The sequence below is a fragment of the Hemitrygon akajei genome, chromosome 5 (genome assembly GCF_048418815.1).
Source record: "Hemitrygon akajei chromosome 5, sHemAka1.3, whole genome shotgun sequence".
NCBI lineage: Eukaryota > Metazoa > Chordata > Chondrichthyes > Myliobatiformes > Dasyatidae > Hemitrygon > Hemitrygon akajei.
Window position 1 is genome coordinate 41,452,543 of NC_133128.1, and position 570,066 is coordinate 42,022,608.

The window sequence follows — 570,066 nt, forward strand, 5'->3', positions numbered from 1 at the left end:
TTCATTTCATCCTACATGATATTCAAAATTCAAAGTAAATTTATTATCGAAGTAACTATATGTCACCATATACAACCCTGAAATTTGTTTTAATGTGGACATTCACAGTAAGTGCAAAGAGACACAGGAGGATCAATGAAAGACTGCGCTCAAGATGGACAAACAACCAATATGCAAAATGCAACAAACTGTGCCAATACAAAAAGAACTAACAAATAAATAAATAGATAGATAGATAGATAGATAGACTGATAAGCAATAAATATGAAGAACATGAAATGAAGAGTCCTTGAAAGTAAGTCCACCGGTTGCGGGAATAGTTAAGGGCGGAGGTGAGTGAAGTTGAGTGAAGTTATCTCCTCTGGTTCACGAGCCTGATAGTGGAGTGGTAACAACTGTTCCTGAACCTGGTGGTGAGGGCACTGAGGCTCCTGTACCTCCTTCCTGATGGCAGCAGTGAGAAGAAAGCATGGGCTGGATGGTGGAGTCCCAGATGATGGATGCTGCTTTCCTGCAATAGTACTCCAGGTAGATGTGCTCAGTGGTGGGGAGAGCTTTTCCATGATGGACTGGACCATATCCACTACTTTTTTTAGGTTTTTCCATTCAATGGCATTGGTGCTTCCATATCAGGTCATGATGAAAGAATTCAATATACTCTCCACCGCACATCTATAGAAGTTGGTCAAAGTCTTAGATGGCATGCTGAATCTTCGCAAAGCCCTAAGAAAATAGAGGTGCTGCCATGCTTTCTTTGTAATGGATTTATGTGCTGGACCAAGTGCAAGTTTAATTGTTATTCAACCATACATGAATACTCATGAATATAAATGTATAGATAATTATATATATAAATAAAATATCTATACATATATATAGTTCAAATTTCAGAATTTCGAAGTAATTTTATTATTGAAGTACATTTCTGTCACTATATACAACCCTAAGATTAATTTTCTTCTCTTGTGCGCATACTCAATAAATCCATAATAGAATAACGATAATAAAATCAGTGAAAGACCGCATCAACTTGGGTGTTCAACCAGTGTGCAAAATACAACAACCTGCGCAAATACAAAAAAAGAAACAGTAATAATACATAAATAAACAATAAATATTGAGTACATGAGATGAAAAGTCCTTGAAAGTGAGTTGATAGGTTGTGGGAACATTTCAGTGATGGGGCAAGTGCAAGTGAATTTGAGTGAAGTCATTCCCTTTGGTTCAAGAGTCTGATTTTCAGTAACAACTGTTCCTGAAACTGTTGGCGTGAGTCCTGAGGCTCCTGTACCTTTTTCCTGATGGTAGCGGTGATTCAGGCGGTGGGGGTACCTAATGATAGATACTGCTTTCCTGTGACAATGCTCCATGTAGCTGTGCTCAATAGTGGGGCAAAGCTTCACCCACGATGAACTGGGCCGTATCCATTACTTTCTGTACTATTTTCCGTCCAAGGGCATTGGTGTTTCCATACTAGGCTGTGATATGGCCAGTCAATATATTATCCACCACACATCTTTGTACGTTTGTCAAAGTTTTAGATGTCATGCTGAATCTTCGCAAACTCCGTAGGAAGTAGAGGTGCTGCCGTGCTTTCTGTGTAATTGCACTTGTAGGCTGGGCCCAGGACAGGTCCTCTGAATTTATAACATTGCGGAATTTAAAGTTGCTGACCCTCCCCACCTCGATTCTCCCGAGGAGAGCAGACTTATGGACCTCTGGCCTCCTCCTCCTACAGGCAATAATCAGCTCCTTGGTCTTGCTGACGTTGAGTGCCAGGTTGTTGTTGTGGCACCACTCAGCCAGATTCTCAATCTCCCTCCAATAAGCTGTTTTCGCACCTCCTTTGATTCGGCTAATGACAGGGATGCCATCAACAAACTTAAATATGACATTGGTCTGTGTTTAACCTCACAGTCATAGGTATAAAGCGACTAGAGCAGGAGGGTAAGGACACAGCCTTGTGGTGCACCTGGTCTGATGGTGATTGTGGAGGAGATGTTGTTGCCAATCTGAACTGACTGGCGTCTGCAGTCTGTAACATTATGAAATGGCAGAGAGGACATTAATTTTTATGGGATTGGGCAACATCCTAGTTGTAGTACTGAAGTCCTATGCTCCAGAACTAGCTGTGTATCTACATTACCTGGTCTACTACAGCTACAGAAATCATGCCCTGTTTACAATAAGCAGCATAAATTCAATTCAGCTTACTACTTATCGGACAGTTGTCAACAGTGCTAGCCAGTGGCTCTTACTCCACATGCCCATTCTGGATTCCGGGTCCCACTCTAGGTGCAAATGTGGGTTACTGATTTGAACACCAGGTTTGAGATGAAGGTGACTACCCTTGACATAAAAACAATATTTTCTAAAATCACAAAAATTAGTGGACACAGCCCAGTCCATTGCAGGCAAAGCCCTCCCACCTTTGTGCACATGTAAGAAGAAATCATCGAAGACCTCCAACATCCAGCTCATACTCCCTTCTTGCTGTTACCGTTGGGAAGCAAGTACAGGAGCTTTTGATCCCACACCGCCATGTTCAGGAAGAGTTATTCCCCTTCAACTATCAGGCTCCTGAACCATTGTGGATAACTTCACTCATCTCAAATCTGAACTCACTTTCAAGGATTCTACAACTCACGTGAAGTTTTCAGAATTTAAAAAAAAAATCTCTTTTATTCTCACACAGGGAAAGGATGGGAGGGTACAGGAAACATGGTGTACAAAGGCTGTAGAAAATCTAGCCAAGAAGAAAAGAAAAGCTTATGAAAGGTTCAAAAAACTAGGTAATGACAGAGATCTAGAAGATTATAAGGCTAGCTGGAAGGAGCTTAAGAATGAAATTAGGAGAGCCAGAAGGGGCCATGAGAAGGCCTTGGTGAGCAGAATTAAGGAAAACTCCAAGGCATTCTACAAGTATGTGAAGAGCAAGAGGATAAGACGTGAGAGAATAGGACCAAACAAGTGTGACAGTGGAAAAGTGTGTATGGAATCGGAGGAGATAGCGGAGGTACTTATTGAATACTTTGCTTCAGTATTCACTACTTAAAAGGACCCTGGCGATTGTAGGGATGACTTACAGTGGACCGAAGAGCTTGAGCATGTAGACTTTAGGAAAGAAGATGCGTTGGAGCTTTTGCAAAGCATCAAGTTGGGTAAGTCACTGGGACTGGATGAAATATACCCCAGGCTACTGTGGGGGGCGAGGGAGGAGACTGTTGAGACTCTGGCAATGATCTTTGCATCATCAATTGGGACAGGAGAGACTCCGGAGGATTGGAGGGTTGTGGATGTTGTTCGTGTGTGTGTGTGTGTGTGTGTGTGTGTGTGTGTGTGTGTGTGTGTGTGTTTGTGTGTGTGTGTGTGTGTGTGTGTGTGTGTGTGTGTGCGTGAGTGCGTGTGTGTGTGTGTGCGTGTGTGTGTGTGTGTTAATGGGAGGGTATGTGCACGGGGCAGAGGAAGGAATCCTGCTTGCTTTGCTGTTGTTGTTTTGTTGTGTTGTTCTGAGAACGTTGTGCACATGTTATATTGGTGCTGGAACATGTGCAAACATTTGCGGGCTTCCCTCAGGGTTGTGTTGGCTGTTAACACAAATGACACATTTTGCCGTATGTTTCAGTGTGTGCACATAATAAATAAATAAGCATGTGAACAAATGAACAGATAAATAACTAAATAGATAAATTGATAAATAGTGTTTGTTGGAGGTCAATCAAAATATTTCCAGGACATCACTACATGAATTCCTCAGGGTAATGTCTTAGACGCAAACATCTTCAGCTGCTTCGTCAATGACTTTCCCTCCCTCACGTGGCCAGACAATGGGGACAGTCAATTATGTTTCAATGTTTTCAGTTCAATCGCTTCTCAATGTTTTCAATTTTCTTGCAGTACAAAGTAGCCCACGTCTGCTTGCAGCAATTCTCAAGCAACTCATGGGCGGTGTTATGTATTTAATATTTCAGTAATTTTTGAGTAGTGCTGTAAATATATTATTTGATTAAGGACTCCTGTTCATTTAAAAATTTCATTATAAGTTATATGTAAAAGTATGTGAATGGCATACATCATCATGCCACCATGTCATATGTACAGACCTCACTTAAAGTAAAAATGAAAATTAAGACACATTCTCCCGGGCTCCCATCTTTTTGCTTCCAATTAGCTTTATATTTTTGAGTTACAAAACATAGCAGTGGTGATGAGGAAGTTTTAAGATGAACCTGTGATGACTACCTACCTGTAGAAGCACAGCAAGACCTTCAAGTATGTTCTTCAGAAGGAAAGACACAGTCAAATTCAAAAACAAGGGCAGAAAATGTATACATTCATGTGTTCTTAAACAGTGAGTACAGGGTGATAATAATCATAAATAAATTTTTAAAAAACAGAAATAGCTGGCTACATTGGAAAGATAGACATGTTCAATTGCATAAGAGATAACTGGACTAAGTGTACAGAGCAGATTGATCAGTATTTTAAAGCAAATGAAACATGTACTTGTTTTGCTGAGTACATTGGATGGAAAATCATACAGTTTTTTTTCGGGTACGACTGCTCCAACCAAACCAGCTGAAATGAGCTTTGCTGATATCATGAAATGAATGCAGAAACATTTATAACCAAACCCATTGATTGCAGAACTCTTTAGGTTTCATGAGTGGAATCTAAAGGAAGGGAAGTCCATTTCAGTGTACTTGACTGAATTGAAGAGATTGTCTGAGCATCATCAGGTCAGTGATGGCCTTAATGATGTACTGAGAGACTGTTTAGTTTGTGGAATCTTATAAGAAAGCATTCAGAAATGTCTACTAACTGAAACACATCTTACACTTAAAAGAGCACTTGAAATTGCTGTATCAATGGAAACAGCTGACAGAGATGCAATTGAGTTGCAGACAGGAACTGAAGTGAAAATTGCAACAACTAAACAGAAACCAGGCTGACTGAACAAATTGCATTACTCTTATGGCAGGAGCCCACGTACATCAGACCAACGCAAATGTAAAGGTGAAACATGCAGAAAATGCAACAGAGTAGAACACATACAACGAGCATGTTGGGCTGACAAAAATAAATGGACTGCACAGAGGAGAGAAAAAGATAAAAAGTCAAGTTGCAGTTTCATAAAAGAGCACCAACCTGCATGCTGTTGATGAAAAATCTGATAGTGATGAGAGTGACACAGTACTGGGTAGCCTAGAGATTTAAAAACTGAAAACTTACAGTCAACAAGCAATATGGCTTACACCAGATGTGAATGGCAAATTAATCAAAATGGAATTGAACCACTGGCTCGGCTGTTTCAGTCATTCCACAAAATGAGTTTGAATGTCATTTCAATGATATTGAACTGAATCCTGCTGATATTTGACTAAGAACTTATACTGGAAAAAATATAGCTCCTGTGGGAATGACGTTCGTAAAAGTGAAATACAAAAATCAACAAGCCACATTGGGCTTGTATGTGGTAAAGACAGGAAAGCCAGTATCGTGGGGATGTGATTGGCTGAGGCAAATAAAATTTGATTGCAAATCCATTCACCATTTGTATGTTCCATCCCTTGTAAAAGAGTCGACTGAAGGCAAGCTAAGAAAGTTACTGGATGGTGCCACTGCAGTGTTCAAGGATGGCATTGGAAAACTCAAAACACATCAAGGGTAAAATTTTGTAAAATGAAAATGCCACACCCAGGTTTTACAAAGCCTATCTGGTTCCTTATACCATCCCTGATAAAGTAGCCAATGAGCTATATTGCATGGAGGCTGACGGAATTCGTTCCAAGGTTGAGTGGAGCCCATAGGCAATGGCAGTGGTCCCAGTAGCTAGGAAGAATGGGCCTATCAGGATCTGTGGTGATTTTAATGCCACCGTCAAGCCAGTACTGAAAGTAGATCAATACTCTCTGCCCAGGATAGGGCATATCTTTGCAAACCTTTCTGCAGGAAAACACTTTGGCAAAGTGGACTTAGCTGTGCCTACCTACAAATCGAGATGGAAGAAGAGTCCAACATGCTTGTCTCGGTAAACACTCACAAAGGGCTTTATTGCAATGATAGGCTTATTTTTGCAGTAGCATCTGCACTTGCACTTTGGCAGAAAGCAATGGACCAGGTGCTGCAAGGCTCTCTGGGCACTCGGTGTTACCTGGATGATATCATTGTTACCAGTAAGGATAATAAAAAACATCTTTAGAATCTGAATACAGTGTGAATAAGACTAGAAGATTATGGGCTCAGAGCACGATGTGGCAAGTGTAAATTCTTACCAGACATTACTTACAGTGGTCACACAATTGACACACAAGCATTACATAAGTGCATTGAGAGAATCAAACAGTTCTGGATGACCCAAGGCTGAAGGAAGAATCACAGTAGAGGTCCTGTTAGACTTTGTCAGTTTGTACGAGTTTCCTGCCAAACCCGGCTACTGTGCTCCACTGCCTGAACTCAGTTGGCAAGAAATGTGAATGGACGTAGCAGTGTGAGGTGGATTTCGAAAAGGTGACAGTGTACTCTTACGTTACGATCCACATCGTCTAGTGAAGCTTGCCTTTTGATGTCTCGCCTTCTGCTATAGGTGCAATCATGAGCGATGGAGGTGAACACACCATAGCCTTTGTATCATGCTCCCTTACTATTGCAGAGAAATATTATGCACAGATTGACAGAGAAGACGTGAGTCTGATTTGGAGTGTGAAACATTTCTACCAGTACTTGCATGGGCGAGAAATTATGGTTATTATTGATCGTCAACCACTGATGTCCACTTTCAACCCACAGAAGAAAGGTGTTCAGAGCTGTAAGAGCCACTTTCTGCAGTCCCAGAGTGACTCCCCCTACCACCTTGGCAGGAGAGACCTGACGTAGTTTGGGAGACCACTTGGCCGGGCATCTATGCTCCATCCGCCAGAAAAAGCAAAATCTCCTAGTGGCACCTATTTTAATTCCACTTCCCCTTCCCGTTCTGATATGACCATACATGGCCTCCTCCGCTGTGGTGATGAGGCCATGTTTAGGTTGGAGGAACAACACCTTATATTCTGTTTGGGTAGCCTCCAACCTGATGGCATGAACATTGATTTCTCAAACTTCTGGTAATGCCCCTCCTCCCCTTCACCATTTCCCATCCTCTTTTCCCTCTCTCACCTCTTCTCCTTGCCCACCCAACGCCTCCCCCTGGGTTCCTTCCATGGCCTTCTGTCTCCTTCACCAATCAACTTCCCAGCTCTTTACTTCATCCCTCCCCCTCCAGGTTTCACCTATCACCTTGTGATTCTCTCCCCACCCCCCACCTTTTAAATCTACTCCTCAGCTTTTTTCCTCCAGCTCCGCCGAAGGATTTCGGCCCAAAATGTCGACTGTCCTTTTTTCCATAGATGTTGCCAGGCCTGCTGAGTTCCTGCAGCACTTTGTGTGTGCTGCCACTGAAAATATTTGTTTGCAATGTACAGTGGTATCACTCTGTGCCATTTACAAAACACAGAACTGCTACTCACTGAGCTTAACTTGACCGTGCTTCCAAAACCCGAACTACTTCTGCCAAAAAAAGACCGTGAACTTCAGATGCATGGGAATATCATCACCAGCAGGTAATCTTCACTTTCAAGAAAATTCTTAATTGATTGTGGTAACTACGGAAGATCATTATCACACCTCCGTGGTGTAGTGGTTAGTGCGGTACTGTACTATTACAGCTCGGAGCGTCGGAGACTGCAGCTCAATCCCATCCTCTCTTAGGGACCTGTATGTGTGGGTTTCCACCGGGTGCTCCAGTTTTCTCCCACAATCCAGAGACGTACAGGTTAGTAGGTTACTTGGTCATTGTAAATTGTCCTGTGATTAGGTTAGGGTTAACTGTGGTTGTTGGGGGTTTCTGGGTGGCATGGCTCAAAGGACCAGAAGGACCTATTTCACAGTGTATCTCTAAATAAATAAATTACGAGCCTTATTTACCTCCTCCACAGCCAAAGAGTTGCTTGCCAAATCTTTTTGACGATGGAGTCTGCATGTGCCTATCTCTCGTCCTTTTCCAAGGCCGATTGCATATATCCACGTTCTCTGGCCTCTCTGTCAGCTACTCCTGGGAATTGCAAACTGCCTACTGACCCCAATTCCAGACCTCAGACCTCAGACCCACCTGCTTCTGCAATTAACCCCGTGAACCGAGCCAATCTTGTCCCTAGAAAATGGAACAATGAACTGTTGTGCAGCAGGATTTCCAGTTACCAACTGCTAGAACATAAAATGTAGCTCAAGTTGGTTTACCTTATTTCACAGCAAATTTTTGAAATTCATGCAATCTAGGTAGGACTTCAGTAATTTTTTTTTCAGCTTCCAGCTTCGAGCTACTTTACATCGATTACAATTCTTTGCTTTTATATTAAGAATATTACCACTGTTACGTACCCCGTAACTGGGTCACTTACCAGCAAAGATAGAGAGGTCCGTTGAAGTCTAATGGTACTATTTTTAACAGTATTTATTGATAAAAATACACAAAAGTAATATCAATGCAACCATACAGATAATATACATCGTCAATACTAAATCTAAAAGCGCGGGTATAATCATAATCAATAAGAAATAGCTCTATCGTTGTCTAGGGGATAATGTATTGTCTGATGGAAATATAAAAGTCACTCAAGTTCATTCAAGCTGCGGGCTGCAGCCTTTGGTTGGAGTCAAGAGAGAGAGTTTAAAACTTGCCCATTCCTTTTATAATGTCAATCCTTCGAGAGTCGTTGGGGCTGATTTCTCCTTTGTTTTAGCTAAAGCTGTTCTTCCGTGGTAAGGCCCACCAATTCTGAGGCAAATGGAAAAGGACGCACGTGGGCTTTCCACCGGCTTTCGCTATTACGCTGTTACAGGATTTCTAGCGTTTCTTCTGGTGCGTCTAAAGGGGCTGTTCCCCAAACCCTCTTTTATCCCCCACTCACAGGGTCTCAGATGTCAATCAGGTTGGAAGGATGCCACCCCTCAACCAGCCCACTTTTGGTCATTCCTTGAGGGCATCGATGAATAGCACAGCGCTCAGTACACAATTCCATCTCCAAGAGACAATGGCCGGTTCCCGTGGCTTTGAATTCGCTGAGGGCCAGGACATTCCAAACCCCCTGTGGATTCTGCGTCTCTCTCTCATTTCCTGGGTCTCCTGACCTGAATTAATAGCGATCTTGCGATTCTCAAAACGGAGGGGGCTACTTTCTACCCTTCGGCCCCTCAGAGTTGGGGCGCAGGCGTAACACCACCGTACATGTGAAGTGGCAGGGCAGTTATTTTTCTGATAAACTATTGTTGAAATTCTGTTGATATGTTACTTAATATAACACTGTTTAGCATTGCTGCTGATACTATGCTTAGAAACGGGTGCTACGGTAATGTAGGAGTTAGTGTGATGCTATTGCAGATCGGGGCATTCCAGAATTCGGAGTTCAATTCTGGCACCATTCTCTGTGTGCCCTCCTTGTAGAATGTGTGGGTTTCCTCCAATTCCTCCAGCTCGCCCCTCCCCACAGTCCAACGATGGACTGCGTTGGTTGCTTGGGCATTGTAAGTTGTCCCATGATTAGGTTAGGTTTGTTGGGGTTGCTGGAGGCGGCACGGCTCAAAGAGCTGAAGGGCTGGCTTCACGTTATAATGCCAAACAAATAAATTAATGCATTCAAATATTTATATATACAGTATATATGTCTTCTGCTGCTGTCGCCCATCCACTTCAAGGTTTGATGTATTTCTCATTCAGAGATGCTCTTCTGCACACTAGTGCTATAACACATAAATATTTGAATTACTGTTGCCATCCTTGTCAGCTTGAACCAGTCTGGCCATTCTCCTCCGACCTCGCTCATTGACAAGGCATTTTCGCCCACAGAACTGCCATTCACTGCATACTTCTTGTTTTGTTTTCACCATTCTCTGTAAACTCGAGACTGTTGTGTGTGAAACTCCCAGGAGATCAGCTGTTTCTGTGATACTCAAACCACCAGCAATACTCAGGCACCAACAATCATTCCAGGGTCAAAGTCACAGATTGCATTTCTTCCCCATTCTGATGTTTGGTCTGAACAACAATTGAACCTTCAGTCTGCCTGCTTTTATGCATTGAATTGCTGCCACACAATTGGCTGAGAAGATAGTTGCATTACTCACAGAGTAACAAGTAGCTAATTAACTCCATGTTTATGTTTAGTGATAAACATATTAATTATACATGTTGAATCACAAACAATAGCCAGTCCGGATGAAGGGTCTCGGCCCAAAACATCGACTCTTCATTTTTTTTCATAAATGTTGGCTGGCCTGCTGAGTTCCTCCAGCATTTTATGTGTGTTGCTTCAATTATACTGTACATGTAGAGTTTTGCAATAGCTCCCATAAACGTAGTCTCCGATTCACTAAACATATCCTGTTACACTTCCAAACTGGCTAGGTTCTTTGTGAGCTTTCCTGGCGATAGGAAGGGAGATGTGGTCTTGCTGCTTATGAAGGTTTTTTAAATTGGTACTTTGAAATGCGAGAAGTGCTGGTATTTATTGGTCACCAGGTGCTTCTTGGCTGATATTCTTGCCGTTCCTTCCCGTAATGCTCCACAAGGAAAGTGCCCACCATCATTCATACTGGGATTCTCTATGTTGTTCGTTTCCACAGTAATCGTGTCTGCGGAGCAAAGGACAGTTCTTGAATAAAACCCACACAATCCTTCACTCAAACAAAGCTGAACAAAATACAACTGCCCACCACAGTCCTCACAGCCTTTACAGCAGCACTAGCCATGACTTTGGCACTAGTATGCACTTCTTTGTGCTATTTTTACAATTTAAATTTTTAAAGTTTTCCTATAATGGATCCTGCAGTGGCGATATTCACCACTTCAGCGAGGAGGGCATTCTTGGAGAACGATGCCTCAGCCCAGGGAACCCTGGCTTAATCCTTCATACTGGTGCCGTCCGTAGTGTTTGCACATTCTCCCTCTGTCTGCATAGGTTTCTACTGAGTTCTCCAAAAGTATATGGCTCCCATATCCTGAACACATGCCCATCGGAAGTATAATTGGTCACTTTAACTTGCCCTCATGTGTAGGTGAATGGTAGTATCTGGGGGAAGTTGGTCGGAATATAGTAAAAATAAAATGGGATTAGAATGACGTGTAAATCGATGCTTCATGGCCAGTGTAAACTAAATGGGCCAAAAGGTAAATTTCCATGCTACGTTTCCAAAATTCTATCCTAATCCAGTGTGCTATTCCTATGCAAAACACTAAGATAACACATGTTATCTTCCAAGTTCATGTCCAGTGAAAGTATTTTGATAAACCAATATTTAATTGTTATATCTCATTATAAATTATGTAACATGCACACACATATAGCATTAAATACAATATCCTCAACTGGACCCTTTTCAAACATATGGCCAGTGTCTCACTTTTGCATTTTGAAAAAGTGGTTGACTACTGGAGAAAAGATAACTCCTATGGAAATGACATTCATATCAGCAAAATACAATAACCAACGAGTCACATTGGGGTACAAACAGCAGGGCCAGCATTGTGGGGATGTGACTGGTTGCGACAACTACAACCTGACTGGAAGTCCATCTAACATTTGCATACCAACACATCCTGCAATATAGTCAACTGAAAGTGAATTAAGAACGGTTCTAGATGATGCCACAGCAGTGTTCAAGGATGACATTAGAAACTCAAGAATATCAAGGGTAAAATGAGAATGTCACACCGAAGCTTTACAACGCCCTCTGGTTCCTTAAATACCATCCATGATAAAGTAGCCAGTGAGCTGGATCGCATGGAGGCCGAAGGAATTCTTCCCAAGGTTGAATGAAGCCCATGGGAACACCAGACCCAGTAGCCGAGAAGGTTGAGTGAGTCAGGCTCTGTGTTGATTTTAAGGTCACCATCAATGCAGTACTGAAAATAGATCAGGTTTTAGGATATCTTTGCAGATCTTTCTGGAGAAAAACACTTCAGCAAAGTGGGCTTAGCTGAGGCCTACATACAGATGGAGATGGAAGATGAGTCCAAAGTGTTTCTCACTGTAAAGATTCACAAAGGGCTTAGTCGATATTATAAGCTTATTTTTGGAGTTGCATCTGCACCTGCACTCTGGCAGAAAGCTTTAGACCAGGTGCTGCAAGGCTGCCCAAGGACTCAGTCTCACCTGGATGACATCACTGTTACCAGTGAGGATGACAAGGAACATCTCCAAAATCTCAGTGCAATGTTAAAAAGATTAGAAGTTATGGGCTCAGAGCATCACATGAAAAATGTGAATTCTTTAAACCAAGCATCATTTACTGTGGTTACACCTCTGATGCATTAGTGTTACACAATTGACGCATAAATGTTACACATATGAGCTGAGAAAATTCAGGCTCTGATGGATGCTCCAAGGCCAAAGGATGTGTCACAGTTGTGGTCCTTTTTAGGATTTGTCACCATTACAGGTTCCTGCCAAACATGGTTATGGTGCTCGATCCCTTGATGAACGCATTACTACAGATTGGGAAGAAATGGTAATGAACAAAACAGTGTGAGGTGGCTTTCTCAAGGATAAAGGAAATGGTGAAGTTAGACACTGTCTGCAAACATTATGATTCACATCATCCAGTGAAGCTTGCTCGAGACCCCTTGCCTTATGGTATAGGTGCAGTGATGTCATGTGTTATGAGTGCTGGAAGTGAACCCCTCCCTCCCATAGGCTTTGCACTGCATTTCCTTACTGATAAAGAAAAGAATTACACACAGATTGACAGAGAGGCCTTGAGTCTAGTTTGTGGTGTAAAACATTTCACATTTCTCCCTGTATGATCACCAACCACTAGTGTCCATTTTCAATCCCCAGAAGGGTGTTCTACCAACAGCAGTAGCATGAGCGCAGAGATGGGCTCTGTTTCTGGAGGACACAATGAGAGCATCGAATTCAAGAGGATGACTAATCATGGAAGTGCCAATGGATTATCCTGTTCACCCTTGGAAAAGGAAATATCAGAAAATTTGACAAAAGAGGCACTTCTCTTGACATATACTCCCTAATGCAAATCAAAAATCTTCCTTGGATGATCGAAAGGGAAAGCAGAAGAGATCCCATGTCTACATGGCAACCCAAAATGGCCGGAATGTTCAGCAGTAATTCCAGTTCCCTCATTTTTACCAGCACTGAGATGAACTTGCCCTTGACAGGGTTTGCCTTATGTGGGATTGAGCGATGTTGCACCATCCCAGCTGAGAGCTAAAGTGGTGGGGGAGCCACTTGCTGGTCATCTACGCGTGGTTAAAATGTAAGTGTTGGCTTGAAGCTTAGTCTGGTGGCCTGGGATAGATCAGCAGATCGAGCAGTTTTCCATGCACTGTGTGGGATGCCAACATGCCCAGAAGATGCCAAGTTCAGTGTCTCTCCATTCCTGGGAATGGCCTGCATGGGCCTGGCAGAGGATTCATGTGGCTTTCGCCGAACCATTCATGGACACAAATTTCTTGGTAGTAGTGGATGCAGCCACAATGTGGCCAGAAGGAGCCTCCAGTACAGCTCGCACACTGTTGATGTGTTGAGAAGCCTCATCACAAGGACTGTCATACCAAAACATTTCATCAATGACAATGGACCACTGTTTGTAGCGGAACAGTTTCAGTCATTCCTGAAAATTAATGGAATAAGACATATTACATCTGCAATGTACCACCCAGCCACGAATGGTTTGTCGGAAAGGTTTGTCCAGATTCTGAAGAGCGCACTCAGAGTGCTGCCAACAGAACACACTCCACTGACAGGGAGTCATAAGCTGGCCAATTTCCTCCTTGCATATCGCAATGCAGCACCCTCCACAACCAACAACCCACCAGTTATACTGTTCCCGGGTCGCCCCTTGCACTCATGCTTGCATCACCTCAAAGCCAGTCTCAGAAGGAGGATGCAGGACAAGCAGCTGAGACAAATTGTGAGCTCCTCAAACAAGGAAGTTCGATGTTTCACTGCTGGACAAGCAGTCCTGGCCAGGGACTACAGCGGTGACCAAAAGCGGGCACTTGGAAAGATTAAGGACAGAAGTGGGTCACTCTCCTTCCTACACCATTGAGATTGTGTGTGTGTGTGTGTGCGTGCGTGTGTGCGTGCGTGCGTGTGTGTGCGTGCGTGTGTGTGTGCATGCGTGTGTGTGTGCGTGCGTGTGTGTGTGTGTGTGCGTGCGTGCGTGTGTGTACTGTATATGAAAACAAGTACTTCCTTCTATAGTACTGTTAAAATTGAATACGGCAATTTTTTAGAAGTATGCTCATGTCTATTTCTTTTTTTTGTAATTTATTTTTTATTGAAGTTCATCATCAAAGAACATTTCCATAAGATGTATTTCAGATACTATACATATATATCATATAGTCATATATGTCACAAATCTCCACATGATATTTATCTGAGGTATACACTCAGAAAAGAGAGGAAAGAAAGAACAAGCGAAAGGAGAAAACTATGTACAAGTAGGGAGTGATCTTTTTTTTTACAACATATTCATTGATTTGTGAGAATAAAATCAGGCCTATAAGGTGTTATGTAATTAAACCATTTTTCCCAGTATGAATCAAATTGTTCCAACTTTTTTCTAAACATGTTTTCTAAAATGTTCTCCTATTTTATATGTTACCTAAGACCACAATATTGGAATACAAATGCGGCTAATATTGTTAAAACATAATGATGAGTGTTTGTGCACCTGTCATTGACTTTATCTACAGAAATGTAATTTTCTTCCTAGATTATACTAATAAGAGTAACTAAAAAAAAAAGGATCATCAGCATTTTACTAATATTTTTGGTTAATAATAAGTATTTTTAAGAAATGAAAATGAGGTATAGTACAACATTGAGAGTGACAATGTCTCTTATTTCTCTACTTTGAAAGGTCTATTATCAATCTGATACTGTCAAAATAAGTAATATAACATCCATTGTTGACAACCAAGGCCATGAGTTTTGAATGCTGCAAAATAAGATAGCTGTCTTGAAATGAGTTTGATGTTTTTTCTTCCTGAATATTTTGGATTCAACATGTAGAGGGTGAATATGTAACAAGAATCACAAACAATTAATAGAATCAACAAGAGTTTACAACATTTTATCCAGTTGAAATAGTAATTTCTGAGCTGTTTTCATAACACACTATTTCATTGAAATAAATATCAAAATAATAAATTAAAATTTTCTTTGTGATCTTGAACATTAAAACTTTCTCTAAGTTGTGTTATAGCTGAAAGGCTGTTGGATAATCCTAGATAACTATTGGCAGAATCCTGCCATTACCCATTCCACACCCTTCCTAAATTCTGTCTCCTTTGCAACTACCTTTTTGATTGATACAAATTATTCTGCTTTTATTCTGTAATGCCAATTAGATAACAATATCTTAATAATGTTATTGTACTGGCATTTATAATGTCACTTGCCAAAGGTGCCCAGCAAGCAGCAGGTGCATTCATGGGGAGACTGAAGAATTCTCAATATATACTTTAATGTACACCTATAAATATGCAATTGGTTAGCCTTCAAACCAAAACGACCATGGAGAGACTGCCCAGGATGTGCATGGTTAATGCTGGAGCCTGGAGAACGTGGTCCATGGTCATTCGAAGGGAAGTGAGAGAACAGTGTGGCTAAGTGGTGGTGGCTTACACACTCCATATAGATTGCAGTCCTGCATTTCTTGGCATATCCCTCCCCTTCCAAAAGAGTTCAAGTTCTTCGTTTAGAAGGCCTTTCCTCACACTTCAGCAGGCAGTTGTTGCCAGGGCAGTTCTCAGAACCATTCAATTCATAGTTAATATGGGCTTATATAAATGTATGAAGCCCCCATCTCATTTTTCTAAAGTAGGCGTTTTAAAACTGAAGGAGTTTGGAGTAATAACTCTGAGTTAAAAGCCCCTCTCTCTAAATCTTAAAATTTTAACTTATGTTTAGGATTGCATGAAGAGAAATCTGTTAATTATCTAATTCTTCTCTTATTTTCCATATTCATCTTCCCTATATTTTTTGTATAGGCGTGAAATAGAGCTCTCTCCTTGTGGATCGTTGAGAACAGCTAATTTTCCCTGCAAACCTGATATATTTGTCAAGTTCAGAAAGGAACATGCAGATTCTTTGTGTACACTACCCTTTAGATAAACATCAAAAATCATTGAAATTAATCCATTACAAATATTTAAAGGATGTTAATGTATTTAATAATTATTCATATGACATAATATTAAGAACTCATTGTACAAATAAAATTACAAAGATTTTTGTGTTGGCCTATATATTTTTCATTTCTGAGGTATCATGCTGTGAGAAAAAACACATAACTTTGGAATAGTAAAGTACATTGATAAAACATTAAAATGTCTTAAGGGAAACAAATAACAGCTAGTATTGTGCTGCATTGTTAACCTCCTGCCCTCAAAGGGGCAGGGATGCTATAATGATCGATTTTGTTCATTTTGTCCTGGCACACATTTCAGGTTTCTTACTCTGCAAGGAAGAATTTTGACAGGACATATTGATTTTTCTGTGAGTAAAGAGGAACTGATTACATTTCCACTTCAAAGAACATTGGTCTTTTTTAGATGTTTCGGTTGTAGTTGAAAATTCTGGTTTGGTTTTGTTACAACATGCACAAGCACAACCACTGAACAGGGGAGTTGTTGTTCATGTTTTTTCTGTTTATTTGGTCTTCACAAAGCAATTACTCAAGCATGAAGGTGCTTTATTGTTAGCTAAATAATGCATTTCACCCCTCTGCTTAGAATTATGAAAGTCTGATGAATATATCTGTGGCATGATAACTGCAATGGCAGGAGTCAAATAACGGTCAGCAGGTTTGTCAAGCAACATAAAAATGTAATCAGTCCAGATTATTTAGTTCTGGGAACTTCTGAGACATTTGTACTTGATTAATATGGCACCAATTATGCATCGGGTAGTGATTTTTATTCATTCTGAACTTCCAGCAGATAAAATCTTGTTTATAATTGTACATTAAATTGAAACATAAACCTGCATCTCGACGGTAAGCATTCTTCTTGCTTTTGTTTATTATGAAGCCAGTACCCTTTGGAGAATTCTGGAAAAAAAAAACACTCCATAGTTTTTTTTTGGGGGGGGAGAAAAAACATCTTTTACAAACTGATCATGAGTCAGAGAGCAAAGTGAAGGGCTGGCAGTTTCTCAGAGACAGAACTGCAGTTGCTCATAAAAGAAAGAGAGGAGAGATAGGAATGCCTGCAGAGATCGACTGGGACTAAGTCAGCCCAGGCTGTAAGCAATTGGGCATGCAAAGTGATGGATATAGCAATGAACATCAACTCAGTGGGAACAGCAAGACAATGCCAAAAATACTGAATTTCCTGACCATATGCAGAAAGGTAAGACAGTGAACACCCTTGAATGACAGAAAAGGCATATGGTAAACCTAACACCCATAAACCTTGGTTTCCTTTCCTGCATGCTGGAAGCATACTTGTGTGAATGTAGTTGGATGTCTGTATGTTTAGAACCTGCTCCTTTGTATCATGTACTGTACATTAATTGCTTTTTTAAAACACTTCTTAACATGAAATAGAACTGAAACAATTTTACAGGTTCAAAGTGTGCAAAATAGAGGCAACTTTCTTTAAAAATTTGTAGTTATTGTAGATAGTGAAAAAAACATTGAGTGTAGTAAAAATTCTTCCTGGTTTTAGATTAGTCTTTTTTTTTGAAAGATTCTGGATGTGTGAGATTTCCAGAGACTGTCATTCCATTGGCCAATGATTACATCCTTCACTGTCTGAGTGAACCCTGAGACAGTGAGGAAGCTTCCAATGTGATCAACGGCTGAACACTTCTACTAAACAGTTAATTATACCTGCCTGCCATTCTAACTGTTCTGAGACAATGTGGCCTCTAGGTTCAGGCACCTGAAGTTTTGACTCTGTAGGAAATTCCATTGTATTCCTTACTACACTTGTATTTGGCTTTACAAATTTGCCCACCCTCCTTGGAATGTACTTCAGAATGCTGGAGCCTTATACAATTTGAGGAGTAGAGACCTGGGAATACTAAATAAAAAAGGAATGGGGATCTTACTTTTTCATTCTCTACTGCTTCATTCATTTCAAGCTGCTAACCTTCCGACCTTCCCCGTTGACAGCAGCTTGACTCCTTTCGGCAAGGAGGTAAAACACATTTTTAACTAACAATACAACAGACTGAGTTGTTAATTTATGAATACCAAACAAGCAAAAAACAATTGTCTAATATTCCATTATTGAATGAATAACCAACAGTATTCAGTATCAGGTTTCATTTCCAGAACTTGTGCACATTATACCAAAACCAAAACAGGGCTTTGACCACAATTGAATTTTAAAAAACGATAAAATTTGTATCATCTAAAAAAAAGAGTTGCCTTTGAACTGGAAGAATGCTGTTCCTGCTGCTGTCGTTTGGGCCTTCGAGACGTGCATGAACTATGAACCCTTCGGAAGCTGCTGAGGTGGATTTCCACCTCTGGGAACACGCAGTACTGAACAAATGCAGGAGCCTTATAGGTATTGTTATCAGATGCCTTGGCTCTGTTGGCTGGAGCTTTCACTTCCAGATCTTAACAAACCTAAGCCACAGAAGTTCAACCAAATGAGCTGAATTAATGGGAAGATGCAATCAGTACAAATGGCACCATAATATTTGAGGAAATGTGTCTTTGTCCTGAAAATACTCTTGTCACTTACAATTGGGACTCTTTAACATTTTACTCTGAATACTGAGAAGTCTTCCTACTTGAAGACAAGGTTGATCCTCGAATGCAGATTTGGCCAGGCCATATTACTAGTTGTTGATGATTTTACTGAGGACACTGTAGGAGTGGGAAGGCGTTTTATTCTGTTCTCAGGTCTGTGTGCCAGCCAACCAGAAAGAAAGCTACTGGAGCTTAGTTATAGAAGTATTTTACTTTGTTTAGTGCTATTCATTTGAAATGATTTATTTCCATCTTGATTTTATGAATAGAAAGTTGATTGCTTGGAATATAAAGATGTGACACTATGTAATTCAGTTTATAACTACTCCAAAACAAATGTGACAAAGAACACTGCACAGATCCATGACAACTTATTTGTTGAAAATGTTCAGAATATAATACACACAGTTAACAAAATCTAAAAGTAGATAATCTGTTTACCACAAAGATACAATTTATATGCATAACAAGTACTATGTAATAAACAAATTTCCTCCCAATCAGTCCTAATTAACACTACCTCTGGACTGCATTTAATTACAGTGCCTAAAAAGCAACTCATATATTCAACACACAATTGATTCCAAATAATGCTGTACAAGAAAAATAAATTATTATAAATAGGGAAGTAAGTAAGCTTGTTGACAAAGTTAAGGCCAAACATGAAGTAAAGATTGTAGGCTCTGTGAAATGGCCCATATATAAAAGCAATTATTAATATGCAAAAATGATAGTAAGAAATACTAACAAGTGCCCAAGTAGTAATCCCACTTTTTATCATTTTATTACTCTATTAATTGCTTACTTTAACACAGAAATTCCTACCATTTGAAAGGTTAAAACACTTTAACAACTGAAAATCTTCTCAATTTTTGAAAACATATTATTTTTCTTCTGATGATTTATTTAGTTTTATAGCTAAAACTAGTTGATGGATATATTGTTTGAGAATAAACAAGTGCATTTTGTAAAATATATTAACTTTACCCATGTTTCTGATGCATTTCTGCCCATTTTATATTCTACGTATTCCCCTTCTTTCCAAAAAAGATGCTAATTCTTAACAGAACATGATTTTGTATTTGCACTCAGCCTTCATTTGTCTCTCAGAGCTGTATCATTCTGATCTAGTAGACCTAAAACCATGTAGTAACCTTAGCTGCATTAGTAGTTGAATCTCTGATTATTTTAACTTCTAAAGCTAAGTTTCACATCAGGTTCTGCAATTGAAATGCTTTTTGGGATAACATTCTATGGGAACAATTACATTAATAGAAAATAATAGCCTATTTTGGGCTAAATTACAAATCTAAGTATCTACTGTTCAAGCCTTTTATACATCTATGTATTGAAAGCATATTTTTCATGAATAAAGATAAAAAACATTAGTGAAGTTATTATGCATTATGCATTATTGGTTATTCATTCTAGGTTAAATAAGCAAAATCTACACAAATAGTTATTCATCAAAAAATTTGATTTGGCTTCTGCCAATACTTGGGAGCTGAATTGCTCTTTGTGTAGCCTGCTAAATATTGGCAGCTGTACAGACTGTAACAGCTGTTCCCACCTGCTATACCATTAGTATCTCAGATCTTTGAAGGTCATACCTAGGCCTTTTCATTGATTTTTTATGTGCGCCATATTTAACTGTGCAGTAGCTATATTTATTATTAAGAGAAAACACAGGAGTTTCCATTCCACTGCTGAAATAGCAGAACACTTACATAAGCACATAAAAATTCGGAATAGAAACAGCCCATCCAGCTCCTCCCTCCTGCCCAGCAATTTATCAAGGTTGTGGCTGATCTACAATCACAGTACCATTATTCTGCACAAACCCTTTTTCCTTATCTTAATACGAAGAGATCTATTTTTATTTTGAATAAAATCAATGACTAAGTCTCCAGAAAATCGGAATTATGTTTATTATCATTGAGTTATATGACATGAAATTTGTTGTTTCAGGTCTTTACAGTACTTTGCAAAGACATAAAATCACCATAAATTACAAAATAACCAAATAGTGAAAAAAATAGAATCATGAGATTCTGTTCACAGAGAATTCAGAAATCTGAGGCAGAGGGGAATGAGCTGTCCTCTGAAGCACTGGGTGCAGGTCTTCAGGCTCCTGTACCTCCTTCCCAATCCTAATAATGAGAAGAGGCCACATACTATTTGGTGAGAGTCCTTAGTGGCGGATGCAGCTTTCTTGAGGTATCAGCTCTTGAAGATTTTCTTGACGACAGGGGAAGTTGGAGCTGGCTAAGTCTATAACCCTTTGCAGCCTCTTGTGATTCTGTGCATTGGAAGGTCCATAACAGGCTGTGATGATAGTCTCAATGTGTTGGACCCATGTTAGATCCTCTGAGATACTGATCTCAGGAAATTGAAGCTGCTGAGCTTTTCTAACACTGAGCGCTCGATGAAGTGTCTGTTCTCCTGACTTTTACACAGGGTCGAGGCTGAGAATTCCTAAGATTTAACTCCTTGTGAGTCAAGAAATAGTTCCTAATCGCTGTCCTGAATGATGTCCTCTTTTGAAAATGACAAGGGTCTTACAGGAGTTGAAAGGGTTAACAGAGGGATGACACTTCTCACGTTGAGGAGTCTAGAACCAGGGATCACAGGCACAGAATAAGAGGACATCTCCTAGGACTTAGGATCACTTCTCATTCTTTTAAACTTGAGAGTGTTTATATTGAAGTCAATCATTCTCTGGAAAACAATCCTAAGATAGTTTCAGAAAGGATTGTACCATATAATTGTGCAGATGGAATTGATACATGCAAATTCCCATTGACAATTTTATAAATCTCCAGCATCTTGTAATAAAACAGGCTACAGTACTTTATCCCAAAAGTCTCTGATCCTACCTAGCATACTATAAGAGAGGATCAAATTTTCAAGAACTTGCATCTTCGCCTTTTCCTGTTTTTACTTACCCAGACAACATCAGAAGCAAGCAGTTTCTTAGCAACCTGCTTCCAGGCTTCCGACAATGTTGCTGTGGTCTGGCCATTGGAAGGTTTGTGTAAATGTCAATCATCAGTACATTTATTTGTTCGTGCGAGGAATTCTTTTGTTAAATGTTCTTCCTTTCCAATCTTTCACAGCTATTTTTGTTTTGAAAAACTAGTTCCTATCATTAGAATTTATACTTCAAACTTAATTTCATTGATGTATCCTTATTATGATACTTAAGAATTTACATTATGAATATTGATCTCTCAATATAGCATTTCTTTTCTAGTTTAGCAAAACCATGTTTTAAACATGTTTGCACATTCAATACTACAGCATAGACAACAAAAGACTTTCATGTAAGTGCATTAAGCAGCACTTAGGACCGGTTCAGTAAAAGTGGTCAGATTCCCTCCATGTTCTGCGGCACTTGCTCATTATCTTAATCGGGCAGTCTTCCTGTTTGAAATTTGTGGACATGATGGCGGTGCACCCTCAATATTTCTGGTAAGCAAAATCAAAATGTGCATAAGTGAAACCTGAGGATCATGCATTTGAGCTATCACAGTCCAGTCCCTTTGTGTTTTCAGTGTTTATACAGCCTTCAGAAATTACAGTGCACTTCACTTCCCTATTCTTTGTAGCTTCAAGTATCCAACAGCTTTTCTGGAGGCCACGGTGGAATTTTCATTAGTTGAGAATTTCTGCTGGTGGGGAGCATCTGTGGCCTCAACCCAGGCAGCACTGACTGACAAATGTCATGCAAGCCATTCGATTGCCTTCATTCACAAGAAAGTAAGAAAGCAGGACCAGGAGTAGCCACTAACCCTTTGTAACATGCAAGAGTTACACCTTCAAGCCTGCTCTGGCATTCAGTATGATCATGGATAAGCTGCCCCATGATTCAATTCCTCTTCTGTGGCAGGTGCTCAACATTCTCTGTTGCCACACTTACAAAAATATTTGTTTCCTCTTTACATACCTCCAGTGATCCAGCCTTCAGAAACCCCTCCAGTGTAGACAAGGTTCACCACCCTCTCCAGCTGAAAGTTAGTCTGAATGTTATTTTCAAATGAGCTGCCAGTTATGTTGTAACCATGTTCCCTCATTTGGGGTTCTCTCACTAGTGTAAATATCTTGACATTTACACTAAGGGGCCTCCTGGAGTCATGCATGTTTTAATAAAATAACTATTTATTCTTCTAAACCTCAGAGAATACAGATCCAACCTTGAACCACTTGTGATTGGATAACTCTTTCACCCTAGGAATGGGATGGGTAAATTTCTTTGGACTGCCTCAACTGCTACTATATCCTTCCATGCCACCATATTAGCCAAAAGGCTTAGAAGGAAGCCAAATAGTTAGAAACATTTATACATCCACATATCAAACTCACTGAGCCTTATTGTCTCAAGTTCTGCCATCAAATGATCAATCTGGTGACTTCTACAACACCTAGATCATTCTGGAGGAGCTTTAGACTACATGTTCTTGAATAGCTTTTCAGAATTACTATTGATACCACTTACAATAACTAAACTCATTAAACAGAGGAAACTGAGCAAAAATGGAGGGATGGGAGATTCAGGGAGGAGTGACAAAAAAAACCTTATCTGCTTCAACTATCAGAAATCAACTCATCAAGGAGCTAAATCTTGTTTCCTATTTCTCACTCACTGTAAATTCTACAGTTATTAACTCATTTTCTAAAATCAACGTATTTTATTAGCTTCATTCACTCCATGTCGCTGGTTTTATTCTAACTTCTGTTGACACCATCAAGTGCAAGTGTAAAATGAAATATTTTGTAGTTTGGCCGTGTGGCTCAAGTACACCAGTGGTTAGGTTTACTTGTAGAGGTTGTCAAAGGCTATGCAGATGTAGGAATTTTATTACTGAGAATAAACTCTCTGCATTTTGTTAAGTTTTCCTCTAGGAAGCAGATTAAGTCCTACAATAATCAAACATGTTATTATGACTTGACCTGATGCAGTTGTGAACAGACAACTAGCCAATTTTACTCATGCTTCTTAGAGATGGAAGATATTATGAGTTAATAAAATAAAGGCTGTTTCATTTTCACAGAGGAGGTTGTCCCATTGGATGTGTAGCAATGATTTGCAGATCCACCATACAGTGTCTATAACAAGATTTCACACCCCCCCAGAAGTTTTTATGTTTTATTGTTTTACAACATTGAATCACGATGGATTTAATTTGGCTTTTTTGACACTGTTCAACAGAAAATACTTTTTTGTGTCAAAGTGAAAACAAATTTCTACAAATTGGTCTAAATTTATTACAATTAATAAACACAAAGTAATTGATTACTAATTACTTGCACCCTTCAAGTCAGTATTTAGTAGAAGCACCTACCATGACAACGGCCTTGAGTCTGTGTGGATAGGTCTCTATCAGCTTTGCACATCTGGACACTGCAATTTTTCCCCATTTTTCTTTTCAAAACTGCTCAAAATGCATTAAGATCATGAGTAAATATCCCTTTTCAGGTCCAGCCACAAATTCTCAATTGGATTGAGGTCTGGACTCTGACGTGGCCACTCCAGGACATTAACTTTGTTGTTTTTAAGCCATTCCTGTGTAGCTTTAGCTTTATGCTTGGGGTCATTGTCTTGCTGGAAAACAAATCTCCCAAGTCACAGTTCTCTTGCAAACTGCATCAGGTTTTCCTCGAGGATTTCTCTGCATTTCACTTTATTCATTTTACCCTCTACCTTCGCAAGCCTTCCAGATTCCTGCTGCAGTGAAGCATCCCCACAGCATGATGTAGCCACCACCATGCTTCATGGTACGAATGGTGTGTTTTTGATTATGTGCGTGTTTGGCTTACGCCATACATAGCGTTTAGTCTGAAGGCTGAAAAACTCAACATCAGACCATGGCATCTTCTTCCAGTTGACTTCAGAGTCTCCCACAAGCCTTCTGACAAACTCTAGCCAGGATTTCATGTGACATGTTTTCAACAGTGGCTTTCTCTTTGCCACTCTCCAATATAGCTGCAACTTGTGAAGCAGCTGGGCAACAGTTGTTGTATGCACAGTCTCTCCCATCTCAGCTACTGAAGCTTGTAACTCCCCTAGAGTTTCATAGGCCTCTTCGTGGACTCCCTCACTCGGCCCCTTCTTGCACAGTACTCAGCTTTTGAGGACGGCCTGCTCTGGGCAGATTTACAGCTGTGCCATATTCTTTCCATTTCTCGATGATTGACTTAACTGTACTCCAAGAGATATTCAGTAACTTATGCTTTTCAATAACCTTTTTGTGGAGTTGCCTGGAGTGTTCTTTTGTCTTCATGGTGTAGTTTTTGCCAGGATACTGACTCATCAGCAGTTGGACCTTCCAGATATAGATGTACAGTATTTTTGCTACAATCAATTGAAACACCTTGACTACATGTGGGGATCTCCATGTAATTAACTGTGTCTTCTAAAACCAATTGGGTGCACCAGTGATGATTTGATGTGTCATATTAAAGGGGGTAAATATTTATGCAATCAGTTATTTTGTGTTTTATATTTGTAATTAATATAGATCACTTTGTAGAGACTTGTTTTCACTTTGACATGAAAGAATCTTTTTCTGTTGATCAGTGTCAAAAAAAAAGGTCAAATTAAATCCATTGTGATTCAGTGTAGTAAAACAATAGAACATGAAAACTTCCAAAGGGGAGGGGGTGGTGTATACTTTTTATAAGCACTGTAGCTTTGTTGCTGCTCTTTTGGTCACAGAAACAATAAAAGCTAATTTTCTCAGGTACCCCACTAGCAATTATTGTGGTATATGTATTCAGCTGCCCCCATAACCAAAAACAAATCTTCTTAAATGCGTAAAAGGACAATTAGGTTATAATCAGATAACTACGATGCAACCCTGCTTTACAAACTGCAGGGGGACAGATTTAAACTAGTCTTTAAATTAATTTGCCCTGTTTTCTATTTCTGAACAGTTTATTTCAGGGTTGACACATTGAAAGTGGTTGCAAAATTTAATGTGGCCTCAATTTGCATCTTTTTACTTGTAATTAAAGGTTGTACATTCATTGGTCAGTCCTATTATAAAGGAAAATTGTCTGTGTGAAACAACAAACAATCTGCTGGAGGAAAGTAACTGTCAACATGTTGGGTCAAAAAACTGCATCAGGGTTGAGAAAGGAGAGGTAACACGGCCAACATAGAGCAGGAGTGGCAAGAAAGGACCTCAAGGTGATTGGTAGATAGAGGAAGGATATAAGATGATAGGCAGGCATGCCAGGTAGGGAAGGTGAACATGGGTGAAGATGGAGCACTGTGGCTGGATTTGAAGTCCCATAGGGTAAAAGGTAAGAACTGGGGGGTTCTGTAATTGGATACTGAAAGAACAGAAGAAATAACATGAAATACCAAATCTGTTCAGCACACGTTGCTATTCAGGATCCATGAAATTTTTGGACTGCTACATTTATTATGGCATTTTTGTAGACCTTCAACATTTTGTCAGGATGACCCAAATCATTTTACGTTGAATGTATTACTGTGGTGTAATTGCTGTTACCTTTGGACGCAGTAGCACAGGGATGCCAATTAAGAAATCAAACTTCCACAACTGCTGGAAGATTTACACTCCATTGAATGCTTTGTTCCTGTTTTATTTATTAGTTGTATTCATGTGGAATAGTCCCAGGAAGTGATCTCAGGTTAAAAAAAAAAGGAATGTCAAAATGAAGGCAATGGAAGAATCCAGAGTAAGAAAGACTCACCTTTTCTTGGATTTCCTTGGATATCAGCTTTACTTTTCCTTGGATTTTTAGAAGGCCTTTGACAAGGTGCAGCACATGAGACTCCTTAACTGGATAAGAGCCCATGGTATTACGGGAAAAATACTAGCACAGGTAGAAGATTGGCTCTCTGTCAGGAGGCATAGAGTGAGAATAAAGGGGCCTCTTCTGGTTTGCTGACAGCTTATTTTCATGTCAGTGATTTGGATGATGGAATTGATGGCTTTGTGGCCAAGTTTGTGTATGATACAAAGATAGGTGGAGGGGCAGGTGGTGTTGAGGAAGGACAGATGTGTGCAGAAGGACTTTGACAGATCAAAAGAATGTGAAAAGAAATGGCAGATGGAATATAGTGCTGGGGAGTGTATGATCATGCACTTTGATTGAAGGAATAAAAGCATGGACGACTTTCTAAACAAAGAGAAAATTCAAAAATCAGAGGTGCAGAGGGATTTGGGAGTCCTTATGTAGGATTCTCTAAAGGTTAACTCGCAGGTTGAGTTGGTTGTAAGGAAGGCTAATGCAATGTTAGCATTCGTTTCAAGAGGACTAGAGGCCTATAATGTGCTGTAAATTTCTATGATCTATGAGCAAGGATGTAATGGTGAGTCTTTATAAAGTATTGGTCAGACTGCACTTGAAGTATTGTGAGCAATTTTGGGCCCCTTATCTAAGAAAAGATGTGCTGGCATTGGTGAAGGTCCAGAGGTTCATCAGAATGATTCCAGGAATGAAATGGTTAATGTATGAGGAATGTTTGATGGGTCTGGGCCTTTACTCGCTGGAGTTTGGAAGAATGATGGGGGATTTCTTTGAAACCTACAGAATGCTGAAAGGCCTAGATAGAGTGGACGTGGAGAGGATGTTTCCTACAGTGGGAGAGTCTAGCAACAGAGGGCACAGCCTTAGAATAGAGGAATGCCCATTTACAACAGAGATGACGAAGAGTTTATTTAGCCAAAGAGTAGTGAATCTGTGGAATTCATTGCTACAAACAGTTATAGAGGCCAAGTCATTAGGTATATTTAAAGCGGAGGTTAAAAGGTTCTTGATTAGTCAGGGTATCAAAGATTGCGGGGAGAAGGCAGGAGAATGGGGTTAGGAAGGTTAGTAAATCAGCCATGATGGAATGGTTGTACAGACTCAATGGGCCTAATGGCCTAATTCTGCTATCTTATCTGGTCTTATTGTCTAACATTTCTCATGATTACACATCTGATTCCCATTAAGGAAATACTATCAACTACCAGAGAGGCTCTAAAAATCAATTGCTGATGCACTTTAGTTAGTGAGAAGCTAGAACAGATTCATTTCTCAGATCAGTTAAAATGCCAGTAGAGGTCTTTCGAGATAAAAGGACATCAATTTGAAAAGTTTCATGGAGCTCATAACTTCTTTTGATGGTCATCTCCATTCACTTGCAGATTTAGTGTCGAACATTGGAAAATGTTTTGATTAAAACCAATCTGTAATTTGAAAATTGAAGTAAATCCTTCAGATGTTGAAAACCCAAAGTAAGAAAAGAAAATGATGGAAATATTCAGCAGGTTAGGCAGCATTTGCAAAAATAAAAAACAGCTAATGTTTCAGGTAGAGGACTTGCCGTGTATTGAATAGTCTTTGCACCTCAGTTTCCTCTGTACATCAAAGAGTACCTTCAGTATTAAGAGAAGACTGAAAAAATAGTTATTTTTCCAAACTAACATTCGTAATAGTCCAATCACAAACAAGAGAAAATCTGCAGATGCTGGAAATCCAAGCAACACACACAAAATGCTGGAGGAACTCAGCAGATCAGGCAGCCTCTATTGAAAAAATAGTGGACTTTCCGGGCTGAGAGCCTTCAGCAGGACTAGAGAGAAAAATGACGAGTAGAGTTAAAAAGTGGGGGGAGAGGAGGGGGTAACACAAGGTGATAGGTGGAACTGGGAGGGGGAGGGGTGAAGTAAAGAGCTGGGAGGGTGATTGGAGAAGGGGGAATCTAATAGGAGAAGACAGAAGGCCATGGAAGAAAGAAAAGGGGGTGGAGCACCAGAGGGAGGTGATGGACAGGCAAGAAAATAGGATGACAGAGGGAAAAGGGGATGGGGAATGGTGGGGGGGGGGGGGGCAGGGCATTACCAGAAGCTCACACTAGTCCAAGTGCATTTGGCTGGGAGGATTAGCCAGCTTTTTAAAATGTGTGCTGTTGGGTCTCACAGCTGGCTGTCATGGTGCTGGATTGAGAGGTTGGAAACTGCACCATCAATTGTGACTTTTGTTAATTGTGGGGAATCAGCTAAGCAGGACATTTCAAGTTCTACCAAGATACCCCATGAGCAGGTTTCAATTACAGTCTATTTCAGTCAATTTCAAGTTTATCCACAAGATACAACAAGTGGCATACTTACACTAGAGAGTTCAATACGGTTAATACTAATTCACATTTGTTAGTACAAAATCATGTGAGGTTTGCACTATAGCTGGTCACACAATGCATTAATACTGACATTGATTGACCAATGGGGAAATATGTTATATTGACCAACAGTGAACTCATTCATCTTGGTGAACAATTATCAGAATTTAATGCAATTTTGATACTGAATACAAGGAAGTGTTGCATAGTGTCAACGTTAGACGAAAATATTTTGTCTACTTAAGTTTACCACCTGGAATGCTCAGCACCTGTCGAAGAGCTTTGTGTTCCAGCTTTAAATTAATCCAATATAAGCAGTATGAGATCATTTCTAGGTGAAATTATGACCTGTGAAATTCATCTGGGAATTTCAAAGTGTTATTCACGTTTGCCCAACTGATGTTTACTAATTACCTGGCTGCCACCAAATGAAATCATTTTTTGTATAATGCTCATATGTCATATATTGAAGCAGAAATCACAATCACTAGATTTTGCCTTTTTTTGTGATGTAAGGGCACTCTGCTGATAGTGGGAAACCTGTTTAGGTTCTCTTAGAAGTGATTGCAGGTTGCACAAACACTTTCTGAAATCCACAGATTATGCTAAAAGTAACAGGGGTTTAATTTCATAGCAACAACTACTGAAACAAGAGCTTAAGAAATACAATGTGTCAACCATTCTGCTTCTTGTTGTGCCACCTCAATGCCTTTTTTTCCTGTTCTGCGTATCTATGTGTCCATTCATTCATCAATTGGATTTCTGCATCAAACACAAATTAGTTATTTTGGGTCATGAATTCCAAAGATTCAACACTCTCTGAGTAAATAAATTACTCCTCATTTTGGTTCTAAATGAACTATAATTTATTTTGTGATTGTCAGGGGATATAGTCTCTGTGATATAACCCTGCTGAGTGATGAAAATATTTTGTACCCCTCAATGAATTCACTTCTTCAACCTGAGATGCTAACTCTTCCTTTTTCTCACAGAGGCTGCTTGACCTACTCAATGTTTCCACCATTTTCTGTTTCGTTTCAATTTCCAGCACCTGCAGTTATTTGATTTTTCATCGAGAGAATAGTGGGCTTTCCTACTCAATCTCTCCTTACGCGACTATTCTGCCATCACAGGAAGACTGGTGAACTTTTGCTGCACTTTCTCTTGAGCAAAATACGTCCTTAGGTAAGGATACCAAAATTGTACTTATTGCTCTGATGTGGTCTCACGTGTTCTTAAATAATTGTTCCAAGACATCCCTGCCCTTGTACTCAAGTCCTTTTAACGAAGGCCAATATACTATTGCCTCCCTAAATGCATGCTGTGCCTGTGTGTTAGCTCTCAGTGATTTATGTACAAAGACAATCACTTCCTCTTGATTTTCATCATTTCATTTCCCACCATTTGAAAATATATTGCTTTTCTATTTTTCTGCTGAATAGAGTAACTTCACATTTCAAAGTTCAAAGTTCGAAGTACACATAAATCTGGGGATTGCAGGGCGGCAAAGCTTGAAGGGTCAGGAGGGCTTATTCCATGCTGTATCTCAATAAATACATAAATAAACATCACCAAACTCAACCCTGAGACTCAGGCATACTCAATAAACCCAATAACCATAACAGAATCAATGAAAGACCGCACCAACAGGGCAGACAAACAGTGTGCACAAGACAACAAACCATGAATTACAAAACGAAAGAAAAAAAGGGGAAAAAAGAAGAAAAAGAAATAATAAACATCGAGAATATGTGATGAAGAGTTCTTGAAAGTGAATCCACAGATTGTTGGAACAGTTCCCTGACTGGGCAAGTGAAGTTATCCCCTCTAGTTCAAGAGCCTGATGGTTGATGGGTAATAACTGTTCCTGAAGCTGGTGGTGTGAGTCCCGAGTCTCCTGTACCTTCTTCTTAATAACAGCAGTGAGAAGAGGGCATGACCTGAAAGGTGATTGTCCTTGATGATGAATGTTGCTTTCCTGTGACAACAATCCATCTAGATGTGCTCAATGGTGGGGACAGCTTTACTCGTGATAGACAGGACTACATTCACTACTTTTTGTAGGATTTTCCATCCAAGGGTATTAATGTTTTCATACCAGGCCGTGATGCAGCCAGTCAATATACTCTCCACCGCGTATCTCTAGAAGTTTGTTAAAGTTTCAGATGTCAATTAGAGGTCCTGCTGTGCTTTTTTAATAATTGCACTTACATGCTGGGCCCAGGAAATAACAGCACCAAGAAATTTAAACTTAATGATTCTCTCCATCTCTGATCCCTTGATGAGAAATGGCCCATGGACCTCTGGTTTCCTCCTCTTGAAGTCAGTAATCAGCTCCTTGGTCTTGCTGACATTGAGTAAGAGGTTGTTGTTGTGGCACCACTCAGCCAGATTTTCAATCTCCCTCCTGAATGCTGATTCGTCACCACTTTTGACTTGTCCTATGACAGTGGTATTGACAGCAAACTTCAATATGGTATTGGAGCTGAGCTTAGCCACACAACTATAAGTGTAAAGCGAGTAGAGCAGGGGGCTAAGCACACAGCCTTGTGGTGCACCTGTGCTGATGGAGATTGTGGAGGAGATGTTGTGGCCAATTTGAACTAACTGGGGTCCACAAGTGAGGAAATCAAGGATGCAATTGTACAAGGAGTTATTGAGGCCAAGTCCTGAAGCTTATTGATTAGTTTTCAGGGGGTGATTGTATTGAATGCTGAGCCCTGGTCAATGAAGAGCATCCTGATATATGCACCTTTGCTGTCCAGATGTTCCAGGATTGAGTAAAGAGTCAATGAAATGGCATCTGCTGAAGGACCTGTTGAGTATGAAGGCAAATTGGAGTGGATCCAAGTCGCTTCCCAGACAGGAGCTGATATATTTCATCACGAGTATCTCAAGATACTTCACCACTGTGGATGTAAATCAACTGGATGATAGTCATTGAGGCAGGTTACCACATTCTTCTTAGGCACTGGAATAATTGAAGCCTGCTTGAAGTCAGTAGGTACCTCAGACAGCTGAAGCGAGGGGTTAAAGATCTCAGTGAACACTCCAGCCAGTGGATCAGCACAGGTCTTTAGTACTCAACCAGATAGCCCACCTGGGTGGATGCATTCCATGGGTTCACCCTCAGAGACTGAAATCACAGCGTCACCAGGGGTTGTGCAAGCTCATGATAGTTCCTCCACGTTTTGATGGTCAAAGTGAAGGTCTTTCATTGAAGATGGTCAAAGTGAACAGTGAGGGGGAATCTCATTGAAACCTTTCGAATATTGAAAGGTATAGATAGAGTGGCAAGGATAATTCCTATTGTGAGAGTGTCTAGGATCAAAGGGCACAGCCTCAGGATAGAAGAGCATCCAGTTAGAACAAGGATGAGGAGGAACTTCTTTAGCCAGACAGTGGTGAATCTGTGAACTTCATGGTCTCAGATGGCTGTGGAAGCCAGATCATTGGATATATTTAAATCAGGGGTTGATAGGTTCTTGAATAGCAAAGTTGTCAAAGATTACAGGGAGAAGGCTGGAAAATGCATTTGAGAGGGATAAGTCGGCCATGATGGAATGGCAGAGCAGGCTTGATGGGCTGAATGGCCTAGTTCTGCTGCCATGTCTTATGTTCATATTGTCTTTAGTGTGGACCACTTGGTTTCAATGGGGGAAGTTTTATTTTTCAGGTTCCTTCTATCCTAAATGAATAACTCTTGCCTCCTTAGTATAGCCGAGGAATGATATTGAACAGAGCTTCTTCTGCTCTACCTCACAAAATAGGCTCTCAGTCAAATGTTCTTTTTCCTTCACCAATAGGTCTTGTCTTTGAAAAAGGAAAGGTTGTGCAGTGCAGCAGGTAGCAATAAAATCTCTGCATCTGAAATCTTATCCTCATATTACGTTTTCCGCTACAATCCGTGTATTTACTTTGCTCTTGTTGTGTCTGGACTCAGGTACTGCTAATGAAGGGTCCACCGGTATGAATTGGTTGCAGGGTAGAGATACGTCTCTATCAGAGGCTCTCCTTCGCTCCACTAGACTGCAGGCCACCCTTGGGCAAGGTGTAACACCGACCTAGCCCCCCCCGCCCCCCCCCCCCGATCATGTGCAGCCATGGGAGCAGGTGTGGATGGTTGTATGAGCAGTTGGTTCTTATCACAAGCCCTGGTCATGTGACCACTGACGCCAGGCAGACAATCTCTGAAGGGTATTGATAATGGCTAGGGTCACCTGTCTTGTAAAGACACTGCCCAGAAGAAGGCACTGGTAAACCACTTCTGTAGAAAAATTTGCCAAGAACAATCATGATCAAGGACAGTGATCACCCACGCCATCCGACATGGCACATAATGATGATGATGACTGGTATAAATCGTATGAGAAATGGAGGGTAGCCCTTGACCCCAGGATCCATCCCCTCCAGTCAGTGCCACTATAATCACAGAGCAGTTTCGGGACACCCAGACTGTCATATGTGCCTCCCAGAAATGTGGCATTCCAAATGAGGAAAGTACCTTCTTGTTCGTCTATTATCTGCACATTCAGGGACCGGCATTTTCGATTAATTAAAAAGTCCTGATCATTACAGGAAATTCTGAAAGGTACATCATGAGAAACCAGCAACATTGATAAATTCCAGTGCCCGTATGTCAATTGGTCTTCACAGAGATTTTCTGGAACCAGTAGGAAAGATCCAGCAAAGATGAAATTGAAAGTTAGCAAGATACCTGATGTGTACAGGGAGGAAGATCCAGGTGTGAAAGCACGCCCAAAGGTTTCTCCACAGAATGCCATCCATTTCACTGTTGAGAGCCTTGGGAAACCTGAGCCTTCAGAAAGGTTCAGCTAAGATATGGTGTCCCTGAAGACTCCTTAGGAGTAATCTTTTTATTAATGGACTTGACTTGATCCCAAGGTTATCAACCAACCTGAGTGACCTTAAATAAAACTGTCTCACTCATGGCATGCTGACAGTCATGTTACCACAGGGGCATGAGCAGGGAAAGGTAGAGTGCTATGTAGAAAAATATCTCTTACAAAGAAAATGAAATCAAATAAGATCTCTTACCCAGTGAAATCAAGTGACAAAGATGTGGTGAACTACATATACCTGTCTGGACACGCACCCCCCCCCCCCCCCCCCCTGCTGACTGTTCCGTGGCTCCTCCCACAGACCCCGGTATAAAGGCGATTGGAGACACCTCAGTCTCCAGGATGCAGTGTGGTGGTCAATTGCTGCTTGTTCTTTCTTCCAGCCAATAAAAGCCTATATCTCACCTCACATCTCCAAGAGTTATTGATGGTGCATCAAAAGGTGACAACAAGGCTTTGCTTCCAGATCAGTACAAACCCAGAGCCATCAAACACTCCTCGATATTAAATCTCAATCTCCTCACATTTGACTCCCCAGATCCACCTGCACTAAATATGGTGCACCTCTTCTGCCACCAGCCATGTGCATCTTTGTGCTGCTAATGCAAGGAGTCAAGGTTCTCAGTCTACTTCTCAATGAATCAGTTGTATTACATATTTTAATGAAGATTTGTGGACATTCTATAATCTTTTATACAGTCCATCATATAATCTCTTTCTTGGCAGAGTTACAAGTAGAATGTTTGTATTTGGAGCACAGAGTGGGGCTAACAAATGACTGGCCCATGCACAGAAACTAATTGAGCGTAGTTAGGACTTTGAAGCTTTGTACATTGGCCTGGTGAGGGAACTGGGATTGATCAATTACTCTGCCAGTGGAATTTTGTGGATACAGGTATTGTAGTATTTATAAGGGTTACTGAGATTTCAAGTTCCTGGGTGTCAAGATCTCTGAGGATTTAACCTGGACCCAACATATCGATGCAGTTATAAAGAAGGGAAGATAGTGGCTATATTTCATTAGGAGCTTGAGGAGATTTAGTTTGTCACCTAAAAGACTCAAACTTCTACAGATGCACTGTGGAGAGCATTCTGATAGGCTGCATCACTGACTGTTATGGGGGGGTGGAGCGGAAAGCTACTACACGGGATCAAAAGAAGCTACAGGAAGTTATAAAATCTTAGGTATAAAATCTCCATCTTAGGTAATAGCTTCCATAGTATCGAGGACACCTTCAAGAAGTTGTGTCTCAGAAAGGCTGCATCCATTATTAGGACCCCCATCAACGAGGACATTCCTTCTTCTCATTGTTACCATCAGGAAGGAGGTACAAAGCCTGAAGGCACACACTCAGTGATTCAGGAACAACCTCTTCCCCTTCTGCCATCCGATTTCTAAATGGACATTGAACCCATGAACATTACCTCACTTTTTATGTATTATTTCTGTTATTGCACTATATTAGTTTAACTATATTAGACAAAGTATATACTAACTGTAATTGATATATGTTTTCTATGTTATTATGTATTGTACTGTACTTCTGCCATTAAGTTAACAAATTTCATGACATACGCTGGTGATGTTAAACCTGATTCTGATGTAATTCACGCCTCGGAAGTGTACACAATGGTAAGGATTGTTGCTAACCAGCATATCATGGTCACCAAGGTAGGGTAGTGCCACTATTATAGCACAGGGTGTCAGAGTTCTGAGTTTAATTCTGGCGACCTTTGTAAGAACATTTGTGCATTCTTCCCGTTGTTTTCTCTGGGTGATCTGGTTTCCCCTCACAGTGCAAAGAACCTCCGGTTAGTAAATGAATTGGTCATTGTAAATTACCCTGTGCTTAGACTAGGACAATCAGTGGGTTTCTAGGCAGTGTGGCCCAGTGGGCCCAAAAGGCTTGTTCCCCACAGCATCTCTACATAAATAAATAAATACTTTTATATTGGGTTTGAAATCTTGGATCTTCAGGTGCTCTTTCCTATAGATGGCCAAAGTCTGTCTTGTGAACTGAATGCCGTGATTAATGTCTGTATGTACTGAGAAGTAGTTCGTACTGTTTGGGGCCTCATAGAACCTACAGTGATGCAGGTTGGTAGGTGATCTTTGTTTTGGGTTGTTTTATCTTTGTCAATGTCTTTATTTTTTAATAATTTTTTGAATAAAGTGGAATAATAATCATTTGTTCGGTAAGAAAGAAGTAAGATCATCCACAGGGCAGAAAACAGAGTGAGCTTCATCTGAACATTTTGAAATGAATACCATTAGAATAATTGTTGATCTTGAAAGGAGGCTAAAATAACTTGGCAGAAAGGAGAAAAACAAGATGAGGAAGCAAAAAATATTACATGGAAGGAAGACAAATACTCAAGAAAGTAATAAGGAATAGATCAAGAGAAAGAAATAAAATAAAACCCGGGATTCCCAAAAGTGGGATGGTTAAACATATGAATTATTTCTAATTATACTAAGAATTTTCTAAAGTGGAGAGTCTGCGTAGTTTAGGATGATAATGTGACTAACATTCTTGATTATAATAGGCAAATTTTATACCCACCATCCAGGGATGTTAATGGTGAAGCTTTAAGATCTTTCTGAACAACCTCAGGAAGCACCGTGCAGAAAACACCAGATACAAATGAGCCTGCAATGGGCGGAAAATCTCTTTGGCTGTAAAGTGTCAAGAACTAGACATTTTGCATGAAAACCTCTATCCCCCTCCCCCCATCAGTTGATGTTTTATTAATTATTGCTATTTATTTATATTTGCATTTATTTGTAGTTTTCTGCACTTTGGTTGTCTTCCGTTGATCCTGTTGTAGTTACTCTGTAGTCCTGACGAAGGGTCTCGGCCCGAAACGTCGACAGTGCTTCTCATTATAGATGCTGCCTGGCCTGCTGTGTTCCACCAGATTTTGTGTGTGTTGTAGTTACTCTTCTGTAGATTTGCTGAGCATAATAGGCCCTCTGGCCCTTCCAGCCATGCTGCCCAGCAACACCTGACAAAGCCAGTTTAACCCTAACCCAATCACAGGAAAGGTTACAATGGCCAATTAACTTACCTGGTACATCTTTGAATTGTGGGAAGAAACCAGAGCACGTGGGGAAAACCTACGCATTCCATGGGGAGGATGTACAGAGACTTCTTACAAAAGACGTCACGCTTGAACTCTGAACTCCGAAGCCCTGAGCTATAGTAGTGTTGCACTAAACACAACACTACTGTGTTGTAGTTTCCCTCAAGGCATCATGGAAATTCTGACCAAGCAAGCAAAGTAGAAACAGGGGTTTCTTGGGCAGGACAGCCAATAAAAAAGCAAATACCAGAAATGTAATATCATACGATTTGTCTGTTTTTATGAGGCTGAGTTGCTAGCTTGAGGCTCAACCCAACACACTTGGAAAGTGTGCAAGGGACTTGGGACCATTTCCCTGGAAGTCCATTGGGGGGGGGGGCGAGAGAGAGAGGAGAGAGGAGAGGGAGAGGGGAGAGAGAGAGAGAGAGAGAGAGAGAGAGAGAGAGAGAGAGAGAGAGAGAGAGAGAGAGAGAGAGAGAGAGAGAGAGAGAGAGAGAGAGAGAGAGAGAGAGTACTGTAACAACTTGCTCCTCAGTTCAGACTTACACATTAACAAAAGGAGCCTCACTAAATTATATTCAAATAAAAATCAAGACAAATTATGTAAACTGCAGGAGAGATGATCTTGAGTTTGCAGAACAATTAAGAAGGAGAGGCAGCCGAACAGGTAGAGAAATCAAGTACGGAATTGAAGTAAGTCAAACCTACATTGTCACTTGTGTTGAGAAAATCAGAATCAGGTTTATTATCACTGGTATGTGTCATGAAATTTGTTAACTTAGCAGCAGTTCAATGCAATACATAATCTAGGAGAGAGAAAAAATAATAATAATAATAAATAAACAAGTAAATCAATTACAGTATACATATATTGAATAGATTAAAAATGTGCAAAAACAGAAATACTGTATTTTAAAAAAAAGTGAGATAGTGTCCAAAATTTCAATGACCATTTAGGAATCGGATGGCAGAGGGGAAGAAGCTGTTCCTGAATCGCTGAGTGTGTGCCTTCAGGCTTCTGTATCTTCTACCTGATGGTAACAGTGAGAAAAGGGCATGCCCTGGGTGCTGGAGGTCCTTAATAATGGACGCTGCATTTCTGAGACACCGCTCGCTCCCTGAAGATGTCCTGGGTACTTTGTAGGCTAGTGACCAAGATGGAGGTGACTAGATTTACAAACTTTTCCAGCTTCTTTTGGTCCCGTGCAGTAACCCCACCTTACCAGAGAGTGATGCAGCCAGTGAGGTAGAGTCTTTATAACTATATTGATAAGTTGGGACCAGGTTAGATCCGCAGAGATCTTGATACCCAGGAACTTGAAACTGCTCACTCTCTCCACTTCTGATCTCTCTGAGGATTGGTATGTGTTCCTTCATCCTACCCTTCCTGAAGTCCACATCAGCTCTTTCGTCTTACTGACGTTGAGTGCCAGGTTGTTGCTGTGGCACCACTCCACTGGTTGGCATATCTCACTCCTGTACACCCTCTCGTCACCACCTGAGATTCTACCAACAATGGCTGTATTGTCAGCAAATTTATAGATGGTATGTGAGCTATGCCTAGTCACACAGTCATGTGTATATAGAGAGTAGAGCAATGGGCTAACTACACACCCCTGTGATGCGCCAGTGTTGATTGTCAGTGAAGAGGATATGTTTTCACCAATCCGCACAGATTGTGGTCTTCCGGTTAGGAAGTTGAAGATCCAATTGCAGAGGGAGGTACAGAGGCCCAGGTTCTGTAACTTCCTAATCAGAATTGTAGGAAAGATGGTATTACCGTAAATGCAGATCTATAGTCGATGAACAGCATCCTGACATAGGTGTTTGTGTTGTCCAGGTGGTCTAAAGCCATGTGAAGAGCCATTGAGATTGTGTCTGTCGTTGACCTATTGTGGTGATAGGCAAATTGCAATGGGTCCAAGTCCTTGCTGAGGAGGAGTTCAGTCTAGACATAAGCAACCTCTCAAAGCATTTCAATGCAATACATAACATAGAAGAAAAAATAATAAATAAGTCAATCAGTTGCAGTATATGTATATTGAATAGATTAAAAATCATGCAAAAATAGAAATAATATTTAAAAAGTGAGGTAGTGTGCAAGGGTCCAATGTCCATTTAGGAATCGGATGGCAGAGGGGAAGAAGCTGTTCCTGAATCACTGAGTGTGCGCCTTCAGGATTCTGTACCTCCTCCCTGATGGTAACAATGAGAAAAGGGCATGCTCTGGGTGCTGAGGTCCTTAATAATGGACGCTGCCTTTCTGAACACGTGTAAAAGACAGAAAGTTATGGATGCAAAACAATAATAGGCTAAGGCAGGGATGGAAAAATGCTATATAACAGAGAGGGTAGATGATAGATTTTGTGATTGAAAAGATATGTGATCAGTTGATTCAGTTTGAATAGTTTTGTTCGATCTTAGGCTTAAGAAGAGGAGAGGAACTGATGATAAGAGTGGAAATCATTTTCAGCGTTACAGATGATGACATTGTTCTCCCTAGTCAGCAAATTGAAATTGCAGCTCACCCAAGACACGCTACAAGTAAGGGCTTTGGAGGGATTGAGAAACAGGAATCAGTGTGTATATGAAAACAAATGTCTTTTGATTTAAAAAATGGTCGTTGTCAAATGAGACAAATGTACAAAGTAACTGCATAAAGATTTCTTCTATTCCTTCAAAACTGACTTCCAAATGTGAATTTTAAGGTTAGGAATCTGGGAATAAAGGGAGCCTTTTCTGGTTGGCTGCCAGTGACTTAGTGGTGTTCCTTTGGTGTCAGTATTGGGACTTTTCACATTGTTTGTCAATGATTTAGATAATGGATTGCTTTGTGGCAAAGTTTGCGGCTGACACGAAGATAGGTGGAGGGGTAGGTAGTGCTGAGGAAGCAATGCGATTGCAGCAGGACTTAGACAAATTTAGAAGAATGGGCAAAACTGTGGCAGATGGAATACAGTGTTGGGAAATGTATGATAATACATTTTGGTAAAAGGAACAATAGTGCGGACTATTATCTAAATGGGGAGAAAGTTCAAACATCAGAGATGCAGAGGGACTTGGGAGTCTTTGTGATTGAACTCCCAGAAGGTTAATTTACAGGTTGAGTCTGAGATAAAAAAGGCAAATGCAATGTTGGCATTTATCTCAAGGGGAATAGAATATAAAAGCAAGGAGATAATGCTGAGGTTTTATAAGACACTAGTCAGGCCACACTTGGAGTATTGTCAACAGTTTTGTGCCCCATATGTTAAAAAGAATGTGTTGTCATTGGAGAGAGTCCAGAGAAGATACACAAGGATGATTCTGGGAATGAAGGGGTTAACATATGAATAGAGTTTGGCACCTTTGGGCCTGTACTCACTGCAATTTAGAAGAATGCATGGGGATCTCATTGAAACCTACCGAATGTTTAAAGGACTAGATCGGGTGGATGTTGAGAGGGTGTTTCCTATGGTGGGGGTATCCATAATTAGAAGGCACAGCCTCAAACTTCTGGGGTGACCTTTTAGAATAGAGATAAGGAGGAATTTATTTTAGCAGGAGAGTGGTGAATCTGTGGAATGCTCTGCCACAGACTGCGATGGAGGCCAAGTCTGTGGGTATAATTAAGGCGGAAGCTGAGTTTCTTGATTAGTCAGTGCATCAAAGGATATGGCGGGAAGGCAGGAGTTGAGTAGGATCCAGGACCAGCCATGGTGGAATGACAGAGCAGGCTCAATGGGCTAAATGGCCTAATTCTGCTCCTATGTCTTATGGTCTTACGTATGCTAGGCTCTATTTCTTTTATGCCATTCTAACTCCTCATTAAACTAGTATTAGTTCTCTGGTTTGAAGATTATTGTCAGTGAATATACCCGGCTATGAATGTGTGGTAAAATACAATTATGTTGTTGATAAATGCCCAAGTTTTAGATGATAGATCTGCTTTCAACCTATCAACATCTCACATGGTAGCATTTCTTACAAAATCACTGGATTGCTAACTTTGACTTTTGTGCTGAAATCACTAAAATGGTTGAAGGGTAATGCTGTTTAGTTTGGCTGTATTCACAGATATTTGTGTATGGTTGAAGGAAAATTGTATTTGAACTGTTAAGGGTAATAGCTGTTCTTGAATCTGTTAGTGTAGGACCTAAGACTCCTGTATCTCCTTCCCAAATTAAAGGCTACACTTTTACATGAGTGGGAAGTGACAACTATAACCCTAAAATATGCAAGTTTTTGAAATACTTTTGTTCATTTTATAGACCCTTGAAGCTTGAATTTTTATGTTCCCAAATCATTCTTTGTAACAATTGTTGTTTGTCACCTTTTGCTCTCCTCAGCACACATGCCAGATCTGAACTGCTTCATGCATTTACACATACTTTGTTTCATTTTAAATAATTCATTCTTTTGTCGACCATTGTTTACTTTTTTACTTTCAAGTAAATTAGTTCCACCAAGGTGTATAGACTTGTTCTGTAGCACATTAAATCTCTTAACAGTTCCTACTAATCTGCTTTTATTTTCCCACGATTGTTTTGATCTGATTTTAGCAAATGAGTCTGATATATTGTCTCTTCACATTGAGGGCATTCTTACCTAAATCCAGGTTACTCAGATGAAAAGCTCTATATCTCAATGCCTAAAGCCCTCTATTTTTTTTTACTGCTATTCATTGCCACTAAGTATAAAAATCTTGATCACCAAAATCACTGAGCACAAAATCAACCGACAGCACCGAAACCCTATTGCCTCAAAAGTATTTCTGCAGAAAATGCCCACAAAAATGTTGTTCATTTCACTCATGAATTACCATTCAATTCCGCCACATTGTGTGCTCAGTAGCAAATCGATTACGAACAATTTTAATAAACAGCGGAATACAATACAAGCAAATGAATGCCGTTAATAAGCAGCCAGCCGTTGCCTGTCAGGCGGCTGCACCCGATCTCCGTTCGGCAATTTCCGGAGAATACCAAATAATGTGCTTTCAAGAAATATCGATCAATTTCTGTTAGATTGCCTCTAAGTTAGCATAAAAAGCAAAATGTCCGGATTGTCATGTTACAAGTAAACCAAAAGGGAAAAAAAAATAAATCGGGTCGTCAATCTCCGTCCGTTTCCGTCGAACGTAACGAAGCCGCGACAAAGACGCGCCTTAAAAATAAAAAATAAATTGTTTCAAAATGAGATTTGCAGTCACGTTTTTAAAAGCACAATGACGAATTCAGTTGTCCGGTAGTTAGTTACTAGATGTTTTGAGAAGGATTTGGGATATTTTTACTGAAGCGCGGGGCCTTGGAAACGCGAGGGATTCCGGGTAAAGTGAATTGATATTCAAAATGGCGGATGGAGCGTCCAAAGATGAAAAGCCCGGTAATGGCTCTAATTTTACATATTCATATTTCAATTTAGCATAATTTATTTTGCCTTATTACTGTATTTGATTGCGGGGCGAGCAAAAAGAAAACTTTAAGGCATTTATTTCTGGGAAATACACAGCCAGAGCGGCCGTTTCGACGAAGCGCATTCCGCCAGAATTTTTTTTTGGAAAAAATAAAATAAGAGAAAGCGAAATACAGAGATGGGAGGACAGTTTGACTAAAAGAAATATGCAAAACAAGGCGCGGAGTTTTACATTTTTTACTGTCTTTTTATCGATGCAAAAGCGTTCTATGCTAATTTCGGATCAAATATTAGCCTCGGCGGTGTTCAAGGGGATAAAATAATAGAAAATGTTTCCGAGGGTTTTGTGGAGACGGGCAGATGCGGAGCGCCGAAACGGCTGAAGAAAGAGAACATCTTAAAAATCCGATTCTTGTTTGAGGGGAATCAAAATCTGAATGTGTAATATACGCTGAAGAGGGTTTGTTTTTAAATCGCAGGAACGCCCCTCATGTTTAGCTGAATAGATTTAATAACAAGACGTCCACGTTTGGTGTGTGTTTTTTATTATTGACTTTGATCATTACTTTCACCAGTGTTACTGTTGAATTCAGGTGATGGAGAATGCAAGCGGGGATGTTTATTAAAATTTGCCTCGAGGTTTTAATGAGCAGTCTAGGCCCTGACTGATTGTTTTACTTTATTTTTTAAACCGTTCTAGGCATTCAGATTGCAAAGCTTAACACCCGTGTTTATGGAAGCAGTCTGTTTTAACGCTTTTCTAATTTGATGTAATCTTAGGCGTGTCAGATTTATAAACAACATGAGCAGTTAGTTGCGATTTTTAATAAAGTTCTTAAAAAATTTACATTAATATTGTACATTTTTGATTATAAGAATGAAAGTGACTAACAAAATGGAAAACAAAGTGTATAGCATTTTATCTTTAAATGCAACCAAATAATATTTCAAGCATTGTCTTTAGAATGTTTTAAAACATGAAATAAATATTAACTATCAATAAAGTTATTTTTATTCAAATTATGTTGGTATAAATTTGTATAAACTGAAACTCCACAGGTGAAATTACAAATAGACTTTTCTGTATTTACATTGCTGCTAGCCTGTACCTTGATTATTTAGTTATATGAAAATGTGAAATAAATATGCAAAGTAACATACTTTGGACATGTCTTATAACTTGTTCCTTGGAGTCTGGTGCCTGTTTCAAAGAATATTTATTTGTATATGTAATTGCAAATTTATTTTTTGTAGCACAGTCATTTCCATAAAAAAATGCATCACTTTTTTTTCTAGTGTTTTAATGATTTCACTTTTATTAGTGGAATGTGTAGATTGTTGTATCACTTTGTCTAGCTCCAAAATTTCTCACGCATGTATGTTGGGTCACTTTATGTTCTGTGTGGGGGTCCATTAGAGTTTATGTCTCTTTCATCTTTTTTAAGGACATGTCAACTGTATTAATGGCACATTAATAGTACTAAAGGGCACTGAGACTTAAAAGGTTAATAGAGACATGATAGGAATCCTTACATGAAAAATATTTTTTTCTGTGGAATATTTTGGCCCATTTTACTGAAAAAAAGAGAACAGATTGATTTGTTCTGAGAAGGTTGTGAGTAAAACAACTTTTCTATGTTTCCTGAGGTGTATGTTACTCCCTTTTAATGCTTTTGAGGTGTCCACTACTTTTGTCTATGGTCACAATTGAGTTAAACTTGTAGAGTAGTAGAGCAATATTTTTTGTGCTTGGGTCTTTATGAATGGTGTATTTCATAGATACTCTTTTGAGTTGAAAGTAATATTTTCATTTAATTTGCTTCTTGTAGAAACATATGAACCTTTTGGATGGTTAGTTTCAACACTATAGAGAGGTTGTGTTTGAGTGTTAGTGTGGAGATTAATGGAACCTATATTCACTGTTTTGTGAATAAAACAACAGGAGATGTTACCAGCAGTCTTGATTTGAAGAGAGGGTGGATATATATGATTTTAAGTTCAGAAAGTAGGAGGTAGTTAATATTTGAGTTTTGATTGATTCATATGGGAAACCAAAACTTTGATGGAGAAGGAAGTGGAAGTTGAATGAATAATATAGATTTTCCTGCATCTAATGTGTATGGAGAGAAATTGATGAAAGGATACATCAGTGGTCTTGATAACTTGGTTATAATAGTTGGAAAGTTATATAGGGTAGCTTTAGTTTGATTTCACTTCTGGCAGACAAATGAATTTAATCACTGATTTAGTTCAATGTTTTGCTATTTTAAAGATGTAATTTAAGTATGTACATAATATTAATGATACTTGCAGGAGCTGATGTAATCAGCAGGGATGTTTTCTGCATTTACTATACTTGGGGTGGGTTTAATTGTAAGCAACAAGAACTTGATTTCCTAGACACCCCCTACAGAAATTGCAGCATGGATCATCGAAATTAATGTTTTGGGTTTTTTTTGCTCTTTTGTTATTTAATCCAAGGCATTTGCTTCAGTTACCTGTTTTATTCTAAACAATTATTAATTTATCAGTATAAATTGTAACACTTTTAAGATAAAAATAAATAGTATATGATGTATTTTAATGTATTTATTAAAAATGAACAGAAATATTTTCTATATTCATTATTGTAGAATATTTTACTATTTTAAACTATTTGGGCAAATCTACTTTCTGAGTATCTCTTCCAGGAGGTGTGATTTGGGTGTATTGGTGTAGTTAGGAAGGTAGTGAGATTAATTTTAGTTATCGCGTAATCTGGCAACTGCAGTTGAAACTAATTTTCCATCTGGAACAAAAGTGCAACTAAATTTTATATTGCTCTTTTTAGCTTTGTTTAAAAGCTTGGTTCAAACCTTTCATACTAACAGTTCCTATTTCCACTGGCTTCAGTCTTAATTTTCTATTGGAATATATACAGATGCTCAGTCCTTCAAAGTCAGAAAATTGGAAGTAAGTTTATTATCAAAGTACATACTTGTTGTCGCTTTCTACCTTGAGATTAATTTTCTTGCTGGGTAAAAAAAAAAACAATAGAATTTACAGAAGAGACTATACATAAACAGATGAAGACCGACAAACAACCAAAGTGCAAAATAAGACAAACTGTGCAAATAAAATATAATGCTGAGAACATGAATTGGAAAAAGTCCTTGAAAGTGAGTCTGTAGATTGTATAGTCAGTTCAGATGATTGAAGTTATCCACACCAGTTCAGCAGCCTGGTGGTTGTTGGGTGAGCATATGAGAAATCAATATCAAGTTATACCAAGTTCTATAGTAGACTGTGAGTGGAAAAGGAAAAAAAGTGAGTTAGAGAGTTATACTGCATGGAAACAGGTCCTTCAGCCTAACTTATTCATGTTGCCTACGTTCCCAGCAGGTTAGTCCCATCTACCTGCATTTGTCCCATAGCCCTCTAAGCCTCTCAACCACAATTTCTAACAGCTAAATTTAAAAATGCATCGCCTCTTGTGTGACAAAGTTGCAGCTTTTTAAAATCTTTTGCATCTGATTGGAATCTTATGCTCTCTTGTTTTTAGAATGCAAAAACAAAACTGAGCTTTCACTTTGTCTTTGCCCCTCATTATCTTGTAGATCTCCATCCGGTCATCCCTCAATTTTCAATTTTCTTGGGAATCAAATACTAGTCTACTTAACCTCTCCTTGAGGTAGCATCTTGGTAAATCTTTTCTACACTCTTTCTAGTTTAATAATGTCTTTCCAATATCAAGGTTACTAAGACTTTACACAGTACTCCAAGAGGAGCCTTACCAACATCTTGTCTTAACTGCAACTTAACTTCCTAATCCTGCAGTCAGTGCCCTGACTGATGAAAACTAGTATGCCAAACAGTGCATTCACCTCCCCCCCCCCCCAATCTGTATACTTTGGTTCTGCTATTCTATGGAATGTGATACATCTATAAATTAGCACTTCTGTAAAGCTATTGATCCATGGCTAATCCATGTTGTTTTATTGTCGTTATTTTCATTGACCTTCTGTTTAGCAAGTGATTTATTTAAAAGGATCAAGTAATAAAGCTCCAATCATTAACTCAAAGTAAAGATTTTATTAAGTAATGATATACGCTTCCTTACAAATTTTAATCCTCTGATGCCACCAATGGGATTCCTTAATCCTGTATGCAATTCAATTATAATTCATAAGTTTTTAAAGAAAGATTCTGGGAATTAAAAACCTCTGGGTTGGTTGTAAGAAATGCAGTTAAGGATTAAAGTTTGTTACTTTCATATGATGTAGTTTGTTCCTAAAATTATTACAATGCAAAACTTTATGCAAGTCACATGGGTAACATATTGGATAAAGATGACTAGTTTAAAGAATTTATAGATGCTTTTTTCATTAAGTTACAAAAGTTATTAGGCAGATTGGTTGTCCAAGAAAGGAGTTTTAACTGCACAAAAATGTTTCATACCTCATGAAAGATCTTTTTTTATCTGTTACCTTTGGTGTGGTTTATTGCTGCTGTAAGAATCAGCCAATCAATCTTCAGCAAGGCACTTGACATTTTTGGCCTGGAGGGTTGGTAAGGCAGGAGAATTGCTTTGTTCGATTTCATATTCAGCTTCAGGGAGACATGGCTCCAGTAGGTGACCTGATCCAGAAGCAGTTCTCAGCGATTTGCTGAGTTCCTCTTTCCAAAACGTTCGCTGGCAATCCATCATGCTTGTTATTTTTCCCAATCTCTCTGGACCACATGTTTGGAAGAGTCAACATTGACGGACAAGGCCTAAAGAAGTTGTTAGTAGAGCCTATTAATGCAGAATCCGCTCTGCATTTCTGCAAAATTGCATTTTTTTTGTGTGGGAGGTGGTGGTTTGAGTAGGGTAGGTGCTTATTGCAATGTAGGTTTTCACCTGAAAAGAGCTAACATTGAGATATTCAAAATGATGTGGTGCAAAATTTTAACCTAAATCAGACATTTGCTAGTATTCTGTCCACTGAATTTTTTGTCATTGTTTAAAAATATATTGCAAAATCAAATGACCATTAAAATGATAAGAGACTAAATTTATTGCAGTTGAAAATAACATCAATTATTTTAGTTACCTTTTTTATTCTTAACTGCAAACACAACATTACGCAGTTAACTTTTGTGTGATGGATCCTTGAATGAAGAGTTAGTGTTTTTCATGTGCCTTTCCCTTCTACCTCTATCCCACTTTCATCTGGTGTCTGATTCTGTTTTGCCATTGAACTCAGTAATCAGTTCAGTGGAGTGGACAGATGTTGCACTGTTTGTTGGTCAGTAAGCCTGACTTTTACGTTTTAAAGTGGATGCACAAAAGTCCTGCGTTTATACTTTTGCAACCACTTCCATTTGCCAATATCTGACTCAAAATAGATTCCTATCCAAGGAAGGAAATGTTGCCAGCAGAAATAGAGGTAGCAGAGATAATGGATGGTGTGAAAATTGATAAGGAAGTGAACTGGAAAAGCGAGCAGCGTTTGAAGTAAACAATTTATTAGGTTGGGAAGGAATTTAATCAAGAGTCTTGTGGGTAAAGGCTGTTAGAAGGGCTTTCCATAACCCTACAGTCTGCCTTGGATATAAGAGAAGTATCAGATGTCTAGATAACGGCAAATGTGCCAACTGTGTTCAAAGTGATGAAAGTACATACCAAGCACCAAATAAAGTCATTTAATCTTGGTGGAGAAACATGCCAAAAATTATCAAAAGAAAATTAACAGGCACTCAGAGTTTTGAGTTAATAATCAGGAGCTAGCAGAGGGATTTTATATACGGTGAACAAATGTGCGCGTGCACAAAAGCAGCACAGAACGAAAACAGTCTCATTTTATTCTCCTCATTTTATTCTCCTCATTTTATTCTCCTCATTTTAGTCCCATCAACTATCTAAAATTCTGCCACTCACCTACACAATGACCAATTTACAGTAACCAATTAACATCATTGAATGTGAGAGACAACTGGAGCATGTGTGTGTTCATAGGCAGATGCACACAGATAGATCATTAGGAACATAACTTTCTGCTGGCCTGCGATCAACCTAATGCATCCCTCACACATAGCCCTCCATTTTTCTTTCATTCATGAGCCTATCTAAGAGTCTCAAATGTCCCTACTGTATCTGGCACTACCACCATCCCGGTAGTGTGTTCCACACACTGGGCACTCTCTGCTAAGAAAAAAAACTACCTTTAACATTCCCTGCTATACTTTATGCCAAACATTTTAAAGTTATGCCCATTCATATTAGCCATTTCAGCACTGGCAAAAAGTCTCTGGTTATTTGCTCTATTTATGTATCCCTTATGCAACTTGTACAGCTCAATCATGTTACCTCTCATTCTCCCATGCTCCAAAGAGAAAAGCCTTATCTCACTCAACCTATCCTCATAAGACATGGTCTTTCATCCAGGCAGTATCCTCACAAATCTCCTGTGCACCCTCTCTAAAGCTTCCACATCCTTCCTATAATGAGACTGTTGGAACTGAACACAATACTCCAAGTGTGGTCTAAGCAGAGTTTATAGAGCTGCCACATTACCTCATGGCATTTGAATGCCCACAAGAAAATGAATCTCAGGTTAGTATATGGTGACATATATGTACTTGAATAATAAATTTATTTTAAACTCAATCCCCTGACTAATGAAGGCCAACACACTGATAGGCTGCCTTAACCATCCTATCAACTTGCACTGCATCTTTGAGGGATCAGTGGACTTGGACCCAAGATCCCTCTGTTTCTCCAGACTGTTAAGAATCTTGACATTAACCATGTATTCTGCTTTCAAGTTCTACCTTACAAGATGAATCTTCTGGATTGAGCTCTGTTTGCCACTTCTTAGCCCATTTCTGGTTCCTATCAATGCCCCTTTATAACCTACAACAACCTTCTACGCTATCCACAACACCACCAACCTTTGTGTCATCTGCAAATTTACTAACCCACCCTTTCACTTTCTCATCCAAATCATTTATAAAAATAAAAAAGAACAGGGGTCCCAGAATAGATTGCTGTGGTGCACGAGTGCTTACCCATCTCCAGGGAGAATATGCTCCATCTGCTACCAATTTCTGCATTCTATGGGTAAGCTGATTCTGAAACCACGTAGCCAAGTTTCCCTGGATACCATGCCCCCTTTTATAATTTGTTAAAATATTAACTATTTTGTCTTAATTTTTTGATGAAAGTTGGTACTGTTTCAGAATACAGGGCCAATGAATTAAAAAGGAAAATATAAGCACACCATTGAAAGACAGTTAGTTTTAGCAGAAGCACTTATACAATGTGATTTTAGAAATTTTAAACACAGTAAATTCTTCCCACAATATAAGCTGCTATTATTAACCCCATAACATTCAGTCATTTATTGACATCTGGCAGGCACAGTTGTAACACTGCTGTTCTGAATGCTTAACAACAAGTTATTATTTTGGTCAAACTTGTGCAAGTTACCTTTAACATGGAACAATTTAGGAAGTCCAACTTGACTATACCTCTTCCCACCCTGTCTCCTGTAAAAATGCTATTCCCTTTTCTCAGTTCCTTCATCTCTTGCTGCATCTATTCCCAAGGATATGGCTTTCTCTTCCAGGACACCAGAAGTATCCTCCTTCAAATATTGGGGTTTCTCTTCCTCCACCAGTGATGCGGCCTTCACCCACATCACCTCCATTTCCGGAACAACCGTGCTCACCCCACTTTCCTGCTGCCTTAGCAGTGATAAAGTTCCTCTTGTGCTTACCTACAGGCCCATGAGCCTCCTAGCACATTGTTCTCTGCAACTTCCGCCACCTTCAAAGGGATTCTACCACCAAACATACCTTTACCTCTGACCCTCTCTCTGCTTCCTACAGGGATCTCTCACTCTTTGACTCCCTTATGCATTTGTCTCTCCACCCCCTAATTTTCCCCCGGCACTTATCCTGGCAAGTGGCCGAAGTGCCCATTCAGGGTCCCAAACAGTCCTTTCAGCTGAGACAACACATCACCTGCGAATCTGCTAGGGTTGTCTATTGTGTCCAGTGCGTCTGATGTGGCCTCCTCTACTTTGGTGAAACCTGTTGTAAATTGGGGAACTGCTTGGTTGAGCACCTCTGCTCTATCTGCCCAAAGTCAAACATTTTAATTCTGATTCCCATTCCGACGTGTTGGTCCATGGCCTCCTTTTGTGCCATGATGAGGCCAACCTCAGGGTGGAAAAGCAACACCTTGTATTCCATCTGGGTAACTGATTGCATGAATATCAATTTCTCCTTCCAGTAAAAGAAATTCCCTCCTCCTCCCCCCTTATGCTGTTCCTCACTCTGGCCTCCTACCTAATCTACCTATCACTTTCCCTTGTGTTCCTTCCTCCTTCCCTTTCTCCTATGGTCCACTTGCCTCTCCTATCACATTCCTTTCTCTCCTACCCTTTACTTTTCCCACCCACTTGGTTTCACCTGTCACCTGGTTATATTCCTTCCTCTCCTCCCACCTTTTTATTCTGGCATCTTTCCCCTTCCTTTTCAGTACTGAGGAAGGGTCTTGGCTTTTTTTTCTGCTTGACTAGATTTTCAACAGCTTTTGTACACCACAGTTCGTGTACCCTACCATCCTTTCCCTGTCTTATTGGAATGTACCTATGCAGAATGCCACTCAAAATATCCCCTGAACATTTGCCGCATTTCTTCCGTACGTTTTCCTGAGAACATCTGTTTCCAATTTATGCTTCCAAGTTCCTGCCTGATAGACTCATATTTCCCCTTACTCCAATTAAACACTTTCCTAACTTGTCTGTTCCTATCCCTCTCTAATGCTATGGTAAAGGAGATAGAATTGTGATCACTATCTCCAAAATGCTCTCCCACTGAGAGACCTGACACCTGACCAGGTTCATTTCCCAATACCAAATCAAGTACAGCCTCTCCTCTTGTAGGCTTATCTACATATTGTGTCAGGAAACCTTCCTGAACACACCTAACAGACTCCACCCCAGCTAAACCCCTTGCTCTAGGGAGATGCCAATAAATATTTGGAAAATTAAAATCTCCCACCACAACAACCATATTATTATTACTCCTTTCCAGAATCTGTCTCTCTATCTGCACCTCAATGTCCTTGTTACTATTGGGTGGTCTATAAAAAAACACCCAGTAGAGTTACTGACCCCTTCCTATTCCTAACTTCCACCCACAGAGACTCCGTAGACAACCCCTTCATGACTTCCTCCTTTTCTGCAGCTGTGACACTATCTCTGATCAGCAGTGCCACACCCCCACCGCTCTTGCCTCCATCCCTGAACTTTCTGAAACATCTAAAGCATGGCACTCTAAGTAACCATTCCTGCCCCTGAACCATCCAAGTCTCTGCAATGGTCACAACATCATACCTCCAAGTACTGATCCACGCTCTAAGCTCATCCACTTTGTTCACAATATTCCTTGCATTAAAATAGACACATCTCAAACCATATGTCTGAGCATATCCCTTCTCTATCACCTGCCTTTCCTCTCTCTCACACTGTCTCCAAGCTTTCTCTATTTGTGAGCCAACCGCCCCTTCCTCCGTCTCTTCAGTTCAGTTCCCACCCTCCAGCAGTTCCAGCTTAAACTCTCAATACCCTTAGAAAACCTCCCTGCCAGGATATTGGTCCCCCTCGGATTCAAGTGCAACCCATTCTTTTTGTACAGGTCGTGCCTACCCCAAAAGAGGTCCCAATGATCCAGAAATCAGAATTCCTGCGCCCTGCTCCAATCCCTCAGTCACGCATTTATCCTCCACCTCATTCTACCTCAGTTGGGAAGCGGCCTGGTTGAGGGAAGTGCCTGGTGTGAAAAGTGCTAGTCTTTGGCTCGAGAGTCTTCGGCAAGGAGACTACGCCAGGCACAATTGGAGAGGGTGAAGACATGACTGCTAAGCTGATTCATTGTGCTACGTGCATGATGTGGGAGGTCAGGGACACTGATGGTGCCCCCGGCTGCTACAGCTGTGGAAAGTGTGTCCAGATTCAGCTTCTGAAGGAGCATGTTGCAGCACTGAAGAAAGAACGGGATGACCTCAGGTTTATCCGCGAAAACGAGGGTTTTCTGGACAGGACCTACAGTGAGGTCGTTACACCGAGGATACCGGAAGAGAGAAAGGGGGCGACAATGAGGAAGGAAAGGATGCTTGAAGTACAGGAGACCCCAGGGGTTGTACCTCTCATAAACAGGTTCACCTTCTTGGAAGCTGTCAGGACAGAAGATACTGCCAGTCTGAGAGGCGGACAGGTCTACGAGCCGAAAATTGGTGCAGAAGCAGAGCCGAGGGGTCAGACATCAGGAAGAGCCGTGGTAGTAGGGGACTCCATAGTAAGAGGTACGGAAAGGGGTTTCTGCGGCAACAGGTGAGATTTAAGGATGGTGTGTTGCCTCCCTGGTGCTAGGATCCAGGACATCACGGACCGATTGCAGGGAATCCTCAAGGGTGAAGGTGAACAGCCGGAAGTGGTAGTGCATGTTGGCACAAATGACATCGGGAAGAAGAGGAAGGACATTCTGCAGCAGGACTTCAGAGAACTCGGAAGAAGGCTGAAAAGCAGGACTTCCAGGGTGGTTATCTCTGGTTTGCTTCCAGTTCCTCGTGCTGGAGAGGGCAGGAACAGGGAGATAATGGATCTGAATGTGTGGCTGAGGAACTGGTGCAGGAAGCAAGGATTTACATTCTTGGACCACTGGGATCTGGTTTGGGGTAGGGATGAATTGTACAAAAGGGACGGGTTGCACCTTAATAGGCGGGGACCAGCATTCTGGCAGACAGGTTTGCCACTGCAACACAGATGTGTTTAAACTAAGTGGGGGGAGGGGATGAACTGGAAATATAAGGATGGAGTTAAAGGGAAAGTGAAAATCAGAAAAGTTAAAAAGGACAACAGAATCAATGGAGTAGAAAGCTCAAGAAGAGATCATACAGTATGGCCAAGTGAAATAGGAATTGATATGAAAGGAGAGGGAGTACCGAATTAAAAGTATTATATATGAATGCACGAACTATAAGGAATAAAGTAGATGAGCTTGAGGCTCAGTTGGAAATTGGCAAGTACGATGTTGTGGGAATAACTGAGACATGGCTTCAAGTGGACAGGGCCTGGGAAATGAATATTCAAGGAATATTATCAAAAGGACAGACTGACTGGCAGAGGGGGTGGGGAGGCTCTGTTGGTGAGGAATGATATTCAGTCCCTTGCGAGGGGGAACATAGAATCTGGGGATGTAGAGTCAGTATGGATAGAACTGAGAAATTCTAAGGGTAGAAATACCCTAATGGGAGTTATCTACAGGCCCCCAAACAGCAGTCTGGATGTAGGGTGTAAGTTGAACGAAGAGTTAAAATTGGCATGTCGCAAAGGTAGTGATACAGTTGTCATGGGGGATTTCAACATGCAGGTAGACTGGGAGAATCAGAATGGTACTGGACCCCAAGAAAGGGAGTTTGTGGAGTGCCTCCGAGATGGATTCTTAGAACAGCTTGTACTGGAGCCTGCCAGGGAGAAGCAATTCTAGATTTAGTGTTGTGCAATGAACTGGATTTGATCAGGGACCTCGAGGTAAAGGAACCATTAGGAGGTAGTGACCATAATATGATATGTTTTAACCTACAATTTGAGAAGGAGAAGGGAAAATCGGATGTGTCAGTATTACAGTTGAACAAAGGGAACTATGGAGCTATGAGGGAGGAGCTGGCCAAAGTTCAATGGAACAATACCCTAGCAGGGAAGACATTGGAACAAAAATGGCAGGTATTTCTGGGAATAATGCAGAAGGTGCAGGATCGGTTCATTCCAAAGAGGAAGAAAGATCCTAAGGGGAGTAAGGGGCAGCCGTGGCTGACGAGGGAAGTAAAGGGCAGTATAAAAATAAAAGAGAAGTATAACATAGCAAAGATGAGCGGGAAACCGGAGGACTGGGAAGCTTTTAAAGAGCAACAGAAGATAACAAGAAAGGCAATGTGCCAAGAAAAAAATGAGGTACAAAGGTAAACTAGCCAAGAATATAAAGGAGGATAGTAAAAGCTTCTTTAGGTATGTGAATAGCAAAAAAATAATTAAGACCAAAATTGGGCCATTGAAGACAGAAACGGGTGAATTTATTATGGGGAACAAGGAAATGGCAGACGGGTTGAACAGGTACTTTGGATCTGTCTTCACTAGGGAAGACACAAACAATCTCGCAGACGTAATAGTGGCCAAAGGAACTAGGGTAAAGGATGAACTGAAAGAAATTTATATTAAGCAAGAAACAGTGTTGGATAGACTGTTGAGTCTGAAGGCTGATAAGTCCCCGGGACCTGATGGTCTGCATCCCAGGGTACTTAAAGAGGTGGCTCTAGAAATCGTGGACGCATTGGTAATCATTTTCCAATGTTCTATAAATTCAAGAACAGCTTCTGCTGATTGGAGGGCGGCTAATGTTGTCCCACTTTTCAAGAAAGGAAGGAGAGAGAAAACAGGGAATTATAGACCGGTTAGCCTGATGTCAGTGGTGGGAAAGATACTGGAGTCAATTATAAAAGAGGAAATTACGACACATTTGGATAGCAGTAGAAGGATCAGTCCGAGTCAGCATGGATTTATGAAGGGAAAATCATGCTTGACTAACCTTCTGGAGTTTTTTTGAGGATGTAACTATGAAAATGGACAATGGAAAGCCAGTGGATGTCGTGTACCTGGACTTCCAGAAAGCTTTTGATAAAGTCCTACTTAGGAGATTAGTGGGCAAAATTAGGGCACATAGTATTGGGGGCAGAGTACTGACATGGATTGAAAATTGGCTGGCTGGCAGGAAACAAAGAGTAGCGATTAATGGGTCCCTTTCAGAATGGCAGGCTGTGACCAGTGGGGTACCGCAAGGTTTGGTGCTGGGACCGCAGCTGTTTACAATATACATTAATGATTTAGATGAAGGGATTAAAAGTAACATTAGCAAATTTGCTGATGACACAAAGCTGGGTGGCAGTGTGAAATGTCAGGAGGATGTTATGAGAATGCAGGGTGACTTGGACAGATTGGGTGAGTGGGCAAATGTATGGCAGATGCAGTTTAATGTGGATAAATGTGAGGTTATCCACTTTGGTGGCAAGAACAGGAAGGCAGATTACTATCTAAATGGAGTTAAGTTAGGAAAAGGGGAAGTACAATGAGATCTAGGTGTTCTTGTACATCAGTCAATGAAAGCAAGCATGCAGGTACAGCAGGCAGTGAAGAAAGCTAATGGCATGCTGGCCTTTATAACAAGAGGAATTGAGTATAGGAGTAAAGAGGTCCTTCTGCAGCTGTACAGGGCCCTGGTGAGACCCCACCTGGGGTATTGTGTGCAGTTTTGGTTTCCAAATTTGAGGAAGGACATTCTTGCTATTGAGGGAGTGCAGCGTAGGTTCACAAGGTTAATTCCCAGAATGGCGGGACTGTCATATGTTGAAAGATTGGAGCGACTGGGCTTGTATACACTGGAATTTAGAAGGGTGAGAGGGGATCTGATTGAAACATATAAGATTATTAAGGGATTGGACATGCTGGAGGCAGGAAGCATGTCCCCGCTGATGGGCGAGTCCAGAACTAGAGGCCACAGTTTAAGAATAAGGGGTGGGCCATTTAGAACAGAGATGCGGAAAAACTTTTTCACTCAGAGAGTGGTGGATATGTGGAATGCTCTGCCCCAGAAGGCAGTGGAGGCCAAGTCTCTGGATGCATTCAAGAGAGAGTTAGATAGAGCTCTTATAGATAGCGGGGTCAAGGGATATGGGGAGAGGGCAGGAACGGGGTACTGATTGTGTATGATCAGCCATGATCACAGTGAATGGCGGTGCTGGCTCGAAGGGCCGAATGGCCTACTGCACTTACTGTCTATTGTCTATAAAAACTATGTTATTTGATGAGTTGTTTATATCATATGGATTGTAGAGTGATTGAGTAATGTTTGTTACAACTATTATAAAGTTCATTGGTCTATTCAAAACAATTGGTATTGTTTAAAACTGAATTAAAATTACAATAAGCTGAATTTTTTAAATAGTTTTCGGGCCCAAGATAGCATAATTACTTAATCACATGTGAACTTTATGGTAGACAGCACTTCTCAGGATGAACCACCTCTTGAAAAATGTCTTGGTGACTGATGAGCAATACCACAGTTTAAGAATGATAGGAATGTCATAAGACAATTTTAAGAGTTTATTAGTAGTTGTCATTTGAATACATAGAGATTTTGACTCCTTCTTGTTAATGCCACTTCGCCCAGGGTAGAGTATTTTTTTTTGTGTGAACTTGGAATTTGGTGACTGTTAATATAATTTTTCTCCAGATGTATTACTTTGCAAGTGATAGCTGTGTGGAAGATTGAAAGGGAAGAAATGAAGATGTTACTGTGAATTATTTCAATAGGTACTTGTAACAGCATCTTGTTTGCTTCTGTGAAAACTTTGTTTATTATTAATACTTTGAATATTTGTTTTCTGGTTTGTGCTTTGGAGCTGTCATGTTGGTGTAGATGCTGCTTGTGTTCTGTTATCCTGGATGTACTTATACAGGTGCCAGAGGCTAGATAGTAGATACAAAGGTATTGAGAGATGAGGATGATTATTGGGGCCTTGGGTTCATGTTCTAAAATCCTTCATGTTAGCAGTATGGGTTAGTGAGGTTATTAAAAAGGGAAAGAGGCTGGTTTCTTTTTATAGCTGAGGCATAGAACAAGGAGTGTATGAAGGTTTTTCTGGAACAGTTTACAACACTTGCTAAACTATGGTTCCAGTAATCAGTAGTATAGGAAAGAGTGATGCAGCAAAAGATGCAAATACAGTTAAAAGGATGTTGCAAATTGGGGATTATCATAATGAGTGCACATTATTTTAGTCGAATCACCAGCCACTGAGTGCACACCAAGCTGTGAAAGTTGCAGAAAGCATTTGAGCATGCCTGGAATGACAAGTGGCAGTTGCACCACAAAGATGCAAGATGATGTCCACCTCCAGGAGGGCAGAGATGGACTTTTGATTAGAACCATAACCCAACCAGCCATGTAAATATAGTTTTGGACTTCTGCTATAATTTCTTTTTCAACCGAATGTTCCAGAATCAGATAATGTTTTTGATATTTACAAATTGAGCTAAAATGTTCTCAACTTTTAATTGTGATTCACTTTTTGTGCTTTTTGAAGGGGCTTAACAAAGATTCTGCTATCTTTTAATAAAGGCTTCACTAGAAGCCAAGAATGTAAATGTGCTTCTCTGAAAAGCAGTCACCCAAGAGAGAGAAACTGCTTTTGATTTCTAGGCTTATCTATTGTCATGTTTCAGAGATTTCACAATATTTTCTAGTATTAATTTAACTGGTCACATGATTTAGAGTGAGCCTACCAATGCCAAGGTAAGCAGGGAATGGTCCACAGAATCCTTCCTTCATATACCAGCCACTGGACTGAATTACTTGCCACCGCTTGATTCCTTTTCAAAACTTCACTAAAGAACTCCATTCTTCACCTGAATAATATGAATAAATTAACTACAGCATTCAGTGTTATCATAGAATCATTGTTTTATAGTTTACTTAATGTTTGAAACCATTACGTTATAGAAAATGTTTTGTTTTGTTAATCAGTGTTGCTTTGCATGCAGATATTCTGATGGAGGAAGGCTGTGCTGATCAAGAAAAATTAGCCATGTGTAGAAATACACTTGATGTCAATTTGAAGTTGTACTACGTTTTATTAGAGCAGACCTCTCATCCCATAATTGCATTTAGTTTTACAACCATCACTGGCTATCAACTTTTTGGAGGAATTGTCAATTAAAATAGTTATCTTTTCAAATAAAATGAGAATTTGGCTTAAAAAATCAAGATTTCAGATTTATTAATCCAGTGTACATTCACCATACTGTGAAATGTGTTATTTGTCCACAAGTGTTGTCACATTCTGGCATTGACAACATGTCCACATTGTCCAGCAGAACTACCCAAGCAGAAGCAGCAACACCAATAGCAAAATATGTCCCCTTCCTTCTCACCTACCCATCCACATAGACAGGCCTCCAACCCCAGGAAAGACTGCCTCTGTACCTCCAGTCCCTGGCCTACACTACAGACATTGGGCTTCCAACCTCTAGCAAACCGACCTGAGTCTTCAACCTTTGGGCTGGACCTTCAGACTTGCTGGCTTTGGTCTTCGACTTCTGGGCTTCAAGGTTTGGAATTCACTGACCTCTGGATATCAGTCCTAGGACTTGATGATCATATAAACCTCTGCCCTCAGGACTTGCTGACAGGGGTTTCAACAGCCCTCGTCCGGGGCCCACCGACCTTGGTCCTTGACCCTGGGGATCACTGGTCTTTGTATGTTAATCCTGCCAACCTGAACTTGATGCTTGGGGACTACTGGTCTTCAACCGTGGAGCACTCCAACCTGGACACTGACCTGTGGCTCCTACCCCTAATTCTCATTTAGAGAACAACGGAAAAGTGAAAAATCAATGGGATGCAAGGGGTTAAGACATAGGAGTTCAGAGTAATTCGGTGGCATGAAATATAATGCATTGTTCAATATTAGTTTTTAGTTTTTGGAAATATTTATGCAATAGGGTTCAGACATTATTAAAGGCTTGCATATGGTACAAAAGTTAGCATGTAACTGATAATGAAGAAGAAAACTGGGGAGTAGAACTGGCAAGGAGTATAAAAAATGTGAGGTAATATATCTAGGGATGGAAAACAAGCTGAATAAATGCTACTATATGAGAAGATGCTGAAATATGGAAAAAAATCAATGTAACTTCACAGAGTATATGTACTGATCCTCGAAGACCTAACGTGGATAAGAGTTTTATAGGATTTTTGCTTTGGCCAAAACATGCAAGATGAATTAGAGTGGTATAAAATTTGCTAGTTTTGTCAAGGATGGATTTTCATACATGGTGCTGATTCATTATAAGAATGCTACAGTTGAGAATCTACACAGGAGAAAATTCCACTTACATGGACGAACAAGGTGTGGCGGTTTCTAGTGGAATTGAGGCTGAGTGGAAATACTATCAAGATGTGTAATATTTTTAGGAGATCTAAATATAGGCCTCTCTTCAAGAAGTCCTTAACTATGGTGCGTAAATTTAAGGGAGAGGTTAAAGTTAGAAAGATTACAGGGGAATTTGAAGGGGGAATAGTCATCCAAAGAGTATTTGAGGTTTGGAGCTCATTTTGTGAAAGGTTGGTTGTGGCAGTAACCTTTATTACATTCTCTTCATGGATAAACAGTTGATGTGCTAAAGCATTCAGGGCTATGAGTCAAAATGTAAGATTAGTATAAATATAACTGACAGCATTAAAATGAATGGCTATGTAACCTCGTTTAGTTTTGTAAATTTCTATGATTATATGATCGTACGTATTTCAGTTGAAAAGGTTTGTCTCAATTATTTAATGGCTGTATGTTCACAGACACTTCCATAATGAAGATATTAAAACACCTACATCCAGTAACGTTTTAATCAGTGAAGCAACGTAACCCACATTCAGTTACCACTTGATGAATTTGATTCGGATTCTGAAACCAGGTAATTGCAATGCAAAGGGAAATACTGGAACATGTAATAAGTAAAATTTTAATATTGTAACTTTCAAATATAGTCTGTAATTGATTTATTTTTAATGTATAAGCTGGCTCAGTAGCTTATCAAAACCTGAATTAATGAACAATAGTAACATTAAAGGCAATGAAATTGCTTTCTATGAACATTTTTATGTTGTCTACGTTATATACCAATGAACCATGGGTTATACGCAGTTATATTTTCAAAGCAGTTTGTACTGGAAAATGTTTGGACAGCAGAAACCAAAATCTATTTTTTTCTTATCTCTGTTCTTTAAATTCAAATTAATCAGCAAATAAGAAACATGCTAAAAGGCTGAAAGGAGTTGCAAAGGCTTCAGAAGCTAGTTTGCTGTTTATTTTACGGGAGTGGGGGAATGTTGTGTGACATTGATTCAGTTGGAAAGTGTCTGCTTTATAATATTTTAGGAGTGAAAGCTGAATTTGCCCCGGCCTTGTCTTGTATAAAATCCTGATAGAGCAGAGAGGGAAAACTTTTGGTAGTACTTGAACTTTTTGATTGAGGCAGCATAAAATCACCTGCATAGTAACAAAGAAAAACTACAGGAGATACTCAGTGTGGAACTTCATGCACTCTGCTATTATTTGTCTTTGCCAAATTGTGTTACATAATGCTTAATATTAAATTAAAACTCGAATGTTAAATGAATGAGTTCCTGATGATGGCATTTAAGGGTTTACAAAAGGTTTGTGGTGATAAACATTGTTCTTGTGCTCAAACGTATCTCCAGATACATCCTGTTTGATATGAAACCTCTATTAATAAAGTAGAGATGAATTGGAAATTGTGTGGCAAAATTAGAGATGCAAAATTTTGAGCTAATTGCTGAATGGTACTTGCAATCTACCACCCCCACCTGCTAATAACAAAATACAACCTTGACATTGGTTTTGCTGGGAATTCCCAATGTTTATCTTTTACAGCTGATATATTGGGTGATCAAAATTTAATCCATTGTCTTGGAAAAGGCATTGTTAGTTCAGAATGCAGGTTTATTAATTTTTTTCCAGTTTTGATATCATTACGCCGTTGTGTTTTGAACAACGGGGGGGGGGGGCAACAAAATCAAGATCACATGATACATTTTTGTGCTTGATGGAACATGTCTTCTTTAGCAGATTATGCCCAATTAGTGCCTTGGAAAATGGTAACTGCAGAAAATTTGCATACTTACAATGGAAATTATGTTTATTATGTGATCTTTACAGTCTTGCAAATGTTTACTTTTTTGTGAAATCAAGCACAGTTCTAGTTAATGACTAACAGTTTGTTGAAAGTATTTGGCATGTGTTTAAAATATGTTTTTGCTGAATTGATAATGTTACATTGTATATATTTTAAATAGATGTGTAAATTGCTTATATATTGTTATGTTTGACCTTCTGTGGTAAACCTTTATTGCTATTGCCCACTGTAGCATTCAACTATCTTGTACTGGCACACCAATACATTTGTGGACTTCATCTTTTGTTTTCCTAGTTGCCTTAACATCATAATATTTGAGCTCTTTTTAAATTATTTTTCTGATTTTGGAATTATTTTTGCAAAATGAATTTTAAGTAAGAAACCCAGTACTTAAAGACACCAGGAGTACTGCATCTTATTTACAGAGCTAACCAGTTAAAATCTGTTTATTTTTGAGGAAAAGATTAATTTTTAAGTTGCAGGTGGTGAGTTTAAATGTTGTTCGAGAATAATATAATAGGTTGGATTTCAAATCTTTGGAGTGGGTTTAATAGAATAAATTGTCCATGATGATGGTTTTTGAATTAATGCATTTAATAATAAATAGATGCTTATCTTTTTATAATTTACCCACATTGTAACTAAGATAATCATCAGAATTATAAAACAGCTGTCTTTTTCATTAATATTGTTGTATCAGTCATCTTGAGCTTATGTAAACTAAATGTTTTTTTTGGCAGGAATGGCTTAGTATTCAACAAGATGGGATTGCCTGCTTTAAAAAAAAATATATATGTATAATTGTATTGTGGATATTGTTGCATATTGTTATATTTTGGCAAAGGACTTCTGTTTGAATTGATTGATTAAAGTACCTCAATCAATCAGAATCACAATCACTTTGTTGCCAGTATGTGAAACATAATTGATTGTGATTTGGTGCCAAGCATAAAACACAGGACAATACCATAATAGACAACACAATAGTAACCAACAGTTTACAAGACAATAGTGCAAACAGCCACGAGCAATTAACAACTAGCAGAATGGTCACATGGCCAATGTCAATAAACTTAAATGTGAACATTAGAAGGGACTCAATAATTATCAGCAGAATAAAGAAAGCAGAGAAGATCATTTCATGGATGTTGTGCAGAGACATTTGGATATTACACCTGAGTGAATATTTTTGAGAAGCAGGATAGCTACAGGAAAGAAGCTTCAGAGATAATGTGTAGTCCTGATGGTGATGGACTTGTAGTGTCTCCCTGATGGCAGTTTGGTAAACAGGTAACTGCTAGGGTAGGTAGAGTCATCAGTATTTTTTTTGGCGAACAGTCTTTTTAATGTCTGTAGCAGACGGCCAATGATCTCTGCTGAGTGGACCACTCACTGCAACCTGGACTTAGAGGGGAGGAGGTGGTGGGAAACCAAACTGTGATAGAGGTGGTCACTACTCTGTGACAATCTCAAATATGAAATGTAGCCTGATTTTACATTTTTGTATTGTTAATGCTTTGATTATGTTGAGAAAAAACTATTTTGATAATTCCATTTAAAGAAAAGGAATGATTGAGGTATTAAAATAATTTAAGCATGTTCCTAAGGAAAAGGAGGACACTTTGAATGATTACTTTGCATTTGTACTTGGAATATAAGTAGGGAATTCCATTGCAAGAATTAAAATGGAGATGACACAATAAATTTAGCAGAATAAAAGTGAAGAAATTGGACTGCCTTCAATTAGCGTCATTAGTGAATTAGTGCATAATAAGAGAACATTTGCAGGAAGTTCTATTCTGGGATTCCAGTTAATTGAATCCCAGTTTGCCTAAAAATTTCATGGAAGCATTTAAAGTTACATTAACTGAGTAACAGAGTGTATTTAAATGAAATACAGAACAAACTGGAACACTACCAATACCATTACAGTAGTATAAAACTATGTATTAGTTCCTAACAAGTATCAACAGAGGAATTCATCTAATGGACGCTGTTGTGTTCTTTTGATGTATTGTAAATAAACAAAATCAGCGCAGACACCCTAGGGTAATTTTTTTTTGTCAGTGTCAGATCTATTCGTGGCATCTTGTAAAGGGTCTGAAAAATTTTCAAGTCCAAATAAAAAAACAAAATGATTAAAAATTACTGCTTTTTGAATCGGTGTCAGTCAGCCCAAATGGATAACGTAACACAAGCATTCACAACCAACGCTATTTAAAAACTATGTGCTCTAAGCACGGTGTAGTGTCTAACAGCCACACAAGTGCACATCGGCAGCAGTTTCCTGTCCCAATTAAGCGACATAGTATCCCAAATAAATGAAGGGAATCCTGACTATTTTCATGATTCGTTTTTGTTCCCTAAGAGTTGTCCCCAATAAGTGACTCCCCTGATTAATCGATGGCCTAATTAACTGGAAGAAGAAGATGAAGAATGGCCCTTAAACTCGGCAGTGGAGTTATTGGGGCACCGTCATGATGGTGTTTCTTTAGCAAGCTATTCTTGTTTTACAAGGTCAAGTTGCTAGCTGGGTGGTGGGGAGGGGAGGGCAAGGAATGGTACTGGAGAAACTAATGAATCTATGGACCTCTAATTCTAAGTCTGGGGATTTATTGGTCCATAGATTCATTAGTTTCTCCAGTACCATTCCTTGCCTCCCCCCCCCCCCCCCCCCCCCACAACACCATCATTATCCACTGATGATATTTCCTTTATGGTCCATATTTGCTCTTTTATTTTCCATTTCCCGAGGGGTTCTCTGCCTTGCTCTGTGATTAGTTATAAAATATTTGTTTAACTTCTCTGCTCTTTCTCTATTTACCCCCATGTAATTTCTGTCATCTTTGTCCATAAGGGACTCATGTTAACTTCAGTAGACTTTTCCTTTTATCATCTACCTATAGAAGCTCTTCTGTTTTTTTCAGCTGCCTACTGTTATATTCTATATTCACTTTCCTTATCAATGCTTGGTTCTTCTTTGGCCTCCTGATTTTGGTGGCATTTTGCACCTTTTTCCTTTGATTGAACCAGACAGCCACAGCTGAACTATTTGTTTTTTCTTTGTGATTTAAAAGGGATATATATAACTTACAAATTTTGTATAAATTCTTTAGCAGTTAGCCATTATTGCTTAACTGTCAGTTAAATTCAGTTGCTTAATATACCATTGTCGACTGATGTCTCATGCATTTGCATTTTTGCTCTATAACTGGTTTCAGATCAAAATTAATTACTTTCAATCTTTATATATAGAGTTAACATCGTGATTAATGATCTGTATTAAGGACATTATGGGGAACAGTAACCATTTTTTTCATTATACTAGATTTAAAATAGCCTGTCTTTTTTTAATCAATATCTTTAAATAAAATCTTTCACATACTCCATAAGTTTATCCTCCACATGTTTTCTGCTAATTTGTTATATCCAGCCTTTATGTAGATTTAATATCCGGGGGTTACTATTGACTAGAAACTCAAGTACATAATAATGTAAAAACTCAGAAAGCAAAAGCAGGTGAAGAGCTTGGTAACAAGCAGTAATTTACTACTTCTTGATCCTCCAAAGCTTTTCCATCATTAAGGCACCAGAATTGAGATTTAAAAACTCATAATTTGCCTGAGTGCAAATCCAACTCCATCCAGAGCAAAGCATCCACTACTCTAAACATTCACTCTTATTGTTACTATTTACAAAAATGGGTACAGCAACTTGCTTCCACTTCTTTGCCTTGTCCTCCCAAAAATTCAGCCTTTACCATGAGTAGGTGGTAGATGACATATGATAAAACATTGATGAATGCACTACAATTACATACTCTTTGACCAATGATATCAATGCCGAACATGGACATAGGTCGCTGACAGCAGCTCGCCAGAGTCCTCTGTCCTGGGCCAGTCCTTCAGTCTGTCAAGGTTTAGCGCATTGAAGACCCTTCCTCTCCCAGGGACAAGGTCTTCGGAGCTTCTGTAGTGCTGAGATTTTATAAGATGGGCCTGTTAGCCCCATATCCATTCCTCCTCCTTTTGCAGCTGGGCTTGGCACCATGCATGGTGGAGTTCCATATCCCATTATTCTCCTTGTGTATTCATGTGGCTCTCAAATACTATTGATGTATCTGCTTTCACTTCTATGCCTTCCAGGCAGGTGAACTCAGTGTTTCCTAGAAAAAAACTATCCTGCACATCTCCTTTGATTCCCTCCCTAGTCACATTAAATGTCCAGTATCTGACATCTCTACCCGGGCAAAAAAGATTTCTGTCTACCCTATATATGGCTCTCATGATTTTATAAACTTTGATCAGATTTCCCCTCATTTTCTGAGCTCCAGAGAATACAAGCTTTTATTTTAAAAATCTAACTTCTCATTGTAGCTTATGCGCTGTCATCCTGGCAGCATCTCGGTTAACCTCTACCATACCTTTCTGTAATGTGGTGACCAGACTTGTACTGTGTGGAAATCTGGTCACCACAAGTGTAGCCTAACCAAGGTTTTGCATAGCTCTTATATTCGATGCCTCAACCAAAGAGGGGAAGAATACCATGTGCCATTTTTTACCACCCTTTCTACCTTCTTAGCCACTTTCAGATGCTAGGGACATGGACCTGAAGAGTTCTCTGAATGTCAGTGTTGTTAAGGGTGTGTTATTAATTATATACTTTTGTGACAGTATTAACCTCACAAGGTGCACACCTCGTATTGACTTGGATTAAATTCCATTTAGCATTTCTATGCCCATATGTGTAATTGATCTACTGTATATTCGGCTATATCCTTTGAGTTTCATTGTCCACAACTCCACCAGTCTTTGTTTTCTGAATACTTAGTAACCCATCCTTCTAAGAAGTTCCATCACTGAAAACCACTGAACAAGCCTTCAGACAAAATAGCACCCTTCTACTACTACTTATTGTACTCTATGGGTAAGTCAGTTGTGAGTCGAGACTACCAAATCACTATGGATCCTATACATCTTAATCTTCTAAATCATCTAAGTATGAGGAGCCTTGTCAAAAGCCTTAGTACAGTCTATGTAGACAACATCCACTTTCCTAACCTCTCTGGTCACCTTTGTCACCTGCTCACCAGTAACTAAATCAGAATCGCAATTAGAATCAAATTTAATGTCTCTGACATATGGCTTGAAATTTGTTGCCTTGCAGTACAGTGCAGCACATAAAAATTACTATAAATTATTAAAAAAATTAATAGCACAAAAGAGGAAGAGTGAGGTAGTATTCATGGACTGTTCAGAAATCTGATGTGCAAAAAAGAAGCTGTTGCTAAAATGTTGAGTCTTCAGGCCCCTGTACCACCTCTAATGGCATTCCTTGGATGATGAGGTTCCTTAATGATGGATGTTGCTTTCTAGAAGGAATGTCTTTTGAAGGTGTCCTCAGTGGTGGGGAGCTGGCTGAGCCGACAATCCTTTGCAGTTTATTTCGATGCTGCTCACTGGAGCCTCTTTGCCAGGTGGTGATGCAACCAGTCAGAATGCTCTCCACCGTGCATCTGTAGAAATTTGCAAGAGTTTTTGGTGATATACCAAATCTCCTCAAAATTCCTAATGCTTTATAGCTGCTGCTGCATCTTCTTCATAATTGTATCAGTGTGCTTGGCTGATCTGAAATGTTGATGCCAAGGAACTTGAAGCTGCTCACCCTTTCCATTACTGACCCATCGATGAGAACTGGTGTGTGCTTGTAAGTCATGAGCTACCTTGTTCAGAGCCCTGTTGACTGAGCCTAATCAGGCCATGCTTTTCTAAATGCAAGTCAATCCAGTCTCAGAATCCTCCCCAATTGCTACCCTACCACTTCAGTGAGGCTAACAGACTATAATTTTCAGATTATCCTTATTTCCATTCTTCATCAAAGGAATAACATTAAGAACCATTCTTTTCTTTTGGGCAACTAGAGAGGGATATTAGATAGTGCAGATATATAAAAATATAATTGTACTTGCTGAGGTAGCATACATGAAATAACAAAATGTACTTCACATAGACATCCACTTCTTCCATGTGCTTTCTGTTTATAATCTCTGGTAGTATGTGTAAATATTGTTCTGAACAGTGCATTATATTGGTTGCAATTTATTTTCAGGTGTTAAAACAGAAAGCAACAAATACTGGACTGAAAGTGTTATATTTGAATGCATGCAGTGTAAGAAATAAAATGAATGATCTTGAAATTCATCTACAGAGTGGCAAATATGACATTGTGGCCATCTCTGAAACTTGGCTAAAGGATGGCAGCCATTGGGAGCTGAATGTCCAAGGATATATGGTGTATTGGAAGGATAGGTTTGTAGGCAGAGGGGGCAGTGTGGTCCTGTGTATAAGAAATAATAGTAAATCATTAGAAAGGGATGACATAGGATCAGATGGTGTAGAGTCTCTGGGTTGAGTTAAGAAATGGCAGGAGTAAAAAGTCCCTAATGGCAGTTGTATACAGGCCTCCAAATAGCAGCCGGGATATGGATAACAAATTACAGCCGGAGATAGAAAAGGCCTGTCAGAGGGCAGTGTCATGAAAATGGATTGGGAAAACTAGGCCAGTACTGGACCTCGAGAGAGAATTTGTAGAATGTCTAAGAGATGGCTTTTAAGAAAAGCTTGTTGTTGAGCCCACTAGGGAATCAGCTGTGCTAGATTGGGTGTTGTGCAATGATCTGGAAGTGTTAAGAGAGCTTAAGGTTAAGGAACCTTTAGGGAAAGGTGATCACAAAATGATTGAGTTCACTTTGAAATTTGAGAAGGAGAAACAAAATTCCAATATGTCAGTATTTCAGTGGAATAAAGGAAATTATTCAATGGCATGAGAGGGGAACTGACCGAGGTTGACTGGAAAGAGACACTAGCAGGAAGGACAGTTGGAGTTTCTGCAAAAAATGAGGGAAGTGCAAGATAGATATGTTCCAAATAAGAAGAAATTTTTGAATAGAAGAAGGACACTACCGTGGCTGACAAATGAAGTCAGAGCCAAAGTAAAAGCAAAAGAGAGGGCATACAAGGAAGCCAAAGCCAATGGGCAGATTGAGGATTAAGAAACTTATAAAAACTTGCAGAAGGAAACTAAGAAGGTCATTAGGAAAGAAAAGATGAATTATGAAAGAAAGCTGGTGATTAATATCAAAGAAGATAGTAAAAGCTTTTTAAGTATATAAAGTGTAAAAGAGAGTTGAGGGTAGATATAGGACCAATAGAAAATGATCCCGGAGATATTGTAATTAGAGACGCAGAGATGGCAGAGGAACTGAATGTGTATTTTGCATCACAGTGGAAGACACCTGCAGTATACCAGACGTTCAAGAGTGTCAAGGAAGTGAAGTATGTGTAGTGAAAATTATGACAGAGAAGGTGCTCAGGAAGCTTAATGGTCTGAGGGTGGATAAATCTCCTGGACCTGATGGAATGCACCGTGGGTTTTGAAGGAAGTAGCTGGAGAGATTGCGGAGGCATTAACAATGATCTTTCAAGAATCGATAGATTCTGGCATTGTACTGGATGACTGGAAAATTGCATACGTTACTCCGCCATTTAAGAAGGGTGGAGGCAGCAGAAAGGAAACTATAGACCTGTTAGCCTGACATCAGTGGTTGGGAAGTTGTTGGAATCAATTGTTAGGGATGAGGTTACAGAGTACCTGGAGGCAAATGACAAGATAGGCCAATGCCAGCATAGTTTCCTGAAAGGAAAATCCTGCCTGACTAACCTACTGCAATTGTTTGAGGAAATTTCAAGCAGGGTAGACAAAGGAGATGTAGTTGATGTGGTGTACTTGTATTTTCACAGGGCTTTTGACAAAAGGTGCCACACATGAGGCTGCTTAGCAAGTTAAGAGCCCATGGGCTTACAGGGGAGTTACTAGCATGGGTGGAGCATTGGTTGATTGGCAGAAAACAGAGAGTGGGAATAGAGCGATCCTATTCTGGCTGGCTGCTGGTTACCAGTGGAGTTCCATAGTGGTGACTGTAGCAGTGGGACTGCTGCGCTTTATGATGTATGTCAATGAATTGGACAATGGGATTAATGGTTTGTGGCTAAATTTGCCGATGATACAAAGATAGGTGGAGGAGCAGGTAGTGTTGAGGAAACAGAGAGCCTGCAGAGAGACTTGGATAGTTTAGGGAAATGGGCAAAGAAGTGACAAATGGAATACAATGTTGGAAAATGTATGGGCATGCACTTTGGTGGAAGAAGTAAATGGGCAGACTATTATTTAGATGGGGAGAGAATTCAAAATGCAGAGATGCAAAGGGACTTGGGAGTCCTTGTGCCGGATACCCTAAAGGTTAACCTCCAGGCTGAGTCGGTGGTGAAGGCAATTGCAGTGTTGGCATTCATTTCTAGAGGTATAGAATATAAGAGCAGGGATGTGATGTTAAGGCTCTATAAGGCACTCATGAGACTACACTTGGAGTATTGTGTGTGGTTTTGGGCTCCTTATTTTAGAAAGGATATACTGACATTGGAGAGGGTTCGGTGAAAATTCACGAGAATGATTCCAGGGTTACCATAGGTTACCATATGAGGAACGTCTGGCAGCTCTTGGGCTGTATTCCCTGGAGTTCAGGAGATTGGCGGTGTGGGGGATTTCATAGAAGCATTCCAAATGTTAAAAAGTTTGAACAGATTAGATATACCAAAGTTATTTCCCATGGTAGGGGAGTCCAGGACAAGAGGGCTCAACTTCAGGATTGAAGGAAGCCCATTTAGAGTTGAAATGCGAAAAAATCACTTTAGTCAGAGGGTGGTAAATCTATGGAATTTGTTGCCATGAGCGGCTGTGGAGGCCAAGTAATTGGGTGCATTTAAGGCAGAGATAGATAGGTTCTTGATTAGCCAGGGCATCAAAGGGTTTGGGGAGAAGGCAGGGGAGTGGGGATGACTAGAATTGGATCAGCCCATGATTGAATGGCAGAGCAGATTTGATGGTGCTTATGGTCTACTTCTGCTCCTATAACTTATGGTTAAAAGGCCATTGTTCCTTTTGACTCCTTTTTTTATTTTCAAGAAGAACTTGAAGTTGTGATTCTTTTCTCTCCTACTTGCAAATTCTCAAGTGTAATATTATGCTAAACTTTTATTTCCAATGTTCTGAGTTTTTGCTGTCAAATGCTTTTCATCTGTGACCACTAATATGTAATCACAGATAATGTGCAATCTTTTAAAAAGTTTAACTTAAAAATGAGTAAGTTCACAGATGTTTCATAGTTCAATTTAGTCAACACAGTTATTTTTATTGTGACAAATGTTAATCTGCCATAATTTCTCATTGCTCTTTCTGCTACAGGAAACTGAAGAACTCAGTTATTTGGTCAACGTTCACAAAGTCTGTTGGGGCAGAAGGGGATTTTTTAGTTAGTTCCTGTTAATAGGATGCAGTTATTGGTGATGCTTGCTTTGTGGTCATGTTCTGTAGCAAATTTATTCTGACTTTGACTTTAGTTAAAACATCTGTCTGTTTAATTACGGCATCTTGAGGGCTTAGTGCTGATTATTAAATGGGGCTACACCTGTTTTGTTTAAAGCACAATTTGTTTGGTAAAATATGCCTTTTTTGTTTGCCAAGTACTTAAGTGTTCTGTGGTCACTTAATTGTTAAGGTATACACTCAATGGCCATTTTATTAGGTACAAGATTGCTGAGTATATTTCTGTTTGTTCATGTGTAGAAATTTCTTTAGCCAGAGGGTGGTAAATTTCTGGAATTTATTACCATGGGCAGTTGTGGAGGCCAGGCCATTGGTTGTATTTAAGGCAGAGCTCTATATGTTCTTTATTGGACACGGCATCGCAGGTTACAGGGAGAAGGCCGAGGAGGGGAAAAAAGAATCAGCCATGATTGGTGGAGTAGACTGGAAGGGCCAAATGGCCTAATTCTTTTCCTAGTCTTATGGTCATATCTTCTGCTACTGTAGCCCATTCACTTCAAGGTTCAATCTTTTATGTGTTCAAAGATGCTGTTCTGCACACCACTGTTATAACGCGTGGTTAATTGAGATTAGCTTCAGCTAGTCTGGCCATTCTCTTCTGACCTCTTTCATTAAGAAGTCATTTTTGCCCACAGAACTGCTGTTCACTGGATGGTTTCTATTTTTTTTGCACCATTCTCTATAAACTCTAGAGACTGTTATGTGAAACTCCCAGGAGATCAGCAGTTTCTGAGATGCTCGAACCACCCTGTCTGGCACCGACAATCATTCCACAGTCAAAGTCACTTAGATCACATTTCTTCCCCATTCTGAAGTTTGGTCTGAACAACAACTGAACATTTTGACCATTTGCTTGTACGCTTTGAGTTGCTGCCATGTGATTGGGTGATTAAGATATTTGAATTAATGAGCAGATGTATAGGTGTACCTAATAAAGTGACTACTGAGTGTATATTAGAGCTCTGCACTTCACTGAATATGTTACTTTTCTCTTCGGATACCAGAAGTGCTAAATATGCAATTTTCTTTCTGTGTTATGTGGAAGTAGATCCTTGGTCCATATGTAGAAGCAACTAACTTCTGAGGTTGAAAGATATTTCAATTATTGATTGCAGTATATCTGCTTAGATATAATATTGTTTGCAATATTTTTATCGAAAATATAGACCAATTTTATTAAAATCAAATTAACAAATAATTGAATTCATCGGAAATTTTTGTGCATTCATTTGAAATTTACATCTTCAGTATTTAGTAGAGACATCATTTAATGTATGCTGGTTAAAATTGCAGCATTTCTGCTAATATCCCTTTGTGCAATTTTATCACTTAAGATTAAAAACTTGTGTAACAACTGCAAACACTTGGGTAGTATGTATTCAAATAGTTGTCCATTGTGAATACTGGTCATCATAAATTTACACCAGATATCAGTAATGTAAATTAATATACAAATTTATAACAAGTACTAATTGTTTCAGAGTTAATAGTTAAGAGATTGAGGGATCACTGTAGGTCACTTACCACAAACGAAGATCATAATTTTCTTAGTTTCTTAATTCAGCTGTACTGATGATGCCATCTTCCACTAGTGTGTCTTGTATATCTTCAATTCTCCTCAGTTGTGGCATCCCCTCCTCCAGAGTTGTCAAGGTTCTCAACTTTGCCAATCGGGACCAACTCTACCCCACTCTTTCCAACCAGTTTAAGAATAGGTTTTCTTCTGTTCTTATCTTCCATCCTACCAATTTACACATTTTCCTTAAGTTTTGATATTTTCAACATGATGGAATAATAGATACATTGTACAACTCCTTTAGCTTTCTGAGGGGACCATTGGCAGATACTTTTTTTTCATGAATTTCCACATCTGTTCATGGGTTATGTGCAACATCAACCATAGTTGCAACTGTACATTTCACTTGAAGCAGTGATTTACTTTTAACTTTCAACTTTGTATGTTGCATTTGGTGCCAAAAGCACTTATTTGGTCATGGTTATTACCACCTGCTTTAAAAGGACCATTATCATCGCTGTATCTTAAGAAAAACAAGGTGACGTGCCCTACTGACTACTGCCCAGTGGCTCTGACATCCACCATCACAAAGTGCTTTAAGGAGTTGGTCACAGCAAACCTCAACTTCAAATGCCTATGCAGCCTTCCTGGCCCTACACTAATTTCTGTAGCATCTGCACAGTAAAGACCCTTACGTTAGACTATTGCATATCGATTAAAGCTCTACCTACAATACGATCATTCCGAACAAACTCATCACCAAACAACGAAACCTGGAATTCACCAGCTCCCACTGCATATGGATCCTCAGCTTTCTAACTATAAGACTGCAATCAATAGGGATAGGCAGTAACACTCTCATGACTATTCATAACAATGATGCTCCACGAGGTTGCTTCCTTTGCCCCTTACCCTTTTCCGTATATACCCACAATATGTGGTAAGATTCTGCTCTATAAGTTTTCAGATGATATGACTATAGTGGGCTGCATCTTGGATGACAATGATCTGCCATATGGAAAGGAGATGGAGAGCTTTGTAACATAGTGTCATGACAACAAACTTTACCTTAATGTCAGCAAAAAGAGTTCATGATTGATTTCAGGTAAAGGAGGTGGGGGGGAGATGTACATCCCCCTGTTTATATCAAAGGTGCTGAGATTGCTGCTTTCTCAAGATGCTAAAGAAATTGATATGCAATAGAATTATTTCTATCTGAATGTATTGCAGCCTGATATGACAACTCAAGCATTTCCGTGACTGCAAAAAACTGGAGAATTGTGGACACAGCTCAGCAGATCATGGAAACCAGCCTCCCCTCCACGGACTCTGTTTTTACTTTTCTCTGCCATAGTAAAGCAGCTAGCATCATCAAAGATCCCACTTACCCTCTACTCTCTTCTCTCTCACTGGGCAGAAAATACAAAAGCCTATAAGCATATACCACTAAGCTCAAGACAGCAGTTGCTGTTATAAGCCACTCAGCCCATAGAGTTGGCTCCACCATTCCACAATGGTTGATATATTATTCCTATCAGCCTCATTTTCAAGCCTTTTCCCCATAACCTTTGATGCACTGACTAACCAAGAATCAGTGACTTGGCCTTCATACCTGTTTGTGGCAATGAATTCCACAGATTCATCGTCCTGTGGCTAAAGAAGTTCCTTCTCATCTGTGCTCTAAATGGACCTCCCTCTAATCTGAGGCTGGGCCCTCTGGTACTAGACACACCCACTATACAAAACATCTTCTCTACATCCATTCTGTTCAGGCTATTTGATATTCGATAGGTTTCAATAAGATCCCTGTGCATTCTTCTAAACTCCGGTGAGTACTGTCCTGGAGACAAATGCTTCTCGTATGTTAACCCTTTCATTCCCAGAATAATTCTTATAAACTTCCTCTGGACCATTTCCAATAGCAGCACATCCTTTCCTAGATACGGGGACCCAAGTCTATTCATAATACTCCAGATGTCCCATAGAGCCTCTGCATTACATTCTTGCTCTATATTCCAGTCCTCTCAAAATGAATGCTAATATTGAATTTGGCTTTCTTACCACCAACTTGACCTGCAAGTTAACCATTAGGGTAGTGGTTCCCAATCTGGGTTCCACAGACTCCTTAATGGTATTTGGTCCATGGCACGAAAAAGTTTGGGAACCCCTTTTTTAGGGAATCCTGCACAAGGATTTCCAAATCCCTTTGCACGTCTGAGCTTTGAATTTTCTCCCCGTTTAGAAAATAGTCTATGCCTTTTTTCCTTTTAGCAAAGTGCATAACCATACAATTCCCTACACTATATTCCATCTGCCACTTCTTTGTCCATTCTCCCAATCTGTCCAAGTCATTCTGCAGTCTCCTTGCTTCCTCAACACTAACCGCCCCTCCTCCTATCTTTGTAGCAGCTGCAATTTGGCCACAAAGCCATTAATTCCATCATCTAAAACATTGACATATGTATAGCATAAAAAGAAGCGGACCCGATACCAACCCCTGTGGAATACCATTTATCACAGGAACCAGAATAGATCCCATTTATTCTGACTGTTTGTTTCCTGCCAATCATCCAGTCTTTGATACAAAGTCCTCTGGAACCATTCCAGAATGTAGTCTTTCTTGAAATATCACTAATAATGCATCCACAGTCTCTGCAGCTACCCCTCTTTCAGAATTGTAGTCCATCTGGTCCAGATGACTTATCTACCTTCAGACCCTTCAGCTTCTCCTTAGTAATAGCAGCTACATGCACTTTTGACTCCTGGCACTCTTGAATTTCTGGCCTATTGCTAGGTATTCCACAGTGAAGATTGACACAAAATACTTAATAACTTTGTCCAGCATTTCTTTGTCCTCTATTACTACATCCCCAGCATCCTTTTCCAGTGATTTGATGTCAGCTGTCGCCTTTCTTTTACTCTTTATCTATCTGAAAAATCTTTTGGTATCTCTTTGGTAATTTTGGCTAGCTTACCTTCATATTTCATCTGTTCTCTTATGGATTTTTTTTTAGTTGCCTTCTGCTAGTTTTTAAAATCTTCCCAATCTTACACTTTCTCACTAATTTTTTCTAGATGATATGCCCTCTCTTTTGCTTTTATGTTGTCTTTGACTTCCCCTGTCAGTCTCATCCTCCTTTTAGAATACTACTTCATCTTTGGAATGTATCTATCCTGCGCCTTCCAAATTAACCCCACAAACTCCAGCATAGACATTCTGCTGTTATCCCTGCTAGAGTCCCCTTTTAATCAACTTTGTCTGGATCCTCTCTCATGCTTCTGTAATTCCCTTTATTCAACTGTAATATTGATACATCTGACTTTATCTTCTCCCTCTCAAACTGTTGGTGAATTCTATCTTATTATGATTACTGTCTTCCAAGTTGCCTTTACCTTAAGCTCGCTAATCAAATCTGGTTCATTACACAACACCCAATCCAAAATTGCTTTTCCCCTAGTGGGCTCAATCACAAGCTGCTGTACAAATTCCCCCTCTTGGGATCCAGCACCAACCTGATTTCCCCAATCTACCTGCATGTTGAAATCACTGAGTCTTGTAACATAGCCCTTATTATATAGCTTTCCTATTTACTTTTGAAATTTATACCTCACATTTTGGCTATAGTTTGAAGACCTGTATATAACTCCCTATCAGGGTCTTTTATTCTTACAGTTTCTTAACTCTGCCCACAAAGATTCTACATCTTCTGATCCTATGTCGCCTTCTTCTAAGGATTGAATTTCATTTTTTTTTAACCAGCAGAGCCTCCCCATCCCTTCTGCCTAACTGCCTGTCCCTTTTGATACAGTATGTATGCTTGGATATTAAACTCCTAACTATAATCTTCACAAATAAGTGAAAATCTGCAGACGCTGGAAATCCCAGCAACACACGCAAAATGCCAGAGGAACTCAGCTGGCCAGGCAGTATCTATAAAAGAATACAGACAATGTTTCTGGCCGAGGCCGTCCTAAAGGGTCTTGGTCTAAAATGTTGACTGTACTCCTTTTCATAGATTCTGTTTGGCCTGCTGAGTTCCTCTCGCATTTGGTGTGTGTTGCAACTATAATCTTCATTCAGCTACTTCTTAGTGATGCCCACAATGTCGACTCGCCAGTCTAAAACTGCGCTACAAGATCATCCATCTTATTGTGTATACTGCGTGTGTTGAAATATAACAGTTTCTGTCCTATTCATCATCCTTTTTGATTTTGCCCCCATGTTGCACTTAATATATTCCCCCTGACTGCAATTTTGCCCTATCATCTGCCTGTCCATCTTCGGTCTCACAAAACACTGTATCGACTTGCATACCAACTGACCCATCCTCAGCCCTATCACTCTGGTTCCCATCCCCCTGCTACCTTAGTATAAACCCTCTCTAACAGCTCTAGCAAATCTGGTCACATGGATATGGTCCCTTCAGGTTTGGGTGTAACCTGTCCTTTTTTGTGCAGGTCATACGTTCCCAAGAAGAGATTCTAATGGTCCAGAGATCTGAAACCCTGCCCCCTGCACCAGTTCCTCAGCGTCTCATTCATTTGTACTATCATCCTATTCCTGCCCCGACTAGCACACAACATTGAGAGTAATACAGAGAGTACTACCTGCAAGGTCCTATTCTTCAGCCATTTCTCTCCCTATGCTTTCTGTGCATGACCTTATCCTTCACTGCTGAGCCTCAGAGCTAGCTCAGTTCCACTGGCCTGACTGCTGCTGCTGCTGCCGTGCCCTGATAGGTTAACCCTCCTCAGCAGTTTCCAAAGGGGTATACTTGATGCTTAGGGGAATGCCCATAGTGGAACTCTGCATTGACTGTGGTCACCCATCTACTATCTGAAGCCTGCACTCTGAGTGTGACCATCTCACTAATAGACTTCTATTAAGTATTCAGCCTCCCAGTTGGTCCTCAGTGCATCCAGCTTCAGCTGTAATTCCTTGACTTTGTCAATCAAGAGCTGAAGTTAGGTGTACTTCCTGTAGATGTAGTCATTGGGGAGACTGTTGAGTACTCTGTAGTCCCACATCTCATGGGAGGAGCATACTACCACCTGAACTACCATCCTGCCTACACCTGTCATACCTTTTAACTTCACAAATTTAAGTTCTAGCCTGTGCCTGTCTTCGCCCAATCCTATTGAGCCAAAGTCTAACCATTCTCAACTCTGTCCATTCATACAATGGTTACTTTACCAATGGCCTCTCTCTTCAAACCTTGCTTCTTTTTATTGGCCCTAGCAAATTAACCCTAGTTGCTATTAACCCAAGTAATCCTGATCTGCAGACAAGTCTTGACGGGCCCTGTTCGTTTTTTGAAACTGGTGTGTAAAGTCCACAAGGAACTGTTTCCAACTTGCTCCACAATCTTGTGCTCTGCAGACAAGTACTGACAGGCCCTGCTTACATTTTAAAAGATTATTAACTGGTTGCCTAGTACTTCTAACCTCACGGTCTGCATCATTATGATCTTGTACCTTATTGTGTCTACCTGCAATGCACTGTAATGAATTGATCTTTATGAGTAGTAAATAGACGAGCTTTTCACTCTACCTTGGTACATGTAATAATGATAAATCAATTACAATTGGTCCATATGGATTACTCCAAGTATCTAGTTAGCTTTTATTCTCTATCCTATTTGCTGAGTCTTGCATTTGGTAACTCATCTTCTAATTAGGCTCATTTATGAATTCCTCTTTCTTTCCCTCTTGTCTGATAATTTCAGCTTTCATTTGCTAGTTTCTCTTTGTACCTCACTAATCCTTGCCATCCTCTTTTAGCTGGATAGCAAGGATAGATCAATGGAGTGTTATTTAGCCTCTGCTAGTCTTCAGCTAATCATAAATATTCAATTTTAGTCTCTTGGCAGCAGTCTCACCTCCCCCACATTGGTCTTGGTCTTTAAGTTATTTTGGATAAAAGGTAGTTGATCTGAAACATTAACACATTTTCTGCAGGGGTATTTCAAACTGTTTAATTTGGGGCCTTAGAACAGTTAATTCAGGGTTTCAGCAGCAGAAAGCTGAGACAGGTAACTGGGTAAAATTGTAATAAGGATTAAGGCTGAGAAGGTAGGTGAGTGTTTATTTGGGTGGACATGTGCATTGTCTTCGGGTGATTTGCAGTGGGACATTCTGCAGCAGACTTATTTCGTGCATCAGGTGATAATGTAGGTAGTGCTGAACACTGAGGTGAAGCCCACTGTTACATTGGTTCCTGGGCTCCTTTGTGTTGTCTCACAAACACACCAGATGCTAGAGGAACTCTAGGGCAATATCAATGGAGCGGATTTAACAGTCGACGTTTCAGGCTGCAATCCTAATGACATGCTTCAGCCCTAAATATCCATTGTTTATTTTCCTCCTTAGATGCTGCTAACTTGCTGAGTTCCTCTTGCACTTTGTGTGCTTTGCTCTAGATTTTCAGCATCTGCAGAATGTCTTGTGCTTATTCTTTGTGCTGAGCTGAGGCCTCTTGTCAATTAGTGTTGAGCATGGATGTTGCATCCTAGCTGTCTGGGTACGTAAGCCTGAGCTGTATGATATGGAGAGCAAGTTGTTGTCCACTTTAAAGACCCAGTCTCTATAAAATAGGGGCTCTGCCTAGCAGAGTGCTCATCATGGGGAGAGGTCGTCATTGGAGTAGTTTGAGGCAGACTAGTAAGGCTTTGGCTCAACAGGCGCAGACAAGGTAAGTCGGTAAGCTCATTCCTTATTTCATATTTAAATATTGAGAGAATAGGGGGTATGTCTACAGAGCCACTGTTCTGCTCTGGGTGTTAGATGTGTGATTTCCAGGAGACTTCCAGTCTCCCCGCTGGCCACATCTGCAGCAGGTGCAGAGAGATGCAGTTTCTTAGAGACTGTGTCAGGGAACTAGAGCCGCAGTTCGATGACCTTGAGCTTCTTCGGGAAAGTGAAGCAGTGATAGACAGGAGCTACAGGTAAGTAGTCACCCCAAGGCTACAGGAGACTGATAAATGGGTGACTGTCAGGAGAGGGAAAGGAGAGCATCAGATAGTGGAGAGTGTCCCTGTGGCTGTCCTCAACAATAAGAACTCAGTTTTGAGTACATTTTGGGGGGACAGCCTTCCTGGGGGAAGCAACAGTGGCTGCGCCTCTGGCACTGAGTCTGGCCCTGTAGATCAGAATGGTAGGGAATTGATTAGGATGGCAGCAGTAAAAGGGGACTTTGTAGTCAGGGGGACAGGTAGGTGGTTCTGTGGACGCAAAAATGAAATACAGATGATAGTTTGCCTCCCAGGTGCCAGGGTCTGCAATGTTTCTGGACGCATCCACAAATTCCTGAAAAAAGAGGGTGAGCAGCCAGAAGTTGTGGTACATATTGGTACCAACATCATGGGTAGTAAAAGTGAGGGGGTCCTGAAAGCAAGGAGTTAGGAAGGAAGCAGGAATCATATATAGGCCTCCAAATAGTAGCCAAGATGTGGGGTTGAGATTGCAAAGTGAGCTGGAAAAGGTATGTAACGAAGGTAATGACGTAATTGTAATGGGGGACTTGAATGTGCAAGGGCATTGGGGAAAATTGGGTTGGTGTCAGATCACAAGAGAGGAAATTTGTTAAATGCCTATGAAATGGCTTTTTAGAGCAGCTTGTGTTTGAGCCTACTTGGAGAGGTTATTTTAGATAGGGTGTTGTGTAATAACCCAGATTTTACTAGGGAGCTTAATGTAAAGGAACCATTAGAAGGTAGTGATCATGATATGATTGAATTCATACTACAGTCGGAGAGCAGACGCATATGTTGCATTTATTGGTATCACAATGGAATAAAGGGAATTGTAGAGGCATTAGAGAGGAATTTGCCCAGGTGGATTGGAGGAGGATACTTGTGGGGATGACAGCTGAGCAGAGGTGGCCGAAGTTTCTGACAATAGTTCACAAAGCGCAGGATAGTTATGTCCTAGAGGAAGAGGTTCTCAAATGGCAGGGGTAGGCAACCGTGGCTGATAAAGGAAGTTAAAGACTGCATAAAAGCCAAGGAAAGAGCGTATATGGTAGAAAAAGTAAGTGGGAAGTTGGATGATTGAGAAGCTTTTAAAATCCAACAAAAGGCAACTAAAAAAGCTATAAGACGGAAAAAAATGCGGTATGAGGGCAAACTAACCTATAATCTAAAGCGGGATACAAAAAGGTTTTTTCAGTTATGTAAGAGTAAAGAGAAGTGAGAGTTGATATTGGACCAGTGAAAAATGATGCTGGCATAATAATGGGGGACAAAGAAATGTAAGATGAACTTAATGAGTACTTTGCATCTATCTTCACTGTGGAAGACACAATGTGCCAGAGGTCCATGAGTGTCAGGGAGCAGTTGTGAGTGCCATTGCTTTTACAAAGGAAAAAGTGCTTGAAGAAAGGTGGCTAAGTCACCTGGACCAGATAGATATGTGCCAGAGTCCTGAGAGGAGTTGCTGAAGAAATAGCAGATGCATTGGTTATGATCTTTCAAGAATCACTTGATTCAGACATTGCCTTGGAGGACTGGAAGACTGCAAATGTCACTCCGCTCTTTAAGAAGGGAGGATGGCAAAAGAAAGGAAATTATAGGCCAGTTTAGCCTAATGTCAGTGGTTACAAATGTGTTGGGATCTATTATTAAGGATGAGGTTTTGGGGTACTTGAAGATTAATGATAAAATACCGTAGATTCCGGATTTTAAGCCGCTACTTTTTTCCCACATTTTGAACAGCTTTGAACTTTGCGGCCAATAATCCGGAGCGGCTAATGCAAGGTTTTTTTCATGCCGCCTCGTAAACATTTTGCCTCGTAACAGTAGACCAATAAAATTGATGAGTAGTTCACAGAGGTCCAATGAAATTGTACGATAAATCAAGCGCACTTTCACAATTAAATTATTGTAAATCAGTCATTTGTACTCACCCTCATCAACATGGAAAACACTCGAAGCATTGTGCTACCTACCCTCTTAGTTTAAACTATATTTGTTTTCTGTACTACATCGCGGGATGCTATGACGACACACCCGGTTTCGCGGCGTCTTGTGGGAAAATGCCGTTTGCGATGAAACGGAAAGGAGGGGGGGAGCGGCATTACGCGAGCGGCTTTGGATCCGAGCGAACTCTGCTTTTAAGTTAAAGGTATCAATAACTTTTCCTGGTAGGCTGCAGTATATATATTTTTTACCAGTCGTTAGGAGATATTGGAATGTTGTTCAGTAAAGAAGTATACGCAACGTATATTTAAAAGTAGCCGCGTACGGGCACGGTTCGAAAAAAAGCATTTGCAATATGTATTTGTTTTTGTTACCATATGGATTTAATTAAAAGTTAAAAAAATCCTCACGTGTAATATCTTTCTGTGTAAATATCACAACGTGGGACACCTGCGGCCGAAAATCCGGTGCGGCCTAAAATCCGGTGCGGCCTTTACATTTAAAAAAATGATTTTATTTCTAAAATTAGTGCCAGCGGCTAAAAATCAGGTGCGCTCTGTAGTCCGGAATCTACGGTAAGTCAAAATCATCATGGTTTCTGTCAAAGGAAATTTTGCCTGGCAAATCTATTAGAGTTCCTCGACGAAGTAACAAGCAGGTTGGACAAAGGAGAGACAGTGGATGTTATTTACTTGGATTTTCAGAAGGCATTCAATAAGGTGCCATACATGAGGCTGCTTAATAAAATCCTATGGCATTACAGAAAAGGTACTGTCATAGAGGAATGGCTGACAGGCAAGAGGCAGTGAGTGGGAATTAAAGGGGCCTTTTCTGATTGGTTGCCGGTGACTAGTGGTGTTCCTCAGGGGTCAGTATTGGGACTGCAACTTTTGACATTGTTTGTCAATGGTTTGGATAATGTAATTAATGGTTTTGTGGTAAAGTTTGCTGATTATACAAAGATAGCTGGAGGGGTAGATAGTGCTCAGGAAGCAATGCAATTGCAGCAGGACTTAGACAAATTGGAAGAATGAGCAAAAAAGTGGCAGATGGAATACAGTGTTGGGAGATGTATGATACTGCATTTTGGTAAAAGGAATAATAGTGCAGACTATTATCTAAGTGAGGAGAAGGTTCAAACTGCTAAGGTTCAGAGGGACTTAGGAGTCCTTGTGCAAGATTTGCAGAAGGTTAATTTACAGGTCGAGTTTGTGGTAAAAAAGGCAAATGCAATGTTGGCATTTTTTTCAAGGGGAATAGAATATAAAAGCAAGGAGATAATACTGAGCCTTTATAAGACGCTAGTCAGGCCACAGTTGGAGTATTGTCAACAGTCTTGGGCCCCATATTGTTATAAACTTCTTTCGATATCTATAATGCAAAGACACCACGTACTACGGTGAAAGTAACTTTAACTCTTTATTAGCAAGTTACTTGAGAGAACCCTTCTTAATCACTCTCTCTCGGAGGCTGCTTCCAGGGTCTCTCTCTCTCTCACTCTCTCTCCTGAAGCAAATACAGTTCTTTTTATATCATGCAGTCACGTACACAGATACATGTGGATTCACCTCCTTTAGTTTCTCTACAGATGAGTATTGTTAACTTTATCAGTCATAAATTGTTGGTATAACAGTTTTAATTGCTACTGTGTCTGGATGCAGACAAGCACAGGCTTACCATCCAAAGCCTCCTGCCCTTGGAAATAGTCCTTTTTTATGCTTATCTTGCAGGTGCCATAAGGAATACAAGGCACAATAAATTTCTCACAGTAATTAATTCAGATTCATATTCAGTTTATTGTCATTCAGAAACCACAAATGCAATGCAGTTAAAAAATGAGAACGTTCCTCCAGAATGATAGCACAAAAGCACATGACAAAACAGACTAGCAGAAAATCCACATAACGTTTGGCAATCCCCAATCCAGAGTCCGGAGAGGCTGCTGCATATTAATATCGCGCCACCATCTTAGCGTGTTCCCCGGAAAGGAGCTCCAATCCACCAGACAAACAAGACCAAAAGCTAAAGCTACAAGACCTGCACAAAACTGCATAGTCACAACATACAGTTACAACAGTGCAAACAATAGCATAATTGATAAAAGACAGACCATGGGCACAGTAAAAATAGTCCAAAGATGTTATAAGACTATAAGTTCAAAAGAAACTACCACACAGTGTCCACAAGTCCCCAGGGTCCCGACAGACTCGCCATCCTACGCAGGCGGCAGAAGGAAATACCCCTGCTATGGACTTTCACGGCGCCGCCCGACTCAGCCTCGCAGATGCTGCACACAATGAAAGCTCCGTCGAACCCAGCCTCGCAGACACAGCGCACAGTGAAAGCGACCTGACCGCAGCGGACTCTGAGTCCATCGAGCCTCCGACCATCCCCTCCGGCACAGCTTCTCCAAGCACTTTCTTCTGCCAAGCGTATTAAGACTCCCCCGCCAACGGCCATCGGCAACGCAACCCCGAGGACTGGGGGCCTGTTCATCCCAGCAGAGACCTGGACCTCACAGCAGCAGCAGCAACGAAGAAGGTCTTCCTGGAGATTTCTAGATGTTCCTCCGTGCTCCCCGCATCCATTTTTCATCCGATTATGATTGCGCACGGCACCCCGCTTCACAAATAACAGATAATCAGTTCCGGAGTGGCCGCTGCAAGCTGCGTCGTGCCGCCATCTTGGATTGAATCAGAAAATAATACAAGTTACCCTAAACAAAACTAAAGTTAAGCGCAGATCTCATACCAAGGGTGCTGTCACCCGCTCAGCTTATCTTATGGGAAAGCATTTGCGTGTCTATACCTTTTTTTTCTCAAGCTCAGTTATCTCATGAGAAAGCATTTGCGCATTTATACTCTTTTTCTCAAGCTCATAGCTGCTATGACCTTTTAAAAAATAGCCAGGGTCACAAGTGGCCTACGAGATGCTAACTAATTAATAATACAATATAACAGAAAGGATGTGTTGTCATTGGAGAGAGTCCAGAAGAGGTTCACGAGGATGATTCTGGGAATGAAGCAGTTAACATGCGAGGAGTATTTAGCAGCTTTGGGTCTGTACTCACTGGAATACTGGAGCATCTCATTGAAACCTACCGAATGTTGAAAGGACTAGATAGGTTGGATGTGGAGAGGATATATCCTATGATGGGGGTATCTGGAACTAGAGAGCTCAGCCTCCGCCTCAAAATTGAGTGGTGACCTTTTAGAACAGAAGGAAGGAAGATTTTTTAGCCAGAGAGTAGTGAATCTGTGGAATGCTTTGCTGCAGACTGTGGTGGAGGCAAAGTCCATGTGTATGTTTAAGGCAAACGTTGATAGTTTCCTGATCGGTCAGGGCATCAATGTGTATGGTGAGAAGGCAGGTGTATAGAGTTGAGTGGGATCTGAGATCAACCGTGATGGAATTGTTGAGCAGACTCGATGAGCTGAATGGCCTAATTCTGCTCCTATGACTTATGATCTTATGTAGCAAGCTCCTCCACTCCACGCATCTGACAAACCCAAAGGAGACTGATACAGTTTGGTACCCGTAGTGTCATGGTGGTTGCCAGTCAGCATTGAACTCCACGTAAGACTGTCTTTGGGACTCCAGCTCCGGATTTTTCCCTTGGGGTTTACTCCTGAAGCCTTCCCTGTAAGTTGGTATAGCCATAAGGCAGCGGAGGTTTAAGATCAGAGTTTTCTTTCTCCTAGACGAGCTGACTACCACAGCTGATGAGCCCTATCTGCCCAAAGTGACTGGTTTTAAGATGCCAGTAACCTGCCTTTGCCCCTTCTCCTGTCAGTAGAAACAATTCCGTTGAGCTTAGTAGCTAAGCTGCACGTGAAGGCCTGGAGCTGTACTTGGTTGTCAGAGGCTTTATAAGATGTATGCCATTGGGCTTTTCCCCATTACCACCCATGGCTATAACTACCTTAAGGAACCTATCCTTTGTGTTGTTTGTATATTTGTGCAACAATTGAGGCATTCTATTTTGTTTCTCTCTGGATAATTGAGAGTCAACCATATTTTGTACTGTGATGGACAAAAACCTGAATGGAGGATGTTGGACTGCGGTTTGCAAAGATGGGCCTATCTGAATAGCTGTGTGCATACATCTACTGATGCTTCTGGACACATTGTCAGTGATGTTCCTGGAATCATCGGGTGTTTCGGGTCTTTCAACATCATACACCCTCCTCCAGGTGACCCAGCCGGGGCTGATCATATCCCAGCTTGTGTCCAGATGGCTAGCTACACATGACTCCATGGCTCCCCTCTCTTGAGCCACAGCCATCTTGAAGCCGTCTCTGCCGTATCAGTGGTACTGTGGATGGCTCTTCTCTTCCTCTCTCCCTCGATGCCCAGATTGCTGTAGGCTCTGGCTAAGGAACGGGCTGCGGATCCCCTACAACCAACTTCCACTGGGCGACACCTCGCTCTCCATCCAGGCTGCTGGCATTTGCTGACTAGTCCTGCATACTTAGCTTCCTTACAAAGGCCCCTTCCAAGTAAATTTAAGAACAGAAGGTAGGAGCAATGATGTATTTTTGGCAGAGAATTATGAAGGCTTCTGGATAGTAATACACTATACTCTGTAGTTGAATCTGGCACGTGGTGTCTTAGCTATTTGTGCTTGAGGAGTTATCAGTTCAATTCAGGGGAGCAAGACTTCTGAAACCAGGTTCCATACAAAGACAGTAATGTAGTTTTCATCAAGAAATATGCCAATTGTAGTTAATGTTTTAGGTTCATTTGGAGAGTATCATATTTTTGAGAATGTGTTACAAATCTAGTATGACAGACCTGGTACAGATAACCATATTTGCACAATTGTCTGCACATTGATACAATTACACTTATTTCATTGAAGACTACTACATATACATTTTCTAGTGTATTGTTGTTGCAAACTTTTGAGATGGAGGTAATTTATTTTACAAAAGGGATTTTCAGAAATAACAATTGTTTTCTGCATTATATATGTTAACCTAATATTATGTTATGCTTGTGGAAATATTTTTTGGGGGAAAATATTAAAATCAAATACACATTGCTCCTATTTTAATTAAATGAATTGAGCTGTTATGTTGAATTATTTTTGAACTTGGCAATTAATATGCAAATATTCTGATACCTCTTTATAAATTGAACAGTATGCTTAATTTTATGCAGAACGAGTTTCACTCAGACATCAGAGAAGTTGCCAGCTTGATAATAGAACAGAGATGTGCATTATTAATGCCTTATGGAAGCGCTGATTACATTACATTATGGAAATCAGTAGTTGCAATCCTTATTTTCATTTAGTAGTGAAAATGAGAGAATTATATGGTCTCTGTTCCTTGACGTTGAAAACCTGCCAAATGCATTAGCACTGAGGACCCTGTAACATTTTTCTTATTGCCAAAATTGCCTAAGCCTTCATAAACTTGAGAATTTTTTTCCACCTGTTCCTCTTTCCTTGCTCTTTTAAACCTTTAATCATCATCATGGGCAAACCAAATTTGCCATTCGGAGGGGGTGAATTTATTGCAAGGAGGTGCTTAATTGATTCATCAAGATAGGAATTTGCATTAACATTTGCATGCTGGTGATTAGTATCTCATGCTCATTGATTAACATCTGAGTAAGGTTTGGTAGTATGCAGTGCTTTTTATCAGTCAGTTTTTATTAAGATTTAACTGGGGGGAAATGTTACTCATGTGCATTCATTTAACACCTAATTGTATTTTGCATATTTGCTTTGCTATTGAAGAAATTTTGCTGCTAGAACTTAAGGCAAAAAAAACCCAATGGTTTTAGTTGACGTTTGAATTATCTGACAATAAAAAAAGTCTGTTCAGTTCACTCTAATTGTAATGTGATAGGATATATTATTTGACATAAAACTTTTCAGAAATGTCAGAATCAAGTTTATTATCACTAGTATGTGATATAAAATTTGTTAACTTAGCAGCAGCAGTTCAATGTAATACATAATCTAGCAGAGAGAGAAAAATTAAATAAAATAATAATAATAATCAAGTAAATCAGTTATGTATATTGAATAGATTTTAAAAAACGTGAAATAACAGAAATACTGTATATTTTTTAAAAAGTCAGGTAGTGTCCAAAGATTCAATGCCCATTTAGGAATCGGATGACAAGGGAAGAAGCTGTTCCTGAACTGCTGAGTGTGTGCCTTCAGGCTTCTGTATCTCCTACCTGATGGTAAGAGTGAGAAAAGGGCATGCCCTGGGTGCTGGACGTCCTTAATAATGGATGCTGCCTCTCTGAAACCCTGCTCCCTGAAGATGTCCTGGGTACTTTGTAGGCTAGTACCCAAGAGGGAGCTGACTAGATTTATAATCTTCTGCAGCTTCTTTTGGTCCTGTGCAGTAGCCCCTCCATACCAGACAGTGATGTAGCCTGTCAGAATACTCTCCACAGTACAACTATAGAACTATAGCTTTATATCACTAATATAAACACTTTATAAAGCTATAGTTTTTTAGCTTTATAGCTCTATAAACACAGGACAACTATATCTTTTGCGTGTATTTGTTGACATGCCAAATCTCTTCCAACTCCTAATAAAGTATTCCCTACTTTATAACTACATCGATTATGTTGGGACCAGGTTAGATCCTCAGACATCTTGACACCCAGGCACTTGAAACTGCTCACTCTCTCCACTTCTGATCCCTCTATGAGGATTGGTGTGTGCTCCTTCGTCTTACCCTTCCTGAAGTCCACAATCAGCTTTTTCGTCTTTCTGACGTTGAGTGCCAGGTTGTTGATGCGGCATCACTTCACTAGTTGGCATACCTCACTCCTGTACACCTTCTTGTCCCCACCTGAGATTGTGCCAACAATGGTTGTATTGTCAGCAAATTTATAGATGGTAGTTGAGCTATGCCTAGCCACGCAGTCATGTGTATGCAGAGAGTAGAGCAATGGGCTGAACACACACCCCTGGGGTGCGCCAGTGTTGATCGTCAGCAAGGAGGATATGTTATCACCAATCCGCACAGATTACCTTCCTTGTGATTAAATTTAGTAAATGGACATTGTCAGAAGAAACTTTTTGCATCCAATACTGCAATGGGTTGGATTGTATTGATGGCTAATAGGCAGTTCTTTAGACAATTGTGTAGTGTTCAGATGCATACAATTTCCTGCCCCGTCCCTGAACATAGTGGCATTCCATGTTATTAAGTTGAGGGTGGGATATTCAATGAAGTTGCAATGCAAGGCTAAATTCTTTTGGGGCTTCCTGAAATCATAGTACTATATAAATGCTAGCCTGATTTTTTTTTACATTGTCTTTAGAATTTTGTGCATTAAGTAGTATAGACCCTTGGTTGTGCAACCTTGAGGCTAGATAAAAGCTAAACTTTTAATTACTCTATTTAGTGCATCCACACATCTTAATTAAACGTAACTAATCAGAATGGGCAAAAGGCACAAGCCATGTGGATTTATATATCTCCATTAATTATTAAATGCATCGATTAAGCATGTTTTTATTGCATTATCTCAGAGTTTCATGGGTGCCAATTTTCACAAGACCATACAGCCATTAAGAGTTGGTCTTGTGGGGGGGGGGGGGGGACAAGGAAGGTAGACAGAATGGTGGAGTACTTCACTGAAAGAATTCAGATCTAGATGGTGAGATATTTGAAGTCTTTCCGATCATAGGTAGGTTGAAAGCTGGTATGCAAAGTTCCTTGGAGAATTGAAAGACTGGAAGAAGCTACTGACAGTAGAATGGGATCATTTGTGACCTGATTGATTATCAGGGCACCAAAGGAATTGTCAGCATTGTCCTAATGATGTTTGAAATAAACATTTAAAAAGGTTTTTAAATGTGACGATGCAGTTTACAAATATATTTGTAAAATTTGACCACCAAATTGCTTATTTTATTGTCTGATATCTTTTTGCTTGGCAAATTGAATGTACCTTTTACATTGAGTGCTTTGACATTTCAGTTCGGGTTTAGATTGCTATAACTGACTTTTACTCCACTGGCAGAATATCAGAGTGATTCTGTAATTCAGTTTTTTGAGTTATACAAATAAATGTATTACACTGTGTTCTAAACCAAATTATAAATGTGCTAAATAAATAGCATTCTTAAGTGGTTTTTATGGCATTTTTAAAATATTTCAATAGAACTTGGAATCTCTGCAAGAATTATTATTTCTACTTATTTAATTCTGTATGGACATGGAAAGCTATATACATTTGATCTTCAATAGAATGATTTATTTTTTAACGTTTGATTAGTACTATCAAAGGAAGTTAAGTCTACTAGGTAATCCTTCCTGAGTAATAATATTGGTATGAGAGAGAAGAGAGGAAGAGTTGTTATGAATAATTCATGAATATTGTCTCTCATTGTTCATGTTCTTCTGTTTTACATAGAATCTAAAATGAGCAATCCGTCAGAATCTATCAAGCCTTCCGTGGATGGCAATGAAGGGAGCACAGGTAGGGGCTGTTTTAACCATGAGGGGTTGAATGATTTTTTTTTAATTTTTAGGGTATAATTCATTTTCCATTTTGTATAACTGGTATTTTTTTTGGTCCTTGGGCATTTAAATTGTTTGTAATATCTTAATTCATGCAGTATAACTTCACAGCTCCAACATGCTTCTGGTTAATTGGATACGTTGGGACCAGCACATTTTGGCCCAATTAAGCGACTAATCCAGTTAGCCGAAGTTTCATGAATATCATTAGAGGGCATAAGAAAGACAAACTGCTGTTTAGCTGAGTAATAAATTATGCATTTAAATGAAACGGAACAAATTAGAATACTGCTAGTACTACTACGGTATTATAAAACTGTGTATTAGTTCCTTGTAGTTATCAACAGAAGAATTAATCCATGCTGTGTTCTTTTGATTGGCTATAAATGAAAAAAATTGGCACAGACACCTAGTGCATATAATAGACTACCTTAATTGTCTTCCTGCATAAAGTCAAAATAAAAAAAAAGAAAATTAGCAAAATTCACTGCTTTTTGAATTGGAATCTGCCAGCTCAAATGGATATATAAGACAAACACACGCCACTGATGCTATTTTAAAAACAGTTTGCTCTGCAACGTCCAGCGGCAGTTTCTGGTATCTCCAAGCCTGAATGCTTGAAACCACAATGAGCAAAACTGCTTTTAATTGTTTTACTGCTTATTTTTCGCCATCTATCAGTGACAAAAACCACTGCATTTTGAACACAAACTTCCGTAACTGAAACTATTTCAAAGCTGTTCGCTCTAAGCACAGTGTAGAGTTTAATGGCCACACAGGTGCACATGACTGATGCTAGTTAATCAGTTTTCTAGTTACTAGAAACTGTTTGGCAACAATCTTCTGCCCAATTAAGCAGCGTAGTGTCCCAAATAAATGTAGTGAATCCTGCTTATTTTCTCGATTAGTTTTTGTTCTTTAAGAGTTCTCCCAGAGAAGCAGCTGCCCCAATTAACCTGAATCCACTGTATGTTATAACTCCAATATAACATATATAAATGACTTTGATGGGAATGTTTAGTAAGTTAGCAGGCTACACAAGAACTGGGAGAGCTGCAGAAAGTAGACGTTTATCTAGGAATACAGAGGGGCATTGATTAGCAAGAAAGTTGGGCAGAGCAGTGGCAGTAGGATTTAAATCAAAAAAGTGTGAGGTAATGCACTTTGAGAAGTCAAATGCTAAATACATACAGTAAATAGAGAGATGTTAGGAGGACTGATGTACAGGGAGACCTTGAAGTACGAGTCCATTGTTGCCTGAAAGTAGCAACATACAGTTGTTGGATAATTTAGTGAAAAAGACATCTGGTAAGCTTGTCTGCATAAGCTGAGGCATTGAATGTATAAGTGGGACATCATGTTGTGTAAATAAAACATTGATTAGACTGCACATAGAATATTGTGTGCAAATCTGGTTGCCTGACAACAGGAATGAACTAGAGGGCACAAGTTTAAAGTGAGGGAAACATTTTAAAGGAGATCTGAGGGGTGAGATTTTCACACATAGGGTTTTGAATATATGGAATGAACCACCGTTGGAAGTGCTGCAGGCAGCTAAAAATACAACATTTAAAGATGGATGCTTAGATAGAAAAGATTTCAGTGTTCCCAGCCTGGGGTCTACGGACTCCTTGCTTAATGGTTGGCACAAAAAGGTTAGGAATCCCTGGGGGATGTCGGTATAATGAGGCAAATAGGATTAGTGTAAGCAGGCAGCTTGGTTGGCATAGACAAGTTGGGCCAGATGGCCCAGTTCAGTGTTCTATAACTATGATTCCATGGCTGTTTTTCTTTATTTACCTCATTTGCCTGGAACATGGAATGTAGTACAAATCAGAATTTCATTTCTCATTGTAACTGCAAACTGGTACAAATACAACTGCAGTTTATCGATTTCCTGTTAGTTTTGGAGTGAAATTCGTACACTATTAATATAGAATCAAAAAACTGATGGCAAGAAATCTGAAATACAAAATAACAGTGCTGGAACTAAGAAAGAAATTAATATGAAAGTAAAAGTAGAACATTTTTGTACAGGGTTTGCTGAACTTAGGATGTTGATGATGCCTATTTTACTTCTAATAATTTGCTTTATAGTTCATTTAACATACAATTGTATGTTCTGTCTGGTTTCTATATTCTTCCAGTTTGCCTTGTTATGATGTATCTAGTTCAAAGTACCGTAGATTCCGGACTACAGAGCGCACCTGATTAAAAGCCGCTGGCTCTAATTTTAGAAATAAAATCAATTTTTTAATTGTAAAGGCCGCACCGGATTTTAGGCCGCACCGGATTTTCGGCCGCAGGTGTCCCACGTTGTAATATGAGATATTTACACAGAAAGATATTACACGTGAGGATTTTTTAACTTTTAATTAAATCCATATGGTAACAAAAACAAATGCATATTGCAAATGCTTTTTTTCGAACCGTGCCCGTAACGCGGCTACTTTTAAATATACGTTGCGTATACTTCTTTTCTGAACAACATTCCAATATCACCTAACGACTGGTAAAAAATATATATACTGCAGCCTACCAGGAAAAGTTATTGATCGCCTTTAACTTAAAAGCAGCGTTTCGCTCGGGTCTAAAGCTGCTCCGCCGCTCGCCCCCACCTTCCCGTTTATCGCAAACGGCGTTTTCCCACAAGACGCGGCGAAACCGGGTGTGACGTCATAGCATCCCACGATGTAGTACAGAAAACAAATATAGTTAAAACTCTTCTAACTTTAACTAGAAAATGAATTACTAAGCGAAAATATTATAAACTAAATAACTGCCATAAGGCAGCACAATGCTTCGAGTGTTTTCCATGTTGATGAGGGTGAGTACAAATGACTGATTTACAATAATTTAATTGTGAAAGTGCGCTTGATTTATCGTACAATTTCATTGGACCTCTGTGAACTACTCATCAATTTTATTGGTCTACTGTTATGAGGCAAAATGTTTACGAGGCGGCATGAAAAAAATCATGTATTAGCCGCTCCGTATTAAAGGCCGCAAAGTTCAGAGCTGTTCAAAATGTGGGAAAAAAGTAGCGGCTTAAAATCCGGAATCTACGGTAGTAGCATTAAAATATTGAGCAAGCCCTCTATATATAACCAAATCTACCCATTCACGGTAGAACAAAGACCTACAATAGAATCAATGAAAAACTGCACATAAAGACTGACAAATTGGGCAAGTACAAAAAGGACAAAGTAACAATAATAATAAATTAATTTAAAATACTGAGAACGCAAGTTGTAGAGACTTTGAAACTGAGTCGATAGTTTTGTATTTAGTGATCAGTTCAGTGTTGTGGTGAGTGAAGATATCCAGTCTGGTTCAGAAGCCTGATGGTTGAAGGGTAACAACTGTTCTTGAACCTGGTGGTACAGTTATTCTATACCTATTTCCTGCTCTCTAAGATTATTCTCCCTGAAATCCATTAAATAGCACTTTTTAAACAGAGGAGATTTCGCAGATGCTGGAAATCCAGAACAACAGATACAATATGCTGAAGGAACTCAGCAGATCAGGCAGCATCTGTGGAGAGGAATAAACAGTCAATGTTTCTGGCTGAGGCCATTAATCAGGACTCATTAGACCACCTTCATAAGTCTTGATGAAGGGTCTCAGCCCAAAATAGTGATTGTTCATTCCTCTCCATAGATGCTGCCTGGCCAAGATAGCAATTTTATTGAAATGAACTGAGATGATTTGATATTGAAAGTATTGGAATTAGAAGACATCAAATGTGAAAAGGTGACATCTTGACTATACTGTAAAATGCCCACTACTGTAAACTTGCATAGTTTTTGAGGCCTGTTGCTTCACTGCAACAAGGGAGATTAGAGCTCAGAGTTTCAGTTTGCATGGGCATAAAAAAATTGTGTGTGGGATGCTAAATATGAAATAAAAACAAAAAAAATCAGAAATACTCAGCATCTGTGGACATAGAAATTGAATTAATGTTTCAGATTGGTGATCAATCATCCAAACAAGATGGTCCAATTTTACTGGCAACTCTCAACAGAATTTCTAGAACAATAAATTATGGATATTGTTTATTGAATATTTGATATTTCATATGACATATGTGATGACTTTCATAAGACCAGAAGGAACATGGGAACAGATTTAGGCTACTCGTGAGTACAGGCTTGGAGCCTTGAACTACTCCAGTTAATCCTTTCATCCCTGGAATCATTTTCATGAACCTCTTTTGCACTCTCTCCATTGGCAGCACTTCTTTTCTTAGGGATAGGGGGCCTAAACTGCTCCCAAGTGCAGTCTGACCAATGCCTTACAAAGTCTTAGCATCACATCCTTGCTAAGGATTTTTGAATTTTCTCCCTGTTTAGAAAATAGTCAGTGTCTTTATTCCTGCTGCCAAAATGTATGACTAATACTTTCCTGTACTACATTACACCTACCATTTCTTTGCCCGTACCCCTAATCAGTTTAAGTCCTTCAGCAGACGACGTGCTTTCTCAACGCGACTTGCCATTTCACCCATCTTTGTATCATTCACAAACTTGGCTATAAAGCCATCAATTCCATCATTCAAATTGCAGTTTTTTAACTCTTTACCCACGGGTTCCACAACTTACAATCATATGTCACCTCTTTCTAAGGATTTGATTCTGTTTTTCACCAGAAGAGCCACCCACCCCCTCTGCCTACCTGCCTGTCCTTTCATTACAGTGTGTATCCTTGAATGTTATGCTCCCAACTATGATCTTCTTTCAGAGATGACTCAAGAATGCCCACAGCATTAACTGCACTACAAGATCATCTACTTTATTCTGTGTACAGCGTACATTCAGATATTTCTTTGAATATGCATAGATGTAGTTTTTAATCTAGGTTAAGCAGTGTGAAACAGTACCTTAAATAATGCTTTGATTAAGAAATCTTTGAGTGTACCATACTGAAATTTAATTGTATTTTCTTTGTCATTGAAATCAAGATTAAGATCTGTGCAATCTTGAGGAATATTTTCCTTGAGTATTTCTTTTAGTCATTGGTTTCTGTTGATATATTTCAGTTATCAGTCTCTGATATATTTCCAGGACCTTTTACAATAAGCATCTGTTGAAAGTTAGAGAAATTCCAGTAAGCCAGAAATTTAAATGATTCAAATAACAGCATGAGTAAGGCATCTATTTCTGCCTGTGAAAAGATAATTTGAGCATCAATTTATTTCCTGAGAGCTATACAATGCTTAATTATGGAAAGATATGCATGAAAATGGACATGATTTAAAATATTTCTTATATAAGTACTTCACACTCTTTATAAAAGTATGTCACTGGAGAGGCAATATAAAAGTCCCAATCTTGTCCTCTGGTTCTATTTATATCTTTGCAGTTGGCAACACAAAATTACTTGGTAAGACTTGGTTTCTTTTCTCTTTTGTTTTCCCTATTTTCCTACCCTCCTGCTTTGCTCTCTTTCTGCCCACTGTTTTTTTTGAATTACTATGATCAAGTTTATTGACTGTACAACAAAGCAAAACAATGTTCTGTTGGACCACGATATATTCACAAAACATATTTCACACACAGACATAGAGCAAAATACTACTGAAAGTAAGGGAATAAAATATAATTCAAAGTGTATGCAGTGCCAAATACATTGAAATGGTACAGTAAACAGCTTGCTGCTCTAGTGACGACACCTAGGGCAGCAAGCTGTTTACTGAGGGAAGATGCTTCACCAACATTAGAAATGGGAGCAGGAGTTACCCCCTCTGTCCTTCGAATTGCTGTGCCATTAAAGAATGTGGTTGATCTGATACCTTAACTTCTGTTACGGATTCAGCAACAATAAATATATGAGTGAGGCAGGGTTTTGATAACAAATAAAACGTTTATTAAAACACTGAAAAACAAACCCCCAAAAGTAAATAAATCACTAACGTAACCGGAAATCAGCTGCTGTGCGGCAGCTTAAACAGTTCTTAAAGCAAGGAAGCTTAAACAGTTCTTAAAGCGATGTTGCAAAAACGGTTCTTCAAAGTAGTATTGCAAAAGTTCAAAATGCTTACAGTCCATTTAAGGGAGAGACTTTTTAAGACGATTTAAATTCTCTTTCACGTCGTCTTGTTGCGATTCCCAGTCGAACTACTTTTCCCACGGAGAATTTACGAAGATGAAATGAAACGGCTTAAAGGCACTGACCTTTCCTTTACAAAACTGTTCCCAATCCTTTCTGCTATTCACAGGGATTAACACGGGGACAGTCAACGAATTCCTTCCGAATGAGGATCAGACAAGGTCGAACCTGTTTCACCGTCGAAATCGACTTTCCTCGATCTTTTAACTCCCGAACTCCGATCTTCACTCTCCACTGGTTTTTAAACTAGCAGTATTATAAAGAAACTGCTGGCAATTACCTTTTAAACTTTAGGCATTAAATAAAACTTCATCTTTCAACTAAACTGCGTCATAACATTAAATCATGCAGTGGCATGAAGTCAACATGGCAAATCCAGCCACGAACTGTCCCTCCTCACAGGGAGGGGTCCTCCTTTTATACACTGTGTTTAAAAAAAACTGTCACATGACCTCTACTGGCGGGAAAATGACGTCACTCCACCATCACAAGACCATTACCTCAAGTCCAGTATAGCTTCAACACCAGTCACGTGACAAGGGTACCACTGTCACGTGTCATGGGTACGTAGCACTTCACATTCCTGTTTCTAATAGCTCTTGATTCCCCTACAGCCCAAAGATTTATTTTGTCCTTCGATACATTCACTGACTTATCCCTCTTTAGTATAAGTACAGTTGGCCCTCCTTATCCGTAGGTTCCGCATGCTCGGATTCAACCGCGAAGTTCACTCTCCAGCACTTGTTGTTTGAGCAAGTCCAGACTTTTTTTTCTTTATTCCCGAAACAATACAGTATAACAGCTGTTTACATAGCATTTACATTGTGTTAGGTATTATAAGTAATCTAGAGATTATTTAAAGTATATGGGAGGATTTGCATAGGTTACTGTGGATCGGGATCCAAAAAATCAGAAGTTCTCTCTCCAGCACTCGTCGTTTGAGCATTTACTTTGTATTAGGTATTATAAGTAGGCAACAAGTACATCTGGTATTATTTAGTGTCAGTTAGTCAAACGTTTGTCTTAGTATATAGTATATATTTTACCTTTCTATGCATATAAAACACTTCAGAAACGTATGTATTTCAATAATTAAACCACTGCATTGCTTAGTAATAATTGTAGCTTTTATTGGGGCAGGGCCTTTCACATGCTCTATTATTTTCACCTTATCCTTTAAAATTGTTCTGATTGTTGACCGACTGTAGCCTAACGCTTTTCCAACGACTGATGACGTTTTACCTCTTTCCAATCGCTTTATTATTTCCACTTTATTTTCAATCGTGATTGTTTTCTGTCAACTGAGCAGAAACACTGTGGGTGGTGGTCCCAAGCTCTGCCAGGTCCTGAAGTCCACCACACTGAGACAGGTTAAATAAGAGACTTGAGCATCCGTGTTTTTCGGTATCCACGGGGGGGTCCCGGAACCAATCCCCTATGAATAAAGAGGGCCGACTGTATCTCCAAAGATTTATAATACTCTGGAAGAAGAAATTCCCTCTATCTAAATTTATTTGGAAATGTGATGCCCAAACTTAGATTCCACACACAACATAAAACACCCTCACAAGACACTGCAGGAATCTGGAGCAACACAAAATGCTGGAGGAATACAGAGATTCTGGCAGCATTTGAGATGCTGTGATTGGTGGTAGGTGAGGAATTCCTGACCTGAGTTTCTCCAGCATTTTGTGTGTGTATTTACACACACACACACCCCTCCCCCCCCCCCCCCCCCGACTTGAAAGTGAGTTCATAGATTGCAGGAACATTTCAAATGATGGAGCAGGTGAAGTTGAGTGAAGTTTTCCCCTTTGGTTCATGATTCTGATAGTTCAGGGATAATGATTATTCCTGGACCTGATGGTGAGGGCCGTGAGGATCCTGTACCTTCTTCCTGATGGCAGCAGCGAGAGGAGAGTGTTAGCTGGATGGTGGGGGTCCCTGATGATGGATGTTGCTTTCCTGCAGCAAAGTTTTGTGTAGATATGCATAATGATTGGGGGTGGGGGGTATTTATCAATGGTGGACTGGACCATATCCATTACTTTTTGTAGGATTTTCCACTGAAGGGCATTTGTATTTTCATGCCAGGCGGTGATGCAGCCAGTCAGTATGCTCTCGACTACACATCTTTAGGAGTGTGTCAAAGTTTTAGATGTCATGCAGAATCTTCGTAAACTCCTAATGAAATAGAGGTGTTGCGCTGCTTTCTTCGTAATTCCACTTGTGTGCCGGGTCCAACATATTTGGTGTTATCTGCTCTCAGGATGAGGCTTTTCATTCCAGAATTACTGAGATATCCTCCTCCTTCAAAGAAAGGGGCTTTCCTTCCTCTACCATCACCGGTGCCATCAACCGCATCTCTTGCATTTTGCACACGTGCACTCATCCCATCCTTCTGCCACCACACCAGGGGCAGGGTTCCTTTTGTCCTCACCTAGTACCCACTACCCTCTGTGTCTAGCACATAAGTCTCCATAACTTCTGCATTCTCTGCGATGCGATACCATCACCAAGCACTTCTTTCCCTCCAGCCTGTCTTACTCAATGTCAGCAAGGCCAGGGAGCTGATTATTGATTTCAGGAGGAGGAAACCAGAGATCTCATGAGCCAGTTCTCATCAGAGTACCTGTGGCTACACCTTAGATTGAAGGAGGAAACAAAGGAGAAATTATTGAGGTTGAGGATTTGTTCCGCCAGATGGAGCAGAGTGGTGGTGAAGAGGAATCAGTTGGGTCTGTTGAACAGAAAGAAGCGGAAGCTTTAAGGCTCTCCTGATGGGAAATGGACGTGTACAGGGACTGGACATCCATAGAGAACATGAGATGTCTGGTGCCAGGAAGCTGAAAGGTATTGAAAAGATCAGGAGCATGTGAAGTGTCACAGATGTAAGTAGGAAGGGATTGAACCAGGGAGGATAAAACAGAGTTGAGGTATGCAGATATAAGTTCAGTGGGACAGCAATAAGCAGAAACGGTGGGTCTACCTGGACAAACAAACAGAAACAGTTGGCCTACCACATAAATTCCGTATTTGGCCAGGTACACCCAGATGCTTTTCAAGGGTTCTCCCACCTGAAGGCTGCTTGCATGTTGGCCTCAGAGACCAAAATCACAAGATCACCGGTGGGCTGTGGGAATTTGTGATGTTTCCTCCATGTTTTGACAGTCAACGCTAGCATAGAAGGCATTGAGCTCATCTGGTAGCGAAGCCCTGTTGCTGCCTGTGTTGTTTGATTTCACTTTATTAGAAGTGTTAGGATTCAAACCCTGCTACAACCTTTGACCATCCTTCGATAGTTCAAGTTTAGTCCGGAATTCTCACTTCTCCCGTGAGATAGTTTTCTGGAGATTGAACCTGGGCCTCTTGTAACTTACTTGGTCACCAGCTTTGAGTGCCTCTGATCTGGCTCTCATGATTGTGGATCTCGTGGTTCATCCAGGGCTTCTGATTGTGGAAGACTGAACGATTTTGTGGGAACACCATCTTCTACAGCCGTTTTAATAAAGTCCAGGACAACCATGGTATATTCATACAGATCCACAGAATAGTCCTTGAATACGGCACACTCTGCTGATTCAAGGCCATCCTGTGGTCATTTGTCTGCCTCATGCAACCACTTCTTTGTTTTCCTAATTACTGGAGCTTTGCTGTTTAGCCTCTGCCTGTATGCAGGAAGGAGGACAGCAAAATGTTCAAATTTACCAAAATGCAATCTGGGCATGGAATAGTAGGCATTCCTTATCTTAGTATAACAGAAGTATTTCACGTAGCCCGCAAAATGCCACAGTGAATTATATCTTTCAAATCCCTCAGGATTTTTCATTGAGATTTTCCATTCTTGAGTTCTTGCCTATGCTTTCTGCTGTTTGAACTTTCTTCCTTGATCACAATAGCTCACTCAACATGATGTCTATTTTCTTGTTTATTCTCAGAATCTGTGTCTGATCACATGATTTTTGCTTTCGTTACATTTTTTTTGTTCATTTTTATTGGAAACATTTTACTTAAGCTCTTTTACGCCTCTATTTGTCACCACCTCAAATGTTGCATTTTTTCATTTATATTATAGATGTTTAGGAATTTCTCTTCTGTATGTCCATAATGGGAATTGAAGACATTGTGAATTGATTGGTATTACTTGAAGTTAATTAGAAAAGTTGAAATATGAAGGTAAGCTAGCCAGTAATATAAAAGAGGATAGCACAAGGATTTTTCAGATATATAAAGAGTAAAAGAGGTGAGGGTGGATGTTGGGCCGCTGGAAAATGATGCTGAAGAGTTAGTAAAGAGGGAACAAAGAAATGGTGGACAATTTTAATAAGTATTTTGCATCAATGTTCACTCCGGAAGACACGAGTAGTATACAAGAAATGTTTGAGTGTTGGGGAGAAGTGCATTTCGTTGCTATTACCAAGGTGGAGATGCTTGGGAAGCTGCTTAGTGTGAAGGTAGATAAGTCACCTGGATCAGATGGGCTGCACCACAGGATTCTGAAAAAGGTATCTGAAGAGATTGTGGAGGTATTAGTCATGATCTTTCAAGAATCATTAGATTCTGGACTGTTTCCGGAGGTCTTGAAAATTGCAAATATCACTCCACTTTTTAAGAAGAGAGGAAGACAGAGAAGGGAAATTTTCGGCCAGTTAGCCTGATTTCAGGATGTTGGAGTCCATTATTAAAGATGTGGTTTTGGTGTACTTGGAGACACAAGATAAAATAGGCCAATGTCAGCATGGTTTCCTTAAGGGGAAATATTGCTTGGCAACTCTATTGGAATTCTTGGAGAGAATGACAGGACAGACAAAGGAGATTTAGTGGATGTTCTTTATTTGGATTTTCATAAGGCCTTTGACAAGGTGCTGCACATGCGGCTGCTTAACAAAACAAAAACCATGGTATTATAGGGAATATACCAGCATGGATAGAAGATTGGTTGAATGGCAGGATGCAAAGAGTCGAAATAAAGGATGCTTGTTCTGGTTATCTCCAGGGACTAGTAGTGTTCCATTGGGACCAGTTTTTATCCAAATAATTTGGATAACAGAATTGATGGCCATATTTGCAGACGATACAAAGGTAGGTGGAAGGGCATGTAGTATTGGGAAGCAGGTGGTCTGCAGTAGGACTTGGATAGATTGGGAGAATGGTAAAGAAGTGGCCGACAGAATATAGTGTAGGGAAGTATATGGTCATGCACTTCGGTAGAAGGAATAAAGGCAGAGACTATTTTATAAATGGGGAGAAATACAAAAAGCAGAGGTGCAAAGGGATTTGAGAGTCCTTGTGTAGGATTCCCTCAAGGTTAAATTGTAGGTTGAGTTGGTGGTAAGGAAGATAAAGATAGCATTCTTTGCGAGAGGACTAGAATAAAAGAGCAAGAATGTATTGCTAAGCTTTATAAAGCATTGGCCAGACCCCGCTTAGAGTATTATGAGCAGTTTCAGGCCCCTTATCTAAGAAAAGATTTGCTGACAATATAGAAGGTTCACAAGGATTCCAGGAACAAAAGGGATAACGCAGGAGGAGTACTTGGTGGCTCGGGCCTGTACTCTCTGGAGTTTAGAAGAATTGCAGGGGTGGGGGATATCTCATTGTAACCTATCTAATACTTAACGAGTGAACGTGGAGAGGATGTTTGCTATAGTGGGTGAGTCTAGAACCAGGGGGCACAGCCTCAGAGTAGGTCATCCATTTAGAAGAGTGATGAGGAGGAATATTGTTAGCCATCGGGTGATGAATCTGTGGAATTTATTGCCACGGACAGCTTGGAAGCCAAGTCAGTGAGTATATTTAAAGTGGAGTGTGATAGATTCTTGGTTTGTCATGGCAAGGAAGGTATGGGGAGGAGGCAGGAGAATGTGAGTCTAATTCTGCTCCTATGTGTTATGGCCTCTCAGTCATGAGAAACTCCATGTGGAAAGAAGTACCTCTTTTTGGGTTTTTCTTTTGCCCATATTTACTGTTAGTCATACAATTTTTCTTTCTTTTGTTTACTCATCATCCTTGGTAATTTCTGCCCACTGCAACAGGATTTCACAACCAGTCATATTTTCTCTTTCCTACTAATTTCTGCAGGGGCCACTCTTTCTGTGATTGTTTGACACTTTCCCCTGCAATCATAGGAGGTGCACCACTTGTCCCTACACCACCCGAATCACCACCAACCAGGATCCAAAACAGCCCTTTCATGATTCAAGTTCATCTTCTCCAGACTTGTCTACTGCATCCTTCTTTTCTCCCACTTGGCTGTATCTACACCTCCTCACCTGGATCTGCTATTTCTCCTCTCCTGATGTGGGTCTTAAACAGATATATAAATCATCTCTGTATCTCCATAGGAAGTTCCTAATCCACGATTTCCTTCAGCAGTTTATTCTGTGTGCTACTCTTCAGTAGTTTTTTATCACTTTTGGGGTTTTTTTTCATTCTATCATTCTTCAGTTCATGTGAGTTTGGAAGATTCTGGAACTATCCAGTTTTAATTTTCTCCTCTCTCTTGCACACAATGTCACTTTTAGATGATGTACTTCCATGCCTTTGTGTGTGTTCCTGTGCTGAGTTTTAAATGGTGTACTTAAGGTGCGAGGAGGCTCGCAAGAGGAAAGCCCTGAAATACCAGTCTTTAGTCCAGGAGTGCAGGGACAAAGGATGGCAGACGTGGAGATCAGCTGTAGTGGATTCCCAGCAAGGTTGGCGTGGAGGTTGCTGTCTGCGCTGGACCTTGATGAAAAGAGCAAGAACCAAGCAGCTCACAGGATGGGGAGGAAGCAGAAAGAGCCTCTTGCTGGATACGGAGGAGGCGAGAGGAGTTGAGCTGGATGTCAGCAGCAGATGAGCAGTGACTTGGTCACCACTGGTTCTGACAACTGGAGAGTGTAGTGGTTAAGGGTTGAAACACTCTATGAAGGTTGGGCACCACTTGATGACATCTGCTGCTGGCCAAAGGCTATGGTTACCTCATCAGGTAACTGAAGAGAGCACCTTGCTGTATGTTGCAAGCAAATGTGTAACTTGCAAACCTTCACCCTTATTTTATGAATGTATCTATATCTCACCATTTGTGCATCCTATCTCATCACATAGTGAAGCATTTAATTGCTTATGATATTGTATGAAATTGTCATTAGTTCAGAAGGAATTTGATGTAGTCCTAAAGATCGCGAATGAGTTTTTGATTTGAATGGACTGACTGAAATTTTGATTTATAGGGGATATAATCTGTTAAGAATTAAACGTCATAGCTAATGAAGCAAAAGAAAGTATAAGAAACTAAACAAGCTATCAGAGTAGGAAAATCCTGTTATGTTATTATGTCGAGAAAATAAGTAAAATGAATAATACAATTGTTTGGAAAAAGAGATGCTTTTGTTGTAATTAAATTTTAAGCCCTACTCATCAATATATGCAAAATTTCAATTGGTGACTCATTAAAATATTTGAGTGCCTTTTGCTTATTGATTAATTGCCTTCTGTAATCAAAGGCGCATTGCTGCACAGGAGCGCGGGTATGCCTTGCTAGTCTATACATTTATTTTCTCCAGGTTTTTTTTTATGATAAATGCTTCCATGTAGTTGCCTCATGACTGCAATCTAGGAGTGGTGCATGAAATCTGGAAATAGAAGGGAAATTAAGAGGATAGAAGGAAATGCTGGACCACTGTGAATTAGGTTAAAAGAGATGCTTGAAGAATAATTTAGCTTCATGGTCATTAAGTTCAAATGTAATACATCTAATTTATTATTTTCATTTTTCCTTTTCTTTGTTAGTAAAAATGTTGTAAGGCTGGGGTTCCTAACCTGGGGTCTATGGAACTCTCGCTTATTGGTAAGGCTCATTGGCATATCCCTGCTTTAAGGTATTGTAAGCATAGTCTATTATCTGAGTCTTGAGTGGCAGTCCACTTATAATTCCCATCATTTTCTAAAACATTAGTAGTAATGCAGAGATGTTACCGTGTGTAGCTGTATCATTTAACTTTGGAAGGGGTTTAGGTTAGGCCCTTGAATTGTGATGACAAAGATCATGTTGACTGACAGTATTAAAAAGAAAGAGCTGCCTGCCGTTGGGTAACAAGTGGTCAGTAACTTTGACGTGTAAACCAAATCTAACTCCTTCAATTTCACTTTTTTCCTCTCTTTATGTTTTGTCTCTCTCCAGGTGCGCAAACAAATGGACTGGACTTCCAACGGCAGTCCATTCCAACAGGAGGGCCAATTACAACAGCTCAGGCCTTACTAGGACAACTACAGCAGGTATAATGGGCTATCTTTGGAGAGGAAAAGTGTTATAATATAAACTTACTTAATGAGGAGAACTGAATTTTGGTGAGAGCATGGAATCTTAGAATTTCTGTTTTTTTACCTTGACAGTGAAATAATATGGATAGAATTAAATGGAGTTAACTAAAATGTACCTGATTGGCCTTCATAATTTTATGCCCAAGTAGTTTGGTTCACTTGCACTAATTCAACATACCCAAACAAACCCAAACCTACCACGTCCACATGACTGGTTATGCTCCAATATTGGGCTATTGGTTTCCATCTGCTAGTTCTCACTTTATGGACATTGGTGATGGGATATGTTGACAATGCATTGAACCTAGATTCTCATACATAAACACAAGAGATTTTGCAGATGCTGGAAATTCAGAGCAACATACTCAAAATGCTAGAGGAACTCAGCAGGTCAAGCAGCATCAATGGAAGTGAATAAACAGTCAGTATTTCAAATTCTATGCCGGTTAAGGCAGTGGGAACATTGGGTGAGGGTGGATTTTTGGGAAATGGAGGACAACTTTGCCTCTAACTTCTATCCTACCCTTCAATTCAGTTGGTCCATTTCTGACATCTCTTTTCCTTTCTAGATCTCTCTGTCTCCATCTCAGGAGACAAACTGTATACAGATACCTTTCATAAACCTACCAACTCCCATGGCTATCTTGATGATAACTCTTCCCAAACTATCTCCTGCAAAATACTATTTCCTTTTCTCAGTTCCTTCATCTCTGCCCCATCTGTTCCCAAGATGAGGCTTTCCTTTCCAGCACATCAAAGATATCCTCCTCCTTCAAACAACTGGGTTTCCCTTCCTCCATCATTGATACTGCTGACACTCACGTGTCCTCCATTTCCTGAACATCCGCCCTCACCCTATCTTCTAAGAGGATAGAGTTCCTCTTGTCGGTGAATGGTCTCCTCTGCTGTCACAATGAGGCCACTCACAGGTTGGAAGAGCAAAACCTCATATTCTGACCAGGTAGCCTCCAACCAGGTGGCATGAACTTTGATTTCTCCATAAATTTTCCGGCTCCCCTTCTCTCTTCTACAAGTCCCCACTCTGTCTCCCCCCCCTCCCCCTTACATCTTCCCCTTGTCTGCCTATCACAACTCCCTGCTGTCCTTCCATTTCCCCTTTCTCCCATGGTCCACACTCCTCTCCTATCAAATTCTTTCTTCTCCAGCCCTTTACCTTTTCCACCTATCACCTCCCAGTGTTTTGCTACATACCCCTCCCCCACCCTCCTGACTTCACTCATCACCTTTTTAAATTGTACTCCTTCCCCTCCCCCACCTTCATCTGGCATTCCCCCCACCTTTCCAGTTCTGATGACAGGACTCAGACAGAAACATCAACTATTTATTCATTGCCATTGATGCTGCCTGACCTGCTAACAACTTCCAGCATTTTGTGTTTTCTTGTGTTTAAAGGTACTTGTGATTTTTTTGTGATTCTTAACCTTAAAGTTCATGAAAGGTATAGATAAATCACAGAAAGAATCTCTAATACAGTATTACTGAAGTATTACTAATATACACACACACACACCACACACCCACACACCCACACACCACACACCACACACCACACACACACCACACACACACCACACACACACCACACACACACCACACACACACCACACACACACACACACCACACACACACCACACACACACCACACACACACCACACACACACCACACACACACCACACACACACACCACACACACACACCACACACACACACCACACACACACACCACACACACACACACCACACACACACACACCACACACACACACACCACACACACACACACCACACACACACACACACACACACCACACACACACACCACACACACACACTCAATCAATCACTTGGCCAATAGGTAGTTGAAGAAGTAAGTAAGGCCTTATTATTTTATAGAAATATAATTTATTTGGTGAAGACAAGTTCAAGATTTAAAAATTTCAAAGTCCAAAGTTAGCAGTAGTAAAAGTAAAAGCAAAAGTTATTCTTGCTTTGATGCCATCAACCAGCCTGAGATTTTGAAGAAAGCCCCATTTTTGCCTTGGTATATTGTGTCCTGGTTAGCCTTATTCTGATCACAAATTGATCATATTGAAATGAAGAGCTTAGTAGCATTGATCTATGTAAAGATTTTATGTTTAGATTGTTGATGCTCAATTGGGCATGTCTTCAGTAATACTGTATTGTAGATTCTTTCTGTGATTTATCTATACCTTACATGAACTTTAAGGTTAAGAATTTTATTTTGAAATAATTAAGTGGTTCTTGTTTTGTGGATCATTTAGAATTGCTGTCATTTTGTTTTTAAAAAAGAAAAAGCTCTTAAGATATAAGATGTAGTGAAGTAATTTATTGCAACTTAAAATTTGAATTTGTTGTGTACAAAGTTATTAGAGTAAATCCAAATGTTCTGTACTTACTGCAGTAGTAGCACTGGTCAGCGTTCTCTGAATTCTGCTCTGAGTGACATTTATAATGTATACAGTAGAAAATTCGTTATAGTTGCCTTATGAGATAGGTGAAATAAGTATTAAGTGGTTTTCATTGCAACAAATAGTTTCATGATTTTTGGTTTTCTTTATCTGAATGATTTGACTTGTTCTAGGTATGCTTGTTGTAACAGGGTATTAAGTTTAACAGTGTACATTGCCCAATTACCCATAGAAAATGCTGCTGTTGTGTGTTTCACTATAAATGACAAGAATTGCTCCATTTTGATATTTGACCTCAATTGTACTTCTAATCAAAATACTTTGGTAGAAAGTTGTGTTGTAGCCTGAATGTACTGAGTATCAGTTTTTGTGTATTCTTTTGTTGTATTTTGAGATTCTCCATTGATCAGGTTCTGTATTAGACTCTGTTGGCCTCAAGTAAGCCCCTAGTCAAAATATCTTGGTTCTCTCAGTTAAAACCTAATATTATTTTACCATAAAACTGATCTACTTTCATGAATGTGGAAATTACAGTCTTAGCAGAAAATTGATAGAAATACCTATTGATATCCATAAAGATGAAAGACTAATTTTGTAATAATTTTGCAATCGTCAATAGGAATTATACAGTCATAGAGCCATACAGCATAGGAACAGGCCCTTCAGCTCATGTTCGTGGTGATTTTTCTACCTATTTACACTCGTCCTGTTTGCCTGCATTGGGAATATATTCTATGCCTTGCCTATTTAAGTGTCTGTCTAAATGCCTTTTAAACTTGTAACTTCTCAAGAATCAATTTATTTTTATATGTCAGTTTTTTTTGTTAATTTCTTCCGGTTGTCATCTTAATCAAAATGATTTTCTCATCGTATACTGCATTGTCATTTTCTTGTCACTTTAGGTTAACTACATGTCAGATGTGATGAACAGATACTTTTATGTGAGTTTTCACACGTATCGCATTTACTGAGGTTATTGTTGGAGTGATATGCACTGTTGCTTGTTCTGACTGGCAAGATTTGAAAGGCATTTCAATTAATATAGCAGCTTTTCCTGGTGAATATTTTGATATGAAATGAACCTCTTATCATATTCTAAGCTGGAACTTATTATGTTCTTGGAAATCAACTACTTTAAATAAGCTGGCAACTTAAATAATACTTTGAGAAGAAATATTTATTAAATGAATACTAGGGACAAACTTTCTTAAACTGCAACACTACATGACATTTTAGATGTTTTAGTGGAGCTCTTTTGGAAATCTATTACATCTTGACTGGTTTTCCCAAGTCCTTTTCCAGTAAGAGTTTGCAATTTATAAATTTTTGAAAAAGTTGAAGATTGATCTCTAGTATGCTCATCTTAAACAAAGTTATGAATGTATTCAGTCATAATCAGAATCTGAATCAAGTTTAATATCACTAGTATGTTGTGAAATTTATTGTTTTGCGACAGCAGCACATCACAATGCATAATAAAAACTATATATTACAAGAAGTATATAATACAAAACTGCAAAAAGAGAGGGGAAAATACAGTTTTCCCCGCAATCTGGAAGTAGAGCGTTCCTATGAAACCGTTTGTAAACCGAAATGTCGTAAAGTGAAGAAGCAATTACAATTTATATGAGAAAAATTTTTGAGCGTTCCCAGACCCAAAAAAAACCTACCAAATCAAACCAAATAACCCATAAAACCTAAAATAACACTAACATATAGTAAAAGCAGGAATGATATGATCAATATACACCCTATATAAAGTAGAAATATTGTAAGTACGGTGTAGTTTCACTTATCAAACTCAGAAAGACAGTGAGCCAAAATCGATTTGGAGAGAAAAAAAATCGGCACGTACATACCTACGCACGTACACACATGTGCAAACAACTGCCCGCACAAGGCTTCATGGTCATTGTAGTCTTTCTCGGGGTAAACACAAGTATAAAGTGGGCGCCTTTTTTTTTTGTAAAAGCAAAAATCCTCTTTGGTTAGCGAAAACAGGTACTAATGTAGGTCTTTCGTAACAGCGAGTTGTCGCAAAGCGAATGTCCGAAAAATGGGGGACACCAGATAGTGTTCATGGATTGCTTGTCCATTCAGAAATCTGATGGTGCAGGGGAAGAACCTGTTCATGAAACATTGAGTGTGTCTCTTCAGACTCCTGTACCACCTCCTTACTGGTAGCAATGAGAAGAGGGCAGATCCTGGGTGTTGGGTGTCTTTAATGTCACCCTTTTGAGGCATTACATTTTGAAGGTGCCAACAATGCTGGGGAAGCTAGTGTCCATGATGGACCTGGTTGAGTTTACAAATGTGTGAGTGACTTCAATGACATACCAAGTCTCCTTAAACTCTTAATGAAATATAGCCACTGTTTTGTTTTCTTTGTAATTGCATCAATATGTCAGGCCCAGGATAGATCTTCAGAGACGTTGACACTCAGGAACTTGAATCTGCTCACCTTTTCCACTGCTAATTCCTCCTGAGGACTGGTGTATGTTCGCTCGACTTCCCCTTGCTGAAGTCCACAATCAGTTCCTTGATCTTACTGATGTTGCATTCAAGGTTATTGTTAATGATTGAGTTGTACCAAAGAAAATGGTGCTGTGGTTGATTTGATGTATTTATAAACTATTAGTTTTACAAGAAAAATATTCATGATGCTATTTACATTTTCAGCATTTTTGAAAGTATAAGGTAACTTCAATAATCTTGCATGTGATTGTTCTGAAGTCTTAATGCTATGGCATTTTCATTGCTGAGTTCTTTTTCCTTTTCAACTTGCCAGATTCTATTTCTGATCAACCCTATATTCACGACACAACCCTTTTGTGTGTTTTGCCCTGTTTCCATTGCTGCTTTTAAGATCACTGAAACCCTTTTTTCTCAGCCCTTTTTCTTTGCTTATCCTTTAAGATAGCTTGAAAATTTATTATGCTACTGAATTACATGTTCAGCAGATCAGACAACATCTGTGGAAAGAAATAAAAAGTCAACGTTTCAGGCTGAGACCCTTCTTCAGGACTTGAAAGGAAGGAGGAAGAAGCAAGAATGAGAGGGAAAGTAATACAATGTAGAAGGTGATATGTGGGGGGAAGGTGGAGAAGGTTGAAGTGAGAATCTGGGAGTTAACAGTTAGAAAATGAGAAGGGCTGAAGAAGATGTAAAAGGAAGGAAGAGGGGCATCAAGGCGATGATGGGCAGATGGAAAAGAGGTAAGAGGAGAGTCTGAATGGGGAATGGTGAAAGAGAGAAGGTGGGGGGGGGAAGAAATTATCGAAAGAGAAATTGATGTTCAACAGCAGTAACATTTAGTAGGCTGTGAAAATCTGCTGGCCTGGCATTGGTTCTGAAGGTGTTGAATTATCAAGGTGTTATTGTATTGTCAGCTGGAATATTGTATACTTTTACTTTTGCAGTCCAGCAGGTTTCAATTCCCACGTCATCAAATAACTTTAACCTTTTTAACCTTCTGAAATCAATCAAGCATTGAAAATCTGTGTCTGCACCTCTCACTTCTTTAAAACCCTCAAAAATTTGCTGTGATTTGGTCAACTGAATATACGTAAAACCCAGCAGCATATGACTTCTTCATTACAAAGAAAGGCCTGACTCTAAGACATAGAACTGTACAACGCAGGAACAGGTCCTTTGGCACACAATGTCTGTGCCGGACATCCAAATTAAACTAATCCCTGCATTTTCATGTGTAGTTGAGAGCCTCTTGAATGCCACAGTCACGTCTGCTTCCATTACCACCTGCAGCATGTTTCAGCCACTTAGCTTTCTCATGTATGGGAAAGAAAACAATTGCCAACACACCCTATTTAACTCTTTCTTCTCCCCCCCCCCCACCTTAAAGTTATGTCCTCTAGTATTTGACATTTCTACCCTGGAAAAAGGTTCTGGCTGTGTACCCTATCTATGTCTCTCATTACTTTTTAAGACTTCTATTAGGCTTCCCCTCTGGTTGCAGCTCTCCAGAGAAAGCAATCCAAATTTCCAATCCTGTTTTCAGCAGAAAATCCAATCTCTAGTCCGAAAAGCAATCTGTGAAGGACCTTTTAGTGACTGCTTTACTTTTATGGTGTGACATTCTTGGTCAAGATAGTATCTGCCACTCTCACCAGCAGCAATTTGATCATATATTTCTATTGCAGTGGTAAAGGTAATTAAATGAATAAATGGTTGGAAACTTTAAAAATTTTCCTGTGAAGATATGCTACCCTTTGTGATGAGCATTCCTTTAAGTTTAAATTAATGGGATAGTCTGCAGAAGTTGAATTGGAGGAATGATTTAAAGTATTTCAAGCAAAGACTTTTAACTTTCATGGTGATTAGACAATGGTTTTTTAGGACATGAGTGTACACTCGGAGAATTTAGCTGAAAAGTTCCAATATTTTAGTCCTGACAATCATTATCCTGTTAGCCAAGCTCAATAATACTAAGGAAGTATTTTTCCAATCTAATCAAACCTGTTATTAGTATATATTTTATATAAAGTGGCGACTTTGTTTTGAAAAACATTGTAAATGGCAGAAGGAAATGCTAAAAATATCATTATTTTTAAATTTATTATCCTATGCAGATCAAGGTTGGTCTCATATGTCAGAATTACACCTTTCATCCTCAATCTTCAAACTACTTGCACAACTCAGTTTCAGAAATACAGTCCGTTCCATTATAACATTAAAACATGGGTGTAATGCCAAGGTGAATCATTTGTCCGACTTCTAACAAATTTGACACTGTACAGTTGCCTAATTGAGCATCGAAGATACTAATGGATCTCTATTTTAGTATAGTACAAATCTTGCCAGATGTTCCTTCTCTGCAGGCATAATTCATATCACTTAGGTTGTGTCTTCCTGGAACCTTTTGTCCATGCATCGACCACATTTAAACTTGGTATAAAAAATTTAAGTCATCTCCCAGATCACTTCCCTCACCACTTCAAATGACAGCAGTAGGGAAATGAGATAAATGGCATGTGTACAAAACCCAGTCTCAACTCCCTCAAACATAACCTTTTATACACTTTTGATTGTACTGTATTTGGAGGTATCATGGCTCAGGTGATCTATTCATAATTTTTATTTATTGTGAAGGATAGATTCTCAATGCAGAATTACTGCAATTGCATTTTTGTCTTAATACTTGTCCATTTTTTATGTCCTTATTCTTGTCTCTTGCTTTGCATTTTTGTATTGACTTTTTTTTGCAGAGATGACTTGCCTGATTTTCATCCAAAGTAAAATTCTGAATTGGATCTTGTCTGTTATCCAAGAGGTAGAAAACTGGATATTTATACATTTTTCCATTTCATGATTTAGAAATTTTTTAAAAAAAATTACATTTGAAGGATCTGACAAGTTTTTATATGTACTGCATAAATGGTACTGGTTTGCTGTCCAGCCATGGTTAGATAATGACATCTTTAATGATATCAGTGTAATTATTTCCTAAAAAAAAGGATGTTTGCCTACTCTCTAAGGGGCAGGTAACTTGTCTGCTGGAGAGTCTTTATTTTTAAGTGACTCTTCTGCAAAGAGGATCTGGCTTTGATTCGTAGTTAATCATATTTTATTTTTTACGAATTGCTGAATATTTAACACAGTTAAATTTTAGTTAAAACCATCTATTTTTGTTGAATGTTGACTTTAGTGGGGAGATTTAAATGATTGAATGCTATTCTCTTTATTTCCATCTAACTTTCTCTACTCTTCAAAATGTTAATTGCCATAATCTAATTTCATTTGTGTCTCATTTCTCCAGAGCCAGCAAGTGGCAATTATTTGAACATAGATAGTGTCTTAACTGACCTTTAACATATATATGTTTTGACCTGGTATTTATATATCCTCATTATGCAGCAGTTGCTTATTCACATTTTCTCATCATGAATGTTCAGAGCTATAAAGCAGACGTTATATGCTGAGTGCTTCTCAGACTTTGTTATATGTAAAACAGATAGTAACTAGAAATCCTTGTTGTCATGGTTGGGCTTCATCTTTTGTACACCTTTTTTCTAATTCCATCAAATCTACAGTAGCTAATACTGTTGTACTTTCCCCTTGATCCATTTCTGTCTTGGATATACTGCTCTGCACAGATTTCATTTGCTGGATTCTGCCATATTAGGATTAAAAGCCATTATACATCAACGTACAAATTTTGCTACAAAGGAGATGATTCATGTCTACGCTGGTTCTTTGAAGGAACGATCCAATTTGATTCAATTCCTATAATGTTTTCCCATACCCTGTAATTTTCTTTTTAAATGTATATCCAGTACCCTTTCAAAAATTATAAATTACCTTACAGCATAATCTTAATTCTGTGGACTTCAGTTTGGTTAACATGTAATATGTGATGTTTGTGCTATTTAACTGGGTCAAATTAATGAGTTCTCTCTATTACATAATTTGACAATTCATTTATGTGTAACAATTCTGAGCTCCCACTGATAAAGCTTTCCTGTCTCTCTCCCCACCTGTCCAAATTACAGTATGTACAAGATTATTATGATGAGGAAAACTGTCAGAAGCTCTACCATGTCAGTAATTACCTTTATCTTACTACAGTTTTCATTCCATTATGTTTTCTTCAATTCTCTGGCATCAGGAAGTTTGAAAGATTTCAGCCAGAGCTTTTTAATCTCCCCAGTTTTGCAAACCTTTGACAATATAGGATAGCAGTGCATTGGCTGGCATGTGCGCCCATCCAAACAGAAGTAGCTACCAAAGATTACAAGAGATCCCTGAGGCTTCAAGAACATCAAGGCAATTTAGAACGTTCACAGAACAACAAGTGTACTTGTGATTCTATAGATATAGGTGACAACAGATGTTGGAACAAAGTGGTGGTTGACATTTCAAGTCAAGACTCTGCATTAGGACTGATAGAAGTGGAGTCAGGTGGGGGAGGGGAAGGAGGAGCCTATATTGATGCAGAGGCTGGAAGGTACTGCCTCCAAAAGATGACATCCATCAATAAGAACACTCACTATCAACTGCAGCTGTGAAGATCCCTGCTGCACCCGGTGACCCTGTGATCTCTGTCTCGGAAGCCGATGTTAAGCTCCCTTTAAATAGGGTGAACCCTCGCAAGGCAGAATGCCCAGATGGAGTACCCGGTGAGGCTCTGAAAACTTGTGCCAACCAACTGACATGAATATTCAAGGATATTTTCAACCTCTCACTGCTATGGGCAGTAGTTCCCACTTGCTTCAAAAAGGCAACAATTACACCAGTGCCTAAGAAGAAGAATGTGAGCTGCCTAAATGACAGTCGCCCGGTAGCACTCACATCGATAGTGACGAAATGCTTTAAGAGGTTGGTCATGTCCAGACTGAACTCCTGCCTCAGCAAGGACTTGGACCCATTGAAATTTGCCTATTGCAACTATAGGTCAATGGCAGACGCAATTTCAATGGTTCTTCACAGTCTTAGACCACCTGGACAATACAAACACCTATGTCAGGATGCTGTTCATCGACTATAGCTCAGCATTTAATACCATCATTTCCTTCAATCTTGATCAATAAGTTACAGAACTTGGGCCTCTGTAAATCCCTTTGCAATTGGATCCTCAAGCTCCTAACTGGAAGACCACAATCTGTGCAGATTGGTGATAACATATCCTCTTCGCTGACTATGAACACTGGTGCATCTTGGGTGTGTGCTTAGCCCATTGCTCTACTCTCTGTATGCACATGACTGTGTGGCTAGGCATAGCTCAAATACCATCTATAAATTTACTGATGATATAACCATTGTTGGTAGAATCTGAGATTGAGACAAGAGGGCATACAGGAGCGAGATATATCAGCTAGTGGAGTGGTGTCGCACCAACAAACGCACTCAATGTCAGTAAGATGGAAGAGCTGATTGTGGTCTTCTGACAGGGAAGGAACACATACCAATCCTCATAGAGGATTGGTCCCAACATATCGATGCAGTTATAAAAAAGGCAAGGCAATGACTGTACTTGATTAGGAGTTTGAAAAGATTTGGTATGTTAACAGAAACACTCAAAAACTTGTATAGATGTTCTGTGGAGAGCATTCTGACAGGCTACATCACTGTCTGGTATGGGAGGTGGAGTTGCTACTGCAGAGGGTTGTAAATTTAGTCAGCTCCATTTTGGGTACTAGCCTACAAAGTACACAGGACATCTTCAAGGAGCAGTGTCTCAGAAAGGCAGTGTCCATTATTAAGGTCGTCCAGCACCCACTGTTACCATCAGGTAGGAGGTACAGAAGCCTGAAGGCGCGCGCACAGCGATTCAGGAACAGCTTCTTCCCCTCTGCCATCCAATTCCTAAATGGACATTGAACCCATGAACATTACCTCACTTTTTAAAATATATATTATTTCTGTTTTTGCACAATTTTAATCTGTTCAATATACATAGAATGTAATTTATTTATTTATTTTCTCAAATATTATGTTTTGTATTGAACTGCTGCTGCTAAGTTAACAAATTTCACAACACATGCCGGTGATAGTAAACCTGATTCTGATTCTGACTCAGATCATCAGGGCCATGCCCTCTTCTCATTACTACCATTAGGGAGAATATGCAGGAGTCTAAAGACCCACAGTCTACGATTAGTTCCTTATTTTCTTGGAAACTTGGGTTTTATTAGCCAATCTTTGTTTTGTATAATTAAGTTAGTTACTCAGTATAGTGACCATATCAGGGAACATACACTCAGACAGTGTTTTGTCTAGAATCTTATTTTGTGATAAGTTGAGAACTGGAATGTTAATTATGTTCCCTAGCCATTGATTGGACTCTGCTAGTGAAGAGTCAGCTCTCCATGTTTCATTATGGCTTTCAGTTTTAAATCCATTATGAATATAAACTGGGTAGCAGGATTGAGATACTTCCCAACCAAAAGGTATAAGGTCTCCTTCCTTTTGTAAGCCTGCAGGTTACCCTTGGGTGAGGTGTAGCACCTGCTCAGTCCACCGATCAAGGTCCGTGAAGCCGTGCAAGCAGCTGGTGCATATCATATTGTGGTTATGCAACCACTGACGCCAGGCAGACAGTCTCTGAAGAGTATTGATAAAGGCTGATGTCACCCATCATGTAACAACACTGCCCAGAAGAAGGCAATGGCAAACAACTGTAGAAAAGTTTGGTTAAGGGCCATGATCACCCCCATCATACATCACGGCACATAATGAATGAATGAAAGAAACATTGAAGGGTATAGAAAAAATGTAGGTCAGCCTGCATCTGTGGAAAATGTTTGAAGACCTCTTTTGTTAGACCTTAATTATATTGATCAATAAAAGAAGCAATAATGAAGAGGTTAATATGACCGAAGAATAGCTGTTGGGGTTCTTTGCTTAAAGGAAAATTGAAAAGAAGAGAGGCCCTTTGTTCATTTCAAACTCACCAGCATAGAAAATGCTTAAAGAAAATAATACAAAGATTCATTTATTATGAAAGCATGTATCCATGTACAACTCTGAAATTTGTCTTCTCCAGATAGCCACAAAACTGAGAAAGACTGTGAAAGATGTTCAGAGAGAAACATCAACCCCCACGTGTGTAAAAAAAAAAGGCATCCCAATCATCAGCACCCTTCTCCCCCCCCCCCCCCCCACATGCAAAACGGAACAGGAGCATTAACACATCCAAAACAAAACCCTCCCTGCACAGAAAAGCTAACAAAACACAACAGAACATCAACCCACAAACACCCTCCCCTCGCACAGCAAAACAGAAAAGGAACAGGTGATAACAAAATACAATGTGAAAACCATAAGTCTGAAAAAGTCCACAATCCATAAACGAAGAACCATGATACCATCCTACGATATTGTGGGTATTATCAAGGCGTTCTGAAAATCTGAGTACACAACATCCATTAACTCTCTGTCCTACATATTATTTCCTCAAATAATTCTAACAGATTTGACAGGCAAGGTTTCCCCAAAAGGAAACCATGCTGACTTTGGCCTATTTAGCGTGTTATCAGATACCCTGAAATCTCATCTCTAATAATGGACTGCAACAACATCCCAACCACTGAGGTCAGGCTAACAGGCCTATTAATTTCTTTTTTTCTGCCTCTGTCCTTTCTTAAAGAGTGGAGTGGTATTTCCCATTTTCCAGTCCTCCAGAACCATTCCAGAATCTAATATTTTTGAAAGATCATTGCTAATGCCTCCACAATCTATTTCAGAACTCTTCTATCTGGTCCAGGTGACCAATTTACCTTCAGACTTTTCAGCTTCCCAAGCACCATTTCCTAAGTAATAGCATGTCCACTCACTTCTGCTCTCTGACACTCTGGCATACTGTTCGTATGTTCCACAGTGAAGACCAATGCAAAACACTTATTAAGTTTGTCTGCCATTTCCCAGTGGTCCAATATTCACTCTCAGACTTTTTTTTTACTCTTTATGTATCTGAAAAATCTTATGGTGTTCTATTTTATTATTGGCTGGTCTACCTTCATATTTCATCTTTTCTCTCTTTAATGCTTTTTTTTGGATGCCTTCTGTTAGTTTTTAAATGCTTCTCAATCCTCTAACTTCCCACTAAGTTTTGCTATATTATATGCCCTCTCTTTACATTTTATGTTGTCTTTGACTTCCCTTGTCAGCCATGGTTGCCTTATCCTCCCTTTAGAATACTTCTTTATCTTTGGGATGTGTCTATCCTATGCCTTCCTACTTACCCCAAGAATCTCCAGTCATTGTTCTTTTGCCATCATCACTTTGGCTAAATACTCTCTCATGCTTCTGTAATTCCCTTTGCTCCACTGCAATACTGATAGTTTATCTTCTCCCTCTCAAACTGCTAGGTAAATTTTATCATATTATGATGACTGTTTTCTAAGAGTTCCCTTATGTTAAGCTCCCAATTCAAATCTGGTTCACTACACAACACTTAATCCAGAATTGCCTTTTCTCTAGTGGGCTCAACCACAAACTGCTCTAAAAAGCCATCTCATTGGCCTATGTCATTTTTTTTCTAAAGATTTGATTTCATATTTTATTAACAGAGCCACCTCACCCCCTCTGCCTATCTGCCTGTCGTTTTGATACAATGTGAATCCTTGGATGTTAAGCTTCCAACCATGATCTTCTTTCTGCCACAACTCAGTGATGCCCACAATGTCATACCTGTCCATCTCTAACTACGCTATAAAATCATCTGCCTTGTTCTGTATACTGTGTGCATTCAAGCATAATACATTCAGTCCTTTATTCATCACCCTTTTCGAGTTTGCCCCCATGGTACACTTCAACCTATTCCGCTGACTGCAATTTTGACCTTTCATCTGCCTTTCCTGCCTCACTCTTTCACTACACATTGTGTCTACTTGTATGCTAACTGCCCCATCCTCAGCCTTATCACTCTGGTTCTCATCCCCCTGCCAGTTTAATTTAAACCGTTCCCAACAGCTGTAGCAAACGCACACATTGGTCCTCCTCAGGTTCAGGTGTAACCTATTCCTTTTTTACATATCTCTCCCCCCCCCCCCCCCCCCCAGGCCTAGAATAGGTTCCAATTATCTAAGAACATGAAATTCTGCCTCCTGCACCAGTTCCTCAGCCACTTAATTCATCTGTTCTCTCATCGTATTCCTGCCCCAATTAGCACGTGGTACTGGGAGTAATCCAGAGATTACTCCCAGACATGATGACCCTGCTCTTCAGCCTCATCTGTTAATTTCTGTACTCACTGCTGGACTCCTCCCTTTCTACCTATGTCATTGGCAGGAATGTTATGTTCACCACGATCTCCTCTGCTCACCCTCTCTCTTGAGAATATTCTGCAGCTGCTCAGCGACATCCTTTGATCCTGGCTTCTCCAAGGTAGCACACCGTCCTGTTGTTCCTTTCGTGGCCACAGAATGTGCATTGAGTCCCCTATCACTTTCGTTCCTATCACAATCACATTGATTAAAGGTAACTACAGAGGCATGAGAAAGGAGCTGGCCAAAGATTATTGGAATGGGAAGCTAGCCTGAATGACATTAGGATAGCAATGGCTGGAGTTTCTGGGAGTAATTTGAAAGACAAAGGAGCATCCTAAGGTAGGATGAGGCAACTGTAGCTAGCAAGGGAAGTCAAAGACAGCATAAATGCAAAAGAGAGGGCATACGAATTGTTGGGAAGCTTTTAAAACCAACAGAGAGGAAAGGCGAAATGTGAAGTTAAGCTTGCAATGAAGTAAAAGAGGATACCAAAGCACTTTTCCCCCAGAGTAAAAGAGAGGCAAGAGTGGACAATGGACGACTGGACAGTGATGCTGGAGAGTTTGTAATGAGGAACAAAGAAATGGCAAACAAACTGAATAAGTATTTTGTGTCAGTCTTCGCTGGGGTTGACCACCAGCAACTTGCTACAAATTTGAGGGAATCAGAAGGCCAAAGTGAGTGTAGTCACTATTACAGAAGGTGCTTGGGAAGCTGAATGGTCTGAAGGTAGGTAAGTCATCTAGACCAGATGGACTCCACCCCAGGGTTCTGAAAGCAGTAGAATTGCTGAATTGTGCAGGCATTAGCAGTGATCCTTCAAGAATCGATGGATTCTGGAATGGTTCTGGAGGATTGGAAATGTCACCCCACTCTTTAAGAAGGAGGAGTGCAAAAAGGCAGGAAGTTATTTGTCCAGTGAACTTGATTTCTGTGTTTGGCGAGATATTAAAGTCCATTATTAAGGATAGGAAGTTTCAAGGTACTTGGAGGTGCCTGATAAAATATGCCTGTCAAATCTGTTGGAATTCTTTGATGAAGTAACAGGACAGCCAAAGAGAGTCAGAGGATGTTGTTCAGTTGGATTTTCAGAAGGCCTTTGACAAGGTGTTCAACAAGTTGTTGAACAATGTAGGCACTCACCCATTGTATTACAGGAATGATGGTAGATAGACAGAAGATTGGCTGACTGGTAGAAAGCAAGGAGTGACAATGAAGAGGGCCTTTTCTGGTTGGCTGGCTGTGACAACTGGTGGTCTGTAGGGACTGTGTTGGGTGAGCTTCTTTTCATGTTATACATTAATGAACTGGATTATGTGTAAGAGAGTGTAAGGATGTCATTCTGAAGATTTATAAGGTGTTGGTCAAGCTGCTTTTAGAGTATTGTAAGGAAATTTGGGCCCCATGTCTAAGGAAGTCTATCCTGGCATTGAAGGGTTAATGCATGAGGAACATTTGATTGTTCTGGGCCTGTACTTGCTGGAGTTTAGAAACATGCAGGGGGAGGGGGTGGAATCTCACTGAATCCTATCAAATATTGAAAGCCCAGAATAGAGTAAATATGGAAAGAATGTTTTCAATTGTGGGAGAGTCTAGGATCAGGGGGCACAGCATCAATGGAAGGAAGTAATTTTAGAACAGAAATGAAGAGGAATTTTTTAACCCACATCTTTGAAATTCATTGCTATACACAGCTGTGGAGACCAAATTATTGGGTATATTTAATGCAGTGATTGTTAAGTTCTTGATTAGCAAGGGCACCAGAGGTTACAGGAAGAAGGCAGATAAATGGGATTGAGAAGAAAAATAAATCAGTAGTGATGGAATTGTTGAGCAGACTTGATGGACTGAATGGCCTAATCCTGCTCCTTCCATCCTGCTATTAGCCTCAGTGATTCTATTAAACTGGAAATGATCAGTAGGACATGCAACATTTGTGGCAATGAAAAAAAGTTAATGGTTTTGGATCAGAATTTAGCTGTGTTCCTCCACTGTTCACAGAGTATGTCTAATATTTTTTGTCTCATTTTGGATTTTCAGCATTGGAAGTATTATACTTTTCAATATTTCCAAGCTGCTCTTATGAGCATTTGATTGTCAGTCTGCTTGGTGAGGAGAAAGTCTCTTGTTTGATAGTTTAATTAAAAGTCAATTGTAATTAGGGCACTTTGGAACTGTTGACACAGAGAGAAGTAAGCTCTACAAAAAGGTTGCAATATTGCCTGCTCTCAGTAGGCACTGCACTTCCCAGCAGCAACTTTATCCTGGATTCTCTTGAGTTTGTGTTAAGACACATCTGTGGGAAAGATTACTATAAAGAGGATAATGGGTTAAAAGAACAGAAGGACATGGGAACACGAGGAAATTTGCAGATGCTGGAAATTCAAGCAACACACACACACAAAATGCTGGTGGAACACAGCAGGCCAGGCAGCATTTATAGGGAGAAGCACTGTCGACGTTTCAGGCTGAAAATCTTCAATGAAGTTAGGCAAAGGGAAGTGTAATTTGGTACTTTGTGCAAATGACTGTTTGGAGTCTGATAGGGAAAGATAGCAAGGATGGTGAGAACTAATTTGTACTAGATAACTCATTTGTGTTTGACATACTTGACATTTGAATACTAAGCTTACTTCAATCACATTTTTATTGCAAGTTGCAATTCTAATTAGGTCACACAATAAACATTTTTTACTCTGATATTGCAGGTGCAACTTCCTGGAACAACTTTGCAACCAACTCCTTCACAAACATTAAATTTACAGGTAGGCAACTTTTATTATGGACTTCTTTCTGTCCTTAAGTAGATTTAGTGAACGTTGGAGATGTTATGGGGTGATTGATTGGAAAGGGGTTGTCTTGCTTGCTATTGGTTGTGATAGCTGGGCAGCTTTCTGTTTTGTGAGGTCAGCTATGTCCAACAAGATTACATTAAAGTACAGAAGGCAGCCTAAGTCTCACAGATGGCAACATGACACTTGAAGACTTCAATTCTCCATGCAGCAAGAGGAATTGTACATGTGCACCTGAAGAAGGTGGGGAAACCCTAAAACGAACCATTTATTACTTAGCAGGATTCGATTGGCCTTGCCATAATCAGAAGGGGTTTAAAAGCATTAACACTGAGATAGCAGCACTCTTGGATCAAAAAATAAAAGATTGACATGACCGGCAAAGCCGTCCTTTATACAGTCAAAAACCAAACTCTTTCTACCAGCTCAAAATTTGAGATCACAAACAGCTTTAGTAGGTTTAAAATGAATGAAGAAAATGCTAGTTCATTGAGTTGGTACAAGCTTTTGTTTTAAGTGAACTTGGAAATTAAGGTTGAATAGGATGAATAAAGAAGTAAATAATTTAACATTTACGAGTTTTTTATTTGCTGGTTCCTTTTATTTGATAAATGAACACATTGAATGAAGGGGGCATCAGTAAGATTAATTATTACTGACTTATTTTGCAACAGCACTACATAGAAACATAGAAAATAGGTGCAGGAGTAGGCCATTCGGCCCTTTGAGCCAGCACCGCCATTCAGTATGATCATGGCTGATCATCCAACTTAGAACCCTGCACCTGCTTTCTCTCCATACCCCCGATCCCTTTAGCCACAAGGGCCATATCTAACTTCCTCTTAAATATAGCCAATGAATTGGCCTCAACTGTTTCCTGTGGCAGAGAATTCCACAGATTCACCACTCTCTGTGTGAAGAAGTTTTTCCTCATCTCGGTCCTAAAAGGCTTCCCCTTTATCCTTACACTGTGACCCCTCGTTCTGGACTTCCCCAACATCGGAAACAATCTTCCTGCATCTAGCCTGTCCAATCCCTTTAGAATTTTACACGTTTCAATAAGATCCCCCCTCAATCTTCTAAATTCCAGTGAGTGTAAGCCTAGTCGATCCAGTCTTTCTTCATATGAAAGTCCTGCCATCCCAGGAATCAATCTGGTGAACCTTCTCTGTACTCCCTCTATGGCAAGAATGTCTTTCCTCAGATTAGGGGACCAAAACTGCACACAATATTCTAGGTGCGGTCTCACCAAGGCCTTGTACAATTGCAGTAGAACCTCCCTACTCCTGCACTCAAATCCTTTTGCTATGAATGCCAACATACCATTTGACTTTTTCACCGCCTGCTGTACCTGCATGCCCACCTTCAATGACTGGTGTACAATGACACCCAGGTCTTGTTGCATTTCCCCTTTTCTTAATCGGCCACCGTTCAGATAATAATCTGTTTTCCTGTTCTTGCAACCGAAGTGGATAACCTCACATTTATCCACATTAAATTGCATCTGCCATGAATTTGCCCACTCACCTAACCTATCCAAGTCACCCTGCATCCTCTTAGCATCCTCCTCACAGCTAACACCGCCGCCCAGCTTTGTGTCATCCGCAAACTTGGAGATGCTGCATTTAATTCCCTCGTCTAAATCATTAATATATATCGTAAACAACTAGGGTCCCAGCACTGAGCCTTGCGGTACCCCTCTAGTCACTGCCTGCCATTCTGAAAAGGTCCCATTTACTCCCACTCTTTGCTTCCTGTCTGCCAACCAATTCTCTATCCACATCAATACTATACCCCCAATACCGTGTGCTTTAAGTTTGCACACTAATCTCCTGTGTGGGACCTTGTCAAAAGCCTTTTGAAAATCTAAATATACCACATCCACTGGCTCTCCCCTATCCACTCTACTAGTTACATCTTCAAAAAATTCTATAAGATTCGTCAGACATGATTTTCCTTTCACAAATCCATGCTGACTTTGTCCGATGATTTCACCTCTTCCCAAATGTGCTGTTATCACATCTTTGATAACCGACCCTAGCATTTTCCCCACCACCGATGTCAGACTAACCGGTCTATAATTCCCCGGTTTCTCTCTCCCTCCTTTTTTAAAAAAGTGGGATTACATTAGCCACCCTCCAATCCTCAGGAACTAATCCATAATCTAAGGAGTTTTGAAAAATTATCACTGGTGCATCCACTATTTCTTGGGCTACTTCCTTAAGCACTCTGGGATGCAGACCATCTGGCTTTGGGGATTTATCTGCCTTTAATCCCTTCAATTTACCTAACACCACTTCCCTACTAACATGTATTTCCCTCAGTTCCTCCATCTCACTAGACCCTCGGTCCCTTACTATTTCCGGAAGATTATTTATGTCCTCCTTAGTGAAGACAGAACCAAAGTAGTTATTCAATTGGTCTGCCATGTCTTTGTTCCCTATGATCAATTCACCTGTTTCTGACTGTAAAGGACCTACATTTGTCTTGACCAATCTTTTTCTTTTCACGTATCTATAAAAGCTTTTACAGTCAGTTTTTATGTTCCCTGCCAGCTTTCTCTCATAATCTTTTTTCCCTTTCCTAATTAAGACCTTTGTCCTCCTCTGCTGGTCTCTGAATTTCTCCCAGTCCTCAGGTGTGCGCTTTTTTTTTTGCTAATTTATATGTTTCTTCTTTGGACTTGATACTATCCCTAATTTCCCTTGTCAGCCACAGGTGCACTACCTTCCCTGGTTTATTATTTTGCCAAACTGGGATGAACAATTGTTGTAGTTCATCCATACGATCTTTAAATGCTTGCCATTGCATATCCACCGTCAACCCTTTAAGTATCATTTGCCAGTCTATTTTAGCTAATTCATGTCCCATACCTTCAAAGTTACCCTTCTTTAAGTTCAGAACCTTTGTTTCTGAATTAACTATGTCACTCTCCATCTTAATGAAGAATTCCACCATATTATGGTCTCTCTTACCCAAGGGGCCTCGCACGACAAGATTGCTAACTAACCCTTCCTCATTGCTCAATACCCAGTCTAGAATGGCCTGCTCTCTAGTTGGTTCCTCGACATGTTGGTTCAGAAAACCATCCCGCATACATTCCAAGAAATCCTCTTCCTCAGCACCCTTACCAATTTGGTTCACCCAACCTATATGTAGATTGAAGTCACCCATTATAACTACTGTTCCTTTATTGCACGCATTTCTAATTTCCTGTTTAATGCCATCCCCAACCTCACTACTACTGTTAGGTGGCCTGTACACAACTCTCACCAGCGTTTTCTGACCCTTAGTGTTATGCAGCTCTACCCATATCGATTCCACATCCTCCAGGCTAATGTCCTTCCTTTCTATTGCGTTAATCTCCTCTCTAACCAGCAATGCTACCCCACCTCCTTTTCTTTCCTGTCTATCCCTCCTGTATATCGAATATCCCTGGATGTTGAGCTCCCATCCTTGGTCACCCTGGAGCCATGTCTCTGTGATCCCAACTATATCATATTCATTAATAACTATCTGCACATTCAATTCATCCACCTTGTTACGAATGCTCCTCGCATTGACACACAAAGCCTTCAGGCTTGTTTTTACAACACTCTTAGCCCTTATACAATTATGTTGAAAAGTTACATGCAAAGATAAAAAAATATATACTGTGGTATGACTCCTCAGTTACATGAACAACCAAAGCCGTGTGGGTTCTCTAGGGTTTTTCTGGTGTCCTGGACGATAAGGCTGTAACATGTTGTTCGTGGGATTTGTTTATCCATTTACTGGAGAGTTCAGTTAGAGAGGAAAGTTATTTGCCAGACCGAAATAAAAAGTCTATCAGCTAGTTCTGAAGAGGCCTAATGGCCTCCTTTGCTTTGAGCACTATTTGGTTCTAATTACGGATTGAGAAGACGTCCCCATTCCATGGGCATGGAGCCATAGCCAAGACATCATGGATGATTCATTTCTACAGAGAGGGATGCAAGAAGTCAATAATAGTTATACCTTAATGGTTATAGGGGTTTCTACAGTTAGTTGAGTAGAGTTGAGGAAACAAACAAAGATAGAACAGAAGTAAAGTTAATACATAGTGAATGATCAATTTTATTTTGGGGTTTTCAGCTCTGAAACTATAAATTATCAAGCCCATGTGAAAGGTGTCCCAGGCTATACTAGAAGCATGGGAAGAAATTACAGAAGCTTTGGTTATTATTTTTTAATCAACCCCTAGATACAGAAATGTTTCAACAATTTCTAATCTTGTACAGTTGTTCACCGTGTGGAACGGATTAACTGTGTTGGTTTAACTGCAGTGACAGGCATATTATTCATATCTTTTCTGAGCAATTATATAAATCTCAATTTAGAAAGTCCCAGATGATTGAGAACCAGTCACATAGATTTCTGAAGGGACATTTATGTTTGAGGCAACAGGATGGTGTATGATATAGATGACACTGACTGTCAATGAAGAAACTAGTAAGTGACCATGATGATTTTTATCACTGGAAGGCTGTTCCATTGGGGTTTCATAAACACAGTCCTCATAAGCATCTTCCTTTTTTGGCCTTGAATAGCGAGAGGACGGTAGGATGTTTACAAATGTTAGAAAAAAAAATCAGCTGTGGGTTGACTTCGGGGTAGGAAAGTTTGGCTTTTTCTAGGAAGACATTCATTGTCTTGGCATGAGGTTGAAAAATGGCAAGTGGATTTTATTCTGGAGAAGTACATAATGTGTTGTATTTAAGGTGGTGAGAAAAAATTAGTGAATGTAAAATAAATGGGAAGGTATTGAGAAATGTGGGTAAACAAAAAGACCTTGGAGTGCATGATTGCAAATCCTTAAAAGGAATAATACTGCTCAGCAGAGTGCTTTTAAAAATATAATTTAGCATAAAATATGCACAGGATGCTTTCAATTATTAGCCTCAAACCATAAGAATGGAATTATGCATAGTGCTGGTTAAGTTTCAGTTCAAATGCAATTCTGAGCATTATAAAAAAGATAATGGAGATGGTACAGAAGATATTCCATGACTAGAATATTTTAGCTATGAGGAAAGATGGGACTTACTTTTCGAAGTGAAGAAAGGAAACTTTAATTAGTTGGGAAGGGTTGAAGGCATATATATTAAAAGGAAATGGTAGAAAATGCAAGAAAATAGGCTCAGGAGTAGCCCAATAAGCTCTTGAAGCCTGCCCTGGCATTCAATATGATCATTGCTGATCTATGTTAGCCTCAGCTCTTCTGTGCCATTTCTCCACACATCTTAATTCCATGATCTATTAAATATCTACCCAGCTCTGCTTTAAATACTTATAATGATCCATCTTCTGTCATCCACTGGAGCAAAGTATTTCAGGGACTCTCAACTTCCGTGACAAGGATTTTTTACTTCTTCACTTTTAAATGACTGGTCCCTTAGTTATAATTATATTCCCTTGCTTAACACTCCCGCTTGTCATAATATTTCAACATCTACACTGTCAATTTCCCTTGGGATCTTATTTGTTTGAATTCTTCAAAATCCAAGGAATTTGGCTGGAATTACTTAAGTCTCTCTTGATGTGAGAACTGCCTTATCCCAAGAACAAATTAGTGCATCTCCTTTCTACAGCTTCCAATGTTACTATCTCTTTTTATTATTATCTTTTTATGGAGCAAAAATTCATGCTATATTCCAGCTGTAGCTTTAGCAGCACAACTGCAGCAACCACCCCATCCCTCCACCCTTATTTTAAACTGCAGCCTCTTTGAAATGAAGGCCAACATGCCATTTCAATTGCTTGTTCAACCTGCCTGCAATCTTTTTGTGATTTGTTTACTAGAATACCTAGATCCCTCTGTACTTCACTCACTTGCAGTCTTGTGGAGGGAAAAGTGGAGGATGAGGAAAAACATTTTCACAGTGGTAGAAGTCTGGAATTCATTATCCAAGACCGGTGGATGCATAAATGCTTGCTGCGTTTAAAATGTGTCAATGTGGGAGAGATGTGACCTGCAGGATTATGTATCAAGATGAATTTAGGTTTTCTGACTTTTGATAGCAAGTTAATTATGCGCTAATGGGATCCTGGGTAATGTAGATTTTCTTTGGTTCTACATGAAGTTGCATTCTTCTTTGAGGCAAAAACTCAATTCAAACCAAATTTGTGTGGGCTTGTGCAGGTAGTATTGCCAAAAGGAATACTTCTGTAAATGTCTAAATCAAGAATTGGATGTAACTGATAATGCTATCCATTTGGGATTGGGATTAATTTATTTTTGTCACAAGCACCAAGGCATACTGAAAAGATTGTCTTGCATATTATTCATACAGATCAAATCATTATAGAGTACATTGAGATAGAACAAAGTAAGACAATAACAGTTAAGAATAAAGTGTAACAGCTGCAAAGGAAGTGCAGAGCATGTAAACAATAAGATGCGAGGTCATAATGAAGTAGATTGTGAGAACTAAAGTCCATTTTATAGTAGGGAATCATTTTGATAGTCTTACTACAATGGGTAGATGTTTTCCTTTGGCATGCTGATACATACTTACAGGCTTTTCTCTACTCTATCGACAAAGGTAGAGGAGAATGTCTGGAGTGGGTGGGTCTGATTATGCTGGCTGCTTTACTGAGGCAGCAAGAAGTATGTGTAGAGTCCATAGAAGAGAGGCTAATTTCCATAATGTGATAGATAGATAGATACTTTATTCATCCCCATGGGGAAATTCAACTTTTTTTCCAATGTCCCATACACTTGTTGTAGCAAAACTAATTACATACAATACTTAACTCAGTAAAAAAATATGATATGCATCTAAATCACCATCTCAAAAAGCATTAATAATAGCTTTTAAAAAGTTCTTAAGTCCTGACGGTAGAATTGTAAAGCCTAATGGCATTGGGGAGTATTTACCTCTTCATCCTGTCTGAGGAGCATTGCATCGATAGTAACCTGTCACTGAAACTGCTTCTCTGTCTCTGGATGGTGCTATGTAGAGGATGTTCAGAGTTATCCATAATTGACCGTAGCCTACTCAGCGCCCTTCGCTCAGCTACCGATGTTAAACTCTCCAGTACTTTGCCCACGACAGAGCCCGCCTTCCTTACCAGCTTATTAAGACGTGAGGCGTCCCTCTTCTTAATGCTTCCTCCCCAACACGCCACCACAAAGAAGAGGGCGCTCTCCACAACTGACCTATAGAACATCTTCAGCATCTCACTACAGACATTGAATGACGCCAACCTTCTTAGGAAGTACATTCGACTCTGTGCCTTCCTGCACAAGGCATCTGTGTTGGCAGTCCAGTCAAGCTTCTCGTCTAACTGTACTCCCAGATACTTGTAGGTCTTAACCTGCTCCACACGTTCTCCATTAATGATCACTGGCTCCATATGGGGCCTAGATCTCCTAAAGTCCACCACCATCTCCTTGGTCTTGGTGATATTGAGACGCAGGTAGTTTGAGTTGCACCATATCACAAAGTCCTGTATCAGTTTCCTATACTCCTCCTGTCCATTCCTGACACACCCCACTATGGCCGTGTCATCAGCGAACTTCTGCACATGGCAGGACTCTGAGTTATATTGGAAGTCTGATGTGCTGAGCCATGTACACAACTCTGTAGTTTCTGGTGGTCATGGGCAAAGCAGTTGCCATACATTATGCATCAGTTATGCATCAAAATAGGATGCTTTCTATTATGCATCAAAATAGGATGCTTTCAGTGGAGCATCAGTAAAGAATTAGTAAGAATCAGCTGGGACATGTTAAGTTTCTTCAGCCTTCTGAGGAAATGGAGGCATTGGTGAGCTTCCTTGGTCATGATATGCATGTGGTTGGATCAGGAGAGGCTCTTGGTGGTATTTACTCTTAGGAGTTCGAAGTGCTCAAACTCAGCATAGTTGATATAGACAGAAAAGTATGCATCTCCCTCTCCCCTCACTTCCTAAATTTAATGACCAACTTTCTTGTTTTGCTGACATTGAGAGGAAATTTGTAGTCGTGACACTATACCAGTTAGTCCTCTAGCTTCCTCCTGTATTCTGAAACCGTGCACAATGGCGGTATTATCTGTAAATGTGGAGATGGAGTTAGTGGAGAATCTGGCCGCACAGTTGTGAGTGTAGGGGGCTGTGTTCCAGACCTTCTGGAGCACCAGTGTTTAGAATAATTGTGGCGGAGGCATTGCTACCTATTCTTATTGTTGGGCAGGAAAGCAAGCGAACTGTTTACAGTACAACATGTTGAGTTCCAGGTATTGGAGTTTGGCAATGAATTTAGTTAGAATTATACATAGTATTGAAACTGCAGCTGTAGTCAATAAACAATAGTCTAGTGTAGGTGGCTTTACAATGCAGATGCTTCAGTGATGAGTGTAGGGCTAGGGACATAGCATCCACCATAGCCTTATTTAGTCAGTAGGCAAATTGTAGCGGGTAGAGGTTTTCTGAAGGCTGGAATTCATTTGTGTCTTAAAGCTGGAGGTCTTCTCAAAGCAGATGAGAACCACAGATTGAAGCAGTGAGAGGTTAAAAATGTCTACAAAATCCCCGCTGGCTGATCTGCATTGGATATAAGGTCACGACCAGTGACACTTTCCGCGGGTTCAGTCTTTGGAAGAGTAAACTTAAGTCCGCAATGGTGACTGTGGGTTCAAGTGCCATGGAGGCTGTTGGGTGGATAGTGATATCCCCATTCTCTTCTGTGTAAATCATGCATAGAATATGTTAAGCTCGTCAGGGAGGGATGCGCTGTTGTTGGCAATGTTGCCCAACTTCATTTTATAGGCTGTTAGAGCATGTAGGCCCTGCCACAACCGATGGCTGATTTAGGACTTGATCTTGGATTAGTATGATGTTGTGGCATTAAAATTAGTGTCACTTGATTTTAATGCTGTACACCTAGGCTTCAGTAGGAAGTAAGCCCGGTTCATTCATGGGAAAGCCCAGTTTCCTCGGGCTGCGTAAGTCCAAGGAATACACACACCGGTACTGCCAAGTCAGTGAGGTTGGGATGGCTCTTCCACCTAAACAAGAGAAAATCTGCAGATGCTGGAAATCCAAGCAACACACCCATCGCCTGCTGAGTTTCTCCAGCATTTTGTGTGTGTTTCTCCCACCCAAGCCCCAGTTTGTGTGAATGCTGTGTAATTTAGTACCTTGTTAGAACTCAGTGTCAGGAAATAACAGACAGCACAGTGCATATAATTAAAGGAATTATATTTATGAATGTTAACTAAGGGTTAGTAAAGAAAAGAAAAAAAAACAAAAGGAGTCTATTATAATTAGTCAAATATGCACAGGTTGGAGCTCAACTCTTCCAAAAGTCATATTCACTGATCTTCAGCAGACTTCCTCACCTTGCTCCATTGGAATCATGGTCCCTACCTTCAAATCCTATGCCCGGTTCTCTCCAGCGTCTTCTCTCTTCACCTCCTGCCGAACCAAGACCCCAGTTTCCACCGATGCCAGGCACAAAAAAAAATCCCTCCCGTTTGGGTGGCTCGCATTCCGAAGCACCTGTTGTCTCTGACCATAACCCAAACACTGCTTATACAGAAAGACTTAATATGTTAGCGGTGAAACCTTTACCAAGACATTAGGCATGGTTACTGGTCTGGGAACACCTGGAGTGTCCTCTTTGCTGCAGAGTTCCCAACATTCTTACTCTGACCCTGAGTACAATGTTTAGGAGAGTCTGAATAATTCCCCAACACACATGTATGTCTGGTTAGCAGTTTAAAAAAAAATTAAAGATTAGCCTTATTTATTACATACGTCGAAACAGACAGTGAAATATGTCATTTGCGTAACAACCGACACAGTCCAAGGAAGGCAGCCTGCAAGTGTCACTCTGCTTTTAGAGCCAACATAGCATGCCCACAGCTTACTAACCTTAACCTATTTATCTCTGGAGTATGCACGGAAACCACAGTACCCAGAGGGAACGTGCAGTCATGGGGGGAGCATACAAACTCCACATGGACAGTGGGGGAATTGAACCCTGTTCACTGGTGCTGTAAAGTGTTACGCTAGCCACTATGTTACTATGCCACTCCTAAAGAAAAGAAGAACAATGATGTATCAGGTCCTTGTTCGTATATCTTGAATGCTTAAACAAAGAGTAATGCTGACCTGTTTTGTATGTGGCTTTTTAAAATCATATTTGCTAAAGATTCCTCATTGCAATACTAACATAGCCACCTGTTTGAAAAATTGGACGGAGCCAACTGTAAAAAGTATCTAGACATTGCTGGGGAGATTCTGCTAGAGTGTGACTGAATGGCATGCCACCTCATCCTGATTGTTGCAGAAAGATTATCAAGAATATGATTCCTGCTGTGTACCATTAATCTGAATAAAGCTAATGATGTAAGGCCGTGTGGGAATTCAAGCAAAACTACCATCACTGGGACACTCCTCCATGATTTGATTCCTCCATTATGCTTTGTCTCCAAGCATTAGCCTTGCAAGCTGGCATAAAGGGATGTGACTGGGCTCCCAACCCTCTCCCATTTTTTAGTAGGTGTGAAAGTGTTAGTTCAAGACGCAGCTATCACATGCATAGCATCCAGTATTTGAAGGGTGGTAATACCTTCCCTAATGCCCCTCCTCCTTTTTCTCATATGGTCCACTCTCCTGTCCTATCAGATTCCTTTATCTCCAGTCCTTTACCCTTCCCACCTACTGGGCTTCACCTATCACCTAGCTATCCTCCTTCCTCTCCCTCCACCTGTTTATTCTGGTATCTTCCCCATTTCTTTGCAACCCAGAAGAAAGGTCTCAGCCTGAAATGTTCAGCTGTTTGTTCATTTCCAGGAATGCTGCCTGACTTGCTGAGTTCCTCCGACATTTTCTGTATGTTGCTGCTTCAATTTCTCTTGCCACTTTAAACAAAACTATGCTGAGCTTGTACACTCAAAGGAAGGCCTACAAACAACTGTACTGCTGTTCCATAGCTTGTAGTAGCCTGGGACTAACTTTGAACATTGCTGATTCAAGAAGTTCAGTCATCAGCAAAGGTGTGTGTTGTCAGAGAGGAACTGGAAAATGTAGAATATTTTTCCTATGTTGGAAGTTCTCTCTCCAAAAATCAAACATTGAAACCTGTGCGAGATCATCACCTCACTCTGATGCTTCCCTCCCCTTTTTCCCATGGTGCACTGTACTCTGCTATCAGATGCCTTCTTCTTCAACTCTACCTTTTCTACCTATCGCCTCCCAGCTTCTTACTTCACTCCTCCCTCTCTCCTACTTGTTCATCTTCCCCCTAACCCCTGACTTCACCTACGACTTGCCAGCTTGTACACTCCTTCCCAGCACTCACCACCTTCCACCTTTCTTTTCTAATATGATGGAAAGTTTTGGCCTGAAAATCAATTGTTTATTCCCTTACATAGATATTGCTTGATTTGCTTAGTTCCTCCAGCATTTTGTGTGTATTGCTCTGGATTTCCAGCATCTGCAGAACCTCTTGTGTTTATTCTTCTCCACCTTCAGGGATTACTGCTGTTGTGGATTGCTGGTGGACATTTACTGATTATTGTATCTCATTTATATAAAATTAAAACAAACTGATGGAAATAGCCAGTAGCAACTGATTCAGAGGGGGTTACGAGTGCTGGTCTAGATTGATACCTTAATTTGTGGTGTTTAAAGCATAAAGAACATCTGTTAATTTCCAGAAAATATATATTTGGATTATTAAATTTTATTTGTGCTTTATAATTGATTCTCTTAAATGGAAATACTCAGCAACTCCCTTGCATCCAACTCTTCCTATCTCAATTAAACACTGAACCACCTTAATTTAGTTGAACAAATACTTTTTTCAAGTTAATCTTTCCAGTTTGATTCAGCTCTGTGCTCCTTTTTTCCCTCACTGGAATTCAGCTGGCTCGTTTTTTTGGCTATTATGAAATCATACAGCACAAGAATGGGCTAGAAGTGAAGTTTTGATACAGAGAAAGAAGGATTAAATTGAAATTATTTTACTTTGCCAGCAGATGGCAGTAGCTATCTTAAATTGTAATTTTTTTTGTGATCATTACCACCAAATCTGTACACACTAAGAATGTGCCTGTAAGTTGAATTTTATTTTGTAAATGATCGTTAAATGTCAACTTTACTGACCTCAAGATTTTGAGTGTATAATTATGAAGGGAATGAGATTCAAGGTAATGAGAAAGCTTAATTTATAGGGGAACAGAAGGCCAAGTGAAGGGAAGGTAAGGTTATGAAAGTTAAACATAAGAGAGTTTGTAATCAACGAAAATAGAAGTCTGAAAGATGTTCACTGAATTTAAGCTCTGCATCTTTTTTCAGTTGTAGCATCATTTAAAATCACTTTTAAGAAATAAACACATCAAAGCTGGCAGTCACATTCTGGTTTGTTCATTTTCTGAGCTTACATAGGGTCATAGAACACTACAGCAGAGAAAACAGACCCTTCAGCCCATCGAGTCTGTGCTAAACTATTATTCTACTTAGTCCCAATGACCTGCACCTGGACCGTATCTCTCCATACTCATCCCATTCATGTACCTGTCCAATTTTCTCTTAAACATTGAAATCAAATCCTCATCCACCAATTCCACCACCTTGAGTGTAGAAGTTCTCCTTCATATTCCCCTCAGACATTTCACCTTTCATCCTTAACACATGACCTCTGTTTCTAGCCTCAGTGGAAAAAGTCTGCTTGCATTTAGCCTATCTATACCCCTCATGGTTTTGTATACCTCTATCAAATCTCCTTGTTCTCCTTTGGTTTAGTCCTAATATATTCAATCTTTCCCTATAACTTACTTATAACCTAAATGCTTTGCGTAATTTTGAAGTTCTGTAGAACAGATCAGTTGCAAACTTTATGGAGAATTGGTTGGTGAGAAAATCTTTGTTTCACTCTTGAGATGGATTATTTTTTGAGAGGGGTAAAATATAGTATTCATTAATTTTCTGTCCATGTTTTGGCTTGTGACGGTAAACAATCAAACTGGCAGGATATATCAAACAACAACACACACAAAATGCTGGTGGAACACAGCAGCAGGCCAGGCAGCATTTATAGGGAGAAGCGCTGTCGATGTTTCGGGCCAAGACCCTTCGTCAGGACTAACCGAAAGGAAAGATAGTAAGAGATTTGAAAGTAGTTCTCAGGATGAGGCTTTTCATTCCAGGATGAAGGAGATGTCTTCCTTTTTTAAACAAAGGGGCTTCTCTTCGTCCACCATCAACTCTGCTCTTAAACGCATCTCTCCCATTTCCTGCACATCTGCCCTCACCCCATCCACCCGCCACCCCTCTCGGGATAGGGTTCCCCTTGTCCTCACCTACCACCCCACCAGCCTCCAGGTCCAACATATAATTCTCCGTAACTTCTGCCACCTCCAACGGGATCCCACTACCAAGCACATTTTTCCCTCCCCCCTCTTTCTGCTTTTCACAGGGATCGCTCCCTACGCGACTCTCTTGTCCACTCGTCCCCCCATCCCTTCCCACCGATCTCCCTCCTGACACTTATCCTTGTAAACAGAACAAGTGCTACACCTGCCGTTACACTTCCTCCCTCACCACCATCCAGGGCCCCAGACAAGAGTAACAAATACAACTCTGCTATGTCAGAAAAGAATGAGAGAGAAAGCAGGGAAGATGTGAGGTCATCTCCTTCAGTTGAAGATGTGGAAAAGTCGGATATTTTATGTTAATGTTCAGAAGGATACGGGTGCCCTTCTGTACAAATCACTGAAAGTTAGTATTCAGATTCAGCAAACAATTAATAGACAATAATATGCTCACAAGTGTAGAGATGCCTTGGCTGATTACATAGAAACCTGGTGTGGCTGCAAGTAAGATATGTCTTCTAAAGCAAGGGAGTGCTGGGAGCAGGTAACAGCTTGATTAATTGAATGGTGGGGTTATAAAACGATGGGAGAGTAAAACTGACTTTATACCCTTTAGAGATTAGAAGAAATGATTTCATTGCCCTGTACAAAGTCCTTAAAGGGTAAAGGAATCATAGATGGTTCCTTTCTACTGAAGTGTTGAGAAGCAGAAGATACAGTGTTAGCAATTCAGAAAAGGGATGAGAAGCAAGTCTCTCTCTCTCTCTCTCGCGTATCAGTCCATGGCCACCTCTTTTGCCACAATGAGGTCACTCTCAGGGCGGAGGAGCAACACTTCATATTCCATCTAGATAGCCTCCAACCTGATGGCACGAACATTGATTTCTCCTTCCAGGAATTTCTTCTCCTCCCCTTCCTTTTTCTATTCCCCACTCTGGTCTCTTAGTGCTTCTCCTCAACTGCTTCTCATCTCCCCCTGGTGCCCCTCCTTCTTCCCTTATCCCCATGGTCCACTCCTCTTCTATCAGGTTCCTTGTTCTCCAGAACTTTACCTTTCCCACCCACCTGATTTCAACTATCACCTTCTAGCTAGTCCCCCTTCCTCTCTCCCCACCTTTTTATTCTTGTTTCTTGCTCCTTCCTTTCCAGTGCTGAAAAAGGGTCTCAGCCCAAAATATCAACTGTTTATTCATTTCCATAGATGCTGTCTGATGCTGCATTCTGCTTGTGTTGCATCTTTTTCTCATCTCCTTAAACTTCACGGAACCAATTTATGCTGTTTTTACTTGCACTGTAATGGCACTGTGGGGAAATTATTTATGTTTTTTATAAAACATAAAACATTTTTTATGTTTCATGAATTTAAATACATTAAATTAGTCACATTTAAAATATGAATTTTGTATAAAAGTCTTAATAATACAAATCATAAACACAAAAGATACTGCAGATGCAGGAAATCCAGAGCAATATGCACAAAATGCTGGAGGAACACAGCAGGTCAGGCAGAATCATTAGCAGTCAATATTTAGGACTGAGGCACTTAAGGGTGCCTGATGAAGAGCCATGGCCCAAATCGTTGACTGTCTAATCCTCTACATAGATGTTGCCTTTGTTGCTGAGTTCCTCCAGCATCTTGAGTGTGTTGCTCATAATAATGCAAGTTTTCTTAATGTCTTTAAGAAGGAAATATTGTCACATTTTGTCAAATGAAGTAATTATGAATTATTTTCTCAAAAATGATTTTTCCATTAAATATAAATAGCAGAAATTTTTCTCCCAAGTGTGAGTACACAAATTGTATGTTGTGAAATTTATAAATCTCATCATGAGTAAAAAATTTTAGTAATGAAGCTCAACACTGTTTCATTTCTCCAGTTGCTGTAAGATAACATCATATAACCACTGTTATAACAAATCTGGATTTGCCACTTATTTCCAGATCTAGCTGAGCTACACATTTTTCATACTGGCACTAGAAACTAATTGTGTTATTGTTACAGCTCTTTGTACTTTTACAGTTGCCTTTACCACTTGCAAAAAAAAGTTTGATCCTCTTTTTTTTCAAGGCAGGAGATGCAAAAGCTATAAAGCTATATATACTACCGGACTCAATGACAGCTTCTTCCCCACTGTTATAAGACTATTAGATAATTCCCTAGTACACTAGGATGACTCTAGACATCATACTCTACCTCCTTATGATCTTGCACATTGTCTACCTGGACTGTAGTTTCTCTGTAGCTGTTACACTTTATTCTGTATTCTGTTATTATTTTATCTTGTACTACCACAATGCAGTGTGTATGAATTGATCTATATGAACAGCACGTAAGACAAGCTTTTCACTGTCCGTCAGTGCATGTGATAATAATAAACTAATTTCATTTCATAGCTTTTGCTTGTTGTTTGCTGCTCATTATCATTTCTATCCATGTCTAACTGCCTATCAGTTCTGTTCTCACTAACCAGCATTTCTTCCCTTAGTCACCCCACTGCTTATCAAAGATCTACTTTATTTGCCATATACATTTATATACATCAGGCATTTTCAGTCTTCCAAACACCAGCTTTGGAGTGAATTTAATTGCTCTCTTAATATTCCTGCCTTTGGCTCAGGACCTGTTTTTATTCAGCATGAAATGTTTGGGACATTTTCTACTTTTTCAGTGTAATATATCTGCTTATGTTGAATATCTAGTTTCAGTAAACATGTTTTTTGCAAGTGATAATGTAACAATACGTGGAGAACTTAAGTAATTTTATTTCCCTCAGCACAAGATACTTTTTTACATTATCCGTTGTATCTCCTGTGGCACTTGCATCCGCCACAAAATTCTAATTCTGAAAAACCCAAACTCGTTAATTTTATCTGGGTAAAAACTAAGAAAAATATAATCCAAAAATGTTATGAACAACTTTAGTGTCACCAAATATCAACTAATTAAGAAATATTTAAAGACTAGGGCTTCAGCCTTTACCTTTCAATCACAACTCTATTAATGAGGGATTTTGAGGTGAGTTTGTAGTTTCATCAAACTTCAAAAAATATTTGGGCATGGATTCATATAAAAAATAGTGGCGCTTAATTTTCAGTTGCACTGAACTGGAAATTTAGTTTGTAGATTTAATCCATGAACTGACCCTTTCAGGGTTTACTTTCTCAAGACATATGTCCGTAAGAATTAACTAACTAGTTCCATTTTGGTATTTTTAAGGTAAAAAGTGAGGAATCGGGGGATTCTTCGTCCCAGCAGACAACAACTCAGCCTTCACTGCAGCCATCTTTACAGACCACCCTACCACAGACACAGCTTATGCTTGCTGGAGGGCAGATCACTGGGGTATGTTGAGGCTATTTTCAACTAAAATTGAATCAAAGGATCCATACTTAATTTAATTTCTAAGGCTTACTGAAGCAATTTTGTTACTCTATTGGGTTAAATTTTCACTAGCCAGAACTGTTCAGGTTGCAAAGAAGCCATTTTAAAAAAGAATAAAATTCATTTTTTTTTAACCAGAGTAGAAACATTTTATTGTTTAATGAGTATCCTTTTAAAGTGGTATCAAATAGGTATTTAGTCAGGTTGGAAGTTGATTTTAGTATAATGTAATGTTTACTAATATTGAAGTTACTTAATATACTGTTCAGAGACATTCAATTAACTCACAAATCTGAGTGACCTCCAGTTAGCTTGATTCAGTACATTAAATCACAAAGCTTGTGGTTTGGATTCAATACCTATGTGAGATGAACTAGTCAGGCTCACTTCGATGCATCAAGTCTTCTGAGTTCTGAAGTCGCAGTTGTTCCTCATTTTATATGCTTTTGCACCAAACGTTCGGATTTCTGGAGCCTCTCAAACTTCAACTGAACCAACCAATGCAGGGAAGCATGGAATAGCTTGCTTCTGAGAGTTTCAAAATATGAGTCTTTTAAGTATTTCACTGTTTTAACCAAGGCCTACAATTATCTCTTATTCCCATAGTAACAACTAGCTCTTTTGCTCACTTTTGAGGCCTTTGATACCATTGGAAATGTTTCAGTTTCTTATCTCAGTACTACAAAATGGCCACTGCTATATTTTAAGTTATTAGGCCTTAGAATCCTTGAGCTCTGCAAGGCCAGGAACTCCCCGCTGAGAGCAATGAACATGAGAAACTTTTATTTTACAACCCTGTTTCCTTATCTTGTAAAGATCGGGTTTCTGTCTACCTTGTGGTTTGATTGTCACAGATCTTACGGTGGCTCTTGATTCATAATTTTGTGATCAATCAGTACTGGAGAACAGTCCATTAGCATTCGCAGAGAACCTCGCAGATCTTTTAACTACCCTTGAGTATGGCCTGATCAAATTGAAACTTACTGTGGGATGGTTTTTAATTCTTTTCTCGTCTCTCAATAACCTGCTGCTCATTTATTTTTTTTCTCATTATTCTTTGAAGAGAAGTTTAGCCTGTTGCCACATGACGCGAGTAACAAAATGAGTAAAGCTGAGTGCTTTGCTTTAGTTCTGGTGAATGCACCAAAGTAGAAATTCAAATTTGCTTGTTTGTTTGCTCTGGTGAAGTATTAAAAATAACTTAGTCTTCATCTCATGAAGAGCAATGTTTTATAATGTGTTAAATAATAACATAACTGAAGGAAATAAAAGCTTACATGTCCTTATTTAATATCACAGGATCCTAGAGATAGACAGAAACAGGCCCGTAAGACCTGTTGTGAATATTATTCCCAGGCTCTATTCATACTCACCTTACTCTTGTCTCTTTATTTAACTTTACACCACTGGACTGCTCGATTTTGTAATTTGACCTTCTTAGTTGTCCTTTAACTGCTCTCTTCATTTGTCATTTCCTTCTTCACTGGTTGCCCCCTTCTGTCAAAGATGTGCTGTACTACCACTTACCTGCAACCTTTACACCCATCAGTTGATTAGTTTCCTCTTGTCAAGATTGCATTCTACACTGATCTTTGTTTCCTTGATCCTTCCTTATCAAACTCCAGTGGCTTTAATGTACTGTCAGCCCTTCACATGGCACTCAACTTGTTCTTTGATCATTCAGCTGCATGTGTTGCCTCCCATTATAATTTTGTAGCATAGCATTCTTCCTCTTTTGAGAATTGATTGTCATCATGAATTCAGTCAGTGATGTTGAAAGTACCACTTGAACTGTTAAGTTAACGTAGTTTTGAATAATTGTAAAAATTAAGTACATATTTCCCAGTTTACAGGACAAAAGACATATGAAGTTAAATTTATGAGGGTTAAAGTAAAAGGAGGTAGACCAGTCTGAGTAACAATTGCATTATGTAGCGTGTATGTCAGAAGTAAGACTACACATGGCTGGTACTTCTAATGTTGGGAGTAAGGAAAGGTATTCTCTCTGTTGTGCCTTCATTACATTTTTGGCTGTATTTCCTCTAGTTCAACTAAATGTCCCCAAACAGGAAAGACTGCTGGCCCAAGGCTAGAAACCTGGATAGGCTGTAGTATTCCAGTTATGCAGACAGGTGATAGGAAGACGTTTATATTTTCAAATCACATATGACATTAAACCCAAGCTCAGGCAGGTTGTTAAAACAAAATAGGGGGCTTTTACAAGTGTCTGCATGGTACTCAAGATGACATGGGTATGCCTTGTAAGATTCCAGAAGTGCACCAATCCCAGATGCTAAAAGGTGAGGGCATTCTGACATTATGCTCTGAAGATGATCATGCAGTGTAACACTGGAGCAACTGACTGTATATTAGAAGGTCAACAGATGAGGTTGGGTTGGCATATGTTGATCTTCACAGATAGTAAAGCCTACAACATAGAGGAGTTGTTGTAATATAGTTACAGGAATATTTGCTTGGTGGACATTGAATATTTGTCTCAATTTGCTATGTGGTATATATATATATACTGCTCCTCTTTGTGATGCTGTGAACATGAAAATAACTACTGTTATAAGTACTGCCAAATAAAATGTGCTCCATATAATTCTAAATTGTGTATGTTTATTTTTCTCCACCAGTTAACATTGACAACAGCACAGCAGCAGTTGTTAATCCAGCAAGCACAGGCCCAGCTACTGGCTGCTGCAGTCCAACACTCAGCAAATCAGCAGCATAATGCCACAGGAGCAACTATCTCTGCCACAACAGCAACTCCTATGGCACAAATACCCATCACTCAACCAATCCAAATACAAGTATGTTGACACATGTTTTATTTCTCTGCTTTTTATGAGTTAGAATACTTCCCTTTGAAGGAGTTGATTTGGAATGATTAATTACCCAAATCAGCAATTCATGAAAAACTTTCAAAGCAGGCTTGCAGAACTAAAATAAATTTTGTGGGGAAATCAGATTAATTATAAATTCTAAAAGCAAAAAAAAATTGTGCTTGTCTACATAAATGTGATTGTTCCAAATAATTTGTGCATAGGAACTCAACTATATTTTCTCTCTCCCGAAATGTAAGAAACACATCTGTGGTTTAAAAAGAAGGAAATAATAGAATGTCATTAGTATATTGTGGCATGTTTTATTTTAAATGCTATTGGATTACAAAATTTCCATTAATTTCAACTACATTTCTCAAAACTTTTCTGTAATGTTTATAAGAAAAGTTATCTTAAATTATTTAGCTGATTCTTGGCTTCTCAATTTGCAAGTGGCGTATTCAAAACATATAACTGACATGCTTGACTTGCCAACAACACTCAAATTCTTTGTATGAATAAACAAAACGAAGGACTTGGTGCTTCTAAGAAACTTTTTGGTTAAAATATTGAGTTTATCAAATCACTCCAGATATATGGAACATAAAATAGTACAGCAAAGGAACAGGCCATTTGGCCTACAGTGTTGCGCTGAACTATTAAGCTAATTAATGATGCCTAATTAATCCTTCTGCCTGCACATAGTCCAGATCTCCATAATCTACATATTCATGTATCTATCTACGACCTTCTGAAGAGCTTCCATTGTATCTGCCTTCACCTTCACCACCATTCTGGGCATAGCATTCTAGGCACCCACCGGGTTTTCTGTACAAAAAAACAAACTTGCCTTGCATATCTCCTTTGAACTTAATCCCCCTTAATTTAAGTGCATGTACTATTAGACATAACATTGGAGGAGAAAAGATATCAGCTTGCTCTGTCTTTACTACAAAATATCCAGGATTATCCCTATTTCTCTTTGACAAAAGAACCACATTAGCTACATAATCCTCTGGATCTTTGCCTGGGCTGGAGAGCGCAAGATCTTGGTTAAAGCCCAGCAATCTCCTTTCTCTCAATAACCTGGAGTACATCCTATCAAGCCCAAAGTATTTGTCCATCTTAATGTTCTTCAAGAGACCCAAGACATCTCTTTTTTCCTTCTTGACCAAATTTACCACATCTCTTATCATCCAACATTCCTTACTTGGCATTTCTTGTCCTTCCTTCTAACTGGAACGTACAGGTCCTGTAGTCTGCAGTTGGTCTTTACCAAGCTTCGTCTTTCCGATGTAGATCTCAGCTATTCCCAATCAACTTCCCCTTGCTCCTGCCTAATACTTCACTATTTGCCCTAGCCCAATTTATTGCCTTCCTGCAATGTCTATATTTATCTTTTATCATTGGTTCCTAAGTCTTCCCCCATAGAATGGTCGACCACCTGGTCAGACTCACTTACTGATAAATGGATTACTAGATGGATTACTTGCACCCTGTTTTAAGAAACTGCCACAGATGCACAAAACAAATAGGAGTGGGGGGCAGTTCATAGTATAATCCCATGAAAGTGATTGCATCTTTCTTACTTTTGAATTCTATCCATGTGTACTCAGTGGCTGAAGCCTTCATTATGTCCCCTCTAAAGTTCAACTGTGATAATTGTCCTTGAATAATAAATATTTTCTCAGACTTCTCTGAGGACAAGAGGGTACATATTCAGGATACAAGCACATCCCTTTAGAACAGATATAAAGAGGAATTTCTTTTGCCAGAGAGTGGGAAATCTATGAATTCATTGCCACAGATGGCTGTGGAGGCCAAGTCATCACTTATATTTAAAGCGAAGGTTGATAGGTTCTTGATTAGTAAGGGCATCAAAGGTCACAGAGAGAATGAAGTTGAGAGGTCTAATAAATCAGATGTGGAATGGCAGAGAAGACTTGATGGTCCGAATGGCGTAACCTGCTCAGTTCTTTAGGTCTTGCATTGAAACTTTGTGGAACATTAAGTATCCATTCCTATCCTTTTCTCAACCAAGTCTCTGTTATAATCACAACATAATTTTTCCATGTGTATTGATCCATACTCTAAGCTCACTTCCTTTGCCCTTAATACTCATTGCATTAAAATAAATAAACTTATGCCTTTGTTCCATTGTGCATATTACTTTTCTGCCTGCCTTTCTTCATAGACTTACTGGTTCTGACATCTACCTTCCTCTCAATCCCTCCACTTTCTGACCTCGTATTCTGGTTCCCATTCAATTCTGAATCAACTTTTGGCCTTCATCCGCCTCGCTGTTGCTTTGGATCGCACCCCTTTGCCAAACAAATCTGCCCACTAGATATTGGTCCCTATTCATTGAAGTTGCAACCCTGCTTCCCCCCACAACCTCTTTCCTAGTCTCTTATAATCACTCTGGAGAGGCTCAGCCTTTTTCTACCAATGTATTGTGTGCACAATAACATCTCTCTACTTACCCTCCCCCTTGAAAATGTTATGCTACTGTCCAGAGACATCTTCAACCCTGGTACTAAGAGGCAACAAGTTATCCTAGAGTCCCTTTTGGAATTTCCTCTCTGCCTTCCTAACTCTCAAATCTCCTGTACTGTAGTCCTGTTGGATCTATTTTGTTTATAGAAACAAATGCAATGATTGAGTCTATTTGTGCTCTCTAAGTGCTTGGCTTTTAAAGCAGTTACTTTAGCTTTGAAAACTTGTCAGAACTAAGAGGTAGGTTTCTAATAATTCATAGTAAAATTAAATATAGCCTGATTTTACATTTTGTAAGCATATTTCCGTCTTAACTCCTCTCTAACCCAGTATTAATTTTAATATGGAGGCACAGAGGCTGCTGATGCTGGAATCTAGAGCAAAAAAAAACAAATTGTTGGAGAAACTCAGTGGATCAGGCAGCATCTGTGGGAAATGCACAATCAATCTAGATGCTAGATGCAAGGTCTCAACCCGACTCATTGTCTGTGCATTTCCCTTCACAGTTGCTGCCTGACTCACTGAATTCATCTGGCGGTTTGACTTTTTCTAATTTTAACAATATGTCTCCAATATAAGTATAGTTTCTCAAATACCTTTTCTGTATTTATAGTCATAGAGAAGTACAGCACAGAACCAGGCTCTTTGGCCCATCAAGTCCAAGCCAAACCATTTAAACTGCCTACTCCCATCAACCTCCACTGAGACCATAGCCCTCCATACCCCTATTGTCCATGTACCTATCCAAGCTTCTCTTAAACATTCAATTTTGTATACCTTTATCAAATCTCTCAATCTTCAGGGAATAATCTCGTAGCCTGTTCAATCTTTCCTTATAACTCAGGTATTCTAGATCTGGCAGCATCCTTGTAAACTTTCCTTGTACTCGTTTAACCTGTTTTCATCTTTCCTGTAGGTAGGTGACCGAAACTGCACACAGTACTTCAAATTAGGCCTCACCAACATCTTATACAACTTCAACATAACATCCACCTCCTCTACTCAGTACATTGACTTATGAAGGCCAATGTACCAAAATAATTCACATTGTGTATTTAGATTTACTAGAGTTCTTCTTAATTAAGTAAAAGTTGGCCCTCTAAAGAAAATATTTGTTTTATATTTCCTCCAAACACTTCTGGATATGTTTTGTTTTTTTTTACATTTATGCAGTTTTCAACAAGGTTGACAGTTTATATTATAACCATATAACAATTACAGCATGGAAACAGGCCCCCTCGGCCCTTCTAGTCCATGCCGAACGCTTACCCTGACCTAGTCCCACCGACCTGCACTCAGCCCATAACCCACCATTCCTTTCCTGTCCATATACCTAGCCAATTTTTTTTTTTTTAATGACAATATCAATCCTGCCTCTACCACTTCTACTGGAAGCTCGTTCCACATAGCTACCACTCTCTGAGTAAAGAAGTTCCCCCTCGTGTTACCCCTAAACTTTTGCCCCCTAACGCTCAACTCATGTCCTCTTGTTTGAATCTCCCCTACTCTCAATGGAAAAAGCCTATCCACATCTACTCTATCTATCCCCGTCATAATTTTAAATACCTCTATCAAGTCCCCCCCTCAACCTCCTACGCTCCAAAGAATAAAGACCTAACTTGTTCAACCTTTCTCTGTAACTTAGGTGCTGAAACCCAGGTAACAGTCTAGTAAATCTCCTCTGTACTCTATTTTGTTGACATCTTTCCTATAATTTGGTGACCAGAACTGTACACAATACTCCAAATTTGGCCTTACCAATGCCTTGTATAATTTTAACATTACATCCCAACTCCTATACTCAATACTCTTGATTTATAAAGGCCAGCATACCAAAAGCTTTCTTTACCACCCTATCCACATGAGATTCCACCTTCAGGGAAATATGCCCTATTATTCCTAGATCACTCTGTTCTACTGCATTCCTCAGTGCCCTTCCATTTACCATGTATGTCCTATTTTGATTAGTCCTACCAAAATGTAGCACCTCACACTTATCAGCATTAAATTCCATCTGCCATCTTTCAGTCCACTCTTTTAACTGGCCTTAGTCTCTCTGCAAGCTTAGAAAACCTACTTCATTATCCACAGTGCTACCTATCTTAGTATCATCTGCATACCTACTAATCCAATTTACCACCCCATCATCCAGATCATTAATGTATATGACAAACAACATTGGACCCATTACAGATCCCTGAGGCACACCACTAGTCACCGGCCTCCAACCTGACAAACGGTTATTCACCACTACTCTCTGGCATCTCCCATCCAGCCACTGTTGAATCCATTTTACTACTTCAATATTAATACCTAACGATTGAACCTTCCATGCGGAACCTTGTCAGAGGTCTTACTGAAGTTCATATAGACAACATCCACTGCTTTACCCTTGTCAACTTTCCTAGTAACCTCTTCAAAAAATTCAATAAGATTTGTCAAACATGACCTTCCACGCACAAATCCATGTTGACTGTTCCTAATCAGAGCTTATCTATCCAGATAATTATATGTACCATCTCTAAGAATACTTTCCATTAATTTACCCACCACTGACGTCAAACCTACAGGCCAATAATTGCTAGTTTTACTCTTAGAACCCTTTTTAAACAGTGGAACCACATGAGCAATATGCCAGTCCTCTGGCACCATCCCCGTTTATAATGACATTTGAAATATTTCTGTCAGAGCCCCTGCTATTTCTACACTAACTTCCCTCAAGGTCCTTGGGCATATCCTGTCAGGACCCGGAGGCTTATCCACTTTTATATTTTTTAAAAGCGCCAGTACTTCCTCTTCTTTTATCATCATAGTTTCCATAACTACCCTACTTGTTTCCCTTACCTTACACAATTCAATATCCTTCTCCTTAGTGAATACCGAAGAAAAGAAATTGTTCAAACTCTCCCCCATCTCTTTTGGCTCCACACGTTGCTGTCCACTCTGATTCTCTATGGGACCAATTTTATCCCTCACTATCCTTTTGCTATTAATATAACTGTAGAAACGCTTTGGATTTATTTTCACCTTACTTGCCAAAGCAACCTTGTATCTTCTTTTAGCTTTTCTAATTTCTTTCTTAAGATTCTTCTTACATTCTTTATATTCCTCGAGCACCTCATTTACTCCATGCTGCCTATATTTATTGTAGATATCTCTCTCTTTCCGAACCAAGTTTCCAATATCCTTTGAAAACCATGGCTCTCTCAAACTTTTAACCTTTCCTTTCAACCTAACAGGAACATAAAGATTCTGCACCCTCAGAATTTCACTTTTAAACGACCTCTATTTCTCTATTACATCCTTCCCATAAAACAAATTGTCTCAATCCCCCTTCTAAATCCTTTCGCATCTCCTCAAAGTTAGCCTTTCTCCAATCAAAAATCTCAACCCTGGGTCCAGACCTATCCTTCTCTATAATTATATTGAAACTAATGGCATTGTGATCACTGGACCTGAAGTGCTCCCCAACACATACCTCCGTCACCTGACCTATCTCATTCCCTAACAGGAGATGGCAACACTGCCCCTTCTCTAGTTGGTACCTCTATGTTTTGCAAAAAACTATCTTGCACACGTTTTACAAACTCCAAACCATCCAGTCCTTTTACAGAATGGAGTAGACAGTTTCCTATAACTTGGCTTTTTTTGTAAGAGGTTGGAATTGCTTTATTCAACTGTGAATGGCATCAGCAACAGCGTCATGGATGACCATTTCAGAAAACTAACTAGTTGTTGACTTAAGTTAAAAATATATCTTGAATTCAATATACTGAATATACTTAATTGGGGTTTCTATACAAATTAACTGTCCGGTATCAGATTTTCATTTGTTAGAAATCAAAATGCACCTTTTGCGTTTTGGGATATTTGAAGTAACTGTTATAGTACAGTTGTTTTATGATTCTGTAAATCATTCAGCTGCATTGTTCTTAGCATATGCTTATCTTAAAATACAGCACTAATTCTCTTGTAGGATCTGCAACAATTACAGCAGTTACAGCAACAGAACTTGAATCTGCAGCAGTTTGTTCTGGTGCAACCGGGTCACCCAATCACCACCAACTTGCAACCAACGCAGTTCATCATCTCACAAACTCCACAGGGACAGCAAGGTGAAGGGCAATTTTAACATGGAATTAAATAAAATCTGGGCAAATTGCTGTATTTTGAGATATGGGAATTAAGAATGTCATATCTGAAAGGAGTTTTGGATTCAGAGAATGAAATTAGCTACAAAGTTAATTGGTTATTCTCATTTCTGAAAATTTTACCACCAGCTAGGATCTACTCCTGGCATATATCTTAAAACTTTCTTCCACATCCATGACAGTGGTAACTTGTGATTATTTATTTTTCTGTGATAGCAGCCAATACAGTCAAACTCACCAGATTACATGATGTCTTTCACCTTGAACTACTACGCTCTTGCTTTGTTTAGATTGATTACGAAAAATGCATCCATATGTTTATATTAATATATATATGAATTGAGAAGCTGAAATACATGAATTATATAATTAGACTGTTGCATACTAGGCATTTCTCTAAAGAGATATTTCTGGGAAATTATATTTTGCTTCTCAGTTTTGAAAGTTTGTTGCAAATTGAAAAAGTATAATAGATCTATAAAATGCTTATTTGATTGCTGCAGTTTTGTTTCCCCAAGGTAATGATAAGAGGCTTATTTACCTGTTAGCAATACCCATTTAGGTTAGAAAATTTTGATTCCTTAATGGCTGTGAACAAATAAAGAATAAACGGTTGTGTCAAGAGAACTTTGGTCAGGTCTGTGGGTGTTTCTGTGTTGTTCTTATGGTTTATACAATGCCACATCTAGCTAAATATTGGTATGTTCTATCATTTGGAAACATTTGAGTGACATTAAGACAACATGGATAGGATGGAAGAAGTTGCTATTGTGCAACAAAATATGTGGCAATGTTGGTCTCATCCCTTCAGACTTTGAGTCTGTCCATCCTACAGAAGTAACTAAAATCATTCAACTCAATGATCTACTGCAGCCTTGTATTTTGTGTATGCAATCTCTTTTTTCATTTTTAGTAATGAAATGGAAGATGCAACAGAAAACTTTGCCAAATATGCTACTTATGATTATGTGTTATACCAAAGAGTAATAGAATAGACATAATTTTAAAAAAGTCAATTTTAGGATAAATATTTTAGGATTAACATTTTTAGAGCATAAGACATAGGAACAGAATTAGATCATTTGGCCCATTGAGTCTGCTCTGCCATCCGATCATGGCTGATTTATTTTCCTTCTCAACCCCATTCTTCTGCCTTCTCCCTGTAACCTTTGACACTCTTACTATTCATGAACTTATAACTCTGCATTAAATATACACAATGACTTGGCCTTCATAGCTCTCTGTGGCAGTGAATTCCACATTCACCAACCTTTGGCTAAAGAAATTCCTCCTTATCTCTATTCTGAGGGGATGTCCTATTTTGAGGATTGCCCTTTGCTCCTAGACTCCTCCACTAATCAGTATTCATTAGGTTTCAGTGAGATTCCACTCCTTCTTACCCCCATTCTTCTAAACTCCAGCAAGTGCAGGTCCAGAGCTATCAAACACTCATAGATTATAACTCTTTAATTCCCAGGACCATTCCTGTAAACCTCCTCTGGATCCTCTTCAATGCCAGCACATCCTTTATTAAATATTGGGCCTAAAACTGCTCAAAGTACTTCAAATGTAGTCTGACTAATATCTTATAAAGCCCTTAGCCTTGCATTCTTGCTTTTATATTCTAGTTCTGTGGAAATAAATGCTAATACAGGTGTCCTCCCCCCTCCCCACCCCTTACGAAGGTAGAACGTTCCTATGAAACCTTTCTTAAGCCAAAATGGAACTATTAATTTATTTGGGAAAAAATTTCGTAAAAGCGAAAATCCTCTTTGTAATGTGAAAACAGGTTACTAATGTAGGTAAAAAAACACAAAATGCTGGTAGAACTCAGCAGACCAGAACAGCATATATGGGAGGAGGTAGTGACAATGTTTTGGGCCGAAACCCTTCATCAGGAGTGTAGTGACGACGTTTCGGGCTGAAACCCTTCATCAATCCTGATGAAGGGTTTCGGCCCGAAACGTCGTCACTACCTCCTCCCATAGATGCTGTCTGGCCTGCTGAGTTCTGCCAGCATTTTGTGTTTTTTATTTATTTCCAGCATCTGCAGATTCACTTGTGTTACTAATGTAGGTCTTTTGTAAAATGGAAGTGGTGTAAAGCGAACATTTGTAAAGTGGGGGACACCTGTATTAGATTTTTTTTCAAGTCAAATTTATTGCCATTGAACTATATACATGTATGTAATGTAAATAGACATATAATGTATATAGAAATGAGACAATATTTCTTCAATCCAGGTTGTAAAGCACAGTAGTACACAAAACACAGGATAACTTGTGAAGGCATAGATCATATCTATAGAACTTTCTTACTACCAACTCAACCATCAAGTTAACTTTTAGGAACCTTGCACTAGAACTCTCAAGTTGCTTTGCTCCTCCAATTTCTGAATTCACTCCTCATTTAGAAAATGGTCTATGCTTTTGTTCCTTACCTGAAGGTGCATGACCATACACTTCTCTATACTAAATTCCAGTGCTCTTTCTTTCTCCATTCTCCTAATTTGTCCAAGTCCTCCTGTACACTCCCAGCTTCCTCAACAGTATCCACCCCTCACCCACAAACAAGTCCACAAACTTGGCCAAAAAGCCATTAATTCCATCATCCAGATCATCAACATTGCTTATGAGAAGTAGGGGACCCGACACTGACCCTTAGGGATCGCCATTAGTAACCAGCAGCCAACCAGAAAAGGCTCCCTTTATTTCCACTCTTTGCTTTCTGCCACTTAGCCAAATTTCTATCCATGATAGTCTCTTTCCTATAATATCATGGGCTCTTATCACCAAAATCAGAGCAAGAAAGTGAAGAGGTTAACTGCAAAAGGTGGTAATCCAAGGTTCAAGAAGGACAATTACAATCTTATTCTAGTGGTGGCAAAAGAAACAACTGTTGGATGCCCTAACCATAGAAACATGTTAGTTTTTCTTTTATACAGTCAGTAACTCACCACATGTGTTTTATGTGCTAGATATAAAGCTGCCTCCAGAACTGTAGCAGTTGATAGCAAATTTGTATTTCCAGTATTTGACATGTTGTTACAAATTTTCATTTGTTCATCAATCTTATAATTGATCAAAGGTGCTCAATAATGAATGGATTTGCTTATGTCTTTCAGTTGTGCATACAGCAATTTAAAAAAATTATGTACTTCTATTTTCATTTTAGGTCTCGTACAAGCCCAGAACCTTCTACAACAACTACCTCAGCAAAGCCAAGCCAACCTCCTGCAGTCTCAGCCAAGCATCACCTTCAGCACGCAGGTCAGTTTTATGAGACTAGAACAATGCGCTAAAAATTTCCTTAATATGTCAGAAGTGTTACAATGCTTCCTTGTTTTTGGATGCACAAAACTTGGCGTTACACTTGAAAATGCACTATAACATTCTAAATAGCTAAGAATTTCAGGTCTTTTGTATAATTCAGCATTTGCATTTATATTAAGTCATTCAGAATCTCAGGTAAAGATGTCACTAAGCCATGATATAACACAAGATTAGTTTCATCTTTGTTTACGTACTTGTAGTTTAAAATTTATATGGTGTGACCAATTTTCTGTGTCAGTATTCTAGTGTAACTGAGAGGTATATACATTTAATGAAAATGAAACAGGGTAAGTTTAGGATCCAAGATTTCATTCAACAGATTCAATTTAAGTATAACTTTGAGGAGATACCAGCTATAAATTACCCACCTTAGCATGCATTGCCCTTTTGCTTTGCTAACCAAGTGCATATTTCGTTGAGAGTAGTTGGAATTTTTATGAAGGAAGAATGAAAGACCTTTAGTCTTTATTTTTCATATTTTTTTAATCATATAAAAAGCTGTTGTTTTTGCTTTTCAAAATGTTTTGAGAACTTTGACTTCAAGGGCAACATGAGAAAGGGACATCTTCACCTTATTTCAGTTGTTGATTTTTGATGCAAGTTGGCACTTGTGCTGTAGCTCCGAAAGTTCAGATAGGATTAGAGTAGTTTTTCTGAAAATGCAGATCTCTCTTCTGCTCAGAAATTTGGTATAAGGCTGTGGTTAGCTAGAGTCTTCTGTGCAAAGGAAGATATTTGCAGTTTGAGATGAAAGCTGCAGAAAGTGAAACAGGAGTTTATAAACTCCAGGCGAGTGAACGGAAGAGCTGATTTTCACTGGCAGAGTGAAATAATGTTATATTGTATGATGCCTTTGGAGAAAATGGAGTGTTGAATGCATGGCAGGTATGTATTTATATAGTGCTTTTAATTGTGAGAGCAGAATATATAATTGTTAAGAGTATTAGCAAACTGAACTCATTTCAGGAAAGCAGGAGCTCAAGCTTAGAACAAATGCAAGAAAATTTTTCAGCAAAAGATTATCAATGACTGTGGAGTAATAAGACATGGATAAAAAAAATGCATATAAAAGATCTTCGGTTAATTGGGGCAGCTGCTTAATTGAGCTAAAAATATACTGGTTCTGATAAGTTCCAGTTAACTGTAATCCACTGTACTTGTAAAGCAGATAGAAGAAATTTCTGGAAAATAACGGCTGTTCCCAGGATGTTCTTGTGCTAAAATTTCTTTGATCTGAAATGTTAACTGTTCCATTTTCCACAGATGCTGCTTGACCTGCTAAGTGTTTCCATTATTTTCTAGTCTTACCACCGATTTTTGTCTTCTGTAGTTCCTTTTTTTTTCAGCTTTTCATAGGCTCAGAAACTTGGTTTTAGTGTTCTACTATGACCTTTTACACAAAATCTTGCAGTTAGTGAAAAGGTAAATTGGGGGAGGTGTTATCTTGCATTATTTCCTTTGAAACAATTTTACCTGGACTTTTGTTTTTGGAATGAATGATAATGTTAATCCTAGTTTTAAAATTTGTCATCTTATTGAAGGATTCATTTGTAAATCTATTCTTGCCGTTAGACCATCATATATAGGAGCAGATTTAGGCCATTTGGCCCTTTGAGCTTGTTCTGCAATTTCATCACAGCTGATTCAATTTTCCTCTCAGTCCCAATCTCCTGCCTCCCTCTTCACTCCCCCCACTGCCCCCATATCCCTTCGTGCCCTGACTGATGAAGGATCCGTCAACCTCTGCCTTAAATATACATAAAGACTTGGGCTCCACAGATTCACTACTCTCTGCCTAAAGTAATTCCTCTGTATCTTCTTTCTAAAAAGTCACCCCTCTATTCTGAGGCTGTGTCTTCTGGTCTTAGACTCTCTCACCACAGGAAACATCCTCTCCACATCCACTCTATCCAGGCCTTTCACCATTTGATATGTTTCAATTAGGTCACCCCTCATTCTTCTGAATTCCAGTGAATACAGGCTCAGTGCCGTCTAATGGTCTTTATATGACAAGCCATTTAATCCTGGAATCATTTTTGTTGTTACAAATCAGCAACAATGAACATATGATTTGAGACAGGTTTTTTTAATAACAAATAAAACATTTATTAAACACTGTAAAAAAAAAAAACCCCAAAAGTAAACAAACAATTAACTTAACCGGAAGTCAGCTGCGATATGGCAGCTCAAACAGTTCTTAAAGCGATAATGCAAAAACATTTCCTAGAGTAGTAATGCGAAAGTCCAAATGCTTACACAGTCCGTTAAAGGAGAGACTTCTTGAAATGATTTAAACCCTCTTTCGTGGGGTTACTGCTGATCCCAGCTGAAGTATGTTATTCCCCGAAGGATTTACGATCGGAGGAAATAAAACGGCTTAAAGGCACTGACCTTTCTTTGACGAAACTTTGTATCCAACCCTCTGCTCTTCTGGCAGAAGAGGAGTTATCATGGATACTTGTTACTAATTCCTCGTGCAAAGATTAAACAAAGGTCAAATCTGTTTCACCGTTGACACTAACTTTCCCAATCCTTTGGGATTTACGAACTCCTTTAAAATCTTCACTCTCCACTGACCAAACTAGCAGTATTCTAGCGAAACTGCCGGCAATAACCTTTGAGACTTAAAACAGAAAGTAAAACTCCACTTTTAAATGAAACTGCGTCATAATATTGGAATACGCAGCAGCATAGAGTCAGTGGCGAATTCAGCCACGAACTGCCCACGTCACAGGGTGGCGTTCTCCTTTTATACCCTGTTGGGAAAAAAACTACCACATGACCTCTCACTGGCGGGAAAATGATGTCACTCCACCATCACAAGATGATTACCTCATCTCCAGCATAGCTTCAATTACATCACGTGACAGGTACAAGATACCCACGGGTACGTAACATCGTGAACCTTCTTTGAACCTTCTCTACTTTCAGCATATTCTTTGTAAGATAAAGAGCCCAAAACTGCTCACAATACTTCATTTAAGCCTTGTCATTGCTTTATGAAGTCTCAACATTACATCCTTGCTTTTATATTCTAGTCCTCTTGAAATGAATGCTAACATTGCATTTGCCTTCCTCAGCATAGACTCAACCTGCAGTTAGTCTTTAGGGAATCCTGCACAAGGACTCCCAAATCCTTTTGCACCTCAGATTTTTGTACTTTCTCTCCATTTAGAAAATAGTCAACCCTTTCATTTCTTCTATCAAAGTGCATGACCGTATACTCACTGACACCGTATTCTATTTCTTTGCTCATTTTCCTAATCTGTCTTAAGTCCTTCTGTAGCCCCTCTACTCCTTTGAAACTATCTGCCCCTCCACCTACTTTTGTATTGTCTGCAGACTTTTCAACAAAGCCATCAATTCCATCATCCAAATCATTAACACTTAATATAAAAAGAATCGGTCCCAACACAGACCCCTGTGGAACATCACTAGTCACCGGCAGCCAACCAGAAAAGGCTCCCTTATTCCCACTCTTTGCCTCCTACCAATGCTTTATCCATGCTAGAATCTTTCCTGTAATAACACAGGCTCTTAACTTGTTAAGCAGGCTCATATGTGGCACCATGTCAAAGGCCTTCCGAAAATCCAAGTACACAACATTGACCGAATCTGTTTGTTATTTCTTCAAGGAATTCCATCAGATTTATCAGGCAAGATTTTCCCTTGAGGAAACCATGCTGATTACACCCTATTTTATCATTTGCCTCCAAGTACCCCGAAACCACATCCTTAGAAATCAACTCCAGCATCTTCCCAACCACTGAGGTCAGACTAACAGAATAAATTGCCTTTCTACTGCTTCCCTCCCTTCTTGTAGAGTGGAGGGACATCTGCAATTTTCCAGTACTCAGGAACCTTTCCAGAATCTAGTGATTCTAGATCATTCTAGGATCTAGGCTGATTAACGTATCATGTTTTTAAATCTCAGTTGTTATAAAATTGATTCTTTTCAGCCAGCAACACCAACACGCACAACTATATCAACGGCTCCTATCCAATCGGTACAGCAGAGCCAGTCGACACCAAAGCGCGTAGATACTCCTAACATAGAGGAACCAAGTGACCTTGAGGAACTTGAGCAGTTTGCCAAGACATTTAAGCAGAGACGTATCAAACTTGGGTTCACTCAGGTAGGAAAACAAATTTTTATTTTTGTGTGATTTGATGCATATTGAACCACTGTATTGTCTCCAAATAGATTAAATTGTTGAATGCAACTTAAAATATCTACTGATAAATTGAAATAACAACTGCATTCCAGCCATAGTAGATTAGTTGTTTTACTTTAGTGTTTTGTGTGCACTTTATAATGAAATTAGCATAGAAGCAATTTGTAATGCTCTGCAGAGGCACATAAAATCAAAAACAAACTTTTTAGTCGTTAAGGTCTAATATGTAAACCTTACAGCCTTTGAGCTGCAGAAGTATTGATTACAATAATAGTTGTTACCACAACCTATGTACCCACTTTCTCCTATCTTTAATTCCATTATCTAAATAATTAGGCATTTTAGCCTGAATGTATGCACTAACTTAATATCCACAATTCTTTGAGACAAAATTTTAAAGATTTAGAACCCTCATTGAATACTTCCTCCCTTTTCCCACCCTGTTTGTCACTTACTTTGGTCTGTGCTTTCTGAATCTGCATTCACCATCCCGGGGAAGCAGCTTCTCAATGGCTACTCTATTACTGATAACTGCATTTGGAATCTTTTGTTTCAGCAAGATCACCTTTCATTCTTCTGAGCATAATGTGTATAGACTCACACAGTCCTAAGAGAACCTATTTATACTGAAATAATTCACTCTCTAATGAATTTATTGCCCAAAGGTTTATTTGGGCATGGAGATCAAAATTGCACACAGCACTTTCTGTATCTCAGCAAAGACCCTATATAATTGCAGAGACCTGTACTGTTGAAAGTCAGCTCTTAAAATAAAAGCTAGCATACCACTTAACTTCTCAACTGCTTGCTATCTCCATATATTAATTTTTTGCACGCCAGAATTTACCATAATTACTTAACTCACCATATAACTTGTTATATAGAATTTATAAATTATATTTAATTGGAATATTCCTTCCAACTCAAATTGAAGGAAGGATATAGGAAGCTGAAGAGAGAATGAGCAAAAATCTGTATTAGGGACAGAGGATTTGACTGGTACAAAGGAGCTTGAGTGGAAATTTTTGAGTGTGCACACACACGCACACAATCATGTTTGGTTTAGATTGGGTATATGGAGGTATTGGAGATGTGCTGTTCCCATCAGTAAAGTGTAACCCAGGGTGTCTAAAGGCAGGGGTCATAACTTTAAGCTGAGGAGCAAGAGTTTAAAAGGAATTGGAGAAAGAATTTTTTTTCACCCAGAGTATAGTTACAGTTTAGAATGCACTTCCCGAGGAGGTAAAAATGGCAGGTGTTCTTAACATGTATTGGTTTATTATTGTCACATGTGCTGCGATATGGTGAAAAACAGTTTTTCAAGACGTCCATTTAGTACATAAGTACTCTGAGATAGTACAAGGGAAAAAGCAATAACAGAATGCAAAATATAGAGTTACAGTTACAGAGAGCATGTTCTCTGTCCTTTAGTCACTCCTTTATCTGTACAGCAATAGAAATTCACATATTCCTCACTCTATGGAGGAACGTCGACTCAGGCCTGCAAGGCCAGCGTCAGACATTTTCATGCCTTACAAGACTGTGTGGCGCGCCACTCCTCCCACAAACATTTCACAGTATTTTTCTTTATTTTACGAGGTCGAGTTGTGAGCTCAACATTCAACTCGGCATGGATGGAAAGCATACTCGGGAGCGGTCCGTCTGGATTCGAACCCGGAAAACTCCGTTCCGGAGTCCGGCGCTGATGTCACTGCACCACCAGCCGACCATGATCACTCTATGATTACCATCAAAACAGGGTATCAATCCCAACTCAATCAGGCGTGCAGAAGGGTTTGCAAGAGCTTACTAGGCATACCTGGAATTAGTGAGGTGCCAGTCAAGTGAAGCTGTGATGTAGGATACCAGCATGCTGAATACCAAAAACAATATACAATAGATAGAGGAAAGCAATCTCATAACCAATGGATCAGATCAAAGCTTTGCAGTTCTACCACATGTTAAACAGCTAATGGAAAGAAGAGGCTTTAAGGACGTCCATTCTTTAATATTGATAGGACCAGCATGTGATGCTAAACCTGAAGTGTTGAATAGATGATCCATCTCTGGCTCCTACAGAAGTACTCAACATCACCAAAAGAGTCTGCAGCGACTGATTTATTCCGAGTGATGTCACGAAATGGCTTAGAGCACTGAATAAAAAAAGTGATGTGACCAGAAAATATCCCGACCTTAATACTGAAGAACCACTCCAGAACTAGTTTTGCCTCTGGCCAAGCTGTTACAGTACAAGGACAAAACTAATATCTACCCAACAATGTGTAAAATTCACTTTGTTTCATTTACAAAAATGTGAGATAATCTGATGAATCTAAGCAGTGCATTCTCAATCATCAGCAAAGTGGTAGACACATATCAGCTCTTAGCAAGGATGGCCAATATGGATTTCACCAAAACCACTATGTGCCCTAATTGGAATTTTTTTTATGGCTGTTCACCTATATCTCCATTAAATCGCTTTGAAACCACTTCTTTTGAAACACTTTTCCTGGCCATGTGCCCTTTGTGTTCCCTGCCAGTCCCTTTGTATGTTTTGTTTTTTTTTACCCCTCTCATTTGCCTTTTCAAAACAAGCTGCGAGAAACCATAAACATTCATTGTCTATCAAATAACTCCACCTCCCCCTCCCCCCAAACAATGTCCAAAAGTCAGTCTCATTCTCCTGGCGTTTTAAAGTGACAGTCCACAGAAAAAGTGAACCCTAGGAGTACATAACAGTTGTAATTAACAAACATGTTTAAAGTAATCTTCATTTTGACTAATTATAGAAATATTTCATAAATGTTTTAACCAAAGAATAAGTAAATAATGCACTTGCCATAGCTAGTAAGGCCAAAAATATAATTGGTTTATCTAATATATACTAACAACTAGAGCAACATGTACAAACTGCTGGAGAGACTCAGCAAGTCAGACAGCATCTATGAGGGGAGTTAGCAGTCAACATTTTGGATCAAGACCCTTCTAACTTTTGGTAATTTTTCCCCCTCACCATTTTCCATTCTGGTCTCCTCTCTCCCCTCCTTTTCTCATCCACCCATCTCCTCCCTCAGATGCCCCTCCTTCCCTTTATTCCATGGACTACTCTCCTGCCTATAGATACTTTCTCCAGCCCTTACCTCTTCCACATATCACCTCCTAGCTTCCTATTTCATCCCCCTACGCCACCTATCTTCCCCCTCACCTGGTTTCACCAGCCACCTTCTTATTCTGGCTTCTGCCCCTTCCTTTCTGGTCTTGATAAAGAGTTTTGGTCTGAAACGTTGATGGTTTATTCCCTTCCATAGATGCTACCTGACCTGCAGAGTTCCTCCAGCATTGTGTGCGTATTGTTCAAGGTTTCCAGCATTTTCAGAATCTCGTGTGTTACTAATAACGAGACTTTTTCTTTTGTTTTGAAAATTGGCAAAAATTTGATTTTCTTTTAAATGGTGTCTTTCTTGTCTGCATAAAGAAGGTGGAAGTATGGCAATGGCAACTTTGTGGCTACATTTACCTATCTTTTTCATTATCCTACTGTTGTTGAAAGATAATATCAACATTGCTGCATCTTGTTCATTCTGGGAAATGCAATTTTTTTTTGCTTCTACCAACAGTGTCTTTTACAAAATAAAATTTAGAGCATTCTATCTAAATAAAATCTATCTGTTTAGATTTTGGTATTGGTTATTGTTGAAATGTTTATATTGCATGAAGTATGAAAGAACTTTTACTCCATTCTCCACATCTCTTGTTAGGGCGATGTAGGACTTGCCATGGGAAAACTCTATGGAAATGATTTCAGCCAAACTACAATCTCTCGTTTTGAAGCCTTGAACCTCAGCTTTAAGAACATGTGCAAGCTCAAACCATTGCTTGAAAAGTGGTTGAATGATGCAGGTTTGAGAGCTTTTCCCTCTGTTTCTGTCTTGAGGGAGGCTGGAGAGGAAATTGCTGATGCCATTGTGGGGATGTGTTTGCTTCATTGGTAGGCACTGAGGTGGTGATCCCAAAGATTACTCATGTAGTTTCATTGTTTAAAATGTGTTTAAAGAACAAACTAAGGAACAACGGGCTGGTCAGCCTGACATCAGAAGTGGGGAAATCACAGCGGGAAATTCTGAGGGAAAGGATCTACCAACATTTGGATAGGGTTTGATTAGGAGGAGTCAGCATGGCTTTGTGCCTGGGAAGTCATGCTTGATGAATCTTTTAAAGTTCTTTGAAGAAGCAACCAAAAAGATAGATGAGGAGAGAGTAGTAGATGCTTTCTGTTTAGACTTTAGCAAGGCCTTTGACAAGGTCTGAGATGTAAGTTGCTCTGGAAAGTTCAGTTCCATGACATCAAGGGATCTAACTGGGTTGGGTGGATAAAAATTTGTTCAGAGGTAGAAATTAGAGGGTGTGATGGAAGGTTTCTCTGGATGGTGACTGGTGGTATGCTGCAAGGCTCTGTGTTGGAACCCTAGTTATTTATTACTTGCATAAATTATTTGGATACAAGTGCATGAGGCTTGATCAGTAAATTTCAGGACATGAAATTAAGAGTCATTGTTGATGGTGAAGAAAGTTATCACAGATTGCAAAAAGATCTTGATCTGCTAGGGAAGTGAGCCAATGGATTTCCATACATTTAAGGGTAAGATGATGCATTCAAAATCAAAATAATGTAGGACTCTAGGTGTGGAACAGAGGGACTTGGGAGTGCAAGTATGTAGTTGGTTGAAAGTGATATTGTAGGATGGTTGGGGAAAAAGGGTTTAGTATGCTGGCCTTCATCAGTCATTGTGTTACATAGAAGAATTAGGATATTGGAGTTACAGTATATTAAGTCATTGGTGAGTACTGTGCACAGTTTGGGTTACCCTGTTATTGGATACAGTTAAACTGGAAAATGTGCAGAGAAGATGCACTTGGATAGGTATATGGAGGGTTGTGGCTCACAATGCAGGGAATTGGGACCAGGTGGGTGGTCACCATGTCAGCTTTGGCTGGTTGGGCCAACGAGATGCCTGTGCTGTAGCTGTAGCTGTTTGTAACTCTAAATGAAAATGGTTTTTATTCTTGATTTGTTTACAGAACATTTAGGGGCATGGGTGGGAATGTTGTTAGTACAGAATCTTTTAATATATTATTTCTACATAATGTTGAAAGATTACTTTGAGTTAATATCTGGATCCTGTGTGTCTCAGTAACAGGATTTTCTTGGTAGCATAAGAATGTTGGGGAGAATCTGCGTAAAAGTTAAAAGTTTCGTAAACCCTTGCGAGACGACAATATATCTAGTGACTTGAGATTCCAGTCAAAGGCAGCATTATTGTAAATGATGCTCTTGTGGTCCGGTACTATATTGCAACTTTGAAAGCTACTTTTTAATTTTAGCAACCTCAGCAGAAGTGTGGTATTAAAAATGTGAATTTCTGAAGGAATTTGGGCTTTTTAAAATATATAAAAATGCCTTTGCATTTCTAGCATCCTAGTGATCACATTAAAGCCAATATAACTGTATGGCTGTGATATTTGCATAGTTTTCATTGATCCTTTACTTGAGACGTGTCATGACTTGGCCTGGGATAGAACTTTCCTCACAAGTTAACTGAATACCATACACTGCAATTCATAATAACAGTGACGATTTTTTTTTGTATAGTGGGTTACAAGTTTTATGCAGCCAATTGATTTACATCATTTATAACAGTCCTATCAGTATGCAAACAGTTGGGAATAGGAATCTCTTGGAAAGTAAACAAAAGAAGGTGATATTAAATTGCCAGTGAGCGTATTGTTCCATCAAAACCACTGGTAAATGTAAGAGCTTAAAGTCAGTACGCACACAACTACAGTTCTGTCTCCATGCCTCACATATGCGGTGAAATCTTTCCCCTAGATTTCTCTGTTAAATGTTCTTCCCTAAAATGTGGCTAGGATTGGAAACAATTGCAGCTAGTAGCATTGTATTTAAATTTAGTTGAACTGCCTGGCTTTTCTACTCTCAAGGGCATTATTAACCATAAAACCATAAGACATAGGAACAGAATTCAGCCATTTGCACCATCGAGTGTGCTCTGCAATTTCACCACTGCTGATTTATTATTCTCCCTCTCAACCCCCATTCTTCTGCCTTCTCCCTGCAGCCTTTAGCATCCTGACTAATCAAGAACCTATCAATCTCCAGTGACTTGGCCTGAACAACCGTCTGTGGCAATGAATTCCACAGAATTAACACTCTCTGGCTAAAGAAATTCCTCCTCATCACTGTTTTAATTGGGCCCCCTTCTATTATGAGACTGTGCCCTCTGGTGCAGGGAAATATCGCCCACTATGAGAAATATCTTCACCACAACCACCTATCTAGGCCTTTTGATATTTGATAAGTTTCAATGAAATCCACCCTCATTCTTTGAACTCCAGAGAGTACAGGTCCAGAGCCAACACATGCTTGTCATATGTTAAGACTTCCATTTCCAGAATAATTTTCGTGAACCTCCTCTGGACCTTCACCAATGCCAGTACATCCTTCCTTAAATGTTGGGCCCAAAACTGCTTATAATATTCTGAATGTAGTCTGCCCAAAATCATATAAAGCTTCAGCATTACATTCTTGTTTTTACATTACAGTCCTAGGGAAAGAAATGCTAACATTTAATTTGTTTTCCTTACTACTAACTCAACTTGTAAGTTATTTTTTTGGGGAATCCCACACTAAGGCTCCCATGTCAATTGAACACTGGCGAACAGATTATTGATAGGCATTCTCTGATGTTTGAACATAGGGTGATAATTTTTGAATTGGTTTTGTCTTGCTGGATATCCTGTGCCATTTTCTGTTTTGTTTAGTAGAGCTCCTGGAACATTTTGGTTAAAGATGCAGCCAGCTCTAGAGAAGAACATTAAGACTTTGGCCAAGATGTTGTAGTAATGTCTGTATCCAGAATGCCCCTCTATTTCTGATTATCACATGGAATCATTAGAGTCATATGATGTCTGGCTTTGGTAATACTAAACCCTCAGGCTGTGGAAGATATTTAATTGGCACTCAATTTCAGCTAAGAGTGACTTTCGACTTTTCATCCATGTCATTTAAAAGGTAGTGTTGTTCACAAAGTTTCCCTCATTAGGTCTTTAATTGCTTATGACCAATGGGGACTGGATTTTGGCAGGACAGCATAGCTGAGAACTGATTCAGTCATTTGAAGTTTTGCTTTACTCTCACATGGACACTGCTTTTGGACAATGCTAGAGTCGGTTATCAAACAGCACATTTGGAAAGAGGTGAAAACATCGGACAAAGCATGGATTTGTGAAAGGAAAATCATGTCTGACGAATCTTGTAGAATTTTTTGAAGATGTAACTAATAGAGTGGATAGGGGAGAGCCAGTGGATGTGGTATATTTAGATTTTCAAAAGGCTTTTGACAAGGTCCCACACAGGAGATTAGTGTGCAAACTTAAAGCACACGGTATTGGGGGTATGGTATTGATGTGGATTGAGAATTGGTTGGCAGACAGGAAGCAAAGAGTGGGAGTAAACAGGACCTTTTCAGAATGGCAGGCAGTGACTAGTGGGGTGCCGTGCTGGGACCCCAGTTGTTTATAATATATATTAATGATTTAGACGAAGGAATTAAATGCAGCATCTCCAAGTTTGCGGATGACACGAAGCTGGGCGGTGGTGTTAACTGTGAGGAGGATGCTAAGAGGATGCAGGGTGACTTGGATAGGTTAGGTGAGTGGGTAAATTCATGGCAGATGCAATTTAATGTGGATAAGTGTGAGGTTATCCACTTTGGTTGCAAGAACAGGAAAACAGATTATTATCTGAATGGTGACGGATTAGGAAACGGAGAGGTGCAATGAGACCTGGTTGTCATTGTACATTGGTCATTGAAGGTGGGCATGCAGGTACAGCAGGCGGTGAAAAAGACAAATGGTATGTTGGCATTCATAGCAAAAGAATTTGAGTACAGGAGCAGGGAGGTTCTACTGCAGTTGTACAAGACCTTGGTGAGACCGCACCTAGAGTATTGTGTGCAGTTTTGGTCCCCTAATCTGAGGAAAGACATTCTTGCCATAGAGGGAGTACAGAGAAGGTTCACCAGATTGATTCCTGGGATGGCAGGACTTTCATATGAAGAAAGACTGGATCGACTAGGCTTATACTCATTGGAATTTAGAAGATTGAGGGGGGATCTTGTTGAAATGTATAAAATTCTAAAGAGATTGGACAAGCTAGATGCAGGAAAATTGTTTCTGATGTTGGGGAAGTCCAGAATGCGGGGTCACAGTTTAAGGATAAAGGGGAAGCCTTTTAGGACTGAGATGAGGAAAAACTTCTTCACACAGAGAGTGGTGAATCTGTGGAATTCTCTGCCACAGGAAACAGTTGAGGCCGGTTCATTGGCTATATTTAAGAGGACATTAGATATGGCCCTTGTGGCTAAAGGGATCAGGGGTTTGGAGAGAAGACAGGTACAGGGTTCTGAGTTGGATGATCAGCCATGATCATAATGAATGGCGATGCAGGCTCAAAGGGCCGAATGGCCTACTCCTGCACCTATTTTCTATGTTTCTATGTTTTGCAAGTATGGAATCTAATATTATAGATCATCCTTCTGCAGTGTACAAAACTTCGGTTTGGTCACATTTGGAGTATTCTGTATCATTTTGATCGCCACAGGAAGGATGTGAGACTTTGAAGAAAGTACAGGTGAGGTTGCCTGGATTGGATTGTATTAGCAATAAAGAGCAAACAACTAGAATTGTGTTCTCTGGTGGGCTGGAGACTGAAGGGTGGACAGATGGAAATAGATTATGAGAGGTATGGAGAATTTTTCTTTTGCGGAAATGTTGGGTGGCACAATGTCCATCATTCAACCAGCTGTGTATGCATTTATCCTTAATGTCACCCAAGTTGTACTGAAAGGACCACAAAACATCTGCTGAGTGCCCTGAAATTACAACTCAAGACAAGCAAAACTGATTTTTTTTTTCTGTTTTCAAGAATATACTACATCATTTTAAAGTATTTGAGCATTCCTGCATAACAGTCTGAGAGATTGATCAATTTGGGACTGAAGTATAGGGAATACAAATCATTTAAATTTATGGACATGACCATTAAATTTCCATAGAATTGCAGAAATATTTGAATGAAATGATCGAATGGATTGAAATCTTTTTTCAGTTTGATTTCCTTTTGTTCAATATTGTTTTTGCTTTTGACAGAAAATTTGTCAGTGGACTCTACACTGTCAAACCCCAGTTCCCTGGCTTCTCCAGGTCTGGGAATCGAAGGGCTGAGCCGCAGGAGAAAGAAACGCACCAGCATAGAGACCAATGTTCGAGTGGCCTTAGAAAAGAGTTTCCTGGAGGTCAGTCACCAGAAATGAGATTCTCAGCGATAAAGAAAATATTTCAAAATTTGGGGCTGTTAACTTGCTGACCACAGCTGCTTGTCAAAATACGCCTACTTACCAAGTTGAATTTATTTTCTTAATTTGATAGCATTAACTGTTTTTGCTGTTGACCTTTGTTTAATAATAAGGTGATGCCTTATTTATGAAGATACTCCCCATTGATTTTATAAATACTTATATGGAAAATAGACAATTGCTTTATCTTTGTACGCCAATGAGATACCAAACCACAAAATTGACTGCATCTAAGCATTATCTGAGATCAATTAAGTACTTAATTTTAACTATGCTGTGAATACCCTTCATTTTTAAGGCCCCATTCATGTATGAAAGAACTGATGTACACTTCTTTCCTGCTCATGAGAAAAATTAATTTAATTTATTAATTTTCTTTGGTCTGTCTAGTTTTTACTAAGAGGTGACGTTAATTTTGAACGAATAAAAGAAAAAAAATCAGGAAATTCCAATGATGAATAAATAATATAAATTGTTCAGTAATTTTAAAATGCAATTAATTGTAGCTTGTAATATTAAATGGTAATAGAATATTATATTTTAAATGTTTTACCTTTTTGAAAAGTATGGTACTGTTTTTTAAAAAGAGAGCTTTGCTTTTGTAACTTATGATATTATGTCAGATTCTCATCTACTTGTTGAATTCCCTCCTTTGGACTGGCCCTCCCTTTTTTTTAACCACCACCAATTTTATAATTCTCCAGTTCTATTACTTTGTATTCTTCCAACTCCAGACTCTTATATAAAACAGTAAAATACTGTTGTTCTCATCTTGTGCTGATCTTATGCCAATTTGTATTAAGTACTGTGTATCATCTCTATCTCTCCATTCCATTTATTTTCATATGTCTACCTAAAAGTCCCTTGTATCACTCCCACCCCCCCAAAGGAAAAAGAAAACACTTCCTTGCTGCTTCCACTACTGCCCCTGGTAACCTATTCAAGAGGTCTATCACTATCTGTGTGTGGAGGGGGTGGAAACACTTGCCTCTCATATTCCTTTACATTTCCCCCCCCCCCCCCCCCCCCCCAACCCAAAGTGTGTTCTCTGATGTTTGACATTTCTACTCTGGAGAGGAGACTCTGACTGTATATTGATCCCTCCCATAATTTTAAATGTGTTTGTCAGGTCACCCCTTAGCCTTCAACACTAGAGAAAATGGTCTTTATAGCTCATACCCTCTAAACCAGGCAACATCTTGGTAAATCACTTCTGCACTCAAACCACAGTCTCTACATACTTCCTATAATGTGGCAGCAAAAAAGGTACAAAATACTCCAAGTACAGTCTGACTAAAGCTTTATATATAACCGCAGCATGATTTTGTTACTGTTACCAACATACCTTCCGTGTCCCAATTTCCTTTGCTTCACTAGTGCCAACTGAATTAAAAGCTTGACTCTGTTCACTGTTAAGTTATCACCTGAAAATAGTTTATATTTGAATGAGATGCCATTAAGGGCTAATATCTGTGGAACAATGTATGGTCAAAAAATAAGGAGCAGATCTCTAGAAGCATCCTGATCTTTAGTCATTTTCCATGGAATTCAAACTACAGGAGTTTGAATTATGACACTATCTATACCACTGCAGGTAGAGGGAGGGCACAAGTGGGCATCTGCTAAAAATGTCAGGCCAGGAGCATAACCTATCAGCCACTACTTGGAATTACAGCTAGGCTTAGCACATATGAGGAATATCAGCTTCAGAGAGGTTGGAGAGAGAGGTAATATGGAGGAATTTGACACCAAGTAAGGAGTCATTGAACATGTTAAGAGTTTGATGGCAGTGGGGAGATCTGGATGACTGCCAGGGTTAGAAACCAACATCCAAGGCTTGGCCCTTGATTTGTTGCTTGATGTCATCTTCTCTGACAGATAATAACACGTTAGGCACTCAACATATTGTGTTCTTCACTCCTATGCCTCACCATTGTAGGTATAATGCTTGGTTCCATTTCATCTGGAGGGAGAAGGTGGGAGGACACAATTAAGTGGCCATATTATATTCCCTTGTCTGCAGTTGGTTTGTGCTCGATGTAAACAGCAAAGTTGAAGTGTTTGCTACTACTGTGTGTCAGAGAGCTTTGTGCAATCTCAAATCAAGTTGGGTTCACTGCACTGAGTCAGCTCAGTCCCAGGCCATTACTGCCTGCGACAGATTGCTAGTTACCATTGCAATTGGTGTATAGGTTTTCGCAAATAAAACAAAGTGAGATGTTTTATGTTTAATGAACTCCAAAACCTAAACACAGAAATGTACTAAAGCTCTTTAGATAAAAATGTCATTGCGACAGACCAGCCTCTTAAAGTGAAACCACAATTCATTGTTGTTGGTTGTGAATTATGTACTTTTCTCCCAATTACGTTACCCTACAAGTGTTAGGTTGTTTTGTTAAAATCTACGCAGAAGAAATACGTTGTTTTGGAGGGATAGAAAGGTAGGCAGAGGGGGTGGTGTGGCTCTGCTGCTAAAGAATGACATCAAATTTGAAGAAAGATGTGACATAGGATCAAAAGATGTTTAATCCTTGTAGATTGAGTTAAGAAACTGCAAGGGTTAAAGGACCCTGATGGCAGTTATATACAGGCCTCCCAACAGTAGCTGGGATGTGGACCACAGATTACAACAAGAAATAGAAAAGGCACATCAAAAGGGCAATATTATGATAGACATGGAGGATTTCAACATGCAGGTCAATTCGGAAAATCAGATTGGTAATGGATCTCTAGAGAGTGAGTTTGAATGCCTATGAGCTTTTAGAGCAGTTTGTCATTGAGCCGTCTGGGGGATCAGCTATACTGGATTGAATGTTATGTAATGAACCAGAGGTGATTAGGGAGTTTAAGGTAAAAGAACCCTCAGGAGACAGTGATCACAATGTGGTTCAGTTCACTTTGAAATTTGATAGGCAGAAGGTAAAGTCTGATGTAGCAGTATTTCAGTGGAGTCAAATGCATTATAGTGGTATGAGACAGGAATTGCCCAAAGTAAATTGGAAGTAGCTGATGGCAGGGGTGATAGTAGAGCAGCAGTGGTGTGAGTTTCTGGGAGAAATGGGGAAGGTGCTGGATAGATATGTTCCAAAGTCAAAGAAATAGTCAAGTGGCAAAATAGTACAACCATACTTGACAAGGGAAGTCAAAGATATTGTCAAAGCAAAAGAGAGGGCATGCAACAATACAAAAATTAGTGGTAAGACAGATAGGGAAGCTTTTAAAACTCTACAGAGAGCAACTAAAAGAGTCATTCGGAGGGAAAAGAAGAAATATGAAAGCAAGCTAGCAAACAATATCAAAGCGGATAGTAAAAGCTTCGAGTGTGTAAAAAAGGAAATGAAAGAGAGATGAGAGTGAATATAGGACTGCTAGAAAATGAGGCTGAAGAAATAACAACAGGGGATAAGGAGATGTCAGATGAACTAAATGAGTATTTTGCATTAGTCTTTGCTGTGGAAGAAAATAGCAGTGTACCAGATGTTGAACGGTACGAGGAAAGAAAAGTGAGTGTAGTCACTATTTCAAGGGAGAAGGTGCTCAAAAAGCTGAAAGACCCAAGGGTACATAAGTCACCTGGACCAGATGAATTGCACCCTAGGGTTCTGAAAGAGTTAGTGGTAGAGATTGTGGCGGCATTAGTAAAGATCCTTCAAAAATCATTGGACTGTGGCATGGTGCCAGAGGACTGGAAAATTGCTAATATGGCTCCACTCTTTAAGAAAAGAGGAAGACAGCAGAAAGAAAGTTATAGACCAGTTAGCCTGACCTCAGTGGTTCTGAAGATGTTAGAGTCAATTGTTAAGGATGAGGTTATGGAGTACTTGGTGATACTGGACAAGATAGGACAAAGTCAGCATGGAAAATCTTGCCTGACAAACCTGTTGAAATTTTTGGAGGAGATTGCATGTAGGATAGATAAAGGGGATGCAGTGGATGTTGTATATTTGGACTTTCAGAAGGTGCCACACATGAGATTGCTTACCAAGTTAAGAGCTCATGGTATTACAGAAAAGTTACTGGCATGGTTAAAGCATTGGCTGACTGGTAGGAGGCAGTACGTGGGAATAAAAGGAACCTTTTCTAGCTGGCTGCCAGTGACTAGTGGTGTTTCACAGGGGTCAGTATTGGGACTGCTTCATTTTACGCTGTGTATCAGTAATTTAGTTAATGGAATAGATGGCTTTGTTGCCAAGTTTCCAATGATACAAAGATTGGTGCAGGGACAGGTAGTGATGAGGAATTGGGTAGGCTGCAGAAGGACTTAGACAGATTAAGAGAATGGGCAAGAAAGTGGCAAATGGAATACAATTTTTGAAAATGCATGGTCATGCACTTTGGTACAAGAAGTAAATGAGCAGACTATTTGACAAATGGGGAGAAAATTTAAAAATCTGAGATGCAAAGAGGCCTGGGAGTCCTTGTCCGGAACAATCGAAATGTTAACTTGCAGGTTGAGTCAGTGGTGAGGAAGGCAGATGCAATGTTAGCATTCATTTCAAGAGGTCTAGCATACAAAAGTAGGGTTGTGGTGCTGAGGCTTTATTAGGCACCAGCGAGGTCTCACCTTGAATATTGTGAACAGTTCTGGGCTTCTTATCTAAAAAGATGTGCTGGCATTGTAACGGATTCAGAGGAGGTTCACAAGGATGAATTGGGAATGAAAGGGTTATTGTATGAGGAACGTCTGATAGCTTTGGGTCTGTACTTGCTGGAATTTAGAAGGATGAAGGGAGATCTCATTGAAACCCTTCGAATGTTGAAAGGCCTAGACAAGGTAGATGTGGAAAGGATGTTTCCCATGGTGGGGAGGGGGGGGTCGAGGACAAGAGGGCACAGCCTCAGGAAAGAGGAACGTCCATTTAAAACAGGGAAATTTCTTTAGTCGGGCTGGTGAAATTGTGGAATTTATTATCAGAGGCAGCTGTGGAAGCCATGTTGTTGGATGTATTTAAGGCAGAGATTGATAGGTTCCTGATTGGACATGGCATCAAAGGTTATGGGGAGAAGGCGGGGGAGTGGGGCTGAGGAAAAGAAAGCATCAGCCATGATTTAATGGTGGAACAGACTCATTGGGCCAAATGGTCTAATTCTGCTCCTATGTTTTATGGTGAGAATTTAACTTTTCTAAGCTGTTTTTCTGTGTTCTGTTCAAATAACATTTTAATGTAAGAAAATATCATTGTTGTTGCTTTAGTAACAGAGAAATATTAAACTGACAAAATTAATGGATGTAAATGAGACTGGAATCAATGTAATCTATTTATTAGCATTTAGATGTTTGTGCTAATTAGTAACATCTTTTTTTTCTAATGAGAATTTGGTGAGCATTGAAGCTAGTGTTTCCCTTTGAAGTTTCCAAAATCAAATGAATAATGTGAAGAATTTTATTGATTTGAGTCAATATCTCCCTGCAGGAGCATATCCTACTTATTCAGTTAGGTATTTAGAATTTGGGTATGTATTGGCCAGAGTAGACTGAAGATACTTATACTTGAAAATTATGTAGATTTTGAGATTAGGGATCAAAGTTGTGCCTATTGTTTTAATATCTTTAGCAACATTGTGTCTATGTACTGAACACATTAAAGAATTAGAAATTATGCTCCAAGTTCCGATTTTGCATCATGAATTCAAATTACTTAATAATCCCATCCCTCCCCAGTCAGTGGACATTGAGCATCCACAAGGGATGGGAGCAATTGGATCTGCTAAAGGAAATGAGATTATATTATAGTGTACCAAATCAGGCAGTTGGGGCTTGTTAGCCATTGTTGGCAGCTCACCTAGAAGGAAAATTCTTCATCTCAAACCTGTGCTGCCTTACGGCTATACCCACTCATGGGGAAGGGTTTGGAATTAAACCCCGAGGGGAAGAATCCAGAGCTGGAGTCCCTACAACGGTCCTACATTGAGTTCAATGTTGACTTGCAACTCCTGCGATGCTGCTGCTATCAAACTATATCGGTCTCTACCGTTCCTTTGAGCTTATCTGATGCGTGGAGAGAGGGAGCTTGCTCTCCATATCGTATTGCCCAGGCTTGCATATCTAGACAGGACACAATGTCCAAGGTAAACTCTGTGTCTGACAGAGGCCCTCACCTCACCAATGTATGTTGCTCTTCATACTTATGCACAGTTAATGTCTTAGGCTTCAGGGTTGACTGCACTTGGATTTTCTTGTCAAGCCTGATTTAAAAGTGCTAATTTGAATCCTAGTGATGTATAATGACGATAAATATTGGGCCTTTATTTGTGCGTGTTAATTTTCAACATCTTTAAATTGATTCCCTTTTGAAAAGAACCAACCATTTTTATCCAGTCCAGATTTTTAACCAAGTATTTTTTGTGCAGTAGAGTTGAATTACTTCTGAAAGAATTATATTACTTCTAGACTAGTCTGGTGGTTCAGTTCTTTCAACCCCTTAACCCATTTTTCATAATTTATTGAGAAAATTTCTTGTTGCTAGAATGTGGTGTATTGTAGGTAAATAGGATAATTGAAATAGAATTGTATTTATGATACATTTTTGTAAGGAGGAATGTATTAACTAAATAATTTCATTTATTAGATTGCTGTTGATCTATGGAGAAATCTTGGAGCATTGACTGGCATTAAATATGACCTGTCTTGTACAGTGTTCAAAATATAATTTAGATTTGTTCTGTGTCACCCGTTTGCAAGCAGCTGCGATTCTCATATTTCTACTGATTTCATTCCAAAATAATTTCAAATTTGAAAATAAAACTGATTTCAAAGGAGCAAGCCACATTGAATGCCACATGTAACAGCTGTATATAAGGTGATAAGATGTGAATCAATGCCATTAGATATCTTTCAGAAATTTTAAGCTAATATAGTTGTTTAAAAAAAAACTTAAATTGCCTTAAATTGCTGGGCAATTCTACTAATTTTGCACCAAACTGCTGGGATTTTTCTCAAGGTGTTAAGAAATTTGGGACAACCTCAAAAATGCACTGGACCCTAGTCTATTTTAATTCACAGGAGTTTTCCTGTCTGGTGTTCCAGTTTAGCAAAATGAAGTACGAACTTATTGCAGTTTCCAAATACTTAAACTTGGATACATATCTGCAGTATCCCTGCAAATTTATGGAAGGGAATTGCTACGAGGATATAGGCAAAGTATTAGTTCTTTATTTTTTAATTATAATTTATTTTCACTGTTGTCTTATATCTTAATAATTCAATCTTATAAAATTTTCAGTGTTTTAATGCCATATGCATGTTTTGAGTGTCAGTTAGCAAATTCTAATGGAGCTTCCAGTTTTAGTGCTGTGGGCTTCTTTTGACTCATTGTAGCATTATGTTGATCAACCCGTTATTTGTGAAGCATCTTGCTAGTTTCGATCAGGACAGCATCGGACAGGAAACTGATGCCAGTAGATTTAGAAGTAAGACTATACTTATAAGGTTTGCAACGTGCTTGGAGAAATCACGGTTGTTCTTGCTCAGTAAAAAAAGAAATCACTGTCATTATGTGCTACATATAGATAAAGAGACATTCATTCACATTTGTGGAAAAATCATTTTTGCAGAACCAAAAGCCTACCTCGGAGGAGATCATGATGATTGCTGATCAGCTGCAGATGGAAAAGGAAGTGATCAGAGTCTGGTTCTGTAACAGACGCCAGAAGGAGAAACGGATAAATCCTCCCAGCAGTAACAGTGGCACTACCACTACCACCAAAACAAACTTTAACAACCCCACCTCCATGGTAGGAGAACATTTATAGATATAATCTAAATAATATATTGTAGTGTATCACTTACAATTAGTATAAAATTTAATTAGCAGAAGTCATTTATGCAACTTGGCTCAAGTAATGTATGCAAAGCCTTTGATGTACAGAAAATTGGTATTTGGTGCAGTAGCATATTTATCAAACAATTGGTAAATCTCACTTAAATAGCTAGTGCCATTAGTTTAATATGTATAAGAAAATAAAACAATGTATGAAATGCAGGCAGTAATTTGTAAACAGAAATTAGAGTTACTCATGAATATTTAGCATTTATTAATGTATTAAATTGTGGATAAAGTTTTGTTCAACTGGGTTGCCACCAAAGACAGTTGATCATGTAGAATATTTCATTAGTTGCTGAATTGTGATAGATACTTAAGGAAATATCCACACGTGAAGAGCATTTACTGTTAATATTCACTCTGGGAATGTGTCATTGTCAAATCAAGAAGGTATTGTCAATTGTCTGGTGAAGATGATGGCAGGGTATTGTCTTCATTGCTGTGTTCAGGACCTTTGCAATTAAAACTAGCATATGTGGCTAAAATGTCATTGCTGTGGCAACTCGCTGTGGTGAGTTTAAAATAATGTTTGGGCAACAGTGTTTTTATGACAGTTTTGACCATTTTATGCAGTAGTTTCTGAAGATGTGCTGTTGTAATAATCTCATGAGTTGCTTTGTGTAATCACAAATAGCTGATGACTCCAAGGTTTATAGTTTAGTTCTTTTGCTGTTATATTTTCCGATGCATTTTTTTTTTGGAGTTAGTAGTGAATTCTGCAACCTTCCAAGTTGTTCTGTGTTTGTAAATTGCAATTAAACAATTGAATCCGCTGATGTCTGTAACAGATGTGCAAAAGGCAACAAATTGTGCAAATACAGAAAGAAAAGAAATAAAATAATAACAATAAATAAATAAGCAAGCAATAAATACCGAGAGCATGAGATAAAGAGTCCTTTAAAGTGAGTCCATAGTTTCTGGGAACAGTTCATTGTTGGGGTGAGTGAAGTTATCTCCTCTGTTTCAAGAGCCTGATTGTTGAGGGTTCATAACTGTTCCTGAACCTCGTTGGGTGGGACCTGAGGCTCCTGTACCTCCTTCCAGATGGAGTCAGGGAGATGAGAGCATGGCCTGGATTGTGAGGATCCTCAATGATGGATGCTGCTTTCCTGTGAATGTGCTGAATGGTGGGGAGGGCTTTACCTGTGATGGACTGGGTTCTATCCACTACTTTTGGTAGGCTTTTCCATTCAAGAGGATTGGTGTTTCTATACCAGGCAAGAATCAACCAGTTACTTTCCTTCGTGCTAGTATAGAAGATTGTCAGAATTTTAGATGACATTCCAAAACCTTGAAAACTTCGAAGTGCTACCGTGCTTTCTTTGTAATGGAGCTTTCATGCTGGACCCAGGACAGATCCTCTGAAATGATCATGCTGAGAACTTTAAAATTGTTGGCTGTCTCCACCTCTGACTCCCTGATGAGTGGTTCATCGACCTCCGGTGTAACACGGTGTCAGCAAAATGAAAGAGCTGGTTATTGACATTAGGGAGTGTGCTGGTGCATGTGCTCCTGTCTTTGTCAGCAGTGCTGAGGTCGAGAGGGTTGACAGCTTCAAGTACCTAGGACTGAACTTCACTAATAACCTGACCTTGTCCTGGTAGATGGCACAGCCTAGAAAGCTCAGCAACACTTCCTCCTCGGGAGACAGGTCCCTGTCAATCTTCACCAATTTTTTATTGATGCATCATAGAAAGCATCCTGTCTGGATGCATGAGAGCTTGGAATGGCAGCTGCTCTGCTCAGAACCACAAGAAACTTGCGGACACAGCTCAGCACGTCATGGAAACCAGACTTGTCTCATCTCACTGCCTTGGCAAAGTGTTCAGCTTGTTCAAAGATCCTCCAACCACTACTGATGTTCTTCCTTCTCCCTTCTCCCTTCTCCCATCGAGCAGAAGATACAAAAGCTTGAAAGAACAAACCATCAGGGACAGCTACTCTGAGTTTATCGACAAATTCCCTGGAATGTTACAGTTCAGATTCAGATTCATTTATTTACCAAAAGTACAGTGGAATGTGTTTGTATTAACAACCAATGAAACCTAAAGATGTGCTGAGGATAACACACAAGTGTCACCACACATTCCAGCCCCAACATCGCTTGTGCATTATGTTCGGCAGAACAACACAGACAAGCAACAAAACAACAACAGAGAATCAGGCTTCTTTCCCCCCCTCCCACCCACTTACACATACAGACAGTCTTCAAACCCCACGACAGGCCTTCAGCCTCCAAAGGACTTGCAGACAATGGGCCCCTGACCTCCCCAGTGGAGTTCAGATTCATAGACCCAGGGCGTCAGCCTTCAAGCTTCAACTTCCAGACTCTTGAATTACTTTCAGCTTCAGTCTTCATTATTGACCCCAAGACTGAACTCCAGTCCCCAGGACTCACTTACCTAGGGAGTCCCCGGCCATTATGTCTCCTGCTTGCACAAACATCTGATTCCAGGACCCACAGACGTGGCGAACTTGACAGGTCTTTGTCCACAGTTCTTGACTGCCTGACATCCACAGTTGTCCTTCATCGCACATCCAGCGCAGCTCCGAGTGCAGAGTGGAGGCCCAAACTCTGAATGTCCTTTGTCCCATGTCCTCAGCCTTGGCCTTTGAGCACTAAGCTGAGGCCTAGACTCCAGATGTCCTTCGTCAGTCATCCATGTTGCTGGCAATCAAGCACGGAGTGGAGTCCTAGACTCCAGCTTGACCTCCAGCTCCACCACATCCTTATTCCTAAGCTCAAATCTGAACCCTAACTTCCCTCTCTGTCCCGAAAACCATAAGTTCAAAGTAAATTTATTATCAAATTACATATATATCATCATATACAACCCTGAGGTTCATTTTCTTGTGGGCATACTCAATAAATCCATAGTGGAATAATAGCCATAATAAAATCAATGAAATACTGCACCAACTTGGGCTTTCAACCAGGGTACCAAAGACAGCAAACTGCAAATACAAAAAGAAATAAATTAATAATGAATAAATAAGTAAGAAATATTGAGACCATGAAATGAAGAGTCCTTGAAATTGGGACCATTTCAATAATGGGGCAAAGGAAATTGAGTGAAGTTATCAGCTTTACTTCAAGAGCCTGAAGGCTGAGGGGTAATAACTGCTCCTGAACCTGGTGGTGTGAGTCCTGAGGCAGTGGCGAGAGGAGAACATGGCTTGGGTGGTGGGGATTGTTGATGAAGGATGCTGCTTTCCTGTGACAATGCTTCACGTAGATGTGCTTATTGCTGGGTAGGGCTTACGTGTGATGGACTGGTCCATATCCACTAACTTTTGTAGGATTTTCTGTTGAAGCACATTGGTGTCCTTCCCTACAAACCAAAAAAAAGGCTGAGCCACAATCTTGATAGAGGTTATAACTTAGCGCCATCTTGACTGGATGGACACTTGACCTCAGAATGTACCTCATTTTGATCTTGCACATTATTGTCTATCTGCACTTCACATTCTCTGTAGCTGTTGCACTTTATTCTATATTCAGTTGTTACTTTAGCTTGTACTATCTCAATGCACTGTGTAATGCTTTGTTCTGTGTGCAAGGCAAGCTTTTCATTACACCTTGGTACATGTGACAATAACAAGCCAATTCCATTCCTAAATTTATAATCAAGAATTAACTTCAGGACTAGGCTTTCTGATTTATTTTTAAACATATTCAGAAGAGTAAACATACATGGTAGACTATGAAACTAATAAAATTGCATTAATGCCAAAGGAGAAGGTGGGCTCATCTTCAGATATTGGCTCTGGTATCTTCAGAAGATTTTGCTCTTAAGTTGACTGTATTTGCAGCTCAATTTCAGAGAGTGCTGAAGATAAAATTGCTTCAAATAAGATTAACTCTGACGTTAAATGGAAAAAATCTAACTATAAAAACGGTTCTCAGATATACATTTCCTCAGAGGAATGGATATTTAACTGTGTAATTTTCAGATGACGTACAAAGATTTTTATAACCCGTTTCTATTTAGTTTTTGTTACCTGATTGCTGGAACATCAGACTTGAAAGCAATAATAGCCTTTTCTTTTTTAGGGTCATGCAAGTCTTCAGCCAGCACTTTTGTAGGCATCGTCGAATAGACTTGTCTCTTTATGAAGAGTCTGGCTAGAAGGAACCTTGTTCCAATTTTCATGCAATGCATTTCAGAAATTCTAAGTAAAGCCTAATATATATTGGATAGGTATATGGACAGGAAAGGAATGGAGGGTTATGGGCTGAGTGCGGGCCAGTGGGCCTAGGTGAGTGTAAGCGTCGGCACGGACTAGAAGGGCTGAGATGGCCTGTTTCCATGCTGTAATTGTTATATGGTTATATACATGTAAATTGAAGGGACAGGCAGAAGGAGTGGGGTGGCTTTGTTAGTAAAACATAATGAAGTCAAGTCCTCAGAAAGAAGTGACATGGAATCAGAAGATGTAGAATCCTTGTAAGAAACTAAGGGTGAAAAGTCTTTGATGGGAGTTATATATGGCCTCCAAACAGTAACCAGAATGTGGAGTACACCCTGTCCTCGTTATATGTGGTGGATGCGTTCCTGGCAGTCGACGCATAGTATGGAAACGTATAATGTGAATAATTATTTAAATGGAGAAAATTCAGATGCATTCTGGAGGGTTCCTAAATATGTTTTATCTGTAATTTATTCACATTTTCATACCAAATATGACACAAAAACAGTACCACAAGGCAACATTCGTATTATATTTAATCAATTTAAGGTAGTATTCAACGTAATAAATCATAGAAAGTTAACATACTAAGGTGTACAGTACTCACCAACAGTGGCAGGTGTGTTGGCTCCGGGAGATGAGTGGTTGTGCAGTGGTGTCGGGCAGCTTTCCATGGATGAGGTGGTTGGTTGTGGGTTGTCAGGATCATCAAGGACAGCAAGGGGTGAAGGAAGACTCTCAGAACTGTCGGCAGCAGGAGATGACACCGGTTTGAAGAAAGTGGTGAGGGTTGTTTGGTTGGCAGCATTTTGTTTTTCAGCATAAACCAGTGACCCATGCTTTCTTGTTAGCTGCCCAGTGGACAGGAAGCATATTCTTACTCAACATTGGAACACATAAGTAGAGTCAACCTATCCTTTGCTGCCTTGAAACCTGCCGCAGTCTTTTCATCCTTACTTATGTAAGTGCATTTCGGCATACGCTTCCAAAAAAGCCCAGTCTCGTCTGCATTAAACACCTGCTTTGGTGTGATGCCTAACTCAGCTATCATAGCCTGCAACTGCAAAGGGAAGCGTTCAGCAGCTTTGTGGTCAGCATAGCTCGCTCAGCACTCACAGCTAAGTTGTGAAGCCTGTGACGATTAACAAACTTAGAAAACCATCCCCTACCTGCAGTAAAGCTAATAATATCACTTGACACTTCCTCACTAGCCTCTGAACAAAGGCGACCATAAATTTCCAAAGCTTTCACACGAGGATGATTGGAACTGAGTGTTGTTTTTTTCTTTATTTCACGCTCAATGTGCAAACTCAACATTTTCTCCATTTTTGTCATAATTGGGTTACGCACTTTGGTAACAATCTTTGAAGGCACTTGTGATGAATCAATCACTGTACTTTTTATTTTCTCAGCATTTTTCTTTATGTTTCTGATCGTGGACTCACCCAGGCCGAAGTAGTGGCCCAGAGCTGCGTTACCTTCACCTGATGTGGCCCTGTTTATAATTTCCAACTTTTTTTTAAGTGTTAAAGCGGTTCTCTGCCGCTTGACTGATGGCCCAGGACTTGACATGGGATGCTTAGTTAAATATTTGAAGCACAAAATCAGTGCACTGTAGGTAATAACAACAAAAGTTTAAGAGCGCAAGATCACACATCCACATGCTGTCAAAACCAATGCGAGACTGTGAGGTGTGCGCTCGTGACTTGTATTGGCGGGAAAGTGGTGCTTCTCATCCCAGCAGTCTCACAAAACTGACAGTTTTGGATGCATATCAGGAGAAGTTGGTAGAAATGGGTTTGACGCATAACTGTGAATCTGCATTGTCTGAAGACGTATATAACGAGGATAGGGTGTACAAAGTACATTGGGAGATGGAGAAGGTTAACGTTTTGATACATCTGACATAGCTACTGTTCTTCAACCAATTCATAAGTTACTAAGTTGTAAGCAAATACTAAGTTGTATTTGCTTTCTGAAATTGTTAATAAACCTGATTCCATTGGTTTATTATTCATTCCCCAAGCATCTGAGTGATGTATTCTGTTTGTCTTGTGAGTGGAGCAGGAAACTTCTAGTCTAAAATTTAGGAAAAAAATCTTTTATAAGGCCCCATTCCTAGGAGTTATTCTTTGATTGATAAGTCAAACTAGCAGAGTGCTTCACTGTTTCAAGGTTGATAATTGAAAGTTGTAAAATTGTGATCATTAGCCTCTTAAAAATCACTATAAGCAGAACATAAAAAGTATTCACCCCCCCCCCCTGAAACTTTTCATGTTTTATTGTTTTACAACATTAAATCACAGTGGATTTAATTTGGCTGTTTTTTGACACTGATCAAGAGTAAAAAGACTCTTTCATGTCAAAGTGAAAACAGATCTCTGCAAAGTGATCTAAATTAATCACAAATATACAACATAGAATAATTGATTGCATAAGCATTCACTCCCTTCAAAGCAGTATTTAGTAGATGCACCTTTGGCAGCAATTACAGCCTTGAGTCTGTGTGGATAGGTCTCTTATCAGCTTTGCACATGTGGACATGCAACTTTTCCCATTCTTCTTTACAAAACTGTTCACACTCTGTCAGATTGCGTGGAGATCGTGAGTAAAATGCCCTTGTCAAGTCCACCCACAAATTCTCAATTGGGTTGAGGTCTGAACTGTGACTTGGCCACTTCAAGCTTAAAAACTTTGTTTTTAAGCCATTCCTGTGTAGCTTTCGCTTTACGCTTAGGGTCATTGTCTTGCTGGAAAACAAATCTTCTCCCAAGTCGCATGTCTCTTGCAGACTGCATCAAGTTTCCTCCAGGATTTCGCTGTATTTTGCTGCATTCATTTTACCTTCTACCATCACAAGCCTTTGAGGGCTTGCTGCAGTGAAGTATTCCCACAACATGATGCAGTCACCACCAAGCTTCAAGGTATGGATGGCATGTTTTCGATGATGTGTGGGATTGGTTTATGCCAAACTTAGTGCTTAGTCTGATGGCCAAAAACTCAATTTTGGTTTCATCAGACCATAGAATCTTCTTCCAGCTGACTTCAGAGTCTCCTACATGCCTTCTGGCAAACTCTAGGCGAGATTTCATGTGTTTTAAATGATTGGCTTTCTATGCCACTCTCCCATAAAGCTGCGACTGGTGAAGCACCAGGCAACAGTTGTTGTTTGCACAGTCTCTCTCGTTTCAGCCACTGAAGCTTGTAAATCCTTCACAGTTGTTATAAGTCTCTTGGTGGCCTAGACGTCTTCTTGCACGGTCAGTCAGTTTTGAGAATGGCCTGCTCTAGGCAGATTTATAGCTGTGCCATATTCTTTCCATTTCTTGATGATTGATTTAACTGTACTCCAAAGGATATTCAGTGACTTGGATGTTTTCTTGTATTCATCTCCTTTCTTGTGCTTTTCACTAACGCTTTCGTGGAGTTGCTTGGAGTGTTCTCTTGTCTTCATGGTGTAGTTTTTGCCAGGATACTGGCTCACCAGCAGCTGGACCTTCCAGATACAGGTCGATTTTTACTTCAGTCAATTGAAACACCTTGACTGCACACGGTGATCTCCATTTAACTAATTATGTGATTTCTAAAACCAATTGGCTGCACTAGTGATGATTTGGTGTGTCATGTTAAGGGAGGGTGAATAGTCGCACAGTCAGTTATTTTATGTTTTATATTTGTAATTAATTTAGATCACTTTGTAGAGATCTGTTTTCACATTGACACTTCAAGTGTCTTTTCTGTTGATCAGTGTCAAAAAAGCCAAATTAAATCCACTGTGACTCAATGTTGTAAAACAATAAAATACGAAAGCTTCCAAGGCACTGTAGAAGTTATCTGCTTCTATCATTTTCCCTGGCAGTGCATTACAGGGACCTACTTTTCTCTGCATTAAGAAAACTTACTGCACAAATCTATATTAAAATTTACCCATCTTCCCTTGAAGCCCTCTAGAATTTGAAATTTCAACCCTGGATAAAGACACTATCTACCCTGTCTGTGCCTCCTATAATATTATGTTCTTCTGTTAGGTTGCCCCTCAGCCTCCGATGCTGTAAAGAAAGCAATTCAAAATGGCATCAGGTTCATCGACAATTTGAATAATGCAAACTTACCAGTAGTAAAAAAGAATCCATGTAATTTCCTATGTCTGCTTGTTAACTAGCTTCTCCTTCTCATGCTTCTCCTTTCCTCTCATATGAAATACTACTAAATTAAGCTTCTGCAATGTCATATTCATTGTACTTAGTGTTTACAGACCTTGTATGTCAGTACTATTCTTTTTTCCCCCACTTTCTCCTCCAGTGGAACATCTGTAACTGCAAATGGTTCTTGGACAATGTGCCTAAGACTGAAAAGATTCTAAATCTTGTTGATTTGCATTAAGAATTGGTCAGTTTCAATTGCAGTTGATCTGCTGTGCGATCAGTTTGACTGTCAGTACTTTCAGATCTTAAGGTGTGAGGGGATAAGAAGTATGGTGAAATTATTATTTGACCATCTTCTCATTAATTCTTACTGAAAGCCATACATTGGCAAAAATTGTTTATTTGTATTGCTTTCCTTAATTTCATGAAATTCAGAGTTGGTCCTCAAACTTAGTCAACATCTGTTGTCAGAAAAAAATTAAATGTACTTTGCCAAAGCAATGATATTTAAAGTTATCCCTAAGTTATTAATAATCATCTAATTTTGTCTCTACAGATGAACATGACTGAATGTTGTTAAATGTTTGGATTATATTTTTCTTTTAAATAGGTTAGCACTAGTAACCTTGTGACAAGTAGTACACCAACTACTCGGGCTGTAAATGCAATGCAGATGCCTGTGTCCAGTGCCGGTGTAACAAGCTTCAGCATTTCAGGTGAGAAGTTACTGCTAATCAAACTAATATAGACAGATTATGTGATCCAGTTTGTTCTAATTTACCTTTGATTTTAAATCCATTTTAATAGTGGTCATGAAAATCTGCCTTCTAAAAAACAAATGGCAGAGTTTGTCTTTGGGACCAGCTAAAAGAGTAGCCAAATTAACTCTGATTTACCTTATGAATTGGGGAGGAAACTACTCCTTCCTTTGTAATTCTTTGTAATCTGAGTGAATGGACAGTCTTTTACTTGAAAGGCGATTGAACAGACAATGTTTCGGGCCGAAACTCTTCACCAGGACTGCTGAAGGGTCTCAGTCTGAAGCATTGACTGTGTACTGTTTTCCATAGATGCTGCCTGGCCTGCTGGGTTCCTCCAGCATTTTATGTATGTTGCTAAAGGTTATGTAGTAGCTTTTATATTAAGTAGCATTCTAAATGTTACTTCAGATTTATGAGAATGAAGAATTTTATTTTTTTTAATTTGTTCTTACTCATTTTCCATTTCAATGTGATGAAAACATACAGGTGTAAACATAGGATAGTATATCACATAAACAGGTCCTTTGCCCCACGATATTATGCTGAACTAATTAGATTAGTGATCAAATGCTCAAATAAACACCTGCTCTATCTATGAAATGTCCATATCCTTCCATTGTCAGCACATTCATGTGCCTGCCTATGAGCTCTTTGAAGGACATGTGGTTGAAGTTACAACCCAGACTGAGGCTTTTGTGCTTGCAATATGCAAGAACATTTCCCACTCCTACAACTTGACAGTTTTTTCTTTTCAAGTATCCTTCAGTTTCTCTTTGAAGACCATGGTTTAAATTTACTTCCTCCTCCTCCTCATCCTGGTTGTGTATTTTAGGTTTTTATCATGTGTGGAGGTAGTAACAAATATTCAGGTCAGTCTGTAATGATCATAAGCTGATTTTGGAGGTCACGGAGATGGCTTGTGTCCCTGAATATTTAATCTGAAGGAAGTGAACCTAGTTGCAGCTCCTGACTGACCGTATGAAGGAAATGGTGCTGGCATTGGATGCACTTACGATCATCCAGAATACTGAGAACACCATAGCAACAATTTTAGTGAGACGGTCACAGCTAAGGGATAGGCTGCAGATTGTAGGGTGACCATGAGCCGTAAGAATAGAGCAGACAGTGGAGGATCCTCTAAAGTTCAAACCTCAAAGTAAAATTTATTATCAAAGTACATACATGTCACCATCTACAACTCTTTGAGATTATTGGCTGATCTCCCATCCCAAGTCCAAGGCGAAGACAAAGGATCAGTGTAGGAACCTGGTCTGAATTCCCTTTGGTAAACCAGGATTTTTGTGTTATGATCCATAGTGGTATATCAAGCTGATCTTATTCCCACTCATCCAGCTTTATTGAGTAATGACCAGGAGGAAGAATCTAGCCTGATTTCCCCACTTGAGCGCAGAGTGACTGGATCATATACCAGTGTTGGAAGATGTTGTGGTTTACTGTATTAGCATGCAGCCCAAGGGTAATTAGCAGTAGCAGGATCCATCCACTTAAACACAGAGCCATAGATTTGCAGAAATAGATTGTTTGCTTCATTGAATCATTGCCACCTCTATGAAACAATGAACCAACTGGTCCCAATTCCCCATCAACCCCAGCACTCCCTTTGCTTACCCCTTACAAGTACATGTCCAGTTTCCTTTTAAGTACTGAAAATAGATTGGATCAGCTGACCTTGTTTTTCTTGAAGGCAAGATGCTTGAGGGGTGATCTGATAAAGGTACATAAATTATGAGGGATTTTGATGCGGTAAACAGAATCTTTTTCCCCATGGTAGCAGTATCAAGAATGGAAGGGCATGAGTCTTAACAGGGAGAGGTTTTAATCAGGATCTGAGTTTTTTTTTACACAGAGTGGTTGATATCTGAAATGTGCATTCAGAGGAGATGATAGAATCAAAATCAGTTGCTCTACTTAAAAGGCATTTAGGTAGGCACGTGAACAGATAAGGCAGAGGAGGACACGGTCCTAATATGGGTAAATAAGATTGGTGCAAGTGGGCGTAAATGTTGCCACAGACACGGTGGACTGAAGGGCTCATTTCTATGCTGTACAACTCCATGACTGTACATTCCAGACTTAACCAGCTGCTCTTTTCTTTTAAAAAGTACTTCTATTAAATTTGAATTTTCTTTGCTTGGATTATCTTCAGTTGATGCTCTCAAATTCTCAACATTGTTGTGAATGGGAGCATTTTCAACTAGATCCTTCATAATTGTAAAATACCTTTTTCAGACTCCTCCTCAGCTGTCTAATATTCTACCACTCTAGATTTATGTCACTTAATTCTGTATTGGTTTTATTGGTGACCATTTATAATGAGTATTCTTAGTTTGTGGTACTGCATGTGGAAGCTTTTATCTATCCTCTCAAATTTGTAATTTTCAAGAACATTATTGGATCACCCTCTCAGCTCTTTCCAATTAGTATATTATAATAGTTATGGATGAATTTTTTCATCATTTTCATTATTCTGTAAATTACTTCAGAACTAAAGCAAGCAGGAAAGCTTCTACTAAAATACAAATGTTATGTGTCCTCTAGGTACAACTGCATCAGTGACAGCTTCAACAAATGTGGCATCTGTAATCACTGGCTTATCTTCTGCAGTTTCCACATCAACAGTTACTTCTCCAGCTCTAACCCCTTCACCATCAGCGTCTATTTCAGTTACTGAGTCGTCCAGCAGCAGTGATACAAGTACCACACAGACAACCTCAACTGGCTTAGTAAATCCTTTGTGCACAAGCCAAATCATGGTGTCAGCTTCTGGACTGCAGACAGCTGGCACTGCGCTACAAGCAGGAGCTGCACAGGTACCCACTGGTGCTGGGCTTGCTACCAATCCAAGCCTAGCAGCCATGGCTGCTGCTGCAGGACTAACTAATCCTGGCCTCATGTCAGCCCCTCAGTTTGCAGCTGGGTAAGTCTTCACTAACTTCAGTCATTGGTGTATAATATTTCTATGTATCTGTGAATGTATACATCTAAGATGTAACATTCCAGTGTAAAAATTGAAAAAAGGACTCATCCTGCTTTTTCTTGTGAAGTGGAGAGGAACTGAATTACTTGTGGTTACAGTGGAAAAGTTATTTTTCTCTTTAAAAAAAAAAGATTTTGATGTCGGGTGTTCCAAATATCTATTCTTTAGCCTCCAGACATAAATAATTGTTTTAAACATTGGAGGAGATAGAGCTGTCAAGAAATTTAGCTGGACAATTAAATAATATTCTTCGTTTTGAATGACATAGTAGTGTTTAGGTTTGATGGGGGAGAAGATTGGTAGTATATGAACTGGGAATTATGTGGAGAAATAATTTGAGTGGCAGGGAGCAATAAGATACAAACCCATTATATCATTCTTTTTCTATCAGTAACAAAGTTTTTCTTGCACTACAGGTAATTTACATTTACTATTTCTTTGTCATTTTTAATGAGTTTGCAGATTTCTGGAAATTTTCAAAGCTCAGAAATATCCTTCTCATTTTTACTAAGTACCTCAATTTACTTATCGATGCATTGCAAAATAAACTAAAAATACCTCCTATCATCTTTGAGGCTATAGTTAACCTAGCCTAGGTCTCCAGAAAAGTGATGCAAATTTAAATGCGGACATGTTCTTGAACCTTGCTACAAATACATGATATGGACACTTTTTCTAAAAGGATGTTCTGAATATGATGGATTCAGCTCTCAGTTCCTCACTGGAATTGTATGTCTCATTTAGCAGAAAGATGCTTTTCCATTTTCAGGTCAGTTGCAGAATTGACTGAGCTCATAAAAATGGACTCTTTCATCTGGGTTGAAAACACTGTAAGTAAGGAGAGTCTGTGATGAAGTGTTAGAGCAACATAACACTTGAGCCCTCCTTTTAATGCAGCAGATTTGGATGATCAATGGACATCATTAATAGATGCCTGCAAAAGAGTATGAAGAAATTAGGGTTTATTTAGCTCATCAAGTCACTGACAATGCCTTCCTAGTAGTAAATGTTAAGTATATGTATTCCGCAGATGATAGAAAGTCTTAAGCATTTGACTATCTAATCATTACTAGCTGTTGGGATTTAGCATTATTTATCTTATGGTCATTTGAGAATTTTAAAACGGAGGTTGACAGGTCTTTGAATAGTAAGGGTGTCAAAGGTTACAGGGAGAAGGCAGGAGAAAAGGGTTTGGAGGGAAAATAAATCAGTCATGATTGAATGGTGGACCAGATTTGATGGGCCGAATGGCCTAACTGCTCCTGTGTTTTACAGTGGCTTGTAAGAGTATTCAGCTCCCAACACTTTGTTCATAGCAATGAATATTACAGCCAGGGATTTTGATCAATTTAACTGGGAATTTTTATTTATGAATCATATGCTCCTTTTTTTTACAGTAGAGCCCAAAAACAGGGAAAATTATAAAGCACAAGAAACTAAAACTTCAAAACCTAAAATGGCAGCAGTTCAAATGTATTCATCCCTCTTTGCTTAATAGAACCAGCTCTCGCAGCTTGTACAGTCTTTATTTTCTCAATGTGATGGAGCAAGAGTTGTCCATTCCTCCTTGCAAAATTGCTCAAACTGTGCCTGGTTAGTTGGTGATGGACAGCAATCTTGAGGTCCCAAAGATGCTCAATCAGGTTAAGGTTAATCCTGAGGGCCACTCAAGGACATAATTTTTTTCATTTGAAGCTACCCCAAGCCAAGTTTCCTCTCCAGTTTAAGCTTTCTGTCAGAGGCTAGTAGGTTTTTATCCAGGATATTTCTGTACTTAACAGTATTCCTGTTCCCTTCAATCTTGACTAGATTTCCAGTCCCTGCTGCTGAAAGGCATCCCGATAGCATGATGCTACATCCAGCAGACTTTACAGAAGGGATGGTGTTACCTGGTTGATGCACAGTGTTAGATTTATGCCACATGTACTGAGGCCAGAAAGTTCCACTTTAGTCTCATCCAACCACAAAAAGTTCTTTTGGGCAAGAATGTGTTTTGTTTTTAGCCAGGGCTGCTTGTTTCCCACTCTTCCATAAATACCGTTTTTTTTGTGTAAGGCCTTTAGAGATGATGGAGCCATGAACTTCATCTCCAGTTGCAGCCACTGACTTCAGTAGCTCACTCAGAGTGACTGTTCGCATCACAGTAGCCTCTCTTACGAGTGCCATTCTTCTCTGGTGACTAAGTTTAGAGAAGCGGCCTGACCTAGGCAGTGTGTGTGTAGTTTCATATTTTCTACTTTTTTACAAGGGACTGCACTGAGCTTCGAGGTATGTTCAATGCCTTTGAGATAGTCTTGAGCCCTTCCCTGATTTGTCTTGAATGGTTTTGATCCGTTGAAATTCTACCATACTGTTGCACCTTACAGAGAGGGAGAGTACTTATTCTTATGAAATCATTGAAAACAGGTGATCTTCCATCAATAAATTGGGTGAGTTGGTATGGTAATAATATTCTATGTTGCACCTGGGGAGAGACAATAGACAATAGGTGCAGAAGTAGACCATTCGGCCCTTTGAGCCTGCACCGCCATTTTGAGATCATGGCTGATCATCTACTATCAATACCCGGTTCCTGCCTTGTCCCCATATCCCTTGATTCCCCTATCCAAAAGATACCTATCTAGCTCCTTCTTGAAAGCATCCAGAGAATTAGCATAGTAATTACAAAGGGAATGAATACTTTTTCAGCCTCACAATTTTGGTTTTTAATTTGTAGTAAATTGTTGACTGGGTTTTGAATTTTTGTTTTGATTTGACATGATGCATGATATTTTGTAGATTAGCTCAGAAAAATCTGACTTCAAAATAGTTTAAATATAGAAAATGAGACAGGAAAATGTGCAAATAGTTTTACGTTATCAAGGCACTGTATGTTTTAAATGATGGAATTGTAGAAGATTTCGCGTATAACCTTTGGAAAACTGCTTATTTAGTTGAAAAATCCAACTATTGTGTACAAAATTCAATAGGGGTACTATAGTATAGTGACTGAATGTGGTCTAATCAAGTGAAATAACCAAATCCTGTTCTCTGTGACTTGAAGTTTAAATAAATTAGGGGTGGGGGTAAGAGTCTTGGCATCAGTAATGGTGATTAATGAAACCATTAATTATTGTAAAACCATGCCTTCATTAGTATTCATCAGAGTGGTACAGGAGACTGCAGATGCTGGGATCTGGAAAGAAAATGCAAACTGGTGGAGAAGCTTAGTGGGTTAGGAGATGGTTGAAGTTTGAGATCGACTTCGCATTAGTTTGCAGTTATCCATCTGTGTCGACAGACGTTTTCTGATATACTGAGTTCTTCTACCAACTTGTGTCTTTGCTGTATATTCCTCAAGTTATTGAAATCTGTCATCCTTGCTAAATCTGAACAAAATGTGATGCTGAAACTATTGATATGATTGACTCTTCACTTCCTTCTGAGGTGGCCAAATGAACATATGGATAAATTGGAAGTTGTTCATTCATTTGTTCTGTATGTATACTTTTTGAATATTTGTTGTGTTTCCAAAAATATTCCCATGGTACAAAATCGTGCATCCTTAAACATTTATTTACAGCTGTTTTCAGCCTTTGATCTCATTATGACTTGAACATTTATCTCTTTTTAATGATCAGTAAGTTGTTAAATAATAGGAATCCATTGCAAATATCTACTAATTAATTCTTTCTTAAATTGAGGAATATATATTTTTATATTTGTATAGTTCTGTACCCAGCTAAGTATACTACTTATGTCAATGCTTATAGGGTTTTTTGTTTTATTTTTAAATTTCTTCAGGAGGATGAATGTTGTGTTTACCAGGTAATATTTTTTTTAATTTTTACAAGAATTTAAACAAAATCTTTTTACTCTTATTTTAGTTGCATTTACCTTTATATGATGTGGAGAGATGAAATAACTTAGCATAATCGTCAAGGCATTAAGGAATGTAGAAATGGAGTCTTAAGAACCCCAGAGTGACATTTTCTATCTAAATTTCAGTAAAGTGATGAGTACATTTTTGGGTTTCCGTTTGCTAGTTAAAACCAACCGTAGAAAACCTGTCATCTCTCCAGAATTCTTTTTTTATCATATTGCTATCTCCACATAAATCAGAACTTAAGTCCCAGATTATTTCTTCTTACTTATTTGAGAAGTAAAATGTCAACACTCTGTAAAACTCCCTTACCTCATTTTGATATTCTTTCTCCACCATCCTTCACAAATGGTACATAATTTCAAGTCCTTAACTGCAAACCATTTTGCAAGGAGAATGTATTGAAAGGCATTGTGTACATTTTTTTAATTACTAAAAGATCAGCAAGGTCTCTGGTACAGTAGTTTGTATTAAAAATTGATTTTCCTTTGAAGAGACGTCATCAGTATCTCATTCAAAGTATGATTTTGCTTTTATGTTAATGGGAATCCTTCCACGTTAGGCAACTAGGGGTCCATGGCCTAAATAAAGGCTGGGGAACCCCTGCTCTAAATGCACAGGTCTGATTTCATTTGTTCTGAACTTTAATGTGATAACTCTATTTACAGTCAGTGAAGGAAGCTGTGTTAGTTTGATGAGTGGGTTATGGCAATCGAACCCATGCTCCCTCAAAACAAGTGGGTTTCCAGAAATATTGCTTTGTAATTTAGTTAGTTAGAACACTTAATTCATCAATTCCCCTTTGTTGCTTTGCTGAAATAAGATTTAGAGATCTGCACAATTAATTTGTGTGCCTTGTCCTGAACTAAATGAATAATTTTCATTGTTTTAAAGTTATTATGATTATTCATTTAGAGAGCAGAGGAAGTTACAATAGTATTGGAAATTTTCGATAATTGTCATAGCCAAACCATTGAAGTGTTCAGTTGACTTCCTTGCACACATTCCTTCCAACAAATTAAACAATTTTTCAGATATCATAGCATATGCTTTGACATTATATATTCCAAGGAGTACAGCATTCTTTTGCTTTTACAGAGGTGCCTTACTCAGTCTGAATCCAGGGAGTCTTGGTGGTGCTCTTGGTCCAGCATTGATGAGTAATAGCACACTGGCAACTATTCAAGGTTGGTAACCTCAGTACTTTACATTTCTACTATCTTCAAACCATCTTTTTGCTTTACAAGAAGAATGACAAGTACTCAATTTATTTCTACTTTAGATTTTTTTTAAAAATCTGTGAGTATATTACATCATTATGAATTCCAAAACTGTAAAGGAATGTAATTGCATTAGATAGCTTTATTGATCCCAAAGGAAATTAAATTGTCACAGTAGCATTACAAGTGCACAGATATACAAATATTAGAAGAGATGTAAGAAAAAAATAAAAAGTTATCTTAAAACTAAGATGTACAAGATTTACAAGTTAAGGATTACAATATTTCCAACACTGACAAGATGGTAGTGTAAGAATTACTGTAATATTTTACTGTGATGGGTGCACATTTACACCATCCAGATAAGAGGTGATGATAGCAGGGTGTGGTAAACAGAGCTTAAACAGAGTTCTGGTTTTTTAAAAAAAGGTTAATAATGGGAGGGGGTTATCACTTCCCCCGCTATAGGTTGATTCATTATAGAGCCTAATGGCAGAGGGTAAGAATGATCTCATATCATGCTATTTGGAGAAGCACAGTTGTCTTAGTCTATTACTGAAAGTGCTCCTCTGTTCAGCCAAGATGGCACGCAGAGGGTGAAAAACACTGTCCAGAATTGCCAGGATTTTCCAGAAGGTCCTTTGTTATACCACAGCCTCCAGTATGTCTAGTTTGTCTCCTATAACAGAGCCAGCCTTTGTAAATCAGTTTATTGAGCCTGTTGGCATCACCCATGTCGATGCCATTGCCCCAGCATACCACCACATGGAAGATTGTACTGGCGACAATAGATTGGCAGAACATGTCAAGGAGAGGCCAGCATACTCCAAAGGACCTCAGTCTCTTCAGCAAGTAGAGGTGACTCTGGCCCTTCTTGTACAGTCTCTGTGTTGGTGCTCCACTCAGGTCTGTCATCCAGGTGCACCCCCAGGTACTTGTAGGCCCTCACCTCATCCATGTCCTCACTGTCAATAGTAACAGGGAGCAGTGCAGGCTTAGTCTTCCTAAGGTCCATCACCATCTCTGTCTTACTGATTACTTTGGGATAAGCAGTTTGCAATATTGTTACTCTTGTAAATATTTGTACAGTTAAACAACTGAAGTACTTCTGCATTTGAGAATGTTTTAACATAATAAAATGCTAGAAATCTTGCTAATCCATGTTAAGTGAAAGGCTGAAAGAGTTTTACATTCTTTGATATTAAACTTGGGCTTTTGGAAATAATAATCTAACAAAAATGTTGCTTGGTGTTATAAAAGGAAACCCAATACCAAAACCTCCTCCTCTTGTTCGAGGGTAATGAATCCAAAGGAGTAATCTCAGAGCTGAATTTAGCTGGTGTAGAATTGTAGTGCCAGTATTACTTCTTAAGCTGTGAAGCTAAACTTCTGTCTTTAGTTACTTTTACATCATTTAATGCTTTTGTTGTGCATAATTAGTATTTCAGAATAAAAATTATTACTTAAATTGTGGTCCCACATTCCCGTTATAGAATTCAATGTGTCTTCTATTGACAGATTCTCAAACTGAATGGAACAAAAAGATTATTAAATAAAATTTAGAGCCCATGGTACAGAAAATGGAGAAGGACTAAATCTATCATTTTCAGGTTGGGGCACTATAACTAATAGGATGCAGTGTAGATTGAACCGTTAACAGTCATTTTCAACAATGAATGATGAAGTTGGTGAATCAGATCTGCTGAGAACAGAGGGTGAAATAAAAGGTGAGATGCCAGATATAGTAAAACGTAGGAAAATGCGATCCAGTTTGGTGGAGTATTTTATAAATGGTGAGTCAGTGAAAGGCTTTGATGTTGAGGGAGCTGCATATCCTTATACATGAATCCAAGAAGGTGAAGTGGCTCACTTCTGCTTTTGTTGCTTATGGAATATGTGGAAAATCATCAGCGATTTCACACTCTATGATGTTACAAAGCTTAAACAACTCTCTGGACTCAACCTGCAAGTTAACCTTTAGGGGGTCCTGCAGAAATTTTCCCAAGTGTCCTGCATGAAATTTGTCTCTGTTGCTTGGCCTCCATGTGCACAAGGTCATATTCTAAAAGAACATAATACATAGGAGTAGAATTAAGCCATTCAGCCCATCAAGTCTGCTTTGCCATTCCATCACGGCTGATTTATTATCCCCCTCAACCCCATTTTTCTGCCTTCTTTCCATCACATTAGACACACTTTCTAATCAATAACCTATCAACCTCTGCTTTATATATACCTAATGACTTGGCCACCACAGCCATCTGAGGCGATGAGTTCCATAGATTTACCATCCTCTGACCAAAAAAATTGCTCCTCATCTCTGGTTTAAAAAGATGTTTTTCTATTCTGAGGCTTTGCACTATGGTCCTGGACTCCCCCATTATAGCAAACATCCACTCGGACTACAAATTTCAATATTTAATAAGGTTCAATGAGATCCCCCACCCCTCATTCTTCTAAATTTCTAACAAGTACAGGACCAGAGCTATCAAATTCCTCTCATGCTGTATGTTGACCCTTTCATTCCCAGAATCATTCTTGTGAACCTCAACTGCTCACAATATTCTTGAGCGCAGTCTGACCAATGCCTTAAATAGCATCAGCATGACATCCTTGCTTTTATATTGCAGTCCTCTTAAACTGAATGCTAACATTGCATTTGCCTTCCTTACCACAACTCAACTTGCAAGAGTTCCTGCACGAGTTCTCCCAAGTCCTTTTGCACCTCTGATTTCAGAATTTTCTCCTGATTTAGAAATTAGTCTACTCTTTAGAAAATAGCGTTCACCTACAGGTTAGGTTCATTAATATATTACCTTGAGGAAAATTATTCATAGGTAGCCTGATGTTTTCTGCTTGGATACCTAAAAGATCATTTTTGCAGGAAGATTTTCTTGTGATTTCCCATTTCAGAAAAGGCTTTTTACTCACTTTATTAAGTTCTAAACATTTACTGTTAGTACATGGAACTAATAAATACAATCAAATGTCTTGTTGGAAGAAAATCCAAGTTGTTCTGTAACAAAAGTTTACTCTATTATGCACAAAATTAAAGCAAACCTTATAACTTCTGGAATTGTATAATCTTTATTATATTAATTGCTTGCTTGAAAGGATTGGGGAAGAGCATGGGTTATTTTTAAAGCCTTACAAATTGCTCCTCAAAACATTTGTGGTCTAGATAAACATTGAAAGCTTCCTGCTGCTTCCCAGAGTTGATTTTGAAATTGCAGTGTGCAATTTTTCATTTTGATTGTACAAGCCCAACTGATCAGATAACAATTTTCTTAAGGTAAACAATTAACTGAGCACTTAATATGAGGAGAAAGTTAAGTTCTCTTCAGTCATTTTGCAGCTTTATTGTAGATAACCTGAAGATGAATGAGCTGAGTTGTGCTGGACCACTCACTGACTAAAATCTGTGCCTATGGTCCCCATGTCTCTGCTTGTCTGGAATGGATATGAACCACTTATTTCCATTAGACATAGGAGCAAAATTGGGCCATCTAGCCCATTGAGTCTGCTCCACCATTCAATCATGGCTGATCCTTTTTTTTTAAATCTCCTCCTCAACCCCAGTTCCTGGCCTTTTCCCCAAAACTTTTGATGCTATATCCAATCGAGAGCCTATCAATCTCTGCCTTAAATACACCCAATGACCTGGCCTCCACAGCTGCATGTGGCAACAAATTCCACAAATTCACCACTCTTTGGCTAAAGAAATTTCTCCACATCTGTTTTGAAAGAGTGTCTTCTATCCTGAGGCTGTGCCCTCTTGTCCTAGACTCTCCCACCATGGGAAACATCCTTTCCACATCTACTTTGTCTAGGCCTTTCAACATATGAAAGGTTTCAGTGAGATTCCCCCCCTTATCCTTCTGAATTCCAGCAAGTACAGACCCAGAGCTATCAAATGTTCCTTGTATAATAACACTTTCATTCCTGGAATCATCCTTGTGAACCTCTTCTAGACCCTCTCCAATGCCAGCACATCTCTTCTAAGATGAGGAGCCCAAAACTGTTCACAATACTCAAGGTGAGGCCTCATCAGTGCCTTATAAAGCCTCAGCATCACATCCTTGCTCTTGTATTCTAGACCTCTTGAAATGAATGCTAACATGGCATTTGCCTTCCTCACCACCGACACAACCTGGAAGTTAACCTTCAGGGTGTTCTGCACAAGGACTGCCACGTCCCTCTGCATCTCAGATTCCTGGATTTTCTCCCCATTTAGAAAATAGTCCGCACATTTATTTCTACTACCAAAGTGCATGACAATGCATTGTCCAACATTGTATTTCATTTGTCACTTTCTTGCCCATTCTCCTAATCTGTCTAAGTCCTTCTGCATCCTACCTGTTTCCTCAACAGTACCCCCCCCCCCCCCTTGTACCAATCTTCGTATCATCTGCAAACTTGGCAACAAAGCCATCTATTCTATCATCTAAATCATTGATATACAGCATAAAAAGAAGCAGTCCTAACACTGACCCCGGCGGAACACCACTAGTCACTGACACCAATCAGAAAAGGATCCTTTTGTTCCTGCTCACTGCCTCCTACCAATCAGCCAATGCTCTAACAATGCGAGTAACTTTCCTGTCATACCATGGGCTCTTAACTTGGTGAGCAGCCTCGTGTGACACCTTGTCAAAGGCCTTCTGAAAATTCAAATATACAGCATCCACTGCATCCCCTTTATCTATCCTACTTGTAATATTCTCTAAGAATTCCAACAGGTTCGTCAGTCAGAATTTTCCCTGAAGGAAACCATGCTGACTTAGCCCTATCTTGCCGTGTCACCAAGTACTCCATCACCCCATCCTTAACAATTGACTCCAACATCTTCAGAACTTCTGAGGTCAAGCTAACTTGTCTATCATTTTCCTTTTGCTTCCTTCCTCCTTTCTTAAAGAGTGCAGTAACATTTGCAATGTGCAGAGTCCAATGATTTTTGAAAGATCATTTCTAATGCCGCTACAATCTCTAGCACTACCTCTTTCAGAACCCTTGGGTGCAGTTCCTCTGGTCTGGGTGACCTTTAGGTCTTTAAGCTTTTTGAATACCTTCACTTAACAGTAACTGCACCCACTTCTCTTCCTTCACACACCACAACATCAGGCATACTGCTGGCTGGCTTTCTGGATACTACATGTACAGCTGAATGGCAACTGGGGAGTCGGCAGCACTGTGAAATTGCTCCCTAGTTGTGCCTGCAGAAGGGAAGGCTGAAGATGGAACTTCTGTCAAAGCTGTCACTAAACAGTTTCTAAATGTCTTTGAATGCCAGAGGTATTTAGTACAATTAAAATTGAAGTAAATAATCTTTAAAATATATTTTAAAATTTAAAAGAATGCTAACTTTTATAAATGCATCAAAATAATAATTTTGTTAACATTTCCCTTCTATCTGTAGTTCTGGAAACCCTGTTGAGATCTTCTGGGGGGATAGGGTTCTTCAGCAGCATGTCAATTCCTCCGAGGAGTTCAGCTGAACAGATTTTCCTGCCTCAAATTTGTCAGCATATGCACACAAGACTAGGATGTAATGCACATTAATAGGATTATATATGGCCTTAGTAAGACCATGACTGGAGTAAAGTAAACAATTTTAAGTGCTCTACCTTAGATATTCTATAAAGGATTTACTTGCTTTAGAAGGAGTGCAACAAAGATTCACCAGGTTGAATCGGCATATCGATAATCTGAAGAGAGATTGAAGAATGTATAAATAAGAGTTAATCTCACTGAAAGATTCAAATGGATTCCACATGGCAGATTTCCTGGAAAATACCTAGTGCATGGGAGAGAACTAAGTTTAGTGTAACTTGCTATTAAATTGATTTAAAGAAAAGTAATTGTAATTTTTTTAGTTTTATTATTTTTCATTTTTAGCATTTTGATAGCATATTTTATTTGTAATGTTTGTGAGTATCTCCAATATGGGCAAACATATTCACTCATTTTGAAATCTTTGAGAATAGTTTACCTTGGTAGCATAGCTTAACCAGCTGATAGATAGATATTTATATGTAATATTTACAAGTGAACTGATTGAGCTGGTTGGAACCAGCTCTGCAAAAAATCTGTTCTAAGTAAATGTGGACCTGGTTGGTAGTGGAGCAGAGATTGTCCAGAGCACATCGTTACTGGAGAATTCAGAGACTTATTATTATCATTATTACATTCACATACCATTTGTACCACTAGAATCTTTATTCACCATAACATTTTATTATTATGCTCAGTGTTGGGTTGATTTGTTCTCAGACCTTGGCAATTTATGTGCAATGTTTTGTCACCGTGCGTTGAGACATTGTCAGTGCACTTTTGATTGCAGAGTGTCCTCTGAATGCTTGGCCTTTATATACTTTTCAGTAAGCTGCTCATTGGTCATTCAGAGGACTCTCCACAACCAACAGCACACTTGACCTTATTGCATGATGATGAAACGTTTACAGGTAAATTGTCAAGAATGGAAAGCAAATCAACCATCTGAGCTACACATCTTCCGAATTATGCTTAATGTGTTTTTCAAAGCAGAAAATGCATGAAGTTGTTGCAAATGAAATAATATTTTTGGTGTTTTGTGTTGGTGACCCTAGGTTCTGCAAAAAGGTCATTGATCTGTAGCATTAACTTTGTTTCTCATGTCTTGTGAGGCCTTCATCATTGTTTGTTTCATTCAGATGTTCAGCATTAGCTGTAGTTTGTTTTTGGTTAATATATATGTCTGGAAGCACTGGGATAACCATTTCATCTATTCATTGCTCTGTCAATAAGCAAAAGAATTTTTTATTCAAATCTCTCTCATTTTTCCTTTCCTCCTAGCGCTTGCATCCAGTGGGACACTTCCTATAACATCCCTTGATGCCAGTGGAAATCTATTGTTTGCAAATGCAGCGAATGCAGGGGCTACTCCAAACATCGTTACAGCCCCTCTTATTTTGAACCCACAAAACCTATCCTTACTCACCAGCAACCCAGCCGTAAGCCTGATATCTGCTGCCGGGACAACTGGACATGCACCCAGTCTTCAGATGGCTTCAATGTCAGCTGATTCCAGCCAGAACTCTTCATTCACTGTGACCTCGGCAGGCGGGGCTACCAATACCACCAAGGCTCAATGAAACACAATCCCTGGAGTGGATCATTTCATCCAGTAATGGGATGTTTAGTCAGCTGCTTCCTGCAAAAGCAAAACTGATGTTTGCCTAAATTTTTTAACTTGCTTGTTTTTCAGGATTGTGTCACCAATGACAAAAAAAAGACTTTTACCAAAAAGGAAACACGTGAATATTTATCGTTTCAGACGGTCGTAACAATATAGGAGTCATTAACAATGCATAGGCAAGGGTTCTGTCTCCTCTTGGTATCTATTTTATTAGTTCTTTTTAATTGTGTGTTTATTTTAATTAGGTCTGTTGTACAGGCCTCTTTGTTTCATAAAGGTGTTTATATCATGTATAAATAGCATGGGTTTCTTTAACTGGTACAGTTTAGGCAGGCCTGTACTTGGGATGCTTGTGCATCTTTTTTCCTTGTGTATACTGTTAAAAGAATTACATTAAGTTTTTTATTTTGTTGTTCAACTAATGTCTTTTGAAATGGTTTTCTTTCTTAAAAAAAAGTTGTTCCTTGTCGGGTACACTGTAGATTTATGCACCGTTTGTATAAAGTGGTTTACTGTTGGTTATTTTTGTAGGAAAGATTCAAAGATAGATGCATTGAGACAAAAGTTCATGAACTGGTGGTTTTAAAAACAATAATTGTTTTTAAAATTCCTAACGTTTGTCTACCCTACCTAAATCTATTGGCTGGGGTATATTAGCTCATGTCATATCATCGGAGATATTGATCCAGTTGGCTGAACTGGAAATGGAGGCAGTGTTAAAGTCAGTGGATCTTAAGTATCTTATAATGCTTTTGTCTTTGCTCGGATACTGATGTTAGTTGGAACCATCATGGGATATGGTAGAGATGAGCAAACTACAATGCAAATCGGGCCAGCCATGAAAAGGTCTCCAATGGGGAAAATTCATGACCTAGTTTCTAGAACTGGTTTATTTATAGAAACTAGATAATATAATGCCTGTAGAGCTTGTTAACATATCTCATGTTGCTTCAGTTCAGAGTTTGTTTATCAGTAATAGAAATTAGGTTTGCTATGAGATGAGAGGCTTACAGTATGCACAGTATGGCTTGAACCATAGCTGTAAGCGTATTGAAACCAAAAATTAAAGGACTGGAGTAGAACATTGCAGTTCACATGGAGTAAAAATGGTGCCTGTCATATGCTTGGGAAGAAAGGGCAAATAACTGTACTGCAGCCTCTGTGTCTATTAATTAATAAATAACTGTTTACTTAGCTACTTTTTGCTGAGTTGCCCACTGGAAATAAATATGAGGTAATAGCTTTTTTTTTCAGTCAACGAGCACATATTTTTTTCTGATTAACACGTAACTGATTCTTAAATATTAAGATTGAATCAAGTGAGTGTCCATCTGGACATCCCTGTACACTGTTACCATGTTGTTTGCCCAAACTGCTGCACTAAAACAGTATAAATTTACTTAAACCAGCTGGGTACTTGAACTAATTTTGATATTGGATTTGCATGGTTGCTGCTTGGCCTTTCTGATGGTAACAATAACTGGATGCAAGTAAACCAATTTGTTAATCTGTTTTTAAGAAAAATGACAGTCACCATTTTTGTTCCTTGTTAGTAACTACATTAATCTCCTTTTCAAGACATAAAGATTGCAGTGTTGGTAGTGTTATGTTACCAGACTGCAAATTAAATAAATATAGCTGCCTACCAAATATGGACAGCTATTGAAGCTTGAACCAAAGTCAATTTTACCTAGCTGCTGTACCAATGACATTGTTTGCATGAGTGCAGTTAATAGGCATCAGTAATTTAGTTGCTACATTTAAAAGGTAGTTACTATCTTGTACTTTTTAATGTCATTTTTCAGGTAAAAGGATCTCTAAACAAGAATTTTATGTTGCAGAGTTGTAACCATTTTGTCAAGAGTCTGGTGCAACTAATTTTCATTGGGCAAATCAAATTTACTAATGTAGACTGGTGTTAGTTGTATTATGGATGTTAGGTTTCAAGATGTACACTTTCTATGAGTGCTAAAGTATACAGAATCGATCTTGTGAGAAATTATACTGGTGTCTTTAAGATGTGCTGCTGCAATGCTTGTTTTCTGTTGATCTACTATTTTGACTGGAAGTAGTCAATCAAAATTTTAGGCAAATATTTCTGTCTTTATAGTAGATTATGGGCTTTGGACCAGTGTGTTTGGAGCACATAGGCAAACATAAACTAAAATACCTTACTCCTTTGACAGATTCATTCAGTTCTTTTGGGTCTTTTAATGGTATGACATAACTGCCCAGTTTTTATTGTTATCTCCCATTGTGCAATGTTGTAATGATACAAAAAATGCAAAAATGTGCATACTATCTTGCACCTGGAAGGAGTGAATGGTACATCAAAAATACAAACTATGCAATGAAAGTTTTTTTAAAATGGACCCCAACCCCCTCCCCCTCACAATCACAGGCGCACACACATATCATTTTCAATAATCAATTGAATTAATGCTTAATGCCAAATTGCCCTTTCCACAAAAACATGATATGTATTGGGAAAATAAAATTCACATAAAAATTGATGCTGAATATTCATTTAAAAGTGAAGTACAATTGTAAAGTTGATCTGTGTTGCATATCCACTAGGTAGCATAGCTAGGGACTTGTAAACAAATTGGTTTTTCACTTTAAGAATGATTCATGTGGGGGAAAAAAGTTGGACAGGCTAGTTTCAACAGTTTAGATTGGTGGTGTTGAAACTACTTTGGTATATTTTGGGGATAGCACTGCATAATGCTTTAAGTAGTATTTGATTTAAAGACAAAATGTTAAAACTGTTAAATTGGAGCCCAAGTAATTCAGAAGCAGGAAATATACCAATCAATTTTATTGATTGAATTGAATATAATTTTATTTATTTGAGGTAAAATTGATAAGGGTTTATTAATTTCCCAATTAAGGTTAGAAAATGTTGACATTGACTTTTCACTTAATTTGCTGTAAACAAATTTATTGAAATAATAGGATGGAAAATAAACTTAACTGAAGAAAGCTATTTCATTTCTAAGAGCAGATAACCAGTTGATAAAGGTAATATATGGAACGATGAAATTCTCCCATAGCTTTTTACTTTGCAGTTAAGTTTTAAAACCAGCTGAGACACATTTCTGAAACTGAATGGTATTGTACAGTAAAATTCAACGGTTAAAATAGGTGTTTTATTTAGAAACCAATTAATCCAGTAGCAGGCCAATTTGTAATTCATTTGATCCAGCTAAATAAAATTTAATTTCTTTCAGTTTGATAAATATTTAAATAAAAAGTTGCTAATTAAGATGAGATGAGGTTTGTGTTAAATCCAAAAATATTAGTTACATTTGGAAATTTTTGCTGATGGTTTTTCCCTTCCATGAAAATATTTTATTTTAAATTGCATTGTATGTTAGAATCATAGAATTGTTATAGCAAGTTCAGGATTTATAGTGATTCTATAATTCCTTGCATTAGGACTTTAAAACAAGAAGACACAATTTTTTGATGTTAAAGAACTAACTTTTCAAATCTAAATAAAGCAAAATTCCTTAATCAGATAGAAATAAATTCTTAATTTCCATATACTGTATTTCAGAAGGATTACCAAATTGACTTTTTTATAAGCAAATGCTACTCATCTTCCTCAGGCAGTAGAGCTAAGACTAGATATGTATTACCATGCTTGCTAAATTTTCACTGAAGATGCGTTAAAAAGTTTATAAAGTGATCTAGACTATATGAGACTTTTATACCTGACCTATGGCTCCTGCATCCCAGGGATACATTATTTTCTGTATATTCTCTATATGCTGCTTGGATTTCAATTTTAATTACAGAAATTGAAATCAATATGCACAGATATCTGGCATATTTATAGAGTTTATCTTTAATGTTCCTTATTCACTTACTTTTGGATCTAGCATCACTGTCATTTATTGCCCATCATAATAGTTTCTTATGAAAAAGGTAGAAACCTACTTTCAACAGAATGGCTTGCTAAGTCACTTTTGAGTGAATTTAAAAGTGAACTACATAGGGTGGTCCTGGAGTTAAGGATTGTGTTTTTCTACCCTGATGGATGTTAGTAAACCAGATGAGTTATTATGACACTGATAATGTTCATCATTACTAAGACTAATTATTGTTTTTCCAAATTCCAGAGTAATCAAAATTTAAATTTTGGCTTTGGCCAATTGCTTGACTTTAAAACTATATTTTATTGTGTACATGTACACTTGAAGCCGAATAATTTTGATGTACAAATTAACACACACAGGTATACCTCATTTTAAGCATTAGATTGAGTCATAGTTATAGAGACTTTGTTTAGTTTAATTCATAAAGCATGATCGTGTTTTAACTACCATTATCAGCTAATATCTAATGATTCTGTGAGAGATGTCCAAAAATCTAACTAGGTTTAAGCTATTCTGATTTGTTATACCCTTGATCTGAAATGTCTTTGTCATGAAATTGGCATTATTTGTTCCTTTAGATATGGTGTACTGTTTGACATTTCATTCCCTTTCTTTTAAATTCTCATTTAAGGGATGCAACCAAGGTATCAAAAGCTATGCACCATATCCAGATTTTAGTGAGAATCCACATCAAAATAAGGACCTATATCCTACAGGCATCTAATATTTGTTTATAAACACTGTTTAAATCTTAGCATTCATTCCAGCAGTGAAAATGGCAGTATAATTTATACAGATTAATTCATATAGTGTATATTCCCCCTTTCTTTCCTGTTGCCTTTTATGAAACAAAAAAATATTTTAATTAATTGTAGAACTGAATTCGCATTTATAGTAGTATGTCACTAATCCAAATATGAAGCACCACTCTCCCGAGTTATTAAATGTATAGAATCCATTTTAATTTGTCTGCTTGTCTCCCATGCATAAAAGATCTAAATTGTTTTACAATATTGTATTTAATTCATAGAACACTACAGAACATTGCCGCTCTTTTGCTTTCATTGGCTCATTAAAAGACCTTTCCAATTGGTTCCACTTCACTGATGTCCAAAGCCCTGAATGTTTTATATGTCTATTAAATTGCTTCTAAAGATTAGTCTATTGATAAATTGATTTTTTAAAATTTATTTCCCTTTGGCTATTTTGCTAATTATCAAATCTCTGCCCTTTCTAGGTGTTTTCAAATGTTACTGGAATGAGTTGTTGGTTGTTGTGTGGAAGGTTTATCTTGGTTGAATACAGTGAGCACTATATTTTGGAGTTCTGTTTGTCATCTGAAAGAAGGAAACTGCTATTCCACATTTGTATTATAATTAGATCTGTGTTGAACTTTGGAGAGCTGTCATAAACGTACAGATGCAGTTGTCCCGTTTGAAAGCTGTAAGGCACTAAGTGGTTCTTGTGTAAATGATGGATGGGGCTCTAAAGTTAACTAATACATTGCCATCTTTTAAGTGAACCAGCTTGGAGGGCTAGGAGAAATTCCATAAAGATACATTACTAATGTTACCCAATATATCATGATCTTTTTTAAATCCAGTAAAATGCTGGCTTTAAGATATTTGTGCAAACATTATCATTAGGAAATAAGATGTACCTTCCACCCTTCCACTCTATAAATAGAATGTGAGCATAATTTTTCATCATTGCAATCTTTCTATGAAGAAAATAAATACCTCAGCATTGCTTAGCAATTACAAGCTTGCTTTGCAAACAAAAAATCTATTCCTGATTAATATGATTGTAGGGTTAGAGATTAGTATGAGTTTTTGGGTGATGTTCTGTACTTAAAATATTTATGGATTTGGTTTCTCTCTTTAAAGTTAATCTTCATAACTAACAAAAGAAATTATATGTGATTCTATTTGCCAAAGCAAACACCGCCTTTTAATCTCTATTAAATTGTGGCCTAAGTTTTAGTATGCCTCATCTCACAGTTTTTAAACTAGTTAAAATTTATATTGTACATTTTTTAAACAATGTCAAACCGCTCATTTTCCACTGGCCTTTTGTCAGAGAAATGTTCAGTGCTAGGAGAGGGTTCCACAATATAAAAGGCATTTTCTAAACAATAAGTGGGGGCGGGGGGGGGGGGGAGAATGTTTTATCTGTGTTGTATAATGGATATAGTGTTTGTCATATTCAATAGTTGAGCAAGTTTTTAACTTTTTATTGTTGATGATAACAAACTAAACAATTCAGTATAGACCAAAAATATATCCTGCTCCTTGCACCTGCTTAACTGATCAAAGAATAGTTGTGTGGATGTGTGACTATGACATTAGATCCAGGCTTTTGATTTGTGCTTTAGAGTAAATGATGCTTAATACTTTAACTACCCTTACTTTCATTTTTGCATCCAGTTGGTGGAATGAGAATCTGCGTCAATTTCCTTACTTATCTCAAAATAACAAACTGGATTATCAACAGGAATTTTAAATCTGTTTAATTCAGGAGTTGCTTTGAATCATCTGGCATGAGTTAACTAAAATGTTTTTAAAAAACATATTAGGGGTGTGCAGTAATCTTCATACATGAGAAGTTAGAAATTCCATGTAATTGAATATCTGGTGATTGAAGAAATTTTGTCCTTCTAACTTATGCAAACATTTTGGGCTATAATTAATAATACTAATTTTAGCTTTCCAGTCTACAAAAAATGAAGATTTTGGTTAGTCATTAAAGAACCATCTACATTTTGGATATTATAATTTACATTTCAACAGCATGAAAACAGTATTTTTGAATGCACACCCTTAAATATTCACTTTCAGAAATGGCTAGCAATGGTTGCTTGTTTATTCTAAATATTGATATGAAAAGTGCTATAAACAATAGATAACATGTTTCATATCAATATTTAGAATTATCATTGAACTGGACGGTACTTCTAAGAGATTATTGTGTTGTCTTGCGAGAACTTTTGAGCCCTGTGAAGAAAAGGTACGATTTTAGTATCATAACATAGAGCAGGAGTTTAGTATTGATACTAGTGTATAAAATTGGTAAGTGTTTATGTTCACTGTGCATATTGCATTGAAAACCCAAGATGAGCATTACATTACTCCATACTAAAATTGAGGTATCAAGTAATAGCAAACGGCTTAGTCGTCGTATTCTGCAGAATTGGGATGGACAAAAAGTTTGGAGCCCAGCAGACCTCTTCAATAATGTTTACAATTAAAAGCATTTTTAAAAATCTTTATTCACTTTAAAAATAATCCATAAAAATGGCAAAATGCTACTATTTTTCTATTTTCAATTAATCTGTAGTATCTCATTGAAAGAGGGAGAAACAAACTGCTGGAATAGTCTTGCCATCCTTTTGCATAGCTGAGATGCAGTTCTTTTTCAGGCTGTCATGTTTGCATTGGAGTTGGGAGAAGTTTTTCTGCAAAGTTAAACATCAAAAGATACTTTATAGATTTCTTTGCTGATTTACAATCTATAATTACCATAAAAATATTTCATAAATTGATTATTTCAACACTCCTCTTTCCCTCCTCCATAAATTTGGAGAGTGTTACCGGTAATTGTTTCTGAAGATGATTTTGAACAGGGAAAATTTCTATTCCTATGTGAACAAACAGTGGTGTATTTAAGTTTGAAAATCAATTCATTAGCATTGACATTTGGGAATTCATTATCTGTGGCATCCAGACTTTTCCAAAGCACTTTTTCTGGCTCCCAGCTTTCAAACTTAAAAATTCTAAATCTCTTGCTCATCCCTAATAAACTTTAAAAAATATTAGCCAGTTCTACATTACCTGTATGAAAAGCCCAATGAAAATGTTGCAGCTGACTCAGATTTAAGGAAGCTTGTCTATTTTAACTTTATTATGCTTTCTTTGATATGCCCTCTGAGGAAGAATGTTTGGTTCATGGCTTGAAATGCTACAGAGGTTGCGTAATCACATAGTTTTATTTTTTCTTCAGTTCGTCTGTTACTCTTTTGAGTATAATAGGACTTGAAACAAACATCACTATTTAATGCCTATATTTAAACATTTTCTTAGTTACATGGGATTACAGTTTATAATTGATCAAACTTTTCAACAAATTATTTATGGATAATCTAATATAGGCATGTGTGATGATTTTGTGATGATTGCTATCAGGAGTGGTGCCTTTAAACTCGCTGTTTCCTTTCTTCCCTCCTGTTTTCTACTTGGAAAATCTCAAAGAAAGCAAAATAAAATTGTGAGCTTTAAATTGGTATATACACACAGCTTCATTAATAGTATTAAAATCCATGCTATGAATCAATGAGGATGGTAGGAAAACCAGTTTAGTTGTTCAGTGTTTAAATATTTAAAATTCATTGAAGTAGCAATAAACTAAATTAATAATTCTGAAAGTACAGATGGTTGGATACTTTGAGTTTTACATACAACATGAAAATGACCAACAAATATGAAGGTAGAATTGATTCTCATTTTAGTGACTGATCACGTAAAGAGCTCAACAGTCTTGGAAAATGATGTAAAGAGAAGTTTTGATACATCCATTTCAGTTATATCAGAGCATTTGGAACAAAAGTATGCACCAAGTTGTATAGTAAATTAATAAATGAAGACAATATGAGGAAGAAAATGAAATTCTTTATCAATTAATAACCCTGATTTATAATACCAGGCAGGTGTGTGCAGTTAACATCATGTGATCTGACCATTGGTTATAGCCAATTTCTAATTTACATGAGGACAATCAGTTATTTTTCTGTAATTATCAAAGTTTGATCTGCTACAGAAATTATTGGTTAATATTTTAATATTGGATTAATAGACCATAATTATTAAAATACAGTAGTTTAACTATTATTGACATTAATTACCTGAGGATAGAAATCTTATACAAGATAACATATTAGATATCCACTGATTTTTCTTTTGAGTATTTTGGAACACACTTTTAAAAATATTGCTGTACAATCCAGTCAGCAGTTATTAATGTTATAATTGCAGTTCTCTGAGAAGTTTAAGGCATCCAAAATCTGTAGATTCAGTAATTACACAAGGGATTGTTGCATGATGTGTAGTAGTGGAAAAACAGATAGTGGGGGGATAAAAGAAAAAATATCCTTGTAATGGGGATTAACAGAAGGAAAATTGTATCAAATTCAATATTTGAATACCATTTTAAATAGAGGTTCTTGTAAGTTTCACTGCCCACTTAACTGGTATGATTATTTCATTTTTTTCCTCAGTTGCCTAAATGATAGTGTCACCATTTATCCTAGGTACAGGAGCTGTTGTATACCTCATTTCTAACTCGTGACTGAGTATCTCACTTTAATGTCCCACCACACCCATCTGATCATGATTTCCTACCCTCTGTCCCTTCTCCCACTCCCTCAGAGTGGCTGAACCTGCCACTGATTATAGTTTTGAAAAAAAAATCTGACATGTATCAGCACTAGCATGACAAGTGAATAACAGTCAAAATTGACAGTGTAAGTATAGTTGAGCATTTTTCAATCCCTTAACTTTGTTACCTGCCCATTGATATCTATGCACACTTCTTTCCCACTGGAATTTTAGCTCAGCTGCTCATGTGCTATAATCTATTGTTTTCAGCCACTGTACTATGTTCCAGGTTGTTTCCACAACAACCTGGGTAAGTCATAGACTAACTCACAATTCTCAGCCATGTAAATTGGCTAGATATGAAGGCTGATCACCACTTGACACAAGTGTCCCATATATGAATAATACCTAATATTCAACAAGCAAAACTCTTGAGTTTGAGACGCACAGTTTGACTTGATCAGGTGAAAATGGAATATTGATTTAGCTTGTTAAAGTTTTCCATTAAAGATTTAAATCAATCAAACATCAATTGCTTAAGTTTGATCTTTGATTATTGAAACTTTAAATGATAACAAAGTTCCTGTGTAGATCTCCCAAGGCCCCATGTAAATACAAAAAATATATAATTTACACTTGTTTGCCACAAGTGTAATCCCAAACTTGGTGCATTTGTGTTCATTGGAAATAGAATCTGTTTCCTTCGCTTATTCTTTACATTTCTCATTTTGTAATGATTCTTATCCTCAGCTCTGTCCCTCAGTGTTATTTAATTCCAAGTAGACAACTGCACAGAAGTGTTAGTGGGCAAATACTGGCTGTATATCAAAAGACTGTTCAGTTTTGACAATCTAATATCAAATCAGGTAAAGGGTGATGCTGCCCATTGTTTAAAAATACCCTGATGAATAATGATCATTCTGAATGTAAATGTTAGTGATGGTCTTTCCTGCCATGCTTAGTGCTTCTGTTACATGACAGCAACCTTACATTGTGCTGATAAAACCAAAGACTTTATTAATGATTGTATGAACTAATTTTTAATGTCTTCAGTCCTATACTAATCTTATTTCTAAAGTGTGAATTGCTTACAGTAACTAAAGAACTGCATAAATTAAAGACATCAACTTCATTCTTTCTACCAAAAGCAGTAAAGGGCTGCTGAAGGTGGAGCGCCATGTGCTCTTTGATTGGTGAAAAGACTGGAGACTCCTGTGGTAGGATTGGCTCTTCTGAGGGGCATTTATCCCTATGGGCTGGGTAATCTGGATTTATACACATTGAGGTGCTCTTCAGAACTGACTGTAACTAGCTGGATGCTGCCAATTGATTTTGAGAAAGAAAAATAAAGAGTAAAAAAGATGTAGCTTGCGTATAAAGGTTTCATCTCCTTTTCATTATTACTACTGTGCAACTATGCATTGTATTCCTCAACCTTGTGCTAGAGACTCTACTTTTTTGTGTAGAGAAGGGTTTTTTTATGTTGTGAGATTTCTTTTGAGTACTAATTTGGGGTTGTAGGATCATACAAGCTCTATCCCAAAGCAAAATACAAATGTTAACATGCGCCTAATGCAGATACCAAAGATTTGTTTCTTCTTTGCAACCTTAAAATTGTGTATTAAATGCAATTACCCAGCAGGCATTAGTCTAACCTCAGTAATTCCAAAGCTTAGATGTATATTTTGGTATATTTCTGGGATAAAATTGTTTTGTTTTTCGGTTGTCAAATCCTTGTTTGTTTCAGTGTATTGCTCTATAAGTCATGGCATGAAATGATAAATTGTCTTTCTTGGTAGCTTAAGATATAGTATTTTTGTATGTTTTGGGTGTGTTTTGTGTGTGAGAACATAACTGTTTTTCACTGCCTAGTTGTTCATAGTTTTAAAATTGTACATATTATCCAATTTTGGACGTCCGCAGGCTTATATTCTTTAGATGTGTTATTTATTGGGAGGTTTTTAAAGAAGTTTTTTCAATAGGCAGTATTCCTTCGATATTAAAATGTATATCTACATAATATCTTTGAAAGTTAAAGCAGTTTTAACAAAATTACAGCTTGTTCACAAAATAATTTGGCATTTTTGTATGTAAAAAGATGTGGGACTCCTAAAATTTCTATTTGGAATAATTTAAGTTATGGTTTATACATGCCTACTGTTCATATGTATTAAAAATAAAATCCTGGTAAATAGGGGAATGCATTTTGTCTGTTCCAGCATGGTTTTGCTCCTTTTCCTTTCCAACCTTTTTGGATTTCTACTGCCACTGAGTCTCCTTCGAAGAAGTTATACTATTATTTGTTGTGTATATTGTTCAATAGATGCCAAGTAGATAGTCCGAATTAATTTATGATTCAATAATTCCAAGAGACCACATCATTGATATTTACATTCCACTGGAATGCACCTGATGATTCTATCCAATCACAATTGATATTGATTAAATAAAGAATTGTTGGAAATAAAACTAGCTGAAAATGATATGTAGATATATTTTTGTTACTCTTTTACATGGATTCAATGTACAAATTCGGTTAATGACCTAAAGGAATACTGTTGTGAATTAGTAAATTTAATAATTTGTTCATTATGTCTGAATGAAGATGTGAAACAACTCATCAAGTGTAACAATATGATTTTTAGCTGCATTGAACTATTCCCACATGTGCATGGTTGTATTTCTTGTATGATAAAATTGCAGCACAGGAAACCTGCGGACGTCCCTGTATCCAGTGCACCTTAATGCAGTACTGCAGTTGAGTGTGTTCACATATACTACACCGAAGATTTTTTATGTATAAGTATCCATGCATAAATTGTCAGACCTTTACCAGTGCAAATGTTGCAAAAAATAGCAAATGTATAGAGATAGCTTCTTACTGTTGAGGATTTTTTAGCTTTAAATTGTCTGCAGTCATTCCTTAAAAATGTCCTTGGTTTGCTTTCTTTACATGAGTTGCCTGTATTGCTTTTACATTTTTTACTGGTTGTTACTACCTACTTGGTAGGGCTGGAATAACCAGACCTGTTGAAAATAGCCCTAAACTTCAATTCATTATGTGCAACGTAATGCTGAATGAAACTTCTAAAAACGGCATTGTATCTGGCACAAGACACAATTCACATAAATACTGAACATTTTAACAATAAAAATAAAAATTACAGCTATAAAGATAGTTAAAATTGGTATTATTTTTGAAATACCCTTAAATCGGTTCAGTATGTGAATGCCAAATATTTAACCAATTATGGTATAAACAAATTATTTACCAGACTGCTTCTTTCATCAAATTAGCCCTTTTCTGAAATGTTAAAAAGATTTCAAAAATAATATGCAAACATTACAATTTATGATTGTCAAATATTGCAAGATCAATTTTTCACAAGGATGATTACTTTTTTGCATTCCAGTTTTATTAATTTTTGTCATTGACCAATACAATTTACAAGTGTCTTATGATTACAGATTAATTACTCTTACTGCAGTTGGTATCTTTTTGGACTAGTCTGTTGGTAATAAAGACAACTACCTGTGATGTTCTTCTGGGTGAAAGGTGTAAAGCTTTTACACAAGCTCCAAAAAATTATCTTTGATTGAAAACATTTAGTCTTGATGATCTACAGTTGATATTTGCAACTATTGTTACATCTAATTAAACTGCTGTCCTAGATTCTAAATAAATGAACCAACCGTTTACGAATTCTTCGAAGTGTCTGAAAGTGCTGGCAGAGTACTGGCAATTTAAACTTGATGGATTTTAATTGATGCTTATTGGAGACTCGGTTTAATTATTTACACTTGATAAATAATTAAGTCATTTAGGGAAGGTTATGGAAACTGAATGACAACGAATTAATAAAATAATGTGCCAAGCTAATATTTTCTATAACATTTGCTTCCACCTACCAAATTTGCTTGGTTATAGACCCCAATTCCAAATTCAGTTCCTTTTCTTGAAAAAAAAGGATTGTAATTAAAACAAAGGACTCTCATTTTTTTAAAAATATTCATAATAGTCAACCTGATAGATTTGGCTTTATAAATTATTCCAATTTTAGCATACTTTTGGGTAAATATTTAATCTGACTTGGTATTATCATTCTTTGGGAAATACAGGTCAAATTGGAAATGCACCTAATTCTCATTCGTTCATGATAATCAGGAGTTCTGGTTCTTTCAGATTCTGGAGCTGACTGCCTCATTGAATATCTGATACTATTATGCTAAAGTGCTTGACCCCTGCACTTCTTATTAGATAGATAGATAGATACTTTATTCATCCCCATGGGGAAATTCAACTTTTTTTCCAATGTCCCATACACTTGTTGTAGCAAAACTAATTACATACAATACTTAACTCAGTAAAAAAATATGATATGCATCTAAATCACCATCTCAAAAAGCATTAATAATAGCTTTTAAAAAGTTCTTAAGTCCTGGTGGTAGAATTGTAAAGCCTAATGGCATTGGGGAGTATTGACCTCTTCATCCTGCTAGCCCACAGATCTAACTGTATCCCCATTCATTTTAAAGTAATGCTTAATGATTTTTAAATGTATCTCAGAAGAAAAGCAAAGTTTGTTAAATGATGACAAATAAATATGGATCCCAAGACATTTTTGGACCGCTAATATTTAGCAGATCTGACGTAACACTAATAACTAGCAAATTAAATTTGTTGAAGCATTCCAAATTTGCACATGAGTAATTAAAGATTAGTTGCGATATAGCATCCTTACAACTAAATAATTGAGCACACCATTGTACAGGTGCAAAACTAGCAGTAATGCCAAATCTAAATTAATTTGCAATTATCTGTTTTGATGGTAACCAATTTAAAATGACGGATTCAAAATGTTTGGTGGAAGCAGTTTATAAAATATTCAAAAAAAGTGCAAATATGAAAAAGGAAAAGTCTAGCAGCCATTTTACTCTTGTTATCTTAATGAGTTGTAGTCATCAAGGTCCCTACAAATTTCTCTTTTAAAGATTAATTGTAATAAGATTCAGAATTGTTATATCACAAGATGGTATATCTTGCATTACTAATACTTCAGTTTCAGTTTATTATCAGCATTTGCTGGCACTTAATAAATGAATGACATAACTTCTTTGCAGAGTAGCAGTGAGGAAATTTAAAATTGATTTAGCTCTTGAAATTAGAAATTTGAATGACATTTTGGATAGCATAAAGTAATTCCAGTAACAAACTAGTATGAATGCACAGTTTATTATATTGTACATTGACACATTGCAACAGGCATTATTATGAAGCATTGATTTGCATATTGCTGTGTACTGGTATAACCATATTAACTTGCAATGTACAGTATCACTCCAGCTCAAGATAAACTTGAGTTAAAAAGATTAATCTTTGGGTAATTGTAAGGACTAAATTGTCAGGATATTAAATTTTACGCTTTGACAAATTTAGTTATTTGATGTCATTTGGTGTTTTTTTTTATTTCTGGTGCTAAACATTCTGTTAAGTGTTTTAGCACTTTTCATCAGTGAAATTCATAAATATGTAACCATGCATTTGTAGATCTTCTCAGTTGTGTCTTATAAATTGTATACTCATCCTCTAACCCATTTTCATAATTTTAACTGGAACCACTGAATTGAATCTCAATGCTAGGGGCAGGGGACACAGGGTCAGTGGTGCTTAAGTCTACTACTGATGACTTCGGAAAATAATTTTGCAAAAAAAGGACTTCTGAGAGAGAAATTATTCTTTAGGAGATCTACACTGAATAATTGCTTATTTAATATCAGTGTAAACACTGAAGCAGTTATTGTCTTTTGTCAGAAAAATGATGTTTCCTCCTACACTTAACACTTGAGGCATATCATAATAAAGTATCTATTTGTGGAATTTAATTAAAATCAGTATTTCGTGAATGGAAATAAAAATATAGTTGTTTATGGTAAATAGTATTAAAAGTTGGACAAATAACTTAGTTGGAAATTGAAGATGGTGAAATATCTTTATACTTAAAATAACAAAATGTTGGTTTCATATCTACCGTAGTAAAACTTGCCAAATTTAAATAGGAATCAATAAGATGTTGTAGACATTTTCATTTTTATGAATTTGATTCTCATCTCTTTTTTCTGATCAATAAACCAAATATATGCAGATCGAGAGTGAACTTGATTCCCTAAAATCAAATACTTAAGCTTCCTTTATTTAGGAAACTGGTTCATCAAATGTGCATAAATAGATAAATCATAAGTTAATATATAGGTAGAACAGGGACTAGCTACTTGTATCATGATCTTTGACAAAAGCCAGAATTTAAACTATTTTAAATTGTCAGGTGGCAACTATAACTAAACACAATTTTTCAATAGGTTACAATCAAGATGTGACAACTGCATTTCTTGAATTTAAACTTTTAAAGAAAATTTGATTTAGGTGATTACACATAATTTTGCATGATGCTTCCTGGTTTAGAATCATGTTAAATGGCTACTATTCTGGTCTGCTGTACATTGGATATATATTTGTGCTTTAAGTGTTAATTTATTTCCCACCCCTTTAATTTAAAAATATCTATACAAACTAAGTCCTATTTTTCTAATTTATTATGAAACCAGCTACACAGCGATAAATATTCTTGATAATTAAGATTTGCTCAGTTGCATTAGAAATACACATTTAACAATATTGCTCTGTCTGCATTAAGGTACTCATAAGTTTTAAAATTTCTTTTTCAAAACCATTTCTTGTCTGTAGTACTCATTGCAGATAAAGTGGTTCTCAACAACTGCCATTTTAAAAAAAATTCCATTTCAGCTAGATTTTTTTGTATTGTAATGTGGTCATTTTATCTAATCATTTTGTAATCATTTTTGTAATGGCGTCTTGGTTCATTAAAAATCTGACTTAAAATACCATTGGGAAAACCTAGTTATTTTCTGTTTACCTTTGTACAGTTTATTCTTTTGAAGTAGATAACCGTTGAGTACATGAACATTTTGGTGGTTAATCAGTTATATTTTCACTGTATATTATTGAAAACAATTGATCAATATCTAATCCCAATTATTAAACTAAATGGTTGATTGGATACTGCATGTATCATGTAGATGATTTGTAATACTTATCATGGTGTTTAATTATCATTATTCATAATGAATACTCAAGCACGTGCACAGGGTCTTGATATTGATGTATTTCTCAAAGAACAGGTAAGCAAACGTGACTGTCCTTTTAAGTAGAAATCTTCAGAAGATGTGAATGTGGTTAAGATGCAAATTCTACATTGAAACTTGGCTGTAAAGTCTGCTGAATTATAGGTATGATTCCAGTGTTCTGAAAAATTGCATGGTTCTCTAAAAGTTTGGCACTGCAAGTAGTTAAATGCAATTGGTTGTAAGCAATATTTTGTATATTTAGATCATGCTACTATTAAGTAAAGATTAGCTTTATTAGTTACATGCACATTGAAACATACAGTGAAATATTCTTGGATCATAGGGTGCCTTCTCCAAACAGCTAACTTGTATCTAGTTCATCTAGTAGAATATTTTGTTCGCCATCAAACATGATTGAATATTTGTGAATACTTCTGTACTTTGCGGTGATTTGTTGAATTATTAGCATGAATTTAATATTGCAGTTGCAAAATGCTAACAATTAATTTTACCTTTTTTTGCCACAAAAAGGTTAATGCTAATGTCTCATTGTATGAAGATAATTCATTTTGAGCAGTAGCCCACTCTATTTCCAGTACCTCTTTATTAGGGTACCCCTGAAAAGGCCAGATGGCAAAGTGAACTTAACTTTAATTGTACCAGGCAGCTGAGCTGCCTCAAACAGTCTAAAAATATTAACATTAAATTGTTCTTGAATTTTTATATAATTATGTCAATTAATTGCAAAAAACTAGAGTTTGTTGCTTATAGAGGTTCTCTAAGTGCACTTTAAAAGAATGTAAACATTCAGGTCTGTCTTTATTTTTAATACAGAAATGTTGACAGGTATTACACAAAACAGCTTAAATACATACAAATATGTAAAACTAAACAATGCTTAACAATATTTTCAAAGAAAATTATGTATCTCCAAATTGGTCAGGACTGCATTCTGGAGTGCTTGTTTGGTTTGTAATGAATGGACTGGTTTTTTTAAAAATAGTGTGTTTTAACTTTATTTAGGAATCTGCTTATAACTTCTCTTTGGTCCAAATATGCTAATATTATGATGATCATGGTCTGATTACTTCAGCAATGATTGTTGATACAGGGAACCTGATTTACAAAAGCAAATGTCTTTTACTGGCATTAAGGTAAGTGGTAACAGCTATCGTTATCATTTACTTTTTAATTGCTAAAGTACAAACCATTTAAAAACAAAATTTGATTTGGTGTATTTTTATCCTTGATGATCATTATATTTATAGAATATGACAGAATACAAAGAAACCAAAAGGACCAGGTCTCTGAAACATCTTGCTGCATTCTTCTAGAAGAAGTTATTTCTTGTCAATGTTGAATTAATTTAATTTCCACCATCATTTCAAGCAATGCACTCCAGATCATAGCAACTTGTTTAAATGTGGAAGCACAAGCAAACAAGCCATTCTGTTTTCTTTTATTCCTATGTATGTATACTGTACTTGTATTGAATGCATAGATAACAACTGTACAAAATTCACTCATAGATCCAGGATTAGTAGAAAATACTGACATGATAAAAAGGCACATGAATAATCTAACTTTTAAAAGGACTTAGATTATGTTATTGCCTTTCTAATCACCCTTTGTTATTTTAAATAAATACATTTATCAAGAGTGATTGTTAGTTTATATGCCTAATTCACACACAAAAAATGTTATATAAAAGTGGGAATTAAAATAGACTTTTAATCTTGGTGGAAATTTAATGATCAGCATTGAAGTAACTTCTGCCCAGCACCAAATAATGGTGATCTATTATATACTCTTGGGATTTAAATGTGTAAATCAATCAATAGTTTCACCCTCCCCCCCCCCCAAAAAATTCTATTTCTTACAATAGAATGTTAACTAAAATTGATTTCTGCTTGGTAAAACTTTTAACGTGCAGCAGTTTGCTTAAAAAAAAACATTTTGTAGTATTCCTGAAACTCATGCTATTCTACAGAGATAAATGATTCCCCTTATTCATTAGAAAAATGTTTAACTTTAAAAAATGCCTCTTTGCAATATTATTTACATGATTCCTTATCCACATAATTGCCTTTTAAAACTCATTTTTTCTAAAATGCCCTAATTCAATTTCTATGCACACTATTTCCATTTGAAGCTACTTACTAAATGCCTTATTGCCCACTTAGATGTAATATATTCTTAATCTACAGCTTTCATGTTGATTTAATAAAAAAATAGTTTTAAACATTAAGTAACCTACATTTCTCTAATCAACTGTAGATTATATCGAACTGGGTGGTATTCTTTAAAGGCTAGTAAACAAGTTGGCACCATTTCAGTAGAACAGTTTCACATATTTCAATAATGCATATTCATGTGAGTTTAAATATTTGGAAGTAAATATTGTGGGAACAATTTTCAATTTAGCATTATTGTTTATGTTGATGAAATTGAGTTAATCCTGAAAGGTTATCACTGTTGGTTGTCTTGATCTTACATTATCAGTTCCAGATTTTCAGCGACGAGGAGGTGGAGGCACAGCTGATAATTGCTGCATTTGCAGATGATCATATGGGTCTTGTGTTGCTGCAGTCAGTCCCTGCAAAGTAATTCCATTGAAATTATTATCTAATCACGAACATCACGAGGAAGTATTCTACTCCATTTTTTTCTTGGAGATATACTGCAAATCCTCTGGAAAACCATTTTGTAAAATATACGTCATAAAACCCTGATTTTCTACCAGCTAGTCTCTGGTACAATTTACCTTCTAAAACTGCAGAATAACAAATTAATTAAAAATGTTCGTATTTTAACTATTCTTCATAGAAATGGGGAGATATGAAGAGATCAAGAGTTCCCATCAACCAGTCATGTAAGAAAAATATCTAGTTTTACCAAAATTTGTGTGTGATGCATTCAGCAATTACTGTTTAGAAATAAAGCTTTAATAGTATGCCTATAAAACAACTTAGGGATTTTTATGACATTAAAGAACATTTAACACTGCTTTATAAGACATCAATATATGTGATGTAAAAATTTGAAAAGATTAAATAATTTGAAAGATGGGTTGAAGATGAAGAGCACTTAGAGGGAGATAGGATGGTTTTGAAAATGGATTATGTTAAAATTGAAGCCAAACTATACATAGTCATAGAAAGGTACAGCACAGAAACAGGCCCATTAGCCCATCTAGTTCGTGCTGAGCCATTTAAACTTCCTACTCCCATTTTCCTGTTCTGGCACCATAGCTCTCCATACCCCTAACATCCATGTACCATCCTTTGAAGCACTGAATTTATGATAAAGTGTCGTGCAAGTGAGGGTACAATCAGCAGTGTTTTGGGTGAGCTTGGGGTTAACATCTGCAACATGTCACTTTTCCCCATAGAAGACAACTCTCTTCTCTCCTACCTGATAAATGTCGTTTCCTCCTTTGCCTCTTCGTTTCTGTTGGGTGTTAAAATATGTAAATTATTTCTAAAGTACACATTGAACAGGCGCACATTTCAAGCACAGTAAATTTTGTCAAATTGTTATTCCCCACAGTATCTTGCTTAACATGAATATCTGTCAGTGTGCAACGTGGATATGCTATTGTTGAGAACCCAATTCCATCTCTTGCCCTGGAAATGACTTAACAGTTGCTTTTTGATTCCTCTGTGCTTTTTCTGCAATTTTAAGTGTTTGGGATTCATTTTAGTTTTTAAAAATGTCACAGGACAAAGAATGCAAGGAGAAACATGCCCTTTGGCCCATTTAGTCTGTGCCAAATTATTAATCTGCCTAATCCCGATGACCTGCACCTGGACCATAGCCCTCCATACCACTCCATCCATGTACCTATCCAAATTTCTCCTAAATGTTGAAATCAAACCCACATTCACCACTTCCACTGGCATCTCGCTCCATGCACTTATCACCTCTGAGTGGTGCCCCCTTGTGTTCTTAAACATTTCATCTTTCACCTTTAACCCATTACCTGTACTTCTAGTCTCACCAGAATCAGTGCAAACAGTGTGGTTGCATTTACCCTGTCTATACACCTTATAATTTTGTATACCTCTACCAAATATGCCCTTTATGCTGTGGGGAATAAAGTACTAACCTATTCAACCTTTCCCTATAACTCATATCCTCAAGTCCTGGCAAATTTTCTATGCACTCTTCAATTTTATTGATATCTTTCCTGTAGATAGGTAATGAGACCTGCACACAATACTCCATAGGGCTCACTAACATCTTACACAACTTCAACATAACATCCCAACTCTTGAAATCAATACTTTGATTTAAGAAGACCAATGTGCCAAAAGCCCTATCTACCTGTGACACTACTTTCAAGGAATTCTGGATCTGTATTCCCAGATTCTTCTGTTCTACTGCAGTCCTCAGTGCTCTATCACTCATTGTGCAAGTCCAACCTGGTTTGTCCTCACGAAGTACAACTTACATTTGTCTGTATTAAATTCCATCTGCCATTTATCAGCCCATTTTTCCAACTGGTCCAGATCCTGCTGCAAGCTTTGATGTCCACTATACCCAAGTCTTGTGGTCAACCAGATCAGCAAATTTGTGGATGACACCATTATCACCCAAATGATTGATACAGGTGACAATCAACAACAGACTCAAGCACTGATTCCTGCGGCACACCACTAGTCACAGGCCTTCAGTAAGAGAGGCAACACCTACCATTTTGGCTTCCCCTGCAAAGCCAATGGCAAATCCAATTTACTACCTCAACTTGAATGGCCAGCAACTGAACCTTCTTGACCAACCTACCCTGTGGGACCTTGTCAAAGCCCTGCTAAAGTCTATACAGACAACATCCACTGCCTTGCCTTCATCACCTTTCCTGGTAACTTCCTCAAAAAAACTATAAAATTGGTTAGACATGACCTGCCTTGCACAAAGGCATGTTGGCAATCCCTAATTTATCCCTGTCTATTCAAATACTTATATATACATCTAGTCCATTAGAATACCTTCCAATAATAGCAAACCCATTGTCAATGTCAAACTCACCAGTTTATAACTTTCTATCTTATTCTTAGAGCCTTTCTTAAACAACAGAACAACATTAGCTATCCTCCAATCTTCCGGGAACTTACCCATGACTAAGGACAGTTTCAATACTTCTGCTAGGTCCCCTACAATTTCTGCACTAGCCTCTCACAAGGTCTTGAGGGAATGCCTTGTCAGGACCAACTCTATACTCTCAAAATTTCATTTTTAAAGGCTTTCACTTGCCAAGTGCACCTCTGCCAGAAAACAAGTTGTCCACATGCTTTCTGATACCATCAAACTTGGTCTTTCTCCAATTTAGTTAAATCTGTCCAGGGTGTATATCTCAAGCCTGACTCTTATTCAGGAATGGCTGAGATGTTTGCATTTCAGGAAGGCTATTCTCACTTAAATCTGCCATCTGTCTGAACTGCAAATGCTGAACTTGGCAACAACAGCTTTTTGCAAGTAACGACGCCAATCTGCCCAAAATGTCAACTGTACTATTTCTAGATGCTGCCTGGCCTGCTGAGTTCTTCCATCATTTTGTGTGTGTTATTGGATTTCCAGCATCTGCAGATTTTCTCTGATAGTGCCAATCAGTTACTGTGCACTTGATTCCTTTTCAACAGGAATTGGAGGTTTTTGCATTGCTCTGCTGTCCTCTACTGCAGAAAGGAAGTTGCTGAAGCTCTCTGTTCAAAGAGAACAAACTTCATATCTTTCATTAAAGATCTGATGTATTTAGATGGTGGGTTTGTTGCAAAATTTGCAGACGATACAAAGATAGGTGGAGGGGCAGGTCGTTTTGGGGAAATAGGCTGTTGAAGGACTCAGACAATTTGGAGAATGGGCAAAGAAGTGGCAGGTGAAAACAGTGCCGATAAGTGTATGATCATACACTTTGGTAGAAGAAATTTTCCAAATGGAGAGAAAATGCAACAATCTGAGGTGCAAAGGAATTTGGGAGTCCTTATGCAGGGTTAATTTGCAGGCTGATACTGGTAAGGAAGGAAAATTTTGGGCCCCTTAGAAAGGATATGCTGAAATTGGTGAGGGATTCAAAGGGAGTTCACAAAAATGATTCCAGGATTAAATGGCTTGTCATATGAAGAACATTTGATGGCTCTGGGCCTGTATTCACTGGAATTCAGAAGAATGAGGGTATTCTTATTAAAATCTATCGAATGGTGAAAGGCCTTGATGTGGAGAGGATGTTTCCTTTCGTGGGAGTGTCTATGACTGGAGGACACGGCCTCAGAGTAGAGGGGCATTCTTTTAGAACAGAGATGATGAATTTCTTTAGGAAGAGGGTGGTGAATCTGGAATTCATTGCCACAGGCAGCTGTGGAGGCCAAGTCTTTATGTATATTTAAGGTAGAGGTTGATTGGTCAGAGCATGAAGGGACACAGGTGGAAGGCAGGAGATTGGGGCTGAGAGGAGAAATGGCAGAGCAAACTCAATGGGCCAAATGGCCTAATTCATTCCTATATCTTATGGTCTTACAATATTTCAAATCATCAAAACATTTAACTTTCAGTTCATCTTCAGTAACTTTTTTTTTGTTCTTCATAGACAAACATCAATGAAGCTTGGTCAGGTACCAAAAGGTAGCTTGTACCCCTCCTCTTCTCTCCCCCCCCCCCCCCACTTTTATTCTACAAACCCCATTTCCAGAAAAGTTGGGATATTTTCCAAAATGCAATAAAAACAAAAATCTCTGATATGTTAATTCACGTGAACCTTTATTTAACTGACAAAAGTACAAAGAAAAGATTTTCAATAGTTTTATTGACCAACTTAATTGTATTTTGTAAATATACACAAATTTAGAATTTGATGGCAGCAACACACTCAACAAAAGTTGGGACAGAGTTAAAATAAGATTGAAAAGTGCACAGAATATTCAAGTAACAGCGGTTTGGAAGACTCCACACTAAGCAGGCTAATTGGTAGCAGGTGAGGTATCATGACTGGGTATAGAAGTAGCGTCCATCAAAGGCTCAGTCTTTGCAAGCAAGGATGGGTCGTGGCTCACCCCTTTGTGCCAAAATTCGTGAGAGAATTGTTAGTCAGTTCAAAAGGAACATTTCCCAATGAAAGTTTGCAGAGAATTTAGGTCTTTCAACATCTACAGTACATAATATTGTGAAAAGATTCAGAGACATCTCAGTGCATAAAGGACAAGGTCGGAAACCACTGTTGAATGCGTGTGAACTTCGAGCCCTCAGGCGGCACTGCCTTAGAAACCGTCATGCTACTGTGACAATTACAGCCACCTTGGGCTCGGGAGTACTTCGGAAAACCATTGTCACTTAACACAGTCTGTCGCTGTATCCAGAAATGCAACTTGAAACTGTATTACGCAAGGAGGAAGCCATACATCAATTCTATGCAGAAACGCCGGCGAGTTCTCTGGGCCTGAGCTCATCTCAGGTGGACCGAAAGACTGTGGAACCGTGTGCTGTGGTCAGATGAGTCCGCATTTCAGCTAGTTTTCGGAAAAAACGGGCGTCGAGTTCTCGGTGCCAAAGATGAAAACGACCATCCTGATTGTTATCAGCGAAAGATGCAAAAGCCAGCATCTGTGATGGTATGGGGGTGCATCAGTGCCCACGGCATGGGTGAGTTGCATGTATGTGAAGGTACCATTGACTCTGAGGCGTATATTAGGATTTTAGAGCGACATATGTTGCCATCAAGGCGATGTCTCTTCCCGGGACGTCCATGCTTATTTCAGCAGGACAATGCCAGACCACAATCTGCACGGGCTACAACAGCGTGGCTTGGTAGACACAGAGTGCGTGTGCTTGACTGGCCTGCTGCCAGTCCAGATCTATCTCCTATTGAAAATGTATGGCGCATCATGAAGAGAATCAGACAATGGAGACCACGGACTGTTGAGCAGCTGAAGTCTTATATCAAGCAAGAATGGACAAAATTTCCAATTGCAAATCTACTACAATTAGTATCCTCAGTTCCAAAACGATTAAAAAGTGTTATTAAAAGGAAAGGTGATGTAACACAATGGTAAACATGCCTCTGTCCCAACTTTTGTTGAGTGTGTTGCAGTCATCAAATTCTAAATTTGTGTATATTTACAAACTACAATTAAGTTGGTCAGTAAAACTATTGAAAATCTTTGCTTTGTACCTTTGTCAGTTAAATAAAGGTTCATGTGAATTAACATGTCACAGATTTTTGTTTTTATTGCATTTTGGAAAATATCCCAACTTTTCTGGAAATGGGGTTTGTAGCTTCTGCCCCCTTCCTTTTCAGTCCTGATGAATGGTCTTGGTCAAAAATATCAACTGTTTGTTTCCCTCCTGCTGAGTTGCTCCATCATTTTATGTGTTGCCCAAAATTTAATTTGGTTTCTTCATGTGCTACCTGACCTACTGGCTATTTCCCACATTTCCTGGTTTTATTATATTCCTTCCCTATTGATAGATATTAGTCTGCATGGTTTGTGCCAGTTGTCAAGTCTTTTTATTAGAACAAAGACAGATTCCATTCCGTCCAATTACAGAGGAAGACCAAACTGATCCAGCAATCCATTGGCCTTGAGCTGCCCCAACGAAATATTTGAATCTCAAGGTCCTTGCAACTTCGACCCTGTGCTGTTTAGTTGTACTGGTTACCCATGAGGTTTCTACTTGGGGCATCTTTTGAGAGTCATGATATTAACCATGGCTGTACACATGTCCATGGGAAATAATCTGTATAATATTATAGTCTTGATCAGAGATGATAGACAATAGACAATAGGTGCAGAAGTAGACCATTCGGCCCTTCGAGCCTACACTGCCATTCTGAGATCATGGCTGATCATCTATTATCAATACCCGGTTCCTGCCTTGTCCCCATATCCCTTGATTCCCCTATCCATAAGATTCCTATCTAGCTCCTTCTTGAAAGCATCCAGAAAATTGGCCTCCACTGCCTTCCGAGGCAGTGCATTCCACACCCCCACAACTCTCTGGGAGAAGAAGTTTTTCCTTAACTCTGTCCTAAATGACCTACCCCTTATTGTCAAACCATGCCCTCTGGTACTGGACTTTCCCAGCATCTGGAACGTATTTCCTGCCTCTATCTTGTCCAATCCCTTAATTATCTTATATGTTGCAATCAGATCCCCTCTCAATCTCCTTAATTCCAGCGTGTACAAGCCCAGTCTCTCTAACCTCTCTGCGTAAGACAGTCCGGACATCCCAGGAATTAACCTTGTGAATCTACGCTGCACTTCCTCTACAGCCAGGATGTCCTTCCTTAACCCTGGAGACCAAAACTGTACACAATACTCCAGGTGTGGTCTCACCAGGGCCCTGTACAAATGCAAAAGGATTTCCTTGCTCTTGTACTCAATTCCCTTTGTAATAAAGGCAAACCTTCATTAGCCTTCTTCACTGCCTGCTGCACTTGCTCATTCACCTTCAGTGACTGATGAACAAGGACTCCTAAATCTCTTTGTATTTCTCCCTTACCTAACTCTACACCGTTCAGATAATAATCTGCCTTCCTGTTCTTACTCCCAAAGTGGATAACCTCACACTTATTCACATTAAACATCATCTGCCAAGTATCTGCCCACTCACTCAGCCTATCCAAGTCACCCTGAATTCTCCTAACATCCTCATCACATGTCACACTGCCACCCAGCTTAGTATCATCAGCAAACTTGCTGATGTTATTCTCAATGATAGATAGTCTTGATTTACGGTATTTTGCCAGTCACTAATGTTTCTTGGTGGACATAGTTTTCTCAGTTCATACCATATGCAATTGTTACCATTTACAATTAATCTGCTGCATAGTGACCTAAAGAAATTTATACATACAGAATAATTGAAAATTGGAACTAATATCTGGATGTGGTGATTTACAAGAAGTTATAATAAGCAGCTAATAAATCGAGTCATATTCACCATACCTGTTGGGTTGGTTTGAGTTCACCATAAGGTTCACTTCTGTTCTTGGGATTCAGTTTCTGTAAACCAAGTAAAATTTATCTTAATTAAAATATTTCAATTACAAATAAATTTACCTGTCAAAGCTGTTTTGTACCCAAACTTCAATTGAAATCAACAAGAAGCATAAGCTTGCTCGTTCTGCAAAATTTAGTTCTTTCTGCTTAGTATTTTTCTCAAGTGCGATACTTTTAAAAAAAACAATGCATTCTGATATGCTGATGGACTAAAACCTGGAATCTCATCATATTGACAAATTATAATATTAGATTTCATACCACAATAGTTTTTAAAAAAATATGTTTTGTGGTGGGGAGTGTGGTTGATTAACAAATTCTACCAGTCTCCTAGTAGCTGAAGCCCTGTAGGGCAAAAGGAACAGACAAGCTCATCTGGTCTCCCTGACGAGGAGTTTTCTTTTTCATCCACAAGAGTATGACCATCATACAATTGACCACTTCTTTCCAGTGCAGAAGACTATCTCCCCAAATTGCTGTGAATACTATCTATCTCAACGCACAGTGCACATGATACTTACAATATCAAGAGAAAGAGCAGCATCAACAACCAACATACCCTTTTCTTTAATTCACAAAGGCCTGTGACTTTCATTTTTATTGACAGTTAAAGTATCCAATTTGGTTGTCCTCAGAACCTCAAACAAAACTATAAGCACACTGGGCTCAAGGAAGGTCATAGTCTTTACTCAGGCATTGTTATCAATATATCTCACCACAAAACTACACAATACCTCCACAACCAGCTTCCTCCAAAGTAGAGCTGATCCACAGCACGTGTAGAAACTGTTCAACCTACTTTACCTCTACAGCAAAACCTTGATCACAATGACCTCAGTCACACAGTGCAGTATCAAGATAATGCTTGCACATGCATACAATTGGAGAGCAACTCAAAGTACACTCGTGTACTGATAGCCTTCATTCCACCCACACCCAACCCCATATTATTAAGGGTGCAAACCTTGGAAAATATGGACCACTATTTTGATGTCAAGAATATCTTCTCACTGAGGGTGATAAAGTTTATTTTTTCCCCATTGTATTAGCAAACAATTTGGCTGTCTGGGGGAAAAGTAATGGAAAATCATGAATGTTTCTGGATTATCATATAGCATTTTTTCACGAATACCTGTATAGTTATACTGTCAGGATAAGTGAACCAACATCCCCAGATTTGAGTTTTAATTACTCTCAGCTGGATCTGTCATTCACCTTCCCTACACTAGAGTCCTGAACTAAGCACAGTGAGCTCCATCACAACAACAGATTAGCAGGAGGACAGAAATGATTCAAGGCCTTGAAAAAAACGGAACACCTATTCTTGGCAATCCCTGGTCAATGACTAACCCAAATGAAGAAAGAACCACCACCATAGTACTGAGAGCCTTGAGACTGAGTCTGGAGCATATTGAAGCCCAAGAAAAACATGGGAAGTATTGCACCTTCTCCTTTGTTACCATCACACGTATGCTCCACTACAGATCTCACCTGGACTTGATCAGTCGTCTCATAACTGGAGTGGAAGGAAGTTAACTTTTACACAGAAGAACTACCTAAGAAAATAACAATTTCCAGATTTTCCAGTCATCACTGGAAAAGACTGCAGGCAAGTTCCCCAATTTAAATGTTCTACCCACATCTAATGGGGACTTTTGTAATGTGGCAGGAAATAGATTGTACATTACAACACATAGTCGAATTCCATGTAGCTAGGAATCAAGTGTTTAATCCATCCCCAGCTGGTGGATTCTGCTGGATTCTCAGAAGAAAACAAGTTCATCAACTTTTACAGCACATGATTCACCTGGCACAAACTTGAAGTCCCACCCCCCATCAAACAATATTAATAACAAAAGCGCTTTGCTTTTAAGGCAAAACAAAGGTCAGATGCCATACATTACTTACAGAATAGGTGTCACTAGTAGCTGCAGCATTACTTCTTTCATTCTAAAAGAGAGTAAAATGAGAATTGGTGTACAAAACCACACTGTTCTATTAATTAAAGGCCTTGCACCAGCAAAATTAGATCTTAAGTGATCAGAACTTTTTCCTCAGGTCAACAACTGCCTGATTGGCCTTTTTTTTTTGTAATTTATTTTTTATTAAAGTTCATCATGAAACAAACATTTCCATAAGATGTATTTCAGATATTGTACATATATATCATATAGTCATATTTGCCACAAATCTTCACATAATATTTATCTGAGGTATACACTCATAGAAAAGAGAGGAAAGAAAGAACAAGCGAAAGGAGAAAACTATGTACAAGTAAGGAGTGTTTTTTTTTACAACATATTGATTTGCAAGGATAAAATCAGGCCTACAAGGTGTTAGGCAGTTAAACCATTTTCCCAGTATGAATCAAATTGTTTCAACTTATGATTAACAGATGCTGTTATCTTCTCCATTTTGTAAATGTCCATTGTAATTTCCATCCATGAATTTAAGGTTGGGCTCTCCTGTGAGAACCATTTCCTAGCAAGAGTCTTTTTATTCATTATATATTCAATTTTCATTAATATTCATTAAATATTTATCTCTTTTCAACCATTCTTGAGGTATATACCCAAAATATATGGTCTTATTTTCTAAGGGTATTTCACATTTAAAGATGTCTTGTAGGGCATTGTGTATCCCACTCCAGTAGTCTTTGATAACGGGGTGTTCCCAGAAAATATGATAATGGTTTGCCTTTTGATTTCCACAATTTCTCCAGCAAACAGGTTACTATCATAATGGGATTTCTGAGAGGGTGTAATAAAATATCTTATCATCAAGTTTTTCCATCCAAACTCCCTCCATTTCTGTGAACTGGTACGCTTCCATTGATACCTCCATATTATTGTCCATTCTTCCTCAGATATAATTATCCCTCCTTCCTTCTCCCATTTTGTTTTAATGTATGAAGTCGAATGTGTTTTAAGATTTGGCAAACCCTTATACATGCTTGAAATGATTCTACTACCATTATCTGAATTATATGCTTTTCTAAGTAGCTCTATCAAACATGTTCTTGCCTTGCTTACCATCCTATTAACATATAATAACATCTGTAAATACCGATAAAAGTCTTGTTTTTCTAATGTGTTTCTCTTTAAGCATTTCAAAACTGAACAGTGTTCCTTATTTCATTATATTGCAAAGAACTGTTATTCCTTTATCTGTCCAGTCCTTAAATCTAGCATCCAATTTATTTGGTGTAAAATCTGAGTCATATGCACACCATTTAAGAATTGCAATATCTCCCTCTAGTTTATATTTTTTATAATAGTTTTCCATATTTTAAGAGTCCATTTCACCCATGGGTTATCAATAGTATTTATATACCTTTGCAGGTTGTTATCAGCCAAAATTGCTTGTATTGGGATGGGAAGTATCCCCCCTCAATGTTTTTCCATTGAGCGTCATATGATGGGTTGCACCAACATATCACAGCTCTCAACTGTGCTGCAAAATAATAATCTCTAAGAGAAGGTAGGACCTATCCCCCCTTTTCCTTGGCTAATTGCAAAATTTTGAGATGAACTCTAGGCCTTTTACCCTGCCAAATATATCTTGATAACATTTTGTTCAATTCATTGAATTGATTTTGATTAATCTCTATAGGTAGGGTCTGTAAGAGATATAATGTTATTATATTTTATGAATATAAAATGCAGTATATTCATTTTAATAGATTCAATCCTTGAACTGAGACTAATAAAAGGGAATTAGGTACATCTTGTTATATCTTTATTTTTTATATAAAAGCTGATAATTACATTCTGATAATTTTGCCAAATCTTTTGGCATAATGATGCCCAAATATTTGAAAGACTCTGTTTGCCATGCCCAGGAATATCTACTTGCAATTTCTTTTGGTGGGCTATCTGATTGGCCTTTTCAGTTGGTTAATTCCATTTAATGGGTCTTTTGTGGTCCTAAGACCTCAGATTTGCACATTAAATTTAGAACTGCTTTTCAAGTAATGCCACGGGAAATGTGAAATTCTGTGTGCTTAGTGTTGCCAATAATCATCTACAGACATAAGGGGCAGGTTGCAGTGGAGAAATATTCAGGCAGCTTCTGTAAGTCACCACTGGCATAGAACCTCCAAATAGTTGAAACAGCATGCAGGCCTGACACAAGTTCAGACATGACTGTAACTTTAAAACTACCTGATGAAAGTAAAGTCACCATACAGCATTGTTTGTCAGCATATAATAGATATAACTTGGTAATCTGTAGGTCCTTGATATGGCTGATATATGCACTCCTTGAGTTTAAACCTCTGTACTTAATTCCATGTCCACAGAGCTCTACTGTTCGTGATTCCAAAGTAATTTCTTATCTCACGCTATATGAGTGATTGCTTCCTCCAAAACAAAGCTCCCCACTAATGGAAACATACACTCAGCTCCTTTGTCATTGAGGTCCTCCAAAATCAATGATGCTTCTGTAATACTTCCAAACTCCAGAAAATATGAACTTAATCTATCTTCACTCATAATGTAACCTCTCCATACCCATAAACAATCTAGTAATCCACAGTGCCTCTAAGGCATGAAGAAAAGACTCATCATATCTACATTTTCCTTTTACAGTACTCTAGGTATGGTCTCATGTGAAATCATGCACACTTTTAGCAATACACACAAAATGCTGGAGGAACTTAGTAAGAAACCTTTCTATTTTGAATTTCATCTCACTTCGGAAAGAGATCAGAAATATCCTTATCAAAGTAGATACTGTAGATGCAGGAAATAGCAGATTGGGAAGCATGGAAAAAGGAAAAGTCAGCATTTCAATGACTGTCTTCATTCTAACTACACAGTAGATGTTGAGTTTCAACAGCTCTATCATGTGAGTTTAATATCCTCTTCACTTATTGTTCCTTATATTCGTTGTCTCAACAGACCTCCCCCTCCTATATCCTAAATTCTTCCCTCTGTTTCAATCATCTTCACCCACACCTCAGTGACTGCCAGCTTGATTTGATGAACTCCTTCACTACTGCCTTTGGCTCCTAAGCTATGGATATATACATCCCAGTTCTTTTGCTTTGAGCCTCTTTGATCCACCCAGATCGCTACCCCAGACCTCTGCTGATTACGTTCCTGTTGTAGAATGGTTGTTTTATGTCTGTTTGGAATGGGTTCCTCTTTCATGGAAAAAGTGAGAAAACAAAGTACCCGCTTTGGTCCACTTCCGGCCTCTGCATCGTGCGGTCGTTTGAACCTGAGGTCTGAATAGGCATCCTGATTCTTCTTTTGCAAGCGCTGTAAAAAAAATCTTACATTAGTTTTATTGTAATTAACTTACAATATTTCACCAAAGCATACAATGAAATACTAATAACATGCAATCTGATCTTTGAGAAAACCCGGGCAACACACACTGCAGGCCAGGCAGCATCTATGGAAAAGAGTACTGTTGACCTTTCTTCATCAGGGTGTGTGTTGCTTGGATTTCCAGCAACTGCAGATTTTATCTCCCTTGAGAAAATCCAATAGTTCAATATTTGATTCATAGGCTTGTTTTCCTTAATCAATTTTATTTATTTATTTTTATAACCTTAACCAGCAAAGCAATAAATACAAAATTAAATATTGCAAGTGCAATGTAAATAATTGGATTTACCTTTTACCTTCTATTCAGAAATCCCCATTCGTGTTGATATTCCAATCTTGCAACCAGATTGGCTGGTATAGGATCACAGAGGTGGGTTCCCCAGTGTAACACTGAGCTCCTTTACTGGAATCCACATCTAGCAACTGAGTGGAGTGACAGGTAGGCTAATAGCTGTCATGTTTTGGAGCTATAATGCACACCTGTTTGACACCAGTCTTCACTGAGAATGGTCTGTTATTGACCCATCAGTTAAAATAACAATGTGCATGCTGTCAAGGAGCAAGCCTAAGATGGAAACAAATTGCTGGAGGCAGCTAAACTTCAGCGTATTTACAGTTCCTCCTACTGGTAATAATGAATTCAGAACCACTGGTTGTAGTAGGCATAATGTGTCAAGAGTGAGAGGATTGCAATATAGTACTGCATTTTAACAGAATCCATTGAAACTTATTGACAAGCTGAACTGAAGTAACCAGCATCAACATCAAAGAGAACTTGCTGGTAAAATATGTATGCTGTCTCATTACAGAATTTTCTTGACTCCCTGTTAAAGTGAGCCAACACATTCTTTTGCCACGCAAGCTCAAACTACTGTTTTCATGTACATACAGCTCGTGCATGGTATCAATGTTCCTGGAGCATGGATTTCTGCTCTAACCTGAAAATGGTTCCTGAGCCCAAAGCACATCCAGCTTTAAGATCTTCAATGGTGGGACTAAATAGTCTTTTCTGTGACGCTGGACTGCAAATAAATCTTATAACACAATAATCACCGAAATGTATGTAATATAGGAGAGTGTAAGTAGTTACATACTTCATATGCGCTTTCCATATTTGGCTGGATCATAGGAGCATCTTCTAATTTGCCTTTTGCCTTCGTCAGCTTTAAAAACAAAATGAAAATTGTTTGAATCTATCAGTCCTAATGCCTGAAATAAATATTTATAATTCGGTTATAATTTATATTCATATTTCAGAATAGAAAGATTTTCTTACTACAAATCTGGCTGAGATTTTTATAATCATATGATCATTCAGAGATTTTGCATTTTTGAATTAACAATCTTGGCTAAATTGTTGAAGGAAACCTGCCACTTGTACATTTCCAAAAGATAGTGCCTGGAGAATTTCAATTAGCTTACTGGAGGTACTCCAACTTATATGCTGAGTTCATATTCATTTGGTGTTAAAATAACAAAATAACCGAACGATTTGTATGAATGTTTTTCACAAAATATCATGCACTAACAAAGAAAGTAACCAGTGATATTAAAAAATTATCTCCAAACATTGATTATCTCGAACAAGTCCCATAACAGAAATTGCAAGTAAGGGAGATCATATGGGGGTAAGGACTAATTCTTTAAATTTACACTCCAGCATACTCACTCTCCTGAGATTTGCATAACCCCATTTCCATTCTTCATTACACCCACTTGTCTACACCATTCCCACACATCGTTTATCCACCCACCAACCAAACTCATACCACACTCCTCATTCCACCTTCTTCTGCTCTTCTCTTTATTCATACATTCTCTGTCCCAACAATGCCTCACTCCAGAACCAAATGTTCACCACCAAGGGCTGTGTACAATAGGGACTCACTGAAATTTCCTGTAGTACTAAAAGTTAGAGCTGCTTGTCCAATGACACCTGTTGTCAGTAGGAATTGGTTAATCTGTACAGGTGGTGGATGTTAGTAAGGAATTTTAGTAAAGGATTGTGGTGTTATATGAGTGAGGAACTTGCCCCAAATCTCTGCCTCTCCAGAAGGATACATAAAACATAGAATAGTACAGCACAATACAGGCTCTTCGGCCCACAATGTTGTGCCGACCCTTAAACCCTGCCTCCCATATAACCCCCCACCTCAAATTCCTCGATATACCTGTCTAGTAGTCTCTTAAATTTCACTAGTGTATCTGCCTCCACCATTGACTCAGGCAGTGCATTCCATACACCAACCACTCTCTGAGTAAAAAACCTTCCTCTAATATTCCCCTTGAACTTCCCACCCCTTACAAGCCATGTCCTCTTGTATTGAGCAGTGGTGCCCTGCGGAAGAGGTGCTGGCTGTCCACTCTATCTGTTCCTCTTAATATCTTGCATACCTCTATCATGTCTCCTTTCGTCCTCCTCCTCTCCAGAGAGAAAAGCCCTAGCTCCCTTAATCTCTGATCATAATGCATACTCTCTAAACTAGGCAACATCCTGGTAAATCTCCTCTGTGCCCTTTCCAATCCTTCCACATCCTTCCTATAGTGAGGTGACTAGAAATGGACACAGTACTCCAAGAGTGGCCTAACCAGAGTTTTATAGAGCTGCATCATTACCTCGCGACTCTTAAACTCTATCCCTCGACTTATGAAAGCTAACACCCCATAAGCCTTCTTAACTACCCTATCTACCTGTGAGGCAACTTTCAGGGATCTGTGGACATGTACCCCCAGATTCCTCGGCTCCTCCACACTCCCAAGTATCCTGTATTCTGCCTTGGAGTTTGTCTTCCCAAGTGTACCACCTCACACTTCTCTGGGTTGAACTCCATCTGCCACTTCTCAGCCCATTTCTGCATCCTATCAATGTCTCTCTGCAATCTGACAATCCTCTACACTATCCACAACACCACCAACCTTTGTGTCGTCTGCAAACTTGCCAACCCACCCTTCTACCCTCACATCTAGGTTGTTAACAAAAATCATGAGAAGTAGAGGTCCCAGAACAGACTAGTGGGACACCACTAGTCACAACCCCCCCCCCCCCCCAATCTGAATGTACTCCCTCCACCATGACCCTCTGCTTTCTGCAGGCAAGCCAATTCTGAATCCACCTGGCTAAACTTCCCTGGATCCCATGCCCTCTGACTTTCTGAATAAGCCTACCATGTGGAACCTTGTCAAATGCCTTTGCAGCCCACTTTGGGTTGATGCCTGTAATATGAAACCCTACTTTAGAATATAGTTACTCCAAAATTTTGGAAGGAACACAATACCATTGGAGTGCCATCAACCTCTTTCTGTGTGGGCCCTTGAAAGCTGACATATCACATATTTAAATAACTTACCCTTAGTTTAAGGTAGAGCGCAGTGATTATGATTCCATACACAAATAGAATTCCATCGAGAATGTAACATAGCTTAGGGTCATTCAGGGTCATACTGTCAGCATCTATCAAATTAAAAATAAAAAAGGCTGATCAACCACTTTTCTAATCAATATGTAATGTTCCAATAATGATTCCTCTGTACACAGTCAACAGTTTTCAACAGGTAACCATAATTGTATTTCCTTTCAATACTGAAAGCTAATTGGTGAATGTGATGATTATTTTAATATTTGGTTCAACACCTGGTTTGATCAGTTGATCATGGTAAAATCGGTGATCGCTAAGCGAGATATAATCTTGGAAAATTTAAAACAGATTACATTTTGTATTTTTAAAAAAGGGTCATGAACAAAAAGTATTCTGTGATATTAAAGTGCCTTTCATCATGCTGCCTGGCCTGTTAAATTAATTTGTCTTTCCTATCGTGTGTGCACCCATACGCTGTAATGTCTGATATTGCTCCAATCAGCCTTTATGCTGTGGGTACACTCATTTATACAATTGTTGTCACCAAAGAACTACACCATGTAAAATGTTTGTCACAGTTTACAAAGTTAAGCTCCAAAATAACAGGCAGTATTTTTACTGTAACAATATAAGTTACCACATTGTCTGTTGTTCCTCCAAGTCCCCTGAATATTTCAATTTTTAAATTCTCATGATCTTGCCCAGGACTAAATCAGACTCTTTCATTCTTCATCTACCTTTCTGCAATGACCGTTGGCAGTCATGCTATGCTATCCTCTGGAATACACCCATTGAACATTTATTCACTTTTTTCCTCCCTTCCTTTAACTTGCTCCTTAAAATCCACCACACTGATTTAAAAAAAAGATTTGATGATCTTTCTAATATCAAGTTCTTTTGCTTCATGTCCATTCTGATTGTTTTGCTATGCAGTGGTGTGAACTTGGTAAAAGAATGTGTATATTTTACTTCTGGTGTTTGGCAAAGTTATCTGTTTTCTTCATGTAGATATTATACAGTTTTAGAAATAATTGGTCAATTTCAAAACTGCACAAGTCAAACTGTTTTAGAGAAATTATTCCAACCATAGAAGATTGAAATTGAGAAATTTCTATCTATCTAAGAGGGCTGGAGGTGAGCCAGAGACTTGTGCTGAAGACTGTTTTCTCCAGGGGCCCACAGTTCCTACTAGTGCTCACGTGTCTCAAAAGATCAGAGCACAAAATATAGGCTAATGCTTCAGTACTGCTGAGAGAAGGCTGCACTTTTTAAGGGCCATCCTTCAGATGATATATCAAATGAAGCCCAAACTGTTAAGAGTTGGAGAAAGAATTAGATAAACACAGAAGATCATTGGACTATTTCATAGAATTAACTATTGTGTCCCAATGAATATTTAACTCTCAATCAAAATTAATGAATAAACAGATATTGTGATGACTGTCACGTTGCTTTTTGTATAAACCTGTTCCCAGAAACTGGGAGTGCTGATTCCTTGCAACCCACACAGAATGCTGGAAGAAACTCAGCAGATCAGGCAGCATATATGGAAGAGAGTACAGTTAATGATTCAGGCCGAGACCCTTCATCAAGACTCATGAAGGATCTGGGTCCAAAACGTCGACGATACTCTCTTCCATAGATGCTACCTGACCTGCTGAGCTCCTCCAGCATTCTGTGTATTTTACTTGGATTTCGAGCATCTACAGATTTTCTCTTGTTTGTCCAGATTCCTTCATTACTTCACTGACAGTGGTTCAAGGAGTATTTCGTTAACTATGAAGTTTTGGCAATATTCAAAAAGAAAGTTCTAATTCTTTCTCCAACTCTGTGATATATTTGGCATTTAAAACCATCACTTTTAGAAACTAGGTGTGTGTATTATTTTATTAATTTATCTACTTAGAGATACTGCACAGTAACAAGCCCTTCCTGCCCAACAAAACTGCCACTGCCCAATTACACCCATGTGACCAATTGACCCATGTGTCTTTGGAATATGGGAGGAAACTGGAGCACCTGGTGGAAACCCATGTTGTAGTGTAGGCCTCCGTTAGTCTCAACTGACCATGGATTTGCACCTTGGAAAGTTTCCAGGGCGCAAGCCTGGGCAAGGTTTTTTTTTAATGGAAGACCGGCAGTTGCCCAAGCTGCAAGTCTCCGCTCTCCACGCCACCAATGTTGTCCAAGGGAAGGGCATTAGGATCCATACAGCTTGGCACCAGTGTCGTCGCAGAGCAATGTGTAGTTAAGTGCCTTACTCAAGGACACACACGCAGCCTCAGCCAAGGCTCGAACTAGCGACCTTCAGATCACTAGACGAATGCCTTAACCACTTGGCCATGCCAAGTGATCACACCATGTGACCACACCATGGCCACACCATGTGATCACAGGGTGAACGTACACACTCCTTGTAGATAGTGGTGGGAATTGAAACCAGGTCACTGGCACTATAAAGCATTACACTAACTGCTACATTACTGCGCTGCGCCCACAATGTGATGGTATTCTACTTGATCCAATGGGATAATTTGTCCAGTAAGGGAAGAGCCACATTGTACAGCAGAACAGCACCTTCCTATCCCTTAAAACAGGCACAGATCTGACCAAGGATATACATCACTGACTACTCCTGTAACGAAGTGTAGTGACCTCTGGGTTGATCCTTCTAGCTCTGTGCTGCCAGTGCTAATGGGAAATAACATTATACCAAAGCTCCTGTGAAATTATAATCAAGAATGGGACATCCTAAAGTGCCTGTCCTACTGTACTGTAAAGACTTCTCTAAGTGGCCAACAGTCTTTCCTCGACTTCCTAACCAGAAGACCACAATCTGTGCAGACTGGTGATAATATCTCCTCCTCGCTTACAGTCAACACTGGCACACCTCAGGGGTGTGTGCTTACCCCACTGCTCTTCTCAGTCTATACCCATGACTGTGTGGTTATGTATAGTTCAAATACCATCTGTAAATTTGCTGATGATGCAACCGCTGCTGGTAGAATCTCAGGTGGTGATGAGATGGTGGTAAGGAGCAAGATATACCAACTAGTGGAGTGGTGTCACAGCAACAACCTTGTCAGAAAGATGAAAGAGCCGATTGTGATTCAGGAAGGGTAGGACGAGGAAACACAAACCAATCCTCATAGACAGATCAGAGGTGGAGAGAGTGAGCAATTCCAAGTTCCTGGGTGTGAAGATTTCTGAGAATCTAACCTGGTCCCAACATACAGTACCTATGCAGCCATAAAGGAAGCAAGACAGAAGCCATATTTCAATAGCAGTTTGAAGAGATTTGGTTTGTCAACTAAAATTCTTAAAAACTTCTATAGGTGTATCGTGGAGAGCCTTCTGACAGGCTGCATCACCTCTTGGTATGGAGGTGTGACTGCACAGGGCCGAAAGAAACCACTGAAAGTTGTAAAATTAGGTTTATCTTGGGTAGCCTCTGTAGTACTGAAGACATCTTCAAGGAGTGGTGCCTCAGAAAGATGATGTCCATTATTAAGAATCCCATCACCTAGGGCATGCCCTCTTCTCATTGTTAATGTCAGGAAGAAGGTACAGAAGCCTAAAGGTACACACTCAGCAATTCAGGAACAGCGTCACCTCTGCCATATGATTCCTATATGGACGTCGAACCCCTTAACACTACCTCTCTTTATAAAAAATATATACTGTTTTTGTTTTTGCATTTTAATCTATTCACTATACATATTTATATACTTCCTGTAATTGATTTACTTATTGATGTTTTTCTTTCTATATTTTCATGTATTGCATTGAACTGCTGCTGCTAAGTTAACAAATTTCATGCACATGCCGGTGTAATAAACTTGATTCTGATACACAAAATGGATGCTATTCCATTTCTCTCTGCCCAAAGTAATTTTGTCCTGTCTCTGCATTCTTTTTTTCTGTTTCTCTCTTTTTAATCTGACAGTAATTGTTCACTGTTTGCTGGTTGCAGCAATCTGCATCAGTATCATGTGGTAAAGCTGACGTGTTTATTTCAGAAGTTTCTGAAATTAAGGGATCCTTTACAAAAGAGTTTAGGCATTGGAGGCAGGGATCGAGCTTGTTTTCCCCTTACAAAATCATGTCTGATCGTCTACCTTAAACATCACATTCCTGACTTGATTCCCATGTCTCTTCCTTTTATATCTAGGTATCTATTAAATACAGAAATTTCTCCTTGTTTCATACCCAAATAGTTTATCCTTTATTGTGAGATGTGGCACCTTGACTTGTAGACAATGCACGTCTAGCCTACTCAATCTCTCTGCCATCTGAGGAACAAGGCTGGTGAATCTTTATTACACTCACTCTTTAGCAAATACAGTATTCATTTTTTTTTAAGTAGACACCAAAATTATAAGCAATGTTCCAGGTGCAATCTCCATATAATTGTAGTAAGACATTTTTAGCTTTACACTCAAATCCTCTACCAATTAAGGCATACATATTGTTTGTTTTTATGTGTTAAACCTGCATGTTAGCTTTTTGCAACATGGTGAAGGACACCCAAGTGTTTGAGTCTATCACCCTTTAAGGGAGGGAACTTAGCATTTGCTTTTGCTACCAATGTGGAGAACCTCACATTTTTTTTCACTTTGTACTTTCATCTCCTTGTCTGCTTGTTTAACCTGTCTGCATAAACTTGAAGCATCTTGGTATTCTCATCACCATTTGGATTCGGACTTAGTTTCGTTTCATCAGAAATCTTGGAAATAAACCAAAATAATAGATTGTCCTGCAGTGAATGTAACATTAGATCCGAGTGTATTCTTTTGGACCTAATCAGTTGACAATATCCAGAACCAAGCAAGCATCGAGACAAGAACCACCAGCATAAGGTGGGGGAAGTGTAGGTGCAGGGGTTGTGTGTGTCGGGGTGTACTTCCATTGTGGGCTTTGGGGAGTGATGTTTCTAGGAAGTTAGTCCAGTTGGTGAGCTCAGGAGGGGATTAGCTTTGTGCATGATTGCTCAGGTTGTGAATTTAGCTACTGGTATGAAGAGTTTGAGGGAGGAGGCTCTAGGTCAATGCAGGAGAAGGAAAGCAAGGCTTACTGGTAGGGTTAGATGAAAGGAGGGTCGGTAAAATTTACGACAGAATCAAATGGCCTGTTTGTGATCTGTAGACTGTTATTCTATGTCTTTTATTTTTCTGTCTCTATCAATGCTTTTCACCCTCCTTAAGAGTGGGCAGGAAGCTTCTACAGAAACAGAGATGAGAAAGTTTGAGTTATCAAGTAGCCACCAAGTGGGTCATTGAACTTCAAAAAGGGAGGAAATCTGTGGTGGAGATGAACTTCAAAAAAGCTCTGTAGGTACGTAGTTCTCTACTGAGAGGGGATGCTTGCTGTAGAACAAAATACTAACCCTATCAGTGCAGTAACAACATGATTCAAATTGTTTATTTCTAGGTCATCGAATCAAGATTTTCCAACCGTTTGAAATGACCTGTCTGTGAGTCCTTCGTAACACAGGAGTTCAAGAGCTCAAGTTCTATGTACATTCTTTATATTGAAATTTCTTTTGTATCATCTTTTAATTTATCTGGGGCATAGGCCGCTACCAGCAGCTTTTATATCTCAGATAAATGATGGGAGAAAAGAAATTAACATCAGGAAGAATGTTTTATCCACTAGTTAAAGGCATTACCTAGCATTTACCTTCCTTCACCTTACCATATGACTATTATTCAAGTGAATCTTGGTTAAGATCAAAGCTGAAATCAAACCTGGCCATTCAAGAATATCCCAGCAAGAAATTTTGGAAATTATCATGCGAAAAACAACATCGACAATTTTTCCTTGCTTCTCCAAGGAGTGCTGAATCATCATTCATTTACCTTTGAACTTAGAAAAGTACAACTCAGGAGCTGGCCCATAACCGTGATGTCAATGCAAACTAATCCCATCTCTGCATTGGGTCTATATACCGCCAATCCAATACGTGTCTATCTAAACTGCTTTCACCAGTTCCCATAGTAGCACTTTCCAGGTACCTACTGCACTCAGTTAAAAGTTCCTGCCTCATAAATCACCTTTAACCTTCCTCCCTCACCTTAAATCTATGCCCTTGTGTATTCAATATTTCCACCCGGTGGAAAAAGACTCTTGACTACCTTCCCTCTCTACGCTTCTCATAATTGTAAATAGTTTTGCCAGGTCACCCAACAACCTTTGACACTTCAGAGAAAACAATACAAGTTTCTCCAAGCTCTCCTTACAGCTAACACTCTATAATCCAGGCAACATCCTATGAACACTCTCTGAAGCTTCCACATCTTTCCTGTAATGTGGTGACTAGATAATGCTCCAAAACTTTATACATGTCTTCCTGACTCTTACACTCAACATCTTGACTGATGTATGCCATAAGCTGCCTTTACCACCTGATTTACTTTTGTTGCCACTTTTAGGAAGTTATGGATCTGCATCCTGAGATCCCTCTGTGCATCAATGCTCCTAAGGTTCCTGTTATTTATTGTACAGCTTCCTCTTGCATTTGATTTCCAAAAGGACAATACCTCAGACTTTTCCAGGTTAAGCTCCATCTGCCATTTCTTTAATCACACTAAATTGGTCTATATACCGCTGAATCTTTTGATGACCTTACAGATTGTGCCAAGTTTTGTGTCATCTGAAAACTTACTGATCAGCACAAACAACAGGGATCCCAGCATTGATCCTAGTGGAACACCACTGATCATAAATCTCCAGTCAAAGGAACATCCCTTCACTACTACTCTCTTCTATGACCAAACCAGTTTTGAATCAAATCTAATCTACAAAGTCTCGATGAAATCAATACATTTTTAATCTTTAGGATCAGCTGACTCATGAGGGTCCTTGCCACAAGCTCAACAATGTTTTTTTTACTTTGGGATGGATGAGAACAGATAACAGAAACATTTAGCTCAGAAACTAAATGAAGAAGTCAGCAATATATTTCTACTTTTTGAAACTAGTTTGTCTTGACCTTAGAAACCAAGGTTGTTGACTGCCATAATAATTTGGAATATTTGTTTTTGATAGTCTCATTTAACAAAAATACCTGCATAGTTCTATCTCTCATTCTAACATTGGTGGAAACCCAATTCTAATTGTTCATACTATTTCATTATTTATCCATCAATTTTTCCATGGTCTAGAAGATCAGTCCAGATGAAGGATCTTGACCTGAAACATTCCTCCATAGATGCTGCCTGACTCCGTAAGTTACTCCAGCAGTTTGTTTTTGAATCAAATATGAAAACTTTAATCAACAGCCAAACTGAATAAATTACAAATAACGTGAAAGATGTTAAGATCATTTGAAACTGGAGATTAAACTGGAAGGTTTAAATTCTTTGAGGCCTACCTTACATTGTCATTCAGAGAGTTTCTGACTTTATTTCTTTCTGTATTAACCACATCTTAGGACATCCTAACTGCACCTAAATTTGTTCATTTCGATTAGAATGTACCCTGTTGATGTTTTATAATTGTGCTTACAAAACAGAATAATTTGACTATAAATATATGAATTTGTGATTCCTCTTTACATTAGTGATGCAGATTATAATTACCACCCGTTACTGATTTCTCGTTTGTCAGGTTCATTAGTTTCAATGTGAGTTTCTGCTTGTGGTGAGCTCTGTTTCTGAGAAACCACTGAATTAAAAAATACAGACTCAGGTTCCAAAACTAGTTTGGTCACCAATGGAATCTATTTCAGTTTTTTCACTTATGGTGTACAACATCATCTTAATCTCTCCATGGAATAAGCCTTGCTGTATATTTTTTTAAAACTCAGCAAAAGCCATTTTAAATAACAGTGTCAATTCTTTATAAATGTGACATATTTCAACTCATTGTATGATCAGAACCATTTTCTTACAACTTCAGCAACTTAATAGAGTTTTCAGAATTAGCCATCCACAACACCACATACAGAGCCTCCCCAGCTAACAACTCCCCAGCTATAACTCCCCAGGTTCCTCCCTCATGGAACAACTGCTTGTGACCACAAGTCAGAAATGTGGTTTCTTAGCAATATATTTAAAATAAAACTTAAGCCAACCAAGGCAACACAGAAGAATATAATGTGGCTCATATGAACAAATTGTTCAAATGTAACTTCAATCAAAGCACTAAGCTAGTCTTGCAAAAGACTCTATGTATTTTATCCATAAAAAGCATGTCACATACAATCCTACTAATTGCTGCTCAGTTGCCTACAATCAATGCACTGTGATGGAAAACATAAATGACAATACCTATTTCTTATTTACCATTATTATCATCATCATTGCCTGGTTTGGTTATGATGGGTCCGGATGACTCTTACAGCCTTAATCTAAATATGCACAAGTAAGTTGATTCTTGAGAAGTTAAGAGCATCTGTCCTTGACATAAAGGCGACTTTCAACAAAGCATGGCATCAGGGAGTCAAGGTAAAATTTACTTGGTTACTTTCCATGGAGGCAGATGGCTTTAGTTGTGAGCAGTAAGACCAAAACAACATTTAGGCTTGGGCTGTTATGTGAGAACTAGTATTAATGAAGACATTAAACATTTTCACCAAGAGAAAAGTTTTAGTGTGTTTCCTTGACATTCAATGATGTAATCATCACCATCCCTCTCCATCAAGATATTTGGGGTCTCATTGACTAGAAACTGGACATCCTATATAAAATGTGCTATAGGTAGGTTAATTAGCAACCCATCTCCCCCATACGTTTCCTCATTGCCACACGGTGGAGAGAGTTCATACTGTCTATTCTCCAATAATGTTATTCTCCAAGTTCACTTCAGCAGCACTTCCCACAACTGTACACCTCTTTGAAGGACATGGTCAGCAGGTTCCCTTCAAAGTGCCTTTGAAATACATCATCCAGAGGGTGAGCTGCTGTCTTCAATACAAGCTTGAACGTCATCTATCTGAGCACAAATGCAATCTTTGGGACTCAATACTGAATTCAACAATTTTGAATAATGTGTTTCCTGTATGAATACAAGGTTACCCATCTATAATATTAAGATTTTCTCTCTCCACAAATACTGTTTGATCTGTTGGGTGGTTCCAGCATTTCCCTTTCAATTTCAGGTTTCAACAACAGCGCTAATCTGTATTGCACAGTTTTGACATTTTTTTCTCACTCTAACTGCTGTCATTAATTGATTAACTGGACTCCTATCTGGCCATTGGGATCATCTGGTTGACCCTGTTCTTACTTTATGAGGGATATTCCCTATGTCCCATCCATCAGAGATATTTCTCTTGTCCAATCCCTCAGTTTGCTTTACAACCATAAATTCATTTATTTTCTTCCTGGTTCTGAAGTTCCTCTTTCCCAGATGCTGCCTGACCTACTAAGTATTTCCAGCATTTTAGGATTTTATTCTGGATTTTCAGCAGTTGCAATTTGTTGACTTCCAGCTACCTTGCTATAGTCGTGAGATTGTTCCTAAGATAGGGTAGACAATGCTGTTCTTAAGGCAGAGTTGAGTTTTATACCAATTCAGCATAACCTTCTAACTTTTAATTTTTTTTCTGATGTTTTTATGCTGTGTATGCCATTTATGTCTTTTAGCAGTCTTCTCAGCATCCATTTCTTCATCAAAGAGCCCTCAAAATCTTATCTATATCCACCAGACATTATCTGCTGTACATCTTGCTACAATTTGAAATAATTCCATTGAGTCGCTTTGCTCTTCACCCGTGTTATCATTCTCTGCATGAAATTCTCCATTACTTGCCTTTGCACTATTTACACATTTTGTCAACTGTAACTGTTAAATTATGACCAGTGTACAAAATTATAAAACTGACCTCAGAGGGATAGTGTTGGATACTGAAAAGTAACAATCATGCTTGTTTCTCTAAGCCACTTACCCACACAGCCACTGGCACTGGTGGGATTCTGTCATGTGGTGTGTTAGGAAGTATCATTTGGAAGCTGATACACAATAAATATGATCAAAATGTGATTGTAGAAGGTATATTTAGTAAGTTTGCAGGTGGCATAAATTTTGATGGTGCTGTATAACATGAAGTTACAGAAATGTGGCCAAGCAGCTTCTCACAACAGAAGGTTTTGAATCATGGGACAATTGGAGAAGCTGACCTTGGACTATTGTGGGATCCAGTAGCTGGACCAGCCATTCAGTCTGAGCTCTCTGGTAGGTGCCAGTGACCACAATGTAGGTCTGTTGATGAATGGTTTAACCTAAGCATGTATTCAGGGAAAGAGTGGAATAGAGAGGCGGACTGATTGGAGACTCAGTTTCCTACCTCTACCTCACTTGTAGGGTTATATTCAAAGCTTCCCCAAAACTCATTATCCTTTGAAGCAACTAGTAGTAGTCCTCCCACCTTGCCATTCTGTTGGTCCAGCTGAGAGAAGCTTCTGGAAGGTCACAGCAGGAATATAATTACCACCACACACCCCTTCAGCAAGTCAGAGCATTGATGACTCCACCCTAGTGGTTAGCAGTGAAGAACCTCAACTGACGGTGTGAGGACCTCAGCCCGTGAAGATATCCACTGAGGGCTCCAACCAAGGGAGTGAAGATGTCAGCAGAATCTTCCGAAGCAGGAGACCAATGTTTATGAAAACCAGAGAAACCTGAAATCTGCGAAACCAGTGAGATGCCTGCAACCATTCCGAAGCAAAATGGACAGTGCTTGGGCCTCTGACAGATAGAGCTTAAGTTAGAATTGCACGATGAAGTACGTAAATGTACGTGTGCACATACTGTACATGCATGTGTGTGTAAAGCTGTGTTTGCACTGAGACCTGACCCGTGTCCTTTTGATTGTTCAAGCACCTGGTAAAACACACTTCAAGAGCGATTGATCACAGTGTTCAGAAAATGTACTAGCAACAGAACAAACAACACCCTCAAAATGCTGAAGGAACTCTGCAGGCGAGGCGGTATCTATGGAAAAGAGTACAGTCAACATTTCAGGCCGAGACCCTTCATCAGGACTGGAGCTGACTCCTCATCTTTCTTCCCATGGTCCTGATGAAGGGTCTTGGCCCAAAACATTGACTGTACTCTTTTCCATAGATGCTCCAGCATTTTTTGTGTGTTGCTTGGATTTCCAGCATCTGCATGTTTTCTCATGTTTGTGATTAGCAACAGGTCAATTGATAAGATGGTCAGAGAAGTGGTGAATGGAGTTTAATTCTGAAAAATGTGAGGCATTACACTTGACAGTACAAATAATGCTGAATGAATGGTGAGGTGTGGAGGCTTTGGAGAGGGTACAGAAGAGGTTTTCCAGGATATTGCCTAGATTAGAGAGTATTAAATATAAGGAGAGGTTGAACAAACATGTACAGGGACAGGCAGGGAATTGGGGGATAGGGCCCATGTGCGGGCAGGTCGGATTAGTTTAGATTGACATCATGGTTACTGTAAACATGGTGAGTGAAGGACCTTTCCTGCAATGTTTTGTTGTTGTTCTATGATAGAGATAGAGGGTGTGCTGCTCAAGATATCAAACCTAGCCAGGGTTTTTAATTAAGCCAAGTCTGGACTTTGTGTCTACAACAGGTTAAACTCCCTTCCACATCTCACCAATCCCAACTCTCTCCATGATATTTCTCTCTAGCAGCCAGAGTTGGAACTGAAGCCTTTTAATTCCATCCTCCACCTTGAGTGAAGTTGGAGTATATTTCTTCACTCCTGTGCCCCACTTCAGCAACCATGGGACACAATACAAAGCCTATGCGTTAATATATACTGCATACTTCCCAATTTCTTATAAGCAGCATTTCTACCCCAAATATTCCACATTTAGTGCTGTTTTGTTGTCCGTACTTTGTACTTGCTATGTCTTTTTTTGATTTTTTGCCACTGTTATTTTAAAAAAATTTATTATAAGCTTTCTCCAGTTTATTTTTAGCTCTGCGCATCTTAGAAAATGACAAAAATACAACAAAAGAATGCATGGCCACAAAACATTTAATGTCCTCAGAACCTAGTCAAGTTCAATATATGCATCAAATCTCATCTCTCAACAAGTGCACACTCTACTCCACCTAATGCACCTCACGTTGATCAGGACCATTATCTAAAGTTCTCATGTCCCACCCACATGAAGCTCTCAGCATCTACAGCAATGAAGCAAAGGTAGCAGATTTAGCAGATAAATTTTCAGACATATGCTAGCACATTTTGTCTTCTGTTGCAATTGACTGCCAAACCATTATCTCAAGAGGAGACTAACCAGATCCAGAAAAACTCTGCTCTTGAGAACAGAGCATTGGAGACTCAGCTGTGACAGATGCTGCCATGGACTTCCCAACCTTTCTCCTCACTGCTTGTCCCTCAAGCTGCAAATGGTATGGGCATGCATCACACCTCTGCTCCCCTTCAGCAGGTTATGTGTGGCTTGCTGAGCTTTATTCCATGTAGATTCAGAGAGGAAATCACGGTGGACAAACTATATAGTGGTGCCAACAAAGGGCCCTGATGAGGTGCAAATTGGAGATAGGATAGTTTAGTCATCATCATCATGTGCCATACTCTGCCAGACCCTCGGCAACCACTTTCTTCCACTGCAATCTGTCGGCAGTACTTGATAATTGATACTTGATAGTGGATAGTTCAGTACTTGGGGAAAAAGCTACTATTGAAAGAGAAATGGGTAGGTGTCATTGTGGCTCCTTCTGGCCCTACCAAAAAGCTGAAGAATAGAAGGAAACTCCTGGAGCTAAGAAGTAAAAATGGATGAGACCTGTGTGATTGTTAGCAAATGTTCAGAAAACACAATGACTAATGCAAGAACAGCATGCGAAGGGTAAGATTTGCAAAGAAAGATGTGATATTTTTAATAAAAAAGGAAGTAAAACTGCTGTAGAATGTAAAAATCTGTACATAGGTTATGTAAAGAATCAGGAAAAGTGTTATCAACTCAAGACTGACAAGTGAATTATCAGATCAGACAGGAGAAAGTTGAAGGAGGAAATAGACTGGAGAAAAGGTGTAATTATTTAGAAGCATAGGTAGTTGAGTTACAATGGATAATTAGAAAAAAAACATTCACTTAAGAGAAGATAAAAATATACATAAAAGTCTGTGCACTGTTAAACTTTATAAATTGGAAAAGTAATTTAGGAAAGGTCCCCAAATATCATAAAAAGATTGTTTCGAATTTAAGACTGAGCAGCGGATCTTTTCTAAATTTAAATACGACATAATATCACATAGCCATTGAAGATGTGTAGGAGGGATAGACTCCTTCCATTTAAGCAAGATTGCTCTTCTTGCTAAAAGAGAGGTAAAAACTAAAACCTGTAGGTTAGGAGTATTTAAAGTTATATCTTCATTTGCAATAATGCCAAACAAGGCAGTAAGGGGATTTGGGTCAAATTGGACCCTAAAAAGTTGAGAGAAGGTATGAAATCAGCTTTTTCTTTGGTAGTTGGTAGGGGGTTGACTTTTTATATATATAAAAAATTTATTTTATGATGTATGACCTATCTTTAAATTTTTGATTACAGAGTGGTATACCTTTATGTGTTATGCTATAACATTTTGATCAATTTTATTACAATATATGAATGTATACAAGTTATGTTGAGATGTATCTATGTGTTGCACTCTGTAAATCTTTCTGAATAAAAATATTGTAAAAAGAAAGGTTGAGTTACAGTAAGAAATGGAGAAGCAACGTGAATAAGAAATTAAGTAAGAGAGAGAAGAAACAATAAGGTACAGTTGTTTAGATCTCAGACCCTAAAGAGGCAAGGTCAGTGTAGTAATCTATTTAGTTAGAGGTGGACACCTTCCAAATGTTCTCCATAGAGGCCAGGAGACATTTTTAAAGCAACATTTTAGCTAAAAGATAAACAGACTGCAAATTGAAAAGTCTGCAAAAAAAGTTGTGTTCATACATAAACAAGATTATCCCAAGATCATCTATAAGAAGAATTCTTTCTTTTGTAATATTTTATGTTATTTTACATTGTATTAGTTTTTAATCAAGTGTCTGGGAGTCTTGACTAGCTTTTTCCCACTCAGGCAAATTCAGGGCCAAACAGAGCAGGAAAGACTAATTGCATTGCATCCGCTACCTTCATGGGTCCTTAGCCACTGGGATAACATCATATCTTCCTCTTCTTTGGCAGTCCCTTGGAATCCACATTGAACTGCATCCACTATGTTTCTGAAGGTTTGAGACAGCTGAAAAGTCCAAAATGAAACAACAGACATTTCCAGAGATGGGAAGTAGTTTGTTCATTAGTGAGGTGGTCCACAAGCTCCTTCAATGTCATGTTGTGCTTGGGCATCGATCAGTATATTTCCTGAGAAGCAATCATTCAATTTAAACTTCTTCTAACTACAAGCACATTGCAATCAATATTCCCCTGACTGCACAACTGTAAAGAAGCTCCCAGTGATCTCCTCCTCCTCTTCCTCATTCCTTCTCCCTGCCAACGTTATTGCCAAAAAGTGAAGGACACAACAAACTACTAAAAATCTGGTGTAGTTGCTCTGTATTGCAAGTCACTTCCAGAATGCCTCATGCGGAGGGAGCATTCATAATGGGCACCAAATGCTTGCCAACTGGAGCTGTGTTGATGGAAAACGTTCTTTATATCTGCTTTTCCTCTCATAAGAAGACTTCAGATTGGAGAGAGAAGACAGATGGTGAACAGATATCCCTTGACAAAAAATCCCCGTTAGTCTGGCATAGTGCTCAAAGTGTACATTCAGAAAGGACTTGTAGTTTGGAGGCACTATTTCTGCTTCCCATGTCTTACGTGAATCATTCTTTTCCTCTGGCCAGTGTTACTTACAAATTGCATGCTGAGGGTCTGATTCCCATTCATCTCCTGAATAACTCTATATTCTTCTCTGAGGCCTTCTGACAGGTGGAAATCAAGTGAAATATTTCTTGCATTATTGGGAATTTGTGTGCCTAAAATGTCTACTGTAACTATGCACAGAAGAGGTAAATAAAATTCTTTTGACTTAAAGGTAAATAAAATCCCCATAACCTCTTTTATGTAGCAGTAAACTGGGAGAAATGAACACCCCCAGCATTGGCCTGAACTCCCACTGTAAGGGGCACTTAGACAGTCATTGGCAAAAATTGACTTTTTGAATCAGCAGATTTCCCTCGAGCGTTACTCTGCTAGTTAATGTAGGCATGTTCCCAGAAAAAGCAACCTGATATAGCCTCTTGTTCCCTTGATTTCTCTCTCCTGGTACACCGTCCTCTTCTGTCTTCTCCTAGTCTTGTCTTTCATTCTAAAGGCCTAATGATACAAAGGTTCATATCTCAATAAATGATTACCTAAACCACATCACTGCCCATGGAACAGTGGAACTGGTGACAGTGTGCACAACTAATGCATGTTTTATCCGAACATCAGCAACCCTGCAAGCCAGCAAGAATCCCTTTCAACAACACATGCTGGGAGTCTTAAGCTGCTGAAACCTGGGATTAGCCAGATTCTCACAGTTCAGCTTGGTGCTATTGGCATCAAATGCATCTTGCGTAAGGATTTCATGCATTACCATTCTAACCAACTTTCTGAATGTGAGCATTGAGGAAAGGATATGTTGTGACTTTCACTAAACCTTAGAAGCAAAGCTGCACCCAGAGTGCTGAAACATTCATTCCCCATTCACCACTATGTTATTCCTCGAGTCTGGGAATAATAATGGAATAATTCTAACCTTAGACTTGTATCAGAAATGAGATGTATTTAAACCTAGTGCTTAGGAAGCTGGGCATTTCATATTATTAAGCAGCTTATTCTGTCTGCACAAATAATTCAATAATGTGTCAGATCCTTGGTTCCTCAGATTAAAAAAGTAAAAACACAAAAAATGTGAAAGATAAATGACTTTGATATAGTTAAATGGAACATTTTGCCCAGAATTACACATATATCTCGTATTTGAACTTTACAGTAAGTTTAACTTTCATGTGGGTAAGTGAAGCATTCTTCCTTTGAATATGAAGGACAACATACAACATGGAATATATAGAACAGTACAGGCCCTTTGGCCCATGATGTTGTGCTGACCCTTTAACCTCTTCTACTTTTCTCTCCTATATAGCCCTCCAGTCTTCTTTCATCCATACACCTATCTAAGAATCCCTCTTTCTGTTTCTACCATCACCCTTGGCAGTGTGTTCCACGCATCTACCACTCTCTGTGTAAAAGACCTACCTTTGACATCCCCCTATACTTTCCTCCAAACACTTTAAAGTTATGCCCCTTCATATTAGCCATACTTGTCCTGGGAAAAAGTGTCTGGCTGTCCTCTTTATCAATGCCTCTCATAATTTTGTATATCTTCTGCCAAGTCACCTCTCATTCTCCTCCTTCCCATAGAGAAAAGTCCTAGCTTGTTCAGCTTATCCTCATAAGAAATGCTCTTTAATCCTGGTAAATCTTCTCTACACATCCTTCCTATAATGAGGTGACCAGAACTGAACCCAATACTCCAAGTGTGGTCTAACCCGAGTTTTATAGAGCTGCAACATTACATTGTGGCTTTTGAACACAGTCCCCTGACTAACGAAGGCCAGCACACATCCTATCAACTTTGAGGATGTGAACCCCAAATCCCTCTGTTCCTCCACACTGTTAAGAATCCTGCCTTCAAGTTTGACCTTCCAAAGTGAATCACTTCACAACTTTCTGATTGTTGCTTCTCAGTCCAGTTCTGCATCTTATCAATGTCGCATTGTAATCAACACCAACCTTCTATGCAATTCCCAACATCACATACCTTCGTGTTATCTGCACACTCACTAACCCCCCCCCCCCACCCCCCCGTCCACTTCTTCATCCAAGTTATTTATAAAAGTCACAAACAGCAGTTGTCCCAGAACAGATCTTTCTGGAACCACTGGTCACCAAACCTCAGGGAGAATATGCCCCAACTACTACCACCCTTTACCTTCTGTGGGCAAACCAATTCTGAATCCACACAGCCAAATTTCACTCGATCATATGCCTCCTGACTGTCTGACTAAGCCTACCATGGGGAACCTGGTGAAATGCCTTACTAAAATCCATGCATACCATATCCACTACTTCACCAATTTGTTTTGTCACTTTCTCTAAGAATTCAATCATGAAAGATCATTATTAGGAAAGAGTGTCAATCGATAACACAACTAAGAGTGGATCTAATTCTGTGAACCATGGTCCCTTCAAGATACACTCAATATTCAGATCTCATGGTCAAATAATGTAGTTTACTTAAAATAAAGTAGATTGAATGAAACTGGTGGGCTGACAAGTTAGTTCACATATATCATTTACTTTAAGACTTTCATCATCCTTAATCCTTTTATTCTGCCATTCTTTTGGTATTCTGACACTAAATTATTAAAGGATATGTAAATTGGAACCAAATATATTTTCCTATGCATATTGGGAAAATAAATTAGGAAAAAAAATAATCAGGATTTCAAAGAATTCTTGATATGGTCATCACATCAGAAAGATGCCCAAGAGAGTTTCTGTTGCTCTTTTTGCATTAAAGGAATGACTGAAAATGTATACAAATCAAAAATTTATTCAGCTCAACAGTGTTTCTCCTCATTCTACATTCTACATTCCAAAAGAGAGCATCCCAGTCATTTCAACTTTACTAGAAGCATTTCCCATTTCTACATTAAAGAAAAGATGTGGAAGAAAATTCTGAATAAAGGGTTAAAATATCTGAGTTTCTAATACTCTGCACTTTCCTTCAATTAGCAATAGCCTAGTGTGGCATTAGTGCATAAACAAGGTGAAGACAATGAAGATCGTAAATTGTATAGGACTCTGTGGCTGTAAAAGTTTCTGACAATTAAAGTGTCCTAGTTTTCACTTTACCTGTGAGGTACTAACATATATACCAAATTATACCTTTGTACTTTAACGACTTCTTGCATCTAAGGGTTTAATGAACCATCTATATATCATAAATAAGATTCACCATTCAGCCTGGGTACTCAGTATGTTTGAAGTAATCTATTTTAGTTTCAAGGATGTTTAACAACCTATCTCTGTGTGTTGCTGGCAGACAAGAGACTGTTACTGGTATTTTCGTGGGAATTGAAAAGACACACAGGATTGAACTTTTTTTAAACTTTGATGTAATTGACTTTCTGCGTCAATCTATGACTAATGTTCTTTGGAAGACTTGATGATTGCACTGTAAGTGAGTCATTCTTCCCTTATTCATGAATGAAGCTATTCTCTAGGCACTTCAAAGTCTGTGACCAACTTTAATTGAATTTCCTTAGCAAATTAATGTCCCTAACAAAAGATTACCCTTAATGTTTTAGAGCTTAGATCAAAGTTGTCCAATTTCATCCATTAACCATGAAATGAGGAAGAGGGAAAATGAAAATTATATCTGAACAATATTCATGAAAACCAAAGATAGGCCATGTATGAAATAATATGAGTTAACAGGGTTTTTTTAAGAACAGGAAAAGATGCTGAATGGTTATGATAAGCTTTTGTAAGAAAACAAAACGAGCAAAACAGGTATCCAGATGTAGTAGATCTGGATTTTCAAAAGGCATTTGATAAAGTTTCATAAAAAAGATTATTAATTGAAATAAAAGCCTGCAACAGCATATATTGACAAGGATAGACAACTTGTTAAAGAACAAGAAATACGAACAGCAGAAATAAACAGATCCTATATTTAAAGATTATGTTAGTGGCTTGGGTCTATGAAACGCAATTTCAAAATTGGCAGATGAAACAAAATTTGCAATTACAGTAAATTGTGAGATAGTGATTGGCTTGTCAATGAGAAAATGGGAGCAGTTAGAAAATGAGAACATAGACAAAAGTTTATTGTGGGTTTTTTCACCCTTTTTATGCCTTTCCTTATCCTCTGGATGTGCAGCAATGCCCAGCCTGTCTACTGAACACATCCTTCTATTTCCTGCTCCTGCCTTCCTTCCGCCATTTTAAATACCTTCTATCTCTTCACCTCTTCTGTTTCTTTCCAGCCAAGATGAAGGCCTCAACCCAAATGTCAACTGTATATTTCCCTCCATAAATGCTGCCTGACTAATTGAGTTCCTCAGTGCTTAGTGTTGCTACATTTTTTCTATGTTCTACGTTCTCACTGACTCAGTGCTCCCATTCACTCATTGACTTGCTAACCTTGTTTACAGCCTATCCCCATGGCCATCGCCCTTCCCCATCTGCTTAGTACTGTACTTATTACTTGTGCTTCCCACTAAGATGACCTTTCTGTAGGTGTGTTTGTTCAGTTTCATTCCTACCCTGTTCAGACTCTGATTATATGGGAAAAGTGCTTTGCAGTTGCCCAGTTGCTGTAAATGAACTTAAAAATATTTTGATGTTGCGAGATGGACAGACTGAAGAACAGACAAAGTAATTTTTTCCAGTTGCTGCTATTGGTTTCTTCAATAACAATGTATACTGGAGAAAGAACAGCACCATTACGCAAATGCATGACTTAGCCTAGAAAGTTTGCCCAAACTATCATTGCATCTAGAGTAACAAAATGGTACAAACCAAAATTAGGGAATTGAGCTCTTTGGAACAACTGTATACAAGTAGTGTCCTTGAACAATGAAACTGGTGTATAATATGTCCAGAGGGAGCAATGACGACTGGCATAAATATGACCCTGAGGAATTCAAGGAATAAGAAATGAAAAAACCATAGACAAAATACAAGAAAAATCACCAAGCAACATCCCATAGACCAGAAAACAATATCAACACTTGGCTATTATTATGTACTTTATATTTCAAAAATATTTGAGTGATTTTAAGCATTCTCATTCTTTTAAATAATTAGTTATGGGTTAGATGTAAAAATACATTAATTGCATATGCCATCACACTACCACGTGATACATGTGTGCCTTGCTTAAAGTTAGACCCGAATTCCTTGACTCCTGCATCTTCCTTTGAATTAGCTTAATATTTTGAAGGTACAAAACACAACATTAGTGACAAGGATGGGACGAGGATAACCTCTAGTTGATAAACATATTGGACCAAGGAAGAACCATGCTGCTCGGAAGAATCATGGAAGTGACGAAAGCCATGGTCCAACTACATCAGTTTTTGTAGACAACATATCTGAGAAAGCTTCTGATATGTTAGTCAGGTGGTTACTTATAAGATATGGCTTGGTTTTAAGCTGAAAGAGAACTCAAGAACTTCAGGAAAGTTGCAGGTATTCGGCTTTTGTGAGTATAAAGAACAAAAGTCTACTCTGTGCACATTAAGGTTATTGCTTGAACTTCAAGTGAAAGACAAAAAGTGGATGTAAAGACCAAATCCAAACTGGATGACTAGAAGGCCAAAATGAAAGGAGTCAATGGAGATACAAAAACAGAGGAATCATCAGATGATGTTGTGAATGAGGAAACCAAGAGGGGAGATCAGATCATAAAGGGGGCAATAGAAGAATTAATAAGAAAATACTGCAGTTTACTAAATGCATCTTCACAAGATCAAGTTGCACAAACTGGAAGAAGATGAGAAAAGGAGAAGAAAGACATCCAGAGCTATCAAAACCATTTCATATGTCTCAGAGTCAACAGAGGAGGCCCCTGAACCTGAGATTGTTTTACAGCCACAAGTCTCTTCTGCCAAGCAGTGATGCCCTTTGTCAGGAAAGACATATGCAATTAATGTATTTTACATATAACCTGTACATAATTACTATGCTGTGGATGTCTGTATATAGTAGTTGTATTATTTAGTATACTGTGTATATAATTGAGATATATTCTCTGTTGAGTTGGAGTTTATAGCTAAGCAGGGAGAGGTATTGGGTATTTAATATTTTAGTAATATTTGAGTAACCTTGCAAATATATTGTTTGATAAGGCATTCAGCTGTAGATTCATGGAGAGAATGTTAGCTCTAATTATTGAACCCTTACTGACATCCTTCCAGGAATAAGAAAATAACTTCAGAAGTTTTGTGGTAACATGAGTCTACTCCTATCACAATAATTCAGCACCTTGGTTACATTGTTGTCTGAAGGCATGGCTTGCTTTGCAAATTTGTAATTCTCATATGATCTTGAATCTTGGAAGTCTATAATGGGGCAGAAATTCTCTTCAGACATTGGCATCAAAATCCCACCAAAATATTGGTCACTAATGTTTTGTGGTCACAAATGAATTTGCTCCTCAAAAAATCTTGCTGCTCATCAAAGGCTGTCAGCACTGGATGATACCGCAGTAGATTTTCCAGTGCTAAACCCGGGCAGTTGAATTATCTAGATGCAATAATATTTAAAAATGTAGTGAAGAAGACTGTAAAGCAGTCAGCAAGCCCTTCAGTTTGTTGATTACATATTTCTTTATCCTTAACCCATATGTAGTGACTTAAAATTAAAGATTGGACTTTTTTGTTGTCAGAACATACAATGACATGCATCATTTGCTTCAAATAAAATCAGCGAGGAACGTGCTTGGGTTGCAGCCCACAAGTGTTGCCATGCTTCCGACACCAACATAGCATGATCAAAACTTACTAATGCTAACCCTACCATACGTCTTTGGAAAGTGGGAGGAAACCCACACGGTCACGGGGAGAGCGTACAAACCCTTTACAGGCAGCGGCCGGAATAAAACCCTGATCAGAGATCAGTAACGCTGTGAAGCAATTGAACTAACCACTACACTACTGAGCCACCCAGACTTTTACCCTTTCCTAAATCCTCTCTCTTAAGCTTTACTTAATATGCGCCAAACTAGTTCGGTAATGGTCCACCCTTTAATATCAGAGTCTTTTGCTTCAAGTACTTTCTCCTATCTTTAAGCTCTCACCAAATTGTAATCCTTGCCTGTTTCCTCAAGCCAAATCTCAGGTTCTTCCCCAAGATCTACTTCCTTCTTTCCATCCTTTTTACATCCCATTTCCACCTGAAGGCACCTTGCTACCCCTCATTGGTTTCATAGTCGGTTGTGCTCCAGTTATTGCTCCTTCAGGTTGAAGGGGACCATCTTTACTACATCTAGCTCACAACTAGGTTGACCAACCTTCACAAGATTAGGTGTGAATATAAACGAAAGGATGGCCATCATTGAACGTATAACCAGGACGAGCTCTTTGAATGAACTATCCAGTCAGTTTCTTGCACCCCTATGTTCTTTCCTCATATCTTTAAGTACTTCCCCTCTATGTATCTATTCAATTTTCTGTAAACAGATGTCACTGTCACTGTCTCAGGCATTGCATTCCAGATCTTAACAACATATTCCTCATGTCTCCTGTGAGCTGTGTCCAATCTCCTTAAAACTTTATCCCCGATTACTCATGCATCTGGTACTCAGAGCTGTTTCTTGTTTTTGGCTCTATCCAAGCCATTCTTAATTTTGTAGTTCTGTTAAATCTCCTATTAGCATTCATTGCTCTAAGGACACTGAACCCAGCTTCTCAAACATATTACATAGACCATTCTAGCTAATTTCTTCTGCATTCTGTTCTAAGTCTTTTCATCTGTACCAAAGTATGCTGGCTGGAATTGGTCACGATACTCCAGCTGGCCTTAAACTATATCCTATAAGTACGAATTTTCACATGTTGTTTTTGAACTCTCTGACCTCAAATTTCATCACTGTCTCAGATACCTCACAATCTCTGTGAATTACCTGCCTCATATCCACACTCAAATTAAAGGTCACCGCTGGTGTAACCATGAAGTTCACCTCTAAAATGAGAATTCACCTAATCTTCTGTAATATTGCCGCTCCTCTGTTTCTATCTTGCTTCTCTCTCCTCCTTCCCCACATCCTTTAATTTTATCTCCTCAAATCCCCCCTTCACAAAAGTGTGACAGCTTATTTACTTAACCTGTCAGCCTTTCTAGTATACATTGCTCATACACCACCAATACTCCAGAACTATTCCTCCTAAACAGAAACTCATCAGCCACTCTCTAAAACTCCTACCCTTTCTCATAGAACAGAGATCAGTAATGAACCCATCGGCCCACAATTTTGTGCTGACCTGAACCCACACTGTGAGGTAGATCAGCTGGTTGAGTGGTGTAGCAGCAACAACCTAGCACTCAATGTCAGTAAGGGGAGTTAACTAAGGGGAAGTTGAAAGAACACACACCAGAACTCATTGAGTAATCAGAAGTGGAAAGGGTGAACCGTTTCAAGATCGTGGGTGTCAGAATCTCTGAGGATCTATCCTGGACCCAACATATTGATGCAATTACAAAGAAGACATCACAGTGGCTATACTTAATTAGAGTTTGAGGAGATTTGGTAAGTCACCAAAGACACTTGCAAATATCTATGGATGTACCATGGAGAGCATTCTAACTGTTTGGTATGGAAGAGCTACTGTACAGGATTGGAAAAAGTTGCAGAAAGTTGTAAATTGAACCAACTCCATCATGGACACTATCTTCCCTGCATCCAGGATGGCTTCAAAAGTCGACGCCTCAGAAAAGCGGCATCCTCCGTTAAGAAAGCCCATCGCCCAGGACACACCCTGTTCTCGTTACTTTTGTCAAGGCGGAGGTACAGAGGCCTGAAGACATACACTCAGTGTTTCAGGAACAGATTCTTCCCCTCCGCCATCAGATTTCTGAATGGACAGTGAGCCCATGCACCTCAGTATTTTCCCTCTCTTTTTGCACTACTTATTTAACGTTTTTTATATATACATTGTAATTTATAGTTTTTATCACTAGGTATTGCAATGTGATGCTGCAGCAAGGAAACAATTTTCACAACGTATGCTGGTGATATTCAACTTGATTCTGAACTTAACCCTTCCCCCTTACCTGTATCTGCTCTTTACCAACATCCTTGCCAGGCACATACCACTCTCTGACATATAAAAAAATTACCTCCTACCACTCCCCTAAATTTTCTTCCACTCACTTTAAGCTCATGTCCTCTAGTATTAGCCACTGCCACACTGGGATAAAGACGATGGCTCTTCACTCTCTCTGAACCTCCTATAATTTTATACAGCTTGATCAAGTTGCCTCTCATCCTCCTTCGCTCTAAAGAGAAAAGCTCAGGGATGCTCAACCTTTCCTCATAAGACGTGTCCTCTAATCCAGACAGCTTCCTGGTAATCTCCTCTGCACCCTCTCTGGAGCTTCCACATCCTTCCTACAATGAGGCGGCCAAAAACGAACACAAAGTGTGCTCTAACTGGAGTTTTATAGAGCTGCAATGTTACTTTGCCGCTCTTGATCTCAATCCCCCGACTAATGAAGACTAACTTCTTAACCACCCTATCAACTTGCATGGTAGCTGGGACGTCGACCCCAAGCTCCCACTGTTCCTCTACGCTGCTAGTTCAAGTTCAATTTCACCTAGCTAGTTAATCTCCAACACATCATTTTATTAATTTTGCAGCTCAATTCCTTCCTTCAGGTGACCTGAGCCTAACCAAGCTTTTCCTAAAGTCACTCATAGAATCATTGGAAGTTAGAGTATTGAAATGGCCATTCAGCTTCCTGATGCCATTAATTTTCTTTTATTCTCCCCATATTTTCATCTAGTCTCCCCTAGGTTCTACCTCCCTCCTGGTGACAATTTACAGTGGCCAACTGCATGTCTTTAGGAGGGTTCTGTTATCAAATATTAGTATTAGACAAACTACTAATTGCCAAACTTTATGGAACTTAACCACTTCAATATTTCATTCTTTGTTATGCCTTTTATAATCACTTATTCCATCTGAATTTTGCTTAAGCATAGTACAAAGTTGCTTAAAAATTGTGTGAACTCCTGCCTTCTGTGTAGCATAACACATTTCTTGCTCTTTGCAGTATGTTTTCAGTGTGGTTTAAAAGATGTTTGAAAAGCAACTTAGCTGCGGTGGAGCTACCTCTAAGCGTGTAGATTTCCTGTGTAATAATGCCGCTCTGCACCTTATCACAGTTTCATCTGTCATCCAAGTGCAGAGCTGGCTGACAGGCTGAGGCACCCACCTAGTTTGCAGAGCAACCATTCCACTTATCTGCTTTCTACAGTGCAAACTGCTGGAGCTGGCCAACTATAATGGACACAATTTCTTTTAGATCATGTCTGATTCTCCATTTTAATTGAATCCAGCAGTGGTGAACACCACACAGCACAGAAAAGCTAATAAAATGAATTTGTTTCCATTTCTTCTAATTCTTTCACGTCAGTAAAATGTTCTTCAGTTAGTGATATAGACTATATTTATGTGAGTTTGACTATGATGTTCATGATTGAGATTTTTCAATAGAATGCATTCAACAGGGGAGTTTACCCCATTTAAAAAATATTTTTAGGTAATTAAAAAAGATAAAAGGAGAATTCACTCTTAGAAACAACACAGCAGGCTTTTAGGCAAAACATATTTGTTGAAAAGTAGACGCTATGGAGCAAAACGTATTTCCTTTCTAATTATCACACCAAAACAAATTTGTTTGCAGAAACCATCCTGGATCAATGTATACAACTGAGATTATGGCCTGACAGATTGATTTATTCTTAGTTATGGATCTGAGCTACACAGCCAAGAATTTTGCTCTAGTATGATTAATATAATTTCAAGTAGGCTGCAGAGCATGTGACCGGCTTATAGCAATAGGTTTTCTTTATCATACTGAAACTAAAGTTGTATGTTGCTCTGTTGGTGTTAATGTGTGCAGCATTGCCCTTTGTGATAAGATTGGAATGAATTCAACTGCACAAATCAAGTACAGTAACAGCTCCTAGCTGGAACTCTGTCAGTAACCTATTAAGGATAAATTTCTAGGAACCAGAGGCTACGAATTCCACAGTGCTTCACCATAAGTGTGAACTGATTAAAACCCACTCAGCAAGTCCCCAGCTCAGGTCTATTCAAAGTATACGCATGGAATGTGTGCAAAAAAAATCTTGAGGTGACTTCTTTTTACTGCCAGAGGGAGAAATCAAAGGCTAGGACAAAAACAAGATATTTTGAAATTATTCTAGAGCTAATCTGGCAATAGGTAGTTAACTACCATTGGCTCTTAATGAGCAAGATCTTGAATGTTCCATTTTATTGCAATTAAAATAGGTGATTAGTTTCACTTCAGAGGGCAGAGAAACTGTAGCTCCACACTTCCATTCATTGCAACTTCCTTCTCGATTCACTAGGCTGCCCCTCTTTCAGTTCAATTCTTATGCCTCCATAACAAAACAGCACTGACAAAGTCAGAAATTACATCAAAAAGTGATTGTGACAAGTATCACAAGGACAGCTGTGATCATTTACATTCCTTCATCTTTCTTGTTTAATTTTCGCCTTTGCTTACTCTTACTCCAGTATCACCCAGTCAACGTGATTACTAAACACTCTCAGTTAGAATGTGTCTATTTTTAATTGAATCCTGTCGTTTGCAATGTATCTGGAAGTCTAGCACAGCTCATGACATTCATTCCTTCCTCAGGCAGTGGCCTGATGCAGAAGCAGATGCTTACTCTGGAGGGGGGCTGGCTATATCGGTACCATCGACAAGTCCTCCAGTGCCCACCTCTTTAACCTCACCCATCTCTGTTGTGTATACCAATGATTTAGATGATGGAAAATATGGCTTTGTTGCCAAGTTTGCAGATGATGTGCGAAGATTGGTGGAGGGGCAGGTAGTGTTGAGGAAACAGGTAGGATGCAGAAGGACTTAGACAGATTCGGAGAACGGGCAACAGAGTGGCAAATGAAATACAATGTTGGAAAATGCATGGTCATGCACTTTGGTAGAAGAAATGGATATGCTGACTATTTTATAAACGGGGAGGAAATCCAAAATTCTGAAATGCAAAAGGACTTGGGAGTCCTTGTGCAGAACACACTAAAGGTTAATTTGCAGGTTAAGTTGGTGGTGAGGAAGGCAAATGCAATGTTAGCATTCATTTCAAGAGGTCTAAAATATAAGAGCAGGGATGTGTTGCTGAGGCTTTATAAGGCACTGGCGAGGCCTCACCTTGTGAACAGTTTTGGGCTCCTTATCTAAGGAAAGATGTGCTGGAAACGGAGAGGGTTCAGAGGAGGTTCACCAGGATGAATCTGGGAATGAAAGGGTTATCATGTTTGATGGCTCTGGGCCTGTATTCGTGGAATTTAGAAAGATAAAGGGGGATCTCACTGAAATCTTCAAATGTTGAAAGCCCTAGACAGAGTGGATGTGGAAAGGATGTTTCCCATGGTGGTGGAGTCTAAGACAAGAGGGCACAATCTCAGGATAGAGGAGCGTCCATTTAAAACAGAGATATGGAGAAACTTCTTTAGCAATGATTGAATAGCGGAACAGACTCAATGGGCTGAATGGCTTAATTCAGCTCCTAGGTCTTCTGGTCTTATCACTGGCTGAGCTCAAGAGATGCCAAATCCTTTTTTGATAGCTTTGTTGCCTCCTGATAGTGATTCAGACCTCTTTCCTTTGTGAGAGCCTGGTAAATCTGTGACCTTCTAACTTGTACCAAGGCCTATTCGCCAATCATCCTGTGCTTGCTGACTTTCAGTTGGTTCAAATGGCTTTGAGTTAAATAATAATTCCATTTTAAAGTTTTCAAACCTCTGCATAGCTTTGTCCCTCCCTACCTCTCTAAACTGTTCCAGGTCCCACAAACGGCCTGATTTTAATTGCTCCACCGAAGTTGGCCTTTGAATATCCTGCTTAAACAGCTCTTTCCAGCCTCATTCTGTCTTCATACTTCCTGTGCAGTTAAAAATTGTTTGATTACAATGTGTGAAGTGAATTGTGATGGTTTACAACGTTAAAGGAACTATATAAATGCTATTTATGAATATGCGCACACAGACAGTGGATCTCATTACATTTGTTTCAACTAATCAGTAAATGTATGTTCCTATTTTTATTCTCCCAGTATTCTTAAATTAAATTGAGGGTGGACAAACTTGGATCATTTTTGCTGGGATGGCAGAAGTTGAAGGGAGACCTGATAAAGGACACAATTGGATCATCTTTGTTGGAGTGTCAGAGGTTGAGATGACTGATAAAGGTATATAAAACTGTGAGAGCTATAGAAAGTCTTTTTCCCAGGATGGAAATGTCAAATACTAGAGGATATAAATTTAATGCGAGAAGGAGAAAGTTTAAAGGAGGTTTATAGGGTAAACTTTTTTTATAGTGAGTAGTAGGTACCTGGAATGAGCTGTCATGGCAAGTGGGAAAAGCAGACATGATAACAATGTTTAAGAAGCCTTTAGCCAGGCGCATGAACAAGCAAAAGAGGAATGTGGACCTTGTTTCAGCAGATGGATTAACTTATTGCGATCATGGTTGGGACAGAGATTGTAGGCCAAAGGGTCTGCTCCTGTGATGTACTGTTCATTGTTATAAATTACTCCTCGTATTCATGCAATAACACCAATTCAACAAAATGGATGACAAACTGACTTCATATTTCAGTGGTTAGTAAACAAGACTTCAGCTCCCAATGTAGTTCTAATATTAGTAGAGCATTTGTAGATGAATAAATTATATCTGGGTAATTCTGAATTTATTTGAGCAAAATTCTAGATATCCAGCTTTTGTGATAAAGCTTCAATCAATCAAAAAGTACACGATACACGTTCAAAATAAAGGCAATCCACTGCATTGGGATAAATTTCAATAATTTTCAAATCTTGATGGCACTGTTAACCAAAAAGAATACATATCTGTCGATTAAAATAAGCAACGTTTTGTGCTTACCTGAAATGACTGATATTGCTGTTCACAAGATGTTTTAGCTGTTACGCTACCTTTAGTTCGACAAAAATACTCTCCAGTTATTAACTACCACCTACTAACTCTATTTAAATCCTCAAAACAATTGTGAAGGAATACATCAACTTGTATCTCATTCGTGAATACATTTTGAAATCAGTAGATGACAGATGAATATTTTTGTTGAGTTGGATAGAAGTTTTTACGAAAACCTACATTTTCTGAAAATGTCCGTAGCGTTGTTTCTTGTTAACTGATCATTGTATTTCCTCTTTCAAAACATTATTCTGTTCTCATTTTATCATATTTGCACACCGATAGCACAACATACGTATTTTGTATCAATATAAAAAGTTTCAAAGGAACTTTTACAACTGCGTAGCATGTCTTGCTGTTCAGAAACCACTCTGAAATAACCAAATACACAACAATTTAATCATTTCAGTTTACAGTTATAAAATAGCCAGCAATCATTCCTTTAAATGTACCTGTCAGTCCTTCAGCAGAAGTCCGTCTTAGTATTTATGAGCGTAAAACCATTTACAAAAACCAAGACTAGCAGAGCACAGCGTTAGCACCAGCAGAAGACAGTACAGGGGCAGGTGCACATTGAGGAGGCAGTGTGACCCGGAAGCTATATCTACCCACACCTTCGAAGCAGAGTCATCCATTTGTTTACACTTTCAATTCACGTAGACTTTAAAACAACACATCAGCTGCACAATGTTTCAGAGACTCAGAAAAATATTCTCAAAAGCAAAGGGAGAATATTCTGCCTATCACACCTGTGCAGTCAAAAAAAGTGACATTTAAAATCACTTTCCTGGGTTTGCCACCTAGCTCCTCGACACCTTCCATTGCTGGTAGAAAGTCTTCCTTAGTCCCCTCCAGTACTTCTATCAATTTTTTTAAATTTATTCCGCTTTGTTTTTGACCATACTGCTTGGGGGAATACTTTATTTGAACATGGAACAAGTAACAGGGAACATGGAACTACGATTGTGATGCCAATTTAAACTGCACATCTGCCTGGATTATCACCCCAAATTCCCTCGCTCTTCACATGTCTGTTGCTAATATTTCTGCTTCCACCATCTCCTCTGGGTGCATGTTCCAGACATCTACCTCTCTCTTGTAAAAAAAAAACTTAATCTCTTTTAAACTTTCCCCCTCTCCCCACTAAAGCTACACCTTCTAAAATTTGACATTTCCATCCAGGAAAAAAGATTATGCACCCATTCGATGCCTTCCTAATTTTATTTACTGACATCAGCTCTTCCCTCTGTCTCTAACTCCCAGAGAAAACAACCCATGTTTGTCCAACTTCTTATTGTTGTTGATACTCCCTAAACCAGGCAGCATCCTGACAAACGCCTCCTACGTAACCACACTTCCTGTGGCAACCAGAACTACACCCTATACTCCGTGACTTAACCAAAGCTTAATTCTGAGCACAGTACGCAGCTTTGGTTCTCTTTTCATAAGAAACTATTGAAGACATTGCAAGTGAGATTCACTAGGCACATTCCCAGGATGTGAGGGTTGCTCTGTCAGGAGCAGCTGAAGAAATTAGATCCAAATTCTCCACAGATTAGAAGAATGAGGGGAGAAGGTAGGAGACTGGCGCTGAAAGGAAAAATGGGTCAGCCATGATGAAATGGTGGAACAGAATTAATGTGCCAAATGGTCTCATTCTGCTCCTATGTCATATGGTCTTATGATCTTGTGGAAACTTATAAAATACTTAGGGAGCACGACAGGACAGATGTTTCGATGTTTCCACTGGTGGGAGAATCTCAAACCAGTTGACATAATTACAAAATTAGGGGTGGTCATTTAAATGGTCATTACAATGCATACAATTTTTGATTTTTTGTTACTTCTGCCATTGTTCAGGATACCCATGTTTAATTCATTAGGCCATCCAGTGGATTATGGATGTTGCTTCCTAGCTGTCTACACGATACACAAGCCAGGGCTGTACAATGTGAAGAGGAGCAAGCTGTTGCCCACGCAGTAGGCTCCTGCTCTCCATGCAAATCCAAAGGAAGCCCAGAGGCCAATACAGTCTGGCACCAGCAACATCGCAGGAGTTGCCAGTCAGCATCGAACTCAATGTTGGACTCCAGCCCTGGACTTTTCCTCAGAGTTTACTCCCAAAGCCTTTCCCATGAGTAGCCGCAAGGCAGCAGCAGTTTCAGATCAGAGTTTTTCCCCTCCCAGATGAAGTGCCGACAAGCCCCACTTGTCCAAAGTGACTGGTTTTAAGGTGCCAGTAACCTGCCTTTGCCCCTTCTCCTGTCAGTAGAAACGGCTCTACCAGGCTTAGTAGCTGAGCCCCAAGTGAAGGCCAGGAGCTAACACTCCCCAAACAGTGGCCGAACTAATGTTCTTTCCATTTCCAGCATCTCTTCCTGACTCTTAGGCTTTATGCCTCAGCAAAGGAAGGTAAGCATCCCATGTGATGTTTAAACACCCTATCCACCTGGCTTTATCAACATCCAACGCTAGGTCATTTTGGACTAACACACACTTCATTATCCTTCTGTTTATCGTGTTACATCTTCCTAAGGTCATTATAGCAGTTTTCTAGGTTAAATTCTATACAGCCAATTTCTGTATCATCAGAAAATTAATTTAACTACTGATCTACTTATTACAGAAAAGCAAGGGAACCAAGTTACAGGCTGTGAAGGACCAGGGTAAACATAAAACTAGGAGAGCAGGTAAAGGTGAACAAAATAGGGGCTTTATTTACCCAAAATATTTACAAACTCAACAGAACTGCTCTAAAGTCCAAACTTGAATCCCACTCATCGCCTGACTGCAGGTTTATATTTGATGCTGGCCAGTCCATAGTAAATTGCAGGGGAGGGAAAACATTCCTCTCCTTAAAAAGATACGGCATAAATGAAGCAGCTCCAGAGAACACCCCTCTGGCTGTAGCAGAATGGCACAAACCAATTATCCAGCCCCATCCACTTAGGCCGGTGTAAAGCAACAGCTCGGTCGTTTGCCAGATTATCAGGAGGATGGTTGGCTACAGGACACTTTAACATGCCCGGCTGATGGTGTGGCTGGTAATTGCAGCCGCCACACAGGCCTTCTGAAACCTCAGTGATAGTCCATCCTACCATTACATGCATGCCCTAACTAATAAAGGCGAACACACCATACTCCTTCTTTATCACCATTTATTATCACTTCTTGTTTCCACTTGCTTCCTGTCAGTTCTCTAAATTCAAATGCAGTTTGCCATTCTCCATTAAATTCCATGATTTTTGTGACCAGCCTGCCAGTTGCATCTTGTCAGAAGCCCAGTTAGATTTCAAACAGATTACCAGTACTTTCAACAATGTTCATTGTCACCATCTCATGTAAGTCGATTAGGTTTGTCAAATGTGACCTTCCTTTAGCAATTTCATGCTGGCTGTTTAATCTGTTGGCCCAAATGAAGATTTATTTTGTCCCATGTAATAGTTACAATAATTGCGTGGTGGAGAGTATATAACTGGATGCATCATGGCCTGGTATAGGAACACCAATGCCCTTGAATGGAAAAACCTACAGCCAGTCCATCACAGGTAAAGCCTTCCCCACCATTGAGCACATCTACAACGAGTGCTGTGCTGGCAGAAAAACAGCATTCATCTTCAAGGAACCCTACCTTCCGGATCATGCTTTTTTCTCATTGCTGCCGGGAGATACAGGAGCCTCAAGTCCCACACCACCATGTTCATGTACCCCTCTCCCATAAGGCTCTTGAATCCAGAGGGGATAACTTCTCTCACCCCATCACTGAACTGATTCCAGAATCTATTGACTCACTCTTAAAGACTCTGCAGCTCATATTCTCAGTAGTTATTGCTTATTCATTGATTATTATTATTTTTCTCTGTTGTATTTGCAAAGTTTATTGTCTTCTGTACATTTTTGTCCATCTTTGTTGTGTGCGGTTTTACACTGATTCTCTTATGTTTCTTTGTAGCTACTGTGAATGCCTGCAAGAAAGGGAATCTCAGGGTTGTCTATGGTGGCATATAAGTACTTTGATAATTAATTTATTTTGAAATTTATACCATGGAAAGTTCATCACATTGATAGGAAGGACCACTGTAAATTGTGCGCAATCACATACGATGTGGAGTAGAATCCACTAGTACAGATTTAAGGAGCTTGAATGCTGTCTTTCCTGAGGCCAACTTTACTGATGTATTTATGGAAATAGCCACAATGCAGTTTATACCCAGAAGTCAGTCCCTCCCTTCCTCCACCATTTTCTCCAACACAAAATCTTTTGAGGCATCTCCACCAAATGGCCAGAAGTGGTCACCGGTGAGACTTTAAATTTTGAGTTACTAGCCAAGACTGTAAATAGTGGAATTCCCTTCCTAAATCCTCTGTTTTTGTCTCGCTTTCTTCCTCTGAGACGCTTTTCAAAACCATATTCTTTGACCGAGCTTTTGGTAAACTGCCCTAGTATCCTAAGGCTTAGCAATAACCTTTCATTTAATAATTCCCTCGACTGCTTCCTTGAGATGCTTTTGTCATGTTAAAGATATTTTCTGATGGACTACATCTCACCTTCCATAACAGAAGAAAGCAGAAGCTATCCATACTTGTACACTTCAGTCTAAACTCAGGGCCCTGGCTGGCAGAAAGATTGCGGAGAAGGGTTTGGAGATTGTCTCAGTAGTCTTGCAATCTGTCTCCCAACAGGTTATCAAAACTGTAGAGGGGGTCACCCTGGAGAATTGACAATGCTTTGTGGAACCTGAATCTGTTGTCCTCTCAAGAGAGGGCATCCTTCCTGTTTAGCAGTACCCAGTCAGCAATGCCCAGAACACTGCAGCTCATGGTCAGAGCGGGCAGTGCCAACTAGGCTCAAAGCAGCTCAACTTCATCCTACATGGACCATTTGCTGCCAACTGCAATGCACGTCAAAGCCTGAATCAGCATTGTTGCAGGGGCACTGGACTGACAAAGCCAAATCTAAGGGAACCCAGAACAATTGATCTTTGGAATATATTTGCATGTTGTACGGCTACCTTAGTTTGAACTGTTTACTTTGTGTTGTCTTACTATTCTATGCAGCCAGGTGAATGCAATCTGTCAGCATTTGAGGGAAAGTAATGTGGAAAATTGTGGTAAAAGAAGTCTTTGGCAGTGCTCATCAGTATAGAGGAGACACGAACTGGCAAAAGATCTCCTCCCATCAACATCCCATCATGGAAGGAGCTGGCTGGTAGCCTCCCTTTTGCTACGTCCACTTGTTACTCTTGCTCTTGCTCCCAAGATACTTGTCATTTAGCTAGTTCACTGCTCACTGTTGACGTGCGGTCTGACTCGTGTCTTATAAAGCCTCAGCATTATCTCCTTGTTTTTATATTCTATTTCCCCTTGAAATAAATGCCAACATTGCATTTGCCTTTTTTTTTAAAACCACAGACTCAACCTGTAAATTGATCTTCTGGGAGTCTTGCACAAGGACTCCTAAGTCCCTCTGCACCGCTGATGTTTGAATCTCCTCCCCGTTTAGATAATAGTGTGTAGTTTTCTTCCCTTTATTGTATTATTGTACATTAATGCATTATTGTATATTTCCCAAACTGTATTCCATCTGCCCTTTTCTTCCCATCCTTCCAATATGCTCAGTGAAGACATAATTAGTGGATTGAGGATGTTGTTGGAGGCATTTAGAGGAGTTGTTCTAAGAGCACTCAGTGAGTAAGGCACCCTGATGAGAAGCCGAGTCCCTCTCTGGACTGCTTCTCGATGTGCCCTCTGGTTGTGTAACCTATCGTGCTGCGGCATGGACACTGACTACAGAAGCAGCAGTTTCTCGGAGAGGTTCAAGTAGTTCAGGAGACACCCGATCTCACATGTTCCTCTAGCTCCTGATCCACTAAACTTTACAAGCATCTAAGAATTCTGGAAGCATCAAATCTATGTTACCTTTAGCAACCCACCATAATAATCCATTAACAATAAACCTGCTGTTACTAGATTAGCGCCTGAATAGCTTACTAAAGGGCTATTCAGCTGTGAAAGGATAATTTGCTATAATGTTCTTCCCAATGTGGCACCCTGTACTATTCCCAACATAGGGTGCACTTTGGTGTCAATGGAACCTATTCAGAACCAGTGTCCTTTAAATAACCAATATTCTGCTATAGTTTGCAGCCACAATCTGAACAGATACATCATTTTTGTTATGATGAAGTATTTAGAATGTTAACACCCATTTTTTTTCTGTTGCAAGCACTGAAAGCAGAGAGTATTTTCATAAGAAGGCATCATGATATTGGTATTTTGATCAATACCTGATCTGATGGGACAAAGCAATTAGAGAAGTACCCTATCACAGAAACATGAGATCCTGTCACACATACAGTACGTGAGAGGAGAAAGGCAAAAATTAACTACAGCTTTAGTGCTGGCAATGCCGGCACATTGGTTTATCTATCATTCTAATGAACCTGGAGAACTCTGGGGTGACTTGAGGTGCCTGTTGTGCGTGTTCCAGGTCTCAGAAGTACATATGAGGTCAGAGATCCCTGCTGCCCACGACCGGTCAAAGTGAAGGACGATGTCGGCAGCCTAAGGTCCATGCGTGGGAAGAACACACATTTCTGAATGGACAACGGAACTATGACTACCTCACTACTATTTTTAATTTCTATTTTAGCACTATTTATTTAATTTAACTATTTATCTATTTATTTACTCTAATTCAGTTTTTTTCTATTATTATGCATTGCCTTGAACTACTGCCACAAAGACAGCAACTTTCACAACATATGCCAGTGATATTAAACCTGATTCTGATTCTGAAGACCGGAAGAAATAGCGGAAGGGGTACACCATCTCATAATCTGCCTATCCACCCAGCAGGTACCCCCGACTCATCCGCAGCTCCTCCATCTGGTTCACTGTGGTGAACTAGATATACCTGTCTGACTGCCCCTGTGGCTCCTCCCACAGACCCCTGTATAAAGGCGACTGTGGCCTGCTGCTCTCCCTCATTTTCCCAGGATGTAGTGTTGTTCTTCAGTCAATAAAAGCCGATATCTCACTTCCTAAGTCTCAGCGTGAGTTATTGATGGTGCATCATTCACCTGTCATCTGAGAATTCATAAAACCAAAGTGGAAGGAACTAGTTTTCAGTCCCAAGAGAGTGCCTAAGGAAAAGGAGAATTGACAAACAACAAGCCTTTGCCATTGAGGGTGAACAGAACAACGCTATTCCCATTGTTGGGGCTTTGAAAGCAAGAGCCTCCAGGTTCAGATAAAACAAAAAAAAGGGTAGGTGACAGGCATTGAATTCTGGGCAGTATTCAGAGTGCAAGGGGTTAATGGAATAAGGTACAAGAATAACATGTTAAAAATTGAAAGATATTAAGGAAATACAAACATAGTTCACGTAACATTGTAAACTAATTGTTAAGGCTAAGACCCATTTAAGACTTGAGCCATGTCTCACTGTTCTTTGAAAACTGTTTGTGAAAGAATTTGCAGAAGCAGTCAAAGCAAACTACACAAACTTCATACGTGTGTAGATACGTAAATATAGAGTCCATGTAAGTTAGGTGCAGAGATGTTGGATGAGATAAAATTTGACTGAAAGGCAAGGCTTGAAAGCTTCCCGTCATTCAACATGAACTGATGCAGGCTGAACTCGCTGACCCTGGGACTGTAAGGGTACAGGTTACAGAAGCTGTGACCACAATCTTGCAGAACTTCAAGTATATGAAACTGATTCCAAAGGATCAGAGAATAGCAGATGTTGAAACTATTAAAAACAGTATAAAACTTTTGACAGGCACAATCAGTCTTGTCAGTGGTAGGAAAGCCAAAAGAAGCCTTTCTCTATGACAGAGTTAACTCTCACTTAGTGAACCATGGGTTAATTTGTATTTCAACTAGGTAGTGTTGCACTAATCTAAGCGATTCTTCGAAGAAGGTAATGCAGTAGATACTGTACATTTGGGCACTCAAAGGCATTTGATAAAGTACCACAATGCAAATCTATTCAGGAAACAGAAGAGGCTTATTTGATTGGCAGACAGTCTGGTTGAGAATGGCAGTGATGAATGAGCATTTTCTTGACTGGGGAGAATAGATTCCTCCAGGAGACTGCAGTCGGACCACTAATTCTCCTGTACTGTGCAAAAAGAGTGCAATTTCAAAGATTGTAGTTGGTTGAGTCGAGACAATGTATTGGTGAGAAAACTGGTGGCAGGAGAACCGATAATATTATCCGGCACAAGGTAAGTACAATTTGGCATAACAAATGAAACTTTGGGAAAAAAATAACATGGCATGTCCACGAAATCTACCATCTTGTACAGGATGCAGGAGTAAACGCATCTGAACCATTTTACGGACAGAATAGGGAAGCTTCTAACCTATTTTTGTTTGCATTTACACTGAGAAAAGATTTATTGCATAAATATTAAGATAAAGGTTAGCTTTATTTGTCAGATGTACATTGAAACATATAGTAAATCTGTTGAATCATGCAGTAAATAAAGTGAATATGGTTGATGGTGATTAATTTGATCGAACGCCGATACCACTCTCAACAAGAAGTGCTTACAAGTACAACATTTTAGACTACAATAGCTCGTACTGTGCTAAACTGTTCTTGATTTGCCATTCATCTCCAATGCAAGGCCACAGAATCATCGTATAGTAGAAATCATGTTGAGACTGGCTTAGAGTCATCACAGAGGGTTTGTCAAGACTACACTAGGCAGGAGGGAGTTCAGGAATGAAAAATATCGTGACTATCAGCTTATTTTCTTTTGAGAGAAAACAAATATATTCCAAAGCATTAGGAAACAAATATGTTCTCTATTTGGCACTGGATTTAAAATAATTGGAGATAAGGATAATTTTCAACAAATGTCATAACAATTAAAGAGCAGTTGGGTGCAACTCTAGCAGCCCAATTGAACAGTTCATAGAGAAAAACCTCTGATGGGTTGGGGGGTGTGGGTCAAAGTGGCAGTTCAGGATTAATCATATTCTCCCAATATGCTATTCTGTGATCTCAGATTTAAATCTATATTGGACAATTTGACCTTGAAATCGTAGGCAGAATGTGAAAACATTAAAAATCAAGAGATTCTGCAGATGCTAAAAATTCAGAGCAACACCTGCAAAATGCTGGAGGAACTCAGCAGGCCAAGCAACATCTATAGAAAGGAATAAACAGTCGACATTTTGGGCCAAGACCCTTCATCTGGCAATGAAACCTGATGAAAGGTTTTGGTCGGAAACATCGACTGTTTATCCTTTTTTTCAGAACTGTTATATTGTGTCCAGTATATTGGATAAAATACAATTGTACCACCTTGCACTGTAATAACCCTAGCCCAGCAATGGGATTCTGGATTAGTTCCTGAGGATTGGAGGGTGGCTAATGTAACCCCACTTTTTAAAAAAGGAGGGAGAGAGAAACCGGGGAATTATAGACCGGTGAGTGTGACATCGGTGGTGGGGAAAATGCTAGAGTCGGTTATCAAAGATGTGATAACAGCACATTTGGAAAGAGGTGAAATCATCGGACAAAGTCAGCATGGATTTGTGAAAGGAAAATCATGTCTGACGAATCTTATAGAATTTTTTGAAGATGTAACTAGTAGAGTGGATAGAGGAGAGCCAGTGGATGTGGTATATTTAGATTTTCAAAAGACTTTTGACAAGGTCCCACACAGGAGATTAGTGTGCAAACTTAAAGCACACGGTATTGGGGGTATGGTATTAATGTGGATAGAGAATTGGTTGGCAGACGGGAAGCAAAGAGTGGGAGTAAACGGGACCTTTTCAGAATGGCAGTTAGTGACTAGTGGGATACCGCAAGGCTCAGTGCTGGGACCCCAGTTGTTTACAATATATATTAATGATTTAGATGAGGGAATTAAATGCAGCATCTCCAAGTTTGCGGATGACACGAAGCTGGGCGGCGGTGTTAGCTGTGAGGAGGATGCTAAGAGGATGCAAGGTGACTTGGATAGGTTAGGTGAATGGGCAAATTCATGGCAGATGCAATTTAATGTGGATAAATGTGAGGTTATCCACTTTGGTTGCAAGAACAGGAAAACAGATTATTATCTGAACGGTGGCCGATTAGGAAAAGGGGAGATGCAACGAGACCTGGGTGTCATTGTACACCAGTCATTGAAGGTGGGCATGCAGGTACAGCAGGCGGTGAAAAAGGCAAATGGTATGTTGGCATTCATAGCAAAAGGATTTGAGTACAGGAGTAGGGAGGTTCTACTGCAGTTGTACAAGGCCTTGGTGAGACCGCACCTAGAGTATTGTGTGCAGTTTTGGTCCCCTAATCTGAGGAAAGACATTCTTGCCATAGAGGGAGTACAAAGAAGGTTCACCAGATTGATTCCTGGATGGCAGGACTTTCATATGAAGAAAGACTGGATCGACTAGGCTTATACTCGCTGGAATTTAGAAGATTGAGGGGGGATCTTATTGAAACGTATAAAATTCTAAAGGGATTGGACAGGCTAGATGCAGGAAGATTGTTTCCGATGTTGGGGAAGTCCAGAATGAGGGGTCACAGTTTAAGGATAAAGGGGAAGCCTTTTAGGACTGAGATGAGGAAAAGCTTCTTCACACAGAGAGTGCTGAATCTGTGGAATTCTCTGCCACAGGAAACAGTTGAGGCCGGTTCATTGGTTATATTTAAGAGGAAGTTAGATATGGCCCTTGAGGCTAAAGGGATCAGGGGGTATGGAGAGAAAGCAGGTACAGGGTTCTGAGTTGGATGATCAGCCATGATCATACTGAATGGCGGTGCAGGCTCAAAGGGCCGAATGGCCTACTCCTGCACCTATTTTCTATGTTTCTATGAAATCTGGTTAAAATACTGAGATTCAGCAAGGTTCATTCCCCTGCATTCATGCCCACTGCAGCCAAATGAGACCAGTGACAATATAATGATAAACGTGACCTGATGGGCAGAGTAATCATTACTGCTTCTCATCTTATTTACTGAAACTTTGACATGACTGCATACTGAACTTTTCCGTAAAGCCCTCTGGGACATTTGCCAAATGTAAAGATAACATAGGGATGCAGGTTACTATTGGCAGTTCAGCTGGTGGGATGAAAGGTTAGTTTCAGAGACCCACGCTAGTGCTCAGGAGGGCAGCGGTGGAGTAACTAAAGTCGTGTAAAACTTAATATTTTGGATTGGATCGACCGAATAAATCAAAATGAATCTTGATTGAAAAGAGTAAGTTGTTTTTTCAATCAGGATTAGGGAAACATGCTGAAGAATGAAGAACAAAGTTGTTTTCATTGGAGTTCAAGTATGGATCAGGTTCAACAGGGATAGCTGCTGAGTAGATCTCCTTTTGTGCTGCCAGTGACTTGCCAGGAGCCCAGTCTCAACTCAGCTTCTACCATATGATGTGCGTCATCCTCCACACAAACCTAGGCACCGGTGATTAGTGACAAATCTAAAAACTTTTTGCATTGCGGGAAACACTGTACATCTGAAATATCACACTTCCCTTTGATAGTGGTATCGTTATTTGATCAAATTAATCACCATCAACCATACCATTCCAATAAAACTCTTCCAGGTGTAAATGTAAATGCCAGAATGGGTTGAAAGGTTCTCCATTTTGGCTGGAAAATGTTTCCCAACTCCTGCAATGCCGCAGTGAGCAACAAAGTGTCATATCTGAGGAGAAATAGACAGCAAGGACCCTGAAGAAAGGTTTCTGAGAGTGAGGTTGAATTTCACAGGTCAGGCAGCAATATGGAGAAAAATAAAGTTAAGAGTTCACATTGATGGCCATTTCAATTTCTGAGAGTGTGCGCAATTTTGACGATGATTTTGAGATCAGCGTAACCACTTTCTTTTTTGTTTCTGCTGCAGGTTTACCCTGGGAACCAAGACAAGTACCTACATTGCTCAGAAGGTGAAAATCAGGTCTCCCTCATTCTCAGAAATTCCTGCATTCATTGTTCTGAGAAAACCGTGCAGATTCCTGAGTTCCCCCAGCAGGACGTTACTAACCCAATCACAGGACTACAGCAAACACTCATCCCTCAGTGGCTGGAGAGAGCTGGCGTGAGCTTGCAAGGGCTACTTCCTGAGGGCACTGCTGTGGGCAAAGGTGCAAACAATATGAGGAAACTGACCTTTAATATAACTGAAACATAGTAAAGTGGTCACAGGAAATTGCTTTTCGCAATTTCTTTTATAGAGAATGTTGAAATCGTGATGGGAAAATTGCCAATGCCAGAAAAATGTCACAGGTGAATTTCACACCCATGTTTGCAAGGTTCTTGCTTCAATGATCCATGCCAATTCTAGTCTGCTGCAGCAAACAACCTTTTAAATCTATATACCCCACAATTGCCTCATGACAGCCACTGTGGCCCTTCTGCTGGGAGGAATGGAGAACAAATCACTACAGAACAAATCACTTAACACAAATCCCCAGTTTCCTACCTGGTTTTAATCTGCATCACCACTGTGGACAATTCAGAACATTGAACAAACCCTCTGAATGGCCAGCTCTCTATTTTTGGCATTTTCATGACAACACACATTGTAACGGTAGCAAATCATGAACCAGAACACATATGGTCAAGAACCGCCTAAACCCAGATTCAAAGTAGACTGCAGCAGCTATTGCTGACAGTGCTGCTTTCTGACTTGTCAATTGTCAGTTTGCAGGCTGAGTGACATTTTGTGCTAACTTATGGCATACAGAGTGATTGCAAAGGTCATTTGTGCATTATGCTTTGAGACATTGTGAATGTAAAACACAGTTTTTTTGTTGCATTAAATCCCTGCACGCTATTATGAAAAGGCTATTAAATGGTCTAATAACTTAGTGCCATGTTCCTTTCTATGCTATTCCAGCAGTGCTTTGAGCAACTCGCTGCAAGGAATCTCAATTCCCAAATGTTCTGAAAGTGTGATGTAAATAAATCACCAATCTATTAAAAATGTCAGCGGCAGAATTGCGCTGGATTTTAATTTGAGGGACACGTTGATCGAGCATGTGTATTGATAAGCTCACTAAGTGCATTAGTCAGCAATGTTTTTACTGAACGATATTTTCCATGATAACCCCATTCTTTTGAGAAGCCTACATAAACATTACAGAAACAAAGGGTATTTTTAACCATTTGTTTGAATCACTGTTTTTTTGATTGCTTCAGCACCTCTCGTGACATCAGCAGAGAAGTAGTGGAAATCTGATTCACGTTGTTTTTCCAGAGTCACTGCCGTGCTTCGCTGCAGCAAAATGAGTAGAAGGTGTCCTACGGACAATCCTTCTATTATTTCTGTAGTTATTACAAATAGCTCAGTTCAAGAAAAGCATGAAACAAAGTTTACTAAATTGTCCGTGATTATAACTGCAATACAATAGATGAGGCCCACCTCAGCGTGGAGGAGCAACACCTTATATACTGTCTGGGTAGCATCCAACCTGATGGCATGAATTTCAATTTCTCCTTCCTGTAAGCAAATTCTTCCCTCCACCCCCCCATCCCCACTCTGGCCTTTTATCTCTTCTCACCCGCCTATTACTTACCCTCGTGTCCCCTCCTTCCACTCTCCTCTCCTATCAGATTACTTCTTCTCCAGCCCTTGACCTTTCCCACCCACCTGACTTCACCTGTCACCTTCCAACTAGCCTCCTTCCCCTCCCACATTTCCTTATTATGACATCTACCCCCTTCCTTCTCTGTCCTGAAGAAAATTCTCAGCCCGAAACGTCGACTATCTATTCGTCTCCATAGATGCTGCCTGACCTGCTGAGTTCCTCCCGCATTTTGCGTAGGTGGCCGTAGGTACTGAATGCCATTGCTCTGCCGTTGTCTCTTTGCTGGGCGATACTTTATTCATAGCAGCTAAGTACAATAACAACGCTGTTTATGGTTGAGGCACCTATGGTGTAGGCTTCAGATAGTAGATGGGTGACTACCAGGACAGGTGAGTAAGTAATCAGTTAGTGTAGGGCTCCCCTGTGGCTTTCCTCTCAACAACAAATATTCCCTGTTGGATACTGCTGAGGGGATGACCAATCAGGGCACATCAGCGGTAACCAGACAGTGGAACTCTGGCCGGCTCTGAGGGTCAGCAGGGAAGGGTAAAGTCAGGCAGAGTGATGGCGATAGGAGACTCAATAGTTAGGGGGAGGACGGGAGATTCTGTGGCCCCGAAAGAGAAGCCAGGACGGTGTGTTGCTTCACTGGTGCTAGGCCCTGTATGTCTAAGAATGGTTGCGGAAGATTCTCAAGGGCGTGAGTGAGCAGCCAGAAGTGGTGGTGCACATTGGCACCAATGACATGGATAGAATGTAGAAGGTTCTGCCCAGTGAGTGAAGGGAGTTAGGAAAAGGCTGAAGAACAAGTTCCCCAAGGTAGTAATCTCTGGATTGCTCCCAGTGTCACGTGCTAGTCAGTGCAGGAATAGGATAATAGTACAGATGAATAAGGGGCTGAACTGGTGCAGGGGACAGGGTTTCAGATTTGTGGATCATTGGGATCTTTCTGGAGAAGCTATGACCTGTACAAAAAGGACAAGTTATCCCTGAACCCGAGGAGGACCAATATCCTTGTGGCAGGTTCACTAGAGCCATTGGGAAGGGTTTAAACTAAGGTGGTACAGGGATGGGAACCAGAGCGATAGGGCTAAGCATGGGTCAGTTGGTATACAAGTTGATGCAGAGTGTTGTGAGACTGCGATGATGGACAGGCAGATGACAGGGCAGAATTGCAGTCAAGGGATGAGGTGAAGTGTAACATGGGAGCAAAATCAAAAAGGATGATGAATACAGGACTGGGCGTGTTACATTTGTAAGTATGTACAGGGAATAAGATGATCTTGTAGCATAGTTAGAGACTGACGATGTGGGCATCACTGAAATATGGCTGAAAGAAGATCACAGTTGGGAGCTTAACAGTCAAGGATATGCATTGTATCAAAGGACAGGCAGGAAGGCTGAGGGAGTGGGGTTGCTCTGTTGGTAAAAAATGAAATCAAAATCATTAGAAAGAGGTGACATACTGTAGGACTGGAAGGTGTAGAATCCCTGTGCGTAGAGTTCAGAAACTGCAAGGGTGAAAAGACCCTGATGGGAGTTAGATACAAGTCCTGAACAGTAGCCAGGATGTGGGATAAAAATTTCAACAGGAAATAGAAAAGGCATGTGAAAAAGGCAATGTTACAATCATAATGGGGTATTTCAAATTGCAGGTATATTGGAACCATCAGGTTGGTGCTGGATGCCAAGCAATTTATAAAATGCCAATGAGATGGCTTTTTAGAGCAGCTTGTGTCTGAGCCCACTAGGAGAAAGGCAGTTCCAGATTGGGTGTGATGTAATGAACCAGATTAGATTAGGGAGTTTAAGGTAAAGGAACCCTTAGAAGACAGTGACCTTCATTTACCCTGCAGTTTGAAAGGGAGAAAATAAAGTCAGATGATTCCGTATTACAATGTGCAAAGGGATTACAGAGGCATGAGAGAGCAACTGGCCAAAATTGATTGGAAGGAGAGACTAGCAAGGATAGTGGTAGAAAAGCAATGGCTGGATCTTCTCAGAGCAATTGGACAGCACAGTGTGGATGAACTTACTAAGTATTTTGCATCTGTCTTCACCGTGGAAGACAAGAGCAGTATGCCAGAAATTTAGGAGTGCCAAGGAGCAGGAGTGAATGTAGTTACTAAGGAGAAGGTGTTTGGGAAGACTAAGGTCTGGAGGTAGATAAGTCACTTGGACCAGGTAGATTGCTGCCTTAGGTTCTGAATGAGGTAACCGAAGAGATTGCAGAGGCATTAGTAGTGCTGTTTCAAGAATCACTAGATTTTGGAATGGTTCCTGAGGACTGGAAAATTGCAAATGTCACTCCACCCTTTAAGAAGGGAGGGAGACAGAAAGATGGTTGGGAAGATGTTGGAGTCAATTGTTAAGGACAGAGTTTCGAGTTACATGACGGCACATGATAAAGTAGGCCAAAGTCAGCATGGTTTCCTTAAGGGGAAATCTTACCTAACAAATCTGTTGAAATTATTTGTGGAAATAACAGGCAGGACAGACAAAGGAGAGTCAGTAGATGTTGTTTTCTTGCCTTTTCAGAAGGCCTTTGACAATGTGCCCCACATGCGGTTGCTTAACAAGATAAGAGTATTACTGGAAAGGTACTAGCATTGATAGAACATTGGCTGATTGGCAGGAGGCAAAGAGTAGGAGGTTTTTCTGGTTGGCTGCTGGTGATTTCTCATCAGGGAGTATTGGGACCACTTCTATTCATGTTGTATGTCAATGATTGGATGATGGAATTAATGGGTCTGTGGCCAAGTTTGCAGATGGTACAAAGATTGTTGGAAGGGGCGAATATCGTTGAGAAAGTGGGGTGTCTGCAGAAGGACATGGACAGTTGGGAGAATTTGCAAAGTAGCAGATGGAATATGGTGTAGGGAAGTGTATGGTCATGCAATTTGGTAGAAGGAATAAAGGCAGACTATTTTCAAAATGGGGAGAAAATTCAAAAATCAGCGGTTTAATAAGACTCGGGAGTTCTTGAGCAGGAATCCTTAAAGGCAAACTTGCAGGTTGAGTCGGGGGTAAGCCAGGCAAATGCAATGTTAGCGTTCATTTCGAGAGGATGAGAATACAAGAGCAAGGATGTGATGCGGAGATTTTATAAGGCATTTGTCAGACCACACTTGAAGTATCGTGAGCAGTTCTGAGCCCTTCATTTAGGAAAAGATGTGCTGGCATTGACGAAAGTCCGGAGGAAATTTATGAGAATGATTCTGGTAATGAAAGGGTTAATGTATGAAGAGCATTTGGTGGCTCTGTACTTGCTGGAGTTTAGAAGAATGAGGGGGGATTGCACTGAAATTGATTGAATATTGAAAGCCCAGAGGATGTGTGGAGGGCAGAGTCTCAGAGTAGAGGTGCATCCATGAAGAGATGAGAAGAACTTTCTTTAGCCAGAGGGCGGTAAATATGTGGGATGCATTTCCACGGACAGCTGTGGAGTCCAGATTACTGAATATATTTAAAGCAGAGGTTGATAGGCTCTCCATAAGTCAGGTGTCAAACATTACGTGGAGGAGACAGGAGAATGGGGTTGGGTGGGATAATAAATCAGCCATGATGGAATGGTGGTGTAGACATGTGGGGCCAAGTGACCCAATTATGCTCCTATATCTTATGGTCTTCAGTCTTAAATGGTTTTGTATAACTTCTCTCATATAAATGACATCTCCAACTCTGCATCACTGCCAGGGTTTGACTGTAATATCTACGAAAACGTTACCAAATGAGCTATAACTGATACAATCTAACTAAAAGCAACTGCCAGTTTTACATCAGGGCACTTCTAAAAATTATTTTTCTTTATCATTGGGAGTCAAGTTTCTGAAGATCGCGGTGAAAACTGAAATACATTTCTTCTCACATCTTGTTCCATCACGAAGCCCCAGGTTTATTGAGTTTCATCTGTGCAGTGTGTAGCTTGTGTGGGGGTGCACTCAAAAACACTAAATGGAAACAACGTAGATTCATGAGTCAATACAAAACAACCGTAAACAGATAACAGAAAAAAGCAGGAATGTTCTGGTTGGTAAATCCTAGGCAGCACCTACCACATTGGAGGGTCTTCACTCTGGCTCCCCGCTTTCGTTTCTGCTTACAGTCTGTCACCTTCCCAGTGCCCCTCCTTTTTCTTCCCTCTCCTCTCCAATTTGATTCCTTCTTCTTCAGCCCTTTACCTTTCACACCTATCAGCTTGCATCTTTGCACTTCTTCCCCCCCCCCCATTCACCTGTCTTCATCTGTCTCCTTTAAGTTTATATTCCTTCCCTCCTCCCTTCTTATTCTGGCTTCTTCCCCCTTCCCTTCCAGTCCTGATAAAGAGTCTCGGCCTGAAATGTCAACTGCTTATTCCTTTCCATAGGTGCTGTCTGACCTGCCAAGTTCCTTCAGCATTTTGTGAATGTTACTCCCAATGCTTTGAAACTTGGCAAAATCTTGAAATTAAAGGATGCTTAAATTATTTCTAGATTAATTGACATTTATAAAGCCCAGCATGCGAAAGTGAACCTGATTTTCCAGTTTAGAGTATGAACATACAGATACCTTGTATCGCATATGAAGAATTTAAAATGTTTGATATTGAGTTGGCAGAGTGGGAGATCACAGAGTGAGTTGGAGGCAGTTTCTTATGGACTTTACACACCAGTTTTGAAAAGTGAGCAGGGCTTGTTGGGAGTGAGATGAAGACTGTTTCTTGAGTACATTACATGTCAGTTTGAGGAAAAAATGAGCGGAGCCTGTTGGGATGTCCACAGAAGAGGAGAATGCTTGAGTGAATAGTAACTTAGCAAGGGCCAATAAAAAGAAGGGAGGTTTAAGTGGACCAGTATTAGAGTGGTCAGGCTTTGGCTCAACAGGCTTGGGCAAGAACAGGTGCAGGTTAGAACTTAAGCTTGAGAAGTCAGAGATATAACTTCTCTAGGCAGGATGGTAGTTCAAGCAACAGAATGCTCCTCCTGTGACAGGGTACCTAGTGGTCATCCTAATGACTACATCTGCAGGAAGTGCTCGCAACCTCCTGGAGCTGGGTGTACTCAGGACCATCTGGGAGGCTGAAAACCTCATCGATGAGACATTTACTGAGGTGGTCACACCCAGAGTGCAGGCTTCAGATGGGTGACACCAGGAGAAGTGAAGGAAGTAATCAGTCAGTGCAGGGTTGCCCTGTGGCAACAAGTATACACCTCTGGATATTGCGGGGGTGATGTCCTATCACGGTACAGCAGAGCAGGCAAAACAGGGGCTCTGTGGCCGGCTCTGAGGCTCAGCAGGGAAGGGTAAAGTCAGAAAGAGCGATAGTGATAGGGGACTCGATAGTCAGGGGGATGGACGGCAGATTCTGTGGTTGCCCGGGTGGTGTGTTGCCTCCTCAGAGCTGCAGAAGATTGAGCAGCCAGAGGTGGTGGTGCAAATTGGCACCAGTGCCACAGTAGAAAGGGGGACGAGGTCCTGCGCAGTGAGTATAAGAAGAGGCTGAAGAGCAGAACCTCCTAAGCAGTCATCTCTGGATTGCTCCCAGTGCCATGTGCTAGTCAGAGCAGGAATAGGATGACAGTACAGATGAATGAGTGACTGGGAAGGTGGTGTAGAGGGTCAGGTTTCAGATTTTTGAATCATTGGGATCTCTCCTGGGAAAGGTACCTGTACAAAAATGTCAATTTAAACCTGACCTCAAAGGGGACCAACATCCTAGTGAGCAGGCTTGCCAGAGCTGTTGGGGCTGGTTCACACTAAGCTGGTAGGGGACTGGGAACTGGAGTGATAGGGCTGAGGGTGAGGCAGTTGGCGTACAAGTTGATGCAGTGTGTAGTGAGAAAGGACAGCTGATGGCAGGGCAAAATTGCAGTCAGTGGGATAAGTTGAAATGTAACATGGGGGAAATATTGAGAAGGGTGTTGAATACAGGACTAAAGGTGTTATATTTGAATGCACACAGTACACAGAATAAGGTAGATAATCTTGTAGTGCAGTTAGAGATTCGCAGGTATGATGTTATAGGCAACACTAAGTCATGGCTGAAAGATCATAGTTGGGAACTTAACATCCAAGGATACACATTGTATCGAAAGGACAGGCAGGTAGGCAGAGGGGGTGGGATGGCCCTGTTGGGAAAAACTGAAATCAGATCCTTAGAAAGAGATGACATAGGATCAGAAGATATAGAATCCTCACGGGTAGTTAAAAGCTGGAAGGGTAAAGAATACCCCAATGGAAGTTATATACAGCCCACCTAACAGTGGCCAGGATGTAGGGTATAAATTTCAATAGGAAATAGAAAACACTTGTAATAAGGGCAATATTAGCCATGGGAGATCTCAATATGCAGGAAGATTGCTAAAATTGGATGTAAGAGTCTTACAGCTGTGTAAAGGGAATTACGGAGTCTTGTGAGAGGAATGATGTCAGAGCAACAATAGCCGGTGTTTCTGGGGGAAATTCAGAAGGTGAAGGAAAGGTGCATGCCAAAGATGAAGTATTCTTAAGGAAGGATGAGGCAACTGTGGCTGACACAGGAATTCAAGGACAACATATAATATAGCAAAAATTAATGGGATAATAGAAGGTTTGGAAGCTTTTAAAAACAAACAGAAGGCAACTAAAAACAGCCATAAAGAGAGAAAGGATGAAATATGAAGATAAGCTAGCCAATAACATCAAATAGGATCCAAACCGTTTTATCGGACTGCTGGAAAATGATGCAGGAGATGTAATAATGAAGGACAAATAAATGGCAGACAAACTTAATAAGTATTTTGAATCCGTCTTCACTGTGGAAAACACTAGCAGTGTGCCTGAGAATGTCAGAGGTTCCCGAGGTCTGGTTGCTTGCCAGTGACCAGTGGTGTTCTGCAGGACTCGGTATTAGGAGCGTTTCTTTTCACATTAATGCCAATGATTTGGATGAAAGAGTTGACAGCATTTTGGCCACATTTGCAGATGATACAAAAATAGGTGGGGAGAGAGGGTAGGTAGTGCTGAGGAAGCAGGGTGAGGGATAATAAATCAGCCATGTTGGAATGGCAGAGCAGACTCGATGGGCTGAACTCGTTTGCAAGAAGTTTTTTCTGCCTAATTTCCCCGAGGTGCTCCTCAACCTCCTGAATAACTATCTAACAGGCAAAGAAAACACTAAGTGATCCCTCCCGTTATGATGCAGTTGTTCTAGAGCTGGACATCTCCCCGAGGTTCAAGAGGTGCCTCTCAGACTTACATGTAGGAGTTCCTAACTGAGCCGACACAGTAGTTGAAACTAATTCATGCTTTACCAACATCCTGGCAAACTACTGCAAGAAAGACATGTGTTCTGTTTGCCTGCAGAGCAGCTGTGCAGTTCTTTGCACGTGGAATATTTTAGAATGTTTCTCAGATATGAAAAGGCAGAGCATGTTTGTTTGCTATTCTACCCTGAGCTACAGGGGCAGGTTTTGAAACGGGCTACACAGCAAACACATAACCGATGCTTTCTCTGCCCTCTTTTCTGGAACAATAGGCCTGGTAGTAACTCCAACGTACGTTTGGAGTGGGGGTGCAAAGAAGTTTCGGCATGTCAGTTTGTGGTATCTCAGCATCAAGAAATGCTGTTTGAAGTGGGTAGCCTTTGTCTCCCAGCAGTCACCTCTTGCATGTTGAAAGAGGCCAGGGAGACTGAACTGCTACAGAGTGAAAGCATCGTGACAGGTTTCAGTGAAACTGCTTTGCACTAATGTGAGTCTTTACTTGTGGTTGCAAGTTGAATGTTTATCGAATGGAATCCCTTACTGTTTATGAATGCCACTGATTGATCTGGGGATGTACAGATAGCCCTGTGTGTGCAGCTGATGACACACTGCAACTATGAGAAGCCAGCTGGAGATGCAGTCCCAAGGGCCCCGTTCCGTTCAAGTCATCACAGGTAATTGCTTGGCTCCTGGTGACCAATGGCTTGCATTTTGCAAATTGGTGCAATTAACTGGAGACCCTGGACATTCCTTTTTGAACATGGTAGAATGATCCACTCATTTTCACACCCCTGGTTACAAGGAGGACCAGGTCCAGCACGGTAGTCTTTGTCTAGAAAGTTGCAGATACCTGGCACCACTTGAAGAGAAATCCTCAGATCCAAGAGGTCAAGGAAACCATATGCTGTACCTTGGCTCATGCCTCCTATGAGCCAGCACCTTCAGTGTTCCTTACTTTCCTAACCAGTTTAGTGATAGTCACCCTGTTGATCTTTTCTCTAACATAAGGCACTTAAGATGTCAAGCAACCTGATCTTCAGTCTTCATTTCTCCAAAAGTTCATAGAATATAGAACAGTACAGTACTGCATGGCCTCTTTAGCTCACAACGTTTGTGCTCGAGTATTAAACCCTTTAATCCATTCCACGATCAATCTAACCCTTCTCTTCCTACATGGCCCAACCTTCTAGTTTTCTTTCATTTATATGCCTTTTTCCCTAATGTATCAACCTCCACCACCACCTCAAGCACTTACCTTAACAAGATGTCTTCTAGTATTAGCTTTATCACCCTGGGAAAAAGGTGCTGTCTGTCCACTCTATCTATACCACTTATAATCTTACACAATTCTATCAAATTGCCTCTCATCCTGTCACTCCAAAGTGAAAAACTTTAACTCGCTCACCCTCTCCTTTTGTAACATGTTCTCTCATCCAGAGTTCTGAAGTTCAATGTTCAATAGAAACATCTACAGCAAGAATTCTCTCATTAACGGTGTCATCATATCCCTACTGTTTGCATTTTCAGAGGGTTGCATCTTCAAATTCCAGTCCGAATACTTAAGCACAAAAATTCAGGCTGAAACAGCAGTGAGACTGAGGGAATGCTGAGGAGTCAGAGGTGCCATCCTTCAGCTAAATAAGGCTAGAGAGTAAGAACCATAGCAGAAGAATCTAAGACCAGACAGCATAGGTATAAGGTGAGGTACAAGAGGCTTCAAGGGTATCTGAGGAAAAATGTTTTCAGCCATAACCTATGCTGTATGATGCTGTGAATCTAAACAGAGTCCTGTTCTCCCTCTCGAGGGCAAAAGTTCCCATGACGCAAACGTCAGGCTCTTTATTCTTCAATCAACATGACAAAAACAGATAATTGGTCATCGTGTGGAAATTGTCAGACACTTCACACATGACCACAGTGACTCACATCATACTGTTCATCACTGTTATGAGACAATTTAGGGGGTTCCACAATTGTGAAAGTCTCCCTGTCTTGTTTCAATAGCAAGTTTCCGAAAACACAACAACTACACAAGCCATTTAATTTTGCGTCTTGGTGAAAATCTCAAAACCTTGTCTTATTTAAGTAATACAAACACATACTCTATAATTTTAATATTTCCCATCAGAAGGAGAATCATGTTTCATATCACTGGCACATATCGTGATCACATAGTATTAAAATCTATAAATTACAGTCAGAAGTACATATAAAAAATAAATTAAATTGCAAAAGGAGAGGGAAAAAGTACTAAGGAAGTGTCTGTGGGCTCATTGTCCATTCTGTAATCTGATGGTGGAGGGGAAGAAGCTGTTCCTGAAACATTCAGTGTGTCTTCCAGTACCTCTTTGAAAACAATGAGAAGAGGACACGTCCTGGGTGATACGGTCTTACTGAGGCATCGCCTTTTGAAGGTGTCCCTGATGCTGGGGAGGATAGTGCCCATGACGGAGCTGGTTGAGTTTGCAGCTTTCTGTAGCTTTTTCCGATCCTGCACAGAGGCTCCTCCATATCAAACGGTGATGCGATCAGTTAGAATGCTCCCCATGGTACATCCATAAATACTTGTGTGTGCCTAATCAAATTCCAAATGGAATATAGCCACTGTTGTGCCTTCTTTGTAATTGCATCAGTATGTTGAGCCCAGGATAGATCCTCAGAGACGTTGACACCAAGGAACTTGAAACTGCTCACCCTTTCCACTTCTGATCCCTCAATGAGGACTGGTGTGTGCTCCCTCAACTTCCCCTTCCTGAAGTCCACAATCAATTCCTTGGACTTATTGACATTGAGTGCAAGGTTGTTGCTGTGACACCACTCAAACCATCTGATCTATCTCACTCCTGTACACTTCCTCGTCACCATCTGAAATTCTGCCACCAATAGTTGTGTCATCAGCAAATTTATAGATGGCATTTGAACTGTGCCCATCCACACAATCATGGTGTAGAGAGACTAGAGTGGCAGGCTAAACATGTATCCTTGAGATGCACCAGTGTGGATTGTTTGCAAGGAGGAGATGTTGCTTCCAATCTGGTTTCCCAGTGAGGATCTCAAAGAACCATTTGTAGAGGAAGGTGCAGAGACCCAGGTTTTGGAGTTTTTGATTACAACTGAGGGTATGATTGTATTGAAGCTGAGCTCTAGTCAATAAACAGCATCCATTCCTGATGTAAGTATTACTATTGTCCAGGTGATCTAAGGCCAAGTGGAGAGCCTGTGAGATTGCATCTGCTGTAGACCTCTTGTGGTGACAAACAAGTTGTAGTGGGTCCTGGACCTTGCTTAGGCATGAGTTGATTCTAGCTATGACCAACCTCTCGAAGCACTTCATCACAGTAGATATGAGTGCAACGATAGCTGTTGAGGCAGCTGACCCTGCTCTTCTTGGGCACTGATATGATTGTCACCTTTTTGAAGCAGGTGTGAACCTCTTGACTATAGCAGTAAGGGATTGAAGATGTCCTTGAACACTCCTGCCAGTTAGTTGGCACAGGTTATCAGAGCCCCACGAGATACATCATCACCCTCTTGAAAGGTGTTCTGACATTGACCTCTGAGACAGAGATCACAGGGTCAGCAGATGCTGCAGGGATTTGCAGAGGTGTAGATTTATTCTCCCTTTCAAAGTATGCATAAAAGGTGCTGTGCTCATTTGCTGCTAATTTCAACCAGGCCAGCTACAAGAGTCGATTACCAAAATGTTTCCACATATCTTCTGTTCCACCAGAAGTCCGAACACCCTTGACCATTGCTACGTGATCACCTCGGACACCACCAATCTACCCCTCACCCACATCTTGGTAAATCAGACAACCAAGCTATGCTCCCTACCCCAGTGTACAAACAGAAGCTGATACATGAAGAATCCATTACCGAAAGTCATACAGTACTGGTCTGAAGACACAGATGAGCTTTTATGCGACTACTTTGAGTCAGTAGACTGGTCCATGTTCAAAAACACCATATACAGCCTAGTTGAGTATGTTGCCACTAGCAAGGACTTTGTCAACAAGTGTTTTGAGGACTGTGTACCAAAGAAGACAATCCAGGTATTTCCAAACTGGGAAACTCGGATTAAATGGGAGATCCACTGCCTACTGAAGTTTAGGATTGCCACATTCAAATCAGATGACCCTATACAAGAAATCAAGATCTGACTCTGTAAAGCTACCAGGTCTGCCAAGGGACAGTGCCAGTTCAAAACTGAGTCCAAGCGTGGCTCTGCTTACAATAATGGGCTACAGACGAAGTCGAGCAGCATCCCTTCCTGCTGAGCCTAATGCTTTCTAACATTTTCAAGTAAAGGGGATTTGGAATGTCACCACCCACCCTGAACATACCTTAATGCCTGGTAGCTTCGAGAGGCTAGGCATGGCACACATTACCTCCAGCTCTAGTTCACTTTCTGTTGACTAAGGTCTAGACACCATCTCCTTAGCCCTGAACATCTGAACAGTGGACACCTACATTCAATTTTTGTTTATTGATCACACCTCTGCCTTCAATATAATAATTCCTAGTTAACTCACCTCCAAACTTCTAGAAGTGGGACTCAACATCTCCCTTTGCAACTGCATCCTTGACTTGCTGACTGACTGACTACATAAAACATAGAACAGTACAGCACAGTACAGGCCCTTCAGCCCACAATGTTGTGCCGACCCTTAAACCCTGCCTCCCATATAAACCCCACCTTAAATTCCTCCATATACCTGTCTAGTAGTCTCTTAACTTTCACTAGTATATCTGCCTCCACCACTGACTCAGGCAGTGCATTCCATGCAGCAACCACTCTCTGAGTGAAAAACCTTCCTCTAATATCCCCCTTAAACTTCCCACCCCTTACCTTAAAGCCATGTCCTCTTGTACCCAGCAGTGGTGCCCTGGGGAAGAGGCACTGGCTGTCCACTCTGTCTATTCCTCTTAGTATCTTGTACACCTCTATTATGTCTCCTCTCATCCTCCTCCTCTCCAGAGAGTAAAGCCCTAGCTCCCTTAATCTCTGATCATAATGCATACTCTCTAAACCAGGCAGCATCCTGATAAATCTCCTCTGTACCTTTTCAATGTTTCCACATCCTTCCTATAGTGAGGTGACCAGAACTGGACACAGTACTCCGTGTGGCCTAGCCACAGTTTTATAGAGCTGCTTCAGTAAATTAGTAAACTTAGGCAGCTACATACCCACCACAGTTATCCTGAACACTGGTGCTCCACAAGCTGTCCTTAGTCCCTACTCTACTCCCTGAGGTTGAGAGGGTTCAAAGCAAACATCACTGCAGGCCTGTTCTGGCCCAAACACGCAGATGCCATGGCAAAGGAAAATCACCATCTATTTCCTCAGGAAGCTAAAGAAATCAGTTATGTCCTTTTTGATTCTCAACGTTTTCTTTTTTATCAATGCATCATAGAAAGCATCCTATCCGGATGTCTCTCAGCTTCGTATGACAGCCACCTTGCCTGAGACCACAAGAAACTGTGAAGAGTTGTGGACACAGCTTAGTGCATCATGAAACCCAGCCCCCTTTCCTTGGCCTCTGTCTACACTTCTTACTGTCTTGGGGAAGCAGCCAGCATAATCAAAGACGACAATAACCCCAGATATTCTCTCTTCTCCCCCCTCAAAGTGAGCAGAAGATGCAGAAGCCTGAAGGCATATACCACCGGACTTAAGGACATCTACTGTGCTGTTACAAGACTATTGACCAAGTCCCTAGTTTGTTAAATTGGACTCCTAATGTCACAGTCTATCTCATTATGTTATTGCACATTACACTCTCTCTATAACTGTAACACTTCATTCTGCGTTCTCTAATCACTTTTCTGTAGTACCTCAATGCATTGTGTAATGAATGAATGATATGCAAGACAAGTTTTTACACTGTAATTCAATACATATGACAATAATAAACCAGCTTAACCAATATTTTGCACAAGTGCAATATGACATCTCAATCCTAATACACAATGCCCCAATCTACTGTGCTGTTAACCTGTACTGTCTCGTATGAGGAAATGTGGACATGTGCTCCAACATCACCTGTACATCAACACTCTTCAGATCCCTGACATTTCCACTATATGTCCTAACAGAATTTGACCTCCCAAGGTACATTAACTCTTACGAGTCTGGATTAACTTCCATTTGCCACTGCCCTGTCCAATTTTCCAGCTGATCCATGTCTCTCTGTACCTTCAGACAATATATTTTATGACTCCACCAATTTTTGTGTTGTCTTCAAATCTACTAATCATACCACCTACATTTTCATCCAAGAAATTTACAGCTGCATTCTACTACATTTCTTCGCACTTTCAAAAGCTTCATTAAGCTGAATTACATAGTCCATGCACTATAAGGGAAATTAACATCCATCTAATTTCTGTCTGGATGGCATTTACCAAACCTGAAAGTGCCATGTAATGAGGTGCAGTTTATTGAAGTTTTATGTTCATTAAGGGAATAAAATATTAAAATGATCTCACTGTAATTATGTTTATGGATTAAAATAGTGAAAGCTATTATACTAAAATTGTTTTCTTACAATACATGTGGTATTTGTAACAAATTAATTTTGCTATAAATGTGTAAATTTCATTGTTTGACATTTGTTCATACTTAAGGTTATCAAAATAAAATTTCTTCTGTTAATAACATAAATCAAAATGTGGAATAAGTAAAAGATATTACCTATCAAGATCATTTTGTTAACCAGAAGAAGCTTTTTTTAAAAAAAAACTTTATATTTATAAACTTTTGTGATCTTGCTGAATTTGGATACCAAGTACAGATATTAAAATGTGCATTTCACTGCACAATTTTCCATTGTAAATGAACCCTTTATATCAAAGATAAACAGGTAGTTTTGTTACAGAAGAAGTCTGTCTGCTATATATTTAGTGCACACAGATATGTACTATTGCCAACAAACAAACAACGTATCCCTTTCATGGGAGTTCCTGTGCTTGATAAAATTTGATTCGATTATACTGATATACCAACGTGTAACGATAATAACTTTAATTAGAACAAGAACTCCGAAGATCTTTGTCAGAATCTCAAACTTACATTTCCTTTATACCACGTCTGAAAAGCCCTACTGCATAGGTTCGAGAAAGTAATACAAAAATAACTGTAGAAGAAATGGATTGAAATGAAAAGCTTTACTGATCGTAAACAGTTAAGAATTAATTAAAAATCAACTTAATTTTATGAAGTAATGTGAAATCAATTCTCAAAGATAGCTAATGTTAAAAGGTTAAAAAAAATTTGTTACTTCGGTAAATCATACTCATTGATATTCTTGCGAAAAGAATGGAAAAGTTGATTGGTTATATAACATTTCTAAAGCTTGTATCATATTGCTGCATCTCATGATATTTTAAAGTCATATTTGCCATTATTTCATTGCCTATTACAAACTTTGCTTTCTTATATAAACAATTCCAAGTTGCAAATAAAGCTGGATGCCCGAGAAGAGTTTATTCATCATATATGCTGGGGAAGTACCAGATGCTTTTTCAATTCCAAATTAGTCTGCATGGCTCTGCTGTTGACACTTGGAATGGATCAGATGGGCAGCTGCTTAGTCGACAACTCCATACTGTTGATTATCTGCAAAGCTGATTTCCAGCATATTCTGAACTGCAATGTCAGTGCACTGCAGTGTAGAATGAGGGAATCAACTGGAGATCTGAGGTGGCTATATTTGATCGCTCCCTCTATCCCAGGCTCAGCACCTAATCACCTATTCTTCATTTGTCTTCCTAGCCTTACACCAGCCACATCTGGTACATCAACAGTGGCCCAATCATTTGAATGGGGCTGCTGATCTTCTCTGAAAATGAAATATGTCTATTTTACTTTAATTTATGTGGTTTTATTTTATTTAATGTATATCAAGTAGATAAGTCAATGTATAACTGGTGACGTAAGAACTGTCAATACAAGCATGTCCTTTTACAGCAGAGAAGAGGAGGAATTTCTTTAGCCAGAGGGTGGTGAATATGTGGAATTCATTGCCACAGGCAGCTGTGGAGGCTGAGTGATTGGGTATATTAAGAGTGGAGCTTGATAGGTTCTTGATTAGTAAGGGTATCAAAGGTTATGGGGAGAAGGTAGGAGAAGAGGGTTGAGAGGGATAATAATTTAGCATTGATGGAATGGCAGATCAAATCAATGGGCCAAATGGCCTAATCCTGCATTTACAGCCTCATCTTCAGCACAAAATGAGCTTTTTTGTAGGATTCATCAATTGGAGGGAAAATTAGTTTACTGCTCTATTTGTTTTTAAAATGATTTAAGTCCTTTATAACGATTCCTGGATGTCCAATCATCGGAGATGTTTGGGAGCAATGAAATGGCTTTTGACTGCAGTAAGGGTTTCAGTTTGCACTGGCGTAGCCTGTCACCACTCGCAGCTCACTTAGCATTTCAGAGCAAACGCAGTGGCAAGGTTGGAAAGAGCCCAAAAGTCACACTGGTCGATGCAGCTTCAGTGGGTGGCCACAAGCAGGGGTCAGTTCCGTGAAATGTGACCCAGTATTGAAATTTACCAACCAAACTGACTGTTCTGTAATTAAATAATCTTAATAGCATCAATGATAATCACATACAGTACATTCAATTTATTTTAAAGAAAAACAATAGTAATTTTATTTTAAATATTGAAGAGGCCATTAGAAATATAAAGGAAACAGTTCTGGAAATTTTATATTTTTCTAATCGGTCCTATGCTTTCACATTGCAAAAACAGATCATTTTGTAGTTTTCCCAAACCTCAAAAACTAAGTGAATTTTAACATAGCTTAAGACATTTCCATCAAAGTGTTACTAAACTCATAAATGTGGAGGAATTAGGACGTCACACTCTATTGCAACCACTTACACAGAAATGATATTTGATGGAAATTACATGAAAAGTGAGTATTGTGATAGCCACCTTCTTGTGTCAAAATAACACCTGGTAAGTTGTGAGACGCACATGATTCCTGGACATGGAACTCAGCGTACTTCATCAAAGAAATGCAAGAAAATCAGCAAATATAAATAGTCTAAACGGCATAGGAACCCACAGAGTTTTAGCGAGACACAGCATGTAAGCAGGTTCTGCAGCCCACCGAAAATCAATTACACATTTCCTACATTTATCCCAATTTTATTCTCTCATCCCTATCAAACAACTGATTTCCTGCTTACCCACACCCGCACCCTCCCAAACCCAAACACTCTACCACTCACTTATTTGCTTACGGCAATTTACAGAGGCCGTCTGTATGGCTTAACAAAGTAGGACTGGAGCACTCTGAGAAATCTCAAAGACATGATAAGAATGTGCAAAATTCACACAGACGGTGCCCAAGGTCAGAACTGGACACTGGTCTCTGGTACTGTGGGGCATTAATTCTGCTGTACCATTAGTAATGATGTTGCAGAATTTAAAATATAATTAGCATAAAGAAGAATAGAAGAATAAATATTCAGAATAACACTAGCAAGAAGTAATTTGTACAGGAGCTTGAAATGTGGTTAGAAAAGTAGAAAACATACTTCAAGTGTGGCTCTTTGCACTGGCGCCTGACAAATCTAAACAGAATTAAGATAGATAACTTAAAGTACAACCAATAGTACGAGAAGCATCAATCTTTAATGAAAAAACATTAAAGCTGATTTTTTAAGGAGTCATCGTTTTGATGAATAAACTGCTTCAGAACTGTGAAATTAAGGTAATTCCTGGGATTATAGAATTAAATGAAATGTAGATCAAGCAAAATTAAACCTAAGAAACAATTGAAACAATCTTTCAGAAATTATAGTCAAACAAGTCAGAAAGATGTTTCAAAAATACTGTAATAATTTTAACAATTGAATCCTAAAGAAACTGGAAATTGTGTGTGTTCTAAATTCCCACAGCAGATTATTATATAGCTTGATAATATTGCAACAAGCACATAATTTTAAAGAAAAGGGATGCTAAAAATTTTTTGAATATATTTATTTTGAAAGATGGTGTTTTTAAAAATCATAAAACAGCATTGTTTTAATAACACAGGCTGATTAACATAACTATTCAGCTTATGGAGGTATATCCATATTTGGTATCATCAAAGTACATATTCTGTATTTTTGAAAGTTCTAACAAGTGACATAATTACTAAAAGATAACAAGCTGTCACATTGGGAAATCCGTAGGGTGGGTTGTGGGTGGGATGCATTAGTGGGAGGCTTCATATGGAAATATTCTTCACTGACTGTGCTTGATTGGGTTATCATGGGTGTCCATAAATGAGTCACAAATGAAATCAAGATGATTCTCCCACCTACAGATTTTGGTGTTTCCTAAAAAACACCCATGCATAACTGCATAAATAACTTTCCAAATTAAGCAGAAAAAAATCCACAGTAAGCTGATCAGGTGCCTTGTGTATCACTCTGCTCGTCTTCGGAAAGAGTTGGAATTGCGGGCACTCTGTGCAAAATTCGATTAGCGCAAGAATTCCAAAAAGAACTATGTTTCACATCATTTCATAAAGTGAGGGCTTTGGGGAACTGGCACAGAGGAGTACTTGAGGCATGATCATGTCGAATGGCTGGACAGACAGCCTGCTCTTCCACTCTTGTAGACTTGGAACCAAATTCAAATTGTGCAACATCATTCTGTCAGTGGACACCTGAAGCCACTTTGCATCTGACAGACTGCCCTGACTGTACCTGCATTACGACCAATGCAATACGACAGCAATTATTGCACAAGATAATGCAGAAATCAAAAGGAAACATTGTGTGTGTAAGTGACACTATGGATTCACTGTCCAGGCACGGATGTGACCTTGGACATGAACTCAGTGTTCCTGAGTCAGGGTGTAATCTGCACTGTGTGCTTGATGGGGAGAAGCTGGACCCCAGCTGCAATATAGACTAATGACCTGTGACCAAGCTCTTCTGTTCCTAAAGACCTAAAGTAGTGTAAAGTAAAACACGGAACTGTCGCAAAATCATTTGATTCTATTTCTATTAATGCTAAACTCAACCATTCTTGCTGGGGCACCCTGGCCCCAGAGGAACACTGTTTCATTCGGCTGAATTCATGTATGTTTGATTGATAATTAAATTTGAAGTTGATATGTTTCCAAAGGCTCATTCTAAAGTGTGGCTATTGTACTCCATTAGCGTTGCAGGATTAATTTTGCTCTTTCCCTGGAATTTCTTAAGGGAAAAAAGTAAATGAAACCAAAATTCCACACATCATACAAACTTCTTTTAAGACCTTGTGCGCTCAGAAGAACTTATTCATGACACAACAATGGAGCAATATGTCAACCATGGATCAGGAGATCTCAATGGACTTCACTTAAATTGCCACGTGCACAGAAAAAAGTCAGTCTTTAAAATGGTGAATTTTTCGCTCTTTAAAACTACTAAGGGCCACAAAATATTTAAACTAGTGCATTGAATTTCAATAAAATTTAGGTGCTTTTATGACAGCCACATCCCAATTTACCCAATGTACTGTGCAGAAGAATAAAACATGAATTACAAAAGAACTATATTTTAAAATCAAAGGCTATTGTGATAAATACCACGTACAGTTACTGTCTTCAATTTCCGGCAACTTTCAGCAAATAAAGACCTCATTTAAACAAATACATCGTGTTCAATATCTTCAGTTAAATCTTTTGGCTTTTAAATGACATTTTGCTGGCCTGTTACAAGATGTACTTGCACAGTAGCTTTCTAAATCTAATTCATATATACTACTACTCCCCAACAGAAATTATTAACTATAACACAGATAAAATACTGTATTTTGTTCAGAGTATGATTCTGAGTTTTTATGCAATTTCTCAACTCTTATTTATTTATAATGGTGAGTTAGGCCATATTTCACAATAAAAACTCTTCAACAGCTTCTCTCATCATTCGGCTACAAACAGAAGGTTTTTACAGTTAAAAATACCAAGAATTTTGTGAGCTCCCAAATTATGTGTCAACCTATGAAGAAACCTGTCTAAGCAATGAACTCAGAAATAGATTACTGGCAACTTCACAGGCAGGATTACTTCTATATATTAGTTGCCCATAATATCTTCTACTTAATGCTTTTTAAGTGCATTTTTCCTTCCTTTATTTTCTTAAAATCATACGTTATAAATGAATTAACTCCTTTATTGTAATATCAGATTAGTGTAGTAATAATTTTAGTTTGCATTGATAATTATCTATCAGTCATCAAGTGTACTTTTCTGTCAAGCCTTATACCAAAGTTCATTGGAATTTTATAAGTCAAATGTACGAAGAAAGTATGCTGTATATGGCAGGACTTTACAGAACATTGCTGTACAGAAGGATCTCGGGATAAAAGTTTATAGTTCCCTAGAAGTGGTGAAACAATTGATAGGGTAGTAAAGAAGGCATACAGCAGGATTATCTTTACTGGTCGGGGCACTGAATACATAATTCAGCAAATCACATTGCAGCTGCATTAAACTTTGGTTAGGCCACACTTCGAGAATTGTGTGGAGTACTGGCTGCCACATTACAGGAAGCACATGAGGGTGCAAGAGAAGTTCACCAGGATGTTGCCTGAATAGCTACAAGGAGAGGTTGGATACATCTGAATTATTTTCTCTGGAGCATCCGAGGCTGAGGGGTGACTTGACAAAGGTATTTAAAATTATGAGAGGCATAAACAGGATGAATAGAGTCTGTTCCCCAAGGCAGGAATGTCAAATACTAGAGGGTATAGCTTTTACACAAGAGGGAGAAAGTTTAATGGAGATTTATGGGACAAGTTTTATTTTTACACAGACACTAGTAGGTGCCTGTATCATGCTGTCAGGGGAATTGGTTGAAGCAGATACCACAGTAACATTTACAAAGCACATAGACGGGCACACGACCAGGCAAGGAATGGAGAAGTGTAAGACTTTGCACAGGCAGATGGGATTCGTTTAACCTGGCATAATGGCTGGCACAATGGCTGGCACAGGCAGTTCCTGGCTGTACAGTTCTATGCTCTATAAATGGACAAACCATGCACATTGAATCTAATTATCTGCTGGAAAATTGGTGATGTGATTGACGGTCTTAAAAGGAACCTGCACACACTGTTTGTGTAAAGATATTGCCTTCTTAAAGTAACTTTTGAAGCTTCATAGATTTTTTTTTCCAGTTTGCTGCCAAGATTCACATCACTCAGACCACAAAAACAGAAAAGTACAGCAAAGTCTACTGGCTGCAAAACCTGGATGAAGCCAAATCTGTAAACAAGTTAAACATTCGAGCTGTGGCCTTGGATAGCATTTTAGAGTCAGGTTAATTTTGCACCCATTTTGAGTCACTGGGTCAGTCAAAAACTGAACAGAGTAAATCCTGTGCATGAGGCTACCTAAAGCATTTTGATCAAGGTGAGGAAACTATTTTGTTTACTTCTAGTATTTTGTGCAATTACTCTTATATTTGAAATGAAAAACTGAAATACAGTTTATTAGCAAATTAAACTGTCAACTGACATGGTGGCTATTAGGAACTAAATACTTTGGGAAGTGACACAGAATAAATAGCGTTCTTCCACTGACATGTTATCAAAGGCATTTAACATGTTAATGGAAAAAACATTAGTTTTATTATCTGTACAAAGATTATGTGCGTTTAAGACATTTAAGAATTGTCATTATCACTTTCACAAGCATGATATTGTATGCGCTTGCCAACTAATTCACCTTTGATTGGCTATGATTTTAACATATCCACTGTGAATCACACTTTTTCTCCACAAGAAAAGATAAATGATCATGATTTATGTGTCATAGTAGGTATGAATACTGCAGAAGTAAAAATAATATGCATTTGGGATCAAATCTACTGCTGTATTAACATGTATAGTTACATCTTCATTGTCCACTATATTTTGGTATTGCTAGAAAACAATATACACTTTTGTAATAGATCAGAAGTATCAGTTCAATATGTAACATACATTTACTGGTTTGGTATGTTGAGTCAAATCTTTCTGACCCAGTTCCCTACCCTAACCTACCACTGCAACACCCCACCCACTCTCACACCTGTACTTACCACATCCAGTTACTGTTTGCCAACCTCACTGGCTCAAACATCCCTGACTCCCCGCGCACAGTTAGAAAGATGCCGGGGCAAAATGCCCTGACAATTTGCCAGATGGAAAAGTGCCACTCACAGCTTTGCCTGATGTGAAAAGCTGACTGGAATTTTAAATGCCTCTGACAGTCAGAGAGAATTAGAAACAATTAAAATTAAAAAGTAATGATTATAAAAGTCAGTCAATCATTCTACAAAATTATAACCAACAAAACATACAATAAATTAAAAGTGTCAACCTGAAGCAAATTAAAATTAGACAAAATATCTTACCTTTCCCTTTGCATCTAACAGCTATCCCTATCGAAATTTGGGTCTGTTCATGATCAGATGCTTTGCATTCAGCATTGCACGTGGCAAATTCCTGTATAAACTGCAATTTAAATGGCTAAACTTTGGTGGCCACTTTCGGTGTTAGCCAGTAAGATCAAATCCATTATTTTAATCATTCTAGTTTATTGTGCTGTATCACATTATCCAATCTATCATACCGTTCCATTCAAATACAGGTTTAATACATTACTTCAAGTGCTCGTTGAGAATGCTTTACCAGAGGTACCTGTTGAGCACATTGGAGCTAGTAACGTAGGATAGTATTTCAGAGGTATTGAGCTGATGTGCTCTCTTGCATGTACTGATTTACAAAGCATTGTCAGAGATACTTGTTCTGTATATCAAAAAGAGCGGTCTGGTACTCTATACATTGGAAGCAGCAGTCTGGTGCATTATATCCGAAACACTGTCTTGGTGCGCCAGATCAGAAAAGGCCAGTTTAGCATATTATATCAAATTCAGTGCATTATATCAGAATCAATGTTAGTGTGAAATAATCCTTTCTACTGGCTTCATCTGTTATATCTGAGACATTGGCTCAATACTTACTGGTTCATTGTTTCCTTTTATTGCTCTAATAGATCATGCGACATTGTGTGTATAATTTTGTACTCATACAAGCTGGAGTTAGATACACCCAGGAGATTCTGCAGATGCTGGAAATCCAGAGTAACACACACAATCCTGGAGGAACTCAGCAGGTCAGGGAGCATCTATGGAGGGGAATAGACAGCCGAAGCTTTGGGCTGAGACCGTTCATAAGGACCCGATGAGGGGTCTCAAAATCAGAATCAGGTTTATTATCACCGGCATGTGACGTGAAATTTGTTAACTTAGCAGCAGCAGTTCAATGCAATACATAATATAGAAGAGGAAAAATAATAGATCAGTAAAATCAATTACAATATACATATATTGAATCGATTAAAAATCATGCAAAAACAGAAATAATATATTTAAAAACTGAGGTAGTGTTCACAGGTACAAAGTCCATTTAGAAATTGGATGGCATAGGGCAGAAGCTGTTCCTGAATCACTGAATGTGTGCCTTCAGGCTTCTGTATCTCCTACCTGATGGTAACAGTGAGAAAAGGGCATGCCCTGGGTGCTGAAGGTCATAATAATGGACGCTGCCTTTCTGAGACACCACCCCTTGAAGATGTCCTGGGTACTTTGTAGGCTAGTACCCAAGATGGAGCTGACTAAATTTACAACCCTCTGCAGCTTCTTTCGGTCCTGTGCAGTAGCCTCCCACCCCCCCATACCAGACAGTGATGCAGTCTGTCAGAATGCTCTCCACGGTACATCTTTAGAAGTTTTTGATTGTATTTGTTGACATACCAAATCTCCTCAAACTCCTAATGAAGTATAGTCGCTGTCTTGCCTTCTTTATAACTGCATCAATATGTTGGGACCAGGTTAGATCCTCAGAGACTTTGACATCCAGGAACTTGAAACTGCTCACTCTCTCCACTTCTGATCTCTCTGAGGATTGGTATGTGTTGCTTTGTCTAACCCTTCCTGAAGTCCACCATCAGCTCTTTCGTCTTACTGACGTTTGGTGCAAGGTTATTGCTGCGACAACACTCCACTAGTTGGCATGTCTCAATCCTGTACGCCCTCTCATCTCCATCTGAGATTCTACCAACAATGGTTGTATCATCAATAAATGCTGTTTGAGCTATGCCTAGCCACACAGTCATGGGTATAGAGAGAGTAGAGCAGTGGGCTAAGCACACACCCCTGAGGCGCACCAGTGTTGATTATCAGTGAGGAGGATATGTTCTCACCAATCTGCACAGATTGTGGTCTTCCAGTTAGGAAGTCAACAATCCAATTGCAGAGAGAGGTACAGAGGCCCAAGTTCTGTAACTTCTCAATCAGGATTGTGGGAATGATGGTATTAAATGCTGATCTATAGTCAATGAACATCATCCTGATATAGGTGTTTGTGTTGCCCAGGTGGCCTATTTTTAGTGTGCAGTTGATGATCCAGTCTTGTATAAAGAAAATTATTTACATTTTTGTGGCAGCCTCCAACAGTTTACCCAGCATTGTGTCCAAAAAACCCAACTACGGCACATATGGTCAATGACCTGCTGGTTTCATCTGATGCTGTAAACTTGGGAATAAGAGTCTGCTGCCTAAGCCACACCCAAATCCTAACTCACTCCTAAGTCCACCTATCACTGCTACACTTGCTGATCAGTTAAGCAATATCTTGATATAAAATACTCAACCTCAATTTAAAATCTCTTTGTGATCTCAGTTTCTTTCAGTAATTATGCTCCTCCATTTCTTGCTTCTGTACCATCTGTGTTCTTAATTGCTCTCTCACTGGTCTACAGTAGTCAAGACAAAGTTCAGCAACTCCCCACCCCCCTTACATAACCCTATAGCTTCCCTTTTAAGACATTCTTTTAAGTTAACCAAGCATTTGATCATTGGCCCTCTACCTCTTCATGAGGACAATTTTGATTTTTTTTAAAAACTTGATAGCAGTCTATGCAACACTTGCTTTTGCTGAATTTAAATGATCTACAGGAATGGAATTTGATTACCAGCTTTTCAACTATGACAACATATGAGAGAGAGAGTTTTAACATACTCGTAAGAACCTTGCAGGACTGCGGAAAAGTGAAAGGGGAGCTAGAGCCACCTAAGTTATAGGTGCAAGTTCTAAAGGAGAAAATCTTTGATGGATGTATCACGAAGATGTGATGAAACGGTGACTGAACCTGCTGAAGCATTTTGCAGAAAATGGCTATTAACGGCAAATCCATGGGCCTTGAACACCATGCAGCATCTTGTAGATTCTTGAGATTTGATTCAGATCTGCGTAGCTACCTCCTCCCACTTCCTTATGAATGTGTGTCTGGAGGGCCCTCCAATTCTTTGTGGGTGCTGTACATGTCTTTGGCACTAACTTCATCAAGGCTTCCCCAGCCAGGTTTTGAAAATAAAAGGCAATTCTCCAATAAAAGGCAATTCTTCACAACTTTCGAACTTAGATTAATCTGCAAACTATCTACCTCAACTACAAAGCACTTTCTCCAAGAGATGTTGACTAGCTTTGAGTAGTCCCAGTTAGCTTTACCTGGAACTGGCCAAACAGCAACATGAGGACTCTATGGTTGATGAATCGATGAACTGAGCAGATGGCACATAGTTATCAAAGGGCAAGTTAATTCCATTTTGAGATCACTAAGGCCAATTTTGGGACTTATGAAATGTACCCTGCAGCATTTAGAATGCTAGTTTGTCCAAGCCTCACCTTCAATGAATAAACTTTTCTCAGGCTTCTAGTCAGGTGCAAGTATAGATTTTAACTGACATTTTGATTACAAACTCCGCTATCTTCATCAGGTGATGATACCTGGGCATGTCTAGCCCCATGGTGGTGGTGGTGGTGGGGGGGTGGGGGGTGTGGGGGGGGGGGTGTGTGTACGCACACATACACACATACCCCCCGTCGTTCCTCCCTCCTGATTGGTTAGTCCTCATCCAATCAGATTTCCGCTATGCCACCTTGCTTACAATTGAACTCCAGTTCTTACTTTGTCTTTGCTAAAAATCCTTCTCTTTAGTTTTATTTCAATGACTTCCTTCACCACGTGGCCCGAAGTCTATTGGCACGGCACAGTAGTCAATCTTATGGCTATTTTGTCACTGCCGATTTCAACAGGTAGCCCAAACGGATGCACCTCTTGTGCTCCTTGATGTGGGTTTCCCTGACAGAGTTTGTCATCAAAACGTCGGTTAAAATTGATACCTGTAGCCGGATAGAAGGCCGAGAAGAGGTTATTTGTCACGTATGTCAGGAAAGCACTAGATCTTTTTCCTCACCTTCAATCCTTCAATGTATTCTTTCCCAGGTACATAATATTGGAATTCATTTAAAAGCTCCGTGAAACAAAAAAAAAGGCATTTCCAAAAATAGTTTTGACACATTCCATAATTAATTCAGCTATTTCTTAATTTACTTTTAGGGGACAGAAGCTGTTTTTGAATTCTGGTCATTATCTGCGGCTTTAGTGAATCTAGACTGTGGATTCTGTAGTACGTGCAGTGTGAGAAAGAAATGCAAATTTCACTTAATGCAGCTCCTTTATAATGATATTTTAAGATTTTAAATTGTTATATAGAAAATGCCAAATCTCACTCAGCAAAGTGATCTTAACACTGATGATATTTTTCTCATTGAAGTTGTTGAGAGGAACTGGTTGAAATAGAAATTGCCTATTACACCAAAGCTAATTCTTTACATCCATGTTTTGAACCAAAACTGAATCAGGAAAGTGACCCATCATGTTCATTATTTTATTATATCTGTTCTATCACTTGTTGCGTGAGTGAGTGAGTGAGTTTTTAAACAGGAAAACCATTTTTTAAATAAAAGATCTATATAAAACTTCCCAATTTAATTCACTTAGATCAATTTAGATCAACATTCTCACTACATTAAAATACATTCTTAATATAATGTAGCATGTTGTTTTATTAAAGCATTTCTTTGTCAGAAGGGAAACAGCAGTCAAGGTATTACAGACTAATGGTTGCAAAGAATTTCTGAAGTCTGTGCTGTCAGTTTCTGTATAAGAGGAGCTGCAACCACTCATTGAAATGCACACCCCAAAACAAAAAAAGACCACATACACCTTCATAAGTAATCCCCCAACCATCTGTTTCGTAATGATATCTTCTGAATGCAATTCAGTTGCTTCCTCTTAAGGAGAAAAAGTTTAAGTCAAGTCAATTGGATTTGTTAAGTACAGGCCATGAGGTTTCTAGTAAATGCAGAGATAATATACTTAATTGATGTTAGTAGAAAGACACAGGGTACTGAAATTCTTTGCCCTTGAAATCCTTCAATGCTATCCAAGGTACAGGATTAAATGGATACACTGCCCAAAAGAAATTATTTTGGTTGTGAAACAGTTTAAGATTACAATGGGGTCAAAGCCAAAGTGTCAGCTGCTACTGAATAGCCTTTAACCACTTTTGTTCGCTCGCCTTGCTGTAGAAAGCGTGCAGATAAAAATAGCAGACAGGTCTGTAAATGAGATAGAATCTGGACAGCTGCAGTGGTGAGGGCTCAGTAGTCACATCTATGAATCTGGCTTCCTGGAAGGAGGATCAGTGCACAGGGAAGAGTTTATAGCCTTCAACGAGATGCCACACATGAGGCTGCTTAACAAGCTAAGAACCCATGGTATTTCTGGAAAGATTCTAGCATGGATAAAGGAGTGGCTGATTGGCAGGAGAAAAGAGTGGGAATAAAGGGAACCTTTTCTGGTTGGTTGGCTGCCGTGACTAGTGGTGTACCACAGGGGTCTGTGTTGGGACTGATTCTTTTTACGTTATATGTCAATGATTTGGATGATGGAATTGATGGCTTTGTTGCAAAGTTTGCAGACGATATGAAGACAGGTTGGTTTGGAGGAAGTAGACAGGCTACAGAAGGACTCAGACAGATTAGGAGAATGGGCAAAAGAAGTGGCAGATGGAATACAGTGTCGGGAAGTGTATGGTTATGGACTTTGGTAGAAGAAATTAAAGGGTTGCCTATTTTCTAAATGGAGCAAATACAAAAAAAAAGAGGCACAAAGGGAGTTGAGAATCCTTGTGCAGGATTTCCTAAAGGTTAATTTGCAGGTTGAGTCTGGTGAGGAAGGCAAATGTGATGAGCATTCATCTCAAGAGAATTAGAATGTAAAAACAAGGACATAATGTTTGGACTTTATAAAGCACCTGTGAGGCCTCACTTGGAATATTGAAGGTAGTTTTGGGCCCCTTATCTTAGAAAGGATGTGCTGAAACTGGAGAGGGTTCAAAGGAGGTTCATGAAAATGATTCCAGGATTAAATGGTTTGTCATATGAAGAGCATTTGATGGCTCTGGGCCTGTATTCACTAGAATTCAGAAGAATGAGGGGTGACCTAATTGAAACTTATCAAATGTTGAAAGACCTTGATAGAGTGGATGTGGAGAGGATGTTTCCTGTGGTGGGAGAATCTAAGACCAGAGGATACAGCCTCAGAATAGATGAGCATTCTTTTAGAACAGAGATGAGGAAGAACTTCTTTAGCCAGACTGTGGTGAACCTGTGGAATTCTTTGCCACAGGCAGCTGTGGACACCAGGGGTGCAGTGCCAGCTGGAGCTCAGCTGGCACATCTTTAAGAAAAAAGCTGAACTAAACGAGCTAATTAATGAGGTGCTGCCCAGGGTGATTTGAGTATCTCAGAAACTGCTGATCTCCTGGGATCTGTACGCACAACAGACTCTGGAGTTTACAAAGAATGGTGCCAAAAACAAAAAAAAAATCCAGTGAGTGGATTTAACAAGATGTTTTTGCTCACAGAACAGCCACTCTCCAGCTAGCAGTGCGCCCCTGGTGGAGGCCAAGTCTTTATGTATATTTAAGGCAGAGGTTGATAGATTCTTGATTGGGCAGGGTATGAAGGGATAACAGGGAGAAGACAGAAGATTGGGGCTGAGAGGCAAAATGGATCAACCATGATGAAATGGTGGAGTAGATTCAATGGGCCAACTGACCTAATTCCGCTTCTATATCTTATGGTCTTAGCAAAACCGTAAGATCAAGACTGAGGTGAGGACCTAAAGTAATGCAGTTTAATCAATCAAAGGTATCTACTTGACTCTGCTTCTGAGTCATGGCTAAGCTGGAACCTGTCCATGGTGGTCTCCTTTAAGCCAAACTGTTGTACATCAAGGTGCTGTTAGAACGTGTGCACTGGAGTCACACAGTGACATGAGCAGCATGGAACGATGCATCCCAATCCCCCTGCTGGGATCTCACTCTGGACACCAAATCGTTAGCGTATGTTGGATTCAAGAAATACATCATTGCTGCACATGCCTCTTCCAGTGTTTGCAACTGTGAATGTTCATAATATGTTCCACTCTGGGAGAAAAAACTCAACTTCACACTAGTAACACTGAAACAAAAAAAGTTCTAAGCATCAAAGTTTCCATACTTGTGTTTCTTTGTTAAAGCATTCTACTGAAACAACTAATATCCAAATTGACAGAAACCGTCAGCAAACTTCTTTTTGGTCAGTTGCATTTAACATTGCTCTGACACAAATAGTTGACATGGTACACAGTCCACGTTTTATCCTTCTGTACACTGAATATCTTGCATTAACCGAACAATTTATTGTCAGAAATGCATTGGCACTGTGGACCATTCATGCATAAGTAGCTTCATGATTTATATGAAAGGTCTCAACAGAAAACGTCGGCTGTCCCATTTCCCTCCTCAGATGTTGCCTGACTCACTGAGTTTCTCTAACTACTTGTTACTTGCTTCAGATTCTGGCCTTTGCAGTCTCATGTCTCTCTATATGCATTCTTTATTGAGCTAAGCAGTTATTTAAGTATTCAAAACAGTTCTAAATTCAATTTGTAAAGCACTGCAAAAAATGTTAGCGGACAAAGATGCATATTTAAAGGAACTTCAGTTTACATTTGAATGTAATCTATTTTTCTCTTTAGTATACAATATACACAGAATTTCGTCTATCTGAAGAAGAATAATAAATGTATTGCATATTAAAGCATTTTCTCTTACAAAGCTATGTCAGCATTCAAAGAGTTAATTCAGAAGCTGCTAAATCAAATAAATGTAAAATGGACCGACTTACTGCCTAACCATTTCACATTGACATTACATTGGAATATTAAACATCAAATTATTCACCCAGCTGTGCTGATTCCAATACAAGGACCCTGAGTAACAGCGCAATCAAACAATGAGTAGCGCTCGAAAGAAGAAAAACTATTTTAAAAATAGTTAACCAAGTAAGGTTGACTGCATCTGCGGTTCAACATTTCATGCAATGTATCACTAGTAAAGTTTGGAATGATATTTTAATTACTTCCTGCATCAAAATATTGTTCACCAATGGTATGAGAAAGAGAAAATCACCCCTCCCGATCAGAAGTTGAATAAGACTGCCGATGATAAATGAGCACTGTGCTGAATAGAACAAGTGCAGATTGACCACAGAGCGATTATAGATGCATCAGGCTGAAAACAGATGTCTTCAATCTTGCATTGAACAGCTTGGTCATTTTTAAACAGTAAGAATGACGCCGTTCCACTAAAGAAAAGTTCATAAAGTAGGTTATTTGAACAGTTGCTGTCCCCACTCATTTCCTTTTTGTAATTCTGAATGTACCCAATTTGAGAATGCCGTTAGCATGCTCTTGTAATAAATGCTGTTGTTGTATGATTTATAGTATACATATCAGGGCATACATGATAAGAGTTGGCATTTTTTACAACATTGTGTAAATGATTTAAGAAAGAGAGTGATATATCAAATCTTAACAAATGGTTCCCATTTCAGTTTTTACTTCTGGAAACAGAGAAGTTATGGTATTTCTAGATATGAGATAAGTTTTAAAATACCCTGCTACTTAAAAGTTGCACAGATTCACTTTCAATCATTTCTCATTCAATTAAGCTTCTCTTCATATGAAAATGGGATTGTATACAATGTAAAGAAAGCATTTTAAAATGAACATCTTAGACAAGCACTGAGAAACAAACAAAAAGGCATCTTCTACCTTTGGCCTTTAAAACAGTTTGCCCTTCTAAAGGATTTATGAACGTTCTGTTGAAATCTTGCTGTACTTTGCTTTAATAAAACAACATGCGTAGAATATATGTTTTCATCTATTGTTAAGCAGTACATTGCTAACACAAATTCACTCCATCTCTTATAAACCACCATTTTCCACATGACAGATCACTGTGGTGTATTTAATCTCCACAAGACAGGCTGTAAGAATGTCTCTATGAACATTTTCTAATTTCCCGTAATAATACATTAATAATAGCAGACAAAGAATATTATATATTACAATAATGATATGGTTGCATCATGATAAGACAGGGGCCACTTTAAAAATACATTTAACAATGAATTTTTGACAAACGTCATTAATTGCCTGTTTTATTAGAAATCCTCAAAGTATGTTTAACTGCAAAACTATCAGTTAGTTTACTTAAAAATAAAGGAACTGAGGATCCGAGAAGAGAGATGATAGAAAATTTTGTAGTTAAACATACTTTGAGGATTTGTGTACAATTTAGAAAATATTTTGGTTTATTGAAATCCCATCCAAACAATGAAAAATTCAGTCCTTCCAGACCTTACCTACTTGAATACACTCATGCTCATCCAGTAAATGCAAAATTATTGCAAAAGATGAAGATACTATGTATTTTAATTTTTCAAAATACCACATTAAAATGTGCAACATTCAGTTTCCGAGAGGTGTTACCTAATGAAGTTGAGGTACTAGAAGCAGTAATCTTGTGGAATGCTTTGATTCATGATGTTACATAAATTTATTTTACAACAATGGAACCTGATTTTTGCGGAGTTCATTACTTCAGAGAAACTTAAATTCTGAAGTGCACTCATTCAAATTACCCATAGACTAAGAACCCTCTCTTGGATATTTTAAATATCAAATGGTCCTTTCAACACCTGCAGTATGTATTCAGCAGATCCTTTTCTTGATTCTATTATTTCATGCAAATTTCTGTAAATGATGCAGCATTTCACAATATATATGAAGAATAAGTTTTTAATTTTGTTGACAGTTTTGCTGTCAGCTATGACCAATCTTCACTTCTAATCACTTTACATAACTCTCCTAATATATTAAGTACTCTTGGCTTATTTCATTATCAGCCTTGATTTCTGATGGTTCAGAATGGGAGTTTATTGTAAACAGCGATGACTTTGATTGCACACAATCCTTGCAGAGTAAAGCAGTCCCATTCTAAACCCTCTCTATTTACAATTCTAATAACAAAGCATCTTTTAAGTAAAATCAACATTCTCCATGTTTCAAATTAAAAAAGAGCAGTCTTTATCTCTGGTGAATTCTCAGAAATCATGGGCTCCAACTCTCATTGTATTGCACCCAGTCGTCAATAATCGAAGAGGTTCAAAGTAATCCGAGTCCAGACTAAAGACTTAATTTGTTGTAGTTTAAGATTCTGCTCTCTGTATTGGATTTAGTGAGTTGATTTTACTGTAAGTAACAACTGGACAATTTAAGTTGGAAAATAATGAATCTTACAGATTTTTCTTTGCTTTATTTAAACTTCCTTTCCATTCCAGTTTGTATGTCTGCATGTCGACTGATGAATGATTTAATTACGTACAATTACTATGTAATTTTGCACATTGATATCTTGCAGTTTTTTGTAACAATAATAATATCTTGCAATAATGTTCTAAAATTTTCAACGGGAAACAAAGCATTTTAAAAATTAACATATTATTGGTACCAGTTTCTGATAACCTGAAAAACCACAAGGCAGTTTGCTTTAAAATTTTCACTGAAGTAAGGAATCTCCTTATGTTACTTTAGATTGTTTACCTTCTACAGTTCATACTTTTAATCCAGTTTGGGATGTTCCAATTGAGGACATCAGGATTCTTTTACATAAATAAGCTTCAAATATTTAGAGCAAACAGCTCCGAATTCTTTTACCCGCAGTGAATGCAGTTCTGGTATGGTAATGACTAATACAGAGCCATCCTCCCATACACTAGGAAAAAAAAACGCAGAGTGGGGTTTTCTCAGAAGGAGTGATACCATGTATGACAATGTCCCATAAATGTTTCTTTTTATATTAAACCATGTTTGATATTTATGTTTGCATCGAGTTTCCATTGGTGTTGGTTAGCAATCATCCAGTTTCATTCATAATTATAAGCAATAAGATGAGGTGATAACAGAAGGGTAGATGTTGAGTTGCATCGTGTCTGACAGAGATGTTAGCCCCATTGCTACATTCATGATGTGTATAATCCTGCGCTGATGCCTAAAACAGATATCAGATGTGAATATGTGAATTAGTAGTCTTCTGAAGAGACAGTGAAAGATGGCAAGCATTCTTTAACAGTCGTTCGAGAGGCAAACTGAAGATCACTTTGAAAATGGCTTCTGGGTGCCCAGTTTGTAGCAGAACAACTCCCACAACTGCACTGGTGTTCCCATTGCCTCCTCACTGTAGCCCATTCTACCACTAGTGGAGGGACCGGGGCCTGATATCGATATCTGTCCTTAGGGGATGCGGCAGTAAAGACATGATCAGTCTTGCATGTTCATCCTATTACTCTATTGCCCATTTAAACCAGCCACAGCTTTTTACCCCCAGCTTTGTCACCTTCGCTCGTTTGGACACAATGATTTCCTGCTCCCCTGCTGCCTGCCATGTGGGCTTTTACAATCAGGGTGGGGCAGGGCACAACAAGTTTCAACTCCCGAGGTGTTAAGCTCAGCAAGCCTCTCTCAGGGTGGTCCAGGTTACAGAGAGTGTTTCCACGCTTAGATTTCTTATGAAACATCCGACCAGTCAGCTTACATGTTGGCAGGCTGTATTTACTGCATCAAGTTACCTTATCAAAGTTACATCGGTTCTTGTGGAACGCCAGCTGCCCACATTTAGATGGACAGATTCAATTCCAGATCATCGCTGGCATTTAGAAGAATGTGGGGGCACCTCACTGAAACCAACCTGAAAGGCTTAGAGTAAACCTGGAGCAGATATTTCCAACAGCGGGAGAGTCTAGGACCAGAGGACACAACCTCTGAATAGAAGGACATCCCTTTAAATCAAAGATGGGGTTATTTTTTTTAGCCAGGGAGTGGTGAAACTGTGGAATTCATTGATACAGATGGCTGTGCAGGCTAAGTTATTGGGTATATTTAAAGTAGAATTTGATAGATTCTGGATTGGTAAGGGCATCAAATTTTATAGAGAGAAGGCAGGAGGATGAAGTTGAGAAGGAAAATAAATCAGTTATGATTGAATGATTCAATGGGCTGAATGGCCTAACTCTAATGGTTTTATGATCTGAAAACATCAAAGGTTAATTTGTGCACAGACGCCCTCCAACGTTCTGTATATTTAGCTCTCCCTGTTTTATTACAGGTGACCATAGTCTGCCTTATTTTGCTTTGTGATCACTCCTCACTCGGTCAGTTCACAATGGCAGCTCAAAGATAGCACACAGCTGCATGTGAAGGCAATGTCGTGGCATTGACCTGCCTAATTCGCTGCATTTAGTTGCACAGGAGCAGTCAGAAAGGAGCAGAATTCCTTTTGGCTCCACTGAAAGTCAGGGTTGACATACTACACTGACAAAGCAATGCGTAGTAAATTGCACCATGAACCACGGGGTGCCATCAATGCCAGCAAAGCCAAGTTATGACAAGTGGTTCTGCAATGAAGAATGGAATGAAATGAGCTCTCTTGGAACAGTGAGCCTTACATAAAACTGGAATGAAAACAGTGTATTGCTGCAAATACTGTATGTCCAACTCCAGCTTAGAATAACTCGCATGGATAAAAATTAACTGTGGTAACACATCCTCAGTGTTTCCATTGTAGGTGTGGCTGTAGTAGGGGCACAGACTTTTCATCTGCAGAAGAGCAAAGGATTATATAGAACATGTGGGAAAGGGAATCTGGGGTTGATATCAAATTGCATGGAAGGTAGATGAGGCTTGAGGACCTTTACCTTTTACTCCAGTTCCTCTTTAAGATGTGCAGGTGAATGGGTGTAGGTGGCAGACTAGGAATGAGATAATTGCTTAAGTGCTGATCTCCCACATATTTATTCACCCTAAAGCTCTAGTATTAGAATTTCATCATGAATACACAGAGGTGAATTGGTCTCCTGTTCAGACACCGTCCAATTCAGGACTATTCCTGCATCTCAGCCATGCCCTTTGGTCATTTTGCTCCAAAAGGAAATCCCTATAAATATTTCCATTCTGGAGGCAATGTATTAGTGATTTATCCCTGCACTTGTCACAGCCCTCCCTGTCATCTCTTCTGTGGTAACCTGAGAAATTACCACAATATGCAGTACCAAGCTTTCTGGGAAATATATCCAGTTCTGTGGCATTTTCCACTTCAAATGCTACTAACTTCACAGTTCTCTCATGAATGTAGAGATGCCGAACCTGCTGGTTCTGCTCTCTGACACTAGGCAATGCAGATTTGTGTGGAGGGAACTGAGTCACGTGGTTTAATGTTCATTTTAAGGAGATTGATGAGTGAATGGCTCTATTCACTGTCTATGTGGAGTTCAGCAAGGCTCTTGACAAGATCCTGCATGGTAGACCGGTTGGGAAGGTGAGATCGCATAGGGTACAGGTAGAGCTAGCCAATTGCATTCAGAATTGGCTTAGTGGAAGGAATCAGAAAATGATATAGAAGGCTGTTTTTAAGATATGGAGGACTATGCAGAGATGTGCTGCACAGATTAGTTCTGACTTGCCAACTGTATTAGTTGGTTAGATGAGTGTGAAGATGGCATGATAAGAAGGTTTGAAGATGACATCGAAATTGGTGGCATGGGGAACAGTGAAGAAGGATGTCTAGGCTATACCAAGATCTAGAGTCATTAGATAATACAGAAAGCTGGATATCCTGTTTAACCAGCTACTAAAGGTTGTTTCTTGGGCAGGACTTGTCCTCTCCCACCAACTTGAAGGCAATGCTTTACGCAAGACCCTGATACCGCAGAGTGTTGCCACTTGCAAGCACCAAATCTAGAGAAGTTATCTCAACTTATCTCGTGCAGGTTCTACAGCCAGAAGGAATAATCAATTGCAAAAGGGGGAGAATAACTCTTAAAATTTGCACTGATTAATGGGATCCTATTTGCTGATAATTTAGTCCTTCTGCAGTGCTTGGTTAGAAGGTATTAACTGAAACTTGGAGATCTAAAACAGCAGCAAAACGTGAAATCAGCATCAGATGTCAATTATGGTCATGAATGGCCTACTCTAATGAAATTCTGCAGGGCCTAACGTTCTCACCAGTTAGAGTTAGGCATGTTTCAGTCCACATATGTGTGTACATACCATAACCATTCACAAAGCCAAAACACATGATGTGTTCAAAATAATTCAATTTCCCCAAATTATATACTGTACTTCCAGCCGTATTAAAGTCACCTTCAATATATTAAATGCATCTTTCCTACAAGGATAGATTTAGTTCTTTTTTAAGATCCTTTTGTTAGCTAATTATGACTTTACATGAATTGCTGACTTCTATGAATCTTTGTTTTTTGGTAAAATGGTCATAACACTGCACAGTGTAGAAATTCTTCCGTGCTTAAAAACAGGTGGCTAGATTTGCTCTATACTTATGGGCATTCTTGATTTTCGTACCAGGCCTCCTTATAACCTCCAGAACTGGTCTAGAGTTCAAAGCTTTATCAAATTTAGTACCTGTACTATTTCCTTTCTATCAATCTACTTGTACAAAATCAAGTACAATATTGAGCTGTAACTTCTACTTGGTAATGACACTGCTAATATCTGAACTCATACATTCTCATTTTGCTTTAAGTTTGTAATCATTCTTTCTGTTTTTTTTTACTGTGCTGATTTCACATTTTATGCAGTGTGAAAGGGACTTATTAGGGATAGTCAGAATGGCTTTGTGCATGGTAAGTCACATCGCCAGGAAACTTGACGAAGGCAAGGCGGTGGATGTTGTCTGCATGGACCTTAGCAAGGCATTTGAGAACGTCCCTCATGAGAAGTTGATTAGGAAGGTTCAGTCATTTGGCATTCAAGATGATATAGTAATTTGGATTAGACATTGGCTTTGTGGGAGAAGATACAGAGTGGTAGTAGAGAGTTGCCTCTGACTGGAAGCCAGTGACTAGTGATGTGTGTCAGGGATCAGTGCTGGGTCCCTTGTTGTTTGTCATCTACATCAATGATATGGATGATAATGTGGTTAACTGTACAGCAAACTTGCAGGTTGGGGGTGTAGTGGACAGCGAGGAAGACTGTCAGAGCTAGCCACGGGATCCGAACCAGCTTGAAAAATGGGCTGAGATTTGGCAGATGGAATTTAATGCAAACAAATGTGAGAGGTTGCACTTCAGTAGGACCGAGCAGGGTAGATCTTACACAGTGAACGGTAGGGCAACGAGGACTGCGAGAGAACAAAGGGATCTGGGATTACGTCCATAAATCATTGAAAGTGGTGGCACAGGTCGATAGGGTCATAAAGATAGCTTTTGGCACGTTGGTCTTCATACATCAAAGTATTGAGTACAGGAGTTGGGATGTTATTTTGAAATTGTGTAAGATGTTGGTGAGGCCTAATTTGGAGTATTGTGTGCAGTTTTGATCACCTACCTACAGAAAAGATGCAAAAAATGCTGACACAGTGTAGAGAAAATTTACAAGGATGCTGCCAGGACTGGAGGACCTGGGTTATAAGAGATTGAATAAACTAGGACTTTATTCCTTAGAATGTAGCAAATTGAGGGGAGAATTGATAAAGGTAAACAAAATTATGTGGGTAAATCCAAGCAGGCTTTTTTCACTGACGTTGGGTGGGACTACAACTGGAGGTCATGGGTTAAGGGTGAAACGTGAAAATTTAAATGGAACGTGAGGGGAAACCTCTTCACTCAGAGGGTCATGAGATTGTGGAACAAACTGCCAGTGCAAGTGGTGCATGTGAGCTCGATTTCTACTTTTAAAAGTTAGAATAGGTACATAGATAGTAGAGGTATGGATGGCTATGTTCTAGGGGCAGCTCAATGGGAATAGGCAGATTAAATGGGTCAGCATGGACTAGATGGACCAAAGGACCTGTTTCTGTGCTGTACTTTTCTATGACTATGACTCTATCAAAGTGGTGGCTAACTCCTGGTAGGTTAATCAGCCACAGTAAATTGTCCCTAGTATGGTCAGTGCTCACCACCCGCATTCATTGGATGCCCACCCACTAAACTTGCTGTTAGCTGGAATCACTCCCTCAGTATGCGATCCTTGTGTAAACTGGGTCTTAGGTCAGTTGTTGACTGTGGGGCCCTGCACAGTGTAGGGATTTTCTGACCACAGGTCGCAAGTGCCAACCACAGTCAGAGAACAACTAAGTTATGCCATTGGACAACCAACCTCAGGAACTGTCTTGCTCATTCAACAGCTTTCAAAAACTATGAGATGTTGAATGCAATACTAAAAGATTTTAATTATTTTAAACATTCAAAAATATTAGAAAACTAGGTAAGTTAACCCAACTAAACCAACTTTATGCTTTTCTTTCTCTTACATTCTTCTCCACTTACGGGAATGGACTAACAAGTGTAGCCAGACTGATGCCATTGTACAAATTCTGGGAAGTCTGTACAGTTCATGCTCCAACTTAAGTTGCCATGTTGAGTTCAATGTTGAAGCACACCCAGGGGATCTGTAATATTCCCACAGTTGTGTACTTTGCATGGCGTTCCCAACTTTATACTTCAACCTCCTCTTCAACTTACACTTGGTTCTGATTTACAAGGCAGAGGATTCAGACTGTGACCAGACAGGTTAAAGATGACAGCAGGAGTGAAGTTCTGGGGCCGCGCAGTTTCACAGTTGAGTCACCCCCTCAGGTACTGGAAATGCACAATTTACAAGAAAACCCTGAGGCCGATGGCTCTGCGGAAGTTCATGCTACTGCATGTCAAAAGGGATAGGGGAATCTGGCACCGACCTGGTGCAGGGCTTTGCAAAACCCTTGGAGCCCATCCTTCCCAGTACAGAACAATTGGGGAAATCTGCCTGCATACTTGCAGACCCAAACAATGCAGCGCTTGATGTCATAACCTCTCCTCCATTGGGTACCATCAGTCCTCTAACAAAAGTGGTGTGGCTGCATAGAGCACTAGGAAAACAGGGAGCAAGGAGCTATGAGTGGTTTAGTTCATTTCTGTATTCATAACAAAATATATTGTACAAATTCAGCTCATTGTGTTTACTTAGTTTGGGGTTTTAATTTTGCTTAGTTGTAAATAGATTTGGTAATAGTCTTAATTGATATAGTTGTTGAAGAAAGTGCAAAAATGGGTCTATCTATCAATTGGAAAAAGACAACGTATGGTGTATCCAAAAAGAAGGAGAATCCTATCTGCAGGTTGAAAATAAATTGGGAAGACATAAAACAAGTGCAGAACTTTTGCTTAGGAAGCTGGGTGACATCAGATGGCAGGTACGACATGGACATCAAAAGAAGAATAGGGATGGCAAGAGACACCTTTACGAGAATGAAGAGTATACTGACCAACACTGAACTAGGCATGACAACCTGCCTCAGAGCACTGAAATGTTATGTTTATCCAGTTATGTTATATGGATCAGAATGTTGGACAATATCTAGTAACACGAGGAAATGAATTGAAGCAGCAGAGATGTGGTTTTTGAGGAGGATGCAAAGAATATCATGGACAAAACAAATATCTAACAAGGATGTCATGAACAGAGCAGGCACAAAAAGGGAAATAATGTATGAGATCATGAAAAGGCAACGTAACTTCATTGGACATGTGATTAGGAAAGAGGAGTTAGAACGCACGGTAATTATGGGAAAGATTGAAGGGAAGAAAGCAAGAGGAAGGCAAAGACAAATGATGATGGAGACAGCAGTCAGAGAACTGGAAATGAATACCAGTGAATTGATCCACTTGACCTGAAACAGGAGTGTGTGGGCCATGGCAGCCAAAGCTCAGACTGGGCATGGCACCTGATGACGATGATTAGTCTTTCACTTTGGAGAGGTAAGATACAGGAATGCCACTGAATGAGTAATAGAGGTTAGTGGATTCATACTCAGATTAATGGACAGCTCATGTGGAACTCTTTCCTCAGTTCTCATTCCTCTTCCTCCACTCATGGTTTTGCTGTTTAGTTGCTCCAATACTGCTGGTGACCAGGGCTATGCTCTGATCACTGTGCAGCCTGCATTAAATCATTCCTAATCATGACTATGGTGACTGCAGCAGGAGCCCTCCAGAGAGGAGGCACAAATCGTGTATCAGAGACATTAGTAACAGTGGAGAATGCCCACCACCCAGTTTTTGTTCAACATGATGGATGATTGCGCTGCAGTTGGCATGGTAACCTGCTGCAGAGGGGCTGCTGCCTGGATACAAGGCAGCAACACGTATAACTCACTGCCTTCTGTCACATCCCGGCTGGATACTGATGCCAGTTCTGGGAAAGAAGAGACTTGATGTGTGTTGCCACAACAATGCAATGAGTTTGTAGTCAATGTATTATAGTCTGTACGATGAGGTCACCTTCAATTCTCACCATCTGACTCGCTCTGCAGGAAGGGAGAGTGAAAGTGGTCATCTCCTTGAACAGAGAGCATCAATGTCCATTCCACCCCACCCCTGTCCCCACACCCAACAACTATCTCCAGTTCTAATCTACCAGGAGCCTGGTGTGACGACCATGGCGCCAATTTAAACTGCACACCTGCCTGCGCGTGGTCTATATCCTTCAATTCACTGTCTTTTTACGAGCCTGTCAAAAAGCCTCATTAGCTTTGCTAACATATCCACCTCCACAACTTCCCAAGAACACGTTCCCAGTACCTACTATTTCCTATATTAAAAATTATGTCTCAAATCTTCTTCAAACTTCTCCCTTCCTGCCATAAACCTACATTCTCTCTAATATTTGACATTTCCATCCATATGAAAAGACTTGTACAATCTAACTTTACTATGCCTTTCATAATTTTATATAGTTCTATCAGGTCAACCATCATCCTCCAATGCTCCAGAAAAAACAGTCCAGGTTTTTCGAACCTCCCCTTTTAGCTAACTTTCTTTACTCCAGACATCATGCTGGTGAACAACTTCCTCATCCCCCTTGAAGGCCTCCAAAACCTTCCAATAATGCAACAACTTGAACTCTGCACTATAATCCAAATGTGAGAACTGCAACATAACTTTCCAACTTTCATATTCAATGATTTTAAAACCCACACTCAACAATTCAGAAACAGCTTCTTCCTCTCTGCCATCAGGTTTCTAAATGGTCCACAAATCCGTGAAACCTATCTCAATATTCCTTTATCTTGCACTATTTTTGAACTTTATAGTAGTTTTATGTCCTTACACTGTACTGCTGCCACAAAACAATGAATTTCATGTCATCTTAAGTCAGTGATAATAAATTTCATTCTGATTCTTTTACTCTCAACTTCCTGACTGATGCCAGCAAGTATGCTGCATGCCTGCTTTACCACCCTGTCCAGCCACATTCAGGTTGCCATGCGCTTGCACACCAAGACCCCATCAACGCTCCATATAGGATCCTGCCATTTACTACATACTTTTCCCTTATATTTGACCCCCTGAAGTGCAAAACCTCATACTTGTCTGGATTAAACTCTGCCCATATTTTATCCAGTATATATCCCTGACGAATCCTTGGAAAACTTTCACCGTTTTCCACAACTCCACCAATGTTGGTGTCATCTGCAAATTTACCAATCAGACCACCTACATTATTGCCCAGATCATGTACATACACTTCCACATCATAAACAGCAGACGTACTAGCACTGATCCTTGTGGAACACCGCTTACAGACAGAATGACCTGCATTACAACTGCCCCATCTTCAATAGCCATTTTGAATCCAGTCCACCAAGTCTCCCTGAAGACTGTGTGCCTTAATCTTCCGGATTAGCATGGGACCTTGTCGAAAGCTACAATGCGTTAAAGATCAAGTTCAGCTTTACTTGTCACAAATACATTGAAACATTGAAAAGGCTGTACAGTGAAATGGGTCAATCGTGACAACAAGCAACACTGTTTGCATATGTGACGGGGGCAGCCTGCAAGTCTTGCCATACTTCCAGCACCAACGCAGCATGCCCACAAATTACTAAAGTGGGGGAAACTGGAGCACCTGGAGGAAACCCGTACAATCACGGGGCGATCATACAAGCTCTTTACAGACAGCAGTGGAAATTGAATCCCCATTGTTGATCACTGGGGCTATAACAGTCCTGCACTAACTGCCACGCTACAGGGGCGGACCATTATTTCCATTCTACCTTGAAATAGGTGGCAACATTCTGAGGTATTTTGCACAAATCTGAAAAAAAATTGTACCAGAATCTGAAAAACATTGCAAAAAAAACAGCCCATAGAAGCTTAAAAGCAATCAGAAAGAACACAGGGGATCAATCTTTGCTTTTAAACTTAGAGAAAAAGTACTGGAAATTGCTCAAATTTACTGGGTAATGCTGTACCTATTCACATTGTCAAGGTAATAGTGAACTTACGTAAATTATTGCTCAGCCTAATGCACTTTGCTCAACAGAAATGTGGAAGCTCTGGATAGAACAGACTCAGACGATGCCAACGTTAAGAGGTTAAGGAACTGGGTCTCCTTTACAACACTAGGAAGGTTAAGGTGAGATGTGGCACACATTGAAAATTATGAAGTATTTGTTCAATGTAAACAGAAGGAAACTATTTTCATTGTTCAGTCCATTAGTATCAGTAATTAAAACATAAATGTATCAGTATAAACAGGATGAAGCAGGAGTTTAGAGTCCTGATGAAGGGTCTCAGCCTGAAACATCGCCTGTACTCTTTTCCATAGAGGCTGCCCGGCCTGCTGAGTTCCTCCAGAATTTTTGTGTGTTGCTCAGATTTCCAGCATCTGCAGATTCTCTCTTGTTTGTGAGAAGTTTAGGCGAATGGTTTTCACAGAAGGTTTCCAATTCATGAAATATTTTATCCTGAACAAATATGAACGCTGATTCTGTAAAGGCATTTAAAAGTAGATGTGGACATGATTGTGAAACATACATTTTAACATATGGAGAAAGAGATGTTTACCTCTTTCAGAAATGGGAATAGATGGTTACCTCTGTCAAAGAGCCAGGTCAGGGATAATGGACCAAGGAATTTCCTTCCGAGAAAGTAGTTCTTTCAGAGGGAAAGGATGAAGACAAAACTATGGCAAATGGAATGTAATTCTGATTTTATACTACCAGTTGCATCCACAGGCACTGAACCTCCAATGGATTTCTTAGGTAACTCTGTCACTAGAGTGGGAGATGGGGTCAGCCTTTTCTTCAGCGGCTAGTGAGGACACCCTTTCAATCGCGTAATGGGGAGCAGGAGTCTTTGAATGTCAAGCCCTCTAAAACTGAAGCATGGAGCCACATCGATCCAATGTAACTCATCAGATAAACATGGCCAATCATTTAAAATGACAATTAACTTCCACTTTTATGGAGGTGGATAGGACAAATAAGAATATTTTAAATTTTAATAATTCACATACTTTCAATGTGCAACTGTAGCATATTACAGAATTTTTAACATAATAATCCATAAAGATAAATAAAATATATTAACTTCCATGGATTACTAAAGAGAAAATTCATGATCCATATAGAAATACTTCAGGTATCTTCTAAGATGAGCCATTTGAAATATCAAAACGCAGTTTTGTACCTGCACCAATACTTGGAATTGCATGGACTTTCCACCAGGAATGCCAGGTTTCTGTGCTGGCATGAGCTTAAGCCAATGGCAGATCTTGTGCCCAGTGGCCAGTTCTGTTGCTAGGCTGCTCTGGGGATCTCCTCAGGAGAACACTGAACTTCCACAGGGTTTCCAGCCCCCAGGAAAGGTTGGCTTCTGTGGTGTTGCTATGGGGTTGAATCCGGGCACAAGTACACTACCCCAATTAAAGTCAACTGGAGACTTCGGCTTTCAGGGGAAGCTGTTATTTCATTTATTTAAATTAGCTTCAATATTTGAAGTTCCTTTTAGAAGTGAATATGTTTTTTGGTAAAAAGAATTCTCTGCCACGACACTCACCACAGAGATCAATTAAGTTTCTGGAATATTTTTGCTGAAGGCTGTTGCCATATACAACGTACGTGGAGAGCGGTCTGTCACATTGTAAAACTCTTAATATGGTACCAAACCAATATTAACCTAGAACATAGAACAACAGAGTATAAACCCGCCGGTCCACAATCTTGTGCCGATCTTTTAACCCAGTCCAAGATGAGTCGAACCCTTCCCTCTCACATCATCCTCCATTTTTCTTACACCCAATTTCCCATATAAGGGTCTCTTAAAAATCCCTAATATATTTGCCTCTACCACTACCCCTGGCATGCACTTACCACCCTCCGTGAAAAAAAAACTACCTCTGACTTTCCCCCTACACTTCTCTCCAATCACTTTTTAGAAGTATGTCCTCCTTTGGAAACATTTGCACCTTTGGAAAAAGGTGCTGGCTGTCCACTTTAGACCATAGACTCTCAGACATAGGAACAGAATTAGGCCATTTGGCCCATCGAGTCTGCTCCATTATTCAGTCATGGCTGATCCTTTTGTCCCTCCTCAGACCCACTCCCCAGCCTTCTCACCATAACCACTGATGCCATGTCCAATTAAAAACCAATCAAGCTCTGCCCTAAATACACACAATAACCCGGCCTCCACAGCTGCCTGTGGTAATAAATTCCACAAATTTACCACCCTTTGGCTAAAGAAATTTCTCTGCATCTCTGTTTTAACCCCTCTATCCTGAGGCTGTGCCCTCTTGTCCTAGACTCCCCCACCATGGGAAACATTCTTTCCACATTTACTCTGTCTAGCCTTTCAACATTCAACAGGTTTCAACGAGATCCCCCCTCATCCTTCTGAATTCCAGTGAGTACAGATCCAGAGACATCAAACATTCCTTATATGATAACCCTTTCATTCCCGGCATCAAATGTTCCTCGTTCCCAGATACTTTATTTATGCCTCTTATCCTCCTTCACTCAAAGAGAAAAGCTCCATCTAGCTCAATCGTTCCTCATCTTATATATTCCATGGATATCTTGCTCCAGACAAATAAACTGATACTGTCTTGTATGTGCTAATATATTTTTCTGCTTCACAGCTGGGTTCAGAGCAATATTAATAAATTGAAAATAGTTTTTTGAATACGAGTCAGACCCATTCTCAATTTTAAAATATTGAATATTTTATTCCTAGGAGCTACCATGTTAAATCCAGATCAAATGTTTAAAAATTTAAAACTTAGTTACTTCCCTTTTAACCAGGTAATGCATTTTTGTTGCAGCATTCAAAATAATTATGAGTTCCAGTCATTAATCAATACAAAATAGTGATAAGTTTAATGTTACTCTTTCAATAATTGTTCAAGAACAATAATGTCAGACTTTCTCACAGCAATTACTTTGCGCTTGTAAAGCTAATTTCAAAGATGCGGATGAGCTGTGAAACCTTGTGTCTGGTCGGCATCAAAAGTTCATTAACAATCTGCTGGAATAACTCATTGGGTCGAGCAGCGTCTCTGGGAGGAAAGGAATTGTCAATGTTTTGGGTTGAAACCCAAAAAGTCAACAATTCTTTTCCTCACACAGATCTGCTTAACTTGCTGAGATGCCGTAGATTGCTCTAGGTTCCAGCATCTGCAGTCTGTGGCTCCATCTGAAAGGGGTAGAATTTATCTGCAGAAAATACCAATTCAGAGGAACCATGGAAATGGATTTATTGAAAGCAATTGTTCTTAAAAGACTGCCCTGTCAGCACAAAGGGTCAGTGACTTTATCTACAACACTGAAATGATATTCTGGACAGGTCCTGGCATATTGGTAGCTTGTTGTACAGTGAAGGTACAAAATTAACAACACACCAGCTATTGAAAAGCAAATTCAAATCCTTAAAATGCTCTGATAAAACACTGTAGCTTATACAGCTGGAAAAGTCATTTGAACGTAGCATCTTTGGATTCAAGTGACACCCTTAAGCCGAAAACTAATTCTACTTACAGAAGTTAACATATCTTGGTTCAGTTCATCAAGATTCAGAAGAGTAAAGCTATACTTAGTGCAAATATTATGTTTTACATCTCAATATAATGTTATCTCTGCAAGGTAAAAGCTGATTCTTTTAATCTAAGGTAGGAAAGACATTTTATAGCTCTAGGCATTATCACACTGCAGTGAACAAATTAGTTATTACTTTTCTTATGTTACAATGACTACAGTTCAAAAAGTGTGATGCAATCTATTATAAGAGTTCAGCAGTACAATATAAATGCAAATCTTTCTTTTAGCTTGTATACAAATGAAAAAAATAATAAATACAAGAAATTCTGTAGATGCTGGAAATCTAAAGCGGCACACACAAAATGGAAAGAATAAAAGACAAATGGAATTCCAATAATAAATAATCCAGTAGTTTTGGAAGTTGAGACATTGATTAAAAAAACAGACCCTTCATCAACTAATTACAGATAAATCCATGAAATGAAAATATGTGATATGGTTAGGTAGGGTTTCTGTAATGAAAATCCTACTTTACACAAACCTTATTTCATATTGAGGATTGTAGTGTCATTGATTTATGAATTACCAGATTAAATAGGCTCTTTATTAAATTTTTTGACTGAACTGATGTCAGATTATATGGAACTATGAATAAATTTAATTGTAAAAAAAGCCCAAATATGACAATCATCATTTCCAATTCACAGCATTTATCCAATACCAAAAGGATATCTATCTCATGTACATCTGTAATCATAATGACTTATTTATGATTTCCTAGCATGAAACTGACAGCTAAAATCTATGAAGGTAGCTTGCTGCCATTTTATAAGATGGGCAATTTCAGCACAGTATAAATATAGATAGGGTTAACTGCATTGTCAGAATCTGTACCAATACACATAAATACATACAAAAATGTGAAGACTGATTTACTTACTCTAAAGAAACTTCCATTCCAAAGAATGTACTTGAAGTAATAAAGAAAGCACAGTGCCATATCACAAACAATAACATCACATTAGGTAGAATTCTTCTCTGGTAATAATATTTAAATGTTCAACTAGAAAATTGTAGATTCATAGTTTATTTACAACTGCTGATCCAGCTGACTTGACATTTGCTCATCACAAATAAGGCCCTGATTTGTAATTTTTCCCTAGTATAAGATATTTTGCAAAATGAGAGCATCTAATTGTGGTCATCAGGTCCAGATGGAGTTGGTCTGGAGCTAACTAACTGTAGCACTGGAACTCATTGAGCCTGGTTTCGTAAAACTGAAATCAAATAACCTTGCCAAAGCTGGGCTGCTTTAAAAATACACAAATTTTTTGGAGACATTAAAATTAAGTACCACGATACTGAAAGAACATCTGAAACCACGTTGGATCACAAATCATAATTTTTTTAAATGAAGACATTCTGGTGCTAAGTCATTGTCCTGAAATGTCAATCCTATATTACCTACTGATTTAATGAATAGAACTACAATTTTCTGTTTATATTTCACATTTCCACATGAATCGTATTTTACTTTTGACTGATTAGGCAATCATGTTCAGTTTCTCCAACTTCTGACATATGCTTACAATTTATTATCTTGTCAGATTTTTCCCCCTCACCTGCTTCACCAGAGAGAGGTCAGTTTATAGGGCCATTAAGACAAAGTGTGAAAAAAGTGTTGTGGACTACTTCAACACCTCTTGCCCCATGTGTGTGCTGCAACTTATCCACTTCTCTATTCTAAGCGTGGGGCGTTTAAACGAAGAAAAGAAAAATGCATACCTGAAAGTTGGAATTCCACAGCCAGGCATATTGCAGCACAAATCCACTTTAATTTCATTTTCTTTTCTGCTTTCTTCCCTTGCTTTTCCCCCCACTCGGCACTTTTGGTCCTCACAGTGCAATGTGGCTTGCCATCTGTTGTGTGTTCAGGAAGTGGCTAATTACTTCAGCTTGTGAACAGCCTACATTGCATGCTCTGAATGAAGATGTTCATGTTGATAAAAAAAATGTCTTATGAGTATTACATGGCCTTATTTTATTTTAGTAAACATTTTATGACACACAATACTTAAACTAAACCAGTGCATTTTCCCCATATTATTTTCTCAATCTAATATTCCATATTGTTTTGCTTAAATTTCTATTCAATTGTGTGTATTTTCACAGTATTTCATAGCATATTATTGCAGATATTCAATCTAGAACAAAAACAACTATTAAATTTTAGTGTTTAGTGCTCAATTCAGAATAATGCACTTTACAGCACAATATAATACCACTTTTGGAAGTGGAACCTCATACAGAATGTTTCATGGCTAAGTATAAAAGTCAATAAATGTACTTAAAGGAGCTCAGAGTTTAAGTAATTAATAAAAAGTATCAGATGGTAGATGAAGAAAAAGAATATTCAAAGGGAGAATCTGGAACTCTTTGCTAGAAGGATGATAGAAGCAAAATTGGTTATCACACTTTATTAGCTACTTGGATAGGTAGAGGAAGAGTCACATTGTACATCAAACTCCAGCACTATTATTTCCCATCAGTCACCTTACGCACAGCCCAGTGTCACTTTATGGACATTCAATCGGCCTATGTATATTAGCTATCTTATGTGTTAATACTTACTGTGTGCTCTTTTATTAGTTTTATTTATTCTTTATCTTGTGTGTGTTTTCAGACTGCAATGGGTCCGGAGTAACAATTATTTCACTCTCCTTACACTTATGTACAGGAAATGACATTAAACAATCTTGAATTTTGAAAGTCGGCAGGTTTACAGAGAAGGTGGTGAAAGGTAAGATTAGTTTTTTTAAAATGCAAACTGCTGGAGAAACTCAGCAGGTCGGGCAGCATCCACAGAGGAAAACGTTTTATGTTCACACCTTTCATGTGGACATAGGCGACTGAGGGATAATCTTATCAAGGTTTATAAAATTATGAGGGGCATAGATAAGGTATCAGACATGATCCATTTACAAGGGAAGGGAAGTTTAAACTATGGGACTTTGGCTTAAATGTTTCTAGTGACACCTTAGAGAGATCCAAGGGCATGATTTCATAAAGAGGACTTGATGTTTTATCTGCTGAGTTATGCGAATGGGCAGAATTTTATAACATCCTGCCACAACTAGAGCTCATTTCTTATGAGGTGTTCCTGGTCACCTTTACATTGCGTGTCCACATAGTTACTGGCACCCTGCTGGCTGAAGATATTTCAACTGAAGGCCCAGACTACAAACCACCAGATGACCTGCAGACAATTTTATCTTGTGGGAAGGCTCCTCCGCTGCTTCTAATTTCACTGACAAACTGGCATCAAGAACAAGTCTGAATCTGGGTTTGAGTGGATGGCAGAGGAAAGAAAGGTATTTGGAAACCTAAAGGGCAGGACTGATTGATGATCCCAGGGTGAGGTCAATGGCTGGGGTATTTGGGTATGGGGAGGAGATATGTCTCGACTAAAGGAGGGGCAAGACGCTCATTCCCTCTGCTAGCCTGCAGGTCACCTTTGGGAAAGGTGTAGCAGCTGCTTAGCTCCACGATCAGGTTGTCATGAAGCCATGGGAGCAGGTGGTGGATGGTTGTATGAGCTGCTGGTGCATATCACAAATCCTGGCTGTGTGACCACTGATGTCAGGCAGACAATCGCTAAAGATTACTGATAATGGCTGAAGTTACCTGTCTTGTAAGACACGGTGCAGAAGGGGCAAATAACTTCTGTAAAAAAAATTGCCAAGAACTATCATGGACAAGACCATGATTGTCGACATCATACCACAGGGCACATAATGCTGCTGATGATTTGTGTATCATGGGGGGTGGGGTTGTGGATTTGGGAGGACAGTAAGTGATAGGAATTCCTTGAATGTGTCCCCATTCCCAAGCTACATTATTAAAACATTTGTTCCAGTAACAGAGACTCCCTGCAACAACACACCATTTTCCTGGCACTGCTCCAGGAAAGTGTGTCAATTGAAAATACAATTTTCAGACACGCAACACTGACAAAAACCAGTTCAGTGTTTCTTGAAGTTCTGATTACATGCTTTCTAAGTAAGTCCTTGATGTCTGAATTCCTTTTCGATGGATCCTGCCACAAAACACTTACACCCAAGGCAGATGGCTTAGGTTCAGTTTTATTTGCAGGATATAATCACAAGAGAAAATATGCAGTTATATTTGCCCCACACTTTCAGTTCAGTGGAGTCAATTGTTTTTCCATTTTAAATACTTTAAGGGTGATGTTTTCCAAAGAGACTTGGAAGCTTAATAAAGAAAATAGGATCAGCAGTTGGTCATTCAGTCTTTTAAACCTGTTCTGCCACTCAACACGATGGTGGCTGACCCTGTATCTCAACATCATTCCCCCACTTTCTCCCTGTACCCCATTAGCACTCATTGTACCTGTCATAAGAGGGGGGCATTAAGAGCAGACCCAAATGCAAGACAGACACTGAAGTACTAGGAACAGGACTAGGTGTGTCAAGAAAGTAAGGGAAGTGAGGAAGAAACAACACTGGACAAGATACAGGCCCTGGACAAGACTAGGATACAGGGCCTGGGGCTAGGACTAGAGTCAGAAAGCAGGACCTAGATGAGGAACTGGGAACTTGGAACCTGGACAAGGACTCCAAACCAGAGGCTGGACAGGGACCCGGAACCTGGGTCTTGACTCAGGCTTGGACTCCGAATCTAGGCAAGAACAAGACATGGCAAGGCAACAGAACTGGACATGGGGGCAGGACACAGGACTCGTGGGCTGGATGAGGACACATGAAGCTCAGACTCAGACCTGGGGAGACAGGGACACAGAACACAGAGCCTTGGTCTTGGGAGAGAGGAACATGGGAGACAGGGACACAGAACACAGAGCCTTGGTCTTGGGAGACAGGAACATGGGAGACAGGGACAGGACCTTGCCTTGGGAACAGGACATAGGGACAGGACTCATGCACAGAAAGCTGAACATGACAACACAGTTCCCAGCTTGAGATAGCAGCAAACCACTGGACCTAACTAGCAAAGGCCTGGACACAGAGAGACAGCTCAAAACACCAAAAGACAGTTCCTTATCTGGACATAGCAAGGCTCCAATCTTCCTCCAGCAGTAGAACTTGACACCAAGAATAGGCAAGGACACAGGCAGGGCTTCAGCCAAGGGCTACAGAAAGAAGGGGAAGGGAACAGTCCAGCCTCAGGGTAACAGCAAAGACAGCCTGACTTACCCCACAAAAGCAAGGACAGGATACTGACAAGACAAACCAGCACCCACACTTGAACCCAGGGCCACTTATAATTGCAGCCCCAAGACGAGCATCAGGTGCCTATGATTAAGCCCAACTGAAACAAGGGACAGCCAGAAGACCCAGAGACCAAAGTCCATGGACCGGACCATGATAGTACCTGGAAATGTATGAGTTTTTTCATGTTCTTCTTAGTGAAGAAATTTCACTTTATTGAATAGCTTACTGAATATACTGAGTCTGTGACCATTTGTTCCAGATGCTTCAACCATGGGGAAAATCCTCCTCACATCCAGTCATTAAGTTATGCTGCATGAAAACAGGCCCCTCTGCCCAACTCATCCATGCTAAACAAGGTACCCTTCTGAGCTTCCTCCATTTGCCTGCAGTTCGAGTCGAGTCGAGTCACTTTTACTGTCATTTCAACCATAACTGCTGGTACCGGAACACGGACTTCACGGAACGGACCACAACAATACCTGGAAATGTATGAGATTTTTCATGTTCTTCTGAGTGAAGAAATATCACTTTGCTGGTTTACTGGTACAGTACACAGTAAAAATGAAACAACGTTCCTCCAGGACCCTGGTGCTACATGAAACAACACAAAACTGCATTAGACTCCAGACCTACACGGGACTACATAAAGTGCACAAAACAGTGCAGGACAGTACAATAATGAATAAACAAGACAATTGGTACAGTAAAGGGCAAATAACAATATAATAATAAATAATATAAATGTAAATCTGAATGTAAATATAAATGTAAATGTAAACAATGTTTTAGCAAGAATTGAGAAAGAAATTAGTAAAATTGAAAAGGGAGTAGAGTGGTGTCCAGGTGTGTGTGTGTGTGTGTGTGTGTGTGTGTGTGTGTGTGTGTGTGTGTGTGTGTGTGTGTGTGTGTGTGTGTGTGTGTGTGTGTGTGTGTGTGTGTGTGTGTGTGTGTGTGTGTGTGTGTGTGTGAGACTAGACTCTGGGTATTGAGGAGTCTGATGGCTTGAGGGAAGAAACTCTTGCACAGTCTGGTCATGAGAGCCCGAATGCTCCGGTACCTTTTGCCAGACGGCAGAAGGGAGAAGAGTTTGTGTGAGGGGTGCATGGGGTCCTTCATAATGCTGTTTGCTTTGCGGATGCAGCGTATGGTGTAAATGTCTGTAATGGCTGGAAGAGAGACCCCAATGATCCCTTCAGCTGACCTCACTATCCGCTGCAGGGTCTTACGATCCGAGACGGTGCAATTTCCAAACCAGGCAGTAATGCAGCTGCTCAGGATACATAGAACATAGAACAGTACAGCACAGTACAGGGCCTTCAGCCCACAATGTTGTGCCGACCCTTAAACCCTGCCTCCCATATAACCCCTCACCAAAAATTCCTCCATATACCTGTCTAGTAGTCTCTTAAACTTCACTAGTGTATCTGCCTCCACCACTGACTCAGGCAGTGCATTCCATGCACCAACCACTCTCTGAGTAAAAGACCTTCCTCTAATATTCCCCTTGAACTTCCCACCCCTTACCTTAAAGCCATGTCCTCTTGTATTGAGCAGTGGTGCCCTGGGGAAGAGGTGCTGGCTGTCCACTCTGTCTATTCCTCTTAGTATCTTGTACACCTCTATCATGTCTCCTCTCATCCTCCTTCTCTCCTAGGAGTAAAGCCCTAGCTTCCTTCATCTCTGATCATAATCCATACTCTCTAAACCAGGCAGCATCCTGGTAAATCTCCTCTGTACCCTTTCCAATGCTTCCACATCCCTCCTATAGTGAGGGGATCAGAACTGGACACAATACTCCAAGTGTGGCCTAACCAGAGTTTTATAGAGCTGCATCTTAACTCTTAACCCCACGACTCTTAAACTCTATCCCTTGACTTATGAAAGCTAACATCCCAGAAGCTTTCTTAACTACCCTATCTATCTGTGAGGCAACTTTCAGGGATCTATGGACATGTACCCCCAGATCCCTTTGCTCCTCCACACTCCTAAGTATCCTGCCATTTACTTTGTACTCTGCCTTGGAGTTTGTCCTTCCAAAGTGTACCACCTCACCGTGTTGAACTCCATCTGCCACTTCTCAGCCCACTTCTGCATCCTATCAATGTCTCTCTGCAATCTTCGACAATCCTCAACACTATCCACAACACCACCAACTTTTGTGTCGTCTGCAAACTTGCCAACCCACTCTTCTACCCCCTCATCCAGGTCGTTAATAAAAATCACGAAAAGTAGAGGTCCCAGAACCGAACCTTGTGGGACACCACTAGTCACAACCCTCCGATCCAAATGTAGTCCCTCCACCATGACCCTCTGCTTTCTGCAGGCAAGCCAATTCTGAATCTACCTGGCCAAACTTCCCTGGATCCCATGCCTTCTGACTTTCTGAATAAGCCTAGCGTGTGGAATCTCGTCAAATGCCTTACTAAAATCCATGTAGATCACATCCACTGCACTACCCTCATCTATACGCCTGGTCACCTCCTCAAAGAACTCTATCAGGCTTGTTAGACATGATCTGTCCTTCACAAAGCCATGCTGACTGTCCCTGATCAGACCATGTTTCTCTAAATGCCCATAGATTCTATCTCTAAGAATCTTTTCCAACAGCTTTCCCACCACAGACATAAGGCTCACTGGTCTATAATTACCCGGACTATCCTACTACCTTTTTTGAACAAGGGGACAGCATTCGCTTCCCTCCAATCCTCCGGTACCATTCCCGTGGACAATGAGGACATAAAGATCCTAGCCAGAGGCTCAGCAATCTCTTCCCTCGCCTCGTGGAGCAGCCTGAGGAATATTCCGTCAGGCCCCGGTGACTTATCCGTCCTAATGTATTTTAACAACTCCAACACCTCTTCTCCCTTAATATCAACATGCTCCAGAACATCAACCTCACTCATATTGTCCTCACCATCAAGTTCCCTCTCATTGGTGAATACCGAAGAGAAGTATTCATTGAGGACCTCACTCACTTCCACAGCCTCCAAGCACATCTTCCCACCTTTATCTCTAATCTGTCCTATCTTCACTCCTGTCAACCTTTTGTTCTTCACATAATTGAAGAATGCCTTGGAGTTTTCCTTTACCCTACTCGCCAAGGCCTTCTCATGTCCCCTTCTTGCTCTTCTCCGCCCCTTCTTAAGCTCCTTTCTTGCTACCCTATATTCCTCAATAGACCCATCTGATCCTTGCTTCCTAAACCTCATGTATGCTGCCTTCTTCCACCTGACCAGATTTTCCAACTCACTTGTCACCCATAGTTCCTTCACCCTACCATTCTTTATCTTCCTCACCGAGACAAATTTATCCCTAACATCCTGCAAGAAATCGCTAAACATCGATCACATGCCCATAGTACATTTCTCTGCAAAAACATCATCCCAATTCACACCCACAAGTTCTAGCCTTATAGCCTCATAATTTGCCCTTCCCCAATTAAAAATCTTCCTGTCCTCTCTGATTCTATCCTTTTCCATGATAATGTTAAAGGCCAGGGAGTGGTGGTCACTGTCCCCCAGATGCTCACCCACTGAGAGTTCTGTGACCTGACCCGGTTCGTTACCTAATACTAGATCTAGTATGGCATTCCCCCTAGTCGGCCTGTCAACATACTGTGACAGGAACTCATCCTGGACACACTTAACAAACTCTGCTCCGTCTAAACCATTGGAACTAATCAGGTGCCAATCAATATTAGGGAAGTTAAAGTCACCCAAGATAACAACCCTGTTATTTTTGCACCTTTCCAAAATCTGCCTCCCAATCTGCTCCTCGGTATCTCTGCAGCTACCAGGGAGCCTATAGAATACCCCCAATAGAGTAACTGCTCCCTTCCTGTTCCTGAATTTCACCCATACTGACTCAAAAGAGGATCCTGCTACTTTACCCACTCTTTCTGTAGCTGTAATAGTATCCCTGACCAGTAATGCCACCCCTCCTCCCCTTCCCCCTCCCCACCCTCTATCCCTTTTAAAGCACTGAAATCCAGGAATATTCAGAATCCATTCCTGCCCCGGTGCCAGCCAAGTCTCTGTAATGGCCACTACATCATAATTCCATGTATGTATCCAAGCTCTCAGTTCATCACCTTTATTCCTGATGCTTCTTGCATTGAAGTACACGCACTTTAGCCCTTCTACCTTACTACCTTTACACCTTTTATTCTGCTTCTCTTTCCTCAAAGCCTCTTTATATGTTAGATCTGGCTTTACTCCATGCACTATACTTGCAGTACTCACATGACCTTTATCCTCCTCCACCTCACTATCTGCTCTAACACTCAGGTTCCCCTCTCCCTGCAAATCTAATTTAAACCCCCCAGAGCAGCACTAGCAAACCTTCCCGTAAGGATGTTAGTCCCCCCCAGTTCAGGTGCAACCCGTCCCATCGGAACAGGTCCCACCTTCCCTGGAACAAGGCCCAATTGTCCAGAAACATGAAGCCCTCCCTCCTGCACCAACTCCTTATTCATGTATTTAGCTGCATTATCTTCCTATTTCTAGCCTCACTAGCACGTGGCACGGGTAGCAATCTTGAGATTGCAACCCTGGAGGTCCTGTCCTTCAACTTTGTTCCAAACTCCCTAAATTCTCTTTGAAGGACCTCCTCCTTCTTCCTATCCACATCATTGGTCCCTACATGGACCATGACATCTGGCTGCTCACCCTCCCCCTTGAGAATACTGAGAATTCGATCCGAGATATCGCGGACCCTGGCATCAAGGAGGCAACAGACCATCTGGGATTCTCGATCTCTTCCACAGAACCTCCTATCTGTCTCCCTAACTATCGAATCCCCTATCACTACTGCTCTCCTCTCTTCCCTCCTTCCCTTCTGAGCTGAGGGTCCAGTCTCAGTGCCAGAGTCGCAACCACTGCAACTTGTCCCTGGTAGGTCGTCCCCACCAACATTATCCAAAACGGTATAGTTATTATTGGTGGGAATAGCCACAGGGGTGCTCTGCCCATTCTGTCTATTCCCCTTCCCTCTCCTGACAGTCACCCAGCTACCTGTCTCCTGACTCCTAGGGGTGACTATCTCCCTGTAACTCCTGCTTATTTCTGCCTCTGCTTCTCGAATGATCCAAAGTTCATCCAGCTCCAGTTCCCTAATTCGGTTTGTCAGGAGCTGCAGCTGGATGTACCTTTCGCAGGTGTAGTCATCAGGGACAATTGTGCTCGTCCTGACTTCCCACATACTGCAAACGGAGCACTTGACTACCCTAACTGCTGCCTCCATTACCTACTCCTAAACTAATTAGATTAATTAAAGGAGCTTACCCAGCCTTACCTGACTGGGATCAAGCTCGCACTCAGCCTCTGCTCGCTGAAGCCTCTCGAGCCAAAGCCTTCCTGCTCTGTCTCCCTTTACTCCACCGCCCGCTCCGTTAATCTGCTCATTTTCTAAATTCTCCCACTGCCTCACGGGCCGACTTTCTCGCGCTTGTGCGGTCGTGCCCCGTTCAAACTGCTGAAGAAATGACCCTCTCGATACATCCTCTGTAGAATGTGGTGAGGATGGGGGGTGGGGGGTGGACTTTCCTCAGCCTTCACAGAAATTAGAGACACTGCTGGGCTTTCTTGGCTATGGAGCTGGTGTTGAGGGACCAGGTGAGATTCTCCGCCAAAAAATTTGGTGCTCTTAACCCTTATTCTCGTTTGGCCCTTATCCTCCTAAATCTTCCCTACCCATGTACTTGTCGAAATGTCTTTTACATGTTGGAATTGTATCCACCTCTAGTACTTCCTTAGGCATCTCACTCCACATACTCACTACCATCTGGTAAAAAAAAAACACTTGATTCTCTGGTCTCCTTTAAATCTTTCCTTTTGATTAAATCCAGGGAATCCCAAAAAATGCTGACAAGCCAGTGCAAAGCCTGAACATGAGATCTGGCAGTGAAAATAAGAAGTCAGGCCCACTAAAGTTAACATATTATTGGAAGGAAGAACATTGTCACATCTACATGTTAGTACCTGACTGTTTCACCCCTCCCTCCCAAAAACAACCCATCTTGACTTGCCAGTTTCCCTCACTAACCTTGGACCTCTCTTGGCTGCTACAATTTACAGGTAGCACTTTTCTCCTACTCTGTTTTGAAGAGGAAGAGAATTAGCCTCAGCATCCTGTTCAATATTTGTATCTCCCTCAAGAGATTACTTAAACAGTACTACAAACACGAGGAAATCTACAGATGCTGGAAATTCAAACAACAACACACACAAAATGCTGGTGGAACACAGCAGGCCAGGCAGCATCTATAGGGAGAAGCACTGTCGACATTTCGGGCCGAGACCCTTCGTCAGGACTCAAACAGTACTACGTTGCTTTTTGTGGGTGATGTGATGCAGGACATCAACCTGAAATGGTAACTCTTTCTCTCTTCACAGATGCTGCCTGTCCAGCTGAATATTATCTTTTTGATTTCAGGATTCCAGAAACTGCAATATTTTGGATTTAAATTTCCATCCCAGTTTCTCTGTGCACTCAGGCGGCTTCTTTCTATAATGCTTAAAACTCTCGGAAACCTGCAGAGACAGTTTATTTCTCCCTAACGTTAACAAAATGTTCAATGATGCTCTTCTGGAAGACAAGAAGATGTTCAATTACTTCATGCCCCACCAGACACCAAGTCATTTAGTTAATACACTGAGAAACAGCAGTTGGCTACTGCCTCTGCAGAGACAGAGAGGCACCCTAGAGTGGTCTGTAAGGATGGATCCTGGAGTCTAATGTACATTTCCTAATGCCACCTTTCTCAAGTTTCTTGCTCCATCAAACTATTCCTTTAAATGGGAAATTCATCATGTCACTGTGTTTCTTTAAGATGAGGGAGGGAAACCAGGGACATACACATCAGTTAGCTTAACATCAGTTGTCAGGAAAACTCACGTGAACACCATTAAGTTTATTGACTCAACATGCCTCACACGTTTTCCAGCTGTTCAAAGAAGACCAGTGTGAATGTTAAGAGTAGCTTCTGTCAGATTATTCTTTTTCACAAACACTTTATGGATCCTGCACCGGGACACCGAGAGGTCATTTTATAAGACCCCTTATGAGGAATTGTCAACTGAAATTGCAACTCATGGATTTAAAAGAAAACGTGAAAGTGAGTATAGGAATAGAATGAGGTGGAGGATAAATTTGTGGCTGAGGGATTGGAGCAGGGGGCAGGGATTCTGATTTCTGGATCATTGGGACCTCTTTTGGGGCAGGTGTGACCCATACAAAATAGACGGGTTGCACTTGAATCCAAGAGGGACCAATATCTTGGCAGGAAGGTTTGCTAAGGCTATTGGGGAGAGTTTAATCTAGATTTGCTGAGCGTGGGAGCCAAACTGAAGTGACGGAGGAAAGGGAGGTTGGTTCACAAATAGAGAAAGCTTGGATACAGTGTGAAAGGGAGGTGATAGAGAAGAGATGTGCTCAGACTGATGGTTTGAGATGTGTCTATTTTAATGCGAGGAGTATTATGAATAAAGCTGATGAGCTTAGAGCATGGATCTGCACTTGGAGTTATGATGTTGTAGCCATTAGAGACTTGGCTAGGGCAGGGGCAGGAATGGCTACTTCAAGTGCCAGGATTTAGATGATTTAGAAAGTACAGGGAGGGAGGTAAAAGAGGTGGGGGTGTGGCACTGTTGATCAGAGATAGTGTCACGGCTGCAGAAAAGGAGTAAGTCATGGAGGGATTGTCTACGGAGTCTCTGTGGGTGGAAGTTATGAATAGGAAGTGGTCAATAACTCTACTGGATGTTTTTATAGACCACCCAATAGTAACAGGGACATTGAGGAGCAGATAGGGAGACAGATTCTGGAAAGGAATAATAATAACAGGGTTGTTGTAGTGAGAGATTTTAATTTCCCAAATATTGATTGACATCTCCCTAGAGCGAGGTGTTTAGATGGGTGGAGTTTGTTAGGTGTGTTCAGGAATGTTTCTTGACACAACATGTAGATAAGCCTACAAGAGGAGAGGTTGTACTTGATCTGGTATTGGGAAATGAACTTGGTCAGGTGTCAGGTCTCTCAGTGGGAGAGCATTTTGGAGATAGTGATCACAATTCTATCTCCTTTACCATAGCATTGGAGAGGGATAGAAACAGACAAGTTATAGAAATGCTTAATTGGAGTAAGGGGAAATATGAGGCTATCAGGCAGGAACTTGCAAGCATGAATTGGAAACAGATGTTCTCAGAGAAACGTACGGAAGAAATGTGGCAAATGTTCAGGGGATATTTGCGTGGGGTTCTGAGTAGTTACGTTCCAATGAGACATGGAAAGGTTAGTAGGGTACAAGATCCATGGTGTACAAAGACTGTTGTAAATCTAGTCAAGAAGAAAAGAAGAGCTTACGAAATGTTCAAAAAACTAGGTAATGATAGGAATCTAGAAGATTATAAGACTAGCAGGAAGAGCTTAAGAATGAAATTAGGAGAGCCAGAAGGGGCCATGAGAAGGCCTTGATGGGCAGGATTAAGGAAAACCACAAGGCATTCTACAAGTATGTGAAGAGCAAGAGGATAAGATGTGAGAGAATAGGACCAACCAAGTGTGACAGTGGAAAAGTGTGTATGGAACCGGAGTAAATAGTGGAGGTAATTAATGAATACTTTGCTTCAATATTCACTATGGAAAAGGATCTTGGTGAGTGAAGGGATGACTGACAGCTGACTGAAAAGCTTGAGCATGTAGATATTAAGGAAGAGGATGTGTTGGAGCTTTTGGAAAGCATCAAGTTGGATAAGTCACTGGCACCGGACAGGATGTACTCCAGGCTACTGTGGGGAGCGAAGGAGGAGATTGCTGAGCCTCTGGCGATGATCTTTGCATCATCAATGAAGACAGGAGAGGTTCTGAAGGATTGGAGATTTCAGATGTTGTTCCCTTTTTCAAGAAAGGGAGTAAGGACAGCCCAGGAAACTATAGGCCAGTGATTATTACTTCAGTGGTTTGTAAGTTGATGGTGAAGATCCTGAGAGGCAGGATTTATGAACATTTGGAGAGGTATAATATGATTAGGAATAGTCAGCATGGCTTTGTCAAAGGCAGGTCATGCCTTACGAGCCTGATTGAATTTTTTGAGGATGTGACTAAACACATTGATGAAGGAAGAACAGTAGATGTAGTGTATATGGATTTTAGCGAGGCATTTGCTAAGGTACCCCATGCAAGGCTTATTGAGAAAGTAAGGGGATAAAATGTGAGGATGATGGGAGTAGGGCTAATGACTGGTATCCTTCTGATAGAATATAACCAGTGATGTCCACGACTACAAAAAGTGCCATACATCAATATTTTAGAAAGCTGGAAAGAATGTCTCTTGTTGTCGCAAAGGTGGGTGGCATAGTAGATGGAAAACTGAACTGAGAGTCGGGATATTAATGGACACAGCAAATGCATTTAACAAAGGTAAACTCCATGTCATTCTCTTTGTATCTGCTGAGGATAGAGCAGAGTACTTTCTAAACGGTGGAAAACCAGGAAACTGTGGGTCCAAAGATACTTAACGATACTACGTACTACATAATTATATACTTTCGGGACCTCTAGATTGAAACATAGAAACATAGAAAACCTACAGCACAATACAGGCCCTTTGGCCCACAAAGTTGTGCTAAGATGGGTTACACCTGAACTACAAAGGGACTAATATCCTTGCAGGGAGGTTTGTTAGTGCTATTGGGTGGGGGGGGTTTAAACTAGATTTGCAGGGGGATGGGAACGAGAGTGCCAGAGCTGATAGTGGGGCGGGGTGAAAATAAATTATGTTAAAAGTTCATGCAAAGTCACAAATAGAAGGGTTGCATGTGATGGTAATAATCTTCTGAGGTGTGTATATTTCAATGCGAGGAGTATTGTGGGGAAGGCTGATGAGCTGAAGGTATGGATTGACACGTGGAATTATGACATCATAGCCATTACTGAAACTGAGCTACAGGAGGGGCAAGACTGGCAGCTCAATGTTCCAGGGTTCCGATGTTTCAGACGTGATAGAGGCAGAGGGATGAAGGGTGGGGGGGGGGGGTGTCATTGCTAGTCAGGGAAAATGTTACAGCAGTGCTCAGGCAGGACAGATTAGAGGGCTTGTCTACTGAGGCCATACGGGTGGAGCTGAGAAACAGGAAAGGTATGACCACATTAATGGGGTTGTATTATAGACCACCCAATAGTCAGCGAGAATTGGAGGAGCAAATCTGCAGAGAGATAGCAGACAACTGCAGGAAACATAAAGTTGTGATAGTAGGGGATTTTAATTTTCCACATACTGATTGGGACTCCCATATTGTTAAAGGTCTAGAAGGGTTAGAGTTTGTAATATGGGTTCAGGAAAGTTTTCTAAGTCAATATATAGAGGTACGGACTAGAGAGGATACAATATTAGATCTCCTATTAGGAAACGAGTTAGGACAGGTGACAGAAGTGTTTGTAGGGGAACACTTTGATTCCAGTGATCATAACGTCATTAGTTTCAACTTGATCATGGATAAAGATAGATCTGGTCCTTGGGTTGAGGTTCGAAATTGGAAAAAAGGCCAAATTTGAAGAAATGAGAAAGAATCTGAAAAGCGTGGATTGGGACAGGTTGTTCTCTGGCAAGGATGTGATTGGTAAATGGGAGGCCTTCAAAGGAGAAATTTTGAGAGTGCAGAGTTTGTATGTTCCTGTCAGAATTAAAGGCAAAGTGAATAAGAATAAGGAACCTTTGTTCTCTAGGGATATTGGAACTCTGATAAAGAAGAAGAGAGAGATGTATGACATGTATAGGAAACAGGGAGCAAATAAGGTGCTTGAGGAGTATAAAAAGTGCAAAAAAAAACTTAAGAAGGAAATCAGGAGGGCTAAAAGAAGACTTGAAGTTATTTTGGCAGTCAAGGTGAAGGATAAACCAAAGCAAAAGAATAGTAAGGGATAAAATTGGTCCTCTTGAAGATCAGAGTGGTCAGCTATGTATGGAACCAAAATAAATGGGGGAGATCTTAAACGGGTTTTTTGCGTCTGTATTTACTCAGGAAACTGGCATAAAGTCAATGGAAATAAGGCAAACAAGTAGTGAGGTCATGGAACCTATACAGATTGAGGAGGAGGCGCTTGCTTTCTTGAGGCAAATCAGAGTCGATAAATCCTGGGGACTTGACAGGATATTCCCTCGGACCTTGAAGGAGACTAATGTTGAAATTGCAGGGGCTCTGGCAGATATATTTAAAATGTCAGTATCTACGGGTGAGGTGCAGGTGGATTGGAGGATAGCTCCGTTGTTTAAAAAAGACTCTAAAAGTAATCCGAGAAATTATAGGCCAGTAAATTTGATGTCGGTAGTAGGTAAATTACTGGAAGGGGTACTAAGAGATAGGATCTACAAGTATTTAGATAGACAGGGACTTATTAGGGAGAGTCAACATGGCTTTGTGCGTGGTAGGTCATGTTTAACAAATCTATTCGAGTTTTTTGAGGAGGTTACCAAGAAAATGGATGAAGGGAAGGCAGTGGATGTTGTCTACATGGACTTCAGTAAGACCTTTCACAAGGTCTTGCATGGGAGGTTAGTTAGGAAGATTCAGTCACTAGGTATACATGATGAGGTAGTAAATTGGATTAGACATTGGCTCAATGGGAGAAGTCAGAGAGTGGTAGTGAAGGATTGCTTCTCTTAGTGGAAGCCTGTGACTAGCGGTGTGCCACAGGGATCAGTGCTGGTTCCATTGTTATTTGTCATCTATATCAATGATCTGGATGATAATGTGGTAAATTGGATCAGCAAATTTGCTGATGATACAAAGATTAGAGGTGTAGTGGACAGTGAGGAAGGTTTTCAAAGCTTGCAGAGGGATTTGGACCAGCTGGAAAAATGGGCTGAAAAATGGCAGATGGAGTTTAATACAGACAAGTGTAAGGTATTGCACTTTGGAAGGACAAACCAAGGTAGAACATACAAGGTAAATGGTAGGGCACTGAGGAGTGCAGTAGAACAATGGGATCTGGGAATACAGATACAAAAATTCCTTAAAAGTGGCATCACAGGTAGATAAGGTTGTAAAGAGAGTTTTTGGTACATTGGCCTTTATAACTCAAAGTATTGAGCATAAGAGTCAGAATGTTATGGTTAGGTCATATAAGGCATTGGTGAGGCCGAATTTGGAGTATTGTGTGCAGTTTTGTTCACCGAATTACAGGAAGGATATTAATAAGGTTGAAAGAGCGCAGAGAAGGTTTACTAGGATGTTGCCGGGACTTGAGAAAATAAGTTACAGAGAAAGCTTGAATAGGTTAGGACTTTATTCCCTGGAGCGTAGAAAAATGAGGGGAGATTTGATAGAGGTATATAAAATTATGGCAGGTGTAGTTAGAGTGAATGCAAGCAGGCTTTTTCCACTGAGGCTGGGGAAAGAAAAACCAGAGGACATGGGTTAAGGGTGAAGGGAGAAAAGTTTAAAGGGAACATTGGGGGGGGGGGGGTTCTTCACACAGAGAGTGGTGGGAATGTGGAATGGGCTGCCAGATGAAGTGGTAAATGTGGGCTCACTTTTAACATTTAAGAAAAACTTTACAGGTACGTGGATGAGAGGTGTATGGAGGGATATGGTCCAGGTACAGGTCAGTGGGACTAGGCAGTAAAATGGTTTAGCACAGCTGGGAAGGGCCAAAAGGCCTGTTTCTGTGCTGTAATGTTCTCTATTTGTGAGCTAATCTCCTCTTCCCCAGTCTCTTCAGTTCAGTTCCCACCCCCCAACAATTCTAGTTTAAACTCTCCCCAGTAGCCTTAGCAAACCTCCCCTCCAGGATATTGGTCCCCCTGGATTTCAAGTGCAACCCATCCTTTTTGTACAGGTCACACCTGCCCCAAAAGAGGTCCCATTAATCCAGACATCTGAATCCCTGGCCTCTGCTCCAATCCCTCATTCACGCATTTATCCTCCACCTCATTCTATTCCTGTTCTTACTGTCAAGTGGCTCAGGCAGTAACCCCGAGATTACTACCTTTGCAGTCCTGCTTCTCAACTTCCTTCCTAACTCCCTGTAGTCTTTTTTCAAGGCCTCCTCCCTTTTCCTACCTATGTCATTAGTACCAATATGTACCACAACCTCTGGCTCTTCTCCCTCCCATCGCAGGATATCTTGGACACGATCTGAAACATGCTGGACCCTGTCACCCAGAAGGCAAACTACTATCCAAGTTCCTTTCCTGTGTCCACAGAATCACCTGTCTGAACCCCTAACTATAGAGTCCCCTATCACTACTGCCTTCCTCTTCCCTTCCCTACCCTTCTGAGCCACAGGGCCGGACTCTGTGCCAGAGGCATGGCCGCTGCTGCTTCCCCCAGGTAGGCTGTCCCCCCCCCCACCCCAACAGTACTCAAACAGGAGTATTTATTGTCAAGGGGTACAGCCACAGGGGTATTCTCCAGTACCTGACTCTTCCCCTTCCCCCTCCTGACTGTGACCCACCTGTCTGTCTCCCATGGCCCTGGTGTGAACATTCCTTTCTATTACCTCCTCAATCTCCCTGACCAGGTGAAGACTTTGACGCATCAAAGCCTAGGTGAACGCATGCTTGTGAACTTTCCTAGGCATCACAGTTTGAAGATCGAGTTGTTAACTTGATCGAATGATCTAGCACTCTGCTGTGCCTGGAAAGCTGCCTCATGGGGAAGGTCAAAGATGAGGACCCGAAAAGGGCCAAGAACATGGGCTGACTCGTGGAAAAGATGAGAGATGGGATGCAGGGTCATCTCAAAGCAGCGAGGAAGACTGAAACATCAAGGGGAATGCGGAAGGGGGTGATCGGGTCGTCGGAGACCAAAAAAGGCCATCGGGTCAGTGGCATTCAGACTCAGTCAGTGATCGCTCCCAACGGATGCCAGACGGTCAGCGATCGCTCCTAATGGATGCCAGACGGTCAGCGATCGCTCCCAATGGATGCCAGACGGTCAGCGATCGCTCCCAATGGATGCCAGACGGTCAGCGATCGCTCCTAATGGATGCCAGATGGTCAGCGATCGCTCTCAACGGATGCCAGACGGTCAGCGATCGCTCCCAACGGATGCCAGATGATCTGTGATTGCTCCCAACAGAGACACTGAGTGGGTTAGTGATCGCTCCCATGGAGGTCACTGGGGCTTTTGACCAGGCGTGAGAGCTCTGAGTCACGGGAGGACTGTTCGATGTTCTGAGATTTATGTGATTGGACTGCACTTTACATTGGTCTCCTTTGAATTTCTGGCATTTTCTTTCTTGTGGCTGATTGGTGAGTGGGTGATCTGTTAGTTCTTTGTGTTTGTGGGGGGGTCAGTGGTTTTGTTGCTACTGTCGCTGTTCTTTTTTACAAGTGAGGTGGTCAGAGATTGTTATTGTCTCTGTTTTATTTCTGTGAGTGAGGGGGTTGGGGATTGTTACTGTCACTATTTTTTTCTGCGAGTGAGGGGTAAGATTTGTTGCTATTGTTGCTATTTTTTCTGCGGAGAGCAGTGGGGAATCTTGGGGTTTGCGAGTTTCATTTCTTTTTCTTTTTCACGCAGGGAGAGCTGATGTCTGGCCTTTCTGTATTTTATGGTTATTTGGAGAAGACAAATATTGGAGTTGTATTGTACATGCATACTTTGACAATAAAATGAACCTTTGAACAATTCAGGAAGAACATACTAGCCATGAATGGAGTGCAGGCTAGATTTACAAAGCATTGTCTGGTCTAGAGTGCAAAGAATTTGCTCCATTGGCAATTTTGGTGCTCTTTGTGTCAATAATGCCAAATTAAAAGTCATGTAAGAATTATAAAATTAGGACAACATTGTTTTCAAAAATCTTTATTATGGTTTATTCAACCATTTAGGAAACATTAAAACTCAATCTGATTATTTCAAAGAGTTCTCATCAGCAGTCTTCTTACAAGGATCTCCTCAAGCAGTCATGGGCAGGTAATGAAGGGGAAAGGTGAAAGGTGAAAGATGCAACCCAGGAGGGAAGGGATGCGGGCCGGAGAGAGGAAATTCAACGGACGTGAGGATAGGAAGCAGCCTGGAAGTAGCTGCAGTCAGGAGGACTGTGGGTGAGTCTGTGGCTCAGGAACGGTTTTGGCCAGTTCATGGGAATTGGCTGTGATTAGCCTAGACCTCAGCTGTAATCATTCCGCAGGGTTCGGCTGGGATCAGCCCCTGGGGAGAAGATCTCACCCCATGCAATAACATTTATAGAGGAAATGGTGGGTGATTTATGAAATATACCACCTCTATCCCAGATTTATCACATTCTTACTTTTAATGTGTACTTAAAATGTCTTGCACCACAACCATTTGATATAATTTTAGGTTTAATGTCTGGCATGATGAGCCCAAGAGTCAATAGGAATGACTGCTGCACTTGGAAAATTTGAGGCAGGAAATGACTGATTAAAATTTCCCCTGACCAGGACCTTCTAGGAAATATGTACTGGCTACATAGGTGAATTCTGTTTTTTTTTTACATGCAACTGATGCATGAAAAGCAGGCAATATCAGATCCAACTTTAAAGCATGAGTTAAACAGCGGTGAACGATTTTGCAATTTAGCTTTGTAATCACGCATTCTCTGAAATTGAGAGAAATTGGGGTTTATGGTTATTAACATTTCCAGGTTATTACAAGAAACAAATTGGTCCAGTGAAAATAAATAATTTCTGTTGACTGGTAATCTTAAAAGGGGTGTAATCTAAAAGTTGGAGCCATAACTAAATGAGAAATAATTAAAAGATCTTTTAAGCACGCAGCAGGTGCTGTATCTGGAGAGGAAGGTTTTGAGTTGATGTTCCAGGTCCATGGCATTTCATCCCTTGGCAAAGCAGACAGAAATGTAACCGTGTAGAGCTGTTGCAGTTTGTAATCGGACTGAAGGAGAGAGAAATTCGTTCTCAGCTGCATGCAGTGGTCACACGGTATTATTTCCTACCACGTCTGTATACAGAACTCTGTTCCACAGCTTCATGGTAGCTCAGCTAAATATACCTCATACAGCTTTGCAAAGAGTGGGAATTTTAAGAAATTTTGGTTAAACAAAGTAGCCAAAAAACTGAGGTTTCTTAACTGGTCATCATCCGAGAAGTTCGGATAGGTACATGGATGGTAGGGGTATGGAGAGCTATGGTGCTGGTACAGGTCGATGGGAGTAGGCAATTTAAATAGTTTTGGCATGGACTAGATGGGCTGAAGGGCCTATTTTTGAGCTTTATTTCTCTATGACTCAATTCCCTGAGCTGCACTAGATTTTAAGCTACAGGAATGGTTGGAATAGGTTAATCAGTCACTCTTTTTTCAAAACTGACTCCTCAGCTCAAGTGTTCAAATGGGAATAAAAGCGATTATACTTTTATATCTTATTTTCATATGTTCTGTCAGACAAGCAATGTGCTCCAACTTAGTTGAAAGCAAATAGCATTACGGAGGTCATACTGCTTAGTTGTAGATCTAATTAGGAAGCTGCTTTCTTTGCTCTGACTGGGGTGTGAATTTTTAAAACATCTGAGCTGATATCTTCTTACAACTTCGGGCAATGATTTAGCTCATTGAGTCAATGCTGGATTTTGAAGCCCAGTCCCATTCCCCCACTCATTCTCACACATGTCCATCAACTCCTCCCATCCTCCTACTGCCAGTTACAGAAGGGGAAAGTAACAGAAATAACATGTCTTTAGGATGTGGGAGAAAATCCAGATAATTGTGATAAATGTGTGCAAACTGCCCACAGACAAGGGAAGCTGAACCAACTGCTGCCATGATTTTTGATTCACCTTACGAAATCTTCAAAGTTCAAAGTAAATTTGTCATCAAAGTACATATATGTCACCACATACAACACTGACATTCATTTTCTTGTGGGCGTACTCAATGAATCCAATAACCATAATAGCATCAGTGAAAGACTGGCATGCAAGACAAACAAACCGATGTGCGAAAGACAACAAACCGTGCAAATACAAAAGAAATAATAATAATAAATAAATAAGCAATAAGTATTGAGAACATGAGATGAAGAGCCCTTGAAAGAGAGTCCATAGGTTGTGGGAACAGTTCAGTGATGGGGCAAGTGAAGTTGAGTGAAGTTATCCCCTTTGGTTTAAGAGCCTGATGGCTGAGGGGTAGTAACTGTTCCTGAACCTGGTGGTGAGAATCCTGAGGCTCTTGTACCTTCTCCCTGATGGCAACAGCGGGAAGAGAGCATGGCCTGGGTGGAGGGGGTTCCTGATGGTGGATACTGCTTTCCTGCATCAACACTCCTTGTAGATGTGCTCTATGGTGGAGAGGGCATTAACAGGAACTGTTTAGCATTGCAGCACATAGAAGCTTAATTAAAAATAACACCAAAATGCAATTGAAATGTTTGAATGCAGAAAGCAAAATACAAATAAGGTTTCAAAATTCCACATTTTTATGTCACATGCATACCTGAGCTATGGGTTACCTGCACTGAAGTTCTTCTCATTGTGCGAGTTAAAGCCCCAGCTCGACAGTGCATAAAGGTAACCTGTCACTGAATATGAGAAGTCAGTCTTATTCTTTCGAATGCTCCCACTTGAAACATTTTTCATATAATTTGCTCCTGGTGCCTGAGTGTTGGTGAGGTTATGAAAGCCCCAATTGCTCCCGCATCTGATAGATAAGCTGGGTGATAATATCGCTATAAACTCAACCATATTGTGACAGAAAAACAGACGGAAATATTACCAACAAAATATATCTCCTTGTTAACAAGTAAAATGTGAAATTTAAAAATTAAACCAAAATCGGAGTAACCTGAGAGGCAGGTATTACAAACCGAATGTGCCATGATTAAAGTGTCTGAGACTAAACTGAATATGGGGGAAATGAGAGACCAACTCAAATTGTTGTCAACTCTCAAAGCCATATTAACAACAAATAGTGAGATAGAGTGGGATAGGTGCTAATATAACTAAAGGGATCTTTCTCGTCTGCAGTAGACATTTTTGCAGAATGTTTGTGCACCAGTGGAATGGGACATAAGAACGTCAAGTTCTTAGTCATTACTAAATTAACCTACTGCAAGATGAGTTCAGCTTGAAAGTTGCTGTTTTGTCAGACTTGAAGTCTCTGTTATGATCAAGAATCAAGATTTATTTCTGAACAATTTAACAAATATCAATATTATTATTCTGGGAGCATTATCAGTGATTTAACCATTATTTATTCTGGAGGTAGTTTAGCTTTAATATTGATGTCCTGTAACTAAAACTCTCATTATTGAAAACATTGAATATTGTGATTACTTTTAGAGGAAATACCATTTTACTTGAAATGGAATGCAAATGTCCCCAAGAACAAATAAGAACTATTTGGAATGTAATGCACTGGAAATCTGATTCTGATGTTAAAAGTGACTCTATTTATGATTATAAATTCATTCTAATTTCACCAGAAACCTTCAAAGTTCCAATACCCACATAAAGTCAATGGAACACTACTTATTCATCTCACCCACATGGTCACTGTGACATGTTTTTGGCACATTCTGTGGTTCCTGAAATTACAGTAAGTGACATTGTTAGACATCAACACTGAGTGAAACATTGCTGCAAAGGTTGTAATTAAGTCATGGGTTTTTTAAAAATTAATCCAGACATCAATTTCATTCAAAATATTCCATAAACATTGCATTGTAACTCATATTTCCAAAATAACATTTTAGATAAATTAGATCACATCAAAAATGATTTATGCATTATTTTTAGGCTTGGGTTAATTCTCTTCAGAGTGAAGTTATTGAGCTCCTGGCTGACCGTGTGTAAGAGAGCATGTTTGAGCCAGGCACAATCGATCATCCAAGATGGTAAGAGTTTCACAGACATGAGCTTTAGTAAGGGGACAGGCAGAAAGTAGCTGAGTGATCAGCAAGAAAGGAAAGGGGAGTAGGCAGATGGGGCAAGGTTCCCCTGTGACCATTCTCCTTGAAAGACTATTTTGGAAACTGCTGGGGGAATGATCATTCAGGTCTGTAGTACCAGGTCTGGCTCTGAGGTTTAGCAGGGAAGATGGTGGCAGAAAGGACTTTTTATGATTGATAGTTTGTTGGCGGGTGGGGATGGACAAGAGATTCTGTAGATGCAAAAGGGACTCTAAAATTGTGAGTTGCCTCGCTGGTGTCAGGGTCCAAGATGTCATAGCATGGCTACAGAACTTCCTCAAGGGAAAAGTTGAGTAGCCAGATGGCAGTAGGTAGAGAAAGGAATGAGGTCACGTGGAGTGAATAGAGGGAGACAGAGAAGAAGCCGAAAAGCAGGACCTTGAGCGTTGCAATACTTGGATTACTTTCAGTGTCGTGTGCTAATGAGGATAAGGATAGGAGGATTTGGCAAATGAAGCCTTGGTTGAAGAATTGGTGTGGGGGCAAGGATTCAAATTTTTGAACAAGTTCTTCAGTAGCAGAAGTGAGCTAGGGTGGGTTTAAACTAGATTATTGGGGGTGTCTTAGGGTCCTTTGCATCAGGGAGGTAAATAAAAAGCTGGAACGTTATGTAGAAGCTGATGACAAGCAAGAGAATGGCAGGGACTGAGGAAGCTAATTAGATTAAATTGCATTTATTCAATACAGGTCTGACAGGTAAGGCAGGTGAAAAGGTAATGCTTGGAAAGCTACATGGGTCTGGAATATTTTAACCATCAAGGAAACGTGGCTAAAGGAGGGACAGGACTGACAGTTTAATATTCCGGGGTACAGGGGTTTAGTGGGATACAGGCAGAGGAAAGAGAGGTAGGAGAGTTGCTTCTTTTGATTAAAGGGAATGTCACAGCAGTAGTCAGAGATGAAATTACGGCAAGACTATCCACTGAGGATTTATGGATGGAGCTGAAAAATAAGAATGGGATGATCACATCGTTGGGATTGTACTACAGGAACTATTAGTCAATGGGATTTAGAAGAAAAATTATGCAGGGTGAATGTGCAGAATTGTAAGAATAAAGGATTGTCATATTCAACTGTAACTTTCCTATAATAGATTGGAACTACCATATTGTTAAGTATGGGGTGGAATTGGTTAAGTGCATTCAATAAACTTTATTTGGGCAATATATAGGTGATCCTACCTTAAAAGGGCAAATCTCGAGCTACTTTACGGGGGTGACTGAAGTGACAGTGGGAGAACTCTTTGGGACTAGTTCCCATGGTTCTATTAGATTTTGTCAGTACCTTCGGTTGAACTCTGTGTTTCCCCCTAGCTGTCAGTCTGTGGTTTTGTATTGCCAAGTGCTCCTGTCCCCGCTCCTGCTCTACTCCGGCCCCTGTATCACTGAGTACTCCATCTCTCGTCTGTTTCTCATTATTACCTGTATTGCTGCCACCTGTGTCAAATGCAACGAATGCAACAGCAATCGATATAGAACTGAGGCAGGGTTTATAACAAATCCTGAGATTTATTAACCTCTGCTCAAAACTTAGAAAAGTAAGCAAACGATTCTTAACCAGAAGTTAACAGTTAGGTGGCAATACCTAACAAACAGTCAAACATAGGAACTGTTCTTAATGAGTTCTCATCCAAGCACAGACTTAAAGTGATAAATTCAAAAGTCCATGTGAATTATACAGTCACTAAGGAGAGACTTCCCTGAAACAATGATCCCTTCGAAATAATGATAATCTGCCGATCCCAAAGCTGTGAGATGCCTTGTTTACAGAAATCACGAGGAAGTAAAAGGAACTGACCTTTTGGCTGGAGGGTGGTCACTGCACAAACCTTCCCCACCTTGCAAGGGTTTAACTCAAATATGCATGCCACAACTCCTGAACCAAGTCAAAGGTCTATCATTCCCCAAAACGCTGAACGACATTAACTTTATCCAATCCTTTGAACTCGGATAACTCCAGTAATGCCTTCACTCTCCGATACTGGACAGTAAGGGAAAAATAAACGCGCAACAAACAAAACCGGTGGAACTTCCACACCTCCGACCAGTAACAACAACGTTGCACAAAAATAAAAATGAGAACTGCGTCACAGACCACGGGTTTTGTTTAAATACCATTTGAAACATGCCATCATATGACATAACATCATCCCACTCGCATGACCATTACATCATCCCACTCACATGACCATTACATCATCCCACTCGCAAGACCATTACATCATCCCACTCGCAAGACCATTACATCATCCCACTCACATGACCATTACATCATCCCACTCGCAAGACCATTACATCATCCCACTCGCAAGACCATTACATCATCCCACTCGCATGACCATTACTTCATCGCACTCACATGACCATTACATCATCCCACTCACATGACCATTACATCATCCCACTCGCAAGACCATTACATCATCCCACTCACATGACCATTACATCATCCCACTCGCAAGACCATTACATCATCCCACTCGCAAGACCATTACATCATCCCACTCGCATGACCATTACATCATCCCACTGTCCCGTGTTCAAACTATGAGTATGTAACAATATTTGGGAATAAAGAGTGATAGAGAGAACAAAGACCCTCAAAGACCAACCGCAGAAGATAGGCAAGGTCCCTAAAGATTATTTCTTCTGTTTATAATGTTGAGAAAGACATGAAGACATTGGAACTAGGAAAAGTAAATGCAGAGTCCGTGGAGATGATCTGCAACACAGCAGAGGCAGTGTTGCATACTTAAAAGATATAATGGTAGACAAATCCAGGGAAGCTCGAGGAAGGGACGATGCTGTTTTGAATTTTCGCACAGACAGGGACCAAAGTAATTGTGTCCATATGGGGAACCTGTCCAGTGCTTAGTCCCAATGAGCTGCGAGTTTTGGGATGTTTTATTTTCATTTGATGGCACCCAAGCTTAAGATAAACCCCACACCTTGCTCCTGACCGCCACACCATGTGACTATTAAAGCGGTGTGGACAGTTCCACAGAAAGCTCTGGGCAGGAATGGCGCAGGAAAGTAGATGCCCTCAAGACTTGGAAAGACTGCGATCTGGGCTGGAGGGAGGTGGCCCAACACTCATCGCCAGGACCAGATTGAATCTTCATTGGGACCTCAAATTGCTGCCACGTGGGACAGTAGGCTTTGTTTGGACTGGCTCCTTCGGCCACAGTCCGAGAGGATGGATTGGGAAAGACCTCCCTTGGAGGGACCCCAAACTGCATTGGAAGTTAAATTATGTCGCTGAACCGCGCCAGCTACTGATTTATTTCAAGATGAATTTTGATTCTTGTCTAAACTGTGGCCTGGCGCCTGTAGAAAGCGTTTGTGGTGTTTTCTAATTAAAGTAAGTGTTAAATTTAAATAAAAAAAGTCAGCATGGGTTTGTGCATGGTAGGTCATGTTCAACCAATCTTGTACAGTTAGTTGGGTAAGTTACCAGAAAATTGATGGAGGCAAGGCAGTGGATGTTGTCAACATGGACTTTAGCGAGACCTTTGGCAAGGTCCTGCATGTTCAGTTGCTTGGCATTCAAGATCCGGTAGTTAATTGGATTAGAGAGTGGCTTGACAGAAGAAGCCAGAGTGGTAGTGAATGGCTGCCTCTCTGACTGGAGTCCTGTGATGAGTGGAGTGTTGCGGGGATCAGTGCTGGGTCAGTAGTTGTTTGTCTTCTGCATCAATGATCTGGAATAGCAAATTGGACAGCGAGAACGACTATCAAAGCTTGCAGCAGGAACCAGACCAGCTGGAAAAACGGGCAGAAAAATGGCAGATGGAATTTAATGCAGACAAGTGTGTGGTGTTGCACTTTGGGAGGACAAACCGGGGTAGGACTGATATGGTGAGCAGTAGGGCACCGAGGAGTCCAGTAGAACAGAGGGATGTGGGAATACAAATCCATAATTCCTTGTAAGTGGCATCACAGGTAGATGGGTGTGTAAAGAGAGCTTTTGGCACATCGGCCTTGATAAATCAAAGTATTGAATCAGGAGATGGGATGTTACGTTGAAATTGTTTGAGACATTGGTGAGGCCTAATTTTAAGTATTGTGTGCAGTTTTGGTCACCTACCTACGGGAAAGATGTCAATAAGATTGAAAGAGTACCGAGAAAATTTACAAGGATGTTGCCAGGATTTCCTGGATCGTAGAAGAATGAGGGAGGCTTTGATAGCGGTGTACACAATTATGAATTGTATAGATAAGGCAAATGCTAATAGGCTTTTTCCATTGAGGTTGGGTGAGACTACAACTAGAGGTCGTGCGTTAAGGGTGAAAGGCAAAATGCTTAAGGGTAAAATGAAGGGGAATTTCTTCACTCAGAGGGTAGTGAAAGTGCTGAATGAGCTGCTAGCACAAAAGGTGGATATGGGTTTGATTTCAACATCGCTGAATATTTTGTATAGATACATGAATGGGAGGGATTTGAAGAGCTGTAGTCTAGGTGGAGGATGTCGGGACTAGTAGATAAATAGTTCGGCACAGACTCAATGGGCCAAAGGGTCTGTTTCAGTGCCGCCGTGTTTTATGACTATCTCTCTGTCCTGCTCAAATCAGACTTACTGCCTAGTTATCATGATGCCCTATAACAGGATCCATTAAGTAATCTATATCTTATGACATTCAGTAAAAAGAATAGACGGGATTAATCATTTGGAAGATAAAAATAGAAAGGAGTAATACTGTAGATAAATTCTACACTCGTAGGTCTGCTATCACAATGGATCAGAACTACTGAAAATAAGTCACAAACTAATGAGCTACAAAACTACACTGCTCAACTGATATTTTAGTTACTGATCTGTCACTGATAGGTTCCTCTCTTCAAATGTGTAAGAACAAGCCATGTCATATTCTGAGGCTTTGAATTCTGAACAAACACAAACCATTGGAAGAGGGTAGGGGAGCAGAATCTTTCAGTTTAGAATTTTTTTTTACTTAGCAAGTTGAAATATGAGACTTAATAAATTAAGAAACTGAACCATCCCTCAGCAGTTTCAGCTAAAACTCGAGATTATAAAATAGAATATAAACCTCAAATTAATGAAAGAAATATTAAGTAACAATGACTTGTGAATGCAACTTACTGGAGATAAAATAACTGTAGAACAATCCTGTTACTAAGGGAACCTCGAAATGGCTTGGTGCACATGCACATAACTAGAAGCAATCTGTATTTGCAACCGGCCTTTGTATTTCTGCTCACTTAGGTTAGTCTTGACTATTTTGTTAATGTTTTGCTTCACAATGTCATTCTGGGTTTCTTGCAATTGCTACAAGTCATACATAATGAAATGCACAACAGATTGTTTTGTCTTGGAGGTGAGTTTGCTCATGTTTATGATGCTGATTAAATAATGCATAGAAAACTGAGTGTAGATACTGGACGATTTATATAACAAACATGATTTTATTTTATCACAGTGGGAAATACTTTGCATCAGGAGGACAGAGAAATCAAACCCACATCCACCTTTTGCTTTGCTAATGTTTACTGCTTTGAAGCAAAAATCTTGCTTATACCTATACGTACAAACGTAAAGAACTGAACAGAATTTTCATTTCAATTTTTATATATAATTTGATGAAATAACTTTTAAATTACACCTGCAGTAGAGTCAAGTTTTTTATTTTGTGCACTTGTGCCATAAGCATGAATGCAAGAGATAGAATCAACTTCAATATCCTCGACTATTCATATTCAACATGAGAAACATCTCTGTGCTGCTTCTGTTAAGTTCCAATGTGGTCGATAGATGAGGGTTTCTTCTTTGCTGCAAGATAATGCTTTTAAATATATCCTGAATCCCAAGGAACTGACAAGGAAAAATTTGTTTCTCAATTGTCCTAATGTGCTCTGCCGTACTAATAAGGGTAACTGATAAACACCTTCAAGGAGGAGAGGAGAGTGGTCAGGGTTTGAGGTTAATGTTAATGACTTCCAGGATCTTTTCTCACCAAATGTATGCCATACTGCTGCCTCTTCTACCAGTGGGATAGGGTGTTCCCAAGAATTTTAATGGACAGGTCAAGTATGTTGTCTGTAAGGCACTGAGGCTGGGGAGAAAAAAAAACAGAGGTCATGGGTTAAGGGTGAAGGGTGAAAAGTTTAAAGGGAACATTGTGGGGGCTTCTTCATGCAGACAGTGGTGGGAGTGTGGAATGAGCTGCCAGATGAAGTGGTGAATGCAGGCTCACTTTTGACATTTAAGAAAAACTTGGACAGGTATATGGATGAGAGGGGTTTGGAGGGATATGGCCCAGGTGCAGGTCAGTGGGACTAGGCAGAAAAATGGTTCAGCACAGCCAAGAAGGGCCAAAAGGCCTGTTTCTGTGCTGTAATGTTCTATGGTTCTATGACACTCTAAAAACAATTTTGTTATACTGGTCTCAGACCAGTCCTCTAGATGTCTCTGAAGAGGACTTTGCAAGATTGAGTGAATGTTACAAATTTTTACATTTAAGTTCAAAGTCCAGGTTGATGCTGGTTTTTCCTCTGTTTCAGCCTCGTAGTTATGGTATGACTGCATGGCTTACTGGACCTGTTTACAGAACAATTTGAAAATCAGCTAAACTGGTTTGCTTGGAGTCACATAAAAGCCAGAACAGGAAAGCATTGTAGATTTCTTCCCCAGATTAGCTTACTGAATTTGGAGGGGTTTTATGACAATCTAGTGACCATCACCCTTTGCTTCCTACTATCAAGCCAACTGTGTATCTGATTGAACAGTTATCCCTAGATACCACACCATCTAATCTTCTAGAGCAACCTAGCTTGTTGACTCTTAACAAATGTCTAATCAAATTCATAAGACATGATCATCCATGCACAACGCCCTGCAAACTACCCCTAATCAACTCCTGTCTTTCCAGATGCATGCATATCATATCCCTCAGAATCTTCCTTTCTGTTTTCTATTTCTTAAAAATGTAATTTCTCTGGAAGAAAATTTTAAGTACAAATTGAAATTTAAGAACTACATGTGAATTATCTAAAACCAAAAGAGATTCTCAAACAACGCAATAACTATTTCCCCATGACTTTAAATTGCTGAGAAAACAAATTCACTATTTGGCAAAGGATAAAAGATAAAAAAAATACTTGGGTGGGTGGGAGCAGGAGCTGAGGTGGAGTGCACCAGTTTTGCTAAGAAACACCCCCATGTCTGCGTGTGTTATCAATGCAGTTAACTGAAAGCATTTTATTTTTCAGAACTGACATTGCTTCGCAATTCCAAAATGATCACACTTTAAGAGCTAAAATCACCACACCTCATGATTTTTTGTATCACCTCACCAATAAATTGTAAAAAAGATTCTGAATTTGTTACCTTAAATTCAGTGGTTCTACTGCGTTGAGTGACTAGCAATTGGGGAAAAAAAACTTTTTTTGTCCGTTACTCTTCAGCTCTCACGTGGCTTCTTACACCATCTTGTTTTTTTTCCACTGACTTTTCAGATTAAAAACATTTTTAGCTTCATTGAACCAATCCAGGCATGATAACTTAAATGTCCTCTTACTGTGGTGTATCATTCAATGATCCATTTAATGATTCTAAGACTCAACACTTTGGTTGTGATTACACCAAAATGCAGTTCAGCTATTCTGCACAAAACATGTGAAGTTATTTCTTCACTGATACTCAAGTGGGTGTGGACGCTCCTTCACTAGTCAGTTTTTGGAATTCTCTACTCGAGTGGGGGTGGAGGCTCCGTCACTGAGTTTTTTCAACATTCAGATCAATAACTTGTTAAAAATTAAGGGAATCATTGGATTTGAAATGATGCAAGGCTAAATACTCAACCGTGATCCTTTTAAGTGGAGCAGCAGGCATAAAGGCAAAATGATTTACTTGTGCTTTTGTGTTTCATCTGCTGATGTTTTCCCCTTCACCTTTCAACTTGGAACTTCTTTGCTGCACTGGAAATGTGAAAACGCAACGGGGCACCAGGGACTTTGTATCCAATTGTTTGCCTCTTAATATGATTAGGAATAGTTATCATGGCTTTGTCAAAGGCAGGTCAGGCCTGATTGAATTATTTGAGGATGTGACTAAACACATCGATTCGGGTAGAGCAGTGGATGAAGTGTATATGGATTTCAGCTCGCATTTGATAAGGTACCCCATGTAAGGCTCATTGAAAAGGTAAGGAGGTATGGGATCCAAGGGGACATTGCTTTGTGGATCCTGAACTGGCTTGTCCACAGAAGGTTGTTGTTGACGGGTCATATTCTGCATGGAGGTCAGTGACTGATGGTGTGCTCAGGGATCAGTTCTGGATGAAGAAGTGGAGGGATTGGTTAGTAAATTTGCTGATGAGACAGAGGTTGGAGGTATTGTGGATAGTGTGGAGGGCTGTCAGAGGTTACAGCGGGACATTGATAGGATGCAAAACTGGGCTGAGAAGTGGCAGATGGAGTTCAACCCAGATAAGTGTGTGGTGGTTCATTTGGGTAGGTCAAATATGATGGCAGAATGTAGTATTAATGGTAAGACTCTTGGCAGTGTGGAGGATCAGAGGGATCTTGGGGTCCGAGTCCATAGGACATGCAAAGCTGCTGCGCAGGTTGACTCTGTGGTTGAGAAAGCATATGGTGCATTGTCCTTCATCAGTCCTGTGATTGAGTTTAGGAGCTGACAGGTAATGTTGCAGCTAAATAGGACCCTAGTCAGACCCCACTTGGGGGTATTTTACTCAGTTCTGGTTGCATCACTATAGGAAGGATGTGGAAACCATAGAAAGGGTGCAGAGGAGATTTACAAGGATGTTGCCTGGATTGGGGAGCATGCCTTATGAGAATAGGTTGAGTGAACTTGGCCTTTTCTCCTTGGAGTGACGGAGGATGAGAGGTGACCTGATAGAGGTGTTTAAGATAATGAGAGGCATTGATCGTGTGGATAGTCAGGGCTGAAATGGCTAGCACAAGAGGACACAGTTTTAACATGCTTGGAAGTAGGTACAAAGGAGATGTCAGGGGTAAGTTTTTCATGCTGAGAGTGGTGAGTGTGTAGAATGGGCTGCCGGTGACAGTGGTGGAGGCCAATATGATTTGGTCTTTTAATAGACTCCTGGACAGGTACATTGAGCTCAGAAAAATAAAGGGCTGTGGGTAACCCTAGGTAATCTCTAAGGTGAGGACATGTTCGGCACAGCTTTGTGCTGTAGGTTTTCTATGTTTCTATGTTTTCTTTCTTTACCAGAGAATCAAGGATTCAGAAAACATAAGAAATAAGGGTATTGGAGTTAAATCTGAAGCAAAAAGGAAGTGGAAGTATTTGACTGAGGGAAGGGAAAAAAGGGAAAAGGAGCATTGGATACTGAAATGAGTGAGGCAGAATATTTTGTACAATGGTGTCTTAACACAAAATGGTACAGGCTGGCAAGGTACTAAACAGAGCGAAGTGACCCAGAGAAAGCGACTTTTGGATTTCGTTACCCAGCCTCGGGGAGCTTGGCCCAATTGGGCGGTTTTCATGGCAAGCCCTTCAAACCTGCAATGCACAGAAGTGGAAATAATGCCAAAATGCACTGTTGTGAAGAAATGATCTGCATGGAAATTAGGCCAAATGTTTCACTGTGACTTGTGAGAAGAAAAGCCAATAATGTCTTCAATCTGCCTTCCTGACAATGACAATTAAAATTTTAAAGCACATCTCTTCTAATTTTCCAAAGCACAGCTGAAGGCCCGACTAGGAAAAAGCAGATTCTGATTAGTTTGAAAATTTCTGAGGTTAGTGGCTGCTAAGGTATTTCTTCTAGGTTGAGAATTATGCTACCTCAATCAGATGCTGCAAAGAACATGAAACAGCTTGATTTTCCTGTCACGGGTGATATGTAGCAAATATAACTGCGTTAAGCAAGATCTCAAGATTCGGGGCAGACTGTGGTTGAGGCTGGTTAATGGTAAGAGGGTGGAAGATGGAGTTGTTCAGAAATTACAGAAGGATGGTGGGAGATGGAGAGAATGGTGATGAGGAGTTGAGTCAGAGGCATTAAATCTTGAGGCTATTATGGTCATCAATCATAGGGGTCTGGAATTTTCCGAAAGAGATAATGTTGATGAGTTGGGTGTGATAGTGGTAATTCAGAAAAGATGGTCAGGGAAGGCCAATGAAGAAGTGGCTGAATTAAATTTCATCGCAATCCTTTTAGTAGAAGTCCATAAATCCCTTAAGAGTCAACAATGATAATGATCTTGGAACAAGAGTAACGTATAGTTTTGATGGGAGAGAACGAAGCAGCAGACTTCAGTGTGGTCAGCTGGATCTGCTGAAAAGTGGGTTCACAGTTATAAACCGATTCAATCACTGATGCCATTCTTGAGCTTGATGGCTCAAAGACAGGGGCAGAGCAGCGGACAGAAAAGCTTGAGCATGTAGGTATTAAGAAAGAGGTTGTCCCAGGGCTGGGATGGCTAGCATGAGAGGGCACAGTTTTAAGGTGCTTGGAAGCAGGTACGGAGGAGATGTCAGGGGTAGGTTTTTTACGCAGAGAGTGGTGAGTGCGTGGAATGGGCTGCTGGCGATGGTGGTGGAGGCGGATTCGATAGGGTCTTTTAAGAGACTCCTGGATGGGGTACATGGAGCTCAGAAATATAGAGGGCTGTGGATAACCCTAGGTAATTCTAAGGTAGGGACATGTTCAGCAGAGCTTTGTGGGCCGAAGAGCCTGTATTGAGCTGTAGGTTTTCTATCTTTCTAGAGCAGTAGACAACTGAAATGGGAGACAATAGGAGTTTCAATAATGGTAAATGCTGTAAAAATAGTACAATCAAAATCAACAATCCTACACTTTGAATGGAAAGCCCAAAGCTAAGAAGTTGGAAATTGTGAGTAACTTAAGGTGTGTTGGGTAAAAAAATAAGGTTGGGTTAGGGGGTCCAACAGCATATCATTTTCCCAAATACTTTTCATTTCTTTCTGGTTCAGATACACTAAAAGGGAAAACTTCTCAATGCTAAAGATCCAAGACATATACAACACTTAAAAAGTATTTGGATATGTACAAGCACAGGAAAGGTGTAAAGTGACACAGGCTTCATGCAGGCCTGTGTATATGCATGAATATACAGGCCATGAATATGCAGCATAGATATGCATCACCATCAGCATGGATCACCTGGTTCAAAAGTATTATTCAATGATTCCTGAAGGGTGAAATTCAAATTTAATATAGATTAAAAATGAGTACAGTAACGCAGTCAACTCAGGTCAGCTTGTAACTGAGCTCAAATCATATTGAAGTAATAGCTGCAGCCTCGGTTGAACTGAATGTGCAAATATGTATTTAACAAGACACTTCATCCAGTAAATTAACTGATTAGCTGGACATAAATTGAAACAAGGCAGATTTAGTTGGGAAATATTGCATGAAAGATTTATAAACAAACAAACATAATTAATTAACAGAGAGTACAGCGAGCTTTCTGGGCAAACATAAAAGCTCTTTTATAAAACTGGACAGCAAATTTTTTCGGATGTGTTGCTTGCTCAGAATTTTTTTAAATTTATGATAGACCACTTGAAGCTGAACATAAATTTAACCAGACTACTCGTATCACATAGGAATTTGGAGAGGCAAGAAATTAACTTTTATTGAATATAATGTGCTTAATTTCATAATGGTGATAGCACTTTGCTACAGTTCAATTAAGCTAAAAATGTTTCATTGATGATCTTGTTTGTACTGTACTCTGTGTCTGAGGCTTCTCACTTAAGTGTCCAACAATAATCAGCCAGGGTTGATGGATTCCAGTTTCCCTGATACCGTTTCTCTGTGAATGAAATGCCTTGGTGAATCCTTTCACCATGTAAACAGGGTTTTTTTTTAATTTTATTTAATTGTGTTTTTAAGTAATTACAAGTGTGGAAAAAAAAATGTATATATCCCTTCCCCACTCCCCTTAACCCCTCCCCCCTAACTTCCCTATATAAAAAAAAGAGAAAGTAAGAAAGAAAAAAAAAGAAAGAGTGCCTGGTTGTTGGAAGATCTCCACATGCTCCATGGAGTTCTTAATAACTTTAGTATATATATTTATTTCTTTCCCCAAGTAACCAATTGTTTCATCTTGAGAGCACCTATATATTTAGTCCTGTCTTTTGTAAATAAGGGCACCAAATTTTCAAAAATGTTTCATATTTATCTCTTAAATTATAAGTAATTTTCTCTAATGGAATACAGCCATAGATTTCTTTCTTCCAACAATCTATACTTAAATATGTATCCGATTTCCAAGTAACTGCAATAGCCTTTTTGGCTACTGCCAGTGCAATTTTTATGAATTCTTTCTGATATTTATTTAATTTGAGTTTCAGTTTTATCCCTTCAATATCACCTAGTAAAAGTAATATTGGATTATGAGGAAGTTGTATTCCCGTAATTTGTTCCAGTAAAAGTCTTAAATTTGTCCAAAAAGGTTGAATTTTAGAACAAGACCATGTAGAATGTAAAAATGTACCAGTTTCTTGGTTACATCGGAAACACTGATCAGATAAACTTGGATTTTATTTATTTATTTTTTGTGGTGTAATATATAATTGATGTAGAAAGTTATATTGCACTAATCTTAACCGAACATTTATTATATTTGTCATACTATCAAGACATAGCCTTGACCAATTTGTTTCTTCAATTTTAATATTCAAATCACTTTCCCATTTTTGTCTTGACTTATGGACTCCTTGTCTAATTGCCTGTTTTTGAATCAAATTATACATACAAGATATAAATTTTTTAATATTTCCTATGTAAACAGGGTTGAAAAAGTACAGAGAAAATTTATAAGGATGTTGCCAGTTCTGGCGGACCTGAGTTATAAGTTTGAATAGGTTAGGACTGTATTGTTTAGAATGTAGAAAACTTTTTAAATATATATTATTTCTGTTTTTGCACTGTTTTAATCAATTTAATATATATTTAAAAACACAAAATGCCGGCAGAACTCAGCAGGCCAGACAGCATCTATGGGAGGAGGTAGTGACCACGTTTCGGGCCGAAACCCTTCATCAGGAGATGTTATATATATTTAACTGTTATTTATTTATTTTTCTTTCTGTGTTATCATGTACTGCATTGAACTGCTGCCGCTGCTAAGTTAATAAATTTCTCGACACATGCCGGTGATAATAAATCTGATTCTGACCTGGAGAAGATTTGATAGAGGTATACAAAATTATGACTGGTATGGATAAGATAAATGCAAGCAGGTTGCTACCACTAAGGTTGGGAAGGACTACAACCAGAGGTCGCGGGTTAAGGGTGAAAGGTGAGGTTTAAGAGGAGCATGAGGAGGGTCTTCACTTGGAGGGTCGTGAGAGTGTGGAACGAACTGCCAGCACGAGTGGAACATGCGAGTTCAATTTTGAGGTTTAAGAGAAGTTTGGATAGATACAGGGATGGCAGGGATATGGAGGGCTGTGGTCCCGTGCAGGTCAATGGGATTCGGCAGTTTAAATGGTTTTGGCATGGACTAGATGGGCCAGAGGGCCTGTTTTTGTGCTGTACTTCTCTATGACTTTATGCCCATCGCAGACAGCTCCAAGATTTGTGGGGAAGAAGTCTAAATGGGGATGCAAAAAATGAATCTTTAATGACATGTTGCACTTCATGGTTTTGTATACTTGAGGCATATTGTCAAGCAGCTGCACGTAGGTTGATGCTCTGTAGTTGCCAAGAAAGTTTTCAACAACATTCTTGAATGTGATTTTTCTCAGATTGTACTGGAAGTTCTTCGAGTTCCTTGTCGTTGATGATCTGTTTGATTTGTGGACCAACAAAAATGCCTTCCTTAATCTGGGCATCTAGTATTCTGACTTGAATTATGAATTGAAATAACAAATATGTTATTTCAAAGAAATGGTGCATGATTGGGAAATTTCATGGTGATTTTCATAATCAGCAGCCCAGAATCCATAAGATATACCCAAAAATGTTCAGCTGAAGTGCAAATCTGAGGTTTCATGGGATCATGGATATTTATGGCACAGAAGGAGACTGTTATTTCTGTACCAGATTTATAAAAAGATGTCTTCAAATAATCAGAAGAAGCTTGGTGTAACGCTAATGATTAGTGCCTGGAATGTAAGTGGCTGGAGCCTAGAACTAGATTTGACTGGTGGTAGTGGTGAACATATAGGCTTTAGCTGTTGCTAAATCATTTCAGCCTAGTGATAGTGTTTGCACTGTTCCAGCAAGTTGAACACACCTGCTGTGGTATGAGGCTGATATCTTTGGTTTCCATCAGAGAGGGGAAGCAATTATAACCACATTCTTCATAAACAAGTTCCATGCCCCAGTACCCACAGCACACAAGGTGTAGTCTTCCCCCTTGAAAGTTTCACTTATGTTTAGAGAAGAGTAGAATTACAGAGAAGGGTTAATTAACAGTGTTACAAGGAAACCTCAGCCTTTAAAATGCATCCATGGGCACCAACTTCTCGTGATAAACAACACAAAATATGATCTGAAGATGGTGGATGGGGGAGGGTTTAAACTAATTTGGCTGCGAGCATGGAAACAGGAGTCAAGGGATGGTAAAAAGCAAAGATAGTGCGCAGTCAGACTGTCAGGGAGGGCAGGCAGATGATAGGACAAAATTGCAGCAACCTGCAGGGTGAGTATCAGTGCATTAGGGGTGCAGAATCAAAAAGGGTAACAAATACATTACTCAATGTGTTATACCTCAGTGCACTAAGTATAAGAAACAAGGTGGATGATCTTATTGCACTATTACAGATTGAAAGGTATAATGTTGTGGCCGTCACTGAATCATGGCTGAAGGATGGTTGTAGTTGGGAGCTAAATGTCCAAGGTTACACATTGTATTGGAGGGATAGGAAGGTAGGCAGAGGGGGTGGTGTGGCTCTGCTGGTAAAGAATGGCATCAAATCGGTAGAAAGATGTGACAAAGGATCGGAAGATGTTGAATCCTTGTGGGTTGAGTTAAGAGACTGCAAGGGTAAAAGGATACTGATGGCAGTTGTATACAGGTCTCCCAACAGTAGCTGGGATGTGGACCACAGATTACAACGGGAATTAGAAATGGCATGTCAAAAGAGCAATGTTAGGATAGTCATAAAATCAGTTTGGTAACAGATCGCAAGAGAGTGAGTTTGTTGAGGGAAGAGGGCAGGAACGGGTTACTGATTGGGTATGATCAGCCATGATCACAGTGAATGGCGGTGCTGACTAGAAGGGCCGAATGGCCTACTCCTGCACCTACTGTCTATTGTCTACGAGATGGCTTTTTAGAGCAGTTTGTTGTTCAGCCTACTGGGGGATCAGCTATACTGGATTGGGTGCTATGTAATGAACTGGACGTGATTAGGGAGCTTAAGGTGAAAGAACCGTTAGGAACCAGTGATCATACAATGATTGGGTTCAACTTGAAATGTGATAAGGAGAAAGTAAAGTCTGATGTAGCAGTATTTCAGTGGAGTAAGGGAAATTACAGTGGTCTGAGAGAGGAGTTGGCCAAAGTAAATCGGAAGGAGATGCTGGCAGGGATGATGCAGAGCAGCAATGGTGTGAGTTTCTGGGAAAATGAGGAAGGTTCAGGATAGATGTATTCCAAAAACAAAGAAATACTCAAATAGCAAAATAGTATAACTGTGACTGACGAGAAATCAAAGCTAATGTAAAAGCTAAACAGGGCATACAACAAAGCAAAAATTAGCAGGAAGATAGAAGATTGGGAAGCTTTTAAAAACCTATAGAGAGCAACTAAAAGAATCATTAGGAGGGAAATGATGAAATATGAAAGCACGCTAGTAAACAATATCAAAGTGGATAGTAAAAGCTTTCTCAATAATATAAAAAATAAAAAGAGATTAGAGTGGATATAGGACCGCTAGAAAATGAGGCTGAAGAAATAATAACGGGGTCAAGTTGGTGGCAGATAAATTAAATGAGGTTTTTTTTGCATCAGTCTTCACCGTGGAAGACACTATTAACGTGCCAGATGTTGAAGGGTGTGAGGGAAGAGAAGTGAGTGCAGTTACTATTACAAAGGAGAAGGTGCTCAAAAAGCTAAAAGATCGAAGGGTACTTAAGTCACCCAGACCAGATTAACTGCACCCTAGGGTTCTGAAAGAGGTAGTGGTAAAGATTGTGGAGGCATTAGTAATGATCTTTCAAACATCATTGGTCTGTGTCATGGTGCCAGAGGACTGGAAAATAACAAATGTCACTACACTCCTTAAGAAAGGAGGAAGGCAACAGAAAGGAAATTATAGACCAGTTAGCCTGACCTCTGGTTGAAAAGGAGTTAGAGTCAATTGTTAAGGACAAGGTGATGGAGTACTTGGTGACACAGGACATGATAGGACAAAGTCAGCATGGTTTCCTTCAGGGAAAATCCTGCCTGACGAACCTGCTGGAATTCTTTGAGGAGATTACAAGTAGGATAGATAAAAGGGATGCAGTGGATGTTGTATATTTGGACTTCCAGAAGGCTTTTGACAAGATGCCACATGTGAGACTGCTTGCCAAGTTAAAACCCCATGGTATTACAGAGAAGTTACTAACATGGTTAGAGCATTGGCTGATTGGTAGGAGGCAGTGAGTGGGAATAAAAGGATCCTTGTCTGATTGGCTGCCAGTGACTAGTGGTGTCCCACAGGGGTCTATGTTGAGACCACTTTTTTTATGCTCTAAGTAAATGATTTAGGAGATGGAATAAATAGCTTTGTTGCCAAGTTTGCAGATGATACAAAGATTGGTGGAGGGGCAGGTAGCGTTGAGAAAACAGGTAGGATGCAGAAGAATTTAGACAGATTAGGAGAATGGGCAAGAAAGTGGCAAATGAAATACAATGTTGGAAAATGCATGGTCATGTACTTTGGTAGTAGAAATAAATGTGTGGACTATTTTCTAAACGGGGAGAAAATCCAAAAATCTGAGAAGCAAAGGGACTTGGGACTCCTTGTGCAGAACACCCTAAAGGTTAACTTGCAGGTAGAGTTAGTGATGAGGAAGGCAAATGCCACGTTAGCATTCATTTCAAGAGGTCTAGAATACAAGAACAGGTATATGATGCTGAGGCTTTATAAGGCACTGGTGAGGCCTCACCTTGAGTATTGTGAACAGCTTTGTGCTCCTCATCTAAGAAAATATGTGCTGGTATTAGAGAGGGTCCAGGGGCAGTTCACAAGGATGATTCTGGGAATGAAATGTTTATCATACGAGGAATGTTTGATGGCTCTGGGTTTATGCTTGCTGGAATTTAGAAAGATGAGGGGGAATCTTATTGACACTTTTCAAATGTTGAAAGGCATAGACAGAGTAGATGTAGAAAGGATGTTTCCTATGGTGGGGGAGTCTAGGACAAGAGGGCACAGCCTCAGGGTAGAATGGCATCCATTTGAAACAGATCACTAGCGATATCACTAGTCACACACAATGCATATCCTTGCTTGCTGAAATAAATTGAAATTCCATTCCTTTCCCCAAACATTCATAGTACCACATTATGCAAATGCTATGCAATTCTGTAACATTTTAATGCAGTTGGCCCACCCCTCCCCAATCCCCTCTGACTCTTAACTCAGTCACTGTAAACACTTAAATACACTTTTGTTTAATAATCTGAAGAGCATCTGCAGAAACTGAAAACCCATAGCAACAAACAACAAAATGCTGGAGGAACTCAGCAGGTCAGGTAGCGTCCATGGAAATGAATAAACAGTTGATGTTTTGGGCCAAGACCCTTCTTCAGGGTGCCTGAAACATCAACTGTTTATTCATTTCTGGAAAGGAAAGAGGAAGGCACCAGAATAAAAAGATAGGGAGAAGGGTAGGAGGACTAGCTAGAAGGTGATAGGTGAAGCCAGGTTGGTGGGAAAGGAATGAGTCTGATAGGAGAGAGGAGCCGAGCTTGGGAGAAATGGAAGGAGGAGGGGCACCAAGAGGAGTGATAGGCAAGTGAGAAGAGGCAAGAGGCCAGAGTGGGGAACAGAACAAGAGAGCAGAGGGAGGGAAAAACATTTTTTACTGGAAGGAGAAATTGATGTTCATGCCATCAAGCTGGTGACTACCCAGACGGAATATGAGATGTTACTTTCTCCACCCTGAGAGTGTCGTCATCGTGACACGAGAGAAGCTGTAGACCAACTTATCGGAACGGGAATGGGGATAGTGTTGGGCTTTAAATTCTGCCCTGTGTTCGTTTAGGAAGAGAGACAACCAACACCGGAATATTACAAAACTTGGCTTTAATGCAGAAGCGTAACTGGCACAGCGAGGAGACAAGACCCCGCTGGGAAGGCGCGTTCTGCCCTCCCCTTACATTCTTTTCTTATTTATACCCCTTTCCCTTAGCCCAACCCTCGCTACACATATTTGGTAATGCTGGACACTTGTGTCCTTGGTCCGATACCATTTCTTCACGAGTTCCCTGTTTTACTGAATCACGTGACACTAGCAGTTTCGAAACAAAGGATCCCTTGTTTCGCTCCCTCCCTTGTATTTCTGTCCGCTAATATCACGCTGACCTGAACTGGCAGTCGCAAATTAACCCTAACAATAGGATACAACTTTATAATGCTAATTGCATTGTAAATACACGTATGTATTTATACACATTTTATTCCATACCTTTACTTCTAACTTTATTATATATATTTCTTTATTCTGTATAATTGTTGAATGTTGCCATTTTTTGTTGCATGTCACACCAACACCACAGCAATGTCCTTAATATATGTAAATACATAATGCAAATGAAGTTAATCCTTGATCCTTTCAAAGAAATCTGTACAGATATTGGAAAACGACACAGCAACTTCAGAACTTATTGCAGACTATCTAAGCACCTTCCAGGTCTTGTTTAACCGAACATGGAGGGCTTTCTTCAACTGGGATATTCATACTGTGTGTGCCTCAGTAGTAACACCACTGCGAGCACACGATGACCTTCCCATGTGAGGCACAGCAGAGTCTACAACAAATGCCAAAAGCTGACAAAATTTGTGTCACTTATCTTTGCACTACCAAGGATGTTTTTTTTTCCGCCTAGATGATGAAGCATTTCAAATTTTCCTTTCATATTTAGGATCATTTGTAAAGGAAAAACATCAAAAATCCTTCAATCTTTCAATAAAATTACGTAACTTGGCGTTTCACTAATTTACACGTGGGGTTTGAACTCAGCATTTTATAAGATAGTTAAATATTTATCCAATACATTGATTAATGTTGTGTGGCCGCAGTCTGCTGCAGAAAGGTTGCCTCCTTTCACTTTGAATCCATACAGATGTCCTCACTGGAGATATTTTTTAATGACAATACTGCTGTTAAAATCAAAACACATTCCCAATAACTGTTTGTACAGTTGAACCAGTAGGGGCAGCCTTGACCTTTATCTGATGGGCATTTAATGATTTACATCTCAAGATTTTTTTCCTTATATGTTTAAAGAGCGTAAATTCTCATGAAACCAGTGGCACTGCAGTTTAAATCTATAAACCCTGTGAAATATTGTAAAATGAAAACTGAGACTTTTGAGTAAATGTTGAAATTTCAGTGATGTTATTGAAAAGGGGAGGATAAAAGAATAATCATTAACAGAGACACAGATTGCCAAATGTGTGTTCGTGTGTGGTGGAAAGCATACTTGCTTTAGAAGATATAAACAAGCTGCTGCAGACGAGAAACGAGTAATCATCTCTTGTGGCAATGGCTGACCACCAGAACAAAGTTTCATTACTGGGAAGACTGATCGTGCTGTTATGCTTCACAAGAGGTAACTTATGTAACTATAATTTAATTATCCTTTTTGTTAATTAAATAGTTTTAAAATAATTTAGCCATGAGTGCATGTATTTTTGCATATATATTACCTGACTACAATAGCTGCTATCTATCCTTGCAGAAGAAATTTAGAAGAGCAATTATGGGTGTCCCCGCCATTAGTGTTGTGGAGATTCACCCTTACAGAATACACAAATCACTATTAAAAAATTGAAGCTACAAAATAAATTTCACTCTTATGAAACGTATGTGCGAAAAGGTAAATGAATATTGATAACATTCTTTTTCGATTCACATTTCTTGATGCATGTTCAGATGATACAGCCGTGTGTTATGGAAAATTGCAGTAGGGGTCATTTGCTAGAAGTTCCATATCCTTACCCCACACTAAAAAATTGTAAATTTGGTCAGACAATATAGAAATTGAACATGAGGGTGGCATTGTGTTGAAATCACTGTGCAGAACAACATGAACAGAGTTAGAGAAGACATGCCTTTTAATGGAGTATCCTATGTAAGAAATGGAAGCTGGTTTAGACCATGAAGCTCCTCAAATCTCATCTACATTCTATAGGATCGTTACTAGTCTTATGTTTCACTTCTCACCCAATGTGGAAATACTTATCAGTGCATGAAAATCAAAAAATACTACAGATGCTGGAAATCTGAAATTAAAATGTGCAACACTCGACAGGTGAGTTAGTTTCTGTGGGAAAAGAAGCAAAGTTAACTTTCAGAAAGTTTGTGAGAAACATCTTGGACCTGAAACAGTTGCTTTTTGACCCGCTGAATGCTTCCAGCATTTCAGTTTTGTTCCTGCGAAAACTCTTGTAAGTATTCAGTAATACAGCTATTGTGAGTGGAGAATTTCAAAACTTTACAACCACCTACTTCAAAAAGTTGCTCCTTATCTCAGATCTTAATTGGTGACCCCTTATTCTGGGGCCACGTTACTTGTCTGAACTTTTCAGAAATAGGGAACAGCTTCTAGGTGTCTACGCTGTCAATTATTGTCAGAATCGTGTGTGTCAATCAGATCACCTCTCATACTGCTGAACTCCAGCAGCAATAGATCAGATGTATTCACAGTTCCTTTAGAGGACAACGCCTGATTCCCTAAAATCAGTCTACAGCCCTGGATCAGCTGCATATCAGTCCCTGCAGTCTAAAGAAAAAAGCTTTCAGATAATAATAGATTTTAAGGAAGGATAAACATTTTTGCTGGCTGTGGTGAACTAGATATACCTGCTGACTGCTCCTGTGGCTCCTCCCACAGACCCCTGTATAAAGGCGACTGTGGGCTGCTGCTCTCCCTCATTTTCCCCAGGATGTAGTGCTGTTTATTCTTCCAGTCAATAAAAGCCGATATCTCACTTCCTAAGTCTCAGCGTGAGTTATTGATGGTGCATCACTGGCCTAATTAATTCTGGGCTTCTTGTGCCTCTCTTCTATGATGAAATGATCGATTCCTAGTCATATTAAACCACTGCCCTGCGGTGTTTCTAGGAGAATGGTCATCAATACTTTAAGATTACCAGACACAGGCAATGAGCTCCAGTCTTGCTAGTTCCCAGAAGAGACAAGAAAGGCTGGGACTGTTCCCTCGCCTCCCCCCCCACCCCCCACCCCTGGAGTCTAGGAGGCTGGAGGGTGACCTTATAGAGGTTTATAAGGTCATGAGGGTTACATATAAGATGAATGGTCACAGTCCTTTTCCCAAGGTAGGGGATTCTAAAACTTGAGGACTTTGGATTCAAGTAAGAGGGGAAGATTTATAGAGGACCTGCGAGGGAACTTTATCTGACAGGTTTCTGGTCACATAAAACAGGTTGCCAGAGGAAGTGATGAACCAAATTGTGGCTATTTTGTGCCAAGTGCTATGACTGATGGCATGGCCAATCTATGCATATATGGGTAGTGCTCAAATAGTGAAATATAAAATATGATACGTGAATAAAACAATGCTTCTGTTGCCTGAACTATTCTGGAGCGGCCACAGAGTAATTGGGAGAACACTATTCAAGACTGGAGGTGGCGGAGGGTCTGTTGTGTGCTGTACTGTCTCCCATTGTGGGCCCCAGGCTTTGCCACCTATTCTGGTCTGCAGCAGAGTGGCAGCTTCATAGGGCTGAGCAAAGGGAAGGGAAGAGACATTCTAAAATGCAAAACCTGCAACTCTAAATCTTTAAAAGATTCAGTAGTCAGCTAATGGAAAGGGAAGAAGCAAGAACCCCCAAGTCTCTTCTTCTCAGTAACAAGTTTACCATTTTGGATACTGTTGTTGCGGGTATGACCTACCAATGAAAAGTCACACCAGCCACATCTCTGGCACCTAGTCTGGCTCTGTGGCTCAGAAGGGAGGTGAGGAGAACAGGAGAGCAGTGGTGACAGGGGATTCATTGGTTAAGGGAACAGACAGGAGATTCTGTGGACAAGAAATAGATTCCAAGATGGTATATTGGCTCGAGAGTGGCAGGATCAGAGATACTCTGATTGTCCAAAGCTTTCTTGAGAGGAAGGGTGAGCAGCCAGAAGTTGTAGTACAAAGACGCAGGTAGTAAAAGGGAATAGGCCCTGAAGAGTGGAGTTAGGAAGGAAGTTACAAAGCAGGAGCTTAAGGGTAGTAACCTCTGGATTGCTGCCTGTATCAAGCTCTAGTCAGTGTAAGAATAGGAAGATGTGCCAGACAAATCTGCTAAAGAGTTGGTTCAGGGTGTAGAGTTTGACATTTATGGATCATTGGGATTTCTTCAGATATGACCTGTACAAAATGGATGGGTTACGCCTGAACTTGAGAGAGACAAGTGTCCAGGCAGGGAGATCTGGTAAAGCTTTTGGGGAGGGTCTAAACTAGCGAGCAGTTGGAACCAGAGTGTTAGGTCAGATGATGGGGCAGTTGGTGCAAAAGCAGATGCAACATGTACAGAGGCTGTGAGGAAGGATAGGCGGTCGATTGGGCATAAATGCAGTCAGGTGGATGGGTTGAAATATTTGAATGCAAGAAATATTAAGAATAAAGGTGATAAACTGAGAGCATGGATTAAAGTTCAAAGTTCAAAGTAAGTTTATTATATCATATCATATTATATCATATGCCACCATATACAAACCTGAGATTAATTTTCTTGAGGGCATACTCAATAAATCTACAAAATAATAACAGCAACAGCATCAATAAAGACCGTACCAACTTGGGCATTCAACCAGCATGCAAAAGACAACAAACTGCAAATACAGAAAGAAAGAAATACTAATAATAATAATAAATAAGCAATAATTACTGAGAAGATGAGCTGAAGAGTCCTTGAAAGTGAGCACATTGGTTGTGGGAACATTTCAACGATGGGGCAAGTGAAAGTTGAGTGAAGTTTTCGCTGTTGGTTTAGTACACATAATCACAATGTTGGGTCCATTACAGAGACTTGGCTGTTGCAAGAGCAGGAATGCTTGCTGGATATTCTAGAGTTTAAGTGTTTCAAAAAGGGATAGTAAGGGAGGTATAGGTGGGATGGGGGAGGAGCATTGCTAATCAGGGACAGTATCATACCTTCAGAAAGGGAGGATGTCGTGGAGGGATTATCAATGTAGGTGGAAGTCAGAAACAAGAAGGGAGCATTCACTCTATTGAAAGGATTCTAAAGGGCCTCTAGTAGCAATAGGGACATTGGGGAGCATATCAGCAGGTAGATTTTAGAAGTGTGCAGAAATAATAGGGTTGTTGTCATGTTGACTTTAACTTCTCTAATATTGATTGATACCTCCTTAGTGCAAAAGGTTCAGATGGAGCTGAATTTGTTAGGTGTGTCTAGGAAGGACTCCTGACACATTATGTGGACAAGCCGACTAGAAGAGAGGCCCCACAGGATCTGGTACAAAGCAATGAACCTGGTCAGGTGACCATTTACCACATCTCCCTGATCTTCAGCATAGCCTTAGACAATGATAAGAGCAGATGATATGGGAATGAATTTAATTGTGATTGGGCTAACTACAGTGGTATCAGGCAAGGCTGTTGAGGATTATAAAGTAGTCAGGAAGGAGTTTAAGAAGGGACTTGGGAAAGCTGGAAGGAGACACAAGAAGGCCATGGTGAATGGAAAAAGGAAAACCCCAAGTGTTCAACACACACCTGAAGAACAGGAGGATGAATCAGAATCAGGTTTATTATCACTGGCATGTGTCGTGAAATGTGTTAACCTAGCAGCAGCAGTTCAATGCAATACATAGTATAGAAGAAGAAGAAGAAAACAAACAAACAAATAAATAAATAACAGTATATGTATATTGAATAGATTAAAAATTGTGCATAAAACAGAAATGCTGTATATTTAAAAAAGTGAGTTAGTGTCCAAGGGTTCAATGTCCATTTAGGAATCAGATGGCAGAAGGGAAGAAGCTGTTCCTGAATCGCTGAGTGTGTGCCTTCAGGCTTCTGTACCTCCTACCTGATGGTAACAGTGAGAAAAGGGCATGCCCTGGGTGCTGGAGGTCCTTAATAATGGACGCTGCCTTTCTGAGACACTGCTCCCTGAAGATGTCCTGAGTACTTAGTAGGCTAGTACCCAAGATGAAGCTGACTAGATTTGCAACCTTCTGCAGCTTCTTTCGGTCTTGTGCAGTAGCCCCTCCATACCAGACAGTGATGGAGCCTGGCAGAATGTTCTCCATGGTGCATCTATAGAAGATTTTGAATGTATTTGTTGACAAGCCACATCTCTTCAAACTCCTAATGAAGTATAGCCACTGTCTTGCCTTCTTTATAATTACATCGATATGTTGGGACCAGGTTAGATCCTCAGAGATCTTAACAGAGGAACTTGAAACTGCTCACTCTCTCCACTTCTGATCCCTCTATGAGGATTGGTATGTGTTCCTTTGTCTTACCCTTCCTGAAGTCCACAATCAGCTCTTTCGTCTTACTGACGTTGAGTGCCAGGTTGTTGCTGCGGCACCACTCCACTAGTTGGCATATCTCACTCCTGTACGCCCTCTCATCACTACCTTAGATTCTACCAACAATGGTTGTATTGTCAGCAAATTTATAGATGGTATTTGATCAATGCCTAGCCATACAGTCATGTGTATATAGAGAGTAGAGCAGTGGGCTAAGCACACACTCCTGAGATGCACCAGTGATGATCGTCAGTGAAGAGAATATATTATCACCAATCCGCATAGATTGTGGTCTTCCAGTTAGGAAGTCAAGGATTCAATTGCAGAGGGAGATACAGAGGCCCAGGTTCTGAAACTTCTCAATCAGGATCGTGGGAATGATGATATTAAATGCTGAGCTATAGTCGATAAACAGCATCCTGATGTAGGTGTTTGTATTGTGTGATCTAAAGCCATGTGAAGAGCCATTGAGATTGTGTCTACCATTGACTTATTGTGGTGATAGGCAAATTGCAATGGGTCTAGGTCCTTGCTGAGGCAGGAGTTTAGTCTGGTCATAACCAACCTCTCAAAGCACTTCATCACTGTTGACGTGAGTGCTACCGGGTGATAGTCATTAAGACAGCTCACATTATTCTTCTTAGGCACTGGTATAATCGTTGCCTTTTTGAAGCAAATGGGAACTTCCGCTCGTAGCAGTGAAAAGTTGAAAATATCCGTGAATACTCCTGCCAGTTGGTTGGCACAAGTTTTCAAAGTTTTACCGGGTACTCCACTGGGACCTTCTGCCTTGTGAGGGTTCACTCTTTTTAATGACAGCCTAACATCGGCCTCTGAGACAGAGATCACAGAGTCATCAGGTGCAGCAGGAATCTTCACAGCTGTAGTTGTGTTCTCTCTTTCAAAGCCAGCATAGAAGGTGATGGCTGGTGAATGTAGGACTGATCAGGGATAAAGGAGGGAACTAGAGAAGGTCCTTAATGAAAATGTGGGATCAGTGTAGAATAAGCTAATGTGCCAGATGGAGCATGTTGAGGTTAAGAAGAGGTTCTGTAAAACCTGTTCTTGGAGCTTCTGTAACACATTAGTTCAAATCTCAAAGTAAATTTATTATCAATATAAATATAGGTCACCATGTGCTACCCTGAGATTCATTTTCTTGCAGGCATTCACTGTAAATACAAGGAACACAATAGAGTCAATGAAAATGCACACTACAAATACAGCCAAACAACCAATGTGCAAAAGACAACAAACCGCAAAAAGTGAAAAAACATAATAATAATGGTAATAAATATCGAGAACATGAGTTGAAGCGGCCTTAAAAGTGATTCCAAAGGTTATCGATACGTAGTTATCTTCTCTGGTTCAGGGAGTGTGACTCCTCAGGCTCTTGTACCATCTCCTATTGGCAGTGAGAAGAGAGCATGGCCTGGATGGTGAGGTCCTTGTTGATGGATGCTGCTTTCCTGCGATTGAGCTCCTTATAAATATGCTCAATGGTGGGGAGGGTTTTGCCTGTGATGGACTGGTCTGTATCCACTTCTTATGGTAGGTTTTTCTGTAAAAGGATATTGGTGTTTCCGTACCAGGCTGTGAAGGAACCAGTCAATATACTTTCCACCGTGCATCTATAGAAGTTTGTCGAAGTTTTAGATGACATGTCGAATCTCCGCAAACTTCTAAGAAAATAGAGGCCATGAGGACCGACCCATGGACTTCCAGTTTCCTGGCTCTTGTAGTCAATAATCGGTTCCCTGGTCCTGCAGACATTGAGTGGACATACCTCATGTTATTACTGGAAGTGAGTGAAAAGATTGCTGGGCTATTGGTGATGAACTTTGCATCCTCCTTGGTCACAGGAGTAGTACCAGAGGATTGGAGGATGGTAAATATTATCCTGGTGTTCAAGAAATTTAAAGGGATTGTCCTGGGAATTATAGACAGCAAGTCTTAAGTCAAACGTGGGCAAACTATTGCAAATTTTTGGAGAAACATAGGGACAGTCAGTATGACATTGTCAGTGGCAGGCCATGTTTCACAAGCCTAATTGAGTTGCTCAAGGTAGAGACAAATCAAATTGATGAAGGTAGAGCAGTGGATGTGCGTATATGGATCTTAGTGAGGCGTTTGACAAGGTTTCCCATGCTGGACTCATTCAGAAAGTCAGGAGGTGTGGGATCTGTGGAAACTTGGATACATGGATTTGGAAATCTCTTGCCCACAGAAGACAGAGAATGGTGCAGATAGAGCATATACTGCCTGGAAGTCAGAGACTAGTGGTGTTCTTCTGGGATCTCTGCTCTTCATGATTTTAAAAAGACTTTGATGAGTAAGTGGAAGGTTGAATCAGTAAGTTTGCAGATGACATGAAAATTAGTGGTGTTGTGAATAACCTGAAAGTTTGTTGTAGATTACAACGGGCATTGAAGGAGGCAGAATTGGGCTGAGAAGTAGCAGATGGAGTTCAATCTGGAAAAGTGTGAAGTGATAGACATTGGAAAATTAAACTTCAAGGCAGAGCACAAGGTTAAAGGCAAAATTCTTAGCAGTGTGGAGTAATAGAGGGATCTTGGCATCCCAGTCCATTGATCCCTCAAAGTTGCTGTGCAAGTTGATAGGGTGGTTAAGATGGCATATGACGTGCTATCTTCCATTAGTCGGGGATTGAGTTCAAAAGCTGTGAGGTTATGTTGCAGATCTATAAAACTCTGGTGGTACCGTACTTGGAGTATTGGATTCATTTCTGGTTGCTTCATTACAGAAAGTATGTGAAAGCTTCTGAAAGGGTGCAGAGGAGATTTGCCATGATCATGCCTGGGTTAGAGAGCACGTTTTATCAGGAAATAATGAGCAAACTAGGCAAAGTTTGCTCTTTAGAGCAAAGGAGGATGAGATACATCTTGATAGAGGTGTATAAGATGATAGGAGGCAAAGATAGGCTGGGCAGTCAGCGTATTTTTCCCAGGGCAGCAACGGCCAATACTAGAGAATATCTATCTTGGGTAAGTGGAGAAAAATTTAATGGGACTGTCAGAGTTAGGCTTTTTACCCAGAGAGAGGCAGGTGGCTAAAATGTACTTACAGAGGTAGAGGCTGATAAAATAGAGGCACAGGGATGTAGGTAAATAGACTGTGTAGGAGATAAGGGTTCGATAGAGTAGGTTTACATAGGTTGGCACAATATTGTGGACCAGAAGCCCATATTGTGCTGTTTTATATTCTAAAGCTTACAGGTCATGAAGGGCATAGATAAGGTGAGAGTGTGCAGTGTTTATTCTGCAGGAAAAGGAGATCAAAAAGTAGAAGGCATAGGATTAAAGTGAGAGGGGAAAGATTTAAAAGGGCTTGAGGCGTCCTTCACTGAGAAGCCGTGTATATGGAACAAGCTGTCGGAGAAAGTGGTATAGGTGGGTAAGATCACAACATTTAAAAGATATTTAGCCAGTACATGGTTTGGAAAAGTTAGAAGAATATGAGTGAAATGCAGGAAAATGGGATTTGCTCATGGACAGCTTGGTTTGCTTGGATGAGTTGAGTCAAAGGATTTGTTTCTGTCCTGTATCCCTCTATGACATTAAAGACATCTTTTTAATCATTAAGTTTACCCAGTGTTCCTTTGCTGCATTGTTAAAGGTGGGTTGCATTAGACATTTTACAGTCAATTTACCGTAGGTTCAATTTCAATTTCTAAGCACAGTCCCTTCAACAACCAACCTTTTGAAAGATTGAGTCTTCCTCAGATTGAAGTAGAGTACCTCAACATGAATAAACATAAGGCAGCGTGCATGCTGAGTTAGTATCAGGCTTTGGCAGTGCTTGTTTATACTTTAACCTTGTCTGTGTTGTAATGTGTCATTAGTCAAATTTATTCTACCAGCAAGTTTTAAGAACTTGATTTGACTGTCTACATCAGTCAAGTAACGATGGAGCAAAATGACGGCTTAGAGCGTTATCAAAGCAAGGATGTAGTGCCAAGGCTTTAAAAGGCATTGGTCAGGACACAATTGAAGTATTGTGAGCAGTTTTGGGCCTCTGATTTTTAAAAAAATACGTGCTGGCATTGCAGAGGGTACAGAGAAGGTTCACGAGAATGATTCCAGGAATTAAAGGGTTAATGTATGCGGAGTGCTTGATAGCTCTTGGCCTGTACTCACTGGAATTTAGAAGAATGAGGGAAGAACTCATTGAAACCTATTGAATATTGAAAGGCCTAGATAGAGTGGATCTGGAGAAGACGTTTCCTATTATGGTGACATCTAGGACTAGAGGACACAGCCTCTGAATAGAGGGATGTCCCTTTAGAATAGAGATGAAGAGGAATTTCTTTACCCAGAGGGTGGGGAATCTCTGGAATTTGTTACCAAGTCATTGGGTATATTTAAAGAGGAGGTTGATAGGTTCTTGATTAGTAATTGCATCAAAGGTTAAGGGAAGAAGGCAGGAGAATGGGAGTTGAGAGGGATAATGAATCAGCCATGATAGAATTGCGGAATTCAATGGGCCAAATGGCCTAATTCTGCTCAATGTTGTAAGTCTTATTTATTCTCTAAAACAGAATTACTTAAAATTGGAACAAATGTCTGATTTATTTTTGTACATTGCTTCTCAAAAGTCCTTTTGGTTCTTTTGCAAACACACACACACACACACACACACACACACACACACACACACACACACACACACACACACACACACACACACACACACACACACACACACACACACACACACACCATTCAAAGCATAATACTGAATACACTCAAAAAGAATTTTTTTAATCATTCAAGGGAAAAACTTTGTTCATATTACAGTTAATGGAGACATTTCACAGAACTGCAGTGAATTCCAATCTTACTCCTGGAGAAGTATTTTAAGAAGGTCTGAACTCAATGTCCAGTTCATGCTACTTACACGCAGGAATGCCGACTGTGCACAGTTTATCAAAGGTGACAATGACATTGAGAATTCAAACTTCAATGGGAGCCTTCCCACCAAAATAATAATGCATGGATTCAGGTAATGAAATAACTTTACAATTTTTGAGTAAAATTATGAGCAAACTTGGAAATTCATGGTTGTGTGATGATGGTACAAGATTATATAATAACATTAGGAATTACGTTTATTGCTGCCTTTGGATAATGAGAGCTGGAAATACAACTGATCTTCTCGAATGAATGACCCAGCATTGTGATATTCTATGATCTCACCTAAGTCTTGTTATGGCGGAGATAAAAGTAGGAAGAATTGGAAAACCCAGGGACTGGGATTTGACTTTAAGCAAAATGGTCTCATGGCTGGAAAGGACCTTGCAGTGTCACAGACAAAAAATATGAAAACATATTTTCCCTCAATCAGTCATCTTGCTGCTGACTTCACTGCTGGGTAAGCTGTCAAGATTTCATAAGTCTGGGCAATTAGAATTGAAACTGAATCCTACATAAATACTAAATGTGCAAAACCTTAAAGACAACTAGAAAGTTTTAGCTGAGTGCCCTTGCCACCCTTTCTCAAAAAGTCAGTCCAAGGACTCAGAAACGGAATCTAGCCAACTGTTCACGGTAGTACTGAAGGTGTATTCTACTCTTGAAGATGGTGTCTTTTGGATGAGGTGATGAATTAGTGCCCTGTCTGACCTCGCAAGTGAATAGTTAAAAAAATCTTCTGATGAAAATTGTTGGATTCTGTTTATTGTGTCACTTAAGACATAACATATTCAGGCCATGAGTTTGAATTGCAAATAGGTTTGAATTTCAAGACTGGTAGTGAGTTCTCTGCCTGGTTTTGTATAAAGAAGTGAAGAGCATTGCCTCAGCAGGAAGGAAACTGATATCATGGATTTGAGCTACTCCATTTTTCTTGCTCTGGCATGGCATCATTCACTCATTGCTTTGGGATGACTGGGCTTTCTCATGTTCAATATGGCAAGTTGTTTAAAGTGGAAGCCAATACTTTCTCAAGGAGGGCACTTGGGGCCTGTGAAAGAAGAATCGCTTCAGCAAATCGGACTGAAAAACCATCAAAGTAACTGCAGGGGCAGCGTGGCCTTTAGTGTTAAAACAGGTACAGACGAGCAAAATAGAAAGAAAGATTGGATTGTGGGAACCAAATTAATTTTAAATCTCCATCTATTAAAATTTGAAGGATTAAGACTTCACAATTGTAAGAGTTTGTTTTGAGAGATTTACTGACAGTAATTAATGAACCAGATCACTAACTGAATGCTTAAGGTGAAATGAATGAGATCTATGTTGTATATATCTATTCTGCAAGCTCATCCCATTTGCTACATATCAGTTACAGGCAGACAGCAAAATGCCTTTTTGAGAACCAACAATGAAGCAGACAACTCAGAGCAGTTTCACTGCATACAGAATCTCTCCTTTGCCTCAAGATACTGCATTACTAACAATTAAATACGGGAGATTCCCATTAACCTTGTTGTGGCCTATGATTAGAGAGTAAACCACTGATGTGTCCTGCTGAAGGATCTCGGCCCAAAAAGTCGACTGTACTCTATTCCATAGATGCTGCTTGACCTGCTGAGTTCCTCCAGTATTTTGTGTGTGTTACTAAGAAAGGACTCTGTGGCTCCAAAACTGCTCAATGAATGTACTTTCTATGGAAAACATATCCCTGCAGAAGTTTACTATAGTTAACTGCCAAAGGCAGGATCAGCCAATTTGACTAATGCATTAAATGTCCGTTGAACAAGCTTGGGTCTAGATTTGATGATTCTTGGTATTCTACTCTTTAAAATATGTTCTCTTCTTTTTTTGAGATTGACAGGGAGCAAACCCTCTTGGATTGACGATATGGCAAAAGAACTGATTAATGCAATGGATGTGAATGTTGTTATTGTCGATTGGATTATTGGTGCAACAGCTTTATATTCTAGTGCAGTGGATAATTTGGATAATCTAGGAGAGGAGATTGGTACCCTTATACAAAGCTTTGTTGTAAGTACCAAATGGGTCAATGAAACTGTATCTGCCAAGCTAAGTAGCTTTGCTAGCACTGATTAATCCCAAGGTATAAGGTTTTAATCGCACATTAAAACCACGTCCTATATTGGATGGATGTGGATTTGTTTGTAATAATGGTCTGTCTGTTCTCTGACACCACTGTTTAGATTATCTCAGCTCTGAATCTTCTTCCAACTGTGTCGTCTTCTCTGCCTCTTTCCACCAGTTCAAGCTTTCTGAAAAATGTCTTCCCACTGTTCGATATATTATCCTCTGCATCACACTTAGCTATTCAAACCTTCTTAACCACTCCTTCTTACATGGTTTTCCCTCACAGGACAGGCTGTGATATTTTCCACATTAAATGAAAGTTGCTGTCAACCATCAGGTAGCTTGGAAATGTGTTTATTTGCTAATAGTATACATAACTGTGATTATATTGTCAGTCACGTGGAAGCACAAGAGAATCGTTCCATTTGATTGGAGTCAGTCTGGGAGCACATTTGGCCGGATATGTGGGCCGTGTGTTTGATGGAAAACTAGGAAGAATAACAGGTAAGACAGATAATAATAACAGGCATTTCTATTAACGTAAAAGATCTTTTTTCTATTTCATACTTTCTGTGAGAAAGGTTTCAGTCATGATTGGATGTGTAATTTTAACTTTTTATTTGTTCAAGAATACTACACAAATTTCAGTCTGAAACAGGCCATGCATTTGAGTGTTTCCGTTTTATTTGTAGTTTAAAGTAGATCTGAAGAATATAAACATCGGCAGCAGGCTGCAGGTATTGGACACTCGGAGGATTAGGCTGGCAATCAGGAAGATCAGAATCACAAAGTTCGGTGTCAGGGGTTTTGAAAGGATCAGGGTCAAAGTATCAGGAGTTCAGTAACAGTGATTACAAAGTTACAATAGTCAATTTCCAAGTCTGCACAACCATGGGCTTCTCAGTATGGGGGGAAATCATGGCCCCTGAACAGAACTGGATGTAGGTGGCAGCACTGACCTCCTGTTGTGTGGGTCCAGGTTACTGCCTTTGGCTTTGTGATTAGCTTAGTAAATAGCTTTCCTTTTTGCAGATGGATCCAAGGACAGATTTCCCCAAAGGTAACCTCTGATGATTATGTTTGTAAGACATGGAAGGCACATAATACTCACTTCAGTCATGAATACAAAAGCACCCCCATTTTATCTCCATAGGATGTGGGGCAGCAAACTATCTGCCTGTCATTTCATAGACTCATAGAGCCACAAAATCATAGAACACTACAGAGTAGAAACAAGCCCTTTGGAATATCCAGTCTATGCTGAATTATTAACCTGCCCAGTCCCATCTGGCCCATAGCCCTCCATACCCCTACCATCCACATATCTATCCAAATTTCCCTTAAATGTTGACAACAAAGCTGCGTCCACCACTTCCTCTGGCTCTAACCATCCTATGAGTGAAGAGGTTCCCCCTCATGTTCCCCTGAAACATCTCATCTTTAACCCTTAACCCATGACCTTTCGATCTAGTCTCACCCAACCTCAGTGGAAAAAGCCTGATTGCATTGACCCTATCTATACCCCTCATTTTTTGTATATCAAATCTCCCTTCATTCTCCTACACTTTAGGGAATAAAGTCCTAACCTATTCAACCTTTCACTATAACTCAGGTCGTCAAGTCCTGGAAACAGTCTTGTAAATTTTCTCTGCACTCTCTCAATCTTATTGACATCTTTCCTGTAGGTAGGTGACCTAAACTGCACACAATACCCCATATTAGGCCTCACCAAAGTTTTGTACAACTTCAACATAACATCCTGTACTCAATACTTTGACTTATGAAGGCCAATGTGCCAAAAGCTTTCTTTATGACCCTACCTACCTTGTTCAAGGAATTATGGATCCTTGAACATAATCCTTTTATCTTTATTATCCTTGATCCATAATTCCCAGATCCCTCTGTTCTGCTGCACACCTCAGTGCCCTGTCATTCACAGTGTAAGCCCTATCCTGGTTTGTCCTCCTGAACTGCAACACCTTACACATTTGTCTGCATTGATTTCCATCTGACATTTGTCGTCCCATTTTTCCAAGTGGTCCAGATTTCAGACTACACGTTACCAGAAGAACATTAACTTTTGGATCTTTGGGTAGTCCTTTCAGGAAGGAAGTGACCAGGTTCCACCACTTATTTGAGTTGTGAGCTGGGTCAAGATGTTTTCCTTAAGAAAAGAGATGGTCTAGTGTTGTACTCTTAATCTGGGTTAAGGAGAATGCTTTCACTTGTGATATCAACCTAAAGAAGAGGCCTTTAACATGAGATGGCAGCTAGTTGGTCCAATACAAATTTGGGGATTTTTTATGTGTAGAATATAGAACTCATGTACAATTAGTGTGGGCATCTTAGATGTGTTTAAAAGGAGGCTAGATAAGCAAGAAGAGCTTGCTAATTACAAGGTAACTGCAGATGTTAGACAGAGTATAATGTAAAACAAACATAGGATATGGCTGTCCCATGTGGCACCACTTAATTAAAATCTCTCCTTTTCATGTCACTCTGAAGAATCAATAGTTTCACTTTTTTTTTAAAGAACTGTTTCCTTGATCCATTCATCAGGCTTAGATCCCGCTGGGCCCAAATTTTCAAAGAAGGCTGTGGACAGACGCCTTGATCCTGGCGATGCAGTGTTCGTTGAAGCTATTCATAGTGATTCTGACTGTAAGTGTGAAAAGTATTGACTCTCCTCAATTGTCTACTTTATGGTGTTCGTCAGCCGGTGGCCGGCCAGCCTCAGTCTGTGGCTCATCTCAATCCTGGCTTCCAAGTCTCTGCATTGCATTGTGGAAGTCAGGAGCTGGAGGTTAGCTGCCTCTTAGTTGTTGGACTCAGCAATGAGTCCATGGGTACAATGCAACTGACCTGACCAGATGCACACTATGACTACAACCTCAACTGAGGAGACAGGCGCCTTAAAATATTTCTTAAATCAGTTAAAAAATATGGTAAATCATCTGTAGAGTTTACAGTAGGTTGTATATTTGGAATGTCAGAATTGCAAGTTATTGGATTGTTAACCATCTTCCATTATCAGTTGTGGCATATTCTCTGCATCTAATTTTCTAGCTGCCAGCTGACCAGTGTTAGCTTGTTAACTAATGTTTTGATAACTGACAGACTTTGGAATTTCGCAACCAGTTGGCCATATTGATTTCTACCTAAATGATGGAAAAGATCAACCTGGTTGTACACGGAGTTCCACATCCTCAGGTAATATTTCAATAAGTTGAATATTACATAAACCTCCGTAGTTTAGCCTCACTAGCATAGCTGGCTCAAAAAGGTTATTTGCAATACGTTACTGACTTAAGATCACTGGATTATAATGAAATATTACTACATTTTTCAATTTTTAAGATAAAACTTTCAGGGATTCTCAGTTACAATAAGCTCATACATCTCTGGCAACCTTCACTTACATAATGAGAGCTAGAAAGCCAGCAATAGCTGATATGTGCATATATTCTGAATGCTGGTCACCAAAATGGAAAACAACTTCTGCATTGATGCAACTGAATCAAGTATGGTTCTGATAAATTCACTGCTTTTTTTTGCATTATTGTAATTCTCTCCTCAAAGTGACACTCTTTCTCAGATTCCCCCTAACTATTTCATCTTTCAACCAAAACCTGTGATCTCTGGTTTTATTCTCACCCAACTTGTGAGAGACAAGCCTGCTTTCTCTCTCAATCCTGTACACTTCTGTGAGATCTCCCATCATCCTCTTTTACTCCTGGGAATAAAGTCTTATTCTTTCCCTGGAATATCATAGGAAAGGACATTCCCGTTGGTTCACTTGTCCTTGCAGTGAATTTAGAGGAGTTTGAGGAGACAGCATTGTGTCAGCATTCCATTGTTTTGAGATGCCTCATCTGAATAGTTCGGCTATCAAACATCTGGGAGGGCACTGAAAACTCCAATAACACTGCATCAAAGAGTTAGGGCCAGCTGCCCAATTTCTACTCATCCCTGCAAACGGAAGAAGTGCTACACCTGCCCCCACACTTTTTCCCTCACCACCATCCTAGGCCCCAGACAGTCCTTTCAGGTGAGGCACCACTCCACCTGTGAGTCAACTGGGGTGATATACTGTATCCGGTGCTCCCGATGTGGCCATTTATACATTGGGGAGACCCGCCGCAGACTGGGAGACCGTTTCGCCGAACACCGGCGCTCGGTCCTCCAGCAGTGGCGGGATCTCCCTGTGGCCACACACTTCAGTTCCACAGACCGCTCCCACTCCGACATGTCTGTCCACGGCCTCCTCGACCGTCAAGATGAGGCCACACGCAGGTCGATGGAGCAATACCTTATCTCCCGCCTAGGTAGCCTCCCACCTGCCAGCATGAACATCCAACTCACAGACCTCCGTTGATACCCCTGCCCTCCCTTACCCCCATCCCTATCTATTTAGTCTGGTTCTCTTTCTCTTTCTTCCCCCCTCACTATAATCTCCCCCCAGCCCTACCTTTCTTTCTCTTTTATTTCCCATAATTCTCCACCTTCCCCCCCTAGCCCATTTCCCTCCAGCCTAACACTTCCTAGCTCTCTACTTTATCCCTCCCCCCACTTCTTATCCCCCCTCGACCATCCCATGTTACTTCACTCCTGATGAAGGGTTTCGGCCTGACACGTCGTCACTACCTCCTCCCATAGATGCTGTCTGGCCTGCTGAGTTCTGCCAGCACTTTGTGTTTTTATTTATCTCCAGCATCTGCGGATTCACTCGTGTTACCTTATATTCTGTCTGGGTAGCCTCCAACCTGATGGCATGAATGTAGATTGGGAGACTGCTTCGTTGAGCACCCACACTCTATCCGACAGAAGAAGCAGGATCTCCCAGTGGCCTCCCATTTCAATTTCAATTCCACTTCCCTTTCCCATTTGGACATGTCAATCTATGGCCTCCTCTTCTGCTGTGATGAGGCCACACTCAGGTTGGAGGACCAACACCTTATATTCCATTCAAGTAGCCTCCAACCCGATGGCATAAACATCAATTTCTCGAACTTCCGGTAATGCCCCCCCCCCACCCCCACCCCCACCCCCTTGACCATTCCCATTCCTTTTCCCTCTCTCACCTTATCTCCTTACCTGCCCATCACCTCCCTCTGGTGCTGTTAACCTTTTCTTTCTTCCATGGCCTTCTGTCCTCTCCTGTTAGATTCCACCTTCTTCAGCCCTATATCTCTTTCACCAATTAACTTCCCAGCACTTTACTTCACCCCTCCTCGTTTCACCAATCCGCTTGTTTTCCTCCTTCCCCTCCCCCCATCTTCTTACTCTGACCTCAGTCCTGCTGAAGGGTCTTGGCCTGAAAGGTCGACTGTATCTTTTCCATAGATGCTGTCTGGCCTGCTGATTTCCTCCAGCATTTTGTGTGTGTTGCCTGACTTACTCCTGATTATTATAGTAAAGCTTTTCCCTCTAAACTAAATGGTCTGTACCTTACTGTCTCCCACTCTTTTAGAGAACAAGAGTCTAAATTGTTCTTTTCCAATTTAGTGGAACATTCCTTGAACCTAGAGACTTTCAGAAATGTAAACCCTTATCATCCATCTCACTAGTAACTTCTTTCAAGGCCTTAGATATAGTTTCATTTTCTTCATTATATTTTTATGATGCCACTTCAATTTAGTTTGATTTATTTTCCTCTTCTAGAAACACAGACCTAGAAAACCTACAGCACAATACAGGCCCTTCAGCCCACAATGTTGTGCCGAACATGTCCTTACCTTAGAAATTATCTAGGGTTACCCATAGCTCTCTATTTTTCTAATGTACCTATTAGAAAAGGTACCTCCATGTACCTATCCTGGAGTCTCTTAAAAGACCCTATCGTATCCACCTCCACCACTGTGGCTGGCAGCCCATTCCACGCACTCACCTCTCTCTGCATATAAAACAGTAGACTTCTCATCAGTACCTGCTTCCAAGCACCTTAAAACTGTGCCCTCTCGTGTAAGCCATTTCAGCCCTGGGAAAAGGCCTCTAACTATCCACATGATCAATGCCTCTCATCATCTCTATCAGGTAAGAGCTATTCATCATTATAATTTTTTCCTATTTTCTAATTTATTTTATTTGTTTCAAATGCTCAAGCAAACTGCATACTAACTTAACGTATGAGAACAATAAGTGAAAGTGATGGATATCCTCCATTTTATGTGCATTCCTACTGAACTATTTAACTCTTTGTATCATTGTATGAATGGAAAATTTCTTGGCCAATGTAACTGAATGGGTTACGAACATTTTAATTACTTAATAGTAATTGTGGAATAAAGATCTACTAGAATTTCTACCTGCCTTTACCTGCTGGAATATTGAACCTATTTTACTATTGACTGTCCAAGAACTCTACTAAATACTCACTTTCAGGCAGGACTTCTGGAATGTAAGACAGTGTCATCCAGAATTCATACTCGCACTCTTTGCAAGTGAATGTTGGGTGAAGAGTCCCGTGGTGATTGTTCTCTATGCTAATGTGGGACTGGGCCCAATGGAAGTGTAATGGACTCTGAATTTTTACTTTGATTTTATAGGCATTTATTTCACAGCAATGAAGCAGAAAATATAATGTGATTTCTATGTCAGTAAATTTGGCTCTCGAAATAGTGGGTGAAATGGTGTAAATATCTTCCAGGTAAATGCAACATATATCATTGACAGCAAAGGTGTGACTAACCTATTAAGCGGTTTAAGATTCACGATGATGTGTCACTGCTTACAAATCTCTCCTTTTCTTACCCTAGTGTACAAACATGTAATCTGTGACCACATGAGAGCAGTCCATCTGTACATCAGTTCCATCAAGAATCATTGTCCATTGGTTGCTTTCCCTTGTCTGTCATACGAGCTATTTATCAGTGGAGAGTGTGTGGAATGCCAATACAACTCCCTGAGACACTGTCCTCACATAGGTACAGGAGCATGGATCTATTACTGCTAACAATGGTCCTCTGACATAATGAATTATTTAAAATGATTGACTAACTTTTTAATAATTGCCGTTGGAATTTGATTTGATGAATATTGGTTAAATTGTTCTTCCCCAATGTTAATGGATGAATGTGTCACATTCCGTTTGTTAGGGCCTGGAAAGTGTATGAAACGCATTTACACCTTACAAAACCCTCTCCCGGTGGGATATATAGCCAATGAGATTTATAGCCAGTTCAGCTTGGAGCTCTTATACAAATCAGGCAGGGAAACTGTAAAAGATTCTCCTGTGTCATTTTGCACTAGTTATGTATTGCAGGATCAAATGATAACATTAACGGGACAACTCTGCCTTAGGCTCTGCGACTATCCCATTTGGTCCAAGGATCCATGAAGAAAAGCTTTTGTAGACTGTTTGACATATTAACGTTTACCTCGATACACTAAATTTACTTGTTAATAGCAGGTGTCTTCTCTTCATTATAGTAGACAATGTGAATTTAATCTTTGGTTTCTTATGCTCTGATGGTGCAAATGCCAGAAGTGAAATTAATTTATTTCCTGTAACCAAAGCTACAGACCACTCAAAGTGTTGTATGCATCTGTGTAATGAAACCATCTGGTCCTTCTGTGGAGTAGAGGTAAACTAGGTGCCAACGAACTGAGTTATTTAACCTAATGCTTGGCATCTTATGCTTATAACAATACAGGACGTCATCCAGACCATCAAGTCTATGTTGGCTCTCATGAAGCAATCCCCTTAATCCCACTCATATCCATTATTTCCCTGCCACTCTCTGCACATGTCCAACAACTCCCTCTTTTAACTCATTTTGCCATTGACCTACAGAAGGCAATTTCCGATGGGCAGTAAATTTAATAGCATCAATCTGCTGAAGGAACTCCGCAGGCTGAGCAGCTCTGAGAGGAAAAAGAAATTGTTGATGTTTTTCTTCAAAAACCCTGCATCAAATTTCAGCCTGAAATATGGCAACTTCTTTCCCCCCACTGGGTTCCTCCAACAGATGGTGGCTCCAGATTCAGCATCTACAATCTCTTGTTTCCAACCTTAACAGTATGGCTGTGGGGGGGGGGGGGGGGGCAGAAACAGTGCGTTCAAGGTCAGAGAGTAACTGTGCAAATTTATCACAGACACATCTGGAGGTCAGAATGAAGCCAGAATCACTGGAGGTGGGAATCCGAAGCACCTATTACAGCCTGGGGAAGTGCTACACAGCTTAGTGGTTTATTGGAGAGGAATTTTGACCTTAAATGCCATCCGTATGTTTAACTTGCAGTCAGGTCTTAGCCTCCATTCCTAATGAAGTAATTGTACTATCAATGACAGTATTAATAATTCCTTGAACGGACAACGTCATCTCCTGTTTCCAGGATTGGACATCTTTAACATGCTTTAATGTTATTGCCCATTCCGATTTCCCTTGCCAATACGTACAAAGTCACATAGAAGTTTATGAAACAGGAGCACTTCAACCTATAACGTACATTTGACAATATTGTTCTTGGAGACAAGAGCCTGCAGATGCTGTACTCTGGAGCAGTAAGCAAACAGCTGGAGAACTCAGGAGGCCGGGCAACATCTATGGAGGGAGAGAGATAGTCAATATTTCAAGTTGAGATGATGTATCAAGACCAAGAGTGTAGAAGGGAGATAGCCAGTATGTAGAAATGAGAGGGAGGGGTGAAAGAGGAGCTGGGAAGTGGCTGGTGGAGCCAGCTGAGGAGGGGGAATGATGAGAAGATGGTGAAGGAAGGACGGGAATTGGGAAAAGGTTGGTGAGCAAACAGAAAGGGAAGTTGAACTAGTTACCATGGGAAAAATAAATAATATACTTGTAATAAATAAGGACGAAAGTGTGGAATAAGATGTAGAAATGGAATGTTGACATGAAATGTATAATACTGAGATAGTGGTTTGATTTACTCAACTGAAGTTTTTAAATGTTAACCCAGATATACAAAAAGTTGGTTCCTTAAGGTTGTTATGGACAGGAGGGGTGGGGAGTGGGGGTAAGCTTCCAATGGCCTCTGACAACCATGTCCAGCTCCTGGCCTTCACATATGGCTTAGCTGCAAAGCCTGGCGGAACCATTTCCACTGACAGGACAAGGGGGCATAGCTAGGCATCTGGTGCCTTCTGGGTAGATAAGTTTGGCAGATCAGCTAGGAGAAGGAAAACTCTGAACTCAAACTGCTGCCCTGTGGCTATACCCACTCATGGGGACGGCTTTGACAGTAAATCCTGAGGGACAATCCAGAGCTGGAGTCCCTGTGCCAGTCCTGTGTTGAGTTCAACGCTGTCTGGCAATTCCCGCAATGCTATTGCCGCCAAACTGTATCAGTCTCTCTTGTTTTTTTGGATTCATCAGCTGCACGGGAGGGAGAGCCTGTTGCATGGGCAACAGCTTCCTCTCCATATCATACTGCCGTGACTTGTGTATCAACTTAGACAGCTAGGGCGCAGCATACACAGTCGAAACAAACAAGTTGAGGCCAAGAAGAAGAAGGCGGCAAAAATATGAGGCTACCAATTTACTGCCACGTGTTTTACAAAGTCCAAGTCTATCCTTTATCTTTTTCTGAAAATACTGAGCCGAGGCCTCCGCATGGATCCCAGCTGTCTAGGTATGCAAGCCTGGGCAGTACAATTACAAGCTCCCTCTCTCTATGCATCTGATGAGCCCAATGGAACGGCAGAGACCGATACAGTTTGGCACCAGTGGCATCGCAGGAGTTGCTAGACAGCGTTGAACTTAACATAGGACTGCCTTAGGGACTCCAGCTCCGGAATTTTCGCTCCAGGTTTGCTCCCGAACCCTTCCCTATGAGTGGGTTTGACCGCAAAGCTGCAGAGGTTTGAGATCAGAGTTTTCCTTCTCCTAGAAGAGCTGCCAACCATGGCTGACGAGACCCAACTGCCCGAAGAGAGTGGTTTTAAGGTGCCAGCAACAAGCCTTTTCCCTTTCTCCTGTCAGTAGAAACAGTTCTGCTGGGCTTAGTAGCTAAGGCACACGTGGAGGCCAGGAGCTGAACTTGGTTGTCAGATGCTATTTGAGATTCACGCCACTGGGAGCATTTAATAGGTAGGGGGAGGATGTTCCCCGCTACCACCCCCAGCTATAACAACCTTAAGGAACCATAAGGAAAATAAGATCTAAAGGAAACTTGAGAAAGGTGTATAACATTAAAATATTTTCACAATCATTTAGGACTTTTGGACCAAGCAGGTTTGCATGCATCAATACAACCAAGGGAAGTTAAAGCATTCCTGATGACATCAAGTCATGCTCCTTTCTGTGGTAAGTGTCCATTGTTCCGCACTGATAGAAAACCATCTGCCTTTCTAAACATAAATCCTTTAAAGTTATGGATGGATGATGGTGCATCCCAAAGGTCATTATGGTACCAGATTGCCTTGCAGCTGGTACAGGCTCAATCTTCCCACACATGATTTATAGTGCTTTTGAACCCATCATTGTAACGTATTCCTAGTAAGGTACTGATTTACATATAACTCGGATTTTGAAGAACAAAAAAAGTGAAGGTGCTAGAGATCTTAACTGAATTATAACTCTGTCCGTAGTAGCCCATTGATTCATACTACAATGACAATGGACAAGTTGTCCTACATTTAATAGACCCCTGGTTAAAAACTTCAACTGCCTTCAGACACTTAAGAAATCAAAGTCTCCATAAATTTGTTGAAGGTTAGTATGATTCCCAATTTGATAAATAAAACGTATGTTATGTCAAAATACTTATTTTTAAAGGATTTTTGCAAGCACGCCATGGAGTGACTGCATTTATGACTGTGCTTCTAACTCCTAATATCTAAATGTAGAATGTTACAATCAGCCATGCAATGGTGCTAGAGATCTGAACTGGAACTATGAATTTTTGCATCTGCTTTTGTTGTTACAGCGATGGATGAAGGAAACACTTGTTAAACAGCAGATAGGAATAATTTAACTATTTTTCCCTTAACAGCATCCGAACAAATGAAATGTCATGATTATAATCATCTATAATTTTTCAATAGAACAAAACAATGACAGAACATTAGAGAGCCGCTTCAACAATGTTATTCTAATTTCCCTCTGGAATGCTTTTTGTGAGCCAGGATGTAACTTGTAACTTCAAAATATTACTTCTAAACATGATTGATTCCCCTGATCCACAGAGACCACCAAGCCAAGACAGATGGGTTGTCAAAACTGCCCAGCATATTTAACAGCCTATTTTTGTTGCATTCCTGCCAGCTGCCATTTTAACCATGGACATATTTGGTGACAGTTGAGATGCCCAGCAGAGAGATGAATAGATCATGACTACATACAAAGCTGGGTGCACCAACCAAGTTAGAAGGCAACATTTTAACATGGTATCTCAGAAATCCGGTCTTGGGCCTTAAGACTTTATCTTCAGGGAACTGATTCCAAAGATTGGAGTGAAATTTGGCCACACAGACGGCCAGGGTAGTTTCTAGCTTCATGCTTTTTCATTTGCAGTAATGTCACCTTGCTTACTAATAGTAGTATTTTCAAAGTGATGAAGAGCCAATTAGAAGCCGATAGGTGGGAGCTATGCTTAACAGCCTGCAATCACTTTCTTGAATCTGTCCACTAAGTAAACTGTCCAGAGACTCGTTATCTCAAGAAATATAAACCTTCCTGTAATAAGACATGAGCCTACTGGATCTTGGGGCATGCTTTGCCTTTTACAGGGCATGTTTATAACTGTGTGCAGTTCTAGTCTCCATACTTGAGGAAAGATATACTGGCTTTGGAGACAGTGCAGAGGAGGTTCACCAGGTTGATTCTAAGGATGAAGGGGTTAATCTATGAGGAGAGATTGGGTCGCCTGGGACTATACTCTCTGGAGTTCAGAAGAATGAAAGGTGATCTTATAGAAACATACAAAATTTTGAAAGGGATAGATAAGATAGAAGTAGGAAAGTTGTTTCCATTGGTAGGTGAGACTAGAACTCGGGGACATTGCCTCAAGATTCAGGGGAGAAGATTTAGGATGGAGATGAGGAGAAACTGTTTTTCCCAGAGAGTGGTGAATCTGTGGAATTCTCTGCCCAGGGAAGCAGAGGCTTCTTCACTAAATATATTTAAGATACAGTTAGGTTTTTACGTAGTAAGGGAATTAAGGGTTATGGGGAAAAGGCAGGTAGATGGAGCTGAGTTTACGGACAGATCAGCCATGAACTTATTGAATGGTGGGGTAGATTCAATGGACCAAATGGCCTACTCCTGTTCCCATTACTTATGTTCTTATGTTCTCTCAAGCACCAATTATAATGATCATTTTTCTTGAACTATCATTATTACTGGTCCTCCCCATGTTACAACAGGGTTCCACTCCCAGGAACCGTTTGTAACCTTAGAAGTCTGCCAGTCAGGAAAGCAACAGCCTAGCAATATATTTACGTAAAAACATCGGTCAACCAAGGGCAACATGCAATTCAGCCTGGGTGATTAACTCATATTCCTCTGCGAGTTGCAGTGATATTGCTGTGAAATAAGTTCCTACACGGCGGACAATTCCACAGGTATCTCTTACAATGTGATCCGTTGCACAAGGACCACTTGCAAATCCAAGAAATGATCCATTGTCAAAAAGCACAAACTGGGACCTGAGAAAACTAGGTATTCTTCCTGCTGAAGATCTCTTCTTTCCAGATGCTGTTCTTCCTTGGTCATTCTAGCCTCCAGGAAATTGTCCTATGCTCTCATCGGTCCAGAGAGCAAGAAGAAATAACCAGTTTGAACAAACGACATTAAGAAGCATCCATCAAAGTCAAGTCCAAGTACATTTATTATCAAAGTATCTATAAATTGTACAACCTTGAGATTTGCTTGCTTACAGGCAGCCATAAAGCAAGAAACCCAAAAGAGCCAAATTTTAAACAAAAGGAAGACCTACACCCAATGCATAGCGATAGAGAAAAAGAACACAAATCATGCAAATAACAGCATTCCGAACCAAATTGAGTTCAATGACATGAATCCCCCGAACAGCTTAAGTAGGCCCAAAGCCTTGATCTCAAGTTCATCCAAAAGTGGAACAAGCTTGTGGACACAAAGTGCATAGCAGCAGGAGCAGACTCATTGCCTCAGCACTGCGGAGAGAAGAGGATACATTGTGGGAGAGCGAGTGTAATCAGCCTGACTCTTGCCTCCAGTCACAGCATCTTGCCCTTCCAGTTTATCTGGGCCAGCGTTTAAATCGTCCAAATACTGGGTTGTGCCCCACTGGGCTCCGGCGCAGGGCCTGGACTGCTGCCAAGCCCGAAGCTGTTCTCAGCCTTTCCAAATCAGTTTGGCGCTTAGGGCAACCCAACCTCGCACCTGGTTTAAGGTGGACAGGCACCAGAACTTCTCGGCTTCAACTCCTCTTTGAATTGCGCGCTCCAACTCCATCTCCATCTCTGAAACTGCCTTAAATATGCTGTGTCCTGGCGTTACAACGCACCAGCACGGCTCCTCAAGTCCGCTCGCCTCTTCCTTGTTTGAGATGATAATTTACCTCATAAAGTGTTATTAATGATGGTTTTAGTCATGTTTCATGCCTCCTGAACTACAAGTGAGCAGTCACACAACTTCAGCAGGTACCATCTCAAACAGGAAGATGGTACAAATGGATTTTCTGTCATCTTTAAGCGAATGTACTTTGATTACTGAGTCCCAAATTAATTTCAGTGTATGTTTGTAGTTTTGGGGAGTTGAATGACGACAGAGAAACATGAACAAGTTTATGTTTTAGATTGGCACTATTGTGGATCTCCCTACAGGAACCAACCTCGTCTTATTTCAGTCTGATAGCACAACGGTATACTGTGGGTTTGTTTAGTCTGATAGCACAATGGTATACTGTGGGTTATTTAATCTGATAGCACAATGGTATACTGTGGGTTATGTAGTCTGAAAGCATGGCGGTATACTGTGGGTTATTCAAGTGTGATAGCATGATGGTATATTGTAGCTTTTTTAAGTCTGATAGGAGATTACTGGGAGATGTGGAGATGCTGTCAGTGGTTAAAAGAAGAGGAGTTGTGAATAACAATTATGGCTAATTTGATACCATTCTTATCTCAGTATCTGAGGCTGTGGGCTATAAAGACAAGGACAACGTCTATACTGACACTCCAGTGCAGTATAAAATCAGAAATTTGGAGCACAGGAAGAGAATATTTTATGTGATTCCTACTTCCGTTCTGTGTGGTGCTCTGTGAGTTTACTCTGTCCATGAAATATCAGCGTTGTCTGAAAAGCTTACTTTTAGCACAAAACAAAAACAAAACCACAACTACAGCAACATTATTAGGTAGATGTAAAAGATCCCAATGGCACTAATTTGAAGAGCAGCAGGCTAATTAGACCTAATGTGCAAACATTTATGCTTCAGTCACATGGTGGAAAAATAACTTTCATGCTGCTATTTGTGAGTGCCTGTGTTGTACAGCAAAGACATTTAAAATGTCCCCACTCCCAGCTGTCCGTGTGCAGTGGAAAGATCTCTTGTGATGCCCCCTGCATCTACAGTACCTCCAGTTCGCCTGCTTGATCCCACATGCTATAACCTAAGAAGAGAGAGGTCCCTGTATGGAGACACACAATAGTACCAAAATCAACACGCTGCAAAACTGACTGAAGTGCGGTAAAAGATCCAATCACTATCAGCAGAGCACAAAAATCAATATAAAGAAAAAATAGAAGCTAGCTTCAAATATGGGACATTTTTAATAACTGCCTTTTTATGCAGGTCGACAATTCTGTGGACCTAGAGTCATAGAAAAGTACAGTAGAGTAACAGGCCCTTCAGCACGTCTCGTCTGTGCCAAGCCATTTAAACTGCCTACACCCCTAGCCCTCCATACCCCAACCATCCATGTCAATTGCCTAAAGGAAATGAGTTGTGCAAAAAAATGGCAGTGAAACAAGAGGTAATATGAATCATTTTTAACCTGAATTTTATTCTGGTATTTTCTCCAACTAGTGAAACATTTTCTGGTAGAACTGATGTTGGGAGAGATTGGAACTCGTAATCAGCGTGTTGAGATTATATTTCTGAGTAATAACTACAATCAAAGATCAAAACTACAATTACTAATGTAAGTACTTCATTTTACTCTCTTTCATGACTCCTGGAAAGCAACAGAAGCTTGGTTTATCGTTCTCCCAAGAGTATTTTCAACATACTTAAGATGGTTGGATATTCAAACCAACACAATATCTCAATTCAAAAGTGATTGTTTACAGTAAAGTACATAAGCATGCAGTGAACTGAATTCAGTGGCTCATGCTATGGGCTTGTGATTATGGTCCTTAATAGTTGTCAAGTTGGAACTGAAATGTAGCAGTGGCCAAGATGTGAGATAAAGAGTTTGCAAGTATGGAACCAGCCTCCCCTCCTTCAACTCCGCCTACGCTTCTTGCTGCCTTGGAGAAGCAGCTATTATAATCAAGAACCCCTCCCAGCCCATTCACTCTCTCTTCATCCTCTCCCGCTGGGCAGAAGATACAAAAGTCATGAGCCACTGGAGTTGTCAGCTTCCATTCCACCCTTGAATGCGTCTCTCATTTGTGAAAATTTGAACTCTTGATATCCCAATCCCCCATCTCGTTGTGGCCCCTGTACTCTATTTGTCTACCTGTACTTTCTCTGGAAATACAACACTATATCCTGCATACACTTATTTTTTCACTCCCTACAATATTGTTATGTTTGGAATGCAAAAAAAAATCTTTTCAGTACCTCAGTAATGTGACAATAATATACCAATAACAATCTCTGGAATTTCCATTTTAAACCTCTATATCCCTCCTCCTTTATCATGGTCCTTTAACCCACCTTCTTAACCAAATCTTTCTTCATTAGTCTAGTTACGTGACTGTGTCACAATCGAATATTGTTTGACAAACACTGCTAGGAACTAGAAGTACAAATGCAAAATAATCTTACTGCCAGAAGTTTGATAGATAGATAGATAGATACTTTATTCATCCCCATGGGGAAATTCAACTTTTTTTCCAATGTCCCATACACTTGTTGTAGCAAAACTAATTACATACAATACTTAACTCAGTAAAAAATATGATATGCATCTAAATCACTATCTCAAAAAGCATTAATAATAGCTTTTAAAAAGTTCTTAAGTCCTGGCGGTTGAATTGTAAAGCCTAATGGCATTGGGGAGTATTGACCTCTTCATCCTGTCTGAGGAGCATTGCATCGATAGTAACCTGTCGCTGAAACTGCTTCTCTGTCTCTGGATGGTGCTATGTAGAGGATGTTCAGAGTTTTCCATAATTGACCGTAGCCTACTCAGCGCCCTTCGCTCAGCTACCGATGTTAAACTCTCCAGTACTTTGCCCACGACAGAGCCCGCCTTCCTTACCAGCTTATTAAGACGTGAGGCGTCCCTCTTCTTAATGCTTCCTCCCCAACACGCCACCACGAAGAAGTCAGTAAAATATATCATAAATGGACAATTTCAACATGGCACTGCTAGTTTCCTGCCATACATAAAAAGGCAATTAAAAAGAAATGTTATGCATTTCTTCTCATACTCTTCATGGGTAACCATAAAGGAAGTTAGAAAAAATAGAATTGAAGCATTCATTATATTAATCCAAAATATACTAACCTTCTCACAGTGATTCCGAAGAGAGCCACCAGCAAGGTGTTTCTCATTGATGTGTTCCGTATCTGTGCACTTCAGTGTGAGAACATTGAAGATCAGTCACAACTCCATGAGAACTGTCTAAACAACGTAAGCTTACAGGTCAGAAACAAAATGTTTGACCGCAACGACACCCCACCCCAAGCTTTACATCTGCCATAACTGAAATAAATGAATGGGGCTACCACACTGCACAGTAAAGGGAAGGGAAGTGGTTTTAGACACTTATCTTGAATGAGTTACTAAAAAGAGTTTACAATAATTTCAATTTTTTTAAAAATGTGTATCTTCTTTCCCCAGTAACGGACCTTGAGAAACCTTTGACAATAAGAAAGTATTAGCAGGTCGTCAGGGTGGTCTGATGCCAGGGCCTCAGGCTTCACGGCCTGACGGGTTGCTGCCACGGACAGGATTCCATTTTGTGGGAACTGGCAGCCCCACGCCCACAAAAGTTGCGCAGAGGTATCATTGCTCAAGGCAAAATCAGCATGTTGTTAAATCTTTTAATGTATGCTTTCCTCATAGAACGAATAAAAGAATATTGAAAAAAGTGATATCACATGATGTAAGCCTTGGAAACATGACAGCTGTCAATATTAAACTGTTGTCTACCTGGCGTCAGAAAGCTCACGTAATTCCTATTGAGATGTTGCGCATTACAGAACTCCCACTGAATGACAGGTAAATGATTTCTTGGGTCCAATCCATTTCTCTGAAGCTTGTTTTCTTTCCTCCAATGTGTTGATTTATCCATCAGTGCAATTCTATGTGCGCTAGTAGCCAAATGGTATACTCCTGACATGAAAATGAGTAGTCTCTTCATTTTCAAAGTCCAATCCTCTACTTTCTCCATCCATATATATTTTCCCCACTGGGGAGGAGGGGAGCTTTGCAGGAGACATAGGAACTTGGTTGATTAAGAAACTCCCTCGTCCAAGGACTCCAGTCCAATTAAGTTAAGAAAAGTCAGTACAGATAGATAGCTTAATCTTTTTCATATACTCGTAGTGAATTTCCCACAATGCCAATGCTGTTCTGTCTGGCTTGCATGGCCGTTTCTAAGGGATGATTTAATGGAACTATGCACTGAAAGATTGCTGATTATTTCAAATCGCAACGCAATAATTGTGCAAAATCTAACCTCGTGCCATACCCATTTTGTGGGGAATAGAGTTTCAACCTACAACTTGAGCTTCTGATTACATTTCATCATCAAAAACATTTATCTGCACCATTGACTCTCCTGGTCTCAGCTCACCAACTGCTGAAAGTACTGCTCCATATTATCTACCTGGCCTGCAAGCTGGCCTCCCATCTTTCACTCTGCATAAACTTAGTGCCGTGACAGGCTGCACCACTGTCTGGTAGAGGGGGCTACTGCACAGGACCAAAAGAAGCTGCAGAGGGTTGTAAATTTAGTCGGCTACAGAGTACCCAGGACATCTTTAGGGAGCGGTGTCTCGGAAAGGAAACGTCCATTATTAAGGACCTCCAGCACCCAGGGCATGCCCTTTTCTCACTGTTACCATCAGGTAGGAGATACAGAAGCCTGAAGGCACACATTCAGCGATTCAGGAACAGCTTCTTCCCCTCTGCCATCCGATTTCTAAATGAGAACACAACCTGACTTTTTTAATATATATTATTCCTGTTTTTTTGCATGCTTTTAATTCTATTCAAGATACATATACTGTAATTGTTTTTTTATTATTATTTTGTTTTTTTCTTCTATATTATGTATTGCATTGAACTGCTGCTGCTAAGTTAACAAATTTTACGACACATGCTGGTGATAATAAACCTGATTCTGATTCTGATATTCTATTCAAAGCCCTCCTACCTACGTCCTAATCTGCAGCAAGTTGCACTCACACTCTGATCCTGTGCTTGATAACCTATATTGATTACCTGTCTACAGTGTCTTTGCATAATATCTCTCAGTCTTTTAACTCACAGACTATCAGCACTCTTCTAATTCCGGTCTCTTACATGTTCCAAAACAACACACACAAAATGATGAACAAAATCAGCAGGTTGGGCAGCGTCTATGGAAATGAATAAACAGTCGAAGTTTCAGACCAAAACTCTTTTTCAGAACCAAAAAGGAAGGAGGAAGACACCAGAATAAAAAGGAGAGCGGAGGTAAAGGAGGCTAGCCACGTGGGTGGGAGAGGCAAAAGGCGGGAGATGAAGGAATCTGATAGGAGAGGAGAGTAGACCATAAGAGAAAGGGAAAGAGGAGAGGTACCAGGGGATGGTAATAGGCAGGTGAGAAGAGTTAAGAGGCCAGATTCTGGAATAGAAGAAAAGGGGAGAGGAAGGGATTATTTTCACCAGAAAGAGAAATCAATATTCATGCAACACACACAAAATGCTGGTGGAACGTAGCAGGCCAGGCAGCATCTATAGGGAGAAGCACTGCTGACGTTTCGGGCCGAGACCCTTCGTCACTTTCAGTCAGTCCTGATGAAGGGTCTCGGCCCGAAACGTTGACAGCACTTCTCCTCATAGATGCTGCCTGGCCTGCTGTGTTTCACCAGCATTTTGTGTGTGTTGTTGCTTGAATTTCCAGCATCTGCAGATTTCCTCGTGTTTGCTTTCAATATTCATGCCATCAGTTGGAGGCTACTCAGACAGAATATAAAATGTTGCTCCTCCATCCTGAGGATGGAACAACAGGAAGTCATGGACCGACATGTCAGAGTGGGAATGGGAGTTGGAATTAAATTGTTCAGCCACCAGGAAGTTCTGCTTTGGCCCGGTGGGGCAGTGGTGCTTGACAAAGCAGCACTCCAACCTCCCCGATGTTGATGAGGCCGCGTCGGGAGCACCAGACACAATAGACGACCCCAGCGGATCCACAGGCGGTGTTGCCTCACCTGGAGGGACTGTTTGGGACTCTGAATGGAGGAGAGGGAGGAGGTGAATGGGCTGAACTCGCAGAGAATGATGTGTTGGCTGCAGAGGCTCATGGGGTGGTTGGTAAAGACAAGAGGAAGTCCATCACTGTTGAGGTGGTGGGAAGATGTGGTGAGAGTGTATGTTCGGGAAATGGAGGCAATGTGGGTGAGGGCAGCATCAATAGTGGAGGGAGAGAAACCCGTTCTTTAAAGAAGGAGGACATCTCTGATGCCCCGGAAAGGAAAGCCTTGTCCTGGGAACAGATGTGGCAGAGACGAAGGAACTGAGAAGGGGAAGCAGCATTTTTACAGGAGACAAGGTGGGAAGAGGTATAGTCAAGTCATACACGTTGCAGTTTGTATTCACTCCATCATCAGTGAGCAAGGCTTCAGACCCCTCTGCCACAATCTCTGGAGCTCCCATCTTAAACCTCTATACTCTTTCACCTTTCACATCATCCTTTAGCCCACCTCTTTCACCATCTTTGTTCATTGACTCTAATATCTTGTGTGTCAAATATTGTTTGATGACTCCTTTTGAAACTAAAAGTAAGATGGTGTTACTGGCAGAATTATTCTGATTAACTGGCAACAGTGGCAAGAAAATCTATTGAAATTGACAATTTTACAAGCTATAAGATGTGTGGAACTACATGCTTGTACATAAGTTAATACAGTAATTGCCAGTTGTGGAAATTTATAAGTTGTATTACTCAGGAGTTAAATGACAAAGCAGATGGCAAGCAAGAAAATAAAAGATATAATGAGCATTTAAGAAAACACCAGACTGTACTTTAAAACTAGTGTGCCATTGTGAGGTTTAATCTGTAAGTCCCCAAATAATTCTAGAAACAACATTATCTGAGTTGCTACCCAATCTAACTCTAATTTTCCTTTATTTTTATATAGAGAAACACAATCTCGCTGCATCTACGATACGGTGATAAATAAAGTCATATTTCAGGAACTTGTTAACTGTTAAGCAAAATGTCTCAAAACCTATTGATCCAAGAATGAAACAGCCAGACAATACTTTAGTTAACAAATCAGAAAGACTTCAAATGTAATGTGCTTTAAAATAGAGGCATATTATATATAGAATGACGAAGAAACATGCTGAACTTGGTCAGTTACATTGCAGATGAAAGTTTGTTAGAACTGGTTTATACATAACATATATAATTATAAACCAAGAATGCATCTTCAGCAAGTTGAATTAATAGTGTAGTGGATGTACCATTAGAACAGATAACAAAATAAACATGCATACAGCTGTATTCTTGCTCCCACCATTGTACAAGATGTAAAAATAAAACTTCTGTGAATTATCTTTAAGCTTCACTTAATGTTGTTTTCATTTTCCACCGATGCTCCACACAGTCAGAAAATTCGGGCACTCCATTTGAATTTCCAAGAATATCACTTCTTGATTGAATTTGAGGCTATCAGTATGATATATTTGGAGAGATTTGAAAATTACTAACTGAATGTAGGTACTGTGTGTGTCATGGTATTCAGATATGGCCCTAGTGTGGAGAGAGAGACACTGAAGTGGATCAATAGTTCACAGACTTTAATGCGAACAAGATTTTAAGGGAAAGGAAAACAACAAAGTGAAAAAAGAATTCTGCTCCTGCTGGCGAGATTAACAGATGAACTAACACCAAGGCCAAGGCCTCCTTGATGTATTCTTCCATGACTGTTGTTTCAGGATGAGGGAAGGAAAAGAGCTGGTTCCAGGGACGATGAGTGTCAGGTAGGATGTCTATGGCACAGTTGTAAGGCCAGTGTGGAGACAGGGAAATGGCCTTCTTCTTTACTAAAGACCTCAAGAAGATTCCATATTTGGCCAGAATCCCAGACAGGTCCACATCCTAGCTGACAAAAAGGGGATTCATGGAACGGAGTTTGAGCATGCCGGTCCCTAATCTTGGAGTGCTCTCGGGCCAATCAATCCGTGGTATATGTCAGGATAACCGGGGAGACCAAGCACTGGTGGTAATTCAGGTGAGTCAACCACACAGAAGGAGAATTCTTCACTACGGTTGCCTTCAAGCAAAGTTGGAGGAGTTGGATGGAAATGTGGATCTGATGGTGCCCAGAGATCGACCATCCAGGGCCTTGACATTGATTTTTTTCTCTTAATTCTTGAGTTGGAAATCCCCATCTTTGAGCTGGAGTGATGTCCATGAGATTCCCAGCTGCACCGGAGTCGGTGGGTCCGAGATCCCCACGACAAGGAAGCTACTTGCATAACTTCGTCAGGACTCCCCTCCTTGCTGAAGGGTATCCTCTTTTACCAGACACTTGGGACATGCCACCCACAAATGTAAACCAGCTGGTGGCATAGTGGCATCAACACTGGACTTGGGGTTCGAATCCGGCCGTGCCTGGGTTGAGTGTCAAGCTAGCAACTCGACCTTGTAAAAAAAAGCCTGGAGAGGGATGGGCTGTGCCAGGTTTCAGATGCTGTACGATGAGCAATCACCAAAAAGATCGGTGTAAAAAGCTTGTCATGACGGCACCCCGACGACTCCACCAGGAGTTAAAGGCGTATATACACACACACACTCACACTCACACTTACACTCTCACACACACACACACACACTCTCACACACACACACACACACACACACACACACACACACACACACACACACACACTCTCACTCACACACACAAAAACACATACACACACTCTCTCACACACACACACACACTCACACACACACACTCTCACACACACTCACACTTACACTTACACTCTCACACACACACACTCACACTCACACACACACTCACTCACACTCTCACACACACACACACTCTCACACTCACACTCACACACTCACTCACACACACTCACACACACTCACACTCACACACACACTCACACACACACACTCACACACACACTCACATTCACACACACACACACACACACTCACACACACACACACTCACACACACACACACACACACACACTCACACACACACTCACATTCACACACACACACACACACACACACACACACACACACACACACACACACACACACACACACACACACACACACACACACACACACACACACACACCACAAAAGAGGCAGGCACCTGTTCTCCTGCGCTGATCTCATGCCTCCTGTGATAGGGTCCAGGCTCCTCCATGTACTGGGTGAGGGAGAAAGTGAGGTAGGATGGTGATAGGAAGATTCAGACATACTTTCCCTGTACCACTCAGTTACCTGGTTGTAAACTCGAATAGCCAGACTATCCTGACAGTGATCATGTGCCACAACTCTGCATTCAGTCCACGCTGGAAGGCAGAGATGAGAGATCTCTCATTCCTTACCGTCTCAACTGAGAACGGGCGGAATTTGGCTGCATCATCCCTCGCTGCCCCTCTGCCTTGACTCAGGTCCCCGTACTGGAAAGCCTTCCCTAACTCTGCAACGACATCTCGAAACATCTGGGCTGCTCCCTTTGAGTGTTGAACAGGCTGACTGGAGGTCCATCTAGGATGTTTGCCACGTACGCCAGTTTTTGCACATCATCACCACAACAATCAGGCTGGGCTCGGAGGTTAGCTCACCCCGGGTAATAAAATATCCGCAGCCATCGGGATCACCAGAGTGTCTGCCTGGTGGTGGAATACTCGGTTCTTGTACAGGCGCAGGAGTCAGTGCACGGGAGTGGGAGCATTAGTGGCAGAGGTTGTCGGGGCAGCAGAAAAGGAGGACCTACGAGATGATGGGAGTGGGACTGTCGCAACCAGAGGCTGCTGAGTCGCATTGGCGAGAACGCTAATGGCGGTCAGCTGGCAGTCCACGGTAAGTTCATGGACAGTGGCCGTGCGAGCCGAAATCGCAGACACCTGGCTCTGATTGTCCGCAATGAGCCGCTGAACAGCTGCTGTGAGGGGTGATACCTGTTCCTCTAGGTGAGACTAGGCTTGTCAGCACGAGATTACCTGCTTCATTGCTTCAGTAGCTTCACCCAGAACAGATCCAAGTGCCTGTAGCTCTTCCCCTACCTGACCAATGAATCTCAGGGCCAAGGTCAACTGTTCCCTCACAGCTGGGTCCACCTTCGTGTGATCGAGATTTGGTGTCACAGCATTCAGATATGGCCCAAGTGCGGAGCAGGTTGATAGTTCACCGACTTTAATGCAAACTGGATTTTAAGGGAAAGGAAAACAACAAACACTAGGCAAAGCAGGGCCGCTAACTAAAATTCTAAATGGAAGACTAAATACCAACACTGCAGCTGAAAGGGAAATTAAAGGAATATTGCTCATCTCCAGCGTCAGTCAAATCGATAGTCCACCTTCTCAGACAAGGCTGAGAAGCAGGCAGCGTAATGTTGCTGAGCCTTGCTCAAGTGTCGACAACTCTACAATGAAAAGAAGGGGGTTAAATACCGCCGCGGGGAGGCAGAAGTTAGCTGGAACGTGCATATTCAGGAGTGCAGTTGCTGAACCTGCGGCACATCCCAGCTGTGCGGGCGGGTAGAACCCCCAGCGGTGTCTGCGGTTATGACAACATGTTTTACCAAGTATTGCAATTCTTCAATAAAGAATGACAGAGTTCATCATTTCAGATAAATTCTAAATATAAAATTCTGCTAAACTTAACAAACAACCCATTTACTAGAAACAGACTCACATGTTTTGACATGAAGTGGAACCATAGGCAATTTGATCAGCCACTATCTCACAAAGTGACAGATCCGTACGGAGTGCACTGCTGATAGGGGAACCTACTTCTTGAGTTCTAGTCTTCAACTTTTTGACATTTTATAAACCGGTGCTTTTGAATTTGTAATCATAAATCAGCTCTAGATGAAAAGACAATTGCATAACTTTGAGATGCTAAGATATTTACGAACTTCAACTCATTCAGAGCGCCACTGTTAGACTTTTAACAGTCTAGAACGACATCTAGCATCCAGAACAAGGATGAGGGAGCATTTCACTCCCAGACTACCTACGCTGCATTGGCTTCCTGCATTTTTTAGAATTGATTTTAAAGTTTTAGAACATAGAACATAGAATAGTACAGCACATTACAGGCCCTTGGGCCAACACTGTTCTGCTGACCCTCAAACCCTTCCTCCCATATAACCCCCCCCCACCTTAAATTCCTCCATATACCTACCTAGTAGTCTCTTAAACTTCACTAGGGTATCTGCCTCCACCACTGACTCAGGCAGTGCATTCCACGCACCAACCACTCTCTGAGTGAAAAACCTACCTCGAAGATCCTCCTCGAACTTCCCTCCCCGCTTCCGTAAAGCCATGTCCTCTTGTACTGAGCAGTGGTGCCCTGGGGAAGAGGCGCTGGCTGTCTACTCTATCTATTCCTCTTAATGTCTTGTGCACCTATCATGTCTCCTCTCATCCTCCTTCTCTCCAAAGAGTAAAGCCCTAGCTCCCTTAATCTCTGATCATAATCTTCCTTGCTTTTAAAACCCTCAATGGTCTGGGACTGGAGTATATCATAGAATTGTTTTCATTTGATAATCCTGCTCAAGCTCTCAAGACTTCTTCCTCCAATCTCTTAAATTTAAACAATCTCCCTCAAAAGGTAATTGGCAAGTCTGCTTTTTTTGAACTATGCTCCTAAATTGTGGAATTCAATCTCCGAAACTATAAAGGATGCAGACACAGTAGACACTTCTAAATGCCAGCTCAAAATCTATTTATTAAACCTTGATTTTATTAACATCTTTTTGTCTTTTATTTACATGTTCATTTTTATTTTTATTTTCGATTTTATTTTCACGTTTGTACTTTTATCCCATTGTAAAGCACTTTGAACTACATCTGTATGAAAAATGCTCTATAAATAAAGTTATTATTATTGTGTTGCAGAGAAAGGACATATGGAGAAATTTAAAATACCCAGATATCCTGCCTTCAGCAAGAGAACAAGAATGTAGTTGGGAAGAATGGAAAATCAAATGTTGTTGTTTCACTCATTTTTTTTTGCACAAGAACTCCCAAATATTCGCTAACCACAGCCAAAGATTTAAAAGTGAAACAGCTTAAAAATGAAGACAGGGACAGTGAATGGAGTTGATGGATGTTTAAGGACAGAAGAATATTTAAATATATTCTTAATTAAATGATACAGGGGGAGAAAGGTAAAAATTAGAGAAATATTAATTGAGAGTAGTGATATTATTTTTTCTTCTCTTATATATACTTTTTTATGTTACGGGGGAGTTGGGAGAACTTTGGATCGATTGCTACGGGATTCACGTGTGTAATCATGGCGATTGCCATGACCCATACAACGGAGGGGGGTAATGTTGTGTTTTTTTTATTCACAACATTAGTAGGGGGTATTTTGTTATTTTTTTCTTTATAATCTATTTTTCTTTAATATTTCTTTCTTTGCCTGGACAATCGGGGGGGGGGGGGGGGGAGACACATAGCAACACGAAGAATTTTAAAAAGATTCCCCAAGGTACTACGGAAGTTGAAAAGTTAGGTATTACTATAGTCTGGAGTAACCCTGTTAAAAATAATGACTAATTTACTGAAATTTTTAAGTTTTAATGTTAATGGGCTTAATGGACCGGTGAAAAGAAAAAGAATTTTAACATACATTAAGAAAATGAAAATAGATATAGCTTTTAGCTGCATTCCATTTGAAAAAATTACTTATAATTTAAGAGATAAATACAAAATATTTCTGAAAATTTGGCGCCCTTATTTACAAAAGATAGGATTAAATATATAGGTGCTCCGAAGATAAAATTATTGGTTATTTGGGGAAATAAATAAATATATATACTAAAGCTATTATGAACTCCATGGAGCATGTGGGGATCTTCCGATATCCAGGCATTCTTTCTTTCTTTCTTTTTTTTTCTCTTTTTTTTCTCTCTTTCTACAGGGATATGTTAGAGGGGAGGGGGGAAGGGTTGATAATTTTATTTCCATCTGTAACCATTTGAAAATTCAATTAAAAAAAAATTATTAAAAAAAATAAAAACCAGAAAGCAAACATCTGAAAAACTGAGGCTGGTCTGGGTCAAGGAACTATCTGGATGATATGAAAGTGAGGCTAATATTAGAATAGGAGAGATTCCATCAACAGCGATAACAGTTTTCATTGGTTGTAGCAGAGAGAATATCAATATTAAATGTATCCAACTTAAAACAGAGCAGAGGTTTTGTTTTTAAAACATTTTAGGGAGGCAGTTGAATTGTACTAAGGGGAGGGGCACCAGAGGGAGGTGAGGAGAAGAGAAGGATAAGAATGGGGAATGGAAAAAGAGGTGGAGGGTGGAGAAATTACCTGGTTAGAGACTTCCAGTGTTCATGCCATCAGGCTGGAGGCCACCCAGCTGTCATTCCTTTATCTTGAGAATGGCCTCATCACAGCAACAGAAGGGACCATGGACTGATACGTTGGAATGGGAAATAGAAATATAATAGGTGACCAACAGAGGCCCCTCTGTTTCCTTTTCTCCAACGTCCACTCTCCTCTATCAAGTTCCTTCTTCTTCACCCCTTAACCCCTTCCACCTACCACCACCCACTTTCTCACTTTATTCCCCCTCCCTCGCCCACCCGCCTTCCCCCTCATCTGGCTTCACCCATTAACCTGTGCTTCAGTTTGTACTCCAGTGCGTACTCCTTCCCCTCCCTTCCTCTCCCCCCTCCCCCCCGGCCTCTAATTCTGGCGTCTTCCCCCTTTCCATTCCAGTCCTGATGGAGAGTCGCAGCTGAACCGTTAACTGTTTATTCCCCTCTCTGGATGCTGAGTCCCTCCAGTTTTGTGAGTGTGTTGCTCTGGATTCCTAGCATCTGTGGAATCTCTTGGGTTGATGTTTTTTGTTGTATTTTTATCCGGCTATCAATAGTTCCCTTTTACAGTGTCCTGTTTCTGTTAGAGAAGGATATCTTTCTGCCCATAGCTTTCAAGGTTACGATGAAATCAAGTAAAAAAAATTCTGCTTCGTGAAGAATAATAGCTCGTATCTCATAAACTCCACCTACAGAATATCTAGTGTTTACATGAAGTGTATTTTGTTCTATGTAGTGTGCACCCAGGACATCACACTCATGATTCAGAACAGGTAAAACGTAAAGGTGGAATTATAATAAAGGATTTTTAATATATGCCCTTTTGGGGAAGTGATTTTTAATAATATGCCAATAGCAAAAATGTTTATGCAACAAATAATACAGTTTCTAAAATGTTATTTCATTCAAGTTGTCAGACATTAGAGTAGGAAATGATTACAAATGAAAAAAATACAATGTAGTGTGCTGGCGTGCTTCGAAGTGAAGCAACTCACCAATGTCCTTAGTAATTGTGGAAAACATTGGGTAGAGTCGCGTTAGTGCACAAATCCTTTAAAATATACGAAAGAAAACCCAAACAACAACCATCCTTGTAAATGGAAGGTCCCACTCGGTTCTATATGGGTTGACTCAAGAAGCTTCTTACCTGATCATAATGGAAATACGGCATATGAAGGAGGAGCTTAGGAGGGTTAATGGCGCCTAACAGTGACTCCTTTGCTTGCATCTTCGGAATCAGCTCAATTTCTATCTTTAATATCTCCATTTTTCCCTTTCAGGGTTCTTTTGAAGACCCTGACCTGGAGTTACACGCTGACTATGGTTCTTTGCGGGAATGGGACCCGCTCTCGGGGTTCCATAACTGGCCGTTGTTTGGCACGCCAAGGGCTTAGCCTAAGAGTTCGGCATGAATTCGGAACCCTAGGATCTCAGGGCCCTGGAGACGGGCAGATTGAGGGTCGGTGTCACGGCAGGAGACCAGTGTGTCGTCAGGGGAGTCAGGATATGCACTGTGTGCCTGGAGACCCGGGATCTTTGCGATCTTCAGGCACAGAGCTTGAAAAAGGCGACGTAATGGACTTTTATCATCATAAACCAGTGAGTTGTTTGTTATGTCTCCCCGCTCGCTGGGAAAATGGAGACACCTCCTATCAGGGAGAGAGAGAACCTGTGGTATGGCAAATAAGATGTGAAACGTGAAGTCTTTGGGGTATCTACAAGTCTGTGTCTTTGCTGTTGCTTTGCTCATGCTTGAGTGCTTGATGGTGGTGCCAATGCTTGCTTTTTTTCAGTGGGGAGGGGTTATTGCTCCTCACTGCCACTTATGCACAAGAGGGGGGAGGTGGTGGGGGGGACCTTGGGGTTCTAACATTTAACTGTCATTCATTCTTTGGGGGTACTCCTCTGTTTTCGTGGATGGCTGCAAAGAAAAAGCGTTTCAAGACGTATATTGTGTACATTTCTCTGATATTAAATTGTACCTTTGAACCTTTTGGATTTTTCTTTTCTTTCTATACAACTCAGGGCAGCAGAGTTCTGGGTTATATCCTTGCATCCTCCATAAGGAGTTTGTATGTTCACTCATGGAATGTGTGGGTTTCCTCTGGGCTCTCCGGTTTTCTCCCATTGGTGACTGCAAATTGCCCAGTGATTAGATAGATAGATAGATACTTTATTCATCCCCATGGGGAAATTCAACTTTTTTTCCAATGTCCCATACACTTGTTGTAGCAAAACTAATTACATACAATACTTAACTCAGTAAAAAAAAATATGATATGCATCTAAATCACTATCTCAAAAAGCATTAATAATAGCTTTTAAAAAGTTCTTAAGTCCTGGCGGTAGAATTGTAAAGCCTAATGGCATTGGGGAGTATTGACCTCTTCATCCTGTCTGAGGAGCATTGCATCGATAGTAACCTGTCGCTGAAACTGCTTCTCTGTCTCTGGATGGTGTTATGTAGAGGATGTTCAGAGTTATCCATAATTGACCGTAGCCTACTCAGTGTTATATCAGGGGTTGCTGGCAGCACAGCTCAAAGGGCCAGAAGGGTCTATTGCATGCTGTGTCTCTAAGCAATGAATAAATAAACAAACAAACTTTAAAAGTTTTAATCTTAAAATTCCTTTTTCAATTCTAAACTTCATTCAGATTTGATTTCTGGAATGTAAACCATTTTAGTCATATTCTAGCAAATTCAAAAAAATTTACATCAGCTAATCTGATTTTGTCTTCAGTTTAAAACTGCAATCAAATAAGGTGCTCCCGTATATAAAAACGACAGCAGTGCTGATACAAGTCCTCCTCAGTGGATTCCATTTAATTTTTTGTATTTAGGAAGTAGAATACATACTTGAATGTAAACTAAAAAAACTCTTTGCATTTTCTCATCCTTCTGACATGATTTGCATAGAAATGCACTGCATTTAACTCACGCATCCTTCAACCAAAGCTCCCCTGCCAAGGGCAGTGAACTGCAAACTATGGGCAACAAAGAAATGGTGGACGAGTATTCTGTACTGTATTCAATATTTGAGTAATATTGTAAATATATTTGTGATTAAGGAATCTTTGTTTATTTAATTCATTCAGATGTAAGTACAGAATGTGAGGGGCATATGTCAATACACCACTGTGTTATATGTGAGCACTTTACTAAAAAGAAGTGGAGAATAACTAAGTAGACGAAATTCCCGGCTCTTGAATTTTTCTTCCAATTAGTTTCTGGAGTTATAAAATATAACAAGGGTGATAAGAAACTTACAAAACAAACCCAAGAAAACCTATTGAAACGCAGCACATTTTCCTTTGGAAGGAAGAGAGATGCCGAGTTTTAAAAAAAAGCAGAAATGGCTGGCTACATTGGAAAGGTATGCACGTTGGATTGCACAACAGATAACTGGATGATGTGTACTGAATGAATTGAGCAATAAGTTGAAGCAAGTGAAACAACCATTGAAAAATGAGTACCAGTGTTGCTGGTGCAATGGGGAGAAAAGCATAGAGTTTGCTGAGAAGTTTAACTGCTCCAACAAAACCAACCATGCTGATATCATGAATGTAATGCAGGAATATTTTGAACTGAAACCATTGTTGATTGCAGAAGCTTTAGCTTTCGTAAGCAGAATCAAAAAGAAGTGGAGTCCATTTCAGCATATGTGGCTGAATTGAAGACACTTTCTGAGTGATGCACTGAGAGATTGCTGAGTTTGTGGAATTTACAACATTTTCTAACTGAAGCACAACTCATATTTAAAAGAACAGTTGAAATTGCTGTCTCAATGGAATCAGCAGCCAGAGATGCCATTGAGTTGCAGTCAGGAATGAAAGTGAGTGTGAACAAAATTGTTATGTTTAAACAGAAACCTGCCTGGCTGGGGCAGAGCTTAGGAGGACTGATGGCGCCTAATGGTGACTCCTTTGCTTGCATCTTCGGAAACAGTTCTACTTCTACCTTTAATATCTTTATTTTTCCCTTTCCAGTTCTTTTGAAGACCCTGACCTGGAGTTACACACAGACTTTGGTCCTTTGCGGGAATGGGACCCATTCTCGGGGTTCCACGACTGGCCGTTATTTGACATGCCAAGCATTAGGCCTGAGAATCTCAATCATATTCGGAAGCCTAAGATCTCAGGACTCTGGAGACGGGCGGATTGAGAGTCGGTGTCACGGCAGGAGACTCGTGTGTCGTCGGGGAGGCCAGAAAATCTTTTGCTCTGGGCCCAAAGACCTGAGGTCCTTGTGATCTTCGGACACAGAGCTCAAAAATAGCAATGATATGGACTTTTAACATCGTAAACCGACGGCAGCATAAATGCAAAGATGGGCTCTGTTTCTATGAGGACACGATTACAAGTTTGAATTCAAGAGGATGACTAATCATGGAAATGTTGATGGATTGTCCCGTCTACCCTTGGAAAAAGAAATATCTGAAAAATTTACCAAAAAACAGACACTCCTCTGACATGTTCTCCCTAACACAAATCAAAAGTCTCCCTTTTACAGCAGAGTTGATCCAAAGGGAAACCAGAAAAGACCCCACATTTTCTCAGGTTTACATCGCAACCCAAAATGGCTGGAACATGCAACAGAAATTCCAGATCCCCCATTCTTATCAGCACCGGGAAGAATTTGCCTTTGACAGAGGTTGCCTTTTGTGGGGATTGAGGGTTGTTGTACCATCCAAGCTAAGAGCTATAGTGTTGGAGGAGCTTACATGTTGGTTATCCAGGCGTGGTCAAAATGAAAGCATGGTCTCGAAGCTTTGTCTGGTGGCCTGGGATAGATCAGCAGATCGGGCAGCTTGCCGTGCATTGATTGGATGCCAACACATCCAGAAGATGCCAAGAACAGCACCTCTCCATCCCTGGGAATGGCCTGCATTGCCCTGGCAGAGGATTCATGTGGATTTTGCTGGATCGTTCATGGGAACAAATTCTTGGTAGTCATGGTTGCAGCTACAAAATGGCCCGAAGAGCTCCCAATAGCCTCCATTACAGCCTCTGGTCAAGGACTAGCGTGCCAGAACTATTTCTTCCTTGCACATTGCAATGCAGCACACTCCACAACCCACAATGCACCAGCTATGCCGTTCCAGGGTCATCCCTTGCACTCACACTTGGGTCTCCTCGAGGCCAGTCTCAGAAGGAGGAGGCAGGACCAGCAGCTGAGACAAACTGGGGGCTCCTCAAACAAGAAGGTTCCATGTTTCACTCTTAGACAAGTAGTCCTTGTGAGGAACTACAGAGGTGATCAAAAGCAGGTACATGTAAAGATTAAGGGCAGAAATGGACCACTCTCCTGTACAGTGGAGATTGCACCTGAATATATATACTGTGCAAAAGTCTTAGACACCCTAGGTTTTTAATATAAATTCTGTTTTAGTTGTCATTTTGTGTCTTCTGCATCAGTCTGTCAGAAGAAAAGAGCAAATTTTAGATCTCTAAACATTCTTTTTCTAAAAAAAAATAATTGCTGCAGAAAATTTTTTGTATTTCATTAAAGAAAGTAATATATTAAGTAATAGCCCACTTTTCCAATAAAAACTCGAATTGCATTGTAAGTATGTAGCCTAGTGCATGATTAAACAAAGATTACAACCAGGTGCTAATGATCACTGACATAAATAGCAAAATCAATTAAACTGGGTGAAGAACAACTAAACTAGAAGGTGAGGGTGTGGTATGTGTCTAATCAATGACACACAAGGTTTTGATCCTGCATCTGCAAAGTCTCTTTCAAGCAGAAATTTCACGACAGACAAGGGCTCCAAGATGTGCTGTCCAAGCTCTTCTGCAGACACACAAGAAATGGCCAAGGTTGAGGATGCAGTGGTTGTCATGGAAACTGAGTGCAGCAGATGAGAGACACAACAAACTGACATCCCTTCTAAATCAGAAGAAGTCTAGCACTGCTATCAGCTCTGAACTCGCAGAAACCACTGGAACCCAAGTACACCCCTCTACAGTTCGGAGAAGTCTTATCAGAAGTGATCTTCATAGAACAGTTTCTGCCAAAAAACCATTCTCCCGAAGTGGAAACTAAGTCAAGAGATTCACCTATGCAAAAAAACACACAAGGATTGGGGTCCTGAACAATGGTAGCGAGTACTCTGGACTGAAGAGTCAAAAATTGAAATTGTTGGCCAAACTGGAGCTGGTTTGTCCATAGAAGAGCTGGAAAGCCCTACGTGGATGAGTGTCCACAGCCGACAGCGAAGCAAGGCAGAGATTCCCTGCAAGTTTTAGGCTGCATTTCAGCAAATGGAGTTGGTGATCTGGATGAATTAATGGAATCCTCAATGCTGAGAAGTACAAGCAGATTCTCATCCATCACACAATACCATCAGGGAGGCTTCTGATTGGTCCCAACTTCATTCTGCAGCAGGACAATGACCCCAAGCGCATGGCCAAGGTCAGAAAGAATTATCTTCAGCAAAAAGAAGAACAAGGAGTTCTGCAGCAGATGGTGTGGCCTCCACAGAGCCCTGATCTCAACATCATCAAGGCTGTCTGAGGTTACCTGGAAAGACAAACGCAAGCAAGACAGCTAAAGTCTGCAGAAGAACTGTGGCAAATTCTCCAGGACACTTGGAACAACTTACCAGCTGCTTTTCTTATAAAACTGCATGACTGTGTAACTGTCTATAAAACTGCTCTTTATAGTATTTTTTGATACTTAGAAATATTCCATTTCATTACTTTTGAAAGCATCTTTGCTTTACAGAATGTTTTACATGTGCCTGACTTTTATATATAAATGACTAGAGAGAAATACATTACATATTTGAGTTGAGATGCATTCTATATTAAAATGGAGTTTATAGCTAAGCAGGGAGTAAGCTAGCTACTAATAAAAAAGGGCATACTAAATGTTTCTTCAGATACATAAAGTGTAAAAGAGACGCGAGGGTGGATATTGGACCAGAGGAAAATGATGCTGAAGAGGTAGTAATGGGGGACAAGGACATGGTGGATGAACTGAGTAAGTATTTTGCATTAGTCTTCACTGCGGAAGACACTAGCAGTATGGTGGAAGTTCGAGAGAGTCAGGGGTCAGAAATGTGTGAAGATGCCATTACTAGGGAAAAGGTCCTTGGGGAAACTGAAAGGTCTGAAGGTCGATAAGTCACCTGGACCAGATGGTGTACATCCCAGAGTTCTGAAAGAGGTGGCTGAAGAGGTTGAGGAAGCATTAGTAATGATCTTTCAAGAATCACTAGATTCTGGAATGGTTCCAGAAGACTGGAAAATGTCAACCTGCTCTTCAAGAAAGGAGAGAGACAGAAGAAAGGAAATTATAGGCCAGTTATTATGACCTAATGGTTGGGAAGATGTTGGAGTCGATTGTTAAGGTTGAGGTTTTGGGGTACTTGGTGGCACGTGATAAAATAGGCCAAAGTCAGCATGGGTTCCTCAAGGGGAAATCTTGCCTGAGTAAACTGTTGGAATTCTTTGAAGAAATAACAAGCAGGATAGACAAAGGAGAATTGGTGGATGTTGTGTCCTTAGATTTTTAGAAGGCCTTTGACAAGGTGTCACGCATGAGGCTGCTTAACAAGTTAAGAGCCTGTGGTATAACAGGGAAGATACTAGCATGGATAAAACAGTGGCTAATTGGCAGGAGACAAATAGTGGGAATAAAAGGAGCCTTTTCTGGTTGACTGTGGGTGACCAGTGGTGCATGACAGGGGCCTGTGTTGGGACCGCTTCTTTTTAAGTTATATGTCAATGACTTAGATGACGAAATTTATGGCTTTGTTGCAATTTTTGCAGACGATAAGAAGATAGGTGGGAGGGTTAGATTTGAGGAAGTAGAAAAGCTGCAGAAGGACTTAGATTAGGAGAATGGACAAAGAAATGGCAGGTGCACAACTGTGTCAGGAAGTGTGTGGTCTTCTACTTTGGTGGAAGAAGTAAAAGGGTAAACTACTTTCTAAATGGAAAGAAAATTAAAACATCTGAGGGGCAAATGGACTTCAAAGCACATTTATAATCAAAGAATGTATAAATTATACGCCTTGAAATTTGTTTGGTTACAGGCAGCCACAAAGCCAAGAGACCCAAGTAACCCAATTTTAAAAAAGGCCAAAAACCACAGTGCAGAGAAAGAGAGAGAGAAAAACCACACATCATGCAAACAATTGAAGCAAGCCAACAGCATCCCGGACGAGACGGAGTCCCAGAGCAAACCCAAAACATCGGTGTCAGTTCATCACAGCGGTAGGGCAGCAAATCGCAGCAGCTGGATCAGTCCTCAGCTTCGGGGCTGCAGTGAAACGAATGAACAGTTGTAGGTCAGCGAGCAAAATCCACCCAACCCTCGCCTCCATACCCGACACTCGGGCTTCAAGTCTATCCGGACCGACGTTTAAATTGCCCAAGCACCGCGTAATGCCGTGTTCTAGGACCTGGGTCCTGGCACCACGGTACGCCTGGGCTGCCCAGCCCAAAGCTGTTCTCGATCTCACCAAATCGGCTTGGTGTTTCGAGCAATCCAATCTTGCACCCGGGTTAGGATGGGCATTGGAACTTCTCCGCATTGACTCCTCTCGAAATCGCTCACTCTGTCTCCGACAGCAATACGAACTCCGTCTGCTACCCCGGCTCGAACATGTTGCACCTGGCTTTGCCCTAGCACACCTCATCACCCAAACCAGCCTCACCTCCTCCAGCCTCCTCATTGTCTGCAGCAATAGTACACCACAATTTTCTTCTAAAATTATGTTAGAAATTAAGTTTTTAGTCAAGTCTCTTGCCTTATGACTTACCAGTAAGTTGTTGCATCTTAAACTCTGGGAATCCTTGTGCAGGATTCCCTAAAGGTTAATTTCCAGGTTGAGTCTGTGGTGAGGAAGGCAAATGCAATGTTAGCATTCATTTCTAGAGGACCAGAATAAAAAAGCAAGGATGTAATTTTGAGGCTTTATAAAGCACTGGTGAGGCCTCACTTGGAGTACTGCGAGCAGTTTTGGGCTCCATATCTAAAAAAGGATTTGCTGGCATTGGAGAAGGGAAGACGAGATTTCTCAGAATGATCCCCGGAATCAAATGCCATAGTTAATGTATGATGAGCATTTGAGTCTCTGTGCCTGTACTTGATGGAGTCTAGAAGAATGAGGGGGGATCTCATTGAAACCTACTGAGTATTGAAAGGCCTATGCAGTGTGGACACAGAGAGTCTAGAACCAGAGTGCACAGACTTGGAATTGAATAACGTTACTTTAGAACAGAGATGAGGAGAAATCTCTTTACCCAAAGGATGGTGATTCTGTGGAATGCATCTACACAGATGGTTCTGGAGGCCAAGTCAATTGGAACAAGGTGCCACACGTGAGGCTGCTTAACGAGTAAAGAGCCCATGGCATTACAGGAAAGGTACTAGCATGATCGGCAGGAGGCAAACAGTGAGAATAAAGGGAGCCTTTTCTGGTTGGCTGCCAATGACTAGAGGTGTTCCACAGGGATTGGTGTTGGAACCACACCTTTATACATTATATGTGAATGATTTGGATGATGGAATTGGTGGCTTTATGGTCAAGTTTGCAGATGATATGAAGATAGGCGGAGAGGCAGGTAGTTTTGAGAAAGTATAGAGGGTACAGAATGGCTGAGGCAGATTAGGAGAATTGATTAGGACAAAGAAGTGGCAGATGGAATACAGTATAGTATCAGGAAGTGTATGGTTGTGCATTTTGGTAGAAGGAACCAAAGCATTGACTATTTTCGAAACAGGCAGAAAATTCAAAGGTCTGAGATGCAAAGAGATTTGGGATTCCTCGTGCAGGATTCTCTAAAGTTTAACTTGCAAGCTGAGTCAGTGGTGAGGAAGGCAAATGCAATGTTAGTGTTCATTTTGAAAGGACTAGCACATAAAAGCTGAGGCTTTGAGGCACTGATGAGGCCTCACAGAGTATTGTGAGCAGATGTGTTGACATTGGAGAGGGTTCAGAGGAGGTTCACGAGAATGATTCTGGGAATGAAAGGGTTATCGTATGAGGGTGTTTCATGGCTCTGAACCTGTACTCGCTGGAAATTAGAAGAATGAGGGGGGATCTCATCAAAACCTATTGAATGTTGAAAGGCTTTGACAGAGTGGAGATGGAGAGGATGTTTCCTATAATTGGGGAGTCTAAGACCAGACGGCACAGCCTCAAAATAAGGGGAGGTCCATTTAGAACGGAAATGAGGAGGAATTTCTTTAGCCAGAGGGTGGCAAATCTGTGGAATTCTTTGTCACAGGTGACTGCAGAGGCCAAGTGTATTTAAGGTGGAGTTTGATGCGTTCTTAATTAGACAGGGCATGAAGGGATGCAGGGAGAAGGCAGGAGATTGGGGCTGGGAGATAAAATGGATCAGCCATGTTGAAATGGAGAGAGAAGACTCAATGGGCCAAATGGCCTAATTCTGCTCCCGTCTCTTATGGTCTTATTTAGTTCCGAATGCTATTTGCTTTCTTTTATTGTTTACATGATTTATTTTTATTTCTGCACATTAGGTATTTGAGTCTTTTTTAAATGGGTTCTATTGGGCTTCTTTGCTTTTTGCCTGCCTGTAAGGAGACAAATCTCAAGGATGCATATAGCATACAGTACAGACTTCGATAATAAATGTGTTTTTGAAATTGTGAACTGTGAACTTTATTTAAAACAGAGGTTGACGGGTTCTTGATTAGCAGGAGTGTCAAAGGTTATGGTGAGAAGGCGGGAGTATGAGGTTGAGAGGGAAAATAAATCAGCCGTGATGGAACAGTGGAAAGGCTCAATGTGTCGAATGGCCTAACCTTGCTCCTGTCTTATGGTCTTATTCCTAAACATGCCAGGAGGTGGCGCTTGCATAACAATTTTATGGTGACGGTATCTCCACAGAGGGAACTTCCAAGTGACTTCAGTACCAGGATAAGAAGGTACAGGTATGTAACTGACTGGCAAGGTATAATCAGTGATGAAAATACAGAAAACAATGGGGATCTTCTGGAAAATGCTCTGATTGCAGCTTCATTGTAGCAAATGCATTGCTTCATCACAGAGTAGAATGCAAGATGCAATGGTAAACACTGGTATCAGCCTTTGTCTGAGAACCAGATTGCAAAGCTGTGCAGATCGCTCGTGCCATGACAAATACTGATGACTGACCTTTACCTAATGATAAGACTGTCCTATCACCATCAGCTTTAAGAGACATTGGGTCAGAGATAAAGACACTGTATGACCACAAAGCTTCAATATAGTTTCAGATAGACATCTTGCTTTAAATATACAGTACTGTGCAGAAGTCTTATTTGTGTATATATATCTAGGTATCAAATATTTTTGCACAGTACTATATATTATAATTCATATGATATTTCTGCCTCATTGAAACTTAAAATTCAGTCTCCATTTTTACATTTAAATTTGGTGATATTCCCCTATATATAAGCAAAGAGTATAATTATCCATCTATAGCAAATAAATAACAGACAGACATACTTTACTTTATTGATCCCGAGGGAAATTGGGTTTCATTACAGTCGCACCAACCAAGAACAGTGTAGTAATATAGCGATATAAAACCATAAATAATTAAATAATAATGACTGCATAAATAATTTATTTTCCTTGCGTACACCTGAGAAGATTTCAGAAAGCTGTGTGGAATCAAATATTCCTGCACTCGAAACCCCTGCTATTCTGACAATCAAAGAGTCTCTGACAGCACCCTGTATTCACCAACAGAGATCTGCTCATGATTTAGATGCGTTAATGTTCTATTTTCCTTTTTCACATTTTGAAGGATGAAAGCCCATTTATGGATAAAGTTTTCCCCTTCCTACTTAAGTAAATTCATTGCAGTGATTTGTAATTGGCTCGTTGGAAAGTCAATATCTAAGGCATAAGAGAAACAGAAGTTTTAAAATAAAATATTGCTTCTGTTTATGAAATTAAACAGCACCCAAACCATTATGAACCCATCATCCTCTGTTTTAAATATACCCAATGACTTGGCCTCCACAGCCATCTGTGGCAATGAGTTCCACAGATTTACCACCCTCTGGTTGAAGAAATTCCTCCTCAAACTAAACAGAGGGAGAATGAACCACTATGACCTTTGGACCAAATCTTCTACCCTTCCTTTATTTTGGGTGAAAAATATCATTGGAAAACAGTGTCCAGCTGATGATAATGGTTTAGTATTCTCCTGTAGCTTTGTACCATCCTGTTTCAGAATCTTTCTCCAGTTCCATAACCCTTCCCCAGAATATTGTTCATTTTATTTCAGTTTCTTACAAATCTTCTCCCCTTCTGCATCACCAATGGCTGTGGTGTCTCCCGCTTATTCATTTTCTCATTTTACTAGCAATAAACAGTCTGGTGGAAGAACTCCATGGGTCGAGCAGCAATAGTGGGAGGAAAACTGTCAATGTTTCAGGTCAAGCCCTGTGTCAGGACTGAGTGTGGAAAGCCGAGATTACCAGCATAGAAACCTACCGAACGTTGAAAGGACTAGATGAGGTAGATGTGCAGAAGATGTTTCCTCTGGTGGGGGTATCCTGAACTAGAGCATGCAGCCTCAAAATTGAGGGGTGACCTTTTAGAACAAGAGTAAGGAGGAATGGTTTTAACCAAAGAGTGGTGAATCTACGGTACGCTGTGCCACAGACTGCGGTGGAGGCCAAGTCCATGGGTATATTCAAAGCGGAAGTTGATAGATTCCTAATTAGTTGGTGCTTCAAGGGATATGGTGAGAGGGCAGGTGTGTGGGGTTGAATGGGATCCAGGATCAGCCATGATGGAATGACAGAGCAGAATCGATGGGCTGAATGGCCTGATTCTGCTCCTGTGCTATATGGTCTTATGGTCATAGAGAGACAGAGAGTGGCAAGAAAGGACTGAAGCATGAAAGATGACGTGGGTGGAGTTTGAAGACCGTGGCAGGTGAATGATAGATGGAGGCAGACACAGAGAGGGAGGGAGAGAGAGAGGAGGGGAAAGAAACAACAGATGGAGCAAGGTGGTGGGTGGTGAAGAAAGTATAAAGATGGGAGAAAGCTACTGGAGGGAGATAAGCAGGAAAATAATGAGCTACTGGAGCTGGATTTGGTTAAATAAAGGAGGTGATAATGGGAACCATTTAGTTCAAAGTTCAAAGAAAAATTTATCATCAAAGTACATTTATGTCACCATTTACAACCTTGAGATTCATTTTCTTGCAAGCATACACAGTAAACACAAGAAACACAATAGAATCAATGAAATAGTACCCCCAAAAGGACAAACAATCAGTGTGTAAAAGATAACAAACGGAGCAAAGAAAAAATAATACTAATTGTTATTATTGTCAAATTATACCTTGACATACCTTCTATACATGGATGATTGGAAATCATATGCTCCTTCTAAGCTAAAGCAATTAATTTAAATAGTAGAACTATTTTCTAAAGAAATAAACATGAACTTTGGACTGGTTAAGGGCAAAAAAATTAAACATAAAGGTGCAACAGATCTAGTAGAATATAAAACAGAGCAGCAGGATACAGTACAACCGACGGATGAATATAAAACTTATAACTGTATGGGATATCAACAAGCAAAGAAAATAGATCATGGTGTGATAATGGGAAAAATTTCAACAGAATTTACTTCCAAACTTAAGAAAATCTGCCAAACAGAGCTCAATAATAAAAATATAACAAAGCCAAAAAACACTTTCACTGTACCTATATTAGCATATTCTTTTAGCATAATATCTAGATCTGAACCTGATCTGGAAAATTTACAAAGAAAAATACAAACTGAAATGACAAATTTTAGAAAACGCCACATACACTCAAACACACTTAGATTAACATGACCTAAGACAGAAGGAGGAAGAGGAACAACAGACTTTAAAAACTTACACGTCAGATAAAACTTCTGAGGATATACTTTCATCAATGAAAACAGGATTCAGCACTTCACGCAAGCATGTGCAATTCTGATAAGAAGTACACAGCATGAAACTTAAATCCCAGAAAAACGAAGAAATTATCACCAGAAAAAGTTAGCCAATGGAAGAGCATGACCCTCCATGGAAGATGTCCCCACAGCCTGTGCAGATTAGATGTCAACAAGGAAAAGTCAACCCTTGGCTCAGAGTTTGTGACTTCTTCACAGAAACAGAGGGATTCTTTGTGACAATACAGGACCAAGTGGTTAACACAACTAATTATCAAAAATACAGAGTAAAAAACCAACAAATTCAAGATGATAAATGTAGAAAATCCCAAGACCAACTGGAAACAAGCCAACATATTACAGGATCCTGCGGAGGTTTAACTCAATCTGATTACTTACACTGACACGATGAAGTAGCAAACATCATTCACCAAAATCTTGCTTTAAAACAGAAACTCATAAAAAACACCGTACCTTACTATAAAAACAAGCCTGATCCAGCTTTAGAGTCCGAGACCTACAAATTACATTATGACTAATCCATTATTACAGATAGGACAATCCATAATAATCTAATAGATATAATATTACAGGATAAACAATCAAGAATAACTTACTTAATAGATGTTGCCATTCCAACACACACAACATACAGAAATCAAAAAGTGAAAAACACCAGAAATATGCTGAATTAAAAGAGGAAATTGAAAGGCTATGGAACATGAACAGGGTATATATACATTGTCCCAAGAGTAATATCTACAACTGGTATCTCCCCAAAATCACTACACAGTAGCATTAAACAATCAAGCCTACAAAGCAATATGTTTGTTTATCTCCAGAAAGCCACAATACTAAGCACCACTAGAATAATCTGAAAGTTCCTAACAATTGAGGAATGAGCCCACTTGGCCATGCCCATACCTCAGGTTTTACCAGCTTGAGCTGAGAAAAAGTAAAAATAATAATAAACAAGTGATAAATATCAAGAACAGAGTCCTTAAAAGTTACTGCATAGGCTGTGGGGACAGTTCAGTACCGGGGCGAGTGAAGTTATCCTCTCTGGTTCAAGAGCCTGACGGTTAAGGGGTGACAACCCTTCCTGAACTTGCTGGTGTGGGTCCTGAGGCTCTTGTATCTTCTTCCTGATGGAAGCAGTGAGAAGAGGGCATGCCCTGGATGGTGGTAGAGGGGAAGGGAGAGGTGAACAATAGACTGTTTGTTTCATGTTCCAACATCTGCTCTTCACCCACTTCTCTGGCCCCTTTTGTTCCTTTAATATTTTTTTCTTCCACACTTTTATTTTGGATGCCTCTCCTAATCTGTGGCTCAGTCCCTCGAGCCTCATGGGAGTTCATACATATTTTCAGAATATAACATATATAAATTTCATGTAGCCAAAGATGTATTAGTGAATATTAAGTAGAAATGTGTGTGTGGATAATGAAAAATATTTGAGGCAGAGTGAAAATGAAGGCTGCGCAGAGAAAGCAGGTCAAGTTGCCCTCTGCTATAAACTTGTTGTGTGCAATGTTTTTGTTGAGTCAGTTGTCTTCAATGAGTCAAAAATCCCAATGTTCCCAGTGTGACCTCCTCTACGTCAGTGAGATCTGATGCAGATTGGGGGAATGGTTGTCATGCACCTTTGCTCCATCTGCAACAGGGAGGATTTCCTACTGGCCAACCATTTAAATTCCACTCCCCATTCCCATTCTGACACGTCAGCCCATGGCCTCCTCTACTGCCAAGATGGGGCTACCCTCATGTTGGAGGAGAAACACCTCATATTCCATCTAGGTCGCTTCCAACCTGATGACATGAACATGGATTTCTCCAACTTCCAGTAATTTATTCCCTCCTTCTCTCCTTTTCTAGTTCCCCTCTTACCCCTTCTCTTCTCCTCACCTGCCTATCACCTCCCCTTGGTACCTCTCCTCCTTCCCTTTCTCCCATGGTTCAATCTCTTCAGATAGCTTCTTCTTCCGTCCTTTACCTTTCCCGCCTATCATCAACCAGATTCTCACTTCTTTCCCCCGCCTCACTTATCACTTTTGTGCTTGTACTCCTTCCCCTCCCCCCATCTTTTTATTCTGGATTCTTCTCTGTCCTTTCCAGTAATGATCGAGGGTCTCAGACTGAGATGTCAACTCTTTAATCCTTTCCGTAGTTGCCGCCTGATCTGCTGAGTTCCTTCTGCATTTTGTGCGTGTTATTCTGGATTTCCGGCATCTGCAGAATTGCATATTTATTTTGTGCTGGTGATCTAATTATAGTTGCATCTATCTTGTGGAATGTAGTTATTCATCCAGTAATTAATGAGTGTAGTTTTTTGTGTCCAAGTATAGAATTTGCTCTGTCAGAACAGGCAATTATCCATGTTCCAAATTATATATAAACTTCAAACCTTGATACAAGTTCAGGATTAAGTGAATTGAAATCTGCTGACAGTGTTCGAAAGCACAGTGCCATTTACTAATGAAATTCCCATTGCTTGCTACGTATCTACCAGTGCTATTCCATTGGTTTGATCATGCTGGACCTGGTTCTCTGTCTAAATCCACCAACCAAGAAACCACCTCCTCAGACTTAATGTTTCCAGATGCTGCCAAAGGCTTTTGAACTGTTTCATGAGAGAGAGAGAGAGAGAGAGAGAGAGAGAGAGAGAGAGAGAGAGAGAGAGAGAGAGAGAGAGAGAGAGAGAGAGAAACATTAAAATCAAATAGATATAATTGAAATAATAAAAACATTTAAAAGACATGGAAAGCATTTTATTAAATCATCAAATTTGCCGGCAACTAATTAAAAAATATCAAATGAAGCAAAATTAGATCAAAATTCTGACAATGACATTGGATCTACACCTGTACTTTTGCCTCTTCCTTTCCCTAAGTTCATGCGCCCAAAGAGCTTTTCCGGGTGAAAGTACAATTCACCTGCACTTCATTCAGCTAAGTGACAGCTCCTCCCTTGATTTTGAATGCCTGACTAATGTATAGTTCAGCCATTTGGAAAACTGGTGGGTTGAATTCTCAAATTATTGCAAGCTGATCTGCTGTGTGATAACTCTATTCACGGGAATATCGTTGCATCTTGCAGAGAAATCTGAATGACTGAAGGATCACAGTTGAACTACACGTTGCCATTGGTTAGACAATGTATTATTTAACTGTACAGTTCTGAGAGGCAGCCGCATTTCCAACTTACAAGCTGTTCAGGTTACATAGAGTTCTCAGGAGTAGCACTCTGTCGTAACCGGGAATGGCCTACTTACTGTGTTCAGTGCCAGGCTGTGGGCTCCTCTGCTTGTGAGGAACCAAGTACAGATTAAGTGGTTGATTTGCAGCTCTATTCAAGCTTTTATGTTATTATCCATCTCACTCTTGATCTTTCAGCATTTTCCCTCTCACACTGTTCAAACAAAGCCCAGTGTATGACTGAGGAATTCCGTTTCCTTTCCCACCTCATCAGGTTGCAATCCTTGGGACTCTGTATTGAACTCAGCGAGTTCAGGTAATCAGCCTCCTCTCTCTGTGACAAGGCTGACCACTTCAGGTATAAGGTCATTAACCTGCAATATTCAAGTCAAGTTAAATCAAGTTTAATTATCATTCAAACCATACATTGATTCAGTTGAACAAGACAGCGTTCCTCTGGGGCCATGGTGTAAAGTATTCAAAGTAGCAAGCAAACATTCAAAAATAGAGGGTAACATTATTCAAAATATTGAGCAAAGAAGTATATTCGCTCCAAAAGAAAACATATGTAGTCCAAGAACCTGAGCAATAATGTCCAGCAATCGATGGTGCAGTCTCCCAGCAGTGTACAGATGCACACAGTCCAGCCTGTCATCCCACCATTCAAACAGAGAGGGCAGCACCGACAGGTGAGGCCAGCCCCAAACAAGCTCAACTACGCTGTAGCACTTCCACGTCTCTCACCTGGTCTGCAGTAGCAGGCAAGCCCAAGGCTTGAGGCCTAGTTCTCGCTACAGCTGAGGCTACACAGCTCCCACGTTGATCGTCCCTCCTCCAGACAAGGGTAACAGGCCTGCGACGGCTTGCGTTATCACTGTCCAACAAGTCTTGCGATTGCATGTGAAACGTCTGAGAAAACCTCCCACGGTTACACTGCACCAACGCTGATGCTTCCAAGTAGCAGGCAGCACAGTCTGCAGCCAGGTTTCACAAAGGAAAAAAAGCACCTTTGCTTGGCCCCCGAGAGGCCACTTCATTCACACATACCGTCATCTTACAGGAAGTAATATTTTCTCTCTTACACATTCCCCAGTTTTCTAAATATTTCCAGCATTCATTTTTATTTCAAATTTCAAACAGCAGCAACTTTCTGAACCTTACTATTTACTCATGCTCGTATCAGCGCCCTTTCACTACCTCATTTATGTCACTTCTGTTCTCTTGCTCTCTTCAAATATTCTTTTTGAAAATCAAAAGGGCACATTCACGTTCTCACTCCCACTTCTGATTAAAAAGTCATTAACAGGAGACATTAACTCAGTTTCTCTCTCCACAGATACTGCCAGAGCTGCTGAACCTCTCTGGTTTTATTTCAGATTTCCAGAATCTGCCCTTTATGCTGTGGGTGAAACAGGGCTTTGCTTTGCTTTGCTACCACTGGTTGGGATTTCATACTATAAATAAGTGAACATGAGAAACTGATGCTCAGACCAGAGAATATGACAAGCTGTGAATAGCAATATTACTTGTTGTTTTTGCAATTTGTTAACAAGAAGCTGATGAAATGCTTTCTCTTGCTATAAAAAAAAAAGGAAAACAGACAGTACTTGCAAACAAGTATTTGGTCACAAAGCCTTCACAATAAAATTAACATCCAAATTTTGTTGGAAGATGATTACAGGAATTCTGATGTGTTTGACAGGAATCTGAATATTATTATGCCATTGCCTAAGAATGTGTTTATTTTGAATGTGTTGACATAGCCCTGTGATTAAAAACAATTGGTTCTCCCCCCCATTTCAGTACATGCCAAACACAGAAAAACGTCATTCATCTCAATGAGTTTGGGCTAGATTATCAGCACCACCTATGCCAATATTTCCATTTCCCAACCCTTCCCCCAACAGTGCTACAACTTATTTTATCCACGAATCCAATTCACTTTTGAAAGACATAATTGAATTCAAATCCACCTCACTTTCAGGACGTCCATGCCAGATAACTACTCCTTGCCTAAAATAGGCTTTTCCTCACATCATCCCTAAATCTTATGCCATTCACTTTAAATCTGTGTTCCGCCATTTGACCTCTCTGCAAACGGGAATAATGATACATGGCTTTAGACTTCTGTACCTTCGGCCCAATCCGAGGGGGAGAGAAGAGAGAATGTCTGGGTAGATTTAATTGTAATGTTTAGGAGGCAGTTAGCCAAACAAATTAGCAGATACAAAATTGAAGGAGCTGTCTTTGATTGCGTTGGCTCCTTTACTGAGGAGTCAAGAAGTACAGATTGAATTGATGGAGGAGAGACTGGTTTCTGTGATGTATTGAGCTTCATCCATAACTCCCTGCAGTTTCTTGCAGTCTCACTCAGAGGAGTTGCCATATCAAGCACCTCCTGAGGACATAGAGGTGCCGGTTCACTTTATTGTTTGTAGTTAATTAACTGGAAAATAAAATTAAATATGATTGTAAAACAGAGACCACCTGCATGACTTCAGGTCTTCTCTCTGCACCACTGTGCGTGTGGACGCTGGGGGAAAATAAACCTTCATTAATATACATTTCAGTGAGATTTATATCATCAGGTCTTTGTTTGCAAATGTAAAGAGCACCCTTTTCAGAACACGCAGCACCCACCAGATCATCAGGCAACAGCTGTAACATCTTTGACATGTCCTTTGTAAGTAAATACCCAGATGGCCAAGACAATCACCTCTCAGCCCACCGATGCAAGAGGCATGTCTGTCCTAAATGATGCATAAAGGATCTGTTCAAAGGTTAGGTCACCACGGTAATTACAGGGCTAGCTTCTGAAGCATGGCTGTTGGCAAATGATCATCAGCAAGTTAGGCTCTTCTGCCTCCCGAGCAAAAAACAATATTTGAAAGGTCAAGACAGTTGGCAAGTTGCTACAGACTTCCAAAGCATTTGATAAAATAACATTATGTTCAGATAATGTTAAAGTCCTCAAAGGATACAACAGTTTAAACAAAATATGCAGCAAATTAATACGTATAAGGATAAACTCCAAACAACCAAATTCTCTATTATCAAAAGAGCAATTTAAAATCTGTAAGTTTTCTGGGTCCTGCTGCCGATCCAAGATTTTGTCAGAAGGCAGAAAAATGACAAAGTCCCGTCACAGAAGTCCCTGTGGGACAGATTCGGTGGGCTGTGCTGACTGAGGAGCAGCATGTTCGGTCAGACTACCAGAGCTCCAGCGAAGTTTTGCCCAACCTCAAGATCTGTTCACCAACGCCCTTCACGTGTTCCAATTTGTATTCCGTGTAGAACTTCCATGTTACAAGCTGTATGACAAAGAAATGATGGCTTAAAATCAGTTTAGTCCCCAAAGCATGTAGAGGGAACAAATGGTCATTAACCCACGTACATGCAAGACAAAGTAACTCTGTTTTCTTTGCAATGTTTCATGTTGCTTAGAATCAACATGGGACAGGAGATCATTCAGCCCATCAATTACATGTTAGTGTTGCTCCTTGGCTGCATGGACCATCATCGAGATTGATACCAAAAATTATTTTGCACCTAACGTGGAGGTGCACCGCAAATGTAAATAATGAGTTTCCTTAAAAATCAATCATGGCACTGAGGAAACAGCTGACCGTTGAAGAGACTGAAAAGTTATACTGTAGGGTAGTCATACATCCCTTTCATTTCTGTTGTGACAATGGATCTGCTAAACAATATTGGAGGAGAATAACAAGTTTCAACAATCTGAATTGGACCTTTCCTGGTACTTATGGGGAAGGGGGCAGGGTGGGTGGTGGGGAGTGAAGGTAATGGACAGACACTACTGCATAATTTGATGTTCGAAGTCTGGAATTGGAGGTTGGAAGAATACACACACCAGGCTTCATCAAGAGATCAGCAGTGGAAAGGACGAGTGGTTGCAAACTCCTGGGTGTCAACATCTCGGAAGATCTCTCCTGGGCCCCGTCTATTGATGCAATTGTGATGAAGGCATGCCTGCAGCTGTGTTCAATTAGGAATTTCATTATGTGGCCAAAGACCTGAGCAAGTTTCTGCAGATGTACCGTGAAGAGCATTCTGACTGGTTGCATCCCTGCCCGGAATGGGGGCGCCAATGCACAGGATCGTAACAAGCTGCTGAGGGCTGTAGACTCAGATAGCTCCATCACGGCCACAACCCTTCCCACCAGAGAGGACGTCCTCCACAGGTGGTGCTTCAGGCAAGCTGCATCCATCATTAAGGACCCTTACGATCCAAGACATGTCTTCTTCACATTACTACTACCAAGGAGGAACAGGAGCCTGAAGACACGCAGTCAGTGTCTGAGGAATATTTTCTTCCTCTCCCCAATCTGATTTCTGGATGGTCTATGTTAGAGCAACTTTTGCGTTCAGCACATGTAACAATTGACTTTGGCCGCTGGCCTTCAGATTCAAATAGGCATTGAAGATTAAATTTAAAATGCAGACCAGGAAACAGCTCTTATCTGATTGTCTACATATCTAATCAACATCCGATTGCATGGATAACTTTGTGTGACCCATCTTGTGGCCAGCGATCTTAGCAGTCCATGTGGGTGAGTATTTTTAAAATTAGCACTCACACTTGGATCTGTTCGGGTTGGTGGTACACGGGAGCACGAGGTATCACGAACTGGTAGATATAGAAGCAGTGTGCATGCGTGCACGTTTTGTTAATGTAAGGGATGAAACCTTGCATGTGAATTTGGTGAGACGGACCCGCCAGTTGCAAAGGGTTGTGATCGAAGGTTTGGAATGTCAGTGGGGACACGTATGCTCATTCCTGGAGCTGCATTTCAGCGATGCGTTCTGAGAGTGTGATGCAAAGGGATATAGCAGGCAACATGAGTCTAGATGCACATAAGTGTCAGATTGCAGAGTACATACCCTGCTGTTTAGTGCACACTGTTTAACTTGTATCAATTATTTATGTTTTGCATTATGTGAGAATTGGTGTGGAGATATTTCAGGGAGAGGTATTACCCAGATGAATCTATCAGAAAGGCACCTATTGAGGCCAGGCGATGTCAGGTCAAGCACCCGGATGCCCCGAGCCTGCCCGTGACTCTGATTATGGCCGTTCAAAAGCCTTTCAGCCCCCGGGGGGGAAACAGAGCATTTTGTCAGAGTTGCCCTCAATTGAAGTCACATGTGGGAATTCAGAATTCTGGCGTAAGCTTGAGGAAATAGTTGAAATTCACCAGACACACCCTGAAGATATACACGTGTTGGTAAAAGCGAAGCGTTTGAGGAATATGTGGGACAGGATGGCCCGGGGGGCGCGGGATGGTATCTGAGCAGCTACCGGGTAGGCTAGCAATAAAGAAAGATTTCACTCTTTTAAAGGGGAAGTGAGGCAGCGACTGGGGGGAGGTGAGAGTATCTGGGGAACGATAATGGCAGTGATTCAAAGAGCTGATGAGACAGCCATGGATTATGCAGAACATAGAAAATGAGTGTATGAGGAGTATTCAGGGTTGGATAATCCAGGGAGGGACGAAAATGATGAAGGAAGGCCTGACCTCAGCCCACCAGGAAGTTTTAGATTCAGACATAACGGTGGGGTCGACCTACTCTGCGATAGTTTAATGGGCCAGTGAGACAGACCGAAGAAAGTGCAAGAGAAATCGTAAAGTGGCTATAGTGACATCACAGAGGGTTTGCTTTGTGTGCCAACATCAAGGGCACCTAGCAAAGGACTGTCAGACCAGGCATTAAACAGTAGGGGAGTTGATACACTACCCCTGTGGCCTATTGGAACATGGTTGGAGGCAGTGTTCAAAAAAGAAATAAAAAACAGGTGGAAGTCATGGCAGACATGCAATCTCTCACTCCGTCAGCGACCAATCTGACCAATCTGACCAATCTGACCAATCCGACCAATCCGACCAATCCGACCAATCCGACCAATCTGACCAATCCGACCAATCCGACCAATCTGACCAATCTGACCAATCTGACCAATCCGACCAATCCGACCAATCTGACTGCTGATCAGATCATAGAGCTGGTGAGGATGGCTTCAGGGTCAGAAAAAGAGGTGGTGGCAGCCCCCACGTGTTATGGTCCGGTCCGGAGCCTGCATTCCGGGTCTTGATCCGGTCCGCGGACTCCGGACTCCGGGTCTTCTAGCCATCCCTCCTTTCACCCTTAAGCCCAAATAGGATCATCTTGGCTTAAGGAGGTGCACCTGAGACCTATTGGCTGGCAGGTGTATATAAGGGGCTCGGGGACTGAGTCTGGCTGGCTACTTTTGTACCTGCTGTTCTGTCTTGTTGTGCTGTTTGCCTGGCTTGGAGTACCCACTGTTAATTATTATCTAGTTCCATAAGTCCGTTCTTGTAGTCACCCTGGACTGAGCTCCTTTTTGATCCCTTGCCTCTGTTGGGTAAGCAGGCTGGACTGCTGTTGCCTGGTGGGGGACTCTGACCCTTTCCTACCCCTCTCATGGTTGTGCCCTGCATCCTGCCCAGGCCCCTGTGTTCCTGCCTGGGAGGCCGGGCCCTGCTCAGAAGTAAAGCAGCCTGCCTTGGGGGGGAGGCTATCCTCCCAGCATTCCTTGTCCCATAGACCCATCCTTTAGCCTAGCCAGGGTCCTGCCTTTGCCATGAACTCTCTGAACCCCAGGATCACCGTTGCAAGCCACGGTCTCCCCATCTTGTTTTGTCCTTTAGTTGTTCCTGTCCTGCCCCTAGTACTTCAGTGCCTGAGTCCTGCATTTGGGTCCGGTCTCCACGTCCCCTTGTGACACCACGGTCAGGGCCCATGACCTGCGGATGTACACAACAGCATTGTTGGGGGGGGGGGAGACTGCAATGCAATATGTTAGTGGACATGGGCATCAGTACTGATAACTGACCTACCCTTGCCAACAACCGGACAGACTATTTATGTCAGGGGTATAGGAGGGAAAACAGTGAAAGCAAAAAGAAGACAGATACTCAAAATCAGTGGGGTGCAACTTCCAGAGTATTTCTGAGACGATCCAAATAAGGAGGGCACTATCCTTGGAACAGACATCCTAAGGGAAGCAGGGACCATTATAGATTCAGGAAAGGGAGAAATAATATGGGAAGCCAGGAGCAGCGAACACCTACAACCAACAGAGTACACAACGTAGCCAGCATAGCCGCAGCCATCCCGATCTTCACAGACTGGAGCCAGGACAGTGTATCAGTTACCTTGTCAGCAGTTCCCAGCAGTGTGGACGAGACACGAGCAAGGTTGTGGTTGAGTAACAATAAACCCAGTTAAATAGAGTGGAGCCCACATAAACCCCATAAGCAGTACCCTATAAAAACTGATGCATGGACAGCTGTTCACAAGACAGTAATGATAGTTAGGGACACTGGAATGAAACCTGTGAACACCACTCTAACCGGGGGGAGGCACACGGGTGCCAAGTGGAAATAGAGCAGGAAGAAGATCAGCGTGAAGGAAACACCCCTGGAAGGGGAAGCAGGGGAAATTTTTATAGATGGGCCTCGGGTACATAGATGGGAAGCCACGGACTGCGTGGGCTGTGATGAAGGAAACAGCTGAAGAATTATCTTCAGGAGCACTGCCTGGGGGTTGCTCAGCTCGGGTGATAGAACCGCTGGCCCTGATGGAAGCCCTGCAAAGGCAGTATGGCAAATGTATAAACTGGTTGCCCTCAGGGTGGGGCGTGATTATCTGATGGCATGGGCACGACGAGGATTTGTAACCTCAACAAGGGCAGGTATTCAGCACGGGCACCTGATACAACACCGCTGGAAGCAGTGAGTCTGGCAGCAGAGGTGACAGCGATGAAAGGAAAAGCTCACCAGCAAGGAGCAGAAAGGAAATGAGTGGGCAGACATCACTGTGAAGAGGCCAGCAGAGGAACAAGAGGCAATTGAGATTGCAAGTGTGCAGAAGAAACGACTGAAGCCAGTTTAGTAAAAAGATATGAAGGGGTGGAGACAGAAGAGAAGGAGAAAGGGAGCAGAGGAGGGTGCAGGGGGGATCTGGACCCACGGGGAGGAAGGAATGGTGGTGGCTTCAGCTTGTATGAGGTAGATGCCACTGGAGTTACATCATGGGGTGATGCATCAGGGAGGACAGAGAATGAACACAACCCTCCAGCGGGACCGGTGGTGACCGGGGATGGACGGGGATGTTGGCACCGCTAACGGCGTAAAGCTACAGCTGGCAAACCAGCCACAGCCGAGGGGACCCTGGGAAAACATCCAGACAGATTTCTGTCAAAACGCAGGGGAAGAAGCGATTGCCTGGTAATTCTGGATCTCTTCACCTGGTGGGTAGAGCTTCCCCAACAAAGGGACTGCCCACCAGCACTGGTCCTGCGAAGGTGGGGAACCCCGTCCGGGTGGACTCGAAGCAGGGACCACATTTCACAGGGAAAGTGATGAAGGAAATGCGTCAACTGTCAGGGATTGGACCACGGTTCCACATACCCTACCAGCCTCAGAGTTCAGGAATGGTAGAAAGGATGAACCGAACAAACAACGAACGCCTTAGCCAAAGCTATAGCTGAGACAGGAGGGACACGGGTTGATGTATTACCAGGAATCCTGATGATACTGCGCGCAACCCCAAACTGCATGCTGGGTCCCAGCCCCTACAAATTATTGATGGGACAGGCACTGCAGCTCCCTCATGGGGTAATTACGGGTTGCAGTGGGCCTGGGGCTTACAGGGATGGAATGACACAATATGTGGAAGACCTTTTTTCCAGCTGAAAGGGTCTCCATACGATGTCTGCTGAGTCTTGCTTTGTCAAATAAAAAGGCTGATTCGTATCTACCAGTACTTTTCTCCAGTGACTTCATTCGTGCAATTACAGTCGATGGAAACTAGCTCGCTTTCTTGCACTCTGTTATACATCCTTTTTGTAATTATAGTCATTTTTATGTATTGCATTGCACTGCTGCCACTAAACAAGTTTCACAACATATGTCAGAAATAATAAACCTGACTCTGGTAGCATAAATCTCAGGCGCTGAAGTGATAAAACTTTGATCAGAGCACAGGAATCAGAGAAGTGGCAGGAGAGGGAAAGCAACGCATGGACTTGCAGAAAATTAGATAGAAACCAACACAAATTCTACTGCAAAAAAAGAGACGGGCGAGGGTTGAGGTGGGGCGAAGAGGTGGAAGCCAAATGTGTACATAACCAAATACTTGATGCATGATAGAAGTGTGCTGAATCCCAGAAGCGTAGAGGAATCTTTATATTGGCATTGGCCTTTAAAGACTTGGAAGTTATTCTTTGAGATTACATTTCAGCACATTTTTACTCTTGTGTTTACAAAGGGGGATAACATAGTCAGTGAGAGTGAAAAGGTGAGAGCATGGGATTACTGATCAACAGCAATGCAAATAATTGATCGGAAACTCAGGCAAGAAAGACTTGTGTTATTGTAGCCTAGTTTACCCTCCCCTGCTGCTTTTCCTCCACTGTTCCCTCCAGTTGCTCATGTTCCTGCTTTTTGGTTATTCTCATGCTGATCAGGGCTGTTCCTTTAATAAACAGTGTCTGCAACTAGCAGAAATCTATTATAAACCCCGGCTCCCTGCTGAAACTGAGCACATGTAGACTCGAGCTAATTTAATTCAGACAGCGAATGTTCTTCTTGAAAATGATGTAAGGTATTCTATGTAACATTCCCTGTGGCTGATTCGTTTTCCAGCGCATGCATGTGGGTGCTGGTCTTGAGCTACAAGAGCGGGTAATCCTAGTCAGCAAGTAACCAGCTTTCAGCTTAGGCATGGTAATCAAATACATGCGGGACAAAGGACAGACAAAAGAATGAAGGAGTTTTGAGTATTGACAAGCTTTTGGGCATTCACCCTGCATGGCAAGTTCACAGCCTGTGGCTGTACAACAGCTGCACATCTTGGTTCACAAAAACAATCAGGTTCACATGCAGAGCATGACGGGCAATATGCTACCGTCAAAGACACCCTGCATAATTGGGAAGTGCACAATACTCACCTCCAGCAAAAGGAAACAAAAAGTTGATTTTATTTTTAAAATTTTCTTAATATCACCAACATCCTTGTATCCAGATGCACCAACATTTATGGCCTCAGATGACTACACAACTGCAGGTAAGGCTGACTGTGTTCTGCAATAAAGCTACAGCAGTTGGTAGCTTTCAGTCAGATATTCTCATGAAGGAAGGTCTGAAATGTAATTCAGGAAACAATGTAATTACAGACAACTTGAGGATTTAGTCCCCTGCTCCTTTTGGCTTTCCTCCATTCTGCACTGCCAGAAGTCGTGCACATATTGGAACCAACGACATATGTAGAAAAAGGGATGAGGTCCTGAAGGGGGAGTTAGGTAGAAGGCTGAAAAGAAGAACCTCAAGGGTAGTAACGTCTGCATTGCTGCCTGTGCCACACACCAGTGAGGGTAGGAATAGGATGATGAATGCATTGCTGAGGTATTGGTGCAGGGGGCAGGGTTTCAGATTTCTGGATCACTGATACCCTTCCTGGCGAAGGTATGACCTATACAAAAAGCATGGGTTGCTCCTGAACCTGAGGGACACCAATATCCTTGTGTGTAGATTAATGAGAGCTTTTGGGGAGGATTGAAACTAATTCAGCGGGGGAATGGGAACTGGAGTGATTGGGCTAAGGATGGAGCAGTGGAGGTACAAGTAGATGCAGTGTGTAGTGAGACAATGAGGAAGATGATTGGGCAAAAGTGCAGTTAGTGGGATCAGTTGAATTGTAACATGGAGGCATAACTGAAAAGGGTGATGAAAACTGGACTGAAGATGTTATATTTGAATGCATGCAGTATATGGAATAAGGTAGATGATCTTACAACGCAGTTAGAGTTTGGAGGCTATGACATTGTGGGCATCACCGAGAGGTGGTTGAAAGAAGATCACAGCTGGGACCTTAACATTCAAGGGTACACATCATATCAAAAGGACAGGCAGGTAGGCAAAGGGGGTGAGGTGGCTCTGTTAGTAAAAAAAAAATGAGATCAAAATCCTTAGAAAGGCATGACATAGGGTCAGAAAATGCAGAGTCCTGGTAGGTAGCCTTAAGAAACTGCAAGGGTAAAAAGACCATGATGGGAGTTATATACAGGCCTCCTGACAGTAGCCAGGATGCGGGATACAAATCACAATGAGAGATAGAAAAGGAATGTAAAAAGGGTAATGTTACCATAGTCATACAATAGGTGAAAGGCAATACTGGATTGGGTGTTGTGTAATGAAACAGATCTGATTTGGGATCTTAAGGTAAAGAAGCCCTTAGGAGGCAGTGATCATATGATAGAAATCAACCTGAAGTTTGAGAAGTCAAATGTATCAGTATACTGTATAGTAGAGTACAGGGAATTACAGAGGCATGAGACAGGAGCTGGCTAAAGTTGATTGGAAAGAGACACTAACAGGGATGATAGTAGAACAGCAATGGCTGGAGTTTCTGGGAACAATTCAGAAGTTGCAGCATAGTTACATTCCAAAATATTCTGAAGTGAGGATGGCACAAGCATGACTGGCAAGGAGAGGCAAAGACAACATAAAAGGAAAAAGGGGCATATAATAGAGCAGAAATTAATGGGAAGTTGCAGGATGTGGAAGCATGTAGAAACCAACAGAAGGAGAGAAGAACCATAAGGAGAGAAAAGATGAAATGTGAACATAAGCTAGCCAATAATATAAAAGAGGACACAAAACATTTTTTTAGATATATAAAGAATAAAAGCGAAGTGAGAGTGGATATTGAACCACTGGAAAATGACACTGGAGAGGTAGTAATGGGGGTCAAAGAAATAGCAGATGAAGTTAATAAGTAGTTTTCATCAGTCTTCAATGTGGATGACACCAGCTGTATGCCAGAAGTTTGAGAGAGTCAAGGCACAAAAGTGAGTGTAGCTCCTTTTACCAAGGAAAAGGTGCTTAGGAAGCTGAAAAGTCTGAAGGTTGATAAGTCACCTGGGCCAGTTGAACTACACCCTAAGTTTCTAAAAGAGGTAGCTGAAGGGATTGTGGACGTATCAGTAGTAATCTTTCAAGACTCACTAGATTCTGGACTGTTTCTGGATTACGGGAAAATTACAGATATTACTCCACTCTTTAAGAAAGGAGGGAAGCAGAAAACCAGGAAATAACATGCTAGTTAGCCCAACTTCAGTGGTTGGGAAGATGCTGGAGTCCATTATTAAGGATGACGTTTCAAGATACCAGGAGACATATGATAAAATAAGCCAAACTCAGCATGGTTTCCTTAAAAGGAAACCTTGCCTGACATTCCATTGGAATTCTTTGAGGAAATAACAGGCAGGATAGACAAAAGAGAGTCTTTAGATGTTGTTTACTTTGATTTTCAGGAGGTCTTTGATAACGTATCATGCATGAGGACATTTAGCAAGATACGAGCTCATGATATCACAGATAGGTACTAGAATGGATACAAGATTGGCTGACTGGCAGAAGGCAAAGAGTCGGAATAAAGGTGCTTTTTCAGGTTGGCTGCAGGGATCAGTGTTGGGACCGTTTCTTTTCACCTTATTTATTAATGCTTTGGAAGATGGAATTGATGGCTTTGTGGCCAAGTTTGCAGAAAACATGAAGGTAAGTGGAGGGGCAGGTAGCTTTGAGGAGTAAGGGAGCCTGCTGAAAAACTCAGACAGATTAGAAAAATAGGCAAAGGTGAGGCAGATGAAATAAAGAACAGGGAAGTGGATGGCCATGCACTTTGGTAGAAGGAATAAAAGCATAGCCTCATTTCTAAATCGGGAGAAAATTCAAAATTTAGAGGTGAAAAGAACTTGAGGATCCTTGTGCAGGATTCCCTAAAAGTTACCTGGCAGGTTGAGTTTGTGTTAAGGAAGGCAAATGCAGTGTTTGCATTCGTTTTGAGAGGACCAGAATATAAAAGCAAGATGTAATACTAAGGCTTTATAAGGCATTGGCCAGACTGCTCTTGGAGCATTGGGACCAGGTTTGGGCTCATTATCTAAGAAAAGATGTGCCGGATTGGAAAAGGTCAAAGGCGGTTCACAAGAATTATTCTGGGAATGTAAGGGTTATCATATGAGGAGTGTTTGATGGCTTTGGGCATACACTTGCTGGAGTTTAGAAGAATTGGGGGGAAGGAACCTCACTGAAACCCACTGGATATTAAAGGCCCAGATAGAGTAGATGTGGAGAGGATGTTTCCTTTAATGGCGGAGTCTAGGACTGGAGAACATAGCCTCAGAATGAAAGTACATCCATTTAGAATGTAGGTGCGGAGGAATCTCTTTAGCCAGAGGGTGGTGAAGCTGTGGAATTCATTGCCACGGACAGCTGTTCAGTCCAAGTCATGGGTATATTTAAAACAGAGGTTCGCAGGCTCTTGATTAGTCAGTGCCTCAAATGTTATGGGGAGAAGGCAGGAGAATGGGGTTGGGAGGGACAATAAATCAGCCCCGATGGAATGGCAGATCAGACTTGATAGGCTGAATGACCTAATTCTGCTTCTATGTCCGATGCTCCTATTTTCATAATCACACTCAATTCCCTGAGCTAGGGACAGTGAATCAGTCAGATCTGGAAGTTAACTGCTATCTCGGCTGTCAGTTTAAAAGCAGCCAGATTACTCCCTGTAATTAATCAAAGCATAGCAAAGTACAAAAAAGGCACCTGAGATACGTACAGTGCACCGGCAGCCTGCTGAAATAATCCAGTCATTAAACCACATTATTTCATGATCCCTTTAAACCAGCTGGGATTGGGAATGGGGGAAGAACCCTGCAATCCACACAACGTAATTATCAGCTCTGCAAAGGAATGAAAAGGGTAGTCTGTAATATACAGTTTGAAAATGGCAGCACTGGCATCAGCATTAGACACAGATTAGTGTTGTGATCCCCCTCTACATTCCCTACACTGCTGGTATTCTACACTCTACACTCTGTGACTGTACTCTCTAACTCCTTTGCTAAGATAACATCCTGCATCTTTCCATCAGAAGAGCACAAGCATATCCGGTGCCATTTTCCAGCATTTGGTAGCTGATGGTGCCTGAAATAGACTCCAGAAAGCCCTTTGTGGCCCTATTGCTTTCTGTTCAGCATTATGCTTTCAGATTTTTTTAAATATTCCCCTTTATGTTATTTGTTATCCTAACCTGACATCCTGCAGTGATTCAATTTTTTTTAAAGTATTGCTGGGTCATTACCTGCAATAATGAAAATAGTCACCAATCTCCACAACATTTAACATTTTAAATGGAAAAGTTGATGTATGATTCATGGAACTATTCCTTGTCCCATCATGTATCCAGTCACAAATACCCCTCTGGGCTGTGGTTTTGCCTCTCTTGAACCCAGGAATTTGAGTTATTATTTACTGTCTGCAGGGGCATTCCCAGTGTTCACATCTGACAAGTTTAAAGTTCCAACACCAATGTTCCCTCTAATTTGTAATGACCAGTGTGTGCAAAATCTTGTGCTGTGCAATTTTTTTAGCCAGTGTCAACAACGCACTGAATAATTTATTCACTAAAAACAGTATCAATAAGCCAGTTCTAAAGTCTGCAGACAAATCATCGCAAACTCCACATTGTCAAAACCGTCTGCATCAGAAACCAGAAAAGGTAATGTGATTGCCTACGATCGTGAAAGAAATGACTATGCAGAAATGGTAACGAAATGACTATGGTTCCTGTGTATTGGGTATTTTAAATTTGCATATATTCAAATACATTTCAATTAACTTTTCGTTGTAATTTCAATGCCAATATACTGCAAAGGCAATAAAGTTTTTACATTTCAAATTGCATTTATTCTGCCATCAGCAAATTAGCCAGCAAGAATATTATCTTCGAACTATCAGTAGTAAGGATAAAGGAAGCCCCTCCGCCTATTGCTGCTGAAGTGGAAAGGACTCTGCAAGCCACCCAATTCCCATCTCGTGCTGCTGATTCCAATGACCTTCCAAACCACCAGAGAAAACACAATAGCCAATGGGTCAGTGGTGGAAAGGCTCCTGCAATCTCTTTCCTTTCACTGCTCCCAACCTGTAAGCATCCACTAATGTATTGACCCAGTTTAAGAAGTAAAAGAACAATTATGAAGTATTCTTTTGATTTATTCTTCTCTTTCCACAACTAAGTTTTATGGTGAACTGTAATAACTTTCTAGGGAGCAAGACGGTTGGTAGGTTTTCTGTTCCACTGATTTGGTGAGACTGGCTGCTTATCTAAACCAGCTAGCTTTTCTTCCTCTTCCTCCTCCTCCTCCTATGGCTGCACAGGACAGCAAAAGACCAGGTCCACATAAACAGTGTGAAACCTACAGATGATACTACCTATCCACAGATGACGCAATAGCCACAGCTCTACATACCATCCTTACACGTCTGGAGAAGAAGGATGCTTATGTGAGAATGCTGTTCTTGGACTACAGTTCAGCATTCAACACCATAATTCCCTCCAGGCTCGACAAGAAGCTCAGAGACCTCAGCCTTCACCCTGCCTTGTGTAGCTGGATCCTGAACTTCCTGTCAGATCACTGGCAGGTGGTAAAAGTGGGCTCCCTCACCTCTGCCCTCTGACCCCCAACACAGGTGCCGCTCAGGGCTCTGTCCTAAGCCCTTTCCTTTACTCATGACCGTGTTGCCACCCACAGCTCCAATCTGCTAATTAAATTTGCTGACGATACTACACTGATTGACCTAATCTCAAATAATAGAGGCAACCTACAGAGAAGAAGTCATCACCCTGACGCAGTGGTGTCAAGAAAGCAACTTCTCCCTCAATGTCGCAAAAACAAAGAAGCTGGTTGTGGATTACAGGAGGAATAGAGACAGGCTAATCCCTATTGACATCAATGGATCTGGGGTTGAGAGGGTGAACAGCTTTAAGTTCCTTGGCATACACATCAGCGAGGATCTCACGTGATCTGTACGTTTCGGGCCGAGACGTCGACAGCGCTTCTCCATATAGATGCTGCCTGGCCTGCTGCGTTCCACCAGTATTTTGTGTGTGTTGCTTGAATTTCCAACATCTGCAGATTTCCTCGTGTTTGATCTGTACATACCGGCTGTGTGGTGAGAAAAGCACAACAGTGCCTCTTCCACCTCAGATGGTTGAAGAAGTTTGGTATGGGTCCCAAATCCTAAGAACTTTCTACAGGGGCACAATTGACAGCATCCTGACTGGCTGCATCACTGCCTGATATGGGAACTGTGCTTCCCTCAATCGCAGGACTCTGCAGAGAGTGGTGTGGACAGCCCAGTGCATCTGTAAATGTGGACTTCCCACTATTCTGGACATTTATAAAGACAGGTGTGTAAAATGGACCCGATGGATCATTGGGGACCTGAGACACCCCAACCACAAACTGTTCCAGCTGCTTACATCCAGGAAATACAGGTCGACCTTCACTAATCCAGCACCACTGGGACCTGAGGCCCGATTAGTGAAAATGCCAGATTACAGAAGGATCACATTAAGCAATAGCTAACCGCCTCATCATACCTTTAAAATATCATGTATATCAGTACAAGTTAGATAATAATGAAACAGAAATATTAAATGAGTAGCAAGTGAAATTTTAATAAAGTAATATACTGTACAGGCATGGATCAAATAAAGGGTACAGGTAAATGTACAGGAATTAACTTATACAGAAAAGTTGAGCACTTCTGCTTCTAAGGTGAGATGTTTAATATACCTTCAGGCAAAGTTACATGTCTGCAAGTGTGGGGTTGTCAGGATCATCAACATCTTCATCTTGAAAAATGAGTGAAGCGTCAGGAACTGGTGCTGAAACTGGCACAACATTGTACACCTGCTCAGGGCTTAATGTTCCATCGGAGACTAACTTGGCAAACTCGTCAACAAACTCTGCTGCTGTTTCCTCGTCTGCTGAACGTTTTTCACCCCACACTGCACGAAACTGTAAGCTGTGATGCTGCTTGAACCGATGAAGCCAGACTTCACTATTGTCACACTTATAATCTAGTCCTTGTTCTTCATGAAACACTTTTGCTTGTTCCTTCACCATATCTCCAGATAGTTCAACATCTTCACTTACACGAAGGTTAAACCACGTTATCAGCACTTTATCTAGTTCTGAACTTCTTCCGTCTTTCATTGTTTTTCTTATGCACATCTGTTTCTTTCAGTCACTATCACAACAAGCAGGAATCGCCTGTCAGTGCTTACAAGAGCGCACCAACACGTGAACAGATCTAGCGCAACCAAAACAATGTGCAGCAGATTGGTACGGTGGCCCAGGAAATTTGAAATTACAGTTGCGCAAAAAATTTGAACTCAGTGCCGGATTATTGAAGGAACTGGATTACAGGTAGTCGGATTAGTGAAAGTCGACTGTGGTACCGCAGCATAAAAGCCAGGACCAGCAAGCTCCGGGACAGCTTCTTCCACCAGGCTATCAGACTGTATAGTTCATGCTGATGCAACTGAATTTCAATGTTATATTGACTGTCCTTTTGTACATACATTTATTATAAATTACCATAAATTGCACATTTTGACAGAGACGTAACGTTAAGATTTTTACTTGTAGTGTATATGAAGGATGTAGGTAATAAAGTCAATTCAATATCAGGACATTCTGTTGGAATGCACTGCATGTAACTTTGAAGCTGTTCTGGAAGTCCACTTGTTGCATCATCGTTATGAAGTCATAGAGCAATACAGCACAGATAGAGGCCCTTCAGCCCAAGACATTCATGCCCACTGCAATGCCACCAGATGGTCCCAATTTCCTCTGTTCAGCCCATATCCCAGTAAGCTTTGTCCCTCTGTGTATCTATCCAAATACTTCCTAGACGATACCATTGTACCTGTCTCAACCACTTCCTTGAGCAGCTTGTTCCATATACTCACTATGTGAAAAGGTTGCCCCTCAGGTCCTTTTTAAATCTTTCCCCTCTCACCCTCAACCTATCACCCCTAGTTTTAGACTCTTCAACACCAGGGAAGATTTCTGTGATTTATGCCTCACATGACCTTAATCGTTTCTATGAGGTTGACCTTTATTCTTCTACATTCTAGGGAATAATGACCTAAACTGGCCAACTTCTCCCTATAAGAACTCAGACCCTCTAGTCCTGACAACATCCTCATATCTTTTCTGCACTCTTTCCAATTTAACCATGTTATAGATGACCAAAGTTGTACATAGTACTCCAAGTACGGCCTTACCAACACTGTAGTATAACACCCCAATGATTATACTCTGTGACTGAGGGCCAACATGCTAAGCTCCTTTTTCACCACGCTGTCTACATGTGATGATGCTTTCAACAAAACGCATTCCCAAGTTCATTTGTGCCATTACCCTCATTGTCACCCTACCATTCCTTGTGCAAGTCCCATGCTGGTTTGATTTTTCAAAATGCATTCCTTCACATTTAGAGTCATTGAACACTACAGCACAGAAACATGCCCTTCAGCCCATCAAGTCTTTGCTGATCCATTAATCTGCCTAGTCCCATCAACCTGCACCCAGACCACGGCCCTCCATACCCCTCCCATCCATGTACCTATCCAAATTTCTCTTAAATGTTGAAGAAAAAGAATTTCAGAATGTATATTGCATATATTTCTCTGACATTAAATGTACCTTTGAAACCTATTGAACCTACATCAACCACATGTGCTAACAGCTTGTTCCACCCTCTGAGTGAATAAATCCCCCCTCATGTTGTCCTTAAACTTTTCACCTTTCACCCTTAACTCATGACTTCCAGTTGTAGTTTCCCCCAACCTCAGTGGAAAAACCCTACTTGCATTTACCCTAACTATACCTCTCAATTTTGTACACCTCTATCAAATCTCAACCTGGGGAATAAAGTCCGAATCTATTCAACCTTTCAGTGTAACTCAGGTCCTCAAGTTCGGTAAATCCTTGTAAATTTTCTCAGCACCCTTTCAATCTTATTTACATCTTTCTAGTAGGCAGGTGATCAAAACTGCACACAGGGCTTTAAATCAAGTCTTATACGACTTCAACATAACATCCCATCTCCTGTATTCAATACACAGATTTATGAATGCTAATATGCTTTGAGCAGAGACCAATCAGAGAGATCAGAAACTTGAGAGGGCAGAATTCACTCAGGTTCACTGACTGAGTATTAAAGGCAGCTGCTTCACAGCAGGTTTTTTGGAGCTTTCAGCAGCAGCCAATTGGTGTTTGGGATTGATTAGCAAGAACAATTTAAAGTAAGGCAGGGGCAAGTAGAGCAGCCATTGTTGGAGTGGACAGAGTTAGAGTGGAGATTCTGAGGCTTTAGCTCTTCAAAGCTGCAGCGAAGAGAGGTTTCAGTCAGAGAAGGTAAAATCAAAAAGCTGTAGGTAAAGCTTTTTCCCCTCCTTTACACTTGCTCAGTTAGAACAGTAGAGATGCTAGGCCAGATAATGGGATGCTCCTCTTCTGGGATATGGAAAGGTAGGGAGACCTCTGGTGTCCCTAACAACTACACTTGTGAGAAGTGCATCCAACCACAGCTTCAATTCCTTAACGTGGATTGTTAGAAGCTTTAGTTGGATGAACTCCAGATCACTTGGGAGGCTGAAGGTGCAATAGATAGGACCTATGGAGAGGTAGTTACACCTAAGGTGCAGGACACAGGAAATTGGGTGATGGTCAGGATGGGAAAAGGGGTAAAAGAACCAGTGCAAAGCACCCCTGTGGCCATTCCCCTCAACAGGTATATCACTTTGGATCCTTTTGGAGGGGATGACCGAGCAGAGGAAAGTCACAGCAGTCGAGTCTCTGGCCCTGTCTGGCTCTGTGACTCAGAAGGGAAGGGGGAAGAAGAGGTGAGCTGTGGTAATAAGGGGTTCATTAGTTAGGGGAACAGAAAAGAGGTTGTGTGGACGAGAACAAGATTCCCATTTGTATGTTGCCTTCCGGATGCCAAGGTCCAGATGATCTCAGATTGGGTCCTCAGCATTCTTAAGTGGGAGGGTTAACATCCAGAAGTGAGATCCAAGTAGGTACCAATGACGTGGGTAGGATGAGTGATGAGCTTCTGCAAAGGGAATTCAGGGAGTTAGGTGCTAAGTTAAAGGATGGGACCTCCAGGGTTGTGATCTCAGGATTGCTACCTGTGCCACGTGCTTGTGAGGCCAGAAATAGGAAGATTATCCAGTTTAACATGTGGCTAAGGAATTGATGTAGAAGGGAGGGCGTAAGATTTTAATCATTGGGCTCTCACAAGGGACGATGGGACCTATACAGAAGAGACGGTTTGCACCTGAACTGGAAGGGTTCTGATATCCTAGTGGGAAGGTTTGTTCATGCTGCATGGGGAGGTTTAAACTGGAGTTGCAGGGGAATGAGAACCAGAGCGCCAGAGGTTGTGGACACAGATGTTGCTAAGACCTCAGACAAAGTCGGGAATCAAAAGGTTGAGCATGGTGTGACTAATGTCCTGAGCTGCACATATTTCAATGCAAGAAGTATCGTAGGGAAGGCAGGAGAGCTCAGGGCACGGATCAACATCTTGAATTATGATATTGTAGCCATTAGTGCGACTTGGTTGCAGGAGGGGCAGGACCGACAGATCAATATTCTGGTGTTCCATTGTTTTAGATGTGACAGAGCAGGATTTAAGGAAAAGGGGTGACATTACTAGTCAGGGAAATATCATGGCAGTGCTCCATCAGGGCAGACTGGAGAACTCGACTAGTGAGGCATTATGGGTGGAACTGAGAAATAGGAAAGGTATGACCACATTAATGGGGCTATATTACAGACCACCCAACTGTCTGAAGGATTTAGAGGAACAAATTTGTAGAAAGATTGCAGACTGTTGCAAGAAACATGAAGTTGTTAAAGTAGGTGATTTGAACTTTCCACACACTGACCGTGACTTCCATACTGTAAAAAAGGACTAGATAGGATAGAATTTGTCAAACGTGTTTGAGAAGAGTTTCCTTAATTAGTACATAGAAGTTCCAATGAGAGAGTGTGTGATACTGGATTTGCTATTAGGGAATGAGACAAAAATTTGTGTTGAGAAACCCTTTGTATCCAGTGACCACAATGCCATTAGCTTCAAAGTAAATATGCAAAAAGTTAGGACTGGCTCGTGGGTTGAGATTCTAAATTTGGAGAGTGGCTGGTTTTGATGGTTTTAGAAATGATCTGCTAGATGTGGATTGGGACAGGCTTTTTTCTGGCAGAGGTGTACTTGATAAGTGGAAGGCCTTCAAAAGCAATAATTTGAGAGTTCAAAACTTGCATGTGCCCGTCAGAATAAAAAGTAAAGATAACAGGTGTTATGGACCCCTGGTTTTCAAGAGATATTGAGGCCCTGGTTAAGAATAAAAGGTGCCTAGCAGGTAGAGGCAGGTAGGAACAAATGAGGTGCTTGAGGAGTATAAGAAATGCAAGAGAACACTTATGAAAGAAATCATGAGGGCTAAAAGAATGCATGGAGTTTCTCTAGGATACGAGATGAAGGAGAATCCTAACGGATTCCTCAGATATGATAAGAGCAAAAGGATTGCAAGGAACAAAACTGGTCCTCTGGAAGACCAGAATGGTAATCCATGTGTGGAGAGATCTTAATTTTTTTTTTTGCATTTGTATTTACTAAGTAGATGGACACAGAGTCTATAGAAATGAGATAAAGCGGAATAACTTCATGGACTCTGTACAAATTACAGAGGAGAAGGTGTTTGCTGCCCTGAGGCAAATCAGGGTGGATAAATCCCCAGGGCCTGAAGGTGTTCCCTCCGACCCTATTGGAGGCAAGTGCAGAAATTGCCAAGGACCAGATACATGAGTATTTGGATAGGCATGGACTGATTAAGGATAGTCCGCATGGCTTCATGCATGTCTAACCAATCTTAGAGTTTTTTGAGGATGTCACCAGGAAAGTGGATGAAGGCAAGGCAGTGGAGTTTGTCTACATGGACTTTAATAAGGTACTTGACAAGGTCCCACATGAGAGGCTGGTCAAGAATGTTCAGTAGCTCAGCATTCAGGAAGAGGTAATAAATTGGATTAGACTGTGGCTGTGTGGGAGAAGCCAGAGAGTTGCCTCTCTGACTGCAGGCCTGTGTCTCATGGTGTACTGCAGGGACTGGTGCTGGGTCCTTTGTTGATTGTCATCTATGTCAAAGATCTGAATGATAATATATTTAACTGGATCAGAAAATTTGCGGATGACACCCACAACACCAAAACTGGGGGTGTAGTGGATAGTGAGGAAGGCTATCACGGCTTGCAGATGGATCTGGAGCAGTTGGAAAAATGGGCTGAAAATGGCAGATGGAAATTAATGCAGACAAGTGCGAGATATTGCACTTTGGTAGGACCAACCAGGGTAGGCCTTACACAGGGAACGGTAGGGCATTGAGCAGTGTGATAGAACAAAGAGATTTGGGAATACAGGTTCATAATTTATTGAAAGTGGCGTCATGGGTAGATAGGGTCATTAACAAAGCTTTTGGCACACTGGCTTCATAAATCAATATACTGAGTACAGGAGATGGGATGTTATGTTGAAGTTGTATATAAGATGACAGTGAGGCCTAATTTGGAGTATTGTGTATGGTTTTGGACACCTACCCACAGGAAAAATGTAAATAAGGTTGAAAGAATACAAAGAAGATTTACCAGGATGTTGCTGGGCCTGGAGGACATGAGTGACGAGGAAAAATTGAACACATTAGGACTTTATTCCTTGGATCATGGAAGATTGAGAGGAGATTTGTTAGAGGTATACAAAATTATGAGGGGTATCGATAGGTTACATGCAAGCAGGCTTTTTCCACTGAGGTTGGGTAGGAGTACAACTAGAGGCCATGGATTAAGGGTGAATGGTGAAAAGTTTAAGGGGAGCATGAGGGGAATCATCTTCATTCAGAGGATTGTGAGAGTGTGGAATGAGCTGCCGGCATAAGTGGTGCACGCGAGCCGGATTACAACGTTTAAGCGAAGTTTGGACAGGTAGTGGATGGGTGGGGTATGGAGGGCGATGGTCTGGATGCAGTTCAATGAGAGTAGACAGGTTAAATGGTTCAGCACGGACTAGATGGTCCAAAAGGCCTGTTTCTGTGCTGTATTTTTCTATGACTCTATGATGATAGATTCTACCTTATTATGACCCTGCACTTTATTGTCTACCTGCACTTTCTGCATTGTTATTGATTTCCCTTGTACTACCTCAATGCATTATTATAAAGAATTGTTCTGTATGGACGTTAGGCAAGATAAGCGCTTCCACTGCACCTCCTCCGTGACAATAATACCAATTTACCAATTTTAGAGGCAAAAGTAGATAGTGGATTTTTTTCTCAGTTTCCAGATTTATAAAACGCCCCAGACTCAGATGTTCATTTGAAGTTATACACGGATACGTGAAATTATTAAAGGAAAATCTATGGCACAGGATGAGAAAGCAGCCCAGTCCGAACGCTGGAAGATCCTGCAAACTTTCTCCAGTTTCCGCTATCTAACCGGCCGCAACAATTTGTGACTTGGAGAATAATGTCTCTCACGCCAATGTTCGCGTCTTTAAACCGTCACGTGATCCGGGTTCCTCCAATAACAACTGCAAATTCCTACAGCTGTTCCTTCAATCTCCCTTACCCCCGACCCGTGTGGTCTGAGAAAGGGGAAGATCGCTGGAAATTCGCTGCCTCCTCGGTGGAGACATCGCGCAGTGTGAAGGACGTGTCCTCGGCTCCGCCGGCGTCCCGTCACTGTTTGATAATCTCTTGCCGATCGGGTGCTTTAGCGTTTGTTCCGCACGGCAGAGGAGGGGTGTGGTCCTCCTTTAAATCTCGGAGTGCTGCTCCAAATCCCCTTCTCCGGCTCTGTTAGCTTGCATTCTTGTCCACCACCCTTTCTCTGCTGCTCCAGCTGCGACCCCCTCAGAAATGGTAACCAGCTTTGGCTGCTTTTGATCTTACTTCCCATCCGTCTTCACCTCGTCCAACGTTTGCATTTACAATCTCTGTTTTGTTTTAAACAGGTATTCAAAAGTATTCCGTTGTTGGTCCTTTTGGCCATCGCCGTGATAAATGCTGAAGTAAGTTTGATTTCTCTGTCCCCCGCCCTCCCTTTCACTCAATTCCTGCCTCTGGCTGAAACGGGAACGGTTTTGCGTTTACAAGTTTTGGGCGTTATCGGGTTTAGGCTTTGTCATGGTAAACCTACCTCGAATCCGTACGTCTTGCGGGACTTTGTAGACAGTTACAAGTAATTTGTCCCTGTTAGAAATGTGGCAGCAAGCTGGATCATAAAAGCTGTGTGCGGATGGGAAGGGTAAAATTCGCTTTGCTTGTCGCTGATCTGAACGAGCTGTAGGTCGCGAAGGCACATTGAAAGAAGTTGCCTTTTCATGTATTAATATTTTGGGGGGAAATCTGAAAAGAGCCGGAAACTGGTGAGTAACTTGGAGCTGTTTGGGAGAATGTGCTGAGTTTTTTTCACAATAACGGGGAAAAATGCTGAAATCACGACCACTGGGAAATTCAGTGAGGACCCGGGATTTACTGGAAACTTACAAGTATCTACAGGCTCGATAAAAGCACGAAATCTCACATCTCGCTTTGATAAGGGATTACGTTCGCATAGCAGAGCGAACCTCCCCCACCCGGTTAACAAAGATCAAATTCGAAAGCGGGTCCACCACACCAGGTTCCCTGTACGTGTATTACAGTTTCATGTATTTTCAATTCAGGGGTGTCAGACTTAAATATACTGTCTCTTATTTTTCAGTTTTACCATGAAGTATATCAAATGCTCACTACTGCCCAAGATTTGTTATTTAAATCCATAGATTCAGCTTTCCAACAAGCGTTCAGCTGTTTCATAAAATAGGTTATGGTGCATATTTATTAGCAGAAGTTAAACCAGCACTGATACGCCAGTCTTTCAATTTGGAGACATTTAACAACAAAAGGAATTGATGATTAACCTAAACAACCAAAGTGCAGAATCTTACAGCCACAATTTTCACCTTCATTATCCTATTGATTTACTCTGGTTTCACAAAACTATAGATCACTTTGGTTTGAAAATGATAGTTTCAACTTTAAAAATCCTATTACTGTTAACTACAGTTCACTGATTTACTGAGTATGCCTGCAAGAAAACGAATCTCAGGGTAGCATATGGTGACATGTATGTACTTTGATAATAAATTTACTTTGAACTTTGAATTATCCATCTATAATCTGACTAAAAATACAAACTTGTTATATGTTGTAGAACCTTTTGATGTGATTTGTTAATGGAATAGGGGAAGCAATATCAAATTGAAAGATTTCGTCTCCAGATGATGGTGTTTTCCAGCAGTCTTTAGAATGGCCTTAATTTTGTTATTTTGACTGGGATGAAGGGCCAGGGAATTGGTTCCATGCAAGTGTCATCTGCAAACACTATATTGAAAGACATAATAGACTGTATGAACATAACTATGATGAAAGGAACATGGAAAGGGCTATGAAAATTCGTCCATGGTGATGAACAAACCATGCAATATTGTAGAGGCTGAAGAGTAGAACTGAAATTTTAGAAGCAGGCTACCACTAGTATATTACAAATTAAGCATAGGTGACCAGGGATGAATTTCTAACCCCCTTGATCTAAGCGAGTGGGTTAACTATGGCGAGGTGTGGGAAGTGGCGAATGAGCAAGTTAGAATATCTTCCTAATAGCAAAGAAGAAATCTCAGAAGCTGAAGTACAGATGTGAGAAAGTGATGTATAACTGGAAAAGAGTTTTGATCCGACTCTCTCTTTACCTTCACCCACCATAGTATGGCATTGATGCATTAGCCTTTGAACAAGACCAGCAGTCTACATATAAAACAAAATCAAATTACGTGAGGTTTTCAAAAGCTTCCGTGTATTCCTTTATTTAGAAGTTTGAGAGTTAATCTTGGGTGTTTAAAATGATATTTTTCAATAGAGTAAAGGCGAGGAAGTTTTGGACCAGGGTACAGTAACCATGGTTAAGTTGTGGACAAGCATCCAGAAGGTCTGGGTCATAAACCCAAAGACTGGAGTTCAATTCCCACCAAGGCTGTTGGTGAAAAATAAAACATATCTAGAATTAAAATCATTGTTAATTAGCATCATCTAGGGAAAAGAACTTGCTGAGCTCATCTGGAGTATTGGTCTATTGACTTGCAGGTGGGGTGAATTAGGGATGCAGAGCAAATGTTTAGATCCCTTGATGGAGTAAAAAAGCTAAAATAAGGAAGTTGTTTCTGAGAACAAAAGATGGTGGAGATTGGAATACATTCTTCCAAATGAATGTGGATGCCAGGTCTGCAGACCTTTCCAACACAATGTTAGATTGTTGTTGGTAATAGCAATCAGGTGATCTGCAACAAGGGAAATAGAGGTGCTGAGCAGCTATGCCCAAAATAAATGGCAAAACACTTGAGAGACTGAATGCCTTATTCCTTTTCTAATTTAATGCATGCTTTCTGATTTGTGGGTTTTCTAATTAACCTAGTTAGATTGAATTACCATTACATGATGTTTAATCATTAATATTATATTGATTTAGTAACTGAGAATTTGCAATTTGAACTTCTGGTCAAAAACTTGAATTTGGCTACCCATTTACATTAGAAAAATTTCTTCCCTGATCTATGAAATAAAAATGACCTCATGTCTAGACTGCTGGATTCAAACCTGAAACAACTTCTCTTAGACATAATAATCAGTTTGCACATGTTTTAGGCACTAGACTAAAACTTTTGAAATGAAGTGGCTCATTTGTCAAAAACAAAGAGTCAACCAGAGAATTTATTTTTTTAAAAGCAAAATTCTGAACCCACTGTTTTTGTCTGAGACGGGAGACATGGCCTGAAATGTTGATCCTCATAACTTTTACTCCTTCCGTAAATCTGAAGTTGCTCCTTAATCTCTGTAATTCTTAGAGTTTGAAACAACTAGCAATTTTGGAATAAATACGGAAATGCAGTTATGCACTTAATTTTACTTTATACCTGTGGTACCATACTGACATACTTTCTGAATTACACTTGTGCTTTAGTTAATTAATATTTGTAATAACCTGTTTTTTTTCCCCTCACAGTGTAAAGTAACTAGTGCCATAATAACAAGTTTCAATATAGACTATGTCAGGTAGATTTGGAGAGTATATGTAACAATAGAACACCATCTTCAGTGATATGAAGAATGACAAAAACTATCAGAAAAGATTGGAGAGTAACCCATTTTAGCTGTTGTCAGGGAACATTATGGATGGATTCCATTGTGGGTGGAAGAGATACTTGAAATCATGTGCTCATCACCACCACCACCTAGGCTGATACATGGTTAAAGTTGAAATTATCTACATGGAATGGGCATTGTCATAACATTTCAAAGCAAGTTGCTGACAATATCTCATGTTTGAGGTAATTGTAGCTGCTCTCTGGAGCCCTATCAATTAAATATAAAGAGTTCATAAGGATCCAAAGTTGTGCCATTGGCCAGATGCCAATATTTAAAAGGACAAGTCATAAGTGGTGATTTACAAGCATATAATTTAACCTCAGCATGATGGAGAAGAGTTGTTAGATTTACCCTGTACAACCATTGACACAGATGGGATTCTTTGAGAAGCTAGTAATTCTGCAGTGGAGGAATTTTAGTAACAACGAGAGTCAAGATTATCTGTGACTGATCTCCTCGGAGGATAAGGTCGTAATGACTTGTTGCCTGGTTTAGATTGGATAGACAGAAATAAACTTCCTCTTTACAGAGGAAAGAAGAGCCAGAGGACATACAACCTCAGAATGGTTATAACATGGAAGGAAGGCCTTTAGCTTGTGGAATCGTTACCATTTCTAATGGAAGAACAATCTAGCTACACCCTCTCCCCAGAGCCTTGTAGATTCTTTCCTTTCAGACACTCTGTTCTTTTTGAATGCTACAATTAAATCTGCCTCTTTTATTCCAGGTAGTGCAGTTTAAATCCCCAATTTAAATCGCTATCTGTCACTTTTGGTTTATTTACTTAGCATCCTCACGCTACATCTTTTGTTTTTAATCGCCCTTCTCTATCTGCTTTGTCCGTACTGTTACGTACCCCGTAACTGGGTCACTTACCAGCAAAGATAGAGAGGTCCGTTGAAGTCTGATAGTACTATTTTTAACAGTATTTATTGATAAAAATACACAAAAATAACATTGATGCAAACATACCGATAATATACGTCGTCAATACTAAATCTAAAAGCGCGGGTATAATCATAATCAATAAGAAATAGCTCTATTGTTGTCTAGGGGATAATGTATTGTCCGATGGAAATATAAAAGTCACTCAAGTTCATTCAAGCTGCAGGCTGCAGCCTTTGGTTGGAGTCAAGAGAGAGAGATTAAAACTTGCCCATTCCTTTTATAATGTCAATCCTTCGAGAGTCGTTGGGGCTGATTTCTCCTTTGTTGTTAGCTAAAGCCGTTCTTCCGTGGCAAGGCCCACCAATTCTGAGGCAAATGGAAAAGGACGCACGTGGCTTTCCACCGGCTTTCGCTATTACGCTGTTACAGGATTTCTAGCGTTTCTTCTGGTGCGTCTGAAGGGGCCGTTCCCCAGACCCTCTTTTATCCCCCACTCACGGGGTCTCAGATGTCAATCAGGGTGGAATGATGCCATCCCCCAACCAGCCCACGTTGCCTGAGGGCTTCCACGAAGCATAGTATTCAATACACAATTCCGTCTCCAAGAGACAATGGCCGTTTCCCGTAGCTTTGTATCGCCGAGGGGCCAAGACATTCCAAACATCTCTCTCTCTCATTTCCTGGGTCTCCTGACCCGAATCAATAGCGATCTTGCGATTCTCAAAAAGGAGGGGGCACAGGCGTAACACCTCCTTTCTTCAACACGTTTTTTTACCATCGGAAAAAAGAAGTAATACAGAGTCTTACAGGATTTAGAATCTAACACAATACAAAAGTTTTTTTTTCTACAGAGTAATACAATTATACATTCAATTCAGCATCTAAGCAGTTACCGATTACATTGTCACTTCCTTTAATATCTTAACATCTTGCACCTTACTAAAGTCTGGTAGCATCAGACTTCAATTTAATAACCACCTATTTTTTAGTTATTTTTCTTTAGCAAATAAAACTAAAGAGTTGTGATCCTAGCTTACAGGTATACTACAAAAGTTCATGCAAATACTAATCTTTATGTTACTTTCAAACTTAACAGGCAGGCTTCCATGGGGGTTGTCTTTTATTATTCACATGCTTTGTTGAAATCCCTTAAAACCGGCTTCTGCTATTTAAAAATGGCATCCCCATTAACCCTCGCCTCTTTTCCGGTTAATTCCCATGTGTAGAGCTTGTGCACCCTGGCGAAATAGGCTTTCGTCCGCTACTTTCATAGGAGTTATTTTATCAACAATGTGTTCCCGACTTAGACCATTTCCCGAATTTCCACCCAATTCTTTAATTTTACGCAAGTTGCTAGTTTTCTCTTCAGGACCCTTCAGGCTATTAGTTTTCAGTTTAAACTCTTTTATCAAACAGCATTTCAAATTCTGCCTTTTTACACCACACTCTGGAATAACAATAGCGTGTGGAGCCCCTTTACCTTCCAACTCAACCTGTAATTGATTCACAGGCTTTGTGGTATCGAGCCATTGTCTCTGTAGCCTGGTTGCTGCTTCTGATATCAGTCCAGCCTTTAAATTTTCTTCATTCAATTTGGGAACTACACATTCCCCTTTTCCTTCAATAATAATATTCACCCCACCACCTTTGATCTCCTCACTGACTTTTACCACACCTTCGAGCACAAACACCTGGGAACTCTCACTTCCCACTATTACCAAGGTTAACCCTTTTTTCACTGAACCAAGTCCATCTGACCCACAAGGATTGCATTCCTTTTCATCTGAATCAAATACCTTAGACTTTTTCTGAGCTCCATTACTAGGTTCAGTACCACGTGCATCCACATCTTGGACACACTCAAACGGGACATTTGCCTCTTCCAGGCTTTCAATACCCGTATCCAGTCCAAATTCTAAATTCCCCTGATCCTCCCAGCTACACTCTGGGCAACTCCCTTCCGGAGTAAACTCAACCCCACGGGCTGAAACAACCTCATCGGCCAACCCAGCAGACTTCTTCAAGGTAAGGGCACCCTTTTCATCTAGGACTGCCCTCATTTCATTATCGGGGACACCTTTAGAATTTTCCACTTCTTCAAACAGTTCTGCCAAACCAGACAGATCATCCATGTCCAACCCTGGACCTCTTAACAGCTTTATCTGTTTCTCATCTTCATTTCATGCCTCTAGAGCTTTTCTCCTCGCTAAGGGCGGGTCTACCTCCTCTCCCTTACTCTCTTTCCCTTTACTACTCTTAGTTTTACCACCCTCTAAACCCTCGTGGTACAGGGTCGGTAAAAACGTCTCAGCCAACTCGATACCGGCCGGATTTAAACTGCTCTCATTCTCAGCTGCCTTTCTCGACAGGCTGCGAGTGATCGCGCATGCGGGATAGATCTTGGACTCTAGGGGCGGGGCCTCAACACTCACAGGCGGTCGCGTCAGCGTCATTGCTGATCAAACCTTACCACCGGCTAAATCATTACCCAGAAGGACGTCCGCGTCAGTTCTCGGGAATTCTGATCGCACCCCCATTTCAACTGGTCCAGAGACTAGCTCACAATTCATAATGACCCTATGCAAGGGCACCATTTCCGTCCCTTTTGCTATTCCTTTCACAGCTACCATTCCCGTCTTGTGACCAAAATCTAGTACCTTACTGCTAATCAATGACAGTTCAACGCCCATGTCTCTCCAGATCCGCACGGGAACTGGTGGGTCTCCCTCTCTCACAGACACGGTTTCGTTTGACATACATGTCTCAGACCCTTCTTGTACTCTGTCTACCCGGGAATCTCTTGTCGATTTACTGATTACCACGGCACATCCGATAGGGACCGCTGCTTTCCCTTTTCCTGTCTCCTTCCTCGGAGCAAAGCACCTAGGTGCAATATGTCCCCCCTTTCCACAATTAAAACAGGTCAAGCCCGGAAATCTCTGGCCGTCCTGCCTCTCCTCCCCAACCTTACCACTAGCTCCCGGCGGGACCTCTGCCTCAGCCGGCGGGCTTTCTCTATCGTTCCCACAGTCTCTCTGGGAACTTTTATCCGAGGAAAACTTTGTCTTGTGGGTTAGGGCATATTCATCTGCGAACCTAGCAAATTCGGAGATGGACTTATTCGGCTTCTCATTCAAATACATCCAGATATCCTCCGAAACACCACTTTTAAATTCCTCAATCAGAATTAACTCCCTGAGACGCCAGAAATCCTCTTCCACTATTTCTGTGGTGCACCAGCGGTCCAAGAGCACACCCTTCTCATAGGCAAACTCGGTATACGTCTGATTCCACCCTTTCTTTAAATTTCTGAACTTTTGTCTATACGCTTCAGGTACCAATTCATAACTCCGGAGAATGGCTACTTTTACTTTGTCATAACTCTCCGCCTCTTCATCCTCCATGGACAACGCCGCATATGCTCGTTGTGCCTTCCCTTTTAACACACTTTGTAACAACGCCACCCACTGCTCTTTGGGCCACTTCTGATTCACTGCCACCTTTTCAAAAAGCAAGAAATAACTATCAACATCCGTCTCCTTGAACGGAGGTACTAACCTCAACTCCTGACTAACATTAAACCGCTCCTCTCGGTCTGACCCTTGATCTCTTCGCTCTTGCCTTAACTTCTCCATCTCCAAGTCATGTTTCCTCTGTTTCTCTACCTCCTCATACTCCCTCTCCTTCTCGGCTCTTTCCTTTAATTTTTCAGCTGCTTCCAGCTGTTTTAACTGAATTTCATGCTCTCTTTGCTTCTCAGCTCGGTCCTGCTCTTTTTTCACCTCTAACCCCTTTAGCTGGAGCTCATGCTCCCGTTTCACCTCTAACTCCTTTAGCTGGAGCGCCTGCTCCCTTTGTTTGTCGGCTCTTTCCTTTTCTTTCTCAGCTGCTTCCATCTGCTTTAATTTCATGTTCCAACCTTAATTTCTCCAACTCTAACTGAGCCGTCCCACTAGCTGGTACCTTTTCAGGGATATTTTCCAATACCTCAGCTGCAAACACATTCTTCTCAATATAATACTGAGTTATGGCCCTTCGCACCTCCCGCTTTTTCATTGACAACCTCACCTCTGCGAGGTTTAACCCCTTTGCCATATTTATCAAGTCTGATTTGGTGGCCGCCTCTAGCACCTCCAGAGTTGGGTTTTCTATAAATTCCTCCACGTCCATCTTTGCTGGTTTCCCGTCTGGCTACCCGCGTAACCAGATCCAAGTTTGGACTTACAAGCCCGATTCACTGGCCTCCCAATTTGGTGTCAAATCCCGGACGAGCCCCCAATTGTTACGTACCCCGTAACTGGGTCACTTACCAGCAAAGATAGAGAGGTCCGTTGAAGTCTGATGGTACTATTTTTAACAGTATTGATAAAAATACACAAAAATAACATCGATGCAAACATACCGATAATATACGTTGTCAATACTAAATCTAAAAGCGCGGGTATAATCATAATCAATAAGAAATAGCTCTATCGTTGTCTAGGGGATAATGTATTGTCCGATGGAAATATAAAAGTCACTCGTTCATTCAAGCTGCGGGCTGCAGCCTTTGGTTGGAGTCAAGAGAGAGAGTTTAAAACTTGCCCATTCCTTTTATAATGTCAATCCTTCGTGAGTCGTTGGGGCTGATTTCTCCTTTGTTGTTAGCTAAAGCCGTTCTTCCGTGGCAAGGCCCACCAATTCCGAGGCAAATGGAAAAGGACGCACGTGGCTTTCCACCGGCTTTCGCTATTACGCTGTTACAGGATTTCTAGCGTTTCTTCTGATGCGTCTGAAGGGGCCGTTCCCCAGACCCTCTTTTATCCCCCACTCACGGGGTCTCAGATGTCAATCAGGGTGGAATGATGCCATCCCCCAACCAGCCCACGTTGCCTGAGGGCTTCCACGAAGCACAGTACTCAATACACAATTCCGTCTCCAAGAGACAATGGCCGTTTCCCGTAGCTTTGTATCGCCGAGGGGCCAAGACATTCCAAACATCTCTCTCTCATTTCCTGGGTCTCCTGACCCGAATCAATAGCGATCTTGCGATTCTCAAAAAAGAGGGGGCATAGGCGTAACAGTACCCTTTAGGATTTTGAATCTCTCACTTATCTCCAAGAAACCCACCATATCCCCATTTATCCAGATAGCAAAAGTTGTTCATTGTTCTTTCCTGTCTTCTCCAAAGCCTTCAGGTTTCTCCTGAGCGCAGTACCACAGTTATTCCAGCATTTAATAAAAGATCTTCATGAGTGCCTTGCTTATGCTGGTTTTTATAAAATGCATAATCTTCAGCCATTTTCAAACCTATCCTTTTTAATGAACTATGCACTAGCATCTCCAGATATATCAATTGTTTTATCCCCTTTAGTTTATATAGTTTCTTCTCATTCTTCTTACCAAAATGTAACATTATGTATTTCTAAACATTCATATTATCTGCCACCCATCAGCCTGTTCTACTCACTTGGAGTCAATTTCAATGCTCCTTATGTAAAATAGAAAAATAGTAACTGAAGCTCCAACACTCTGGGAAATCTACTTCGCATCACCTCTGCCCCCCACCAAAATAAACTTTTTAAATTATCCAAATTATTTCTAGATTTTTCCCCACCATTGAAATTTACAAATAGAGACCATATCCTTATTCCCCATTTTGAACAAAGTTGTACAGTAATATCTGCCATTTACCAGTAATGATGAACTTACAAAGGTTTGAAAGATTATGGCTAGAGTTTCTTTACTTTCCTCCCTTACTCCTTTCGGCAAGTTGGAATCTATCCCACATGGACTTGCCCACTTAATGTGGCCAAATTTCCTGCTACCTCTTCTTTATAAATCTGTATCCCAAACAAAATCTCAATGGCATCTTCTGAATGTCCAGCACAATCTTATCTTGTCATCAAGCCCGAAGTATTAATAACACAGCTTCCTTAAAAAAAATTTCCTTTTCATTCTTGTTGACCCAATTTCTCTTAAAAACTCTCTTCCTGATCACATGCCTACATAAGATTTTTGGATCCTTCCTTTTCTTATTTTTCTTACTATTTTATTATTACATTTATTCTTGTAATTTCTAAAATTCAATAAATAAATAATAAAATAATATTAAAAAAAAGATTTTTGGATCCTTCAGTGTGTTTTTTCTTATCCCTCCATTTTCAACTTAGTTCCCTTTCGTTCAATTCCACACTGAACTTTGTCATCACCCTTGCGCTATTAAAGTTAAGTTCTTTATCTTTCTCCTTTTTACTCCATCTTTGCAGGCTCTGGTTTTTATTTTTCTCCACATTGAAATAAATTTATCTTGTAGCAGAGGCATTTCCATTTTGAAGGCTCAATTACAGTTTTGCCAGTCGAGCATTGATTGCAGCTACCCAAAAGGAGCTGTTCTTAACTCATTGCAATTGATATTTTTACCTTAGTGACTTACATCCCATTTCATCCTTCTAAACTTTCTATTTTCTATATGTTCCCCCACCACATTAATCTTTCTATGTTTCATGGCTTGTGTCCCAGAATCTCATTTCCATGAATATTTTAAAAAGCATTCTTATTTAAGTCAGGCTATGTTATTGTCATGGCACATAATCCAACATAGCTAATGCATCTGTAAATTGCTAACCTTCTTTAACATGCTTCTTGGGTTTCGAGTGCATATATTTAAATAAAACTATTGTGGACTTCGTTGCACACTGTTCTCTGGTCCTGCTTTTAAAAACTTCATCTCTCTTGTTCTGATGCTATTTATCATTCCCATTTCTGTTTGCATCTTTTTTTTTATCTGCTCAGTGTTACCTTCCTATGCCAAATTCCCTGCCACTTGGTTAATTTTACCACAACAGAAGCAAATCTTCCCAGCTCCTTTTGAAGTATGATCAGTCTGGGCAGTGCACATCCCATCTCCCCACAGATCTGATCTGGATGCCCCAGGAACCTAGAGTCTACCCTACTGTACCTCAATCCACATATCTTCCTCCTTCTGTGTTCTCTTGCAGGTCAGAAAGGAAACTAATGTTTCCTAACTCTGTAAAATATGCTTTATTCTTCTATTATTAGTACAAACATGGATCAGAGTTCCTCAATGTTCATCCTGCCATGTTAGAATTCACTGCAACAACTCTGTGCTCCTAACCTTGAAACCAGGGAGGCAGCATGCCATCCTGGAATCAGTACTACAACAAATGCCTGATTGCTCTCCTATAAATGTTACTAATCTGCTAATTTTCCACTCTCCTCATACCATTCAATTGCCCCAGTGCTGTGTTCCTGGCCCTGTCCGAATTCCAGAGAGGAAATTTCTTATGCCACCTTCACTCAGAACTGAATGCTGCTTGGAGAACAAGATACTCTCAGGGGTTTCTTGAATTACCGTGTTCTCTTTTTTTGGTCCCTTTTGCCAACAATCTCAAGCTGTGTTGCTATTATTCTCTGAAACATTCTATCTACGAGAACACTAGTGGACTACAATGACGGCAGCTGCTGCTCAGACTCCAGATGTTAATAGTTTTCTGTGTGGCTCTCTGGAATACAGAAAATCCCCTGGAGTTCCCATGTCATGCAGGATAAGCATTCCATGAGTCTCAGTGTGCTGCAGTGCCTCAATTTATTGGATTAATTTAACAGATAGGGAATGTACAGATTATAATAAATACTAATATTCACTTTTTTAAAGTTGATGTGAACAATTTTAATTCCCTTGTTTAATGTGCTCCTTTCACACATTGAGATGCCTTAATATGTTCTTTAACTTCAACATTCAGTCTCCTTTTAATAGGTTCAAAGTTATTGCCAGAAGATGGGGGGGAGAGGGTGTTGTTCAGGATTAATGTTTTAATTTCCTGAATGGTCTATAGTTCTGAACTCATTTTGGTTTCTTGTTCACCTGCTTTGATTTGCAGAGCATTACTGGGTTGTAAATTCTGATTGTCATTATTGTACTGAATTTGGTGAAAGCCAGTAAATAAGATAGAGTTGTGTGGGAGTTGTAGGATTATTTTGGGTTTCTTTCATATCGAAGGAGATTGAATTTGTTCTCCTTAAGGAGTAATTATAGATAGATTTCTGCAGTGATTATTTTAATAGTTTGTTTCTATTTCATCTGTTATTGGTAGTTTTGATGATGGCATGGAAGCTGAAAACTGCATTGTGAAGACCAATACAAAATAAGCATACTGGACCTTGGGAAGAAAATCTATTGCTGTGTAATATAGATGCAATGAACCACATTTAGCAGGCATTTTTAATATTTGGTGGTATGTTACGTAATTAATATTAGGTAATATTTGGGGGTTGGTATTTCCAGTGCTGCATCAGTTTGCAACTCAGTTCCAGAATCAGTTTTTAATTCCTTTTCTCCCTCTTCCTTCTGTTTTTATTTTGTTTCTGCTTATGTGCAGCATCTCCAGACTACAGCTAACAAGCCTTTAACACCCTCTTGCAACCAGCACCCCTACCATTCTGCTTCTCCTGGTCTCCATCCCGTCTGACTCTGCAATTTAACTGGTTTCCAGCTTTTCTCCTGAGGGATCATCGGCCTGAAACATTGAAATTGTTCTGTGTGTGTGTGTGTGTGTGTGTGTGCTGCCTGACATGCTGAATGTTAACAGCATCCTCTGCTTTCACATTTTTTTTTAAAAGAGCCATTTGTCACTATCGGAAGAGACGTGTGATATAGATCACTTGGAGGATAAATTGCTTGTTTTGGTGACAGGTAGCCACTTTCACAGGCAAATTTGTTGGTTGAACAAGTTGTTGGATTAGTGTGTAATTGCCATGATATCTCTACCCTTCAGAAATGCTGTTATTGGAGAAATATTACTTAATTCTCACTACAAAGGGGAAGATGAGAGATGACACATGACATACTGCTAGTGTTCTTTTATTGATGTGATAAAACTGAGAGGCTGTCTAATATTTTGCTCACAGCCACCAAAAGTATTTGAAATTTCAAGGTTCATATAGACCAGAGATCTGAACCATTTGCTTTTATTAAACTATATTTTGTTACACAGGGGATGTTATCCTTGACATAGCTATACTAATTGAATTTCACAAGCAGCTGCCTTCAGATTTTAGAGTTAGTAATATATCTCATTGTTCACTAATCATATTCTCCTGATAGCAGCAGTAACAATCAATAAAAGGGACAATAACTAACATAATTGAAGCATTACGTTAATTCAGAGGATAATGGGGCTTGAGGTTGATTTTTTTTCAGTGTTCCTTCCATTTTAAATTTTAAAATCCTTTTCATTGGCAGGAAGCATTTTCCAGTTTACTTTAAAATAATTTTGTCAAGGACTAAAGGGAGGTGGAAGGGATGGGTTTGTTGAGTTGGGGTGGTGGAGTTTGGGTTCTTGAAGAACTGTAGCTTATTGATGTGTGTAGGGCAGTGGATGTTTGATTAACATTGGATTGGCAATATCATCAGCACAGACATTGTGGGCTTAATAGCCTGAGCTATATTCATCCACATTCTGCAATACAAATACCCACATTAAAACAGACCTATTGGCCCAGCTTGACCATGCGATTGAATTGGCTTCCCTGAGCTGTGCTCATTCATTTGGGCTTTATTCATCTAAACCTTTCCAATCTGTGTACCTGTCTAAATGCTTTTTAAACATTGTAACTGCACTGATTTCTAACAACTCATTCCACATGTTCACTGTCCTGTGTGAAATAGTTGCCTTTCACGTCCCCTTAAAATTTTCCCTTTCTCAAACCTGTAGTTTTAGACTGCCCTACCCCAGGAACAAAACTCCCAATCGATGTCCCTCATGATTATATATACTTCTAAAGGATACTCTTCACTCTCCTGTGCCTCGGGAAAAAACATGCTAGCTTATCCAGTCTTTCCTTGTATATCCTTTTGAACCTTTTCTGCTCCTTTTCCAGCTTGTTGATTTCCTTCCTTTGGCTCAGCAACCAGAAACTCTCACAATGCTCCAAGTGTAATAACATAACTCTTGGACTCAGTACCTTGACTGAGGGCAAGCATTGTTACCACCCTTTCTACTTGCATCAATACTTTCAGGGATCTCTGCACTTACACCTGTAGGTCTGTTCTCCACTATCCAGAGCAGTAAACTTGGTTTAACTTCCCAATTGTTCTGGAGCCCTTTGCAATCTTAACTCATTTCTGAACCAGAATTGTTAGCGTCATCCACAAGCTTATGAACCATGCCAACTACATTCTCATTCAAATAGTTAATGTAAATGACAAACAACAGTGGACTCAGTACTAATCCCTGCTGGCCACAGGTCTCTAGACTGGAAAAACAAACCTCCACTCCCATCCTCTGTCTTCCACAACCAAACCAATTTTATATTCTGTTACAAAGCTCACCTTGGATCTCATCCTGGACGATGTAGGAACTTAAAGTCCTTGTTAAAGGCAAACGAGGTCATGTCTACCAATCTACCCTCAATTCTTTTGGTCACCTCTCAAGAAAAAAAATTGTGACTTGATTTCCCATACACAAAACCATGCTGAGTATCCATAATAAGACCTGATTTTTCCAAATTCAGATAGGTCCTGTCTCTCAGAAACCCTTCCGTTTTCTCACCATCTCATTGCTCTATGGCCTGATCTTGCAGCCCTTAAATACCAGCACATGCATTAGGCATCTTCCATTACTTCCGCCAAGGCTAATCATGATGCAAACATCTTAGCAGGACCTCTGCAATTTCTTCCCTCTGTCTCAGTGTCCTAAGATGCTCTTGGTCAGGCCCTTTGGATTTACGCACTTCTAAGACACCAGCATCCCTTTCGTAATGTGGAACACACTGCCGAGGGAGATGGCAGTGGCTGATACAATAGAGACATTCAAGAGACTCCTATGACATGTAGACATAAGAAAAATGGAGGGTTATAGGCTATGTAAGAGGGAATAGTTGCATTGATTGTGGAATAGGATTATACAGGTCAGCACAACATCATGTGCTGTGCTGAGATATTCTACATTCTGTGGATATCTTCTAAGACATCACTATTTTATTTCCTGAATTAACTAGCTTACACAATAAATACACATTGGAAATTGTAATTTGGACAGTAGACAGGTACATTGATCCTTAAGGGACCTACTCCCTCCATAGTTGACCTTTTACTCGTAATAGATGAGTTATTAACTTCAAACTTTCTGCATAATCACTCAGTTGACCTGCTTGTGCATCTAACGAGAGCTGTGTAACTCATCTCCTTCTACCCTTGGTCACGAACTTATCAATCACCCATCTGTGGACACTTTCTGGAGGTCTAAGATCCGTATGCTCCATGACCGCTGGACTAAGTGTGTAAATGTAGGAGGGGACTATGTTGAAAACTAAATGTGCTAGGTTTTCTAAAATTGGCTCCTTCTATCTTAGGCCATGAACTTATCAATTACCCCTCATTTGTTCCTCTAATTTCCATTGACCACTGTGGGGTGAGGATTTGGTGAAGCGTTATTATATAATCTCAAACTGATTAGCCCCTTCTCTTTTCTAAATTTCACCCATATAACCCCACCTGTCAGTCTTTGTACTGCTGTGATTTTCTCCAATCAGAAACACAACTGCCCTCCTGCCTTACTTCACCTCTGTCACACCTGTAGCTTCTGTACATTGAGTTACCAGTTGTTCTCATCCTTCAAACATAATTATGCATTAGCCCAGTCCCTAATGTCTACCCATGCTTGTTTATCTGTCGTATCCCTGACGCATTTTAGCTGCATTAAAATGCAGTTTATTCTATCATACCTTCCTTGCTCTTTGTCCTGTCTAGTGCTGTATATGCCTCAACTTTCTGATCTGCTACCCTACTGCTTTGTTTCTAACCCCCCTTTAACCCCCTCCCAAACTAGACTTTGAATACAATTAGTAAATATCCCTGTCACGATATTGTTCTCCCCCCCCCCCCCCCCCACACACACACACACACAGATTTGGTATAAACTACCCCTCTTGTATGCTGTTGCAATATTGTAGAATACAGTTGCTGGGAATTACTTATGAGCTGCAAATGTGGTTACATCATAGTATACTAGTATTAAGCAAGGATCAAAATAGTACATGCCAGATCTCAAGAGTTTGTCCTATCAGACCTGGAAACAAATTCTAATTTGACATGTTATTGCTCCTTTCATTATTATTTCACTAGGCATTTTTTGTAGGAGCATAAAATAACAGTAGTGTGCTTGCTTGGCAAGAATAGGATAACTAATCTACAGACTGAATTCCATATCTTGTGAACTTGTTTTTCCTGGTGATTAATACTGGTATTTAAGTGTAGAATTTGGCAAGCTCATATCAGCAGTGCAGAATTTGAAATCCATTCAAGTCTGCTTTGATTTTTTTTGTGTGGATTAAGTTCATTTTGGTATCATTCCTTTCAGCAGACATGCATTAAAACTAGCAAGAAATGAAAGAAGTCAACTGAAGTCAATGCCAGATGCAAGAAACAGGACAATGTTGAATCTGTCGTCTGTTTTGGAATCCCATGTGCTCTTTATTGAAACAGTGGGAAGGGAAACAGTTTACGGTGTAAAATAGCCTCAGACTTGACTATCAATCCTCCTTTTATATTAACAAAATGAAAAATTCCACCTCTGAGGCAAGGACTGAATACCAGAAAGGTTCAGATTAAAAAGCTTTAAATTACCTTGAATGCACTAGCTCGGGGGAACCTACACAGGCAGTACAATGCATCAGGACATTGCATAACTAAGCTGAAAGCAGATTCCACTCGGGTTGAAGGTAGTCTTGTGGTATTTCTTTTTTTTTTGTTATGTGGTTATAAAATGACAAATTATTTTGAGAAGCAAACTCCATCCACTACATTTAACCAGTCTATTTTCCATGACATTTCAGTGTAAAATAGCCTCAGAATTGACTATCAGTCTTCCTTTCATATTAACAAAATGAAAAATTCCACCAAGAAATCTATTTTTTTTTAAGTAAAAGGCAGATACCCATCTTCCCATGATTTCCTTATTTGTTATTAATATCTCTATAGGTTCCATTTTGAGCTATAACATTTCCTATGTCCTCCCTGTTTCTTTCATTGGGACTTTGATCACGTTTAGCACTTTGTTCCTCTTTTGCTGTAAATATTAGTCTCCCAACAACTTCAATCCTGGAGGACACCATTTGTCTCCCACGTGTAGGTGATAAGTGTCAACTTTGCAAAACACAGCTGGGTAGAATTAGTTAGCATCGCAGTTCAATTAATTGCTTGTTTAGTTGGGAAGGTAATGTTAAATAAAGAAAGCATTTCTATGAGAAGCATTTAAATATTACAATCACAAACACAAGAAATTCTGTAGACGCTAGAAATCTTGAGCAGCACACAAAAAATATTGGAGGAGCTCAGCAAGCCAGTCAGCATCTACAGAGGGAAATAAACAGTTAACGTTTTAGGTGGAGACCCTACATCAAAGCTGGAAACGAAGGGAGCAGAAGGTGGAATAAGAAGACGGTTGGGAGAAGCAGACTGAGTAGAAGCTGGCAGTTGATAGGTGAGACCAGATAAGGGGCGTGTTGCTTCTCCAATTTGAGTTTGGCCTCATCGTGGCAATAGAGAAGACCATGGGCAGTCATATCAGAATAGGAATGAGAAATTGAATTGAAATGGATAGCTACCTGGAGATCCTGCCTTTGTGGCATTAGAATTTCTTATCTCGTGTAGCTGGGTTGGCCGCCTCTGTCAATAGAAACAGATGAGTTAATTCAGTGAGTTCCAACTTTAAAAGATGTGCTTTTTCATAAATCTGCCTCTCTCTACATTGCTTCCATTTTAGTGTAATGAAGATTTTAATGTAGAAACAAGCTGCATTAATTATATCAAACATTCCTTTCATACCTACAAGCAACTTTTTAAAAAAAAACATTCAGTAAATAAAATTGTTTAGAGTTTGAAACTTGGTTCTTCCTTTTTTTTAAAAAAAACTTGAACCACAGCTGTTAGCCTAAGAGACCAATTTGGTCTAATACACCAGAGCCCAACTGAAGGACATCTTGCATCGTCATGGACCTCATCACCTCCGGAGATCTGCTGTATACAGCCTCCAATCTCAATATTCCCCAACCTTCTAATTCCTACTCAAGTTCCATAAGCCTAACTGCCCCTGTAGGCCCATTGTGTCTGTCTGCTCCTTGCTGCTCAACTCTTGTCCTTGTATTGTGACTCCATTTTATCCCCCTTGGTTTCAGTCCCTTTCCATCTACATCAATGACACTTCACATGCTCTCTACCCCTTGAACAAGGCCCTGACTGCCTCACATTCATCATGGACATCCAGACCCTGTACCCTTCTGGCCCCATCAGGAAGGCTTCAGGTCACTCTGCTCCTTTCTTGATAACAGACCCAACTAGTTCTCCTCCATTACACTCCTCTGGCAGAACTGGTACTTGCTCTAAACTTTTCAGCTGTTCCTACTTTCTCCTGACAGTAGGTCTAGCCATAGTTCAGCCTGCATTTTCATTGGTTATGTGGAAAAATGCATGTTCCAAACATACTCCCTAACTCTTTCTCCACTACATCGATGACTGCATTGGTGCTGCTTCCTGCAACCATGCAGAGCTCATCAACTTTGCCACTAACTTTCACCTTACTATCAAATTCACTTGGTCCATCTCTGATACCTCTTCTTCTTTAATCTCTCTGATTCCATCTCTGAAGACAGATTATCTCATCGACATCTTTCATAAACCCACTGACTCCCATAGTTACCTTGACTACTCCTCTTTCTACCCTGCCATTTGCAAGGATGCTGTTCTCTTCTCTCAGTTCCTCAGTCTCAGCCATATCTGTTATCATGATTGGATTTTCCATTCCAGGACGTCAGAGATGTCCGCTCTTTTTTTTTTCAGAAAATGCCATTGCCCTTACCCGCATCTCCATTTCCCACACATCTGCCTCACCCCATTTCCTGCAACATCACAGTGAGTGGAGATTCCCTTGCCTCACCTACCACCCCATGAGCCTTGGCAAACTTCGCCATCTACGAAAGGATCCTGTTGTACATCAGGCTCATTTTCCCTCTCTCTCCGCGTGTCCTTCCCAACAATCCCTTCTCCAGACACTTTGGGATATTAGAAACATAGAAAACCTACAGCACAATACAGACCCTTTGGCCCACAAAGTTGTGCCGAACATGTCCCTACCTTAGAAATTACTAGGGTTACCCCTAGCCCTCTATTTTTCTAAGCTCTGTGTATCTATCCAAAAGTCTCTTAAAAGACCCTATCGTATCCGCCTTCACCACTGTTGCCGGCAGCCCATTCCACACAGTCGCCACTCTGCGTTTCTAAAAAAAAAAACAACTTACCCCTGACATCTTCTCTGTACCTACTACTAACCACCTTAAACCTGTGCCCTCTTGTGGCAGCCATTTCAGCCCTGGGAAAAAGCCTCTGACTATCCACACGATCAATGCCTCATCATCTTATACACCTCTATCAGGTCACCTCTCATCTTTCCGTCACTCCAAGGAGAAAAGGCCGAGTTCACTCAACCTGCTTTCATAAGGCACACTCCCCAGTCCAGGCAACATCCTTGTAAATCTCCTCTGCACCCTTTCTATATATATATACAACTGCTCTCTCACCATCATTCAGGGCCTTAAATGGTTCTTCCAGGTGAGGTGGCAATTCACTTCAGAGTTCCTTGGTGTCATTTATTATACATGGAGATCCCAGTCCAGCCTCCTGTACTTTGCAGAGACTTGACACAGACTGGGGGAGCACTTCGTCGAGCACTTTTGCTCCATCTGCCAGAACAGCTAGGATATTCTGGTGGCTTGCCTTTTCAGTTCAACTTCCCATGCCCTCACCAACATGTGTGTCCATGGCTACTGTTGCCAAGTTATGACTGGATGCAGAGTAGGGGAGCAGCATCTCCTATTCCAACTTGGAAGTCTTCAACCATACAGTAACCACTCCTCTGTCTCTCCCGACTGTTCCCTCATCCCTTTGACCCCATTATCCCTTCTCTTCCCCCTCCCCCACCCTCAGAACCTGCCCATTACCCACCCCTTCCTCTTTCTGGTTCCCCTTATTTCATGGTCCACTGTCCTATCTGACACCATCTTCTTCAGTCCTCAGCTTCTCATATCATTGCCACTTCCCACCCACTTGTCTCTCCGGATTCTCACCTGGATTCACCCATCAACTTGTGCTCTGCCCACCCTTCTATTGTGTCTTCTGCCCTGCTCCTTTCCAGCCCTGATGAAGGATCTCAGTCTGAAATGTCATCTTTTCATCTCCCGTCACAGATCCTGCCTGAACTGCTGAATTCCTCCAGCATTTTGTGTGTTTGTTGCTCAGAATTTCCAGCATCTGCAGTCTTCCTTGAGTCTAGTACACCGAATGCAATTTGTAGTTAATTTTTTGTTTAAACTCTGCTGTTTAAATTTGGGTCACAGGTAAAATATATCGTCCTGCTTGGTACATCTTAATTTGCTTACACAGTGTAAAAATTAGCTCAGTGCTGGTGTTGGCTCACTCCTTATGTAGAGTGAAACCATGAACTCTTTCTCCTCAGCAACTGTTCTGTGACTTGACCATAATTTCCAGACTTTTTTTAAAAAAAAGTAATTGAGAAATAAATGGCAGATAATTGGATAACATTTGAAGAATACAACTCATGACGCTCTGAACACGTTTCAGTGATGTAACCTGGGGTCATTGAGTGTTTTCCCTGATAACATAAACACGAGAAAGTCTGCAGATGCTGGAAATCCAGCTCATCGTGCACAAAATGCTGGAGGAACTCAGCAGGTCAGGCAGCGTCCAGGGAAACGAGTAAACAGACGACATTTTGGGCCGAAGCCCTCGAAGGGCCTGACCTGCTGGGCTCCTCCAGCATTTTGTATGTGTTGCTTCGGATGCAAAATATTTGTTCAGTCTTGATGGTAAAATGCATGAAATGATTGTAAGTAATATTGGATAATAAAAAATCAAAAGGAAGCAAGGAGCTTAAATCTAAGTCTGCCAAGTGCCAGGTAAATCGATAGTACCAAAGAATGACAAGAATACCCAGAATCTGTATGCAGAACCTGACAAAAAATGGTAGGTGCATTATTTGTGACTTCCCCCAAATACCCTTTTCTCTGCAAAGTTCGATAGAGTTCGGAAACTATAAGATGTAACGGTATTCAAGAAAGGAGGGAAATAAAGGCAGGGCACAATAGTGTGTGTCCGTGTCCTGATTGGAGAATACACTCAGACCCCACTTAATGCTGAGGATGTGTTCATCGGAGGTGGAGTGCAATGTGAATTAGTGTTATGCGGGGTCATTATAACATTACATAAATGGACATGTGTCCCTGATTTTTTTAAAGCACAAACCTGAGATGTATGATATGTACAGTAATTCGTGGAGTAACAAACACGCAGATAGGCCTAACCTGTACATCAGTGGGACAGTAACACATTGTAACAGCAGCAGAGGGAATCGGGTTTTGGTTACTTCTTAGAGGGGGGGACCAGGCTGTGGGTCCCCTTATAATTTTGGCTGCTTCTTCAAGCAGGCATTGAGATTTGACGGCCTTTTCTTAAGTTTCCTGTCACGAAGTTGTTCTCGGTAGCAGGAAATCGTGTTGAGAACACCTCGTTGCCTTTTTGCTTCGCTCTCAGTCAGGGTCGTTATCCGTTGACTGGTCCATGATTTGTGTGATTGTGGTGATGCTAGTGCTGAGGAATTCTGTGGTGAGGTTTCTTGTTCGTGTTTCCTCTGCTCCATCCGTGTCCTCTGATTCATTCATGATGCGCTGGTCTGCCAAATCTTGAAGCTCTTCATTATTAAGGCTTTTGCTGTCTGCTCTAGTGGCTTCACCAGCGATATGTATGCTATGGAGATTACTGCTCTGTTTAAATCCATCAAACCAACCTTTGCTGACTGTGAATGTTACCAACTTATCTTCTTAAATATGATTGAAGATGCTTCTTGCCTTTTCCATTATTATCAGTTGGCTTGGGGGCATATTTCATTGTTTGGTCATCCACCCTTATATTTAGTTTATTTTCCATTTTTTTTCAAAGCAAATGGCTCCTTTGAACGAGTCACCTTCATTGGTAACTTTGAGGTCATTGTTGCAGAAGCTTTTATCTTGTCTGCATTTTAAATAATTGTTCTGATCATTGATGTAGCCGATTTCAAAGAGGAGCCAACATCAACCTGACACCAGTTTCCAAATGCAGATCACTTGCAGTTTCACTTCATGCTAATACTTTTCCTAGACATTATAGGCGTACTACCCTCACTGGAAATTGCAGGCCGTGGGTGAAAAAATGGAATAAATTGGCAAGGGAGCAAGAGCATTTACACGCCCGGCAGGTAGAGTGTAAACTATACGTGATCGGCTGTAAGTAAATTGGAGTGTATGTAGAACGCTCTCATTGGCTGACTGAATGTTTACTGTAATGGAAATGGAGGCTATTCTTGAGAAGTTTTAAGTGTTTAGAATGAGTTTTTGCCACTTTTAAAAAAAATTCCAGTAAAGAATTGAATAACTATGTTGTAATGAATCAGCACTATGCAGGGTAGCATCGTGGGGTCTGAATATACAGAACTTGGGAGCATAGTTTCAGAATGACAGATTGCCCATTTATGGTGGAAACAAGAGGAGTCTTTTTCTTTGAGGGTCATAATTTTTTTTTTGGAATTCTCTACCCCAGAGACCTGTGAAGACTGAGTCATTGACTATGTTCAGGGTTGAGGTAGAAATTTGCAATGTGAAAGATTCAAGGGGAGTAGTAAACAGACGGAGGTGTACTTATCGCCAAGAAAAATTTAGCCGTAATCATATCAAATTGCTGAGAAACTTTGTGGGGCCGTATGGTCTATTCCTGTATTTGAATTCAATCTACAGTTGAAGTCAGAAGTTTACATACACCTTAACCAAATACATTTAAACTCAGTTTTTCACAATTCCTGACATTTAATCATAGAAAACATTCCCTGTCTTAGGTCAGTTAGGATCACTACTTTAAGAATGTGTATAATAGTAGAGAGAATGATTTATTTCAGCTTTTATTTCTTTCATCACTTCCCCAGTGAGTTAGAAGTTTACATACACTTTGTTAGTATTTGGTATCATTGCCTTTAAATTGTTTAACTTGGGTCAAACATTTTGGGTAGCCTTCCACAAGCTTCTCACAATAAGTTGCTGGAATTTTGTTCCATTCCTCCTGACAGAACTGGTGTAACTGAGTCAGGTTTGTAGGCTTCCTTGCTCGCACATGCTTTTTCAGTTCTGCCCACAAATTTTCTGTCGGATTGAGGTCAGGGCTTTGTGATGGCCACTCCAATAGCTTGACTTTGTTGTCCTTAAGCAATTTTGCCACAACTTTGGAGGTGTGCTTGGGGTCATTGTCCATTTGGAAGACCCATTTGCGACTGAGCTTTAACTTCCTGGTTGATGTCTTGAGATGTTGCTTCAATATATCCACATAATTTTCCTTCCTCATGATGCCATCTATTTTGTGAAGTGCACCAGTCCCTCCTGCAGCAAAGCACCCCCACAACATGATGCTGCCACCCCCAGGCTTCACGGTTGGAATGGTGTTCTTCGGCTTGCAAGCCTCGCCCTATTCCCTCCAAACATAACAATGGTCATTATGGCCAAACAGTTCAGTTTTTATTTCCTCAGACCAGAGGACATTTCTCCAAAAAGTAAGATCTTTGTCCTCATGTGCACTTGCAAACTGTAGTCTGGCTTTTTTTATGGTGGTTTTGGAGCAGTGGCTTCTTCCTTGCTGAGCAGCCTTTCAGGTTATGTTGATATAGGACTCATTTTACTGTGGATATAGATACTTGTCTACCTGTTTCCTCCAGCATCTTCACAAGGTCCTTTGTGTTGTTCTGGGATTGATTTGCACTTTTCGTGCCAAAGTATGTTCATCTCTAAGAGATAAAGTGCGTCTCCTTCCTGAGTGGTACGACGGCTGCGTGGTCCCATGGTGTTTGTACTTGCATACTGTTATTTGTACAGATGAACGTAGTACCTTCTGGCGTTTGGAAATTGCTTCCAAGGATGAACCGAGCTTGACATCGTTTTCTGACGTCAATCCAATAGAAAATTTGTGGGCAGAACTGAAAAAGCGTGTGCGAGCAAGGAGGCCTACAAACCTGACTCAGTTGCACCAGCTCTGTCTGGAGGAATGGAACAAAATTCCAGCAACTTATTGTGAAAAGCTTGTGGAAGGCTACCCAAAATGATTGACCCAAGTTAAACAACTTAAAGGCAATGCTACCAAATACTAACAAAGTGTATGTAAACTTCTAACTCACTGGGAAAGTGAAAGAAATAAAAGCTGAAATAAATCATTCTCTCTACTATTATTCTGACAGTTTACATTCTTAAAGTAAAATAGTGATCCTAACTGACCTAAGACGTGGAATGTTTTCTAGGATTAAATGTCAGGAATTGTGAAAAACTGAGTTTAAATGTATTTGGCTGAGGTGTATGTAAACTTCTGACTTCAACTATACATCTCCTAAATTGGACCTACTTTGTGACATTAAGGTAGCATATTTCAGAGAAAGCATTTGTACAGAATTGCTGATGTCTTGTATTCTATTACACAAGAACATAAGAAATAGGAGCAAGAGTGGGCCATCTAGCCCATCGAGCCTGCTCTGCCATTCAATAAGATCATGGCCATGATCTGCCTTTCCCCCGTAACCCTTAATTCCCCTACAGTGCAAAAATCTACCCAACCTTGTCTTAAATATATTTGCTGAGGTAGCCTCACCTGCTTCATTGGGCTGAGAATTTCAGATTCATCACTCTGTGGGAAAAGCAGCCCCTCCTCATCTTTCCTAAATTTACTTCCCCGAATCTTGAGGCTATGTCCCCTAGTTCTAGTCTCATCTACCAGTGGAAACAACTTTCCTGCTCTATCTTATCTATCCCTTTCCTAATTTTATATGTTTCTATAAGATTTCCTTTCATCCTTCTGAATTCCAACAAGTACAGTCCCAGGCAGCTCAATCTCTCCTCATCTCTGGAATCAACCTGGTGAACCTCCTCTGCACTGGCTCCAAAACTAGTTTATCCTTTCTCAGTAAGGAGACCAGAACTGCATGCAGTACTCCAGATGCGGCCTCACCAGTACCCTGTACAGTTACAGCCTAACCTACCTGCTCTTAAATTCAATTCTTCTAGTAATGAAGGCCAACATTCCATTTGCCTTCTTGATAGTTGCTGCACCTGCAAACCGACCTTTTGTGATTCATGCACAAACACTCCCAAGTCCCTCTGCACAGCAGCATGCCGCAATCTTTTACCATTTAAGTAATAATCTGCTCTTTCACTTTTCCTTCCAAAGTGGATGACCTCACATTTACCAACGTTGTATTCCATCTGCCAGACCCTTGCCCACTCCTTTAACCTATCTATATCTCTCTGCAGACTCTCTGTATCCTCTGCACAATTTGCTTTTCCACTCAATTTAGATGTACTATACTTGGTCCCCTCTTCCAGATCGTTAATGTATATCGTGAACAGTTGTGGGCCCAGCACTGACCCCTGCAGCACACCACTCACCACTGATTGCCAACCAGAGAAACACCCATGTATCCCAACTCTCTGCTTTCTATTAGTTAACCAATCCTCTATCCATGCTAATACATCACCCCCAACTTCATGTATCCTCATCTTATGGATAAGTGTTTTATGCAGCACCTTATCAAATACCTGGAATCCAAGTAAATAACATCGTTCTGTTCCCCTCTATCCACTGCGCTCATCATATACTCAAAGAATTCCAGTAAGTTTGTCAAGCAGGGTCAGCCTTTGCTGAATCCATGCTGCATCTGCCTGATGGATCCATTACTTTCCAGATGCCTCGCTGTTTCTTTAATGATAGCTTCAAGTATCTTCCCAATCACAGATGTTACACTAACTGGCCTATAGTTACCTGCCTTTTGCCTACATCATTTTTTTTTTTTGAATCGTGGTGTGACATTCGCCGTCTTCCAATCTGCCAGAACCTGCCCGGAGTCCAGAGAATTTTAGTAAATTATCACCAAAGCCTCTGCTATAACTTCTGCCGTTTATTTCGGTACCCTGGGATGCATCCCATCAAGACCAGAGGATTTGCCTGTCTTCAGGCCCACATGTTTGCTCAGCACTACGTCTTCAGTGACTGCTATTGTATCGAGGTCCTCACCTTCCACCACATCCATATCATGTCTCTTTTGCATGTTAGACATGTCCTCCACCGTAAAAAAAAAACCAACACAAAATAGTCATACAAAGCCTCAGCTCTTTCCTCATTACCCAGTATCAATTCCTCCTCCTTGTCCTCCAAGGAACCTACGTTCACTTTAGCCACCCTTTCTGCTTTATATAATTATTTAAAAAATACTATCTGTTTGTGCTAGTTTAATCTCATAATCTATCTTCCCTTTCTTTATTGCTGTCTTAGTGGTTCTTTGTTGCTTTTTGAAGTTTTCCCAATCTTCCAGTTTCCTACTACTCCTGGTGACTTTGTATACACGAGCTTTTAGCTTGATGCCTTCTTAGTTATCCTTAGATTTCCTTAGTTATCCAAGGCTGGCTCTCCCTACCCTTACTGTCCTTGCTTTCAACTGGAATATACTTTTGTTGAGAACTGTGAAAAATCTTTGAAAGACTTCCACTGTTCCTCAACTGTTGCACCATATTTGGCCAGTCTACACTAGCCAAATCCTCCCTCATCCCAATGTAGTCTCTCTTGTTTAGGCATAATACACTAGTTTTAGATCAAACTATTGCACCCTGCATTTGTATGAGAAACTCACTCATACTGTGATCACTCTTTCCAAGAGGATCCCTAACTACAAGATCACTAATTTTACCCGTCTCATTGCACAGGACCGGATCTAAGATAGCACGTTCCCTTGTAGGTTCAGTAACATGCTGTCCCAATATCCATCTTAGAAAATAAAGTCAATGTAAAACCATGTTTGATGATGCTATCTTGAAGGATTTAATTATACAATCAGTAATACGGAGGCAATGCCTGTGGTAGGAAAGGATCCTAGCCAATGCACTCCTCATACCTTTCTATTTTCCACTGTTTATATTTAAGACCATAGCTTTAGAAGAAATAATCCCAAGCCAGTCAAATTTAAGGCAGGTATTTTCAGTGACTAACCTTTTTCACGTATTGGTCTTTTCAGTGCAGAAGATATTGAAATCTCAGTGCCAGAAAAAAAAGGTTATATTAATTTAGTTTTTTTTACATATTATTTTCTTCTGTAGGAGTTTACTTTGACCCTTGTGCTCGTCCCAAATAACCACTACATTTCTCTTCACTTCCCCCATCTTGAATGGTTCCCTGAACTACGGTGCCACAGTTTGGTTGCTCATCCTTCCTACAGCCCCCACTCTCATCCACACAGGGAGCAAGCATCTCAAACCTGTTGGACAAGCTCAAGGGCTGAGACTTCTCCAGCACTGTCTCTTGGATCCCATTACCCGCCTCACTCGTAGTCACACCCTCTTATCCCTGACCACAGACCGAATTTGAGGCAGGGTGTGATGACCTCCTGAAACAGTGTCCTGGTAACTCTCCCCCTCCCTGAAGTGTCGCAGTGTTTGAAGCTCAGATTCCAGGTCATCAGCTTTGAGCTTGAGTTCCTTGACATTTGCTGCAGAACCACAGTGTTGTCCACCACCTCCCACATCCTGCAGCTACAGCACATCACCTGATCCTGCATCATCCCTGCTTTATTTAATTAGCTGTAATTTAGTGATTTTTTTAATCAACCACTACAAAAGCCTTACCTGCTACTCACCTGTGCCTCCTCGCCAAAGCCTCAAGTTCTCGCTCCTACACTGGTCCACTCACACAATGGCCGCTCCACTTCGACCCTGCTTTACTTTAACTTGCTCCTGCTAATGAATCGCAAATTGATTGGCCTGCCATTGTTCTTTAATGAAGTCCTGGTTTGACAATTCCTCTTTAACCAGAAGCAGCCTATTGTAGAGAGCTTCCCACTCCATCTGCTCCATCTCTTTTATCATGCGGTATTGTGGGATGTTGCCTCTGTTTAGTCTCCTATTCAGTATTCCACGTGCAGGAGAGGCCACAAAGTCTGATAAAAGTACTTCACTGCCACAGTTCCTCAGGTAAGCTTTATAGAAACCTTTTAAACAGCTGTAGAGAAAGTGATACGCTTGTAGAATTGAACATGGAGACAAACATCAATCAGAATTAGCCTGCAGTCATATAATGAATAAGTACTGTGTGTGATAAAGAGGGTATTGGCTGAAATACTTGACTCTAAAATAGCAGCAGTAGGTGTTAAATCACCCAAAATCAACATGTTCCAGTGTCCTCACCAATATTTCTCCAGATGTATGCATGTTTTAAATGCCATTTTGGAACCAAATTGTTTTTGCTGATATGTATATATGCATGTTGTAGAGATTAGAATGTTGCATTTCTGGTGTAAAATCAGAAAGTATCCTCCTTAATCTGCTGCAGCAAGAGCTTGTAATACCCAAATTGAGCATTAGCAATTAGCTCAGCAAATCTTTACTGCCCTACAAGTTGGTCTGTGGCCGTCTTTGCAATCACAAAGTTCCCAATTCATAAGAAGCAAACTGTGCACGTAACTCCAGCAAGAAGTGGGCAGTCAGACTAGGAAAAAGCAAATAAGAGGTATTAATTACTCATTCACTGAGGAAGGCGTTAAATCCTTTTCATCCCCCAAAAAGGTGCTTAGATCTAGAAGTTCAAGCGTATGAACTTTTTTTTTAGTTTCAATCAAAAAGCAATTTCTTTAAAAACACCACCTCCTCTCTGCATAAAATTAAATAACAGTTATTTTTGCCTCATTGCATATCACTTCAAAATTTAATTGAGCTCTTTGTGGAATGAATCATCCTTGCATGGATGACATGGTTTATGTGTCAGTCATGCATGAAATAATATATGATTTTTGAGCATCGTGGGGAAACCGATTAAGTGACTCTGAAGGAAAATAAAGAGCCGATGATCACCCCTGATACAGTCACATTTAGTAATGTTGAAGCAGCCCTGCTGAGAGAGATGTCTCCAGCTTGCCTTTGATCCTTGGGTGCTCTATCACACTGCATCAGTGATCAATAGAGCTTTACCCAAATTGGTCACGTCTCAATGTTCACAGCTCGCTCTGTTATTGTGAATATTGTCATGATCTCACTCATGGGTGTTTTTTTTTAAAACACCATAATCAGTCACTTTTAAATTTATACCACATTGGAATCCTATTTATAGGTGTGTGAAATTAGTGAGGTGTTTATAAAATTGAATATCGGAAGCTTAGTGTCCCGTGAATTCTCGATCTCTTCCTTAGTATATCATGTAGCAAAAGTAACATTACTTTTATAAATTTAGTCATTTTGTTTGGGTGAGAAATGAATCATCAGTGATTCTAATTCAAAATACTTCAAAAGCCAACGAGTATTTCATTTGGCCCTTCAGCTTGGCCTGTATAGCTACTTCAAAGATTCAAAGTGTATTTATTAACAAAATGTATAAATTATACAACCTTGAGATTTCTTTGCTTACAGGCAGTCGCAAAGCAAGGAACCCGAAAGAACACAATTAAAAAAAATAAGACCAACCTCCAGTGCCCGTAGAGAAAGAGGGAAAAAACAAATCATACAAACAATTGAAGCAAGCAACAACAGCATTCCAAACCAAATCCCTGGCGCAGTTTGGAGTAGGCCCAAAGCCTCAGTATTCAGTTCATCATATTAGCAGGGCAAGTCGCCGTAAAGCCCAGCAGCCGGGCACAATCTCACAGCCTTTGTGTCGTGGAGAGAGGAGCCCCAGGCTGTCTGGGCTGGCATTGAAATTGTTCAAACTTCGCACTAGGACCCAGGCCCCACCATGAAGAATCATTCCGGGCCTAGGTTTCACTGCTGGAGAAGCTGTTCTCGACCTCTCCAAATCAACTCGCTGTTTACCCAACCTCACCCTACTCTCGACACCTTGCCTTTCCAGTCTATCTGGGCTAGCTTTTGTTAATGTAATATATTAATGTAATGAATAATGTTCTTAATCAAATTCCTTTGCTCTCAAGTCACCAGTAAGGTGTTGCACATGTTCGGTCGCACCATCTTAAACCGAAGTCCATCTTAAACCTGAGGACCCATCAGTAGGCGACCCCTTAGTTCGACTTCAGTGATCACTCTACTACTACGTTTTAAGTTGCACTGAGATGCCTTGCCAGCAAAAGCTTGAAATAGTCAAAACAATATTATGTCAGCAGCAAGAATGGAATTTATTTGTAAGTTACTACTGGGGTTTTAAAAGTAAGTTGAAGCTATACAAAGTACAGGATTTTGTAATTATATTTTAATAATTCATTAGCAGTTTGTGAAAACTTCCATGGATAAGTTCCATCCATAAATCACTGCAATAGAACAGTAATTAAACAAAAATGCAGTTGAATTCCCTCAAACGCAAATTGGTGTAAAAGTGCAAAGACATTGGCAGAACATGCCCACTGACAGTAAGGCCAGTGTATTGTAGGAAGAAATTATACTGTTGTTGAAATATGTTTTCCAGTAATGAACACAATACTTGTCTGTTTGGATAGCATAGGAGGGGTGATTGATAAGTTCGTGGCCTAAGGCAGTAGGAGTCAATTTTAGAAAACCTAGCACATTTATTTTTCCTACACTTACACACTTAGTCCAGTGGCCTAATGTAGAAGGAGATGAGTTATTAACTTAAAACTTTATGCATAATCATTCAAAGAGTTGAACTGCACATGCATGTAACGAGAGCTGTATAACTCATCTCCTTCTATCTTAGGCCATGAACTTATCAATCACCCCTGCTGTGGACCACTTCTGGAGGTCCAAGACACCATCTTCTACAAAGAAGGGATCTGTGTGCTCCACGACCGCTGGACTAAGTGTGTAAATGTAGGAGGGGACTATGTTGAAAAATAAATGCTAGGTTTTCTAAAATTAACTGCTTCTACCTTAGGCCTCATCCTTAGGCTGTATTTAACACCATTCTGTGCACATGACATTTAAGAGTAGATGACCAAATTCTTGTTTAAAAACAGCAGCAGTAGCATCTGCTGGGAGGTAAGAGAACTAGAGAGGATTAAGGAGGAGATTCCAGATCTTGTGGTCTTGGTGACTGACAGTATCAAGGCCACCACACCAGTGGCTAGATCATTGAATCTGGAGATGGTCAAGTGGGCATAAATCTCACAGCTGGAGAAGATTGAAGAGATGGGGAGGAATGAGACCTCAAAGGCATTTTGAAACAAAGATAAACATTTTAAAATTGAGGAACTGCATAACCACAAATTTTTCTACAACATATGGATAAGGCAAACGATAATCGACTTTCAGGTCATGAGAAGAATTTTTGTGATTTTGCTATTTACCAACACTGTACCATTTCCTGGAAGTTGATGGGTCAATGGGCAGCAGCTGTCCTTCAGCATGTTGTCCATGTAGCCATTCTTTAGATCTGAAACTAACCAGTTGGCATCATCAAGCTGATTGGCTACTAGAGCATTACAGTCAAGGAACCAAGGCCATCTGTGCACTTTTCAACAGAGTTCATTGGGTAAGTGAGCAGCAGACCCTATCCTGGGGTTGGAGGACTGTGTAGGTGCTTGGTGGGTGGGGCTTGTTTTGCTGTTGCTGATTTGTCTTCTGTGTTGTTCTCCTGAGCATTCTGGACAAGGTGTGTTGGTGCCGGGATATGTGGTGACCCCAGCACACCCTTAGCTTTATATTGGCTATGCATTTCAATGTAAATGTGATTTTTTTTTTAAAAATCTGAATCCGATTCATTTCTTCACTTGGCCATGGGTGCCGATACCAGCTATGGTATGCAAACTAGTACCAGCTAACTTGATATCCATTACATTAGAACAGAGTTGGCATCGAATGTAATATTTGACACTAAACATTATAGTTCTAAATTGCTGGATTACAGAATTTGCAGACACTTTAAAATGAAGGTGTATAATGAATAAAGCAGCAAGATGGAGTTTTTAAATTAAAGAGGAGCTACAGTGTTTTCTGCAGTCTCAAGTACTGATAAATTCTGAACACTTAAGTGTCCTACATACATTATGAGAAAATGAACCAAGATCAATATCATTGAATTGGCCTGTTCCCAGCTTTTTAAAGAATTGGCAGAAAGAAATGCATCTCTTATTTGTGTTACAGCAAGGCAACTAGGAATGTTTCCTGTGCTGTTACATAGCCTTTGGGGAAATGTTAGTTGTCTAGACAGTCCTGCTTAGCTATGCATTCTTGTAGGAAAGGACCGAATAGTTTCACTCAAAGGGGCGACATGTTAGCTTCTAGTTTTCCCATCTTGTATGAAGTTCTGCAAACTACAACTTACTTATTCCCTTTTGCAGCCCTTTATCAATTGATAAATTGTACATTACCATTTTCTGTGAAATGATGCTGAAAAGGAGCTGCCCATTGGTAACATAGCCAGATAGGAGGCATTGTCAATTTTATAATGAGGATTTAGTAGTGATGTGGAAGTAATGTGCAACTATTTCTTTAGTTTTGGTGTAAAATGTCACTGCCGAAGGCATGCGTCAGCTTACTGATAGATTGAAAGGCAAGCGATTTGACTAAAAACATTTGTTATAAGCAAATTGTGGTGAACTTTTGCCGTGGAGGCGAGGCTGGTTCAGGGGATGAACCATACTGGGGCATTAAAAGGTGCAATGTGTTTGAGCTGAGGTCATGGGTGGGGTTCATTCATACCACTGCCAGAGAGGGAGTGAGTGATTTGGAGAGGAGTCGATATGGAAGGGTTTTGATGCCCGTCCACCGAACCATCGGGTGTGAAGATGGGTAGCTCCAAATGCCGAGCCGATTTGGTGCGATCGATAATGGCTTCAGGCTGGGCGGCCCAAGCACCGGCATTGGGATTTGGGTCCGAGAGCAAGGCACTGCTACGTGCTTGGACAATTTAAATGCTGGTACAGATGGTCTAGAATCCCAAGTGTTGGGAATGGAGGTGAGGATTGGGCTCATTTTGCTTACTCTCCTGTGTATATTCATTATTTTCCCTGTGGTGCTGAGGCTGTGAACTGACTGCTTCTCTGTATTTTTGCGCCATGGTGTGATGAACTGGGAACCAGGCTTGGGCCTACTCCGGGAGTGGATCTGGGCCTCAGTCTGGCTAGGAATGCTGTTGGCTTCCTTTTATTGTTTGCATGGTTTGTGTTTTTACTCTCTCTCTTTCTCTACGTAGTTGTTGATCTTTTTTAAAAATTGGGCTTTTAGTGTTTCTTGGTTTGTGGCTGCCTGTAAGCAGACAAATCTCAAGGTACATAATTTATACATTCTTTGAAAATAAATCTGGTTTGAATTTGCTAAAAAAAAAAAAATGCTCTTCAGGGGATGTAGCCAACAGCAAATTAACAACTTTATTCCATGCAAGTTAATCCATGGCAGAAGATTAAATAAGACAGTGTCTAGAAATTCTCTTTCTAATGAGTGATTCAATTTGAAATTAGAACTCTAGAAGTGAAGCAAATAAATAATATGACTAGGATATTGTTTGTTCTGAGTGGGGTGATCTAGCATGGAACAAGTAACTTTTCCATGCATTTTGCTGTGCAGGAAGCGATGGGTGGAATCTGCACTGTGTGAGTGGGACAGAAACCAAGTATTGTTCAGTGACGTCCATCAGTGAATAGACAGGCATTATTAGATAGAAACCCTTACCATGAGGTTGGAAGTATATAATCATCTACTGCAATTTAGCTGTTCTTCCACTGCCATTACGTTAGTATGCTGCAGGCCATTAGGAGTCTTGGCTTACATTGATAAATTATTAAATGATGGAATCACATATGAAGGGTGCATAAATTGCACCAAGGAACGAAGGAATTTTTTCAGAAGTAATCCTCATACGTTCAAAGATCTGACAATCTCTGATTAATTTTTAGAAATTAATATTCTAGATGAATAAATGACATCTTCTAAAAGTTACTAATAATGATTAGAGTTTTGACATTTCAAATGAAGGAGCACAGCCTGAAATGTCTGCTGCTTATTCCCCTGAGAAGATGCTGCTTGACCTGCTGAGTTGCCCTACCATTTCATGTGTTCTTCTGAATTTGCAGCATCTCTTCTGTTTATGATTTGAAGTTTTTTTTTGGAATTGCCCTTGCGCATGGAAATACCTTCGCTGTGGAAGGGTCAGGATGATGTAATTTTACGGTGGTATTGACAATGAACTGTATTGTAGAGCTAGCAACACAGGAGATCCTACAAGCTGTCCAGGCCTTGCAAATTTAGATCGGTTTCCTGCCTCTTAAGCAAATAAAAGTGAAAACAAAGTGTTTAGTCACGGAATTCAGTTTCTGGTTTTTCAGATAGTGAAATCTCCTCATTGGGAGTGAGTTAGTTTTCTGCCATGCGCAACTGGTTAAATAGATCAAGGTTACATATTGGAACATTACATGAACTTGGTTCATCAGTAACCTTTTATATTGAAGGCCAAATAACATCATCTGATTTCTGAATACAGTTGGTTGTTGTTTTTTTTATTTTCAGACCATAAATATTTGAATTCCCACAATATAGGACCCCAAACAATCCTATGAAATGATTAATATATCACACATATCTACGTGAAAATAAAAATCCACCTTTCAGCATCTTTGCACCTCAGTTGGTTCATATTCAAGAAGGCAGAATGAAGATGGTCTTCCTTGGCTGATTACTTCAGTCACTTCATTTTAATGTGATCGAAGTAACTTGATGGCATTCGGCAACATCACTGTAACACGTACAGGCAGATAGTTTGCTCAGAAGTTGCAGTTTGTAGCAATTCTAACCCCTCTCGTGCTCTGTTACACATTTCCTTAACTGTTATATTCATATTAAAGTTCTGCTTTAACTGATTCCCATTGAGGAAAGTTTTAGTGATGTTGTCAAAAATTAGCCTAGATTAAAACTTTAGTAATACTTATTAGTTTGCTGGTAAACAATAGCAGTACAGGAATGTACAGCTACAAATAGTATGCCAACAACAACACACAAAATGCTGGTGGAACACAGCAGGCCAGGCAGCATCTATAGGGAGAAGCGCTGTCGATGTTTCGTGCCAACTCTGGTTTCACTTAAGGCCTGGGTTTATTGCAACACCAGAAGTCCCAAAACCATTTACGGCCAGTGAAGTAATTTTTGACAGGCAGTCGCTGCTTTTATTTAGAGAAAAGTTTAATTGTAGAACTTCTAAGTATAATTACTCCATTAAGTAGAACATCTCTTTTAATGTCAAATTGCCTTGCACTCCAAAGCATCACATCAAATTTATCATCACAGTTGGAGCACTTCGGAATTTTAGATCTTGAGAAACCACCCATGGATACATTTTACTGAATTTCTGCTGACAAAGGTTATTCATGTGGGTGTTGATTTTAGTGTTCCCGTGACAGTTGGCCCGGCTGAGAAATATGAGCAAAAACAAGATCAAAGAAGACAACTATGAATGGAGCACCAGGAATCATAATACTAGAGTTTCATGATTAACTTGGCATTGATTTGGCCAAGAAATAGGAGGACATGCATTAAGAAACCTTGTCAGTAATGCTCTATTCACTCATCTCAAAATTAAAAGTCCTGTCTCTTTGTTCATAGCCGGCTGGTGGCATAGTGGCATCAGCGCCGGATTTTGGAGCAAAGGCTCTCGAGTTCGAATCCAGCCGGCTCTCTTGCTCGCTTTCCATCTGAGCTGGGTTGAGCGTCGAGCTAGCAACTCGGCCTCATAAAAACAAGAAAGCCTGCTTTAAAAAAAGTTGTTGTGACGGCGTCGCGATGACTCCACTCAGAGTTAAGGGCTTTCTTCTTCTTCGTTCATACCCTTTACTGACCTGTCTCCCTTTGTCTAGCCTCCAGTCGTAGAAACATTTGAATGTTCAGCACTTCTCCAGTCCTTGCCTATTGTGCATTTCTAATGATCTTCACCCACATTAATGGTGCTCATAGCATCTGCAATTTACATCATCAGGCCACAGGACACGGGAGTGGAGTTAGGACACTCAGCCCAATGAGTCTGCTCTGCCATTCCATCATGGCTGATTTGTTACCCCATTTTCCTGCCTTCTCCCCTAAACAATCCAGAACCTATCAGCCTCTGCTTTAAATATACTCAATGACTTGGCTTCTGCAACAGTCCATGGCAAGGAGTTCCACAGATTCACCATCCCCTGACTAAAGAAATACCTTCCTATCTCTACTAAATGAATGTCCCTCTATTCTGAGGCTGTACCTTCTGATCCTAGACTCGCTCGCTATAGGAAACATCCGCTCAGCATCCACTCTGTCTAGGCCTTTTAAAATTCGATAGGTTTCAATGAGACTCCCCCCCCCCCCCCCCCCCCCCCCCCCATTCTTCTAAACTGGTCCAGGTGACTTACCTGCCTTCAGATCTTTCAACTTCCCAAAAACTCCTCCTTAGTAATAGGAACTACACTCATTTCTGCCCCCTGACATTCTTGAATTTCTGGCATACTGCTAGTTCTCTTCCATGGTGAAGACTGATGCAAAATACTTAACAAGTTCACCTGCCATTTCCTTGTCCCCCATTACTAACTCTCCAGCCCTCCAATATCTACTTTTGCCTCTCTTTTACTCTTTTTATATATCTGAAAAATCTTTTGGTATCCTTTCTTATATGACTGGCTATCTTGCATTCATATTTCATCTTTTCTCTCATGGCTTTTTTAGTTGTCTTCAGTTGGTTTTTAAAGGCTTCCCAATCCTCTAGCTTTCCACTGATTTTTGTTATATGTTCTCTTTTGCTTTTATGCTGTCTTTGACTTCCTTTCTCACCCATGTTTGCCTCAGCTTCCATTAGAATACCACTTCTGCTTTGGGATGTGTCTATTCTGCCCATTCCAAATTGCACATAGGAACTCCATGTATTGCCATTCTGCCATCATCCCTGCTGATGTCCCCTTCCACTCAACTCATGCCTCTGTAATTCCTTTTACTCGACTGTAACACTGATACATCTGACTGAAATTGCAAGGTGAATTCTATCATATTATGATTATTGCCTCCTTAGATTTCCTTTACCTTGAGCTTCCTAATCAAATGTGGCTCATTACACAGCACCAATCCAGAATTGCCTTTCCCCTAAGGGGTCCCACCACAAGCTGCTTTAAAACACCATCTCATTGGTGATTTATAAATTCCTTTCCTTCAAATACAGCATGAATCTGATTTTTCCCAATCTACCTCAATATAGAAATCCTCCATGAGTGTTGTAACATGCCTTTTCTATTTCCCGTTCAAATTTATATCCCAGATATTGACTACTGTTTGGAGGCCTGTGTATAACTTCCTTGCAGTTTCTTAACTCTATCCACAAGAATTCTACATTTTCTAATCCGATGTCACTCTTTTCTGAGGATTTGATTTCATTTTTTACCAGCAGAACACCTCACCCCTTCTGCCCACTTGCTTGTCCTTTCCAATACAAGGTGTATCCTTGGACGATGAACTTCTAACTATGATCTTTAATCAGCCACGCCTCAGTTATGTCCACATCAGGCCTGCCAATTTCTATTAAGTTCATCTGCCATTTCTTCTCCCCCACCCCCCCCATTACTAACTCTCTAGCCTCATTTTCCAGTGGTCCAATATCCATTCTCACTTCTCTTTTACTCTTTATTTATCTGAAAAATCTGTGCTACAAGATCATCTGCCTTGTTCCGTATACTGCATGCATTCAAATATATCAACTTCAGTCCTATATTCATCACCCTTTTTGATTTTTGCTCTCATGTTACATTTCGCCTCATCCCACTGACTGCAATTTTGCCCCATCATCTGCCTGTTTTTCCTCACACTGCACATTGCTTCAACTTGTATACCAACTACCCCATCCTCAGCCCTGTCATTCATGTTCCCAGTCCCTTACCAGCTTAGTTTGAACCCTACCCAACAGCTACACCAAATCTGTTTACAAGGAGATTGGTCCCCCTTGGGTTCAGGTATAACCCGTCCTTTTTGTACGGTTCGTACTTTTCCAAGAAGAGATCCCAAGGATCTAGAAATCTGAAACCCTGCCCCATGCACAACTCCCTCAGCCGCTCATTCATCTGTACTGTCATCCTATTCCTGCCTGACTAGCGCATGACACTGGGAGTAATCTAGAGAGTACTACCATGGAGGTCCTGTTCTTCAGCTTTTCCCTCACTCACTATGTGGGACCTCCTTTCCCCTTTGTGCCAATGTGCATCACGGCCACTTGAGAATCTTCTGCAGCCGCTCTGAGATATCCTGGATCTTAGCACCTGGGAGGTAAAGGCACCACCCTGGCTTCTCTTTCACAGCATCTCCTAACTATTGAGTTGCTTATCACAATCGCTCTGCCTGACTTTGCCCTTCTCCTGAGCCTCTGAGCTGACCACAGTGCCATCAGCCTGACTGCTGCTGCCAAGTCATTTCCCCCAGCAGTATCCAAAAGGGGTAAATGTGTTTGCTGAGGGGAATAGCCACAGGAATCCTGCACAGATGGCCTACTCCCCTTATGACCTCTGGTGGTCACCCATCTACTGTCTGAAGACTGCACTCTGGTTTAGCTCCTCTGTTCTGTAATTCTATTCCTTAAATCTACCTTGTTTAGTAATTCTGTTCCTTAAATATTCCTTGTTTTTTAATTCACAGCCAGTCAGTTGTTCATAATGTGCTACAAGCTAGCAACTGTATGTTGCATCTTGCTTCCAAAATTCTGTCAGGAGAGTAAATTGCCACCAGGTAAAATATTTAGAGCTACTGAACCAGAATGACATTTTATGCATCAGTTACTCTACTGCCTCTTGCTTTAATCAAAAATAATTGCTTGGTTTGGTAAGACCATAAAGAGAAGGAATTCTGGCCTTCAACTTTCTGCAGCGGATCTGAAAGAGCAATGCATTTAGTGTCAGTTTCTGCCCATTCCTCCAGCTTTGCAGTTCTCATTCTTATAAACATGGATACAATTCATTTTGGAAAGCTCCAGTTGACTCAACCTCCATTGCTGTATCAGGCAGTGTATTCAATGTGTCTTTTAAATTCTCTGTTCACTTTAATCTGTTCACACCTCAGTGGAGAACTTTGTGTTGTTTGAGTATGTCAGAGGCACAATATCTTTATTATTATTCTTGGACCCTAGTGACACGCTTGTAACCCAATGAGAGAATAAGGCATAGACTATTTAAATGGGGAGTAAATTCAGAAATCAGAGGTGCAGAGGGACTCGGGAATCCATGTGCAGGATTCCTTAAAAGTATAACTTGCAGGTTGAGTCAGTTGTAAGGAAGGCAAATGCAATTTTGGCATTCATTTGGCGAAGACTAGAGTATAAAAGTAAGGCTGTAATGCTAAGGCTTTTTAAGGCATTGGCCAGTCCACCTTTGAAATATTGTATACAGTTTTGGGCCCCACGGCACTTCTTTGCCCATTCTCCCAATTACTCTAATTGCAATCTGCAACTGCACTATCCCTTCAAGCAACATACTTTTGAACCATCTTAACGAACTAACAATCTCATGATCTTCTCGAGGCCTTGACGGACTTGCCTGTAAATCATGCAGGTAGGGCACCTTTAAGTAAATGAAGGTACATCCCCATGACCAGAGGAGGGGAGAACTCCAAGTCAGGGTGAGACACAGAGCAGTGAAGCTCTCTCTACCAGCATCTTGTACAGTCACTGGAGATCAAGATAGAGGACTTCTGTATCAGAGGAAAATTAGGAATTGCTGTATTCTGTATTTCATGGAGACGTGTCTCACTCTAGATATCCTGGATGTGTTGGTAGGACCTGAAAGCTTCTTGATACACAGGATGGGCTGAACTGCTGATTTGGAGAAGGCAAACATTGGGGGTCTGTGTTTCATTATAAATTCTTTGTTGTGCTTGGACACTGTAGTTCTGTCATACTCTCTTGTTCCCCTGACCTGGAATATCTATAACAATTAAATGCCAACTTTTCCACTTACAATGAGAGTTCTCCCCCATGATCCTGACTGCAGTTTACATACTGCCAAATCGGGCGCTCGAGATATTGCATATGCCATCACCAAACAAGAGCAGTCCATCCCGATTCATTTTAGGTTCATAGTTGAGGGCTTCGGTCAGGCGTGTTTGAAGAAATCTCCATCCATTTATCATCGGTATAAAACCTGTAGCACCAGTGATCCCAGCGAACTCTCAACCACTGCAATTCTACGACAAGGATTGCCCGTTCTGCATTTTGGGAAATATCGCTTGGCTGTCCCATCTCCCACCTGCACGGCTTCAAAGATGAGGGCGACAGAGGTGGATGCAGGAGGCAGGGGAACAGCGACGGGATCGCACAGTACAGAAGGGATGATCCTTCATGTGAATGGAGGCTTGTGATAACATCCTTTCTGAAAGGGATTTGATAGTCATTCAAACAAACGTGAAGCCATTGGATTTCATTGCTGACTGTGAATCAGGTAAATTGGAGAACGTAATCCAAAATTGCTCATCAAAATCCTGAATCAATCAGTTTTAATACTTCTCAATCAGGGTCCTCGGAGTTTTTATTTTGTTTAGAGATACAGTGCTGAACCAGCTCTTCTGGTCCAAGGAGCTGCACCAGCCACCTATTTAACCCTAGCCTAATCACAGGACACTGTACAATCTGTGGACTGTGGGAGCGATCTGGAGCACCCAGAGGCATCCCATGTGCTTATGGGGAGAACATGCAATCTCCTTATAGATAGCAGCGGGGTTTATCGACTGGCTTAGCTAGGCTGGCAGTGATAACTATTATCCTGATAGTAGGAGTTGCCGGTTCATATTCCCTCGTGTAAATCCATTTTGAGGTTGGCTGGGCTAAACCCCAGTCCAGTAGCTTCTGTAACCAAAGCAACTTCGCACAAATGGAGGAACTCAGCAGGCAAGGCATCATGGAAAAGAGTAAACAGTCAACATTTCGGGCTGAGACCCTTCTTCAGGGCTCTGTCCAAATGGTTGACTGTTTATTCTTTTCCATAGATGCTGCCTGGCCTGCTGAGTTCCACCAGCGTTTTGTGTTTGGATTTCCAGCATCTGCAGACTTCCTTGTGTGGAGTTTCCGTAGCCATTAAGGTTTGCCCAAAGCTCTATTTGAAGTTACTGCCTTCAAGGGAAAACAAGTGAGATTCAAGATTGTTTAATGTCATTTCTGGTACACGAGTGTAAAGATCCTGCACCGAAATAAAAACCCACAAAAAGGTAAATAACGCTAGAATTTTAAAAAATAAATACGTAAGATGGCTTATATACATTGATTATATGTACATAAAGTAATGCTAGTGTCTCTGTACATAAGATGTCTGAGAGGAGATGTTAAAGTAGTGGAGGTTAGGAGTGGGGAGGTGTTGATCAGCCTAGTTGCTTGGGGAAGGTATCTGTTTTTCAGTCTGGTTGTTCTGGCGTGGATACTGTGTAGCCTCCTCCCTGATGTGAGTGGGTCAGACAGTCCATAAACAGGATAGGTGGGAATCCTTCATGATGTTACTGTCTTTTTTCTGGCACCTTTCTGTATGTATGTCCTTGATGGCAGCTAGGCTGGTGCCTGTGAGGTTTGGGGCAGTTTTGACTACCCACTGTAGCGCCTTCCTGTCTGCCGCAAAGCAGTTTCCATGTCGTGCAGTGATGCAGCACCGTGTTAGAATGCTCTACTGCACGTCTGTAGAAGGCGGTGAGTATTGGTGTGCATAGCCCTGGTCTCTTCAGCCTCCTCAGAAAGCAGAGGCGTTGGTGAGCTTTCTTGTGACGGAGGGGTCGTGTGTGATATGTGCTCCCCGGCGTTTGAAAGTGCTTGCAGTTTCCACTGCTGTGTCGCTGATGTAAAGTGGAGTGTGGGTGGTGTGAGCACTCCTGAAGTCAATAAGCATCCCCTTTGTCTCGTTGACTTTGAGGAAGAGGTTATATGCCTGGCGCCAGGCCTCAATCTTCTGCCTCCTCTTTGGAGGCCGTCTCTTCATTGTTGATGAGCCCCACCACTGTCTCGTCATCAGCAAACTTGCCAATGTGATTGCCTGGGTGTTTGGCCGCGCATTTGTGTGAGCAGTCGGCAGCATGCAGCCCCAGTGGGGAGAGGGTGCTGGAGAAGAAGTGGTAAAAAGACTTTGCCGCTCTGTGATAGACATACCGGAAATGTCAGCAAAAAGCTTTAACCTGCAAATAATTATTGACAAACCCAGACAGTGGTTTTAATAGATTGCCTTGTTTATGAGATTCGCGGTGAGGTGACAGCAACTGTGGGGAGTGGTTGAATTTGAAAGTTGATGCAAGCAATCTGCTGCTCCATATAATTGATGTCACCGTTTTAAACTAGTTTCTTGTTCTGAGTTGCAGATGTGCACACTCCTAGGATAGTCAGTGTTTATAGTTTGCAGTTTAAATTCTCATGCACATGTCACAAGCTCACTCACAGACATTCTGTCTACTGAGCAGACTTTTACTCAACTTCCAAACGTTTGTCTTGTGAAGAGTTAGGAATGCGTCTGTTTCCGATGGTGTGTAATCCGAGCTCATTGTCATTATATTGGAATGTACTGTTAGACTCGACATCTGTTTCACATCAGTCTGCTAGGATAACATATGCTAAATACAGCCCCCAAAGAATCACAACTTGAACATTGTATTAGCTGTGCTACAGTGTGGAGTTAGATGAGGGAAAAAAGCTGGAGGAGGGGGATGATGGAATATGAACTTAACCCACCAGTATAAGCCAGATGGACACGTATTGAAAACGCTCCAGATTACCTTTCTGAGATCAAAGTACCAAGATACTAATTTCTACACTTTTAACACGCTTTCTTCAGCAGGTGCCAAGGACAGTCATTTAGATCTAGCACGGTCCTACTATGCAAATGATTGTCATTTTCTTAAAGATATCATCAAGACTGAAATACAATTTTAAGATGCGCCATCAAAATGCTGGAGGAACTCAGCAGGCCAGGCAGTCTCTGTGGGAAAGAGTACAGTCGATGTTTCAGCCAAGACCCTTCATCAGAACTGAGGAAAAAAGATGAGGAGTCAGTAAGAAAGTGGAGGGTGAGGGAGGAGAGTCACAAGGTGATAGGTGAAACCGGGGAGGGGTGATGCAAAGAGCTGGGAAGGTGGGGAAAGAGATACAGGGCTGGAGAAGGAGGAGTCTGACAGGGGAGGACAGAAGGCCATGGAAGAAAGGAGGGAGGTGATGGCCGGGTAAGGAGATGTGATGAGAGAGGGAAATGGGAATGGTGAAGGAGAGGTGGAGAGGCATGACTGGAAGATCGCTGCTCATGCCATCAAGTTGGAGGCTACCCAGACAAAATACAAGGTGTTGCTCCTCCCGAGTGTGGCCTCATTGCGACAGAAGTGGAGGCCATAGACTGGTATGTCAGAATGGGAAGTGGAATTAAAATGGGAAATCCTGCTCGGTGAAACGGTCTCCTGGTCTATGTCAGGTCTCACTGATACACAGGAGAGCACTGGATATTGTAGATGATTCCCACAGACTCACAGGTGAAGTGTGGCCACACCTGGAAAGACTGTTCAGGGCCCTGAATGGTGGTGAGGGAGGAGGTGTAAGGGCAGGTGTAGCGCTTGTTCCACTTACATGGATAAGTGCCAGGAGGGAGATCAGTGTGGAGGGATGAGTGGACAAGGGAGTCGCGTAGGGAGTGATCCCTTTGGAAAATGGGGGGGGGGGGGGTGAGTTGGGGTAAAGAAGTGCTTGGTGGTGAGATTTTTTAAGATAACTGCAGTATTTCATGATGAGCCACATGAGGACTGAAAGGAATTGGGCTTTGAAAAGTTGTTGATAGCACTTGTGCACTGTTCCCACTGGAATAAACTTCGTCTCCACTTCCCAAAGGAGAATCTTTCAACTCTCCTCTCCTCACTCAGCTACACCGAGAAATGCTTGTCAGCACTGTAGACATATTGAGCCATTTAAGAACTGAGCGTACCACGGCTGGTGCTTTTCAGCAACCACTGTCTAAATCTGATCTCGGATACTGTCTGTGTGGAGTTTGCATGTTCTCCTGTGACGGTGAGTGTTTTCTGGTTTCGGCTCTCATTATAATGTCCAAGTCTTTAGAACTTGCCCCTAATGTTGTGAGTAGGGTGTTGTTAACAATCAATATTCCACTGGAAACTCTGTTCTAGAATTTTTTGATATCCTAATAAGTGACAAAGACAATGTAAGTGAACCAAAGTGTATAAATAATGGAAAAATTCAGTAAACGTAATGCTGTCATCACAGGGGATTGATTCATTGTCTCTAACCTGCGTGACATTAATTTGTAGGTTTCTTATCCCTTCCTCAATATAAGATGAATGGAAGGAACTGGCTTAATGCTTCTAGGTCATGGATTAGAGCATTGAAATTAGTGGGAACAGCAAAAGTGACCTTTATCTGAACTACAGTACTTCGGAAAAGTATTCAGCCCCCCCCACAGCTAACTTTCACATTTTACTGTCTCATTTTCTAAATTTAAAATGTATTGAAGTAGGATTTTTTGAGCTAATCTACAAATCATCGTGCATCGTTTCAAATCAAAAGAAAAATTCCAAAACCTGTCAACAATTTAACAAAAATTAATAACCAAAATTGTGAGGCTGATTCATCCCCCTTTGTAGTTACTGTGCTAACTTTCCTACCTTACCAACTCACCCAGTTTGTTGATATAGAAAATTGGAGGATCACCTGTTTTCACTGAAGTCTTAAGAATAAATACCCTCTCTCTGTAAGGTCCAACATTATGGTAGATTTTCAACAGACTAAAGCAAAATGAAGACAAAAGAACATTCAAGACAAGTCAGGGAAGCACAAATTTAGCAAAGAGTACAAGACCATTTGAAAGGCGCTAAACATACCTCTGAGCACAGTGCAATCTGTTGTGAATTAATGGAAAAAGATGTGAAACCACAGCCACACTGCCTTGGTCAGGCCACCCCTCTAAGCTTAGTCACCAGAGAAGAATGGCACTTGTAAGAGGGGCTACTGTGATGCCAGCGGTCACTCAGAGCTGCAGAATTCAGTAAGTGCAACTGAAGATCAAATGCATGGCCCCACTTTCTAATGCCTTGCACAAAAAGGGTATTTATGGAAGAGTGGCGAGGAAGAAGCCCTGGCTTAAATAAAGCATATCCTTGCCCGTAAAGTGTCAATTACAAGATACTGTAAAGATGTGGAAGAAGGGCTTGTGGTCAAATGAGACTAAAGTGAAATTTTTTGACCTCAACACTTAAGTGGTACGTGTGGTGTAAAGCTTGTACGGTGCATCAGCCAGGTAATACCATCCCTACTCTGAAGTCTGGTAGAGGTAGCTTCGTGCTGTGGGGATGCTTTTCAGCAGCAGGGACTAGAAATCTGGTCAGGATTGATGGGAAGATAAATGCTGCTAAGTACAGAGAGATCTTGGATTAAAAACCTACCAGCCTCTGCCAGGAAGCTTGATCTGGGGAGGAAGTTCGTCTTTCACAACAACCCAAAGCACACTGCCAGAGCAACCATGGAGTGGCTTCAAATCAAGGAAATTGATGCCAATGCATGGCCCAGTTAGACTCCTGACCTCAACCCAATTGAGCATCTCTGGCAAGACTTCAAGACTGCTGTCCATTGTTCCTCCCCAACTAATCTGGCACAGTTTGAGCAATTTTGCATGGACGAATGGGCAAATCTTGCTCCATCACATTGTGCAAAACTCAGAGATTTATCCAAAAGCAATTACCGTAGATGTCGGATTATAAGCCGCTACTTTTTTCCCCACATTTTGAACAGCTTTGAACACTGCGGCCTTTACTACGGTGCGGCTAATGCATGATTTTTTTTCATGCCGCCAAAAACATTTTGCCTCGTAACAGTAGACCAATAAAATTGATGAGTAGTTCACAGAGGTCCAATGAAATTGTACGATAAATCAAGCGCACTTTCACAATTAAATTATTGTAAATCAGTCATTTGTACTCACCCTCATCAACATGGAAAACACTCGAAGAAAAGCATTGTGCTGCCTTTATGGCAGTTATTTAGTTTATAATATTTTCGCTTAGTAATTCATTTGTTAGTAATTTCTAGTTAAAGTTAGAAGTGTTTTAACTATATTTGTTTTCTGTACTACATCGCGGGATGCTATGACGTCACACCCGGTTTCGCCGCGTCTTGTGGGAAATACCGGTTTGCGATAAACGGGAAGGTGGGGGCGAGCGGCATTAGACCCACGCGAGAACGCTGCTTTTAAGTTAAAGGCGATCAATAACTTTTCCTGGTAGGCTGCAGTATATATATTTTTTACCAGTCGTTAGGAGATATTGGAATGTTGTTCAGTAAAAAAGTATACGCAACGTATATTTAAAAGTAGCCGCGTTACAGGCACGGTTCGAAAAAAAGCATTTGCAATATGTATTTGTTTATGTTACCATATGGATTTAATTAAAAGTTAAAAAATCCTCACGTGTAATATCTTTCTGTGTAAATATCTCATATTACAACGTGGGACACCTGCGGCCGAAAATCCGGCGCGGCCTAAAATCCGGTGCGGCCTTTACAAGTACAAAATTGATTTTCTTTCTAAAATTAGAGCCAGCGGCTTTTAATCAGGTGCGCTCTGTAGTGCGAAATCTACGGTTCTGGCTGTGATAGCTGTGAAAAGTGGTTCAACCAAGTATTGAACAAAGGGGGATGAATACTACTGACAATTCAGTTTCAAAATTTTCAGTTTTTAGTGTTTTACAATTTTCCCTGTTTTTCTCAGCTTTACATTTTTTTAAAAAAGGAATGTGATCGACAAATAAAAATTTACAATAAAAATTGATCAGAATCCCTGGTTGTAATGCTCATTTATGCGAACAAAGGGTTGGGAGCTGAATAGTTTTTCAGGGCATTGTACTGGGCCCAATTCCACAAACAGCTGGTCAACGCTTCAATTTGAGATGCAAGAGTTTGTCTTTATTCCAGCACAGGAATATTAGAATCAGGTTTATTATCACCAACATGTGACATGAAATTCATTCACTTAGCAGCAGCAGTTCAATGCAGTACATAATCTAGCAGAGAAAAAAATATAATAATAACAAATAAGTAAATCAATTATATGTATTGAATAGATTTTTTAAAACCTGCAAAAATAGAAATCAGATGGAAGAGGGGGGGAAGAAGCTGTTCCTGAATCGCTGAGTGTGTGCCTTCAGGCTTCTGTATCTCCTGATGGTAACAGTGAGAAAAGGGCATGCCCTGGGTGCTGGAGGTCCTTAATAATGCTCACTGCCTTTCTGAGACACTGCTCCCTGAAGATGTCCTGGGTACTTTGAGGGCTAGTGCCCAAGATGGAGCTGACTAGATTTACAACCGTCTGCAGCTTCTTTCGGTCCTGTGCAGTAGCCCCTCCATACCAGACAGTGATGCAGCCTGTCAGAATGCTCTCCACAGTACAAATATAGAAGTGCATTTGTTGACATTCAAAATCTCTTCAAACTTCTAATGAAGTATAGTCGCTGTCTTGCCTTCTTTATAACTGCATCGATATGTTGGGACCAGGTTAGGTCCTCAGAGATCTTGACATCCAGGAACTTGAAGCTGCTCACTCTCTCCGCTTCTGATCTCCCTATGAGGATTGGTATGCATTCCTTCGTCTGACCCTTCCTGAAGTTCCCAATCAGCTCTTCCATCTTACTGACGTTGAGTGCCAGGTTGTTGCTGCGACACCACTCCACTAGTTGGCATATCTCACTCCTTACACTCTCTCGTCACTACCTGAGATTCTACCAACAATGGTTGTATCATCAGCAAGTTTATAGATGGTATTTGAGCTGTGCCTAGCCACACAGTTGTGTATACAGAGAGTAGAGCAGTGGGGTAAGTACACACCCCTGAGGTGCATCAGTGTTGATAGTCAGCGAGGAGGATAATAGCTTGTATTATTTGAACAATCTCAAGTACAGCTGACAGTTGAATGCCAATTTTGGCCAAGAGTAACATATCTTTGTCTCATTAGTGGGAAGCAGTGAGTCCCACTAACAGTGGCAGTGGTGATCAAGCCACCAGCTCTTTGGAGATTTTGAAATGCACAGTCCATGCTCCTGTCAGAAGAAAGTCATCTAATTAGCTGCATCCCAAAAATGAGCACCTCCTCTGTCAAATCACTTTTTCACTTGGGAGAAGTGATTCCTGTGACTTAACTATAAGCTTTTACACTCCCAGCTTTTCTAAGCAGTTAAGAAGTTGCTTACTGGAATTTAAATGGTTCCCGTTTCAGATGGCACTGATGAAGCACGGTGATCAGCGAACAAAACTTCTAATTACTTTATTCATCATACTTTTTCTCAAATGATCACTGCAGCCAATAGCCTGTAACTTCCCTTTCACAGATGAGATTTTGAATTGAATGCATGACCTGGCATTGTTGCTGTATGGCGTGTATGGGCTGAATTGAGATGCAGGGCCTGGGCTGGAGAGTGAGGAATGCACCTACATTTGGCCATTGTTGGAGTGGACTTGGAGGTCATACAAAGCGGCAGATCTGAGGCGAGATGAGCTGAGGTGAGGCAGCCGGACCCGAGAATGAGGAACAAGCTGCTGTTTGACTGATATAAATGCTGCGCCAAATTAGAAAGGTTGGGTACAGGCTGAATTGAGGCAGAGGGCCTTGGGCCCGAGAGCATATCAAAGCAGCAGGGCCTGGTCCAAAAGCGAAAAAGTGTGGAACTGTGAAAAGGTCAGGCTGTCTGGCCTGGTGGTGAGGGATGGGCTGGTGTTCCACTCACTGTTCACTTGTCTCTACACTGAACTGAGGCTGTGGCCTGCAACTATAGGACTCCTAGTTTGGCTGTGACTGGCTTCATGGCTGTGAACTCACTTTTCAGGAACTTCTGTTTTGAATGTTATTTGCTTGCTTTGTTTGCATGACTTGTGTTTTTTTTTGCATATTGGTGTATGACAGATTTTTAAAATGGGTTCTGTTGGGCTTCTTTGTTTTGTGACTGCCTGTTAGGAGACTGATCTGAGGGTTTATAGAGTATACATATTTTGATACTAAATGTATTTAGAACAGTTTGCGAAATGGTTCAAGCTTCAACTGTCTTTTTGGTCAGAAAGCAGACTTGGTCCATCTACCTTTTGACTGGTGATGTGCTCAATTTGAAATTAACCACAATATTATGGGCAAGAAAATGTAGTTGAATGATATTCCTGACACTGCAGAATCCTTATAGCTCCCTCCTTTTCTGTACGTCAGAATAGTGTAGCTGATATTCGCCTTTCTCAGCTAGTCATTGCCTGTTCAGTATGTGTGGCTCACCCAGAGCAGTTGTTGGGGACTCCACGGGTGCTCAGTGTGTTGCTAGGGTTGTCAAATTGGGTAGATTCTTATTTGGTAGAGTACCTGGGAGTTGCTGGTATCTTTGAAAGGGAAGAAGTGGATATAAAATTTGGAAATGAAAGAAAATCAATGTCGTCCTCCTCCTTTATCACTTCTCTATAGAGAGATAGATAGATAGATACTTTATTCATCCCCATGGGGAAATTCAACTTTTTTTCCAATGTCCCATACACTTGTTGTAGCAAAACTAATTACATACAATACTTAACTCAGTAAAAAATATGATATGCATCTAAATCACTATCTCAAAAAGCATTAATAATAGCTTTTAAAAAGTTCTTAAGTCCTGGCGGTAGAATTGTAAAGCCTAATGGCATTGGGGAGTATTGACCTCTTCATCCTGTCTGAGGAGCATTGCATCGATAGTAACCTGTCGCTGAAACTGCTTCTCTGTCTCTGGATGGTGCTATGTAGAGGATGTTCAGAGTTATCCATAATTGACCGTAGCCTACTCAGCGCCCTTCGCTCAGCTACCGATGTTAAACTCTCCAGTACTTTGCCCACGACAGAGCCCGCCTTCCTTACCAGCTTATTAAGACGTGAGGCGTCCCTCTTCTTAATGCTTCCTCCCCAACACGCCACCACAAAGAAGAGGGCGCTCTCCACAACTGACCTATAGAACATCTTCAGCATCTCACTACAGACATTGAATGACGCCAACCTTCTTAGGAAGTACAGTCGACTCTGTGCCTTCCTGCACAAGGCATCTGTGTTGGCAGTCCAGTCTAGCTTCTCGTCTAACTGTACTCCCAGATACTTGTAGGTCTTAACCTGCTCCACACATTCTCCATTAATGATCACTGGCTCCATATGAGGCCTAGATCTCCTAAAGTCCACCACCATCCACAGGCTTTGAACAACACCTTCTTTTGCACCGGTTTTTTTTTGCCTCCAGCTATTATCTGCATTTTTTTAGATCAAGGTGAGAAATAATTTGAAGATTATTTCCCAAATTCCAGTTTTCTCAGGCCACTCCACACATGAATTCAGTTTATTTCTCACCAGATCCACACAGTCGGCAGGAAGGGTCTTTTCATTTGAGCTAGCTAGCATGATGCACCTTTTTTATGATTGGCGACAGTGGGGCTCAATAATAGTAAAACTTTTTGTCAGGGCTGGTACATCATTGTGTTACACCATAAGCTATGTAAACCGATGTTTACAACAATAAGTTTCTTTAAATTGAACTGCATGTAGAGAAGTGAAAAAAAAACTGCAGTGACTCACATTTGACTTGGAAGGATCCCACTGAGTAACAACAGGGTTAGCTTTAGATAATTCTCATTTCAATAACTCATAGGTGTTTTTAGCATGGAATTATCTGCAATGGAATTGTTTGGTGAATAAATTATTAATAGTTATGCTAATAACGAACAGATAGTTCAGAGGGGCAAGCAACTGGGAGATGGTTCCTTTTCTATACAGGTTTACATAAACCGCTCACTCAGAACACTTCAATATTGTAGTGTTTCAGTTCAACCATATGATGAATTAAATGCAACTACAGCTGTATTAAAATACAGGATTAGAACTTTATCTTTAGAGGCGAGGGCTGAATGAGGACTGTGAAGTGTGGTTATCCATTGCACTGTGGACACAATGGATAAGTTATTGTTCATCTCCACACCTTGTAGCACATCAGGCGACAACCTTGCTGTTTCTTTAGTATTTGTCTGTTTTTTTTAATGAGGCTGAGTTGCTAGCTCGATGCTCAACCCGGCACAGATAGAAACGTGTAAGGAACCAGCCGGATTCGAACCCAGGACCGCTCGCCTCAAAGTCCAGTGCAGATACCACTACACCACCAGCTAGCAATAAATATCAGGAGAGGTTTGCAACAGGGTTCTAATAATATAGCTGTGCTTTAACAAAAACACCAAAAAATTATTTCTGAAAGTAAGTGGTATATTGTTCACACGCACGCACACACACACACGCACACACAACGATTAGTTCGATAAGTGTGCATTCTTGTATTTGCTTAATTCCCACAACCAGTTAAGTAATGACGGAACAATGATCAGTACTAGCTACTGTTCCAAAGAGGGTGGCCCGATAGGGAGATATTACCAAAGCATTTTCAAAAAACACCTCCAATTAAATTCAGATCTGCTTTAGTAGATGTCTTATAGACTGCTTGCCCACTTCCCAGTGATGGGTGATGTATGCCACAGTTGCCCTGATGAAAACAGGGAGAAGAACCTATTTAATATTTAATTTTTATCATCAGACTTTATTATGTGTTACAATGTTACATCTTAAGAAAATATTTCCAAGTTTGATCTTTAAGTACATTCAGAAAGAGCAGAGAAATTATTCTTTGTTTAGGGCAAAAATTTGAAATTAAAGCAATGTGATTTACAGGAAAAGCTGGAAGCAGTGTTCCACAAATAGTTCTGGAAATTTGGAATTAACTGCACAGTTATTTTTATTTTATCTTTTTGGCGAAACCTCCAGCTTGGTCTGTACTTTGTACTTGGACAACTTTTTGACAGACCATAGGAAGACCCCTGTGTAGTAATTCACTTCTTGAAGATAATCACAATGATGTTCTTTGGTGTGTTCTCATTGGGGAAATGAGGTTTCAACAAACGATTAGATTATCGGGCAGAATACTGTGTGCCCCAGGGGTCTTCTTGTATTTCATTCTCTTGTTTATCTGGATAGCTACAAAATTGGACAAACCGTTGTGAAGTCTGTAATGGAATCATCCCAAGGGCCCTCGTCAGCTGTGTCTTTCAGAAGTCAAAGAGCTGCTTGTGGACTCCATCCATCAAGAAGCATAGTGAGCTAATATCTTCATCGTGTGACAACGCCTAGAAAAATGCGGAGAGTAACATCAACTATTGTACATGGTCTCCTTTGACCTCGGAAAAGCCTTTAATTCTATCAACTAGGAAGTACTGTTAAGACGTCTCCTCAGATTTAGCAATCCATAAAAATCTGTTTCTTTCAATGACTGCTATTTGAGAGTATGCAGTCTTATGATTTCAACCCAGTCTCTCAGAGCAAATGAGGTCATGCAAGGCTATGCCAACTTCTTTCCAACTTTTTGCACCATGACATTGCACCTTGGATTCAAAAAGATCTTTTTTAATGTCCAGGATGAAAAGGAAACTGCTGAACCTCCACTCCTAAAGAAGATCACTTTCATCTCATTCACTGGGCTGCAGAACACACATCATGCTTGTTTCTGTACACACACAGAGGACTAGCTCTGAGTCATTGTTAACACTGTCATCAGGGGAAAACAAAGCTCTTCTAACAACCTCGCCATCTCTGCAATCAAAACCCCAGTCCAGCACTCTCCATGATGTGGATCATTTCCTATATCTTGGAAGCTATCTCAATGAACACACGTTGATGGAATTTATCATCACCCCCAGTGTGTAAGCATAGCCTTGGGTCATCTAGTCTACAAGTTGACATTTACATTTGATTTCATATCCCTTGATTCTCTTGCTGTCCAAGAATCTGTTGATTTCAGCTTTGAATATGCAAATGGATGAGCACAGATCAATACTTTAATGAATTCTGACAATTAATAAATCTGCATTTTAAAAAAATCTCTTCTTCCAGCGCTTATTCTGAGATTATGCCCACTGCACCTGGATGCTGGAGTTTTTACTTGTTTATGATACAGAAGGAGACCATTCAACCCATCAGGTCTATACTGACTCCCAAATGGAGCAATCTCATCAGTCACCTTCCCTTATTTCCCTTTACTCTCACTTGCTTATTCACTTCCCTTTGATAGTTTTTGCCAGTTATGTACAATAAGGATAATTTGCAGCAGTTGCTTAATCTACAAGCACATGCAGTATTGGAGGAAACTCGTAAGGAAATGTTCAAAGCCCATGCATACAGCACCTGGGTACAGGATCAGACTTCAGTTCTGGCGCCACGAGCAGTGATCTAACTGCTATACTTTCACGCTGCTGATTTTCTTGGAGCAGTGAAAGCTGAAACCAGATCTGATGCATTAAAATAGTATTTCATTAGCTGTAAACCATGTTGGGGCCTCCTGGAAGGGACATTCAAGGCTCTGTCTAAATATCAGAAGTGTTCAAAATCATGATAAGTAGAAAATATTTTGGCACCTGTAGGACATAGGTTTATGACTGTTGAGGAAAGAACTAAAGGTGCGATTGTGGAATCTTATACAGTGAGCTATAATTATCCATAAAACTTTGCCTGAAAGGTAGTAAAAGCGGGTTTAAAAGTAACTCAGAAGAAAAATGAATAAATACGCTGAGACACAAGTTACAGGACTATGCAGAGAAAGGTGGATAAATGTGACTTATTGTCCCCTCAATGACTTGGCACAAGCACAGTGGGATAAATGACATCCTTGCTTCATATGTTATTCTTTATAGATTGAGGCAGAAGCATTTCACAGCCAAGTGTGTCAACCATCCTTCAAATCTATTGCATCTTGTGCTGGTCCTACGTTGCCATTTTGAATTCAGCGTTAATGGAAATTACACCATGTATGCAAATAACAGAGTGTTGTTGGGTTTCGTGTCATCACAGGAATATCTTGAACATTTTCTGGATGGCGTAATGGTGCGGCTGGTGAGATGCACATTCAGTCCTGTGGAGTGGAGTTAGCATATTCTCCCTGTAACCATGCAGATTTCCTCCTATATCCCAAAGATTCACGGGTAGGTTGAGTGGGAGAATATGAGAGGGGTTGATCAGGATAATACATGGGATTAATATACGATTAGTGTAAATGGATGCATTTAGTTATTGGGAGCTGTTTCTTCACCAACATAAATAACCAGGTGGAACTGGTGTGACATTAACCAAGAACAAGATGCTCCAATGGGCTCCTCTCAAGGAGGTCAGTTTCTGAAGCTTCTGCCATGAAAGAATGCATCTTATTTGGAGGACAGCATCAAGGTTTATGTGGTTTGTAAAGCCTATTTCCATGCTGTATTAAACTTTAAATCTGCATAATACCCTTTTCTTATGTTTGCAATCATTCTATTCTTTGTATTCCTTGATTTACTATTGGGGAGCACCAAGTTCTCAAGATTTCACTCTGCGGTTATTAACAATCTATCACTGCTTCCACTCTCATGCTCTCCACTGCTTCCATAAATTGTGTGTAACCCTGACTGGATTTTTCCCCATTTCCTTACTCACAATGGGCTGTATAACTTGTAGCCTGCTAAACCTTGCATCCCAAAACTTCAAGACTAAGTTCTTCGCTGGCCTTGCTTTAACAGTTTCATCTTTTGATCCAAGCCTTTGGTTATCCTTTTGAGATTTCTCCTCTGACTCAGTGTTTTTATTTCTGATACTTATCTTTGCAGTACCTTGGCTTAGTCCTTTCAGGAAAGATGCCAGACAAATATAAATAATTTTGTTGTCCTAGTCTGGTATTTGGGAATTGGCCCTTCTCTGTGTGCTTCATTATTCATGCTTTAAAACCTGACTTTTAGAAAGAGTTTTTCTGGATGTGATATTATGAGTAAATGGTGACAAATCAAATGTTCTTGTAAGCAATAACTGTGTTGTGGTGGAGGGTGTTTCAGCTTAATTAAAATAAAGAACCCCCCCCAGATGTCTGACATAGTTCAGAGTTTCCTGTGCTGTGGTCAAGCTTTTACAGTAACATTCAACGGGGCCTCTTTCAGAAACAGTATTTGGCAATTTCCTATTGGCTAGAACCAATGCTGATTTTTTTTTTCCTCCCCAGTTCATTGCCTAAACCACCTGGATTATTTAGTCTCCAAATAGGGTCTTTCAAGTTAAGACTGCAGTTGCATTACATTTTTATAAAATGAAAACTTTGTGTCACACAAAGAAAATACCTTTTTATGAAAGTCTATTTTATTGGGGGGGAAGGTAAAATAGGGAAAGGGGTTTTAAAGAATTGTGGTAAAATAAGCACTGTTTTTTTTCGTAATTTCTCTCTTAAAATCTGGGTTGCATTTGTTAATGTGTCTCAAGGTCTTCACCAGTTTTGTGGGAGATCCTCTTCAACAGTATCCTATGCCTATTAATCAGATCCTTCAGACGCTTGGTTTTTTTACAGTCAGATGTGCCCAAGTACAATGAAAAGTTTGTCTTTCATACCCTTTATCCAGATCAAATTGTCACGCAGTGCACTGTGCTAGGATAAGGTGAAACAATAATTTAATGTGTAAAAACTACCAAAAAAGTGCGATGTAGATAAAACTATGAAGTGCATTATAATGATATGGATCATGAAGCCAAGAGTCCATCTCATTGTACAAGAGGTTCTTTATAAAGTATGGTTACAGTGGGGTAGGTAGATACTTTATACAAAGAAATGCTATTCTGCCAGCAGTAAGGATTTTCTTTCTGTACTAGCAAATACATTTAATCTCATCTCTGATTTTACAGAGAATAACTTAATGTATCCAACTATCAGATCAGTTTACAAACTCACTCAGATATACTCTGACAATAATTACACTTGGTGCTGCGTCCAATACAGTTATTACACTTTGGAATGCAGTTGATGGCAAAGCAAACTAGAGGGAACATGGGGCCCAAAAAAAATGTCAACTGATAGAAGCACTTGGCAACGCTGTACTTACTGATACCAACAACAACAGATTCCTTGAAACTACACTGAACAAAAAAGGAACATACAACGTCACTTGGTTTGGCCATATTGCCTAGTTGCTTTCCATTACCACTGCCAATATTAACAGGATGTGGCAAATAGTGAACTCTGTGGCAATATTTGCGGGAAATATGTATAGAAATTATGTAAATGCTGCTTTTATAAACATTTAGAACGTGTTGTATGGTCAATATCATAAAGAAATTGTGATGGACTGGATGTTGGCTGCCAGTGGATATCTGGAGAAAACAGCCCCAACAGTTCACATTCCTGCTTGAGTGACTGAGTTGGGTGTAGGTCATACAACCCACCAGATAAGAGATAGTGACATTCGCCAGCAGGCCATTCTGGGGGAGTGGTTTGGGAAGGAGAGCTGATGAAAGGGAGGACTACACTTTTTTTTGTGGGGCACGTGCCCAAGGCTCCACGTGGAAGGCCCGGGTCTTTATTTTTTCTTTTTAAAACATAATGCTGTTTTTTTTTTCTCTGGACCCAGTCCCCTTTTGCCATTGAGTTTGAAGCCATCCACAGCTGCATCCTTTTCAAACTGTCCAGTAGAGTTGGGTGCCGATGATGTCATCATGACCTAGTTCATGAGAAGGACGTCACAGGCTTGGGACAGGTATCTCAGTGACAGTGCAGAAGAAGCCAAAATCTTGCAGAAGATGGAGGGTGAGTCAGTAATTTTGTTGATTTTTAACTCTTCACCCATTGTACAGGTAATGTTCAAATTGTCCCCACTGTGTTTCAGAATTCACTGAATATTACAGCACAGAAACAGGCCTTTTGGCCCTTCTTGGCTGTGCCGAACCATTTTTCTGCCTAGTCCCACTGACCTGCACCTGGCCCGTATCCCTCCATACACCTCTCATCCATGTACCTGTCCAAGTTTTTCTTAAATGTCAAAAGTGAGCCCACATTTACCACTTCATCTGGCAGCTCATTCCACACTCCCACCACTCTGTGTGAAACCCCCCCCCCATGTTCCCTTTAAACTTTTCACCTTTCACCCATGACCTCTGGGTTTTTTTTTCTCCCCTAGCCTCAGTGGGGAAAAAGCTTGCTTGCATTCAGTCTATCTATACCCATCATAATTTTATATACCTCTATCAAATCTCACCTCATTCTTCTACGCTCTAGGGAATAAAGTTCTAACCTGTTCAACCTTTCTCTGTAACTCAGTTTCTCAAGTCCTGGCAACATCTTTGTAAACCTTCTCCACACTCTTTCAACCTTATTAATATCCTTCCTGTAATTCAATGACCAAAACTGCACACAATACTCCAAATTCGGCCTCACTAATGCCTTATACAACCTCACCATAACATTCCAACTCTTATACTCAATACTTTGATTTATAAAGGCCAATGTACCAAAAGCTCTCTTTACTACTCTATCTACCTGTGATGCCACTTTTAGGGAATTTTGTATCTGTATTCCCAGATCCCTCTGTTCTACTGCACTCCTCAGTGCCCTACCATTTACCTTGTATGTTTTACAAGTCTTCTACCTTGTATATCTCCCATGACTATCATAACATTGTCCCTTTGACATGTCTTTTCTATTTCCTGTTGTAATCTGTGATTCACATCCCAGCTACTCACCCTGCTGGCTGCAATTACGGTCAGCCCTCCTTATCCACGAATTCTGCATCCGTAAATTCAACCAATCGTGAAAACCCGGAAGTGCTCTTCCAGCACTTGTTGTTCGAGCATGTACAGACTTCTTTTTTTGTCATTATTCCCTAAACAATGCAGTATAACAACTATTTTGCATAGCATTTACATTGTATTAGGTATTATAAGTAATCTAGAGATGATTTAAAGTATACGGGAGGATGTGCGTGGGTTATCATGGATCAGGATCAAAAAAATCATAAGTTCTCTTACTAAGTAAGTCGGAACAGGTACATCTGGTATTATTTAGCGTCAGTCAAACATTTGCATTCGTATATGTTTTACCTTTCTATGGATATAAAACACTTAAGAACGTATGTTTCGGCACCGGGCTCGGGAAGTTCCCGAGTTCAGTCTAGTGACAGATCACTATCGAGTGCGCTCTCCACCGTGCCAGGTTGATGTGGAGGATCAAAAACCCAATAATTAAACCACTGCGTTGCTTAGTAATAATTGTAGCTTTCATCAGGGCAGAGCCTTTCACACTTTATCCTTTAAAATTGTTCCGATTGTTGATTGACGTAGCCTAACGCTTTTCCAGTGACCAATGGCGTTTCACCTCTTTCTGATCGCTTTATTATTTCCACTTTATTTTCAATCGTTATCGTGATTATTTTTGTGAACAGAAATGCTGCGGATTCAGAACTCTGCCGCCGGGTCCTAATGTCCACCGCACTGGGACGGTTAAATAAGGTCTGGGGTTCCGCTGGGTCCTAAGATCCACCGCATTGAGACAGGTTGAATAAGGGACTTGAGCATCCGCGAGGGGTCCCGGAACCAATCCCTCGCGGATAAGGAGGGCCGACTGTATGTCCTTTTCTGCCTGCCCTTTGACAGTCTGACTGCATGCTATCTTTGCTATTTTACCATCCATCTAATCCTATGTCCCTTCAACTCCAGTTCCCCCCCCCACCAAATTAGCTTAAACCCTCCAAACAGCTCTTAAAAAAACCTGTCCGCGACAATATTGATTCAATGAATAATTGAATGATAACTGATTTAGCCTTGTCAGTAAGAAAGGTTAAAATGTTTGAACCATAAGTGTTTCTTAATAGAGTGGTTGCATGTTAAGCAACCTTTAAAAACAGTGCTGTAGCTGTGGAGATGCGGTTCAGTCATTGTATCTTGTTTGGTGAGGGGCACCTTTTATCGTGAAAACTGACTTGGTACAGAGGTTAGAGATACCACAGAGGGTCAATTAGATTGTTAGAGGTTGAAGCTGTCTGAAACGTAAGAGAGCTGTGCAAACTCAAAGTATTTATCATAGTAAGTAATCCTTGGCACTTCCCAGATAAATTATGTTCACACAATTTTTCTTTCAGTTGTCATGGCAACGGGCTGAGTGTACTGGAAAATGGAATGAATTACACAATTTCATGTGTAACCATTAGATCTCTCCATTTCATCAGTTTATACTCTGGGGGGGGATTCAGATTTTTTTAAAAAAAAATCTACTTTGATTGTATGAATATCTTTTTTCATATCTCATCTCCAGAGACGTTATGCCGATGTAAACTCGATTTATTTATGTTGGCCTGGAATAATAAAGCATGGAGACAGGCCATTTGGCCCAACTCAACCATGCTGACTAGTAGGCACCCTTCCAGTCCACACCCTATATGGCTTGGCCATTCAATTGTTTGGTGTTAAGCACTTCATAAATGCTTTCAGTGACTCAATTTTAACCACTCTCTCAGGCAGTGCATTCCAGGGACTTGCCACTCTATGGGTAGAGAAGGGCTCCTTCTCTTCTCACCTACCCTAAACCTATGTTCTCTAGTTTTATATGTTCTGATTTAGGTAAAGGTTTCCTGCTCTCTATGCTGTCTATACCCCTTACAATTCTATATAGGTCAACCATGACCCCTCTTAGCTTTCTTCACTCCAGGGAGAACTGACCTTCCTTCTCCAGTCTCTCCTCAAAGCTAAACTCTTCCATCCCAGGCAACAGCTTGGTGAATCTCCAGGGCAATCTTTGTAATTTCTATTCCTTGGCAGCCAGAACTGCACACTGTTCTCCAGCTGAGGTCTGAATATGGACAGCCTCCCTGCTTCTTTATTCATTTGCCCGGCCTGTGAAGTCCGGTATCCCTTACGGTATCCCTGTGAAGTCCGGAATCCCTTACGGTATCCCTGTGAAGTCCGGAATCCCTTACGGTATCCCTGTGAAGTCCGGAATCCCTTACGGTATCCCTGTGAAGTCCGGTATCCCTTACGGTATCCCTGTGAAGTCCGGAATCCCTTACGGTATCCCTGTGAAGTCCGGAATCCCTTACGGTATCCCTGTGAAGTCCGGAATCCCTTACGGTATCCCTGTGAAGTCCGGTATCCCTTACGGTATCCCTGTGAAGTCCGGAATCCCTTACGGTATCCCTGTGAAGTCCGGTATCCGGTATCCCTTCTTAACCATGTTATCTCCCTGTGTTGGCACTTCCAAGAATTTATGGATGTACTCCAAGGTCACTCAATATTCCCTCAGACTCTTAACTCATTATGTATCCTACCCTCATTAGTGCTCCTAAAATGCATTGCCTGCATTAAACCCCATTTACTGTTCATCAGCCCACTTAACCAACCAGTTGCTGAGTACCTAACTTCCACACCATCATTATGCCACCAAACTTGGGTGTCATCTTTGAAATTGCTCACATGGTCTCCACATCCACACTTGGAGGGTTGGAAGTTGGAGATTAGTGAGGTAGGCGGCAGGAATTGGAGATCCACTTATTTAAATCTAAACTGTGGGGCCAGTCGGCTGAGGAGAAGACATGTGCAGGAATAGCTAAAGATGGGCGCTGGCTTGTGTTCCAGTAAGCTCATAAATGCTTCCTTTGTTTTGCACAGAATTTTCCCAGCAATAATGATTAAATTAGCATTGTTCTTCTGATTTGTGGTTGTACTTTCCAGTGATTACAGCCATTTAAACAAAACACATAATATTTTAAAAGCCCAATCATTCCGTAAGAATGTCCTTTTTTTTTACAGCCAGACATATTAAAATTAATTCAGTGAAATCTTTACACCACTTGAACTAAGTTGCTTCCCACTGCAAAAGTTTTCGAATTTTTTAAAAGCAGACTCCTAGTCCCTTTAGGACCAGATAAAAGCCAGATGTTGGTCCCTCTGCTGAAACATAGATGAAAAGTAATTGGAATGCATGAAGCTCACTTTGCTCCACTCCCTGTACTTTTGCTATCAAGCCTTTTGAACTACGGTACTTTTAAACGCCTCTGAATCGAGTTATGAAAATTATTTGTGGCCATTGTTAATAAACATCATTTCAGACACAGCCGGTGGCTGCTTTCAGATACATATGCCGGCCTGGGAGGAGTTGGCTATCAACCTCCATCTCATCCGACTCCGGTGGAGCAAAGCCAGCCCTGATAACAGGTCTTAACTCAAAACACCGGCTGTCCATCCTCTTTCCGCCTCCCCCCGAGATGCTGTCCAATGCATCAGGTTCCTCTAGCAGTTTGGTTTTCTTTGCTCCAGATTCTAGCAGCTGGAGTTTATTGTGTCTCTGTTTAGGACCAGTGCGTTTGAATGAATGCCAGTCATAAGAAATAGGAGCAAGAAGTGAAGAATAAGATCTTTTAGTTGAATGTTACACAATGTATTATTTAATTGATTTTCTTTATGTGTTTTTGCCCTATTCACACATCCGAGAGAATATTTTTTCACGATTAATGCAGCTTTGCTTGTTCCATTCCTGGTTGCCCCTGTCTCATCAGCCAGTTTTCCACTGCTGTTCCCAGCTCTGCAAAGGGAATTGAGTTCCTGGACATCCCCACCTAACGGTACCCCATTCCTTTGGGGTAGATGCTCCATATATGGTCCCTGGGTTACCTTTCCTTCGCTAACTCAAGCTCCATTCTCCCCAACACCTAATCTCTTAATTGTCCCCTGAAAACCATCACCCCCTCCGCCATGCAGAATCCCAATTTGTGTCCATCTTGGGGCGGTGTTAAGAGAACCGGGGGAGTGGTTAAGTGTTGCAGCAAGGTGGCGCCCTAGAGCAGCGAATAGGATGCAGTGGATTAAAAAAACCTCACGGATCTCTGGATACTCAAAGCAGTACCAGGAGATTTACTTCCTCTTCTGTTTTGATTTCATTGCAGATTCTAGCATCTGTAATGTTTTGATTATGATTTATGTTCTGAAGCTCTTAAACATATTATAAACCTGTACTATGAATGTCTGTTTGGTGTCCTTAATTCAACTGATGGAGGTCCAAATTCAATAAATTTTCAGTATTCCGACTATAAAGCTGCATCTTCTGTGTTATAGGCATTGGCATAGTACTATATGAATTTTAATAGTGCCTTTGAATGTTAAAGCTGCCAAATTTTAAAAAAATGCTCATCTTGGCACCACTAATCCTGACTGTGGAAGAAGTGTTTGAAATGCCATACTATGAAAACCTTTAGCAGAATCTCTCTCCCATCCTCACCACTCCTAACATGACAGGGAAAGGTTACTCAATTGGTTCTACTGTACTACAGCACCGTGGTAGGATACAATAGGTTACAGGGCCAGTGTTGGCTATCAAAGCAACTAGCTTCAACATAATTTGCACCAAGATCTGTTGCATTGACAAAATCTTTGCTGAAGATGAAAATTTGGTTATTGGTTAAATAATGAACATTTTTTCAAGGATCAGAACTTTAAGGGATAAATTTGGTTCCCTCCTGTTTTTCACTCGGCCATCCGGGATATTTCCCTTTTGGTGGAAAAACGGAAGAAAAAAGGGACCAAACTACAGAAACCTGTAACTGCACTATGAAAGAAGGACTGTAGGAACAGTATATATTCCTTGAGGAAACTTGGAAATATTTATCCATTTCCATGGAGAGGTTAGTCATCTCTTTGACCTGAAGACTGGAGAGAATAATTTGTTTCTGATTCCTGTAACTCTGATCCTATCCTGATTCCATCAAGACATCTGCAAATGCTAGTAAAGTGTTGCCGTCTTTGGTTAAAAGGAATTAACATTGTTCAGGCTGTGAATCTTCACTTCAGTGTCCAATTTCTAGCAGATACTCTTTTTGTGTCTTGTACTAATAAAAATAGTGGAATTGTATGTTACGGGACATCATGGTGCAAAATTCAATTATGCAAGTTACTTATCTATGCACTTGCGATGAATGGAGGTACAAAATGGATTGTTAATAGTGCACACTTCTGAATGTGCTTTGTGTATCACGGGGATTGGAATTGCATAAATGGCACTGGAGCTACAGTGGTGACATCACTTGATACAGTTAAATTATATTCACACACACAATTGTTTGTTGCTCAGATAGAACATTAGATTGGCAGCACGGTTGGAATTCGTGTTTTTCCGTTGACTCAGTTCTATTGCTAAGAGAAGCTTTGATTAAGAATGGTAGGACAAGACTAGCTTCAGCTGTACTTAAAATGGTGTTAGTTACATGTACTGCTGTAAAGAGCAGAATAGCCACAAGTTGTTTAATAGGCTATACACATTTGTACTTTGCTGTTAATGCTTTCTAATAGGGCTCATCTGTCCTAACACTTGCTCTTCTACCCTTTTCCCACCACTAGAATATCCACTAGTGTGTTGGAGAAGCAGGGTCCAGGTCCTCCTGTGAACTCATTACTCTGGATGACAATCGTCGTGTACAGCAGCAGGTCCCACTGAGTACTAATGCTGTTAGACAATGGTGGTATTGCTTGTAAAATATCCCATAATACTACCACAAAGAGTTGCAGGAGGCAGACCACCAAAATTAGAGATGGCTCATTTTCTATAGTTGGATAACCTTAGAGTGTTGAAGGCTATGAAAGAAGCATTCTAAGCATAATACTGAATTCTCAGGGTTTCACCCAGATGTGGTGATAATTTGAGGATTACTGAGACTGCTCGGACTTGTGTGTGTGTCCCAGAGATCATTCCCAAGAAGAATGCCGCCGGTCTCTTCCAGTGTTTTTGTTTGTTAGTGCTGTGTCTGTGCAGGTTGCCAGTGTGCCCAAAGCCAGGCCCAGCTAAATGCTAAGTGTTTTAAATGGATTTTTTCATTCTGTTTGTTTTCATTTGGTTTTGGTTAGATTTTATACATTTTGCACTCCATTTAGCACTCAGCTGAGGAAATGTGGCTTGCATATTTTGTACTTCCAGGATATTAGGTGCCTCTGAGAAAGAATGAATTGAACAGCGTGTACCTTATCTTCTCCACTGGGATCTGATTTAAGACAATGTATTTATAAAAGTGGGTGAATAGAAGTTTCATTGCTGACTGGGTACATTCTGCTCCCTATATAGAAATGAACTACCTACCACAGCACAGAAAATAATGTTTTATATTCAGGATTTCACCTCCTGTCTGCCTTAAAACGCATCTTAATTGAAAAGATGGTATGGCGTACAATGGTTATCTAAGGCTCCAGGATAAGAATATTTTCCATCACTTAACAGTTCCATATGTCTGGCAACACTAAGGACTAAAAGTATGGACTTATTATCAGGAAATTGTGAATGAGTACTCGTAGCAAGGCAAATGAAAGACTGGGTGATCAGAAGAATTGCATTTATCGTTTAGTGTAAGATCCATTTCTAAAACTGATTTTCATTGATTTCATATTCATGGATAGTCATTCTAAATTGTAAATTAAGACACCAACGATGAGAATTCTAGAATTGTAGTAAAATGATGATAATTTGATGCCTCATTGCTCAGAAATCTCAGTGTCTCCCCTTCCAGCTCACTGAGTGCTATTTCCTATATTCCCTTTAAGCACACTGGGGCCTCATTTTCAATTGTTCTCTAAACTCACAGGGGCCCTGTGTCCTGCACTCCCTTTAAATAAACTGCAATCCTGTTTCCTGTGCTCCAGTGGGGTTCCATTTTCCATGTTACTTCAAACTCACCTGGGACTCAGCCAGGCCTCTCTCAAATTCTCATGATTTTTTTCCTCTAACAGAAATATTAAAATGTGCTGGGATATTAATAGGAATAACTTGTCTGATATCAGAAGGCACACATTTAAGGTCAGAGGGATACGTTCGGAGGCGATGCGCAGGGCAAGGGTTTTATTTTACACAGAATGATGAATGCCTGGAATGGTGGTGGAGGCAAAACCGATCCTGTGCTGTACTATTCTGTGGTCTGTATAACATCCAATAGTCCAAGAAGTCTGGCACCACCATGACCCAGATGTAAGCCTTAAATGCTTGTATGCAAAAGTGGAAGGAGTCTAATTTCAAAGTTGAGGATAAGAGTACGGTAACTATCTTAGGCTGCGTCCACACTACACCAGATAAATCCGTAACCGAAGCTTTTTCTCTTCATTTTTACCCTCCGTCCACACTAAAACAGCATTTTCGTCCCCCGAAACCAGAGCTTTTCAGAAACGCTTTCCAGTGTGGGTATTTTTTTAAAACGCTGTTCGGGCAGATCAGTGTGGACGGGGTAGCCGGAGACTTTCGAAAACACTGTCAGACGGCAGCGTGCCATTTCATTGTTTTCTTGAACGCAACCTAACAATTTCAGAACAGACGGCAACGAGACTGACGCCAGAAGAGTTAGAAATGTACTCACCAAATACTTTGACCCATAACTTAATGAATAGGTATACCCACTTTGCCCTGTTTTGTCATTGCTCGTATAAAGGTGGTTTACCTATTTATGCAAGTACTTCTCTGACAATAGATGTGTAACAGCCTAATGTAACATTGTATGGAAATACAAGATAACACTGATGCAGACGTGTTTTATACGTTTAACAAGGTGCTTTATTAATGCAACAGAGTTGGTCAGTTTTTCAATGTTCGTCGTCAGCCGGGTCAATCTGTCCATGAACTCCCTGTCGGTTGCCTCCGTACGCTCCAGTATTGTTTTTTTTATAACTTTTAAGTTCTCCTGCACGAGAGCCAACAACTGTCCGTCGTTTTAAGTTTTTCTAGTCTGTAACTACACAAATGCGCACTTTCACACTGAGATTCAACACCAAACATGTTGCTTGTTTTCGCTAGATGTGTCCTGCGCATGCGGAGCAGGAGGAGATTCGCCGAAATCTCCGTTTCAGTGTGGACGGAGATATTTTCAAAAACGCCTGGTGTGGACGCCTATCGTTTTTACGCGAAACCGGCGTTTTCAAAATTATCCGGTCTGGTGTGGATGGGGCCTAAAACGCTTAATCATTGGTATGAACCCTGATGTAAATTATGCAGCTCTGATTGATGCTTAAAGCTATACTTTCTCGAGACTCTCGGAGCAGATGCCTCCCAGCAGGCTAAAGTCAAAGTGGTGATTACTTAAAAAGTTAACTTTGTCAACTTTAATCTGAAGAAGTTGTGCTTGGTTGAATACAAATACACCACCTTTTATTCTGTTACAATTTCTCATAGTCTTCTGGAAAAAATAGCGGTTAATTAATATTTGGGGAGGATTATGACTGCAATAATCAAAGTAAGGCTGTGCCTGCCTGATGTTGACAGAGATTAGGTGTGCAGCAGAAAGCAAATAACAATTATAGACGTGTGGACAGGAAATATGCCTTTGAAATAGGAAAGCAAAACATAGTTTTGGATGAAGCAATAAAACAAGTATGTGTAACAGCCTGGGAAAGGTTTCACTGCTAACGTAATGGTCTTTCTGTAGAAGCAGTGTTTGGGTTGTGGCTAGAGATGATGGGTGCTTTGGAATGTGAGCTGGGTCCTTTGGCGGGAGATGAGGAGGGAAGACATTGGAGAGAACCACTCATAGGATTCGACCCAGTGGGGGACTGTGATTCGATGGGGCAAGGTGCCGATTGCAACTGTGGATGAGTGAATATGTATGACATTTGGAAAAGTTGAGCTTCAACTTGTGCTCGTTTGACTTTAATTATAATGGGCCCTTTTTGTTTTTTTTCTTTACTAACCCTTTAGTTCAGTTTAGAATCATAACTACAATTCCTTTAATTATATGCAGTTGTTGTCCGCTATTTCTTGGCACTGTTGTAACAGGGTAGCAAATACACAGCATCCACACAAACCGGGGTTTGGGGTGGGAGAGCTGTCTCAGCCTCACGGGTTTGGTGGGACCGGAGTGTGTATTCCCTAGACTTAACACAGCCGAGGAAACCAGGCAGATTTCATATGCAATTAATTATCCTGATGGTCTGCAACAGTATGGAACTATAGTGCGAGAAAAAGGCCATTTGGGCAGAATGAATTGCAGTCTTAATATTATAAATTTTGTTATCAAATCATCAGGTTAACCAAATGATCATAATCAAAATTAACTTTTCATTGTTTCTTGCTGTACAAGAAGATGTTGTAATGATATTTTTAAAGCATTGGGTTGTGCCATCACATTCTCTAAAATTCACCACTGACACTCAGTACACTGCATAGATCTAAAAAATGCTTCAAACTTTTGTGGACAGGATGATTGGCTATAACTACAGTTCACAGCATTGATCAATTATTCATAGAGTCGCATTGAAAGAAATGGCTTCTATGTATCTTGTGCGTTTCTAGTCAATGTCTAAAATACCCATTGATGTTTCAGGCCTACCTCTTAGACAGACACAGCATGCGATGGGAGAAACTGGTACAAACAAGAATTTGTAGTAATTGAATATTGAACATGTTGAATGGTCATTAATTTAAAATGTCAACTTTGTTCCTCACTTGTCAACGACTGTATGACACTGGTTCTTTCTTGTTTGTGTTTGATTCCTATATATGTTTTCTAGTAATTTTTGTTGAAATAAGGTCAGAAAATTCTGGGGAAAAGCTCAGCAGATTTAGGAACCAAATGTGGAGATTGTTTCAGTGGCCTTTCAGCAAAACAAGTCTTAAGTTAGAAATCACACAAGTTTTAAGTTGCTGGTGAGGGCGAGGAATGAGGAGAATAAAGAGACTATCTATGACATAGTGGAGACCAGGAGAATGATAAAGACAGTGGTGTTCACAGTTACAAGAAGGTTTGCACCTCTGATGCATGCTTAAAGCTATACTTTCTTGAAACCCCCGGAGCATATGCCTCCCAGCAGGTTAAGTCAAAGTGGTGATTACTTAAAAAGTTAACTTTGTCAACTTACTTCAATCTGAAGAAGTTGTGCTTGGTTGAATACAAATACACCACCTTTTATTCTGTTACAATCTTCTCATAGTCTTCAGGAAAAAATGGCGGTTAATTAATATTTGGGGAGGATTATGACTGCAATAATTAAATTAAAGCTCTGCCTTAAAACCCTCACTAATTTTTATAGATGCACCATAAAAAGCGTTCTTCTAGGGTGTATCACAACCTGTTATGGAAGTTGTCCTGTCCAAGACCGGAAGAAGCTACAGAAGATCGTGAACCTAGTCCAGCACATCACACAAACCAATCTTCCATCCTTGGACTCATTTTACACCACACGCTGTGGGAGCAGTGCTGCCAGGATAATCAAGGACACGACCCACCCAGCCAACACACTTTTTGTCCCTCTTCCCTCCGGGAGAAGGTTCAGGAGCTTGAAGATTCGTACAGCCAGATTTGGGAACAGCTTCTTTCCAACTGTGATAAGACTGCTGAACAGATCCTGACCCGAATCTGGGCCATACCTTCCAAATATCCGGACCTGACTTGCACTACCTTACTTTCCCTTTTCTATTTTCTAATTATGATTTATAATTAAAATTTTTATTATACTTACTTCGATTTGTACCTCAGGGAGTGTGAAGCGCAGAATCAAATATCGCTGTGATGATTGTACGCTCCAGTATCAATTGTTTGGTGACAATAAAGTTGAGTAAGTTTGTTCAATGTGCAGTTGGCCTGGCCGGAGATGCAAGAAGATGACGGGAAGAGTTTGGGGGGGGGGGGGGGGGGGTGGAATGTAATGTTGGGACCATGAGATAATGAAAACTATAGTTTCTATAAGTCTGAAATAAAAGAGAATGCTGAAAGTAAAGCCATACAGCTCCTTTTGCTCAAGTCCATGTCAAACTTGATGTTCAACCAGTTAGTCCCAATTTCCTTCTTTTGGCTCATATCCCTCTTAAGTTTCACTCCTTCCATGCAACTGTCCGAGTGGTTCTTAAATTATTTTGTTGTTTCTGCCCCACCCACTTCCTTTGCTCCTTGGGTCCCTCTTTCCCTTCTCGTGCTCACTCTATGCCCCCCTTTCCCCCAGCTTTCGACTCCCCTGTCCTGGAGAAAAGACTGCTAACCTCCTCCCTAGTTCTAAAGGTAGCCGTGCTCCAGTTTAGGACCTTTATGTGCAAGTTGCGACAGTTGACCAACCCTCGGACGTGCTTCTTCTCACTGCTGCCAACAGGAAGAAGGTGCAGGAGGCTCAGGACTTGCACCACCAGGTTCAGGAACAGTTCTACCCCTCAACCGTCAGACTGCCGAACCAGAGGGGATAACTTAATTCAACTTCTCTTGCTCCATCACTGACCTGTTCCCACAACCTGTGGAGTAACTTTCGGGGATGGTTCATCTCATGTTCTTAATATTTATTGTTTTCCTGTCTGTTTATTTTATTTTGTTGTCTCACACAGTGCTTGTCCACTCTGTTGGATACAGTCTTCCATTGATTCTGTTATGGCTATTGAAATTACTGCATATGCCCACAAGAAAACGAATCTCAGGGTTGTATATGGTGACATATATGGATATTGATAGTAAATTTACTTTGAACTTTGACTAACAAATATCTAATATGCCAGGCACACAGTTCTGATACAACTGGAAAAGCTGGTTAGCTGAAATAGTTGAAATCAGCACGGAATCCTGAGGGATATAACCTTGTTGGGAAAATATAAATGGAGGGTTTGGTATCCTGTACATTTTCACTCAAGAAGCTGTGAGGTCACTAGTCATTTGCTTCAAATCGGTACTTCCGAGGTTATGTTCATTCCTCGGGGGGGGGGGGGGGCAAGGAAGAGAGAGGGGAGGGGGGGGGAAAGAAAAATTCCTGAGAAATCCTGTGAGATGTTGGGACTATAGTTGCTGTAATACATCTTGGATACTGACAGCAACAGTTTAATTTAAAGTTTCTATAGTAATTGAGAAGCTCTCAAGAAATCTGTTCTGTCAAACTTTTTAAAAAATCTTCAAAAGTTATATTTTAAAATTAGAGAATTAATTCTTGTACTGCAGTCAGTGGGCAATAGTTCAAGCCTAGCCATTTTAACCAATAACTTTAATTTTTCTTCGATTAGGTTTATTTGATTACGATAGGACTGTTTGCACATTGATCAAACTATTTTGATTGGAACCTCATTGTCAGAATTCTCACTTTCTTGCTACTGATGGTGACTACCCTTGCAAATGAAATGACACATCTAAGGTGGTTACTTTTCAAGTCATCTTTAGCTAAAGACACCATTTGACAAAGTCCATTTTATTTCACTGTTATTATTTAAATGGCTAAACAATGTTTAGTAAATTACTTTTTTTTAAAATGGTGATGAGGCTTTTTCAGAGTATATTTATCCAGCTGTGGGCTGTAACTTGTTTAGTCACTCAGAAGGGAAGCCTTTGTCCATTGTATGTTTGTATTTGCAAGGTGTAAGAAAGGCTTACCACTCGCCTGCATTCTGCAGTGTAATTTGTACAGAGTGAAGCAAATGCCAAATATGGTGCAGAGTAAATGGTAACTTATAAAGCAAGGAGTTAAATGTCTCTAAGGTAAATTAAATTCTGCCCATTGAGTTATAAGCAGAAATTCTGATTTTAAGTAGAATACTTTTCAATTACCTTTGTCTTGTCCCTAATTTCTTTCTTTGTGTCTGAATCAAACTGCGAATATCAGCAGGCTTTTCGATCATTGCATCCAAATCTGCTTCTGTGCGCAGTTGATGGCCAAGTGTGAGTATTTCTAGCAGTTCCCACAGATACAAATAAGCGATAAAATATTTTTATGGAATAACGATACCAACTCATGTAAAATACCCCAAATGGGATTTGTAACTTGGCATAGATCACTTAGTAAACTAGGGGCCTTTCTCGTCTGTGTGACCAAATTCCATATTAAATGTGGGTGGGAGTCGATAACAAGTAACACTCTCAAAATACTGGAGGAACTCAACAGGCTAGGCAGTCTGTATGGAAAAGTGTACAGTCGATATTTTGGGCCAAGACCCTTCAGCAAGTCTCGGCCTGAAATGTCAACTGTACTCTTTTTTTTTCCCCATAGATGCTGCCTGGCCTGCTTAGTTCCTCCAGCATTTTATGCAGATTGCTTAGATTTCCAGCATTTGTAATTTTTTTTTCCTTGTTAGTGATGTGAGTCAAAAACAGGGAACTATTGAGAGCACTCTTTTAGACCTAATAGCAACAGAGACGCCAAAGAGCTGATCAGGAGACAGGTTTTGGAAAGACGCAAAAATAACAGGGTTGTTGTCATGGTGACTTTGACTTCCCTAATAATGATTAGCACTTCCTTAGTGCAAAAGGTTCAGGTGGGACAGAATTTATTGGATGTGTTCAGGAAAGATTCCTGACCCAATATCAGGACATCTCGACTAGAAGAGAAGCAATACAGAATCTGGTAAGAGGGAATGAACCTGGTCAGACATCAGATCTTTTGGTGGATGAGCATTTTGGAGACGCTGATTCTGATCTTTAGCATAGCCTTGAACAGGATTGAAGCAGGTGATAGGGGAAAGTAATTGTGGGAGGGTGAATTATGCTGTTAGGCAGGAACTTGGAACCATAAATTGGGAACAGATGTACTCAAGGGAACATGCGGTGGAAATGTGGAGGTTCTTTAGAGAGCATTTGCTTTGAGTTCTGGATAGGTTTGTTCCATTGAGGCAGGGAAATGATGGTAGGGTGAAGGAACTTTGGTTGACAAGAGAAGTGGAACACCTGTTCAAGAGGAGGAAGGAAGTATACTTAAGGTTGAGGAAGCAAGGATCAGACAGGACCCAATTGTTGTAAGGTAGCCAGGAAGGAGCTAAAGAAGAGATACAGGAAACCTGAGAAGGAGCGTGAGAAAGCCTTGGAAAATAGGATTAAGAAAAACTCCAAGGCATTCTACATATTCATGAAGAACAGGTGGATGACTAAAGTGGGGGGGGGGGGAGGTAGGACTGATCAGAGATACAAAAGGAAACATGCCTGGAGTCTGAAGAAGTAGAGATGTCCTTAATGAATATTTTGCTTCAGTATTCACCAGTGAGAGGGGCCTTGATGAATGTGCAGTCACTGTAGAAGAGACTAATATGCTGGAACATGTCAAGGTTAAGAAGAGGTATGTGTTAGATAAGTCCCTGGATCAGATGGGAAGTGAGGGAAGAGATTGCTGCACCTCTGGCAATGACCTTTACATACTTGCTGGTAGCAAGATTAGTACCAGAAAAGTGGAGGTTGGCGAATGTTATTCCTTGGTTCAGGAAAGTTAATGGGGATAACCCATGGAAATTGTAGACTGGTTAGTCTTACAGCAGTGGTGGGTGAATGATCAGAGGAGATTATTAGATTCAGGATTACAAGCATTTGGAGAAGCGGAGTCTGACTGGGGGGTGGTTAGTATCGTTTTGTGAGAGGCAGGTCATGCCTCACAGGTCAACTTTCTCAAGGAAGTGACAAACAAATTAATGAAAGTATTGTGGTGCATGTGGATTTTAGTGAAGCATTCAACGAGGTTCCCCAAAGCTCATTCAAAAAGACAGGAGGCATGGGATTCAGGGAAGTTGTGCGGATTCACAATTGCCCACGGAAGACGGACAGTCGGAATAGGTGGAGCATATTCTGTTTAGAGGCATATGACCAATATTGTTCCTCAGAGATTTGTTCTGGGATTTTTATAAATAACTTAGATGAGGCAGTGGAGGGTGGGTTAGTAAGTTTGCAGATGATACAAAGGTGAGTGGTGTGGATAATGCAAGGAGTGTTGTAGGTGATGATGGGACATTGGTTGCCCGCAGAGTTGGGCTGAGAAGTGGCAGATGGAGTTCAGAGTGGACAAGTGTGAAGTACTTTATAACTAGAGAATTAAGTAGGGTAATTCTTATTTTGATTCTACCCAAATAGTGTGGTAGTATTGTATGTGTAAAGGAGGTAGAACAACTACCACAGAATGAAAAATTTATACTTTTTCTGTTTTCATATAATCCCCAAGGTTTGTAGAACTACTTGAATTCCTGTTAAACCACCATTTGGGGAGTAACAAAGTGTGAAGTGATGCACTTTGGAAGGTCAAATTCAAAGGCAGAGTACAAGGTTAAAGGCAAGATTCTTAGAAGTGTGGAGAAACGGTGCGATCTTGGGGTCCACGTCCAAGTTGCCGCACAAGTTTATAGAGAGTGTTGCCTTCATTAGTGGGGGACTGAGTTCATGAGCTACAGGGGAATGTAGCTATGAAAGTGGCTGGACTAAGCTTGGACTACGGTGTTCAGTTCCGGTCACCTCATTATAGAAAGGATGTCGGAGCTCTCTAGAAGGTACGGAGGAGATTTATCAGGAAGTGTGCCTTTATAAGGAAAGGTTGAGCAAGCTAGGACTTTTCTCTTTGGGGGGAAGCTAAGATGAGAGGTGACGAGTACAAAATGAAATAGGCGAAGTGGACAGCCGTTGCCTTTTCTCTCCCACATAATTTTAAGGTGATTGGAAAAAAGTATAGGGGAGATGCCAAGGGCAGTTTTTATTTAAACAAAGTAGCCAAGTTTATAGAATACTGCCAGGGGCGGTGGTAAAGGCAGATACATTAGGGGCATTTAAGAAACTTTTAGATAGGCACATAGATAATAGAAAAATGGAGACTTGTATAGGAGGGAGGGACTATATTGATCTTGGAGTGGGTTAAAAGGTTGGCAAAACACCGTGTGTCGAAGGGCCTGTACTGTGCTATGTTCTATGTTGTAATGGTATGACTCAAGTCCCAGGAGTAATTAATTAAATTCTGGCATCTGTTATATATTTGCTTGGCAGGAGACATGGTGATGTCAGCACTAGACTTTCCATTCCAATTCTGAATTATATAGTGCCTAATGTCTCTATGGGAAAGCATATACCATTCTAGAAAATGAAGCTGATTTTTCTGACAAAGCAGGAATTGTGCTTTAAATTTAGAAAATAGTCTGACAGAATTCTGTATTTGAAGAAATCATATTATTTAATGAATCTTCTGCAAATAAGCTGATACTTGCAGAGGTGAGAGCCCCATAGTCCTAATGACTATGTAGCATCCTCATGTAACACAGTTAGCAAGGAAAAATAATCATCCAGAAAATCTTTTCTTTTGAATCTGTCACTTTGACCAATTGCTCTAATATTCTGCTGCTAGTTATTTCTAAGGGAAATGTATCATCTGGTACTTGTATTTATTTATGACAGTTCGACCTACGTTTTGGCTGCAGCTGTAAGTCTGAACTGAGAGGTGTGACGGCTGAAAAGTTTTGCTTTTAGTTTTACTGAACAAAAAGCAATAAAATTAATTCGCAGAATTTGGTTATTTTCCGAAGTGCTTGAACATTTACAGTAGATTTCATGTCAGATTTTTTTTTGCCTTCAGCTCTCACATTGAGATCAGTTTCATTTCATTATTGCTGTCATAAGACCATAAGATATGGAGCAGAAGTAGGCCATTTGGCCCGTTGAATCTGCTCTACCATTCAATCATGGGCTGATCCAATTCTTCCAGTCATCCCCACTCCCCTGCCTTCTCCCTGTACCCCTTGATGGCCTGGCTAATCAAGAGCCTTTCTATCTCTGCCTTAAATACACCCAATGACTTGGCCTCCACAGCTGCTCGTGGCAATAAATTCCACAGATTTACTACCCTCTGACTAAAGTAATTTCTCCGCATCTGTTCTAAATGGACGCCCTTCAATCCTGAAGTCATGCCCTCTTGTCCTAGACTCCCCTACCATGGGAAATAACTTCACCATACCTAATACCCCCTCCCCCCCCGCCATTCTCCTGAACTCCAGGGAATGCAGTCCAGGAGTTGCCAGGCATTCTTCATACAGTAACCCTTTCATTCCTGGAATCATTCTTGCGAATCTTCTCTGAACCCTCTCCAATGTCAGTGTATCCTTTCTAAAATAAGGAGCCCAAAACTGCACACAATACTCCAAGTGTGGTCTCACGAGTGCCTAATAGAGCCTCAACATCACATCCCTGCTCTTATTTTCTATACCTTTAGAAATGAATGCCAACATTGCACTTGCCTTCACCACTGACTCAGCCTGGAGGTTAACCTTTAGGGTATCCTGCACAAGGACTCCCAAGTCTTGGTGTCTCTGCCTTTGTATCTCTGCGTTTTGAATTCTCTCTTCATCTAAATAATAGTCTGCCTGTTTATTTCTTCCACTGAAATGCATGACTGTACACTTTCCAATATTGTGTTTCATTTGCCACTTCTTTTCCCATTCCCCTGAACTATTTAAGTCTCTCTGCAGGCTCTCTGTTTCCTCAATACTACCTGCTTCTCCACCTATCTTTGTATCATTGGCAAATTTAGCCACAAATTCATTAATCCCATAGTCCAAATCATTGATATACATAATAAAAAGCAGCGGTCCCAACACCGACCCCTGTGGAACTCCACTGGTAACCAGCAGCCAGCCAGAATAGGATCCCTATATTCCCACTCTCTGTTTTCTGCCGATCAGCCAATGCTCCACCCATGCTAGTAACTTCCCTGTAATTCCATGGACTCTTTTCTTGCTAACCAGCCTCCTGTGTGGCACCTTGTCTATGGCCTTCTGAAAATCCAAGTATACCACATCCACTGGATCTCCTTTGTCTACCCTGCTTGTAATTTCCTCAAAAAAAATTGCAGTAGGTTAGTTGGGCAGGATTTTCCTTTCAGGAGACAATGCTGGCTTTGGCCTATCTTGTCACGTGCCTCCAGGTACTCCGTAATCTCATCCCTAACAATCAATTCCAACTATTTACCAACCACTGAGGTCGGGCTAACAGGTCTATAATTTCTTTTCTGCTGGCTCCCTTCTTAAATAGCAGAGTATAGCGGAGTAATATCTTTCAAGCGGAAAATGGTTTCAGAATTCCAATACAGCAAAGTACTTTATAACAAGAGAATTAATTAGGATAATTCTTATTTTGGTTCTACCCAAATAGTGTGGTAGTATTGTATGTGTAAAGGAGGTAGAACAACTACCACAAAATGGAAAAATTTATACTTTTTCTGTTTTCATGTAATTTCCAAGGCTTGTAGAATTCCTTGAATTCCTGTTAAACCGCCATTTGGGGAGCAACAAAGTGACTCTGATATCAATGCAAAGTGTTATGGAGTATGAGAAATGAAGCCACAACTAATGTGAACTTTTGGACCACCCAAAGCTTTTTCAAAACTACCTTTTAATTTCAACAAAGGGCTGGGCTGAGTGTCATGTTGGCTCTTGGCTTACATTAAAGGTTTAGCTTGGATTAAATGAAGGTTTGCCTGTTTGACTATTTGAGCTCCAAGCTCTATATGCAGAGTGGTGTGGCTGGTGTTTTAAGTCAGCACTGCCACCTGCCTGTTTCTATGAAGAAATGTCTCAGATCAGCACCTGGTGTGTAACAGCGCCATCTGCCTCACTGTTTGTTCAGTTGACTTGATGTTAAAGGCAAAAGCTGAATTTCCAAACATCTAGATTTCACACAGTAAAGCTTTCAGTGAATTCATAATGGATAAGATACTAAGCATTAACATGCTCAGTTATTTTGGTGAAACACATTTTTGTGGAGTCCAGATGAAAGCTCTTGCTTTGAGCTTGGCTCAATCATAGGTTGCTAAAAATTATCCTAAAAGGTTGTCTCTAAAGATCTTCAATAGCCTTGTGCAAGTACCCAATGCAGATTGAAATTTGACACAGCAAACTTATCACTTGGCATTGAATCTTGAATTGTCTTAGCCAATGAAGGTGGAACGGAGTCTGGAATATGCGACAAATAACTTGGAGGAAAACGTCTGCATTTCTCTAAGTTATTCAGCATTCTACACCTATTGACGTGGAACCTGTCAGTTGTATTTAATGAATCTGCTGGTTTTAATTGATTTAACTCTAATTTATTAAGTAAGGGTAACTTTAGCATCATGGCATCTATAGCAGACGAACTCTGAACACTGAATAGTTACAAAACAATCCAAATTAAACTTTTTGGCCAATACTAGGCATTTCAAAGTTCACAAAGTATTATCAAAGTACATATATGCCACCATATACCACACTGAGATTCGTTTTCTTGCTGGCATATTCAATAATCCATAATAGAATAATAACATAATAGAATCAATGAAATATTGTACCAACTTGGGTGCTCAACTAATGTGTAATTAGAAAAAGAAAGAAGTAATAAATAAATGAACAATAAATATCAAGAGCATGAGATGAAGCGTCCTTGAAATTAGTCCATGGGTTGTGAGGACATTTCAGTGATAGAGCAAGTGAAGTTGAGTGAAATTATCCCGTTTGGTTCAAACACCTGGTGGTTGAGGGGTAATAACTCTTCCTGAACCTGGTGGTGTGAGTCCTGAAACTCCTGTACCACCTTCCTGATGGCGGTAGTGAGAAGAGAGCATATCCTGGGTGGTGGATGCTGCTTTTCTGCAACATTGCTCCATGTAGATTGCTGAATGTCAGGGAGAGCTTTACCCATGATGCATTTGGCTGTATCCAGTACTTTTTGTAGGTTCAAGGACATTGCTGTTTCTATTAAGAAAGCCTTGGACTTCAAGTACCTCGGGTCAAGAATGATGAGTTTGGAGAAGGACATAAAGATACGGAAGGCGCTGGCGTGGAGGGCTATGAACGACATGAAGGAAATCTGGAAGTTGAACCTGACCAGAGGGCTCAAAAAGATGATCTTCATAGCAGACATAGAATCATGAATCATGCAAGACACGGACACTCACCAAGACCATGCGAAAGTCACTGGATGGTTGGTATACACGAACGCTCCGGATGGCTCTTGACGTGAGTTGGCAACAGCACATGACGAACGTCGAGCTCTATGACGACCTACCGATGCTCACTACTAAAATCGGGGCGAGAAGACTGCAACCAGTGGGGCACTGTCTACTCCACCTGAGCTACCTGCCAGCCTAGTCATCACATGGGAGCCCAAGCATGGGAGGATGAACCCCGGGCGCTCTCCCAAGACCGTGGTTAACACGCTCCTAGAAGATAGCAGCACGGCTAATGTAGATGAACTGAACACACTGATGAGGGAGAGGGAGGAGTGGAGAGTCCGTCATCGTGCCTGATGCCTGCCCCCTAGGCCTGAGTCAACGTAGTTGTAGTAGTAGTTGTTTCCATACCAGGCTGTGATGCAGACAGTCAACATACAGTACTCCCTGCCATGCATGAAGTTTCTACTGTCATCATTCCCCTATCTTTACAGAAGCTCTCTATGAGATGGGTGTTTTAAATCCGCTGGAAGTTGATGTGGTTACAGTGGAAGGCAGTTCTTTACATGAAATGGCTTCATGGGCAGTCAGTAAAAGTCAGGTTCAGTGTGATACTTTCTATACCTTGGGTGAAGGCATCCAGCTAAAACTCTACTGAAAGACGGTGAGTTCAGCTGAAACCCTACACATCTAGGTGCCAATTTCACATGTCTTGGAACTCATAATGGTGGATGAATTCCAGGGCTGGTTGAGATCTATTCCAAGTTGCCATGGGGGGAAAAAATGAATCTGATTGTTGTGCTCCTTTCAGAGCTTTTTATTCACAGGCCAAGTACCAGAAAACTGGAGCATAGGTAACTAGTTCTTTTATTTGAGAATGGCAGCAGAGATCAGCAAAGTAGTTACAGAGCAGTGAGTCTGCATCACTGGTTGGGAAGTTCTAAGAGATAAGAGTTACCTTTATCCAGAAAGGCAGAGATTCATTAGGGATAATCGGTATAGCCTTGTCTAGGGGATTCCCTATTTGATGAATTTCTTGAAGAGTACTAAAGAAAATGTGTGTGAGCAAGCTGGTGGTGTTTGTGGAATTTAGCAAGTCTTTGGGGAGGGTCCACATGATAGGCTGATCCAGAAGGGAAAGTCAAATGAGCTCCAACACAAACTGGCTAATTGGATCCACAATTGGCCAATTGACATCTACATCATTTATTATTATATTGTAATTTGTCCTCTACTGTGCCTATTGTCTTGTTTATTAATTATTGTACCGCCCTGCACTGTTTTGTGCACTTTATGTAGTCCTGTGCAGGTCTGTAGTGTAGTGCAGTTTTTATGTTGTTTTACGTGGTCTAGTGTAGCCTTGTGCTGTCTCATAGTCTAGAGTAGTTTTGTGTTGTTTCCTGTAGCACCAGTGTCCTGGAGGAACGTTGTTTCATTTTTACTGTGTACTGTACCAGCCATCTATGGTTGAAATGACAATAGACTCGACTCGACACAGAGCGTAGAGGTGGAAGGATAGATTTTCTGATCGGAGTGGTTTACTGCAGGTATCGGTGCTGGGACCTTTGCTGTTCCTGATATAATGTATGGTATACTAATGACATGAATGTGAAAATGGAAGGTATGACCAGGTTTGCAGTTGGGGTAAAGATTTATGGTGTTACAGAAATTGAGGAAGGTTCTCTAAGCCTACAGTAGGATATTAGTCAGATGCAAAGTTTGGGCAGGGCATTGCCAGATGGAATTTAATCCAGACTAGTGAAAGGTGATACATTTTGAGTAGGGGCTAAGACATATTCTGTAAGGAATGTTGAAGAACAGAGAGAGCTAAAGGTCCAAGTCCATAGTTCCCCGAAAGTGATAACAGGAGAAAATGAAGAAAGCTTATGCCCTGCATGCCTTTATAGGTCAGGGCATAAATCTTAAGAGTCGGGAATTGTGTAGCCATGTTACAAAATACGGGTTGGGCTGCACGTGGAGTACTGTGTGTTGTTCAGGTTGCTGAAATATAGGAAAGGACATGGTTATGCTGGAGTGAGTGCAGAGATTTATCAGGATGGTGCCTGGATTTGAAAACATGAGTGACAGAGGCTTAGGGATGATCTGATAAAAGAATAAATGATTATGAGAAGCATAGGTAGGGTAGATGGTCAAAATATTTTTCTCATGGCAGGTGTATCAAAAACAAGAAAGCATACATTTGTTGTGTGTGTGTAAGGAGTTTTAAAGAGATTCAAGGGGAAGGTTCTATTTTAATAAAGGAAGCGATTAATATTTGGAACGTGCTGCCATAAGAGGTAGTGGAATTGGGTAAAGTTACTACATTTAAAAAGTGTTTATACACTTAAATGGGCAAGATCTTGTCCTAATGCAGGTAAATGGGATTAGGTTGGCTTGGACATTTTTAGATACAATACCAGATGACAATGTATAACGAATTAACCTATACCAATCCGTATGCCTTCAGAATGTGGGAGGAAATTGGAGCACCTGGAGGATGATGGTCACAGGGAGAATGCACTCACCGTGGCATAGAGCTGAACTGGGCTCACTGGCACTGTTAATAGTGTTACACTAACTGCTACACTGCTGAGCCACACCAAAACGGTGGACCAAAGTTGCATGCCATCTTGGACAATGTCTCCTATCCACTCCATAATGTACTGGTTAGGCACAAGAGTACATTCAGCCAGAGACTCATTCCACCGAGATGTAACGCTGAGTGTCATAGGAAGTCATTCCTGCCTGTGGCCATCAAACTTTACAACTCCTCCCTCAGAGTGTCAGACACCCTGAGCCAATAGGCTGGTCCTGGACTTATTTCTACTTGGCATAATTTACTTATTGTTATTTAATTATTTATGGTTTTATATTGCTATATTTCTGTACAATTCTTGGTTGGTGCGACTGTGACGAAACCCAATTTCCCTCGGGATCAGTAAAGTCTGTCTGTCTGTCAAAGGGCCAAATGACAAGGGTCACAGAGCAAGTCTTAAACGATGGAACAGCGTGTGGTGGAGGACTGGACTGAACTGAAAAGCTTGGGTTGAGAAATAACCGAAATGAGACCAATAGCGAAGCTTCTTCATTATGCTCCAAATGGCCACTCTTTTGATGTGCTTCTCATTCACCAAAATTGTGGAGGCTGTATTTCAGTGATCTTTAAATGTCATGGCACGATCTGTAAGATCAAAAGGATTTACATTGTCCATCTGTTCCTCATTTAATCATTGTGCCTTTTAAATTACCATCACCCTGTATTTTACAGATCCTCATTAACAAGCACAGAATTGTCTATTTGGTCATAAACTGGGGACTAATTTGCAGTGACGAAGACTATAAAATTTAAGATGCAGTTCTTCTGTCAAGTCTCAGTACCTGCTCTTACAAAATTAGTCGCATATTTTATTTGGAAGTCCTGGTTCCCAAAAAGCTGTTCAAGCTATTGGCAGCTCTATACAATTGTAAAACATAGAGGGGGAAAAGTACAAACCAGAATGGTTGCTCCTCGTTATTACCTATCAATAAAAACATGATACAATAATGTGAAATGAATTTCCTTGACTACTGAGGATACAAGTGGGTAATCCTTTCTGGAGCAAGCGTCAGTCTCTATTGTAGAGCAGTTGCTACCTGGGCTTGTATGTTACATGCCAATGATTTGCTGTTCAGTAAATGATTTCCTTATAAAGCTTATAATCAAGATAAAGCTCATCTTGATTTAATCAGGATATTTAAGATGTTAATAGAGACATATTTTATTGTTCAAGAGGTAACCCCAACCCATCTTCTTTCAAGCTTCCCTGTAACAATTGGAGCTGTTTCCTGATACTGTGGATTCCGGTTAATTGGAACACATTGGAAGCAGTACATTTTGACCCAATTAAGTGGCTGCCCCAATTAAAAACATAGAAAACCTATAGCACAATACAGGCTCTTCGGCCCACAAAGCTGTGCCGAACATGTCCCTACCTTAGAACTACCTAGGCTTTACCCATAGCCCCCTATTCTTCTAAGCTCCATGTAGCCATCCAGGAGTCTCTTAAAAGATCCTATCGTTTCTGTCTGCACCACCGCTGCCAGCAGCCCATTCCAAGCACTTGCCTCTCTCTCTGTTTTTAAAATAAAACACTTAACCCTGACATCTCATCTGTACCTACCTCCAAGCACCTTAAAACTATGCTCTCTCGTGCTGGCCATTTCAGCCCTGGGGAAAAGCCCCTGACTATCCACACGATCAATGTCTCTCATTAGCTTGTACACCTCTATCAGGTCACCTCTTATCCTCCATCACTCCAAGGAGAAAAGGCCAAGTTCACTCAACCTATTCTCATAAGGCATGCTCCCCAATCCAGACAACATCTTTGTAAGTCTCCTCTGCACCCTTTCTATGGTTTCCACATCCTTCCTGTAGTGAGGTGACCAGAACTGAGCACAATACTCCAAGTGGGGTCTGACCAGGGTCCTATAGAGCTGCATCATTACCTCTCAGATCTTAAACTCAATCTCATGATTGATGAAGGCCAATGCACTGTATGCCTTCTTAACCACAGAGTCAACCTGTGTAGCAGCTTTGAGTGTCCTATGGACTCAGACCCCAAGATCCCTCTGATCCTTCACACTGCCAAGAGTCTTCCCATGAATGCTATATTTTACCATCATATTTGACCTACCAAAATGAACCACCTCACACTTACCTGGGTTGAACTGCATCTGCTACTTATAGCCCAGTTTTGCAACCTATCAGTGTCCTATTGTAACCTCTGACAGCCCTCCACACTATCCACAACACTCCCCCAACCTTCATGTCATCAGCAAATTTACTAACCTATCCCTCCACTTCCTCATCCAGGTTTAGCTGAGGTTTCATTGAAATAGTTAAACAAGTATTATTTTTTAAAAAAGATTAACTGTCTTTTAAGTGGGTGACAAATTTGTGTATTAAGTGAAATATGAAACAAATTAGAACACTACCAACACGTACATTTATTGTACGTTCATTTATAGTAGTTGCTAATAGATATTGACGGAGTTCATCCAGATTACACTATTGTGTTCTTTTCATTGACTGTAAATGAACAAAATCAGTGTAGACACATAATACAGATAATGGATTGCCTTCATACATTCCAAATCTTTTTATTGTAATATTGAAGACAATTGTTGATACCTTTAAATTCTTTGTAATTCCTAATTTGTTGAAATAGTGAAATTATTTCATTTTCATTGCTGGCTGTTTCTGGCATCTCTAAGCCTGAGCATAACAGTCCTTTAAAAGTTGTGCCAAATAAATGACTGCCCCAATTAAACAATGGTTCAATTGACCATAATGCACTATTTCCATTCCTACTCAGTGGAGTAATAAACTTGGCAAAGTTCATTTTCTTCCGGGCATACTCAGCGACCCTATAGAATAGTGGCTATAACAGGATCAATGGAAGATCAACCAGAGCGCAGAAGAAGACAAACTGTTCAAATGCAAATATAAATTAATAGCAATAATTAATGGAAAACAAGATAAAGAAAATGAACTTAACCTGAAGTATAAATATCAAGGATAGAAAGAAAAGCCTGAAGAAATCATAATCATACTGAACTATTGTTTGGGGGGGGGGGGGGGGAAGTAATGGAGTTACACAATCTAAGCATTTTTTATCATGAACAGAGCAGCTTGCTCATTAAGCAAGATATAAAGTAAACAGATTTATCTGGAATTGTGTGTGCAGCCTTTTTTTAGGGCTCTGACTTGACAAATTACATAACAAACGAATGAGCAAGCCTCACTGATGTAGAGGTCATCAGTTGTACCAACATGGTCCTTTGAGGTGAGTGACACTACGACGGATCGCCTCGCTCTCCAGCTTGTGTGTAGTAAACAGGCAGCAGAATTTGTTCGTACTAAATGTTACCTCAAATGCTGTCAAGGCAAACAGTCATCACTGTGAGTGATTAGACTGCTCAGTAGTGAGAAATAATGACATATTCAGTCTGCTTAATGAATATTTAGTATTCACAACAGTATTCTCAATGTTACTGAATGTTAATTTTAAGAACTCTACATTCAGAAATCTCCTCCATTTAATTTTCTAAACTCAATTATATTGCCCACCACATTGTTAGTCAATAATGAAGTAAAAAAGGTGCTATTTATATTGTATCCAAACTGTTTTTGGGTTTTAATCCTACAAACGTCCACATTTCTTGCAGTAAAATATTATCATTATAAACTGAGTCATATTGCAAAGCTTGGTGCGTGTTGGCTAATGGATTTTAAATTATCTAAAGTCCATATTTACTGAGCACTGTTGTAAAGTGTACAATCAGATATATTCTGCATAGATCTATGTTACGACAAGCGCCATGGCCAATTTGTCAGTGCTTGTACCAAGCAATACATTTTAGACAAATTTGCAGAAGTATTTGAAAACACTGGTTTAGGGTGACCATAAATATAACAAAATTTTCTTAATATTCTTGCTTTATTCTTTAGTTTCAAATAGAGCTGATGAATTTCTTCTGATTAACTATTAAAATAATATTAGATAATTTAAAATCAGGGTAAGTTTCAACAGTTAAGAGAAATTTGGATCAGTACGTGGATAGGAAGGATGTGGAGGGCTATGATCCAGGTGCAAGTTGAGGGAACTAGGTGGATTAATGGTTCAGCACAGACTAAATGGGCAGAAGGGCCTGTTTCTGTGCTCTAGTGTTCTGACTCTGATACTCTCTCTCTCTATTCAGGGAATCTTAATTCTGCACCCAACATTATCACACCACACTTTGCATCGATATATCAGACTGCTACGATAGTCCAAGGCATGATCCAAGCTCTCTAAACTGGTAGCTGAACAATTAGAAGATTAGCGACGCACACAAGATGCTAGAACAACTCAGCAGGCCGGCCAAAAGGGTAAACAGTCGACGTTTTGGGCTGAGATCCTTCATCAGGATTAGAGAAGGCAGATAAGAAGTCAAAGTTAAAAAGGTGAGGGGAAGAGGAGGAAGAAATACAGGGTGGCAGGTGAAAGGTGAAACTGGGAGAAGAGGAGTAGGTAAAGAGCTGGGAAGTCGATTGCTGAAAGAGATAAAGGGCTGGAGAAGGGGAAATATGGTAGGAGAGGGCAGAAGGCCATGGAAGAAAGAGAAGGGGGAGGAGCACCAGGAGGTGTTGATGGACAGGTAAAGAGATAAGGTGAGAGAGGGACATGGGAATGGGGAATGGTGAAGGAAAGGAGGAGGTACAATTACTGTAAGTTTGAGAAATTGATGTTCATGCCATCAGGTTGGAGGCTACCCAGACAAAATACAAGGTGTGCTCCTCCAACCTGAGTGTGGCCCCATCTTGCCAGTAGAGGAGGCCATGGACTGACATGTCAGATTAGGAAGTGGAATTGAAGTGCGTGGCCACTGGCAGATCCCGCTTTTTCCAGTGGATGGAGAGTAGGTGCGTAATGAAGCGGTCTCCCAATCCATGTTGGGTCTCACCGATATACAGAAGGCCATACAGGGAGCACCAGGTATTGTAGATAACCCAACAAACTCACAGGTGAAGTGTCACCTCACCTGGAAGGACTGTTTGGGGCCCTGAATGTTACTGAGGGAGGAGGTGTAGGGGCAGGTGTAGCACTTGTTCCGTTTGCAAGGATAAATTCCAGGAGGGTGATCAGTGGGGCGGGATGAATGGATAAGCGAGTCGCGTAGGGAGCAATCCCTGTGGAAAGCAAAAGTGGGGGGGAGTGCTTGGTGGTGGGATCCCATTGGAGATGACAGAAGTTTCAGAGAATTGTGTGGCTGGTGGGATGGTAGGTGAGGGCAAGAGGAAACCTATCCCTGGTGGGGTGGCGGGAAGACAGGCTGAGGGCAGACGTGTGCGAAATACAAAAGGTGTGAGTGAGGGCAGTGTTGATGGTGAAGGAAGGAAGGCCCCTTTCTTTGAAGGAGGACATTTCTTTAGTTCTGTCATGAAAAGTGTCATCCTGAGAGCAGATATGGCGGAGATGAAGGAATTGAGAAAAGGAGACGGTATTTTTATAAATAACAGGGTGGGAAAAGGTATAAACAAGAGAAAATCTGCAGATGCTGGAAATCTGAGCAACACACACAAAATACTGGAGGAACTCAGCAGGCCAGGCAGCATCTATGGAAAAAGCACAGTCAATGTTTCGGGTCGAGACCCTTTGGCAGGACTGGAGATAAAAAGCTGAGGTGTCGCTTTGAAAGGTGGGGGGAGGGGAGAGAGAAACTCCAGGCGACAGGTGAAACCTGGAGGGGGAGGGACGAATGAAAGAGCTAGGAAGTTAATTAGTGAAACAGACAGGTCATGGAAGAAAGAAACAAAACCGGGGGGAGGAACGTCAACTGTTTTTTTTGCCACAGATGCTGCCTGGCCTGCTGAGTTCCTCCAGTATTTTATGTGGGCAGAGGTATAGTCCAGGTAGTTGTGACAACCTCCGGAGAAAGAGAGATCAAGAAAGGGGAGGGAGGTGTCAGAAAAGGACTACATAAATTTAAGGGCAAGGTGGAAGTTAGAGGCAAAGTTAATGAGCTTTGCATGGGTGCACCAATGCAGTCGTTGATGTAGCGTAGGAAAATTTGGAAAGTGACACCAGTGTAAGCTTGGAACATGGACTGTTCCACGTAGCCAAAAGCCAGGCATAGCTGGGACCCATAGACTACACCTTTTGAAGGAAATGGGAGGACACAAAGGAGAAATTTAAAGAGTGAGGACAAGTTCTGCTAGACAGAGGAGAGTGATGGTGGAGGGGGAACTGGTTGGGTCTGGTGTTCAGAGAGAAACGGAGAGCTTTGAGGCCTTCCTGATGGAGGTTTATAGGGAGTGGACATCCATAGTGAAAATCAGATGATAGGGGTCAGGGAACTTGAAATCATTGAAAAGGTTGAGAGTGTGTGAGGTGTCACAGATGTAGGTAGGAAGGGACTGAACCAGGGTGGTGGCGGGGGGAATAAAACTGAATTGAGGAAAGCAGATACAAGTTCAGCGGGGCAGAAACAATGGGGTCTAACCTGACGGGTAGGTTTGTAGATCTTGGGTAGGACTAGTACAGCACCCCCCCCCCCCCCCACAATCTGCGGGTTTTATGGTGAGGTTAGGATTAGTGCAGAGAGAGTGGAGAGCAGTGTGTTAAGAAGGAGTGAGGTTGGAATTGGAGAGAGGAGTGGTGAAGTCAAGCCGGTTGATACCTTGTCAGCAGTTGGCAAAGCAGGCAGAAGAACAGAGCAGGGTGTCCAGGAAGAGGGGAAGGGGTCATCGGTGAGTGGTGGGGAGTCCTTGCCAAAGAAATGGGTATGGAGATGGTGGAAGGAGAGTCTAGCATTAGGGTGGGTGTGGAACCCACTTGAGGTGTGGGCATGGGGACAAAGGTGAGGTCCTTACCAAGGACAGATAAGGTCTCTGTGGACCCAAGAGCTGCTGGTGGGACCTGAGAGACATGGGATTGCAGAGTGGTGGTGGGCAAAGAGGAGACTGGGGTTCCAGCGACAGCATGTAAGGTCCCGCCCTGGAGGTGCCGTCGGTCAAGGTCCAGGCTGGAGTCAGGGTTGGAGATGGTGCTGACGGCACTTTGAAGGTGCCCGAGGTTGTTGGAACCAGCATTGCTGGCCATGGAGCCTAGGTTCTGGATCTGCTCGGGATCGTTAGAACTGTTGAAGTCAGCAGCAGGGATCGCAGTCTGGAGTCGTCCGTGCCTGCCAGCGTTGGAGATAGCAGGTTCTGGTGTCTGTAGGCGGGCGATCCTTTGATCCTTACAGGATGTGAGAAAGGTGAAGAACCGGCGGTTGGAAGTGTGGAATTAGAAGATTAATTGACATCATGAAGAGCAGCCACAACTTTGAAGGGTTAGCCTTTTCTGATCATCAGAGGTTCCAGGTGTCACTGTTAACAATTGTACTGCCATTCTGTCATTATCTTGATTGACAGGTCAGGAGCTAGAAACTGACTGCACCTGGAACAAATAAAAATATTCCTGTCAACTTAATTAATTCCCATGATTCAATGGGCTTGGCCTGTGCCTCACCTTCATCCCTCAGGACGGATCATCAGGTTCACTGGTCTGATGGATGCAATTAGATACAGGTATCCCTCAGAGAAAGCAGATTAGATTACAGTCAGTCTTGGGTTAACAGGTTTGGCATTCTGCCGTTTTCGCCTCCATCCACGTGATCGGACTGCTAGGGTTACTTTTTCACAATACTCGAGATGATGTGGAAGTCAAAGGCTCAGCTTCCTTCTCACCCTCACATGGTATTTCAAGAACAGAGTTATTGAGAATGATCAATCTCCAGCAAATAACTTGCAGCAGCCACAAATTTGTGTCCAAAATAAAACCACGTGCTGGAAGTGAGGTAATATTTGGGAAGCCCAGGGGTAACGTTCAACCAAATTGGTAGTAATCCTGTACCACCAATCTCTAGGGAAAAGTCAATCTGGCAAGTCTTCATTCCCTAAGTTAGTTTTCCTCATTCCCACTCTGCCTTTAGTGCTGTTCTTCCAGAGGAACGTCTGCAAAGTCTGACTGAATTCAGATAAGTTATCTCCTCTTTCTCACCCGTCCAACTGTGAAAGAAATTAGGCAGAATACACCCAGTGGCTACTTTTATCAGGCACCTCCTGTACCTAATAAACTGGTCACTGACTGTCTGTTTGTGATCATCTGCTCCTGTAGCCCACCCACTTCAAGGTTTGACACGTGGTGCATTCCAAAATGCTCCTCTGCTACAACACTTCCTGTCAGCTTGAGCCAGTCTGGCTGTTCTCCTCTGACTTCTCTCATTTACAAGATGTTTTCACTCACTTGATTTTTTTTTTGTTTATTGCACCATTCTCTATAAACTTTAGAGACTGTTGTACAGGAAAATCCTGGGAGATCAACAGTTTCTAAGATACTCAGACCACCTATCTGGCACCAGCAGCCATTCCGCGGTCAGAGCCACTTAGATCACATTTCTTCCCCCATTCTGGTGTTTGGTCTGAACAACAACTGAACCTCTTGACTATTCCTGCATGCTTTTATGCATTGAGTTGCTGTCACATGATTGGCTGATTAGATATTTGCATTATGAGCAGATGTACCTAATAAAGTGGCCATTGTGTGTATCTCCTTTATGAACACATGGCTTTCCTTAATGTTATTTTTATCTACAAACTTCATTATGTAATTTTTACATAACTTCAATAACTTTATTCATAACAGTGTTAACCTCCCTGGTTTGTAACTTCCTGGAACATTTTAGTTATCGATTCAAAATATAAGTGTGATAACTGTTGTTCCTCTATATTACATGTGAAACGTTGGACGGCTGATGAAATTCTTTATGACAATATGACCTTGGGGAAAATGCTGTACAAATACCAGCCATTTTGTTTCTTTTGCTGTCAACAATTATTCCAATAGAGGGAATCTGAGCTGATCTTAAATACTGTTGTCTACATCATTCCCATTCACAGGTGATGCAATGATTTCTGTTGTTATAATGTGCACATCTGATCTGTGGAATTCTCAAACGATAATATTGAAGATTCCCAAACTTGGCTTTCTGATGCTACGCTTTAAGCTGTCCAAACTTTGCCAAATTACCGTAACTCACAGATATGTTGATTTTTTTTCACACAGGAAGTGAGAAGCAAGTCCAAGATTTGTGCCAATGTGTTTTGTGGTGCTGGACGGGAGTGTGCTGTGACAGAGAAGGGTGACCCCACATGCCTGTGCATTGAAGTAAGTTCACTGTCCGACCTACAGATTGTAAAATTAATTCTCAACTGCCACGTACGCAAATATAATATTTATCTTCATCCAAAATTTATCTTTCTGGTTTTCCCAAATACACTCAGCTGAGAGTGACGTTGCTGCCACTAAGACTTGCAAATGATTAACTATATATATAAAACACTATTAGCTTAAAACTTCTCAACCAGCAAGGAAGGTCATTATCCCAGATTTACATTACTTGCTGTAGAACAGGATTCAGATGAAGTGACATATTCCAGTCACTGCTTGTAACTCATGTCACCCATCTATCATAGATGCATCTATCACTGACTGTTGAGGGCCATCTCATAGAAACATTGAAATTGGTGTAGAATTTAAACATTCTGCCCTTCAGTCCTGCTGTGCCATTGAATGGGATCACAGTGCACAGATCGAGCAACCATCCTTGGTTCTATCCCATGCTCAAGTGATGTTAGTGTAGAATTTGAGTTTTCTCCCCCAGATTCCTCGGGTTCTGGTTTTGCTCCCACTTAGAAAAGACGTCTGAGTTGTTGGTCTAATGGTAACTCTCACAGTAATAGTGATGCAAATGTAATGAGGATAAATTACAGGGGACATTGAGTGGGATAATAGCTGGAATAGATCTGGATCAATTGGCCGCCTCCTGCTTCACGTGGAAATAAGTCTGATTATTCCTGTTCATGCTTTCTCCCCATATCCATCGATCTTTTCAGTACCATATCTTAACTCTGTCCTGAATATACCTAATGACGACGTAGAAGGAACAAGGAATCACAATCAGGTTTATTATCACCGGCATGTGACGTGAAATCTGTTAACTTAGCAGCAGCAGTTCAATGCAATATATAATCTAGCAGAGAGCAAGAAAAAAATAATAAATAAAATAAAATATAATAAATAAAAATTAAATCAATTACGTGTATTGAATAGATTATTTTTAAAAATGTGCAAAAACAGAAATACTGTATACTAAAAAAGTGAGGCGATGCCAAAGCTTCAATGTCCATTTCGGAATCAGATGGCAGAGGGGAAGAAGCTGTTCCTGAATCGCTGAGTGTGTGTCTTCAGGCTTCTGTACCTCCTACCTGATGGTAACAGTGAGAAAAGGGCATGCCCTGGGTGCTGGACATGCTTAATAATGGACGCTGCCTTTCTGAGACACTGCTTCCTAAAGATGTCCTGGGTGCTTTGTAGGCTAGTGCCCAAGATGGAGCCCCTCCATACCAGACAGTGATGCAGCCTGTCAGAATGCTCTCCACGGTACAACTATAGAAGCTTTTGAATGTATTTGTTGACATGCCAAATCTCTTCTAACTCCTAATGAAGTATAACCATTGTCTTGCCACCTTTATGACTACATCAATATGTTGGGACCAGGTTAGATCCTCAGAGATCTTGACACCCAGGAACTTGAATGAGGTTTGGTATGTGCTCCTTCGTCTTACCCTTCCTGAAGTCCACAATCAGCTCTTTCATCTTACTGACTTTGAGTGCCAGGTTGTTGCTGCAGCACCACTCCACTAGTTAGCCTATCTCACTCCTGTCACTCCTGTACGCTGTGTCGTCACCACCTGAGATTCTACCAACAATGGTTGTATCGTCAGCAAATTTGTAGATGGTGTTTGAGCTATGCCTAGCCACATAGTCATGCGTATACAGAGAGTAGAGCAGTGGGCTAAGCACACACCCCTGAGGTGCGCCAGTGTTGATCATCAGCGAGGAGGATATGCTATCACCAATCCACACAGACTGGTCTTCCATTTAGGAAGTCGAGGACGCAGTTGCAGAGGGAGGTACAGAGGCCCGGGTTCTGCAACTTCTCAGTCAGGATTGTGGGAATGATGGTATTAAATGCTGAGCTGTAGTCGATGAACAGTATCCTGACGTAGGTGTTTGGGTTGTCCAGGTGGTCTAAAGTCGTGTGGAGAGCCATTGAGATTGCGCCTGTCATTGACCTATTGTGATGATAATCAAATTGCAACGGGTCCAGGTCTTTGCTGAGGCAGGAGTTCAGTCTAATCATGACCAACCTCTCAAAGCATTTCATCACTGTCAATGTGATTGCTACCGGGCGACAGTCATTAAGGCACCCTTCTTTGGCACTGGTATAATTGTTGCCTTTTTAAAGCAATTGGGAACGTCTGCCCGTAGCAGTGAGGTTGAAAATGTCCTTGAATACGCCTGCTAGTTGATTGGCACAGGTTTTCAGAGCCTTACCAGGTACTCCATTGGGACCTTTTGCCTTGCGAGGGTTCACTCTCTAAACACATCGGCCTCTGAGACAGAGATCACAGGGTCATCAGCTGCAGCAAGGATCTTCACAGCTGTAGTTGTATTCTCCCTTTCAAAGTGGGCATAGAAGGCATTGAGTTCATCTGGTAGTGAAGCATCGCTGCCATTCATACTATTGGGTTTCGCTTTGTAGGAAGTAATGTCTTGCAAACCCTGCCAAAGTTGCATTTGATATCACCTCCAACCTCGTTCGAAATTGTCCCTTTGCCCTTGAAATAGCCCTCTGCAAATCATACCCGGTTTTCTGGTACAGGCCTGGGTTGCCGGACTTGAATGCCACAGATCTAGCCTTCAGCAGATGACGTACCTCCTGGTTCATCCACGGCTTTTGGTTTGGGAATGTACTGTAAGTCTTTGTGGGCACACACTCATCTACACAGGTTTTAATGAAGTCGGTAACAGTAGGGAAGAGGTCCTACTGAAAGAATTTGAGCAGTAGGGGACCAAATTAAAACCCCAAACCAAAAAGGGTAATCACCTCTAGCTTGTTATCTGAGCCATGTGCAAAATGACACAGGGTTAATAAGATCAAAGAGCTAAATGCATGGCTCGAGGATTAGTGTGGGAGAAGTGGGTTTAAGTTCATGGGACATTGGCATCAGTATTGTGGATGAAGAGGAAAAGCAAGGGAAAATCTGCAGATGCTGGAAATCTGAGCAACACACAAAATGCGGAGGAGCTCAGCAGATCAGGCAGCATTTGGAACAAGTGGGATCTCCCAGTGGCCTCCTATTTTAATTCCACCTCCCATTCCCATTCCAGTATGTCCATCCATGGCCTCCTCCACTGTCGTGATGAGGCCACACTTAGGTTGGAGGAACAACACCTTATATTCCGTTAGGGTAGCCTCCAACCTGAAGGCATGAACATTGATTTCTCTAACTTCTGGTAATGCTCCCCAAACCCCACTCCCTCCACTTCCTATCCCCTTTTCCTATCTCTCATCTCATAACCTTGCCGGCCCATCACCTCCCTCTGGTGCTCCTTCCCCCTTTTTAATGGCCTTCTGAACCTTTCAACAATTAATTTCCCAGCTCTTTACTTCATCCCTCCCCTTCCAGGTTTCACCTATCACCCGGTGGTTCTCTCTGCTCCATCCCCACATCTACTCCTTAGCATTTTTTCTCCAGTCCTGCCAAAGGGTTTCGGCCCAAATAATCGACTCTACTCTTTTCCATAGCCTAGCCTGTTGAGTTCCTCCAGCATTTTATGTGTGTTTGGGATGAAGGGAGCTGTTCCAATGGGACAGGCTCCCCCGAACCATAATGGGACCAGGATCCTGGCAAATACAGAACTAGAGCTGTGGATGGGACTTTAAATAGTAGGAGGTTGGATTCAACAGCTTGGAAAAGTAGGGATAAAAGGGAAGGAAATTGCAGGAGAGATTGTGGAAGTCTTCGGAATAAAAAATAAGACAAAGTTTAGGAAGGGATAAGAAGTAACTTCAGGCAACATGGAGGCAAAACTGAAAAGGATGGTGAATGCAAGACTGAAGATGTTACATTTGAATCATGCAGTGTACATAAAGTAAGTGATCTTGTGGTGCAGTTAGAAATGGGCTTGTATGACGTTGTGGGCATCACAGAATTATGGTTGGAAAAAGATCACAGACAGGAGCTTAACATCTAAGGTTATATATCATATAACAGGCAGATGGCCAAAGTAGGTGGGGAGGCTCTGTTGGTTTAAAATAAAATGAAATCAAATCCTTAGGAAAAAGTGATGTAGAGTCAGAAGATGTAGAATCCTTGTAGGTAGAGTTGAGAAACTGCAAGGGTAAAAAGACCTTGATGGGAGTTGGATACAGGCCACCAAACAGTAGCTAGCTATGACGTGGAGAACAAATTGCAACAGGAGATAGAAATGACATGTAAAACGGGCAGTGTTACAATGGGCATGGAGAATTTCAAAATGTAAGTAGATTGGGAAAATGAAGTTGGTGTTATATCCCAAGAGAAGAAATTTGTAGAATGCCTAAGAGATGGCTTTTTAAAGAAAGCATTTCTGGATCAGGTGTTGTGTAATGAACAAGATTTGATTAGGGATTGCAAGGTAAGCGGGTCCTTAGGAGGTAATGATCATAATATGATAGAATTCACCCTGTAGTTTGAGAGGGAGAAGCTAAAATCATGTATCAGTTGAAAGGGAACTAAGAGGCAGGAAAGAGGAGCTGTCCAAGTAGATGATACCAGCAAGGACGACGGTAATACAAAATAAAGTATAGCTGACATTCTTCAGGAACAAAGGGTGAAACCTCCCTGGATCCCATCATTTCAGTCCTTTACCACCAACAGATTTCTCCAAATTGTAATTTTAAAGTGACATTGTTGAAATCTAAGGAATGAATCAGAAATAAGAGAGCATTTGTTTACACTGGCTTGGGGGTTGCAAGGTATGTTTAAGAATTCGGAAGCTTCTTTCATAAAGTGTAACATAAATATGATGATAGATGTTCTCCCTCGCATCGCATATCAAAACAAGTGATTTGTGGTTTTTGAAGATCATAATCTCCCGTGGAGAGGTTTATTAAAATTCCATTCACCAGAACTTTAAAGAATTAAACAAGTAATGATTAGATTAGGCATCAGAAGGAAACAAACAAGGTCCATATTCTATATTTTTCAAGAGGGTACTATGCCTGACATATTACCTGTTATTTTAAAGAGCCATTTTTCAGCTTTATTGTCCAGTGAGGTGTGAACTGTACATATAAGTTATGAAAAATCTGGACCGTAAAGTGTGATGTGCAACAGTCACTGCAGAAGTTATTGCTAAAGCAGCATTTGATACATTTGCATAGTATTATTCTGTCTGTATCCTTCAGAAGAAGGTAGTATCTGAACACTTAGAAAGTTGTCAGTGATTTTGAGAAAGAAAAACTATTTGTTAAATGTATTAGAATTCTTTGAGGATATAACTAGCAAGGAACTGGTGACTAAAGTCTGTACAGATTTCCAAAGGACAAAAAGTTTCTGCAAAAAAAACATGGTGTAATGGTGTTGAGGTTAATAAAGTATGAAAAGAGAATTCATTAAGTGATAAAAAGTGGTAAGGGGTCAGTGAGTTACATTCTGTACTTATTTTTAAGATGAAAAATTCAGTATAATGTATTCTTGGTTTACTAAAGATTCAGACAATGGGGAAGTAAGTTGTGAACATAAATTTATGGAGGGATGATGGTAAAGTGACTAAATTCCTGAGTAGTGGACTAACAGTGCAGAAATACAAGTTTAAATCCCACATGGCCACTGGGGAAGTTAAATAATTTAATAACCTGGAATTCCAAAGAAAACTAGTAATCTCTGGTAATGATGAAACTTGAGTTAATTCAGAATCAGATTTATTATAGTTGAATTACATCAGGGTTCCCCAGTTAGTTTTCCACAAGGGCCAAATTATGTCAAGCACGCCAAGTCAAGGGCCAAAACGTCCAGGGTTTTTTTTCTCATTGCGCCGGTAAGTTGTTTTATGGGCAGATGTTGTTGCTGTTATTACCATTATTATTATTAGTAGTAGTAGTAGTAATAATTTAGGCCTGGGATTCTCAAAGCCTGTGCTGTGGGTCACACAAGAATAAAGAATGCACTCTTTGAACAAAATAAGTCCAAAACCAACCATTTAATTATGACTCTAGCTATCACAACTGTCAGCTGTCACATTGAGACCTCATCTGGGACTTCAAACGCGCACGCACGCACACACGCACACGCACGCACACACACGCACGCACACACGCACACACGCACGCACACACACACACACACACGCACACACACGCGCACGCACGCACGCACGCACGCACACACACACACACACACACACACACACCCACCCCTCACTTCTCTCCCACACAAAGAGTTTTAGTAGTCTTGCCTTTTCCACTGTTTCTGTTCCCTCATTTAATCTATTTGTTCTTTTTAATTAAGCTATGTAGCATTTGAAGTATGAAGTGTAGCTATAAATAAAATTATCAGTATTATTGTTGTACTATTATTATACCACAATAAGATTGCCAAATGAACAAAAAAAATTGATTCACTCACCACTCAGTGAGAGAAGTGTCAGTGACGGGATGAGGCAATCCTTCTGATGTCAGGCCTGTATTCTGTTGTGGCAATCCTGAGGCACTGGCCAAGATGTGCATTGGAGAGTCTGTTTCTGTCCTGGTTCTTGATAGAGTTCATTGAAGAAAACGATGACTCGTGTACATGGAGGGGAACAGTGTGAGTAGGAGCATTGCAATAGCTATCATGTTTTTGAATTGAGCTTGGGGAATTACGTTGATCCAAAAGTCACTCACCCCAACGTCCTTGTGTTGTGCTTTGAGCAAATCAGATGTTCCCATTTCCAAGACCTCCATCTGAAGAGTTGCTTCATCTATGGAAAGCACCAGCCTTTTGGCCTCTGCAGTCCACTGGTTGTCAGCGGAAACGGAGAACAGCTGTCTCAGGAAGAGGAGGATGTCACCGGACCTGGGCCTGTGGTCCGCCTATTGGGGTTCTCTGACCTATGTGATGTGAAATTTGTGAGGTGGTGAAGTTAAAATCAATAAGCATCATGTGGTGAATGTTCCAGTGGTCAAGTAAAGGATGATGAGTATGCTTTGTGGAGGTTAGTTATCTCAACACTGAGACATCGTATTAGGTGTTTTTCTGGCGGTATCATGGACCTAATCATTATTGCCTGTTTCATCAGAGAATGTCCTTGCATCATAAAATCAGAACTGTGGATGGTCTCTGATATTTGTACAATATTCAATTGCATTCACACCTTCTTAGCAATTGGAGCAGTCCCTGCCTGCATATAACAAGAGCCAGACAACATGCAGGTATGTACTGATGAGTGGTAACATTTGTGCCATTAAAATGCTAGTCGAGGATGTTCTCCAACAAGAGAGAATCTAACCACTTGCCCTCAGTTTTCAGTGGTGCTACTTCTGATGAATGCCCATCATCCACAGTGTCACCATTAACCAGCAACTCAACTGAACTAACCAGGAACATGCCAGAGGTTCAGTGCCCTATTGTAAGTAACCCACACCCTGATGTCCTGTACCTTTATGAGGCGCAAATCAGGAGCCTAATAGAACAATCTCCACCTGCCTAAAAAAAAGTGCAGCACAATTTTGGAGAAGGAAAACACATCAGTCACCCAAAATGTTAATTCCACCAGTATCTGCCACCTGGATAATGTGCCATCTACAAAAGGCGGTGCTGTTACGTGCCAAATTTACTTCAACACCACTTCCCTGACCAGTAAGTCTGCAGCTCAGGAGGATACATAAGTAACTAAGTAATTAGAGAGAGAATCAGGAATGGACCACTCAGCCCATTAAACCTGTTCCACCACTTACTTACTTACACTATAGCACAGAACAGGCCCGTCCGGCCCACCGAGCCACTGATTTAACCCTAGCCTAATCACAGGACAATTTACCCTACTGACCGGTACATCTTTGGCCTGTGGGAGGAAGCTGGAGCACCCATGCCCACGCAGGGAAAACGTACAGACTTTCTTACAGAGAACATTGGAATCAAACTCTGAACGCAATGCGCCTCAAAATGCAATAGCATTGAGCTGCCTGCTACATTACTCACCATGATCTAATTGTAACTACCTGCCTGCCTGCAGTACTCTTTCACTTCCTTGGTGATCGGTATTTACCACCTTCTGCCTTGAGCAAATAAGAGAGTTTCAAAGATTCATGACCTGAAATGAAATTCTGCCCTGTCTGTCTTCAGTTGGTATGCTCTTATTATTAAATAGTGACTCCCAGTTGAGTTTCTCTCATGAGAAACATTGACTGACTGACCCTCCAAGTCCTCTGCAGTCTTGCATCTTTCTAACATCCCCTCACACTGACTTAAATTCCAGCTGGTACAAGCTAGGCTGTCCACTCCTGTGATACTGGTGTGTACAACGCTCCAGACGTACCCTCACAAATACTGACTGTAACGGGATTATCACTTAGATTTGAGATTTAAGAGACCATGCGTGGGCTCCTGTCATTCATAAGCAGTGGGTCAAGATTCTAGGATTGTCCAAGCAACAGCATTCTGCATGTAGCTTCCCCAGAAAGTCCACAGCAGTTCAAGAAGATGGTCCCATGTGCGTTAAATGTGGTAATGCACAGATCCTGACGGGTAAATGATGAGCAAAATTAAGGTGGCTGGCATACCATTGGGGATCTGTGAGTTTGCCATTTTGGTCGGAAGAATAAAAAACGGACATTTTTTAAGTGGTAAAAAAATACTAAATGCTAGTGCTCAGAGACATAATATTCAGACTAAACAAATTACTTAGATGGTAGATGGAATTTTGCCCTGCATTGCCAGAAGAATAGAGTAGATTAAGGCAATCTTGCCACAGTGGCATATGGGACATTGTCACCTTTGGTCACTGTATTTATGGACTGCCTTAAATGTTAGTACTTTGTTAGATAGGTAGGACCAAAACCAGAGGCAGTATTCCTGATATCTCCTCACACATGTCTTGTAAAATTGTAACAAAACGTCCCTGTTCTTAAACTCTGAACCTTTAGCAATGAAAGGCAACATTTGCTTTGTTTATAATAACTCATCTCATCTGAAGACTGCATAGGTTGGGATCTAGAACACAAACAGAGGATTGGGATTTAGAAGTAAAACAGGTGTCTGGAAGTACTCAGCAGATCGAGCAACTTCAGTCGTGACAAACGATGCAGGGTCTCAACGCTAAACGATGGCTTACACCTTAGCTGCTACTTGACCTGTCCAACGTTTTGTTTTTGTACATGTTGGACCTGCCCCTTAACCTTTTGTGATTCATGTACAGGAACACTTCTAAGCTGTTCCTGTACTTGTAAGTAAAATTCATGGTGGATTATAGCTAAACTAATAAGAAGCATTAACTTATACATTTAAATGATGAAGCGGATTAAATGAGTGTTTCAGAAGTGTAATCATGCTGCTGAAAATAAGTAGGTTCACTGGAGGACGAGGTAAGAACTTAGAATTGAAAGATGATCGTGAAACAGGAATTCTGCTTTCTCAAAAGTGACATTGCAAGAGTAAGCATTATTTCTAATTTGCATTTTTATTCCTTATTTCCAATACCTGTAATATTTTGATTTTATTTCAGAAGTACACTTTTAAAAATGCACAATGCTGTAATCTCAGTTATGTTTCTGGACGTTGGTCTTGCTAACAATTACACAGTAAGCTTAATACATGCAAATAGTGGAAAGGGCCACCACAGCTTTCTAATGCAGTTTGATATTCCTTTCATTTGCTCCAGGAATGCAAACATCACAAGAGGGTGGTGTGTGGAAGCAATGGGAAGACTTATCGTAACCACTGTGAGCTTCATCGTGATGCATGTCTGACCGGGATGAAGATCCAGGTTTCTCATGATGGGCATTGTGAAGGTAAATCTGAGACCACTTTGTCAAACATTGAATAATGTCACCTGGTGATAACTTGTGTATTTCTCCTTTCACCAATTGCCCACTCTCCCCTCCTATCAGATCCTTTCTTCTCCAGCCCTTGACCTTTTCCACCTAACTGGCTTTACCTATCAACTTCCAGTTAGTCTATTTCCTCTCCAAGCATCTTTTAAAACACAGAACATAGAAAACCTACAGCACAATACAGGCCCTTCGGCCTACAAAGCTGTGCTGAACATGTCCTTACCTTAGAACTACCTAGGCTTTACCCATAGCCCTCTATTTTTCTAAGCTCCATGTACCCATCCAGGAGTCTCTTAAAAGACCCTATCGTTTCCGCCTCCACCACCACTGCTGGCCGTCCATTCCATGCACTCTGTAAAAAAAAAACTTATCGCTCTCATCTCATCTCTTTTAAGCACCTTAAAACTATGCCCTCTCGTGCTAGTCATTTCAGCCCTGGGGAAAAGCCTCTGACTATCCACACGATCAATGCCTCTCATCATCTTGTACACCTCTATCAGGTCACCTCTCATCCTCCGTCACTCCAAGGAGAAAAGGCCAAGTTCACTCAACCTATTCTCATAAGGCATGCTCCCCAATCCAGGCAACATCCTTGTAAATCTCCCCTACACCCTTTCTATGGTTTCCACGTCCTTAATGTAGTGAGGCGACCAGAATTGGGCACAGGCATTTCTTCCACCAACCCCTCCCTCCCCACTTCCTTTGCAGTCCTGATGAAGGGTCTCAGCCCGAAATATCAATTTATTTATTTTGTAATTTTTTGATTTTTTTAACTCTTTTCCACAGACGCTGAGTTCCTCCAGCATTTTGTGTGTCTTTCTAATACATTCCTTGTGTTTCCTTTACAGAAAAAAAGAATGACAAGGCCATAGCCAGCAGTCCAGGTGTGGGATAAGTAAATGAGTTCAGCAATTGTGGAGTTTTGATGTCTGTGTGTATGATTATCTGTACACTGAGCTATGACTTTAATCATGTTATGGCATCTGTTAATTATAGAGAGTGGAGAGGAAAACAATGTTGCCTCATTTCAAGTCAAGAAGTTCAAGCACGGCCATGGAACCAACCTGAGAACTTAGAATATGGATAGCCTCTTCAGATTCCAGTAATAAAATTATTGCCCTGCCTCAAGAACGTCACCTAGTTATATTTTCCGTATAAACAGTCTATAGATATCCTTAGTTCAGTAAGACTGGAATATTTAGATATCTCGATTCTCTAACTGGGTAGCCATCATTAATGTCCTCAACATGGGATGGAAGAATGTTCATCATGTGTCCTACGATGGCTTAATTCATATCGTCATACACTCACCTAGAGCAGCAGATTGGCATAACATGAACAAAAGGCACCAATGAGTTTTATTGACAGGTCCAATTTCTAGCAGCTGTTGAAAGTTTTGCAAAATCCATCTTAACATTCAAATCAGTTGTATTTTGTGAGTGTTATGCGCTCCTGCTTTGTAGGACACTGCTGGCATGTCTCAGTGTCAGTGGAAAACAGACGAACCCCCTGCATTGCCAAAGTCTTAAGCTCTGCCTGTAAGATCCTGGCTATGTCCATCGGATTCCACAGAAACCTGCTGAGACTCCCCAGTATTTATGCAACAGGATTGGCTCTCAAATCCAGCTACAGATTAGACCCGTCAGCCGTCTCTATGGAAATGATGGCTATCTTTGTGAATATGAGAAGAATTTCTTCCTGCTGAGCCATGTGTAGAAAGCTCGTTGTAATAATTACAGCTCATACTTCCTTTCATACCGATTGACAGAACATTCTGTTGACTTCCAACAAGCTTTAAGAAGTTTGTTGTGGATACGAAATAAAAAGTTAAACGATTAGTGTCACTCACCTAATTATGGTGGCTGCAGTTATTTCATTATTCTGCAAAGTTAAAAGAAAAAGAAATATGAGAAGGCTTCTTGGTTTTGGATTCCAACATTAAATGATTGTTATGATGTGACATTTGAAGTATTTAATTATGTTTTATTACATTATTGCAATTATACAAGAAGCAGCAATGTTGCATTATTATAAGTACAGATTAGAATTAAGGGTAAGGGTTGTGGAAAAATTCACCGGATAGTTCAGTAACTGGAAGGCTTTCGAAGGCGAAATTTTGAGAGTGCAGAGTCTGCATGTTCCTGCCAGGATTAAAGGCAAAGTTAACAGGCATAGGGAACCTTGGTTTTCAAGGGATATTTGCGATCTGGTTAAGAAAAAGAGAGAGGTGTATAGTGGGTATAGGCAATAAGGAACAAATGAAGTACTTGAAGATTAAAATCATGCTAATACCTTTCCTCAAACCACTTTGCTGAAAATTATCTTTTGATCTTTATGACATTTAGACTGAAGTCTCAAGATGATGCAAAAACTGTTTTCGCAGTAATTTTTGAAGTCCAGAGTACAGTAGATTTTGTTTTAACACACTGGGCTATAACTCAATCTTGTACATAAAGATTACTGATATTAGATTGAAGTATGAAGTAATCTGTAGATTTTATGGTATTCTACATGTTCCACTGGGACATTGAACAGGCCTACTGAGCAATGTAAAACGATTTCTCTTCTAGTTGTTTGCTATCAGTCAGATCGGGATGAGCTTCGACGCCATGTCATGGAATGGCTGGAGACAGAAATTGTTCCTGATGGCTGGTTCTCCAAGGGCGTCAACTATACAAACATTCTGAATAAATACTTCAAGGTAGGCATGGCCTTATCTGCAGTACAACAAAAGTAAAGCTGAGAATGTGGTTATCACTATGAGCGTGAGTTCTGAAGTGTTATGGGAAAAAGAGGCACAAGGCATAGCCACAGGGAGTATAAAAGGAGCATGGAAATTGTACCTGTTACTTTGGTTGTTCTAAATACAGAGAGGCATGGGAGGCCTACTCAGATTCCTTGGGAGGGAATTTTGCTTAACAGAAACTCGAAGGTAGTTTCTGGATTAGTCCATGTCCTGTATATCAGTAAGTAAAGAATTAGGGGAGAAGATTATTTTATGCTGTGAGAGGTTTAAACTCTTTCGGTTAGGGGATGGCCAGAGAAGTATAACCTGGAAAAGAAGAAAAAACGTAATGAAATTTAAAAAGCACCAGATGAAGGAATAATAAGCCTTAATTCAGGATCAGGCCAAGACAAAGTACCAAAGATCCAAGAGAAGTTTACACTGTATGTATGTAAGCGCAAGAAACATATCAATATTGAGGTCTAATTAATCACTAGTGACTATAATTTGTGAGAGTAAGAGACTTGGGGGGGGGGGGGAAGGGTTCAGAAAAGGTTTGAGGCATTTCACGGCTATTAAGATGTTACAAAAAAAAAGATCAAGAAGGAGAATCAGTGTTACTGATTAAGGAGAGCCTTTACCTTTAGTGAAAGAGAGAAAGGGTTTCTCAAGTGAGGGTGTCATGGTGCACTTTCCAAAGACGTATGGTTAGGATTGGTAAGCTGTGGGCATGCTATATTGGCACTGGAAATGTGGCAACACTTGTGGGCTGCTTTGCTCAGTCCTCATTGATGTGATTTGTTGCAAACAATGCATTTCACTGTAGGTCTGGATGTACATGTGACAAATAAAGTTAATCTTTAGTGTTTTATCCAAAAAGCAATACTAATAATGATCTTAAAAGTATTACAGGTGCCTTTCGTTAATTTTAGTTTGTGATACGATGAAGTGAAAGACAGCGGCAGTCAAAATTTTGAAACTGCCGTTGGCACAGGGCAGCTAATGCACCTGTCAGAGCGAGTTTTGTAATTGAAAGTTGATGGTTGTGAACTCTGTGCAATGGAATTCACACTGTTAAATCATAAAGGATGAAGTGAAGGGATTTCAATATACATGTATTTGTACTGTGAGCACTGGCAACATGAAAAAGAAGCAAGACTTAATGCTTATGTACAGTCTGGAACAGTGTAGATAGCAGGTTTTCTATCCGAGTTTGGGCCTTTATATTTAAAACCTGAATTCCATTCTGTTTTTGCTGAATGTTTTTGAGTGGTTTTGAATGTGTTTTTTTTTTGGACTTGAAAAGGGTAAATTTCATAAGTAATGATGGTCACATGTATGTTTGAAAGGCAAGAAGAAATTAGTGTTGATGTGGGGAAAATGCAGGAAAGAAATGTTTGTTTTCATGTAATGGATTGAAAATGTTACTTCGACCAATTTTCCTGAGAAATACTTAACAGTTCCATGCAGAACCCCCCTGTATGTCAAGGAAATCAGAATTCCCATGTAAATAAGAAGACCCAGTCTTCCTTAGAGATGCTGAGTGGCATGTTGTGAACGATGCTGGAATGATGAAATCCAGCACCAATACCATGCAGATAGCCAGCAGCTATTCAGCAATGTACATTCACTTCATTGGAGAAGAATAGCTGGAATGAAAATAGACCACATTTCTAATTTGATTGTAAGTGTTTTATTTTTAATTTTTCAAATACTTTTTATACTTTTTGAATGACTGGATCTTTCAACCGTGTTTGATAGCTGACGTAAGTTATAAGACAAAGCTTGGCTAGTTCTCAAAGACTTCTTGCAGATGCATAGAAATCATTCACATGTTGCAGATGTTATTTGTAGCTAGAAACCCTGCGCTGCAGAGAGCCTCACTCACTAGGTTGGAGCTGACTTTGTGCAGGAAATTTGAAGATACTTAAAAGACAAATGTAGAGGTGGCAGAAGGGTGAACAATTGACCGAGGTGGCTTACTCCTCCCAAGAGATTACGGGGCAATATTTTGTAATACATATTCATTGGTGTGGAGAATATTGCAGGAATTTGTATCTTCAGCTACTTTGCTTAGAAGTTTTCTAGTCTACAAGAGACTTAAGTATGCATTTTCATTAGGTTAACACTCACTGCATATGGAAGTCAAATTCGCAAACTCCCAAAATTAGGAATTTAGAAGGATGAGAGGGGATCTGATTGAAACATATAAGATTATTAAGGGATTGGACACACTGGAGGCAGGAAGCATGTTCCCGCTGATGGGTGAGTCCAGAACTAGAGGCCACAGTTTAAGAATAAGGGGTAGGCCATTTAGAACAGAGATGCGGAAGAACTTTTTCACCCAGAGAGTGGTGGATATGTGGAATGCTCTGCCCCAGAAGGCAGTGGAGGCCAAGTCTCTGGATGCATTCAAGAGAGAGTTAGATAGAACTCTTATAGATAGCGGGGTCAAGGGATATGGGGAGAGGGCAGGAACAGGGTACTGATTGTGTATGATCAGCCATGATCACAGTGAATGGCGGTGCTGGCTAGAAGGGCTGAATGGCCTACTCCTGCACCTACTGTCTATTGACATAACATCTGCTTGGCTTTCATAAGGGGTGTTACTCAGGAAAAAGAAGTGGGTTGCAGTTGGATTCTTAAATTGGCATTTAGGTCTCCCACCTGCAAAACTACCGTGAAAATTTGGAAGCTAAAGGAAAAAAAACTTACTATTCCATAGATGCACAGTGTGCATTTCAAGAAGTATTTATGAAGTACACTGGCGTCCCTGAAAATGATCTGCTAGGAAAATGCTAGGATGCTTAATGTGAGCCAAAGTATTCAATGCCAAATTGTATTTTGAAGGTATGACATCCTGGGACATTACAGAGAACAAACTATATGTTGTATTGGAGCTGATGTGGGTTAGAATTTGTAACAGGAACAAAGTGGCAATTAACTTCTGGGCAATCAACAAATTAACTAGTTATTGTTGGATCATGTGGTGAAATTATTTTGGTACCAGGAGACTTTTAATATAAAAGAAACATTGCTTGGGGGCATTGCTGGAACCCGGAGTTGATTGTCTTACATTCTGTGGAAGCCTCATATCCACATCCCACAAAATCATCTCCACTAACACACTTCTGAATGACAAAGTAATGCACAACAGCAGGTAGCTGGAATTAACAAGAAGTGATGGGCTGCCTCTGGGACCTAACTCCCAAAGTAATCAGGAACGACCCTAATTCAGAGGGTCCATTACTGAGGATCCTGCTGGTGACCTCAAACCGACACTTTCTCCATTTCCCATCATTTTTTTAATTTTCGAGATGCGGATAGTGTAATCGCGTATTTCTCGCTTACTTGTCCTTGGTTCCAGTATTAATTTTACTCTTTTTCACCCAGCCTAATAGGAGCCATATACACGAATGTTTCTTACCATAATGACCCCAGCAGACATTGCCTGTGCAAGTCCTTGCCAGCTCTGCGCTTGAAACCGTGGCTGCAGTAGGTGTCAGATATCTCTGTTGAGGTGGAGACATCTCACATGTCATGCCGAATCTTTACAAACTTCTAAAGAAGTAGAGGCACTGCCATGCTTTCTTCATAGTTACACTCACGTGCTGGGCCCAGGACAGGTCCTGCAAAATAATACCTTGAGGAATGTAAAGTTGTTGACCCTCTCCATCTCTGATCCTCCAATGAGGACTGGCTCATGGACCTCTGGTTTCCTTCTCCTGAAGTCAATAATCAGCTCCTTGGTCTTCCTGATTTTGAGTAAGAGGTTGTTGCAATGTCACCGCTCAGCCAGAAGAACTTTATTGATGTACTACATCAGCATCCTGCCCCCGTCAGCCAACAACTTCCTTTTAAAACATCTTGGCAGCTCTTTGTGTCCTTGCTCATGCCATACTGCAAAAGGAATGCCTACCAATCCACCCATGTCTAGGAGTAACCAGTTAATGGAGTAGCTTTGAAGTCAGGTCAAAGTTCTTCACGCTCCCTGAAGATTTCAGTAACTCTGAAGCAGTACAGAAAATCAGCAAGTGTTTGTTGAGTTATGGCAACAGAAAGTAAAAGTATTGAAGCAAATGCATTCTTGTAAACTAAACTGTCAGGTTTAACATTGATTTAAGGAGATGACAGAGGAGTGGGCCTGTGGAAGAGATGACATTGCAGATTATCAGCTGTAACTTTGATATTCTGCCAAACATCCACAGTGGCTGTCATACCTTTTAGATTATAGCTGCATATTTGTATAGAACATAATATTGTGTGGAACTAGTTAAAGTAGAATTTAAATACAAAACTAAACCAATCACTTCATTGTTTTGCACATTCATATGCCTGCGTAAGAGGTTGTTTTTTTTAAAATCACATTTGCCTCCAATACCAGCCCTAGTAGTGCATTCCAGGCATTCACCATTCTGTGTATATAATCAAATCTTGACAGCACATCTCCTTTGAACGTACCCCCATTCACTTTAAATATATGCCTTCTGGTATTAGACATTTGAATTGAATTGACCTTATTACTTACATCCTTCATATACATGAGGAGTAAAAATCTTTACGTTACGTCTCCATCTAAATGTGCAACGTGCAATTTATATTAATTTGTGATAAATAGTATGTACAACAGGATAGCAATAAATACAGTTGTGTCTACATGAGTTAAGCAGTCTGATGGCCCGGTGGAAGAAGCTGTCCTGGAGCCTGTTTGTCCTGGCTTTTATGCTGCGGTACCGTTTCCTGGATGGTAGCAGCTGGAACAGTTTGTGGTTGGGGTGACTCGGGTCCCCAATGATCCTTCGGGCCCTTTTTACACACCCATTTTTGTAAATGTTCTGAATAGTGAGAAGCTTGGCTGTCACACCACTCTCTGCAGAGTCCTGCGATTGAGGGAAGTACAGTTCCCATACCAGGCAGTGATGTAGCCAGTCAGTATGCTCTGAATTGTGCTCCTATAGAAAGTTCTTAGATTTTGGGGGTCCACACCAAACTTCTTCAGCCATCTGAGGTAAAAGAGGCATGATTGTGCCTTTTTCACCACACAGCTGGTATGTACAGACCACGTGGGATCCTCAGTGATGTGTATGCCAGGGAGCTGTTCACGCTCTCAACCCCAGATCCATTGATATCAACAGGGGCTAGCCTGTCTCCATTGCTCCTGTAGTCCACAACTAGCTCCTATGTTTTTGAGACATTGAGGGAGAGGTTGTTTACTCGACACCACTGTGTCAGGGTGATGACTTCTTCTCTGTAGGCTGCCTCGTTATTATTTGAGATTAGGCCAATCAGTGTAGTGTTGTCAGCAAATGTAATTAGCAGATTGGAGCAGTGGGTGGTGACACACTCATGGGTATACAGAGAGTAAAGGAGGGGGCTTATTACACAGCCCTGAGGGGCACCTGTGTTGAGGGTCAAAGGGGCAGAGGTAAGGGAGCCCTGTTTAACCACCTGTCGGCGATCTGACAGGGAGTCCTGGATCCAGCTACCCAAGGCAGAGTGAAGGCCGAGGTCTCTGAGCTTCTTGTGGAGTCTAAAGGGAATTATGGTGTTGAATGCTGAACTGTAGTCCAAGAACAGCATTCTCACATAAGCATCCCTCTGTTCCAGATGTGTAAGGATGGTATGTAGAGCTGTGGTTATTGTATCATCTGTCAATTGGTTGTATCGGTAGGCAAATTATAGGGGGTCCAGTGTGGGTGGTAGCAAGCTGCAGATGTAGTCCTTGACCAGCCTCTGAAAGCATTCACTTACTATTGAGGTGTGCATTTCCCCCCTCAGCCTTGGCCGCTGCAGCAAAAACATCACATCTGTCCAGCCTCTCCTTAAAGCATGTACTTCCTAATAAGAACATAAGAAATAGGAGCAGGAGTAGGCCATCCGGTCCATCGAGCCTGCTCCACCATTTAATAAGATCATGGCTGATCTGTCTGTAAACTCAGCTCCATCTACCTGGCTTTTCCCACAATCCTTAATTCCCCTGCTATGCAAAAAAAAAATCTAGGCAGCATCCTGTTAAACTTACTCTGCACCCTCTTCAAAGCGTCTATATCTTTCCCCTAATGGGGCGAGCAGAACTTTATCAATACTCCAGTGTTTTATGAAGCTGAAGCATAACTTCTTAAATGTGGAGCTTAGAAGAATAGAGGGCTGTGGGTAAAGCCTAGGTAGTTCTAAGGTAGGGACATGTTCGGCACAGCTTTGTGGGCAGAAGGGCCTGTGTTGTGCTGTATGTTTTCAATTTTCTATGTTCTTAACTCTTGAACTCAGTACCTTAACAAATAAGGGCAATATGCTTTCTTTACCACCCTATCAACCTGTGTAGCCCGTTTCTGGGAGCTATGGATTTGGATCTCAAAATCCCTCTGTACACCAACAATGTTAAGGCTCCTGCCATTACTGTATACTGTCCCCTTACATTTAAAGATTTAATGCTGACATTTAAAATTTACTGCACCACTCCTGTGGATATTTTTAAACCACGTTCCCCACAGGTCTTTCTCCTGCCAAACCAGCATATCACTGCTCCTCATCCTGTCTTACATATCAGTGCGGTTACAGCAACCAGAAATGCTGAGCTGCAGAACATATGAAATACTTCATACACACAATGTAGATCATTTCTAATGATGACCTCCACCTCAATAAAATGAATACAAACCTTTCAAGCTACAAGATCTATTAAATTGTCAAAACCCCTTTCAGCTGCTACAGGTACTTCATAAAATTGAATTTAATTCTTTTTTAATTTCAACAGAGAAACTCCATCGGAGTTCTCAAGGGTTATGGTGTTGGTACAGGGGTCGGGCACTAAGATGGAGAGTTGGAAATTTCAGCTTGCTGGTATTCCACAAACACATTTACGATATGGTTTTGCTTTCAGCATGATCTGTGGGTACAGCCAGATTTCAGAGAAGTGAAGTCTGGAAGATCAGGTTGATTTTAGCCATATGCTCCTTACTACATACAGATGCCTCGAGTGCAAAAATACCGGTGCCCTGGCTGCCCTGTTTAAGTTTACCGAGACTGACTCTGCCACCATTCTTTTCCACAGGTTTTCTATTGATCATCTCCCATATTTTTTTTACAGATCTGCAGATGACCCATTTTTACAGAGTTAGGAAGGTTGATCAGGAGAACGCATCACATCTGTTCTATCCCAACATTTTTTTTTAGGTCATTTGGGTTTCTTCATGTTCTGCTTTTGAAAGAACCTTAATTTTATTTTTGACAGAGTTACGATGGTGGCGACTCCTACTTAGATTCTAATGAGTTCCTGAAGTTCATCGAGCACAACGAGACTGCTATCAACATTACCTTACGTGCCGAGGAAGACGAGACCAAACTTCTTCGGTAAGGCAGGAAGTGAGAGGAATTTTTCAATTGATACACTGTCTTCAGTTGGTTGTAGAACTAAACAATCTGACTAATTATGGGACAGTGTAGTAACTAAAAAACAGACAAAGGACCAAGTCTGCTCCAGCTACAGGCCCACAAGGTCAAAGGCTAATGATAAACAAAGTTTGTCTACATTGTGTGTATTAAGTACCTGTAGCAGCTGAGGGTTATTGTAAAAAAAATCTGATTAACGTTAAGAAACTCGTTTGATTGAAACCTGGAGATAAGAAGTCTAACTCTCTGTCCTTTGTTCCTCAGGAATCTCTTTGAGGTAGAACATTCATGGTTTCACATGATTGATAAGGGATGAATGAGCTGGTATTCTTGTCTAGACAGTTCGTTTACCCACACCCTCTTGGCTTTACCACATACAGTACAATAAAGTTCCAACAGTCCCCTATGCAATATTTTGGCAATATCCCAGTTGTTAAGCATCTGTTTCATATTGCTCCCAATAAAAACGCCAAAACTCTGTTTCCCATGATTCCCTGTTGTCCACGTTCCCCTTAAGTTCATTGGGGCTCCATTTTGCATGCCCGCTTGCTTCATCTTTTACTCACTGAGACCCTATTCCACTGCTCCACTTGACTTACTCTGAGCACTATTACACCACTATGAAACATTTTAAAAAAATAAACTAAAAGTGTGTTGGGGTATCCACATGAATAACATCCAATAGAATGTGAGTCTTCTAGTCTAAACCACCAAAGTCCCAAGGGTGCCAGAGTTCTATTGTATGAAATCAAACACATTAGCCAATTAAATAGACGACCCCATACTCCTCTGGCAAAGGCAGAGTTTAAAAACCAATATCTTTAGGTGACATCTTGTCAGGAGATTGCTAAGGTCTGTTTGAGTAGACGCATTTGACACAAACATCTACAACTAATCTCAGTTGAAATATAACTATCGTGGCACTAGATTTATGTAAAGTGAATGAGACTCTCTTCCTCTTTCCAGATTGCCTTCAGGGTGGGCAGGAAAAGTCCTAATGAGCTATGAGGGCACTTTTATCAGGATAAAAGACTTGGATATTTATTTAAACCAGGGATTCCCAGCCCTATCTTTTGCCATGGGCCAATACCATTAAGCAAGGACCCAGGTTGGGAACTCCTGATTTAGACCATAAGACATAGGTGCAGAATTTGGCCATTTGGCCCATCGAGTCAGATGAGAATTAAGGGCAAGTGACAAGTCTGTGGAAAAAAGTTCACCTGAGTACAAAATGTATTTTTAAAAACATGTTCTTACCAAACCACTTTGCTATTATGTGATATTCCGTAGGGGTCTGTGTGTGGATGCATTGATTGAGCTGTCCGACGAGAACGCTGACTGGAAACTCAGCTTCAATGAATTCCTCAACTGCCTGAATCCTGGTTTTATCCCTCCTGAGAAAAGTAAGTATAAACTGCAAACACCAACTAGTTTTTGACACTTTTACCTTTCTCTCCATGCTTTCATTTCCCCATTTATTCCCTTCTATCGGTACTCTTTCTACATTTGGCAATATTTCCTGATCTGAGTCTGATTGTTATTCTTCATATGAAAGTCAGGAGCATGAAATTGTTAGTACTTCTCACAACTAATCCTGATCCTGTGCTTGCGGGCTGTTCATATCAATTAAGAGCTTTGTAAAAGTGAAAGACCAATAAGCTAGTTTAGCTAACTTAGCCTCTGAGAGGATGATGGTTCTAGGCAGTTTCACATTCCCAAATAGTTAACTCCAGTGAATGTAGAACAAGAATTAGTTCTGCCATCAATAGTTCAGCACCTGTGTACAATGAATTTACCCAGTCTATGATCAGGAGAGTCATGTCCTTGAAAAGGAAATATTTGTTGTAAGAAAATTAATCAAAGACAACTGTTTGTGCTTCATGAGGACATGGTATTGACATGTTAAATGGTCTACTGCAGGAAACCTTTGAGTGGCTCGTGTCCCAGTCTGGCTCATTGCACTCAAACATTATGTGGTAGATGGAGCCCCACCATTCCCTCCCCTACCCGCCCCGATCCCTCCGTGTCAATATTTCTCTGGGATTTGGGAGAATCAAAGGCTATGGGGATATTGCACAAAAGCAGCAATTGAGCTGAAAGATCAGCCATGAATAGCAGAGCAGACAATAATGGGCAGCATGTCCTACTTGCTCCTCAGTCATATGATTTTGCTATGGTCCTTCTCTGATATGATGTCAATACAGTGCTTTCACAGCTCGATACGGCGGGCCAGCACAAAGCTGGAATTCATTGCTCTAGCATGACTGCGTTTTGTTCATACTATAAGATGTAGTTTTTAAATAGAACTTTTTACGCAAGCCTTTCATCGAGACAAACTGGATAAACTCCAAAACTGACTTTTGACTGCAAGACAAAACATTTGAACAGAGAATCTTACAAAAAGTAGTGGATACAGCCCAGTCTATCACGGGTAAAGCCCTCACAACCATTGAGCACATCTACGTGTAACGCTGTCGCAGGAAAGCATCATCCAACATCTGGGACTCCCACCACATAGGAAATGCTCTCTTCTCGCTGCTGCCATCAGGAAGAAGGTACAGAGCTTCAGGACTCGCACCACCAGGTTCAGTAACAGTTACTACCCCTCAACCGTCGGACTCTTGAACCAAAGGGGTTAACTTCACTCGACTTCACTTGCCCCATCATTGAAATGTTCCCACAACCAATGGATTCACTTCCAAGGACTCTTCATCTCAAGTTCTCAATATTTATCGTTACTGTTTCTTCTTTTTGCTTTGCACAGTTTGTTGTCTTCCGCACTCTGGTTGAACACTCAAACTGGGTGGTCTTTCATTGTTTCCGTTATGGTTATTATTCTATAAGTTTGTTGACTATGCCCTCAAGAAAATGAATCTCAGGGTTGTATGTGATGACATATGCGTACTTAAATATACTTTGAACTTGAACTCAGTCTGTTCCAGAAAGTGACTGACCAGTGTGAGTGTGCACGTGCGCATATCCCTGGCTCTGGATGCACGTGCAGCATCCAGTTCCTGCCACACGTCTGGCCAGAGTATTCGACCTGGCTCCTGGCTCTCATGCAGTCCTACCCAGGTACCCCCACATAGAACTACATTTGAGGTGACTTACAGATCCAGTTAATGCATCATCCGGCATGTCTTTGAGATGTAGGGGAGATCCAGGGGGTCACAAGGAGAACATGTAGTGTAAAGTCCATACAACAGCAACATTAACTGCACTGCTATACTGTTCCAATTCTTCAGATATAATGGGGAGCTGTTCAAGCTACACTGAATACTGTCCTGAACCAAGATCATCCCCAACCTAGTAGACCAATTATTATTGTAGTCTGCATGCTAGGTTTTGAATTGCAAGCCTTCATTAACTCATTTATGAGAATCAGTTTTACATTCAATGTCTGCAAGATAGAAGTCCTCCATTAACCTGTCACACTGCATAACACTGACCTATGACAATGAATGTCTATGGTAAGACCCAAGAAAAAATGGGCCTTTCTGTATCATGGGAGCCACCTTTCAGGTAAGGCAGGCATCAATAATGAAATACATCAGCTTCTATGCATTGGTAGAAACTTTCATCAGTTGAGGATAATGGTATATGGAGATCAGGACCTTAGACCGAGCACAGAACTCATGGTCCACTCAACAGCAGTGCTTCCTGCCCCCTTGCATGCTTGTGAGACCTAGACTACTAGTTGCCAAGTAACCGACTCGCTTCTGCTCAAGCAATTAAAGTTGGACTAGCTGCCTGTAATTTAAACGTTTATAGCTTTCCGAGCATAACTGTTACACTACGAGCACTGGAAAGCTATTGGCAAAGTTGGCTTCTCAAAACCTCCAAATTTACTTGAAAGTCCAACCATCCAACAACATTGCCCTCTTTCACATGAACAATCCCAGAATTGAGCCTCGGGTTACACTTACTTGGCAGTTTCGGGCAGGCCATAATGTTCATGTGCTCCATATCCTAATAATAAATACTTCACTGAGCCTGAGGGAGAAATTCTTTTGTTACAGCAGCAACATTTGAAAACACACTTAGCAGTGTGCAGACTTAACTAATGTACAGAATAATAATATACACACTAATAATGTACCAATGTGCAATAATGAGGTACATAATAATAAAGTAGCGACTATTGTACTATGATGTGTGCTCTCCTGTCACACAAAGATGAAATGTTGTAAATGCTTATTGCATTTGGTAGGAAAGATTTTCTGTAATGATCCTTGTGACAGTGGAGCTGAATGAGTCTGTTTGAAAAGGTACTCCGCAGCTTTTTCAGTGGGTCATGGAGAGGATGTGCCAGATGGTCCATAATGGATAACAGTTTGTTTAGTGACCTCCTCTCCACCACCGACTCAATTTTGAGTCTGGGTTGTAGCCAAGGACGGATCCAGCTTTTTTGATGTGTTTATTTAGTCTTTTTTGCATTTCCAGCACCGATGCTGCTTTATGTTAGGGGAGCAGCAAAGAAGACTGCACCCACTACGATAGACTGATAAAAGATCTCCAGTCTCCTGCCGCACACGTTGAAGGATCTTAGCTTCCTTAGTCTGCTTGTTCATGCCCTTCTTGGAAATAGCCATGGTGTTGGTTTTACCAGTCCAGTCTGTGACGAGGTGAACACCCAGCATCCTAAAGAATCTTTGACCCACCCAAAATGTTCATACTGCTTCTCTGTGCACAGCAGTTGCCTGACTTAATTTTTTTTCCCCCAAGCATTTCTGGTTTTAATTTTAGCAACAAGTTGCTATTTCTTTTTCTTGTACCAAATTGTAGTAAAACAGAGTTTGTGCAGTGTTTCTTCTTTTCAGTAATTGAACTGCACGGTACAGAACACCGAGGACACGTGCCCACTTTCATAACTTTTGTTTCGCTGAAGAGACCAACATTGATTAAGTTTTACATGGAAAATATTCTGTTTATTGCAGCAGTCTGGTCATCGGTGAACAACACAAATTTTACCTCCTTTTTGATGGCTTGTTGTGCACAATCTGAGGATAACACTGAAATAAAAATGATTGTTTGATTTGTTATAGAATGTGCCTTGGAAGATGAAACCTATGAAGATGGAGCTGAAACTACAGTGGAGTGTAACCGATGTGTCTGTGCCTGTGGCAACTGGGTGTGTACTGCCATGACCTGTGATGGTAAGTGAAAATATTTCAGCAGGAATAATACTAATACGGTTCCACATAGAATTCTGAGGGAGGAGGGTTATCAATTATCCACTTTTCTCCTCATGTACACCTGACAATGTTAAATGGTCAGTGGCTTTTATAGGTGGAACAGGGAATAAAAACCATTATATTGCTCTGGCAGAGGTAAAGTACAAGTTAGCATCCTTTGTGCTAGTACTTAGGGCTTGAGTACAGATGTGTTTGTTAATTCTCTGCATAACATCGTACAACCAAGTAATAGTAGAAAAACCAAGGGCAGAAATAACTCCCTCAAAAACTCCAGAGAAATTTTAAAAAAGTTCTAGCTTCAAAAGCAACTGCTACTTAGCTATTCCCTTCAACGATTCAGGAAACCCACGGCCTTTGAGGACTTTGTTACAGGAACAAAAGGTGTGACACTTCACAGTACTGCAGAATTCAGGACAAAGAACTTTTAAACAAGTTTCTGAAATAAAACTTGGAAGGATTGATGTTTAAATCGTTCTTTGGTGCATTGGAAACTCCAGGCACCCAAAGAGTGCCAAGAAGGAATTTTTGCTACATTAAGAAACAGTCTAGAAGACTGTTGATTAAAGAAATCACATTTAAAATAAAGAGCATTGGTAATAGCAGTTTATCTGGAACAGTTTACCGACGTATTAAGAGTTTTGAAAAGCCTTGTACTATCATCAATGGAATGGTGTACAGTACCAGTTTTATCTGTTTTTGTGAGTTATCCTAATTTTCTCATTGTACATCCAGAATGTAGGAACTTCTGTTTAATACCCAGGAGCTTTAAAAGGATAATCCATACTGCAGAATTATTTCATGGTCTTTTCCATACAAATACAAGATATTCTTAATTAACTGTACTAACTATAAAGTTAACATTGCTCTGACAATTAATAACAATTAATCCAGTTGTTATTAACTAATTGTGTGGAACAGGTTCACCATAAGTTACTAGTCATACCATTTTTATCAAACATATTTCTTGGACAAACTGTAGGTTATGTGCACAGTTAATCTCTATATAGCCATGTTATTGTGCTTTACTTTTGTACTGATGACTCATTTCTATTTTGTATTCTGTCTCTAGTAACTATTGCTTTATGTTCTTTCATTGAAGGTAACAATAAGAAAATCCCTGGGGCGCAGTCACAGGCAACTGAAGATGATGTAATGACTGAAGAGGAATGGACAAAATATGTTCAAGAGCTCAACAAACATCAGGTTAGTACAAAATCACTCTGTGACTTAAGGGTCCTGACGAAGGGTCTTGGCCCGAAACGTCGACAGTGCTTCTCCCTATAGATGCTGCCTGGCCTGCTGTGTTCCACCAGCATTTTGTGTGTGTTGTTGTTTGAATTTCCAGCATCTGCAGATTTCCTCGTGTTTGCTGTGACTTAAGGGCCAGCTGAGTCATGGTGATTGTGCACTTAAGGGAGGAACAGTTTCTTCCCCATGTATTTCAAATCCTGTTTTCACATATACTTGCTTGATTTACATCTCTACCAGACATTTCCAGATCTGTGTTTAAGTATTAAATTTATATGTATCAATGTGAGAAATAATAGAATTATAAAATAGCATACTTTACCAAATTGTATCAAATAAGGACATTCAGGTTTGAGTAGATAAGAATTTGACATTTTTTTTATTAAAGTGCAGTGCAAGCTTTTGGCCTTCAAACTACAATGCTGTTTATATATAAAGTGAAAACCGATGCAATGCAAGCAATAAATAAATTAATGTAAGTGGCCAAAATAATGTATCAGAAGCATGACTTTAATAGCGATCTTAAGGTTGTCATAGCCAGGGGGTAGTGGGGAATAAGCTCCCACCACCTTTTAAATGCTCTCATTGATGTGCATCTCAAATAGCCTCCGGCAACCAAGTCCAGCTCCTGGCCTTCATGTGTGGCTTTGCTACTAAGCATAGTGGAAGCATTTCCACCGACAAAAGGGGCAAAGGCAGGTTGCTACTGCTTTAAAACCAGTCGCTTCAGGCAGATGAGGCTTCTCAGCCATGATTGGCAGCTCAGTTCAAAGAAGAAAATCTCTGATCTCAAACCTCCATTGCCTTGTGCCATACCCACTCATGGGAAATGTGGTAACTTCTACTTTACAAAAGACCACTTGACAATTTTATGGCCAAAAGAACATCTTTATCTGGGACGGCAAATGATATTTACAATACAGAGGTTTCCAGGTACCTCGTGCGGCATGGGTGGAGGAACTATATAAAATGCATACCCGGAGTAAAAAGAGCGGAAGTAAAAACCCCGCCAACCCCAGAACCTGCCTCTTGTTACCAACAGCTTCCCAATTAGTATTAACTTAATAATACTCACATTACAACAGGAAAGGCTTCCGGAGTAAGTCCCCGAGGAAGAGTCCAGGCCTGGACTTTCTAAGGCAGTCCTACGTTGAGTTCAACACAGACTGGCAACTCCCCCAATGCCACTGGTGCCAAACTGTTATCCGTTTCTGCCGTTCCTTTTGGATTCTTCAGCTGTGTGGAGACGAGGAGCCTACTGCATGGGGAAAAGATTGCTCTCCATATCGCACTGCCCTGACTTGCGTATCATGTAGGCAGCTAGGACACAATACCGATGGTCAACCCAGACCAACAGAGGGCCTCAATGGCAATTTCTCTCTGAATATAATCTATTAAAAATCAGACACTTCGTTTATGTTTGATGACTTTATGTAAAACTTGCAATAAATTGGTTGCTTCATGTTGTAATTGACCAGTGAAATTCAATTCCATTGGTTACAATGAAACTAAATCTTAGAATTCAAACAAAACAAGCCAACTCTGTATTGTGCATTTAATGTGTGATGCAAAGGAGAGATTCTTGCTTCTTCATCTCCATTTTGTACTCTGAGTAATGATTCATTTATTATAGTTGGTCTCCTTTGTTCCTGTGTATCAAGTTTTAAAATCCAAGTCTTAAGTAGTGCATGTTAGTCTGCCATTCAATTTGAAATTTACAATCACATTTTTTGGATGAAATTATCTAAATACATATATTACTTACATTGAAAGCAAATTGCCTTTTTATTCAAGGTTAATTTATTATGTTTTGATATTTCTCAGCAGGCAGCTCACAATTTTAAGCTTATTTTTCCATTTCATTGCAGGAGACTGCTCAGAAGACGAAGAAGGCAAATGTCAAAGACATCTAAAAAAAGCCGAGATTGGCAGAGAAACAAAGTTGATTTTTTTTTTTCCCCTCAACATGTTTCTCTACATTAAGTCAACCAAAAAAATACTTGGAACTTCCACAATCACTACTAAATATATACATGCACATTACAAGCAGCATTTTTTTGGTTTTTTGCTGGGGATGGAGGGAGTCCTTGGTGTTATTCATGGGTGTTATTCAAACAGACTTCTTATAAATGTACTGTAACTTTAAAAAGAGCTGGCCATAAATGATATACTGTTGGTTTCAGTTGCTAGCTATATAGTCCTGTGATGGTGGGAAATATCTCACACTTCTCTGCATTTTAATTACCCACGTTCTTGTGCCTTGCACATGCAACTAGAAGTGGAGTTTCCTGAGGCAGCACTCCAGATCAAAATTGTAGATATTAAAGCTCTCCAGCAGTCTAAACCAATGTATGTAATTTTGGGTAGAATGATGGAATAAGATGAATGATATTTTAAAATTTGAACACACAAAATGGTGATCTTAGTCTAATGTAGTTTAAGGACTTGGAGCTAAAGTTGTGTTGTTCCTTGGTGCTCTTTGATGACCAAAGCTTTCAAAAGACCCAGAATTGGTGTGTCGGGAAGAAAACATTTGGTGTTGTAAGCAAAAATAATAATAATCTAAAATATTAGGTAGTCTTTATAATATGTTTAATGCATATTTATAATGTGGTTCAAAAAACTGCATGTCTTTGTGATTGTGGCTGTGCGCCAGTTCAGAAACTTCCCAATTTCTCTTGTTGGTAATTCTTCCATCATCAAAGTGGGAAGGATTGTTTTTACTTGACAACTGGATCAAATTTACATTCTTGAGCATATGTTATGAGGTCAGTCTTTTTTTTTTGTGTTTTCAAGGGGGCCTCTGTCTGTGCAGTGAAGCACCAGGTGATGACAAGAAACCAGCCACTGCAAGTTTGAGTCCTGTTGAGTCTAAAGAGACCTTTGAACTCCATACAGAGTAAATCTAGTTAACGTGTCAAGTGGCATCAATCTCTACCATTCAGTAAGGGCCATTCTTAATATTTTAAAGGCTTCTACCATTCCAAGCAAAACTTGATACAAGTAAGATCCCAGCGTTACCAGCAGTTAATGTTATCGCACATTACATGACTTTACTGCAACATTTGGATCCTGCTGGATGCCTTTGGATGTGGTCTTTGGTATCCGCAGTTATTCGATTAGAATTAGTGTCAACAGAAGATGTTACTCAAAGTTAGATCCACTCAAGTGGTCTGTAGATCATGCAGAGGAAACAGGATTACAGGCATATCTCCCCCAAAAGTTTACAAGCACTCAATTAACATTTCAAGAAGGTGCTACATTCCTTATTTCTTTTTATTTTATATATGAATTTTATGATATATGCAGCTTTTTTTAAATAACCTGGAGTGTCTTATTTTTATTTAAACTCTTGCATATTAAAAAGATCTACAATGTTGAGCATAAAAGTTGGATTACCTGAGGGTAGATTGAAAATCCTGTGCAAGTTGGTGGTGGCAGGGTTTTCTAACCTGGGATCCCTCAGTTAATGTTAGGGGTCCATGATATAAAAAAAACGTTTGGGAACACCTATTCTAGTAGGCATCAGCAGAATGAAACTCCTTTACATAAATATGTTTTGGAACTGCTGAAACCCACTTATTGATAAGCCTATAAAGGCAAATTGTATGTCAGCAACAAACAAGAGAGGATCTGCAGATGCTGGAAATCCAGACAACACACACAAAATGCTGGAGGAACTCAGCGGGCCAGGCAGCAGCTATGGAAGTAAGTACAGTTCACGTTTCGGGCCGAGACCCTTTGAAGTCCAAAATGGTCTCGGCCCAAAACGTCAACTGTACTTTTTTTTTCCCCCATAGTTGCTGCCTGGCCCGCTGAATTCTTCCAGCATTTTGTGTGTGTTGTATGTCAGTAAAATCATTTGGGAGATTATCCAGCATTATATAAAACTGATTAGAATAAAAAAAGTCAAATTAAGTTTTATTATTGGTGTGAAGCAGTGACATTAAACACTTGTCATTCTAAATATATTTCACGGCCAAATAAAGTATTTTGTTAACAAAGAATTAATTTTTCTGGCCTCTAGTATCGAGAGCTATACTGCTCCATCCAAACAATAATTAACAAGGTGATTTCAGTGACTTTGATTGCTATAGAGTTCACCGTGCAAAAATTAGTGGTGAAGGAAAAAAGCAAATGAGGTGGCTGAGAACAATTCCAAAAACCCTTAGAAGTAATGTGCAGGTGACCCGACAGGTACGACGAGAGCAGATCAGTATCTGCATGCAGAACCTTTGAGATGATCCTAAAGAATCATGACCCATAAGCGGGCAGATGCTTTAAGTGAGAAATGTCATAGTTCACATTTGACTTTACAAATTACAGTGGGTAAATACTATGACACAGTTTGTTTTCCATCTTATCCTCTGAAACTGCTTCATTGTATCAATTAATCTAATTAAATAAGCCAGACAAACCTCTGCTCCCCAAACTAGATCAAAGAAATAAAGATCAAACCCAAATGAAATACTTAATCACTTTCTGCACCCCAACATCGGCATTAGAACATTATGAAGTATTAACTGGTCTGGTTGTTTGCATAGTGTATTTCTTATTTTCACTGTTGTTATTGTTATAGGCTTAGACTGTATTTCTTCTACCTTCTACCTTGAAACACAAGTGGAACTGTGTATACGCATCACTGAACTATCTTAATAGGTTGCATTATCATAGTTTTTTTTGTATTTACCACCATCTTTGGATATCATGTCAATAAATTTTCCAACAAAATTTTAAACTTTCTAATGTTATTTTAAAAAACTGAAGTTTCAAAGGTTTCAAAGGCACATTTAATGTCAAAGAAGTGCATATAACACACATCCTGAAATGCTTTTTCTTCGCAACCATCCACGGAAAACAGAGAAGTGCCCCCAAAAAATGAGCGGCAGTTAAATGGTAGAACCCCAAAGTCCCCCGTCCCCGCCCCAGCTCCCCTCCCTCCCGCACGTAAGCATCAGCAAGCAACGACCCCACCTCCCCCCACCGGCAAAAAAAAAACATCGGCACCCGCTACCAAGCACTCAAGCATGAGCAAGGTAACAGCAAAGACACAGACTTGCAGTAGCCCCAAAGACTACATTGTTCACCCGGCATTCAACATTCCACCGGCTCGCTCTCTTTCCCTAATAGGGGAGAAAGAGATGTCACCATTTCACAGCAAGAGGGGAGACATAACAAATAACTTGCTGGTTTACGATGTTAAAAGTCTGTTGCATCGCTTTTTCCAAGCTCTGTGCCCAAAGATCTCGGATCTCTGGGCACACGGTCTTAGATCTCCCATCTCACTGACACACTGGTCTTCTTCTTGGACACCGACTTCTGATCCCCCTGTCTCCAGAGCCACAAAAACCCGGTTCTCCAAAGGCGACTGGAGCTCTTAGGCCGAGCCCTTGGTGTGCCAATCAATGGTCAGTTGTGAAACCCCGAGAGCGGGTCCCATTCCCACAACGAACCATAGTCAGCGTGTAACTCCAGGTCAGGGTCTTCAGAAGAACCCTGAAAGGGAAAAATAGAGATAATTGCAATTGCCCTGCAATGCATTCTTTCCTACACGCCCATCAGGGTCCCTTTGATCCTTTTGCCACTTATCTACACAGGTAATTTACCTACTTTACCACTTAACCTACCAGAATGCCAAATGATCATTTGGAGAAGATCCGACTTTACATAATAGCTCTGCCTTCTCACACCTATTAGATTCCCAACTTTTGATGCTAACTGCTGAACAATTGTGCCGCTATTCAAATAATAGGCAGAGCCATGAGTTGTCCATTGTTGTAAGCATGAACAATAGACTAATGCAGGATCTGCTGCTTCACTATATTACAGATTGAGGGAGCAAGAAAACATTTCACAGCAATACAACTTAATAAATTACCTGACAGGTCACAGATTACTAAGAGGCCAAATACTGATAATAAAATGCAGCTTGATGTCCTACGTTTTCAGAGAACAAAATATATTTGATTGGCCACTAAACAGTAATGGGTCCCGTGACAGGAGTAACCCCCACTTGATGCCGCATGCTCATCTGCATTGCAACTTGTTGCTTCTTGCTAATTTGCATGTATATAGCCAAGGTGAAGTCTGCAGGTTTGATGTTATACCTCAACAGGGTGCCAATATAATTACAATCAGCAGCCACCCTGTCAGGACCACTTAATTTTGAATTAGCCAATCACATGGTAGTAACTCAATGCATAAAAGATTGCAGACATTCTCATGGGGTTCAGTTGTTCTTCAGACCAAACATCAGAATGGGGAAGAAATGTGATCTCAGTGACTTTGACTGTGGAATAATTGTTGGTGCCAGGCTGGGTGGTTTGAATATCTCTAAAAGTGCTGATCTCCTGGGATTGTCATGCATAATGGGACATGAAAGTAAGCTAGCCAATAACATTAAAGAGGATACCAAAAATATCTTCAGATACATGAAGTGTAAATGAGAGGCAAGAGGGGATATCAGGATGCTGGAAAGGGAGTAATGGGAGAAAAGGAAATGGCAGACAAACTGAATAAGTATTTTGCATTAGTCTTCACTGAGGAAAACATTAGCAGTATGGTGGAAGTTCCAGGTGTCAGTGTTATGAAGTGTGTGATGTTACCATAACCAGAGAGAAGTTTCTTGGGAAACTGAAAGGTCTGAAGGTAGATAAGTCACCTGGACCAGATGGTGTACACCCCAGAGTTCTGAAAGAGGTGGCTGAAGAGATTGTGGAGGCATTAGTAATGTTCTTTCAAGAATCACTAGATTCTGGAATGGTTCTGGAAGACTGGAAAATTGCAAATATCAGTCTACTCTTCAAGAAGGGAGAGAGGCAGAAGAAAGGAAACTATAGGCCAGTTATTCAACCTCAGTGGTTGGGAAGATGTTGGAGTCCATTATTAAGGATGTGGTCTCAGGGTACTTGGAGGCTCATGATATAATAGGCGGAAGTTAGCATGGTTTCCTCAAGGGAAAATCTTGCCTGATGAATCCTTTGGAATTCTTTGAAGAAATAGCAAGCAGGATAGAGAAAGGAGAATCACTTGGATATTGTGTACTTGGATTTTTAGAAGGCCTTCGACAAGGTGCCACACACGAGGCTGCTTAACAATCTGTGAGCCCATGTTATTACAGGAAAGATTCTAGCATGGATAAAGCAGTGGCTGATTAGCAGGAGGCAAAGAGTGGGAATAATGGGAGCCTTTTCTGGCTGGCTGCCAGTGACTAGTGGTGTTCCACAGGGGTCTGTATTGGGGCCGCTTTTTATGTTATATGACAATGATCTGGATGATGAAATTGGTGGGTGGCAGTTGATAAAAATGCCGTATTATTGAGAGTGGTCAGAGAAGAATGGTCAGACTGGCTCAAGCTGACAGTAACACAAATAACCATGCTTCAGGACAGTGGTGAGCAGAAGAGCATCTCCAAATGCACAGCATGTTGAACCTTGAAATGGATGGGCTACAGCAGCAGATGACCACATACCTCCTGTAACTAATTAAGTATTCACTGAATGTTCTGTTGATTTTTGTACATTATACATCACATCGCCAGGGAGTAGTTTTATTTAAATCCACTCCAATAGGCAAACCTCATTGACAACATAATCTGCCGTGTTTCATGTGAATAAGTATAATCTTCTTTGTTTATCTGGTAGATGGGAATTGTAGGTGTACTGGAATAATTGGCTGAAAATCCGGTATATTCTGAAGCACAAACCATGAAGATTACAGCTGGAAAGCTAGTGGCAGTTTTTTGCCGACATTCCTGCAGGTAATTTACAGTCATTTAAGATGATTTGAATTGCCTGAAAATTCTTGTCCATGATGGTCAAAAAACCGGGATTATCTACCTCCTCCCAGTCGCTCCATAATTGACCGTCATCTTTCACAACTGTATGTGGTAGAATGACAGAACATCGACTGGATCTGTCGTGAGGAGAATCTTTTAGATCTTATAGCTTTACTCCGTGCAGCCAGATGGGTCCTCAGTGCAGTGTGAAAGGGAGCTCTGTACCTCTTAGTAGCGCTTGTAGTGAGCACCAAATCAGCACATCAGCATCTGCACACTCTCCTACTGTACTGAAGTGGGCATCACATTGATGGAGGAAAACAGTATGCTGAACACTCACAAGTAATGTGCAGACTAGGAGATCATATCAATTACCTAAAACTTCTATTTAAATTCAAAACAGATTTGAGGGCAGAGCTGCCAATTTGAAACTCAAAGCTCCAGCCAACTTTCTCTGTAAACTGAATTAACTGAACAGAAGTTCAACGGCAATAGGAATCCATAAGAATATTATTTAAAAGGTTAATCGAGCTCTAACAAGATGGTGACTGACTCAGTTCCTCCAGCTGTTGCTATGTTTTAAGTGCAATTTAACCTATCAAGTCTACATCCCAATGTATAGTCAGTCCCATTCCACAATTCTTTCCCTATTGTACTGCAAATAATTTTCCCACATATACTTAAAAGTTCAAAGTAAATGTTATTATCAGAGTACATACATTGTCACCACACACAGCCCTGAGATTTATTTTCCTCGGGCATATTCCCCAAATCTATGGAATAGTAACTGTAAGCAAGATCAATGAAAGATCAAGTAGAGCATAGAAGACAACAAACTGCAAATGCAAATATAAATAAATAGCAATAAATAACGAGAGTATGAAATAACAAGATAAAGTGTCCTTAAAGTGAGATCATTTGTTGTGGGAACATCTCAACATATGAGAATAATTATCCTCTTTTGTTCAAGAGCCTGATGGTTGAGGGGTGGTAAGTGTTCTTGAACCTGGTGGAACAAGTCCTGAGGCACCGGTACCTTCTACCTGAAGGCAGCAGCGAGAAAAGAGCATAGCCTGGGTGGTGGTGATGGAAGCTTCTTTCCTATGGCAGTGTTTCATGTAGGTGTGCTTAATGGTTGGGAGGGCTTTACCCCTGATGTACTGGGCCGAATCCTTTACCTTTTGTAGGACTTTCCACGCAAATCCTACAAAATTTGGAGTTCCCATACCAGGCTATGATGCAGCCAGTAATCCACTTTCCACCACACATCTATAGAAGTCTGTCAAAGGTTCTGATGTCATGCTGAATCTCCACAGACTCCTAAGGAAGTAGAGGCACTGTTGTGCTTTCTTTGCAATTGCATTTATATGATGGGTCCACGACAGGTCCTCTGAGATAGCAACACCCAGGAATTTAAAATTACTGAGCCTTTTCACCAACAGATTCTCTTTTGAAAATCACTATCTTCACTTCTACAAATCAGGATTATTCCCTGTGTGAGGAATCATTTTCCCTCTCATTCCCAGTATCACTTGGCTATTGCTTTAAATCTGTGTCCACCATTCCTTAATCCACTTGCTCAGGATAACAGCTTCCGTCTATTTACGTATGTAAACTAGTCATGATCTCCAGAAGTCTCTCCACATCCTTCTTTGCTCCAAAGAGAACGCAACTTCTTCAACATAACTTTATAACTGAGATGCCTCATCCCGAGACCATTCAAGTAAACAGTTACTGCTAACTGCCTCGAAGTTTCACTTCCATACAGTGGATGTGAGAGGTTAACTACAATGATACTGACATTCTTCAGGGCTCCCTCTCCTGCCTCTAGCCAACTGATAATGACATTCCAATAATGGCCTTCAGGGAGCTGAGAAATATTCTGCATACTCCTTCTCGTTTTACATTTGCTGTGGAGAACCATATGATCTTAGGAGGTCAAATATCCTTGAGTAAGTGTAATGTGACACATTAGCATGATGAGGCTCTCAAAATTGGATAGCCAGCCAAGCGAAAGCCGAATCCCTTTTCAGGAAAAGAACTTCCAACCTACTTTCTTGTGGCAGCACTCACTCGGTTAAAAATGTACTCGGTAGTCAGGGGGACTTCGCTTGTTTTAGACTAAAAATCTGCCTCTTTCTGCAGCCGCTTCCATTGCTGTTTCCATATGCAACCATGATACAAGCGGTTAGGATACTCGCCAGTGTGCAGCTGTAAAAGTTTTTGATGACATGCCAAATCTACGCAAACTTTGAGAAAGAGGGGAGAAGTGATAATACTTATGTGGACAGATCCTCTGATATGTTAACATGAAGGAACTTCTCTACTTTCAATCCCCTAATGAGGACTGGTTCACGGACATTCAGCTTCTTCCTCCTTCAGTCGATAATCAGCTCTTTAGTTTTGCTGATGTTGAGGAAGAGAATGTTGTGGCACCACTCAACCAGATTTTCAATCTCCCTCCTTTGACTCAGCCAACAGTGGTGACGTCAGCAAACTTAATCAAGGCGTTGGAGCTGTGCTTAGCCACACAATCATAGGTATGAGTAGAGCAGGGGGCTAAGCTCTCGGCCTTGTGGTGCACCTGTGCAGATGGTGAGTGTGGATGAGATGTTGTTGCCAATCCATACTAACCTGGGTCTTTCAGTGAGGAAATCAAGGATCCAGTTGCATAGGGAGGTATCGTCGCCCAGGTCTTGGAACCTAGTGATGGTATTCGAGGGGATGATAGTATTGGATGCTGAACGGTAGTCAATGTAGTGTAGTGGTTTGCACAATCGCTTTACCATGCCAGCAATCACCAAGCGGGGTTCAATTCCCACCACGGTCTGAAAGGAGTTAGTACTTTCTCCCTATGACTGTACGGGTTTCTTCCCGTTTCTTCTCACATTTTAAAGACATATGATTAACATTCGCGAGTTGTGTGCCCACTATATTGGCACCGGAAGCATGGTGACATTTGCAGGCTGTGTTCCCCCCCCACCACTTCACAAAAACAATAACCCAGAAGATGCATTTCTCTGTGTTTTGATGCTTCTTTGTGACAAATAAAGCCAATCTCTATCTTTCCTGACGTAGGCATCATTGTCCAAGTGTTCCAGAGCTGAGTGAAGTGTCAATGAAATAGCATGTGCTGGTTTCCAGTTGTGACACTCGGTAAATTGAGGTGAATGCAGGTCACTCCTCGGCAAGGAGTTGATACCCTTCACTCCAACTTCCCTCACCAACTTAAATCTAACTGAGTTATGATCAAACGCAAAATGCTGAAGGAACCCAACAGGTCAGGCAGCATTAATGGAAAGGAATAAACAGTCAACATTCCAGGCTAAGATCCTTTGTCAGGACTGGAAAGGAAGGGAGAAGAAGCCAGAGTCTGCATCTAGCTTCAACTTGGCAGGAGAGGAACGTTCATGTGGAATGGGAAGTGGAATTAAAATGACTAGCCATCTGGCTGTTAGGGCGGTCGGAGCAAAGATGCTGAACTAAGCCATCCCCCAGGTCATGTTGGGTAACACCGATAAAGGGGAGTTGGACTAGGAGCACCAGAAACAATGACACTGATGGATTCACATGTGAAGTGCTGCCTCACCTAGAATTCTTTAAGCCCTGAATGGTGGTGAGGGAGGAGATGCAGGGCAGCTGTAACATTTAGGATAGTTGCAGAGCTAAGTTCCTGGAGGGCGATCACCAGGGAGGGATGTGTCACAGAGAATCCATAAATCCGTAGCTGCTGAAAAAGTCCTAACCCAATTCCCAACTCTTGCTCATTCATCCCTTTGGTGACAGTATTTCAAGAATTCATCCAACAACATTTCAAACATGGTGCTGGTTTACCTCAGCCAAGTTTTTGGGCAGTGGGTTCCAGACTCCCTTTATAATTTCAGAAGGAACATTTTTGTGTTCCCCTCTAATCTTTAAACGTGTGGCGTTCTTTTGCTGACACCTCTATTAGAATACGTTTCATCGCACTTCTATGAGCCACCTGCCTTCAGAACATTCAAAAGTGCCGAATGTTTCCTACCACTCTTGTTATCTTGTACAATGTCCCACATCGCTCTTCCTCAAGTTTCACCTTGTATCATTAGTTT

At 40.3% G+C, this 570,066-nt stretch overlaps 4 protein-coding genes across 12 annotated transcripts; 3 read left to right on the top strand and 1 right to left on the bottom strand.

The window, feature by feature from the left end:
- The first annotated feature begins 41,991 nt into the window (after positions 1-41,991).
- LOC140727681 (POU domain, class 2, transcription factor 1-like) lies at positions 41,992-210,783 on the top strand. 7 transcript variants are annotated; one of them, XM_073045328.1, is made up of 18 exons: positions 42,002-42,216; positions 59,683-59,798; positions 89,313-89,378; positions 103,692-103,786; positions 107,187-107,225; positions 120,719-120,775; positions 137,346-137,471; positions 140,150-140,326; positions 146,811-146,949; positions 150,160-150,254; positions 154,277-154,453; positions 158,251-158,392; positions 163,718-163,863; positions 171,478-171,657; positions 180,693-180,798; positions 183,403-183,781; positions 188,802-188,890; positions 195,755-210,783. In XM_073045328.1, exons 2-18 carry the CDS (start codon positions 59,771-59,773, stop codon positions 196,051-196,053), a joined length of 2,340 nt encoding a protein of 779 aa, XP_072901429.1. In that variant the 5' UTR covers positions 42,002-42,216; positions 59,683-59,770; the 3' UTR covers positions 196,054-210,783. The 7 variants fall into 7 exon arrangements, with proteins under 7 accessions (XP_072901433.1, XP_072901434.1, XP_072901432.1 ...); XM_073045329.1 differs by lacking the exon at positions 42,002-42,216 and adding an exon at positions 56,553-56,639; XM_073045327.1 differs by lacking the exon at positions 59,683-59,798 and having other exon boundaries at positions 42,001-42,216.
- Positions 210,784-213,302: 2,519 nt separating this feature from the next.
- Positions 213,303-320,810, bottom strand: cd247 (CD247 molecule). 3 transcript variants are annotated; one of them, XM_073045335.1, is made up of 8 exons: positions 320,615-320,810; positions 231,166-231,269; positions 228,913-228,981; positions 227,660-227,746; positions 224,391-224,432; positions 222,429-222,485; positions 215,905-215,940; positions 213,303-215,086 (listed from the first exon to the last, which is right to left on the bottom strand). In XM_073045335.1, the coding sequence occupies exons 1-8, from the start codon at positions 320,670-320,672 to the stop codon at positions 215,003-215,005; spliced, it is 537 nt and encodes a 178-aa protein (XP_072901436.1). In that variant the 5' UTR covers positions 320,673-320,810; the 3' UTR covers positions 213,303-215,002. The 3 variants fall into 3 exon arrangements, with proteins under 3 accessions (XP_072901436.1, XP_072901438.1, XP_072901437.1); XM_073045337.1 differs by lacking the exon at positions 320,615-320,810 and adding an exon at positions 272,344-272,692; XM_073045336.1 differs by lacking the exon at positions 320,615-320,810 and adding an exon at positions 260,342-260,452.
- Positions 320,811-362,428: 41,618 nt separating this feature from the next.
- pla1a (phospholipase A1 member A) lies at positions 362,429-395,531 on the top strand. The gene is made up of 11 exons (XM_073045338.1): positions 362,429-362,724; positions 372,443-372,647; positions 374,413-374,590; positions 375,043-375,151; positions 377,207-377,308; positions 377,765-377,857; positions 381,403-381,570; positions 384,820-384,909; positions 389,615-389,729; positions 391,827-391,982; positions 395,111-395,531. Exons 1-11 carry the CDS (start codon positions 362,658-362,660, stop codon positions 395,181-395,183), a joined length of 1,356 nt encoding a protein of 451 aa, XP_072901439.1. The 5' UTR covers positions 362,429-362,657; the 3' UTR covers positions 395,184-395,531.
- Positions 395,532-442,250: 46,719 nt separating this feature from the next.
- Positions 442,251-562,932, top strand: fstl1b (follistatin-like 1b). The gene is made up of 11 exons (XM_073045339.1): positions 442,251-442,528; positions 442,621-442,677; positions 531,789-531,890; positions 541,473-541,602; positions 542,493-542,528; positions 544,215-544,345; positions 551,601-551,719; positions 553,049-553,161; positions 556,804-556,914; positions 558,053-558,156; positions 560,070-562,932. The coding sequence occupies exons 1-11, from the start codon at positions 442,526-442,528 to the stop codon at positions 560,112-560,114; spliced, it is 951 nt and encodes a 316-aa protein (XP_072901440.1). The 5' UTR covers positions 442,251-442,525; the 3' UTR covers positions 560,115-562,932.
- Positions 562,933-570,066: the final 7,134 nt, after the last annotated feature.

Excerpts from the sequence above, each read along its gene's own strand:
- LOC140727681 (XM_073045327.1), top strand. The coding sequence starts at position 42,183 with ATGGCGGATGGAGCGTCCAAAGATGAAAAGCCCG. Across the intron at positions 89,379-103,691 it reads TGGCAATGAAGGGAGCACAG|GTGCGCAAACAAATGGACTG; the intron begins GTAGGGGCTGTT and ends GTCTCTCTCCAG. Across the intron at positions 180,799-183,402 it reads AACAAGCTTCAGCATTTCAG|GTACAACTGCATCAGTGACA; the intron begins GTGAGAAGTTAC and ends TGTGTCCTCTAG.
- cd247 (XM_073045335.1), bottom strand. The coding sequence starts at position 320,672 with ATGAAATTAAAGTGGATTTGTGCTGCAATATGCCTGGCTGTGGAATTC. Across the intron at positions 231,270-320,614 it reads TGTGGAATTCCAACTTTCAG|ATGCTGACAGTATGACCCTG; the intron begins GTATGCATTTTT and ends TTAATTTGATAG. Across the intron at positions 228,982-231,165 it reads CGCTCTACCTTAAACTAAGG|CTGACGAAGGCAAAAGGCAA; the intron begins GTAAGTTATTTA and ends TTGTTTTTAAAG.
- pla1a (XM_073045338.1), top strand. The coding sequence starts at position 362,658 with ATGGCTGACCACCAGAACAAAGTTTCATTACTGGGAAGACTGATCGTG. Across the intron at positions 372,648-374,412 it reads ATAATAATGCATGGATTCAG|ATTGACAGGGAGCAAACCCT; the intron begins GTAATGAAATAA and ends TCTTTTTTTGAG. Across the intron at positions 381,571-384,819 it reads GAGACACTGTCCTCACATAG|GACTTTTGGACCAAGCAGGT; the intron begins GTACAGGAGCAT and ends ACAATCATTTAG.
- fstl1b (XM_073045339.1), top strand. Across the intron at positions 541,603-542,492 it reads TCATGATGGGCATTGTGAAG|AAAAAAAGAATGACAAGGCC; the intron begins GTAAATCTGAGA and ends TTTCCTTTACAG. Across the intron at positions 542,529-544,214 it reads GGCCATAGCCAGCAGTCCAG|TTGTTTGCTATCAGTCAGAT; the intron begins GTGTGGGATAAG and ends TTTCTCTTCTAG.